The sequence below is a fragment of the Natator depressus genome, chromosome 11 (assembly GCF_965152275.1).
Source record: "Natator depressus isolate rNatDep1 chromosome 11, rNatDep2.hap1, whole genome shotgun sequence".
Classification (NCBI taxonomy): domain Eukaryota; kingdom Metazoa; phylum Chordata; order Testudines; family Cheloniidae; genus Natator; species Natator depressus.
In genome coordinates, this window is record NC_134244.1 from 59,441,216 (window position 1) to 60,017,931 (window position 576,716).

At 41.8% G+C, this 576,716-nt stretch overlaps 8 protein-coding genes and 2 long non-coding RNA genes across 15 annotated transcripts in view; 6 read left to right on the plus strand and 4 right to left on the minus strand.

Annotated features, from left to right (window-relative positions):
• The first annotated feature begins 47,681 nt into the window (after positions 1 to 47,681).
• BMPR2 (bone morphogenetic protein receptor type 2) lies at positions 47,682 to 222,857 on the plus strand. Its single transcript, XM_074967946.1, has 13 exons — positions 47,682 to 48,491; positions 147,227 to 147,400; positions 150,121 to 150,300; positions 188,955 to 189,065; positions 189,550 to 189,641; positions 195,616 to 195,846; positions 199,491 to 199,605; positions 201,839 to 201,999; positions 203,638 to 203,785; positions 204,728 to 204,864; positions 208,338 to 208,510; positions 209,681 to 210,960; positions 213,015 to 222,857. Exons 1-13 carry the CDS (start codon positions 48,416 to 48,418, stop codon positions 213,263 to 213,265), a joined length of 3,129 nt encoding a protein of 1,042 aa, XP_074824047.1. The 5' UTR covers positions 47,682 to 48,415; the 3' UTR covers positions 213,266 to 222,857.
• Positions 222,858 to 224,718: 1,861 nt separating this feature from the next.
• LOC141996140 (uncharacterized) lies at positions 224,719 to 255,172 on the minus strand. Its single transcript, XR_012641485.1, has 4 exons — positions 255,040 to 255,172; positions 228,034 to 228,124; positions 226,778 to 226,912; positions 224,719 to 224,829 (listed from the first exon to the last, which is right to left on the minus strand). It is a non-coding gene; the product is annotated as an uncharacterized LOC141996140 (long non-coding RNA).
• On the plus strand, positions 232,457 to 338,965 carry FAM117B (family with sequence similarity 117 member B). 3 transcript variants are annotated; one of them, XM_074967949.1, is made up of 8 exons: positions 232,457 to 232,502; positions 287,448 to 287,599; positions 297,379 to 297,471; positions 303,356 to 303,469; positions 318,017 to 318,160; positions 318,960 to 319,185; positions 322,793 to 322,913; positions 335,872 to 338,965. In XM_074967949.1, the coding sequence occupies exons 1-8, from the start codon at positions 232,484 to 232,486 to the stop codon at positions 336,182 to 336,184; spliced, it is 1,182 nt and encodes a 393-aa protein (XP_074824050.1). In that variant the 5' UTR covers positions 232,457 to 232,483; the 3' UTR covers positions 336,185 to 338,965. The 3 variants fall into 3 exon arrangements, with proteins under 3 accessions (XP_074824050.1, XP_074824048.1, XP_074824049.1); XM_074967947.1 differs by lacking the exon at positions 232,457 to 232,502 and adding an exon at positions 255,186 to 255,936 and having other exon boundaries at positions 335,872 to 336,185; XM_074967948.1 differs by lacking the exon at positions 232,457 to 232,502 and adding an exon at positions 275,814 to 275,919.
• Positions 338,966 to 356,425: 17,460 nt separating this feature from the next.
• On the minus strand, positions 356,426 to 417,340 carry ICA1L (islet cell autoantigen 1 like). Its single transcript, XM_074967953.1, has 14 exons — positions 417,205 to 417,340; positions 415,324 to 415,385; positions 412,820 to 412,858; positions 406,613 to 406,778; positions 387,279 to 387,351; positions 386,158 to 386,281; positions 374,653 to 374,851; positions 373,155 to 373,280; positions 371,311 to 371,409; positions 370,545 to 370,630; positions 369,549 to 369,598; positions 361,359 to 361,616; positions 359,697 to 359,795; positions 356,426 to 357,034 (listed from the first exon to the last, which is right to left on the minus strand). The coding sequence occupies exons 3-14, from the start codon at positions 412,834 to 412,836 to the stop codon at positions 356,919 to 356,921; spliced, it is 1,413 nt and encodes a 470-aa protein (XP_074824054.1). The 5' UTR covers positions 412,837 to 412,858; positions 415,324 to 415,385; positions 417,205 to 417,340; the 3' UTR covers positions 356,426 to 356,918.
• On the minus strand, positions 393,508 to 395,375 carry LOC141996138 (uncharacterized). The gene is made up of 2 exons (XM_074967954.1): positions 394,737 to 395,375; positions 393,508 to 394,148 (listed from the first exon to the last, which is right to left on the minus strand). Exons 1-2 carry the CDS (start codon positions 395,293 to 395,295, stop codon positions 393,613 to 393,615), a joined length of 1,095 nt encoding a protein of 364 aa, XP_074824055.1. The 5' UTR covers positions 395,296 to 395,375; the 3' UTR covers positions 393,508 to 393,612.
• On the plus strand, positions 417,213 to 421,639 carry LOC141996139 (uncharacterized). Its single transcript, XR_012641484.1, has 3 exons — positions 417,213 to 417,361; positions 417,908 to 418,070; positions 421,266 to 421,639. It is a non-coding gene; the product is annotated as an uncharacterized LOC141996139 (long non-coding RNA).
• WDR12 (WD repeat domain 12) lies at positions 421,540 to 435,346 on the minus strand. The gene is made up of 13 exons (XM_074967952.1): positions 434,969 to 435,346; positions 433,964 to 434,058; positions 433,010 to 433,104; positions 431,807 to 431,913; positions 430,509 to 430,624; positions 429,985 to 430,139; positions 429,594 to 429,639; positions 427,602 to 427,687; positions 427,247 to 427,387; positions 427,012 to 427,117; positions 425,785 to 425,917; positions 423,533 to 423,605; positions 421,540 to 422,590 (listed from the first exon to the last, which is right to left on the minus strand). Exons 1-13 carry the CDS (start codon positions 435,199 to 435,201, stop codon positions 422,513 to 422,515), a joined length of 1,464 nt encoding a protein of 487 aa, XP_074824053.1. The 5' UTR covers positions 435,202 to 435,346; the 3' UTR covers positions 421,540 to 422,512.
• A 260-nt stretch (positions 435,347 to 435,606) lies between these two features.
• CARF (calcium responsive transcription factor) lies at positions 435,607 to 487,987 on the plus strand. 4 transcript variants are annotated; one of them, XM_074967955.1, is made up of 15 exons: positions 435,607 to 435,682; positions 441,502 to 441,623; positions 443,325 to 443,549; positions 447,827 to 447,947; positions 451,461 to 451,590; positions 453,521 to 453,605; positions 460,110 to 460,299; positions 462,844 to 462,964; positions 463,537 to 463,680; positions 466,478 to 466,708; positions 467,224 to 467,386; positions 469,494 to 469,569; positions 480,062 to 480,192; positions 480,981 to 481,347; positions 484,194 to 487,986. In XM_074967955.1, exons 2-15 carry the CDS (start codon positions 441,513 to 441,515, stop codon positions 484,310 to 484,312), a joined length of 2,214 nt encoding a protein of 737 aa, XP_074824056.1. In that variant the 5' UTR covers positions 435,607 to 435,682; positions 441,502 to 441,512; the 3' UTR covers positions 484,313 to 487,986. The 4 variants fall into 4 exon arrangements, with proteins under 4 accessions (XP_074824056.1, XP_074824058.1, XP_074824057.1 ...); XM_074967956.1 differs by lacking the exon at positions 435,607 to 435,682 and adding an exon at positions 436,105 to 436,406; XM_074967957.1 differs by lacking the exon at positions 463,537 to 463,680 and having other exon boundaries at positions 484,194 to 487,987.
• A 5,173-nt stretch (positions 487,988 to 493,160) lies between these two features.
• On the plus strand, positions 493,161 to 508,046 carry CNBD2 (cyclic nucleotide binding domain containing 2). Its single transcript, XM_074967307.1, has 12 exons — positions 493,161 to 493,178; positions 493,745 to 493,882; positions 494,321 to 494,374; positions 494,964 to 495,127; positions 497,577 to 497,733; positions 498,095 to 498,246; positions 498,952 to 499,090; positions 502,700 to 502,814; positions 504,278 to 504,479; positions 506,134 to 506,296; positions 507,327 to 507,490; positions 507,701 to 508,046. Exons 1-12 carry the CDS (start codon positions 493,161 to 493,163, stop codon positions 508,044 to 508,046), a joined length of 1,812 nt encoding a protein of 603 aa, XP_074823408.1.
• Positions 508,047 to 516,295: 8,249 nt separating this feature from the next.
• NBEAL1 (neurobeachin like 1) overlaps positions 516,296 to 576,716 on the plus strand; it is a 126,037-nt gene continuing 65,616 nt past the window's right edge. The window contains exons 1-15 of the mRNA XM_074967960.1: positions 516,296 to 516,407; positions 517,203 to 517,797; positions 532,533 to 532,624; positions 542,744 to 542,905; positions 544,475 to 544,556; positions 545,501 to 545,628; positions 552,723 to 552,805; positions 555,385 to 555,470; positions 557,534 to 557,840; positions 559,075 to 559,181; positions 563,727 to 563,813; positions 565,272 to 565,355; positions 566,702 to 566,800; positions 566,921 to 567,504; positions 574,892 to 575,024. Coding sequence (XP_074824061.1) covers positions 517,747 to 517,797; positions 532,533 to 532,624; positions 542,744 to 542,905; positions 544,475 to 544,556; positions 545,501 to 545,628; positions 552,723 to 552,805; positions 555,385 to 555,470; positions 557,534 to 557,840; positions 559,075 to 559,181; positions 563,727 to 563,813; positions 565,272 to 565,355; positions 566,702 to 566,800; positions 566,921 to 567,504; positions 574,892 to 575,024 — 2,085 coding nt within the window. The 5' untranslated portion in view covers positions 516,296 to 516,407; positions 517,203 to 517,746. The remainder of the gene's footprint in view (positions 516,408 to 517,202; positions 517,798 to 532,532; positions 532,625 to 542,743; positions 542,906 to 544,474; positions 544,557 to 545,500; positions 545,629 to 552,722; positions 552,806 to 555,384; positions 555,471 to 557,533; positions 557,841 to 559,074; positions 559,182 to 563,726; positions 563,814 to 565,271; positions 565,356 to 566,701; positions 566,801 to 566,920; positions 567,505 to 574,891; positions 575,025 to 576,716) is intronic.

The following is a 576,716-nucleotide window of genomic DNA, read 5'->3' on the forward strand; positions in this document are numbered from 1 at the left end:
GTTTGTTTTGCTTCTTTCTGATTTGCTGGCACACAGTAACCAATTTAACTAACGTTTCTAAGTCAATTTAATTTTGTAAAATGTGTAACTATGAAGAGGAGGATCTGGCTTTCTTACCTTTTTTAAACCTTAAAGGTTTTTGTTGTGATTGTTTTCTAGAAAGGCAATTCAAAAGCTGCAGTACAATTCCAGTATTTTTCATTTAGAAGACACACCCTAAAATTATTGTGAATAGCTGTGTATTCATAAGAATGTTGATTTTTACAGAAGCCAGAAGAATTGTGTGTAGAGCAGATAAGCTACATTATCAGTAGTGTTCAGTGCAGTTTTCATGAGAGACCTTGAGAGAATCTGGAAGCAAAGATTACAGGTTTTGCAAATGACTGACAAGACAGACTTATGTTTGTGGTAACCTGAGTGAACTTCTAAATTGTCTTTTATGCTTATCATTCAACAATTCCATTTTACTTGCCACTCAAAAATCCAAAGGATTGAGTTCATCAGCTGTTTAGTGACTAAACTGAAAAGGAAAGCTTTTCTTTTGTTTTCAAAATAGAAATGACTTATTTCCACTATTGTTAAATGTTTTTATTGCTTTTGGGTAGCAAACAGTATACTGCACTGCTGAACGTTCAAAAGACTTATTTGATCCTGACTATAAGGGTTTACAGTAGAAAAGCAAATTCAACTTTAATTGTATAATTGACCTTTGCCCAATATTTAGTGTAGATTACCCTTGCATATTACTCCACGCACTCCCTTTTCTTATCGTTTTTTATGAGGCATCTTATATTCCTCCCTAACAAAATGCGGGATTCTGTCTCTGGCTGGAAGACATTTGATATCTGCTTTAGGTCATTGCAATTGATGATTTTATGTGGTAGATAATTTATTGACCAGCTCTTCACATTTTAACTGCTTGTCCATGTTTGCGTTGTGGCAGTGTAAACGGACATATTTTGTTGACTCTCTAATGAAAATGTTAATCTATTTGCTTAATTCACCCCTCTTGATGTGTAGAGAATGCAAAATTCCTCCTCCTTCTCTGCCCATGTGAATGCTTAGCCATTGCCTTCCCTGGGGTTCCAAAGGAGGGCAGCTCTAACTAGCAGGGAGAGGCTTCTCAGAAGATGCTGTGAATCAGCATATCTGGCACCTATCTCTGGCACCTCCTACTGCTCTGAACCCCCTGCTTATCCTTGACAGAGCCAGGGTTGCTGGTCCTTGTGCTATTGCAGTCACCCACACGAAGTGATCTTTCCCCCACTTGGAGCTCTGTGCAGTGGAATTCTCCAGAGGCAATCTCCAGAATTTGAGAGCATTCTGATTTTGCTAGCTAAGTAATAGACCACATTAAATCGGAATCTTGCAGTAGAAAGAAAAAGCATGTGCAATTATCCATGAAAGACAGAAATCTTTGATGTAATGCCCTGAGCTTTTTTATGATAAATGTATTCTCAAATACAAATAATTACAGATGAGGGATTTCATTATCTTCTTTCACATTAATGTAATCACTTCCCCAAAAGTCTTAAATTATGTATTCAGTGCTCAGATACTGTCCTGTATAATTTATCTGACTCGGAAAATTTGCATGAACATTTTATTAGCCAAACAAAAGTTATCAGTCAGATCAGGATTTTTAAAGATTATTCACATTTCCATGTTCTTTTAAGTGCTGCAGGTTCTTACACTGCAAACCAAAACTGCACTGTAGAAAATGGGGTGGTGCTGAAGGCTTTCAGTGTTTTGGTGAAGGTGATGGGCCTTTTGGACCAACGAACATGGGAGGGAGACCGTTCAAGTTTTGGATCCTGTACAGGTGATGCATCGCATCTCTTCTTTCCCGCTGTCCCTCTTTTGAGCAAGGCTGGGGATTACTTTGAAATCAGGGTTCTGGTTTGAACTGCTTGAGAGCAACTAGTTGTCTGACTACAATATTTGGATAAGCATAGTTCTGCAAAAACGGCCAGTGAAAGGGAACAATGTTATGTTGACCCTAAAATGATAATCCCTGTACTCCAGAGTTAACGAGCCTGAATCTGTTTGCTGCTCTAAGTATTTAACACTGGCTTGGTTACACTGAGTTCCCCCTTTGAAGGTAGTATTCACTGCTATAATGGCTTTAGAAAGGAATGTGAGCCGTGCTGCTTAGAGGAAAGTATAATTTTAAATTTGGCTGTGTGTAAAATAAAAAAGAAACTAATAAAATGGATTCAATATAAAAGTCCTCAAGTAACATGGGTACAGAAACTTCGTTTTAGACCTGGATGAAATTGATGGCAGTTCAGCAAGGATAGTGGGACCCATACAATCACAACTGCCATATATGCTGCTCCATGGAAGGAGGGAATGGCTAAGGCCTTTGTAGAAGCTTCACTTTACTTTCAAGGGCTTTTGTTATCTGAAATGTGAGCTACTGCTTCTTATCTTTTCAACTTATCAACTTCTTTTGAAAGAGATTTTATGAATAAAAGTTTGACACTGATCACTGGGTCAGGCCCAGAAAACTGGGGAGGGGTCTTCACTGAGGTTGCTGATAACTTTGGAAGCTATTTATAGACCAGTTTAGGCAAACTGATTTTATATTCTAAGGTGTTCGTAATGTAATAGAATGAAACAAAAGAATCTTATATCTAGACAAGATGTAGAGGTGTCTCCAGCAAAAGTGTCATTTTTGCTTGCCGGATAGCACAAAGTCTGCATCTTTTTTCACTCCTCTTGGCTAGTGGATATACTCAAATGGATGCAGGTATTTCTGTCTGCTTTATTTTCAGCAGTCAACAGAGGAGGACTGGCTGCTGTGGTCAGTAATGACCTCAACGCTTTATGGTAGCACGACTGGGACTGAAGACAGGAGTGGGGAACTCCAAAAGTTTGGTATACTGTGTTGCTGAAAACTACACATCATTGTGAAGGCTTCATTGGTGTGTGCCAATCACTATGCTAATTCCCCGTGAAAGAGCAGATTGTATTCAAGGTCCTGAGGATGAATTCAGAGCCCTGCTTTAGGCAGCCCTTATCTCAAGAACCACTTCTCCCTCTGATAGTGACAAGGGAATAGTCATCTACAATGGTAAAGCGTTCTAGGAAGAGTGAGCAAGCTTTTTGCTGGAAGACTTGTGACGTTAGAACTCCCACAAGACTTGTCACCAGAAATCAAACCAAAATGTAAGGCCCACCTCTTTGACAGCTTGTCTACTGGAACACGACCATAGAAAACAGGAAGGGTAATTAAAGTGTGATAATATATATATTTTTGAGGTGCTGACAAGTGCTTATTAAAGTGTCAGAGCAATATATGTTTTGTGTGGGCCCTCTTCTCTCTTAGCCTGAGAGATTTCGCCATTTAAAATTTAAAAGTAGGGAGACTGGATGGTTCTGGGGCTTAGAAATTGGACACAAAACCTTTCCCTTGGTTCACACTTGGTCCAAGCTGGCAGTGAAAGAAAGTTACCTAGCTTAGGGTTTTGTATAGTTCCATCGCTGTAGTGTCTCAGTGCATGGCAATGTCCGCAGTGGACTTTTATGGAGTTTTCTGCTCTGTCACACAGATTCCTAGAAGCTGGGAATTTCCCACTTCAGTTCTGGTGGGGAAGCTTTAGCAAACTAGTGGGTCTTGTAGCATGTTCTCTCTACCTTCTGATGTCTATTCGGGCTGTTTACACGTAAACTTACGATCCTCTTTCCTAGTAGCCAGTACACACTTCTAGTGCTTCTGTACCTCTTGAATTAATGAATTCATTGTCTTCTAGAGGATCATTCTGGCAACTTCCATGAGCACTAATTTTGAACAAATTCCAATCAGGTGATATAATTTTTCTTTAAATTAGAATGTAAATTTTACAAACTAAGTTGAAACTTCTCCCTATTAAGTCGTTGGGAGAGAGGAAAATAGCTAACATCTTAATATAGGCTTTAGTACCAGGGCATAGCTAGAGCATAACTAGTCACAAAAGTGACACCATAAAAATGGCACTACATTACTGAACATATTTGCCTTTTTTTCTGAGATTGCTGCAAACAAAATTTGATTCCTATGAGCACTGTAGATCCACTCTGGCTTAGGAAAGTGAGCTGGATTCTGTTTATGGGCAATTGTCCATGAAGTTCTCCTTTTTGTAACTTCTGTTACTTGATATGATGCATGAGGGGAAAAGAACACAACATGGCTTGATCTGGATGCTATTGAGAGAATAAATACTGGAGCTTACTGGAGAATGAAAATTCTGTTTTGCAGCAACTCTCAATGTTTAGAAATTTTGTTTTTGTTTTGGATTGGAATGAAAATAAAACCTTTCCAAAGATTTCACCAAAAAAGTGCACATGAATGTTAACCACTCTCTATAGTCTGGTTGTTAGGGTGCTAGGCTGAGATGTGGAAATCCCAGGCTCAAGTCCATGTTCTGCCTGATTCAGAGCAGTTGTTCATCCAAGTGCAACCTTTTGTCTAGACTTTACTCTGAGCTTGCGTAGAAGACAATTTAGAATGGCAGGTGTGCCTTAAGTTAGAAAAAGATTTCCTTCTGTTTTCTCCTAAGGGAGAGAACTGGAATATTTCTTAGAATGATTCTAATTCTTCACAGATATAATTGTATCCAACCCCATACCAAAGTTGTGCCTTATTTGTACAATGAAAAATTCCAAGACTTAGCTTCCCACAACCTCCTGGATTTGGTTATCTAAGTTAAACTTGCACATAGAGATTCTTAGTTTCAATGCAAAATAAAATAAGTCTTAATATAACCAGTAGAAAATTCAATAATAGTTTTCATAATCTAGAAATTTTATTTGTGTGCTTAAGATCTTCTCTCCTTCTGTTTCTATCTGTGAGCATGTTATATAATGGACATCTTTCAGTCAGGCTATTTGTTTCTCTGCCTTTATAGTCAGTGGGATTTTTTAAAAGCTCTCATTGGCCTAACTGCTTCCATTGAAATAACGGTAAATTGACTTCAAGGGGAGCTGGTTTGGCCAATGCTGAGCACTTCCACCCATAATCAATTTTTTATCCACTTTTTAATTAGTCATACATTGCAAAACAACCATTTTTATGTCTAGTATCCCCTCTTGTTCTATGGTTCTGGTGATTATAGACTTTGATCCAATGCTACCCACACAAGTCAATTATATCAGGTAGAGTAGCTTGGGTTTACCTGACGGTCACCTGTCCCCAGTGCCTCACTGGCTGTTATAATTTTAGTCAGTATTCCATGCATCTCTTCCTTGACTAGATGGATCATGATCCACCCCCAGTCTATCCCATATTAATTTCAAAAGCAACTTGCATGAACAGTTGTCTTTACTGCACACAATTCTGTCCCTTCATACAGGCTTGGTTTACTAATATATACATACCCCTTTGTGTCCAAGATGGACACGTGAACTTCAAACCAGATTAACATTCTTCACCCACTCTGCATAGCCTGGCTTAATTGTTAGACAATGTCATTCTTGTCACAGCCTTAAAATTGCCAAATATTCAATAATTCTGTATTTTCACTAATATTAATCTACAGCAAATAGGATTTCTTAAAAGTAACTCATCACAGTTATACATAAGCTAAGGATTTTGTCAGTGGTGATAACCAAATGACAAATGGAAATAGTGATCTTGTCTGTGCAAAGATGAGTCAAAATGTAATAGAGAAACTGACTGTAACTGGAGTTGAGTGATATGAAATTCATGATAGATACCTCTGATGAAGGATGGTCCAGGAGCACAGGACTGGGAATTGGGACACTTGGACTATAGGAGTGGGCTCAAAGGGCAAAGTTTGGTTCTGGATCTAAACTGCTCCAAAGTTTGTGTGGTATTCAGATCTTGTATGCTGGATCAGGCCACTCCCCCTTGCTTTTGCCAGATTTCATCTATGCCCCCAGATACAAGTCACATTATCTCTTATTCCTCATCTTTAGAAGTGAGAAGATTCTTCCCAACTCATAGGAGTGTACAAGACTTAACTCAGTAATATTTGTAAAGCACTCTGAGAACCTCAGATAAGAGGTGCTGTAGAAGTGTATTATGTAGTGGGAGGAGAGGAGTCTTTGAGAAAACAGAGTGCACTACAGCTGTTCGTTTGAAACCAAAATGAAATCTCTATTATAAAACTGCTGCAAAGGGCTCTGTCATGGTAGCCATCTCGGATTCATTCCGGCAGAAAAGGGAATTAAAACACCTACTTAGAACCTTTTAAAGTTCCATGTTTCATTGTGTGTGGCATAACAACAATAGCATTAACAAAATGACCCAATAATGATCTAGAACCACTTCAAAATCTCATTATTGAACTAAAAATGAATGTTCCAGCATTTATCTGGTGGAGAGCGGACTGTTGCTGAAGTCTGAGTTCTCCGTTTATCAGTGTTCTTGCTCAATTATGAGATCACAAAGCTCATAAACTGCAGCCACAAAGGATGGGAGACAGACTATTTATACAGCTGTGAATGCAACATCATAACATTACAGAGATAAGAAGAAAATACTACCAATTACACAAAGTGTATTGCAACACACTGAAGTAATAACGGACAACAATGTGGCAATGGCAAGTTTGTCTCATATTTGGTGGGTCAGTACTGGGGCAGGGAAGAATAAGAACGTTAAAAACACTACATGGCCTTTATTACTATCCTCTGCATTTTTTTTTAGATTGGCGCCAGCCAGCCAAACTAACGAACAGGAAAACCTACCTTACCAGAGTGGCGTCAGAGTAGCAGCCGTGTTAGTCTGTATCTGCAAAAAGAACAGGAGTACTTGTGGCACCTTAGAGACTAAACAAATTTATTAGAGCATAAGCTTTCGTGGGCTACAGCTCACTTCATCAGATGCATGCAGTGGAAAATACAGTAGGAAGATTTATATACACAGAACATGAAACAATGGGTGTTACCGTACACACTGTAACGAGAGTGATCACTTAAGGTGAGCTATTACCAGCAGGATAGGAAAAAAAACCCACCTTTTGTAGCCATAATTAAGATGGGCCATTTCCAGCAGTTGACAAGAACGTGTGAGGAACAGTGGGGGTAGGGTGGAGAAGGAATAAACATGGGGAAATAGTTTTACTTTGAGTAATTGACACATCCACTCCCAGTCTTTATTCAAGCCTAATTTAATGGTGTCCAGTTTGCAAATTAATTCCAATTCAACAGTTTCTCGCTGGAGTCTGGATTTGAAGTTTGTTGTTGTTGTAATATTGCGACTTTTAGGTCTGTAATCGAGTGACCAGAGAGATTGAAGTGTTCTCCGACTGGTTTTTGAATGTTATAATTCTTGATGTCTGATTTGTGTCCATTTATTCTTTTACGTAGAGACTGTCCAGTTTGGCCAATGTACATGGCAGAGGGACATTGTTGGCACATGATGGCATATATCACATTGGTAGATGTGCAAGTGAACAAGCCTCTTCTGGTGTGGCTGATGTGATTAGATCCTATGATGGTGTCCCTTGAATAGATATGTGGACAAAGTTGGCAGTGGGCTTTGTTGCAAGGATAGGTTCCTGGGTTAGTGTGTGTGGTGTGTGGTTGCTGGTGAGTATTTGCTTCAGGTTGGGGGGCTGACTGTAAGCAAGGACTGGCCTGTCTCCCAAGATCTGTGAGAGGGATGGGTCGTCCTTCAGGATAGGTTGTAGATCCTTGATGATCCTTGGTGTTCTCATCCATCCTCCCCGTGGAAGGAAAAGGCCTGGGTAGAGACCGTCGAATCGTGGAAGTCAACGAATGGCTACGCAGGTGGTGTCGGAGAGAAGGCTTTGGATTCTTTGACCATGGGATGGTGTTCCAAAAAGGAGAAGTGCAAGGCAGAGACGGGCTCCACCTAACGAAAAGAGGGAAGAGCATCTTCGCAAGCAGGCTGGCTAACCTAGTGAGGAGGGCTTTAAACTAGGTTCACCGGGGGAAGGAGACCAAAGCCCTGAGGTAAGTGGGGAAGTGGGATACCAGGAGGAAGCACGAGCAGGAGCGCGTGAGAGGGAAGGGCTCCTGCCTCATACTGAGAAAGAAGGGTTATCTCAAGTGCCTATGCACGAAGCCTGGGAAACAAGCAGGGAGAACTGGAAGTCCTGGCACAGTCAAGGAATTTTGATGTGATTGGAATAACAGAGACTTGGTGGGATAACTCACATGACTGGAGTACTGTCATGGATGGATATAAGCTGTTCAGGAAGGACAGGCAGGGCAGAAAAGGTGGGGGAGTTGCACTGTATGTAAGAGAGTGGTATGACTGCTCAGAGCTCCAGTATGAAACTGCAGAAAAACCTGAGAGTCTTTGGATTAAGTTTAGAAGTGTGAGCAACAAGGTTGATGTCGTGGTGGGAGTCTACTATAGACCACCGGACCAGGGGGATGAGGTGGACAAGGCTTTCTTTCCGGCAACTCGCAGAAGTTACTAGATCACAGGCCCTGGTTCTCATGGGAGACTTCAATCACCCTGATATCTGCTGGGACAGCAATACAGCGGTGCACAGACAATCCAGGAAGTTTTTGGAAAATGTAGGGGACAATTTCCTGGTGCAAGTGCTGGAGGAACCAAGTAGGGGCAGAGCTCTTCTTGACCTGCTGCTCACAAACCGGGAAGAATTAGTAGGGGAAGCTAAAGTAGATGGGAACCTGGGAGGCAGTGACCATGAAATGGTCGAGTTCAGGATCTTGACACAATGAAGAAAGGAAAGCAGCAGAATATGGACCCTGGACTTCAGAAAAGCAGACTTTGACTCCCTCAGGGAACAGTTGGGCAAGATCCCCTGGGAGAATAACATGAGGGGGAAAGGAGTCCAGGAGAGCTGGCTGTATTTTAAAGAATCGTGATTGAGGGTACAGGGACAAACCATCCCGATGTGTAGAAAGAATAGTAAATACGGCAGGCGATCAGCTTGGCTTAACAGTGAAATCCTTGCTGATCTTAAATACAAAAAAGAAGCTTACAAGAATTGGAAGATTGAACAAATGACCAGGGATGAGTATAAAAATATTGCTCGGGCATGCAGGAGTGAAATCAAAGAGGCCAAATCACACCTGGAGTTGCAGCTAGCAAGAGATGTTAAGAGTAACAAGAAGGGTTTCTTCAGGTATGTTAGCAACAAGAAGAAAGTCAAGGAAAGTGTGGGCCCCTTACTGAATGAGGGTGGCAACCTAATGACAGAGGATGTGGAAAAAGCTAATGTACTCAGTGCTTTTTTTGCCTCTGTCTTCACGAACAAGGTCAGCTCCCAGACTACTGCACTGGGCAGCACAGCATGGGGAGGAGGTGACCAGCCCTCTGTGGAGAAAGAAGTGGTTCGGGACTATTTAGAAAAGCTGGACGTGCACAAGTCCATGGGGCTGGATGCGTTGCACCCGAGAGTGCTAAAGGAGTTGGCGGATGTGATTGCAGAGCCGTTGGCCATTATCTTTGAAAACTCATGGCCATTGGGGAAAGTCCCGGACGACTGGAAAAAGGCTAATGTAGTACCCATCTTTAAAAAAGGGAAGGAGGAGGATCCTGGGAACTACAGGCCAGTCAGCCTCACCTCAGTCCCTGGAAAAATCATGGAGCAGGTCCTCAAGGAATCAATTCTGAAGCACTTAGAGGAGAGGAAAGTGATCAGGAACAGTCAGCATGGATTCACCAAGGGCAAGTCATGCCTGACTAATCTAATTGCCTTCTATGACGAGATAACTGGTTCTGTGGATGAAGGGAAAGCAGTTGACGTGTTGTTCCTTGACTTTAGTAAAGCTTTTGACACTGTCTCCCATAGTATTCTTGCCAGCAAGTTAAAGTAGTATGGGCTGGATGAATGGACTATAAGGTGGATAGAAAGCTGGCTAGATTGTCGGGCTCAACAGGTAGTGATCAATGGCTACATGTCTAGTTGGCAGCCGGTATCAAGTGGAGTGCCCCAACGGTCGGTCCTGGGGCCGGTTTTGTTCAATATCTTCATAAATGATCTGGAGGATGGTGTGGATTGCACCCTCAGCAAATTTGCAGATGACACTAAACTGGGAGGAGAGGTAGATACGCTGGAGGGCAGGGATAGGATACAGAGGGACCTAGACAAATTGGAGGATTGGGCCAAAAGAAATCTGATGAGGTTCAACAAGGACAAGTGCAGAATCCTGCACTTAGGATGGAAGAATCCAATGCACCGCTACAGACTAGGGACCGAATGGCTCGTCAGCAGTTCTGCGGAAAAGGACCTAGGGGTTACAGTGGACGAGAAGCTGGATATGAGTCAACAGTGTGCCCTTGTTGGTCAGAAGGCCAATGGCATTTTGGGATGTATAAGTAGGGGCATTGCCAGCAGATCGAGGGACGTGATCGTTCCCCTCTATTCGACACTGGTGAGGCCTCATCTGGAGTACTGTGTCCAGTTTTGGGCCCCACACTACAAGGATGTGGAAAAATTGGAAAGAGTCCAGCGGAAGGCAACAAAAATGATTAGGGGACTGGAACACATGAGTTATGAGGAGAGGCTGAGGAAACTGGGGATGTTTAGCCTACGGAAGAGAAGAATGAGGGGGGATTTGATAGCTGCTTTCAACTACCTGAAAGGGGGTTCCAAAGAGGATGGCTCTAGACTGTTCTCAGTGGTAGCAGATGACAGAACAAGGAGTAATGGTCTCAAGTTGCAGCGGGGGAGATTTAGGTTGGATATTAGGAAAAACTTTTTCATTAGGAGGGTGGTGAAACACTGGAATGCGTTACCTAGGGAGGTGGTGGAATCTCCTTCCTTAGAAGTTTTTAAGGTCAGGCTTGACAAAGCCCTGGCTGGGATGATTTAATTGGGGATCGGTCCTGCTTTGAGCAGGGGGTTGGACTAGATGACCTCCTGAGGTCCCTTCCAACCCTGATATTCTATGATTCTATGATATGCTGGAGAGGTTTTAGTTGGGGACTGAAGGTGATGGCTAGTGGCGTTCTGTTACTTTCTTTGTTGGGCCTGTCCTGTAGTAGGTGACTTCTGGATTCTCTTCTGGCTCTGTCAATCTGTTTCTTCACTTGAACAGTTGGGTACTGTCGTTGTAAGAATGCTTGATAGACATCTTGTAGGTGTTTGTCTCTGTGTGAGAGGATGGAGCAAATGCGGTTGTATCGTAGAGCTTGGCTGTAGACAACTGATTGTGTGGTGTGGTCTGGATGAAAGCTGTAGGTATGTAGGTAAGTATAGCGGTCAGTAGGTTTCCGGTATAGGGTGGTGTTTATGTGACCATCGCTTATTAGCTCTGTCGTGATCCACTTCCTGGACTCTTGTGTGGACTGGTCCAGGCTGAGGTTGATGGTGGGATGGAAATTGTTGAAATCCATGGTGGAATTCCTCAAGGGCTTCTTTTCTATGGGTCCAGATGATGAAGATGTCATCAGTGTAGTGCAAGTAGAGTAGGGGCATTAGGGGACGAGAACTGAGGAAGCGTTGTTCTAAGTCAGCCATAAAAATGTTGGCATATTGTGGGGCCATGCGGGTACCCGTAGCAGTGCTGCTGATTTGAAGGTATACATTGTCCCCAAATGTGAAATAGTTATGGGTGAGGACAAAGTCAAAGTTCAGCCACCAGGTTTGCCATGACATTATCGGGGATACTGTTCCTGACAGCTTGTAGTCCAGCTTTGTGTGGAATGTGGGGGTAGAGGGCTTCTACATCCATAGTGGCCAGGATGGTGTTTTCAGGAAGATCACCGATGGATTGTAGTTTCCTCAGGAGGTCAGTGGTGTCTTGAAGATAGCTAGGAGTACTGGTAGTGTCAGGCCTGAGGAGGGAGTCCACATAGTCAGACAATTCTGCTCTCAGGGTGCCAACGCCTGAGATGATGGGACGTCCAGGATTTCCAGGTTTATGGATCTTGGTAACAGATAGAATACCCCTGCTCGGGGTTCTAGGGATGTGTCTGTGTGGATTTGCTCTTGTGCTTTTTCAGGGAGTTTCTTGAGCAGATGGTGTAGTTTTTTGGTAACCCTCAGTGGGATTAGAGGGTAATGGCCTGTAGAATGTGGCGTTAGAGAGCTGCCTAGCAGCCTCTTGTTCATATTCCGACCTATTCATGATGATGACAACACCTCCTTTGTGAGCCAGAGTGAATAGCAGTAATACTACTTCATACATATGTGCTTCTCCAAGAATATCAACAGGTATTACAAGGATCAATTAACTCACAGCAGCTCACCGAGGGATTAGCCTAACTCTGAAGAAGGTAGGGTGAGGTTAAATACCTTGTCCAAAGTCATAGAGGGTGAAATTGACCCCTTTGTAGAAAGCCAGCACAAGGCCTGTGCACTGTTTAAGTCCAACTGCAGCTCTCAAAATAGAGCTGAAGCAGGCCTCAAATACTGCATATGCATTTTGATGGCCCCCTGTATAGGGGGTCAGTTTTAATTACAAGGAGTCAGAGACCATGACAAATAGAACCCAAGAATCCTTGCTTCCAATCCCCTGCTATACCCACACAGCAACAATGCTGCTGTGCAAGTAATTAATATCCAGCTATAACATTGATATATCAATCAGTTTACTAAGGGTATAATAAACAGAATAAATATAAAGGATCAACATCAAATGTCAGATAAATGAGCCTGTCACTACCAGAAAGGAGATGAAAATAGAAATCCATGTTCAAATATTTGTGTTATAGCGTCACTCATTTTTCACTTTGTCTAGATGTGTGTCCTACCAAAAAGCCAGAGGTTAATGTTCCCATTGTACCAAACTGGAGTCTGGCTGGCTAGAGAATAGCAGTAATTAATTCTTTCCTGGAGGAAATCCTTTTTGATCCCCAGTAGTTCAGGGCCCTAATTTGGAGGGAAAAAATAGTTTGGCACTCTTTCAAGCAACATTATTTTTATCTTTTAGCAGTCTCCAAAAGCCCATTGTAGTCTGATCCTGTGAGTCACAAAGGGCGACAGTCACTTTATCGCCAGCCTTGCTGGCTAGGGATTGGCTTCAGTTGGGAATCCTGTAGTATCATTTTATGGAAATAGGGTTCTCCCTCAAATCTGTAGCCAAAAGATTTGGTGAGAGACCTTCCATGAAACTGAGGATATTATTGTCTTCCTTCCATCCACGGTTCCTCAATATTCCTTCATTGCCAATGCTCAAGCATCTCTAGGCATCCCCTAATTGCTTAGGAGTTATTCATTGGTGATGTTTGGTGTATCTGCTAACTGCTACCATCCTCCAAATTACCCTAGATTTGTTCTTTGTTTCAGGCAAACTGCCTATATTCTACCATCAATTTTTAACCAGGACCACCGCAGTGTTTTCCACGGAGAGTTCTGTTCAAGTCTAATGGCAGGACATGGGCTAAGGGGATGCAAGGCACACCGCACCTCTCAGAGTTGAGCCACAAAGATTCTTAGTCCAGACACCACCCTACTACAGTAAGTGTTCAGAACTCTGAATAACAGAGTATTCAGTTTCTGGACCCCAGATTAAATAAAATTAAATCTTTGGCTCTCTCTACTCCCTCCTTGGTCCTGTAGAAGGCCAGAGGATTTGTTTGGGTTTAGCCTCTTTTTCTATCAATAACCAGGCTCTGGTATAATTGATGTAAAATTTTTTGAACTGCCCAGTGCCCAAGTGTTATGGTAAGATCACATCTTAAGAGTTACTACAGCTTGTTTCTCTGCTCCAAGACTAAGGGCATGGCTACACTTGCAGATGTAGAACGCTGGGAGTTAAACCCGCCCTCCGAGACCGCAGCAGGGAAAGTGCTGCCGTGTGTTCACACTGTCAGCTGCAAGCGCACTGGCGTGGCCACATTTGCAGCACTTGCAGCAGCATTGGGAGCGGTGCATTGTGGGCAGCTATCCCATAGAGCACCTCTTCCCATTCTGGCACTGTGGCTTGTGGGAAGGGGGTGGGGGGACAGAGGGGCATCCTGGGTCTTGTCCCAATGCCCCATGATACATCACTTCACAACTCAGCAATCCCTGTGCTTCCGTCCACATTTGGCACCATCTTTCAACGGTTTTTGTACTGTGTGCTCTGTCTTCCCTTTCAGCCTACAGGAATGGATCCCGAACTTGTGAGGAATATGCTAATGGGTCTCGCCAGCATGTCATGAATTGCAGTCAAGTTTACTCCTTAAGCTACAAAGTGACAAGGAGGAGTCCGACGATGATGTCGACACGCATAACGCATACGTCACGAGATTGCTTGTGGCATTCACGGACGTGCTCACCACAGTGGAATGCCGCCTTTGGGCTTGGGAAACAAGCAGCGTGTAAACACACGGCAGCGATTTCCCTGCTGTGTTCTCTGAGGGCTGGTTTAACTCCCGGCGCTCTACATCTGCAAGTGTAGCCATGCCCTTATCTACAGTAGGAGTAAGGCCTTTTCTGCCTGAGAAAGTTACACTGGTTTAACAAAAGGTGTTATTTTAAACAGATTTAGTTAAACTGGTGCAGCAGGCTGTGTGGACACTTGCGTCAGTCTAAACTCATTTATTTCCATTTATCTTAAGGCCATTGGGACTGGAAGGAGTACCAATTGTCACGCATCTCACATGCTGTGCACCTGCCTGCCACTCAGCCTGAATCTCGTGCATTTGGCGGAGCTGGGGGAAGGCAGCACTGAGGTTCAGCCTTTTGGCAGCAGAGCTGCTCTGGTGCTGTTGAGCAGGCATCCAAGCACAGCTGGGTGGAGGATTCGGAGTGGGAAGCTGGGTGGGTTCGCTGCTGGGGGGCTGCTCTCTTGACGCTCCCTCTGCTGGGTGCCAGGCAGCCAGGAAGGAGCTCTCAGAATGAGGCAGGGGCAGCAGCAGTAGGAGGTGAGGGGCCCAATTCAGGTGGTCTGGCGCCAGGCTCCCCACTCAATCAGCTACACTGGACTCCTTCAGCTACTTTACTAGCCTCTACCCCTCTAAAGACCCCACCAGCCAACCCACCCCTGTACCTCCAGTTTCCCACTCAGCCTACCCCACCCAGCTGTGCCCCCAGACATCAAGTGTAATGGAATGCTAAACTGTGTTTAATGTTCAGCCACTAGGTGGTGCAGCATGTAATGTACTGTATTTAAGCATACAACAGGTATACCTGGCAATATGCTAAGGGATCTTATGGAAGACACATCCCTAATGTAACTCTCTGAGAAGGAGGTTCTGTAGCCAGTCTATATCTGGTACTGGAGCCTGATCTGCTAGTAGCAGCCTTGCAACCTACCGTGTACATGACACCTCAAGCACCCATCCGCTACAGCTGCCAAGTTTTATACAGCTTCATGTCTTACCTACACCGTTGCTCAGGGCAGGTTGTGATGACCATAAGCCTAAATGTATGATATTCAAATTAGATAATTAAATCATTTGTGTAAAATGCCAGTGATGTTGCACTCTATCTGATTTTATAAAAATATGCTAATGAGTGTGAATATAATATAACTGGAATATGCTTCATGCAGAAGGTCTCTTGTAAGGTATCATTACAAAACTTATAATCTAATGAGTATGTTCATCCTATTTGTATAAATGTATCACTCTTGTATCTGAAACTAGAAATATGAAATAACTCTGAGGTCGTATGGTAGTTATGCAAAGTGTGGGCCATTAATGGTGGTTTGGAATCTTAATGGCTCCCATTAACCAGGACAATTGACTGTAGATGGCTTTGTTTTACTTGTAAGTTTTCCTGTATAGTGTGTGCTGGCAAGTAGGTAATGAAGTCTTACAGTGACATGTGATCATGTCACCTGAACTGGAATCCATCTTTAACCTGGTGCTTTTCCATTGAGAAGAAGGGGTGGGAATCCAGAGGGACAAAGGATTTCTGCCTTATGCAAAAGATATATAAGTGGGTGGAACAGAACAAATGGGGTGGCCATCATGAGAAATCCCCTAGCTACCACCTGAGCTGGAACAAGGGCTGTAGCAGTGGAAAGGATTGTGCCCAGACTAGGAAGGAGTCCAGTCTGTGAAAGAAACTTATTGAAATATCTGAGGGTGAGATTTTATCTGTATTCAGTTTTATTACTGTATTAGGCTTAGACTTGCGTGTTTTATTTTATTTTACTTGGTAATTCACTTCGTTCTGTCTGTTACTACTTGGAACCACTTAAATCCTTTCTGTATTTAATAAAATCACTTTTTACTTATTAATTAACCTAGAGTATGTATTAATACCTGAGGGGAGCAAACAGCTGTGCATATCTCTCTATCAGTGTTATAGAGAGTGAACAATATGAGTTTACCATGTATAAGCTTTATACAGGGTAAAATGGATTTATTTGGGGTTTGGACATCTGAGTGTTAAAGACAGGAACACTTCCTAAGCTGCTGTTAGAGGACGTGGTTCAGACCTGGGTCTGGGTTGGCAGCAAGCTAGTGGGTCTGGCTCAAACCAGACAGGGTACTGAAGTCCCAATCTGGGAGGGCAGGGAAAGCAGGGGCAGAAGTAGTCTTGGCACATCAGTTGGCAGTCCCAAGGGGGTTTTTGTGATCCAACCCATCACAATGTCATGTGTAGAATGGCACAAAAACAGGTTTAAGCTCAACTGAAATAAATGTCCAATTAGGATTTGCATTGATTTAACTAAATCAGTTTAAAAACCAGTTGATGTTATAGCACTCCAATTTCTTTATGTACACAACACCCAAAAGCCTTTACTCATTCTCACTGGCTCTTGCAAGACTGACAGGATCTGTGTGTGTGCATGCTCATACTGCTGCTAAAATTGGTTTGAAATCCTGCATATTTCACACAATCTTGAGTGAAAAAAAGGCAGAACAACAAAAAGCGAGTTCAAATAAGTATACTGTCACTGTTTGTATTTAGTGACTGCTTAGTTTCACTGTAGATCTTTTTGAGATGGCAGCCAAGAAGCTTGATGCCGTACTACAGAGCCAATCCTTTTATTTTAACATTCCTCTTATAGATTGTGCCATTTTGGGATTTTTCCTACTGGCATTATGGAGTATCTGCTGAATCAAAAGTTCTTGCATAGTTGGTAAATGTCAATGCATGTTTACAGCTTGTTTATCATTCTACCTTTTGTATAGCTCCCATCCAGTAAAGCACTTAAGCAGATACTTAACTTTAAGCATGAGTAGTCCCACTGACCTCACTAGGTCACAAGGTTAAGTATTTTGCTGACTCGGGTCCATATTTGGTGCATCCTTCTTATTTTCCCATTCTAGGGATGAGTAGGACTGACCAACTCCCATCAGCAACATCCCTGGGCGGGGGATAGGGCAACAACCTGCAGAGATGCATGACAGTTGCAAATATTTAATAAGCAGTTGCAGACCAACTGGCAACATCTCTCAGCAGGCTGTGGTGGGGTAGCTGGTGGTGTGGCTACCTCTATAAAATGCCACTTAGACCCTACGATGAGGATGTCAAGGGGAATAAAGACCACCTTAAAATAAGTCTTTCCAGGGCAGGTGGGGCTTATCAACCTTGGCAGGCAGTTCATCTAGGCAGGGCCGTCCTTAGGCACATGCAGCTGTGTAGGACACCTGAAAATTTGGGGCATCATTTCCCTTGCTGGCCATGGCTGGAACCCTGTCTTCTCCAGCCCCTCTCCCATGTTGGGCCAGTGGGCTTCTCCACAAACCCAACCCCCCTCTCCCTCACTCGCTCCTCAGCCAGCCAGCCTCTGGCTCTGCCATCCCAGCCCTGGCGGCCCAGAGCAGCACGGCCGGTCACTGACAGTGCAGCGACCTGGCCCACCACCACCTGGAGCAGAGTCCCTCCCTGGACCCTGCCTGCCTGCACCACTCGCTCTCTGGCAGGGGCTGAGCTGGGACCAGGACAGGAGGAGCGAAACTTCATGAGTCAGCAGGGGGGGGCCCAGGGGGGGGGAGGGAGGGAGACTTAAAGTGACAGTGCATTCACTGTCTCACACTTTATACACACACACACACACACAGGCTCTGACACCCCATACACTGCCTCTCACGAGTCACAGTCCCCCAATACAGATTGTCACACAGGCTCTCTGTCTCTCACACATGCAGGGTGGATAAAAATCAATGATTTTTTTTTTTAAATAAAAATTGGATTTTTTTGATATGCTTCTTGAGGAAAAAACCTTTTATCTAAAGATAGTTTTAATTAAGATACGTTATAGTTCAAAGATCTCTCACCATGGAATAGGGATTATAAATTCTAATTCTATAGTATGAAACAATATATTCATGTAATGTTTAAGAAAAGTTTTGCAAATGAGTTCCAATAGTTCATGGATTAGGGACCCAATTTGATAGCGTTTCAGGGGCTTCTCTATAGATTATTTTGGTTAATCTTTTTATCTACACAATGGGACTCAGTGCTCAGTCTAGAAGATACCATCAGAAATGCTTAGTTTTGCAGTTCTCAAACTGTGGATTTGTGTGTCCAGAGATAACAGCGAAAATGTTTTTAAATAAAAAAAATAGAGAGGTGATAATAAACAGCCCTCAACCCTATTGTCCCTCTGCAAATTTGTGTACAGAGTTAATCCCTTACCTCTCTCTAAAAGAGCAAACTTTCAAAAAGTTAAATGAATAGAAGATTGTTGGGGCGGAATAGATCTGCACAAGGAGAAGAAGTAGTGTTTTCCCCAGGAACTGAAATTGGGGGTTTTTTACCACCAAATTTATAGGGGAGGGTCAGTGCCAATGAGGGGAGAGACTGAGGGTGAAGGTGGGCTGTATGGCACCATAGTAAAAACAAAAATGTTTCATGACCATTTTATCAGATTTTAAAATCATCACACAAATTAAAGTTGGCTACTCAAACCTTCCATGAAGCACTACATCTACATCCTTCTTGGTTTCTTGTTATAAATTTTGCATAACTCTGTTAATGAACTTCTTGAATGCAATGCATTCATCTTTGCTGGCTTCTCGTGTGTCCGGTACTTCCATTCCTTCAACTGATATGCTCATTAATTCATTCACATGATCAGGCAGAAGGTGACTTCTTTCAAAACACAAAATTCTATTCAATGATGAAAAAGAATGCTCAACTGTAGCTGTTGTAGGAATTCATCTCTTGCTACTCCCAGTCACTTCTTTCAGCCCAGGAAACATAGCATAAAGATCAAGTCGAGCCACTAGTGATGATAAAGAAGAAGTTGAAGTCAAATCTTCATTCATTCGTTGTGTGATATTCCACTCTGTGTTCAAATTCTCTATTATGTCCTGAGCACATGGCAGCCCCATTGCTGGTAGTGCCTCACTCCACTCAACTGTCGGTGTTTTATAAGACTGGGATCTGTAAAAGCTACGTAGAGGTTGAGTAGAATCTAGAAGTCGCTGTTGTAGATTTTTAAGAATCAAGTCTGTGTACTTTTTCAGTTGTCTTAAACACTTCTTGTCCTCTTCACTTAAGGATTCAATATAAATGCCTTCACTCGTCAATTTCTGGACTGAAGTCTTTGCTTCTTCCAGTACTTTTTCAATTGATAGCTCTCTGATTCATCTAAATGTAGCTTCTATTGCTGGACAAAGATCTACTACTGTTGTAGCAGATGCCTTGTTTAATGACCCAAGTGGTTTCAACAGTAGACTTACAAGAGAGAGAATGGCAGTAGTCTTCTCTGAACGTAGTAGCAAAAGTAATCCACTAGCCTCACTACTTAGATCCATCCCATCTTGGTAGATACTTTCCAAAGCCAGTAGGAATGGCTGGAGCAATTTTAAGACAACAGGCAAGGATCGCTCATGAGAAAGCCAGAGGGTTTTCCCAGGTTGGGCTAATTTGAACTTCAGTCCCAGTGTGTCTTCTATATTTTCCAAGATATTCAGTCTTTTTGGACTCTTGCTGAAAAAAGAATATAATGAAGATATTAAATGTATAGCTTTTTTAATGTCTTTTGAAGAGTCTGCAGCTCATACTAGCGCTAGTTGGAGTAGATGGCCTCTGCGGTGTGTATAGGAGAGACTAGGGTTACACTTTTCTCTGAGCAAAGCTTGTGCTCCACCATGTCTTCCAGAGAAGTTTGCAGCTCCGTCAAATGCACAAGCAGCCATCTGTTTGGGGTCCCATTGACAAGCATTTAACTCTAAGATGTGGGTTGTCACAGATGCAGCCAATCTGTCTTCTTTAACTTGAACATCTAGAAATGCATCTACTGGCCTACCACTGACATCAAGATAACGTACACAATGACTTAATACTTGATGACCATTTGCATCGGTTCATTCATCAGCCATGTATGCAAATTTTTTGAATGTGGTGAGGGAGTTCTTCACTTTTTCAACTGTTGAGTCTTTCACTGTTGCACCACATGCTTCTAGCCAGTCAGTTGAGTTTCTTGCAGAAAGATAGTGAGCATTTGCTGGTCTTGTTCGGAACCAGTGTTCAACTTCAGGATGAACAAGTGACAATGTACTTAACATTGGCCTCCAGTTTGTAGTGTGTGGTATCTCTTGCCTAAATAGAAAGTATGATGCCACAACCGTGTTTGTTCACATGAACTGTGTTGTGTCTCCAACATTCTTCACGGCCTCATTAACACTCACAGGTGTTGTCCTTGGTCAGTGGAGACTCAGAGTTCAGAGGTGCTTTCACATGAGTTCATCTCCCAGGTGGGGGGCAAGAAGGCATCTTGCTCGTTCCTCCAGCGGCTCATTGGTTGCTCTGGCCACTGTTGTTCGTTGTGCCACTGTTCACTCCATTGCTCTGTTGCTAATGGCCCTGCGCAGTCACCTTCTGCTGCCACCTGCCACTGTGACCTCTGCGAGTTGGTCTCCTGAGGTTCCACCCAGCTCTCAGTGATTTCAGCTGAGCTCTCAGTGGGGGAACCTCACTGCTAGAGCAGACTGGGCCATCTCTTCCACAGGAACACTGTCCCACAGCAGGTCTAAGCACTTAGACCTGATTATCAGTGATTTCGGCTGTAGTGGTCACTTAACACAACAGAAGACTATCTATGGAGTGTAATCAGCTCTGTCTTTAAACAGTGGAGAGGGGCAGGTCTAATAGTACTTGTGACTCAGGCAGACCATCAAGCAAAACACCTGTCCCCACCCTCTCTCTTGATGCCCTCAATCAGCAGAGGCTAAGTACAGTTCTACTGCCCTTTACTCTTACAATAAGACCACCACCACCACCACCATTTCTTTGTCCCCCGCATTCAAGTGATTTGTAACCCAACCCCAGCCAAAATCTATCACTTGGGCAACACAGCTCTATTTACTGGATACCTAGGTAGATTAGGTGTGAATGTAAATACAATCTGGTCCTGAAGCCTTTCCCCCCAGCCCCCAGCTCATCACTAGCTGTCAGGGAGAGCTCATTTAGACTTTGTTTACAAATCATAATTTGAAATTATTAGGTTGGCCAACATCACCAAAATGAATGCTCCGACATTGTCATAAAAAACAGCTGCATAAGGAGGCTAGTCTATGTTCATACGTGTATCTGAAAAAGTATAATGGATTTGAAAAGTATTTTATGATATACATTATATGCTTTTAAAGTGTGCATAAATGTTTCAATTTCAATTCAAATTTCCGAACAATAACTAAATTGGCAACACTGCATGTAACTAGTTCACAAAACTGGGGGCAGGGAGTGTTGGGGAAATTCGGGGGGGGGGTAAACACTCCCATGTGGGGGGTGGAGGGAAATCCCTGAGAAGAAGTCTGGAGATAAATGTGAGAAGGGAGGGACAGGCAGTAGAAACAAAAGTGAAACTGTTTGAGCAGCATATTCCAGAAGTCTTGAGGTCTTTCCGAGTGTAGCCTTCATTGATTTGAAATCTACCATACCATTCTCTCACTAGAAGGGAAAACCTATAATGGCAGCAGGCCGTAAAAGAGACCCAGTTTGGGCATAAGAGCCATTCAAGAAATATATGTTTGCTGATGATGTTTTAAAGAAAGTCACACCAGTGAACTGGTGGAAGTCACTTAAGCACTTGGATTTGGAGACTGCTGAAGTGATAATCTCACTTTTAACAGCAGTAGCTTCTACTGCCGGTGTAGAAAGAATATTTTCTCCCTTTGGACTAATTCATTCCAAATTGAGAAATTGTTTGGGACCTGAAAAAAATCAATTTGATTTAAATCAAATCCACCCTGCTCACACGCACCAGCTCGCTCTCTCTCTCTCTCACACACACGTATTATTGTTATTACTGCTTGGTACTTCCTGTCAAAATGCTCGTGGTGAGCCAGGAGTGGCTAGGGGCTGCAGGAGGGCCATGGCCTCTGGCAAGATGCAACCCCCATGTGACAGCACAAAGCCTGCCTGGAGCTACTGCCGCGAAGCTCAGTGTGTGTGTCAGCAATGGGCCGGGGGGCAGGTTCTGGGGGTCTGAGGGTGGGGGTGGTGGCTGTGCCTCCTCAACACCTGGGGTCAGTGGCACCAGCTGGGGACCACCTTCAGTGGAGCATAGGGCCACCAGGTCAATAATACTGTGTAGGGCCCCATAAATCCTAAGGATGGCCCTGCATCTAGAAGAAGGAAACTCAGATTTCAAACCAAACCTGTCAGGCTTGGACAACTGACCTATAAATCTCCCCTCTTAGGTATGCTCATGTGAACTGATGTCTGTGTCAAATATACCCCAGAGGGCTAATGCAATGGTTCCGAAACTGTGGGTTGCACACCCTCAAGAGGGGTCATGCCATCAGCAAATGGGATCATGGCAATCCCTATTGTGCAGAGGAGGCCATTTTGCTCTGCACAGCATGCCCTCCTATGTACAGTGCATGCAAGGTCATGCTGTGTGAACAATACCATTTTGCTGTTCAAAATAGTGTCCATGCTGTCTATGGTCCCAGGGGGAAATTAAAAATTGGGTCATACCAGAAAAATGTTAGGAACCCCTGGGCTAAGGCATTCCCCGTATCTGCCGTACAACAGCATTGCCTGACTCTTGTAACTGGGCAAGAGCTGCTAAAGCAGTGGTTCTCAAACCTTTGTACTGGTGACCCCTTTCACATAGCAAGCCTCTGAGTGCGACCCCACCCCCTTATAAATTAAAAACACTTTAAAATATATTTATTATAAATGCTGGAGGCAAAGAGGGGTTTGGGGTGGAGGCTGACAGCTCACGACCATCCCCCCATGTAATAACCTCATGACCCCCTGAGGGGTCCCGGCCCCCAGTCTGTAAACCCCTGTGCTAAAGTTAAGGAAGTGAGTAAGCGGAGATGTGCAAGTTGGAATGTAGTAATGCTGGCTGGACGAAGTTTGGAGCTATGTGAGGTCTTAAATTGGAGAAGAGTCAGTGTGGCATGTGTACAAGAGACTAAACAGAAAGGTTGCAAAGCCAAATTATGGTACTTTAATATTAAAATGAAAGGCTTACAGTACCTATAATCAAGTGTTCTTAAAAGTTGCTCCCTTCAAAGATCAGATAGTTACAATATGGGGCCTAAGAGGACTTGATAAAATCCTGTTTGAATAACCACCAGAGGGTGTCTGAACAGACAGTAACAGAAATTTACGAATACTAGCAGCTATAAAAAAAAAAAGTCCAACAATATTTTGATAAAGCTATTGAGTTTATTAATTCACAAAAGTTAATCCTCTAGTTTGCAGCAACTTCTATATTAATACAATAATTAATTAGAATCTATGGGCCAAATTCAGGTCTAGCTCCTTTATCTTCGACAAAAGCAAGGGAAAAATCAATCAGGATGAATTATTGTACTGATGTAGCCTAATCTGGCCTAGTGCAATTTGATCACCGAGATTATAATTAACAAGAACCACCATGTTCTCACTCTGACTTTGTTTCTCTAAAAATCCAGCACACTGTTTTCTTTATTTTGTTTGTATCAGATCTTACTTTAAGTAGGTCTACATCAAAACACAATTCCACAATCTTAGGAACTGTTATGGAAATTTTCCATCCAGTGTGGTCTGAATAGACATGATACTAGCATTTTATTTCAAACTTAGCTTAAAATCACTAAACCGTTCCATTGACTGCACTAAGAAAAAAGTTTGTTTTGCCCAAAGACTTAGCAGAACCACCAAAACAAACCCTCCTAAACCTTGATACAGATTTTTTTCTACTTGGTCTGCAACAAAAAAGGGCTTAAATTCACTATTTAAGGGTAAAATTCTGCTCTGTTACAAGTGAGTAAATCCAGAATACGGTGGTGATGTTAGCCCATTGCGGGCCCTAAACAGGCCCCCACAACACATAACAAACAGAATAGAATCATAGAACATTAGGGTTGGAAGAGACTTCAGGAGGTCATCTAGTCCAATCCCTTGCTCAAAGCAGGATCAATCCCCAACTAAATCATCCCAGCCAAGGCTTTGTCAAGCCCAGCCTTATAAACCTCCAAGGATGGAGATTCCACCATCTCCCTCCTAGTGAAATACTGTTTCCTAATATCCAACGTAGACCCCTGCACTGCAACTTGAGACCATAGCTCCTTGTTCTGTAATCTGCCACCACTGAGAACAGCCTAGCTCCATCCTCTTTGGAACCCCCCTTCAGGTAACTGAAGGCTGCTATCAAATCCTCCCTCACTCTTCTCTTCTGCAGACTAAACAAAATCACCTCTCCTCATAAGTCATGTGCCCCAGCCCCCTAATAATTTTCATTGCCCTCTGCTAGACTCTCCCCAATTTGTCCACATCCCTTCCGTAGTGCGGGGACCAAAACTGGACGCAATACTCCAGATGAGGCCTCACCAGTGCTGAATAGAGGGGAATAATCACTTCCCTCGATCTGCTGGCAATGCTCCTACTAATACAGCCCAATATGCCAGTGGCCTTCTTGGCAACAAGGGCACACTGCTGACTCATATCCAGCTTCTCGTCCACTGTAATCCCTAGGTCCTTTTCTGCCCAACTGCTGCTTAGCTAGTCGGTCCCCAGCCTGTAGCGGTGCATGGGATTCTTCCTTCCTAAGTGCAGAACTCTGCGCTTGTCCTTCTTGAACCTCATCAGATTTCTTTGGGCCCAATTCTCCAATCGGTCTAGATTACTCTGGACCCTATTCCTACCCTCTATCGTATCTACCTCTCCCCACAGCTTAGTGTCATCTGTGAACTTGCTGAGGGTGCAATTAATCCCATCATCCAGATCATTAATAAAGATGTTGAACAAAACCGGCCCAGGACCGACCACTGGGCACTCTGCTTGATGCCAGCTGCCAACTAGACATCAAGCTGTTGATCAGTACCTGTTGAGCCCAACAACCTAGCCAGCTTTCTATCCACCTTTTAGTCCATTCATCCAATCCATACTTTTTGCTGGCAAGAATACTGCGGGAGACCATATCAAAAGCTTTGCTAAAGTCAAGATATGTCACATCCACTGCTTGCCACAGAGCCAGTTCTCATTATAAGAGGAGACCCCCTTGAGTTGTTTGGGGCCCTAAGCAATTGTTTAGTCTGTTTATGCCTAGTGCTGGCTCTGCCAGAATAATAACTCCAGTAACTTCAGTGGAGTTATCCTGAATTTTTAATGGATCACTGAGAGCTAACGGCCATTGCTGACAGGTTTCGTGAGATCCCTCTTGAATGCTGTATTTTTCTGATGTGATTTCATACAGCTAACATATTAAGTGTGAGATTGTGTTCTGTGCCTCCTGGAGAGATAACATGCAGGGTCCAAGGGAAGCAAAAGTGGCTTTAAGGTCTATCTATTTTAACTTTGCCCGCTGGTGGTAAGATATTCTTTTACCTGAAACCCCTTCCAGTTATTTCTTCCTTTTGAAACTCCTTAAGCAAGCTATTTCTAGTGTTTCTGACTGGAAAACATTCTAGCTTTATATTTTATGACAGGTATTTGGGTTTTTTTTTTTTCTTCATTTTAGGATGGCCGATACAATGCCTTGTCTTTTATAGCAATGAAATGCTTCCTGTTCAAATATTAATTATTTTGTCATGCTGTATTTGGTACCACTTTAAAAATTACAGGCTGCCAATATATTACTAATGGTAATGCAAGGCCAAAAGCATTGGCTGGGAATGCTGATGTGCTTAATAGCCCTCAAACAGGAAAGAGAAGAGTTCTCCTTGAGACATGAAAAATGTTAAAGCACTGCATGGAATTCATTTGCAGGCAAAAGCTAAATTTAATTAAGACTGAGTGGGTCCTGTAATTTCCAGATGCTTAAATGTAAAATTATTGAATACTAAAATCCACCACTTACAGATTCATAGCAGACAAGATAATCAGATGAAATTCAATGGGCAGAAGAGTTGTTTGAGACAATATTTGCATGCCCATTGTCGATACACTGATTGTTTTTAATCAATTAATTTTAAAATGTGCTTTTGTGCCTGCTTAGCTGAAACCTACAAAATAAGATCCAGATTCTGCAAAGACTTACACACACAAGTAATTTTACAAGTGAGCAGATCCATTAAACTCAATGGCATGTGCATTAAGTTAACTCCATGTATAACCATGTGCAGGATCAGAGCTTACGATGTTCTTTCTTACCTCACGGGGTAGTGGGAGGGTTGACTGATATTTCTAAAGTGCTATTAATAAGTAACTTTTATTTTTCTTCCTTTGTGGTGGCATTCTATACTTTTATGGTTTCTGTTATAAAGAAGTAGAAAATAAATACAATTAGATGTGTCTCAGCAGAAATATTTAATTCAGGTACTAAACATATTCTAAGAAGTTTATTAATGTATCTTGAAGTATATATTATTGCAATGCATTGTTTCTGCTTAATCATATATCAGCCACACAAGTGATCAAATTCTGTATTTAGCTTAATATTTGTGGCCAGAGCCAGTCGGCCCTGACCTTGCCAAAAATAATAACCAAAAAGATTTCCATCAATAATAACTGAAATTTACAGTTAGGCAAAGTAAGAAAAATGCTGATTGAGAACTTTAGAGTTTGATTTAAGGATATGCACTTTGTATATTTTGACATGTCATGTTGACAAGTTGTGTTTTAACAGTTATAAAGCTCTAACTTTTTGCATCTCTACACTATGTAATTAAGTAATTACTTTTGACCCCCTCCAGTTTCCCACAACTGTGAAAATTTAAATCAGTACAAATAAAAAAACATACACCCCCCCCCCCCCCCCCCGGCATGTACCAGGGCCAGATTCACCACAGCAGTACCTCCTGCTGGTTGGTTTGGGAATTAGCTCTTTCAGCAGTGCACCTTCGCTCGTGGTGTCTCACCCAATGTTACTCTCTCGGTCTCCACCGTCCTCACAGTCGGACCCACATCACTCCCGGACCACGGCATGCACTTCTAGACAACGCTCTCCAGCTATGCCCGCTCCGCTGGCTCTCCCCCCTTCTGGGGGACCGGCAGCTTCTGGTTCTACCACACGCCTCAGTGTCTCACTGCAGTCCTCAGCATAGCCCCTTCCTCCAAGGGCAAACTGCAGTCTGGCTTAGCCACTCTCATCACTGGCAAGTGGGGGGAAAGGGGCAGGCCTGCCCGCTACCCTGAACCCCAACCAGGGACCCTCTAGCGGCAGCCACTTACTGCCCTCTTCCAACTCTCCTCTCCTGCCTGCTTCCCTGGGCCACTTCCCCATAGCCCCAGCATCTTCTCTGCACCTTTGTGCCAGGGCTCCAATCTGGCAGTCACCAGCCTAGAGCTCTCCCTGCCCCTGCTGACCTTGCCCAGCCCTGATCACTCTGGGGTCGGGGTCGGGTGGGTCTCTCTCTCTGTCTCCAGGGAGAGACTCTGCTCCTCTCTACCCTGCAGCCTTCTTATAGGGCCCAGTCTGGCCCTGCTGCTTTCAAGCCTCCACTTGATTAGCTCCCAATAACCCTTTCCATGATTGGCTGGGGCTCTGCGCAGCTTCTCTGGCTGGCTCTAACTCCTTCCATGCCAGAGTGGGGTAGCTGCCCCACTGCACCCCATAATTATATGCAAAAGTGAAAATTTAAATCCATAAAAATTGAAAAAAAATGCTTAAAAACAAACATTTATATTATCTGTCAAAATTATATTAAAAAAATCTACTTCTGCTAAGCCTAGCTAAAGGTTAGCAACGCTTCCAAATACAATATGACAGCATATCAGTGCAGTGTTGTGTGGACTTTGTGATACTCAAGGCAAGTATCTTAAGCCACTTTAGACAAAGCAATGTATATACGCACCTTCAGTTTAGTTATACCTGCATAATTATAGCAAAACCAAAAACTATGAAAAAAAAACCCTGCCTCATAGATCAGTCCTAATTCCTGTAAATCCTGTGCTTTTCTAATCAGCCTATTGCATCAAACAACAGTTGGTTTGAGCAGTATACACATCTGGTCTTGGCTTTACTAAAGCCTTCATAATAATCTCTAATAGAAACCATTTCTAGAAGCAAAATATGACTGCTGTTTGGACTGAATGAGATCTGAATAGGCTTGGCTCTTTAATTGCTTCTTTTATAATTAACAAAAGCTCAGTCATTAGTATTAGGTCAGGCAGGGTGAAGAGGGAGGGTTTTGTAGATATGAATATGTTTGTAAGACCCTCCTGTACTTCAGCTGATTTGTACAGATATAAATTCAAGCATGGACTAATGATTAAGTTTTGAACTTCTAAACCGAAGAGAACTAGGTCTGTGATTACTGATTTTTTATTTTATTTTAAAGGAAAGCATTTTAAGCCCCGATTTATCCAAGGTTTGTCAACAAGAATCTCCAAGATACACAGAACAGTGAGTACCAGTGCTGAAATGGAGGCCACATTTGTTGAGATGTTTTTGACCAGGACAAATGGAAGTTAGAAAGGAAGAAAATTCTAGTGTATAAGGGGGTTAGCAGTTGAAAGAGTAGCCACTTGCATTAACTACTTGTATCTGTGGAAGCTGCGAGAGAAGATAATACAGTAGCAACAGCTGCCCCTGAAATTATTTGTACACATGTTTGGTTTCAGAGATTCCAGTGAAGCTGGCTGGAGGTCATTGTGAGGGCTGATAAGGATGCAGACCAAATGCCAAAAAGAAGAGAGGACAAGGTCATAAGCCTTCCTGGTGAAAAAGCAGAGCATATTTAGCAGATAATGCTATTTTTAAAATTTGGGTAAGAGATTTGATCAGAGAAGAACAGAGTGGAAGCATGAATTCTAGAAGAGGGCAAAAGGTACCTTTTTAAATATGGCTTGGTCTTTGCTTAGGGGGATGTGGATATTGTCCATTTAATTTCAAAGTTGAAAACAGTGTTTTGGATTCCCACTGAAGATTATGAATACCAGATTTGTTTAATTTAAAGATTCTTCCATACAGAGGAGTTGAGTATTAGATGAAGAGAAATTTTTTAAAAATATTTTTTTTCACACGACTGTAGTGCAGGCGAAAGGTACCAACCCGACAGCCCTAGAGACTGAAATCTGCCAGTGTCACCCAACAGCAAGAGTCAAGGGCCGTGCTGCCTAGCAGCTATAGTCCACAGTAGCATCGCACAATGGCAAGAGTCATGGGCCCTTCTGCCGAGTGGCTATAATCCTGGGGACGGGAGTAGGGGAACCCAGGCCCACCCTACTTCATCAGGTTCTGACCCAGGGCCCTGCAAAGCAGACCATATGCTTGGCCTATGGTCTGGTACTCCTACTCACACTCCCTGGATCGCTTCCCACCCCTGTTCCCTGTACCTCCATCAGTGTCATGGCTCAGTCTTGGGATCCCTCTTGGCTTCCTCCCAGGTTCATCTCCGGAGCCCCTTCCCTTGACGACAGTGAGTCATTGCCTTCAGCTCCCGTGGTAGATGAGCTTCCAGCAACTTGACCGGGAGGCTCGGCCCCAGTGACTTGGAGTCCTAGCAGCTACTCAGCAGGAGGCTGCTGCACCCAACCACTCTCCTCCTTGGTCAGCCCAGACTGAGCTGAGCTGCTCCCTTTTCATTGATCCCGCCGCTGGGAGCATGGGGGGGTGGCTTCCTGTGTCCAGAGCAGCTCCTTAACCTTTGCCTCACCAGTTGGGGTTGATATACTCTATCATACTACCTAAGAGATGAAAGGGTAATTCAGTCTCTGTCTTTCAATCCTCAATCTCTCTGCAAAGAGATGACAATAATGCCCTGCCTACTGGGAACTTAATTGAGAATCACATATTTAATAGAGCCACCATTGAACAGCCATCCAATAATAGCAACTTTAATTCACTATGTGTCTGAACTACAGTTAAACTGGGGACCTAGGAATCAGATTTTTTCTGATCAAACAGAAAGGCTCAGTAAATAGCCTTAGATTCAAAAGGCCAGATTATCCACTGCCTTACAGCTTTTTATAGTCACCTAACCTTGTCCAAAGTGTGTGCAAAATGTCTGTAAAATGCTGCCATTCAGTAGCAGGTGCAAGGCAGTTGAGAATCAGGCCCCAAGAGACTACTTTTGCAGAAACTAGGTAAGAAAACTAATGGCCATCTTGGAATGGGGTACTCTCAATAACAAACCTCACACCGGCTGCTTCCCTTTCCCACAACCTCCTTTTGGACAGACCAAAGGGGATATGTATCAAAATAAAAAAGACTTGAGGTAGTTTAAGCTTTCCTTTTCCTTCACACAAGGACGGTGATCAATTGTTCTGCATTTCCATCAAGGAAGAAGTAACAGCTTAGTTTGCAGCAATGGAGATTTAGGGTAGATATTTGAAAAAACATTCTAACTATAAGAATAGTTAAGCACTGGAGGAGGTTACCGAGGGAGGTTGTGTAATCCCTGTCATTGGAGTTTTTAAAGAACAGGTTAGACAAACATCTGTCCGAGATGGTCTAACTACACTTAATCCTGCTTGGTGAGGCAGGAGGGAATGGACAAGATAACCTCTTGAGGTGCCTTCCAATCCTACATATCTGTCATTCTACACATGCATTGCATGCTATGATATAAAAAAGGAGAAAAGAAAAATGTAAATGCTGTTGATGATAGTGTCACGATGTGACTTTACTATCAAATATGTGACTGTCTCAAAGTAAAAAAATTAATCCACAGGTAGGCTATGTATTATATATTATACCTAGAGTTCCTGTGAAAGGCTGAGGATCATAATCAGAACTTCTGATTATCCCAGGAGAAGAAATCAACCCAGTCCTAATCGGGAACATCTGTAGTTGAGCTGATCAAAATATTTTATTCAGAACATTTAAAAAAAAAAGTGGATTATTTTTCAAGTCTAAACTTTTGCTAATTTTTTTTTAATTTTCAGTTTTGTCACAACTGAAAATTTCAGAATTTAAAATTTATAATATTTTGGTTTTCCCCCCTTTTCTGTTCCCCTGCCTTTTTTTTCTCTTTTGCCATTTAATGCAATAAAAAAAAGGATGTCTGGGTTTTATTTTTATTCACCTTTTTTTATTTTTCTACTCTGTAGCTTGTTAAAATTTCCTCAACTTCGGAAAAGTTAGAGTGGCAGTGTTACAGAGCTTCATTTTTCCTTTTGCCACTTTGTAATTTTTCCAAAATTGAGGAAATTTTGAAAAGGTACAGAACGGTAAAAATATAAAAATTAAAAGTGGTGCTGGGGGAAAAAACCTACATATCATTCATTTTATTGCACTCGCTACAGATTAGAGCTGGTCAAAAAATGAAGGAAAAATGCCTCAAAATTTTTTGAAATTGTTTCCATTTCACAGGGTTTGAAATAGTACAAGTTTTTTTTATTTTTAATGTTTTTTCACAAAATATTCTTTTGAAAAAATCTGATTTTTTGACATGTATTTATTTATTTATTTAAAAATCTGTAGGGAGATCATGATTGTTTTCACTTTTTGAAAAGTGTTTGCTAAGGAAATCAGGGGGCATGTTTTCTGCATCTATTACCGCAATGGTTCTCAACCAGGCATCCAGGGCCCCTTGCGAGGCTGCAAGCAGGTTTCAGGGGGTCCATCAAGCATGACTGGTGTTAGATTTGCTAGGGCCCAGGGCAAAAAAACAAAGCCCCACTGTGCAAGACGGCAGCCCAGGGCCCAGAGCCCTGCCTCCCGGGGCTGAAGCTGAAGCCTGAGCAACTTAGCTTCCTGGGGGGTGCCCTGTGGTGTGGGGCCCTCGGCAATTGCCCTGCTGGCTATCCCCCAGCCCCAGCTTTTGTACGCAGCAAAATAGTTGTTGTGGCACAGCTGGGCCGTGGAGTTTTTATAGTATGTTGAGAACACCTGTATTACCAGACTCGCCAAGATTGTGCATCTATTGCAAAGTTGCCATGAATGGATCCAGTCTTGTAACTTGGTGAGTGGGAGCAATGTAAAGATGTGATGCTTTTGTTTACTTAAAAATATCTAGATGGGTTTTGTGCAGCCTTTTTTACTAATAGCTGTGCGTTTTAATTTAAAAGCTTATTTTAAATAGCAAGTAGGGGAGGAAACTGCAGGGAGTCAGAGGACAGTGTGCTGGAAATGTCATTGGTAGATTTAAGTCCATCAGTTTTGGTCTGAAAGTGACCTTTGCACACCAGTGTTTCTCTTTTGTGACTCAAAGCTTATAGACCTCAGAAATTATGTAGAACGCCGTAAGGGAATGTGGGAGTAAAGGAAGTTATTGTGCCAACGAAACTGGCTGTGTGCCTGAGGGACCAACCACTAACTTCAATGGAGAATTAACTTTTCTGTCCTAATATAACTTTGTCAAAAAGGCTCGTTAAGAGGTGTTTGGTGGAAGGAAATATTTGTTTGGGGTTAAAAAATTATTTTAAAATATTTATATAGAATCCAGACAAACCCTGGGGATATAGTGAACTTCTCTTTCTCATTAAGGTAGAGTTATTTTGCTGGGATAGGAGGCTCTGACTCAGGTGAAAAAAGAATATCTGAAAATGTTACACAATAAATTTAATGATTCAGGTAAAAATGTACAGAATAAAAATCCTACCGATACAGGGTAGTTTTATGACTCATTGCACTCCTGCAACTAAATCTCAGAAGGCACTTGTAGGCTGCCTCAGCAATCTAAATTGTTAAAGAGAAACATTTGTTATTGATTCTTTGCAGTTTCCAGAGCAGAAAAAGATTAAGATGTATCATTTCCTGAAAAGTAGTAGCGAGTAGCATCTAAATATGGGTTTAGGCCTTGAAACTCTACCACTGTCCTGGCAGTGACCTCTGGCTTAGAGAGGACAAAGACAGAATGTGTGAATTAGTCATTTTATACCATCATTAAATTAAACTCCTAGTGGGAACTCAGGAAGGGCAAAAATTCAGATTTGATAATGACTTCTATATGTGCTGAGAGTTGCATGGAATTTAGGAATAACTTTATAACCGCTCCCAGGAATGTAATTTAGGAAACATATAACAGCTTCCTTCTAACCACAAAAACTCAGAGTTTTGTTCCTGTGTTATCTAGAACAGATCATCTAATTTGCTTTGTACAGTACAAAACGGAGTGTTTAACTTACGTTACTTTGATAGGTATTAGTGGCCTCAGTGTTTACTGTACCCAAGATAGAAATGCTGAGCAGGCATTGCTCAAAGCTGCATCTTTCCTTTGAAAGGGATGTCTCCAACTAAGGTCTGTCCTTCATTATAATGTTTGTGATGGCAGTGAACTCTATAGCTTAAAGACATTTCCATTCTAAATGCTCTTTTCACTTGCTCTTGCCTTTTGAAAATTTTTTGCTTTGAGACGGAATCTGCACACACCTTTTCTCAGTTCAAAGGTGAACTATTGTGAGAAGTTTGAACAATATCTATTCACTGAAGACAGATGTTCTCTCTCTTTTTAAAAGTGATGGTCCAAATAGCAATGAGGTTTCTATATAAGGGAACACTAAAGGTTGAGATATAAATTGTGGCTGGTCTTTCAGTGGTCACATAGTGTGGGGATGGAATAATGACAGAGGTGATTGGCCACTAAAAAAGGCTCTTCTCTTGAGGAAGTGCAGGGGCTGCTGCTGGATTGCTTCCCCAGGAGGTTAATTGCCAAAAAGAAGGTGGTAAGAGGTCTGGAGTAGACAGAATCATGGCTCTGCCCCCACCATCCACCAGGACTAACTAGCCATACAATGGGGAGTATACTGCACCCTTCACAGGAGTGGAGCAAATTTACCCCCGAACCAGTGTGACTGGAGAGCTGAGGCAAAATGCCTCTTGGTACTCCCTCTGAGGCAGTTCAGAACGACACCACTCCTTTCCATGGGCTGTGCCGAACAAGCACAATTTAGCCCTTGAGAGGTCAGTTCTGTTGAACCCAGTATCTTTGAGGATCCTAGAGCACTGGTGACTGGACAGATTCCAGCAGTGAAATGTGCTTCTTTGACGCATCTAACAGCAAAGACTTTGAGACCTGCATTCAGGAAAATATGGTAAATACTGGTTTTCCACATCAGAAGAAGAGAATCTACAACGTGTGCCAGTTTACATAGGATACACCTAGGTAGGGCAGTTTTCCCACGCCAAAGCTTGGTGCCTCTTTCCTTGGAATTTAGATTCCTTTCAGTGGCTTTGAAATAAGATGGGTAGTTGAGGGTCATAGAGCCTAATAATACTCAGGATATCTTGAGACATATTTAAAGGAATTACTAGTTTAGCTTCAAAATATGTAAAGTAATAAGTCATTTAAAGTAGTATTTAACCACTGAATTTGGTAATATTGCTAAAGAACCTGTGCTGTGACAGACTCATGACCCCCATCCCTTCCTTGGGAAATAGCTCCTATAAGACATGTGATTGGCACTTGGCAATCCCTGAACTCCATGTCAAGTTGAAAGCACAACATGACTGCACATGCATGCACATTTCTTCTTATTGACCTATTTTCTCAGCCTCAAATCAAATGCAAGTCTATGAAGGTTAATAATGTGGTTGGTTTGTTCTCAAAGTGTAATTTTTTTTCTGAGCCATTCGATTAGCTTTCTTCTATAACTTGTGTGTTGATTATATCAATATTATTATGTCTAATTGTCCAAGCACAGTTACAGAACAAAAAGAAAGGGTAGCTTTGGAAAATCAACATGCCTTTTCACTGGGAACCAGCTGATGTAGATAGTGATTTTTTAAAAAAGTAATGTAACAATAGCAGGATTCTATCAATTATATGCTTAGTTCTAGTTCTAACAGTACCACAGTGAATGCGAAAATATGATCGTTGACAAGAATGAAAATATGAAAATGATCGTGATAATGACATACCCCTTTTGTTCACAATGAGAAGGTGAATTCTGACATGACTCATGATATCTCTATTTCTGACAAGGTTATTGTTGGACTTAACAAGTAAGTGTTATTTCCAATAACAAACATCCTCTGGTAAATCTCCCACTTAATATTATGATGAGTAAGCCAAGAGTTTCATGCAAACACTAAGGATATGTTTACTCTGGAAAAACAGACCTGCGGTATGGCCGTGGCTGGCTTAGGTCAGTTGACTCAGGCTTGCAGGGCTTGGGTTGTGGGGCTAAAAATTGCTGTGTAGGCATTCAGGGTCAGGCTGGACATTGAGATCTGGGACCCCCACCCCTTCCAGGGTCCCAGAGCTCAGGCTACAGCCTGAGCCTGAATGTCTACATAGCAATTTTACAGCTCTGCAGCCCCTGCCCCATGAGCTCAAGTCAGCTGACCTGGGCCAGCCATGGGAGTTTAATTGCTGTGTAGATGTACCTTAAGGGACTTTCCCACAGGACTCATTGAAGATGGGAGGTGCTTCTCAGAGGTACAATGAAAGAACAAATAAAGGAGGGCATGGGCGGCAAGTGAACTGCCAGCTGGGGGAAGCTAGCCCACAGCCCCACCCCTTCTGCCTGAAGCCCCGCCCCTTCCATGTCCCTTCTCCCCCCGCTGAAGCCCAAAGTTCCCTCCAGCAACCCCCATCCCAGGCTACTGCCCCCACCCCCAGAGTGCCCCCAGCCTTCTCCCCCGGCCCTGGAGTGGGTGGCGTGGCCCGAGCCTGGGCCATCCCACAGGGAGAGTGTAACCGTGCCAAGCGGAAAGGGGGGGGCCTGGGGGCAAAGTGTGGGCAGGGCCACGCCTGGCTGTTTGGGGAGGCACAGCCTCCCCCAGCCTATGATACACGCCACCCATGAAGAAGGGCTAAAGTTACCATGAACTAAGCTGTATACTCTCCCAGACTAGACAGTGCCTGCTATGAGCCACGTTGGCAGTTTGTACATCACATGTGAAGTATCACACAGCATGAAACCTGAAGATGACAATTTAAATGTCAGCATTGTTAACTATTTCACTGCTAATAATCTTAAGATCAGAAACATCCAGCTAATGTGCTTATCCCACAGTCCTCAACTTCTTCTTCCGCTTCCCTGGACAACAAAGCTGCTATCCAGCTAACATCTCCAGTTTTGACCCTAACAATCTCTAGAATGCGGTTATGCATTGTTGGTACAAAAATATTTGGCATATTGAAAATGTGGGGACAGCATAAAATAAATTGAATTTAATATCAAAATAAACAACACGGGCTATTGTAATTACTGTATAATTAATTTTCTCAGTGCTCTGTAAATAGTTTATTTACAGTTAGCTAATAAGTAGTTGTTAAGTAGTGTAGTTAGGGAGTTAGAGTCCCAGCGGGGACTTTGTCCCGGGTGGGGCATGCCCCGGTCTCTGGGTTTTAAGCCCTGTTATGCCTGCAACAGGTCTAAGCCTGTGAGTGACCCCCATAGCAGCTGCCTGAAGTGCTTGGGGAAATCACACATGAAAGACAAGTGTCGGATTTGTAAAAACTTTCGTCCGAGAACCCAGAAGGAGCATGATATTCGTTTGAGGGCTCTCCTCATGGAGGCTGCGCGCCACCCGGCACAGGACTACAGTCTCAGCAGGACTCTAGGCCCAGCACCTCGGCCTCAGTTTGTAGTGCACCCCTGGCACCAGACTCAGTGTGGCACCGTTCCCCCTTGCCCGTTCCCAAGAAGCAGTCAAAAAAGTGGGACTCCCTGGCACCAAGCAAAAAGGGTCAAGGGATATCGGACAAAGGACCTAGTTCAGGCCACCTGCCCACCCCAGAGCCACATGGGGGTTTCTCTCCGATTAGATCCACTAGTCTCCCCAGGGATCCACCACTGACTCCCGGGAGTGGCACAAGACCCAAACTCACTATTGGGCTACTGTCTTCCCAAGCCCTCCCGGTGACCAGGGAGCAGAAAGCCCCTCCAGCACCACCACCACCGTGCATGGCATTGGATCTGGCAAAGGCTCCCTACGAGGGCAAGCCTGCCATAAGAGTCCCCCAGAGGGCTAGCAAACACCATCAGTCCCTGGAGCTGAGGCAGAATTCCCTGTGTCCGTGACTGAGATCTCCGTCTCCGTAGCAGAGTCTCTGGTTGGCAGACCTAGATCACCGGCACTGCGTTCATGGTCTCCGTCAATTTAAACATGGGTGGCTCAGAAGGAGACATCAGTCACCATAGGCCTGGCACCAATTGTCCTCCCGTCCACCAACTTCACGGCGCAGATCCTCATCTCCCAGACTCCATGAATGATCTCTGGGGTGGCACTGATCTCCACACTCCCAGCACCAATCCCCAGGAAGAAGGTCCTACACGAGGCACCACTCACCTATGGTGACAGTTAGCCATCAAACTCAGACATTGATGGCCCCGCCATGGTCTCTGGAAGGGGATTCCTCTGAGCCCCTCGCCAAGGCAACAGAGACCGCATTGATCTCCGCAATGCTGACTTGGCAGCAGGGTTGGTGGCCTGCCCAGTGCCCTTATTGGAATGCATGGGTCATGCTGGTTATGCTGATGCCCTTCTCTTACCACTCTTCAGTGGTCACTTCAGAAAAACAGCCTCCTGCAGCAATTGCTCTGGGCTCAGTGCATGGAGTGGAATCGGACTCTGGGGTGGAGAAGCGAATACCCACCCTAAAGTCCCTTCCCCCATGGGGGATGATGCGCCGGGCCCTTCCCCAGTGGTTCAGTCGTCCTCTTCGGCACCCGATGAGGCAGTGGCTGGACCATCTCACGCCAGTCCACAGGACGATTTCAAAGAGCATCAAGCCCTGCTCTGAAGGGTGGCCACGAACTTGAGCTTGGAGGTGGAGGAGATGACAGAGCAGTCAGACACCTTGTTTAATGTGCTCTCGGCAGCAACCCCCTCTTGAGTCATACTGCCAGTACATGAGGGTGTCCTAAAAATAGCTAAAGTCCTCTGGCAAACTCCTTCCTCCATCCGTCCCACCTCCAAAAAGGCCAAAAAGAAGTATTTTGTCCTGGTCAAGAGGTTTGAATACTTACATACCCATCCGCCCCGAGGTTTGCTGGTCGTCTCTGCAGCCAATGAGAAGGGTAGGCAGGGCAGACCAGTTCTACCCCCAAGAATAAAGAGGCCAAGAGACTGGACCTTTTTGGGAAGAAGATATATTCAACGGCCAGCCTTCAGTTCAGGGTGGAAAACCACCAGGCGCTAGTGGAGAGATATAACCTGAATCTGTGGGACTCCCTAAGGAAATTTAAGGACTCTCTTCCCCAGGACTTGTCCCCGGAGTTTGTAGCTGTAGTAGAGGAGGGCATGACAGCAGCCAGATTGCCCTCCAGATGGCCTGGGACGCAGCTGACTCGGCAGCCAGGGTGGTTGCATCGGCTGTGGTTATGAGGCGAAGTTCATGGCTTCAAACCATGGGCCTGTCCCAGGAGATGCAGTCCTCCATCCAGGACCCCCCGTTTGATGGGAATGGACTCTTTGCAGAGCATACGGATGCAAAGGTGCATGGACTCAAAGACACGTGGGCCACCCTCCATTTGCTGAGCATGCATACTCCGCAGTCAGGGAGGAAACAATTCAGGCTGCCCTTGCCTCCTCAGCCTTGGCCGTCTCGGCAGGACTCCACTAGGAGAAGGGACAGAGACACAGGTTTCAGTCGCTGCCATCCCTCCACCTCCCGCTCACCAGCTCAGCCTGGCCGGGCAAAACACCTGAGGTGCCAGAAGTGCTCATTTTGATGGTGTGCTCAAGAGCAATAAGCTGTATAAGCTTTATACAGAGTAAAATGGATTTATTTGGGGTTTAGATCCCATTGGGAACTGGGTGTTGGGGTGCTGGAGACAGGAGACTTGCTGAGCAGTTTTTGGTTAAAGTCTGCAGCTTTGAGGGCATGGACCAGACCTGGGTCTGTGTTGCAGCAGACTAGCGTGTCTGGCTCAACAAGGCAGGGTTCTGGAGTCCCAGGCTGGCAGGGAAAATGGGCTCCAAGGTAACTTCAGCATGTCAGGTGACAGTCCCAAGGGGGTCTCTGTGACCGAACCTGTCACACCATCTTCCATGGATACAGATGGTTCCTCCGTTTTATGGTAGGCCAGCGCCACTTCCAATTTACGGCGCTAGCCTTTGGTCTCTCATCAGCCCCATGGGTACTCACAAAATGCATGGCCCCAGTAGCCGCTTACCTGAGATGTCGAGGGGTCCAGGTCTATCCTTATCTCGACAATTGGCTCATCAAGGGTAGATTGTGGGATCAAGTGCAGAGGAATCTCGATCTGGTAAGCTCCACCTGTCTCGACTTGGGCCTGTTAGTAAACGAAAAGAAATTGACCCTCATACCAGTGCAACTAATAGAATTCATATGCGGGCCAGAGCCTTCCTTCTAGAGACCTGTTTTCAAGCCATGTTGGACTTGATCTCTCATATACAGGGCCACCTGCTCACCACCACCCGCACCTGCCTGAGGTTATTAGGTCACATGGCAGCTTGCACTTATGTGGTCCGTCATGCCCAGCTCCATCTCCAGCCTGTGTAAGCATGGCTGGCGTCAGTCTACATCCCCAACAGGCACGATCTGGACCTGGTAGTCAGAGTACTGTACCACATCTGGTTGTTACTGGAATGGTGGTTGGACCCCAGATCGGTGTTGGAGGGAGTTCCCTTTACGGCCCCATCCACTTAGCTGACCCTGGTTTCTGACGCCTCGGATTTGGGCTGAGGAGCCCATTTGGGTGAGCTCAGCATACAAGGCCACTTGTCGCAGGACAATCGCTCCCTCTACGTAAATGTCAGGGAGCTCAGACAGGTTCGCTTGGCCTGCCAGGCTTTCCAGTCCCACCCTAAGGGCAGCATGGTACAAGTCCTGACAACAAGCAAGGTGGGGCCAGATCATCGGCCCTTTGCCAGGAAGCTCTCCAGCTCTGGGACTTCTGTGTGCAGCATGCCATTCATCTCATGGTCGTGCACCTTCCGGGGACATGGAATGTACTAGCAGATCACCTCAGCAGAACTTTCTTGTCTCACCATGAATGGTTACGTCGTCCCGAGGTAGTCAGCGTGATCTTCCAAAGACGGGGAACTCCCTGAGTGGACTTGTTCACGACCCATCAGAACAGGAAATGGCATGCGTTCTGCTCGATTCAGGAGCTTGACAGAGGCTCCCTGTCAGACGCCTTCTTACTCCCAGGGTCAAGAGTACACCTGTACGCATTCCCACCAGTGCCATTAATCCACAGGGCCCTCATGAAGATCAAACAGGACAGGGTGAAAGCAATCCCGAAAGCCCTGGCTTGGCCTTGCCAACACTGGTTTGACACGCTGCTGGACCTCTCAGTGGCGGCCCCACTGCAGCTGCCTCTCTGGCCGGATCTGCTGTCCCAGAACCACAGCATTCTCCTACACCCGAACCTGGAGCGCTGCACCTGATGCCTTGGCTGCTGCAAGGTTAAATGCGGAAGAGCAGGAGTGCTCGGCCCATGTCCAACAGGTCCTGTTGGGCAACAGGAAGGCCTCCACCGGGGCAACCTACCTAGCCAAATGAAAACGGTTCACATGCTGGGCTTTGGACCAGGGAATTAGGCCTGAACAGGTCTCGCTGCAGTTGATCCTGGCCTACCTTCTGCATCTCAAGCTCCAGGGCTTGTCCCTTTAATCAATTAAGGTTCACTTGGCCACTACATCAGGCTTTCACCCTCCATTGCAAGGATGGTCGGTCTTCATTCATGACATGACAGTCTGATTTCTAAAAGGTCTGGAGCAACTCTACCCCTATGTTCGGGACCCTGTCCCTCCTTGGGACCTGAATCTAGTGCTGGCGTGGCTCATGGGGGCCGCCTTTGAGCCATTGGCTTCCTGTTCCCTGCTTCTACTCTCCTGGATGTCAGGAGAGCTCTAGTCTTTTACATTGAAAGGACCAAGCCATTCCGTAAATCAACGCAGCTATTCATTGCGGCGGCAGACAGAATGAAAAGTAGTCTGGTGTCCAATGAGAGGATTTCATCATGGATTATCACCTGCATCCAGTTTTACTGTGAGCAGGTGAAAATGCCTCCACCGGCGATTGTAACTGCCCACTTGACTAGAGCGCAAGCCTCCTCGGCCGCCTTCCTGCCCCAGGTGCCAATTCAAGATATGTGCAGAGCCGCTACCTGGTTGTCTATTCACACGTTCACATCTCACCATGCACTTACCCAGCAAGCCCTAGACGACGCTGGCTTCTGTATAGCAGTGCTGCAAACCACGCAACCGTGAAGTCTGAGCCCACCTCCCTGGATACTGCTTGTGAGTCACCTAGAATGGAATCGACATGAGCAAGCACATGAAGAAGAAAAAGCGGTTACCGACCTTTTGTAACTGTTGTTCTTCGAGATGTCATGCTCATGTCCATTCCATTACCCATCCTGCAACCCCTCTGTCAGAGTTGCTGGCAAGAAGGAACTGAGAGGGTGTAGGGTCGGTGGCGCCTATATACCAGTGCATGGGCGTGGCACTCAAGGGGGTGCCACAGCCGACCCTACGAATACCACTAAGGCAAAAATCTCTGACAACTGTGCATGTGGGCATGCACACACCTAGAATGGAATGGACATGAGCAACACATCTCAAAGAACAACAGTCATGAAAGGTAGGTACCATTTTTTCTCCAGAGACCCAACAAAAATAAACATAATACAGCTTCAATACTAAAGAAATTATTGGAAAACAATAACCGATCCTGAACATCTCTTAAAAGTGAATGAAAACTGTGTATTTAACAAAGAATATGTCTAAAATTATATTAAAATATTTTTATATATTTTATTGTTTTTTACTTTCCACTGATTGCAATATTCTCTTTGAAGCTTGAAAATGACTTTTTCCCCCTCAGATGCCTGGTAATTTTCCATTTTTCTAACCTGTGTTTTTAATGGAGTTGAAATTAACAAGGGCATGTTTAAATAACTTTAATTTTTGTACTGTCTTGTCTTATGTTAATAATATCAAGACACCTTTGTGTATGCATCAGCATCAATGACGTCAGTAGATTTATGGGACATACTTTGTCCCTGATTCTTTTCAACATCTGCTCTGTGCATGGATGTAGTGAAGGTGGCAGCCACAGGGCAGATGATTGTGCCTTCCTGATTCAGAACTGCCCAGTCACAGCACAAGGTAGGGTTTCACAGGGGTAGACCTAACTTATGCCACATGCCTAGAGTCGCAGGGGTGAGGGGTCTTACACCAGTGAAAGACTGGGCATAGAGGAACTCGTTCTACTATGTTGCCTGCCCGTGCTCTGCCCCTGCAATGCTTCTGACACTTACCCCTCCATACCTATGCTGGGACTGGGTGTGCAGCTGGTGGAGGCAATGGAAACAGCTCCACTAACTTTAGATCAGTGAAGAGTTCCCCTGCACACTGGTCATCTCTAGCTGCCACTGCAAAGTGGCCTTAATAGACTAGAGAATCTAGCCCAATGTCTCATGTCACAAAAGCCCTTTTTTGGGGCACTGGGCAATAGCTGCCAAAGAGTCTGTGCTTAGTGTATCAAGAGTTTCTTTGTTCTATAATATATTTATTTATATATTTATTTGTATTACCATAGTGCCCCAGAACCCTAATCATGGATCTCATTTTACTAAGTAAACTTTTCTCAGTTTAGCTCAGTACAATACTGTCAGCTTTGTGGGCATTTTTTCCCGCCCATTGGAAATCCAGAGCATTAGAAGAAAATCTTTTGCGTTTTTAGCCTTTTTCAAGTTTCTCTCTTTTTTCCACATTCTTATTTGGAGTATCATAGTAGCTTGGTATGCAACACTTTTGTGAGTTTTCATTATTCCAAGTATTTTTCTTTGGTTTTCATTTAATTGTTATTGCTGAATACTAGTTTCCTGGGTTTCCTGCTTAAAGTTAAAACTTATAAAACATCACCAAAGCAAAGAACTGAGAATTTTTTTTAAGTACTCTAAATACTTAGAGAGCTAGCTTGCAATCTGCCTTGAGTAAGGGATGGCACAAATCTTCACTGCTCCATGAGAAGATCAGGGAACAAACTGTGATTCTGAGAGTTACAATTTGGTCCCTGTTTCCTTCCCTGTGGAAAGAATCTGCCATGATGCTTGGCCAGCAGTGTATTACTTCCCCTTTTGCTGGCTGCTACATTGCGGTGGCAGAATCCAGACTCAGCCCATTCCCTGACCTGACCTAGTCTGGCCTCGTCCTGCCCATCCACTCCACATCTAGGGAAAATAAGGAAATAGCAGTTCTGCAGTTTCTGCTCTACCCCAGCGCTGTGACCAGTGATATAGGTAGGCTTTGCAGGGGAGTGAGGCATGCTGGGTAAATAACAATCTTGCCCTTAAAACTGACCCATTTTGCAAAACTGAATATTGCTTGTGGAGGAGTCTTAATAATTCCGCACACTCCACAGTCTCTGGGAGCTCATCTCCAGAAGAGCCTAATAAGCCCTTGGTCCTGAAATGAGCTGTATGTGGGCAGAACCCTGACTTCAGTGAGTTTCTGTGAGAATACACGATTCTGCCTGTGCAAAGCTATTTTCAGGATTGAGGCCCAATTTTGTACATAATTGAAAGGAAAAATTATATCAAAAATTGTATAAAATCTTCCTTCTCTTGAAAAAACCACCCACTTTAATTTTCCTAAAAATACCCCCTTCCTCCCAATTAGTGGAAAAATAAGCATCACAACCCAGCTTGGTTGTGGGTAAGAACCCTAAGTATTAATTAATAGCCCAAACGTACACCCATTAAAATCAATGAGACTTTTCCCATTTATGCTTCAACAGCAGCAGGTTCAGGCCCTTTGTTTTCAATTTACATGATATATAAAATTACTGTAATTTTCTTTTACCATCTAAGCAATAAATGTGCTGAGTAAAACATATTGTTAAATTCTTGGTTTTGGTGAACAGGGTGGAGCTATCCGCTATTCTACTGATGGGCATAGCTAGTCAGAAAGCATGCTATGTTGTCAGGTGCTTTTGCTAAGCCAGGGAAGAACATCATTTTTTTCATCCCCATGAAAATATTGGCTGTAATTTTTTTCTTTCTCTTTTGGAGGTAAAACTATTTTTTAGGTTATTTCCTGACAGTTCCGTTTCCACAAATAAGAGGAAGGACTGTTGTGTGGTTAACATGTGGTTGTAACTCTGAAAAGTGACAGTAAAAAATGACAATCTGGGGTTATATGCTTATTGTCTCTGACTGACTTCCATATAATATCTGCTCAGGTAAGAAGTAAAAATATTGTAACCAACATATTTTGCTGAACTGCCTGCCCTGCAAGCTCAATATGAAGTCAACTATGTTGTTTCTGACACATGCACCACCAACAATAAAGATGCTAATATTGGAACACAGTTAAAAATTCTGTAGATAATACATGAGCCAGGAAAGAATCCAGACCATTCAATCTTATCTGTGCTGGCCCTTGAGGTATGAGTAGTGTAAAAAAAATAGCTAAAAGCTTATTATTGTCATCAAAATCAGCAAATTTGACACTCAAGTCATATAGGCAGCAGATCTGTTGAATAAAAAAAGCACCATTTGTACATAATAAATTTTCTGATACCATTTTAAGGTACTGGACTGGGAATCTAGAGACCTGGGAGCCTGATTCTTCATTCATCCATCCTGGAATTTAGGATAGGAACGGAAGGAGAACAAAGATGGCTTTAAGCCATTTTTGTATTCCCTATATTCTGGGGCCCAGCATAAGTTATAGAAGCCTTGAGGTTGGACAGGTGTAGAGCCCTTACATGGTGGCCCCTTGTGTGCAGAATGTATTTTTAAGAGGCCTTTTCCATCCCATTTAAAGCTCCTTTAGAGCAGTATAAAGAGGCCTTAGGGTGACAGAGAATCAGGGACTAATCAGATTCTAACCCCAGTTTTACCACATACTTCTGAGGCCTGATCATCCCTTCAGTTGTGTGTGATAGAATGATCAGGCCCTTGCTGTGACCTTGGGCAAGTAATATAATCTCTCTGTCCTACATTGATTTTTGTGTGTGTGGAAATCTCCTGCTGTTTTTCTACCACCTGGGTAATTCCACTGTTGCTAGCATCAATGGATGAACTGGTGTAGATTAGAGCTAGAGCAACAGCGGGAGAACTTCACAAAAATCTTGGCGTAGACACAGCCTTTGTTTCCTTATCTGTAAAATGAGAAAATCTCGCACAAGATTTGTGGCAATTTTTAGGCTAAATTTATTAATGTTTTAAAATGCTTTCAGATTCTCAGATGGAAGTCACTATATAAGTCAAAAATATTAACAAGAGGACAAAGAAAAACAAAAAATTTACCTGGGTACAGCACAAGCCCTATACAATGTATTAAATGAAGATATAAACCTAATTCAGAAGTCTGAGGATATTCCCACTTGTATTTATTTATTTATCATTATTACGAAAGTGGTGTCCATAATTCCCAATCAAGATCAGAGGTCATTGGATTGGGTGCTGTACGGGCACATTAAAAGACAATACCTACCCTGAATGTTACAAATGTTTTGCAGTAGGCTAAATCTTAGATTTGAACTACTAGTCAATGTTCCTGTGCTACTGATTCCCTTTTAGATTACTCAGTACTCAATCTTCTGAGTCAGTAAAATCTAAGAGGAAAAAAATGATTTTAGGACATCAGAATTTCACTGAAAACTGGATGCTGTGCTTGAGATGAGTTTCCTGTCACATCTGATATATAATTTAAAAATATTTTAAAATTAATAAATAATGTAAAATCAAGTAATTTTGTGTATTGATTTGCTGTTCCTAGTTGTGCTTCTTAATATATCAATATTATATTAACGCTGGGAAATAATTATTATTTGTTTCAAATGGAAAATATGCTTGACATGCTTAGACAAAAATAAAGTATCTGCATGGAAGAGTTTACATTCTAGAAGGTAAAAAGATTATATGCAGAGGTATGAAGAGCTTAGTGGATTTGCTTTGGCTTTCTTATTTTAAAAAACTTTTAAACTCACTTCTTTTAAAGATCGTGGAAGAAGTGTTGTTTTTTTTAAGTGACTTGAATGGGAAGCAGTAAGCTTGGTGAACTTGGGAAGAAAATGTAATGCAGAGAGATGGCAGAATGGAAACAAGCATGGATACTCGTCTGAGGGAGAGCAGAATAAGGCATTAATATTGGCATTGTTGGTGATTCAAAGGGTTTGATGGGGAACATGGCATCCAGGATGTAGGACAGGGCAGAGTTTTCAAGGGCTTTGAAGGCCAGGACTAAAAGTTTAAAGTCGATGTAGTGCTTAAAGGTAACTACAAAGGAATTCTTTTGTAATCATTGGGGTTTTGCTCTTTCTTTGTTTTATGATGTAAGACAATGATCTAAGAGGTTGATTTTTGTTTTTTAAATACTTTTTTCAGTTTTTTTTTTTACTTTAGAAATATCAGATCTAGTCTTTCCTAATTTTGCTGGAGGAGTTTGTGTGTGTGTGTGACAGATGTTTCTTATGAGGGTTCACATCTTAGATGAAGGGTAGGCAGTTGAATTTGTAATAAAGATATCATTTGTTTCAGTCAGTCTCCCCTTCATTATTGTTATTACTGTTTGTGTGACAGAAGCACCTGGGAACTCCAGTCCAGAGATAGGGCCATACTGATATTGCACTTGTGCAGGCAAGTAACAAAGACGACTCTGCCCCCAAGAGTTTACAAAGCAGGTGCTGATGGATGCACCAGGGGGACAAACATGGGTTGGGATGCGGTTGGGAGGATGAAGGTACAACAGAGCAATGTTTAGCAGAAGTGTCCTCACTGCACTCCCTCTCCCAATGCCCAGGGAGGAAAGAGGAGCTTCACAACGTGGCCAGGCTAAACTCCAGGCTCTGATAGCGTGTATGCAAAAGTGTGCACTCCAGAGGCAAAGAGCCTGCATAGAAAATGCCTTGCCCCTGCAGCCATGGATGTGAAGGAGCAAGAATATGGCTGTCTTGTTCTTTTTAATTTCTCACTACAGAACATAACGTTGAAACATCCCTGTGGGGGAAATCTCAGCCAGGGGCTGCTGCACACTAGAGAGAGCGAGCTCCTGGCCTGCAGAAGATGCTTTCAAACCGTGCTCCGCAAACAGCGCTGCACCTACTGCTATGAGGAAACCGGCTATCGCCTCCTCCAGCCCACCCGCCCACGCACTTTTTCTCAAGGCCGCAATCTGGCAAACGCACAATTCTGCACAAACATGGCGGTGCGGGAGGGGCGCGGCAAACTCCCCTGTGAACACCCTTCTCCCCCCCTCACAGAGACTGAGGGGGCGGTGCCGCGGCCCCTCTCTAGCTACCTGGAGGCCCACTCTATGATCAGGGCGCTCGGAAAGAGGGCGTGTGGTGACCAGCTCGGCCGTTGACGGGGCAGGCTAGGTACGAGGCAAACGGGGCGGGGCCAGGAGGGCGGGAGGCGGGGGCCGGAGGCCGGGAGCGCAGACTGGCAGTTAGCGGCGACTCCCTTTTGTGTCTGGGCTGGCAGCGGGGCGCGAGCAGGAGCCAGCCGGGGCTGGGAGGCGACGCGTGTGAATCCCCCGCACTCCTCCTGGCCGAGCCCGTCTGTGGAGGGCGAGGGCAGGGAGCAGGAGCTGCCGCGCGGGGGAGTCAGCCTGTGGGAAGGCGCCGGGCTCCGCTCCAGCCCCGGGGGGACCCCGCAGCCCGGGGCCGCCGGCTGAAGCCTCAGGACGCCCCTCGCGGGGTCTCTCTAGGCGGAGCAGCGCTGCCCGCCGACGGCGGGGGAAGGGGCGAGGAGGAGACGGGAGGAGGAGGAGGAGGGAGAGGGGCCTCTGTCGCTCTCCCGGCCGGCGGCGAGCAGGAACTGGAGCCTGAGCCATTGCTTAGCTGGAGGCACCCGGGCGGGCGCCCTCCCTTCGGTGGGGCGAGGGCTGCGCTCCCGTCCTGTGCGGCTGAAGAGACCAGATGGGCCAAGGCGCAGCCTGTCCGTGGAAGTGACTGAGGGCGCCTCTCCTTGTTACGAGACACGGAAGAGGGCGAAGGCAGACCGAGACCGTCCACGGGATGGGAGGCGTCTCTGGCCCCCGTCTTCTTCAGAGCTTGTTCCGCGTAGCCAGGGCCGAGTAAGGAGGCACCAGAGGTGACCGTTGCTGTCGATTCCCCCTCACCCCTGGATATGTTTCATGCCAAACCTGGATGCTTCTTTGATATCGTGAAGTTGCGTGGGAAATAGTCTGGGTTTCCGGTGTGACCGCAAGAGTAGCTGCTCACCTAGGGGAAGGGAAATGCATCGTGGTTTGGAGACAAAACCTCCCTTTTCTATGGTCGTTAGAAAGAAGAGGAGCCAAGTCCCGAGGCATGAAGACAGATACGTGTAATGGAGTAAGACCTCAGACAGCTCCTGTCGTCTGCCGTTTGCCCTTCCAGACTGGATTGTGATCCAAGAGAGTTTTAAGATTGTTTAGAAAAGGGAGGAAATTCCTCCTTTCGGTATTTTTTTCCCTTCTGCCTCCTTCTTTGGCTTCCTCAGGTATGAGTGCCTCTTTGCAGCACCTTTTGCGGGTGCTCTTGCTCTCCAGTGCCACCCTGCTGCTCAGCACTGCGGCTGGTAAGTAGCCACCGGGTGTAATATACTTGCCATTTTGGCAGAGGAAAGGGGGTGGGGTCCGGCAGTATTTCAGTATATCTGTGACCCATTAAACATTAGTATGAGTGTCTCAGTGAAGTGTGATAATGGTTTTAAGTGAGGACCATATTTGAGACCGTATTTTTAAGTGAGGACCATATTTGAGAATAAAACATGCTTTTTGTATAAAGGAACCCAATCTGCAGCTGAGGTTTATTTTCTCTTGGTCTGTTCATGCTGGTTAATGGCTTGTTCTCTCTCTCCTTTTAAAAAATAAAAAGGGATAATTTGGGCTGGTGGGGTTTTTTCCTATGAAATGTTTAACATCTTTGTGAGGTAATACCAGAATTTTTAAAATACAATTTAATCACAAGAAAGAGCTATGTCTGCTTGCTAATGGGGTCTTCGGGCACAGCCATTTTTTATTTTACTAACATCGATGCTATTAGGGGCAATATAACTACAACATTTGATAAATCTTTTAGGGAAAATGGACTTATTAATAATGCATATTTCTTGGAGCTTGAAACAAAAATGATTTTTTCACAATTATGTTATTTATAGAATAGTAAAATAAGACAGTGATGAGGAATACTGCAAGATCTGAGTATACATAATGTTAAAGGTTTCATTTTCCTACAGTAAATGAAAATCTAATATTTTTGAAAAAAATGCTCTATTTTAAATTTTTTGAAGCTCAGTGTTAGATGCACAGAACAATTTGCCATGAGATTGGAACAGTATATAGCCCTTGCATCCATTGGCTTTTCGTCATTGTGACAGATTAGCATGAAGGACTCTCTGAAGTGCTACCCAGGTTTATTAGGTGCTAATAGTTATTCCTCCGTTCTATATACTTTTAATGGTTTTTGGAAGATTCATGGTACCTTGGTATCTTTCCACTCAGAAGCCAGTGTAGAATGCTCAATCTTCCCAGCATTCTTTTTATAATCTACTGTGATCCTCAGATATAGGATAATAGAGAAATGTGCAGTTTCTTGTGAAGATGGCATAAGAAGATTGGTAGTTGGTGCACATCCTTTTTTTTTTTTTTTTTTTTTGGTGGTTTTAAATTAATGCATTTTGGTCAGTGTTCAAAATAGTCTCTTTGCTAGTAGAATAATACTGTGAATTGGACGTGTTTGGTCAGTTTCTCCATTGCTTTACTAAGAATGGATAGTCTTCCATTTTATAAAAGGCTTTCTTTGGGGAAATATTGAACTGAAATCATTGATATGGAGCACTTTCCTGCATCAGCCTGACTTTTGCCTGTCCTTGACATTTTAGATCCATATCTACCGTGTTTTTCTGTGATAGTTTGGTAAGAGGATTTCTTTGAAGAATAAACCTTTCAAGGTCATTGGGATATTTTAGAGTCATATACATTTTAATACCAATTATCTAACCTTGTCCCTTAAATGTGAAACTTAAAAAAAATAGTTCTGTTTCTCATTTAATTACTTCGTTAAATGTTTATGAGTTAATTTTTCTTTGTGCTGTTGAGAGTGAAGGTTTAATAGCACTGATCTGAGCCAGGAAGGGGATGGGGCAGGTGTCTACAAGCCTACTTAGTGAGCTTCGCCAATTTCACCTCAATTCTGACCTGTCATCATCACTGTTACTTCAGTCCTGGGTTTGTCTTGTACAGACTGATCATCATGTCACGTTCTTTGGTCATCTTGTGAAATGCATGAATAGGAACTCATTTTCACATTATGGCTGTATAATACTTCTGCTGATAATATGTACAATACAAAAGTTCTGTACAGCTTAAAAAGTCTCGATGACAACCATGTCGAAGAATATGCTAATGTTTTGAGATTTAGCTAATATAACCAGTCTAAAGCTTGACTCTAAATTTAAACAGTGTATTTCAGAAAAGAAACCTAGGAAACCACGCTACGTGAAGGTCTACCCTTATATGTATGTGAATGACTCTCTCCCCCACTTCCCTGAAAGTAGGAGCTGTGCATTCACATCTGAGTGTATACTTTTGGCCCTGTGCAGCTCTGAAATCCTTCATTAATGTCCCACAATATGGCTGACCTAATGAATGGATAAGACAATAGTAGGTGAAATGCATTGTTGATGATCGTGAAGTAAGGCACAGTGAAGGGAAAATTTTAATTTAAAACTTTATAAGGCATATGAGTAATTGAGTATCAACTTAGGAAAAATATCTAGGCATCCTTCGAGGACAGCTCAGTAAAGACCTTTGCAGCTATAGTCTAAACAAGGAAAGATGTTAGGAGCCTAAGAAATGGGGTGGAACATAAAACAATGGCATTAGAAGTCTATGGTTCACTCTTATCTGGAATACTGTATGCAGAAAAGGAGATGGTAGATAGGGCACTTCCTGTCCATTTAACATTTGAAGGGCTTAATTTGCTATGGGGTAAGTCCTCTTCCCCCCCCCCCCCCCCCCGACTTTTCATAGGTCTATATGCTCCATGATATCTTCCATTTCTTGCCCCCTCCCTTCCCCCCTGGACTTTGCAGGGTATAATATAATCACATATAGTATTCTATATGCTGACACAATTCCCCCTCCCCCTGTGATTTTTTTTTTTTTCTGAAATGACATCTGAACCTAATAAATATGTATAACTGAAGACTCATAATTCTTCCTGTCCGGTCACAGTGAGGAAATCTACCACCTTCCTGTATAAAATCTCTACAGATCTTAAGTGTCCAGTATTCTTCTATTAAACTTGTATAGCCCTCCCTCTAAAGAGTAATGCTACTGTGAGGGGAAAAAGTCTCAACCAAGTGTTGATCAGGCTTTTAAAGATGACCTACGAAGGGAAGGGAAAAATTGGCTTATGCCACTTTTATTTAGTTTTACTTTGTATAAAGAAGGCTTGACATTCTTCCTCACGCTTCTTTTCTTTAGAAATATCAGTCATATTGAATCTTCCCCTTTTTTTGTTGGAGGACTTTTTGGATGACTCTTATATCCTGGGACCTTAATTGAAGAGGAATGGGTATTGAATACTTGAGAACTTTTCTCGTGTGGCTTTTGTTAAAGCTTTTGTTTTGTTTTTGATAACATTTATTTAATAGTGTGAATAAAAATCACTTCCCCTCTAAATCAATCAGTTTCACTACCTTGGTATCCGCGATGTATAATCCTCAAGAAATTGCACTTCAAATTTTTTTTTTTTTACATTGCTAAAATCAGAAAATATTAGAAAAAAAATGGGTTTGTGCCTTTTTAGGACATCTTTAAGAAATCTGTTGGTCTTAATCTGCATAGTTCTTTGTCTCAATTATTAATATTAAAAAGCTAAAGTACTGTAAAGTAATGATTGAAGTATTTTTAAAAGCAATTAAAATACTGTTTTAAAATTTTAAAATGAATGAATTGGGGCAGTCTTGTCTTGTTCTGCTTAGAAAGTTAACTTCCTCAGTGTTTCAAAATTTTAATCCCAAATGTGAAATTGTGAGAGGTGGGACAGATTGGCCATTAAATTCAATTTCTATAGTGAGCAGTATTTCTGACTCATGATCTAAGATGGTGTCCTCCTGTGTGGACTATTGATCTTGTATATCAAAGTGGTTGCCTGAAATCATCTCTACTCCAGATCCCTGCTGTTTTGCCATAGATGTGCCCGTTGCTAGGGCCCCATCAAATTCACAGCCGTGAAAAATGTGTCACAGACTGTGAAATCTGGTCTCCCTCCGTGAAATCTGGTCTTTTGTATGCTTTTACCCTAAACTATACAGTGTGCATGGGGGAGACCAGCGTTTCTCAAATTGGGGGCCCTGACCCAAAAGGGAATTGCAGAGAGGTTGCAAGGTTATTTTAGGGGAGCCACCCTTACTTCTGTGCTGCCTTCAGCGCTGGGTGGCTGGAGAGCAGTGGCTGTTGGCCTGGTGCCCAGCTCTGAAGGCAGCACCTCATCAGCAGCAGTGCAGAAGTAAGGGTGGCAATACCATACCATGCCATCTTTACTTCTGTGCTGCTGCTGGCGGTGGCTCTGCATTCAGAGCTGGGCTCCGGGCCAGCAGCTGCTTAGCTTTGAAGGCAGCACCGCCACCAGAAGCAGCGCAGAAGTAAGGATGGCATGGTATGGTATTGCCACCCTTACTTCTGTGCTGCTGCCTGCAGAGCTGGGCCCATCAGTAGCTTTCACTCTCCAGCCGCCCAGCTCTGAAAGCAGTGCAGAAGTAAGTGTGGCAGTACTGCAACACCCTCTGCCTCATAATAACCTTGTGACCCCCACCCCCACTCCTTTCAGGTCAGGACTCCTACAACTACAACAGCATGAATTTTCAGATTTAAGTAGCTGGAATCATGAAATTTATGACTTTAAAAGCCTATGACCGTGAAATTGACCAAAATGGGCTGTGAATTTGGTAGGGCTCTGCCCATTGCCTGTGGCCACTGGATTTTTCCTTTCCCATTTGAGTAGTAGTCAGGAAATCCAATTTTTGATGGTTAGAGATGGGAACTTGTTCAAAAGGAGTTAGTCTGGCAGACAGAACCACTCTACTTGCTTGAGGGATACAATTGGTACACTTGAGGGTAGGTTAGTACATAAGCCCTTCCCCCACATTAAAATAGGTATTGATTAACTTTTCTGAGGCCTTACTCTGAATGTAACAGCCCCTCCTTTAATGGTGATTTCTATGTGTCAGCTGTGATTTCAAAAGTCACGTTGCCAAGGCGCCAGAGAACAGAGCAGTGCTTCCTTGAGACAGTGCTTCTGTGTGAATGGCCCTGCCCTCTAGACATCCAGGGGTAACTGGGTAGCTGAGTTTCCTGCTTATTTTGATCTGATGTAGGGAAAACTTCACTACTTTGCCCTGGACGAAGAGATCAGGGGAATTTAGCTGAGTTTTCCTTTTTCACTGGAGCTGAGCCTCTGCGATGTTTGCTTTTATTTTTTTGCAGAAGAGGGGTTGTCTGGCCTTGTTACTTTTTTAGCAAATATTGCCTAAAAGGGACATCAACTTAAAAAAAAACCTCACTGCTATTTGAATTTTTTTACATATTAACACCAATCTTTAATGTAACTGAAATAGACTAGAGAAGAATATTTTCGTCAAGTTTTTTCTTTGTGCTTTTTTTCAGCACTTTGTGCAGTCAGCTTCACTGTTTCCTCTGTAGAGTCAGGAAACCAGTACCCTTCTTATTTGTCTTTCATGCAGCAACAGGAGAGAGAACATTTTAAAATGTGATTGTGAAATCACAGAAATTAGAGGTACTCATTGAAGTGCTTCGGTTCTATACCAGGAGGCCTTGTAATTCATTCTTTAAGATTTACTAGATTTAAAGTGGATGGGTGTGCCTTAAACATGAATCCTCTTGGAAAGGTGCTAATACAGTTTCCCTGGCCAGTGCAAAAGGGGCTTGTATGAATGGCTGCATAAATCCCATTGAGAACAATGCGAAACCTGGAATGAAAGAGAAACAACAGTTATGATGGATAATGGTTCTTAGCCTTATAGGAACACGAGCACAGCTTGTTTGCAGCTTTGACTGTCTTAGTAAGCATTTTGTCTAGTCCTCTGGATTTAGTGAAACTGATGCTCATTTTTCTTTTTCTCAGACTTAAGCCAGTTTTATTTACCTTTATAATATCAAGAAAAGGAAGAAGTCAAGATAATCTGTTCTTAAAAACAAACAACCAAAAACTTGTTTGAATACAGCAGTCTCTATTGATATTTTTAGCATAAGAATTATTATACTAGATCAGGCTAGTCCATCTAGCCCAGTATTTTGTCAAGTGCAGGGGCTACTGTGAGATGTTTCAGAGGAAGGCACAAAAAAGTTATGGTTGGCTTTTCCCCTAAAACATGAGGGTTTGTTATCAGTGTCAGTGGCAACTCTGTAAAATTATGTTGAGATTTTGGAAATAAAATAGGATTAAAAACACTTTGTTGTATGCCTTGGTTTTATTTAATCTTCACAAGATATTTGAATTTTTTATAAATCTTTCAGTTAATATTACTATTCAGAGGACATATTTTAAAAGTGCTCCCGTCTTGCTCAGTTTCTGAATATTTCTTTGGGTTCTTCTAGCTAAACAACCAGTCTTGACAAACTCCAAATTTTTCTCACACACATTCTGATAACATTTTAGGCAGAGAGGCTTCTGAAATAGTAATATTAAACACTGAGTCAGTCTCTTTATTCTGGACAATCTAATTGAGCAATGCCAAGATGAGACAGAAATGTCAAATTCTGTCAGTTACTTCTGGTTTCTGGTGCTGCCAACATGATTCACCAGGTCAATTCCTCACAGAGTTTGGAGGCAGGCTGGGCAGCAAGTGGTATGGAGTGCCACAGAAGTGAGCAGAGTCTGGGTGCGTGTGAATAAAGATGGAAGAGAGGTAGGCAGATTAAGAGGGAACTTGGAGGCATGAGGAGTTGAGCTGTGTTTGAGGGTACAAATGAGAGGGGAGTGAGGTTATGTATGGGAAGAATGTGGAGGTCTGCAACTGTGCAGGGGACCTGGGTCCTGATGGGATGGAGCCTAGTGCCTTTGCACTAAGGGACTGCTGTACAGATACTCAACTCCCTCAGCACTGCGAAGAGCTGAGTCGGTACTGCAGTGCTCCTCATGGTGCTGCCACATGAATGTCTCAGTGCAGAGGCTGGGTACTGCGCTCCCTTTCTTCTCCCTTATGATCCCTTCACATCTTTGCTCAGCCTCCCTGTGTCTGAAATCCCTGCCCCTTGCTTGACTGACTGCAAATATGAGCTATTGGAAAAAAACAAAATACAACACCATACAAACTGTATCTTGTCTATATAACACTACTGCAAAATTATAAACAGTGTCTTCCAAAATGATAAATGCTATTAAAACCATTTCCATTAAAAAAAAATCAAACATTTCCTTCTATTAACAATCATCCAGCACGATACACAACAACACAACCATTCGCTACGAATCTACACAATATGCACTTACCATCAACGCAGACCCAATTCAGTGTCATGAACAAATACAAAACATCTGTTTCTAATGACATTAAATAACAGGTTGAACATCTTGCATGGAGGTAGAGAAAGGTTGTATGTGTATTGGGACTAGGGATGTGGGTTAGGCCTTGTGGAGACAAAGAAATCATAATTGTAGGTTGCAAGGGTTGGATGAAGATTTAACTAGTTCTTTTGCAGTTTTGTTAGTGGTATATGCGCTTGAATAACCTTAACCTGGTTGTTAATGAACTTTTGGGGGCTTAACCCTTAAAATAAGACTTATTCCCTTCTCTCTAACGCACAAATCTGAATGTGATATGATCCATTCATATAAACATCAAATCTTTTTAAGAATCCTACTGAGCTTTTGGCCTGTATATTATGGCATCGAGGTGTTTGAAACTGATAAATGAAAAAACACAAATATATTGCCTTTCAATCTCATTGTATGTTCCCTTATTCTTGTATTATGAGACTGTAAATGATAAGTAGGGGCACCTGACTTATGTATATACCCTTCAATATTTTATATTCCTCATGTCCCATCTTAGTCTTCTCTTCTCTTCTCCTTAACCATTCCCAGTTTTTGCGGTCTCTTATACTGAAATCTCTTTATGTGGCTAACTTTCATGGCACATTAGTGTACCCCTTTTATTTCTGTTACATCTTTTATCACATGGGATTATCGGAGCTCAACACACTGTTCCAGGTCAGGAGTAAACAGATTTCTATAACAGCATTATAGCGTTTTCAGTATCTTTTAATCCTATTCTTTATGTATCCTAATGTTTTTCTTATTTTTTGACTATCACTGCACATTCAGCAGAGGTTTTCATTTAACTCTCTATGAACACAAGGATGCTCGGATTACTATCCTGAGTGGTTATGGTTCATTTAGGATCCAACATCATTGACTATATTATATAACATGGGTCCTAGTATTGAATGTTTAGCCACCTACTGTTAACCTTTGTTGGTGCTTTTGTTAGTTATGGACTGATTTTATTCACAATGTTATGATATTCTGCTGAGAGAGAGATTGGACAGTTTCTGCAGAGCTTCTTTAAAGAGAGTGCGCCAAAACTAGGCCAGTGTTTTTTGGTAGCAGGTACCCCATTTGTGTACAAGTAGGCTTTGCTGATTGAAAAAGCTTGTTCTGCATTTCTGGGGGGTAATAGGTGCAGTGTTTTTATTTTTATTTATTTATTTATTTTTTGCTTTGCAGGCACAGATTCAGAAGCTCTTATTTATGAGTCAAATTCAGAAGCTCTTATTTATTAGTTTTTAAGATTTTTGGCAATTTTTGCTTTTTATTTTTTTGTGCTTCTCAGAGCTGCAGTATATTTAGACTCTATTTGTGAAACACTTACCAAATATATCATCACATATCCATCTATTATGCTTTTTCAGTGATCTTATCTGTTCATGCAGAATCTGTACTCGAGACCAAACATTATAAATATAATTTTCCTTTAAATGTAAAACTTGTGTTGAATATATCACTGTCAAGGTTCCTTCCCCACTCTGAACTCTAGGGTACAGATGTGGGGACCTGCATGAAAGACCCCCTAAGCTTATTCTTACCAGCTTAGGTTAAAAACTTCCTCAAGGTATAAACTTTGCCTTGTCCTTGAACCCTATGCTGCTACCACCAAGCGTGTTAAACAAAGAACAGGGAAAGAGCCCACTTGAAGACGTCTTCCCTCCAAAATATCCCCCCAAGCCCTACACCCCCTTTCCTGGGGAAGGCTTGGTAAAAATCCTCACCAATTTGTACAGGTGAACACAGGCCCAAATCCTTGGATCTTAAGAAGAATGAAAAAAGCAATCAGGTTCTTAAAAGAAGAATTTTAATTGAAGAAAAAGTAAAAGAATCACCTCTGTAAAATCAGGATGGTAAATACCTTACAGGTAATCAGATTCAAAACATAGAGAATCCCTCTAGGCAAAACCTTAAGTTACAAAAAGACACAAAAACAGGAATATACATTCCATTCAGCACAGCCTATTTTACCAGCCATTAAACAAAAGGAAATCTAATGCATTTCTAGCTAGATTACTTACTAACTTTTTACAGGAGTTCTGAGCTGTATTCCTGATCTGTTCCTGGCAAAAGCATCAGACAGACAGATCCCCCCAGCTTTGAAAGTATATCTTGTCTCCTCACTGGTCATTTTGGTCAGGTGCCAGTGAGGTTATCTTAGCTTCTTAACCCTTTACAGGTGAAAGGGTTTTGCCTCTGGCCAGGAGGGATTTAAAGGTGGTTACCCTTCCCTTTATGACCATCACTAAGACTCTTTTCTCCTTTTCTGTTTATTTGAAGACAAGGATGTTACTTATTCAAGGATTAATCTTCTGCTTGCCGTTCTCTAATATAGCTTTTAATTTAATTTTTAGTCATTCCTCTGAGCTGGGATTGATACATAGTGGCAATATATTAATAATTAAATAAAACTGAATATTGTAGCAGGCATACTTTCTTGAGGTGTGTAATCTCCTAGGTTAAATGGGTGAACCTTCAGAATATTGGAACTACCAGTGCAAAGTAAATACTCTGATAATGAGCAGTTCTTCTGTATAAAAGTAATATTTTAATTGGCAATCAGATTAAAAACAAAAACAGCTATTTAAGGAAGTTGGTATAGATACCATCACAGTGTTAGTTTCTTATGTTTGAATGTTCTTAAAGCTCTTCTCTTACATCTATATTGGAATAAAAAAAACCTGTGGCACTGAGTCTCAAGAGCTTGGGACAGTTAACTAGGGTTTGGAGTGGGGGGTTGCATGGTTTAAAAAATAGCAATGTAGACGTTCCAGCTTGGACTGGAGCCTGGGCTCTGAGATCCACCCCCCTCACCAGGTCTCCGGAACCTGGACTCCAGCCCAAGTTAGAACGTCTACACTGCAATTTATAGGCCTGCAGTCCGAGCCTCGCAAACCGAGTCAGCTGTGGCCATGCTGTGGGTCTTTTATTGCAATGTAGACATAAATTTCCTGCTGTAATCACTTGGGCAAGAAACTGCAGCTAGAGCAGCTGCCATGTTTGAAATAGATATGTATACTTCATGTCTCCTGTTTCTGTTGGCAGACAAACTGAGTTATAGTACATACACTGATGGCTGGTATTGTGGGACTAGCTTGTTTATGATATTTTAGTAGGACTTAATTAAGAAGCTAAAAACTTACTCATAATACTCTGTTCATATTGTGGTTTGTGGACTAGTACAAAAGCATCTGGGAAACTAAATGGGTGGGTAAGATCTGAAAGCAGCTTATTTCTACAGTAGTATGAAGTAGGGGTTTGGATGCTGAAATTATTTCCAATACCCTGCCCGCTATTTTGTTGGCTTTGTATGATTTCTCTGTACAGCACATGTAGTAAAGTCCCTGACTCTGTTATGAATTCTAGATACTGTAGGGACATTTTATAATAAACATAGCTACTTTTGTGAAGTATAGGTATGACCTGTGGGTAACAGACAAGTATACTAATCTGTTACTGCTAAATTATAATTTTAATATTTGCAAATTAGACACTCACTGTATGCTGACATATTGAATCGTTAGTACCACTTTCCTTTTTTCAAATAGTTCATCTAATACATATTCATTAAATGTACATCAAAAAGCCAAATCTGGCATAGAGAAGTTAAATAATTTACATCTGGCTTAACTGAAGTGTAGTTATTATACAATCACACTATTGCACCTAACAGCAGTTATTTTTTTTTGGCTACCCTCCTTTTTAAAACATCGGTCTTACCTAATTGTTTAAAATATTTACCTGTATGTTTCATAGTAAATTTACAAAAGTTAAAAAGCTAAAATATTTTTTTTGCTTCCATTGTTTCCTGTCAGAAGCTGTTGGTCCACATATTGCTAATGATGATGTTAAAATGAAGGAAATTAAAGCTTCTAAGGGTAGGCCAGTGAAATAATGCAGCATGTTTTGCATGCAAAACAAACAAAATGAACCCTTGATTATTTTTGCAGCGCACTAAAATGAACTGTGTGCCTCACAAAAATCGTCTAGAATATGCACAGAAGAGTACGTGGTCTAAGTATGATGTGACAGCAAGAGAATTTCAGAAACTTACAGTAGAAGGATGAGGAAGGAGAATATGCAACTATTCAGTAAGGAACATCTTCATGGTTCCACAATTAAAAATTAAAATAAATAAATATATATATGCTTATATATATATTTTTAATAAAAAGGGAGGTAGCTTGGCAAATGACTTCGAGTGGATTCCAATGGAAGAAAGCACAGAGGTATTTGTAAGAGTAGATGATGAAAGGGATGTTGTAATTGGTGTCACTCATGGAGTGGCAGGGTCCAAGGGGAATGCTGTCAGGCTGTGTGATGTAGAGCCTTGACAGAAAGCACAAGAAGTTAGGACTTAGGGCAGGTCTATACTACGGCAGGGATTGATGCTCTGAGATCGATCCATCAATGGTCGATTTAGCGAGTCTTGTAAAGACCTGCCGAATTGACTGCAGATCTCTCTCCAGTCGACCCCCTGTACTCTACCCTCGACGAGAAGAGTAAGGTAAATCGATGGAGATTTTTTCACGTTGACCCACCCCGGTGTAGACCCCGCGGTAACTCGACCTAAGGTATGTTGACTCCAGCTACATTATTCACGTATTTGGAGTTGTGTAGTGTAGGTCCACTTTACCATGGTAGTGTAGACATAGCCTTAGTGTGTACTGCTTTAAGGAACCAGTTAAAGATTTCAAAAGGGAGCTGATATAGTCAAAATGATGGACAAGAAAGAGGATTTTGGCAGGCATGTTTTTGGATGGATGGTAGAAAGGCTAAATTAGTCACAAAAAACACATGAGGAGGACATGATTAGGGGATGGAAGACTGATTGGATGTTGAGATAGGAAGGAAAGAATGGATTTTTTTAAAATACTGAATAGAAAAGAGTGAGAGGGTTTCATTGTGGTCAAATTGTGGGGTGAAAGGGAGAGGGGAAAAGGTAAGGTGACACCCCCTACCTACTCCTAAAATCTAGAGAAATGAAGACGACATCTTCAGTGCTTTTTTCTTTTTAGTGTTAAACTATCTGTGTACCCGTGAGAGATGAAACACTCCACTTTTATCCTTCCCTCAGTCATGTCTTCCTTCCCTCAGTCACCAGAGACTCCCTCCAAACTTTTCCTTCTGTTACATTCCTGATCATCTTGCTGGTTACCACCCAAGCAGTATGCTAAAAGTGCATTGATAAAATTGTGGCGTGGAGGGGGAGGGGTTAAAGCAACATTATCTATTATTTTGGGAAGGAGCCTGCAATTGGGTTAGGCTAATATTCTAACAGACAAGTTATGTGAGAAAATCTGGGATTCCAACTAACTACAGTAGACCAGAGTATGCCCCCAGGAACCCCACATGAAGGGACTGTGTGTGGGTGGAACTCTGTGTCTGGAGGGTAGAGGGAGCCGGGCCTGGGCAGGTTGTGCTTGGAGTGAAGAGCAGGCAGCCCTGTGCTGAGTTGGGTGGAGCGAGAGAGGATTTATGTATTTTCCCTGCAGTACTTTTTGATTTTACCCAAAAAAAGATAATACAGCCTGGAAAAATTGCCCTTTAAGGAAGGTTGTGACACGGAGACCCATTTGTGGTTCACTGTTCTGTGTCATCAACTCTTGTCAGGCCTGACATGCTTTCTACACTAACACACAGTTGTCATATTCTATATCTGAAAAGTGTCGTGTAAGATGATATTGGAAAACTAGTAACTCACTGATAATTGTTGTGTGGTGTATGCACAGGGCACATACAGCGAGTTATGTGTATATGCTAGAACGGCGGTTCTCAAACTGTGGGTCAGGACCCCAAAGTGGGTCACGACCCTGTTTTAATGGGGTTGCCAGGGCTGGCTTAGACTTGCTGGGGAACAAGGCTGAAGCCCAAGAGCTTCAGCTCTGAGGTTACAGGCCCCCTGCCTGAGGCTGAAGCTCTTGGGGCTTCAGCTTTGCCCCACCCCACACCTGGGGTTAGCGGAGCCTGGGCGGGCTCAGGCCTCGGTCCCCACTCCTGGGGTGCTGAGTAATTTTTGTTGTTAGAAGGGGGTTGTGGTGCAATGATGTTTGAGAACCCCTGTGCTGGAATTATGTTCTTCAGATTTGTTGGGCAAGCAATACCTAAGCCCAGACTGCCCTAGACAAAGGAATGTGTATTTATTTGTCTGACCAGCTTGTTTGTCGGGCAGAGACAATGAAATACATTCTGTACCCCGAAAGATAATGGAGCAAATAATTAAGCAATCAATTTGCAAACATCTAGAAGATAATAAGGTGATAAGTAGCAGTCAACATGGATTTGTCAGGAAGAAATCTTGTCAAACCAATCTGATAGCTTTCTTTGACAGGGTAACAAGCCTTGTGGATGAGGGGGAAGTGGCAGATGTGGTATATCTTGACTTTAGTAAAGCTTTTGATACTGTCTCGCATGACTTTCTCATAAACAAACTAGGGAAATGCAACCTAGGTGGAGCTACTATAAGGTGGGTGCAAAACTGGTTGGAAAACAGTTCCCAGAGAGTAGTTATCTTGTTCAGAGTCATGCTGGAAGGGTATAATAAGTGGGGTCAGTTCTGGGTCTGGTTCTGTTCAATATCTTCATCAGTTATTTAGATAATGGCTTAGAGAGTACACTTATGAAGTTTGCAGACGATACCAAGCTGGGAGGGGTTGCATGTGCTTTGGAAGATAGGATTAAAATTCAAAATGAACTGAAGAAATGGTCTGAAGTAAATAGGATGAAATTCAATAAGGACAGATGCAAAGTGTTCCTTCCTAAGTGGAGTAATCAGTTGCACACATAGAAAATGGGAAATGACTGCTGAGGAAGGAGTACTGCGGAAAGGGATCTGGAGGCATAATGGACCACAAGCTAAATATGAGTCAACAGTTGCCCCCCCCGCCCCCCCCCCCCAAAAAAAAGTGAACGTCCTTCTGGGATGTATTAGGAGGAGTGTTGTAAGCAAGACACAAGAAGTAATTCTTCCGCTCTACTCCGTGCTGATTAGGCCTCAATTGGAGTATTATGTGCATTCTGGGCACCACATTTCAGGAAAGATGTGAACAAATTGGAGAAAGTCCAGAGAAAAGCAACAAAAATGATGAAAGGTCTAGAAAACATGACCTATGAGGGAAGATTGAAAAAAGTGGGTTTCTTTAGTCTGGAGAAGAGAAGACTGAGAGGGGACATAACCGTTTTCAAGTACATGAAAGGTTGTTACAAGGAAGAGGAGAAGAATTGTTCGTCTTAACTTCTGAGGATAGGACAAAAAACAGTGGGTTTAAATTGCAGCAAGGGAGGTTTAGGTTGGACATTAGGAAAAACTTCCTAACTGTCAGGGTGGTGAAGCACTGGAATAAATTGCATAGAGAGGTTGTGGAATCTCCATCATTGGAGATTTTTAAGAGCAGGTTAGACAAACACCTGTCAAAAATGGTCTAGATAATACTTAGTCCTGTCATGAGTGCAGGCGACTGGACTAGATGACCTCCTGTGTGATTCTGTGATTTACATAAAAGCTATCATGCTAACAAGGGGAGGAGGTAACAACATAGCTATCACTAGCAGGGGAGAAACTAGCACGAAGTCTTCATCAGACTCCATGGCATTTCTTCCCAGCAGGAGAAAAAGAACTCTATCTAAGAATACATTTCCACAGTTTATTGATCTATAAAGACAGGGGGTTCAAACCTCAAAGCATGAGTTCAATCAACCAATTATACATGAATATTGTATACAAAGTGTATTGAGTAAGGTCATTTATGAAAGTTGGTGACATGCTGATTATTGATATTGTGAAATGTGTGTGTTAACACTGTATGAGAAATAATGAATACTTACTGATATTATGCTTTTAAGTCTGTGACCAAACACGGAGATAAACAGGTTTTCCCCCAGACAAGAGGGAAGGGAGCTATCTACTTGTCTCCAATGTGTAAAGTAAGCATAATGAAATCAAAACAGTGGGTGTCCTATTTGCATGTCAATCAGCAGGGGAATGGGAAGCCCGCTGGAAGGGAAGAACAGCATGACATCATCCTGCCTCTTTAATCGGGGTCAATGGACTCTGAGATATATAAGGGGAAACAGAGAGCCATTTTTGCATCTTTCACTTAGGATGACAAGGGAAACCAGCACCTTATACTTTTGTGGAAGGTCCTGACTGAGAGAGAGTCACCCATGTCTGGAAAGTAGAAAGATTGGTAAGAAATCTGCCTTGAGCTAACCCTGTAGCTTGTTAAGTCTTAGCCACTCGTAAGAGTATTTTATTTGTTTTTGTTTGTAACCATTTTTGTCTTTATTCCTTGTACCTGAATTCACTTAAAACCTATCTTCTTGTTAATAAACTTGTTTTACTTTTGATTGAAACCAACCCAGTGACATGTTTGAATTGAAGTGATTGTTAATGCCAGTAAAAGTAATAAGCTGCAGTTTAGTCTCTTTAAAGGTGCATTGCTCCTTTAATACTTCTCTGAGTATTCCAGGAAAGGGCTGGATAGTTCAGGGCAGATGGTTTGGGGAAAGTTTGGGCCTGGGAGTGTGTTGCTGTCACCCTGCAAGTAGTAACCGAGATTGGTGGAGACCAGTGTGGGGCTGTTGTGTTGTAGGCAGGCTGCCAGGGTCAGAGTGCTGAACATCACGCAGACGCTCAAGGAACTGCACGGTTGTCTGCTGGCTTTTGGTGTCTGATCTCTGAGCTGCACTAGCAAAGCATTTAAAGCACCAAGGATTAAAGGGCAGGTGTTGACGCAACCTCTGACTGGTCTGGTTTGATCCCCAAAATGTCACAGAGGTTCTTAAAGTATCTGCATGCAGAAGAAGTCCTTGGTAGGGCCGTGCCACTGGAGCCATGCAACTCAGGATGGAGTTGAGGAGCTGCTAGGAGCACAGACCCAGTGAGGAGGGACAGGATCTACATATGGGTTGTATTGTTCCCCTGGTGGGGAGGGGTCATAAAAATTTGTGGGGAGAGATCTCTGTACTCATGCTACAGGGTGCCTAACCCTGCCTCCCTTCCTCCCTGGCAGAAAGATCAGAAGATGCTCAGTGAGGGGAATGTTCATAGATTTATAGATACTAAGGTCAGAAGGGACCATTATGATCATCTAGTCTGACCTCCTGCACAACGCAGGCCACAGAATTTCACCCACCCACCCACCCCACGTTGTGGAGATTTCCTTCGTATAATCCCGTTTCATTTCATGTGGAAGTGGTGAGGCATAACCTTTTTAATTTTCATTGTAGCTTGTGCACAGACTCAGGAAAATAAATCTGCTGCTCAAATCCATAGTCATTAGCAGCATGCAAACCTAAGTCATCTTTCAAACATCACTTTGATAAGGAATGGCAGAGGTAAAATATTGGCTCTTAACTTGCAAAATGTATAGATATTTTAAGTATTTCTACATTGAAAAACCAAAAGAAGATACTATTAAACAACAGATTACAATGCAAAGAACCTGCATAATCCAAAATTATTATTTGTAGATATTTATCCTAGTTAGTGTATCAACCTTTATATTAAATGACATAAGCCAATCACTTTTTCGTTGGAAATAAACTTCTCCCCTAAACTTGTTGCAGCATAATTAAGAATGTTTAAGATGCTCCACAGACTATGTTGTAACTTGTCTAAGTGGTTGAATTCCTGATGGGAGTTTTAAAAATAATACATACGCAGCAGTCATTACTTTTGTAGTATGAAGAAGTGAACTGCCCCTCTTTCCTGGCGATCCTATTCTTTCTGCAGGTCTGAATGTATATGTATTTTATGTATATTTATGTGCCTTTGATATGTTTGCTTATGTAGTGTTTCTTACTGTATGTCAACCTCAATAAAACAAATAAGTTAAAAATGAATTTAAAAATATACCTTAGAGCTATAGCTTTCATTCATAAAGACTCATCATGAAATGTGTTTTCATCACTAAAGTTAATGAACATTTTTCACTTCATACAATCACTCTCAATCTTTTTATAAAAACATCAGTGCATAAGTAAACTTTAAAAAAAGATCCTTAGCAGTGCACATAATTCAAGTTTTAATCAATATCATATTAAACAAGGAGAGAGCATGGCAAACAGCCAAATCATTCTTTTGCTAGATCAGTTGGTTGGTCTGAATTACTGGTTGTGCTGATTCAGAAGGAAACTGCAAGAAAACTTTTAAATAATTCAACTGTTTCTCCATTACAGGGATGTCAATTTATACAACTTCAGCTAGGTCATTCTGTCAGCATTACTATTATGGGCCCATATTTTGATCTGTTTAGGGTTGAACTAAAAACTCATAACCTAGAGTACTTTTTCTAGAAGATTAATCAAAATGTATTTGGTACAACAGTTGTTTTTTTTTCAAATGCTTTTGTGACCAGTACTGCAATATAAAATAGCATCTGCTTTTTCCAGCATATCTATTCTCTGTATGTCTTTATACCTTATGGATTTAAAAACAATTTTTTATTACCCTTACTCCTGTAAGGCTAATACAACTACAGATGATCAAGCATTTTGTAGTGATACCATGAGGGGGAAAAATGTCTAATGTGTTTTTAAAAATCAGTTAAATTTAATCTAGAACTACAAACACTGCTATGCACTAATCAATATTGTATATTTAATGATGTTGCTACAGGGCAGAGTTAGGGTATTGGGGTGTCTTAACGTATTTGATTTAAGATTAACTCTAAATTTCCTACGTTTGAAATGTTGTTTTTAAGGATAATTACAACATCTCTGTAATGACTTTATCATTAAGTTACTGATATATATACAGCAATTAATTTCAGAGGTGAGATGAACCAAATGTTGGTCTCAATTCATAAATTTAGGGTTTGATAAATTCTCATTTTCACTGGGGTAAGGGGGTACAAATCACAGAGGTGGTTGTATTACAAAGAGGATTCATCTTGGTTGGCAGTTTGTGTGCTTTTACCTTTCCCTTCATTAAAACGTCCCCCAAATGCTGTGCTGGTTAATTTTGGGCACGCAGATGGAGTGGAGGACACAGTTGCATTTAATCCCCTCCAGGCAGACTTTTATTAGCAGAAACAGTAGGTACTGGATTATATTTAGAGCCCTGTTCGGATACAAAATTTTGTCCACATCTGATCCGCAAACATGGTCCTTGCATATCCTCAGATATAAAGTAGATTTTCAGGGCTCTAATTACACTGGCAGAAGCTGATGTATTCTAAAGATGAAATAAGCACAAATTCAGTTAAATGAAAATCAGTAATTTTACTTCAGGTTAAAATTAGTTGTCTTGGTAACTCATTTCAACATTCCTTATGTTTTTTTTTTTTTTTTTTTTTTTATTAAAAAATAAAAATCCATTTGATCTGCTGTTTGGTTAAATACTTTATTACCCTTAATCCTAGGTTAGGTTTAATATGAAACTTGAATATTACATTTCTTTATCTGTAATAGACTTTCTGACATGAAAATCTCTTTCAGATATTTTTCTTACTATGGAAAGGTGAAATTAAACTAATTCTAAAATACTTACAAACCAGCCAATTATCTGCATCTATTTTATTTGATACCAAATTATATTTTGGAATTCTCAGTTCTTCCCAATGCTGTGAGGGTAGCTTTTGGATATTACTGAATATGCCATATATCAGGAAAATCTCGCCCAAAATCAAATGGTTAACCAAATAACTGAGGATGTGAATTTTTTTTTTAAGTCATGGTGTTCTATGAACTTTCCTTTTTCTGTGTATTAGCATTATTGCATATTGATGTTTGAATCTTTTAGCTTTTATTAGTGTCTCCTGAGAGAAAGATAAGTAATACACATTGACTTTGACTCTTGGACACTATTCATGTCCAAGGCTTCAGTTGTGCTAAACTTTAATATCCTATCCAACAAAATATTTGGATCAACTGATAATAGAAACTCTGATCATATCTACAGATTTCTTCCCCACTCTCAATCAACTCATCCCCTCTGATGGTAATGTGTTTTCATTGTTTTAGCTTAGTTCAGACACTCAGCAAATAACTTTTTTTGTGAGATTGAGGTAGGTGGGAAGACTAACTCCACTGCATACATGAAATTTAAAAAACAAACCCTTTCCTAGTGGACTTTTACCCTGTCATAAACTATTCCCATGGTAATCATAGACTGGATTCTTATTCTGTTTCTGGCTGTGGTGCCTAAACCCAGTTAGAGCATAATTTAATGTAAGATTTCTCCAAGGCTTACAGAAGAGTTACTGGAATATATAAAATACCATACTGCCATATCAAAACATGAAGACATATAGGAGATTTAAGTTACGAAAAAAAATTAATCTGGTTACTATAGGAGTTTTGATATCATTAAAGGTGGTGGCACCAACATTTGTAATGGAAATACTGACATTTGCGGGGCCAGGTGGAGTAACTGTTGTTCTCTATCCTCGTCCCCTCCCCAACATTAGTTTTCATTTGCCTTCTTAGTTCAAAAGCTTAAGAGCAAAGATTAATTGAAAACAAATAAACAAAATGCATACAGTGCTATGATTAATATTTTCAATGCACAAGTCAGGAAATTGAAAGTTATCGATCCCATAGAAAGCCTTATTTATTCTTTGTGTGGAGGGGTGCTGGAACAGTTTTTATGGGGAGGGGGTGCTGAGAGCCATTGAACCAAACTGTAAACCCCGTATATAATGGAAACCACTTCAAGCCAAGGGGTGCGGCAGTTCCAGCACCTGTGTGTGTGGTATCACATGTTGCTGTATATGTTAACTTAACTTAAATATAATCACATACAGAAAACACAATACAAAAATAAAATTTAATAATCACATACATTAAAACATTAAATTGCTAAGTCAAGCACTGTAAAGTTAGGAAATGCCAGGATTTAGGTTTTGTGCAAGTTTAATTTTCCTTCCTTTTTCATCTGTATTATGTTGGTCTTTAATTATATAACATACTTTTTTTTTCCCCCTCCATAGGGCCCTTATCTCATTTAGTTTGCAAGGCTGAGGGTGCTTGGGGAATGAAGTTGCTGTTAAATATTTTATTCTCATTATTCAGTTAGTGGTTATTGCCTTACTACATGTTGCCCACGGTCCAAAGCTTGCCATGACTACTGTAATGCATGGTAGTCAAGGTGGGCTAGGGAGCAGTCCAGAGCAGCAGTCAAGTGGATGTGCATTGTCAGTAGCCAGGAGGTCAAACGGTATCAGACAGTCTGGGGCAATGGTTAGTATTCTCACTGGGGTCAGTAGCTGGAAGATCCAATCCAATGGGCCAGGATAGCGGGTTAGGGAGGCAAGGTCAGTTGTGGCTGCAGGGCAACAAGTTATGGTCCGGCAAAGTGACAGAGCAAGGCGGTCTAGGCAGCAACCAACAGCCAAATGGTCTGTTGCTCACACAGCTTCCTTTTCCTGTTGGGGTCTTTATATAGTCCAGGTATCCAATGAGAGTGCTGCCTGTCCATCTAATTAGAGGCCTGGAGCGTGGCAGCTGTGGTTCTATAGGACTTTAGCACTAAGGCTGTTGGTCGGGGCAATGGTTCAGTTCACTGCCATGGTGCAGTGAATAAGGATGCTGCCTAAGGACCTGGTGGGACTCGATCCTTACAACTACGGAATTAGTAATTTCCTTTTGGTCTTCTCTAGGGCCCTTGTCACTACAGTATCTGAGGGCCTTACAGACATTAATGAATTTATCTCTACTGTGAGATAAGAGAGCACTATTGTCCCCTTTTTACAGATAGGGAAACTGATACAGAGACTTAGTGGCAGAGAAGGAATTAGAATTTATGATCTATTGTTGACTTCCAGTCTTGTGCTCAGGTTATACTACCTTACTGCCAGAGATGCTAAGCATCCATAACTCCCACTCCAGTTGCAATTCTGAGTCCTCAGTGCTTCTGCTTATCAGTCCACAGGTGTCTCAAATTGGGCCCTAGGAATGAGGAACATTAGAGGTCACCTGCCAAATTTTAGTTTAAGTACTTGGTCAACATCACATCAGAAGATTGGCAGAGTCAGGGATTAAGACTGAGCTTTCCTGTGTGGTAGTCACCAGCCTTAACTGCAAGGCTGTCCTTTTTCTTCCTTTACTCCCCTGTTGTGTACTTTATACATGTTCCAACTTCTAGAACAAATTAGATGAGCATTCTGTGCATCAAATGAGTCAGGGGTCCAGTGGAAAAAACAGTATGTGACTATGTAGTTAAAAATGGTATTTTTTGTGTGCACAAGAAGGCAAATTAATGCTGCACAGGCAACAAAAATTTTGGCATTTTCCAACTTTGGAGTTCTTGACTTTGCAGCTGGCAGGTGCTAAGTGCTGTACTTAGAGGGAAAGTTTAACTGTATTGTGACAGTGTGGCCAGATGGCTGCAAGAGGGTCCTGGAAGGCCGATATATTAACCCTAGAATATTAAAGACCCTTTTTCCTTCAAGCTGAGAAGGGATTACCTCAGGTCAATTAGGGACACCTGAATACAATTAAGGGCTGCATGAGGCCTTTAAAAACCCCTCCTCTGGAGAGAGCAAAGGGGAGAATTTGGACATATTGGACCTGCACTTGAGAAATTGTGGGTAGGATCAGGCCAATGATCCGCTGTATGATAGTATTAGAAAAGAGGTAATTGCGGTGAATGGGATCCCGGAGGAAGGGAAAACCAAAGGGCCACAATTCATGATAAAAAGGGACCTATATAGAGTATAGGTAGTCTTCGGACTTAGGATACAATTCGTTCCTCAGAATTGTGTTGTAAGTCAAAATCACTTTTCCCATAGGAATCAGTGGTATAAAGGCGGGATTTGTTCCTGAACCAAGGCTTAGTACACTATTGTCACCACAGTAACTCAGATTTTTGTACTAAATGAATTATAGATGACTAATGTAGCAACATCAATGTATTTATTTGGTAAACAGCATTCAAATAAACATATAAAATCACATATGCTTTGACTTTCCAGAACTTTTTGAAGGGCTGGAGGCTTTTCTGGAGACTTAAAGAAAGTGTCCAAGGAAGTTTGGACAGGTGTTCTGCTCTTCTCCTTGTAAACTTCTCTGTAGCAACAGTACATGTTGAATATGCCCCTATTCACAGATGCACTGCGTTCAGTGTTGGGGTTGTCAAATAGGGACATGGCAGCTTCCAAATGTTGAAATGCCGGCAACATACTACGCAGAATTGGGCTTGCTTTTTACAGAGTTGCTTGTAAATAACTTCACGGTTGTGTTATAATGAATGGATCTAGAAGGAGGTCCCTTGCAGTTGCTTGTCTAATTGGCTTCCAGGGCCAGGGTAGCCTTGCTGCTAGTTTTTGATTGGCTGAGCCTGGGGCTGGGAGCCAATCAGAAAGCTTGAACAGTGAAATCAGTGATTGGCTGAGGCTCAGCATGTGATGTGTGCTGTTCTCCCTGCCAGCTTTCGTTGTAAGGGCAAAACAAGCATTGTAGGGGTGTAACGGGTACTCAATTGAAAAGCGTCATGAGTAACATCTGACGTAAGTCGGGCGTCATAAGTCTGAGGACTCCCTCGAATGCAAGAGCAAGAAGTGGAGCAGCTCTTAGTACCTCGAAGGCACCAGAGGGCAGTGTTGGACCTAGCTCATAGTGATTTGTTTGGAGGACACCTAGGGATAGATAAGACCCCTGATCACATCCTGTGGAAGTTCTTTTGGCCAGGAGTTTATACGGAGGTCTGATGATATTGCACCTCCTGCCCAGACTGCCAATTATATGGCCCCCAACCACACTTAAGGGCCAGAACTATGATGTGTTCTCAGAGAAGCCAGGCAGGACCACAGAAGTTCATCATCCTGTTGTCTCAGATCCTGGGGTAAAGGTGAATGTTAAGCCCTACCAGATTGCAGAGGCAAAAAGGGAGGAGGTCAGGACTGAAGTTAGAAGAATGCTGGTGCTAGGAGTCATTGAGGAGTCCCATAGTAAATGGTCCAGTCCAATTGTCCTTGTACCTAAACCATATGACAGCATGAGATTCTGCAATGACTTCTGAAAATTAAAGGAGGTGTCCCACTTTGATGCTTACCCCATACCTCGGATAGACGAGCTAATTGACAGATTGGGAAAAGCCCTTGACCTGCCCAAAGGTTATTGGCAAATCCTTCAGGCCAAGGCAGCCAAAGAGAAGACTGCGTTTCCTACACCAGAAGGATTGTACCAGTATACGGTCCTCCCTTTTGGATTACATGGGGCTCCCGCAACCTTCCAGCGGCTCATGGATAAACTGTTACATCCACATGGCAAGTATGCAGCAGCTTACATTGATGATGTCATCCGACATACCCCAGACTGGGGGACACACCTAGGAAAGGTGGAAGCAGTATTGGATACCCCGGGGAAGGTGGATCTCGCTGCATATCCCTCCAAATGTGCAATAGGGCTAGCAGAAGCCAAATATGTCAGGTACATCAAGGGGAGGGGCGTAGTGAAGCCCCAACTGAACAAGTTAGAGGTGATACAAAGTTGGTCCTGACCGATCCGGAAGAAACAGGTCAGAGCATTCCTGGGGATAGTTAGGTACCATAGGCGATTAACTCCTCACTTTGCTACCAGCGCATACCCGTTGACTGATCTGATAAAAGCCCAGGGCCCAGACCTGAAATGGACCAGTGCAGCTGAAGAAGCTTTTACAGATCTGAGGACAGCCCTCCGCAGTAACCCACGGCTAGTAGCCCCGGACTTTGAGAAGGAGTTTATACTGCAAACCGATGCCTCCGAGGTTGGGTTGGGAGCTGTGCTTTCTCAAATGGTAGGAGAGGAAGCACACCCAATCCTATTCCTTAGTAGGAAACTCCTGCCCAGAGAACAAAAGTATGCTATGGTAGAGAAGGAATGCCTTGTGGTAAGGTGGGCCTTGGAAACCCTCCGTTACTACCTAGGGGAAGGAGCACAGCCTCTCAGCCTGGAAAAGCTTGTGTCCCTGCTGCCACTAGCCTGGCAGTAACTTTGCTCTCCCCAGAGGAGGGGTTTTAAAGGCCTCAGGCAGCAGTGAAACACCTACATGAGCTGCCATTGGTATGGAGACGCATGTGGCCATTAGTATCGGGAAACTCTTCATATCTAACGGCTACAGGTCTGTAGCTAACCAGTTTGGTGTCAGTAGATCAACTACAGGGGCAACTGTGATGGAGGTGTGTGCTTTAGTCAGGAAGGCACTTCCTCCCTCCACCCTCTGATCATAAGGCTGGGCAACGAACAGGAGATTAACAGGTTTGCACAGATGGGGTTTCTGAGTTGCATTGGATCCTTTTTTGAGGACTTACATGCCTATTCTTTGCCTCTCCTCTGTGCTTTGGAGTTCTTCAACAGAAAGATATATTTCTCTATGGTGCTGCAAGGTCTGTTTGATCACCATGGATGGTTCACCAACATTAATATATAGGATGTTTTGGAAAGGTCCATGACATCAGGGTCTTTAGAAATTCATTTTGTTGTTGTTGTTGTTTTTTTTTCCGCAGTGAGAAATGGGACTTTTTCTCCAGTGGTGTTGATGGACATTGATGACATTGCCATTCTTCCAGTCTTTCTGGGACACCTTGCTTACCCTCTGCTTCACTGGCTTATGCCTCTTACTAGGCAATTGGATGGGCAAGAGGAACTACACTGAGTAGCTGCAGAATGACTGGAATGTGCATTTTGGAGACTGAAAGGTAGATGGAGGCATCTGATGTTTAGGCTGGATGCTGATGAGAAATAACTGCTGCTTATGATAGCTGCTTGTTGTGTTTTGTACAACTTTTGAAAGAACAAGGGGGAGAGCCTTGCAGATGGATGTGAGGAAGAGGTTTGGAGACTTGCTGAACATTTTGAACAGACAGAGAAGATGCCTCTATGATATGCTACAACTATTCAGGGGCACAGAGTCAGGGATGCCTTATGCTCCTACTCTGAAGCTAGGGGCCAGTTGTGATCAGTGTGTATACGTTTGCTTAAATCATGATTACTGCACTTGAATTCATGCATATGAACAATGGGCAGAGCTCTCTTCAGGACATAGGGGTTCCAGTATACTTTTGTGGTGATTTTAACATAGTGTAACTAAAGATTTTATTATAGGACATATGAAGGTGCAGTCGAAGTAGCTATTTACATGAATTGTCCTAGATGCAGAATCATGACTACAGAGATATTTAGAATGTATTTTTAATAAATAACAAGTGTACCAATGGACTGTGTTAGTAAAAAATACATAACAATGTGTAAATAGAAAAAGAGGAAAAAGAACTAACCGCCGCCCTATGTTTTAAAAAGGAGCGTGCAAGTTTCTCACGCATGGCCACAAATGTGTACATATAGTACTCGGAATGTGTACTCAGAACTGTGCTCTGCATCTTGGGGTGTGGGATGCCAGTGGAAAGGTATCTCCCTTTATATGTGAGGGATTTAAGGGGATCTCCCACTGTCTACTGTCGTCTTTATTGTCCTACGGCATAGAATGCCTGGAGAAGGATCTGTTTCTGGGCATTGTCGGAGGGAATTGTGTCCCCCCAGAAGTGGACATCTCAGCGGTTAGAGGGCTGTAGGGGATCTGAAGGCTGTGGTACCATCCTAACAGAGCTACCAGGATGGCATCTATAACAGCTGTGCTTGGGAGGGCATGTCCTTTTTCTTCCTCCTCTTTGTGCTTCGGACACCCTTCCCTCCACACCTCTCTCTTTTTATGCCTCGCTTGGGATGTGTACAGGAGTTCTTTGACATGTCTTCCACCTACGTAGGCTGGAGAGGTGTTCACTTAATACTAGCACCTCTGTCCTTGGTCACCACAAGGTGTCAGCTGGTATGGGGGAAAAAAAAAGAGGACAACAGGTTATTGTCAAAATTGAGGTCTCCATGCCAACAGTGATAAAATACTGCTTTTTCCTTGATTTTTGGAACTCCATTTCATAGCCTCTTCCCATTCCTTGGTGATCTTGTAGATGGTAAGGCGTTTTATGTTCTTGCTCATTTGTGTACAATCCCTGGGCCTGTGAGGTGGGCAACAGGTTGTTCTGCCAACTTGGGAAAAGGGTTAATTAATGCAAGATGGGCTGTGGCCATCGGGAGTACGGACTATTTAAAGACAGTGCAGCAGAGGAAGATTGGTAATTTTGAGTATTTCTCTAGCTGATATGATGGGCTCTGGGGATGGTCCTGCAGATGTAGGCTAGTAATTGCATGTGTACTTATTCAGGCTGTCCTTATTTTTGAGGGTGTTTACCGTGATGTGTGTCCCCAAAAGGCAGATGAGCACTCTGTTAAAAAGCAATGGACAAGCTGTGAAAATACGCTACTGTTCGCCAGGATGATGCCCCCAGACTCATGCACGAGTGGAAGGAAGACATCAACTCTATGGGCAGTGTTAGGAGTCCACCAGTTCTATTAGTTTCAGAGGTTTCTGCAGCCCTTACTTGGATGAGAAGCACAGACTGTTAAGAAGAGCAGAATGGAGCTGACTCAGGTTATGCCAGTAGGCCCTCGTTGGTCTCCAAATAACCAGTATTCAGCTGGAATGAGAGTTAAAATTAAAGGAGAAATAAAATATCTGTCAGCATAAGATATTAATGCTGCATGTATAATAATTGATGCTCCAGTACAGGGGTTTTGAAATCTATGGTTCATGGACCACTAGCTTGTGGGCAGCAGCAAGCTGGTAGGTCACATGGTGCTGACTTTTTCCCAGGCTTCTGTTTCTACAGATATATATCGCTGGTTGTCTTCACTGTAGTGTTGGCTCAAGTTACTCCTCTTGAGTTAGCCTAAGTCAAGTGAGAGCAGCCACACTCCAGAATAACACTCATGCAGTGTAGAGTGCTTGTATTAGCAGCACAAAATGGCTGTGTTCCCACTGCATTTACTAGCTCATTCCTCTGTATCATTTGAGCTTCAACCCACACCCCTTCATGGGCCAGTTAGCTTGAGTTTAGCAGTGGTTCTCAACCAGGGGTACATGTACTCCTGGGAGTACGGAGAGGTCTTCCAGGGTGTACATCAGCTCCTCTAGATATTTGCCTAGTTTTACAACATGCTACATAAAAAGCATTAATGAAGTCTGTACAAGCTGAAATTTAATATGGATAATGACTTGTTTATACTGCTGTATATACAATACACTAAAATGTAAGTATAATATTTATATTCCAGTTGATTTATTTTATAATTATATGGTAAAAATGAAAGTAAGAAGTTTTTCAGTAATAGTATGTTGTGATACTTTTGTATTTTTTTGTCTGATTTTGTAAGCAACTAGTTTTTCAGTGAGGTGAAACTTGTGGGGTACACAAGACACATCAGAGTCCTGAAAGGAGTACACTAGTCTGGAAAGTTGAGAACCACTGGTTAAAAGCACCACCAAACGTGAAGTAGAGCTTTTTGTGTGGATGGGAGTCGGGTTAGGGCAACATTCAAGTTATGCCTTAAACCTAACACTGCGGTAGAGAGAAGCTTAGATGCTTGTAAAAGCAGCTGAAGGAAAAGGACTAACCAGATTAGCTGCTGCTACATAAGATGAAGGGAGGAAATGGGAGCCTCCCTCAGACGGGAGCCTCCCTCAGACAGGAGCCACTAAGCAGAATGGTTTAAAAATAACTACTTTTCCATGTAAGTAATTGTTGAAGTTGCCACGGGTCTGTTGCTCAGTCGTGAACCGGAGGGGAGATATTCCTAGACATTTGGAATTAAGATGTGGTTCACACTTGAAAAAAGTGAGAGAACCCCTGCTTTATTAAGTCATTTTTATTTTATTTTTTTATTTGTAATTACAATATTGCATTAAGGCCCTGAACAAGACTAGGGTTTTATTACAAACATGTAATAAGAAACAGAATCTTCCTCAAACTGCTTGCAATCTAAATAGAGTGGGAGGAGAGAGAGAGAAAGAGGCAGAGGTTTGCCCTGGCTCTCAAAGCCGGTCAGCTGCAGAACTCGAAACAGAACTCTGGTTTTCTGACGGTCAGTCCAGTGCCCTATCCGCTAGACTAAACTGTTTCTTTCTGTTATGATCCCAAAATGACAATCTTTATGAAATCTCAGAAATCCAAAGTTTGTTGTGAAATTGTTACTTACTTTTGATCTGATAAAACTTTTTCAGCTTAAAGGGAAATGAGTAGTGATTTTTGTCTGACAACCCATTGTGGAGGTGTTAACGTCTATAAAAATTCTGGCTGGTTCTTTTAAAAGTTACAAATGCAATACTTAATAGTTTTACAGCTATCAACTTTTTCCAGTATGTAGGCTAATGTTCATATAAATAATCCAAAGAGTACAAAGGTACTAATTAAGAATAAATGTTTTTAATTACATTTAAAAATGCATACTGTTCTACTATTGTCTAAGCTATGTTAAATTAAATATGAAATTTTATTAACCTCTCAACAGTTGGTTTTTCTCTTGTTGCAATGCTACACCAAGCATCCACAGGAAACTTCCCACAAGTGAGATCTATTGATGGTTCTGATTATATAGTCCATTTACCCTCTTTAGTCTTCTTGAATGACTCTCTTAATGTAAATTTCTATTAAACAGCAAAGACAATTGAGCAACTGTCCAAGTTGTTTTTGATAGCACAGGCAATTAACTACTCAAGTATATGAAGATATTTTAATTATTCAAAATAAAATCTCAAACAGTTTTTTGCACTGAGATTCAGTTAATCCCTCCTGCAGCATGTGTAAGTGAATTTCCAAAACCAAATTGTGTATAATTTTTTTTATCCATTGCTCCACTTTACCACATTAAAGAACGGGTATACCGTGGTATATGTCCACCCGATCCCCCCAAAAATTAACAGTCCGTAGGAAGCTTCTCTATACAACCTACCCTTTTCTTTCCTTGAATGGTGGTTGGCCCTTTTTGTTTTGTTTTGTTTTTTGTTTCTTGCTCCTCTTTACTGCAAAGGCCATACTTTTAAAACATACTTATAAAATTAGGTAAGAATTATCCCCTTAAAATTGTCTGTCTTTTTTTGCTTTTGTAGTTCCTTTCTCCATTTCGTTTTTCTCACATACTTTACTTCCTTTTTTTTTTCTGTCAAATGTTTTCTCTTAAGTGCCTGTTTAGCCTGAGTGGAAGAAAGAATGGGCAGCCTGAAGCATAGGCATTCACAGTTCTAAGACATTGGTTGAAGATTTTGGCATGCCATATTATTCTAGGGATACTCATTGTAAACCCTGTGTGTACCCCAGATTTTAAGAGGAGGATCTAGGGACCAAGGATATAAAAAAAGAGGAGTTAACTTTTTGTAGGTGACTCTCTCTTTACATCCCAATTAAATTTTTTTTAAAGAACCATGAACAGAGGTGAAAAAATGGTCTTACTGTGTGATAGTCCAGTGGGCTACCAAAGTACACACTGTTCTGGAAGCTCATTTCCAGACACAGGTGGTGCAAATAATACTTAATGGGGAAAAATTATGTGGGGCTCGGTCATTGTAGGATCACCACTATTTTTATCCTTTTTGTTTTTCCTTTTTTTCTCCGCCTTCCATTCTTTTTTTTTTTTCCTCACAGCACTGGTATTACTTTGACTGATTCTGGGTGCATGTTTGTTACCTAAAGTAAATCCTGGAGGGCAGTGGATTAATCAGGAACTGGCAGTTAGCCAACAGTACATGGTGGGCCTGCCACACACACACTTTTGGTAAAATACTGGCAAATACTCACCATATCTTTCTTTGATTATAACACACTCTAATTTGCCAGTTGTCCTTTCCTTTAAGACTAAGTGTATACAAATTTTTCTAATGAACAAGGAGGATAACTGTACAACTTGAACTTTTTTGCTAACTTACATTCTAATGCATTCTAAATTACATTCTAAAGCTTATCTGTGCAGAAGACAAGAGATTTTTCAGGGAACTGAGGACCATCAGAACCGCCACAGCAGGCCAGGTCAGGAGATGGGCTATGGGGAGACAGACAGCGTGGGATACTGGGTGGGGGACAGACAGGGGCTCGTAAGGGCTAGTGAGGGGAAGTATAGACTGGGGCAGGAGCTGAATGGGAGTGGAGGCACAGGGCCATGGGGCGAGGGTGGTGCAGGGCCACATGGTGATGGGGGAGGAGGTACAGGGTCACGGGGACGGGACAATTCCTTCCCAGCAATTTACTTCCCTCTCCCTCAGCTCCTCTGTTACTGCTGACTCCCCCAAGCCTTTGCACTGCTTCTGAGGAGTGTGGGAAATATGGTTCTGTATTGTAGTTTAAATGAATTATTAATCAAAGTTCTGTATTAATATGCCTAGTAAGGAATCTGTTTGTCAAAAAACATTTCCTGAATCTTTTTTTTGTTGTCCGTATTGTTACAGACATACTTACTGACAAGTATTTTGAAATAAATGACCAAATATAATTGAAACTGCTGTGATTATATTGTATTATTACAAAAAAACGCAGAATTTTGCATAATTTTAAAATATTGTGCACAGAATTTTTTGTTGCGGAATTTTTTATTTTTGGTGCAGAATTCCCTCAGGAGTAGAGAGAAATGGCTATTATAATCCTTTTTCTGCTTGTAAACAAGAACAACACTAGTGAGGCGGAAGAGTGCTGACACAGTTGAAGATAACTTTTGCTAATTTGCATATGCTGCTGAGTGAATGAAACTCGAGACTCCAAACTTTAGTGTGAAGAATGAATCTTCTGATTGGGTACTACATAAAGAAGATCATTTTAGAGATCAGAATAACAAAATAGAACTCAATAAGCATTGAAGATACTGAACAATAATTTCTGGAGGAATATTGTGCTCTGCACAGTCTTTTTCTGGGTTCTTTGATATAGATGTTTATCTATATCTATATAGATAAACTTTGATGTCAGCTTAATGACACACAAGGTTCGTGCGTAAATACCACTTGAGACTTCAGCACCAACATTTTTATTTATCCTGCTGCTTTGTCTGAAATGCAGATTTTATCTAATGTTGTTGAGGGTAGAGTAATCTGTGCAGAGCTGATGTGTTCTTTTACTTCCAAGTCCCTCATAAAAGTATTATATGTATATGTAGTGTTGAATGCTTTTGATGATTACCTTTTTCTCAAATTCTCAATCTTTTAAAAAATGGTGGTATAATTCTGCAAGTGATGCATTTAAGAACCAATACTTGAAGTATGTAAAGGTCTGTTCACTCAAATACAGTGGACACCATGTACTCCTTATCTATTTAAAAGACAAAGTATTGTTGAAGATGGGGGGTTTTCCCCTGACAAAATTGCTACAAGTTTACAACCATTTAGCCACTCCCCAAAGAAAAAAAAAAAAGGTTTTGCTTATCTGGCATATCTGTCTGGGACTCCATTACCATAGTATCTGAGTGCCTCACAATCTTGAATGTATTTACTAGTAGCTGAAAGCCTATGCTGTCGCAGGGGTGTAAATAGTACAGTTATACATGTAAAAAAACTGGAAAATGGATGGGAAATTGGATGGAAATTAAAAATTGGATAGAAATAGATCTCTAAGCTGAGCGATGATTGAACTTGGTGATATTCTGAACAAAAAGAGCTCTCAGCCTTGCTTGTAGCTATTGGCATTGCTTCATACTAACTCAGCAGAGTTCCATGAGAGGACCTTCCCTCTTATCCCATGACTGCTTACTTTGCATAACAGCCTTTGGTGAGGGATCTTGTCAAAGGCTTTCTGAAAGTCCAAGTACACTATATCCACGGGATCACCCTTGTCCACATGTTTGCTAACACCCTCAAAGAATTCGAATAGAATGGTGAGACATGATTTCCCTTTACAAAAGCCATGATGACGCTTTCCCAACAAACCGTGTTCATCTGTGTGTCTTATAATTCTGTTCTTTACTATAGTTTCAACCAGTTGGCCTGGTACTGAAGTTAGGGATACTGGCCTGTAATTGCCAGGATTGCCTCTGCAGCCTTGTTTAAAAATTGGTGTCACATTAGCTATCCTCCTGTCATCTGGTACAGAAGCTGATTTAAATTATAGGTTACATACCACAGTTAGTAGTTCTGCAATTTCATATTTGAGCTCCTTCAGAACTCTTGGGTGAATACCATCTGGTCCTGGGGACTTCTTATTGTTTAGTTTATCAATTGCTTCCAAGACCTCCTCTATTGACACCTCAATCTGGGACAGTTGCTCAGATTTGTCACCTAAAAAGAATGGCTCCCTCACATCCTGTGCAGTGAAGACTGATACAAAGAATTCATTTAGTTTGTCTGCAATGGCCTTATCTTCCTTGAGTGTTCCTTTAACACCTAGATCATCCAGTGGCCCCCCTGATTGTTTGGCAGGCTTCTGCTGCTGATGTACTTAATTTTCTTGCTGTTAGTTTTGGACTCTTTGACTAGTTGCTCTTCAGATTCTTTTTTGGCCTGCCTAATTATACTTGGCTTGCCAAAGTTTATGCTCCTTTCTGTTTTTCTCAGTAGATTTAACTTCCAGTTTTTAAAGGATTCACTTTTGCCTCTGCTTCTTTTACTTTGTTATTTAGGCATGGTGGTGGTACTTTGGTTCTCTTACTATGTTTTTTAATATGGGTTATACATTTAATTTGAACCTGTATTATGGTGTTTTTAAAAAGTTTCCATGTAGATTGCAGATATTTCACTTTTGTCACTGTACCTTTTAATTTCCATTTAATTAGCTTCCTCATTTTTGTGGTGTTCCCCATGAAATTCTTACTCACTTTGTTGGGGCTTGTTTAGGCATCTTTGAAGTTCCTCACAGTCCTCTCTGATCCTGATTAGTCTTGTTGGGGGTGGAGCTTGCCTGCCTGCATTTTGATACCCTGCACTAGGGAATCTCTGACGTTCCATGGAGCCCTTGAGCCTTTCTCTTTCTAGTATTACAGTTCCTTCTGGAATGTTGACTTGCCTTGCAGCTACTTAAATCAGAACTGACTTCCCATTAATGGGTGAAGCAGAGAAACAACAAGTCATATCGTCCTCCCCAAAAAACGTAGAGGCCTGACTCCATTGAACATCAGGGGAGGAGTTTTCACAGGATTCCAGGGAGGAAGTGGAAGAGCATACTGTGGAATCAGCCTTCCAGCCTCATTTACTTCCATACTCCCTGGGCAAGAGCTGATGGTTTTGGTGGTCCTATCCTTGTGGAAGGGAAAATATTTCGCAGGATTAGGGTATCAGAACAATTTTAAGTAAAGCTCTAAATAATGTGAATTTGTGAGGGGAATAAGATATTACTAAAAAGATCAGAAAAAATTACTAGATTTTCTTACCTTGCTGTAGTGAGAAATTGCATGAAAATAATTGAGTTTTGGTTTCCTAACTATGAGAAAGTTACTAAAACCATAGGTTTCAGAGTAACAGCCGTGTTAGTCTGTATTCGCAAAAAGAAAAGGAGTACTTGTGGCACCTTAGAGACTAACCAATTTATTTGAGCATAAGCTTTCGTGAGCTACAGCTCACTTCATCGGATGCAACTAACTAAATAAAACCATAGATACAGAGGGCTCTTGTTACTGGCATAGGGGAAGTATACAAATTTTGGTCTTCCATGATAAAACAAAGATGCTACCTCTTGGATCTCTGACGTATTCTTAGTCTAATAACCTCTCTTCTTGATCAAGGAATATCATATAACTTATGATAGTTAATGATCCACAAATAGAAAAACTTTGTATATGGCCTAACGTACCTTTAACCAAAATACCCCAAAATTGCCCTTCTGCTGAGTGATAGGCCAGTTTTGGTGCCTTGCAGGTTAGTTTCCCATTGGAGGGAAATAAATTATTTAGCATCTGGATATTTTTGTAGAGAAAATTGTTTTATTTACACTATATATACACCCCAGTCCTTGAACAGCGGTGAGCAGACAGCATGCAGGCAATCCCACCTTTTCTGGAATCTGAGCCAAAACACCAATGCTTAGTTCCCAAGGGAGCAACTCTGTCCCAAGATTTGAGTACGACTAGACTAAGCAGAGAGCAAACTCTCCCTTGCTGTTTGCCACACCTCCTTCCACTCAAAAAAACCTTCATTACAAAATTAAGAACAATACAGCTTTTCTTCAAAGACTGAACGATGCTCAACTGCCAAGAAAAATAATTTGTAAAACTATGTGTAACAACTCCGTCTGGTGCCTTTTGCTGTGACAGTAGAATTGGAACTTACCAATTAGTTTATATTCTCTCTCCTTAAGTGGCAGAATAACCACTTCTTAAATGGTTATTTTGCCTAGATTTGCACATTTGAAAATATTCCATTTTAAAAAAAAAATTCTGGGAACATTAACTGCATTATTGCTGCTTTTCTTGCTTGGGCCAATGGAAGAGTCAAAGTGAGCATAAACTCTACAACTATCTGAGGGTATCCTTGCTTTCCCTATTTTCAGAATGTGTCTTTCAGCTACTCAAATATAATTTGTTGCTCCAGGTTTTCCAAAGACAAAGTTACACTTGCTGAATCATCAGACGGATGACGAGAGAGGGTTTGGGAGAGCGGTTGAATAGTCTTTTGACCTGTTGTGTTGCGCCAATTGTGTGTGTGTGGGGGGAAGTGGTAAAGGTCATAGAATGTTTATAACATGTTAGTATGTCAGAGAAATGGTTGGAAGCAATTTTGTCTAATAAACTGAAATCCCTGTAAATCAGAATCTGGCTACACCATGAAATTCCGGATAATTTAATCTTTCAAAAAAGACAAGCAGAGACTTTTTGACAATGATGATTGGACTTTTTCTGGGACATAAAATCAATTTATATTTGAGGTCTGTCAGTTCCTCTCTGATTTAGTTGCCATTTTCCTGTTCTGATATAAAAAAATCAGGATTCAGAAGGCCTTGTGGTGGAAGGAGGGGAGCTGATAAGCACAGCCATTTCTATAGCTGTTTTCTGCTGAACCAGTTCATGAGCTCCTTGAAATGATCAAGGAAAGTCCTCTACCAAAGGGAAGATGCAAATAATATGGGACTAAAAAACCTGTGTCTCTAGGAACTTTCCTACATAGGGGAATTGCCATTGTAGATCAGAATCGAAGTCCATCTAGTCCTAGTATACTCTCTCTGATCGTGGCCAGTAACAAATACTTCAGAACATGATGTAAGAACCTTGCATTAGGCAGTGGTGGGTTAATCTGCCCTGTACATAGGTCTCATCCTGGCCTCTAATATTTAGGCCATGTCTACACTACCAGCTTCTCCCATCGGCATAGAGCGGCTACACGAGTGATCTTACAGCGGGCACCTCTAACCTCGCTAGTGTAGGTATGGCCTTAGATTGGCGTAAGCTCTGAAGCACGTTTGTTTATATTTCAAAGTTTGTTGTCATTATTTATAACTGGAAATTCTCGATATTTTTATTGAAATATTCAATCCTTTTGTGAATCTTGTTATATCCTTGGCCACAATAAGTCCACAGTTTAATCTCAAATTGTGTAAATAAGTATTTCCTTTTATTGATTTTGCATTTCCCACCCTTCAGTTTTATTGACTGCCCTTTATTCTTATTTCATGAGACTGGGAGAACAAAGTTCTTGATCTACCTTCTCTATAACATTAATTATAAACTTTCATTATTTTATGTATTTTACCCTTTCCCTTCTTATTCTTCTCCTTTCTAAGGTAAACAATCCCAGTCTTCTCAATCTCTCTTCATGGGGGAATTTTTCTAGGCCTTTGATTATTCTCATCACTCTTTCCTGAATCCCCTCTGCTTCTGCAGTTTTAAGATGAGGTGACTGGTACTGCAAACAGTATTCCAGATGAGGCCACACTGTTGATTTTATTTAAAGACATAATGTTCTCTGTATAATTTCACCATCCCATTCCTTATTAATAATAGTATCTTATTAGCTTTTTTGTCCACAGCTACACAATAAGCTGTGGTTTTCATTGAGCTGTCTACTTGCACCCAGGTCCCTTTCTTGAGTTGATGCAACTGATTGAGAACCCTGTAAGGTTCACAAATAGTTTAAATTTTTCCCTTTAGTGTGCATTATTTTGCATTTATTGACACTGAATATTATTTGCCATCGTGCTGCAGATGGATCTAGCTTGTTTAGGCATCTTTGAAGTTCCTCACAGTCCTCTCTGATCCTGATTAGTCTAAATAACTGGGTGTCCTCTGCAAATTTTGCTACATCACTATTCATCCCCCTTTCTAGATCATTAATAAAAGTATTTAACAGTATGGGATCTGATATGGAGCCTTGAGGTATGCTTCTGTTGACCATTTAATCCTACTCCTTGCTTTCTGTCTCCTACCCAGTTGTTGATTCATGACAATACTTTGCCTCTCATCCCATGGCTACTTAGCTTTTTTAGTAGCCTCTTGTGCAGGATCTTGTCAGAGGATTTCTGGATGTCTAAATAATCTGTTGTCTTTTATCCATTACTTTGACATATTCAAAGAATTCTGAGAGATTAGTGAGACACAATTTTCCATTGCAGAATCCATGCTGGTCAGCTCTGCTGTATAGTCTTTACAGCTTTGGCTCATTTGGGGCATTTTTCTCCCTTATATGGTGTTTTTTATTGCAGGAAATCTCTGCAATCTCTGGGAGCAAGAAACAAAGATCAAGTATTTATTTTATATAGCAACACAGATTTGTTACCTCTTGGCTACCAGGTCAGCGCAATATTAAAGTTTTTAATATTGGCTTTTTTACGCTTTGAAAGGCTTCTGTAGTATTCAGCTAAGAGTATATCCAGTCACTTTGTCATAAAGTTAGAATCCTTAACATTGACTTCTTCTGAAACTAATGTTTTATGGGAAACAGAATTCCGATCTGCCCAATACAATTGTAGTTGTTTTGGTCAGTAACTATAGAAATTATATACTGAAAAAGCATTCCTGTGAAATTACAGTTGATTTATCTGGTAGGGTAATCTGGGAATTGTATCTACATAGAAGAACACTTCTATCTATATTCAAGATTTTCATGAGTTTAAAATAATTGCTCCAGGGTACCAAAAGAATGTATCTTAATTAAATAAAAGATTAATCAAAAAGTCCTGTTAAAAATATAAAATGGTAGAACCTCTCTTTTTGTTGGTTTCGTACTATAGTTTGTTTCCAGTATATTTTTAATGCAGTGTATATTGGGGATTTGATGTGTTCTGACTGTTTGAATAGATTTTATTTTTGTTTAAGCGTTTGTCAAACCATGAAATGCTGCAGTGTGTGGGTTCTGAAATTCCCAGGGTAAGAGTATGTTATGGCCATGTAAAGAAAACTAGTTTTTTCTTTTGGAGGGCTGTTGCGGGGGGCCAATTTCAAACTGCTTGTGAGAATACTGGCTTTCAATAAAAGGAGACAAAGAAAATATTTGCTACTGTTTCTAGTTAAACCAGAACTTCCTTAGCTATTAATTTACATCCTGGCTAGCAGTAAACATGCTGATGCCATAGAAGCACCATGCGCAATACCAACTTTTGTAAAGTGCTTTGAGCGTCTACAATGCAAGTTACTGATTGTTAGTCCTAATAATAAATTCAGCCCTGCTAGTTTATGATTAAGTTTATTTTGGGAATTACCAGGATGGTTAGATGCCAAGGCAGCAGATAGAAGTAAGGGTGGCAATACCATAACATGACATTCTTACCTCTGCAGGTGGAGGGTCCACCGCGGCTCACCACAGCTGCCAGCATGGCTCTCCCCTGGCTCTGGGTGGGAGTGGGCCTCGGAGCCTCAGCCCGGCCACACTAAGTAGATCCTTGCAAATCTGCAGCCAATTTTTGCGGATTGTGGATTGGATGTGGATACTTTTTTTTTTTTTTTTTTTAAATTCCCGCAGGGCTCTACTTAAAAGTTTGGGAAACCAGTCACATTCCAGAAGATGGGGTTGTACATGTTTTTCAAAGAAGAAAAATGATCAGCTTGCTGAAATTATAGAAGAATAAAGCTGCTATCAGGCCCAGGGAAGGTGTTTGTTACAATTGTACTGCTGAATCAACTGAAATACTGTCTCAACCCAAAAATGAGAGACAGTGTGGTTTCTGTAGAGGTCGATCTACAATCTGTACATTTATGTTTTGTGGAATGTTATTGAAAAACAACTAGAGTGACAAAAGGAAGTTAACATCACATTTATGGACTTTGCATCTGCTTTAGAGTCCGTGCATCCATCAGTACTATGGATACTGCTACACCAATATGGGGTTCCTGAGGACCTAGGTTCACTGTCTAGGTTCACTGGTTGTATTGGGGACTTATTTTCAGTAGAATCAGGAGTATGCCAGGGATGCATTCTCTGATCTACATTGTTTAATATTCTAATAAACTAGCTGATGACAACAAATCTGATTGAGGCCCAGATAGGAAGTGTAAAACTTAGATTCATCTTTAGAGGATTTTGAGCATGTGGATGATATTGCCTTACTTGGAGAGATTACTAGTCAACTGCAGCTAATGCTGGAAGAGCTGGGGAAAATTTCAAAATCTATAGGACTTAAGATGCATGGTGATAAAATTACAGCTATACATGACTCCTATAAAACAGGAATGAATGGTGGCCGATTCTGCATGTAGATGGCAATGGCATTGAATGGGCGAATAGTTTTATCTATCTAGGTAGTTGGTTGATTGCAAGGGGTTCTATAACCAAAGAAGTCACATGTTGGATTGGTCTTGCCAATGGTATTTCAGCATCTTGAAAGGCTTCTGTTTGGGCAGTGGGATGTTTGTGTGACAACTAAGATATGAGTGTCAGTGTGGTATGGTGGTCATAACTCTGTTACATGGAGCAGAAACATGGCCATTAAAAACAGCTGAGGAGAGGAAACAAAACAGTTGTCAAAACTGTCAAAAGTTGTGTCAGTGTCAAAAGTTAAGTCATGTTCTTAACATCCATTGGTCTGATTTTTGTCACAAATGAGGAGATACTTGGAAGATCCTGGCAAGTTGCAGTCTTACATCCAAGGAGAACAAGACGACTGCAGGGGCAGGTGGTGTCATGTCCAATGTGCAGAAGAATGTATGCTTTTTACAGAAGGTCTACAGAGTTGAGGCTGAAGGAAGTAGAGCATCAGGCTGACCACAAATGAGGTTGGAAGATGCAATTTTGAGAGATTTAAGAAGCCTAAATCCTCCAATACTGACTTGTGGTGAAGAAAGAGTATATGCAAGGGACCATTCAAGCTAGAAGTCTATTCTGTACTCCACCATTGCTACCTCATAGCCATGTGACCTGCTGCTGCTTTGCATTTGTACTTTCTTTATTTTCCCAAAGAGAGTTGATTTTCTTTAGATGGTAACCATTAAAAGATGCTGATTTGCAACATAGTTGCAAGGTATATAGTTTTTATGCTAAATCTGGTACTACTTTTACTAACCAGGATGATATACTATCTATACACATTTATTTAAGCAATTATATAGCTTAATTTATATTTATTCAGATTTGTAATTTTTACTTTTTTATTATATTAGAAAATGGTGAATGATTCATTTCTTATTTACTAGATTAATTTGTTACCTATGATTTTAGGTCAAGCTCTATTTAGATGGAAATTCAAATACAATTAAAAATGTACAAAAAGCCTATTTTATTTAAAAAACTACTGTAAATGTGCTGGATACATATGAACATTTATCTAAAGTGATTCGAAACATTTTGCATCTAAAACTAATTTATTAAACAAAGGAAGGATCTGTAGCTAGTGAATTGAGCTGATTTGTTTCTGGTCATCAGGTCCTTCAAGATTTTTAGAACTAGTGAATCTCCTCTTCTAACACCTAGTTTTTATTCACAGATTTGAAGAGGCAAACAAGCTTTCCTGCTTCAACTCCTAATTAGTTTCTTAACTTGCAGTGAGCTAGTCATTGAACTGAATTAGATGAATAAACTGAAATGAAAGGGATCCTATCACTGCACCGCCAGAGGAGGCTACTAGTGTCAAAAGCTGGTTTAGCACTTCAATATGCTCTGGTTCCAAGTGCTTAACTATTGACTTCCATAAGTTCAGTGGTTTGACTTCCTTTAAAACTTGGCAGCAAACATACTGCTGAATTTTTTTTTTATTTAATGTAAATGATTTAAATAGATAATAATTTTAGGCCTTGCATAGGTTGCCAATTTCAAGTATGTTTAATTTTTTTAAAATAAAACTATATTTAATTTTAGTTTTAAAACATCTGATTTAAATCTTTTTTTAATGGACATCTGTCTACCCTGATTTCTTCCTATTCCTATATCACTCCACCATCAAGCTGACAGTCACAGAAGGCTACATTTCAGTGAAATGTGTGTATGGAATACTGCATCCTGTTTGTAAGCAGGTAGATGTTTGTGTTTCCTTCCTTATTTGTATTTTACACATTTTTTTTTAATCAGGGAAGATGTTAAGTTTTAAGCTGTATTGAGGGTTGTATGTTCAACTATCATAAACTTTAAGGTCAGAAGGGACTGTAATGATCATCTAGTCTGACCTCTTGTACATTGCAAGCCACAGAACCTCACCCACCCACTTCTGAAATAGACCCCTAATCTCTGGTTGCATTACATGTGATTATTGGCGTGACTGAAATCCTCAAATCATGGTTTAAACGCTTCATGTTACAGAGAATTCACCATTTACACTAGTTTAAACCTGCTAGTGACCTGTGCCCCATGCTGCAGAGGAAAGTGAAAAACCCCAGAGCCTCTGCCGATGTGACCCAGGGGAAAATTGCCATATTTGGGGTTGGAAAGTAATCAGTTAGACCCTGAGCATGTGAGCAAGACCCACCAGACAGATACCTGGGAAAGAATTCTCTGTAGTAACTCAAATCCCTCCCCATCTAGTGTCCCATCTCCAGCCATGGGGATTTTTGTCTGTGTATTATATAGCCAGCAGGTTTAAAGTTAATCCAATTCTGCCAGCTTGCCCTTGCCACAAACACCCGTACTATGGCTCATTGTGTTATGAAATTGCCCTCTGATAATACTTGATTCTTTTGGCTCTCATGTTTAGATTTCAGAGTAAAGGCTAACACAGTGAAAATTCTGTAGTTCATCATGGAGAAATGATCCTGTAACTAATGAAGTAAATTATTTACAGAGGCAGGGCTAGATTGGCAGAGGTTCCCTTATTGTCAAGTGAAATTTCCCTAAAGCAATGGAACAATTGAGGGTAGAATTAGAATGGAATTTAAACGAAGTAAAGATTTTGTGGTAGGCAGCCAGAAGACCAGACCCAGTATTCTGAAGTACCAGCTGGGTCTGTTTTCATAATCTAATACTGCAGTGTTTCTTGTCTAGTTTATAGTTGACTAAAATTCATGAGAACTGCAGTATCCTCTTAAACTAGGAATTGGTAGTAGGTTTTGTTGAGGATGTCTGTTGGAGTGTTGGCCAGTAACATGGAGGCTAGGTCACTTTAGTTCATCTCAACATACCTCACTTATAAATTGGCTAAATTGACCCCTCTTGGTACAGTTTAATAATAATAATAATTAATAAATAATAAAACCAAAAAGTTAGTGACTCATTAGCAGAAACAAATCAGCTGTCCAGTTTACCAATGGATTAGAATATTAGCCTCTGAGGTCCAAATGTGCACTGCTAGTATGAGCAGGATGTGAATCATTTTTGTTGTTTCCAGTTATGAGTGCAGTCTACACTGGAGATTAAGAGTAAGATCAATTGACTGTGAACTAAAAGCATTAGCTGTGGAGAAGATTTACTCATTAGCAGCTAATGCTGTTTCAGCAAATACTGTTATGGCAATGTAAAGAAAACTAGTTTTTTTCTTTTGGAGGGCTGTTGGGTGGGGGTGGGGGGCAATTTCAAACTGCTTGTGAGAATGCTGGCTTTCAATAAAAGGAGACAAAGAAAATATTTGCTACTGTTTCTAGTAAAACCAGAACTTCATTAGCTATTAATTTACATCCTGGCTAGCAGTAAACATGCTAATGCCATAGAAGCACCATGCACAATACCAACTTTTGTAAAATGCTTTGAGCTCCTACAATGCAAGTTACTGATTCTTAGTCCTAATAATAAATTCAGCCTTGCTAGTTTATGATTAAGTTTATTTTGGGAATTACCAGGACGGTTAGATGCCAAAACAATCCCTATATGTACAATCCAGTGCTGCAAGTGGCGAATGTGCTTAGTTTAAAAAATAACTAATAAAAGGAAAACCAGAGCAGTTTGCCTATGGCAATTTTTCTCCAGAGAAATCAAATTTTAACAATATTGGGCTTCCCAATGTTTTTCTCTTGGGTGGTATTTCAAAGCCAGCTGGCTAGATTGTGTCTGCAAAATTTGCATGTTTACTAAGTTATTGCGTACCTACCAGTTTGTGTACAGAAATGCCAGATCGATGGGCACACAGTTTAGGTGATTGCTTTTGAAAATGTGGTTCTTTTAGATATGAGAAAGATGGGCGGTTACAAGATAAGTTTTATAACGTTATGGCTCATCATTTTTAATGTAAATAATACCACGGTTTGGTAAATGATGTGTATAGTATATCCACATTCAGGAAATATTGTATGTATTTGATTCCTTTAACCAATTTTAAATCTCACTTCTTTCTATAAATAAACCTTTAGATGTTAGATACTAAAGAATTGGCAACAGTGTGATTATTGGCTAAGATCTGAGTTATATACTGACCTGGATATGTGGCTGGTCCTTTGGGATCAGAAGAACCCTTTGATGAAATTGGTTTTAAATAACTACTCATCATTAAGTCTTGTGTTTTGGGTTTTGAATCCGTGACTGGAATACCTAAGGAGGCTGCATTTCTGGCTTCCTGTTAGCCAGTATGGTGAGACAGAAGTTTACTTTTGTTGCTGGTTTGGTATATATTATGGAAGAATAAGCACCAGTTTTGGGGTGTGTTTGCCATATTTCTCAGCAGCTTGTCCTGAATTTGGTTTTCTCAATTGTGACCCACTGAGACATGGTGACAGACGGGCATGAGAGGGATTTATTAGCAGACTGCTGACTAATAAGACTGTTTATATATTAGGATATGAATTAGCAAAATATTTCTTCTAAAGATTTTTGAGAGAGACTAACATTTTTTCCTCCTGTATCTGTTCTTATTGATATTTTTGTTAATTTATTAGAGGTAGGGAGAGGCTTATTTTTGGCCTGATCCCAGGCCCACTGAAATCAGTGGAGTCTTTCCATTGACTTCAGTGGGCTTTGGATGAGACCCTTAATAGAAAGAAAATGGAGAAGGAGTGGCTTTGTGCCTGTAGTTCTCTGTTCTCTGTGTCACCAGCTGACGTTGACCTTCTGTTTTGAGAGGGTCTACAGTGATGTTACTTTGCATTTCTGTCAGTAAAGTGGTGGGAGTAGGTAAGGGGAGTACTTAAATTGGATTTTAAGTAAGTCCATTTTGTATTGGAAATAAGTCCATTGTGCTGGTTTGTAGTGTTGTGTTCTTTGAAAGAAAATCCAGTCTTTTTCTTGTTTTTCATTTAGGGTACTACAGAATGTTAAAATATGTTAATTTCTAACAACAAGAGAGTGTCTCTAATTTTTGTTTTTGGTGGGCCCTTGGTTACTTGCTTAAGACAATACAGAAAATGTAAATAATGTAAAGTAAATATAAGTAGTGTACATAATATTTACTGAAAGCAGAAGTACGTACAATACAGACATTGCTTAGTCATAGATTCCTAAAGGGAAGAGATTCACTTACAGCAGCCTTGCAAAACTGTCAAGAAGCTTTATTAGCCCTGGTACAAAAACAACTCTCCTGCTCTTTATCATGGTAAAAGGTGAAATAAACTAATGTTTTACTTTCCTGCTCCAAAAAACTGCTTGCCGCAATTAAGTGGGCAAGTGGAATTTTGCAAGGATATGGCATAGTTATAACCTGAGTTGCTTGTAAGGTATAGTATTCTTAAGGCCCTTCAATTTTAGTTTTTTATTTTGTTTAAAATTTCCAAGAATTTATCTGTGTTTTACAAAAATTTAAAAATGGATGAAAATCAATGCAAAAGATTAACTTCACAATTGTTTGGGTAAATATTGGGGGATGGGAGGACAGAAAAAAGCAACAAATAGAGAAAAGTAAGAGGATTGAAAGTAAAAGCAGCTTAATGCTATGGGTTATTTCACAAACTGTACGTAAACCCATATATGTGTACATATATGTATCTTCTACTACATTGCCTTACTTTAACAGGCAGTCTCGCATCATGTAATGTCTTGGTTGTTCTTAATACGATCAGTATTTTCCCATACTGGAGTGATCCAAAATTCACATGAAAATCAGTCAAAAACAAATAGCATTTGTAAAACCTGGGAATTGTTGAGAAAGGATCAGTAAAAACTGAAAACAAAGGGCCTTAAATAGTCTTCTTGGCTCACTGCGTGTCCTTTCTGGTGAGGGTGAGTTAATCTTGTCCATTTTGGGTTATTTGGTAGGGTGGCTGCTTCTCTGTGGGTGCAGTTTTATGATGATCGTTCTAAATTTTTGCACTCTGTTCCCCTACATAGTGATTGGTGTTATGTAAAAAGTAAGTGTGTGTGTGTGTGTGAGAGATCTTCAGATTCTGAAAGAAGTTGAGGGAGTTTGAGTAAATTACACAGGCCTGATTTTACTAGCTGACATCTCAGTTTCTGAAGAAAATAAGTAAAATATACTATGCAACTCTTTTGGTAATAAGCAGAGTTTGTTGCTTGAAAAATAACTATAGAATTCCAGGGATCTTCACATGGGGAATAGAGATAGGCACAGGCAAGAAGGCCTTAATTTCATCTCCACATAACTCAGTTTTACTGTGTTCTCATATTAAACGAAGTACAGAGTCACAAAGCCATGACTGCTTGAGCCTCAATCTAGCCATACGCTTTCGTATGTCCTTAACTTTAAATATTTAGCTTGTTCTTAAGTGCTTTGCTGAATTGGGGCCTTGAAAGGCAAATCTTCTCTGATAATAGAACCTGTAATATTCCTTTTATTTTCATTATTATATCATGTTGGATTTTCATAAAGAAAAGTCATAATCTTTTTAGGATTTAAGATTTTGTGTGTTTTGTGTGTAAAATTTTGTTTTGTGTGCTTTGTAATAGACTTATTTACAATTCTTTCTCTTTAGCATGGCCTGGTGTATACGATTGCCACTAGTGAATTATTGACGTCTACGAGTAGGGCTTACACCTACTAAGAAATGAGGCTATAATCACCTTTTCAAACCCCAGAGGAAAGATTAATCTCTTCAAGCGTGATGTGGACATTGCTGAGAGAGCAAAAAGCTATTTGCTCTGAAAAAACAAAATGAAAGTTTAGCCATGTTAAAACGCATACTGTTTGCTTACACTCAGTTTACCACGCAAAACAGATCACTCTGTTTCAATTATCTCTCAGCCCTCACCCCTGTACCCCAGCCCTCTGCCTGAGCCCCTCCCACACTCCAAACCTCTCATCACCAGTCCCACCCCAGAGCTCACATTTTTACATTATTTTAAAAAATATATATCGGCTTACAAGGCAGGTGTGGGGTGGCAGGACTTGGACCTGTTCTGGGCACCACAAAAAGTTATACAAACCTACCGCCCCTGGCCACCCTTACTTCTGGGCTGGTGCTGGCAGCGGTGCTGCTTTCAGAGCTGGGTATCCAGAGAGTGATGGATGCTATATCCCCTTGTCCTCTGTTTGGGAACTTGAAATATGGTAACCCTAGCAAAGGATCTAAAAGTTATCGCAGTATTTTTTGTGATCTCGCAACCCCTCGACAATAGCGTTGTGACCCCCTTTTGAGTCGGGACCCCCAGTTTGAGAAATGGTGCCCTAAAGGCTGCTAGTATGTGGAAACAGGTCCTTGTAGTGGGGTGGTTACCCGCTCCAGCCTTAAAGGACTTAAAACAGCCCAGGAGAGGGCTGTGGCTGGGAGCAAGCAGTTCCCAGGCTGGACTGTGGCCACGCCCCAATGAGGGCTCAGCTGGCCCTTATAAGAGTGCAGTGGGCCAGGAGCAGACAGAGTCTCTTCTCACTGTGGAGGGAGACGGGCCTGGCTGCTGGGGAGCGTACCAGAGTACCTGAGGTGGAGCAGGGCTGGGGAAGGCCAGAGGAGCTGGGAGGCTTCAGACTGGAAAAGCCCCAGGCTGCAGGCCTGGCAGATGGCCTATGACAGGCTACTGGGGTTGCAGGGGGCAGCCCAAAGATAAGCAGAGGCAGCAGGACCAACCCCCCCCCCTTGCCTGTGGTGATTGGCTTATACACTGCAGTCCGCCCCAGTGTGCGGGGGCTAAATGGTGACTGTAGCTAAAGGCTGAGGTGAGGTGGGGATAGTGTGTGGGGGTTCCCCTGGGAGGGGGAGACCCAGATCTCTGGGGGTACTGCCAGGGGGCAGCACCCTGGGTAAAAGGGGCACTGGAGTCTGGGAGGGACAAGGGAGCTAGCGGCAGTGAGACACCGGCCTGCAGAGGGCGCTCTGGAGGCTGGATGAGCTAATTCCCTGAGAGACCAGGAGGAGGCACCGCAGGGATGAGTCCCGCACTGTGACAGTCCTGTTGTGGAAAGTGTCTAAAATATAGTTAAAGACACAAAGTTATGTGGGTTTTGATATTTATTTACTATTCATTTTTACATTCTGAGATATTTCTTTAAAAACACACTTTTCAGTCCTTGAGATGACAATTTTTCATAAGTGGAATAATAGTCTCCCCTGCTGGAAAAGCTCTAGCCTTTTGCTGTATATTCAAAATAAGAGACTGTTGGTATGCTTTCCTGACAAATTAAGAATGTTCAGTGTTCTGTACCATGAGTTTTCCGTGTCTGATACGCTTTGAATGTATGTTTTAAGCTGTTTGTTTTCATGTTACGAAAGGTTGAAGAAAGATAAAATAAAGAGTACAGTTCAGTGCTGAGGGGGAGAGAGAGACGTGGACAATAAATCCCCAGAACTGGAAGTCTCAACGTGCGGTGCTTTTTTGCTGTGTGCTGTCACATAGGTGCTGTGTGCCATCTTGACTCCGATGGGGAGGTCGCATTTCCTCACAGTTCCTTCACTCTGGTACTGCTGATCCTGCTGTTTTTCTGCTTCATTACCCTAATATGTGCATTGTTGGTGCCTTTTTACTTCCAGCCCTTCAGACAGGTTCAAAGGCTACTTTAATGGAACCAAAGAAAAGCCCTACAGCCCCACAAAAATATTCAACCAATTTAGCAAATATTCAATAGTATGATTACAGAATTAAATTCAGCTGCAATGGTACAGTGACAGGCTTAAATGAAATCCAGACTGAAGTTCAACCTCTTTGGTGAGAAGTTGATAAATAGAACAACAGGTTTTTCACTGTAATGGACTGCTAAATTATTGGCTGGTGGAAGTGAATAAGAATAGCAAACCTTTCTTATTGCAGTTAATAATTATGGCAGAAATAAGTGTTTCTACACAAAGATTCTAATATAAATTCTTATTTTTTAATCTTAAAATGTAATTTTTTTATACTTTATATTTGAAATGAACCAAATTAGTTGGTGCTACTATTGGAAAACCTTCAATAGCAAGATGAGATTTTAATTAAATTTAATTGAGCAGAAGCTATTGTGTAGTCATTATTAACTTGTAAACATGGTCTTCTGCTTCAGTTGACAGCAATATTATATACAATTCCAATTTAATTTGTGGTTATTATCACAGTGACAAACCTGTTTCCATGTAATCTGGTTTCTGTAACATTCTTCTATGCTAATCCAGACCATGCTTTATCACCACCTTTGCAGGAAGTGGGCTTGCCAATTATGCTTCTGGTTTGTTGTGGTTTTTTTCCCTTATTTCTTTTCCATTTCCCTTTATGACCACCTGTCTAAGGAAACTGGCATGTGGCTACTTCAGTTTTGCTACCACTGCGCTACTGACTTAAATATGTAAACTCAGCAAAATATCTGAATAATACTGCATTTGGAGGGCATGTTTTGGAATGTACTATACAGGAAGAAAAGCCTTAATGTCACACGTCAATCATAGACATCTTTTCCTTTTCACAAGAAATCATAACAAAGAGGATTGTTAGCTCTCTTTGTGTTGAGAGCATTTATTATGCCTCAAGTTCCTACTTGCTAGGGGCTCCTCCTTAGTCAATCTGCATCACATATGGGTGGCCTGTTGGTCTCAGGGAATATCCATTTGGTCCCTGGAAATTTTGGTCCTGAGAGAGTTTCCTTCTACTTTTATTTGACATTACAAACAATATGTAGTGCATCTTCTGATGCAGCATTTGAACTGCAGGTGTTGCAGGCTGCCTTTCCTAGGTAGCTCTAGTCTTAGGGTCTGGTCTGGTATTATGCTAAGGAAGGGTAATTTCTTAAATTTTTTAAGGTTTCTTTAAACATTTTTATGTCACCTAGATATCCTGGGCAGTTAGGCTGAGATGATAGGATTGTTCTTTGATTTCTTGTTGATAGTTTACTATAGTTACTGCTAGACTGTTCAGCTGGAGCTTGGCAACCAAGGGGAACTGTGTGTACGGAGAGTCTGGTCCTCTCTCCATCTCTTCGAATGAAGGTGATGAATGTGGAAGAAGTGAGGGAATATAGCAATCTATATATTCAATTCAGGGAGTCCCTTGCATATGTGGATTGAAGTTATCTTTGGGGGGAATTTTTGAGGCTTTTTAGCTGGGCTTTGGGTTGAGTCCTCTAATTGGCACTGGATCAGAAACAACTAAGCTGCATTATTAATTTAACAGGTTTTATAAATGCATATAGAGAGATATAAGTACTTTTCTAAATAGAATCAAATTAAATAATGATTGGGTCAGCCCTATAGCTGGGGCCTTTAAAGAGGCGTAATCATTCTAGAGCACTATCTTACAAGTAGATGTAGTGTGAATGTACATTATTTTGTTAACTGTTATAATTTTTGATGAGATGTGCTGATATTACAATGTCTAGCAAGTTATATTGAACATTGTCAAACTCATTAGATTACTGCTCTATTTCATTAGTTCAAAGCATCAATACTTTGATTATGGTGAAAACATGTATTTACTATTTGTCCAGCCAGAGTAGGGTAGAAAATACATTAGAACTGTTGAATTGTTGTTAATGTAACAGTTTTTGTCTTGGCTGCTGCAGATGTCTGTTTTAAAGACATACATTTCTAAATCTGAAAAATGGCATCAAGTTCCTTTTACCCACTGTACAATTGTAATACTGCTGTAAACTTTTAAATCTGTGTAATACTTCAGTCAAACTGTGTTAATTATAACTCATTAAAGATTCTGGTTATGATGGAGGAAAAAGGATTGAAATTACACTAGATTAATTTAGCAATATCTGGGATACATTATTTTCAGAGTCCTCGTTTGTCTCTTACTTCTCTTTGGAAGTAAAGCCCTGCTGTCAGGCACAGATTTGCCTGTGGTTCCTGTCTATTTGGTGGAGGCTGTTTGTGGTGCTGGAGAGGCATCTGTAATGCTGGGGAGTTGCCAGGACCTCATTAAGTGCATCTTGGATCACAGCCAGACATCCAATGTAGTTGAGCCTCAGCATTTTCTCTGAGAACCAAGGGAAGCAATTGGAAAAGGGGGAGGGGAAAGGAAGAAAAGTCCGCTTCACCTATGTATTGCTGTGTTTTATTGTGTTAAATGGGTGTAGCTGAACTCTTGGAATTAAATTAAGCCCTTAACTTCTACAAGCTGTTGTAAAGCTGAATAGAGCATCCCCTGGCCCCCTCCCCCCCCTCTCTTTTTTTGTGTTAATGAGACACAACAATTGTAATAGGGCATTCAAACTTCTGTCCTTCAATACTGTTAATAAAAGTGACTTTTCTTTTGCAGTTTTATGACCCAGATGAGAATGAAGAAAACAATTGTTTGGAGGACTCTTTAAACATGACCAGTGAAGCAAAATAAGGCAGTTTAAAAGATCCTTTGTGAAGTTGTTTAGGCCTCAAATTTTCCATATCTTTAAAATTGTACATTCTGTTGAAAAGGAAATATGTCAGTTGATCCTTGTGTCCTTTAAATTGCTCACTGTAAGAGTAAATGATGTGAATGAAATGCTAATGTACATATAATTGTGCATAACTTTCTGTAATGCACATGCCTGAGTTTCTTTAAGGTATATAATATGTGCAATAATTAAAATATTATATACTTCAATTACACAGCTGGAGAAATAAATGTTTAACTGAATGCAAGAGGCCACATTTTAAGATCTTTTTAGATATTTGAGACCTAAAGCAACTCAGTGCTTTTGAGATCAAACAAGAAAGGTGGTAGCTTTCTGAAATGACGTTCTTCTAACGCAGAAGGAAAAAGTAGAATGCAACCTATGATCATACTACTAAACTAAATTCAAGATATTAAAAAGTACATCTTTGTGGTGCTGGTGTTGTAGCTTTGAGTTGTGCTGGTCATAAAAAGCTCTTTGTACAGACAGAGGGTAGAAAGTACTGTCTTATCAAATGTTTTGAACAACTCACATGTAAAATTGTACACTGAGACTATCTAAGCGTGAAGGCAACCCAGAATAGTTTAGTGTTCAGCAGTTATGTGATTATAATGTGAATTGATCTCATTGAATGGCTTGGAAGAGTGTGTTACTTGGATACGCCTCAATCAGTCTCTTCTGTGTCTTCCTCACACCCCTTCCCACAAAGTCTCTAGTACTGATTGAAAAAAGACATGAAAATTAGCTACAGTGTGATACTATCCAGCACTGTCAACTGTGAAAGGTACTATTTGTTCATGTTAGCTGATTTGTTATGTAAATTAGCAGTATAAATCTCTTTCTTCCAGGGTTTTAAATTTTGTTTCTTTTGCAAATACCTGAGTTTTAAACTAATACTGGGAGATCTAATAGCATATCTAGGAAAACAGCAGTCTGGCCAGCACAGCTGGGCCAGAGGGAGATCATTTTTCCTGGAGGAATGGTGGATTTTGTTGTTATTGATTGTAGTATGTATATGGTAAACTTCCATACAGCACAGTTTTTGTTGTATACTGTGAAAATGGAAATTAAAATTCGCCAAGTTATTTATGATACTGGATTGCAAAGTACACGGAGACATAAAATTTAATGTACTCACAAATGCCCCCAAACGAATCCATTTGTACCAAAGCTTTCAGAACAAGTTGAGCTGTTTGTTGCTGTGAGTACACTACAGCTTTTCTGTGAAATTTACAAGCAATTATTGTGGACAGCTTTGCCCATTTTATGTTCCATGCTTATTTTTTAGTATAAGATTTTTGTACAGCAATTAATATGTACTGTAGGTATTTACTTGACATCACTGTTTAAGATATGGGAGTTATTCTCATATTTTATTTGAGCTTGTGAAAATGCTTCAAATTGAGATGAACTATAGTCAGAGAAATTGGACACTGGTAAACACTGTTGCTCTTTGTACAGCAGCAGATTGGTTAATAGATTCATGCTGCTGCTCTCTGCAAAGGAGCCAGGTCAGAACAAGAGGCCCACTGTTCCTGTGTGTTCTAAGATGTTGGGATCTTTCTCTGGGGACAGTTGGGCAACCCACGGTTGTTGGGTGTTCTGGGTTTTTTTGGTTTGGTTTTTTTTTACTACTTTTTTTTGGCAGTGCAAGCTGTAATATTGATGAATGATTAAAACACTTTTAAAAAGAAGCATTGAATTTGTGTAAAACCATTCTGCAGTGTCTGAAAGAAAACTTTGTTACTTTTGTGTTATTTCTTTCCTCTCATTGACACTTGTTGTTGTTGGTTGGTTTTTGTTTTGGTTGCTGTTAGGATTCTTAAAAAAGGCTGCTTGATCGACTTATTATTTAGTCTTCCTGAACTGTTGCCACCTCTCACAAAGTAAGACTTCTTTTTTTAAAAAAATATTGGTTTAAACAAGGATAAACAAATCAGTGCAGGCAAAGTAGTCCGCTGGATAACCAAAAAGTAATACATGGGCTGGTAAGAGCTGACCAGCATTTCAAGTCGTGCTATAATTTACCAGATTTCTTCCGAGAGCCCTCCATTTAAAAAAAAAAAAAAAAAAAAAAGGACATACTTTGTAGGCTAATAATGTTAGTATATACCAGAGTACTGATATGTTTGCTGTTACAAAAGTTTGCATAACTAAAATTTATTTTAACCCCCAACGAGATGACATAGATTCCTGGGACCCTGTGTGCTGGCAGCTCAGGAAGAGGCACACTGTCCCTAGTAGGGAGGGGGAGCCAAGGCAGACTCAGAGCCTGCCCAGCAACCAATACGGAGTGAGAGGCCCTCCCAGTGAGTTGAGAAAAGGGGAGAAGCCATTTTGGAGTCAGTCCGGAGCCAGCCAGGAAAAGGGCAGGACTGGCTGTGTGGGGAGCTGGTGAGTCCCAGGCCTGCATGCCGGATTCCCCCTGAGAACAGGCCTCTAGGGACCTAACAGCAGATCGCTTAGCTGGGTTTTTTCTTCCCCACTGATGATTCCCAATTTGTAGAGTTTGCTGGGAAACTTCCCCAGCCAGGCTGAGTTCACCCTCCAGCTTAGGGTGACCAGGTGAAACAGACAAAATATCGGAACACGTGGGGGAAGCAAAAAAAAAAAAAAAAGGCGCGGCTGAAGCAGAGTTGCCGAAGCAAAAAAAATCCAAAAACCTGCTGGAGCAGCCAAGGCCACAGTATCGGGACAAATGGCATCCCAACATGCATTGATCGGGATGCAGGACAAAGAACTAAAAATTGGGACAGTCCCGATTTTATCGGGACGTCTGGTCATCCGACTCCAGCTCCCTAGATGAGACCAGTCACCACATGGTCAGCTCTGCTCTGTCTGCTAGTCCAGGGAAATCCTGGGACTGACGCAGCCTGATTTCTGCCTAAAGGAAGATCCCTGCCAGCAGAGAGCAGCTCCTCTGCAGTGACTGAGGAGTCCAGAGTCATCTTCGAACCTGAGGGATCATTCATGGAGTTTGTGAGTGCACCATCTTTTAGTTAGTTAGTCAGGTAATTTGTTTTGGGGCCCACCTACTCTCTGAACTGTGTCCTCAAGCCAGGGAGTAAGGGTTTGAAGATTTTATAACCTGCTGCATATTACATCTGTGGAGGGATTTGCCACCTTTTCCCACTTGTGAGTCCTTTGGGCTGTACTGAACCCAGTCAGCCACACTGCTAAACCACTGCAAAGAAGAATTTTGTGGTTATAGGTTGTCAAGGGCCCCAGCAAAGTACACGTACCAATGGGACACTAATTTTACATTTGCTACATCAAGTCACGGGTATTTTCAGTGTGGGCACCGGTCGCCCTAAAAATAGTGTTTTACCCTGTTATGTTGTATTTGTCTCCTGTTTAATATAATTGTGTTATTTCTTGGAAGTCTCCAACTATCTGGCAAGTAAGTGGGAATTACCCTGTAGTTAAAATTCTCCGCCCAAGCTGCCCTGGGAACCCTACCAGGAAGGAGCGAGTGGGGTGAAGGCACCGCCAAATAATTTCATTGAAAAAAGAAAAGAAAATACACCTTGCTAAGTGGGTGGTGGAATCCAAAAAAACCCAAACCTGTAAGCGAATTGGCATTAAAGGAGGTAACCAGGTAGAGAGGGGGCGCTACACTTTGAAATTATTTGGAGCAAAAAAAATAAAAGTTTAGAAACATTGGTGCACATGCTGGAAAAACTGCATTTGTTGTACTTAGTTTTTTTGGCTATTGATTTTTCATATATCTGTCTCTGCCATCTAGAAAAAATGCCTGGTTGTTGGTAATGGTTGGCGGGAAATGATTTTGACCACTGCAGCACACTCATTTATTAAGGAAAGGACAGGAGTTAGGTACTTGGAGGAAGTATGGAAATATATGGTTTTAAAAACAAATGATGAGGTAGTCCCTCTATACATCATCACATCTCATTAGTTTTATAAATTTTTTTTTGTGATCAGTGAATCAAATTAATGTGCAAAATAGTTTCATTTCCATTACACATACATCTGACTACAGGAGTATTCCTATTATATGACAAAGGATGAATATAGGACTTCGGAAGACTCAGATAAGGAAAAACTATGTTAAAAAGGGAACTATATTTAATTTTCATTTTAACTATCTCATTATCCCTCTTAAAAGCGTAAAGTACTTAAAACAAAATTTAGCCAGTTGGATCTTTGGACTGTTGATTTGGATTTTTTTTTAAAACCGTAGATGATACACCTTTCTTGCTGTAATAATTGGAGTCAACATTTTGATTTGGTGTGGCTTCCACTGGAATGCTCAAAATCAGATTGCAAGCTGTCAGGGTTCCCTCCCCACTCTGAACTCTAGGGTACAGATGTGGGGACCTGCATGAAAGACCCCACTAAGCTTATCTCTAAAAACTTCCCGAAGGCACAAATTCTTCCTTGTCATTGGAACGATATCGCTGCCGCCACCACCAAGTGAGTTAAAGATTTAGGAAAAGGATCACTTGGAGTTCCTGTTTCCCCAAAATATCCCCCCAAGCCAATTCACCCCCTTTCCTGGGGAGGCTTGAGAGTAAACAAGGTGAGCACAGACCAGCCCCTTGGGTTTCTAGGACACTAAAAACCAATCAGTTTCTTAAATCAGAACTTTATTATAAAGAAAAAGTAAAAGAAGTACCTATGTAAAATCAGGATGGAAGGTAATTTTACAGGGTAATCAGATTCAAAACACAGAGGATTCCCCTCTAGACAAAACTTTAAAGTTACAGAAAAAACCAGGAATAAACCTCCCTCTTAGCCTAGAGAAAATTCAGAAGCTAAAACAAAAGATAATCTAATGCATTTCCTTCCTTTTACTTACAATTTGTAATCTTAGATGCTTAGTTCAGGTATGGCTTTAGGAGATATATTTTCCCTGCTCTGGTTCCTCGCTGTCCCGGAGAGAACACAAAGAAACACAAAACAAAAACCTTCCCCCACAGATTTGAAAGTGTCTTCTCCCATTATTGGTCCTTTTGGTCAGGTGCCAACCAGGTTATCTGAGCTTCTTAACCCTTTACAGGTAAAGGAGGGATTTTATGTTACCCTTAGCTGTATGTTTATGACACAAGCCTATACAGCCAGCCTTCTGGATCTGTAACTCCTATACCCATGGGCCCCTCCGTCCTTTTTTGCTCCTAGAAATAGTACGGCTAGAGTCTAGCAAACAATTTAAAATTAATAATTTTATCCATTGAATACTCTTTCTGGTCATAATTTCCGCAATAGGTTATGGTTTTCTTGAATTTATTCAAATATCTAAAATATTTTTTACTCTGATTATTCAAAATTTGAACATTCTTTCTTGCAACTGGTTAGTCCAGTTACACTACATTTTTACTGTTTCTTGCTTGTGTACCAGAAGTGCGTATATACTCATCCAATTTTGCACATGCGGATTTAAAATTTGGTTTCCTTAAATATCTATCTGTGACTTTTTGAAATTTGCTATTTGCAAACATTTTTGTCCGTGAAATTTAATTGCTCAGTTGTTCATGGAAAGTGAACACACAGATTGTAAGCAAGACAAGCACATTCATTTTAATATTTCAAAAAATGTGAAAAATTGTTTTTCATTCATAGTTATGGTTATTCTAGCTTTTAATTATTTAAAAACTTATTTTAGATGTTATTACTCAAGCTCCACACCAGCATCCTGAATGTATTTTAAAAACACACGAAAGTAAGAGATGCTAAGTAAAAATGGAACAAAGCAACAGCTTTTCTTCATCACCGGTAGTGACAAATACAGCATAAAACCTCCCATTGAATTTTCTCACTAATTGGAAATCCCACACTTCATTGCTTCAGTCCTTCACCAAAGCCTGCTCAAAAGGATGGGCTTTGCTGTGTGTCTTTCAGGTCAGCAAATCCAGGCTATTTTGGACTTTGGGGCATAGAGCATTTCAAAGGAAACAGGATATTACTAAACAAAGAGTCATCAGGCTCAGGGAACTTTGCTGATAGCAATTGTGGCAGGATGACCTAGCACATTTAAATAATGTCTAGCCCTTTTCTTTGCAAAGATAGTCTTGAAAATGTAAACTGATTACTAGGATTGAAAGTCCCCCCCCTCCCCCACTGCTTTTCATTCTTACTCTGAAGGAGAATCAGCAGGGATGGGCCCAATGGGGAATCCCTGAACTCCTTTCAGGTTTGCAGAGAGCCGTCATTTTGGGGTGAGCCTGTGTTGGGATTCCTTCCAAGACCTTTCCAATTGGACTATCCAGAACACCTTGTTCAGTTCTGGAGGAACACTTTGTACAGTTGTCTGGGATCCAAAAAACTGAGTTCAACTCCAGCTCATGACTCAGATTACTTTTATTAGGCGTGTAACAGCTCTTTTTTCCATGCTGGCCCAGGCCCAGGTGCAGGTGATTTAGGTTCAGAGTGAAATCACAATCACAATTCATGTCACACACTACACAGTTTATATACATCTTTCCTATTAACATCTATGCTTCTTGCATGTAAGGACCAGCCGCTTTGCAGCTTGCATAAGGCAAACTCATCAGGTCAGTGTGTTTCTGCCTACTTTGTTTATTATAAACATATTCACAATAGTTAGTTGTTTCAGAAATTACTTGTTCGAGCTTGTTCAGCAGTTACTAGTTACTTGTTCGAGCTTGTCTTGTCTTAACTTGTGCCTGTTCATGTCAGCTAAATTTATCCCTACAACCTGTTTAAAACAAAAAAACAAACACACACAAACAAAAAACCCTCCACCCACAAAAATATTTTCCCCCTTTTCCCCACCCATAAGAAATAATACTCCTAGCCACCCATGAGCGTCTGCTATTACTAAATATTTTCAGGACGACTAGAGGACGATTAGTTGACGATTCAGGACGATTAGTTGAAGCACCTGAAAACTTAACTGAGGTCATTTATATGAAATGGAGGGGGAAAGAGGTGACTTCTCAGGCCCTAACCTGCTTCCTGCTGCAAGGTTATTTGGATAATTGACCCTTGCACAATTCATGTAAATATTAGCATCTGAGCCTTCCACAACCAGCTGGGGTACCTTACCCTGTAACAGAAGTTTGAAGGTTCTTCCCCAAATCTTCATTTGTAGCTGATCCTATGGGAAGATTGGACTCTTATTTTTTGAGGGATGACGGAAAAGGTGGTAAATTGTTTCCAAGGCTCACCCTAAAAACCTAGATATATATTGCTTTTTGTTGGTTCCAGACCCTGTGAGGGTTACATTACTGAAGCTTCAAAAGTAAGTTGCTGCCGCAGAGCTTTCCACTATTGTTTTGGTTTTTTTTAAATGGTGTATAGAGCTAGCGCATAGAACACCAAAAAAAGTGACGTGTTGAGAGAGAAACAGTTTCAGATCAGTTTAGATCTTTAGTATAAGGCTGGTTAGGGAGGTTATTTTAATTACCTGCTTTATCCATATGAGGCAACTTTAAAAAAGTCAGTGTGGTCTCTCCCCTGCTCCATGCAAGTATTAATAATAAATTTTTTCTAAGGCTTTTGTAGTCAGGACTGTGAATTCTTGTGAATTTCTGGTGTAGGCAGGATAGGATTAGGGTGTATCTCAGCAGAAGGTGATTGTGGGGTGCATAGATCCTGTGGGATTCTGATGTTTAAGATGCTTTACAGACTGGTTCCTGCTCTGAGAAGCTTAAGTCTAATGTAGATTATAACACAGCAAGACATTTAGTGTCCTACTTCTTCCACTTCATCTTCTGTTCCATTTTTAATTAATTTGATGGTAAATTCAAGATGATTGTGTTGAAAAGGAATGGAGAGCTCTAGAATCTGTATCAACTTTTAGCTTGAGATTGTATGAGATTTACAATTTGTATCGGATTTACAATTTTGAGTTGAATATCCGTATTTGAAACTTAATTGGGTGTTCATTTTTTACATAAATTGTACTAGATTATTAATGTCATAATGTGTACACTAGAGGATTACAGAAGTGAAGAAGTGGATCAGAGCTGCTGATCTAACAGATTTGTGGTATTGTGGGATTCTGACCTCTGCTTTTGCCAAGTCTCCTGTTTAGTGTGGTGTTTAGATCTGCTATTATTGGGAGAGAACTACTAAAGTAAGCCTTTCTACCCCTCAAAAAACTTCACACACCCCTCCATTTCATTTGAAAGAATATTGGAAAGGAGATTTTTCCCGTTGTTACTCACTGCACACACTGTACCAGTGGTACTATTTTCTTTCTTTTGTCTAACATAAATGCATTTATAAGGGCATAAATAAATTTATTTAGTGCTGCTGGATGTGTCCATTGCTACAAATGTTTAAAGCATATATTTACTACAGTTGCCTGAATCCTTAAACAATGCTGAAATGTGTAGTTTGGCATGAAGAATAGGCTTTACAGGCTATCACATATTGCAAATTCCTTTTGTCTCTTAGGACTAGCTTAAAAGCAAGACAACACAATGGTGTCATCTTTTCTGCCTTTCAGAGGGATTTTTATGGTAACATTCATCACTAAACCATTTCATGATGTTGGTACAAAAAGGCTGTTATGTTTAGTTTGAAGGTCACTAAAACATTGCTACTGTGCAGTAAGGGAGTCTGTTCTCTCTTTAGTGTACATATAAACATGAATAGATGTAACATGCATATATTGAGTAAAACTATAGCAAATGTTGTCAAACTATTTCATCACGTGGGTCTCATTTTAATACAGATTTTCAAAAACTCCATTTTTGAGTGTGCACTCCTCTCCTCTCCGTCATGATGACTGTCTGGCATCTTGTTCGTGATCACATATAGCCCTTGTGGCAACTACCCCAATTGCTTAGATGAAAAAAAGGAAAGTAGTTTATGTATTTTTAGCTGTCTGTTAATACAATTGAGCCACTAGGAACAAGGAGGAGAACTGGTACCATGTGACCAGCCAGCTTTCTGTGGACCATGGTTTGGGAATCACTAAAATATAGGCTAAGTGGTACATGCATAGCTAAGTAGAAAGACCAGTCTGATGTGTGGATAGGTATGAAATAAATCTTCATAGAATACAGTTATTTACCATACTCATTCACTGGTATGTGTTATCCCCAAACTCTAACCTTCATCTGTTTGTGTATTTAGATTGTACACACTCTTGGACAGGGACTGTCTGTCTTTGGCTCTCTCATTTTGTTTTTGAGATGTCCAGCACCCCATACAATGGAGCCCCAAATCCCAACTGTGGCCTGGAAGTGCTACAGTAGTACTTGAATACCTCAATAAATATTCTAAAGTGACAAATAAAATGTAAGTTTTTAAAAAACAAAGCTGTTTTTAAGTAATCAGAAATCCGTTAATGAATTAAACCCCACGTAAATGGGGATTTACATTCGAAACACTGAAGCAACCTCGATATATTAATAGGAGCCAGAGTGTAGTGACTGGGAGTTTTCTGATGCATTTAATAAATTGATACTTAATTTTCTAGCGTCCAATCGTATGCTAGATTATTCACAGAAGAAATAAGTCCCCATACAAATTGTTTGCAATAAAAATTTAGAGACGCTGCAATGGGTGAGGGGGACACACAGTAAGGAAGGAGAGGGGATAGGGTGAAGAACGACAAGGATAACTGTAGTACAGCCATGTGATTACTCTCTTTAAAGTGTGCACACATGTTGGTGATGTTTAAAAGAACCAAACTGTTTGTTAAGGCAAAGTTATAGTAAAACATTAACAATACATCTTGTTCAGGCTCAGGTTAATATTAAAAGAACCTCACTAAAGATTCTGATTTGCTGGATGGGGAACCCTCCTCTGAGTACAGTAGAAAGTATTTAGATTTCTAAATACTTATCCTCCTTTTTGTGCTTCCCTTGTGTATGTTTTGTCTGAAAGCTTGTCCATTATGAGAACAGTCCATATTTCACTGTACAGATACATAGGAGGAATTTTTTCAGTAATGAGCAATATGAGTCTAACTGCCATCAATAACAAAATTTAATTAACTTGTCTTTCTGTTTAAAATGCAGGTCCTTTATAGGAATATTAAGTAAGCGGGTCAGGGGATCTCTAGAAAACTGCCATTTTGTCATAAGGGGTATCTCTTTAATAATTTCCTTCAAAAACCAAATAATTCTGGGACACAACCACCAGATGTTTAAGTATGTTCCCTTTTCTCTGCAACCCCTCCAACAGTGCATGTCCCTAGTAGCAAAAATATTATGGAACTTAAGGGGAGTCAAATGCCATCTATACAGTAATTTATAAAAAATTTCTGCATCAGCTACATAAAGTGAAATTGTATATCTCCTTTCCTATATAGACACCTAGTCATCCAGATCCATTTCTCTGAATCCTTCTCCCGTCTTTTCATCTGGGTTGTTTTCTTATCGACATCTTTTTCAATTGAAATTGTATACATCTTAGGAATTAAGACTTTTGTTCCAACGTGCTCCTGAAATATCACCAACGGTGTAGATAGTCACCTCATACTCAGATTTCGGAATAAAATGTTTGACTTGTAAATATTGAAAATATGGGATCTTTATGTTGTTTACATTCTTATGTAACTGTTGGATTTATTTCAAATCAGGACCCAGGAACAGTTGTCCAAATGGAATAACCACAATGAATAGTCACTTTGATATATCCTGGGGATAGATAAATACTTGATTATTAATGAAAATAGCGAAGAGGGAGAGAGTCTTGGTCACAAGAATTTAGAAAATCTGTCCAAAGCTGATAGTGGTCTGGATGAAGAATGGGTGAATTTTTAATTTTGATGACCTAAAATTCTTTTTAATGTAGCCATTACTATGAATAGCTATGTTTGGACTCTAGTCTTCAGGTTTTACCCAGTGTTTTAGTGGTCTGTTTACTGTTGATGTCACCTTTTAATTGTGATGCATAGTAATGAGCCAAATTAGGGAGGGAAATTTGCCTTAAAATATTTTTGGGTTTTTTTTTCACAAAATTTGTTGCTAAATATTTTCATTCCCTGTGTCCATTTAAATTTATGTAGCTAACAGTTAGTTTTGACCCTTTCAGAAATATTAACTTTTAAGATATGAGGTTTGTCATCATTTATTTTGAAATTTGAAAATCAGTTCTATAATTTTTAACAAGGCTCCTGGCTCCTACAAATATAACAAGACGTCTTCAGCATACAAAGTTATTTGCTCTAATCATGAAGGCATTTTGATGTCCTTTACCAAATGGCTTCAATGGTAAAGCAAACAGGGGGGATAATGGGCAATCCTGTCTTGTACCCCTTTTTGGGCCGAGGGCCACATCTGGTGGGGAAATTAAATGCAGGGCAGGGGGTTGGGGTGCAGGAGGGAGTGTGGGGTGTGGGAGGGGGTGCAGTGTGCAGGAACGGGCTCAGGGCAAGGGATTGGGGCAGAGGAGGGGTGCAGGGTGTATGAGGGGGCTCAGGGCAGGGGGTGTGGGGTGCAGGAGGGGTGTGGGGTGCGGCAGGGGGCTCAGGGCAGAGGGTTGGGGTGCAGGAGGGGGTGGGGTGCGGCAGAGGGCTCAGGGCAGAGGGTTGTGGTGCAGGAGGGGTGTGGGGCATGGCAGGGGGCTCAGGGCAGGGGGTTGGGGTCCAGGAGGGGGGTGCGGCGTGGCAGGGGGCTCAGGGCAGGGGGTTGGGGTCCAGGAGGGGGGTGCGGCGTGGCAGGGGGCTCAGGGCAGGGGGTTGGGCGGGGTGCAGGAGGGGTTCGGGCTCCGGCCTGGCGCCACTTACCTAAAGCGGCTCTGGGGTGGCAGCGGCACGCACCGCGGCCAGGGCAGCCTGCCCGCCTGCCCTGGCCCTATGCCACACCGCTCTGGGAAGCGGCCAGCACCAGGTTCCTGCACGGCCCCTGGGGGGGGGGGTACAGGGCTCCACGCGCTGCCCTTGCCACGCCTCCAGGTACCTCCCCCGAAGCTCCCATTGGCCACTTCTGAGAGCAGCGTGGGGCCTGTGGCACTACGGGGGGCAATCCCGTGGGCAGGATCTGAAGTCCCGAGGGGCCGGATCCAGCCCGTGGGCCATAGTTTGCACACCCCTGTCCTAGACAAATAAAAAGGAGAGGGTTGATGACTATTAACCAACACAGATGCTGAAGAATGAATATGTAGGGTCGATATGCCCCTATAAAACTAATTTCCAAAAGAAAGCCTTACCAAAATCTATCTGAGGTATTCCCACACCATCCAGTCAAAGTCTTTCTTAGCATCCAGAGAAAGCCACTAACAGGAAGAGTTGCTAGAATTAACATTATACATCAAATTCAGAGTTCTTCAGACTATCAGAAAGATGCCTGCCAGCAATGAATCTGGATTGTTCTGGATGAACTCATTTGGGTTAGAGGACACTCATTTGTTTGCTAGAACCTGGTCATAAATTTTAGAAATCGGTTTGTATGATGCACAATACAAATCTTTTCCTTATTTAGGAATAACCACAATTTTTGCCTCTTTCTATGAATTTGGAATCTCATTCCCCTGCAAAATAACATTAAGCAATTCAGTTAAAACAGGGACCATTTGGTGCATTTGCTGTAGAGATCTGTAATGCTCCCCAGAAAACCTGAGACCTGGAGCTCTAAAGGATTTTAAATTCTTAATTACGTTTTTCAAGGTCCTCTGCAGCAATTTGCCTTTCAAGAGCTGCCACATCATCCTTTGAGAGCTAAGGAAGTTTCACAGTTCTGAAATATCTATTTATGAGTTCAGGATTTGGATGTTCTGAAATGTACAAAGTATGGAAAAAGTTTAGCAAATGTTTGAGATCTGTTTGATGCCAGTTACTTAATTTCCCTTTTTATTTCTAATCAACAGGATGGCTGATCTCTCTCTTTTTTTTTTTTTTTTTTTGGGGGGGGCGAATTTTGACTCAAATTTCTCATAATAATTTTGTTAGATATAGCTAAGTGTTCGCTCAGCCGTATCGATTTGTAACAGGTTAATCTTCCCTCTGACGTCAGTTATTTTCTTATATACTCTTTTAGATGTAGTAGATTTGTCTGCCTTCCAAACTCTGTTCTTCAAGAGCTCTTGTCTTTGTGAGGTATGATGCTTTATTTATAAGGATCGCATTATAAGTATTACATTATCACCTCTTCAGCATCCCAGACAACACTCTTATTTATCCCTTCCCAATCATTTTCTTCTATATATTTCTGGAAATTTTCTTTCAGCTCTTGAATTCTAATGGGGTTACACAACAAATCTCTGTTCATCTGGTCCTTCACCTCACTGAGTGCCAATTTTTTAATCTAATACATGCAGGAGAATACTCCCAGAATAGCTGTTTTGGCCCAGTTAGTCAAAGTCCTGGGTGACATTTTAAATGTGTAAGAATAGTGGGGAAAAATTGACTTGCTTATTGTGAATGTCATGGGAGAAATGAGTTTTCAGGAGAGATTTAAATAAGGAGAGGAATGGTTTTGCAGGGCACAGTAGGGGGAGAGTTCAATGTGTTGGTGACAAAATGGAAAAAAGGTGTAGTAGTACTTATGGAAGAAGTTGAAAAATAGGGTATCAAATGTGCATAATTGGAGGAGCAGTTGCGGGATGGTTACTAGGGTGGAAAAATTGTGAGACTGAATTATTTGGAGCTTTAAAGGCAAAGACAAGAAGATGGAGTTATAGTGAAGTGAAGTGGAGTGATTCAAAGTGTGTAGTAATGTGGTCAGATCAGGCCAGGAAGAAAACTTTAGCTGGCGTATTTTGGATGGATGGAAAGGCTGTGGCATGTGATGTCTCAAGTCTTGAACCTAGGTGTGGGCATCCTTGAATAGCTGCCACATCCTGGGCTCCACCCAATGGCTACTGAAAATAGTTGGGTTGGGAAGAACATAAGAATGGCTATACTGGGTCAGACCAAAGGTCCATCCAGCCCAGTATCCTGTCTACTGATAGTGGCCAATGCCAGGTGCCCCAGAGGGAGTGAACTTAACAGGTAATGATCTAGTGATCTCTCTCCTGCCATCCATCTCCACCCTCCAGACAAGACATTCAGAGGCTAGGGACACTATTCCTTACCCATCCTGGCTAATAGCCATTAATGGACTTAACTTCCATGAATTTATCCAGTTCTCTTTTAAACCCTGTTACAGTCCTAGCCTTCACAACCTCCTCAGGCAAGGCATTCCACAGGTTGACTGTGCGCTGAGTGAAGAAGAACTTACTTTTATTTGTGTTAAACCTGCTACCCATTAATTTCATTTGGTGGCCCCTAGTTCTTATATTATGGGAACAAGTAAATAACTTTTCCTTATTCACTTTCTCCACACCACTCATGATTTTATATACCTCTATCATACCCCCCCTTAGTCTCCTCTTTTCCAAGCTGAAAAGTCCTAGCCTCTTTAATCTCTCCTCATGTGGGACCTGTTCCAAACCCCTAATCATTTTAGTTGCCCTTTTCTGAACCTTTTCTAATGCCAGTTATCTTTTTTGAGATGAGGGGACCACATCTGTACGCAGTATTCAAGATGTGGGCATACCATGGATTTATATAAGGGCAATAAGATATTCTGTCTTATTCTCTATCCCTTTTTTCATGATTCCTAACATCCCGTTTGCTTTTTTGACTGCCGCTGCACACTGCGTGGGCGTCTTCAGAGAACTATCCATGATGACTCCAAGATCTTTCTCCTGATTAGGTGTAGCTAAATTAGCCCCCATCATATTGTATGTATAGTTGGGGTTATTTTTCCAATGTACATTGCTTTACATTTATCCACATTAAATTTCATTTGACATTTTGTTGCTCAGTCACTTAGTTTTGTGAGACCTTTTTGAAGTTCTTCACAACCTGCTTTGGTCTTAACTCTCTTGAGCAGTTTAGTACCGTCTGCAAACTTAGCCACCTCACTGTTTACACCTTTCTCCAAATCATTTATGCATAAGTTGAATAGGATTGGTCCTAGGACTGACCCTTGGGGAACACCACTAGTTACCCCTCTCCATTCTGAAAATTTACCATTTATTCCTACCCTTTGTTCCCTGTCTTTTAACCAGTTCTCAGTCCATGAAAGGATCTTCCCTCTTATCCCATGACAACTTGATTTACCTAAGAGCCTCTGGTGAGGGACCTTGTCAAAGGCTTTCCGGAAATCTAAGTACACTGTGTCCACTGGTTCCCCTTTGTCCACATGTTTGTTTGACCCCCTCAAAGAACTCTAATAGTTCTAGGGCTACCAAAAGCTTCTAGGGTTATAGCCCCAGCCATAACCCCTGGGAGCTCTGATTGAAGGATTGCCCAGCTCCACCAATTGCTCATATTTAAGCCAGAAGGAGGAACAGGAATTTTGTCCGAGCAACAAGGTGGCTTCCTATTGTCGCTATGTTGGCCCCTGCTTGTGACTGTCTCCTGCACCCAACCCTGTTCCTGGTTCCAGCTCTGCTCCTGGCTATTGCCTTACTTCCACATTTGCTCCTGTTTCCACCATGCTCTTGCTCTGTGTTTGATCCTTGCCTTACCTCCTGCCCTTACACCTCGTCATTGATCTTCAGTGACCAGTCCTGGCTCTAACCCCGGCCTCCGACTTCTGACCTTGATTCTGGCTTGATCTTTGCTCTAGCATTTGGTATCTGACCTCAGCTCTGACCCTCAGCTTCAATCCCTGGTTCTGACTCCAGCTTGACCCCTGGCTCTGGTAACTGGCAGTTCACTCTGGTGCCTGTACTTAGCTTTGTTCCCTAACCTGGATGCCTGGTCTTCCCTTAGACCAGACTCCTCCTCTGACCACTTTGCCAGATGCCAGTCCATAACATGGCATGAGTTCTGGGAAATGATAGCGCTTACAGTAATCAAGGCTAGAGATAATCAGGACATGAACTGGAGATTTAGCTGTTGGGACAGAGGAAAAGCTGAATCATCTAAATGTTGTCGAGGAGGAAATGAATGAAAAGGGGGTATAGGATACCTTGTACGTTGGGGTAAGTCTCTCTCTCTCTCTCTCTCTCTCTCTCTCTCTCCCCTCCCTCCCCCCCCCCACTACTAAACCCTGTTATTGACTTGAATTCCATGGGCCAGATTCTTCAATCACACTCTCAGTAGTATTTACAAGTATAGTTCTTTTTACTTTAATGAGACTACTTTTGTGATTAAATATTCCTCAGTGTGAGTAAAGATTGCTGCATGTGGCCATACTTCATGTACAATTCCCAGATGCCTTTTCACTAAGTTCTTTAAAAATTATTTAAACAAGAATTTCAGAAGACGTAGGATCTTTGTAGGTTTTTTATTAGCCTTCTCCTGTAATACTTAAAATACCCATAATCTTGCTTTCCTATAGAATATCTCAAATGTATACTTTTCTGTTTAACATTTTTGTGTGTGTTGTGGTTTTTTTTTTTTTTTTTTTTTTTTGCCTTTACCTTTGGCTCTGTGGTCTATTTGAAATTGGGCTGCTGGTGGATTTGTCAGGATAGTCTTTTTTCTTTTTTTTAAGCTTTTTCTGTTTAGAGAGATCTTAGTCATGCATGAATAAATGCTTCATTTTTTTTATGCCTGAAATGTTGTTTTTCCTCCATGAGTGGTTTTACTGTCTTGATGTCATTGAATGTGAACAGTTGCAAATTTCGCTTGCTGGGATTTCTTAAATTTCTTGGTCTCTTTATGTAATGAGACAGTCAGATTTGGATTTCTTTTGTTTTCTGTTTAGGCTTTTATTTTCCTCTTGATTTGTGCATCTTTGGCTATTCATTTTGTTGCTCCCAGTTTTACTTTATGGTCTCCAGATATTATGGTGGTGTTTGTTCTAACAGAAAGCAATGTAAGATACAACATTAAGACACAAAAGAGGAATTTAGAGATTGGCAACATACCTAAATTTCCCTCATTTTGTGGGCTTTAATTGGATTGATTGTAGGGTAGTTTATTCAAATAACTTTATAAAAAGGCTTCCTTGTCAATGAACAATACTGCTATTGGGTAAAATTTTCAAAAGCACCTAAGTCATATTTCTCCTCCTGTGCTCTGCCTAAGCACAATAACATGCAACTGTGATTTTATATAGCTCTTCAAAAAAATAGGCAAGACACTAGAAAAATATCATAGTTACTGCTGGGAGAATTCTGCACCAAAAATTTTAAAATCTGTGCACAATATTTTAAAATTCTGCATATTTTATTTGTCAAAATAACCCAATATAAACATGCCAGTTTCTATTATATTGGTTATTTATTTCAGAATACCCGTCAACAAGTATGTATGTAGCAATACAGACAACAAGAGTCAGGAATTTTTTTTGACAAATAGATTTCTTGCTAGACATATTAATACAGAGCTTTGAGTAATAATTCATTTAAACTACAACACAGAAATATATTTCCCGCACCTCTCAGAAGCAGTGCAAAGGCTTGGGAGCAGTCAGGGGTAATGGAGGAGCTGAGAGGGAGGGAATTGCTGGGAGTGAACATGGAGGGTTGTTGGGTGTGAGTGGGAGAACTAATGGCACAGTTTTGTTTTTTTTCTGGGTGGGAGGGATTGTTAGGGAGTTGGGGAGCCTCCCCCATGCAGACCCTGGCTGACCCCAGCCTCTCCCATTCATTCAGGAACATTTGCCTCTGTCCTCGTCTGTTCCTGCACCTCCACTCATCCACCTCTCCTCCTCCCGCCTCCATGTGGCCCTGCACCCCCCCTTCCCTGTCCACATGTGGCCCTGCACCCCCATTCCTATTCAGCCTCTGGCTCAATGCTGTCACCCCACTAGCTCCTATGCCACCACCCCAGTCTGTCCCCTACTAGCCCTTCTGAACCCCAGTCTGTATGACTCCCAGCAGCCACGTGTGCCCTGCTCTGTGTCTCCTCTTCCCCCCACCCCCTCAAAATCCTGTGTCTCCTCCACCTGTCCCCCTGGGCAAGGTGCTGTGAGGAAAGCAGCCTCTCCCCCTCCCTCTCCACGAGCCAGCTGCCCTTTCTTTTGGTGCCACAGCAGCCCCTGGTGGGCAAAAGGTATAATTTCAGTGCCTCCCTGGCAAAATCTATTTTCTGCAGGGATGGGGGAGAGGGGTGGGTGTCTGTAGGGGACATGAATTCTGTGCATGCGCAGTGGTGCAGAATTCCCCCAGTAGTACATAGTCAATTCCAAAAAGAAAGAGGTTAAAGGGCGTAAATGAACAGTGTTTAGTGTATCTTAGCAGCCTTCAGTTGTATTGATATTGTTGAAAAAGTCCACGCATTTTTGGGTAGAAGAAACTTGGAGACTTTATATGTGCCCTTTTTCAGCTTGGGAATGGAAAGTCTCGTTACTGCAAACAGGCCTGAGGGAGGGACCTTTCTGCAGACAAGGGATTGAGGATGGGACTATGGCAAGCTTCTCCCACTTCCAGTACTCTGATTTATCAAAATGTTGCATCTGAGAGCAGTGTTCTCCAGCTATTACAGCTCCTACATAGGAAATACAGAGACCTTGAATTCCCCAGAAGGTGAGATAGACCAAGCAAACTAGAGAAAGGACAGGTAGAGATATTATCAGCCTCCCTTGCTTAAAGTTTTTCTGAACGCTGTTTATATATCTACTGAGTGACATAACTGTGCTTCTGTGCCCTTTCCCAGAAGATCCCTCTTCACTAGGCTCCAAACGCTCCAATCTCAACTTCCACTTCTGAGAAGGAACGTCAGCCAAGATGATGCTATGCATCTTAACTTACAGTTCTCCCAAGGCCCTATATTTCATTCCAAATGATATTGAACCAGTCAGTAATGAATGATTACCCTTGTAAAAAGTGTCATGAGCCTTCTAATGACTGGATGGTCAAGGATTCCATTTTACACTACCTCTTAAAGGTGACAATTCCAATAGCACATTGGCTAACAGATAAGATTCAGCTGGTTACCGTGCTTAGATATTGGTTCAGTGCCAACTGAAAGGACCATTGCCACCATTTCCTTCCACGTCTAGATTTTCTTGGTAATTCTCCATCAAAATACTAACCAAGTCAAATTCTACTGGGTAGAATTGAAAGATGGAAAATTAATGACACCTTAAAAAATTCTCTTTTGGCTTTACCAATTTTGAAGGAGGAAATTCCTCAGTTCTTTTCCGAGTGGGTTGCTAGTCAGCGTTACTTATCATAAATAATGATACTGTGTAATTAGTCAGATGTCTATGGAAGAACTAATATTAATAATATAATATAACTACTTTAACATACTGCCATAAATATTTAGCGCCTCTTTTAAAAGTGCTAGTATTATCAGGCTGGGCAGTGTGCAGGATATAATATAATAAAAGTCACGGCAGTGCTATTCAGAGTGTGTTTGTGTTTGTGGTGTTTGTGTTTGTGTTTGGCCTGGCTCAGCTAGTTACAAAGTCTATTGACTGGAAGGGTTATTTCTCAGTGGTTCTTCAGGCGTTGCTGTATCACTGGGGCAACTGAAAGAGTTCAACATTGGATAGTCTGAAAAAGGACATGATGCTAGAATATTCAGAAATTCATCACTATTTGAAAAGCTACAACAATGAACTCTTTTTTCCTCCAAAACATGCAATGGACATTAATGGGGTTGCTGTCCTAATTGTTGTGGTTGATCCCACCTATCTTTTTGCTTCTCTGGCTCATGAAGCCATATATTGACAATCTGGACAGAAGCAAGAAGCCATTTAATTATTGCTTGTTTAATTGCAAGATGCTTGTGGAGCATTTGGCAGATTGAAGGGCTGGTGAAGGTATGTAATAATGCGCGGTGGCGTCTCTGAGAAATACTTCCCTTGTATTATGTGTATGTGGTGTATATTGTACAATTGTGAGACAAAAGGGAGAGGCAGTATCTGAAGAAAGGAAACGTGAGGTAAAGAGTCTGTCTGCCACTTGTTAGATGTGTGAATGAGAGATGTTTCCACTGTTAATAGCAGGCTGGCTAGAGTGGGATTAAGATCTCAAGATAATTTTGAAAATTAGGCCATAATTTTGGGTTTGGTGCAGTACATGTTGAGGGGTAGGTGTCTTAGGCCTATAAATGTGTATGTAAATGAAATATAGTGAGATGTTATATTTTGGGCTTTTGGTACCTCATACTTTGAATAGTACTAAATTTTTATACTGTGTGCTTTTGATACCTTCAGCGACTGGTGCTATTGCAATGGGAGGACTGCATGCATTGGTGTATCTACATCAGTGTATGTAAACATTCACAATGATCCTATATATTAATTTAACTTCAACCAAGGTAGAATTGCCCCAGTAAAATGGGGCAATTATACTGGTTTTGCTATAGACATCTATTGATGGGAGACAAAGATGGGTGTGGACTTGTGCCTTCTCACTGAAAAAGAGAGTTTCAATTACAGTGGCATGACTTTTGAGTGTAGACTAAGCCTTAGAGAGAGGGGGAAAATGGACTGCTTAGTGAGAGCTGACCGTTTAGTCTCTAGGTTCCGCAAGGTGTTTTTCTACATTAGGGCCCCGGGAAGATGGACCTCTTCTGGGAGTCTTAATGCAGTTCTCAAAGTCCTGAGCAGAGTCCCCCTCTCTTGGAATTATTATTATTTATGCAGGATATTATGATGACACTAATTTAACCATAAATTCCTTTATTAAATCCAAAGGCCGAATGGTATTTCTACAGTTGCTCTAAACATGCATAAAAAACCTAAATAATAAGAAATTTACTACATTCAAACAGTAACAAAAGTTTAAAAGTATGCTGAGATTCATATTGGTTGGCTCCAACATGGTCAGGCAGGTATTAGAAATTAATTCTTTAAGAGTTTGCTTTTTTTATACCCTTTAATAAACAAGTGATGTCATTGCCAACTACAGGCTTCAACTAAAAACAAGTTTGAGACAGTTCACCCTTACTTTCGGTTTTAATTCAGATAAGGTTTAAAACCTAATTTCTCCCCAAGGTTTTCCTCCCCTTGTCAATTTTTTCCATTTCACCTGGATTCACGTAGGCCCTAATTTTTGAGATAACACTGGTATGTAGAGTGGGAAGGTCCATGATGGCTCCTTCTAAGATAGATTTTCTTGATATTATTTAAAACCATCTGTAGTCAGTAAGGGGCCTTTCTTTTTAGAAATTTTTAAAAATCTTATTACAGTAGTTACTTGTTGTAAGACCAAAAAGAATAGAGTACGAAGAATGTCTGGTACAACTCTATTTTTAAGTCCTTCCTTCCACTCGCTAGTCAGGGCTTTACTTTACAACACAGATATTTTCTTAAACAGCTTAAGCGAACTCTAATCCTTTAATGTTATATTTCTTCTATGCCCTCTTTAACTGTTAGGCCTGTCTACCCTTGGGAATAACCCTGGTTCAGCAATCAGCGAAGCTGCCCCAGCGTTTACCCCAGAGGCCTTGTCTAGATTAGTGTGTAAGAGCAAGCTAAGATGTGCTAACATGTTTTAAAAGTCTAGCCTTTCTATACCGTGGTAAACTGGTCTAGTTAAAGTCTAGGCTTCCCTGTTAGCGTAATGCATGCTAACATCATACCTTACATTCTAGTGAAGACAGGGCCAGTATGTAGAAAAGGATATGTAGGAATTTACACCAGTTAAACAGATCAATATTTAACTCTTTTTGAAACATTGTTCCACAAATTAAACATCAGACTATTAGCATCAAGTACCAACAAATCTATATTTTTTTTCACAACACACAATCTTAACTCTGACTTGGACTTATTCTTTAGTAGTCGATATGTGATGACTATATCAAACTGATGTGTGTATAAAGACATATATTTTAAAGTTTGTGATTCATTTATGTTTAAGTGTATGATGTGTATGTATAATACACATGTATTCCTCTTTTGTATGTAGTCATCTGTATTTTGGTATTTGTGATAACTCTGACATATCTAAAGGCTTTCTAATTCAACCTAAACATTCAAGGCACAATTATTTGTTAAGCGGTACATAGTAAGTGAAGTTTGAAGTTATTTTTATTTTCAGAGATAAGGTGAGCTCAAAAACATGTTATAAAATTTTTGAAAAGTGAATGACAGAAAATTTTTAACAAACCGCCTCTTTCAAATTAGTAGTTTAATGTGTCCCAGTCTTTCCAGAATTCTACCCTGGAATCTGATGTGATATGTGAACTTTGAGGTAGATTTGTTTGGTTTTAGTGAAGTTGAGGGAAGGGTTTGAAAAATCAGATTAATAATGGGGAAACTAGCTTTAACCTGAGTTATGCAGGGTCCAGCATCCCACCATTTTATATATATATAGATAGAGAGAGAGAGAGAGAGAGAGAGAGAGAGAGAGAGAGAGAGAGAGAGAGAGCAATATACTGCATTTCTGTTCATATCACTTGTTCACCTTGAATGTTTTTACTTTTTTATTAGTTTATAATTTAAAATAAATTACTAGAAGATGTATAAGAAAATGTTTTACTTGATTCCATTTGTTGATGTACAATAAAATTTTGAATTACTATCAGATTATTCTTTTTTAGCCTCATCTCTGAAAACAGTAAGAACTCCTCAGAATGCTTTCCAACTAAACCAGCCATCTACAGTGGATGCTAATCATTTGTAATGGCATCCCAGCATCTGGCTTGCTGATCCTTTGATTGAAGTATTAGTTTGTCTCAAAGGTCCTGAAACCTGTCTGATCCTGTAAATTAGTGTGCTGAATCTTGTAGCATAAATTAGCACAGATAAATAAGATACTCTAAAATTCACATTCAGTTTAGGACAGTAGTGTCTTTTCTCTGTGCTAATAAACTATTGTGTAACTACAACTGTAGCAAAAAAACCCACACGCATGGAGCTAAAACTATTTTATTTAAAAAAGAAACCTAAGTTCTCTTGGCACTGGATGGATTTGTAGGTTAGTCACTAGAACTTGTTCTTGTCTGGTTTATCACCATGTCAAATAATTCAATCTCAGAACGAGATCTCTCATTAAGAGAATGACCACAAACAAGATTTTTATTCTATAAATCTATCAAAAACAATAAACTGTTATGCATGTAAGATTTACCTGGAATATCCAGTGTAATGTACATCTATAGCGGCATATTCAGTATAGCAATAATGTTTGACATAGCAGCAATTAAAAAATACACACATGGATTATATATCTTCGCTATATTAATATGTATTTGCATAAATTAGAATTAATTAGATATTTATTTTTAACTAGATTACTAGGAAAAAAGAAAAATGAATTAATTTATTTGAAAAAAGACAAATCTCGGTAATCTGTGGTTTTAAATTAGTCATTTTTCTTTTAATCTTCTACTTTGAAAGCAATAAAATATTAATGTAAATACCAGAGCACTATAAAACCTTCAAATGTTATGCCTTCTCTTAAAAAAAACCTGAATATTGATTGAGCTAAAGAAGTACAGTAAATCGTAATGGTTAAATCTTGAAAACTTGTAGCTATCTCACTGGAAAAACACTGAACAAGAATCCATCTTCTAGTGACATCTGAAATTAGATAACTGATTTGTTCAGTGTTCTTGTAGCAAAATACATTCCGTTTCAGAGGGGGTTTTTGTTGACTCTAGTGTAATTACTGGTTTGCTAGCCAGCTCCATATCCTCATTTTGTGCTTTTGAAGGATTCAGTAAAGATAGAGGAGTTCAGAGAAAAAAGCTCTTACTGGGAGATTCTGTCTTTCTTCAGTAAGTCTTAAGTTTTTTCTCGTTATCCTTTCTATCAGGTAGTTGAGAATGACCACTATGCTGTTGTCCTACACACATGGATGTCCTACACATTAACTTCAGTTCTGTTGTTAATTCGTCATATTGGTTTGTACACTGCCTTTATGTATACTGGAGCTTAATGGGTTACAACTGACTTCAACTACTAGTGCTAGAGTGCTGCTTGTTGTTGTTGTTGCTGTTGTCTTCTCCCCCCCTCCCCAAGCTATGTGTTCTTATTAATGAAAGCTTTCACTTGGAATACAAAGTACCAAGAGTGGAAGTAGTTCTAGCAATTCCGCAGCCTTGGACCAATCCCTGGTAACACATTGCCCCCTGCATAATGAGGTTTCACCTTGCAGTGGATAATTTTGTTGCGCCAGCAGAGTGGAGTTGATGGACCAAAGTCTTGATCCCAGACTATGGGATGAAATCATTAAATACATTGAAGATTACTACCTTGAAGTTGACCCAGTATTCTCTGGGGAGTTATGAGAGGACAGGTTTGATGTGCTTGCAAGATCCCATGTTGCTGAGAGGCAGGCTGCTGCCTTCTGCTCCAGTTGTAGTTCTCTCAGGCCTGAAGGTTTCAAGATAACATTGCTATAGTCTACCCATCAGGATACCGATCACACGTGGGGGGGGAGGGATAGCTCAGTGGTTTGAGCATTGGCCTGCTAAACCCAGGGTTGTGAGTTCAATCCTTGAGGGGGCCATTTAGGGATCTGAGACAAAAATTGGGGATTGGTCCTGCTTTGAGCAGGGGGTTGGACTAGATGACCTCCTTAGGTCCCTTCCAACCCTGATATTCTATGATTTAAAAAAAGTGTGTACTGTTGAAACTAGGACATTATCCACTAGGATGGCACAAAATTTCCTCATCAGTCATGATGGTAGAACATATTTGTCAGTTGACAAAATTTTCAGCACAGTTACCAAGACCTCTGACTTCTCCCAGCAGCTTCCTAAAAAGATTCCACAGAAGGGGAGTTCTTTGGAATATATTGTAAAATACATGAATAATATATATTATAGTATATGTGTATGTATATATACTGCCTTTGACTAATTCAAAGGTATTTGAAGAAGCTTTCAGGAAAAAGACTTGGTAGTAAGAGTATGGTGGGACTGCCTTTGGAAAATTAAATGTATATTTTATAATCATGCATTTCCCATAACTAACCCTTCCACTGATATCTTTATATATACTGAAATCATAATTGAGTTTCTACAGGAAGTTTGTCACATCTGTGTTCTGAGAGAGATACCACTACTTTGCTTTACTTTTGCCCATTGCTGCAAGGCTTCCTGTGTTGTTCCTTGCAAATACTTCACTGTGACAGCTCAGATAAACAGAAGCCAGGCAATCATATCCAGAAAAAGTCCTTGAACTCCAGTCCAGGGCAAAGATAAGGAATTCAGTCTTTTCCAGCTCCAATGAATGTACAACAGCCACTGGGAAAAGTCTTTGGGACTCAGATTCTAATTTACTTCTTGTTTGGCATAATTGCAAAGCAATTGTGTGTGTGTGTAAAAAAAAAAAATAAAATAAAATAAAATAAAATAAAGTTGATACAGTACCATCTTGGTTTAACTCATGCAGAAGTATTGTTTAATGACGGCCAGGGACTAAATTTAGGCTAGGATTTTCAAAGGGAACTATGAGAGTTAAGTCTCCAAATCCTATTGAGAGGTCATGGAAATTGGGCCCTAACTCCCTTAGACTCTTCTGGGAAATCTCATCTTTAGGTGCATTAACCATGTTGTTTCCCAGTAATAATTGTATAATACGGATTGTGTGTATATTAGAACACATGTTAAAACATGTTTTTCTCAAAGATTTTCATTAGAAAAACTTCTAATGTTCAAAAGTTCTATCTGCCCAGGTATGTAAACTCTAATTGGTTTTTGCTTTATTATCAAACATCATAGAAAGGAATGGGTGAGTAGATTTTGTGTTTGAGCTAGTACATTTGAGTTTTGTAAGGTTAATATAATTGTCTGTGTATACACACATTCACATTCTTAAAAAGCAAACAGTGGAGACCACTTTGGTGCACCTTGACTGAAACAGCTAATATTTTGACTTAAAATGTAAGTATGGTGTGTTTTAGAATCAACAGCGCCGTGTATCCATGTTCTACCTAGAATCATGAAAAAAACGGAATATAGGAGATGTTTCTTTTGGAACTGTATTCTTCTCAGTTAATAATCATTTCTACTTGTTAATTTTGGAAGCATTCTGCCTTACAGATTTTGACTTTATGTCAGGGTTGGTTTGGAATTGCCATCATCTCAATGTAAAAGAGAAAAAAGAAGCTTTTTTTAAGTGACTAAACATAAAGCAAGAGTAATGATGGAGGAACTGAAGAATTGCTTAGAAATATGGCAGTCGTTCCCCATAGAGCAAGTTTCCAAGACTGTGGGAGCTCAGCCAATAAGAGACTTATTTATTCCTGCCAGCCTAAAACTTCACAGTTAAACATCTAGGCTAGGTTCCTACAGAAATGAACTTCTGACTATTTTGTTAATTCTTGAAAAACAGTGGTGGTTTTTATTACATACATACAGACATACATATGTAGAGGTGGTTGTGTTTTAACAAATTTGATATTATTTGAAGAAGCTGCTTAAAGTATGGGAGACTTTTAAAGCAGTTTTAAAATTAATTTTAATGCTTTTTTTGCTACATGCTAACTTGGTATTTTCCAAGAGGTTTCACAAAGGTTTATTTAAAAGATCTTGGCAGGTATAGGTCAGAAATGTCAGAAGATCTCTTGACTTCTCCCTTTGATCAGCCAATCATGTCAGCCTCCGTGGCCCCGTGTTAGATTTTCAAACAAGCACCTCCATGCTTTCTCCCATGCTGCTGCTCATGATTGGAAGGAGCTTCCCCTAACTATCCACAAACTACCTCCATTATCCTCTTTTTCCAGTCCCTCCTTAAAATAACTCTTTTTTTGCTGTGATGCCTACAATAAATTTGACAAAAGTTAGGCCGCTTGTGTGCTGATATCATTGCTTATCATGCTGTTTCCTTGTACTCCCCTGTCTGAGAATGTAAGCTCTCTGGGGCAGGGACTGTCTCTTTGTTTTGTTAGTGCCTAGCCTGATTCATGACTGGGCCTGCTAGGTGCTACTGTAATACAAATAATGCTAATAAAAAGAACTGTTCGGCATTGAGCAGTTTTGAAGATTTGCCCCTGACTTAGATACTATATATGGTAGCTGAGGGGTTTTGAAAATCTGGCTCCAGTTTTCAGCACTTTAGAATCAGAGACCTTGAAAAACATATTCAAAATGCTAAGCATTGAAGTAGGGATGTCAGAATAGTATGTCAAAATGCAGTAGGTCAGAGGTTCTCAAACGTTATCTACACGAGGACCCCCATTTTGATTTAAAATTTTTCGCGGATCCCCAGGCTCCCCACTCAATCCTAGGCCCCGCCCCTACTCCATCCCTTCCCCCCAAGGCCCGTCCCCGCCCCACCTCTTCCTGTCCCGGCTCCACTTCTGCCCCTCCTCTTCCTCGCCTCTTTCCACCCTTTCCCAGAGTGTGCCCTGTCCCGACTCCACTTCCTCCCTCACAGTGCTTCCTGCACATCAGGAAACCAAGGGTACTTCAGGGGGGTTCGTCGGCCCCGGTGATCAACTCCTCCCCCTCCCTCCCTCAGCTTGTGCGCCTCCCTTCCAGTGCCTCCTGCACACCGGGGAACAGCTGTTCAGCAGCATGCAGGAGGCACTGAGAGGGAGGAGGAGGAGTTGATCAGCAGGCTGGCAGCCCCGTCCCTGCTTCTCCTCTTCCCTCTCAGTACTTCCTGCATGCTGCTGAACAGCTGTTCCCTAGTGTTCAGGAGGCACTGGGAGGGAGAAGGAGGAGTTGACCAGCAGGGCCAGTAGACCTCCTGGAATACTGTCGCAGACCCCAGTTTGAGAACTGCTGCAGTAGGTTATTGGAATTGTCATTGTTTCTTATGAAGTTAATTGGAGTATTCAGAGTAACAGCCGTGTTAGTCTGTATTCGCAAAAAGAAAAGGAGCACTTGTGGCACCTTAGAGACTAACCAATTTGAGCATAAGCTTTCGTGAGCTACAGCTCACTTCATCAGATGCATACTGTGGAAAATACAGAAGACGTTTTTATACACACAAACCATGAAAAAATGGGTGTTTATCACTACAAAAGGTTTTCTCTCCCCCCACCCTACTCTCCTGCTGGTAATAGCTTATCTAAAGTGATCACTTTCCTTACAATGTGTATGATAATCAAGGTGGGCCATTTCCAGCACAAATCCAGGGTTTAACAAGAACGTCTGAGGAACGGGGAGGGGGAGGAATAAACAAGGGGAAATAGGTTACTTTTTATAATGACTCAACCATTCCCAGTCTCTAGTCAAGCCTAAGTTAATTGTATCCAATTTGCAAATTAATTCCAATTCAGTAGTCTCTCGTTGGAGTCTTTTCGAAGTTTTTTTGTTGAAGGATAGTCCCAGAAGTCACCTACTACAGGACAGGCCTAAGAGAGAAAATAACAGAAGGCCACTAGCCGTCACCTTGAGCCCCCAACTAAAACCCCTCCAACGCATTATCAAAGATCTACAACCTATCCTGAAGGATGACCCAACACTCTCACAAATCTTGGGAGACAGGCCAGTCCTTGCCTACAGACAGCCTCCCAACCTGAAGCGAATACTCACCAGCAACCACATACCACACAACAGAACCACTAACCCAGGAACCTATCCTTGCAACAAAGCCCATTGCCAGCTGTGCCCACATATGTATTCGGGGACACCATCACAGGGCCTAATAACATCAGCCACACTATCAGAGGCTCGTTCACCTGCACATCCACCAATGTGATATGTGCCATCGTGTGCCAGCAATGCCCCTCTGCCATATACATTGGTCAAACTGGACAGTCTCTACATAAAAGAATAAATGGACACAAATCAGATGTCAAGAATTATAACATTCAAAAACCAGTTAGAGAACACTTCAGTCTCTCTGGTCACTCGATTTCTGAGCTCAAAGTGACTTCGAAAACAGACTCGAACGAGAGACTGCTGAATTGGAATTAATTTGCAAATTGGATACAATTAACTTAGGCTTGAATAGAGACTGGGAATGGTTGATTCATTAGAAAAAATAACCTATTTCCCCTTGTTTATTCCTTTCCCCTCCACTGTTCCTCAGACGTTCTTGTTAAGCCCTGGATTTGTGCTGGAAATGGCCCACCTTGATTATCATACACATTGTAAGGAGAGTGATCACTTTAGATAAGCTATTACCAACAGGAGAGTGGTTTGTTTTGGTGGGGGTGGGTGGGAGAGAACCTGGATTTGTGCTGGAAATGGCCCACCTTGATTATTACACACATTGTAAGGAGAGTGATCACTTTAGATAAGCCGTTACCAGCAGGAGAGTAGGGTGGGGGGAGAGAAAACCTTTTGTAGTGATAAACACCCATTTTTTCATGGTTTGTGTGTATAAAAACATCTTCTGTATTTTCCACAGTATGCATCCGATGAAGTGAGCTGTAGCTCACAAAAGCTTATGCTCAAATAAATTGGTTAGTCTCTAATTGGAGTATTGAAAAGCTTTTCTAAGTTCAGATAGCTGACTCAGCTAGTGTCCCAGTGTACCGAACAACCATATTACCAATTGTCACCCACAGTAAAGTCTGCAGGATGGAAACCGCTCCTGAGGATCATAGGAGATCTGCAGGAGATGGGCTTCCCACCTTCAGAGCTCTGCAGAAAATGAGCTTTACAATGAACTCTGCAGTTGGCAGCCAGAGTATCAGGGGAACTCTGTAGGATTTCAAGATTTGCGGAAGTGCTGGTGAAATGGGAGTATTAAAGATTTAAAGCTGTGTTTAAAGTTACTGCATTCCTAGTGCATCTCTTCAACCTCTCTCCTGCTGTTCCTGCAAGCTGGTGGAGTTTTTAAGTTATGCAGGGCTTTACCCTCACCTCAAGCTGGGTTGGATGGGCATGAAGAAAGACATGCAAAGGTAAAATACTATATGGACCTCCAGAGGTAGCTGTGTCCTGAAGTGGTCTGTGATTCTAGGAGCTCCTCAAACACTCTGTCATGTAGACTTAGAGCACTCAACTGTCAAAAAAATCTATGAGACAGCCTTCTGACTCACCCTGTAACTGTATTCAGTGTATTCCTTTTTTCCTTCAGTCCCTCTGCCTGGCCTATTCTTTCCCACAGTGTCCATTCTAGTTATGATCAACTCAAGTTTTCAGGTTTTTGGGGCAGCCATGATGCACGTGTGTGGATTGCAATTATATATTCTTCAAATATAAAAAATGCTGTGTGAACACTTAGGGTTGCTAAGGCACAATGCTGTAAAACTCAAAACCATAAAAATACAGGATATATAGTTTAAAGCCATGTCCCTGCATAAATCACCTTATCTCTTATGAACACTCACAGATATGCTCAAACAATACTTCAACAATTTTACCAGCTATAAAAACCTGAAGTTGAACTAAGATCTAAGATTATTACAAAGACAAAGGTATTAGTCTGGAGTTAATAGTGTTCATTTATGCTCTTTTCTCCATTAATTTGTAAATATTAGATACATACCTTAAATGAGTGTAGCTAAACACAATGTGTGATTGGAAACTTCTACAATATTGTATTTTGTGGCTTTACTATTAAAATTTTATTTTCATTTACAGTTGCTTTCAAGTAATTGAGTTCTCCTTAGCTTCAGGGAATAATTTTGTTACAGGCCAGTAGAGGCCTCTCCACAGGGTTTAGACCAGGGGTGGGCGAACTTTTTGGTCTGAGGGCCACATCGGGGTTGCAAAACTGTATGGAGGGCCGGGTAGGGAAGGCTGTGCCTCCCCAAACAGCCTGGCCCCTGCCCCCATCCACCCCCTCCCACTTCCCGCCCCCTGACTGCCCCCCTCAGAACCCCTAACCCATCCAACCCCCACTGCTCCTTGTCCCCTGACCACCCCCTCCTGGGACCCCCCCACCCCTAACCACCCCCCCTGGAACTCCACCCCCTATCCAACTCCCCTGTCCCCTGACTGCCCCAACCCCATCCATACCCCCTCCCCCTGACAGACCCCCCAGGACTCCCATGGTTATCAAACCCCCCCGGTCCCTGACCGTCCACACCACCCCCCCCGAACCTCTGCACCATCCAAATGCTCCCTGTCTGCCCCCCGGGACCCCCTGCCCCTTATCCAACGCCCTGGCCCCCTTACCATGCCACTCAGAGCAGCATGTCTGGCAGCTGTGCCGCCTGGCCAGAGCCAGATGCGCTGCCCTGCAGGAGTGCACAGACCCGCTGCCCAGAGCGCTGCCCACGCGGCAGCATAGCTGCAGGAGAGGGGGGACAGCAGGGGAGGGACCTGGGGCTAGCCTCCCCGGCCAGGAGCTCGGGGGCCAGGCAGGATGGTCGCAGGCCGCAGTTTGCCCACCTCTGGCTTAGACTCTTGGATTGACAACCTCTTACAAAGGGATGGTGTGGCTTATACCGAGGCATTTCCATGCAGGAAATGTTAGCTGGACCCTGTATGACTATGGAGCTTGTAGTTGTACAGTGTATAAATTGGAACTTGGTTATAATTTGGGGAAAACTAAAGATACTGTATTATAAGATTAAGCAAATAACTGCTGAAATAGGATTATAAAAAAAGTGAAAATCCATTATGTAATGTTAACACTCTCTCTCCCCTGGTGCTTTAATCTGTTATTGCAAATCATTTAACTATTTTTCTTTGTCAGTGAATGTTTGTGTGAGAGAACATGTCAGTCATTCACAGTTACGGTGAGATAATCTTATGTTTAATGTGTGAGAAGGGGTGGTTTTTCACTCCTGGTAAACCTGGTGTAGTTAGAAATTCTATATTGGATAGATTGATAACTTACCCACAGTATCTGTTTCTTACACACTTGTCCTTTTATTTTGCCCTGTGATAACGTATTGTTAAAATGAGTAGATGTGTATTATAAAAGGAACAAAGGAGGAAGAAGGAAATCCACAGAAGTAGATTAGTTTTTACTTTCTATACCAATGTCTTAGTTCAGTCACTCCTGATTCAAGGAGCAGAAATATACTTGAAGTATCACAAACAGACCCCAGAAAGAAAACAATAAGATCTCTGAATCAAAGGGAAGACGCGTTGGAGTTGAGGGATGAAGGAACAGTATGATATGTTGTAAGAAACTCAATAAATGAGACCCCATCTAGGGGTATGTTACTTTAAATATTCTGGTCTGGGAGTGAGATTTTACAAGAGCCAGAAGAGGGAGCTAAGGGCATTATATCTGCAGGGCTGCATTATGCCACAAGGGGGTGCTCTGAAATGGCCTCTGGCTCAAGCTTATTTAAAATGCCTTGAGAAGAATTATGTACCAGAATTTTTTATCAGATTTATCTCTGTTAATAAAATGCAAGTTAAAATTTCTTGCCTTGTTTAGTTAGCTTTCTCATAAGAAAATGAGATGGGGGGGGGGGTAAAAATTTTAAAGACCCAATTTCAAAGGTTTCAGAGTAGCAGCCATGTTAGTCTGTATCCTGCAAAAAGAAAAGGAGGACTTGTGGCACCTTAGAGACAAACACATTTATCTGAGCATAAGCTTTCGTGAGCTATAGCTCACTTCATCGGATGAAGTGAGCTATAGCTCACGAAAGCTTATGCTCAGATAAATGTGTTTGTCTCTAAGGTGTCACAAGTCCTCCTTTTCTTTTTGCCAATTTCAGAGGTGATTTAGGCACTTAACCTATATTTCGTTGACTTGTAATGAGACTTAGGCATCTAAGTGCATATGCCATTTTTGAAAATGGGACCTAGGCTCCTAAGTCACTTGGGCACATATGAAAATATTATCCTTGCTATCAATGCTATATGAATGCAACACTATACTAAAATATGTGCAATTTGGACCATGAAAAATCTGGCATTACAGCGTGGTTTCTCCACAACCCCCTTTTGAATAGCAAGACTAATCTGAACTTTTATTTAAAAAAAAAAATTGCTACAACCCTTTTAGCTGTGAATATATTTTTGAAAATGTAAAGTGATGATTAGTTTTATAGTCTCAAGGTTATTTTTCTTAAAGATCCTGCAGCATAGGTGCTCCAGGGCTGGAGCACCCATAGGGAAAAAACGGTGGGTGCTGAGCACCCACAAACAGCTCCCCTATCAGAACCTCTCTCTTCCCCCAGCGCCTCCTGCCTGCCGGCGGGCCCCACCTATCAGCACTTCCCCCACCCTCCCAGCGCCTCCCACCTGCCGCAATTCACTGTTTCGCAGCGTGCAGGAGGCTCTAGGGTGGAGGAGGAAGAAGCAAGTATGCAGTGCGCTCAGGGGAGGGGTGGAGTGTGGGGGGGTGGAGCTGGGGCAGGTGCGGGTGGGGGGCCTTGGTGGAAGGGGTGGAGTGGGAAAGTCAGCACCTGTGTTGTTACAGCTGCGCAGGGCTGGCCTTCTGGATTTGTAAAACCCATACAAGTAGTTCCTTTGATTTTTAAGAGGTTACCCCAAACCAGTTCACAGCTGTGGGTGATGCCACGTGAGTTGTCACTGGTGGCACCATGCTTCAAGCTCTCTTCCAGTCAGCTCCTGCATTTCAGTACCTGAAAAGGCCGCTGGCTCTGGAGTGGTGGAAAGTGCGGGGGAGTGAGAGGCAGCCTACTGTACCAGACAAGCCACAGGATTGAGGTCGAGGGAGAGACATGCATTCTGATCCTTGCATGAATGTAGCCTTAGGGAAGCCATTTAACCTTTGTTTCTCTGTCTAGAAAAAGGAAGTAACCCTAACCTCACAAGGTAATGTAGTGATTAGTATGTAAAGTTCCATGTGTACCTGATTCCCCTTTAACACTGCTATGAAGTTACTTCAGATTCTGTAGATGCTAACATTCACCAGAATGGACATCTCTCCTGTAGCTGTGGTTTTAAGCTATGTCTAGTTGCTTATTTGCAGAATTGTTGAAAAACTTGTTTAAACGTTGGTAACTATGCATGGACCCTAGTGCTAGTAGCTGACTTCCATTTCTACATTAGGACCCAAGAACTTTCCTTCTTCCACTCTGTTTTTAATATAAAAATGATCAGTTAAGTTTGGGAGGGAGATGGGCAAAAAGAATTTCAGAACACTGGATCCTTATGCTGGCCTTGTGCATAGCAATATGCACACAGAGGACAGGAACTGATTGAATTTGAGGGAGAAAGCAAGGGTTTGTCTAGACAAACAGTGTGTGACAATCTGTGGTTTAAATCTGCATCACACTGGCGTGCCACACACAAGCTGTCCATATGGACCCTGCTACCTCAGACTAGAAGTTCTCTAGTGCGCTTTAATCTAGTTACGTTTCAAAGTGGAGTAGATTAAAGTTCACTAGGAAACTTTAATGTGCAGTAGTAGGGTCTGTATGGACAGTTTGTATGTGGTACACTAGTGTGCTGTGGGTTTATACCCCAGCTGGCTGTACACTAACTAGTCATCTAGATAAGCCTTAGGTGATGGTTGACTCTCTCCCCCCTCCCTCCCAATCCAGCTAAAGATACCCAGGCTAGATTCAGTGCAGTATAAAACAACTGCAAAAACACTGGCTGTAGACTAAAGGAAAAAGAGCATTTAATTTTACTTAGTTTAAGTGCATATCTGAGTCTGTTATTATGCTATGTGCTCGTAACTCAGGGCTGGCCAAGGTGTTCTGCCTGTTGGGGTGGAAAAGGTTTTCAGGCTGCTGCTACCACCCCTCCTTCACCCAGCAGCTGAGAAACAAAATTTAAAAACAGCCGCATGGAAAAGAAGTGAAATGGAAGTGGACAGTAACCACCCTTTTCGCCTGCCCCTAAAAACATCCCTGACACAACTCCTGCTGCTGTTCATTGATTTTGCAATGCAGGAGCATAGTGCAAAGAGGCTTGATCATCAATGAGCCCTGGTATTAGGAAAAAGGAAAGATCCTGAACACAACATTAGAAAGACATTCTGTACCCATAGTTGATAAGCATACAAAAAGGATAGCAACAACCAGCCAAACAAACAACCCCTATAAACCAGCTGATGAAAGGTAAGTTAAATAGCAAAGTTGCATTGAAAATAGTAGGACAAGTTAAATCATAGCCAGTTAAACTATATAAGTAGGTTACTGTTGGTTCAGAACTGGTGAATAAGGCCACAGATAGCTAGGAAAATGAAATATTCAAGGCTTCAACAGCTTGGGTTGGAAGCCAGGTGTATTATTTATCAAATTAAGACCTACATTTGCCTTAAGTTGGTAATATAGAGTCCTAAATTATTACTTTCCTTTTAAAAATCTGGTAAATTAAGTATAATTGGAGTATTTAGTGTTACAAATTTTAAAACAATTGTCAACAACTATATTCAAGTACCGTAGGTTTACAGTGGACTGAACAGACTACACACAAATGTGTTCATAAGATGAACACTGAAATAGAACACAGGAAGTTTGAAAAAGGAAGTAACAGACTTCTGTGTCAAATTGACAACAAACATTTAAGTTGTGTAGGAAAAAGAAAGTAAAATGGAAGCAATAGTGTTAAGGAAAAACAAAATGATACCAAAAAATTGGGGTAGTAAGATGATCAAAGTTAGCAATTTGAATTTGGGAATCACAGAAAGTATAGACAAAACTAATTGTTAAAATTTGATAACCAATACATTTTTACATTCTATAGGAAAATTTGAGTTGGCTGGATCATCAGGAGATGTGGGCTGCAGTTTGAGTTAGTACAGTTTGTTAGCTGCTAACACAATAACTTTGTGTAGAAATCCAATCATTCTGTGTCCCTCGAGTGTTCTTCCACAATGTGGCCATGCTCACTTGAGCTAGGCTAACTGTTGAGAGACGTTAACTCAAGTGTATGTAGATAACTTTAGTTAATTCTACAGTGAAGACATAGCCAAAGATATAATTTTTTACTTCTTGACAAATCCATATTGCACCATTTAGCTGTTCTTCACCTGAAAGTAGTGGCCCATTGATAGTTCAAAAAGCAACTGAGATACCAGTGCACAGAAATCTTATTTTTCAAAAAAGTTAGCATTTCTATCAGTGCTGATAATGCAGTCTGCGCACTGTGCTGCCTTAGAGAGGGGTAGAACGCAGACTTCTAACGAATCACTTTCTTAAAGATGGGTATGAGAGTGTGAAGGTCTAAAACGTATCCAGATTCAGAAAACAACAGAGGCATGTATCTTCTAGTATTCGATGCTATTTTAGTTTGGCAACATCTTGTAATGAAGTTTAAAGGATTTAAAGCTGTCTGCATTCTCAGTCGCTTCATCATTTTGAAATAGAGATTGGTACTGCCAATCATTGCAGGTTTGGCACTGGTTTGGATTCACAAGATGGCTTTGTGTAATTGTCAAGTATTTGAAGCTGCTACTTTGCAAAATGAAAGCAGAATAAATCCAAATAACTTTCATTAATATAAATTTGTAGTATTTGGGGCATGAACTAATGTGAATGAAATATTCCCAATTACCTTCACATTAAATATGAACTCTCACATTTCTGGTATATTGCAATATGCAAGCCATATGAAAATATAAAGAAGTAAAATATAAATCAGAACTCAAACGACTTTCACATTTGTTTCTCCCCTTGTGTTAAAAGACAAGAAAGGTTTATAATTTTCTAAACACTTTCTTCTCCACTACTCTGACCCTTTGGAGTCTCCTGTTTTATTTAATCTTTTTAACTCCAATTCTCTTCCACAGTAGGTTTGTTACGGTTTGTCATCACTATTTTCTAAATTGGTGCTGCTGCATTTGATGCAGAGGGTATCGATTTAGCAGGTCTAGTGAAGACACGATAAGTCAATGGCAGAACGCTCTCCTTTCAACTTCAGTACTCCACCTCCCCGAGAGGTGCAAGCTATATCGAGGGGAGAGCATCTCTCATTGACACAGGGCGGAGTAGACATCGCTGTAAGTCTATCTAAGCTACTTCGACTTAAGTTACGTAAGTTACGTAACTTAACTAGTGTAACTTAGATTGACTTACCTTGTTAGTGTAGATCAGGTTACACAGTTGACTGTTTTTCTGGTAAAGCAGGGTTAGCTTCCTTTGGAATCCTCCTGCAATGCTCCTAACACTGCCGAGTGCTATCCTCCTGGAAGCTGGGCTAAAGGTGAGGAATGAACAATTTCTAATTTTTGGACTCTTTCCCATAATTCATATCACATTGTGCTGTTAATGCCATCTTGCTAGGCAAGGTTTTAGGTCAATTTAAAGTGCAACAACATTTAAGATCACCAGTAATTTAAGGTTTTTCACCGTAAATCAATATTTCAGATAGTGTTTGTCTAAAATGTTGTTTCTTTGCTCGATACAATACTTTTTCAGTGAAGATTAGCCTGTAATAAAAATCCTGATAAATTTACATTTAATGTTAATACAGTGAAACCTACAAGCATGTGGGTGAGGAAACAAGTGGTTACTAAAGTGCATTCTTTTCTGTTCAGCAATAAAATACAATGTATCAACACAGGATTCGGCTAAGTGATGATTCTTGAAATAACTTTTGAACATCAAATGTCAAAATAATAACAATTTAATGAGTAAACTTAGTTGTGTACTAGTATGTGTTACTTTAGTCACATGTGCCCCTTTAATGACTAGTTGTATAAAGACTTATACTGCTACGTGGTGCTTCCAGTGAGGTGAAAGTGTCTTCATACTGTTCCCAAAACAAATTCATGCCTTAATGGCACAAAAGCACCCAAAAATAGCATATACCCTGAAAAGGGGGACAACTTTTACCATTCTAGCCTTTCTAATTTAAAATCTTATTAATTCAAGAGGCAAGTCATTTTGGACCAAAAATTTAATCTGCTTTCAAATTGTTCAAATCTAGTGGGGATTCCCAGAGAGAGAGGTTTCAGAGTAGCAGCCGTGTTAGTCTGTATTCGCAAAAAGAAAAGGAGTACTTGTGGCACCTTAGACTAACCAATTTATTTGAGCATAAGCTTTCGTGAGCTGTAGCTCATGAAAGCTTATGCTCAAATAAATTGGTTAGTCTCTAAGGTGCCACAAGTACTCCTTTTCTTTCAGAGAAAGATAGGTAGTGGGAATTATGTAGAGGCAGAGAGGCTATTTTTGGAGAGCTCCTATACAGACAAACAGCCATATCTTCTTCCTTTGCTCTTCTGCATGGTCTTCCCCCTCCTCCTTCTCCTTGTCCCATTATAAATATAACTAGTATCAGTATCAGTAAATAGGTATCACATTCTGATCATCTCTGTTCTTGTCAACTACCAACGTGTAGCAGTTCTGCCCTTTTGGGTTATTTGCAAGTTTTTGTTTTCTTTTGATTTTCATTTCTGCCTTTTACACATAGTTGGAATATCAAAAATCCTTTTCCCTGAGATTACTCTCCTGCAATCACAAATGTTGATTTCAGCCTGACTAACAGAAATAAGAATAGAATCTCAGCGTCACTAACAGAAATACGAATAGAATCTTTAAAGTGTAGCAGTGTCAACACTAGAATCCTTTGTCTTCCTTTCCCCCTCCCTTAGGAGTGAATGCAGATTCCACACAGTGTTGAAGAGGCAGGAGGAGAGGACATGTTGATCAAATACTAATGCAATTGACTTCCTGTATTAATGAAAACATGACTCACGTTTTAAGTATTTTAAGTTGGATTCTTGTAAAAAACCTTCTGATATTTCTATTTTAACTTTTTTTAAAAATCACATACATATGATTGGTATAGTACAAAATAATTGCGGAAGAGTTACCATGTAAAAAAGCAATTGCAGAATGTTAATTTGTCAGAGCATGTCCTGACACGGATGAGTCTGAAATCCCTATCGAATTAGCTTTAGTTAGCAGAGTACAGACACAATTAAAATTTTTATCTTTGCCATCCAGAAACATTGAAACTGGAATAAACTGGAGAGAGGGGAGCGCAGTGGGAGAAGAACAGACTGCATTGAAACTGGAATAATAAATATTCAAATAGCAAAATATGACAAGATTAGTCATGAAATGTTCAGTAGTGTAAATTTATTAACTGCTTGTGTCTGTTGGTGAACATTTGAAAATGCCAGTAAATTAAAATTTATTTCAGGAAGTGTTAAGTGTCTAAATGTTCTGGTTCCAAAGTGCTGGAATCCCTAAGTGGTGGGAGACCATCCTCAGCTTCAACCTCCAAAGGGGTTAAAAAGTTTAGAAAAGCCCCAATGTAGGTTTTGGCCACCTTGGTTGCAGCCAAACCTAAGGTACCAATCACAATGAATCCACATCGATAATTTATAATCAAGCATAAATACTTGGCGTCACAGGTGTCAGCCTCTGTTGAAAGAGTCAGTCCTTGAGAGCCTAGTTCTAGGTATCCGGTACTTCTGGTTCCTCTCAAAGAAGTGCAAAAGCATATCCATAAGGCTCTGGTTTTCGAAGTCACTGTCACAGCAAAGGGTGACATTGAAGGCTGAGGTTGTAGTACAGATCTTCACCCTCCCCCAGATCCAAAGCTGTTGATTTCATGCTTAAAACCTCTTCACAAGTCTGATAAAGGTCCTGATACTTCCTTGGAGCTAGTGGTTGCTGCTGGATCCATGGTTACCATGGTGGCCAGATTCAGCATGTCGAGCTCCTGGAACATACTCATTTGAATCAACTGGTGGATCTGGGAGCCTCTCAGACAGCACTGGATATGTTTTATCCTCGGTGCATAAAGACAAAGAAAAGAAATGGAAGGCAATGGGGTCAGTTCCTTCTTCTCTGGGAAAGAAAAAAAAAAAAGGCTAAATTACTTTCCTTGTCTACTCAACCCCCCTGGAAATGCATGAAACTCCCCCTAGAACTCGTACTTGTTTCTCAGGGAAATGTCTCAACTCTTTTGGATTTCTGCTTCACCAAGCCATTGTTGTCATCCTTGGAAACATCATTGGGTCAGGTCTCAGATACATGCTCTGGATTTGGAATCAGGCCACAACTGGCTACGACACATCAGGGAACCCTGAGAGCATGGAGACCCCTGTCCTATACAAATAGCATTCTGGGGAATAAAAAGCAACTACAAGCACTGGCACTTGGTTTCCCTGTTCAATTTTGTATTGCTGCCTCCTTTTGAGTTCAAGGAGGCAGCAATACAAAATTGAAGAGGGAAACCAAGTCACATAATATTAATAAGACGAGTACAGATACCTCCCAGTTCGTCACACCTAGTCAAAACAGGCACTCATTCCTGTACCACTATTTATTGGTATTGCCAGTGCTTGTAGTTGCTTTTTATTTCCCAGAATGCTATTTGTATAGGACAGGGGTCTCCAAACTATGGCCCGCAACCTGGATGCGGCCCGGGGCTTCCCTTTGTCCGGCCCTCCAATCAACAGGGGAGAAGTGAACAGCTGAGTAGGCACACCCAGCAGGCAGGGGGAGGGGTTGCTGGCAGCAGCTCATGTGTGCAGAGGGGTGAGTGCTTCTGGGAGCCAGTGTCCCCCCAAAAGGGAAGCCAGCTTAGGGGAGAGTCGTTGCTGCAGCCAAGCAGGTACAGGGAGAAGCAAACAGGCAGGCTGCAACTGAGTAGGCAGGCCGAGCAGGCACGGGGAGGGGCTGCCAGCAGGAGCTTGCACGGGTGTGGGGGGTAGCTGAGCTGTGCGGAGGGGGTGAGTGCCCCCGGGAGCCAGTGTCCCCCCAGAAGGGGAGCCAACTTACGGGAGAGTTGCTGCAGCCGAGCAGGCACGGACCCCTGCCTTAGAGTAAAAATAGAAGCCAGATGCTTAATTACATCTCCAATAAATGGAGTAAAGAAGATGGAAATTAACAATTTCATAATGGTTAAATTTTAACTACAACTCTAATAGAACCAAACAGTCCCAACCAACAATGGGAACCTGGAGCTTCTCTTACCAAAATACAGCCCAACTTTCAATCCTTTGTCATTTTCTTCAGCAGAGCAGGCATGCCTACTGGGCACAGTGAGAAGGGAGCAAACACGGGGCAGAGCAGACCCAAAAAGGGGAGCCTGATTTAGAATTTAATGCCATACAGACACAGTAGAGTAGTGTTGTTTTTTTAACGATTTGCATATATTTGCATATATTTAATTTCTCTTGCAGTCGCTTCGGCCCGTGAAGCCCCTTCAAAAATCTAATATGGCCCTCATCTCATAAAGTTTGGAGACCCCTGGTGTAGGAGAATATATTTATTTTTTAGAAAGAAAGCTCTTTAGTGCAGGGACTGTCGTTTACTGTGTTTGTACAGTGCCAAGCACAGTGAAGGCCCCAACCTAGCTGAGACTAGGTACTACTACAATGCAAATAAAAATATTATTTAAACTTCTGAGTAGAAAGCAAAAATAATAGCCTTTCAATCATTTAAACCACTCTTGCAGTTTTTCTGGATTTACTTCATGTAAACTAGCCACTTCCTTAAACTAGCCATAATGAATTCTTTTATAAGGAAACAAAGTCTGGGTGGCTTCATTGTCCGTCCCATATTTTAAATTTTTGCACAGTAAAGGCTAATTATTAGGAAGGTCCCATGTAGTAGCAACTTGGGAAGGTAGAAAAAACTTTTTTCTCATGTGATCCTAGCTGTATTCAGCTACCACATGCAACTAATTTTAAAGTCTGCGGGTTTTCCCGAGAAGACGATAAAATTTCTCAAGGATGCATGATTTCTTCCCCTTCCCTGTTGAAAGTCATACATTTCAGTGTTTCTGTGGTAATTCTCAGATTTTACTTTTCAACAAGGCAATTAGCACCAGTTTGGGAATGATAGTATTGTACCATCTTTTCATACATTTGTTTCCTTGGCCAGTCCCATGTCACGGAGCAGAGAATGCAGGACAGCTGAGTATTCCAGGCGTGAAGCATCTGTTCCTGTGAATAAAACTACTGCATGTGACTGGCAAGTACTTCTCAGGGCAGCATATGCTAGTCGATAATATAGGACCTTTTTGTCCTCAGCAATGTGACTGACTATCCTCATTTGAAAAGAAAAGGATATATATGAAATACTAGATAGCCAACTGAATTTTCGGGCTCATACTACTGCTTGGCATATTCACATTATAATAAACTCCACTTTAAGTGTTGTATGTCCCTTGTAGAACTCTAATTAGGGACTTGTAGTGTAGCTGAACAATGTATTATGGGTGAGGCTGGTAGGACTGCCAGTTATTCAGGTTGTTCAGCATTTCCCATTATAAGACCCTATTTTCAGTTGCTTATAACTTTGCCAAGTTTTAACCATTTGGGCTGAAATTTTCCATGACCTGTTGTCTGCCTTGGGCTGGATTTAAAAAACAACATATCAGTCAAGCAGGTCAGCTGTTTCAAAGAACAAAGCTAGTGAAAATATGTTGTTTTCCCCATGTTAAAAAAATATTTGAGAAGTTCTAACAGCCCCATTCTTCAAGGAAGAGACTTCAAATTTGGTAAGGGGAAGTGGCTTTTGTGTAAGGGATGTAACATTTGCTTTCCTCATGAAAATCTACTCCAATTTGGCGAACTTCTAAACTTTTGAAAAATTGCAGTTCACACATTCACTAGAGACTAATAAAACATTAGCAGCTAACTTCTCAGAAGTTTCTGTTCACATCATGAAAAGGAGGACTTGTGGCACCTTAGAGACTAACAAATTTATTTGAGCATAAGCTTTCGTGAGCTACAGCTCGATGAAGTGAGCTACAGCTTTTGTGAGCTACAGCGCGATGAAGTGAGCTGTAGCTCATGAAAGCTTATGCTCAAATAAATTTGTTAGTCTCTAAGGTGCCACAAGTCCTCCTTTTCTTTTTGTGGATACAGACTAACACGGCTGCTACTCTGAAACCCTGGATGAATTTGGGAGCTCAGAGACTGGGAGCCAGTATGTGAGAGGGAGACTGAGGTTGGATGAGGAGCCAAGGGCTGGTTGAGCAAGACTTCTGGGACTGGGAGCTAAAGACAGAGACTAGGACTGGTTGGGCATGGAAACTGGAAGACAGAGGATGAGACTGGGACTAGATGAGCCAGGAGATTGGCAGCTGGAGGGAGGAGACTGGGATTGGCTGGGCAAAGAAGCTGGAACGGGGAGGTGGGGGATGGGGTTGAGATGGGATGAGAAGCTGCGGGGAGACTAGGACTGGCTGGCTAAAGAGACAGACTGAGAACTAGTGGGGTAGAGGGAAAGAGATCAGGGGGAGACCAGTCTGACAAGGAGCTGGAGCATGGGGGAGGTTTGGGACAAGGAGTCATAGAGGGATCACAGAGCCATAGAGGGAGATTGGCTGGTGAGCCTGGAGAGGGAGGGGGGATGGTGAACATGTGTGAGGGTGGAGTAGGTGGAGGTTAGGATGGTGCGGAGAGGAACTGGGACTGGCTGGGCAAGGAGATTGGAATGGGGAGTCTGAAGGAGTGAGATTAAGATTGGGATGGGGAGTTTAGAGGAGTGAGACTAAGGCTTGCTGGGCAAGGAGACTGGAACGGGAATGAAAAGCAGAGACTAGGACTGGCTAGGTGTGGAGAATGGGACTGGGATGAGAAGCTAGGTTGGGGAAGAGATGGGACTGGGACAGGAACAGTTTGGAAGATAAGGCAGAAGGAGGTCAAGCTTGGGGGGAAATGGGCAGAAGAGACTGTGCCCACTAGACACACTTCCCTACAGAGCCTGTAGTGGCCCCAAGAAAAATTCCTGAGTCTCTCTATTCTGCTGTTGTCAGCAGATATCTGTGAAGCCTACTGGCAAAGTATCGTATCCCCCTCTACGGCCGGTTCTACAAAGAGGATGACAGCCTTCTACTACTATCAATTACTCAGCTTAAGTCTGCATGGTGGATCTAAAGGTTCTCACCCTGCTGATGAGCCATGTGGTTGTCAGTACAATACAACATGAAGGATTTTCTGTATTTTCAATTCGTATTTTGTTAAAACCTAGAACATTATACACAAAAATAACCTGATGTTAAAAAGAACATTATTAAAGTTTCCAAGTCAAGCCCTCAAGTTACGAAATGCCAAAATTCAAGGCTGCCTGTGCAACATTAACTTGGCCCCCTTGTGTGTATGTATTTCATTATATTTTCATATCCTACTTTTTCCCACAGGACCCCTTTCCCATTCAGTGCACAGGGTTGACCTGCTATTGGGGTGAATCACGGTCGTGTAGGTGGTCACTAATTGTGTGTTCCTCATTTTCTGGTGCTTGATCTGCCTGGGATGGGCCACACTGAGAATGCCACCCTCAGGGCAGATTGTAAGAAATAGGACAGACAATCCACAAATCTGGTGGTTTGCTCTGTAATTAAATTCACCAAACCAGTAATGAAAGAGCATCTGCAGTACCACACTGGTTAATCAGAAGCCAAACACAGACCCCTTTAGATATTCCAGCCCTTGGCTCTCATCCAGGCAGCACAATCTAATATAGTGAGAGGTTACTGAAAACCCATTTCACCATAGGTGAGGTTCTTTCTAATTGTAAAGGATCAGACACAAATCCCTGGGTCAGTATGAATCTCAGATCTTACCCAAATATCACACTGCCAGTCAATCCTTAGTAAACTAAACAAAAGATTTATTAATTAAAAAAAAGAAAAGAGTTATAAGAACATAAGAATAGCCCTACTGGGTCAGACCAAAGGTCCATCTAGCCCAGTATACTGTCTTCTGGCAGTGGCCAGTGCCAGGTGCTCCAGAGGGAATGAACAGAACAGATAATCATCAAGTGGTCCATCCCCTGTCGCTCATTCCCAGCTTCTGGCAAACAGAGGCTAGGGACAACATTCCTGCCCATCCTGGCTAATAGCCATTGCTGGACCTATCCTCCATGAATTTATCTAGTTCTTTTTTGAACCCTGTTATGGTCTTGGCCTTCACAACATCCTCTGGCAAGGAGTTCCACAGGTGACTGTGCGTTGTTTGAAGAAATACTTCCTTTTATTTGTTTCAAATCAGCTGCCTATTAATTTCATTTGGTGACCCCTAGTTCTTGTGTTATGAGAAGTAGTAAACAACACTTCCTTATCTACTTTCTCTACACCAGTCATGATTTCATAGACCTCTATCATACCTCCCCTTAGCCGTCTCTTTTCCAAGCTGAAAAGTCCCAGTCTTATTTATCTCTCCTCATACAGAAGCCGTTCCATACCCCTAATCAATTTTGTTGCCCTTTTCTGAACCTTTTCCAATTCCACTAGGATGGGGCGACCACATCTGCATACAGTATTCAAGATGTGTGATAAATGGTTAATAGATCATATACATACTAATGATTGCAAAGTCTTTATATCAGGTTTGTAGCAGTGATGGGATAAACTGCTGGCTTGTAAAGTCTCTCTGGTAACTTCCAAACAATTGGAAGGTTCTCAGTCCATAGTTCAAGATGCTCCTTTTAGTTGTAAATCCACAGTCCAGAGAATTAGAGCAGGTAAGAGGCAACATGGAGATGTCTTAGGTGTCTTTTTATATCCTCTGCCATATGCATGGAAATTTACTGACCCAAGATGGAGTCCAGAGTCACATGAGCATATCACATGCTCCTTCATGTTTTGCTGAATCACAGGAGGTGGACATTGGCTCCTTGGTGTGTGAGGCACCCTCAGGAAGAGCTGTCTGGATGGGATGAGTTTCTTCAATGGTTCATTATAAGAGTGGAGTGCCCTTGGCTGGCCATCAACACACAGCTATCTAGCCCTAATGTAAATTCTATCTGGTGGGTATCACCCAGGGATACAACACATGTTTAAGATGCAAGTACATAGCTAATATTCATAACTTCAGATGGAAAGATGATACATGCATATAAACAAAGTAATCATATTTAGCAAATCATAACTTTTCCATTGACACTTTCCATGACATACTTTGTACAGGATTTGTTGCAACTGTGTAACAGTGGTATCAACAATGATACAAATGGTCATCTTTCATCTATATATAGCATCACACTTGACCTGAGACACAGGGGTCTGATTTGCAGAAGTGCAAAGCAGTTCCAGCTGCAACTGACATCAGTGGGAACTGTGCTTCGAACATAGAAAGTGCTATATAATGCTAAGCCCTCTGAAAATGTAGTCCAAGGTGTCTCAAATTGAACACCTAAAATTACTGTGTACTTCTGAACCTAATCTTTCCCTGCTTCAGTTCCCCATCTGTAAAATGGGGTTAATAACTCACCTCCAATGTTCCCTCTAATTTTTTACATCCATGTGTGGAATGAATTTTGTAATGTGCACCAATATGGAGGGGATGAGTAGTGGGGTTGGGGCCGAGGGATTTGGAGTGCGGGAGGAGGTTCAGGGCTGGGGCAGAGGATTGAAGTGTGGAGGAGTGAGAGCTCTGGTTGGGGGTGTGGGCTCTTGGGTGGGGCTGGGGATGAGGGGTTTGGGTGTGGGAGGGGGCTTAAGGCTAGGGTAGAGGGTTGGGGTGTGGAGGGGTAAGGACTCTGGCTGGGGGTGCGGCCGGGGATGAGGGTTTTGGGGTGCAGAAGGGAGCTCAGGGCTAGGGTAGAGGGTTGGGGTATGAAGGAGTAAGGGCTCTGGCTGGGGGTGCATGCTCTGGGGTGGGGCCGGGGATGAGGGGTTTAGGGTGCCAGGAGGGGGCTCAGGGCTAGGGTAGAGGGTTGGGGTGTGGAGAGGTGACTGCTCTGGCTGGGGATGCGGGCTCTGGGGTGGGTCTGGGGATGAGGAGTTTGAGGTGCAGGCTGCCCCAGGTCTGCGGAGGTAGAGAGGACTCCCTTGAGCCCTCTCTCACAGCAGCAGCCCGGGACCGGGGGAGAGGCGTCTCTCCTCACCTCTGCGGTCCATGATAGCCTACTGCACGACTGTGCAGCTTAAATGGAACTTAGCTCACCTCACAGGGTGCTGTGAAAATAAATAAATTAATGTTTGTGAAGCACTCGGATAATATAGTGATGAGTACCATAAGAAAGCCAGAGAGGAAAATAATTCTTCATAGTAGGATTTGAATAAGGTGCAGTAAATAAGATCTGGGGTCACACAGTAAACAATAAGCAGAAAACAAAATATTGAGTAGCTCTCATTAAGTGAGCATCGTCCATCTGGAACACTGAATGAGGGCCGGAGTTCTGTTTAAATAGTAGTATGTTGTTTTGTAATTAAAGATTGTATAATACATATATATATATGTATGTATATAATAATACATATGCAGAAGGGGGCCAATTTAATGTTGCACAGATAACCTTAAAACAGACATTTCTGAACCTTTGAGTGCTTGATTTTGCAATCTTATTGTTGATATTGCAACTTTAATGTTATTTTTGTGTGTAATGTAATATTTATAGATACCACAAAGTGTTGCTGGGATTATTATTTATAGGCTAGTTTGCTTAGCAGTCTACCTTTATGTGAGGTTCTCAGGATCAGGAATATCTTGAGTTTTTGACCCCTTAGTGCATGTTTATGGTTTTATAATTAAGAGTAGCTTACTTCCAGTTCTGGAAATTTTATTTAATCTTATTGCTACCAAACAATTATAAACACTTTTGGGTTGGTTATAATATGGGAATGTTATTGCAGTATTCATCACATTCTTATAAAGACATATATCTTTGTGGGCCAGCAAAATAAATGCATTTAATAATTTACAATTTAATGATTTTTTTTTTTTAAAGTTCAGAGTTAATTATCCTAAAAGGTCATTCGTCTATTGTCTAAACAGTGCATCCTATTAGTAGTAATCATTTCCTGGAATTGAAAGAGCCACGATTACAGCTGCTTACATATAGATGTGTAGTGCAAATTCTTAATAGGACATTATCTTTGCTAGGAGCATAGTGTAGACCATTATCATCATAATGTGTTTGAATTCATGTGTCCATGTTCCTATGCATCAACTTTAGTGTGTCCTTTTCACAAAATCACTTTCAAAGAAAAGTATGTTGGTGTTGTAAAAAGTATGTTCATTGTGAAAATTGGAACTAATTCAGATACTTTGCACTTGTTGACTTTCAACTGAGGTCCTCCTTAAGGATATTTGTTTTCTGTTACTAATGAAGGTATGATATAGGCTTAGTATCATGAACTATGCCTTTATGAAAGTGATGGTGATTATATAAATAGAAAACAGGACAAAAATCCTGTGGATAAAACCTTTTGAATTCCTAACTATTCAAATATTTTGAAGTTTGTTGTTCTTTTAATATTAACTCTAAAAGGAATACATATACTCAGAGAAGGCTAATGACAATTATCTAAGATTAAGAGAGAATTTGGTATAGGATCAAGGTATTCATTTTCATCCTCTTTTACTGAATTTTTAAAATATCCTACTGTGAATCCCACAGGAGAGAGTTGTGCATGTGCTGCTGCTCTTGTCAGCGTTTGTTCTCCCAGAAGCATTGGACAGGATCGTATCATTTCCACTCTGCTGCTAATGCTCTTTCTTGGCACTCTTTGCTAAACGTGGTGTGCAGAGGCAGCAATAGGTGTGATGCTGGGGAGAAGAAAGCGGTCCCAATGGAATAGATTTGTGGAAGAGTGGAGACAAAAAGAAAATTGAGTGGGCGATTCCATAGGCAGCATGTGATTCTTTCATTTGGGATGGCTGGGCATGAGCCCTGGAAGCTCCCTAGAAGTGTGTGTGTGGGGACGGGGCACTGGTGCCCTGATCATTACCCCAGCTCCTGCTCCACCCTTGCTTGGCCTCCTCCCCCCAAAGCCACTCCTGCGCTCTGCCTCAAGGCCCTGCTCCTGCTTGGCCTCTTGCCCTGAGGCCCTACCCCCACTCTACCTCTTCCTGCCCCTGTTCCCCCAAGGCGGAGAGGAGTGAGCGGAGGGTGGGGAGGGGGCCTCTGGGGGAAATGGCGAAGCAAGGGCGGGGCCTCAGGGCAGAGTAAGGGCAGGGCAACGGTCTGGGCCCTGGTGGCCCCCCACTTCTCACGAGCTATCAGCGGCTTTGCTCCAAAGGTGGCGGGCCAGCACGCCTCCAAAAGGAGGCGAGCTGCATCCAGCATTTCTTGCCCGTTCGGGAAGGCTTAGCCTCCCCAAGCCTCTTATACCCACCACCCATTGGTGACTCAGTCCACTCCAATATTGTTTATGCTAGTCCAGTGGGAGCCCATCAGAGTTCAGCTTGATTTAGCTCCTGATGCCAAAAGGATCTGGAAGTAATTAAATAACACACTTAGCCCTGGCAAAAGGATGTGTACCACATCACTACCGAGCAATCATAATAGGTAGGCTGGAGAAGCCTCACAACTGATGCACACTGTGCGTTGAAGTCATTTGTATTCCATACCTGTAAAGTTTCAGAAATCTAAATTTTTTTAATGCACTTAGTAATGTTTTTCTTTTGTTGTCATCATATTAACCTTGGGGTAGACCTTAGCTTTGTTTGTGACTGCGGGATTACAGGTTAAAGGATAGATGTTCATATGCCAAGAACAAAATGCTCTTTAATTTTTTACTTTTGAAAGACCTAAATCACCCTTTCTGTGCTAGACCCATGGGCTGATTACGATGTATGCACATATGCAGACATTTTAATGAAAAATTGGTTACAATCTAGAAATGATTTTCTTGTTTTCTTTTCTTCTCAAGCTACCCAGAGTGAGGAGCGGTTGTGTGCATTTAAGGACCCATATCAACAAGACCATGGAATCAGTGAGAGTCGAATCTCTCAGGAGAATGGCACAATTTTGTGTATGAAAGGCAGCACCTGCTATGGACTTTGGGAAAAAACACGAGAAGGAGACATACATCTTGTAAAACAAGGTAAGTAACAGTTAAACTTTGCTAATCCTTTTGTGTAGAAGTAACCTGTTGGTATGAAGGGTTTAAGTTGCGAGGCTCTTTTTTTTTTTTTTTTTTTTGGCTAAACAATTAGACAAATCTTGTTTTTCTTCTTCTGAAACTTACTGCCTAGCAGTTTATTAGGTGTGAACAGAAAGTTCCTTTTGAAAAAAGAAAAGTGCTTTGAAAGACTAATAGGTACATTTTCAGTGCATAGTTCAAGGCAAATTAGGCATAAAACACCTTATTACCCTGTATGTCAAGATTAAAGTTGCTTTCCTGGGTGAATTGTAGTACATTTACTAAGTTGGCAAGATGCCTGATAGAGAGTAAACTTCTCATTAATCAGAGATGTTCATTTTACATTGACTGTATATGTTTGATTATGAAGGACTCTATACATGAATATAATAAATATGTCACAAAATTATAATTTTCTGAAAAATACTTCACTAATCAACTAATCTTGCTCACTAGAGAATTGGTATTTTGTGATCAAGGATGTTAAGAGATTCATAGCTACAGTAAAAGTCAGATTTACTCTGATCAAATGCCATTTAATCCAGGTGTAGAATTTTTAGGCCATTTCTAAGTCATTTTTCATTAGAGACTGATAATCACATCAGATAACCACACTATGGTAGTTTAGTGAACTGTGTAAATATCACTGGGAACCAGGTAAAAACACCACGTATTTTTTTCTTGTAACCTAACTCAAGATGTGTTCCCAATCTCCAGAGTTGAAAGGCTAGAACATTAATTTAATCTTTCACTTAGATTATCTCTGTTTCTCTTTAATCAGTTGTTAGAGGTATCTGAATAGTACTTTAATCCATTCTGGATACAGAAAATGTTCTTTTCCACAAAATGTTTAATATATTTAGAGGAATTGATTGGGGCTTGAGTCACTACTGCTGGCAACATAGTTGCCTTATCATGCAAATGATTGTAATCTGCAACTATGCTTTGTGGCCTTTACCCCAAGGATATTTGCTCTTTTGTCCTCTAGTGTTTCTACCAGGGAAAACAGTTTTAAATTGTGGCCAGTGTACCTTCTGGGCAGCACTGGGTTACTGCAGATGTCCTGGAAGGGGTGATGATTGTGGGTGGCTCGTACTATTGAATGGCCTTCTCCAGGGAGACTTTCCACTGCAAAGGGGCTCTGTGCACTGGATTAATCCAATCGAAGGAAGCATAACAGAAGGATGAGTTGAGCACTTCATATTTAAAGACACAATGTGCAGTGTCCCAGTCAGTTGCTATTATTATTTTAAGCTGGGGGTTTTTTAATATATTTTGGCGGATTTTAATTGGGGTAGAGGTTGGATGAAGGATAATGGCAGGAATAGGGGAGTTAGTAAACATAAAAATAAGAGCATAGGAAAAGGAATTAAGTGGAAGAAGGTTGGGAACAGTGGTGAAGGGAAGGTGATGGGGAACATTGCAATAAATTATTAGAGCTGTTAAGGAAGACAAAGCTGCATTTTGAAAGGCTTTCAAACTAAAGACAAGAAATTTTTTCTTGTAGTGCTGGTGGAACTCAGAGTGAGGTAATGTGGTCAGAGCAGCAAGCCAGGAGGATAGTGTTAACAGCAGCATTTTGAATGGATTCAGTGAGACAAGTTTGCTTTAATGAATACCAGAGAGGAAGAACTTGCATTTGTCAAGACACAAGATAAGAAAAGACAGAATTTTATACATATTACATAAGAATAACCTGCAGGATTTAGACATGGCCTGATTTTATGACTTTAGAGAGAGGGCTAAGACAAAGATGACATCCAGTTTGTGGGCCCAAGTGACTAAGGGGATGGTACTGTTGCCCGTGGTGTCAGAAATATAGGAAAAAGGGAGGATCTGCAGGGGAAAGATCAAGTGCTCTGTTTTGGCCATGTTGAGTTTAGGGTGACAGCTGGACACCTGTGAGGAGATGTCAGAAAAATAGGTAAAGATGTGGGTTTTGATGAATGGGAGAACAGTTCTGGGAGAAGAGGTGAATTTGTGAGTCATTAGTCTGAAGGTGGTAGCTGAAGTCTTGCAAACAGGTAAGATTAACCTACTCATCTGTGGAAGGAAAGAAGGAAGAAGCCCAAGGATGGAGCCATGTAGTAACCCCACTGAAAGTTAGTTTGCTGGATAAGAAGGATCCACCAAACGAAACGCTGAAAATATGATTAGAGAGGGTAGAAGAAGAGCTAGAAGAGGGAGGATGAAGTTACAAAAGTTGAGTGAGGACAAGATTTCAAGGAGAAAGTGTCAAAGGCATAGATCTAAGAAAGGAAGATGGAGTACTGGCCCTGAAATCTGGCCAGAAAGAGATTACTGGAGATTTTGGGGACAGTAGTTTCAATGAAGCATAGACGATGTGTGCTAGGTTTGAGGAGTGTCTGGGATGGAACTGCAGAAGAGGAACTCCAGAGTGCAGTTGTAGATGGCACATAGGAGGCATTTGGAGATGAAGGGAGGAAGAGAGGCTAGGTGATTAGTTTTAAGAGTGAGTGGAGGCCAAGGTTCTTTGTTTTAAGATGGGGGAGACTAAAGTAGGCTTATACAAGAGAAGCCTGATAAGAGTGAGAGGTTGAGGAGAAAAAATAGTTAATTAATTATATTTATTAATTATATTTAGTAAATACAAATGTAAACACTGGTGCAAAATCAATTTTGGTACCATTTGGTACCATTTCACTTCCTTCCTTTTGCAGGATGCTGGTCTCACATAGGAGACCCACAGGAGTGTCACTATGAGGAGTGTATAGTAACAACCACCCCTTCCTTGATTCAGAATGGAACGTATCGCTTCTGCTGCTGCAGCACTGACTTGTGTAATGTCAACTTCACTGAAAACTTTCCTCCTCCTGACCCAACTGATACAACACCTTTCAGTAAGTCAAAACTCCTAGACTTACATGATTTCATGGTTTAAGTATAATTAATTTGAGAAAGACCTCTCTTTCATGCTACTATGGAATATTGGTAGAAACCTAAAGCTATACTGTGCTGTTGTTGTTGTTGTTGTTAAATTAAAGTACATTGGCACTTCACTGCTGTTTTTATTCTTTCACAGAGGTCATACATTATCTTGCTTTGTACTTTCAAATCATTTAGGTCCTATACACACTGGGATTGGAACTATGCAAGCTCTATAAGAACGTTCAAATATGGCTGTTGCTTAAAGAATTCTAGCACGGTTTTTCTGCCTCTTGTGGACAGGGGTTATTTTCCCTAAGGTGTACGCAAACCAGATGGTACCTTCGGCTATTCCCTTGGGTTGTCTGTCACGGGGTTATTTGTCAAAAATACACTGTTCATTCTGATCAGGGAAGCCATGCTAGAACCCCGTTAGCAACAATTATATATAAATATGGTTATAACGAGCACCCTTCTTATCCCACTGTGAAAAGGGCATTTTAGATTCTGTATACAATATATTGTAAAGTTCTACACAGTAGTGCCCAAACGCTTAAAGCACAGTATGGTTTGGTCAGAGTATATGGGGCCAAAATGTATTCCTTGATCATGTTACAATCTTCGATTTTGTAGGGCTGTAGTAAAGTTCAGGAATGTGATTAAAACACATTCAGTTCAATCTACATAGCAATACTGGACCACCTTGATAAGCATATTGGGGTACTACAGTGTTGTAAACAGACTGCTCAACATAACTTTATAGTGTGAAGAGACCATACCTTGTAGCATAAGTGATAGTAGGAAGATGCAGCTAAAACTAAAGAGATGCTGCTTTGATTAAGATTTAGATAACAGTACTGCCAGTAATCTCCAGAAATCTGAACTGATGAAATTTTATTGCCTTCACTTTGACAGAAAAGAGTGAGAATTAAAATAAGAGAAAAGATTTCTGTGCAAGATGAGTTTCCTCACTAGAATCTTCACAAACGATTCTAATCTGTTTTGTTTTTTAACTGTGTAATTTGTGACTATCAGCAGCTCTTGCCTGGAGTACATTTTTCACACCACCCAAATTCATAGTGTCAGAGAACAGAAAAGAAAGGGGGCTGTAAGAGAGCAATTTGTAATAATCCATGTCATGATTGCTATGCCAGCATCTTTTTGTCCTGTCAGCAAATTGAAATAGTGGGGCCTTGAGATGGCTAGTGTCATTCCCAAGAACCTGACCTGACAGGAAATCTAGAGCTAATTTTGTTGAATCACTCCTCAACAAAAAGAGGTAGAAAATTCCTGCAGTTTTAATGGCTTAGTCTATACTTCAGTACAGCCGTCTTCCCTGACCATATAATGCCCTTGTAAATAAGGCATTTTGTGAATATGGAGTTCTGGATTATTCATATCTACATAAAATTAATGGTGTACCTCTGGAAAATGGCTACTTTTTTTATAAGACTTTTTCTTTGTTCACATCTGATTCTTGGTTTAGCCTAGAACAAGGGTGGGCAAACTTTTGGCCCGAGGGCCACATCGGGGTTGCGAAACTGTATGGGGGGCTGGGTAGGGAACAGCCTGGCCCCTGCCCCCTATCTGCCCCCTGCCACTTCCCGCCCCCTGACTGCCCCCCTCAGAACCCCTGACCCATCCAGCCCCCCCTGCTCCTTGTCCCCTGACCACCCCCTCCTAGGACCCCCACCCCTAACTACCCCTCCTGGGACCCCACCTCCTATCCAACCCCCTCCCTCCCCCCCCCCCGGCTCCCTGTCCCCTGACTGCTCTGCCCTCTATCCACACCCCCGCACGCTGACAGGCCCCCCCGGGACTCCCACACCTATCCAACCCCCCTGATCCCCATCCGACCCCCGCAGAACCCCTGACCCATCCAATCCCCCCCGCTCCTTCTCCCCTGACAGCCCCCTCCTGGGATCCCCACCACTAACCTCCTCCCAGGGACCCGACCTTCTCCCTGTCCCCTATCTGCCCCCTCCCACTTCCCGACCCCACCTCCTATCCAACCCCCCCGTCCCCTGACTGCCCCGCCCCCTATCCACACCCCCGCTCCGTGACAGGCCCACCGGGACTCCCACACCTATCCACCTCCCCGCTCCCGTCCCCTGACAGCTCCCGCCCAGAACCTCTGCCCCATTCAACTGCTCCCTGTTCCCTGACTGCCCCCCAGAACCCTCTGCCACTTATCCGACCTCCCGGCCCCCTTACCATGCCGCTCAGAGCGGCAGGAGCTCGCAGCTGTGTGGCCTGGCCAGAGCCAGCTATGCCGCCCAGAGCGCTGGCAGCGCAGCGAACTGAGGCTGCGGGGGAGGAGGGACAGCAGGGGAGGGGCTGGGGGCTAGCCTCCCTGGTCGGGAGCTCAAGGGCCAGGCAGGACGGTCCCGCAGGCTGAATGTGGCCTGCGGGCCGTAGTTTGCCCACCTCTGGCCTAGAACCTCTCCCTGTGTGGCATTGAAATTCTGTTAGGAATTCTACAGGGATTTGACATACTAGATAGCAATATTTAAGGTTTTACAAAGAGAAATTTTATAAATTACATAAATCAAATGCTGAAGATTGCCTGTATGTCTGATAAACATGAGAAAATTTAGTTTTTCTCACATGTTTATCAGACACACAGGCAATCATCAGCGTTTGATTTATGTAATATAGGTAAGGTGATCCAACCCCATTTTCCTTGGATGTTGCTAAAATCAGAAATATATTTTTTTCACTTCTCAATACATAATAAAATAGAACCATTTACCAGAGCATAGCTTAGAAAGTAGTGCCAAAATTTCAAAATATCCACTTCTGAAAGTAATTCTTATCCAAATTCTTTTAGTTCTAATGTAAAACACAACAAAATGTAAACATGTAATAGATGTGGTTGCAAAGTTTAAGTAGTGTGAAAGATGGAGATTCATTTTGGAAACCTCACACTGCAAGATAGTAAGTCTTTTTCTTAGGCCAACCTGTTTCCATTCAAAATAGCTGATGCATGAAGGCTTCATACAAGACTTAATTGCTACATAGTCATTCTCTTTTTTGTGGCTCTTTTTTTCTCCCTACATCAGTGTGATTCGATTTCTAGCAACTGGTACAATTGTGACAGTCTCCGTGGCACAAGATCAAACACGCAATAACTCACTTATGCCAGAGCTGGGCAGGGAACAATTTTCCTGTCTTGAGAAATGTTTTTGAATTTCAAAAAGTTTTCCCATCCCGAATTTGGGGAGACAGTCAAACATCTCAAAAATTTTCATGAACAATCGGAAAAAAAAAAAAAGTTGGCTCTGGTCAATGAAAACATTTTGTTTTGATAATTTCAAAAGATTTCTGTTTCAATCTTTTAAATTGTTTTTATTATAATTAGCTTACATTTTAAAATTAGTCATTTCCAAATATAAAAGGAACTTTTTATTTTGAAAAGGGTCATTTTGAGAATTTTGAATTTTTTTCCAAAGAATTTTCAAAACAAGAAATTTGTCAAAACTGAATTTTTCTTGTGAGCAGATTTGGTTTAGACAGTTGGCATTTGCTGATGGAAGGATGTTTAGCTGAAAAATTCCCAACTAGCTCTGTTTACACCCTGATCCAGTAAAGCATTTAAACTTGTGCTTAACTTTAAGCGTGTAAATAATTCCACTGAAGTCAAAAACACGCTTAATTTTCTTGAGAGATTGGGATATTACATACATTTATAACATTCCGTTCAGGGCATAGAGAGGTATTCTTTTGGTGTACCTTTTCCTTTCATGCACAACAGAACATGCACAAATAGAACTTTGTTTCATATGACATTTTTCATAGTCATGATATTCCAATGCACTATACAAAAAATGAGTTGAGCATTAATAAGTGTCTGTGTAGGTAGTTATTAAGTACATGATATATCCAAGTTTTCAAAAGTGGCCTCTAATTCCTGGAATACCAAATATAAATTTGAAAAGTAGGTTGATTATTAATTAAGAGAATCTGAAAACATTACAGACATAAATAATTTAAAAGCTAGTTAGTTTAGAAAAGTGAGTTAATAATGCTTACAGGTACTGCCAGTGAGTCAGCCAATTTTACGGTTTAACAGTTGTGCTTGTGTTGCTTTTAAATTTTTTTTTATTCCCCCTGTAGCTGTGTGTGAAAGACATGCACAAACTGACTATAGGGTAGTCTCATACACAAAGTAAAAAACCTGAAAAAATCGAGAAACTCTTTATTTTTCTTTGAATTTTCTCAGTTACAGTAATTTTTGGTGTTACAAATAACAATAGTAGGTCAAAATTTTCAGCAAAAAGGGGATTTTATATTTAAGGTTTTTAATCAAAAACTATTAAAAGTCTAAAAAAGTAGTTTTAAAATTTTACATACACAGAAGTTAGATATTCAAAGTTATTGTTCCCACATAAACTGTAACAAATAGCCCTTGGGTAAGTGTAATGTTTTGTTTATCTTTAATTATTTTATGCCTTTATGTTAAAACAAAATTTTAATTAAGATACAGTTAAAATGTTATTTTTCATCAAAGTTAGAATATACATTTGTTCTGGTAATGAGTACAAAAAATTTCAGCCCCATCATTTTTTGAAAGAAACTTTTATAAAGAATGAAAAATGAGAAATATAATAGATTGGTTCCTGAAATCACTGTGCAGTGGATCAAATTAGAGTTGATACAGGAGCCATTGCATTGAATTTTCTGACCATCATGCATGTAAAATCTCAGCTAACTAACTTTGCTTTTTTTTAAATAACCAAAAAGAAAAATAAGGTCCTGGAACGTTTATTTAACAGTTCAGTCGTTCATTTAAATAATCACACATTTGACTAGCCTTAATACCCACCCTTAATACTTTTAAGATAGTATGGGAAAGATCAAACCTTTTCTCCTTAGTAGCCCAGCATTTTCAATTCAAATTTTGTATACTTTGTGGGATGTAGTGCAATATATATTGCTGTATCCTGCCAGTATAAAGAATCCAAAATTGGGGATGTTTGTGTCTTTCAGACGCTAAGGGTGCAAGAAGAGTGAGGAATGACATTTATGCGAAGCCTGATTATTTATATCTACTGTATATTGTTTTCAGTTATAGACGTGTATAATGTCTTTTTAAAAAATCTACACTTTTTTGGAAAACATTTTATTTCACACTCTGATAAGTCAAACTTGATCAGATGGATTTTCTTTACCAAAAAAGTAATAAAAAATAACGACTGATAGGGGGACAAAGTTTGACTGTGTGGTTAAAGGTTTCTAGAGATCTGGGATGGATTCCCGGACTCTGCCAAAGATTTCCTGTGTGATCTTGGGCAAGTCACTTAATCTCTCTGGGTCTCAATTCTATATTTGTAAAATTAGCATAATATTTCCCTGTCTCACTGAGTATTGTGAGAACAAATTCTTTAATATCTGAGTCACTTATATACTATGATGTTCGAGTGCACATAAGTACCTGTATAGATAGAATAAGATTGCATCCTTGATCATACATATATTATCATAAAAAGGTGAAAATTACTAAAGCAATGAAATTCAATATTAAGATTGTGTTTCTGTAACACATTCTGTTGGGTATATGATATATATTTCTAGTGTGGGGAAAAATGTGTTGATTTTTGTTCTTTTCATAATGAATGGCGACTTCAATTATAAGAGGATTTGGAAGGTTATTTAAAACAGTAGCATAAGGTGGTATTTAAAAGTACTGACTAACTCCCACAGCAGAACAAGTAGGTGTTGCTCTGTTTTGGGTTGCTGATTTAATGGTTTAACATTCCAGAGATGCATCATGACCTTCCTTTGCCTAGTGTCCTTACCACTAAAGTAAAACATTATTTGTGTAAGAGTGCATAAAAGTTTGTGAAAACTTTCTTGAGAAAGCTACACTTTTTTAATTTTTATAAAGTGAGTAGTTGGGTCAGGTTAGTGAAGGTGGAATCCTGATGCTGCTCCTATTGTATGCAGTTTAGTTGTAGCTGTGTTGGTCCCAGGATACTAGAGAAACAAGGTGGGTGAGGTAATAGCTATTATTTGACCAACTTCTGTTGGTGAGAGAGAGACGCTTTCAAGACTTGAAAAAGAGCTGTGTGTGGCTCAGACGCTTTGCTCTCTCACCCACTGAAGTTGGTCCAATAAAAGATATTGTTGCTTCTATTGAAAGTTTAGAATTAGATCATTTCACTGTTGCCCTAATCCTGCTCACTCTCGCTTCTTATCTTGAACTGTTTTTCTTGAGAGTAGCATTTGATACTGGCTCCTCAAAATTGACACTCCTATCTATTTCAGTTTTTCAGCAAATGCAGAGCCTGAGCTATTACGTTCTCGGGTGATACTAGTTTTATACAGATGGAGCACTTCTCTCTATTTTGGTGGTGTTCTGTCTACTCAAAGACAGTGATCTGTCAATAAATGTGCTTCCTTATTTGAATTTGTTTCCTTTCCAATCCTCACGTGATAAATGGGCATGATTCAAAGTAAAGCGTACAGACTGCTGAAAAATGGTCAGTCTCTCACAGAGGAGAGAAGTAAAAGCAGGGTCCAAGTGGCATTCCACCCTTGATCTCTTGCGGTGTGTGAGAAGGATGGGGCCGAGTAAGATCTGTGCTTCAGCATGTGTATGTGGAGTGGCCCAAAGTCACAGGTTTATTTAATCTTTTCCGGGTTAAGAGTGTCAGGATGAGAAAGGGCCACCTTTCTGCCACTGCTCCTGCTTGTCGTGGTGGGAAAGGACCAGACTAGAGAACGCTACCCATCCTGATGCACCTCTTCACTGGTTGTGGGGAGGATCTGACCAGTAGAAGCCACAACATCCCACTTTTCTTCTTGGGAGGTGGTTGGAGGAAGGATTAAGCCACTTGTCTTTGTGCACTTGAGCAAGAGAGAGAGAAAGAGATTAGGCTGTTGGACACTATGACGAGTCGTCGTCCCCCCCCCCCCCGGGTGCCGCTGAGCCCTCTGACCCACCAGCCTCGGCTCCTTCTCACATTGTGCTGCTGTGACAAGCTGCAGACCTGCTCCTGGTCCTACACTTCCTCCAGCATTCACACAGGTAGGGACACACCCAGCTGCAGTTACATGCAAGCTCTCTGACCAGCCACTGCATGAACAAACAATAGAGAAGCTACAGCCAAAATAGCCACCAGCTTCCCAGCCTAGGACCCCTCCCCCCGTAGTATAAACCCAGCATTATGCCGTTTTTCACTGCACAGGGGTTAGTACAGTGTAAGATCATAGATTTCACACACACATACACCCCCATGTGGAGAGGAATATGCAACAGCATTTGCCACTTGCGCTACGATTTCCCATGCATTTCACTCAAACTCACTGGTTTAGATAAAGAAAAAACAAGTTTAGTAACTACAAAAGATAGATTTTAAGTGATTATAAGTGATAGCAAACAGATCAAAGCAGATTACCTAGTAAATAAAAAAAGCAAAGTAAGCTTAATATACTAGATAGATTGGATGTGAATTAGCTGTTTCTCACCCTGAGAGATAGTACAAGAAGGCTTGCAGATTCTTAAGGGACAAGCTGCACTTGCTTTATATTTTGGAATCCCCAGGTCTTTCATACATAGGTTAGAAATCCCTTTAGCCTGGGTCCAGCACTTCCCCCAGTTCAGTCTTTTTTCCTCAGGTGTTTCCAGGAGTCCTCCTGTGTGGGGAGTGAAGAACAACAGATGATGTCACTCCCTGCCTTGTACAGCTTTAGCCTATGGCAGGAGCCCTTTTGTCCCAAACTCAGTTTGTGGAAAAACAGAGACATCCCAAGATGGAGTCAGAGTTGTGTGGCTTGGTTACATGCCCTTGCATACCTTGCTGAGTCACAGCAGCCATTACTTACATGCTGTCTGGAACATTCACAGGAAGGTTAAGTTCTTCCAGGATCCATTGTCTTTGCTGATGGGCGATGAGCACTGTCTGGTTTCTTCATTATTGTATCAGAAAGGCTTGTTGTGGATGTCACCCAAAGTAAGCATGATTGAAATACAGGTACATAGTCAATATTCCTAACTTTAGATACAAAAATGATACTTGCATACAAATAGGATAATCGTATTCAACAACTCATAACTTTTCCAGTGACACCTCACGTGACCCATCTTGGACAAAATGCATCATAAGTGTGCCATAATCATATCATCGTAATATCACTGTGAAGAATATGGGGTGCAGTGTCACAGACACCACACCTATTTTTTCTGCTCAATGAAAAGATGGGACAGAATGGATCATTGTCCTTTCCTCAGTGTCTTGCAAGGAAATGGCAGGTTGTAGGAGGGGTAATCTTGAAGTAATACTTACTGGGGATGCTGAATGTCCTATGAAAAGGGAATTTGCCTAGAGAAAGCTAGGTGTTTCATATGAATGGACCATGCCTTTCATGTCTGAGTATCATGCACAGTGAAGATGAGTATCTTAGGGGTGGTTACAGGTGAGTGCACATGGGTTTGGTATATGCGTTTGCTAAGGGAAAGCATGCAGAGGGCAGCACGTGGGAATAGAGCATAAGAAGGAGGTATCTTTGAGGGAGATTGTGGCACAATCCCTTTAGATTGTAAAATTGTTTTAAAAAATTGGTTTTCATTCTTTCTCAATTACTGATGAATAACTTTGCAACATTTTTTATACCTGCTCCTTAATCTTTTAACTGACTCTTCAATTTTTTTCTAATTTTTGTCTGAAATTTTAAAAATCTAAGAAGGTAGACTTGTTGCCAGGGGAACTAGAATGGGGGGGCCAAGTGGCAATGGCCCTCCCACTTTAGAAAGTGGATGGGCCTGGCCCATCCACTTTTTGCCATGAGCCTGGCCCCCTAACTCTCCTCTTTCCGCCAAGGCCCTACTCTCTGGCCAGGTCAGAAGCTGGAGTCTGGCCCAGGTAAGAGCAGCCCAGGGAGCCTGGGCAGCTGTGGGGAGCCACAGACCCTACATCTGCCCAGAGTGGGGGGGGGCGGCTGGGCCTGAGATCAGCCCCCGGCCCATGTGCCTACCCCCTGAGCAACCCACCTAGGGCAGGTGGAGGGTCCACGGCTCCCCACAGCTGCCCTGGCAGCTCTTACCAGGGCCTGGCTGTGGCTCTAAAGCCCCCTGAGCCCCACCCCCAGGCCAGGCCAGAAGCTGGAGGTGTATTGGGGTAAGAGCCGGGGGAGCTGTGGGGAGCTACAGAGCCTCCACCTGCCCTGGGCTGAGGGTTCAGGGGGTGGGGACATGAGCCTGGGGCTGTTCTCGGGTCCTCCACCCTGAGCAGGTGCAGGGGCCCAGGCTCCCTGGCCCAGCTCTGGCTTCTGGCTTGGCAGGGGAGGACCTCAGGGGAAGAGGAAGGGTCGGGGTGTGGCCGCTTTTAAGAAGAATCCATTGCCCCAGCTTGTTGCCATTGGTTATTTGATTGTAGGAAGTAAATTAAAAGGTTTTCTGTTTTTTAACATGGGATGCAGACTGAGTGCGTTGATCAGAGTGTGACCATGTTTAGGAAGCACAAAATCAGGACATGCTAATTAAGACCATCGAGGGTGGACATTGAATGTGAGTAAAAAGGTTTCAGCATGTGGGTTTAAGAAAGGGGGGTACAAATGGAAGAGATAAGAATGCTGGCAGGGAGCCAGAGTGGAGCAGGTTAAGGCAGTTCAGTATCCACCTACATGTCTATACTGAGATGGGATAAAATCCAGCTTTTTCAGAACCAGCAAAAATACTTCAGACAGTCTCTCAGAACCAGGATACCTGGTCACATGAGTCAGGTAACTTCAATTAATGATTGCAGTTAGAAGTGGATCTACCAAAAGCTGAATATCTCTTAAAGATTGACTTTAGCAGCATTTAATGTTTTAACCATATAAGAACACAAGTGTCTCAACATCAAACATATCTTTACTGAATCTAAAATAGAAGCTTTGTGTGCAACTGTAGTCGTAACATTTGAAATGTTGTAAGCTGTGAAGACAGAACCTCCTGTAGACAGAAAAACTAAGGTCTGTGTAGAGGAATGTTGTTACAAATATATATATGCATTAAAGATCAAAATGCTGATAACAGACACACAATATATTTATCTCAGTTTTGTTTGTAAAAGTGGGAACATTTCAAAGACATTTTTTGTAAAGGCATTTCACTTTGTGAATAAATTCCCTATTTATTGCTTTATCAATCTGCTGTTTTCATTTCATATGATAAATGAGAGCAGCACAATGTGTCTGTTTAATCAGGGCTGTATCAGCAGAAATCAGTAGTATGGTATAACACTGAGTTCAAAGAAAATGGACCTTACCAGTATTCTTCAGAAAATATATTGGAAACTGAAAGAGAGCTGTGGGTTATAGAAGGTAGGATTTGACAGTTACTTTGATATAACTTGCCTTGATATAACCTTGATTTGTGCGTCTGATGACAGAGGTGAAGTCAGATTTGTTTTTAAAGTATAAAAAAAATTGTTTCTACTGTTTTAGTTCTGATTTCTCACTTAGACCCTAATCCTGCAAGCATACATGTGCTTAACTTTAAGCATGTAAATGGTCTCTTTGACATCACTGTGTTAGATTGGGGCAGGGACCAAGTTGTCTTGTGTGTCTCTAAAGTGCTACACATTCCTTTAACACTGTACAGACATATCTCCATTTCTACAATGATCAATACCCCCCACAACACACCTTTCAAGATTCTTAGGTCCTACACATGCCTCTCACAACATGTGGTGTACCTCATCCAGTGGATCGCTTATAGACAGTCCCCCAAACTGAATCAAATACCAGCAACTACACACCACACAACAAAAACACCAATCCAGGGACCAAACCCTGGTGCTAACTCTGTCCACATATCTATTCAAGAGACACCATCATAGGACCTAACCACATTAGCCACACCATCCGGGGCTCGTTCACCTGCACATCTACCAATGTGATATATAACTTCATGTCCTTTATAATGTTCAAAGAGAAGGCAATTTCAAAGAAGTGCACCATGTATTTGGACTGGAATATAGCGACTTTTGTGATAAATCTTAGTTCTGGTTGGAGTATGTGTTACAGTCAGCCTCTGAGAAAGCCCTACTTCCTGTGCAAACAAGCATTGCCCTTGTTTTAGAAAGTTCCATTGGTTCTGAGGAGAAAGTCCCAGAAGGTGAGGCAATCTTTTAGTATGCTCAGCCAATGCCATTTAGTGCTTTGAAAATAAGGACTGATTTAATACATTTACATTTAACAATGTGTTCAGTAGGCAGCCAGCAAAGAGAGCAGAGAGCACCACAGCAAGCTACTTTGGTAATGTGCATAGCTGATTAGGAGTGCTACTTCATTCTGCACTGATTGCAGTTTTTCTTGAAGCTGATGCTTTCAAGCCCAAATAAATTGTGTTTTTATAATCCAGACAGGAGGTGATGAAGGCACTCACTAAAAGCTTCACCAGTGACCCCCTGTACATAATTGTGCTATTAAAATCCCTGCTGACAAAAAGGGAGAGATTCAAGAAAGATCAAGGGGAAAAAATATACTTGTGGTTTTTATATTTTGCAGAGTATATGTACAGCTGTTGATTATATTTTAATTGTTTAAAGAACAATTATTAATCATATTCTGAATAGCAGTGCAGAGAAGAGCAAGATTCCTAATTCTATAAATTCACTTGAAGGGCCTGAGCAACATGCCAAAATAATAACTGAACATAAACTTTCTAAAGAACTGTGCCCATGTCCTGCCTGCCACCACTGGTACTAGTGCAGCAGTTACACATGTTGCACAGGAAACTGCACTGGGAATGTCATCTAGGAACTGTTAGCGCAACTATAGTTATACAGGGTAAGAGAGACCAGAGCTGTGCCATACCTGACAGATGGCCCCAACATTCAGTCTCCATACCCCGAGGCACCATGGGGGATAGGCAGTCCCCCAACTCCCAGAGAGGAGGGGCAGAGCCAGGCTGCGGTCTTCCATCCGCCCTGTAAATTCTCTTGCCTCAGCAGTCCATTCCCTCTACCTCTTTGGTATTTTATGGAGCAAGAGCCCCTCACCTTCTTGGAAAAGAGAGCGTGCCAGCCTGACCTAAAGCAGGAAATCTTTTTATCTTGGAACTCTTAAATGTGAAGATAGGTCTTAACAATTCTCAGAAGGTTTGGTTACTCTGCGCTGCTTTTGTTCCCAAATGGCTAATTATGTAAAACGTAGAAGTGTCAGCATCAAGAAATGAGGACCAACAAATCTAAATCAAAGCCATCACCTTCAGCCCCCAACTAAAACCTCTCCAACGCATCATAAAGGATCTACAACCTATCCTGAAGGACGATCCATCACTCTCTCAGATCTTGGGAGACAGGCCAGTCCTTGCTTACAGGCAGCCCCCCAACCTGAAGCAAATACTCACCAGCAACCACACAACAGAACCACTAACCCAGGAACCTATCCTTGCAACAAAGCCCGTTGCCAACTATGTCCACATATCTATTCAGGGAACACCATCATAGGGCCTAATCACATCAGCCACACTATCAGAGGCTCGTTCACCTGCACATCTACCTATGTGATATATGCCATCATGTGCCAGCAATGCCCCTCTGCCATGTACATTGGTCAAACTGGACAGTCTCTACGTAAAAGAATAAATGGACACAAATCAGACGTCAAGAATTATAACATTCAAAAACCAGTTGGAGAACACTTCAATCTCTTTGGTCACTCGCTTATAGACCTAAAAGTTGCAATTCTTCAACAAAAAAAAAACTTCAAAAACAGACTCCAACAAGAGACTGCTGAATTGGAATTACTTTGCAGACGGGATACAATTAACTTAGGCTTGAATAGAGACTGGGAGTGGATGGGTCATTACACAAAGTAAAACTATTTCCCCATGTTTATTTCCCCCCCCCCCACACCCCACTGTTCCTCAGACGTTCTTGTCAACTGCTGGAAATGGCCCACCTTGATTATCACTACAAAAGGTCCCCCCCCCCCCGCTCTCCTGCTGGTAATAGCTCATCTTAAGTGATCACTCTCCTTACAGTGTGTATGGTAACACCCATTGTTTCATGTTCTCTGTGTATATAAATCTCCCCACTGTATTTTCCACTGAATGCATCCGATGAAGTGAGCTGTAGCTCACGAAAGCTTATGCTCAAATAAATTTGTTATTCTCTAAGGTGCCACAAGTACTCCTTTTCTTCTTCCAACAAATCTGGTTATCCAACCTGGCTACTCTAGAGAGATTGATGTTCAGGAAACAAGAAGAACTTGATGGATTCAGAGAAATATGATATTTATTTCTGACAGTAACAGTCTGACATACATTTGAATATGTATGAAGTATCTATGTTGCTATGAGATGCTCTAGATTAGTTTTTATATAGAGCTTGCATATTCTTCTATTTATTTGTATTGTTTCTTTCCTTGTTCTCTTTTTCTTCTTCTCCTGTACTTCAATCAAGTATTATTCTTCCCTGTCATCTTGCTTTTCTTCTGTTCTCTTCTTTTGGAAGTCTTAGGAATATTGTTTTACTTATTAATTGAAATTTGCTTTTGTTGGTATGCGCTATTCTTTATATTTATTTTGGTTATTATAGTGTATTTATAAAGTCATAAATAAAAAGAACAGGGCTCTGTTGCTATAGAAACTAAAATCCAATCATTTTAGGGCTAGTCTACACTGGCAATGCTAAAGCGCTGCCACGGAAGTGCTTTTACGTACCTTGTGTGGTCACGGCGCAGCGCTCTAAAAAACCCACCTCCACGAGGGGCGTAGCTACCAGCGCTGGTGTACTGTCTACACCGGTGCTTTACAGCGCTGAAACTTGACATGCTGAGGGGGGTATTTTTTCACACCCCTGAGCAAGAAAGTTGCAGTGTTGTAAATTGTCAGTGAGACAAGCCATTAGTAAAGTGTGTGAGAGAAACTTGTCCTTGTTGCAGTTTCCACTTGTACTGGCTTAGGAATGGGAAGTCTGATTATTCAGGCTGTTAGAAACCTGCAGGGTGTTTTCCTAACTGGGGATGCTTGCTACTATCATAATGGACAGAGATCTTTCTAGAGACAACATTTTTTCTGGTGCATGTTTGTTTAGCGGGCTCTAGTGTTTATTTTTAAGAAATCTTGTTTGATTTCACCAGTTCATTAAAGGACATTGCAGTGTTTGTTCATGATTTAAAAATTTTTAAGGAACAGATATGTGCTTTATCTTAAAATCTAATCTATAAAAGAATAAATGAATGTGTCTTGTGGATGGTTCATATAGTGCATATCCATACAAATACAGGGCCACAGCTTTTAAGAGCCTAATTCTTTAGATAACTTTAGCAGCATGAGATGTATGTCTAAACAGGGTGAATTATGAATTCAACCCCCAAGGGCATGTGCAGAAACTGAAAGAGGAAAGGTGTAGGACAGGGTTTCTCAAACTTCATTGCACCGTGACCCCTTTCTGACAATAAAAATTACTACATGGCCCCGGGAAGGGGGACCGAAGCCTGAGCCCCACCGCCCCGGGCAGGGGGGGCCAAAGTCCAAGCCCTGCCATCCTGGAGGGTGCCAAAGCTTGAGGGTTTCAGGTCTGGGGGGGGGGGGCAGCCCCGAGCCCCAGCAAGTCTAACGCCAGTCCTGGCAATCCCATTAAAATGGGGTTGTGACCGACTCTAGTGTCCTGACCCACAGTTTAAGAACCACTGCTATAGGAGAAAGAAGAGACCCTTTCAAATGTGTTACTAAGCATTATATACCTCATTAAAAAAATCGCTATTGTAACCATGGTTAACATGACTCATGCTCCTTGTCCAATCCACATCTATTCCTTACCTTTTTCATGTGTTTTTTAAGATAAAGATAGAGACTGGGATTTTCAGAGGAGCCTAATGGAGTTCAGTGCTCAGATCCCATTGAATCTGAATAGGACATAACCACTTAATTCCTTGAAGCTCCTTTGAATAGCCCAATCAGACTGATTACATATTTCCAGACTACCAATCTTATTTTCAGTTAGCAACCCAGTTCTGCTGAGTGCCTTCTGTCTGGCTCAGAGGATGTTTACCTCCCATGAATTTGCACAGAAATTGAGGACACGCAGCATCTCAAAAGATTGGTTCCAGTCCTGCTCCCATCATAGCAAAAGGCAGAACACCCATTTCCATACCATTACTGTGCTAGTAAAACACCTCATGTCCATATGTAAAACTTCTTACAATAGTGCACAGATATACACACAACCTCAAAGTTATACTTCGTCCGAGCAAGGCTCAAGCACCATCCTGCATCATCAGGTCACTGCAGCATTGTAACACTTGGACAGGAAATGTAAGTGTTGGAATTGCAGTAGTAAAGCTAATTCTAGCGGTGTAGCCAGACAATGTTCCTGCTTACCCACGTGGTGGCTCAGAGCTCTGGCTTTGCCACCTGTCAGCCTATTCACCAATTGTATGTACATGGCTGAGTCAATATTCAGCTGATCTTTGCTCTGTCCAACCCTATTCTTCATTTGGAGCAATTTAGGATGCTCTTTCTTGGTCTTGGCTCTCTCTTTACTCACTCACCACATGTGTAACAAAGGGATGCAGAAATAGGTTTGCCAAGTACAACTTTATTTATATTTTGTAAAACAGGTATACTTTTAAACAATATATATACTTTTTATCCCATAGAGTTTCACCTGGCAAACAGAGAGAAAAAGTCACAGGTTAATGAGCAGACTAAGGGTATGTCTACACTACGAAATTAGGTCAAATTTATAGAAGTCGGTTTTTTAGAAATCGATTTTATATATTCGAGTGTGTGTGTCCCCACAGAAAATGCTCTAAGCGCATTAAGTGCATTAACTCGGCGGAGTGCTTCCACAGTACCGAGGTAAGCGTCGACTTCCGGAGTGTTGCACTGTGGGTAGCTATCCCACAGTTCCCGCAGTCTCCGCTGCCCATTGGAATTCTGGGTTGAGTTCCCAATGCCTGATGGGGCTAAAACATTGCCGCGGGTGGTTCTGGGTACATATCGTCAGCCCCCCGTTCCCTCCCTCCCTCCGTGAAAGCAGCAGCAGACAATCGTTTCACGCCTTTTTTCTTGAGTTACCTGTGCAGACGCCATACCACGGCAAGCATGGAGCCCCCTCAGGTAACCGTCACCGTATGTCTCCTGGGTGCTGGCAGACGTGGTACTGCATTGCTACACAGCAGCAGCAACCCATTGCCTTGTGGCAGCAGACGGTACAATAGGACTGGTAGCCGTCATCGTCATGTCCGAGGTGCTCCTGGCCACATCGGCCAGGAGCTCCTGGGCAGACATGGGTGCAGGGACTACATTAGAAGTGACTTGACCAGGTCATTCTCTTTAGTCCTGCAGTCAGTCCTATTGAACCATCTTATGGTGAGCAGGCAGGCGATAGGGATTGCTAGCAGTCCTACTGTACCATCTTCTGCCGGGCAGGCAAGAGATGAGGATGGCTAGCAGTCGTATTGTACCATCTTCTGCTGAGCAGCCATGAGATGTGGATGGCTTGCAGTCCTTCTGCACCATCTGCTGCCAGCCAAAGATGTAAAAGATAGATGGAGTGGATCAAAACAAGAAATAGACCAGATTTGTTTTGTACTCATTTGCTTCCCCTCCTCCCCCATCTAGGGGACTCATTCCTCTAGGTCACACTGCAGTCACTCACAGAGAAGGTGCAGCGAGGTAAATCTAGCCATGTATCAATCAGAGGCCAGACCAACCTGCTTGTTCCAATAAGAACAATTACTTAGGTGCACCATTTCTTATTGGAACCCTCCGTGAAGTCCTGCCTGAAATACTCCTTGATGTAAAGCCACCCCCTTTGTTGATTTTAATTCCCTGTAAGCCAACCCTGTAAGCCATGTCATCAGTCGCCCCTCCCTCCGTCATAGCAATGGCAGACAATCGTTCCGCACCTTTTTTCTGTGCGGATGCCATACCAAGGCAAGCATGGAGGCCGCTCAGCTCACTTTGGCAATTAGGAGCACATTAAACACCACACGCATTATCCAGCAGTATATGCAGCACCAGAACCTGGCAGAGCGATACCAGGCGAGGAGGCAACGTCAGCGCGGTCACGTGAGTGATCAGGACATGGACACAGATTTCTCTGAAAGCATGGGCCCTGCCAATGCATGCATCATGGTGCTAATGGGGCAGGTTCATGCTGTGGAACGCTGATTCTGGACTCGGGAAACAAGCACAGACTGGTGGGACCGCATAGTGTTGCAGGTCTGGGACGATTCCCAGTGGCTGCGAAACTTTCGCATGCGTAAGGGCACTTTCATGGAACTTTGTGACTTGCTTTCCCCTGCCCTGAAGCGCATGAATACCAAGATGAGAGCAGCCCTCACAGTTGAGAAGCGAGTAGCGATAGCCCTGTGGAAGCTTGCAACGCCAGACAGCTACCGGTCAGTTGGGAATCAATTTGGAGTGGGCAAATCTACTGTTGGGGCTGCTGTGATGCAAGTAGCCCACGCAATCAAAGATCTGCTGATATCAAGGGTAGTGACCCTGGGAAATGTGTAGGTCATAGTGGATGGCTTTGCTGCAATGGGATTCCCTAACTGTGGTGGGGCCATAGACGGAACCCATATCCCTATCTTGGCACTGGAACACCAAGCCGGCGGGTACATAAACTGCAAGGGGTACTTTTCAGTAGTGCTGCAAGCTCTGGTGGATCACAAGGGACGTTTCACCAACATCAGCGTGGGATGGCCGGGAAAGGTACATGATGCTCGCATCTTCAGGAACTCTGGTCTGTTTCAAAAGCTGCAGGAAGGGACTTTATTCCCAGACCAGAAAATAACTGTTGGGGATGCTGAAATGCCTATAGTTATCCTTGGGGACCCAGCCTACCCCTTAATGCCATGGCTCATGAAGCCGTACACAGGCAGCCTGGACGGTAGTCAGGAGCTGTTCAACTACAGGCTGAGCAAGTGCAGAATGGTGGTAGAATGTGCATTTGGACGTTTAAAGGCACGCTGGTGCAGTTTATTGACTCGCTTAGACCTCAGCGAAACCAATATTCCCACCGTTATTACTGCTTGCTGTGCGCTCCACAATATCTGTGAGAGTAAGGGGGAGACGTTTATGGCGGGGTGGGAGGTTGAGGCAAATCGCCTGGCTGCTGGTTACGCGCAGCCAGACACCAGGGCGGTTAGAAGAGCACAGGAGGGCGCGGTACGCATCAGAGAAGCTTTGAAAACCAGTTTCATGACTGGCCAGGCTACGGTGTGAAAGTTCTGTTTGTTTCTCCTTGATGAAACCCCCCGCCCCTTGGTTCACTCTACTTCCCTGTAAGCTCACCACCCTCCCCTCCTCCCTTCGATCACCGCTTGCAGAGGCAATAAAGTCATTGTTGCTTCACATTCATGCATTCTTTATTCATTCATCACACAAATAGGGGGATGACTACCAAGGTAGCCCAGGAGGGGTGGTAGAGGAGGGAAGGAAAATGCCACACAGCACTTTAAAAGTTTACAACTTTAAAATTTATTGAATGCCAGCCTTCTGTTTTTTGGGCAATCCTTTGTGGTGGAGTGGCTGGTTGGCCGGAGGCCCCCCCACCGCGTTCTTGGGCGTCTGGGTGCGGAGGCTATGGAACTTGGGGAGGAGGGCGGTTGGTTACACAGGGGCTGTAGTGGCAGTCTGTGCTCCAGCTGCCTTTGCTGCAGCTCAACCATACACTGGAGCATACTGGTTTGGTCCTCCAGCAGCCTCAGCATTGAATCCTGCCTCCTCTCATCATGCTGCCGCCACATTTGAGCTTCAGCCCTGTCTTCAGCCCGCCACTTACTCTCTTCAGCCCGCCACCTCTCCTCCCGGTCATTTTGTGCTTTCCTGCACTCTGACATTATTTGCCTCCATGCATTCGTCTGTGCTCTGTCAGTGTGGGAGGACAGCATGAGCTCAGAGAACATTTCATCACGAGTGCGTTTTTTTTTTCTTTCTAATCTTCACTAGTTTCTGGGAAGGAGAAGATCCTGTGATCATTGAAACACATGCAGCTGGTGGAGGAAAAAAAAGGGACAGCGGTATTTAAAAAGACACATTTTATAAAACAGTGGCTACACTCTTTCAGGGTAAACCTTGCTGTTAACATTACATACATAGCACATGTGCTTTCGTTACAAGGTCGCATTTTGCCTCCCCCCACTGCGTGGCTACCCCCTCAACCCTCCCCCCTCCCCGTGGCTAACAGCGGGGAACATTTCTGTTCAGCCACAGACAAACAGCCCCCAGGAACAGGCACCTCTGAGTGTCCCCTGAAGAAAAACACCCTATTTCAACCAGGTGACCATGAATGATATTTCACTCTCCTGAGGATAACACAGAGAGATAAAGAACGGATGTTGTTTGAACGCCAGCAAACATACACTGCAATGCTTTGTTGTACAATGATTCCCGAGTACGTGTTACTGGCCTGGAGTGGTAAAGTGTCCTACCATGGAGGACGCAATAAGGCTGCCCTCCCCAGAAACCTTTTGCAAAGGCTTTGGGAGTACATCCAGGAGAGCTGCGAATGCCAGGGCAAATTAATCCTTTCACATGCTTGCTTTTAAACCATGTATAGTATTTTAAAAGGTACACTCATCGGAGGTCCCTTCTCCGCCTGCCGGGTCCAGGAGGCAGCCTTGGGTGGGTTCGGGGGGTACTGGGTCCAGGTCCAGGGTGAGAAACAGTTCCTGGCTGTCGGGAAAACCGGTTTCTCCGCTTGCTTGCTGTGAGCTATCTACAACCTCCTCCTCATCATCATCTTCTTCGTCCCCAAAACCTGCTTCCGTGTTGCGTCCATCTCCATTGAAGGAGTCAAACAACACGGCTGGGGTAGTGGTGGCTGAACCCCCTAAAATGGCATGCAGCTCATCATAGAAGCGGCATGTTTGGGGCTCTGACCCGGAGCGGCCGTTCGCCTCTCTGGTTTTCTGGTAGGCTTGCCTCAGCTCCTTAAGTTTCACGCGGCACTGCTTCGGGTCCCTGTTATGGCCTCTGTCCTTCATGCCCTGGGAGATTTTGACAAAGGTTTTGGCATTTCGAAAACTGGAACGGAGTTCTGATAGCACGGATTCCTCTCCCCATACAGCGATCAGATCCCGTACCTCCCGTTCAGTCCATGCTGGAGCTCTTTTGCGATTCTGGGACTCCATCATGGTCACCTCTGCTGATGAGCTCTGCATGGTCACCTGCGGCTTGCCACGCTGGCCAAACAGGAAATGAGTTTCAAAAGTTCGCAGTTCTTTTCCTGTCTACCTGGCCAGTGCATCTGAGTTGAGAGTGCTGTCCAGAGCCGTCACAATGGAGCACTCTGGGATAGCTCCTGGAGGCCAGTACCGTTGAATTGTGTCCACAGTACCCCAAATTCGACCCGGCAAGGCCGATTTAAGCGCTAATCCACTTGTCCGGGGTGGAGTAAGGAAATCGATTTTAAGAGCCCTTTAAGTCGAAATGAAGGGCTTCGTTGTGTGGACGGGTGCAGGTTTACATCGATTTAACGCTGCTAAATTCGACCTAAAGTCCTAGTGTAGACCAGGGCTTAGATGAACAAACACAAGTTCAGACGCACCCATTCTCCTGCTCTTCCCAATGTAGGTATTTTTCTGAGGTGAGGACAGTTGCTATAGTAGTCTCTGTGCTGCTTTAGTAGCATCTCCTACAGACCTAAGATCTGAAAGAAAGAACACAGCTAAAGGTTATGCAGCTGTGCTACTTCTCATGCTCATTCCTTATATCCAAAGTGCATCCGCTTTCCTTTTACCTCCCCCCGTAAAAGAATGACACATTCCCAGGAACCTCATTGCACTAGCTGTCAGAGGAAGCCACAGTGAGAGACATGGAGAAATGTCTTCCCTTTTGGACACAAGTCTTGATACTCCTGCCTGTGGAACCTAGTGGAAAACAAGAGAGAGAAAACTTAGTACAGCTGCGATACAAAGCACAAAAAGCCCAACCACAATGAAATGAAAAATAGAAAGCTATTTGAAAATATCAAATAAACAAACTAGAAGAATAGAAGTAAGTTTCTTTGCCTTTTTGAGCACTGCTAGCACACCCACGGTCAGTCTTGGCAGCAGCTGTAGTTTAGACATACCCTGAAGTATTTACATTTGCGTGGATATAGCAATGCACACCCCTGTCTTCACAAGACGTAACCAGACCCAAGACGATTCAGAGATACCATCCGTTGGAGCAAACCAAAAATATGAGTAGATGTAAATATACACTGTAGACCAGGGGTGGGCAAACTTTTTGGCCTGAGGGCCACATCGGGGTTCCAAAATTGTATGGAGGGCCGGGTAGGGAAGGCTGTGCCTCCCCAAACAGCCTGGCCCTCTCCCCCTATCCACCCCCTCCCACTCCCCACCCCCTGACTGCCCCTCTTAGAACTCTGGACCCATCCAATCCCCCCTGCTCCTTGTCCCCTGACTGCTTCCCCCTCCCGGGACCCCATTCCCTATCCAGCCCCCCCTTTCCCTGTCACCTGACCACCTCTGTCCCATCCAACTGCCCACTGCTCCCTGTCCCCTGGCTGCCCCCCGGGACTCCCTGCCCCTTATCCAACCCGCCCCCCCCCCGGCTCCCTGCCCCCTTACCATGCTGCTCAGAGCAGCATGTCTGGCAGCTGTACCGCCCGGCCAGAGCCCACCGTGCTTCCTGCCAGGAGCTTGCAGCCCTGCCGCCCAGAGTGCTGGCGGCATGGTGAGCTAAGGCTGCGGGGGAGAGGGGACAGCAGGGGAGGGGCTGGCAGCTAGTCTCCCCGGCCAGGAGCTCAAGGGCTGGGCAGGACGGTCCCGCGGGCCATATGTGGCCCATCGGCCATAGTTTGCCCACCTCTGATGTAGACCAAAGGCACTATGCATCCTCTCCAGAGAGCTGTGTCAAGAATCTTGGCAGAGATGCACTAATCCACAAGCCCTGCAATTCTTACAAGAGTGTTGTATGTCATTTCAGTGCACTTTGTGTGCCTGAAACTTGATAAATAGTGTGGATGCACTGGTCAGTGGTGCAGTTCTATACTGCAGACATGGCATTACTGTATCATCTCTTTAAAAATGTTTGTCTTACCATTTCTGCTGGGTGCTTTTATTTTGCTGTAATTACACATAAAAAGAAATATTTTGCTCCTGTTTAAAAAACAATTGCTGAATATAAATGTAGAAATAAAAAGTTAGACACATGTCATTAGTGTGACTGTGATAGACCTAACCTCTGTTTATATTGGTAGCTGTATTTTTAAAATGTATTTAATTCCATATTGTCATTAGTTGTTAGTGTCAAGGCCTTGGTGTTTTTAACTGTAATTTTTGGTAAAAGGTGTGTGTTTTAACCATATTACAGGAATGTAGTCAGGTGTCCTACTCAATGAACACTGTTATTCTGTACTTTTAGATACATATTAGATGCAAATCTAGAACAGTCATGTCACTTCCATGACCTATTTATATCTTTACCACATTTTTTATTTGTCCTTAAATGTGTGGAGGAAGGGAGGAAGAAGAGGGCACAAATATAACAATCCCCAAATGGAGATCAGATAAATTTATAATTCTCCTTTTTAATGGATTCTCAGAGTTAGTATTTTCCCTTTGATGATTTTTGACACAGTGCTGAAACGAGAGTTTCAGTTTTTCAGACTGCTGACTGTATTGTATGGTCACTGGCTGACACATTCAGTAATTTAAATCAGTTAAACAGAATCAGGAAATGAATGACCAGTTGTCTCTGAATCTTTTGTCTGAGAGGTAAATTAAGAATGTTTCTCTTGAACTTAGCCAAAAGGTTAACCTCTAGTGAGACAGGTCCTTGACAGACCTGGGCAGAGCTTGCTAAGTCTTTGAGAGTAAATAAGAGACCAGATTTCGCATTTTCAGCAGCAAACTGTCAGTAGTTATCATATCATTGCAGGTGTGTAATGTCAGTGTGAGAGTATACAACAAGCAAATATATGTAAAATAAATTTGAGATTTTTTTGGATATCTTTCTGAGGCATTCCAGTGACATTTTTCTTTTCATAATTTTGTTTTATTTTATGAACATGTCAATTAAATTAGATTGATTTCCAAATTAAGAGAAAAGATATAAAGCCATGCAGAGAAAAGAGGTGAAAAGGACTTGGAGTGCTGCAGTGCATGTTGTGAAGATTATAATGAAGATTAACATTTCCTAATGGAAAAAATTCCAAGGTTGTAAATTCTTTATCTCGTTTATAGTGTTTCAGACAGATTAGATCAGCGTGAAACATGATACAAAAGTTGTTAATGTGTATAGCTTCCCCCCACCCTATGTTGCACTGGCTCCTCCATTGAATTGGTGCAGCGTTATATGTATAAATACTAGTTTAGACAATAATGAGGAGGATGAGGATAGAGGGTAGCTGAGTCCTGCATGAAGGAGAACACAGCTGGGTGGCCACGATATTATTCTCACGAGAAGAAGTAGTATTACCTACTGTAGGGGAGTGCATGGCTAAGTACTTAATTAGCATGATGAGGATAACACATTATTCCCTGTCTCTCTAGATAAACCCATTTTCTGCCCAAACCCTGCTTCTTTCTTAATGGATGCTTGCAAGAGAGAAAAGAGTATGGGGCAGCGTGGATGGGGTTTGATACTTATTACCAGTCAGCATCAAGAATGCATATCATCACTTGATTTTGCTTGCAGCCATTTACAGCCTCCACTTACGCTAGAGCTGAAGTACCTCAATCTTGCACATTTTACAAGGATCAGTCAAAATGGTACAAAAAGTTGATACTGAAATGCTCAATTCAATTAACAATGATAAACCTTTATTGTGTGTTTGAAATCATAGCAGTTGCATTGATGTACTGGCTCCTTGTGTTGTTATGATGTCTGTCAAAGTGTCTTGTACATTTATTTAGGTACCATTACACTGTCAGTAGACAAATGTTTTTGTCTTATAATATAGCCATTGAAATAAAAATGGAAACATCTATCCCAATGATTTTAAATATTTATTAAATTAAATAGAGAAAGTTACTTTTAAGGTCCCCTGGAATAGTTAACTCATTGTCCTTCAGGAGTATCGTAATGATACTTTGTTGTTTGGTACAAAGGATTTCTCTCCATTTAACAGGTCTACTTTTTGCTATATGTTTGACTGAATTTCATGGTATATTCAGGATTTGAGTAAATCAGCATGCAGTATGTTTGTCAGAAATATATCTTCATTGTATGCTAGCATTTTTAAAAAATGGTTGGCTTACCCATTTCTAATTAGATTATTACAAACTACAGGTTTTTCCAGCAAGTGTTTATGTAAAGAATCGTTGTCTTGTGAAGTTATTGCTTGCGGTAATAAACGTATCTAATTGTACTATGTGTTTTTGAAATGGTCAAAGAAGGGATATATCAAGGCGCAAGATAGGCAAACAGAACGTTTTGGGATTGATTCAGTAGTATTTGTATTTTTAATAGATTGCAAATAGTATATCCAGAATAGAAATGTTAAAGGCACATATATTTACAATAGCTAGGCATTCCAGTGTGCAAAAGGTTTGACTGAAACCATAGAAGTACTCAGAAATCAGCTTTGAATTGAACTCACTGTACTTTTTGAGTTCCTTAGAATTTTGGACTTTCATCTGCAAACTTCCTGAAGAGCTCTACAGAAGTTGATCCAATAAAAGATACTACCTCACCCACCTTGTCTCTCTGTTCAGTCTCTTTGTGAACTTCTGTATTATTGACTGTTCGGGGTGCACTTCAAGTTTGTTAATATAGGGCAGATGGGACTTATCACAGAGTAGAAGTAACATTGTATTTTTCCAAACATACTCTGTAGTAGTGGGGTCATCTAGTGGTCTGAGCAAAGGGCTGGGAGTTCTGATCCCAGCCCTACTCATTCCATCTGCAGTCAAACTATTTTAGATCCTTAGGAATATTCTGCATATGTACAAAATATGTATGACTCTTTCTTTATTACTGTTGTACTTTTCATTTTCAAGATATTTTACCAACAAGTGTCACAACAGGCCTCTGAGGTTAAGTAAGGTATTATTTTCCCCATTATACTGATGGCTAAAGTGAAGCACAGAGAGGGGTGAAGTGACCTCCCTAGGTCAGGCAGTGAGTCAGTAGCAGAGCTGGGAATAGAACATAGAATTCTTACCTTCTGGTTTTATAGTCTAACCACTAGAAAATGCTCTTTTCCCTTTTTTTAAAAAAAGTTTGTATACAAGAGCTAGTTATTTATTTGGTGAAAGTCAGCAGGGCAGAAACCACTTTCAGTTGGTTTCTCAGAAATGAAAACTGTATTTCAGTTGAGCTGTTTGATCCTGGGGAACTATCAGGTGTAAACTCTGTAGTTGTAGCCATGTCAGTCCCAGGATATTAGAGAGACAAGGTGGGTGAGGTAATACCTTTTATTGGACTAACTGTTGTTGGGGAGAAAGACAAGCTTTTGAGCCACATAGAGCTCTTCTTCAGGTCTGGGAAAGGTACTCCCAGCGTTACAGCTTTATTGCAACAATCAGTAACCCGCTAACCCCCTCTTTTTGTCCTATGACTGCAGAGATGTTAATGGGCCACTTTACCTTGAATGAACCTCCCTCCCTTCCTCCATGTGATGGATTGTTGGATAGGCAATCTTCTCCTCCAACCCTGTATTCAGTTCTTCGGCTTTACAGAGCCTATTAAAGACAGTCCGAACCAAAAACAAAAAAAAAGCCCTCTATTTCTGCAGGCCATGCCCTTATGCGGTTGCCATGTCTCTGCCTTCTCTTCATTTTCTCTTAATCTTCACCTTTTCTGTTTAACTCCTGTCTCCTCCTCCCCACCTCTCTTAGGATTTTTTCCTCCATTTTTAAAAACTTTTTTTCATTTTTATATATTTATTTATTCTACCCAGTGGTCAGAATGAATCAAGGATCACAAAGATTTTTCCCTATTTCTGCTACTTCCTTACTGTGCCCCACATACCTCTGAACTAAGGAGAGAGACCCCTGCAGGAGCCAATGTTTTATGTCCAGAAGGAAAATGAACCCTCCCTTGGGCAAGAATAGGAAAAGAGGAAGAACAGCTCTTCCCGAAGGCTGTCCTCTTAGGGCGTGTCTTCACTGGCAATATTAAAGTGCTGCCGTAGCAGCACTTTAACGTGGCTTGTGTAGTCGCAGCCCAGCTCTCTAAAAAAAACCCACCTCCACAAGGGGAATGGCTGAAACTTGCAGCGCTCCGGGAAGTGTTTTTTCACACTCCTGAGCGAGAAAGCTGCAGCGCTGTAAAGTGCCAGTGTAGACAAGCCCTGAGCCAGCAGTGTCCAAACGAAAAGATCTAGCCACAGCAGGCTCCACCTCTGCTGTATTGTGGGAAGGGACACAGAAGATCCCCGGTAGTGTGGAGAGAGGACTCTGCAATGACATTGGGTGCTAGCTGGGGCTGGAAGGAGGAAAAGGAAAGAGGATAACAGAGAGAGAGAGAGAGAGGTAGAGAAAGAGTGCTGGTAGAGCTGGGAATGAGAAAAGTGAAAGTGCTTGGGTGCTAGCTGGGATGGTGAATGAAAGAGGGAGGTATTGTAGACCATTTTCCTCAGTGACAAGAGTAAAGTACAACAGAAGGGCATAGACACATTCAGAGAGTCTTTGCTGGCCTGAACTGCCTGCTGTATGTGCCTCAGTTATCCACTCAACTGTTTACAGTGCTGGCCTGCCCAACAGTTACCTGACCTGCGGAATATTCTGGTAAGATAAACTGCTATTCAGAAGAATGAACAAGAATAATTATTCTGGTAACATAACTGGAAAAAACATAATTAAGCAAGCTGGTAAAAGATAAAAAATGGTTATTGGAGAGAAGGCAGATGGGGAAAACAGCAGAGGAGTGGGAGGGCTAATGGGAAAAACGGGGCTCACGTTTAGTTTTTTGCCTGGTCCCCTGACTCCTCTAGTTTTACAGGCCACTGTCAGTATATATGAATTATTCGGACATTTTAAAATCTCTCTAGGCATGGAATAAACATACAGTACATCCATGGTTTAAATAAACACAAACACAATTTTCTCGCTCATTACTGACCAACAGAGAGGTTTTTGGTTTTGATTTATTTAAATATAGGAAGTTTTGTTCATAGTTGAGGCTTACACAGTTAGCTGGAGGCATACATAATGAGGCTTTCACACCTTTCTGTTTAGGCACTTCAACTTTGTATCTCTGTATGTCCTGTTTCTTTCCCTCTCACACATGTCCCCAGTATTCTAACGTTAGACTTTCTTCCAGTCATACTGTCAGTTCCTCTGGACTCTGGTGGTTTCTGATCAGGATATATTATCATTGAAGATGGGATCAAAAATCTTCAAAGTATTTTACTGTGTATAATGCAGGCACATTGACTAAAATCAGTGCATTAACCACTGAGTACCTTTTGGAAAATAGCACTGGTTATCTGAATAGGCACTCTTCACACAAACGTAATAATTTTTGAAATGTCACATAAGTGTTTAACCCACAGCTCCATAACCATAACACATTCCGTCAAATTAGAAAGTACAGGAATGTTGTTTTGTGTGTTGTACAATGTTATGCCAAATGAAAGTACAGGAATGTGATGTTGTATTGATGCACTGAAGAGCTACATTTTAGTAGTAGAATATTTGCTATAACAAAGGGAGGGGATACAGTATGCAGTTGTCTCCAGTATTAAGATGTGAAACAGAAACGAGGTGGTTGTCATAAACCCATTCACACTGTATCTCTATATACTGAGATGATTCTCTGAACAGATTAGTTGTCTAAATTTTCTAGTTTTATTTGTTCATGCTCTTGTTGTCAAATATTTAAGATAAGAATATTGAAATATCACACAGTACAGTGTGTTCACTAAATCAGTTCAGTTCTCATCACGTATTGATAAGATTTGACTTAAAACTCAACTGAATCCTGAACCAAAAGGCATATGGCTTTGTTAAAAGTAAATTAATCCTTACTTTTATCTTTCTGAACAGGACTGTAAAAGGATTAAAGAATCTGGGCTGGTGCGGTGTATTTAAACCGCCCTTTGCTGCTAGCACAGCACTGTTGTTCTTTCTTTGACGCAGACCCAGACAAAGGCTGAGTGTAGCAAGGAAGCAGACAGCATGCTGACGCCTCCAGTCAGTGCCCCAGCCTGGCTCCAGGATTTGTAAACAGAAACATCCTAGGCTCCAATAAGGCAGACTTTGGCTCTCCTTCTGATCTGCATGCAGGAAGTGCCTGCTTGTACAAGCCCAGCTATTGCACATAAGCACATATAACTCAGTGTTTAGGTTTGGCCGAACCTTCTTACTGTGAAAATTATTGGAGAAGGGAGGGAATATGGGTTTACTGAAGGGAGGGGAACACGACCGTTTCATAGACCGCATTCCTAAGTTTTGTAACAGGAAAAAAAAGATTTTTTTGAAAAAGAAAAGTAATAACGTTAAAGTTACAGAGTGCTTTCCATTTAAAGGCCTGATTTTTAGACTGCTCACACCTGTGAAAATATACATTTGCAGATGACACAAAGTTGGGAGGTGTTGCCAATATGGAGGAGGACCAGAATATAATACAAGAAGATTTCTATGACCTTGAAAACTGGAGTAATAGAATTGAATGAAATTTAATAGTGCAAAGTGAAAGGTCACGGATTTAAGGACTAACAAGTATTTTTGCTATAAGCTGGGTAAATACCAATTGGAAACGACAGAGGAGTTAAAAAACCTGGGTGTAACTGGTTGATCACAGGATGATTATGATTCACCAATGTGATGTGGCCATGAAAAAGGCTAATACAATCCTAGGATGCATCAGGCAAGATATTTCCAGTAGAGATAGGAAACTGTTATTACCACTGTACAAGCCACTGGTGAGACCTCATCTGGAATACTATATACAGTTCTGATCTCCCATCTTTAAGAAAGATGAATTCAAACTGGAACAGGTGCAGAGAAGGGCTACTAGGATGATCAGCGGTATGAAAAACCTACCTTATGAGAGGAGACTCAAAGAGCTTGGCTTGTTTAGGCTAACCAAAGGAATGCTGAGGGGAAATAAGATTGCTCTTTATAAATACATCAGAGAAAATAAACACCAGGGAGGGAGAGGAGTTATTTAAATTAAGGGCCAATGTTGGCACAGGAGCAAATGGATATAAACAGGTTTGAAATTGAAGTTTAGGCTTGAAATTGGATGAAAGTTTCTAACCATCAGAAGAGTGAAGTTCTGGAAGGGTGAAGCCTCCCAAAGGGAGCAATGAGGGCAAAAAAACTAACTGGTTTCAAGACTGAACTTGATAAGTTTATGGAAGGGATGGTATGATGAGATTGCCTGCAATAGCACATGGCCCATCTGCAACTGCTAGTAGCAAATATCTCCTACAGCTGGAGATGTGACACTAAATAGGGAGGGCTCTGAGTTGCTGCAATGAATTCTTACTGAGGTGTCTGGTTATTGGGTCTCGCTGTCATGCTCAGGGTCAAATGATCGCCATATTTGAGGTCAGGAAGGAATTTTCCTCCAGGTCAGATTGGCAGAGACCCTGTTTTTTTTTTCACCTTCCTCCGCAGCATGGGGCATGGGGTCACTTGCTGGTTTAAGCTAGAGTAAATGATGGATTCTCTGTTACTTGAAGTCTTTAAATCACGATTTGAGGACTTCAGTAACTAATTCAGAGGTTATGGGTTTGTTACAGGAGTGGGAGGGTGAAGTTCTGTGGCCTGCAATGTGCAGGAGGTCAGACTAGATGATCATGATGGTCCCTCTGGCCTTAAAGTCTATGAGACTATGTAAATATTTTTCCTAGCAGTTTTTCTGCAGTTTCTAGTATTTTCTGATCTGTGAGATATGTCCAAGAATGTTGCTCTTGTGAAATATTTAATTATTGAGTCTGTTGCAATTAAAATAGTTTTAACCTGCCTTTGTAAAGTAGTCTCACTTTCATTGTTCTGGTACATGCGTTCTTTTGTGGCCCAACATTTTTACAGATGCTGAGTAAGTGACGTCCCTCAATTGAAAGCAGTTAGCTGCTCTTTGATTTAATGTCAGAAATGAAAACTAATGGGTTCAACATCAATGTAAGGGGACATTTTATCTTTCAGTGACATTTTTTCTCTTATTTATTAAAGAACATTTTTCTGTATATTTTTAAGTTTTCAGATAAAATGTTCTTGAGGTACTGCTGTTCTGATTGCAAACCAGATATTGTATATGGCTTATCTTCCAGCAGCTAAATGCTAATCTTGAAACCAAGATACAGCGTACTTCATTCAATCTGCTTTTGGAGGTGAGACCTTCTCTCACTTTACTTCCTCAGTAGCCAAGAATCTATCTCTTTACTTTTTTTAAATGCAGTCTGTTGTGTAGCCTACATTCAGGTTTAATTTCACATTAGCAAGGAACTTCAGATCTATCAAGACTATAATTAGAAACAATATTTTAATATATGGTAGTCTTTTCACACTGTACTATTAGAAACTAACCCACAGATGTCTCTGGACTCAGAGTAATGAAAACAGAGAGAGAAGTTGGATTGGGCTTTTAAGGACTTTGCTGCCTTTTTCTTTAAAAGAACAAGAAAATGACAATTTTTACACATAAGACTTGAGTCTACATCAATCCCTCCCATACTAAACCAGAGGTACTAGAGGAGGAGGTCTCAGTGAGGACTTCCTTGTGTAGATGTTTCCTACATTATCTCTTGACAGGGCTGTGGGGGGGGAAGAGATTTTTTTCTACATGTGTGCAAAAATGCCAAGGGCCCAAACCTCAACTATAGATTCTGGTGGATTGCATGGAGAGGAGAGATATGCATGGAGGCCCACTGGAGCCACACTACCAAAATCTTGCCCTGCTTCTTCAAGGACCTCTCTGAGGATTCTGCTAAAAATAGGGTGACCAGATATCCCGATTTTATAGGTACAGTCCCAATTTTGGGGTCTTTTTCTTATATAGGCTCCTATTACCCCCACTCCCTGTCCCAATTTTTCACATTTGCTGTCTGGTCACGCTAGTTAAAAAGATATTACAGTCCCAGCTGTATTATCTCTCTGTGCATTCTTTGTGGAGCTAGAGGAGTATGAGTGTTGCCATCTCTCGTGATTTCATTGCAAGTCTTGTGATATTTGGTGTTTTTTTTCTTAAAGCCCGAGTTCCTAGAGTCAAGTGATTACATGGAAATCTCAGTTTTTGTTTGTTTGTTTTAAAAACCCTACCCCAAATGGTTGTGGAGAAAAACATGAAAATGTGACCTAAGTGTACTCTAAATGCTCAGAAATCAGAAGGCAAATAAAAATATCCCCAAATTTATTATTTAAAAATCTAATGAGTTTTTAAGGCCTGATTCATGATTTTTGAACACTTAGTGTTGGCAATACTGATGATATGAAACACACATATTGACATTGTGGTGTCTCTTGCCTGCCCTCTCCTTCTCCCAGTCTGCTCAGTCCATCCACTCCTCCCTCTATGAGGTCCAGAAGAGTCCTCCCACTGAGCTATGAGAGGAGATTGACCTCCATTCCATCTGGTAATGGGGACATCTCCACACACAGACACCCCCTCCATGAACAGATATCAGGGGTACCACCTGGTCCTTGGAATTAAAAAAAAAACAAAAACCTAAATCAGGTACTCTTCAACTATTATCTGTACTATTTATATTACTTACCTTTCTCCATTCTGAAAACTGACCATTTATACCTACCCTTTGTTTCCTATCTTTTAACCAGTTACCAGTCCATGAGAGGACCTTCCCTCTTATCCCATGGCAGCTTACTTTGCGTAAGAGCCTTTGGTGAGGGACCTTGTCAAAGGCTTTCTGAAAATCTAAGTACGCTATATCCACTGGATCCCCTTAGTCCACATTGTTGTTGACCCCCTGAAAGAATTCTAGTAGATTGGTGAAGCATGATTTCCCTTTACTAAAACCATGTTGATTCTTCCTTAACAAATTATGTTCATCTATATGTCTGACAATATTGTTCTTTATTATAGTTTCAACCAGTTTGCCTAGTACTGAAGTCAGGCTTACAGGCCTGTAATTGCTGGGATCACCTCTGGAGCCCTTTTTAAAAATTGGCGTCACATTAGCTATCTTCCAGTCATGTGGTACAGAAGTTGATTTAAATGGTTACAGACTACAGTTATTAGTTCTGCAATTTTACATTTGAGTTCCTTAAGAACTCTTGGGTGAATACCATCTGGTCCTGGTGACTTATTGCTGTTTAATTTATCAGTTTGTTCCAAAACCTCCTCTAATGATACCTCAATCTGGGACAGTTCCTCAGATCGGTCACCTAAAAAGAATGGCTCAGGTTTGGGAATCTCCCTCACATCCTCAGCCTTGAAGACCGATGCAAAGAATTCATTTAGTTTCTCCGCACTGGCCTTATTGTCCTTGAGTTCTCCTTTAGCACCTCGATCATCCAGTGGCCCCACTGGTTGTTTAGCAGGCTTTCTGCTTCTGATGTACTTTAAAAAAAATTGGTATTACTTTTTGAGTCTTTGGCTAACTGTTCCTCAGATTCTTTTTTGGCCTTCCTATTTGTATTTTTACACTTCATTTGCCAGTGTTTATGCGCCTTTCTATTTTCCTCACTAGGATTTAACTTCCGCTTTTTAAAGGATGCCTTTTTGCCTCTCACTGCTTCCTTTACTTTGTTGTTTAGCCATGGTGGCTCTTTCATGGTATCTTTAAAAAGTTTTCATGCAGCTTGCAGAGATTTCACTTTTGGCACTGTACCCTTTAATTTCTGTTTAACTAACTTCCTCATTTTTTTGTAGTTCCCCTTTCTGAAATTAAATGCTACAGTGTTGGGCTGCTGTGGTGTTTTTCCTGCCAGTGGGAGCTGCGGAGTCGATGCTAGGAGCAGGGGCAGCGCACCGAGACCCCCCTCCCCAGGGGCCGCAGGGATGTGCCAGCCGCTTTTGGGAGCGGTGCAGAGTGAGCGCGGGTAGGAAGCCTGCCTTAACCCCTGCTGCGCTTCCGGTGACAGCGGCTGGGGGCCCCCGGGCCCTTTTAAATCGCCCAGGCCCCTGGGCAATTGCACCCTTTGGTCCCCCGTTGGTGGGCCTGGCCGGGGTGCTGGTGGCCCAGTGGAGTTTCCAGCCGCCACAGGCAGCGGGGCTGCAGCTCCTGGCCTCTGCAGATGGTGAGGGCCCCCCACAGCTGGAGCTCTGAGCTGCTGTGGGCAGCGCCCCTCCCTCCCTCACAGCTCCCTGCCAACGCAGGCGGTGGGGCTCCCTGCAGCTCCCGGCCACGGCAGGTGGCGGGGTCACAGCTCCTAGCTGCAATGGGGCCCCCTGTAGCTCCCAGCTGCTGCAGGGAGCAGGGGCACCCCGGAGCTCCGAGCCTGGGAACCCTGGTGCACCAAGTCCCCACTGGTGGTGGGGCACCCAGAGCTTGGAGCAGCCCCCGCATCCATCCAACCTCTGCAGGTGGTGTGGGGCCCCACAGCTGGGCTCCCCATTTTGTCAAGGATATTTTTAGTAAAAGTCAGGGACAGGTTACGGACCTCCATGAAGTTTTCTTTATTGCCTGTGACCTGTCCCTGACTTTTACTAAAAATATCCTTGACAAAATCTTAGCCTTACTCATCACTTTTATGCTACACATAAGGCTAATATTATTCTGGGGTGTATTAACAGGAGTGTCACATGCAAGACACAGGAGGTAATTGTTCCACTCTACTCAGCACTGGTGAGGACTCAGCTGGAGTACTGTATCCAGTTTTGGGCTCCACACTTCAAGAAAGATGTGGACAAATTGAGGAGAGTCCAGAGGAGAGCAACAAAAATGATAAAAGGTTTAGAAAACCTGACCTATTAGGTAAGGTTAAAAAAACTGGGCATGTTTAGTCTTGACAAAAGAAGACACAGAGTCTTCAGTTAGTTAAGGGCAGTTTATAAAGAGGACAGTGATCAATTGATCTCCATGTCTACTGAAGATAGAACTAGAAGTAATGGGCTTAATTTGTAGCAAGGAAGATTTAGGTTAAATATTAGGGGGGAAAAGACTTTCTAACTGTAAGGATAGTTAAGCACTGGAATAGGTTACTAAGGGAGATTATGGGAACCCTATCACTAGAGGATTTAAAGAACAGTTAGACAAACACCTGTCCAGAATGGTCTAGTTATACTTGGTCCTGCCTTGGTGCAGCGGAATGGACTAGTTGATTTCTTGAGGTCCCTTCAAGCCCATTTCTATGATTCTATGCTTGCTGAATTTATTCTTTTTTTGTGTTTATACTTTAGTGTGATTTCTTGAGGGGCCAAGTGGATCAAAATAGTTTCAAATATTTTAGAGTATAAATAATAAATGTTTTAACTGCCATTTTTAGTGAGGAGACTGGTACTGGGAATTAGATCATACAGACCAATCAGTGTGAGATTAAAATTTAGAATGACAGCTGAAATACTTGAGCTCTTAGAAACAGTTGATAATATTATGTATCTGTTCAGAGAGCTGGAAGCCAAGCACTGTATCATAAAAGCCCTGCAGGGCCACTGTGAAAGGAAATAATTTTAGAAGCAGCTAGAATTAATTATACTTGCAGTGTCCTTTTTGCCTGCTCGTAGAAGCTACATCTTTGCAGCATTGTGTTCAGTTCTCCGCAGCTGAAGGCCACATTGTGCACATATTCTGTAGTTCTGTCTTGTATTAAGTTCATGCTTTGAACTTCAGGATCTTCTCTATATTTGTGTGATCTCATCTCCAGTGTCATTCAAATTCCTTACTTAAAGTCACCAAACCAAAAAACCCTGCAATAACAGTTTTGAAATGAATATTTTAAACCTGTCACAACAGAGAAACTTTACTGAGAGCTTTAAGACCCTGATCCTTCAAAGCAATCTGCCTGGGCAGTACCTTAGGACCACGTGGAGTCCCGTATACAGTACTTTGATAGGAGTGCACACAGGTTGTAAAGGTCTGCCTGCACACAATATTTTGAAGAATCAGACCTCAGGCTGCACTGTTAAGAATTCAGACGTGACTACAACAAAGTTAAGGTCCAAGACTGTCATTTTGTTCTGTGTCTAGCACAATGAAGTCCTCCTGGTCCATGACTAGGGCTCCTTGGTGCTATAGTAATACGATAATAACAAGGCCCCATGTACTTTGACACAAGGTGGACCTGTATTCTGCTGCAAAGCTGCTTTTGTTTCTGCAACACTCTGGTACATGAGAGACTAGAAATTCTGTGGAAGCTTTGTGCAAATTTTAAGATGGAATTTTTGTTTATTTAAATGTTAAGATGAATATTATTACTACTGTATCCTTTGTGTTACTTACTATGTCTTGATTATGAAAAACTTACATGTATGTTTAACTTTATATGTTTTGAGTAATCCTGGTTAGATCAGCAGGGTTACTCACTGCACAGAGTTAAAAGTGACTCTATATAGCAGAGGTCGGCGACCTTCGGCAAGCGACCCATCAGGGTAATCCGCTGGCGGGCTGTGAGACTTTTGTTTACGTTGACCGTCTGCAGGCATGGCCTCCCCGCAGCTCCCACTGGCCACAGTTCGCTGTTCCTGGCCAATGGGAGATGCAGGAAGCAGCGGGCTGCAGTGCTGACCGCCGCTTCCCGCAGCTCCCATTCTCCAGGAATGGCAAACCACGGCTGTGGTGTGTCGGGGAGTATGCGGGGGGCCAGGCCTGCGGACGGTCAACGTAAACAAAATGTCTTGTGGCCTGCCAGGGGATTACCCTGATGGGCCGCATGCCAAAGGTTGCCGACCCCTGCTGTATAGGATCATGGCCGAAGTAAATTTAGTGTTTCAAGTTTGGTGTTAACAGCTCATTGAGCAGAACACCTCTTCTTGAACAATTGTTAGGTTGTCTGAAGAATTAGGAAGACAACACTGTCCTGTTTGTACATTTCTTATTATTATTTATATTAGTTCACATTTTACTGTTTTTCTTGCATATTTAAAGGTTGGAAACTTCATTAGTGTTTTAAATGAGAGCTTACATTTGGAGTACAATTATATGGCAAGAGTTAATTTCACTAAATATTGCAGACAAAAGATCATGAACTACAGAGGCCCCTGGTTAAGGTTGCACATACAACTTTACGTGAACTCCTGCCCCCTTGTGTTTATTCATTACAATACAGTCTTTATTTAAATAATCACAAACTATTTCTCAAGTAATGCAGTATCATAAAGTGTTTATCTACAACATACATACATATATGTAGTATCTTCTAGCAGGGTCTCATGTTCTGTGTATGCCAGAAAAACATAATCAGTTAATCATTTACTGTATAAAGTACAAAGCAGACGATACACGCACAAGAGCACTTGAACTTTAATGGGCAACACAGAGGACTAGTGGAAAGTTGTTTAATGTATATAAAAATATGCATTACAGTACAGTCCTTCATTATTTGATCACATATTACTTCTGAAATATAATATGATATATATAATACACAGAAATCTGCATAGCTATTCTACATTGTCTACTTGTTTATATATATTACACACACAGAGCTACAATAAATGAATGTTAAGATTCCAAAGTCAAGCACTCAAAAGTAAGGAAATACCACTTTTAAGGTTGCCTATTTAGACTTAACTGGGCCCCTTCTGTGTATGCATTGATAGTCTTTAATTACATGATCACATCCTATTTTTTCTATAGGACCCTTGCCTCATTCAATGTACAGCATGGATGGTGCTCACTAAATGAGCAGCTATTTAGTGTTCCATTTTATCTTCGTCATTCAACGTGCTACCCCAGGCATTATTTACTGCATATTATTCACATCCTGCTCTAAATACAGAATTATTCACTTCCTCATAGGTTTCTTTTGTAATGTTTCTCATCACTGTGTGTGTGTGTGTGTGTGTGATAGAGAGAGTGAGAGAGACAGTGTGTGTGTGTGTGTTGGGGGACTGTGAGAGGCAGAACGTATGTCGGTGTGAGAGTCTCTGTGTGTGTGTCTGTCTGTGTCAGTTAGGGAAGTGTGTGTCTGTCTGTGTCAGTTAGGGAAGTGCACTTTAAGTCCCCCTCCCCTCCATCCCTCCCCCGCTTGGCCCGGCTCCCCGCTGCTCCCCTCCCGCTGACACACGTGGAAGTTTCACTCCTCCTGTCCTGACGTAGGCAGGCAGGGTCCAGGGAGGGACTCCGCTCCGGGCAGCGGTGGGCCAGGCTGCTCTGGGTTCCCCGCGGCTGGGGCGGCAGACCCGGAGGCTGGCGCCCTCAGCTGACTGGCTGAGGAGGGAGGGAGGGAGGGGGCGAGGTTGAGGTCAGGGAGAAGCCCGCGGGCCCAGCGCAGGGGAGGGGGCGGAGAAGAGAGGATTCCAGCCACGGCCAGCCAGGGGAATGGTGCCCCAAATTTTCAGGTGCCCTACGCAGCCACGTATGCTACGTACGCCTAAGAACGGCCCTGACTGAAGGTTTTATAGGACCTTGCAAACAGTGATGTATACACTCTAAATATCATTTCCAAGGCCAACAGCCATTAAGGCCCTGTGACATCTTGTTTGCTGGATTTTCCAGTGCCTAGGGCTGCCCCATTCAGAGTTTATCATAAACTTCCATTATTTCCTTTCTTTGTGCCAGTGAAGATCCTAGATGGTTCATGGGCCTGGTGTGGAAGGGAGTCCCTGGGGGTGAGGTTGTAGGAGAGTGAGCCCTCCTCACACCCAGCACTGATGGCTCCTGTTCCATGGGGATGGGCCTGTCTCCTGGGTCTGTGTGTTGTGATCTCATGTGCGAGGGCATAGCAACACAGAGGGTCAGCTGGGCCAAGTTTTAGTGAGTGGCAGGCCAAATCTGAGTAGCACTGTAACCCCACGTGCCAGGTTGCAATGCCGCTGACTCAAATCTGACCCAGCAGCATTATTGATACATAAGGTATGGTAGCCCAAGGCCTGGTCTATGAGTGGGAGAATAGCGAAATTCCACCTCAGAATAGATAAAATCATGAGGCTTGACATCTGAGTGGGTGCATTTAGAGAGACTGGGAATCAATTCAGGGCTTTGGGAGATACCATCAATCTTTGAATCTGACTTGTTTTAATTTCAGCTACTGATTGATTTCCTAGATTTCATGCTGCAATGTATTTCTGAAGGATTATTATTCATTAAAGAAAATTAAGGATTTTAACTATATTAAAATGTCTTGATTTCATATATAATCTCTGTACAGTTTATGGGTTTCAAAACCTAGAGAAATGAGGGATGAGAGGAAAACAAGTGAGTTAGAACTAGAAATCATATGAGGATAAAGGAGCCTTCTGGTGAATTTATATGCCATGTTCATTAAATCAACATAACCAAATGACCCTTTTAGAAGAAGTCCTGAATATTATACTATTATAGCATTTTCAAGTAGCATAATGCACTTGTTACAGCTTCTGTCATTCATAACATTGTTAAAAATAAAAATTGGAGGGCTGGGCCAATCAACCTTGTGTGGTTGTTCTGAATGTTGCCAATGGAAGACAATGATTCAGTTTCCAGTTTTGGTGTCTCACTCTCCATACAGGCAAGGAAGGCCCTGGAGATTCTGCAGAGATAATGTTCTCAGCCATGTTTAGCTAGTCAGCTGTTCTCTCCTCCTTAAATTTTAAAGGTAAAAATAAATTAGGGACATATAGTGTAATCCATACAGCATGATTTGCTTCTCATTTCTGTTACTTTGTCTGTTGTATGGTCCTGAATCTTTCTAATGTACATTAAAAAAAATGACATGTCCTCTTTCTGCTTTCTTTCAGATTCATCTAATTCTTTTCACCGAGATGAGACTATTGTTATTGCCTTGGCCTCAGTCTCTGTATTAGCTGTTTTGATTGCTGCTATATTCTTTGGATATAGGATGCTTGCAGGTAGAATTTGATGTGCTTTTCTTTTTTCATATTATTCTTTTGACTGTTCTTCACAATTATAATTCCCTTACCTCCCTCTATTCCCACCCCTTTAAATACATTTCTTAATGGCCCATAGAAATTTATAAGGACTCCCACACGTTTTCAATCTGGGTTCCATTTTTCTTCCATGAATCCTCTGCTTAACAAATAGCTGGAGTGGAGCCATCAGTCTTCTCTAAGGCCAACACCAGTGGGATTCTGTGTCACGCACGAAAGAATAATTGTGTAGCAAGTAGCCATCACCTTCCCAACCACCTACTCTTCCCATCTTAGTTTTACTAGCTCTGGGGAGAAGGGTTTGCAGTGTTACTCCTGGCTTGGCATGTCCTTCACTGTATCAGCCACTGTTGCTGTCAAGTCCCAGAATAGTTCTGTAACCATTCTCGTATGTATTCTTGCATAAAATCTTAACTATCAGAACTTTTGGTACCTGTATCTGCAGGGGACCGTAAGCAAGGTCTACACAGTATGAACATGATGGAGGCAGCAGCATCAGAGCCTTCACTAGACCTGGATAATCTAAAATTGTTAGAGGTAAGTATGCCACTCAGAATTTCTGCCTCTGTAATTTACTCTTCATTGTTTGCTCCACCTGTGATCAAATTACCTGCCAGATATTGTTGTAATATTTAAGAAACAGATATATGTAATAAATGTGCTATATTTTCCCACTTTTGTATTGTCCTGATTGTATCTGTTGTGAACTGTAGTAAAAACCATAAACAAAATCACTAAACAAATGGAGGTTACCTCAGAAATACCAGAAGCCAAAGACATTATTTTACCCTCTCTCTTTACTCACCAGTATCATTGATATTAGTCAGAATGTGCTCTTCTTTTAGAAGAGCATTAACTACTGAAGAGCAGTAAGGGGTACTTGCATATATTGTATTTCAATGTCACATCAGAAATGCTTTTTCTATTTGATAATAACCATGTTAAAAATATTTAGAAGTACAATATCTTACAGTAATAGTCTGAAACATTGTTATAACATTACTATAAGTATAGAATCTACTGTGGATTGCAGTAGTACATTTCAATAATAGTGGGGTGCTGCATGTTTCCTCAATCTCCTTCATGTCAAATAGTCTGCACAGTGAGGTGTTCCCCATGTCTATGGCAACTGGACGCAGTCCAGATCTTTTCTCTGGACCTCCGCTTAGGAATCAGGAATAACTCTCCAGAATTCTCTGCCTCTGGGTGGCACAAAAAGCTGACTCCAGGTCTCCCTTTGTATCAGAACTTTCAGAGGATGTATAAAAGATTAACAAAGTGTCTCTGTTTCTTCATTGACTTAGAGGTTTTTCTGCCTCAAAACTGTTAAACTTAAAAAATTTAGCACTGAGGAGAGTTTGAAGGACAGCATCGCTGTCCCCGTGTCTCAGAAATGGCAGAGAATGACAGCAGGCCACAGGAACTCAGCTTCCATGTCCCTGCTGAGACACTGCAGTTGGCTGCAGGGAAGTCTGGCTTCTGATGGCGTGTAGGCAAGGTCATCTCTAAGATAGCTGAGCAGGCCACAGTGAAACCAGCTCCAAGTTGGAGTTTGGGCAAGGTCTGTGCCAAGAGAGTTGAGCTGACTTTATGGAAGCTTCCTTCACTAAGACCAGGCCAGAGTCAGTGACATGTTTTCGAGTCCCCATGTCTTCTCCCTTAGTCATGGGACTCCCGTTCGTAGAGTTTGCAGAGCAAACAGGAAGGTTTCACTGGAGCCTCCTGAATCTCCTGGGAAGGCAAGGTTGGTGGGAACCAGGAAGGAAAAAATTCCTGCTCCGAGCCATCATGTAGTCAGTGTCAGTGCTGAGGTGGTTGAGAAGGGTGCAAAGCATCCCCCCTTTCCACAAGTTGTTTTACCTGCAAGGCTTCACCTGTCATGAAAAGTGCCTTCATCTGGGAGTGAACCATCTCAGAAAATGAGTGCTTGAGATAGTGAGGGAAGGATATTCAGTAGAACTCACTCATTGTCCCAGGGAGAAGTTTATCCTTTCCCCAAAAAATAATAAACCAACACTATCAACAAGACACTTCATAGCATCAAAAGATGAAGGATGGGATTAGGAACTTTGCTGTGAGTTTTTTCTCAGACCTGTATGCCACAGAGCCTGTGTGTCCATCTGAGACTTGGCGGCTCCTTGAGGATCTTCTTAGGATCTCAGCATTGGCTGTGGACGAACTTGAATAGGGTCTGACACGCTCAGAATTGACTTCTGCACTAAATGACTATGCTCTAAGGAAGGCACATGGTATTGATGATTTGCCTGTTGAGTTTTATAAGGCCTTTTGGCCCTTCTTGGGCCTGACTTGCTTCAGGTTTTTCAGGGGGGCATCAGAGACAACGGCTACTCAGTTGTCATCGAGCAGTTCTTCCTGTTGCCTGGGAATGGGGACCTTGGGGAGGTGAAGAATTGGAGACCTGTATTCCCGCTTTGCCCTGAATAGAACCTATTTTCAAATGCCTTGGCAAATAGACTGAACACTGATTGGTTCAGTCATGCACCCTGATCAGACTTATTGCGTTCCTACTGGTCCATTTTTGATAACCTTTTCCTAATGCGGGAGGTAATTTCAGCCTCAAAAATCTTTGATTTGCATATGGGGTTGATTTCCCTTGACCAAGAAAAGGCTTTTGATAATGTAGATCGTAGATAATTGTTAGCGTCCTTTGTGCTTTTGGTTTTGAGCCCAGGTTTGTCCTCTGCATTCAGTTGCTGTATAATGAGATATATATGTATATATAGTCTTCTTCTCAAGGTGAATGGTGTTTTGAGTGCTCCCTTTCCAGTCTGTAGGGCAGTGGTGGACAATCTGCGGCTTGCGGGTCACACGCAGCCTGTCAGGGTAATCCGCTGGCAGGTCGTGAGACAGTTTGTTTACATTGACCATCCACAGGCACAACTGCCTGCAGCTCCCAGTGGCCGTGGTTTGCCATTTCCGGCCAATGGGAGCTGCGGGAAGCAGCGTGGGCCACAGGGATGTGCTGGCCATCACTTCCCGCAGCTCCCATTGGCAGGGAACGGCGAACCGTGGCCACTAGGAGCTGCGGGAGGCTGTGCCTGCGGACAGTCAATGTAAACACTGTCTTGCGGCCTGCCAGCAGATTACCCTGACGGGCCATGTGCTGGCCGCAGGTTGCCCACCACTGCTGTAGGGGAATCAGACAGTGTTATTCCCTGTCTGGATTATTATATGGTCTTTCTATGAAGCCTCTGTTATGCGTGTTGCAAAAGCACCTTTCTGGCCTTTCTCTCCTGTTTGAGCTTGTGTCCCGGTGAGTCTCCAAGTAAGTTGATGATGTGACTCTGTTTATTACTCATGATTGTGATGTTCAGGTTTTGACTGAATGTCAGCACTCTTTTGATCAGGCTTCATCAGCTCTCATAAATTGAGAGAAGAGCGACCCACTCCTGCTGAGGCTTGGGTGATCTCTTGTCCCCCGACTTTGCTAGGGGGCTGTTGTGGAGCCGAACTGGTTTAAGGCACTGGGAATTATGCTGGGACTGGATTATATTTTGGGTCAGAACTGGGAGGGAGTTATGGAAAAGTGGAGGTTGCAAAAGTGGAAGTTAGATTTTCTAGACTTTCCCCAATAGATTATAACAATTTTAATTTAGGGCAAATATAGAACCTAAACAAGCTGAAAGTATGTATGTCTTTAAGGGTGATATGCAAACCACTAAAAGCTAGGAGAGGTTGAGACAGCATCCTTAACTCATAGCTTTTGTTCTTTGGGTTTGCAATACATACAACAAGTAAGATTACTTAGTGCTCATAAACTCGCTAAAAGAGGATACATACTACAGTTAACTGTGAACAGTGAGGTCATGCATGAGCTAAAAAACATTTACTTCGCAAATTACTGTATTAGATGGTAAAGAAAACTAGTTAGCAGTATAGAAAAAAATGGGTTTTATCTGTGCTGTGTTTTTTTAAAAATATGCTGAATAAATGAGTTAATTTATATATTTGGAGCATAGAGAAATGGAATAAGGTCTAGTTTTGCCTATGGTTGCTTGGAATGTCATATAGACTTTTGGACAACATTGCATTATTGTTATACAGTACAATGTATTCACTACGGTGTGTCAGTGTGCTTGTGCAGTAGTGACATTTTCATGATGCATTGCTGTGTAGGAGCTGCAGCTCCTTCAGGGCCTTCTATACAAAAACTATGAAATGTCAGCAGATTGTTTTGCAGCCACCATTTTTTATTTATTCCTTTTGAAGGTCTAAGTCCCAGTGGCTGCTTTAAAAGCTCTATTTGGGATTTAAAAAACAATTTCAAACATAGAAATGTTTTCAATTGCTTGGTTGTAAAACAAATTTTTAAATAACATTTTTAAACTATTCTACCCTAAAAGGTGAATATTTATTTTTAGTAGTGCCCTATAATTATTGTGTCTTGCTAATTTCATATCAAGATTGTTCCATTTAGAAATAAAAATGTTTTTTTTTTAACTGCTAGATGCAAATTCTCCTTGGGCTCTGAGAGCCAGTCTTGCTTCTTTTCTTCTCATGCATCTTAATAAATATATTTCAGTGCTAATTATGCCCTCAGTTACACCTGTGCAACTCTGGCTGAAGGCTTATGAGACTGCACAAGTGTAACTGATAGCATCATTTGAAGATAATGGGATGCCTAGATGTAACTGAGTGCATAATTTGTGCTACAACATTATCATCACTGGTGGCGATGTGGGAAAAGGAAGGAACCTGGCTTGACTCAGGCTGACTTAGCAGCTGGCATTTGGAAAAGAATCATTTTATTGTTAATTTCCAAACTTTTAGCAAGCTGTCTGTGAAAATAAGTGAGACACAATGAACATGGAGTTCTGCAATGCCATTTTTACGGTGTAACTACTCAAAGTAGAACCACAGTTGTAAATTGTGACACTGTGCTGGGGTTCTTGGAACCATGAGCCACTGTGTTACTCCTCTCAGCCTCAGCAAGTGAGAGCTTTGCTGCTGCTAAGCTATGTGTTAGCTCCCTGACACACCAGCTTGTCTGCAGTGCCAGCAAACTCTCTTCAGGACTTTGCCAATCCAAACCTTGCTTAGCAGGTTAGAATCAGTGAACTCTAGTTCCTGAGTTCCCAGAGACATCTTTTTCTCCAGTGCACAGCCCCTCTGTCTGTAGGACCTACAAAATCTTACGTTCGCTGCCCCCTTTAAAGACACAGAACACAGCGTCTTATTAACTTGCTTAGGAGCTTAACAGACCCTTCCCTTCCATCAAAGCACTGAGTTGGTTTATGGTAAAAATAAAACCAGTTTATTAACAAAAGGACCTATGTTTAAGTGATACCATGTATAAAGAATAAGGATAGAAATGGTTACAAACAAAAGTAAAAAGATGCTTCTAAGACTAAAACTCAGCTTCAAACTAGTCTTTTGTTCAAAGAAGTTTTTCTCACCACAGTCATTCTTCCAGCATGGCAAACCCATTCTTTAGCCACAGCTCAAAGCACTTGATTTCTTTGACTCCTCAGGTGAAGGATGATTTAGGGGTTCGCTCCCCCCCCCATAGTCCAATCAACCTTTGAAATGCTGAAGAGTGTCCCCTAATAAAGTTCCTTTCCCCTGCTGGATGTAAAAGTCACACTGTCTGGTGTAGATGTTATGCTGGCTTCTTCCTCATTTATGATTTTTTTTTTACAATGCAAATGATCTTCCTGCAATCTCCAATACCCATTGTCTTTTGGCCTTATCTGGCTTGAATAACATGGGATACACACTCAAGCAGGCAGACCCACATTCCTTTGGCTAGAAAAAAATCTTTTACCTGCATGATTGGTTTACAGACTGCAAAACATAATATAAGAGAGTATGTGTAATTTTATATATAGTGTTAAAGTGTACATTTCACAATGATATTAATCACCAGGGTGTCACCTGTTTGCATCCGATACCTTACATGACACCTTTTAGATACAGATTATGACAGCAGTGAGTTGGGGTACTGGGCTGGTCAAGCCAGCTGAAACTCAGTGCTAGATACCAGGGAGTCCCTTGCCTTCTGGGTTTGGGACACCTTTAGGATCACATAAATGCAGCTGTAGGATCTGTCTTCTCTGAGAACCAAATTCAATACAGTGTTCAAAACTTCATCGTTTACTTGGAACCCTGCTCTTTCCGTCATGGGGCAGTAACAGTTTTAAAAACAAACTTTTTAAACTGGAGTCAGAGGTCTGTATTCCAAAAATGTGCGCACACATGTGTATTTCTTTGCCTGTACATAATGAGTAATTCCTTGTGGAAGAATAGTGCCATGCCATTATCAAATTTTAGCGTGTGTATGCATTTATTCCATGCAAATCTGAACCTCAATTTTATGAAAATGTATTTCTTGAATTCTGACACTGTATTTGGTAATACATGTTGAGTATATGATAGTGCAATTTAAAATGTGGCCCATACCTATACATATCCATTCTACCTTGCAGCGTGAAAACCTCACTTGATCATTACCATTTGAATCAATGTAATGACTACTTTAAACTTTTTACAGCTGATTGGCCGGGGGCGATATGGAGCAGTGTATAAAGGTTCCCTAGATGAGCGTCCAGTGGCTGTTAAAGTATTTTCCTTTGCTAACCGTCAGAACTTTATCAACGAGAGGAACATTTACAGAGTCCCACTGATGGAGCATGACAATATTGCCCGCTTCATTGTGGGCGATGAGCGATTCACTGCAGATGGACGTATGGAATATTTGTTGGTGATGGAATATTATCCCAATGTAAGTACTTCACAGAAAATAAATTGGTTTGTTTTGTATACCTAAGAATAGTAAAATAGAGAGGATGTAGTACTGTCCACACTGGCGCTTAGGTCGGTATAACTTAGGTTGCTCAGGAGGGGTCTTATTCACACCCTTGAGCAATGTAAGTTATACTGAAATAAGTGGTAGTGTAGACCTGGCCTAAGGGATTAAGGGGTGAGTAGCTACCCCCTCAGCTGTGGCTAATTGGTTGATCAGCAACAGTTGAGATAAGAAACTGCAGCCCAGGCAGAAGGGGGTTGCTGTCAGAGAGGCTGAGAACCACTTTGTACCAGCAGTAGACTGGCAGACAGCTATTCAAGGAACAGGATTAGAAGCCCCTGAGGACTGATATGAGACTGCTGGGGAGGGCACAGAGACCCTAAGCAAGTATCACTTCTGCTATATTCTCTGAGTTAGAGGAGATAGGAATATGACATAAGGATTTGAGAATAGCTGGAGTTGAACTAGAAGAGCAAAGACATAAAGGACCAGTGTACTTCAAAGGGGCCTGAGGCCAGGCAAGAAAGAGTGAATCACCTCACCTTAATTCTCCCATGGCAAATAAATTGAGTTCTATGCAATTTATGGTGTGCGTGTTATGGGGGTGGGAGGTGGAGAGTAATCTTTCACATGAGATCTTAAAAACTAAGGATGAGTCTGGTTGCTCCATGTGGACGTTAAAGACCTCTGGTATATTTGTTTAAAAAAGATAGGCAGGAAGTGAGACTGATGGGAACAATTTCCTCCATACCCTTTGCCAAAATGTTGTGTAGTATGCTTTGTTCTGGTTGATTTGCAGACCTCATACAGAAGTGGCTGAATTTCATCATTGGGGTGTGTGTGTATACATTATAACTAATATTATATACATTAATAATGATGAAATTATTATAATAAAATAATTGAAGTGTATGTGAAATATATATAACAAACACAAGCTTTAATTTTATTTCAGAATTATTTATTTGATTCTTGTTGGTTTTAATATATAAAATAGTTAATATATTCAGGCAGTGGGATAACTTTTAAAAATGAGATTTGTCCTTGTGTAACTGAGCTACTAATACCCTATTCACTACTGTCCAGAAGGATGAGGGCTGTGGGATGAGTCTTTGGGGAGAAAATGGGTGGGGAGCATCAGTGTTCAAACAGGAATGGAATATCCAAGGGCAATTATTTTAATCAATAGTAATAATTATTTCTTTATATTTAAATGCTTCCCATCCAAGATATTTTAAGCTTTTTTATATATATATAATATATATATATATATATATATATATATATATATTTTTTAAAGGCCAAATGATGTGGCATAACTTATAAATGAGACAGTGCCCTAGGTGCCAATGATTACAATTGAATGCTATGAAGAATGTCTTAGGTGACAGTGATTAAAACAGAAAATGCCTCTGAAAAAGCAGTAGCAGTGATAGATGGATGTGTAAGCAGAAAGACCTCTACAAATCAAGAACTCCCACAGGAAAAGCTCAGTCTCATGCACACCTCAGGTGCAGTGGTTTACACAAGCAAAAAAAGTGCTCTGATTATATATCAGAGATATTCTGAGATGTGTGATGTAAACGGTTACAGAGTATTGTCAGGCAGTGAGGTATTAACCTTTTTGTTATAAATCACTTTCCCAAACTTAAGTGATCACTCTCTTGATGTGTGCATGATAAACACCCATTTTTTCATGTTCTGTGTGTATATAAATCTCCTCACTGTTTTTTCCACTGAATGCATCCGATGAAGTGAGCTGTAGCTCACGAAAGTTTATGTTCAAATAAATTGGTTAGTCTCTAAGGTGCCACAAGTACTCTTTTTCTTTTTGCGAATACAGACTAATACGGCTGCTACTCTGAAACCTTTCCCAAACTTAATTTTCTGGTTGAAATTTTCCACATTTGGTCTTAATCTGAGAGAGAGAGAAAATTGTTCTCGAAAGATCAAGTAAAACTAGTTCAGCTAATTTTCAAATTTGAGGACAGTGGAAAAAATACGCTTTTGCCATTGTGCGATTTATATACCTGAGTATGAAATGAGGCTGGTCTTATAGGCAAACATAGTATGCAATCATGTAAATAAGCACTGTATTGTAATGCATATACTACCCTGGGGGAATTCTGCACCACTGTGCAATGCAGAATTTGTGCAGAATTAATGTTCTGCACAGAATTTCCTTTCCTCCCCCAAGAACTGGGGACATTAGACCCAGCAGAGACCAGCTCCCTAGCTTGCAAATATAAGACACTGCTGGGAGGAGGGGGAGCTGGAGGGTTCCCGGCAGCTGCATTTCCCAGCATGTCCTGAAGGAAGGTGGCAGTGTGCAAGAAACTCCGTACGAGCCCAGGACTCAGCATCAGGCTGTTTCTCCCTCTGGAACACTAGGCTGTAAGAGGAGGGGCTGCGAGTGTCTGGACTTGGGGGCACCCCACAGCTGAGCTCTGGGGATTGGGGATGTGGCTGTCTGTTCTGAACCATGCCCCACATTTGGGCTCTGGGGATAGGAGATGTGGGTGTCTGGCCTGAGGGGGGGTGCCCAGTGGCTGGGCTCTGGGGGGAAGGGGTGCGGGTGTCTGGTCTGGGGGAGCACCCCAGGGCTGGGCTCAGGGAGGGGTCAGAGGATGGGAGTGTCTGGGCTGGAGGGTGCCCTGTGGCTGGGCCCTGGGAGGTGGGGAGGTTTAATGGACTGTAATGTCAGTAAGACTACTTGCATAAAGGAGTGCTTGTGGGAGTAAAGATTGGCAGGATCTGGCCCTTATTTTACTGGAAATCTTGCATCTTCCAGATAGAAGAGACTGGAGTTTTTCCTCTGGACACTCTTTGAAAATAAGAGCTATCTAGAATCTTTTCAGTTCCCAAAATGAGAGCATTCAGTTTCTCTTTCAGATGTGTTCCTCCACAGCTTTGTTAGGAGCTCTATTTCCTTAACTTCTCTCAGTGGGAAAGAGGATCATGATGTTCCTGTTTCTATCCCTGCAATGTTTGTTGACTGACTGAGGGCTTGTCTACACTTATAGCGCTTAGTGAAGACGCTGTCTACGTCGACATATATAGTCCACCTCCCAAGTAACAATGTCAACGGGACAAGCCCTCCTGGCTACGTAGTGCTGTCTACACTGCAAGTTTGGTTGGTATGAATGTGTTGCTCAGGGGTGTGGATTTTGCACTATACTAACATAAATTGGTAGTGTAGACCAAGCCTAAATCTGCTGGAACTGGGAAAATACCATAAACCTCTTACTATGGCTAAAATCTTGATATTGTTCAAAGTCCACCATTTTGTACTCAACATAATAGTTTCTTCAATTACCTTTGTTCAGGCACTGTTCATCAGGAATTTCAGAATATTATAACAGCTGCAAAAAATAAATGAGTCTCTTGGTTTATCTACTTTCATTTTCTGACTAAATCAAAAAACCAATAGCAGCAGCAAACACTGATAAAAGTAAACTTGGGCCCTGATCCAGCAACTGATAGCATGCAGGTAGACTGATGAGCAATTTCAGGATCAAGGTCTTAGGGAGCACTGCGTGTGATGTGGACCCTTGAAAAGGTTTTGACTTGGTTATTCAACATGATAAAATTTCAATGCACTGTTTTTACTCTTTCTCTAGGGTTCTTTGTGCAAGTATTTGAGTCTTCACACCAGTGACTGGGTGAGCTCCTGTCGTTTGGCACATTCGGTAACCAGGGGCCTGGCATACCTTCACACAGAGTTACCTCGAGGAGGTATGGTCAGGAAGGGAAATGTTTATACCACAATAACTGGAATGGTACCAGATAGTAGTTGGGGGCGGGGGGTTGTTGTTTTGTTTTTAATGTTAGTAGCGAAGAGAAAATATATGGTTTGAGACGTTAATTAATGTGAGCAAATGATGACTCAAAATACAGACTACACAGAGCTTCCTGTAGTACATTCTGATCTCCTGAGTACTCCAGGACCGTGATGTAGATCTGTAGACACTTTTATGAAAATGTGGAATGAGAGACAACAGAATCCTATAAACAGGCAAGCAAGAAGCAGAGTTGCACAATGTTGCTGTATCATAGCAACAGATTACTAAAGACCTATGGATTTAATGTACAGTATCTCAATGAAAGAAAATGGAGGAAGTGTTCTGATGTGTTGTGCAGTTCAGTTATAGGTCACTGAACTAGTATATGTGGTTTAAAAAAGAGTGGGTATGATGTATATGGAAGGAAAACACTTAAATCTTCTGATTTATTGTAGTTTTATTTTTCATACTATATAATTTTTTATTTCAGGACAAAGACCATATCTTTTTGATGTATAAATGACATCACCTACGTACTTTAATGCTTTATTACAGCACTAGATGGGACAACATACTGATATAAGCCTTTTTCTTCTGTGCTTGCATGCTTCATTTAATATTTTGGGAGCTAAAGTATCGTGATTATATACCATACATATTCGGAGATGCGTGATGTAAAAAATTACAGAGTATTGTCAGGCAGTGAGGTATTAGGCTTTTTGTTTCAAATGGAAAAAATAAAAAGCTGTGGAAAGGTTAGTTCACCAGTAACTAGTAGAATTTGAGAGGGTGCTGAATTTTAGATTAAAAGCAAGGTTACATAAAAATAAGTATTGATATTTGCTAAAGACAGTGAAAAATAAAGGAAAATAGCTATATAAATACCAGTCTGGTGTTACCATACTTGGTATTCATGTATGCAGCCACCACCTTAATTTAATCATTTTGAAATGTACATCCAGGTCTCTCCATAAGCAGCTATAATTGTGTAAGCCTTCCACCACCATAGAGACTGAGTAATAGACTGATTTGTAAAAGCCAGCAAGGAGCTCACAAAGTTTAAGAAACTCCCATGGTTCTATGAACATCAGATCATAACAAAACCACCTCTATAGTCTTGGCTGTTGTAGTAAACAAGTCTCGATTCAAATAATGGATATAAACTGTTCCACTGTCTAGCAGTAGTAACTTGAGAATTCTTGTTAAGATTATAGTTACAATATTTTATGATAAGAGCATTGCCAAGCCTCTGTAATAAACCTTTCCAGAAAGCCATATTATACAGTTTATAGTGAAAGCCACAAAAATTTGCTAAAAACATCAAGACTGCAATTAAAAACCCCTGGCTGGCCCATGCCAGCTGACTTGGGCTCATGGGCCTAGGGCTAAGGGGCTGTTTAATTGCTAGGTAGATGTTCAGGCTTTGGCTGGAGCCCAGGCTCTAGAACCTTGCAAGGTGGGAGGGTCCCAGAGCTTGGGCTGCAGCCTGAGCTGAAAACGCTACACTGCAAATAAATAGCTCCTTAGCCCAAGACCCACGAGTCCAAGTCTGATGGCCCAGGCCAACCATGGGTGTCTAATTGCAGTGTAGACTTACCCAATGTGTGTTCAGTTGTCCAACTGGAGTAATAAATTGAAGAGGAATCTGAGGTTCTCCTGTGGGGCAACTGAGATCCATTGCAGGATTAGTGTGTTCAATCACTGGAATAAGTGTGAGACATATACTGATATAAGTGCCCCCATCTGTCCAATTTCTGCACAGACACCGAGATAATTATAGTGAATTGCTGGTGCTTTCTTTTAAATGAGGACTCTATGAATATGGTGATCTCATTTGGACTGGCCATTAGATCAGCGACAGTGGATCCACGCTTAAATACGCTATAGCTGCACTGCCCAAAAATGCTGATCTATTGGAATCAAAAGAAGCTTGTTGACTATTATTAGATCTATGTATCGCAGTTATATAATAATGCATAGCATATAAATAGCAAAATATCATGAACACCTGTCAGTGTTTCAATAGTTAATAGAGCATGTTGCAGTGGACACTGTAAGCAGGGAAAATTGTTAGCAGCCTTAAAGAAAAAAGTTCAATAAAAAACGAGCAAACACAATTTGGTTCCTCTTTTGCCAAGCAGTAGAGCTACTCAAGTAATAATGAACACTTCCATCTATCCAAATAGACCATTATAAACCTGCAATTTCCCATCGCGACTTGAACAGCCGTAATGTATTGGTGAAGAATGATGGAACATGTGTAATTAGTGATTTTGGATTATCCATGAGATTAACTGGAAATCGACTGGTACGTCCGGGCGAGGAGGACAATGCAGCCATTAGTGAGGTGAGCATGAATTAAGAAAAAACAATGATGGGCATTTGTAAATGGTATCTAGCAAGAGAAAAATGAATTTAGAAGCAATCTTGAGATACTTGCTCCTCAAGTCATAGGGTAAATCCAGTGGCTGCACAATTTCTGTGAAGGGGAGATATTGAAAAGAGTGGGTTATAAAATTGGGGTGATGAGATTCTTTGGCCATTTTAATAAAATATTTTAAAACAAATGTGGTGTTTTTGAAAGAGGACATATAGACAGCCATGGAGTTGGAAGTCCTCTTTCAATAGAATAGGTCTGACAGGTCAGTGGCAGTGCACATTTTCCCACAAAAGCCCCTTGCTCCAAACTTGGGGAGACCACTGCTAGGTCCCAGAGAGTAATTGACTCTCCAGAGCAATTCAATCCTTTGTCTCTCTGCTGAGATCTGTAAACATAGGTGCAATTGCAATGGGGTTTGTTGTGGTGTGGATACACAGTCTTTAGGTCTTGTACTGAGATTGCTAGTTCATTTCATATAGGCCCCAAACACCCTTCAGATGGTAATGAACCCTCAACTGGATTTGAAGCAGTAGCATAGACGTAAAGTCTCCATGTCCCACTTCCAGCTTTCTACAAGCCATTTAGACCCTTCCATCATCCCCTGAACATCATTGTATGGTCTGGTTGTGAAGAGTGGGGGGTGATGGCCCATGCAAGGATGCTTAAGAATCTGCTTCTTTCTGTAACTTGTAGAAGCATGAATACAGTGAAATCTGAATATAGGAAACTCAATTATAGTGAAGCACTGCTTTAAGTGAAGAAGAGTGCTTCAGTCCATTTCAGTGGACTTTGAATTCCCTTACAGTGAAGTCTCACTTCTCAATATGTGTTCAACTGTGTTAATCTAATTCCCTTGGAATTCAGCTATAATAATAATAATAATAGTAATAGTAATATACTATAAATAAATAATGCGTATTGCTTAGATGTTAATTTTCTAGAAATACAGAACTCAATGCCTAACTGAAGAAAGAAGCAGAGAGAGAATAAGTTACCACTTTTTAAAGGGCAAGCATAAGGAACAATCCCTGGCACCTAACCCTATCCAATGGGTAACGAAGAAGGGCTGGTCTGACTGTGCTATCTATTCCCCAGTGAGAGTAAATATGTGTGGAGATAGACATGCGAGTAGGCATACAGTTGTCAACGTTCCCTGAACCTGCAGGAAATAAGGGGAGGCCCTGCCAACGTTCCTAGGTGAAGAAGATGAATTATTTTCCCTGCAGATAATAGGTTATCTCCTGTTACCGTAAAATACTCTGCTATAAAGTGAAGTTATTTGTGAAATTATCATTCCTCTATCAAAGGCTTTCCACTGTGTCCTGCTGAATATGAGGACACAATACAAGGGACATAATCATTTATTTTGCATGTATTTGATAAGTACAACAGAAGCAACATAGTGCAGGAAAAGTTTTATTGTGACTAGGCTGGTGATAAGAGGCTAGAGTCCAAGGATACACATAATGGAAGTAACTGCTTTTTCTTCTAAATGATAGAAGAAAACACAAGGTAGGGTAAGAATAATAAATAGGATCTGTAATAAACTGAGTCAAATGTAGGCTTTACCTTGTGAGTTAAGAGTGCAACCGTTTGTTCCTACAGGTTGGTACAATCCGCTATATGGCTCCTGAAGTGCTAGAAGGAGCAGTGAACTTGAGGGACTGTGAATCTGCTCTGAAACAAGTAGATATGTATGCACTAGGCCTTATCTACTGGGAGATCTTCATGAGATGCACAGACCTCTTCCCAGGTAACTAAAGGATTGACTGAAATAATGAAGTTAATAAAAAACATGGATCAGAAACCAAATTTGTGTTCTCACATTTTAAAAATATAATCCATTACACTTGTGTCACAGAATAGATTTGTCTTAACTGTCTATCACCATTATCTCGGTGCCATCTAGTGTTAAGGATTTCATTGAAATTAGTACAGTGTACTCAGTTGTAATACAGTGGCCATGGATGAAACACATGTCCTTGTATAGTTCATTTGCCCTGTTAACCATCAGTATGTGCAGCCCATTGAATTGATGTAGCATCCCAGGTTTCTCTCAAACAGCCCTTTCGAGTGTTCATGGAAAGTTGCGATGATTCAGTGTGGATCTTCACAGCTACTCCTTTAGCTGAACTTTATGCTAAACTTTTTCGATACCAGTGTCCCCTGAAAACTCACTCAGTGCCTGTAATATGGTAGAAGGGGAAATGGGCAGGTCAAGTGGAACCCACGGGAATGCAGCCCACAGCCACTCTTGTACTTATTTCTGAGGTGCAGCTTGTGGATTTAACCGATGCTGGCATGTAGTATTCCATCTATAGCCGAACAGCTGTACATTGCATGCAGGGACCTACAGTCTTATTGTGCCTCCCTCCAATATTAAATACAATCTGTTTTGTTTCATACAAATTAGATGTGTCCCACAGATTCCTAGCCAGTTGCCAATGCACCCATCAATTGGGCAAAGTTTTGAGTGCCTCCCAGGGTAGTTCTAAACAATGACTTGTTCTTATTTAACTAACTCAACTACATGTTAATTTAAAAATTCTGTTTTAAGGGAAAGGGGAAAAAACGTCATTGGGAGCAACTTCCATGCCACCTCCTCCCCTGTAAAAGTTCTTGATTCACTGTTCTTTTTCTTATAGCTGTGATTTCATTATGGGGTTTTTGTTTGTTTGTTTTTCTTTCCCAACAGGGGAGTCGGTGCCAGAGTACCAGATGGCATTCCAGACAGAAGTTGGAAACCATCCCACTTTTGAAGATATGCAAGTACTGGTATCTAGGGAAAAGCAACGACCAAAATTCCCAGAAGCTTGGAAAGAGAACAGCCTGGTGAGAGAGAAAGTTAAAAAGAAGCATTTGCTTGAGCCAGCTAAGTCATGCTCTCACTTTTCAAAGCCAGATGTTGAATACATTTTTCTTCTACTTGACATTTAATATTTAAAGTTCTAGAGCTGCTCCAGGCTGGACTTTTAAAAATACTGAATTCAGTTTAAAAGAATTCATTGTTATAAAACACTTCAGATTAAAACTAGGGGTTTTAAAAGAGAAATATTGTAATTACCACTGGATTTTTAGGTATTGTAGGTGCAAAAGCACATTATATTTATATATGCCAAGTGCCCAAATTTCAACATAAACAAGACAGAAATATCAAGACATTCCATATCTGGAAATTTTATAAACTAAGAATGCCCCAAAATTTTAGCTAGTAAAAATTACATAGTATTTGCTATTGAAGCTAAGCAACATAAGAATTGTAAAGCTGAGTAGTTTCTTAAATTATATCTTCTTTTGCCAAGATGTATATTCTTCAGCATTTGCAGAGCCTACAGCTTTCACTGATCATTTGATAAATATTACCAAATTGAAGATATATCATGCTTCTTATTAATTTGATATTCATGTGAAAATTTTATATTCTCAAAAAATATAAAAAAGGCAGTCTTCTGGTTAGGAGATGAGAAAAATCTCCCAACTTTTGTCTGTTGCACTGAGCCCATACAGCACTGAGAGTCTCTGTTGCACATTACTCCCTACTTAGTAATTGAGTTAAAATAATCTCTGTAAATTGTGGGTGATCTTTAGGCTGTTTATTAAAGGTAGAAAATGCAAAGTATGATGATTTACATGTTTATTTCACAACAAATATAAAAATAGTCAAAGTGGTGAGAGAAATTGTGGGTAAAAAAAAATAAATGGGCTAAATATTTGGCTTTTAATAAAAGTGATTTTTTAGTTGTATTATTTCAATGGCTGAAATTGTCTTCTTGAACCATCAGACACTTTGGTAGTCAACATGTAATGATCTGCACTCTGCAGGTGATAGGGAACTTAAGGCCATATCTGCTCTCGCATGTGTCAGCATGTCTTAAACCATTTCAGATATGGGCACAGTTTACTGTAGTAATGTTATTGCAAGACATTGTGATGTTTTTGAAAAAGTGAAACTATGTAGAAACTGTTGCACAGTTTCATCCATGTTGTTCAAGAAAACCATGCTGCAACTGTTCTCACTACAGCACTGTTATTACATTGCTGTTAAATTCAGCTCTGGAAGAACCAAGTTTGGCACAGTTATAGCTAGTCCAGTTCACAATGTTGATTGGACTCTTTGGGTGTGTCTGCACTGCATGAAAATACCTGCGTCTGCGTCCATGTCAGCCGACTTAGGCTTGTGGGCCTTGGGCTATGGGGCTATAGAACTACAGTGTAGCTGTTTGGGTCCAGGCTAGAGGCAGGGCTCTGGGATCCCAGGGTGGGGGAGGGTCCCAGAGCCTGGCCTCCAGCCCAAGCCCGAATGTCTGCACTGCAGTTTTATAGCTCCACAGCCTGAGCCCCACAAGCCCAAATCAGGTGACATAGGGCCAGCCAGGGGTGTGTTATTGCAGTGAAGACATACCTATTGATCCTCAGGTTGGGTTGTGTTATTTTACAGATTTGCATTTTAAATGCTAATTATGTTGAACTATAGCACTGTTAGGATTATATAGGGTGGACTAGTAGACCCTATATTTAGGTGACTACCATTTCTCTTGTGTTGTCACCAAGATTTTGGCAACATTCCAAAATAATAACTGAAAATGTACATTCTAATCTAAGGCTGGGCCTATGCTGCTTACAAAATAATCATCAGTAGCAGTACACACACCTCAGTAGGAGCACTAGGATCAGACATCTTGGAGGGGTGGGGGAGAGAGCTGGTCTAGGCTTTTTCTAGTCATTTCCCACACCTCCTCCAGACCCAGGACATGGTCCCACTGGCCCATTTCCCCACTCTAGGGGCACCAGTTGGGGAAAGAGCTCTCCCTACCTCCTGGGAGGAGTGGGAAGAGAGGGCTGGGCTCCTCTTGACCGCTCCTTGGACCGCTGGGGATATATGCGGGGTCCATCTTTACCACCCCACCCCATGGAAATAACTGCCTTGTGTTATGTGCAAAAGTTTCAGGGTTCAAACCCCACCAATGATGCATGATGTGTGACATTTACAGTTGCACATAATGCATTTTGGGGCAAATATACTATTTACAGAATTTTTTTTTGCTGAACTTGAATTATGATACAATCTCTAATTACATGATCACATTCTATTTTTTCCATAGGGCCCTGTCTCATTTGGTGCACAGGATAGATAGTGCTCTGGGGAATAATCAGGGTTCTGTAGTGAATGAAACAGTTTGTAGATTCCCTGCTTCATTTGCTCTAGAAGTTGGAAGATGTGTAATGGTTCAGGGAGGGAAATACAGGAAGAGAGAGGATGGTCTTGTGGTTAAAGCAGGTGACGGTCACAGGAGAGCTCAGGTCTATCTCTGCCACTGTTCTTGTGCATGACACTGAACATGAAATTTAGATTAAAATTTTCAAAAACACATAAATCCCATTTTCAAAAGAGGCTCTGAAATATTGAGGTCAGTTTTGAAAATGGATCCACAGGCTCTTTTGAAAATTTAAGCCTTAAGTCAACATGTTAGGAGGTAGCTATTAAGTGTGTTCTCTGTGCCGCACTTAAGACCCTGGGGAAGTAGAAGTGTGGAGCACTCATAACTGCAGCTGTGCATGCTCCACACCTCTATGTTTGGAGCATGGCATCATGGTCTGGAGGAATGTTCACAGTGTGTCATGTGCCTCTGCCACTGACTCATGGACTTGCCTCAGGAAAGTCTCTGTCTGCATTTCACCATCCGTAAAATGGGGATAATAACACTCTCTTATCTCTCAGTGAAGAGAAATTCATTAATGTTTGTGAGGTACTCAGATCCTACAGTGATGAGCAGTCTGGAAGAGACCAGGAGGAAATAAGTCATTTTGCATTAATTGTGTGTCCAGTAAAATAAAGCAGGGACCACCAATTTAATGAGGAGGATAAAAATGATGGTATTCCTGAGTACTATGCATTCTGTACACAGAATGAGGCAGGGCCCCAATTGAAAAAAAAACCTATGTGATCATGTAATTAAAGACTATCATAATGCGTATGTGCCAGAGCCAAAAGGAAGGTTGCACAGGCAACCATAATTCTGGCATTTCTTCACTTTTGAATGCTTGACCATATATAGTTTTTTAATGTAATATATTATAAAGGGTATTAGAATTATAGTATCATGTAAATTCTCACTCTTTTGTGTAAACTAACTTTAAATGAACAGATTTGTTCATTTTTACCTTCATTCTCTCATTAAAATGTACACCAGCTTATGGCTAAAAGTCAGTATTTCACTTTATTCAGATCACTCTAAATCATAAGAAAGTATATTAAAAACACAACATAAAAAGGAGAATAATTTGACAAAAAGTTTCTCTTGCAGGCTGTGAGGTCCCTGAAAGAGACAATCGAAGACTGCTGGGACCAAGATGCTGAAGCTCGACTGACAGCCCAGTGTGCTGAAGAGCGGATGGCTGAACTCATGATGATTTGGGAGAGGAACAAATCAGTCAGCCCAACAGTCAATCCTATGTCTACTGCCATGCAGAATGAGCGGTAAGAAGGGAAGTAGTCTGGTGTTAGTCAGCTGTCCTCAGTACACAGGTCACCCTGGGAGTGAGATTAGAATGTTAACAGTAGCTGGGTATTCTTGGGAACTTGCATATTTATATGAACATGTGTGAGCTAGTGTGTATATGGACTTTGCATAGTTTTGTTTAGGTTGTTCACTAACTTACTATATGAATCCACAATTAATTGATTCTTTGTAGCTTTGGGTCCCCAAATTCCCACAAATTCAATACACCTATGTTGTAAACAACTGTATTTTGGAGAGAGAAGATCAGACTTTCTGACGGAGTTATATAGCTACCTGAAAGACAGACTTGTACTTTCACAGTCAAGATAAAGAAGTGATTATGAAGTGTCTTCAAGAACTCTTGCTAAATGATTCATGAAATTTCTGTTTAAAATGTTTTTGCTAAAAGCTTTGTGTGTTCACTGCCAGCTGAGAGACATGAGTTCAGGAAATCATTCAGATTCCCAGTCCTGTATTCTTCAATTAAGGAACCACAAGGTCAGCATTGACTTTATAATTATTCTGACCTGCAGAGAGAGACACTACGTATTTCCCTTTTCTGACTGTAAATGATCCAAAGGGAAGGAGAGTCAGCTGAGTTGATATTAATGCTTTGTGTATGCTAGAGATCCTGTTCGGGGATACTCTTGATACCCAGGGCAGTGTGTTTTGTCATGTTAAACTTGTGTTTAAAATTATGTATCATGGATTTTTATCATAATTTGCGACTCCATGATTTTTCCTGTGTCATTTCCTCCATCCTCTCTGCAGGGCTCTCTTCGCCTCCCTCACCCCAAGATCTCTTCACTGCACTTAGAGTGGAGCCTCAGCTGTGAAGTGGGCAATCATCAAATGGGATGACAAAATTCCTTACTTTCGGCTTTAAAAACAATTAAGAGGCTTTGTTACATAAATAACATCCATGATAAAACCTGCTGCCCTACTAGTTCAATTTCATGGCAGCCAGAATTTTTCATGGAAGCTATACTGTGTTATCAGAACTCCTTAAATAGTTGGTCTTTGGATTATACATGAAGGGAAAATTAGAGACCTTCAGTGGTGAAAGGCAGTTTGTTTTTATATATATATATATATATAAATATAAAATCTTAATGTCAGACTTTTTCTTTTTCTTTTTTTTTTTAAAGCAACCTGTCACATCACAGGCGTGTGCCAAAAATCAGGCCATATCCAGATTACTCTTCTTCCTCCTATATTGAAGACTCAATCCACCACACTGACAGTATAGTGAAGAACATTTCTTCTGAGCATTCAGTGTCCACTACACCATTGACTTCAGGGGAGAAGAACAGAAACTCCATTAACTATGAACGACAGCAAGCACAGGCTCGCATCCCTAGCCCTGAAACTAGTGTCACCAGTTTGTCCACCAACACAACTACCACCAACACAACTGGCCTTACTCCTAGCACTGGCATGACTACCATATCTGAGATGCCTTACTCAGATGAAACAAACCTACATGCTACAAATGTCATGCCGTCTGTTGGACCAACTCCTGTTTGTCTTCAGCTAACAGAGGAGGACTTAGAAACCAACAAGCTGGATCCAAAAGAAGTAGATAAGAACCTAAAGGAGAGCTCTGATGAGAATCTGATGGAGCATTCCCTTAAACAGTTCAGTGGACCAGATCCACTCAGCAGCACCAGCTCCAGCTTGCTTTACCCACTGATCAAACTTGCAGCAGAGGTGACAGGACAGCAGGACTTCACACAAGCTGGGAATGGTCAAGCATGTTTGATTCCAGATGTCCCATCCACTCAGGTCTACCCTCTACCCAAGCAGCAGAACCTTCCGAAGAGGCCTACTAGTCTACCTTTAAACCCCAAAAATTCAACAAAGGAGCCACGACTGAAATTTGGTGGCAAGCACAAATCAAACTTGAAGCAAGTGGAAACAGGAGTGGCCAAGATGAACACTATCAATGCTGCAGAACCTCATGTGGTAACAGTTACCATGAATGGAGTGGCCGGGAGAAGCCAAAGCATAAACTTGCATGGTGTAGCAACCCAGTATGCCAATGGTGTAGTGCCATCTGGCCAGACAACCAGTTCAGTGGCACACAGGGCCCAGGAAATGCTGCAGAATCAGTTCAGTGGAGAAGACAGTCGGCTGAATATTAACTCAAGCCCCGATGAGCATGAACCCTTACTGAGACGGGAGCAGCAAGTTGGCCAAGATGAAGGTGTTCTGGATCGTCTAGTGGACAGGAGAGAGCGACCGCTAGATAATGGCCGAACAAACACCAATAACAACAACAGTAATCCATGTCCAATGCAAGACATTACTATACTTGGCACCCAGAGAATGACAACATATCCTGGGCAGACGCAGACTAGAAGAGCACAGAGGCCTAATTCACTAGATCTATCGGCCACAAATACTTTGGACAGCAGTAGCTTGCAGTGTAAGTGTTGACAGGACTCGAAAAATTTCCCAAACACTTTCTTACCTGAGAATTAAGCATATCTGCCTGGATGAAAAATACCTGTATTGTCTCACAGCCCAAATAGCCAACCCCCCCCCAAATTGCATGTATATTTAATTTCTATTGGTATAATTTCACTCCTCCTATTAAATTAATTTTGTGGCCCTAGCCTGAAAATATATCAGTTCTTTCTCCCTCCCCCACCTCTGGTTGGTTCACTTTCTAATCAATTCTGCTTTCACTCTCCAAATCCAATCACTTCTACACCTCTTCCTCTTTGCAGAGCTTCTCTGCTATTGCTGTCCCTGTTCCTCTCCTGGGTATACTGGAGACCCTAACTAAGCCTCCCATTTTCTCCTCCTGCCCAATGTTTCAGGGTTGTTAAAATAAACGATTACAATAACTAGTTCCATATTCCATTATTTTTAAATGACTGGTTGTACTATATTATTATTATTAGCTTCTCAGAATAAGTACATCTGATTTTATTGTGGTAAGTAACAACAATTACAGTTATATAAATTACTTTTCTTGAAATATTCCAATCCTGTGAGCTGATGTCTTGATACCCACTATTGGCATGCAGCTCTCACGTATGATTAGCATTAGATACCAGGGCTGAGACCTGGAAGATCAGTATGTCCCATTAGGGGATTCAGACTAGATAGAAAAACTACAGACTGCTCCAAACTTTTGTCTGAATCCCAGTGTAACAGTAAATATTTCATCTACAGTGTGTGTGTGTGTGTGTGTAGTTAATCAACAGTAGTATAAAGCAACATATTTTTAGATATAAACACATTTAATAGACTTCAGAATAACTGTAATCACCCTTTGGGCTTCAACAGCAAAAGGACACAAGAAGCCACTATTGACTTTTTGTCTTTTCCCTGCAAGGTAAAAGTAATGAAAGGTTACAGCTAAGCTCTCCATTAGTCATAGCCTCCATTAGTTATTCCCTGTTCTGTTCAGTGTCAAAGGGACTATTGAAAAGGCCTGTTTATCTTTCTTTGGACATTTTTTTTTCCAAAATACCCTGTGTTCTTGGAAGGAGCCAAGGTAACTGTGATTGGAAGCCTTTGAATGTGCTTAGGCAGACAGAGAATATAATATTAGCGAAGTTATTTGGATGGGGGGGCTTTCCCAGCAGAAACTGAGGAGACACACACATTTAAGTTAGCAATGTAAAACACACCGATACTTTCTGGAAAGGAAGAGTGCAAACCAGCAACAGAGCACTCATGAAATACAGTTGAATATTCACTGGTGGAATGTTTTTCTAGCTTCATTTTGTTCTAATTTAGTAAAATGAATTGTTGGGTTGTTTTTTGGGTTTTTTTATTGCAGTACTTTTCTCTTACCTCATCCTTTTACAGGTTAAATAAAGAAGATGTAGGGGGTTTTTTTTGGTTTTTTTTTGGTTTTTTTTTTTTTTTACAGTCAAATCTCAGTTGCTGGTATGTAAACACAGAAAAGGTGACAAGCAGTTATCTTAAAGGTTTCACCATCCTAGACTCAAGTGCTGGTTGAGGAAAATCAGAGAATAGAACATTTGGCCTCAAAATGAAAAGCTAGGTTTTGTCTGTGGTCATGTATGTAAGAACCTATTTGCCAGGTAAAATGGAATTTAAAAGGTAAATGATGTAACAATACCATTTAAAAACTCAGCATTTACTGCCCTGTAATATTGCAGTAGTGCCATGTCTCCCATTCCAAGTATAGAAACATCACATGGTTACAAAAGTCACATGAATGTAAATGCTGAGGGCTAGATTCTACTCTCTTACACCAGTATATGCATAGGGTAACTGAAGTGACTCCACTGGACTTACTACAGATTTACACTATAGTAATGGAAAGCAGAATCTGGCCCTTTGTTTTAATGGTACCCACTGTACATAAATACTAGTCACCTCTCTTGTCACTATTGCTAGTTTTGACAGGATTTGTTTTTTCAGCCTACATGTACATGTAACCAGCCTGAACTCTCAAGCATGATCTTGTAACATTTTATTTTCTACTTTTATTTTCAGTAGGTGACTCATCACAAGATGGCAAACCGGGCTCAGGAGAAAAGATCAAGAAACGTGTGAAAACTCCATATTCACTTAAGCGGTGGCGCCCTTCAACATGGGTCATCTCCACTGAACCACTGGACTGCGAGGTCAACAACAATGGCAGTGACAGGGCAGTCCACTCTAAATCCAACACTGCTGTTTACCTTGCAGATGGAGGTACTGCTACAACAATGGTGTCTAAGGATGCAGGAGTGAACTGCCTGTGAAATATTTTAAAAGCCAACAAAATGACATTTTTGCATTATTTGAAATGAACATGCAGAAGACATTTTAAAAAACTGCTTTCTCCTCCTGTCAGCACCCCCTGCCAAGAACTCGCTTTAAATGGATTTCAGCTATGCAGAAATTTTTTAGCTTATGCTTCCATATTTTTTGTTTCATTTTTTGAACGTTTTTGCACTTTTATTTAGTATCGCTAAAGTTAAGTCTGTCTGTTTTTGACCACAGAATTATATATATGTGTATCAAAAATGTGGTCTCAAAATATTTTTTTAAAAAAAATAACAAAAAAATTTATTGCTGATAATCAGTTTGGACCAGTTCCTAAAGATCACTAAAAACATAAGCAGACTATAAGACAGGTTTGACTGCAGTGGTGTCTTGTATCCATGTTTTGATTTCTGTGCACAAGTTAATTAGTATGTTTCTATGTTTCAGAGTGTATTATCTTTTGAATGCCCTACTTTTCCTGTGTTATGTTGAAATGTGCAATAGTCTATAGTTCACAGTATGCTTTATTGGAAAGTGTGTTTATAAAACTGCCACACATTCTCCCCCTCTTTGTGAGTATTTGTTAATTTTTTTCCTGACGGTTTGGCAGTTGGTCATTCATGACAGTGAACTTTGCACACCATAGCCAGCTTGAAGCAGCTGCCTATATCTATCATTGAGCTCTAAGATTATAATGGAAAATGCATGAATTTTCCCCACCTTGGAAGGACTTTTAAAAGGAACAAACAAAATATGATTTCAGCTGCCTTTCTTTTCAACCTTCAGTATCTTAACCAGTTTCCTTCATAGGAGACATGACACTGGAAGGGGAAGCTCTAAGCAAGACAGTGTTGAACAAAGTGTGAGGAAACAAAGTAAGTCTGCCATTTTTGATTTTTGCTGCAGTTTCAGTTTGTATTTATGAACATTTTTTATTGATTGCTATTATTGTGTATTTATCAGAAATCCCAATGAACTGTCCTACTAAGATCTTGAGTATACGCAGTTGCATTTTGTTCCTTACAAGAGAAAAAAGCCTGACTTATGATTGACACAAAACAGTCATGTGATGAGCAACTAAGCATCTATTAAATACCTCCGTAGAGGTAAATATTGAGGTCTGGAGCCATGTCTATCAAATTACATATGCAAGTATGTTTATCCTAATTGGCAGCAGCTGAGTTAAGTGAAAACTAGTTTTCTTAGAGTTTTGTATAGACTTCTTAATTCATCTTGCAATTAGAATTTTAAACATACACTTTTAAAAGTTATGGCCATGAGGGAGAGATTTCAATCTTTTATGGTGAAAACACTCAGAATGTATGTAACACTACATACACTGACTTCATGTATTTGTGACCATTAATCCCTTGAGGTGAGTGACCACAGCTTCTTCCCAGGGTAATAGAATTTGTCTATTTAAACAGAATTACCTCCTTTCTGGACATTGCACCCACATGAGGCCTTTGTCTCAAGAGTGATTATTTACCCTGCTGAAATAAATTTAATAAGAAGTAATTAGCTAAGAAATTGAAGTATCTAGTGTGGTGTGGCACTGAGCAAAGCTTTGTAGCTGTATTTGAAAACAGCTCATGTCCCAACACCTAAAAAACTGTGGAAAAATTATTCAGTCAGCATGCCAAATCACTATGGTAGGATGCTGGCAGCCAAGATTTGCCACCAAACTTGCCTTTTTTCAGCTGACTGAATCTGATTTTCTGTCCTTCCAAGACCATTCATTACCTTGATATTGCTTTTGTACAATCTTTCCCCATACCGTAACTTTTTCTAACTCTCTTCTTGAGGCTCTGATGATTACCTGCCATATGTAATATATGGCCTTCCACATCTGACTTTGTTTCCCAAGCTTCCTTGTTTGCATTCCTGTCTCTCTCTGGCATCTTATTATGCTTCCTAAATGCTGTAGGCCAGATTCTGCTGTCAGCTACCCCAGTATAAATCAGGAGCTGCTTGTTTCATTGACTTCAGAGGAGTTACTCTGCTATTATACTGGTGTAACTGAAATCAGGCTCTGGCCCAGTGTAGTTGCAGAAGTGTAAATCAGGGCAGAATTTGGCCTCCAGCTCTTTAAGCACTGCCCAGTCCTTGCACCCAAATAAAGGCTCCTGCTTTTCTCTTAGGCACAACTTTGTTAGCCTAATGTATAAATATACAGTTGCTTATCTTTATGTTGCTAAAAGATGTTCTCCATTTTATTTTCAGTTCTTTCTCCTGCTTGCCATCTGCTGCAATCTAACATCCCAGATATTGAAAACTTGCCACATGTTCAGTTGACTTGCATTACACACTGATCTGAATTCTTGACACGATAGTCATAACATTGCCTGTGCTTTTTGTTCCTTTTGGAATTTACCTTAACTTGAAATTCTTCACACTTTTTGGATCTGTGTGTGAATTTCTGGAGTACAATACTTTGTTTTTTGCAGCAGTCACTGTAGCATGTGCATAATGAAGATTGCTCACACCTCGTTTAGTGACTTTTTGCTTTGCCTTAAGTGTAACCTTGATCATCATTTCAGAGTGTTACTTTAAAAAACATCTGTAAAACACTCTGTGACAGTTCTCGGGGCACCCAGGACTGTGAGTCACCGTGGTTACCCCTTGCCTCCAGCAAAAGGGAGTCTTTCTTATGGTAGCTGGGTGTCAGCTCTTTGACACCATGAGCCTTTCAGCCACTCGAGCACTCTTCTCTGAGCTATACCATCACTAACTTCACCTTGCAGGTTAATAAGAGGTGCACCTCAGTCCCTGGGTCCTTTTGAATTATTCCCCTGCAATATCCAGCCCCTAACATTAGCTACTCACAGAAATTCCAGACCCGTGCGTTTTATCTTAAATCACTGCACCTGTAAACTACGCAGCACTTGTGAGCACTTATACGAAAACAAAACTAGGTTTATTTAAGAAAGAATAAAGATTTAACTAGAAGTGAGAGAAAGTGATAGAAACAACTTATGACAACACAAACCTGGGTCTATACTTATCAATGGTTACCTTTTCTATATAATAAAGGTAGTCTTTCCCCCCAGGGTTCAGTCAATTGCTGAGCTGGCTGGTGTCACAAGAATCAGGATCTAAATGTTCATGAAAGCCCCTTGCTTCTTAAGTGGTTTCCTCAGTGAATGGATCCAGAGTGCCTTTTGCTCTTTTGTCTTTAGTCATAGCCCTGGTGATATCCTGCCTGCTGTAATATTCCTTTTTCACCTCCAAGTGGTTTAAATCATGGGCAATTGTCTTTGACGGTTTTCCATTGACTGTTCTGGGATGTGGCCAGGTTAGATAATAGACCCTTGCACTGCCTTGCCAGCTGACTGGGGAAGAGTAACAACTCTTTCTTGCTTGAATGAGACATCATCAAAACACTTGGTCCGGTGATTAATTTTTACTCCAAGTCCATAAAGCATACTTTCCGTATAAATACATTAATTCTTAAATATCCATACATACATCTCACAATGATTGAGTCTTGACAAGTTATGAGCTTTCTGTAGATACCTTTTATGTTACTCTTTATGGCTAAATATCCTGTAAGACATGTTTGGTGCAGTGAGTTTGTCAGGTCTGAGGTGAAAGATGTTTACAAAGAACAGGGGCCCTTTGCCAAGGAGCCTCTGTATCACACACACACACTCTTATCTTAGGTTATGTCTACACTATAGCCTATGCCAGCAAAATTTATGTCGCTCGGGGGTGTAAATATTCCATCCTCCCTGTACGACATAAGTTACACCAACATAAGCACTCGTGTGCACATTGGTATGTCGGCGGGAGAGCTTTTAATGCTGACATAGCTTCTGCTGCTCGCAGAGATGGTTTTATTATACCAATGAGAGATCTCTCCCCTGTTGGCATAGAGCGTCTTCACCAGATGTGCTGCAGCAGCAACATGGCCTAAGTTGAAACATGCTAGGAAAATAAAAATTATTTACTCTAAATACTGCTGCTTTTTGCCAAGGCTGATTACACGGGTCTTGTAGCTTTTGTTTTAGGCCACTCCTTTGTAATAATTGAAACTTCTTTATGCTTGATGCAGTCAAAAGTTTTAATAAAATCACTGTACCAGATGGAAAAGTCTTTCTGGCATTCTGCAATTTTCCCTAAGCTTCCTTAAAGCAAATATAACTTTCACATTTCTCCTGTCTTTCTCGAACATTTTGTTGAAAACCTTTGGGGTAAATCACAATTGTCAGAAAGTATCTGTTGTATAATCAATCTATCATGGATAAATATCATTTGTAACATAGTAGAAATGTGTACACTTTATCCCAATGTGAATTCTAGATCAAAAGGAGCAACTTTATTACTTCTAAAGGTCAACCCAAACAGATGATAGGTATATATTAAAATGTTCGAATTTTGCAGAGTTAGATGAGGTGAGACTAAATATGGCTTAATTCTGATGTATAATTAGCAAAGCCCTTGTTTTGCTCACAGTAGGTAATCTTATCTTTTCCACAGAACTCAATTCCTGTAATTAAATTACATTGAATTGTAGCTCACAAAAGTACTTTGGAGACTCATACTTAAGGTCAAGTCAAATACAAGAGAGAGAATTCTACAAATCAAAACTATTTTTTAACTAATGTACAGTAAATCAGTTTTGGAAAGTCCCGTTTATTTCTTTGTTAAAAAAAATACATCGATGGATGATAATGAAAGTTGATAAATTACCATTTTTCTAAATGCATATTGCAGACAATATAAATATATCAAAATGACAATAGACTGATAATGTAAATAGCAATGGATTGTGCCAATGTCAGATAAGCAATGGTAGAATATTTTATATGTTCACTTCTAATATGGAATTCAAATAAAATGTTACAACAAGCATAGGTGACCTATCTATGTATAGGCCACTCAGAAATCTTATTGGTTTTAGAAAATCACACATATTAAATCTAAAGAACTTGTCCAGGCAAATATGTTGTCTGTTCACACATTTCCTACTCCTATGAAGTTCAACATTACACAGTTAGTTTTGAGAATAGGAATTCTAGCCATATGTGTAGACATGCCTATATGGTGATAGATTTATTTTCTTTTTAACAAAAATAGAGATTTATGAGTAGATTATGAGGAAATCAGGGGAAATGTTCCAGATAGTGCTCCACAAATGCATGTGTGCACACAGGCTAAATAATTAAAAGATAATCCCACTCTTGCAATTCCCAGGTGTATTTAAATTGCAGAACTAAAAGTAAAGAAATACTTAATTTAAAAGAAAACCAGGATACATTGTGATTATATCATCTTCCAACCCCGGGAATACTTCATTTTAAAAAACACAGATTTTGTCTGTATTATGTTTTGTTAATATAATAGTTCACTTCACAGTTTTTTCTGTCATTCGTTCACATCTAGAAAATTACCTGGTTTTAGTGGCAACACAGTTTTGTTATTTTTTCAAAGTCTATTGGGGCAGAAACAAAAGTGAGAGGGATGTTGGCAGGTTTCAGGGATAAACTGAAAAATGTTTGATATGGAGTTGTTTAGAAAGTAAATATCCTCTCTCCCAACAACTTACTCCAGAAAAGCTCTTTAATCCTGAATGCTACAGGAAAAGATATATAAAAAGACATGAACATAGACATCTATGGAAGAGATTATCAAACAAAATTTGATAAGTAATATATTTTTACTCAGCAGATACATCTTATGTACATAATATATATGCTGCATAGTTTCAGGCCCCATTCAGTTTGCTGGACCCCCTCCATGTGTTCTAATGACATTGCTAAAGTACTTTTGAGAGAGAAAAATGAAAAATATACATATTCCACTAGTGTAACACTCATGGAAATATATTCAGATAGTCATTTTCTAATGTGATAAAAAATGAAATCATCACAGCTATTTTGTCCCTTAATCATTATCTACACAGCATAGCCTTTCTGGAAATAGTATATATGCTGTGTGTTTTACTGCCAAAACATGTCAGAATAGTGTATTTTTATGTTATCTTTTACGTTATTTGATTTTTGAATATAGATTTACATTCACAGCTTCCAGACCATGATTGTGATCTATAAAATCTGTAGTTACGGGTGCTTAGTACCTCTTAGGATTTGACCCTTCATCCATAATGAAATTTGCTTCCCACCTTTTTTGGTACATATAAAAAGAGTTCGTAAACCATGGGCCAGCTATAAACACAGAAGTTGCAACCTGAACATCTGTCATGAGTAAAATTCATACACGTAAATCAATACAGGAAAAGTGTTTTACATTATGCTGTGAATTATACATGCACACAGGCACTAACTTTTGTTTTTCCCGGTGGGTGCTCCGCACCCTCCCCCGAGGCCCCACCTTCACCCCTCTCCTAACGCTCCCCGCTGCTCACTCCTCTCCATTCCCTCTCCTGAGGCTGCCCCAACCGCTGCTCCCTCCTCTCTGCCTCTCCCTCTCCTAGCGCCTCCAGCCAGCCACTCACTGATCGGCAGCCAGCCTGAGAGCTGGTCAGCAGCCAGCCCCAGGGCCGGAACCAGTGTGGCTGGTGGATGCTGAGCATCCCATATTTTTTTTTCCGTGGGTGCTTGAGGGCTGGAGCACCCACAGAATTGGCGTCGATGTACTTGCCCCAAATAATAGTTCCTTATTGCTACCACAGAGAAAATGATAAAGGAAAAAACAAGATTAAAACAACCTATAGTACAGAGTAAATTTGTAGGCTGTGTCCTTATCCAGATGTCAGAACTCATTTGTAACAATCTAACAAAACATTCACCCGCAGATAGCTATCTCATTAGCCTATGAAAACTGGGCTGTAGATCCTTCAGCACTTTCTCTAAAGTCAGATTGTGGAATTTGCACTCAGGTGCACAGCACATCACTTGCGTTTCTCAGTTGCTCATTACATTTTGTATGCATTACTTTTTAACCCTTTCTTACCGCAAAAGCTATACATACTGCAAGGGAGCCATAACACATTTTTGTCTTTGAAATAGTTGTGTATGTATTTAGATGCATATGTGTTCTGCATTAATTCCATTTTTAAATACTATGTGTTAGGTATGAAATAGGCACATATAATGTCCTGATCAAACAGGTAGACTTTTTCACAGGCCATGTTTAAGTTGCGTCTTCTCCATATTGCAATAGAAATTGGACTACAACTATGAAACTAATACAATTCCTCCCAAATACTTAATATCCCTCCGAATGGAACCTGGTCATTGACTATGCCTGGACTGTGTGTACTTTGAAGAAAGGTAAAAAACGGGGAATACAGTCGATATGAAATGCATTTGAAGCTGAATAATTAAAGGTTGTTGGGGTTTTTTTTTAAACATTAAAATTAAGTCTGAAATAAATCTAAGATATTTAAAGAGTAATATTTGGCATTTTCTTTTACAAGACCTTTGTGATGTTATAGCTAAGGTTATGTGTGCACTTCCAATATAAATCCAATTTTTCACAGGGCCCTAAATCTACTGAAAAATATTCTCTTCTTGGGTTAAAAGTTATACAAAGCTTCAGGTCAGGAATATATTTGTTTGGTTTTGGTTTTGTGTTTTTAATTTTTAAAATGTAGTTTAGTTTTGGTGTAAAATAATAATTAAACAGATGTAACATTTTGGGCTTCCTTCGGCTCTCGCTGAAGTCAGTAATAAAACTTTCAATGACTTTTGGCAGGATCAAGCTTTTGGCTCTCCTGGGAATCAAAATGGGAATTCTATTTGGTATAACTTTATCTAAGAAATAGTTTGTATCTAATCAGTTAGGACTTGATTCAATTTCCACTAAAGTCAGTGGGAGTCTTGCCACTGATTTCAGTGGAAGCAAGATCAGGTCCCCTGGCTTTCTTTACAGTAGATTTTTCCCCCTTTTATAATTTCTCATCATTGTTACTACTGGTGTAGCTCCAATAGCGGGAATGCTGATGTACACGGGCCACTTCTGGGTGCTGGCATTTTGAGCAGGATTAGACAACATTCTAACTAAAGCTGCAGCAGCAGGTCTACACGAGTCCAGCCATGACAGCGGAGCTGCACCAGTGGTAGCACTGGCAGAACGTTTTAAGATAAAGGGCCTGTTTCTCATTAACTATAAGGTTCCTTTTTAGTGATCTGGGCTCTGATGTAGTCACAGCCATTGTCCAGGATTCATATTTAAACATGTTTTACTTTATTGTACATGCCAATGCCATTTTAAATAATCTTACTCTGTAGCTCAAGTGGTTTAATTTACATAATTGCAAAATAAAATAGAACCCAATGAACTGTTGACCTGTAATAATCTGAAGTTGACAGTGATTCCAAAGGTGCCATTCTAGTTAATTTCAATACATAATCCATATTTCAACAAATTCAGTAATTGGCCTAGGTTTGGAAAAGCTCCTTCAAATCTCTTCCATTCTCTTGGGAAATTAATCCATGAGTTTGGGGACAAGGGACGGAGTTGTATGAGTGGCTAATTGGCTATTTTACAATTTACAATGAAAAGTCGTGGGCATTCCCACACTTTTGCCATTTTGTTAAAGATAGAAACTAGCTCCTTTCTTTATAGTTTAGTAGTTCGGGGGGCTTCCAAAAGTTAGCTTTTCACAGTTTACTTACTCGTTTTTCAGGCAGAGTAGTAATTTTCAAGATTTCTTTCTGGAGCACTAGATTCAATCTTGTTTGTTCAGAACTTGGTGATGATGTAGTCTGCAGCCTAATCGTAGTATGTTTTAGGCTCCCACATGCATGTTTGGTCACCACTGAAAGGAAAGGAAATAGTTAATGGGATCAATTAACATTAAGGTTGTGAGGAAAGCAGGTAAGGCCAAGTTAATACTGTCATTTGTCACTTTGATTTTCCTGGTTTGTGGCTTTTATTGCTCTCTCTCTCGCGCGCACACACACACACACAAAATATATTTTAAAAGATTTTTGTATGAATTTTTTCTTGTCTGCTTCTTGTCCTTAAAGGAAAATATCCTGTATTCACATTTATATATGCTGGAATCTTACCTCACAATTGTTGTTGGTTACTTTTTTTCCACAATATACAAGGACAATGGCCAAACCCTGATTTGTAGGGTTTGGCGTTTTGCAGAAGCTGAAGTGTGGAGATGTGAAACTGCTGTTCTCCTTATGAAAGAAAGGAAAACTATAACCCTAGAGAGCATTAATTTCTGAATGAGCTTTTCTGGGGGAAATAGTAATTTTGGAGTATCATCAGAACCTTTTTGCTAATAGGTATTGTTGTTGGTTTTTCTTCTCTCAAATTACAGATGAAATATCATGTATGAATTTATAAATAGTTACTTTCAGTTATTTTCCTTTTGTATAAGCTGCCCAGTACCTCGCTATGCTGTATAAGTTGTGTTTTATGAAACAGTGTGAGTATGAACTCTTAAAAGCTAATTACTTTTCCTTTTTTAATCATCTGTGGATGCCACTATGAAAGCTGACATCGATAAGCCACTACAGAGTTTTCTATGAATACTTGTAAGAAAATGCTTTGTTACATATGAACCTAAATAAAAAGATTGTATTGATACAAACACAGGGATAAGAACATTTAAAGACTATTCTTTAGGTTTAAAAGGCTTGCTGTAAAACGGTGCATTATTCCATTTATTAAAGATCATATTCATGACAAAAAGTGTGGACTTTTGTGAGTTTGTGACAGTATCATTAACTCTGATTAGCGTAAGCTGTTCCTAGGTACAAGAACAAAATGGGTTCAAATGATTTCACATTAAAACTAGAATCTTTTCCCATCACCCATAAATAGGAAGTTCATCATTTATCAGTTGGATTTGGCCAGAAGTGTTTACACCGTGCTGAACTTGGACTGAGTGCATGAATCTAATCTTTTAGCTCCAAAGTCTACCACCAAAGCAAAATCAGTTGTAGTTGGGAGTTTATCCTATAGCAGATATAATTAAACTTTTTAGAGGAAGGGAAGAACATCCCACTGGTTAGGGCACTCGCGTACGACTTCTGAGACCTGGGCTCAAGTCCCTGTTTTACTACAGACTTCCTGTGTGACCTTGGACAAGTCACTTGTCTTCAGGTCCCCCATTTTCAAAATGAGGATAACACCATTGAGAGATAAACACATTAAATACTGTGAGGCGCTGAGATTGATGGTAATGGAAACCATATATGTACCAGAGAGAGAGAGGGTCTCATTATTTCCCATATAAAGCAATGATTCTCCTTATGGCCCAAGGTGTGTCTGCCTCTGCAAGCTAGAGTAGAAAGTGCGGCTGTAACCCAGAACACCTTGCATAGGAGGCAGCACACATTGAATGCCATGGGGGGAGAGCCAACATGCACTGCACACCCCATGTTGATACTTGGCATAAACCTCTTAACCTACCAAAGCCCAAATGTGAGAACCAAAATGAAGGCTGCAAACATGTTACTACTGGAGGAGCACAGGTGCTGCCATATAGGACAGTCCATCTAGTGCCATGTCCTGTGTCCAATAGTGGCTAGTAACTACTGCTTCAGAGGAAGAAATCTGTTTCAGAGGAAGGAACTACTGCAATAAGGAGTTATGAGATAACCTGCATCTAGGGGGAAAAGTTTGCTCCCAAGTTCCAATAGCAGTTACCTTGTGCCTGAAGCTTGAGGGTTTAATGCCTTCTGACCTCCATGTTTAGTTTATTAATATTTCCTAGTATAATTTTAGCTATTCCTGTTGTTCACATACATCTAATCCTTTCTGAAGCCTCTGGATCCTTCACATAAAAGGGACATGGAAAATGGCAAGCTGGATATTAAAATCATTATTGATCTGGGAAAAGTCTGGAAACTTACTTCTAAATCACACTGCCATGAAGCATAAAACAAATCTTATTATCTTGCTACTGTGCTTTTGTTAATTTGACTGAATCTAAGCTACACATTGAAACTACAAAGCCTGTTGTGCTTTGCTCATGTTAAGAGTGTGAGGGAAATTGTTACCATTTTTGTTTTGGTCTGTACGTGAATAGTTATTGCAGACCATTTACTTTTATTTCATATGTGCTTCTCTGCAATTCTGTATTTGGGTCTGTTTTCTACCCCCAAATAAAAATATAATTTTTTTAAAGGCACTTTGACTCATGCTCTGATGTTATCTTGACTGTGAAATACACAGTCTAGAGTCAAAGTCTCCATGAAAGAGAGAAAGCACAGTGTCGTGCTCTGTTGCACTCTCAGCGTGTGGAAAGGCAAGGAGATGTCTTACATTTATAGGTGCAGAACACCTCCCTGACATTTAAACCACAGAAGGACAGTGGAAGCTGAGGACACTGTACAAGACCCAAGCTGGATTTTCTGGGGTATGTCTATCTATTCTTTGGTTATTCCAAATTTCTGGCCAGAAATTTAGAGGGGGTCATCCCCAGGATGTCAAAATCAGACCGAGTTATCTCCCAGGCAGTTCTTGATGCCCAACCTCACTCAGGCTCTGTTGGGTTAGGTTTACTCTACTTCGTATCACCTGAATTGTCTCTGGGGCAGTAGTGCGCTACCAGGGAGGATGAGACAACCTGTCCTTCCCTTCTTTCTCCAGGCTGAAGGTAGCTTGTTTGGAGTTTCTTGCTCTTCTATACCTGCAAGGGTACAACGAGATATGGTTCCATGATGCACTACATAAGACCATACCGATCTGAGACCTTGTCCTCTAGCCCCATTACTTTTCTTGTTTAAATCAAGATGTGTTGGTAGAGAGTGGGCACACAGTACCAGTAGCTGCTAGACTGCCACTTGCCTGTATTTGCTGTGTTTCCAAACCCAGGTGGGAGTCTGAAGCAGTTGGACAGCAATCCTCATTGGCTCAATATAGCTGAACAGTGGAATGCAGCCATGAACTGGGTAATGCTGTGCAAGAACAAGGGGGCCACCACTAGAAAGTGATGTTGTGAGAAGAAACCACCTTATTGTCTTAATAGTGCATACACGTTCACTGGTGCACTCACTCTGCTCTTCTCAGGCCAAGGGCACCACAAACTGCACCCTGTGGGGTCCGGAATGGACTGCAGATGAGGAAGCCTCCAATTGCACCTAAACTCAACTACTGCCATGTGACCTGAGTTATAAACACTTGGAGCCAGAGCTGGTGATCCTTCCACCAATCCAAGAGCAGTCAGGAGCCCAGGTTCCACAGAAATCATAGCAAGAGCAGGATGAATAATGTATTTTTTCATTCACTGGTGTAATCAAGTCCAGTCATGGCTAGTCGCCTTCTCATGGCCAAGCGTGCTGCACAGCTCTCTGTCTAGACTAGCACCCCTTGTCAATGGTTGCACCAGTGCTCTAGCGGTTTCTCTGCCTGGTAACACGGCCCTCCGGCCAGGTCACATCTGTAGTTCACCCCTTCTGGGGTCCCAATTGTCCCAAACTAACAGTCGGAAAATATCTTTAGCAGAAACAAAAATCCTTCCAACCCTCTCTGGGGCTCTTCAGCAATATTCCCTAGGGAGAGGAGGACACCCCCAGGAACCCCTAGACCGGGGTGGGCAAACGTTTTGGCCCGAGGACCACATCAGGGTGCGAGGGTGTATGAAGGGTTGAGTAGGGAAGGCTGTGCCTCCCCAAACAGCCTAGCCCCCGCTTCCTATCCGCCCCTTCCCACTCTCTGACTGCCCCCCTCAGAACCCCTGACCCATCCAACCTCCCCCCCCCCCGGCTCCTTGTCCCCTGACCATCCCTTCCTGGGACCCCTCGCCCCAACCGCCCCCCGGGACCCCACTCCCTATCCTACCCCCCAACAGGCCCTCTGGGACTCCCACACCTAGCCAACCCCCTGTCCCCTGACCGCCCCCTCCAGAACCCCTGACCCATCCAACCCCCCAGCTCCTTGTCCCCTGACTGCCCCTCTGATCCCTATCCACACCCCTGCCCCTGACAGGCCCCCCCGGGATCCCACCCCCTATCCAACCCTCCCCGTCCCCTGACTGCCCCGACCCCTATTTCCACCCCCGCCTCCTGACAGGCCCCCCCGGGATCCCACCCCCTATCCAACCCTCCCCGTCCCCTGACTGCCCCGACCCCTATTTCCACCCCCGCCTCCTGACAGGCCCCCCGGGACTCCCACGCCTATCAAACTGCTCCCTGTCCCCTGACTGCCCCCCGAGACCTCCTGCCCCTTATCCACCCCCCGCCGCTCCCTGCCCCCTTAACCATGCAGCTCATAGTGGCAGGAGCTCACCGCCCAGCCAGAGCCAGCTGAGCTGCCCGCGTGGCTGCACGGGACAGGGGACAGCAGGGGAGAGACCGGGGGCTAGCCTTCCTGGCCAGGAGCTCAAGAACTGGGTCGGAGGGGCCCGCAGGCCGTAGTTTGCCCACCTCTGCCCTAGACAATGCTGCTTTCTAGGGGATCCCTGGTATTTATGCCCTACAGTGTGACTGCAAATGTCTTCTATATCAATCAGTTATTGTTATTTTTGCATCTGTTCTGGCTGAAAATCCTGTTGGAATATTTCAGATCTGTGACACTGATGAAACAATGGTTAGAAATATCAAACAGAGTAATGAAATTAAATTATATGGAAAATGCACCTGGCAAGTGTCCATGCCCTGAGATGGCAGCAGAGCGACCCAAGTGAACAATCAGATACTTTCTTTGCAGAGGCTAAAATGGTCATCTTCACAAACCCATCCATGTCCAGCAGCAGCCTAAGTAATCTGAGGTCTCTGAAATCAAGGTGAAATGGAAAAGGACCAAGTGAGAGCTCTGCAGTGGGGCCATGGATGAGCTGAGCCCCACACTACAGAGATGCTGCTGGAACTGCTAGGAGAACAACTTACGGTCCCGCCCTCAGTTAGGATTTTCTCTTTAAACTTGCATCCTGATTGTTCCCAACTCCTCCCTCTTCCCTCCAGGATTCTCTATGGGCAGGACAGGCTTTTCCTGCTGTCACAGCAAGAAAAGAATCTGATACTTCCAGGGTCCTACCCCTGTCTCCATGAGGTCAGTGTTCTGTGACAGTTGGGGCAGGATCTGTGGCAGGAAGGGAGGTAGCCTTGCTCCGTGACATGGAAAAGAGAGTGGCTGGGCAGCAGCCCCATTCTCTGCTATGCCCTCCCCAGAGCCTCCCTCCGGTGCAAGACCTGTTGGAGAGAAACTTTGTCTTGGGGGAGGGGGAGAAGACTTTGAAAATGTCTCTCTAGATGCTGTCCTGCTCCCAATGGTGTCAATGAGGGACTCGCTCTTGGCAGATTGTCAGTGAGGTTCCAGTGGAAGCAGGATCAGACCCTAGATTTCACGCAGAGGAAAGCTTATAGATCTGTCAAAGCTTTCAAACTCCTAGACAAAGATTTAAGCCCAGAGAGGACTGTACCTGGCAGAAGGTACTCTAAGGCAAAGCCAAAAGATGGCCTGTGGCTTGGAAGCACATGAAAAGCTGGATCAAATATGGGTATCTTCTCCTGACTGATAGCTTCTAGTATCGACTTCTGTGACATCAGGTTGCAAACACAAAACAAGATCAGAGCCAATGGTATAGTCAGGAGGAGGGTAAATTCCCTCCAGCATTTCTAAGGGCAGCAAGAGCCACTTGAAGCTTGTTACTCTTGTAACCAGGCTGGGTCCTTCTGCTTCACGCATCCAACAGGACAATGTAGAACATGCAGCCTCTTTCATTAGCCACTTTTGAGAAAGCTGGATGCTCCAGCCTGTAATGAAGTCTATGCTGGGCCCTATCCAATGCTTCTGTAAGGCTTAGAAATGGGATTTCCTTGTAGCCCCTCGTTTCTGTTTAAGGCAAATGGCTGTACTTTCATGCATCACAGCCCCTGACTTACTTCCCACTCACCTTTCTGTGAGGTCCCATCCCATAGCTCTGACCTCTCCATCGTTTTCAGAGTCACCATTTTCCTCAGAGGCCTGTATTCCGCCAGGAACACCTGAAAGAGGGGACGGGCAGTGGAATTAGTCACACAGCTGAGTGTCACTTTTTAAGGGCCACTCTCGTAAGTCTTTTGGGAAATGTATCTTTCTAAACCAGCCTTTGCCCAGGACAGCAGAGAAGCAGAAGTGCCACAGCCACAGGGAGATGCTCTGAGATCTGTAAGACACAGAGTTAGCAATTAAGGGCTTAGAGCATTGCAACAAACTGCAAATTGTGGAGAGTGACCATGAAAATAGCCAGACAATCCTGGAGTTCTTGATACCTTCCCTGCAGCTCAGACTTCTAGCCACACTCTGGAGAAGCTAGCTGCTCCAGTGCTGCAGAGCTGGGAGATATGCTGCAAGAGAGTGCAAGTCACTCTGGTTATTTACTGCCTAGTACTGTGTCTATTAATTGCGGCTGGTTTCAGGGATGCTGGAACAGGGGAGGCCAGAGGGCCGTGGCCCTCCCACTTTCTACCAGTCAAAAGGGCGAGCGATGGGTGGGAGGGAGCAGAGAGGAGCGAGTGGGAGGCGAGGTCTTGGAAGGAAGAGGCAGTGCAAGGGCGAGGTCATGGGGGAATGGGCAGCGTGAGGGCTTGGGGAGAAGGGGTGAGGTCTTGGAGGCAGCACAGAGGGGTGGGGCCACAGTTTCGGCATCTGTGGCTCCCACACTTTTAGGGCGCCTCCACTGCTCCTGGCTGGTTTGGCTCATGTGGAAGCATCTCCACTTTCTCCATGTAAGAATTTGCCAGCCAGCCTTCCCTGCTCCTCAGCAACATCTCTGTGACCCTCCCCATTGGACGGGTGGGGAAAAGACAATGGCAGCGGAGCTAAAAGCCAGCTGTACTGCCACTGCTTGGAAGAACCAATGAGCAGTACATGGCTGTAGTGCCTGTACTCACCCTACTGCTCCCTGGGGGACTGTGGAGTCTGATATCTCAACCTTCTGAGAGAGTGGGTGGCCATATCCCCTGGCCAGTCTGATCTGTTCCCAGCCCTGCCTCCAGGAGAGAAGTACGCAGCAAAGGGGACAGAATCTGTAGATCTTTGATGATAAGACCCCTGAGTTTACTCACTGTGTCAGTGGAAGGAAGAATCTGGGCTCTTTTGTTCACGTTAACAGATATATAATGTAGTTATAGTCCCTTCCCCGACAGGAAAACCCAGCACTTAGGGAAATGCTCCTCTTGCACCCCATTATTCCTAGCTCTATCCCCTGGAACTACTCTTGGTGCTTACACCCTTCAGATGTTTGAAGTGTCATGTTTTTGGTTAGCTACACTTATTTAGCTTTCTTCTCACTTGTCCATCTCTCCCTCTCCCTAATGTTTTTCATTCTCTGGACTCTGTCCACTTTGCCAGTATCTCCCTGTTACTGAGCTAGCCACAGCTGGGCACTAAGTTCTAGGTGTGATCACTACAGAGCCCTTTTTCAAGAGACTTTACCGCCTAGCAGCCCCAAATTGCTCCAATCCACTGACTTCTACCAGCTCCTGTAGAAGCTTCAGCTTATGGAGCTTCCTTGAAGTCTGGTCCCACACCTTAGAGAACATAAATGAGCTGAGTGAACACTGTGATACACACCTGATGATAGCAAGGAGACATTCAATGACATTAAAAGGTGGCAAAATCTGAATTAGTAAAAGAATATACTTTTTCACACAATGGGTAATTCAATTGTGGAACTCATTCCCACCGGATATCATAGAGCCGAGAACTTAGCATGATTCAAAAAGGGATTGGTCATTTATATGGATAACAAGACTATCCAGATTTATCATAGTTAATTACAGCAAACATTTTGGAAAAGCTATCAAACCTCATGCTTCAGGATTTAAGCCAATCTCTACCTATTAGAGAGCAGGATGAGACTTAATGAAAGAGAAATTGCCCTATCTGGCACTGTGGGGTTCTTACATCTTCCTCTGAAGCATCTGGCACTGGCCACTGCCAGGGACAGGAAACTGATCCTTAGGTCTGATCCAATATGGTCATTTCCATCTTCCTACGTTCTTGCAATACAGGATTTCAATGCAAAATTCAACTATACTGTTATCCACCTTTGACCACTAGATGTCTCTGTTTCCATATTCCAAGTACAGAGTACTGTAGCCTTTTTCCCCCTTTACAATTGCTGTGAAACGCTAGGATGCAGGTACTGAAAGGTATTTAGATGCCTAACTCCCATTGATTTAATGCAAGATAGATCCTCAAAGGTATTTAAGTACCTGGGCCTAGATGCCTGTGTCTTCTAGTTTTTTAGCTTCTAGCAACATGAACAAACTAACATGAATAAGTTTCCAGCAGTAGAATTTTCTTTTCTGTCCATGAAAAGAGTCCTGTAGTTGTCCATCTCTGCTGCAGCAGTGGTATAAGTCATGTTAAAGGAGAATTACATAGCAGGAAAGAGCACATGAGATGCCACATCTGAACAGCGTATGGTATAAATGCTGTTATCAGTAGTGGAAGAGAAGTTTCTAAATCCCCGTAGATTGCGTTGGAAACTCTCAAAAGATCAAACTGTCCCCCTCCAAGATGAATCTACAGGGAATTTCTGACAACAAATGTAGACAACATGGCAGTGCAGTTCAAAATTAGTGGGCTTCTACTCAGCAAGATGGTGAAAAGGAAACGATACATATTGAGGCAATCCCTATGTCAGGCTGAGACTTTACCAAACTACATAAAGACACAACTATAACTTTGTGGTAGGAAATTTCAGTTTGATCTCCACCAGGTATTTCTAAGCAGATCTTTTCCCAGAGACAAGAACTCCACCCTCCTTCTGCTAGAGTCTACTCAAATAGAGCTAATTGGTTTGTCCAACTATAGGATTAGTACCTATACAACCAAAACTATTCCAAAATCTCTTCCTTTATAATGTGTAGAGGCCATATTGATTTGTATTTCATACTCCCTTTAATGTTATATAACAACCAACAAAACAAGACTGTGAACTCTTGAGGGCAAGGACCATGTTTTTACGACATACTCTAAACACAAGTATCTGTATAGCCATCTGCTATTAATCATTTATAGATCATTTATCACCACAGTATGGTAACTGGATGATATCTGAGCTGCCATGGTTATTTCCTATTCTAAATATACTCATGGTGTGGATAACTTTTAATAGCAGCCACTGTAAGTGCCACTAATAAAGCGTTCTCTCTCCTTATTCAAATGGAGTCTTCTGTCTTGACAGTGGAACTAGAGAAACACACTTTACATCTCCATATAAATATGGGTCCCACTTCAATCGTGCTGCTATAATAAGCTATGTGACTAGCCTTTAAAAATCTTAAACTTTCCCAAATACACTTAAGGAAAAATAATTTGCTTGCTCATGGCTATGCCCCATGTTTAAAATTGGAAGATGCACTTTTATCTCCAAATACAAATTAACATTCAGTACATTGTCGGCAACAGGTAAACTTATATATTTTATTTTCTTGTGCTTTGTTTAGATGGAAGAGGAGCTAGTGTCTGACTCCAAAACCAAAAATCAGTATGCCTCAGGAATCCTGTGGATAATATCTTTTTACTGCTGTTGAACCTCTCCCCAAACAGAAGTCCATAACAGGCTTCAGTCGCTTCAATCAAGTTAAGGGAAAATGGACCACATTCCCTTCAGATGCTTTCTAGGCTGCTCCTTATCAGGCAGAGGGATGAGTTTTGAGTAACCCAAGTCCCTCATTCTCCTCAATAGCTGAATCTTGCCCACAATGAGGCTGTTTTTAATGCTGTCTCTTAAATCAGATCATGACTTCATTATGTATGCTATAACCATGTAAATACATGTAGTGTGTTGACTCTTAAAGAAATTAGCCTGGTGCCTCTTCCTGAGTAATTACTTTGTTATAAGCGGGGTGAAACCTTGTTATGGGGTTGAGTTAAAACCTCAATGAAATTATAGGTATGAACTTACTCTTCAATTAACAAAACTGCAAGGTTAAGGCTGCTGGCAGAAAAAAAAACTGGGAGAGACATACAGCTGGAAGGAGCAGCGCAAAGCACAGGATCTGACCCATGAAGAAACCTGGGGAAGAGGTTTTTGGGGTGTGGGTGCAGGCTGAAAAAAGTATGCTTGGTACTGTGAAGAAAAAAAGCTATTTCCTGTTATTTGATTCTCCTCTGCATTCAGAGACACAGGATTTTCTGCATTCTTTGTAGATAAACAAAACTGCATCAAAGAAATACACGACTATCACTAATTTCTGCTCCCAAATGGAACATCCCCAGATCTCCAAACTTTGACTACCTACTTAGCTCAAAAGGGGCAATAATATGTTGCATATGGTGGGCTTGCAGGTGGAAGTACTGTCTGCTTTTGTAACACGGTTACACGGGAAAACAGGGTTTGCCAGACAAACATGCATTATCTAAATGGAGGTAAGTGGATCAAAGCCTTGAGATACTGTTTTATATTAAAATATTTTTAAAAGACTTTAATAATGTAAATGTGCTGGTGCTTCTTGTTCAAATTTGTAACAGGATTTTATTTATGGTATCTACTTTGAGTTATATTCAAGCACACATCTATTGCTCAGCTTGCGTTTACATAAGTTAAACCACATAATATCAAAATATCTCACATCCTTCAGTCCATCCACCTCCCCAAATGCCAAGAAGAAATAAGTTTTACAGCTCTTCTGGAAGGTTAACAAATTGAGATCTTGCAGACCTAGGTGCAAGTTTCAGAATCAAGGAAAGGTCACAGCCCAAAGCTTTATTAGCCCTCCTTCCTGTTAAAAGAGAGACCAAGATGAAATCTAATCAGCTAAAAAAAATGTAAAGTAATTGAATATTATGCCTGCTCCTGAGTCCCCCTAGGGGAATTGACTATACAGGGGATTTATATGCAAAATTCTGTCAAATGGTTGTGGGGTGGAGTCTGATTTTTGGATTAGAATTAGAATTCTCTAATCTTTTAATTACAGCAATCATAGATGTTATTTGTAACAATAGCAGGTTAAAAAGATTAAGACACAAGTGTGACTTCTAAAGCATCCCTTTAAACCTGGAAGAGCTCGAACTCTATTGCTTACCATAATGGCTGTGCTGTTGCATGGGGAAAGAGGCAGTATCTTTGGTAGCCTCCTAACCCATTGATTTAGGTTTGGGACAAAGCTGTAATGTATTTTGAAATTATTTTGAGTGTTACCTGTTTTAACAGGTTTTTTCTTTTTAGCACAATGCTATTTTCTGTGTACATTAGGTTGAGTAGTGGACAGATTGAAGCATTCTCCAGCTGTTTTTTGAATGTTATAATTCTTGACGTCTAATTTGTGTCCATTTATTCTTTTACGTAGAGACTGTCCAGTTTGACCAATGCACATGGCAGAGGGGCATTGCTGGCACGTGATGGCATATATCACATTGGTAGATGTGCAGGTGAACGAGCCTCTGATAGTGTGGCTGATGTGATTAGGCCCTGTGATGGTGTCCCCTGAATAGATATGTGGGCACAGCTGGCAACGGGCTTTGTTGCAAGGATAGGTTCCTGGGTTAGTGGTTCTGTTGTGTGGTGTGTGGTTTGCTTCAGGTTGGGGGGCTGTCTGTAAGCAAGGACTGGCCTGTCTCCCAAGATCTGTGAGAGTGATGGGTCATCCTTCAGGATAGGTTGTAGATCCTTGATGATGTGCTGGAGAGGTTTTAGTTGGCGGCTGAAGGTGACGGCTAGTGGCATTCTGTTATTTTCTTTGTTGGGCCTGTCCTGTAGTAGGTGACTTCTGGGTACTCTTCTGGCTCTGTCAATCTGTTTCCTCACTTCAGCAGGTGGGTATTGTAGTTGTAAGAATGCTTGATAGAGATCTTGTAGGTGTTTGTCTCTGTCTGAGGGGTTGGAGCAAATGCGGTTGTATCGTAGAGCTTGGCTGTAGACGATGGATCGTGTGGTGTGGTCTGGATGAAAGCTGGAGGCATGTAGGTAGGAATAGCGGTCAGTAGGTTTCCGGTATAGGGTGGTGTTTATGTGACCATCGCTTATTAGCACCGTAATGTCCAGGAAGTGGATCTCTTGTGTGGATTGGTCCAGGCTGAGGTTGAGGGTGGGATGGAAATTGTTGAAATCATGGTGGAATTCCTTTTTTTCCATGGGTCCAGAACCCTAACCCTAACGAGTGTTGTGTATTTAGCTTTTCTTCGGCACTGTCTGCAATACATGTATTTAACAGGATCCTTGTAATACTGGTAGATCTAAAATTAAATCTACCACCAATAACTTTGCTCCCAGAACGTGAATCAATACCCAGATGCAAGAAACTAGAATTTTGGGGAAAGTTAGAATTTGGATCTCAACTTTGTAGCTTAGGACTTTATTTAATTTTTAAAAGCCTCTCAAAAAATCTTTCAACCTACATATAATGTCTTCTCAAATGTTTGAGATCTCTGGCTTAGTTGTTTATATCACTTGCATGAGTTGTGCGAGTAAAATCCTGTTGTAACACATTCATTACAGCTAACAAATGAATATATGAAGTACGTGCTGTTTGATTAGGACTGTGTACATGACTTTACATGCTGAACTTTGACTAGGCATAATGCAAGTAAAGCCATCAAAACTGTTAATTAGTGAACAGTGTTTTTAAACGCTTTGTTTTTGTTTCTCATAGCAACCACATGGAACAGTGCCATTTTTTTCTTGGGGTGGGTCTAGAATATGCGGAGTGCTATAGAAATTTCTATCCAGAATTGTGGCTTTATTCCTTGCCATATACCCTACAAACAAGCATTGATCAATGTGCCTTTTGCCATCTGGTCTTTCACAAGCAGTAAGAGATCTTGTGTGAAACTGTTATTAATTTTTTTTTGCCTCCTCCGGTTCTTGGAGTGTGTTTGGCTTTAAAAAAAAAAAAAAAAAAGTTTCAGCAACTTGCTACCAAATGAAACAAATATTTCTGGAAGTACAACTTTCTCAAGCTGTAAAAGAGTGGGGAAATAACACTGGCAAAGAAGAAGTAGCATTTCCTAGGTGAAGACAAGCGGAATGGTACAGAAGCGTGACAGGTGTACTAGGCCCAAAGGCCCCCTACTGGAAGCCTCATAAGCACGGACATAGTGGGTCAGACCAAAGGTCCATCAAACCCAGTATCCTGTCTTCCAACAGCGGCCAATGCTAATCATCAAGTGATCCATCGCCTATTCCCAGCTTCTGGCAAACAGAGGCTAGGGCCACCATCCCTGCCTATCCTGGCTAATAGCCATTGACAGACCCAGGGATTTCCCTACACCCCCCCCCCGCCCCATGGGGGGGTGTTTACATCCCCTGAATTTCCCCAACCCCCCCCCCCCCGCAGTTTTGTGAACTAGTTACATGCAGTGTTGCCAATTTAGTGATTGTTCATTAATGTTTCAATTTCAATTCAAATTTCCGCACACTTTAAAAGCATATAACATGTATCATAAAATACATGTATCTGAAAAAGTATAATAGATTTGAAAAGTATGAACATAGACTAGCTTCCTTATACAGCTGTTATTTTTTATGACAATGTCAGAGCATTCATTTTGGTTATGTTGGCCAACCTAATAATTTCAAATTATGATCTGTAAACAAAGTCTAAATGAGCTCTCCCTGACAGCTAGTGATGAGTTGGGGGGAAAGGCTTCAGGACCAGATTGTATTTACATTCACACTTAATCTACCTAGGTATCCAGCAAATAGAGCTGTATTGCCCAAGTGATAGATTTTGGCTGGGGTTGGGTTACAAATCACTTGAATGCGGGGGATAAAGAAATGTTGTTCTTATTGTGAGAGTAAAGGGCAGTAGAACTGTACTTAGCCTCTGCTGATTGAGGACATCAAGAGAGAGGGTGGGGACAGGCATTTTGCTTGATGGTCTGCCTGAGTCACAAGTACTATTTGACCTGCCCCTCTCCACTGTTTAAAGACAGAGCTGATTACGCTCCATAGATAGTCTTCTGTTGTGTTAAGTGACCACTACAGCCAAAATCACTGATAATTAGGTCTAAGTGCTTAGACCTGCTGTGGGACAGTGTTCCTGTGGAAGAGATAGCCCAGTCTGCTCTAGCAGTGAGGTTCCCCCACTGAGAGCTCAGCTGAAATCACTGAGAGCTGGATGGAACCTCAAGAGACCAACTCGCAGAGGTCACAGTGGCAGGTGGCAGGAGAAGGTGACTGCGCAGGGCCATTGGCAACAGAGCGATGGAGTGAACGGTGGCATAACGAACAACAGTGGCCAGAGCGAACAATCAGCCGCTGGAGGAACGAGCAAAGTGCCTTCTTACCCCCCAGCTGGGAGATGAACTCATGTGAAAGCACCTCTGAACTCTGAGTCTCCACTGACTAAGGACAACACCTCTGTTAATAAAAAGAAAAGGAGTACTTGTGGCACCTTAGAGACGAACCAATTTATTTGAGCATAAGCTTTCGTGAGCTACAGCTCACTTCATCGGATGCATACTGTGAAAAATACAGAAGATGTTTTTATACACACAAACCATGAAAAAGTGGGTGTTTATCACTACAAAAGGTTTTCTCTCCCCCCACCCTACTCTCCTGCTGGTAATAGCTTATCTAAAGTGATCACTCTCCTTACAATGTGTATGATAATCAAGGTGGGCCATATCATACACATTGTAAGGAGAGTGATCACTTTAGATAAGCTATTACCAGCAGGAGAGTAGGGTGGGGGGAGAGAAAACCTTTTGTAGTGATAAACACCCACTTTTTCATGGTTTGTGTGTATAAAAACATCTTCTGTATTTTTCACAGTATGCATCCGATGAAGTGAGCTGTAGCTCACGAAAGCTTATGCTCAAATAAATTGGTTAGTCTCTAAGGTGCCACAAGTACTCCTTTTCTTTTTGCGAATACAGACTAACACGGCTGTTACTCTGAAACCTGTGTTAATGAGGCCGTGAAGAATGTTGGAGACGACACAACACAGTTCATGTGAACAAACACGTCTGTGGCATCATACTTTCTATTTAGGCAAGAGATACCACACACTACTGTCATAAATATAAAGGGAAGGGTAAACCCCTTTAAAATCCCTCCTGGCCAGAGGAAAACTCCTCTCACCTGTAAAGGGTTAAGAAGCTAAAGGTAACCTTGCTGGCACCTGACCAAAATGACCAATGAGGAGACAAGATACTTTCAAAAGCTGGGAGGAGGGAGAGAAAAAAAGGGTCTGTGTGTCTGTCTTTATGCTGCCTTTGCCGGGGATAGACCAGGAATGGAGTCTTAGACCTTTTAGTAAGTAATCTAGCTAGGTACGTGTTAGATTATGATTTCTTTAAATGGCTGAGAAAAGAATTGTGCTGAATAGAATAACTATTTCTGTCTGTGTATCTTTTTTGTAACTTAAGTTTTTGCCTAGAGGGATTCTCTATGTTTTGAATCTAATTACCCTGTAAGGTATCTACTATCCTGATTTTACAGAGGGGATTTCTTTACTTCTATTTACTCCTATTTCTATTGAAAGTCTTCTTGTAAGAAAACTGAATGCTTTTTCATTTCTCTCAGATCCAAGGGTTTGGGTCTGTGGTCACCTATGCAAATTGGTGAGGCTTTTTATCCAACATTTCCCAGGAAAGGGGGTGGTGCAAGTGTTGGGAGGATTGTTCATTGTTCTTAAGTTCCAAGGGTCTGGGTCTGTAGTCACCTAGGCAAATTGGTGAGGCTTTTTACCAAACCTTGTCCAGGAAGTGGGGTGCAAGGTTTTGGGAAGTATTTGTGGGGAAAGATGTTTCCAAACAGCTCTTCCACCACCAAATACCGGTTACTGGGGTAGCGGCCAATCCAAGGACAAAGGGTGGAATATTTTGTACCTTGGGGAACTTTTTGACCTAAGCTGGTAAAGATAAGCTTAGGAGGGTTTCATGCAGGTCCTCACATCTGTACCCTAGCGTTCAGAGTGGGGGAGGAACCTTGATAACTACAAACTGGAGGCCAATGTTAAGTGCATTGTCACTTGTTCATCCTGAAGTTGAACGCTGGTTCCAAACAAGACCAGCAGATGCTCACTATCTTTCTGCAAGAAACTCAACTGACTGGCTAGAAGCATGTGGTGCAACAGTGAAAGACTCAACAGTTGAAAAAGTGAAGAACTCCCTCATCACATTCAAAAAATTTGCATACATGGCTGATGAATGAACCGATGCAAATGGTCATCAAGTATTAAGTCATTGTGTACGTTATCTTGATGTCAGTGGTAGGCCAGTAGATGCATTTCTAGATGTTCAAGTTAAAGAAGACAGATTGGCTGCATCTGTGACAACCCACATCTTAGAGTTAAATGCTTGTCAATGGGACCCCAAACAGATGGCTGCTTGTGCATTTGACGGAGCTGCAAACTTCTCTGGAAGACATGGTGGAGCACAAGCTTTGCTCAGAGAAAAGTGTAACCCTAGTCTCTCCTATACACACCGCAGAGGCCATCTACTCCAACTAGCGCTAGTATGAGCTGCAGACTCTTCAAAAGACATTTAAAAAGCTATACATTTAATATCTTCATTATATTCTTTTTTCAGCAAGAGTCCAAAGACTGAATATCTGGGAAAATATAGAAGATACACTGGGACTGAAGTTCAAATTAGCCCAACCTGGGAAAACCCTCTGGCTTTCTCATGAGTGATCCTGTTGTCTTAAAATTACTCCAGCCATTCCTACTGGCTTTGGAAAGTATCTACCAAGATGGGTTGGATCTAAGTAGTGAGGCTGGTGGATTACTTTTGCTACTACGTTCAGAGAAGACTACTGCCATTCTCTCTCTTGTAAGTCTACTGTTGAAACCACTTGGGTCATTAAACAAGGCATCTGCTACAACAGTAGTAGATCTTTGTCCAGCAATAGAAGCTACATTTAGATGAATCAGAGAGCTATCAACTGAAAAAGTACTGGAAGAAGCAAAGACTTCAGTCCAGAAGTTGACGAGTGAAGGCATTTATATTGAATCCTTAAGTGAAGAGGACAAGAAGTGTTTAAGACAACTGAAAAAGTACACAGACTTGATTCTTAAAAATCTACAACAGCGACTTCTAGATTCTACTCAACCTCTACGTAGCTTTTACAGATCCCTGTCTTATAAAACACCGACAGTTGAGTGGAGTGAGGCACTACCAGCAATGGGGCTGCCATATGCTCAGGACATAATAGAGAATTTGAACACAGAGTGGAATATCATACAATGAATGAATGAAGATTTGACTTCAACTTCTTTTTTATCATCACTAGTGGCTCGACCCGATCTTTATGCTATGTTTCCTGGGCTGAAAGAAGGAGGAATTAATCTCTTGCTACTCCAGTCACAACATCTACAGTTGAGCATTCTTTTTCATCATTGAATAGAATTTTGTGTTTTGAAAGAAGTCACCTTCTGCCTGATCATGTGAATGAATTAATGAGCATATCAATTGAAGGAATGGAAGTACCGGACACACGAGAAGCCAGCAAAGATGAATGCATTGCATTCAAGAAGTTCATTAACAGAGTTGTGCAAAATTATAACAAGAAACAAAGAAGGATGTAGTAAGAAGGATGTAGTAAAAGGCGTGAGTAGCCAACTTTAATTTGTGTGATGATTTTAAAATCTAATAAAATGGTCATGAAACATTTTTCAGTTTTTACTATGGTGCCATACAGCCCACCTTCACCCTCACAGTCTCACCCCTCATTGGCCCTGACCCCCACCTTGTAAATTTGAACACCTCCCCCCCACATTTCAATTCCTGGGGAAAGCACTGGATGAACCTATCCTCCATGAATTTATCTAGTTCTTTTTTGAACCCTGTTATAGTCTTGGCCTCCACAACATCCTCGGGCAAGAAGTTCCACAGGTTGACTGTGTTGTGTGAAAAAAAAATACTTCCTTTTGTTAGTTTTAAACCTGCAGCCTATTAATTTCATTTGGTGACCCCTAGTTCTTGTGTTATGAGGAGTAAACACTTCCTTATTTACTTTCTTCATACCAGTTATGATTGGACCTCTATCATATCTCCCCTTAGTCATCTCTTTTCCAAGCTGAAAAGTCCCAGTTTTTAATCTCTCCTCATATGGCAGCCATTCCTAGTCATTTTTTTGCCCTTTTCTGAACCTTTTCCAAGTCCAATATATCTTTTTTGAGATGGGGTGATCACATCTACACACAATATTCAAGATGTAGGTGTACCATTGATTTATAAAGAGGCAATATGATATTTTGTCTTATCTATCCCTTTAAGATTCCCAACATTCTATTCGCTTTTTTGACTGCCACTGCACACTGAGTGGAAGTTTTCAGAGAACTATCCACAATGACCCCAAGATCTCTTTCTTGAGTGGTAACAGCTAATTTAGACCCCATCATTTTATATGCATAGTTGGGATTATGTTTTCCAATGTGCATTACTTTGCATTTATCAACACTGAATTTCATCTGCCATTTTGTTGCCCAATCACCCTGTTTTGAGAGATCCTTCTGTAGCTCTTCACAGTCCGCCTGGGACTTAATTATCTTGAGTAGTTTTGTACCATTTGCAAATTTTGCCAACTCACTGTTTACCCTCACAGTCCTACCATACCCCACCCCAGGTGAGTCCTCCAAGGTGCTTAGAGAGGCTGAGTGGTAAGCAGCCAATCAGAGCCCAGCAGGCTCATATAAAAGGAGCTGCCGGAGCTGAGAAGTTCAGTTGCTGGCTGGAGCCAGAGGAGTAAGGCTGATGCTCTTGGTTGCCTGCTGGGACTCAAGCAAGACTTCAGCCCAAGGTAAATGTAAAGCTGAACATGCTGGGGCTATGGAGAAGTAGCCTAAGGAACAGTAGCAGCAACAAGTTAGTTAAAGGGATGCAGCAGGTGGCTGCTATTTGTAGAGTCCCTGGGTTGGGACCCAGTGTAGTGGGTGGGCCTAGGTCTCCTCCTGCCCATCTCTGCTCTACCAGCCCACAGGTGAAGTGGTTGAGTCCCCTGATAAGGGAGATTACATAGGTCCAGGGAAGAAGCTGAAGACCCCAAAGGGGCTCAGTATGGATTTTGCTCTTGTTAAGCATCCTGTAGGCTTTCTAGGGCAAGGGAGTTTGAGGGTGATTTGCAGGTTAATTACAAAGTCCAAAATGTTATTTCCTGGAGAAAATGTAACCCACTCGCATTGCTGCTTTACCAACTGTAATGGCCCCTTAACTTCATGGCCATAAATGAGTTCAAAAGGTGACAATCCCAAACTGGGATGTGGTACAGCCCTGTAGGCAAAGCAACTGCTGCAACGCTAGGTCCCAATCACTGGAGTGCTCAGTTACGAATTTACGTATCATGGCCCCCAAAGTCCCATTAAACTTTTCTGCTAGGCCATTTGTTTGATGGTGGTAAGGGTGGCAACCAAGTGGTTTACCCCATGAGCTTCCCAAAGATGTTTCATGGTTCCTTGCCAGGAAATTAATTCCCGAATCTTTAAGGATGTTGGAGGGCCAACCTTCCCTGGCAAAAATGTCTGTCAATGACTGGCTGGCGCTCTTAGCCCTGGTGTTGCTTAGAGCTACTGCTTCCGGCCAAAAAATCCATGAAAGTCAGTATGTACAGCTTTCCTCTGGGTGTCTTCTTAGGGAAAGGACCCAGAATATCCACAGCTACATGCTGAAATGGAACCTTAAAGATGGGGAGTGGCTAGAGAGAGGGGCTTTGACCTGGTCTTGGGGCTTTCCCACCCTCTGGCACACCTCACAAGACTGGACATCAGTAGAAATGTCCTTGCCCATCCCCTCCCAGTGGAATGACTTCCCCAAACGGTCCTCAGTCCTGTTCACCCCAGCATGGCCACTAGGGTGATCGTGGGCAAAGCTCAAGAGCTTTTTCCTATACATAGTTGGAACTACCAACTGTCTCTGAGGATGCCAGTTGTCTTTGTGCCCACCAGAAAGAGTCTCCTTATATAAGAGTCCTCCTTCTAAAACAAACCTGGACCTGTTAGAAGAGCTGAGAGGCGGTGAGTCGCTCCATGCCGAGTCTCTCATCCGCTTCCTGCTCTGCCTGGAACTGCTCCCTTGATGCTGGAGACATTAGTTCCTCGCTGGGTTGCGGACTTGGGCTTGGTCCCACTGGAAGCGATGCAGGTGATGGGGTTGTTTCCGTTGACTGACTGAACTGCTCTACGCTGGTGCACTAGGTGGTATTTCAGGCTCCGGTTGAGCCTTTTGTATCAGTTTAGCTGCTGAGCCCTTTAGTGCTGGCTCCCCTGACTCTGGTGGGATTGCAAGCACAGACTTTGGTGCTGACTGCTCTGCCAGTTCCGATCCTTGGGCTGGTTCTGGCTGGGTCCCAGGAACTGGATCTACAACTGCTGTCATTAGACTCTGGTCTGGAGTCTAGTTCCACCACCTCTGGCTGGGTTCCTGTAGGAGGCTCAGGAACGGAGTTAGGTGTCGAGGCCTGTTTAGTCTGGCTGCAGGTGACCATCTGCACCCTTTTTGTTAGCCTCACATGGTTGGCTAAGTCTTCTTCCAGCAGCATGGGAAGAGGATAATCATCACAGACTGCAACAGTCCATATTCCTGACCAGCCCTTGTACTGGACAGGCAACCTGGCTGTAGGCAAATTAAAAGAGTTGGCCTTTAAGGGTTGCACAGTCACTTGGGCCTCTGGGTTGATGAATTTGGGGTCTACCAGGGATTGGTGGATAGCTGACACCTGTGCTTCAGTGTCTCTCCACGCAGTAATTTTCCTCCCGTCCACACTCAGTTTCCCTTCGCTCTGGAGGTATTTGTAAGACATCTGGACCCAAAGGCTCTTGATGGGACTCCGGGGTGATGAGTTGTAGTCGGCTGGTGCTCTTGAGGCAGTTGGTCTTCACATGCCCAGCTCATTACATTTAAAGCATCGCCCAGCTGACTGTGGGCTAGGGCAAGGTGGGTGTTTGGAGAGTTGGGGGGGGGATGAGAGAGCATCTGGGGTCTCCCTGGCTGTATGGAGGACTCCTCCTTGCGAGGTGGGGCTTTGGGCTGACCCCAATGGTGGGGTGTTTTCTTGGGTTGCCCCTTCTGGTATCTGCTCCACCTGCTACTAGCTTTCTTCTTCTCTGCCACTTCCACCCATTTGGTTCTGATCTCCCTAGCCTTGGTTACAGTTTTGGGCTTCCCATCTAGGATGTACCTTTCTGTTTCCTCAGGAACACCCTCTAAGAAATTCTCCATTTGCATGAAGAGAGACAGATCTTCCAGAGATTTAACGCTTGCTCCTGATATCCAGGCATCCCAATTTTTCACAATGTGGTAGGCGTGTCGGGAAAATGCCAAGTTTGGTTTCCACCTTAAGGCTCTGAACCGCCGACGGGCCTGCTCAGCTGTTAGCCCCATTCTAATTCTGGCCTTTTGTTTAAAAAGGTCATACTCATTCATGTGTTCTTTAGGCATTTCAGTAGCTACCTCTGCAAAGGGTCCACTGAGTTGTGGCCTCAGCTCCACCATATACTGGTCAATAGAGGTGTTGTACCCAAGGCAGGCCCTTTTGAAATTTTCTAAGAAGGCTTCTGTATCATCACCTACCTTGTATGTGGGGAATTTCTTGGAATGGGGAGCAGTACCTGGAGAAGGACTGTTAGGGTTTCTGCTTGATCCAGCTTAGCCCTTTCCGCCTCCAAGCGCTTCGCCTGCATTTCCGCCTCCAAGCGCTTCGCCTGCATTTCCGCCTCCGCTTCCAACTCAAAGCGCTTCGCCTCTCTTTTGTCCTCCACTTCCAAACGCATCATCTGTAGGAAGAAATCCCGGTGTTCTGAAGTCAGAACTCTGGGTTAAGGGCATTCCTCCAGCTTGGCACCTGGATCTTGGTCGGGGGAGGGCTGACCCTTTCCCCTATCCACTCCCTTCATTTCCGTCATGGAGCTGGATGTCTGGGCTTGATCTGGGTCTGTCTTCTCCATGGCGTGCCGCTTTGGGAAGACTGGTTTTTCTAAGGTTTTGGTGCCAGACCTCAACCTCATGCACAGGCTGCCCTATTCTTAGCCTAATTATTTCATTACCACAAAGCTAGAAAAGAAAAAAAAAATCTGTTTGTTGGACTCCCTGGCTTCTTTGGTGTGCCTGTTCCCCCTCAGGCAGCAAAGGAAAAAAAGGGGGGAGGGAACCTCCCTGGCTTTCAAGCAGCCAAAAGGACAAGTGTCCTTTTTAAAATCCTGAGGTCTGTGCTTCTGGTTCAAAATGATCCCACTGCTATGCCACCATGTCAAGGCTGAATCCCCACTCTGTCACTCCAAGTGCAGAAGGTAGGGGCCTGAAAGGATTCTAAAAATTAATACGTGCCACTGCAGACTTGTATTAAACTCCCACGGTTACAGCTTTTCTCTGACCTTGGCTTTGCAAACGCTGCCACCACCCAAATGAAGAAAAAAAAACAAAAAAACAACCCTTGAACCCAGGAAGGAACACTGGAGAATTCCTTTCACACCCCCCTCCAAAGAAGAGCTGAGAAAGAAAACAAACGAAATTAGCTGTGGCTACCAGCTTATCAAACATGCACAAACCTCTTAGGACCTTAAAAAAGGTAAATTTTATTAAAACAAAAAGGAAAAAAATTACATCTGGAACTTAGGCTTTTTCTAGATTTTAAAAGAGCAATTCAAAAAATCAAGCACCCAAAATAGCTTTCTTGGGGGTTCCGCTTAAAGGTTACAAGCGAACAAAAGCATCTGGGCTTAGCACAGAAGAGATCCACAAGCCAAAATAAAAAATAAACCTGATTGTGTTGTGACAAGGTCAGGCCAGCTAGCTACAGGAGAGTGATAGAAGGCAGATATATTAGCCCCAGGTTAAGTAGGTCCCTTTTCTCTGGGTAAGGTAACAGGGAAGGTTCCAGAACAATCAGGAACTTTCTGGAAACAAGGTGTGGCAGCCAGGACGCTGAAAACAAGAACAGATTTATCACATTAACCTCTTGAAACCTTGGCACCAGCGAGAGGCATCTGTAGTGGCCCAAGAGGCCCCAATCCAGGGAAATAACCTACATGAGCAGATCAGGATATCCCCTGATCTGACACCGAACCAGAATAAGGAGGTAACTGAGATGATTAACTGGTACCAGGACGTGTTTTCAACCAAACCAGGCTGGATCACCAAAGCATATCACCACATTGTTACAGACCCTGGGGCAAAGGTAACTTTAAGGCCCTACCGGGTCCCCGCAGCAAAAAGGAAGGAGATCAAGGCAGAGGTAAAAAGGATGTTGGAACTGGGAGTCATAGAAGAGTCCCACAATCAATGGTTGAGCCAGATTGTGTTGGTGCCCAAACGCAACGGCACCACTAGGTTTTCTAATGACTTTCGCTGGCTGAATGAGATATCCAAACTTGATGCATACCCCATATTGATGAGTTAGTTGACTGCCTGGGCAATGCCCGATTTTTTGACCACCCTTGATTTAACAAAGGGATACTGGCAGATTCCCTTGCCAAAGAGTTGAAAGAAAAGATGGCATTCTCTACACCAGTACATCAATATACTGTTTGTCCTTTTGCACCTGCCACCTTCCAGCATCTTATGGACAAGCTCCTGCAGCCCCATACCAGTTATGCAGCTGCGTACCTGGATGATGTGATTATTCACACCCCGACCAGGAGACCCACTTGGAAAAGGTGGAAGCGGTATTGGACACACTAAGCCAGGCTGGCCTCACAGCCAACCCAGCCAAGTGTGCTATAGGGCTAGCTGAGGCTAAATACCTTGGCTACATTGTAGGAAGGGGCACAGTCAAGCCCCAACTAAACAAACTAGAGGCTATCCAAAATTGGCCCTGGCCGAATTGGAAAAAGCAACTCCGGGCATTCCTGGGTGTGGTGGGGTACTACTGGCGATTTATTCCCCATTTCGCTACCAGAGCAAGTCCCCTGACAGACCTGATAAAAGCCTGGGGTCTGGACATGGTGAAGTGGACTGACACTGCGGAGAATGCATTCACGGATCTACGAACAGCCCTCTGCAGTAACCCTGTGCTTATAGCCCCAGACTTCAACAAAGAGTTCATTTTACAAATAGATGCATCTGAAGTAGGATTGGGAGCTGTCCTATTGCAGATGGTTGGAGACGAAGAACAACCAATCCTCTACCTCAGCAGGAAACTCCTCCCGAGAGAGCAGAAGTATGCTGTGGTTGAGAGAAAGTGCCTTGCTGTGAAATGGGCCATGGAAACACTACATTATTACCTGCTGAGACAACGGTTTACCCTTGTGACCGACCATGCACCCCTCCAGTGGATGCAGCGAAATAAAGAGAAGAACGCAAGGGTCACCAGATAGAAAGGTTGTCGGGACAGAAACCAATTCACCATACAACACTGGGCTGGAAGCCACCATGGCAATGCAGATCGCTTGTCACGGGTACACTGCCTGACGTCTCAAGTTGCCCAACCCCGTGGTGTTGAGCAGAGGGGTGCGGGGGATATGTGACAGGGTCAGGCAAGATGGCCACAGAAGAGTGATAGAAGGCAGATATTAGCCCGAGGTTAAGTAGGTCCCTTTCCCTGGGTAAGGTAACAGGGAAGGTTCCAGAACAATCAGGAACTTTCTGGAAACAATTAAGGCAGACAGCCTGATTAGAACACCTGCAGCCAATCAAGAAGCTGCTGGAATCAATTAAGACAGGCAGGCTAATCAGGGCACTGGGTTTTAAAAAGGAACTCACTTCAGTTTGTGGGGTGTGTGCGAGGAGCTGGGAGCAAGAGGCACAAGAAGCTGAGAGTGAGAAGGCATACTACTGGAAGACTGAGAAGTAGAAGCATTATCAGACATCAGGAGGAAGGTCCTGTGGTGAGAATAAAGAAGGTGTTGGGAGGAGGCCATGGGGAAGTAGCCCAGGGAGTTGTAGCTGTCGTACAGCTGTTACAGGAGCCACTGTAGACAGCTGCAATCCACAGGTCACTGGGCTGGAACCCGGAGCCGAGGGCGGGCCCGGGTTCCGCCCATCCCTCCATCCCCGCAACTCCCTACTTGATACCGGAGGAGTTGACCTGGACTGTGGGTTCCACCAGAGGGGAAGGTCTCCGGCCTGTTCCCTGATCCACTAGGTGGATCAGCAGAGACTGCGGGGATTGTTGTTCTTCTTTTTCTCCATGCTGGCCAGTGATGAGGCTAACTGAGTGAATAGCAGATTTGAGCCTTGAAAGTGGCCAAACTGAGGGATGCCTTGAACCTCTGAGGCGAGCAAATCCACCCATAAGCACAGGACCCACCAAGGCAGAGGAGGAACTTTGTCAGTGTCTAAACATTCCCTATCCAAATTTCTTCTAGGTATGGAAGATGAATTTTCATACCTGGTTCAAGCCTTACACAGCATTGCTGCTCCATGTCTCCTCCGGAGAATGACAAAGGGAAACTATCTTTCCCAAATTTAAAAGTTCTAGCCTTCCCATTGGCTCTTTTGGTCAGGTGACCACTCCTTTTCTTTACCTGTGGGCTTGTTAATGCTTTACAGGTAAAGCAAGCAGAGAACAGACAACAAGAGGGATTTTACAGCTAACTGGCTGGTTGGGTTCATAAACCGGGGCTACCCCCCCCTTCATTTATCACATCCCGTCTTTGTTTTCCGAGAAGACTGACTCATCTGCACTGCGTCAAGGACTCTTGAGCCACCTTGAAATCCCTGGGCCTCCACACCCCTGCCACCCAACAGAGGCACTTTAGACCGCAGCCCCTCCGAGGAATTATCAACCTCAGGGTAGGCAGGAAGGGTCGCACAGGAGAAATAGGAACTCAAGGAAGAGACCTCATCCCTCCTCTGGTCAGGGTTCTGGCCAATCTAAACCCGCCTCAGGCCCAAAACCGGCCTTTTAAAGGTGCGCCCAGGGGTGATGCACCAGTGCAAAGACTGGATCCATCCTGTCTTACTTTTTCGTCCTGTCTATCCTCATTCTACCAGGTGTGGGCCCATATTACATTGGGCCACTGGGTGCTCCACATGGTAGAGAGGGGATACTCCCTCCAATTCTCTGCCCTCCCGCCCTTCCACCCACCTTCCTCATCCCTCCCAGGGACCCTTCTCACGAGCAACTTCTTATACAGGAGGTGCAATCGCTCCTATTGCTGGGGCAAGTGGAAGAGGTTCCTCAGGAGCAGAAGGGGAAGGTCTTCTATTCCCAGTATTTCCTAATATTGAAAGCCAAAGGCGGGCTCAGGCCTATCCTAGACCTGTGAGAGCTCAACAAGTTCATAAAGAAACTCAAGTTCCACATGGTTTCCTTGGCCTCTATCATCCCTTCCTTGGATCCAGGGGCCTGGTATGCTCCTCTCGACTTGAAGGATACGTACTTTCATATAGCAATCACACCATCCCAAAGAAAATACCTCAGGTTTGTGGAGCACAATAACCACTTATAGTTCAGTCCTTCTGTTCGGCCTGTCAGCAGCGCTTCAAGTATTTACCAAATGCATGGCAGTCACGACTGTGTGTCTGCACAGGCGCTGGGTACAGGTGTTCCCATACCTTGATGACTGGCTCATCAAGGACCGCTCCAAGGCTCAAGTGGATGCACAAGTTAGATTCCTCATTGCAACGTTCGATGAACTGGGCCTTCTCCTGAATGCGAGGAAGTCAACTCTGTCCCCTATTCAGAGGACAGAGTTCACTGGGCCAGTGCTGGACTCAACCCACGCCTGGGCGTACCTACCAGAGTCGAGGTTCCGGGCCCTGGACAATGCATTCAGAGTCTCAGGCAGTTCCTCACCACCACAGCAAGGAATTGCCTCAAACTCCTGGGACACATGGCCGCTTGCACCTATGTGGTGCAACATGCCAAGCTCAGACTCCGGCTGCTCCAATCATGGCTATTCTCAGTGTATTGGCTAGTTGGGGACAGTTTGGACAGGGTTGTGACTTTGCCTTGCCCGGTCCTCAACTCCCTTCTGTGGTGGCTCAATCCACAGCTAGTGTGCGCAGGGGACCCCTTAGTCAGCCCCCAGATGATTCTCTTGTTGGTTATGTATGCAGCAGACATGGGCTGGCGGGTGCACCTGGGAGACCTCAGGACACAAGGCCTCTGGTCTCAGGCGGTGCTTGCTCTCCACATCAGTGTCAGAGAGCTAAGAGTGGTATGCCTGGCATGTCAGACTTTCTGAGCCCACTTAAGTGGGAGATGTGTATCCGTGATGACAGACAACACCACGGCAATGTTTTATATCAACAAACGGGGGCGGGTGCACACTCCTCTCCCCTTTGTCAGGAAGTCCTCATGTTGCTGGACTTTTATATAGAGCAGTCAATACACCTGCAAGCATTGTACCTCCCTGGGGTACAGAACAAGTTAGCAGACTATCTCAGCAGGTCGCTTCACGAGCGGACGTTGTGAACTCCATTTTCCATCAGTGGGGCTTTCCCCAGCTAGACCTCTTTGCCACACAGCACAACAGGAAGTGTCAGCAGTTCCGCTCCTTCCTGAATCACAGCCCGGGCTCCATAGCAGAAGCATTCCTCCTTCCCTGGGGACGCCTCAGGGCATAGGCGCCGACTTCCCTGTTTTCCACTGGGTGCTCGACACCCCTCCCTGCCCCCGATTCCACCTCTTTCCACCCTGCCCCGCCCCTATTCCAACTCCTTCCACAAATCTCCACCTCCTCCCCTAAGCATGCCACGTTCCCGCTCCTCCCCCCTCCCTCCCGGAGCTTGTTAATGGCGGCAGCGGCCAGGTGGGAAATGCTGGGAGATAGGTGGAGGAGCGGGGACACTGTGCACTTGGGGTGGGGGGGAAGGGGAGGACGAGGAGGTGGGGCGGGGCATGAGGGGAGCTTGGCTGCCAGTGGGTGCAGAACATCTACTAGTTTTTCCCCCTGCGTGCTCCAGCCCTTGAGCACCCACAGAGTTGGTGCCTATGCCGTAGGGCTGTCCCTAGGCATACACAGAATACGCAGCTGCATAGGGCACCATGAAATTTGGTGCCCCAAATTTCATGGTGCCTTAGGCAGCTGTGTGCTGCATATGTGGCAGCACCAGCAACCAGCCCTATCCCTTGGCCAGCCCCCCCACGGGCTGCACCCACTGCAAGGGGCACAACCGTTCCTGGGGGGGTGTGGGGCCCCAGACAACTCTCTCCTCCCCACCTCTTAGCCTTCCCCCCCTTGCTCCGCCACCAGCCCACCCCCATTCCACTCTTCCCCCAGCGACCCCGCACTCACCGGCAGCAGCAGGAAGCAGAGCAACTCAGCCCCAGCCTGCTCTACTCCGCCGGCTCCCAGCTGCGTTGCGGGGGGAGGGGTTGGGGAAAGGACCATCCCCACACACTCACTGGTGGCGGGAACCATAGCGATGTGCCTGGGAGCTGGCGGAGCAGAGCAGGCTGGGGCCGGTTTGCTCCGCTTCCCACTGCTGCCGGTGAGTGAGGGGGGGACCCCTTCCCCCAAGCCCCCTTCCCTGAGCGACACAGCTGGGGTGGGAGGAGCGAAGCGAGCTGGGTCGTTCTGCTCCCGGCCCCCCCACTAATCCCCTGGGCCACTCTGGGCCTGTGGGCCCCCCCAAAGTGGCCCCCCACAGCTCCTGCCTCCCCAGCCCCGCAGACCTTGAGTGCAGCCCAGAACCTGGGGTGTGTGGGGGAGAGAAAAGCAGGTGCTCGGGCACCATAATTGGTAGGGATGGCCCTGGGAGGTTGTCTCCTATACATGTTCCCACCTACCCCTCTCATTCACAAGGTGCTCCTGATGATATGGAGGGATCAAGTGGTGGTAATACTGATAGCCCCAGCAACACTGATACACATCTCTCCTGGAAATGTCCGTGGAAGCCCCAGTCACATTGCTGCTCTTCCCTGACTTAATAACTTAGGATCACGGCTGCCTCCAGCACCCAAACCTTAAGTTATTGCACCTCACGGCGTGGAAGCTCCATGGCTAAATCTGGTGGAGCTTTCTTGTTTGAACCAGGTTAGACAAGTCCTCTTTGGCAGTAGGAAACCCTCCACCAGGGCCACGTACCTTGCCAACTGGAAGAGATTCTCAATCTGGTCAGCACAGCACCGTTCATCTCTGATGCTCACCTCTATTCCACTCATATTGGACTACCTTCTCTGTCTCGAGCAGCAGGGGCTGTCCATGTTATCAATAAGGCTTCACTTGTCCGCCATCTCTGCCTTCCATTCAGGCACGGAGGACCAGTCCTCTTCACCAACCCTATGGTCAGCAGTTTCCTCAAAGGTCTCGACAGGTTATATCTGCAAGTTCGACAGCCAGTCCTGCCCTGGGACCTCAACCTTGTCCTTTCCAGGCTCATGGGACTGCCCTTTGAACAACTAGCAACATTTTCCCTGCTCTACCTCTCATACAAGGCCGCATTTCTGGTAGCGATAACCTCAGCCAGGAGGGTGTCTGAGCTCAAGGCCCTAACAGCAGAGCCTCCTTACACTGTGTTCTATAAGGACAAGGCTCAGCTTACGCCACACCCAGCTTTCCTCCCGAAGGTTGTCTCCCATTTCCACATGAACCAGAACATCTTCCTCCCAGTGTTCTATCCTAAGCCACACTCAAGCGGCGGGGAGCAGAGACTTCACTCATTGGATGTCTGCAGACATCCAGCCTTTTACGTTGAGAAAACAAAGCTGTTCCAAAAGTCTGTACAACTTTTCGTGGCTGTAGCAGACAGAATGAAAGGTCTTCCAGTCTCTTCTCAACGAATTTCGTCATGGATCACATCCTGAATCCAAAAGTGTTGCAAACTGGCAGAGGTGCTTTCCCCTCAGCTCACTCCACCAGGGCGCAGGTTTTCACCCAGGAAATATGCAGAGAGGCGATGTCCTCCATACACACTTTCACCACACACTATGCGATCACCCAGCAGGCCAGAAACAATGCGGCCTTTGGTAGAGCAGTGCTCCTATCAGTGGACAACTCCGACCCCACCCCCGTAACTTAGGTTTGGGAGTCACCTGATTGGAATTGACATGAACAAGCACTAGAAGAAGAAAAAAAAACATTTTATTTGAGTTGTAGTGTTCATGTCCATTCCAATACCCACACTCTTGCCCCACTGTTGGAGTAGCTGACAAGAAGGAACTGAAGGGGGGTCAGGTCGGCAGGGTACTATATTGAGCGCCATGAGGGCACGACTCCAGGGGGTGCCCAGGCCGACCCTTCTGATACTGCTAGGGGAAAAAATCTTCCAACTGTCATGCACGCAGCACATGCACACCTAATTGGAATGGACATGAACACATCTTGAAGAACAATAGTTATGAGAAGGTGAGTAACAGTTTTTTCAGGTGCAGGAGGAGGCTCTGGGCTGGGGGATGGAGCCGTGCGGTTTCGAGTATGAGAGGGGGCTCCGGGCTCAGGCAGGGGGTTGGGGTTCCAGGGTGGGGCAGAAATTAGGGGTTCAGTGTGCGGGAGGAGGCTGGGGAGGATTATGTGACCCTTCTTGACCCTCCCAGGCGTTGCCTTTGTAGGTACTCAACTTTAGGCACTCAAGTTTGCAAATTTTGGACAAGTGATTTGCCCAAACAATTAAAGGAGTATCTGAGATGGGCAGAAAACTCAAGTAAAATGTACTGTCACAAATGTAATGTGGCTAAGTTAACACTGCTGTACAGATCTTTACTACTGAATTTCCTGACCTATGCGTAGCTAATTTATTGCATTAACTTTTTTGCATTTAATTTCTAGCACTGGAGAAAGGTGGTAAATAGTGAAGATTGTCCTTTATTGCTCAAGGACATTCACTGAGCAATCCTGGCAGCCAGTGACAAATAATATCATACATGGAGCAAACCAGGAGGAGATAGTGCTCCTCAGTTAAAATGACAAATTGTGCCGGTTACCAGTCTTTCACACATTTAGTGCGTAAAATAGTTTCACCTAAATTACTTTAGTCTTAAGGCCTTCCTGAGTTCATGCCTGCAACCATTTACCTGAATATTTGGCATTAGCACAAAGATGTATAAGGATTGTTTCTATCAGAATATTTTTCCATAATATTTTAATTAAAATATTTTTAAAAACACTTAATACAAACAAGATAATGTATACTAATAGAGCAAGGCTAAGCACAGTAACAATATATTACTAATAATTTATGAGGTACAATTTAACGTTTACTTGATAATGTGATTATAAATAGGTAATCACACTGATAATATTCAATAGCAATATCGTGTTTGCAAGCCATTACTGAAGTGAGTTTCAAGTGTAGAAAGTTATTTTCAGTAACAAAGAAGGAAGGCTATTTTGCCAGTTGTGGTAGGTAGGGAGCTATGGTAAGAGAGGTTCATGTATCAGTTTTGTCATGGTTTAAAGTTGAGGAGCTTTTCCCAAACAATCTGAACATAGGAACAATAAGGCAGTTAACAAGTTATTTTTACAGGTTTTATTGCAGGGATATGAAATAGGAATCTATCAGATAACTAATACTGAAAAGTTTACAGCAAAAAGTATTAGCAGTATCCCAAAAGTCTCCCAGAGAGCTGGTATCCGCATCAGTAAAGACAAATAGCCAGAGTGATGGTCTAAACTTTGGTGTTGAGTAACTGTGCTCTCATTACTGATTTACTGCATTTAGGACTAACAACAATTAATTGGGCAGTCCTATACCTAATGAAAGACACTTAGGACAGCTTGATAACAATTCTTGAAGACCTAGGTTCAATTCCCTATTCATCTTCTGACTTCTTTTCTGACTTTGGACACACCTCACTTGGTCTCTGTGCCCTAATTTCTCCTCTGTAAAACAGGAATGATAGTAGTCCCTGGCCTGGGGTGGGCAAGGTGGCTCCAAGCAGAAATACACTAAAGAACCCTGAGTCATTATGGTGATGGGGGCCAGCTATCTACCTTAGCTTGAATTCTAGACAGATGTTGTTAGATACAATGAGTGAGTTGTGTAACTGATGCAAAAAATTACATGTGCACATATGTGATCTAAATCAAAGATCTGTTCAAAGAGTGGTATGCCACACTACTGCTTGGATTTACATCCCTAACTCACTTTTACAGGCCACTTCTGTAACTCATAGCTCTAAAATGGCTTGGTCTAGAACAGAGGTGGGCAAACTATAGCCCATGGGACCATCCAGCCCGGCCTGGCCCTTGAGCTCCTGGCCAGGGAGGCTAGCCCCCCGCCCCGCAGCCTCAGCTCACTGTGCCACCAGCACTCTGGGCAGCGTGGCTGGTTGACGCCAGGAAGTGCAGCGGCACGGCTGCTAGTCCTGCCTCTCTGAGCGGCATGGGAAGAGGACAGGGAGTGTGGGGGCTGGATAAGGGGCAGGGAGCAGTTGGATGGAACAGAGGTTCAGGGAGGGTAGTTTGGGGGACTGGGAGCGGTTTGATAGGAGTGGGAGTCCTGGGGGCAGACAAGGAGCAGTGGGTGGTTGGACGGGGCGGATGGGGAACAGGGGGGGTTGGACAGGCGTGGGAGTCCTGGGGGGCCTGTCGGGGGCTGTGGATATGGGTTGGGGCAGTCAAGGGACAGGGAGCAGAGGAGTTGGATGGGGGTGGGGTCCCAGGGGGGCAGGTTTTGGTGGGGGTCCTGGGAGGGGGCAGTCAGGGGAAAAGGAGCAGGGAGATGGGTTGCATGGGTCAGGAATTCTGAGGACAGCAGGAAGTGGCAGATAGGGGGTGGGGGCCGGGCTGTTTGGGGAGGCACAGCCTTCCCTTCCCAGCCCTCCATACAGTTTCACAACCCGCAATGTGGCCCTCAAGCCAGAAAGTTTACCCACCCCTGGTCTAGAAACTACCCACTTACTTGTTGTGGTGGGTGACAACTGCCTTTTGGTGAATGTGTGGAGCCAGTGCGGGGGTGTGAGCGCTGGTTGTGAGTGTACAGAGAGCACACGGGCCGTACAGAGATTTATAACCATAACTTACCTGGCCACCTGCTGCTGCTAGCACCTGCTGGACTGAGGCCGAGGTGAGGGGCGTGTGTGGCGGAATAGAAGAGTGGAGGGAGACAACCGCCTAGGTGAGGCGATGGGGTGGGCTACAGCGTGAGGCGGACTGGGCCGGTGGCGCGGGCAAGGGGCTAGGGCACGCGCACATGCACCTACCGTAGTGCCGCTTTAAGAGCCCGCACCCGGCCACTCAGGAGCGCGCCCCGTAGCCAATCAGGACGCTGTAGCGGCGCGAGCGGGGCTGAGGCGTGTCCAATGGCAGGCGGCGGAGGGCGGTGCGGGCGTCCGGGGCACTATTGTTGATGAGGCACACGGAGCAGGCGGGTCGGCTGTTGGCAGCGCGAGGGGCCTTGCGCTCGGGGAGGGGGGGTGCGAGGTGTTTACACCCCCTAGAGGAGCCGTCCGCGGTCTCTCCCGACGCCCCGCTTCCCGGAGCTGGACACGCAATGTCCCACCAGCGCGTGAGGCGCAATGGCTCCCCCACGCCTGCTACCTCCTTGGGGGGAGGAGGGGCAGCCGTGGCGGCAGGCGGGGGAGCGGGCAGCCGCCTGCAGCCCATGCGGGCCACGGTGCCCTTCCAGCTCAAGCAGCAGCAGCAGCAACATGGCAGCCCCACGAGGAGCGGCGGCGGCGCCGCGGGCGCCGCAGGCGGGGGTCTCTCACGCGCGGCGCCTGCCTCGCGCAGCACCAGCCCCACGCGCGCAGCGCCCCCGAACGGCGGCGGCGGCAGCGCGCGCGCCGGCCCCGCGGTGGCCACGCAGACGCCCGGGGGAGGGGGCGGCAGCGGCCCCGCCGCCTCTGTCTCCTCGCGTGGCAGCCCGGGAGCGCGTGGGAGCCCCCCGCGCCCTCACCAACTGCCGCCCCCTCCTCCCCCACCGCCCCCTCCTCCGCCAAGCTCTGTTCTCTCCCCCTGCGCCTCCCCCGCCCCGCCCTTGCCGGAGGGCAGTGCCAGTGCCTCGGCTGGCAGGGTCCGGCATCGCCAGCGGCGGCGCTCCCCAGAGCAGGGCAGGAGCTCCCCGGAGAGGAAGAGCCCCAGCTCCCCCGTCTGCAAAGGTGAGTGAGGGCCGGGGGACGCTGCATGACAGGGGATGGCAGGAAGGCCCTATGTCTGCGGGTGGGCACAGTGGTAGCAAGGGGAGGGGGGGAATGGTGGCTGGGGACCCTGTCAGGTGGAAAGGGGTGGTTGGCTTGGGCATTGGAAACATGGGTCATGGCGGTGATGGTGGCTGGGGCCCCAAAGTGGTAGGGAGTGGTCCGCGTGGGGCAACGGAAATGTGGGTTGTGGTGGCTCAGTCTGCGTGGTTAGGGTGGGTAGGAGATGCAGCCTCTGGGGGCGATGGCAGTGCTTGGCCCAATGTGGCTGCACTGAGTGGTGAAGTGCCACTGCATCCAAGGTGGTAGTGGAAACTTTTTCTGTCAGGGTATGTTTATACTGCAATTAAAAACCTGCAGCTGGCCCATACCACCTAACTCAGGCTTGCAGGGCTTGGGCTAAGGTGCTGTATATTATGGTGTAGTTGTTTGAGCTTGGGCTGGAGCCTGGGACCCCTCAAAGGAGTCAGCTGGCGTGAGCCAGCCACAGATTTTTACTTGCCGTGTAGACATATCCTTGGATGTTCCAGCTCCTCAGTATATCACTTGCTGCAGAGGAAAGTATTGTTTAGTGTGGGCTTGAAACTCAGGACATTCTGTGTTCTATGCCTGGTTCCTCCCCTGACTTAAGTGTCTTTGAGCAAGTCACTTGAGAATCAGACAAAGTGATGTCTTTCTGTAATTTGGGAGTAATGATTTTTGCTTTGGTGGCAGAGGGGGACATGATTAATTTCTTGAATAGCAATTTACGTACTTAAAGTGCTGTGTAAGAACAAGTATTTCTGGAGGGCAGAGAAGGTTTGGGAGGGTGAGGAAAGGATGGGGATGCGCTCAGACTTGTCTGACTTCAGGACCAGTTTAACGTCACTTATTGGCTTGCTGTAATGTTTATGTAGTGAATGGCTGATGCCACTATTACTCTTTTCACTTGCTAGTTCTATCATCTTTCAGTTACAGAGTGGCAGTATTGCAGTATTTTTTTTACACTGTTCTTAGTATTTACAGAAAGCAAAAAGCTTAGCGGGAGAAGAAAATGAGATAAAATACTCAGCCCTTCTGTAGAACACTGGCTCTCAAACAGGAGTCCAGGGTCCCCGAACAGGTTTCAGGGAGTCCACCAAGGACTGAGCTTGAGCCCCACTATCTCCACCACCTGATCAATGGGCCACCCAGCCTTTTTGGGTTGGGGGGCGGACGCAACCAAAAATTGCAGCGTCACTGCAGAAGAGGCACCTCCCCCTGCTATCAGAAGGGGTTGCGTCCCCGACAGTGGCTCCATAAGCAGGCAACAGCTAGCCAAGGAGAGACACCACTGCTCTGCCATACTACTATATCAGCACTTCAGGGAGCAGGGCCAAAAGGAAGGTAGAAATCTGGAGGGGCAGCGGCACATGACTCTGTGTGCCCCATGCATTGCCTCTGATTGTCGGTTTGTCAATTTAGGTTTAGGGGTCCATGAGTGAAAAACGGTTTTGAACCACTGCTGTAGACTACTAGTCCCAATTCAGACCCATGAGCTGTGTGATACTTGGAAACAGTTGTCTGGATTCTCAGATTGCACTGGGACCATACAAAGGGAACAATGAAAACTCCTTGATTTCCATCATGGTGCTGCTGCCCATGAGTCTGTGATCAGGAGGAGGTAATTGAAGTATTAATTTTAGGCTACTCAGAATGTTTTAAATGTCTGTGCAGTGCCTCTCTCACTAACTGCCACCAGTGTCAGCCCTGCAGAATGATGTGTGTGCAGGGGAGTGATGACAAACTTTCAATATAATGAAGCATTTTGGGAACAGCACATGCTACTATTAGTAAATTGTGTAGATAATTAAAATACATTTCCTAGGAAACGAAAACTTAAGGCATATGTAGAAGCTGAAGATGGTACTAGATGCTTGCATATTCAGTTTTGTTTTGGCTTAAATAGTTTGTATGCAGGAGCGTTCCTCATAGTTTAGTTTGTGTAGGCTGAGCTTATTATATATACCAAGGGCTCTTTGCATCCCTGCATTCCCCCCACAAGCTCCTTTATGCTTCTCTCCCATACCTCCCCCCCCTCCCCCTGCAACTTCCCATCTCCTTGTTGGGGGAAGTTGGAGGGACCTCAGAAGGAGGGATATAGAGCCCCTGTCATCGAGGGCGTGGGGGGGAGTGGGAATGACCGTGTAAACAGAGGTGCTGGTATTGGGAAGAGAATGGGGGATCCTGGTATGGGAGCAGGGGGAATGGAGGGAGACACAACTCCTGGCAGGGGGAGATTATGGGAGACATTAATGGGTGCCGTGAATGTAGTTGTTTTGAATGATCTATAGACCATTGCAAAGGTGCTTGAGGCTGTGGCTATGCCAACAAGCCAGCAGGGGCTTCATGTGTCCCTGTTTTTGCTCTTTCCATTTTCTGACCACCACCCCTCTGCCCCAAATAAAATCAGTAGAGTTCTGGCCATTGATGCCTAGAATATTCCCTGTGATCTTGGAATTAATTGGATGTGGTGTTCAAAAGTTATCACATTACAGATGCAGGGAAGTGTTATTGAATTGAATGTAAAAAAACTCACCCTGAAAAAGTGTGAGGGAGTATTTATAATTATTTTTCCCTACAAGACTGTGAAGCATGTGACAAGTTATGGCTACTGAAGTTGTTACTGTCTCATGAAGTTGCCTGTGCTGATCCACACTATAGAATTCGTGTCTCAATAGTTGTAATTTTCAATTCTTTCACCTCCCCCAGACTGAAAGCCTCATTTTGTTCAATGTTTGTCTTATCTGGCCAGGGGAGATATACAAGATTGCTTCTGAACCTGTGTTTCAGGTGGCAGTGTACAGTCCTTTGTCAGACCATTAGACAGAAGCACAGTCCTGTCTGCAGTCTTCAGTTCCCTAGTCTAGAAAACTGATAAACTTTGCTGTCTGGCTGGCTAATTTATTTTGTTTACATAAGAATCAAGGTCTGGAAACATACCAATAACTTGGTCGCTAATTGTACATATTTGTGCAAACATATCTTAAATATATAAAGGAACTACCTGTTCTCTATCGGGATGTGGAAACGCTTTGTACCATAACATGCTTTTAACCAGTAGCAAGTGTCTAAATATTTTAAACAGCAGCTTTTGTGTTGACTGGGAATTATGAAACCAAGCTTGTTTTTTATTATGGTTATTACTATTTATACTGAGTGGTCCATTACTTTATATATTGTTGGTAGTTACAATGAGTTGACTAGATTATTTTTCCCCTTGTGTAGGGGGAAAACATGGAGTATTGTTTACTGGTTTTGCTAATAAAATTTGAGCTAGAGACCTGCAAACTACTTCCTGGTGATGTTTAGTTAACCTACTGCTCAATAGTAATCTCAGCTTTCTAGCTTTTGGAACCGGTTAATGATGGCTTAAACTATTGCACCTATGATTGTAACCACAAGTTTTGGAGGTTAAAATGTGCCTTGGGGTTAGTCAAAATATATCTGCTTCTAAATTGAGATGCTGCTTCATAACCTTTGTGCAATTTTCTACTAAAAGGTCTGATCTTTCTAGCAAGCAGCTGATGAGAAATTTTGAATGGGTAAGTTTGCTACTACCTGCTTGACTCAGTGTTTGACTAGGACTGATACTCGAAGCTTAGAAATATGACTAGCTGTCTTGATTTGTAGCTTAGGGATTTTGAACTGAGTTAGGACTTAGATAAGGATTGACATTTAACTTGATTTGCTGTTTGATTTTTTTTTCCTTAGTGACTGCTGTCTAGTTCTTCCTATGCATCTGACTTGTAAACTCAGAAGAAGTTGAGGTCCATCAGCTTTTACTCTCTTCTTGGTGTTAAGCCTTTTTCTGTGCTCCAGTTTGACTGGAGGCTAAGTGTTGGCATCACTCTTTGGAAAAAACCTTCACATACTGGTCACCAGCCTTTCATTAAATGCTTCAGAGATCAGAAATGTATTAGGCACCAGATAGATAATTTTTCCTTCTCGTGGGAATGGCTCTCTGTAATTATGTCTGCTAGTAGCCTAATTAGTAGCTGTATAAAATATATAATTTTTAGCCACATGTGATTGGTTTCTTGATTCTCATGTTTGTTTAGGTGAGAGTTCAATAGATCTTGGCTCCAGGACTCTTATTCTTAAATAGTATGAACAAAGTACCAGTGTACCAACAAAGATTTTGTTACCTTAACGGTGAATTAACTGCAACAGGGTGTACTTTTTCCATATATTTTTTTCCCTGCTGCTTTCACTGAGGACAAGAAATGTATTTCTCCAGCTCCCTCAGTCTAGATACTGATTAATTTGTTCACTTTATTCCCACTCTCTTGTCTCCTTCACAGTGTCCCCTTTCTTGGATTTTTATGTTTGGTAGAGCTGCTAGCTCCCTTTGGCCTGTCAGAACCATGTATTATTATTCAGAGTAACCTGTGTTATAGTGCGATCTAGGAACCCCCACAAAGGAACATGTTTTTTGTTGTGCTAGTCACTGTAAAAACAAATAACAGGCAAGACCATCTCTGTTCCAGAAAGCACACAGAGTGGATGAAATAGACAAACAGAAAGAGGAGCCAACTGAAAGTTGGGTGAAGAAGGTTTAACGAAAAATGGCCAAGTTTAGTAGAATAAGCACGAGATGATTTTCCACTGTCCTAACCATTGACATAGGCTGCTTTTGGGAAGGCAGAGAGGTTCCTCTCAGAGCTCTTATTAGTGCCTTCTGTTGTTGTTGTTTTTTCCCCTTCATCTTCCATTCCTCTATGCTTATCAGCAGTCTGGTAGGGGGAGAGAGTTCTTTTCTGGAACAGCAAAGGGAGGCTGTGGATGTTCTTAATACAGGAGCTGTTTTCACAGCATTTCTAAGCAATTGCAATGGTGTAGCCGGACCCAGAAGTAAGATCAATGGGGTGCAATGTCAACAAGTGACATTCTAATTTGGGGCCAAATTAATGATCTAGGAACAAGTTCTCACTATTCAGTATTCTAGTAACTCATCTCTCCCCGTTGAGACAGTGCCCCTCAAATTATATCTTCTAATTGATTTGGCTGTTAGTACTAGAAGTGGGGAGAAAATGTGTGCTATTGGGGAACCTTGGCTTCCAAACTGTCACTAGAGATTAGAGTATCCTTTTGCCAAAAATGTTCCAGGGAAGACCCACTTCTGGGCATGTTACTTCTTTTTGCCTCCCATCCACATCTTCGGATTTCTCCAAACAGGGATTCCTAGTTTAAAACCACTCAGTTTCTCCAAGTGTTCGCTGACTGATCACCCCAGCTTTAAATTATTTGAACAGCCTATTTGACTTGGAAAAGTCTCTCTCTATTCTCCCCTTCTGGCCCCTTCCAGAACTTTTTTTAACACCTCTGATTAGCTTTTCTTCTTCAAGCCCTATTTGCAAGATACCTTGAGGATGCAGCTCATTAATCCGGAAATAACTCCGCTTGTTCAGGGATGTGCATGCATGTGTATTCTACCAATCTAAAAGAAGTCTACTGCATGTTCACACCACTAATGCTTCCTGTGGTTCGCAAGCCAGTTGCGAGCAATGCCTTTTGGGTTGGTATCTGCTTCTTGGGTGTTGTGATGGGGAATCATCTCCTTAGACCATGTTCCCTATTGGTCAGAACTGTGGTCAGCAATAACACCTAGTGGTTCAGGTCCAGGGGGCTGGCAGTAGTACATAGTGTTTCAAGTCCGGGGAGTTGGTGGAATGGGAACCTGGGCCCTCCCACTCCTCTGGGTTCCATCCCAGGGCCCTGAGGCAAGCAGTTCAGGTGTGTGATCTGGGCTACGGTATCACCCAGTTTACTCCCTGGGTTACTTCTGCCATATCCTGGCCTCTCCAGAGGCAAAGTGAAAGCCTGGCTTATGGTCTGCACAGTACCCTCTTCCCCAAGGAGGAGGTCAAGAGATTGCCTTCCCCACTTAGGAGCAACAGCTCCCCATCTCTTCTGTAGTGACTAGTAGTTCTGAGTTGAGGTTGGCTTCACGGCAATATGAGATTCCTGCTGGATGCCCATAGAGCTGCCACTGCAGGTCTGCTCCCTTGTGCAAACTGCCATGACTGAGCTGTGCTGCAGCCTTTTAAGATACACACCCGTTGAGAGCACACCCAGCATGTGTGGCTGGGTGGAGTCTCCTGTGACCAGAGCTACTCCTTAACCCGTTGTTCCCCAGTGTGGGATTTGTACACCATCACAGGTGTTTATGAACTTAGTGGTCATTTTTGATAGCCAGACAGAGAAAGGAACGCATCCAGGTACACTACTATCTAGATGATAGTGAAGTCTTACTTTTTACAAGGTTGTAGCGGTCCTTACGTGTAGTGCAATGCTGGTACTATATCTTCATGGTTTCATCATGAATTGCCAGAAGAGTTCCCTGATTTCATGTCACAAACTTCTCTTTAGGATCATTCTTGACCCAACCTCACTCTTGTTTCACTTCTCGAAGAAAAAGTTGTGGAAATAAGCTTCTTCCGACTGCTGAGGAGCCAGTTGTAAGTAAATAGGGATTATGGTAGCACAAGTAGACTTATGGTTCCTTTGCACCATACACCACCTTCACAGCTTCATCCAATGGGAAGATTAGAAGTTGCTCCTACAAGTGACACACCCAGGTTTGACAGACCAATTTGGTCACTTTACCAAGTAGACAGAGGGAATATTCCTATAGTTTAAATAATTATTACACTGCTTTTGAAGATGAATACATACACTTCTCTGGAAGTTTTTTTTCCCCCTGCTTGGAGCATATATTTCTATTGATGGCTGCTACTTTTAAGTAGTTAGATGGAGGGAGCAGTAGGTATCTACCCAAAGGTGATTAAAATTACAAGTAGGAGAGCTAACCCTAAATTGATTTTTTTGAGGCCTATAACTTCCTTTTTTCTTGTATAGTAAAAGCTTTGTTATCTGGTATGTTGGGGGGAATGGGAGTGCCAGTTAATCAAAAATTCCAGTTAACTGAATTATACTTACCAATGGAATACCAATTTTTAAAGAATTAAAAGACAATAAAATGAATCAAGTATAAAATAATATACAGGTACTCACCAATCCAGTAGTGATACTGCATTGCAGAGTAGTTGGTTTCTTGAAGCACTTAGGTGTATATGGGTAAAGCTTTCTATACAGTAGGTTATTTTATGACAGACACTACATATCACTATGGGCAGCACATGGTGTACACCCAGATCACTAAAAATACATAACACTAAAACTATACTGAACATAATTTAATCTTCCTTTGATGATTTAGAAGGCACTTCAGGATCTTGCAGTACCTCTGGGTCATCATTATCAACATCAATTATCATTGTAGATGTAGAAGTTGTAGGAGATTGGGCTGAATCTGTAATGACCCTATGACACACCCTGGAAGCTGCTTTTTTGAATAAATCCCTGATATCAGCTTGCTTACTTTACTTCTACACAAAAGAGGCAGAAGACGAGTGCAGAAAATGCAATTGCATAGCCTCCTGGGCAGCATAGTAGTCCTGGTTACTAGATTGAAGATTTGTATTGGGAGATATCAGAAATGCCGGTTAATAGAGCTTTCCGGTTGATTAAGTGCCAGATAACACAGCTTTTACTATAGTTAAACTGCTTCAGTTACATTTGAGTAGAATGAAGAGGTTTATTGTGTCAGTTATAATTGATTGGGAACTCAAATCTTCTGTTCCAGTATAATTGTTTTTGTATACTTGTACTGGCTATGTGGCTTAAATGTTGGCTTGCTAATTACTTACCTACTGCTGAAGACTTGATGCCAATGTGTACTTAGTCTTGTGTGTGTTGCACAAAATAAGTTTTTATTAAGCTGTAATGTCCTAAAACATGAAAATTAAAAAAAAAAAAGTTGGCATCTTTTTTTAATAAGATTCAGGAAGTAAGCACTTCATCTTATCTTAAAAGTCTGAAACTAAAGTTTCAGTAGCACTTTTTGCTGGAACATGCAAGTATAGGGTGACCATATTTCCCTATGCTGAATACAGGACATCTGGTAAAATTACTCATATTTAAGTGAGTTCAACAGCAATCAATCAGAACTATGCAGTACAAACGTTCCAGTTAACATCAAGTTGACTAAACCCCTGTTAAAAAGAAATACTAAGTAGTTGGATTATTTTAATTTACCTTCTTATCTTTAAGGCTTTAGGGCTCACATGGAGAGAGGTGTCACACAGACACTCCTATACACCTCTCTCTCAAAAGATGGGGATGACCGACCGACCCTCCCGGCACTCTCTGCCCTCCATGCCTGGCTGGGCCCCCGGTATGGACCTGCCTCTCCTGGTACCTGACACCGCGTGTTTCAGAGGCAACACATGGGGTTCGGGTGGTGTGCCATGCAGGGTCACATGCCTCCCCTCCCCACATTTCTGTCAGGGTTCACACCAGAATGTGGCTAGCAGCAGCCTTTTGGCATGTGCGGGAGGGAAGGGACAGCAGCTGCGTCCAGCAGGAAGGGGAAGGGATGACCTGGCTAGTCTTTGCAGAGCTCGTGTGTCTGTGTGCCCCATGTTGTCGTGTCCGTCCCCCCACCCCCAGCTTCCTCCTGTGGTTAAGACCTAAGGATGCATTGTGCAACAGGGCCCAGGGAACTTGACTGTAGGGGCTTCAGTGAACCCAGCCTGATAGGTGGCTCAGCATGGGAGGGTGCCTAGGGGACAGGATGGAGCAGCCCCACACTCTCTGGGGGCAGGACTTGGGGGGGGGGGGGGGGCTGAAGAGCTAAGCCCCTGCCTAAGCACTGCTGTGCAGCCTGCAGGATTGGGGTGCAAACAGGCTGGAAATTGCTTCCACTCCCTCCCCCTGCCGCTACAGAGCTTAGCTGAGGGGCGGAGAGGCTTCCCTGTGCCAGCGCTGTGTGGGGCTTCGGCACATGAAGGGCTCGGCTCCTCCTAGCCAGTGTCCCGGGCTGGAGTGTCTTGGGTTTTCCCAGGGCGCCAGCCCAGCCAGAGACAGGGGGCGAAGGAAGGAGCCTGCTGGCCAGGCTGTTGGTGAGCTGAGTGCTCCGACCAGGGGCTGGTTCTCGCGCATCCTGCTCCCAGTGCTGTGCGCCCACTGGAGGGGGAGGGATATGGAGGAGCAGCGGGGCTTGGGGGAGGCGGGGGGGGGAGAAGCATGGTGAGGACAGTGAGAGGGAGAGCACGTAAAGGGCAGATGGGTGGACAGCAGAGGTGACACTTAACTGACTGCCGCCTGCCCACATGCACCAGCCACCGCAGCTGACAGTGCACAGCCAGTGCCAGCGGGAAACGGGATGGGGTGGGGCCCTGCTGGCTGAGAGCCAACACGCAGCAAAAGCTGCGCTGATAGACCAGCAGGGGGAGCGGCTGGCCCTGCGTGTTACATCTTTGACCCACCCCTAGCCTTACACAACCACCTCCATTATCTGCCATTGGACCCCCCGACTCACCACTGGTGGGCAGTTGTCTGGTGAGCAGGGATCCGGCCAGCAGCAGGAGCTGCCAGTACTGATGGGGAGGAGACAGAAAATATGGGACAATTTGCCTGTTTTTTAAGAAAGTCAGGACGCTTGCAGGAGGACTTAAATATGGGACTGTCCTTTTAAAAATGGGACATCTGGTCACCCTATGCAAGTAGCTTAGATTCCAAGAACTAATAAAGATAACTTAATGTTCCATTATAAATATATGCCTTTTTAAAAAGTGTGTTTTCCAATTCTTGCAGCTGGAAAATGTGATACCTGTCTTTGTGATGCATTGGCTGGCAGATGTCCTAGTTTAGGTGACCCCATTATTTGGGGGGGGAGGAGATGGAAGAAAATACCCCAGTGTAAAGTAAATGTACTGAATTTCATTTTTATGGAAGAAGAATGTTGCCCTTATAAATTCTGACTGAATTGTATACACAAATAATTTGCCAGTAGTCTTTATAATAAAAAGTTGACCAATTTAGAGTAGAAAGATAAACTGAATGTGCTTGAAAAATAATGAAAATCACAAATTAGTACTTCTCAAGATAAAAGAAAAGAGCATCAAGAAAGTTGCCAGGATGCTAAGTACAAGGCAATGTATTGCTGCTTAGAGAAGTTAAATTCTTTATAAAATCAGGATCTTTAACATGTGTGGTTTGAGTTTCCCTGAAGGTTTTTGAAGGCAGAAGCAGTAACTTTTTTTTGTCAAATTACAAGCATTTTATTTGTAATAAATAATCCTCCCCTTCGAATACAATAGAACCTCAGAGTTACGAGCACTTCGGGAATTGAGATTGTTCGTAACTCTGAACAAAATATTTCGGTTCTTTAAAAAGTTTACAGCTGAACATTGACTTAATGCAGCTTTACCATGCAGAAGAAAAATGCTGCTTTTAATCATCTTAATTTAAATGAAGCAAGCATAGTAACAGTTTCCTTAATTTTTAAACTCCCCCCCCTTTTTTTTTTAGTAGTTTAACACAGTATTGTACTGTATTTGCTTTTTTTTTCCCTTCTTTTCCCCCCCCTCTGCTGCTGCCTGATTGCACACTTCCGCTTCAAAAGTGGTGTATGGTGCCTGGTCAGTTCGTAACTTTGGTGTTTGTAGAAGGTGTCTGAGGTTCTACTATAGTTATACTATTAAATATTTCAAGAATGCTCCTCGGTGCTTACTCACACATGGGATCAAGTTTGCAGAATGTTTGAGGCTCTGTACACAGTGGCACTGTAGGACTGAACTCTGTGGCAGCAACCCCACATTTCACAGCAATTCTAATTTCTTCTGTGGCCATGAAATATCCTCATTCCCATCCCATCTCTCCCACACAGATACCCACAGCTATAGTTTATGGTTGAAAATACACATTGGTAGATGTAAAACTTGTTTTCTACTGCAATTTATTTTCGTGGATTTTTAAGGCTGGAAGGGACCTTTGTGATCACAGAGTCTGACCTCCTGTATAACACAGACCATAGAATTTCCCCGAATTCCTATTTGAACTAGAGCACATATTTTAGAAAAACATCTGATCTTGATTTAAAAGTTACTAGTATTGGAGAATCTGCTTCACCCTTTGGGAAGTATTTCTCATGGTTAATTATTGTCAGAGTAGCAGCCATTAGTCTGTATCCGCAAAAAGAAAAGGAGTACTATCCTTGCAACAAAGCCCGTTGCCAACTGTGTCCACATATCTATTCAGGGGACACCATCATAGGGCCTAATCACATCAGCCATACTATCAGAGGCTCGTTCACCTGCACATCACAGGCAGACAGGTGTTTGTCTCTGTCTGAGGGATTGGCGCAAATGCGGTTGTATCGTAGAGCTTGGCTGCAGACAATGGATCGTGTGGTGTGGTCTGGATGAAAGCTGGAGGCATGTAGGTAGGAATAGCGGTCAGTAGGTTTCCGGTATAGGGTGGTGTTTATGTGACCATCACTTATTAGGACTGTAATGTCTAGGAAGTGGATCTCTTGTATGGGCTGGTCCAGGCTGAGGTTGATGGTGGGACGTGGTTTACAGCTCTCGACATAAAGGATGCCTACTTCCATATGGACATTCATCCTGCTCACAGATTCTTTCTCAGATTCATACTGGACTCTACCCCTTTCAATACAAAGTACTCCCTATTGGCATTGATACTGTCCGTAGGTTCTTTAACAAGGTGTTCTCTGTAGTAGCAGCCTATATCAGATGCTGTGGTTTCACGGTCTTCCCCTAACTTGATGATTGGCTCCTTGTTGCCAAGTAACTCCAAGAGGCTTATGCATCAACTTTGACAATGCTGCAACTTCTCTTTGTGGGTCAGCGTAAACACCAAAAAGTTCATCCTCACTCCTATGCAGACTAGTTTAAATTCAGTCACAGAAAGGGCTTACTTGCAAAGGGACAGGTTTCAGACATAGACCAGATCATAAGCAGTTCTTGAGTACCTATCAAGATTTCCTGTCTCTCCTTGGTCATACGGCTTTGTGCATTTACGTCACACCATATGCCTGGCACCACCTTCAGTGCCTACAGGTGTGGCTTCAAAGAGTGTATTTGCTAAACCAGCAGTCCATGAACACCATAGTGAGTGTTCCTGCCAAAGTGATGTGATATCGTTGCCAGGTATGCGTGGGCGTTCTCTTCTGTGCCTCCTCACTGGACAGCATGGTCATTACAGATGCTTTATGGCAAATCAGTGCAGAAAAGACCCAGGCTGTAGACATTTGTCAATTTGTCCGGGGTGTTCTACCCTGCCGCCTCCCCCAAGGGAATTCTCCCTTAGGGGAGGAAGGCCAGCACTCCAAATCAGATAGTTAAAATATACTGGGGGGGAAACAGAGGATAGACTTCCAATCAAGAGCATACTGAGTATTGTAAACTATTCTTATGATAACCACAGATACCCAAGGCAACCTATGACTATATCTTCCCTCTGTGGTAAAGTATAATAGTGGGATAGGTTTTTCCTGCCACACCTAAGACTTCTATAGAATTGGGTTGTAATTCCTTCTTGCTGCTGTGGGTCACCACGCCCTAACGTCCAGATTATTGTTCCCATCTTCTTCTGCAGGTTGCCAGGCCCTCACCACCCCCTCCACCTCATTCCCCTTGCAGATTGCTATTGAATAAGGGAAGGAACAGCAGCCCAGGTGTAGAAGAACTGGCAGGCTTTTAGATGCCTTTTGGTCCCCAATATTTGTCATCCCTTCCTTCCTTCCTCAAGCCACCATTTTATAAGGCTAGAAGGTTCCTCAGTTTACACCAGTTAAAGTTTATTCTGGCATCACTAACAAAGATAAGTATGCCTGTTTCCTTGGTGGTCAGGGTCTTGTCACTTCTAATTGAGAGGTTTTGTTGTGTTGTTTTTGTTTACCTTAGAGTGGCCCTTTCACTATACAGGCTGTTCAAAGGTAGCCAAGTCTAGACAGGCATCATCTCAGCCCTCTCCTTCGGACGTGACTACTGTCAGAGCCAACAATATAAAGAAATAAACCAAAATGAACTTGTCATCTGAATCTAAGTGCCCCCTGCATGCTTTCACAAGCAATACTAATATCGGTAAGGAGTATTGCAAGGTATGGTTTCTCTCCGACTTAGACTTTTTTTTAAGGGCTCTTTTTTTGAGGAAGAGGAGGAGTCAGGACATGCAGACAGTCATCCTAACTCTCCCATGATTGGGAGCAATGGAACCTATCCTGTCCCTACAGAGGAAACAGGGCATTTACTCCATATTGTTTCTAGTCCAATAAAAGTTGGCTACAGAGCAGTTGTAGAACAGCTTGTATCTCAACAGCTCTATGAAGAAATAAATTCAAGGCAGATCTTCAAATGTACACTAGCTGCAATCAACATACAGGGCTTCATGATACACAAGTATATTTGAAAGGGCTTCATGACACAAGTATATTTGAAAGATACTTTCTCCATCTCCCAATTGGACAATTTCACAAATGCTTCCTATACTTTGCTCTTAGAGCATAATTCTACCAGTACAGGTACTTGCCCTGAGGTTTAGCAACAGCACCGCAAGTTTGTATGAAAGTGTTAATAGCAGGTCTAAGACAGAAAGGGCAGGGGTGGGCGGGCGGGCATGTCTATCCCATGTTGGGCAACCTCTTTATCCAAGCCTCATCCAGTGTCAGGGTCATAGATTGCACCCTTGAGTTAAGGAGTTGCAGAGCCACAGTTTTGTGAAAAATGGGGAATGTCAGTTAACACCATCTCAGTGGATTCCCCATCTTCGAGTGGAGCTGGACACTGTCCTCCACGATCCAGTGGCTAATAGCAGGTACAATTACATTCAAGACATCGTGTGGGGTGGAGGACAGTGTCTCATAATTCCAGGATATAGAATGTCAAGCTGCCAAGTTTTGAAGACCCCCAGTGGTAGGGCATGATGACACAATGGGGGCTCCTGCCATTGCCAGTTTTTTTTTTTTTTTTTTTTAATTGAGTTAGTGCCCTCAAGTTGTTACAATGCAACAGGGTTTCACTGCAGCTCATCTAGTATCTTTGGTGCTGTGCTAACATATACCTTGTATAATCCACAAAACAATGGTTTGTGTTGATATGTCCAGTTAGGGATGTTGTCAAATATTTCATTAACTCTCCAACACAAATAGAAAAGCAAAGGTACTTAATATTGCCGATACACTGTTTAAATAAATCATTTCCACAGACAATTCACTCCCATGATACCAATTTGGGATCGGGTATTCCTTTCTCTCTCATACTGGGTCACTTACATTCAGCCTTTTAATGAACACTGATATACGTATTTAAAGTTAATAAACTGTAATCTGAAGCAGAAAAAATAATCCAGATAAGTTAGTCAGTCACTGGGTAAGTTTTTATATGTTCAGATAGAACAGACATAACAATAGGGAAGTCAGCTTGGTGTAAAACTGAACAGGTACTCAATTCTTTGCTACTTTCAGTGGCTTTTAGTTTTTGAAGTGGATGCAGTACCTTTCGCCAACTTTGAAATATATCTGAGCTGGGATCTTGATAAAATGTTTGAGCCCTTCTTGCTAGACAGGCTACCTAGCCTGAGCCAGAATCCCACCTGCGCCCATCTCTCTTCCTGCCCCCCCCCCCCCCAAACTGAAGCTAATTTCATTTATTGTTTATAACTTCATTATCTGGTTCCATGCTACAAAATGTTCAGGGTAATGCATATTTGTTTAAAACTTTTTAAAATTGGTATTAAAACAAAAAATCTGGTTTCTTTGGGATTTGTAAAACTTGCGTTTGTAAAGTGCAAATTTTGGGCATGCTCCTACCAGAGGACAGAATTTTGGATTATTAGAAACAAAAGAACTATCCCCTATCCACTGTTGTGAATTTGAAGTTTCAGGTTTGCTTTAACTTGATTGTGTAATGTCCCTATAGGAAGAAAACCTTCCCTCTTGTTTTCTCCTTCTTTCTCTTCTCCCCCGCCACCCCTCCAGGAGACAGCTTGAATTATACTTCTTATGGGAGTCATTGTTCTTTCTCTTACGAAAGAATTCATGAAATACTCCCATTTGCAGTGATGGGTCTAAATTATAGAACTTGTTAAGTACTTTCACTTAAAAATGACTTCAGCTATCTGAAGTAGTTTGTTACTCTAGCTTTGTTCTGTTAAGTTAGTTATGTTAGGCTCCTTGCCTGCCTCAAAATATGTATGTACAGGTAATGAAAGAGATTACTTGCATTTCCCCATAGGCCTACACAACATCCTGTGGGCTTTATTGATTTTTTTTTTTTTTTTTTTTTTTTTTTTTGCTTTTCCTAATTGAAAATTAGTTGCAGGAACACTTTGTTGGAAAATAGATTTTGTTGTGGGAGTTGGAAGGGTTAATAATTAAGATAATTAAAACAGACCTAATACTCTTCTGTTCATTGAAATAGCTCTATTGTTTTTCATCAGCACAGCTGTTGTAATTGTTGTCTTGATGGAAGTAGATCTCTTGTTAAGTAGGTCACATCAAGGGAAACTAGCAGATGAGCAAGTAATATAGCATGGGAAACTGTAGAGGAAAATACTACGAGAATACCATGAATAGTTGACTGAAATTTAAATTTGCATTTTGAAACTAGCAGAGGGGTTAAATGGTAGACTTGGCTGATTGTATTAAGGCAGGGTTTAATAATTTGGTGATAGTCTGAGTCTATTCTTAAGAGTAGGTTTCTGAGTGATTATTAAAAATGTATTTCAATGTCAACTCCATTCCACCCCATCTAACTAGCAATTTAATAAAATTCAACATTATGGTATATTTGGGGGCAATAGGAAGTCTAGGGAAATATCCCCACTAACATTTTTTAGGATCTGATGTCTAAATTTTATTAGAGATGCACAGCTGCTTAGCTTAGATTTAAATAACTAACAAAATAATTCTTTCAATTATCATTTAGTCTGTTATAGTGTTGCGGCGGCTGGGGGCGGGCGGGGTGGTATCAGTGGTGGTTTCCAGTGCTCTCTTTTGAAGCAGTTATTGATTTTACTGGTAAGGTAACTGACCAAACTTGGATTGCTGATTTTTAGCTCCCTTTGGCTTTCTCCTCTTATAGAGGACCTTTATTGAAGAGGAAGAAAAACTTTGAAAAATATTTAGATCTTTATTTAGATATGAATCTGATAGCCATTTCTCTGATAAAAATATGACATTTCTTATATCACTTTAGGGGCAAGTGTAACCTCTCTAATAAAGAGTTGTAAATGAATGTGTATTCTGGTCCACTGTTGACCAAAGATGGTGCTTTTTTACCTTGTGCTATAATGTTAAATGTAACTGACCACTTTGATAGTACTGAGAGCCAGGTTGAATGTACAACTATTACATGTTTTCTTGGAGAATCACCTAATGCGGTGGTTCTCATCCATGGGTCTGGGGCCCACTCTCGGGGGGTTGGGGGGGAGCAGGTTTCAGGGGTCCACCAAGCAGGGCCAGCATTAGACTTGCTGGGGTCCAGGGCAGAAAGCTGAAACCAAACCCTGAGCAATGTACCTTCGCTGGGGCCCCTGTGACATGGGGCCCCAGGCAATTTCCCTGCTTGCTACCCTGTAATGCCGTTTCTGGCTCTTATATTCAGAAAACCAGTTATTGGGGCACAAGTGGGCCATGGAATTTTTATAGTGCGGGGGTGGGGTGGGCTCAGAAAGAAAAAGTTTGAGAACCCCTGTTAATGTAGGCTGGAATGCAGAAAGTGATTCAGACTGGCCCTCTCAGCAGTGATGATGCTGTGTGGGATGGTAATGTGAGGAGTGTTAAGGCCAAATATGCTAGCAATTTAATTTTTTTATTTATTGGTCCACCCTGGCCCTAACATGGAGCACAGTCATACCATGGAGACTGGTGCTGTGGTTAAGCCTTGCTGGATACAAATCTTGTCTAAATTGTTGGCAGCAATTTTGTGTGTGATCCTGAGGAGTCTGACAAGGCGGCTAGTCTGACAACGTTTTAACGTGCCAATTCCCTGTAATATGGGCAAAGCTACTGTGATTGCAGAGAATACTGGAAAGAACCTTTTGATGATTCAGCTTCTCTTCTTTAGAATACAGCACCAGCAAAACACTGGCGTGGTGCGTAATAATATTTAGTTAATTTGTTTGATTCAGAAAACCCCCCTCTTCAAACTCTTACATGCATATGGGGTGTCTTTTTGCAATTTGTCTTTGGGACACGTTCAGGACAGACCTTCTCTAGGTTTTATTAAATGTCATTAAGAATAGATCACTGGTGGAGTTGGAGGTTCCTGAACTGATGTGTGGATCATGGTTAGAGGGCTAATCACATGAAGCTAGTTTTCATTTTCGATTGCTAAATGATAGCATTTTTAGCTGGTGGGTTTTTTTTAGTGCAAACACACTCCTGATATTTTCCATGCAAGCAATTGTTGCTGTAGTAATAACAGAATGTTAACTGACTGTCTCATGGACCACCTCTCCTCCCAACTGCAATGTTCCTACTAAAATGTGGTTTATGCTACAGAAAACTTGGAGGACCCCAGCTGTCATAGCTGATAGGATATTTCTGATTTTAAATAACTGATGATACGTTTTCTTGTTTACTCAACAAAATGAAGAATAGCAGAATAGCATAGCATTTATTTTGTAGCAATTTACTTAAGTCAAACTGACAGTAGTTTTGGCACATGACTGCATGTTGCTGGAAGTTGTATGGATTTTTTTTTCTCAAGTATTGGAAGGCTTTTATTCAGTAATCAGTTTGTAAACAATTCATAGTACATTTCTTCCCCTATCAGGAAAAGTCTGCCATACCAATTTTCTAATTCTCAGCATTTGAAAATATATATTTTACAAGTTTTAAAACTCTAAAATTCATAAGAATAAAAAGCAAAACTCTTCTGTTATTCCAAAGATTCTTTTATATTGCTGTTCTCCAATAAGGACAGTGTTTAACTTGGCCATGTTAGGCATCTGTAGAATTGCTGTTGTGTTTTTTTCATTTATTAAATGTAACTCTCTAATATGGTACACTTAATATATTTTTGTTTGTGGCCAAGTTCAAGTTGCCATATACAACAAAAGTTGTTGGAATTTCTTGAATTAAGTGCTTATTCATGCAACATTAATTTTGCATTAACACAAGTTAATTTTTGCATTTAATACTAAGTACACATGTCTGTGAAACAACAGAACATTATAAAAATATAATTCTCTGAGTAAGAATACACTTGAAAACATTATAGGTTACTGAGTGAGGTTGTGGAATCTCTGCCATTGGGGGGTTTTAAAAACAGGTTAGACAAAAATCAGTCATGGATGATCTTTGCCCTGGTCTACACTAGGAGTTGAGGTCGAATTTAGCAGCGTTAAATTGATTTAACCCTGCACCCATCCACACGACGAAGCCCCCCCCCCCTTTTTTTTTTTTAACTTAAAGGGCTCTTAAAATCGATTGCCTTACTCCAACCCCGACAAGGGGATTAGCGCTGAAATCGGCCTTGCTGGGTCGAATTTGGGGTACTGTGGACACAATTAGATGGTATTGGCCTCTGTGAGCTATCCCAGGGTGCTCCATTGTGACCGCTCTGGACAGTACTCTCAACTCAGATGCACTGGCCAAGTAGACAGGAGAAGGCCCGCGAACTTCTGAATTTCAATTTCCTGTTTGGCCAGCGTGGCAAGCTTCAGGTGACCATGCAGAGCTCATCAGCAGAGGTGACCATGCAGAGCTCATCAGCAGAGGTGACCATGATGGAGTCCCAAAATAGCAAAAAAGCTCCAGCATGGACCGAATGGGAGGTATGGAATCTGATCGCTGTATGGGGAGAGGAATCCATGCTATCAGAACTGTGTTCCAATTTTAAAAATGCCAAAACATTTGTCAGAATCTCCCAGGGCATGAAGGACAGAGGCCATAACAGGGACCCGAAGCAGTGTCGCGTGAAACTTAAGGAGCTGAGGCAAGCCTACCAGAAAACCAGAGGGGCGAACGGCCGCTCTGGGTCAGAGCCCCAAACATGCCGCTTCTATGATGAGCTGCATGCCATTTTAGGGGGTTCAGCCACCACTACCCCAGCCGTGTTGTTGTTTGACTCCAATGGAGATGGAGGCAACACGGAAGCAGGTTTTGGGGACGAGGAAGATGATGATGATGAGGTTGTGGATAGCTCACAGCAAGCAAGCGGAGAAACCGGTTTTCCCGACAGCCAGGAACTGTTTCTCACCCTGGACCTGGAGCCAGAACCCCCTGAACCCACCCAAAGCTGCCTCCTGGACCCGGCAGGCGGAGGAGGGACCTCTGGTGAGTGTACCTTTCAAAATACTATACATGGTTTAAAAGCAAGCATGTTTAATGATTAATTTGCCCTGGCATTTGCGGCTCTCCTGGATGTACTCCTTTGCAAAAAGTTTCTGGGGAGGGCAGCCTTATTCCATCCACCCTGGTAGGACACTTTACCACTCCAGGACAGTAGTATGTACTCTGGAATCATTGTAGAACAAAGCATTGCAGTGTATGTTTGCTGGCATTCAAACAACATCCGTTCTTTATCTCTCTGTTATCCTCAGGAGAGTGATATCATTCATGGTCACCTGGTTGAAATAGGGTGCTTTTCTTAAGGGGAAATTCAGAGGTGCCCGTTCCTGCTGGGCTGTTTGCCTGTGGCTGAACAGAAGTGTTCCCTGTTGTTAGCCACGGAGAGGGGGAAGGTGCTAGCCATGCACTGTGGGGAGGCAAAATGCGACCTTGGAACGAAAGCACATGTGCTATGTATGTAATGTTATCAGCAAGGTTTACCGTGAAAGAGTGTACCCATTGTTCTATAAAATGTCTTTTTAAATACCGCTGTCCCTTTTTTTTCTCCACCAGCTGCATGTGTTTCAAGGATCACAGGATCTTCTGTTTCCCAGAGGCTAGCGAAGAACAGAAGGCGAAAAAACGCACTCGCGATGACATGTTCTCTGAGCTCATGCTATCGTCCCACACTGACATAGCACAGATGAATGCGTGGAGGCAGACAATGTCAGAGTGCAGGAAAGCACAAAATGACCAGGAGGAGAGGTGGCGGGCTGAAGAGAGTAAGTGGTGGGCTGAAGAGAGGGCTGAAGCTGAAAGTTGGCGGCAGCGTGATGAGAGGAGGCAGGACTCAATGCTGAGGCTGCTGGAGGATCAAACTAATATGCTCCAGCGTATGGTTCAGCTGCAGGAAAAGCAGCAGGAGCACAGACCGCTGCTACAGCCTCTGTGTAACCAACTGCCCTCCTCCCCAAGTTCTGTAGCCTCCTCACCCAGACGCCCAAGAACGCGGTGGGGGGGCCTCCGGCCACCCAGCCACTCCACTCCAGAGTATTGCCCAAAAAACAGAAGGCTGGCATTCAATAAGTTTTAAACTTTTAAAGTGCTGTGTGGCCTTGTCCTTCCCTCCTCCACCACCCCTCCTGGACTACCTTGGTAGTTATCTCCCTATTTGTGTGATGAATTAATAAAGAATGCATGAATGTGAAGCAATAATAACTTTATTGCCTCTGCAAGCGATGATCGAAGGGAGGAAGGGAGGGTGGTTAGCTTACAGGGAAGTAGAGTGAACCAAGGGATGGGGGGGTTTCATCAAGGAGAAACAAAGAGAACTTTCACACTGTAGCCTGGCCAGTCATGAAACTGGTTTTCAAAGCTTCTTTGATGGGCACCGCGCCCTCCTGTGTTCTTCTAACCACCCTGGTGCCTGGCTGTGCATAACCAGCAGCCAGGCGATTTGCCTCAACCTCCCACCCTGCCATAAATGTCTCCCCCTTACACTCTCAGATATTATGGCGCGCACAGCAAGCAGTAATAACAGTGGGAATATTGGTTTCGCTGAGGTCTAAGCGAGTCAATAAACTGCACCAGCGTGCCTTTAAACGTCCAAATGCACATTCTACCACCATTCTGCACTTGCTCAGCCTGTAGTTGAACAGCTCCTGACTATTGTCCAGGGTGCCTGTGTACGGCTTCATGAGCCATGGCATTAAGGGGTAGGCTGGGTCCCCAAGGATAACTATAGGCATTTCAACATCCCCAACAGTTATTTTCTGGTCTGGGAATAAAGTCCCTTCCTGCAGCTTTTGAAGCAGACCAGAGTTCCTGAAGATGCGAGCGTCATGTACCTTTCCCGGCCATCCCACGTTGATGTTGGTGAAACGTCCCTTGTGATCCACCAGTGCTTGCAGCACAATTGAAAAGTACCCCTTGCGGTTTATGTACTCGCCGGCTTGGTGCTCCGGTGCCAAGATAGGGATATGGGTTCCGTCTATGGCCCCACCACAGTTAGGGAATCGCATTGCAGCAAAGCCATCCACTATGACCTGCACATTTCCCAGGGTCACTACCCTTGATATCAGCAGATCTTTGATTGTGTGGGCTACTTGCATCACAGCAGCCCCCACAGTAGATTTGCCCACTCCAAATTGATTCCCAACTGACCGGTAGCTGTCTGGCGTTGCAAGCTTCCACAGGGCTATCGCCACTCGCTTCTCAACTGTGAGGGCTGCTCTCATCTTGGTACTCGTGCTTCAGGGCAGGGGAAAGCAAGTCACAAAGTTCCATGAAAGTGCCCTTACGCATGCGAAAGTTTTGCAGCCACTGGGAATCATCCCAGACCCACAACACTATGCGGTCCCACCAGTCTGTGCTTGTTTCCCAAGCCCAGAATTGGCGTTCCACCACATGAACCTGCCCCATTAGCACCATGATGCCCACATTGTCAGGGCCCGTGCTTTGAGAGCAGTCTGTGTCCATGTCCTCATCACTCTTGTCACCGCACTGACGTCGCCTACTTGCCCGGTTTCGCTTTGCCAGGTTCTGGTGTTGCATATACTGCTGGATAATGCGTGTGGTGTTTAATGTGCTCCTAATTGCCAAAGTGATCTGAGCGGGCTCCATGCTTGCCGTGGTATGGCGTCTGCACAGAAAAAAGGCGTGGAATAATTGTCTGCCGTTGCCCTGATGGAGGGAGGGGCGACTGACGACATGGCTTACAGGGTTGGCTTACAGGGAATTAAAATCAACAAAGGGGGTGGCTTTGCGAGAAACTGAATGGCCCCCTCAAAGATAGAACTCAAAACTGGGTTTAGCATGCTGTTGATTTCACGGAGGGAGGTAGGAGAAAATGAATACAAAACAAATCTGGTCTATTTCTTGTTTTGATCCACTTAATCTATCCTTATACATCTTGCTGGCAGCAGACTGTGCAGTATGACCACTAGCCATCGTCATCTCCTGGGTGATCGGCAGAAGATGGTGCAGTATGACTACTGGCCATCGTCTTCTGCTGGCTGCTGATGAAAAGACAGTGCACTGCCGATGGGACTCAATCGCCATGAGACTAAACTTAAAAGGGAAATGACCTGGATGAGTCACTCCCATGTTTGCCCAGGCACTCCTGACCTCATCGAGGTCGGTTAAAAGAGCACCCAGGACTACATCGACAACGGCTACCAGTCATACTGCACTGTCTGCTGCCAAAAGGCAATAAACTGCTGCTGTGTAGCAATGCAGTACCGCGTCTGCCAGCACCCAGGAGACATATAGTGACGGATAGCTGAGCGGGCTCCATGCTTGCCATGGTATGGCGTCTGCACAGGTAACTCAAGAAAAAAGGCGCAAAACGATTGTCTGCCCTTGCTTTCACGCAAGGAGGGAGGGAAGGGGGGGCCTGATGATATGTACCCAGAACCACCCGCGACAATGTTTTAGCCCCATCGGGCACTGGGATTGCTACCCAGAATTCAAATGGGCGGCAGAGACTGCAGGAACTGTGGGATAGCAACCCACAGTGCAACGCTCCGGAAGTCTACGGTTGCCTCGGTACTGTGGACGCACTCCGCTGACTACATGCACTTAGAGCATTTGTGTGGGGACACACACAATCGACTGTATAAAAACGCTTTCTACAAAACCGACTTCTATAAATTCAACCTAATTTCGTAGTGTAGACATACCCTAAGTGTACTTAATCCTGCATCAACTTGGAGGGATGGGAGTAGATGACCTCTTGAGGTCCCTTCCAGACATAGATTTCTAGGATTCTGTTATTGTTTACTTGGGAAGTCTTACACAAAAGACTGGAAAACTTGGTCCCTGGCACTAAAGAGATTATATTTGGAAAACTAGAGATCAGACAAGAAAACATTGAGAGACCAGATGATAGTTCAACTTAACTTTATAATTTTGGGTGGCTCTGGCCTGCCTTTAAAGGGATTAATGTTTGTAGGCTCCACAAGTGGATTTTGGAGAGGAATTTGAAGTAAGAGGGTGTGTGCTTATCACTGTAGGATGGGATGGTTAATTTTTGGTAGTACATAAAGTACAGTGCACCAAGAAAAATGGTATTTGACTACATAGTTTTGTGAGAATTTTTAAATTGTGGTTGTAGAACTGAAACAGCCAGCTGTGGAATTCAGAAATAACAATGGTCAGTTTTTCCCTTTAAGTGTTTTTAAAAAAAAAAAAAATTGAGTTCTGCAGAAAAGGACCTAGGGGTTACAGTGGACGAGAAGCTGGATATGAGTCAACAGTGTGCCCTTGTTGCCAAGAAGGCCAATGGCATTTTGGGATGTATAAGTAGGGGCATTGCCAGCAGATCAAGGGACGACGTGATCGTTCCCCTCTATTCGACATTGGTGAGGCCTCATCTGGAGTACTGTGTCCAGTTTTGGGCCCCACACTACAAGAAGGATGTGGAAAAATTGGAAAGAGACCAGTGAAGGGCAACAAAAATGATTAGGGGACTGGAACACATGACTTATGAGGAGAGGCTGAGGGAACTGGGATTGTTTCATCTGCGGAAGAGAAGAATGAGGGGGGATTTGATAGCTGCTTTCAACTACCTGAGAGGTGGTTCCAAAGAGGATGGATCTAGACTGTTCTCAGTGGGAGCTGATGACAGAACGAGGAGTAATGGTCTCAAGTTGCAGTGGGGGAGGTTTAGGTCGGATATTAGGAAAAACTTTTTCACTAGGAGGGTGGTGAAACACTGGAATGCATTACCTAGGGAGGTGGTGGAATCTCCTTCCTTAGATATTTTTAAGGTCAGGCTTGACAAAGCCCTGGCTGGGATGATTTAGTTGGGGATTGGCCCTGCTTTGAGCAGGGGGTTGGACTAAATGACCTCCTGAGGTCCCTTCCAACCCTGATATTCTGATTCTATGATTACTGATATTAATAAACCACTCTTTTTCTTGTCATCAGACTTCTTCCTAGAAATAGTTTTAGTATATAATGTCTGTATTAATAACAATTTATTGTCTGTATTAATGATCCTATTGTGTTTATTCCAATTCTGTAATTCAAAAGATAAATTCCAAAGTAGTCTTTTCAAAAGTATTGCAAGTATAGCTGTGCTTATTAGCAAAAAGAAAAGGAGGACTTGTGGCACCTTAGAGACTAACACATTTATTTGAGCATGAGCTTTCGTGAGCTACAGCTCACTTCATCGGATGTTACTCTGAAACCTGTGCTTATTAGGCTTCTCTCACCTTTCCTAATGAGGAGAATTTCAGATTTAAATATCGGTGTCCAAGTTTACACTGACATTTATTTGCACATTTTTTAATGTTGACTTTAATTAGCCATTGTCCTGGCTAAATGCGAAGTACCAGAAGTGACAACTCCCACTCTTCTTACTATATGTATTATTTCTTAGAGACAGTTAGCTATAACACTGTTAGATGCTTGAAAATAAGGCTCTTTTCACTAATATCCGCCCCCTCCCCCCATTTTTAACAGACTGACTTGCTACTATGTTGCCTTTAAGGGTATGTCTAAACAGCAGTTGGGAGGGGCAGTTGCAAGGTGTGTAGGCATATCTGAAGTAGCTTTGATTTGATCTATCTTGCTAAAAAAATAAGCAGTGTAGCCATGGCAGCACAAGTGGTAGTACAGGCTAGCCATCCAAGAACAATCCTGCCTGCTACCTTAGGTATGTATTTGGGTGGCTAGCATATACTGCTGCCCAAGCTGTTGCAGCTACACTGTTAATTTTAGCAAGCTAGCTCAATTAAAATTAGCTCAGGTAGGCCTACATATGTGCTGTGTCAATTGCAATGAATACAACACCCTAAAAGTGTAGATTTTAGGGTTTGTCCTCTGCCCAGCAACTTAGGCCAATATTCATCAATAACTTGACAGTTGCACATAAATTTGTATGAGGAATATTGCTGGTAGTATGGCTACCTTTTTCATATAATCATTTCTATCTTGGTATAGTCAGGAGGACTATAGTCCTCTACATAGCTCTGTTTCTGCTTCCATCTTGTCTCTTCTCTTGTTGCTCCTCTCCTTGTCTCCTGTGTTCTAGCCATTCACCTTGCTGCTTTGCATTCTCTTACAGATAGGCTTAATGTGGGAATTACTGGACAAAATTTTATGGCCTTCGTTACACAGAGTCAACTCAATGATGTAGGCTGACCTTTCTACTTTAACCTTGTGTTTTCCTACATGCTGCAGCCTAACTTGGAACAACCTCTTTCTTTCTGTCTTGCAGGCATCCTCGCTCCCTTCATATCCCTCCTCAAAATCCCCTATTTTTGCCTTGTTTTCTATCAACTTAAGTTCATGTACTACCTATTTTTTTCATTTCCACAGTCACCTTATGCAAATTGCTACTTTAAAAATACAGAATTTGTATGAATCACTCACTGTACAACTTCAGTTATTTTTGATTTAACCCGTATTCCTCCTTTCCTGTGTTACTTTCATGTTCTACATTAGTCTAATTTTAAATCTTTTGGCTCTTTGGGGGTGGGGGTTGGGATTTTTTTTCCCTCCCTCTTCTCCTCTCCCCCCTCCCCCCCCCCGGCCCCCGAATGCTGTTGGAAGCTGTTTCTACACAAATATTTTACTTAAAATTAGGGCTGTCAAGCGATTTGAAAAAAATTAATCTTGATTAATTGTCCTGTTAAACAACAATAGAATACCATTTATTTTAAATATTTTTGGATGTTTGCTACATTTTCAAATATATTTCAATTACAACATAGAATACAAAGTGAACAATGCTCACTTTACTTTTTATTACAAATATTTGCACTGTAAAAACAAATTATTTTTCAGTTCACCTCATACAAGTACTGTAGTGCAGTCTCTTTATCATGAAAGTTGAACTTACAAATGTAAAATTATGTACAAAAAAAACCTGCTTTCAAAAATAAAACAATGTAAAACTTTAGAGCCTACAAGTCCTACCTCTTGGTCAGCCAATCACTCAGACAAACAAGGTTGGCTACAATTTTCAGGAGATAATGCTATCTGCTTCTTGTTTACAATGGCACCTGAAAGTGAGAACGGGCATTCCCATGGCACTGTTGTAGCTGGCGTTGCAAGATTTTTACGTGCCAGTGGTGCTGAGGATTCATATGTCCCTTCATGCTTCAACCACCATTCCAGAGGGCATGCTTCCATGCTGATGATGGGTTCTGCTTGATAAGGATCCAAAGCAGTGTGGACTGACACATGTTCATTTTCATCATCTGAATCAGATGCCACCAGCAGAAGGTTGATTTTATTTTTTGGTGGTTCTGTAGTTTCCAAATCAGAGCTTTGCTCTTCTAAAAGCATGCTCAACACGTCGTCCCTCTCAGATTTTGGACGGCACTTCAGATTCTTAAACTTTGGGTCGAGTGCTGTAGCTATATTTAGAAATCTCACATCGGTACCTTCTTTGTGTTTTGTCAAATCTGCTATGAAAGTGTTTGTAAAACAACCATGTGCTGGGTCATCATCCGATACTGCTATAACGTGCAATATGTGCAGAATGTGAATAAGACAGAGCAGGAGACGTACAGTTCTCCCCCCAAGGAGTACAGTTACATATTTAATTGACGCATTTTTTTTTTTTTTTAACAAACATCAACATGGAAGCATGTCCTCTGGAATAGTAGCCAAAGCATGAAGGGGCTTACAAATGTTTAGCCATATCTGGCATGTAAATACCAGCTACAAAAGTCCTATGTGAACGCCTATTCTGTAAATAAGAAGTAGGCAACAGTATCTCCTGTCAATGTAAACAAACTTGTTTGTTTTAGGGACTGGCTGAAGAAGAAGTAGGACTGAGTGGACTTGTTGGCTCTGAAGTTTTACATTGTTTTGTTTTTGAGTGCAGTTATGTAACCAAAAAAAATCTGCATTTGTAAGTTACACTTTCACGATAAACAGATTGCACTTAAGTACCTGCATGAGGTGAATTGAAAAATACTATTTCATTTATCATTTTTACACTGCATATATTTGTAATAAAAATAATATAAAGTGAGCATTGTGCACTTTGTATTCTGTGTTGTAATTGAAATCAATATTGAAAATGTAGAAAAACATCCAAAAATATTGAATAAATTTCAGTTGGTATTCTATTGTTATAAGTGCAATTAATCGTGATGAATTTTTTTGAGTTAATCATGTGAGTTAACTGCAATTAATTGACAGCTCTACTTAAAATAAATATTAATCAGTTTGAAAAGAAAATATCTTGGTAAATTTCACACAAACTGTATATGATGACAGACCATTCTGGATGTAATATAGACAGGGAAAAGGTTACTTTTCAAAAATGCTTTTTGAAATGTAAATGAACACTTTGTTTCTCAAATTAGACTAGCAAATATATGTCCCTTTCCAGATCTCTCCTGTACCATCCCTTGGAGTGATACCAAATTGTGGTAGCTGATGAACCCTTTCAATTTATGTAATGTGTGCTTAAGAGAAAAGTAGGAGAGAGAAATAAATTGTCATCAGACTTGGTTCTTTTTGTTTATAATTTTAAAAAAAGGAAATAAACCTTAAAGGGGGAGGGAATGCTTGTACAAATACTTGAAATCTGCTCTCAAATCAGTGCTGCTAAATTTTGATTCTCTACTTCATTCACAGAATAAAGACACTAAATTAGCAACACATTGTCCTGCATTCAGATTTATTCCTTTCAAGGTTTCCAACAAGCTTTTCTAATGTAAATTTCCCTGAGTAACTTCTACAGATTATTTGGTGCATTTTGAGCATACTTTTGAACTATAGGTATTAATATGTATCAAGTCACAAATAAAGGTATTATGGCTAAGGCTACGTTTTAGTCACGATGAAGTGAGCTGTAGCTCACGAAAGCTTATGCTCAGATAAATTGGTTCGTCTCTAAGTGCCACTAGTACTCCTTTTCTTTTTGGTATTTTTTAGTAATCAGCTGGGAACTGCAGCCAATGGGAGCTCCGGGAGTGGGGCCTGCAGGCAGTGCGTGATGCAGAGACCCCCCTCTGCTACCTAGAAGCTGCAGGAGGGCCCACCACCCCAGATAAGCACACCACCTGCACCCTCCAGACTCCTGCCCCTAGCCCCCTCCCACACACCCAAACTGCTACTGATGGCCCAGGGTGGGCCAGCACCAGCTGCTGCAGAAGTTACGAAGGTCACAGAATCTGTGACCTCCGTGAAAGACTCGCAGCCTTAGTTATGGCATTTTCAGTTTTGAAGTGCCATGTTTTTGAGATGTGAAACATACATGCAGGCCACTTAAAACTTTCAGAGATTATATGGTACTTCCCTCAAGAGTAATAAAACTTCCAGGTATATAGCACCTCTCATCTGAGAATCTCAAAATATTTTAGCAACATTAAGCTTTTCAGTAGCTTTGTGAGATGGATTAACTGCTGTATTGAATTTTCAAGATGGGTAATATAAGATTAAGTGACTTGGGCAAGGCAACACAGCAGGTCCATGGCCAACTGGGATTAGAACCCAAGAGTCCTGATTGCTGGTGTGTCTGTCCTTACTCGTATATGTCACACTTTCCTTTCTCATAAAGTTCTGCCACTTCAGCTCTGCAGAAATCCAGTCCAATTTTCAGTTAGCGTACTTACTGTTTATCTGAATTCCTCTTTAAACTTTAGTTCAGCAGTTCCTGTTCTAAACTAAATGTTGTTATTTGCAGCCAGGCAACTGGTGCGTTCCATTCCAGAGGTGGCTACATTTCAGGCAAAGGATTTCCTTAGTATACATGACTTGTAATGAGCTTTGAAATCCTTCTTGATGACATATATAATTGTAACATTGTTATAATGGTTTTTGTATTCCAGTAAAAGCTAGTAATCCCATCATGCTAAAATATACTTGCACTGTATTTAAATTGATAAACTCTACACTAAACAGTAGAAGATATTTGCACAGATGGAAACAGAAAAAGCAAAAGTTTATTTAAATTACTAATCAGTTGTCTGTAGGACTGCATAACTAATTACATGTATTTTTTCTTCTAAAAAGCAACAAAGTTGACACTGATCCTTTCATATATGTACTGTGTAAATGTTGCTTTCTAGAGAGCTATTGAAAACTTGTTTGGTTTTCCTCTTCCTAGATCCTTTTTATCTGAAACGGATAGGGCTTTTTTATATACGCTCTTGAAAAATGTACTAAAAAACCTGTATAAAGGATAATTCCTAAGTAGTTTCTTGTTCTTTTTCAATGCCCTCTGTGCGTTTACACTTGTGGTGGTACTCCTGATAAGCTGCAGAAGTACCTTGCAAAGTTGTGGCTGTTGGTTTGGGGGGAGGTGGTGCCATAAGTGTTTCTTGTGTAAAGGTGATGGCATCACTCTCTTCTGTATAAGGGAATGCATCCCGAACAGCCTAAGTTACTTTGCCACCTCTGAGAGCAAGCTGCATTTGCCTTCATGTCCTGTGGTCTAGAGCTTCCCTCAACCCAGCTTAAATTCTTTGAATTAAAAAAAAAAAAAAGTTTTGCTGTTGAGTTCGGTGGGAACGGGCTTTGACATTTGCAGAGGAAAGAACAAAACCACTCAAGCAAGGGATATGTTGCTTATACCGCAGGCCTGAAAGGCTGCTGACTCATGTGAGAAAGTCAGCAGACATCTGATCTTTGTCCAATGCAAGGAAGAAGTCAGCAATCAGTGAGGCTAGAACAGTCTCTGTACCATATCCAACTCATAAGTCCATCTGCAAAGGATCAAGGACGTATGAAGGCTCCAGATTACCTTAAAGTCCTCAGTCCCTTGGTTAGAATGCTCCCATTAGTATATGTTCATAGTCCAGAGGCTAGAGCAGGAATCAAAAACATTTTTTAAACACCTTTCCTCCCCCCCACCCCTCCCCTCTTGAGGACTCCTGACCAACTTAACAGCACAATACGTATGCTAACAAACTTAAACAAAGCCTTTGTTTAATTTTGTTAGCATATGTATTGTGCTGCTAAATCCATATAAAGAATGAATGCCCTCCCTAGCCACGTTCTGCTCCTTTAAGGAGCAGAGTGCAGCTCTACCCCCTCCGGGGGGGAGGGCTAGCCTCCCCAACTCTTTCCAGTACCCCGTACCCGCTAAAAATCTCTTGCCGGTACTGCGTATTGGAGCGTACCACCCTACTTCCACTTTCCCACCATCCACCTGATAGAGTGTAGCTTGCTAATCTCCGACAAGTAGAAATGCACAGAGGACCTCCAAGAAGAAAAAGGTTACTTATCAGTAACTACTGTTCTTTGGGAACTGCTTCTGTGTAGTCACACTAACCACACACCTACCCCCTACTTAGGATTTCTGTATAATCCAGGATCCTGTCCTTAGAGAGAAGAAACAGAGGCATTTGGGAGGGTGCACTCCTTTATATAGAGTAGGGTGAGGACTTCACTTATGCATCAGAATGCTCATGTACACACACCTTTCCCTCCTGTACTGCTTTTCAATGTGTTTCACAACTTGGCTGTATTCCACAAGTCTGAATGCACAGTGGTGCCTCTCTAAGAACAAGCTATTGGTAACCTGTTTTCTGAGACTACCCCATTTATTCTCTGTATGGAGGACAAACATTCTATGCATTGTTTTAAAGCCATATTATAGGTAGATCGCATTTTGAGTCTAAATTACTTGTTCTTCCAATATTAGGAAAACAAATCTAAATATTTTGCACACTGAAATGTCTAGTAGCTAAAATATTAACTCTTTATCTTTACATCTGTGAAGTGTCTCATTCTGAACTCTGATCATGTGCATTTCTTCCTTTTTTTGCTAGGTTACCATACGCGTAGTCCAAAGTCATAAGCAGCCTCATGCATAACTGTCCATCAGGATGGCTGTTTTCTGCTTAGTAGTATAAGCTCAGTTTTGTTGATCACTGTGGAAATAAACTATGCAGTAGTTGGCATATGGATCAACAGCCTGGGCTTTAAAAATAAATCCAATGTTAAATTGGGCATAAATTTTGGTAGTACTTAAAAGTCACAGCAAAACACCAACAAAAACCGCCCTAATATTGGTAATTACTTTGTCTGTGCTTTTGTAGGGAAACTTTGAAAACACATTTCATGAGAGCAATGTAATCATGAACAAACAAGTACAGCAACAAAAAAAGCAAATTCTGAGCTTAATTTCCAAGTGGTCACTCATAGCTCCTTAATTATAGAGGCAGCTAGTAGTGTATAGTACAGCGCACGCACACATTTTGTGTTTGTGTGCGCTCCGTACCGAATACGTAGCAATTCTATTTCCAGTATAGCTAACTGAAAATTTGCTTTATTGAATTTTACTTGTACTTGATACACACACTTTGCTCATGAAATCTTATTATTTTTATTTTTCTAGTTGACAAATCACGACCGCCTTCATCAAGCCCATCCAGTATAATTCGCCGTACTTCCTCACTGGATACACTTGCTGCTCCCTACCTCGCTGGACAATGGCCTCGTGATAATCATGGACTGGCTGCTCCCTGTATGAGGGACAAAGCCACGCAGGTAAGACAGTTTTGTTAGGTGTGTATTTAAGTGTAAGAAGCTTTTTTATTTTTTTTTTCTGTATACATTCACCTTCCAAGCTCACTTCTTTGGAATTTTCCTTCCCTTCCCAAATTCCTGGAGAGAGTTTGTTTTTTCTATTTATTCCCAAATTCCCTTGCGCATGCCCTCTTACCCCCCTCCCCCCCCCAAAAAAAAAAGGGCAGAAGAGAAGATCTACCTCTTTCACTCATTTAAAGTCAGAAAGGCACTAGTACATCATGCATCTAAACTTGTTTTTTATTGCTCAAACTTCAAGTGCAGATTAGAGGACCACATTGGTAATATTACGTAGTAGTAATATTGGTAATATTAATATTAAACTATTACATGGGTATTGCATGACATTTTATTTGTATAGCTCCTTAATTATAGAGGCAGCTAGTAGTGATTCCTATACATAGGTTGCTCAACACTTTCCATTATCAGGCATTCTTGTGACTTTTTGCCTTTGAGACGCATTAACTCCTTTATGGTTGGCAGCAGGCTTTTGATGTTCAGCAAAGAGAAACTTCTCAGGTTATGGAAGTACCTTTTCTTTTGTTCTGTGAAATTCTAAGCGGATTTAGCTGAATTGCAAAGTATTTAAAAATCACCATATCTGAATGCTTGCTTGTGTGGGAATAAGTGCCATAGGAACCCTATGAAATACGGAATCTGTAGAGAGCATCAGAATCCCTCACTGCTGCTTGTGTGTTAAGGAAGAAGGCAACCATTTTTTATATTCTTTAGACCATGACATAGAATTAGAATTATTTTCTCTGGCTTTTCCTACAGGATTTGTAGTAATTTGTACACCAAACCATTTTAAAAATATGTAACAAAATGTAAAAGCGTGATCCAGTCTTTTGCTACTGATGTCAACACTTCGATGAATTCAGACCAACCTGTAGAAGTTGACTGTCAGCTTCTGTACTGAACACAGCATTCAAAAACATTTGCATTTAGAAACAGGGAGTTGCGTACCATATATACTCTATCATAAGCTGATTTGTTTATAAGCCAACCGCCCCCAAGATGGATAAGTAAAAATGGAAAATTTTTAAGACCCATTCATAAGCCGACCCTATAATTCAGGGGTCGGCAAACTTTTTGGCTCCTGGGCCATCAGGATAAGCTGCTGGTGGGCCGAGATGGTTTGCTTACCTCGAGCGTCCGCAGGCACGGAGGTAAACCTAAGTAAACAAAGTGTCCCAGTGCCCCAGCTGCTTACCCTTACAGGCTGGGACAGCAACTAGTGGGGAAATTTTTTGGTGGGGAGAAGCTGGGGGTCAGGGGAGTAACCCCTGTGACTACCCACCCCTAGCCTGGGACCCCCACACTCTCCCCATCCCATCCCTTCCCACCTTATCTGGGGAGGGCCAGGGGAGGATGTCTCTGGCCTGGCCGCAGCCTGCTCTGGTGGGCCAGACCAGGCGGCACGGCTGCTTCAGAGGCTGGGCGGAGAGTAGTATGGCCAGAAGTAGAGAGACTCTGGCTCTGCTGGCTATGCTGCCTCTCCTTGCCCCCTCTGTTGGGGGGAGGGGCTGCGTCCCACCTCTCCCTCTCTATACCCATTCATAAGCCGACCCCCTTCTCTGATGCTTCCCTTTTTTACTAAAAAAAATTTGGCTTATGAACGAGTATATATGGTAATTTTGTAATTGTTAAACATTTTGGCATATTTCTATGTTCTTTATAGCAAGAAATGGAAAGCAACATTCTCTGATCAGCAACGTTTAAAACCTCCTACTCTCACCCAATTTTAGAAGAATATATAGAATTGTCATCCCTCCCTGCTTTCTTCCTCCCCTTCTCCTACACAAATAATCAAGGCAGGAAAGTAACTTAGAACATTACTAAGTTTAAACATACTATTTTACCTTTGCAGTTTCCAAACTTAACATCCTCTTACAATTTCTTTACATATTGGCACTCCAGGGTAGTATTTTCAAGGGGGCTAACACTCTGTTGTGGGCTTCAGTGGTGGGCGTATTCTCACAGCATAGCATATTCTGGGATGTCGTAATTGAGTAGGAACTGGAGTCTAGGTGTCAAAGTCTTGACAAAAGAGAAGTGTATTTTGGAGGGAAAAAAACTTGGTCGTTTGAGTGGTTTCAGCTCATTTATCCCTTGCAACAGAGATGTAGGATTTTTGTTTTAATGTAGAACATAAGAAACTATTCTCCAATTGCTCACATGTAAGTCACATTTTTATTTCATCTAGCCAGTTATACAGTGGAGTCGCATCTTACGTGGGGGTTAGGTTCTAAAGTCAGCGCGTAAGGCAAAAATCGCATATAGTCAAAAAGAGAGAGAGACGGAAGAATGAAAGAATAAAAAAGGGAGAAAGACGCCTTCACCGTCGTTATGCGCAAACTGGAGTGCCTCAGGATGGCCAGGAGCATTGTCTACAATCAGCAACACTTTAAAGTCAAGTCCTTTCTCTTCGAGGTACTGCTTGACCTCCAGAATGAAACACTTGTGGAACCAATCCAGAAATAATGCTGCCGTCACCCAGGCCTTTTTATTTGATTGCAAGAACACAGGCTGGCTTTGAATTCCTTCTCATCAGAAGGCTGTCCCTCTTCGGTGGGAGGTTTGAACAGCGCGTAGAGGCTAAGAGCCTTTTCTTGCAATGTGTTGCCATCGATAGGCACACATTTACGGTTCATGTCTTCTAGTCATAAGTTTAATGCCTTTTCAGTCTTCACTAAAGTCTTATCATGCACCTGGCTCATCACCTTAGCAGTTATTGGAGCACTTGATGTCATGGCTTGACAAATTTCTCTCTCTCGAATCTTGATGGCCCAGATGCTAGATTTGTTGCAGCCATATTTACATGCCACGTTGGAAACAGACATACCATCTCTCAATAAGTCCAACACAGCCAGTTTTTCCTCCAGCATTGGAACAGATCGCTGTTTCTTCAGTTGAGCACCAGATGAAGTAGTTGGCTTGCGTTTAGGGGTCATGTTGTATGAAAAATATGTATCTTTAAACACTAAAATCACGCTCCCCCCGCTGCCAGCAGGCAGCGATCAATCCGGGGGGGGGGTCAATTTATCGCGTCTAGTCTAGACACAATAAAACGACCCCGGAGCGCTCTCCCGTTGACGCCTGTACTCCACCGCCGCAAGTTATTTATTTTGCCGAGCGCGTATAGTTGAATTCGCATAAGTTAAATGCGCGTATGATGCGACTCCGCTATACTTGCTGTAAGCATGAGGCTATCTTGATTGTACTTTCCTTGAATGCTTTTCCCTTGAGTGCACTTGGTGCAATAAATCTTCAAAACCATGCGGTGTAAAAGTATTGGTTTATCAAGACACAGAATAGATGCATTCTGTTCTATGATACTTGATTATTAGTAAAAACTGGAGGCCTTATTGGCTAGTGCATTTAGCAGAACCATGTAAGCAATATCATCCGAGTGTTGGTTTTGTCCTCTAAGATCCTTTATAGCTTAGGATCTAGCTACTTGAAATTCTCTGTCTGTATCTCTCGGTCTGTGTCTCTGCAGAAATGCTACATCTATAGTTAGCTGGATCTGGATCACCTTTGGTTCAAAAAAGGGGGAGGTGCTCTTTGAGTGGCTCTTCTCCCTCTAATGAGTATAAGAGTGTTCAATGCCCTCTATCATGTCAGCCACTGTGCTACATAAGAACGGTCATACTGGGTCAGACCAAAGATCCATCTAACCCAGTATCCTGTCTTCTGACAATGGCCAATGCCAGGTGCCCCAGAGGGAATGAACAGAACAGGTAATCAGCAAGTGATCCATTCCCTGCTTCCTATTCCCAGCTTCTGGCAAACAGAGGTTAGGGATACCATCCCTGCGCATCCTGGCTAATAACCATTGATGAACCTATTCTCCATGAATTTATTTAGTTGTGGTTTGTCCTTTTTTTTGTTTTGTTTTTTAACCCTGTTATAGTCTGTGCTAGACTGAAGTGGACCACTCTGATCTGTTCACATATGAGGTTTTTCCCCATTCTTTGCTAATCATTTAGGATAGTTGTAGTTTAGTGCTGAGTATGGATAATTAACTTAAATTAGTAGTTCAGTTCCAGGTTATGATGGAACTGAAGAAAAAGAAGAAACTGGGGTTCAAGAGATGCACTTCATGCCTAGCTGTCTTCCCAGCATTGGATGACCATGTTAGGTGCCTGAAGTGCTCGGGAGAGTACCGTTTTTCTTCTGGGTGTTCTGTCGGCCAGATTTTCATACCCGGAGCTTGCAAAAGGCAGAACAGGTTGCAAGTGCTTTTCCTTGAGTCTTGTACCCTCTGGATCCAGTGTCTAAGGGCTTGTCTTCACTACAGCTTCTGGTCGATATAAGCTACACAATTTGAGTTACATTGGTAGCGTAATTCAAGTCAATGTAGCTTAGATCTGCATACCACGGGATCCACACTATGCTATGTCAGCGGGAGAGGCTCTCCTGCCAATGTTGCTTCCGCCTCTTGTTGGAGTGGAGTACAGAAATTGATGGGAGAGCACTCTCCCATTGGTTGAGCATGTCTTCACTAGATTCGCTAAATCGATGCCACTGTATCGATTGCAGCAGCACTAATTTAGCTCTGTAGTGAAGACAAGCCCTAAGAGGCCAGTTTTGGCTCCTGTAACTTCCTCCAGCAAGCCAAAGCACCTTAAAGGGTCTAGAAAATCAGAACCCTCATTGGGTACAGCTCCTGATCCTGCTGCTCAAGCAGTCAGGTTTTTAATACTGTTATTGATAGAGAAGGGCGGACTGCCTATGACATAACTGAGAGCCATGTTGTTAACTCAAGCTGTGTTGGTTCCAAAGAGGAAGGCAAAGAAAAAGACAGCCAGTGTTAGCAGTGCCAGATCCTGCATGTCCGATTTGTCAGATCCTTCTGATTCTGACAAGGCCTCTACGGCTCCAAAACCAAGTTTGGTTCCATTTTCAGCTTTGAGAACCAAAGGGGTGGATTTGAATATTTCACTAGATCCTGTGCCATCCAGGTCTTGGGTTCCTGTTTCAAACCCTGCTCCGGTTCTGGGTTCCTCTTCGGATCCAAAGAGGACCTTTACTTTAGTGGCTGGTGTATACTGTTTTACTTCTGAGCATTCCTCAGATCTGAGTGAGAAACAGAGGGTCTTGTGGAAGAATTACAAAGAAAACCTATTAAAACAATAAAAGCATCTACACCGGGATGGCCAACCTGAGCCTGAGAAGGAGCTAGAATTTACCATGTACATTGCCAAAGAGTCACAGTAATATGGTGGGGGGGGTGTGTGTGTGTGTGTATGTATGTATGCACACACATAATTTGATTATGTGTATTTTATTATGCATTTATAATGTGTAGTTAACAATAATAATAACTTGTCTTAACCTTTTACTTAGTGGGACTTTCGGCATTCTTTGCTTTCAACAATTTCCTTAAGGTTTGGTTTGTGTTCAGTTGTGCTCACATGCAGCAGTTCTGTTAAATGGCTGTCTGTCAAAACGGATCAGTGCTTGGATTTCACATGTTTGAGTGTTGAGAAAACAGACTCACAAAGATAAGTTGTGACATTGAGATTAATTTTAGGGCTGCACTTCTGATGTTGGGGTATTTATCCTTTGGTGCAGAATTCCAGAAAGTAAGGGTCCCCTCTGTCTTCTGAACAGATTTCAGTCTGTCATCTTCCAAAAGTTCTATTTCCATCTGGAATATTGCTTCGTCAGTGACTAATGGGGGATTCAGACAATTGGCTTCAGCACCAAAAGGGTCAATCAGAAATCTGATTTGAGGTCTTTTCTACTGCAAAAGTTGGAATCTTTCCTCAAAACTGTCCTTAGGATCTTTAATCATGCTCGCATATCTAGTTGTGCTCCGTTTCAGAGATTCTGCTGCATCTTCTTTTGATCTGGCTTGAAGTTATGATATTGAGGAAAAGTGTGTCAGCTCTCCCTCAAGCATTTGTCTGTGAAACAGCTGCAGTTTGTTCATGAATGCAAATATGCTTTGCACTAGATCAGACAGCAACCAGAATTTTCCTTGTAAGTCCACCTTTAGTTTATCCAACTGCAGCAGCATGTCTGCAAGAAATGCCAAAGCCAAAATCCACCCAGGATCTGTAAGATCAGGGTATATTCTGTGCTTCTCCTCCATAAACAATTTTACTGGTTCCAGGAGCTCGAAAAAACGGGAAATAACTTTACCTTTCGAGAGTCATCAGACTGTGCAGTGAAATGGCAAATTGGCAGGGAAGTCATCTTCATCCAGATCTTCTGTTAGTTTTTGAAATTGTCTGTGATTGAGTGCATTTGAGCGAATGAAATTTACAATGTGCAGGACCAGTTTCATGATGTGATCAAATTTGAGATTTTTAGATACCAGTTGCTCCCAATGAATAATACAGTGAAATGTCCAAAATTTGGGAAAGCTCTTGTCAGACTTACAAAGCCCTACTAATCCATTCACAGATCCCCACATGGACGGAGCCCCGTCCATTGCAGTGGCACTGAACTTCTGTAAAGGGAAGTGGTGTTTCGCAACTAACATCATCAATGCCTCCTTTAGATCTCATCCACGAGTTCTATCCTTTAGTGGCATGATATCGAGGAGTTGGCTTTACGACACAGTCTGGACAAATACCGATAATTGAGGTTTATTCTGTACATTGCATGACTCATCCAAAGCAATGCTCAGATACACTGTTGAAGTTGCAAGTACGGTTGCGATTCGATGTCACTATTCAGGTCAGAGATTCTGTGTTTTATTGTGTGGCATGAAGCTACAGGCCAGACATTTTCTTCTGTAGATTCTCGTTCTCTGGTGACAGGATTGAAATCATATCAGTGAGGCATGTTTTTATAAACTCGCCTTCAGAGTAGGGCTTTTTTGCACTGGCTATGTGCCAGGCCACATAATAGGACACTAACGTTGCAGTCTGCAATCAGTTGGCAAATCTGGTGAAGAATTGGGCTTCTACATATGTTTGTTTTTTCAAAGTTTTCAGTTCAGAACCTTGTAGGAATTCTTGATCCGTATGTGCATGACTAGAAGCAAACTTGCAGCGTCATTTCGAAGATTTGAACTGAGAGATACACATCTGGCAAAGAAGACACATGGCCTTACCATTATGTTCAGTGAAAAAGTACTTATTCTCCCACTCCTATTGGAAGCCTCAGCTTTCATCTGTGTATTTTCTTTTCTGTTTTCACTTGCCTTCCATTGTTAGATGGTGTAAGAAAAATTTTGATTAAAAATTTCCACACCAGCTAGTCACTGTGTGCTTTATTGAAGGGGACACAGGCGCCAGCCAGGGGTTGCTGGAACCCTGGCTCTGCCTCAGGCCCCGCCTCCCATCCCATTCGGGTCCCCATCCCCCAGTGAGCCATGTCCTCGCTCCCTCCCTCCCCCCCAAAGCCACCTCAATGCTGCGAAACAGCTGATCACAGCAGGTGGGAGGCACAGGGAGGGAGGGAGATGCACTGGGGGAGGGAAAGAGAGAGAGGGCTGTGATAGGGCTGCCAGTGGGTACCAAGCACCCATCATTTTTTTCCCCAGAGTCAGCTTCTGGCACACTGTGCCACATTGTGGCCTTGCCTGAGGTGATAAAGGGCACGGTGGGCTATTGGCATCTCCAGTTCCTTCTCACCGCCTCATGGTCTGAGCCAGAGCTTCTACTCTCCAATCGTCCTTGTGACATGCTTTCCGAAACTCTTCAAAACCTATCCTATGCAGGAGCTGCATATTATCTTCTGAAGAGCCGCATGCGGCTCTGGAGCTGCCGATTGGCGACCCCTGATCTACACACATGTTGATAAGCTTACAAGAGATCATGCCCAACTCTAAGAAGGGCTGTGGCAGGTAGGTGCTCAGTCCTTCGAACTTCACGATGGGTAGGGTTTTTCTGTAGTCACAAGTTCATACCAGATTTTGCTCAGAAAAAGAACACCCGTGAATCTGTTTGTTTCCTTTACGCAGTTTGGTTCTTTGATTTTGGAACTCTGGGAACAGGTAATCGCCAGACAAAGGTTCCCTCCTCAGGACGAAACTTTGAAAGACTGAGTTCTTGCATAAACAGAGGATGTATGTTTGCATATACCTTCCCCCCCCCCCACCCCCTAAGAATTTTTCTGGGAAACCCACCTAACTTTGTCCCATAAATTCATTCTTGTCTGGCACATAATTTCATGTAGCCTTTTGAAGCTCATGACACTTCCCAGGATTTATATTGGTCATGTCTCCCCCTATAGAAATTACATATAATTCCACAATACATGAATTTTGCAACTTGATACAATGGACTCGAAACCTTCTAAAACTTGATTCAGTAAGGTTTTTCAAGAATGTTGCAGGAAATGGCTGCATCTGTCACAATAGCCTCTTTCTGTATTCAGAACAGGATTTGAATAGTATACAGTAAATATTATTTACTGTATACTAAATATACACACATTGAACAATGAAGATAAAACAAGCGATTGAATAGTTGGTCATTCGGTAAGAACTGTCTAATCTGTGCACTCAATGAGGCAGATGACCTGTGGAAAAAATATGTGATAATGTAATTAAAGACAGTATCATAATGCATACATGCCAGGAGGTCTAATTAAGGTTGCCCAGGCAACTTAATTCTAGTATTTCCTAACTTGAGTGCTCAACTATAGGTTATAGTATAGTTGTTATTGTGTTATTGCAATCATTAATTGTGCAGTATTGCTTATATACTAGAATGTTTGCTTGTGGCATGTCTACACTACAAACTTAAGTCGATCTAATGTTAGGCTGACTTACAGCCACCACAGTAATTACTACAGTGGTTCATGTCCATGCTGGCCTCTTTCTGTTGGTGGTACGCATCCACTGATTTAAGAGGGGCAGTGTAGGGAGCTGAGAGAGCCTGGGCTCTCAGCTCTGTGTGCAGCTCCCTGATGGGAGCCTCGCCCCATTCCACCCCAGACTCCCTGCTGGGAGCATGGCTGCCCCCTGGGCTTCCGTGGGGAGCTGTATGCCCAGAGCTCAGGCAGCAGCCCAGCTCAGGGTGAGGAGTCCAGAGCCTCCACAGGAGCCTGGCTTGGGGAAGGGAGCCCCCTACCTGCCCCAGGCTGACCGCCCCAGATGTGAGCCGGACTCTCTTGTCAATTTCATGGAGCCATGAAATTGATAAGAATGAGAGCCAACACTTGATATAAGTAACCTGCAGTGTCTATATGGACACTGCATTGCCCGAACTACACTGACAAGTTTCTCATGGAGGTAGTTATGTCGCTGTAATAGGGCACTTATATCGGTGACAGCAAGGCTATATTGTGGAAACTGACCTAATTAGGTCAATGTAAGCTGCTTTACATTGACCTAACTCTGTAGTGTAAACCAGGCCTTTTGTCACATAGGATCAAATTAATCCCTGGTCTGAGCACTAAAGTGGTTGGGACTTGTACCCACTTAAACCTAATGGGCCAAATTCTTTCCATGTTTTAAGTGACACTAAATTAGAATTAATACTTCTGTTATAGTTGGGGTGATAAGTGTTCATATGAAATAGGGAATAGACCTACTGTGTAGATTATAGGAGTGGCTGAGGTGACATCTTCATACTGATTACTTGTAGGAATATCAGAGGTGCCATAGAGGGCTTTCATTCAGTGACTTGTGCTTTCCAGCAGTGTCTGTATCCAGAAAATCATAATTGCATGCCCTCTCTTAGCTTACTTGTTTCTAATTTCTTTTTTCTTTTGTTTTTTGGCAAGAATAAGCATACCCTTTTAAAATTAGTCCTTTAATCTTCTTGTTACAGACAGAGAGTGCCTGGGCTGAAGAATATTTAGAAAAGAAGAAAGGATCTCACAAGCGTTCAGCATCCTGGGGCAGCACAGACCAACTCAAGGAGGTCAGGAAAGCTATTGTTTGAAATAAAGTTGGGTCAGGCTTGTTGCCTACATACTTTATTACCATGAGATTTGAAGAAAGTGCAAACTTTTGTGTTTAGTATTGCCATATAAAGATTGGAGGTGGAGAAAATAGAAATATAGAATGGCTAATCTGTTATAAAACAAACCAAAAAAAATCCCTTGGACATCTTCTATTTTTTCACTGATAGGATCCCCATGCAAGACACCAGTATTTAATGAAGTGGGGTAGGGAAAGCAACAAGAAATCAAGGAAGTATCTGTTAGCTGAGAGAGGAATTCAAATGGTCGTATAATTCCCGTCAAACTTAATTCTTCTTTGAGTGATGATCCAATATTGTATTCCACTGAGGGTTATGCGCCATGCGCCCCGAGCCAGAGCTTTTGAAAGTAGTACTGTTCAGTGGTCCGCACATGCACACTGTGCCACATCATGGCCTTGCCTGAGGTGATAAAGGGCACAGTGGGCTATCGGCATCTCCAGTTCCTTCTCACCGCCTCATGGTCTGAGCCAGAGCTTCTACTCTCCAATCGTCCTTGTGACACAGGTTTTGAAGAGTTTCAGAAACTATCCTTAGTACTGTTAGTAGTTTAGATTTCTTAGTTGTTCTGTACTTACTTTTTTCTTTTCTGTTCAGTTCTTCCTTTCATACCAGATTTAAGACTTGGGACACTGCTTCGGTGGTCTTTCCTGCCAAACATTACCCCACCCTGACACCTGGGCCTGGGTACTAGGTTATGCTGAAGTTGCCAGGGTTCAAAACTTGTGATTTCTGCTCTCGCTTGTTTTCCATCAGCAGCGTGCACCAGCATGTATTGCTTGGGGGAAGTCCCACATTGCGTCCAGGTACGGTATCTGCCTCCCCTGCTCGTACTCGGGAGAACCAGACACTCCGCATCAGGAAACACCTTATGGAGGCTGCCATGGGATCAACATTGGATTCTGGCTGGGGAAACCCCCCTGGTACATTGGCCTGAACAGGCAAAGAGTGTCCCCTCTTCCGTGGAACCCTGCCTTGGGGCCTAGTCATGAACCAAGGAAGCATGCACATAAGCATGGCAGAAAGTCTTCCTCCAAATCTCATGTGGACTCTGCACCATCCACAATTCCTGGCCATGAAGTATCCATGCGTTAGCAGTCTCACAAGAATGAGAAATGGCAGCATTGATCACTAGTTCCACAGGTACCGATCACAGACCCAGTGACTCCACCGGCATCCCCTGAACCATCGGTCTCCAGACAGATGCAGTTCCTGATACCAACTCCTCCAGCGGAACGGATACCTTTGACCTCTGGGAGAATTGGAGGTTCCCTGGATCCCCATGAGTTATTCACAATCTATGACCACCAATCTGATCACCAAGTCGAAGGGACCCTTTGCCCGCTATGCTCTTGCCACCTCCTGTTCCAACAGTCCTAATGCCACCGCCATTTGGTGAGGTTTCTGACTCCTCTGATTTGGACCATATGGATCTCTGACAGAGTCTACTGCTCCTGTTCCTGAAGCACGACTACTGGAAGGTTCCGACAACACTGGGGCACTTCCCCACCTTGCTTTGCCTGCAGATCTTGTATCTGGCACTGTGGTCCTAAGCTGCACAACAGCAGGGCCAACCGGGTTGGCCACAATATTCACCCTCTGAACAGTCCCGCTCGGTCTGGGAGGACTCCCCCACTTCATCACCACAACCCTCATCAGGTAAGCACTCTGACATAGTGCTGGATGCTGCACCGATTAGCCCGATTCCAATGGTACCGACAGATCCTGAGAGGCATCCCTCATCTTCCCCAGATGCAGCTGCCTCTTCAATCCCCTTCTTCCCCACTGGATGACTATTGCCAGTTCCAGGAATTGCTGCGGAGAATAGCTAATGCCCTACACATTACCTTAGAGTAGACTAGACAGTCAATACCAGCTGCTTGATATCTTGCACACTTTGGTACTGGTGAGAGTGGCCTTACCAATCAACGATGCCATCCTCCAACTGTCATGCCTGGTATTGCACATCCCAGCCACATGTGCGCCTGCCCCAGAAGGGGCTGAGAATAGATACTATGTCCCCACCAAAGAGTCAGAGTTCCTGTTCTCTCATCCACCACCAAACTCATTGATTATTCAGGTGGTCTCAGAACATTCCAAACAAGCTCGACCCCATTCAATAGAGAGGGTTAGAGGCTAGACCTCATGGGCAGAAAGGTGGTCTCGGTGGAACTCCAGTTTTGTATTTCAAACTACTTAGTCCTGATGACCAAATATGATTTTATGAACTATGGGAGATTGGCACAGTTTGCGATCCTGCGATGGTAGCTTATCTGCAATCAATTCCAGGCAGTCTTGGAGGAAGGCAAGTTACTCGCCAGATCCATGCTTCAGGCAGCAGTGGACTCCATAGATAAAGTCTCTTGTTTCTTGGCAACGGGAATTGTCATGAGGAGAGAATCCTGGTTACGCTCCTCTGGCTTCCCCAGGGAAGTGCAAAACACTGTAAAAGACTTCCCATTCAATGAATCGCACCTCTTCAATCAGGAGACGGATGAGTCCCTAAACTCTCTAAGGTCTCTGGGCATCTACACACCAGCACCTAAGAGGAAATTCTACTGCCCACCCCAATCATATAGTTACAGGGCCGCCGCAGCTATACCACCAACATACCTATGAGCCTCTTCAAAAGCACCCTAAGGTCCACAGGCCACGTCAACCTATGTCAACTGCCCAGCCATCAGCGCAACACATCCAAACGTCATGTAAACATTATTTCCGAGTGTCCTTAGAGAGCCGTTAACGGCTCCATACACCAATGCCCATTTACCCTATCCCATTCGGGGAGCCACCTCTGACTCTTCTGCCAGCATGGAAAGCCATAACAATGGACAAGCGGGTCCTAGATATTATCCAGAGCAGCTATATCATAGAGTTCATGGCATCTCGCCCTTCTCCTCGGTCCACACGCATGAAACGCGTACTCGACAACCTCCTCCAACTAGAGGTCAACTCCCTATTGCAGAGGGGAACTGTGGAGCTAATCTCAGACTCCTTTCAAGGAAGAGGGTTCTCCTCGAGATACTTCCTAGTTCCCAAAAAGACTGGAGAGTGGAGACCGATATTAGGTCTCTGATGCCTCAATTGCTCGATTTTTCCAAACCAAGATTTTGCGTGGTCACACTTGCAACAGCCATTCCCTCCTTAGAAAAAAGATGTGGTTGATGGCTCTTGATATGCATATCATACCTACTTCCATATCAGTATACACCCAACTCATGGAAGGTTCCTGAGGTTCAAGGTGGGGCCTTGGCATCTTCAATACAGGGTCCTATCCTACAGACTCACCACTGCCCCACGAGTATTCACAACAGGATTCTCTGTAGTGGCAGCCCATCTTAGACATCAGTGGGTCCTTGTTTTCCTCTATCTAGACGACTGGCTGATAGCAGCACAGTCCAAAGAAGAGGCCCAGAAGGTGACATCGCAACTGCTTCTACTCCTCTCCTTCCTAGGGGTTAGTGTCAATGCTGAAAAATCAACTTTAAACCCTACGCAATCCCTAGAGTTCGTAGAAGCTCACATAGACACAACCTCCGCCCGAGCTTATCTACCAAGGGAAAGATTCCAGACAATGAGGGAATTAATCACTTTGACCAAAACCTGACTCTCTTGGGACATATGGCAGTCTGAACATAAATCACGCCATTCGCTCGCCTACACCTGCGCTGCCTTCAACTCTGGCTACATAGGTCTACTCCCCCATGCATCAATCCATGCACCCTCTGCTCCACCTGTCACCAGAAGTTCTTTCCTCACTCCAATGTTGGATGAACTCACCATGAATCTGCTCAGGGATGAGCTTCCTCCCATCCTCACCCACCATGACCATCATAAGTGATGCATCCCTCATGGGCTGGGGTGCCCACATGGGCAAACGCATGACACAAGATACCTGGACAGCATGAGAGTCCAGGATGCAGATAAATATATTGGAACTCTGGGCAGTTTGCAGAGCTTGCCAGGCGTTCCTGCCAACCATCCAAAATCAACACGTTCCTGTCATATCAGATACCACCCCCACAGGCTTCTACATAAACAAACAAGAGGGGACGAGATCCAGAACCTTGTGTGCGGAAGCTATCCACCTTTGGGAATGGTGAATCACACACCGTATTCTTTTGACAGCAGCCTATCTATCGGGCACCCAGAACACAATTGCTAATGCTGTCAGCAGAAACTTTGCAACCTACCACAAATGGGAGTTGCGTGATTCTCTAATCGTGGACATCTTTGGCCAGTGGGAAACCCCAGTGAGGGATCTTTCCTCATCCCACAACAATAACAAATGCACCCAATATTGTTCAAAGGGAGGATCTGGAACTCAATCACAGGGGGACGCCCAAGTCCTCAATCGGTCATACCAGATGAATGATGCCTCTCCCCCCGCTTTATCTCTTCTACAGCAGGTGGTCCACAAGATCAGATGGCAGAAGGCAACAGCCATGCTGATAGCCTCTTTTTCTTTGGGTGCTTGTTCATGTCAATTCCAATGAGGTTTCTCCATGGCATGCTGTGGTTCCCGCGTTTAAAAGTTGAGGCCTGTGGTAAATGCATGCCCAAAAGTGACATGCACACTTCAGGCTTGTGGTGTCTAGGAGAGTCACCAGAAAGACCAGTGCAGGATCTGTCGCAGGTTTTGCCCTAGAACTTTGAGGACAGGGACCAGCATCTCAAAGTTCTGCTGATGGAGGCCATGCTTCGGCCCCAGTCAGACCCCGGATTGGGACACCCCGTGCCTAGCACCGTCTCCTTGGTGCAGAGCACCCCGGCACCATCTTCCCAGGATCTAGTGCCAGGAAAGGACTCCTTACGAGACTCTTGGCACCATCATGGCTCCTCCCGCATGTAGTTGTCAGGTAGGCACTGTTCACAATTGCAAGTGCCTCAGAAGAAGAAGAAGCCGGAGAAGGGCCACTCTCCCCTGACCAAAACTAAGAAGCCGGCCATGATGGGACCCCAGTCAGCCTACAGCACTTCAGCCACTTCACCCGCGAGGTTCACATCGACTCCTGCAGTTAAGTCTGGACCCGCCCTGCTTGCCGAGCCCTTGGAGTCAGCAGCTGCGCCTCGTGTTGACCCCGGAGGCATATGAGGTGGCACAGGACTTGTTGCGCCTCACAGTGCCGTTTTCCCCTCTCGGAAAGGATGAACTGGCACCAGCCTGCCCCACGGTCCAGTCAAAGGGGAAGTCAGCCATGCTGCCGCAATGCTTGCCATCTCCACAGCACTTAAGCTCACTTACGATGAGCTATGACCAGCAGGAGAGTGGGGGGCGGGGAGGGAGAAAACCTTTTGTAGTGATAATCAAGGTGGGCCATTTCCAGCAGTTAACACACTCCTGCTGATAATAGCTCATCTTAAGTGATCACTCTCCTTACAGTGTGCATGATAAACACCCATTTTTTCATGTTCTGTGTGTATATAAATCGCCTCACTGTATTTTCCACTGAATGCATCTGATGAAGTGAGCTGTAGCTCACGAAACCTTTATGCTCAAATTGGTTAGTCTCCAAGTGCCACAAGTACTCCTTTTCTTTTTGCGAATACAGACTAACACGGCTGCTACTCTGAAACCTGTCATACTGGTATGTGAGAACTGGGAATATGTGCAGGTCTTCATAGAAAAATGAAAGCTAATATTTTAGTATTGTGGTGTTTTATCTGTAGAGTAGCTGACTCAACATTATATCAAGTAGATTCTCATACTTAGCCATGTTTCAGCTTTTACTTTTTTGTTAATAGTCCATATAGTAAACTTGATGTAGTAATTTAATTGAATATGCGAAGGGAAATCTGAGTCTCATATTCTTTCCGCTGTCAGATTGCAAAATTGCGTCAGCAGTTGCAGAGAAGTAAACACAGCAGCAGGCATCATCGGGATAAAGAAAGACAGTCTCCATTCCATGGTAACCATGCAGCCATTAATCAGTGTCAGGTAAGGCTATGCCACTTCTAAGGGCATTATGGGAGTTAACATAATCTTAACTCCTGTGTGTTCCAGGTAGTGATTTTTAAAGAAAAAATACCACCATGTGTTCTGAAATACTTGATTACTGCTGAATGATGTATATCTGTGAAATGTATAGAATCTTTTTGTCTTGTGAGATGAAACTGATTTTCTTTAGCATGCTGAAGTGGGGTGTGTTTGTTTTTTCTCTAAATTAAAAAAAAAATGTAAAGGGAGGTTGGTGAAGAATATATTAATTTATAACGTAATTTGTAAGGACTGATGCAGATGGATGATATAGTTCAGTTCACTGAATTGGAAATCAATCAGTATGGGTAAATTTAATCTAATTCTATGAAATCTTTCAGGTAAAGTGATGTGTCTAGGTTATGAATTTGCATATAGAAAACTGAATAGAACCAGCCTGGTGGTGTAAGTGGTAGCGTCTTGAGAGTGAAGTTTAGTTTGTTCTTGACTCTTTTTTTAGCACTGGACAGTCCTGGGCTGAGTGCTGTGGAGGGATCCCAGTTGTCCATCAGGTAGACATGAAAGGATTAGGAGTTGACACTGACTTCCTTTGAAAGGAGTCCCCTTCAGTTATCTTTAGGTGGAAAGATGGTAGCTTATGAGTGACTCAGGGAAGAATAGTGAATTTCCAGACACAAACTGCAGAGGAAGGATGATAAGAATATATTTACAAAGCATATAATTTTTCCTCTAGTACTGTAGAGGGTATGAAAATATCAATTCAAAAGTTCTTTACTACTTCTGTGTCACTAAATTCATCCTTGTGTTTAGGATGAAGGGAGTAGCATAGATGTCTTCCCAATAGGTGCATGTTCTTGTCTCTTATCACACTGATTAATTCCTAGCATGATTTCTCAAAAAAAAGTTCTTGAAATTTTCCTGTTAGTTTCAGACATACATGACCAGCTCAAGAAGTTGTTGGAGTTGCAGATCATGATCTCTGCACATCTTAGATTTTCAAATCGGTTCCATGTTGTGTCTAGCAATGGGAATTTGACAAAGAAGTTCTCCTTCATGGTCATGTTAATTGTTCCTAATAGAGAGTTTCCTCTGGCGGGTTTCCCCCAGGATGCCATCTGGAACGAGGGTACCACTGAGCCCCCATGACCCACCAGCCTGGGCTTCCCCTCACACTGTGCTGCTGTGATAAGTTGCCAAGCTCTCCAAACTTGCTCTTTCACCAGCATACACACAGGTAGGGACACACTCAGCTGCAGTACTTACAGGCTGCTGTGATCAGCTCTGCATGGGGAGGCTACAGCTAAGGAACTGCCCAGGTGTTCAAGAGCATTCCCCCCTCTGGAGTGTAAACCCAAAACTATATGGTCTTGTGCTGCACAGAGATCTGTACAGTGTAAGCTCATGAAATTCACCCCCTCCCTCAATGTTGAGAGAGAATATACAACAGCTTTTTGCCCCAAGTTATAACTCCCACGCACTGGTTTGTGATGAAGCAAAAGCAAATTTATTAACTACAAAAGTTAGATTTTAAGTGATTATAAGGGGTAGCAAACAGATCAAAGCAGGTTACCTAGCAAATAAACAAAAATGCAATCTGAGCTTAATATACTAAATAGATTGGATATAAGTAGCAAATTCTCACCCTAAATGAGGATTTAAGATGGCGGCAGAGATTTTTAAGGGGCCAGCTGCCTTTGCTTCAGCTTAAAACTCCAGGTGTTCCTTTCACACCCTAGAAATCACTCTAGCCTGGATCCAGCAGTTCCCCCCAGTTCAGTCTTTGTTCCTCAGGTGTTTCCAAGAGTCTCCTTTGGGCACAGAGTCAGTGAAGAACCACGATGAGGTCACTCCCCTGCCTTAAATAGCTTTTGATATGGTGGGAACCCTTTGTCTCCAAGCTTGGTTCTGATGCCTTTCAGTGGAAAAACACTGGTATTCCATGATGGAGTGCAGTACCAGGTGATCTGGTCGCATGCCCTGGTAGTGTCATAGCAGCCATGACTTGGAGGCTGTTTGTAGCCTCCACAGGAAGGCTCCCCAGTGGAAGATTAGCTTCTTCTAAGACCTGTTGTTCTCCCTAATGGTCCATTGACTTGAATTGGCCCTTCCCAGCCAGCCATCTAGACTGACAGTCTTTTGTCTAGTGGGCGTTCCCTGGGTGTAAACACATATGTAATAGATACATAGACAATATTCCTAACTTAAGATACCAAAATGATACATGCATATAAGTAGAATAATCATATTCAGTAAATCATAACCTTTTCAGTGATATATGATCTGTCTTGCTTAAAATACATCATAATTATGCCATACTCGTATCCTATTACTATGAAGATTATGAGGTATGGTGTCACATTTCCTTTCTAATCTAACGAATTGTAAGCAGGACCAGTTATGCCAATCATCTGGGATAGGCCTCTGGCTCCTTCCCTTGCAGACTTTTGCTGATCTTATTCTTTTCAGACTTTGCACCCTTTTTTTAAGAAAAGCACAATCCTAGTTCAAAACTATTAACTTGCTTGTATGTTTTTACCCTTAATGGGTAGAACTTGGAGATTTTTTTTCTTGCTTTTCATTGCACTAAGCTTTCTTCCATCCCCCTCCACTTCTTTGCCCTGCCATTTGGAGTAGCGCCTATCCTCTGAGTTCTCTCCAAGGTTGACAGTAGAACTGAATTTGAACCCTTTCAGGAATTGAAGGGTGAGCATTATCTAGATGACTGCTGATTTGTACCCTTTCTCTAAAACTGGTTGTCAAAATAGTTTCCCAATCTCAATGGACACTTCAGAGTTTTGGTGTCCTGATTAAACTAGGACAAAAGCTCTTTGCAATAATCACAATAAATGACCCATGTGGAAATGAGCCTTAGTTTTTGGGGTGGGGGGTGGCAGTGGAAGCTGTGAATTTAACTAGTTGCATATCACAGCAAGATTCAAGAAGCCTTATAGCTACTAAGATTTGTCTCTTGCAAAGAAATGTTCCCAGCAACTGGTGTCTGGAAGAAAAAAAAAAATGCCTGTTCAAAAGTCTACTCCAGTAGTAGTAAATCAGTGTCCAAATATGTTAAGCGTTCTGAGCAGAGCACTCTGTTTTTAGATATTTGTAAAGAAATCAATTGAGTGTCTTAATAGTTTCTCTAAACATTACATTTTATAAAGCTCTCTTTGTAGGAGGGTGTTAAAGGTGACTGTTAAATGCCCAATAATTTTTTTGTAGTGCTTGGAGGATCCTATGCATTTGGGGTGTTAAATTATCTGATCTTGATTTATTTTTAATCTAAGAGATTTAGTATGCTAGTCTAGATTTCTACCCATTGTTCTGCTAAGGGTGCTGACTGATTAATATTTTTAATCTGAAAGAATCAGCAGAGGATTGTGAGCTAATGATTTGCATTTGCACAGAAAATAACAGTAGTTCTTCGAGTCCTTGTTCACTTTGATTCCAGTCAGGTATACGCACGCTGAGTGCACAGTCATCGGAAAGTTTCCCCTTAGCAGCTCCAATCAGGTCATCTGTTGAGCCCCCTGGAGTGGCGCCTTCATGGCGCTCAATATATGACCCTGCCGACCCAACCCCCCCTTCAGTTCCTTCTTACTATCCATGATGACCGTTGGAACAGTGCTCACTTGCTCAGCAAGTGCTCCTTTAGTATTCTTCTGTTAAGTCATTTGAATTCATAGTTAGTTTAGTAAATAGATAGTAGGTTGGGAACAGGGTCTTTCCCCAATCCCTAGCCCCACCCCTCCTTGGGCTCTGGGGCATGCCGCGAGCCCAAGGCTTTAAGCCCTGCAGTACTTGCAATAAGTCTATACCCCTCAGTGACTCCCATGACTCTTAAATGGGGGGAAATGCACCAAATGGGGAAGTGCAAAATCTGCAGGGCTTTTCGGTCAAGGACCAAGAAGGAGCGTGATTTCCGCCTTCAGTAACTTTTAATGGAATCTGCTCTTCCCCATGGCCCCATCAACATTGGTACACCACGCTGCTGGAGCTGTCAGTGGACACCCCAATCATGCTACCACTCTGTCCCAATCTGATCACTAAAGACCATGGTCACTTTCAACACCTTCTTGTATCTGTTGTTCTTCAAGATGTGGTGTTCACGTCCATTCCAATTCCCAGCCTCCTTCCCCTGTGTCAGAGTAGCCGGCAAGAAGGAACTGAAGGAGGGTAGGGTCACCAGGGTCATATATTGAGCTCCATGAAGGTGCCACTCCAAGGGGCTCCACAGCCAACCCAATGGGAGCTGCTAAGGAAAAACTTTCCTATGATGGTGCGCGCAGCGCGTGCACACCTGATTGGAATGGACATGAACAACACATCTCTAAGAACAGTTACAAGAAGGTAAGTAACCGTTTTTTCTAGTTGTACCATCTCCATGTGCTGGAATGGAGGACCTGTACCAGTGTATCCGAATATATATGCCAGGAACTCTAAAACAAAACTATTTGGAAAAAATGTTTCCACCTTTTTGCTTCATGATTGCAGCTGCTCTTGCTTGTAGTTGCTTTCCCAGCAGAAACAGAGGTGGGAAACTGACCAAGGTTATGTCGTATGTTTCACATTGCTTCCATTTACCTTGGTCCTGGATTAAGTGCTATGAAAATAATAGCAGCTCAGGCTTGCTTTTGCTTGAGAGAATTTTAAGAGACAGAAGGGGGGATAGGTCAAGAAACCTGGTATTTGTGAAATCCATTACCCAAAATGAATTCCTGTAGAAAATTTCTCTTCAAGATAAAGAGAAATTTTCTACAGGAAGAGCTATTCAGATTGAGAAATTCCCATCTAGCAACCTTCTGAAACTTTTGAATGTTGGAAATACATATTTTGCTTTTGTTTGTGACTTTGTCATATCACTTCTGCAAGATTAGCGTTCTAAGTTCCTAGAGCTTTGGGCCAATACTAAGACACATCCAAGAATTATCCTTCCATCAAATAGTTCCAAGTAAACTGTGTGGCCAGTTATAACACTGTGAACAGTGTGTGTAAAAAAAAAAAAAAAAAAAATCAGACCATTTGTAGTTTATTTTGTGGGTTTGGTTTTTTTTAATTGTTTTGAAGTTTAGCAGATTTATTGGAAACGTCAAAGGCTAGTCTTTACTCAGGCTTTGGAATTAAACTAAAATCATTTTCATTACTCAGCTATGGAGACTTTAACATATAATGAATAGTGCAACTGGGGTACAGATCATAGGAATGTTACCTCCTTAGAATGAGTAAAGTGGCCTTAATTTCATTTGGTGGGTGAAGGAGAGAGAGTGTAAAAAGTGCTCACAATATATAGTTGTTTTTAGACTAAGTTTTGTCATAGAAGTTTTTATTTTTCTCTTTGGAAACTTTGAGCTTGAATATAATTTAAGGAACTTTTTTTAATACTTTGTATCCCACTAATAGTGCACGCACAATTTTAAAAAATAGGTATTTGGTTGTTGGCTTAGAAATTCCTTTCTGTAAATATTACAGGCTTTTAGTGGGTGACGGTTTGATCTGTAAGTTCTTGGTTTCCTTTGGGAATTATTAGGACAGAATCAGAAACATCTCTCTTCTGTTGGGTTTCTCTAACAGCTTCTGACTAGTATTCATGGATACTCTCTTTTAGAAGTTAACCTATTGCCCCTACAAAAAATAGTGAATACTGCCCTCAACAAATGACACCAAAATACAATTTAATGTTGCCCCAATAAATGCAGACCTCCCCCCAAAGTAATAAAGGTAGTAGTGTCGTGTCTTTTCCCCCCCCCCCACCCCCCCAGTAACTTAATGTAAGCTGCACCTTATCTTTGCAGGTGTCAGTTGCTGCTGCTTCTGTACCCCTCCCACCTTTCCCTCAAAGAACCACAGAGAGGTTTCTAAGGCAGGGATCATGCAGTTCTGGAGCAGCTAGATGTTTTTGTGGCGGGAAGGGAAGGGAAGGAGATGAGTGGAACCACTACATATTTTTTTTTCCAAGGTGAGAAAGGAAAGAGTAGACCCAGCCCCCTGAACTACTGCTAATTTCAACTCTTCCTTTGTGTGAAAAGAGCAACAGTAGTTCCCACGCTCTTAAATCCCCACACTATCCCCCATTCCTTTGATGGTTAATTTCAGTGGGTATTTTCTTCTATTTTAGTTCTTCTGGTCGTGGCATAAGTGAGTCTAAAACTTTAATATTAGCTTGAATTTCAGAATAGTTTTCATTATTTGGCTCTTAGAATTACATTCAATGAAACTGACTTCTTTTTTTGCATTTGCTGTGTTGAAGGCTGTTGCAATTTTATCACTCTTGGTGAATGAGTCTGGTCCAAGAATCTGGTTATAGTAATACTTTCCTTCAGCTACTCTGTGATCTCCTTAATTGCTTTGCAGCATAATGGGCAAAGCTACAGTCTTCAAGTAGCAGATTTCATTTCCTTACCAAGAAAAAGTTTGCTTTTGCTGTCATTTTAGGAAATATAATGAGACTTGCATTTAAGAGCAGTGCTTTGTCTAAACATCCTTAATTTTTGAGTTTTTATAATTTAATATTTAGGTTATCATATGGGTTGTACTCCCTCAAGAGAACGGTAAGATCTTTAGGGGAAGGACTCCTTTTTGGTATATTCTACCCATGAAGAAGTGCTGGTACATCTATAGGACACTCAACATTCCCAGACAAAAACAATATTAAGACAGAGGGAAGGTTGAGATCACATAGTAATTCATTTAAGATAAAATGCATTACAGGGGTGTAACAAAGCGGCCTTTGGTGGGATGCTACTGAGAGTATCAATCAGGACAAATTGCTTAGAGCAGAGCAGTTACAGCCCAAGCCTGGGGGTCCTTTACTACTAAGGCATACCAAACCAGTCAAACAGAGAGGACTTTGATTTTACCCCACTGGCTAACCAGAAGTCATAGAAGCAATTCCTTTAGACACTCCAGTTTCCCAGTATCATCACTAGCACCGCTCCTTATGGGGATGAATGCTTATGAAAACCAATACCCCTGTAAAAGAAAAAAGGTTCTCCCAATCCCAAAGGACCAAGCCCCAGACCCAGGTCAATATACCAGTCAGATCTTACCCACAAATCACGCTGTTGCCAATCCTTTAGAATCTAAAGGTTTATTCATAAAAAGAAAAAAATATAGATAACAGTTAAAATTGGTTAAATGGAATCAAATACATACAACAATTGCAAAGTTCTTAGTTCAGGCTTGTTTCAGGTTTGATTGGTTTAAATCAGCAGTAATCCCATCAAGTCTCTGGAGTACAAACATCCCAGCTTGGATGGGTTGTTCAGTTCTTTGTTTAGAGCTTCAGTTTCAAGCACAGTTCCTCCAGAGGTCAGAAGCAGGATTGAAGACCAAATGGAGGAGTTTCCACATCCTTTTATATCCTCTGCCATGTGGAAGGAAACCATGTGGAAAATCACAGCAGCAAGATGGAGTTTGGAGTCACGTGGGCAAGTCACATGTCCATGCATGACTCAGTTTGCAGGCGGCAGCTATTGCTCACATGCTACCTTGAATGTTCCCAGGAAGGCTCTTCAGTTGTAGATTGGAGTCTCCCAAGGTCCATTGTTAGTTAAGTGTTTCTTGATAGGACTATTCTGAGTAAGTGCCCAATGTCAAGAAGCTGACCAAATGCTTCACTACTTGGAATCAAACACTTTAAATACAAAAATGATACACATGTACAGACAGCATAATCATAGCCAGCAAATTACAACCTTTTCATAGACACCTTACTTGACCTCCTTTGTACAAGATTTGGTGCAGCTATCGGACCTTGATTGCAACAATGATTTATACAGTCACAGTTCATGTCAATAATGCCACAAGGGGTATTGTAATTATCCTAAAACCAAATGATATATATCTAGAAGATTTAAGGTTATGCTTAAAGAAAATCTGAACATGTTAAGGTCTGGCAATGCATCCAAACAACCTTAACCTCTGCCCTGTAGTGACACCATGCAATAATCATAGGGTTGACAGAGACATTTTAGAGTTAGTGGTGCCAGATTAGAAAGAACTGACTTTTAAAGATATTCAATTTTCTCCTCCAACCCAAAGTTATCATGTATTATTCTGAGGTATTCAGAAAACTACATGCTCCAGTACATACTGATGTCATTGGAAATGTGAATGAGGGAATCTGCTGCACAATCTGCAAGGCATTTGTTTCCAGTCCCAGTGGACTGTGAAGTGTAAAATAATAATCATAGTACAATTTCTTATCAGTTCAGCTCCATGACCCTTAGCATGCCATAGTTTAAGAAACCTTCACTGGTTATATTGGTGGTAGTGTTCTCTTCTGTGTATCGTTCCAGTGTATAACAGCTGACCATTCCAAAAGCCTACTTAGCAATATTTGCTTGGCAGGGCAAGTATATTTCACTGAAGCAGTTTAACATAATGGCAAGGTAGGATGATATACATCACCAGGTAGATTTGTTTCTGGGTTATTTAAGGACAACAGTTTCTCTGAGGCAGGGCTATGCTTTCGGAAAGCAAGAGTAATAGTGTAATTAATATATTAGGAAATGTTACCAAGTGTGTGTGTGTATATAATGAGAGAGAGAGAGAACTCTCACATTGTCTGTTGAAACTTCTGCTCAGGAAATGCTTGTGGCTCATTGTTCATGTAAACAACAAAAATTCAGCATTCCCAGAACCACCAAACTTGGAAAAGACTTTTAACAGCACTCAGGCTTCAGCAGAACATGGGTGAAGTGCATGTGTGGTGGGAAAAGTGTGCAAGGAAAGTAAACATAAGCCAGCAGGAAAATGTGAAAAGTCACTGATGAAGCAGCCCTCCCAATTCTAACCAGGGAGAGAGCAAGAGCACCAGAATTAGCAAGTTTATATATAATACATCTGACCTGGTAACAGCTTTTATTAGTGCTATATCTTTTTCACCATAACTTCAGTGCCCAAATAGCCTTGGATTATCACCGTTTACAACAATGAGGACAAAGAGGACTACTAACACCAGAAAGACATGTTTTTTTAAAAATAAACCAAAAACCTATGACCATGCAGTAGTGTGGTCTCCTGAAGGCCATCACAGTGCTGCAAGAGAAAACACCACCCATGACATGAGCAACATATTTTTTAAGTTGCCTGATCAAGTACTTCTGCCAAAGAAGCCTGTTCTCTCAGTGTAGATGGGGAATTCCTTTGGGTGGCAGTGTAGTCAGCACAGAGTTGGTCTTTTGGGAACTTCCAGTATAAAGTTGGATGGGAAGTAGGTGAGTAGTGAGGCAATTGTTACATTTATTTTAGTGATGCAAGAACAGAATGGGATTGGCTTTTTAGGTCCAGTGTTGATTTGGGTCACTACTTCAGCAAACCTTTGAATTTCTAGCTACTTTTAAATTTATTTTTCTAACATTAATTTTTACTCCTGATGAAGTGGGTAGCAGTGAAGGTGCTTGATGATCCGTCTTCCATTATTTGTTGTTTTGTCGTTCGGTTCTGCTGTTAATGTTGCAACACATTTTCACTTTGGTAAGATTTACAGACCATTTTGTGGTTTTTAGCTCAAATGTCTTCCCTCCCCTGTATTTTGTTCCTGTGAACACTGTTTTCTCTCCACAGTCCACTGCCCTACCTATCTGTAAATCAAGCTAAGCTCATTGACATCAGTTAAAGATTTGGCCCCCCCATCTTTATTTTTCCCCAGCCTCAGACCTATCCTCACTACTTTCTTCTCTCCCAGTTCCCCCACATTCATGCTTGGGAAATTTGATGATCCAACTGACTTGTTTTGTCTTTACTTACTGAACTGCTTTCTTGATTTACTGCCTTGGATCAGTCTGTCCCATTCCATCCTCCCCCCACACCCACCCCCCTTTACAAGGATCACTTACTTGACATTATCTTCGACCAGCAAAGAATATAAATGTAGAGAAGCATAATATACACTTACTTGGAGGTATAGGATATTGGGGTCAAAGATTTTGGACATGTTTGGGAAAAACAGAAGTAATTCCCTGCACTGGCTTTCAGTTGGTTTTCCTCTTATGGAAAAGTCTAAATTTTTTCAAACAAGAAGGGCAGAGGTGGAAGGTGGAGAAGCAAGACAGTTGAAAAAGTAATGACAACCTAAACTATGGAGCTGCTAGTGGTTTTGTTATAACATGGATGAAGATTTCCAAACTTGTGGTGTCTCCTAGTGTCTTGTATGATGTGCAATCCATCTAAACTCACCACACCAGCTGATGCAGACCAGGTGCTTCATTAAATAGATTGCCTCTTTTCGAGGAGAAGTAAGAAAGATAGTACACAGTGCATGTTTCTCATTCCATAATAAAAGAACTCGAGCTGATTAGGAAAAAAAATTCAGTTTAAAATTGACCAAAATGCGGTTGGGGGGTTGGGAATCATGAGTTATTCTCTTGTATTTTGATCAGCTGTAACTGGAACACTGGGCCTAGAGGTTGTCCTTCAAGAGATCAGCACACAACTAATCACAGCTCTGTGAAGAGACTGGTTTTGGGGTTTTTTTTTGGTTCTTTAACAATTACCAATTTAAACCCCTTGAAATTGGAAGAAGACTTGCTAGTTGTGTTGTGGAGAGACTTTTTTCCAACCCTGGAGAGTCAAATCTAACGTGCCTGAACACTTGAAAGTGCCTCACTCTTCCACTCACTGGCAAGAGCTCAGTGGGAGAGATCACTCAGTTACTAGGAAGAACATCAGACAAATCCCAGAGAAGTACCATCAGTAAAAGTTAGAATGAATACCAGAAGGGAGCAGGTTGATTGATTGTATGTACCACTCTCTGTTTCAAATTAACAATTACAAACAGAAGAAAGCTGAAAGTAATTGGAAAGTCTTATAGAAATGGTGGAAAATGTCTTGAGTTTTTAAAAAAGCCCAGAAGATAAATTATGTAAAACAAACCAAATGAGCATTTGTAATGTACTAAACCCTGAAATGCAAGATGAGGAAGGAGATTGACAGTAATGAAATATTTCTCTCTCAGTTTAGGCAGTTCTCTAATCAGCCTATGACTAAAGCTGCACCTGAGCAAAGGCTTCTGCAGAGCATTCCACTGATCTCTCTAGCTTATGATTGGGGTACCAGTACCGAGCCTCTTCATGCTGTTAGAGAAGATACCACTCAGGACAGTCCCTAAAGTTCCTGCTGATGCAAGAAAAGGTCCTTCTTGAATGCTGTACCATGCCTCATCTGCAGTTACTTTAAAAACTGCAGTGTGAATGTTACAATGTTTCTAACCCAGTATAGGAGAGCTGCAGAAACTTTTTGGAAAACTGCATGAATCTCCATTCTTCATGTGGAATTCCTTATGGGCTGCCGGTTCCAGGAAAATGATCTAGATTAGGCTGCAAGAAAGCTCATGTAATTACTGTGGAAAATTTCCAAAGCAACTAGTGACTCATTTATTTTTTCCCTACTGCCAATGGTGAGAGACCAAAACAAAAAACATAAGCAAACATTTCCACGAAGTACATATACAGTGCACTCCTCTTAAATTGTTGACCCTTCCTCCTCTGCCTTACACTCGGAACAATTTCCCTAGAAGTTGGGTTGCAGTGCTTAAAACAACTGGGACTTTCATTCTACTTCGCTGTGAGCCAAACTTGAGGTCCTTATTGGAACAAATTCCTGTATATTAATAGTTTAGTGAGGGGAATAGTGATAGTTTAGTGGGGCGGGGGAATAGCCTATAAAGACTTAAAAATTTTGCCCTGTACATGGAATTTAACTGTATCCAAGTTAACTGTGATGTCGGTGGATTCCATTGAACTCTATATAGCTGCTTTGAATGCTTACAGTTCTTAACTGTTTGAAGTACAATAATTTACTTTCTTTTAAATTAAGATAATTATGATCTCAGTGTAGAAAATAAAGGTTAGAAATTATGGTAATTTCATATTAATGAAATGGTTCAGTGCTTTTTCTGTACAAAATGAGTACAGATAATGTGTATATCTGTGCAATCTAAGTAAGCATTGATAGTTTCCACGTTCCTGGATGCTTCCTTTCCTATCTACTGGGACCAAGAGAGACTGGTGGGACCAGTCTTCATGAATTCTCTTGTCTTGCCATACAGCTTTAACCCAGTGGTCCCCAAACTGTGGTGCGTGCCCACCAAGGGGGTTGTGGAGGAATGTTTTTGGGGTGGGGGGGTGCAGCAGGCACCGGGCCAGCCCCCACAGGGGCAGGGAGGGAGCACCACCCAGCCCCACTCTGTCCTGGCCCCAATCCCACGCCCCTCAGAGGCCCCGGCTTCTACTCTTGGGTGCAGTCCTGGCTTTGGCCCCATTCCTGACCCGAGCTCTGGAGGGGGTGGGGGATTGGGTGTGGACAGATTACATTATGGGTGGGGCAGGGGGGTGCAACATAGAAAGTTTGGGGATCACTGCTTTGACCACTCTGCTGGTCCATCTTATGCCTTTCTCACTCCCAAACTTTCACAAGGTCTGCCGTCACTTCATCAGGTCCCTCTGCCTTTGTTCTCTGGACTGCATTTGTCATCTCTTCCTCAGTTATGTTATACTCAGACCCCACATTAAGGTCACATGTTGGCAATCCCACCCTAATGAGGATTACTTTAAGAGACTCTCAAAGTATTGTTGTCTGGCTATATCGTAAGAAGGATAGGAAACACTGGATGTGGTTTAATTAGGCTACAATTTTATTCTTAAATTTCTGGGAGTACCCAGCGGATAAAAGTGTACAGTGCAGGTAATTCCATAATCATTTCAATATATACCCCGAGGTTTTCATCAGTCCTCTCCTTTACCCATCTTTGTCCCCGGCTAACGTGTTGCTGATACTTCACCATTTCCCTCCCTTTCCCCTCACCCCCACCCCCCATCAAATGAGGATTAAGAGGAGGCTATGGGGGAGGGTTTGTGACTGATACAGCAGGTAGTCATGAGAGCCCCAACACCCTCTCCCCCCATTTCTACTCCTTTAAAAAATACCTCCTTTACCAATCCATTTAATGTGATCACTGTATCCCTTCCCTATGGAGCACCTGCACTGGACATCTGTCCCACATTTACATAATGAGTTGCGGCATCATAGCCTAACTCCAGTTTCAGGTTTGCCCAACTAAGCCTGCCCCCTCAACCTAACCTTCGCCTTGGCCAATCTGGCACTAAGGGTAAAATCCCTTTACAAACACACACACCCCTTCCAGGAAAGGAGTGACTAGTGCAATGCCCATAGCAGATCCTAACAAACCCGGTATGTCACCACTCCCGTGGATGGGAGCATGGGTGCTGCTCCACCTGATCCAGGTAAAAGAGGGCTTTTCCCGCAGCGGCATGTATTGCGGGAGGTAGGACCTGTAGCTGCAGTCAAAAGTAGCTCTGTGGCGCTCTAGCCCTTAAAGGGGCACACACTTTTTCCAGCAAGCCAAACAATGGATCCCACAACTTAATGTGCGGTGAGATCATTTTCATTTCTCTGGCACTTGTTTATTAGTACTCTTCCCAATCATTTACAAGTGATGTTATAATACCTTCCTTTTGTGTCTCATTTTTGCAATGCTGTAGATATTTTTGCCAGCCAGCTGTGGGTAGTGTACAAACTTTCTTCCAAATCTATCCTTTAAAATGCACATTTTTTGTGAAACATTTCTACAATGATCTCCAAAATTTCTATGCATTCTTGTATTTGTACTGTTGTGTTGTATTTGTCCAAGTAAGATTATAAGCTTTTTGAGACTGGAGCACTGTCTCCCTTTTAAAAAAAAAAAAAAAAAAAAAATAGTGCCATAATAGTTGTTTGCTCGCCAGTAAAATGTGACCGTGTGAGGTCTGAAAAAAGAGTACTTTAGATGGGCATTCCATGTCTTCATATCTAATATGTGGTGAGGAAACAAAACATAGCCCTGTATTTATGTAATTTTTTTCTTCACTAGTTGTACTAAGTCAGTGCAAATTTAAAGTAACCTTCTGGAGGTACTTTTTAAGGAGAAAAAATAATTTCCTTTGCTAAACAAAACGGCCTTAAAATTTCAGCAAGGCTATGAATATACAATAAGTGAAATGGAGTGGAATTGAGTATTTTAAACTACATTTAAAAAAAAAAAACTGTTAAAATAACATTGTGTCCAAAGTAGAGCACTCACAAATCCAGGAAATCCCAGGTAGAGAGCAGGAAGGTATCTCTGAGGAAAATTTTACTTCTCCAAATGGAATATTTCTTAATATGGGCTATGGGGATTTTTCTTATTACAGAAGGTTTTTCTTCTTTTATGACTTAATAACAATAAGCATTCAAGGTTAGCTTTCCTATGTTGCGGAGCGACGTGGGAGCTGGAGAAAGACTGGGTAGGGGTCAGGGAAAGATTTTTGAGATTAGGCAGCTGTTTAGAAATTGTCTAGTTAATAGTTTTTCTCCTGTTGCATGTAAACTTGTAAAATCATCTCAGAACATCTGTTTTCATCTAAAGGCCTCCGTCTTAGCACAACTAAGTTTGTGCTTTGTTTTGATAAGTTATTTCAGTAGAAAACTGTATTCTTGAAATTTTTGAGCTTTTTTCTTAAGTGTAAATCTACAATATTTATTTATTTACTCACCTTCCCTTTGGTTTTCCAGGCTCCAATCCCAAAAAGTGTAATTGTTCCCGTTATACCCATAACCAAATCAACAGGATCACGTTTTCGGAACAGCATAGAGGGGCTGAATCAGGAGATTGAGATAATAATTAAGGAGACAGGAGGCAAGGAAGAACAGCTGATTGTAAGTATCTACTGCCCCCAAAAAATTGTTTTCAAAATAAGCTTTTTTTTTTAAGAGAATTTTTCTTTTCACATTGATGATTTACTGTACAAACTTGGTAATGTAAATTTGCACATGATTAACTTGTCTTCTACTGAAGTAGAATAAAAAATTTCCTAATGATTAACTGTCTTCTACCACCACAGGAATAGAAAATAACTTCCTTTAAATCTTTTTGCTGTTCTCTTCACCTTTAGGATGTTTACACTGATGCATTTATGCCATAACTAACCAACAGAAAAGAACAATTATCTAAAACTTATTTTGGTGAGAATTGCTTTAGTCATGTTTATAGCGTTTACTCCTCTCCCCCCCCCAAAAAAAATCAATCAGGAAAATTCTTGACTATTTTGCATCAGAATTCATGGTTATCCTTTTTTATAAGTGACTTTCAGAAGTAACTATTTCACACACCCCAAAAAGGAACCACTGGTGTTTTATTTTAAATTGTTGCTCTTCAGTGATTGCCCAGCTATGTTTTCATATGACTGTTTGTTGCCTTTTGGAAAACACTGTCCTCATGGCTTCCTTTAAGTGTATTGTTCTTCAAGGAATTTCCAACTCTTCTGAAGTATGACCTATCATATCATCTGTTGGAGTCTGTATAGTACGATCATTCATCTTCCTCAGAATAGGCTTCTGTTATGTAGTGGACCAGGTATAAGAAACTGCTTAAGCTGTAAAGTAATCCCTTTCCTGATGAGATGGGCAGCCTCACACATATGAAAAAGGTTTTTTGTTGTTTTTTTTTTGGTAACAGCCACAAGATATTCCAGATGGACATCGTGCTCCCCCTCCGCTGGCACAGCGCAGTAGCAGTACTCGCAACATGGATACCCAAACACCTGGTGGAGCAGACAGAGGCAGTAACAACAGCAGCCGTTCCCAGTCTGTGTCCCCCACCTCATTTCTGACCATCTCAAATGAGGGCAGTGAGGAGAGCCCGTGCTCTGCTGATGACCTCCTTGCTGACTCCAGAGATAAAGGTACTACATAAACAGGCTCCATTGTTACGCTGCTCTTACAATTTAAGAGTTGCACTATTCAGCACTTGGTCTTAGTATTTATTTCATTCTTTTTTTAATAGCAGGTAGCCACCCATATTCAAATGATGGATTTCCCTCATTCACTGTTCTGCCCCAAGATGTATACAGGGAGAAGGAGTTTTCACCTCCCTAGTACAGTGATGGAAAATTAGCTTTTCTTTTTCTTCTAGGTAACCTTATTTTTCCAGTTCCTCCATGCACTTGTACACCTATCAGTGTTTGGTAATTGAGAGGGGGAATTCTGATCAGAAACTGCTGCGTTAACTAGTTTTTAGAGAAGGCAAGGACAATACATACAATATTTCTCTTTTTTCTGTTTGAGACTGTGAGCTCCAACTCTGCAGACCATGAGATGCATGTTGCCATAGCTGCTACCAAACAAGCCATAAGGATAACTTACTGAAGGCTTTTGGGGGGGGAGGGGGGGGTGCACGCATGTTGTTTTGTTTTTGTTCTTTCATTTTCTTTTCTTTTTTTTCTTTTTTTTTAAAGAGACCTGTAAACTTCCTTACAAATATATTTTGGACATATGTAAGTGATGCCTATATGCTATTTGGAGCATAAGGCTGATCAGACATACACTGATGTCAATAAAAAGACTCCTGTTGACTTCAATGTCCGTTGGATCAGACCCATTGTGTGGTTGGTTAGTTATAGGTTTTCTGTTATCAGAACCCAAAGCTATTACACATAATGCATAGTTAACCTGTAAAACTCATTGTCATGGGATGTTGTGATGGCCAAAATATAACTGGGTTCAGAAAAGAACTAGGTAAGTTTATGGAAGATAAATTCATCAATGGCTGTTAGCCAAGTTGGTGAGGGATATAATGCCATACTTGGCGTGACCCCAAATTTCCAAAATTGCCTGTTCTGTACACTATCCCTGAAGTTCTGGTACTGGCCACTGTCTGAGACAGGATACTGGCTAGATGGACCATTGGTCTGACCCAGTACAGCCATTCTTATGTACTACACACAGATTTCTAAAAAATTGCCAGAGAGCTGGGGTGATTTGTGTTCATAAACAGTGAAGAAAAGACTGCCTATGCACAACCATGGAAAACACTACCCAAACTCCTCTAAAAGTTTAATAAACCAGTGACTGATAAACATCAAGATGAAAGTAGTATAAATGAAACTTGCTATGGCACCTGTCAGTTTACCGACTTCTTGAAATTAGATAACCCATTATATAGGGTTACTTTTTTTCCTCCTATGGCAACATCATGACAAATATTTTCATAAATTCTGTAGTAGGTTTAGCGACCCATGTTTTGATATGTCTTTATCTGAGACTGAAAATGAATGCGTACAAAAACCTTACTTAATTAACTCACTGATGGGGTATCTGTAGCCCATTCCTTTTTGTTTGTGTTTTATAGACTGAGAATAAAAGCATAGGGTTCCTTTACTTGTAAGGAAAATGTCATCTTAACATGGAAATTTGTCTCTGTTCTAGTTGTACCTTAAAATAAATTCTAGGAGAACATGCTATTAATAGCCATTTAATCATATCCTTTCATATAAAACATGACCTTTAATGAGAGAATTGCGCATTATTGAATATTCTGTATGTTTTAAGCCTCCAATTAGAAAGTAGCGAATGCCTAATAGTAGAAAAACACACTTGCCTGTTACATGCACCCCCTAGCATCCTGTGCATCCTATTTGCTATATTTAATTTCTTTTTGATTACTAGGAACGTTTAGATGGTAACAGTAAAAGGATTTTTGTTTAATAAGAGTTCATCTCTTGCTGCTGCTTAGTTATCACTCGAAGACTGTTTGTTTCTCTAGGGTAACTAACTGTGATGGCCTAATCAGACAGACCTGCTATATCAGGCCAACATGTGCAATCTCCCGTTGATTTTACTAGATGCATAAAACCGCATACTTGAATTCTTAATAAGCAAAGGTCTTATTTTTATAAGATGTTACTAGTAATTAAAAATGATAAAGCTTACTAACTTACTACAAGAATATTTTCATTATTTTTTTCCAAAGGTTACTGGATTTTTAATATTGTACTTAGCAAACCTTTAGCTAGTGATAAGATACTTTAATATCACTGGGCTTATGAATGACAGATTTTATTTAGTAGAACTGAGTTCTGCTTATAATAAAAGATAAACCTTTAAAAAGAGAGGGAAATTATTCTTTTTTTTTTCTTCCATTTTATTTGTAAACTACCTGGCAAGAGATTCTGGTAACTAGGTGCTATATAATCATTACACTAACTAAAATTGGATTTATGGTAAGCCATCTTTACAGGTATTATTAACCTAAACTTTCAAAAGTGACTAGTGATTTTAGGATATGTCAATTTTACGTTCCGCAAACTTGAAACACCTGTAAGGGATCTTGCTTTTTTTTTTCCCCCTATGGGGTGGGTGCTTAGTACTTTCTGAAAATCAGACTCCTTTAAAGTGGCCAATGTTGGGCACCCAAAAATTGAGGCACCCCAAATCAAGTCACTTTCAGAAAGTATAGGCCTGTTAAAATAGCCACTCTCACAAAACTCGGCCAATTATATGTTTATCTTGCTTACTCAGCAACAGGAAGTAGGAGACGCAATGTAGTACAGTAGATGCTTTATTGGAGCAATCAGAAGACCTGAGTTCTCTTGCTGGCTCTGCCAGTGACTCATTATGTGATGTTGGGCAAGCACCATTTTCCTAATCTGCAAAAAACGGGGTTGCTAACAATTATCCAGCCTTGAAAAACATTTTGAGATCTGCGGATAAGAAACATGATTAAAGACAGCACAGCCCTGAAAATCTGAGTCTGTTGGAGACAATTTCCTAGAACAGCTTGACTAAAGGATGACTGGATGAAAGGCTTGAATCCACATGCTCCCTCCCTGTCCTCTCTCCTCTTCCCCCACCATTTTCCCTTTTGCCTTTAATTTCCTTAATCTTTTTTTCTTTCATTTTTTTTGTTGCTGTTTTTGATATGTGCCACAAAAATCTGTGTGTTGGGAATATTGCAGTTAACATATGGCAATCCAAAAGGTGTGTAAATATTTTGGTCTTGTTTTGGATCTATAGTACTTGTTCTGTATGTTGACAGTCAAGTATTTGTTTTGTTCGTTATAAGGAAAAAGATTGAAAAAATAGTATAAATAGTTTTAAAAAAGAAAAATGGGATTAAAAAGTTTTAATGCAATTCAGCAGCAACCTGTCCTGATTTAAGGTGCGTTGCTGATAGACCTCAAATGACACCTGTCCAGTCATCTCGGCTGGAGAGGTTGTGATTTAAGATTCAGCTGCGGGATTGTAAACCTGGGATGCTGTGGAGCATGTGCAGGGGTCTCAAAAGAATATAAAAGAGTTGTGGGAGGGAGGGGGTTGAGAGTTGTGATATATGAAGGAGTCCGCCTCCAGGTGGAGGAGAAAAATGTTCCATAGAACATGGGTAACGGGGAATGGGAAACTTTATTGAACTTTGTAATGTTGGTAATGAAGTCGGTTTGTCTGTCTTTTAAAATAAGTGGGTTCATTTAAATATTTGGTCTATTTGAGTAATTTGATATTCTTTTCCCATAGAGAATGGGAACAACTCTCCCTTGCCCAAATATGCTACCTCGCCAAAACCCAACAACAGCTACATGTTCAAGCGTGAACCTCCTGAGGGCTGCGAGAAGGTCAAAGTCTTTGAGGAAAGTTTGTAAGTAGTTCTTTCGTTCATAAGAAATATAAAATTTATCATTCAGGCTGATCTGACATCAGTTAATTTAGTTTAGCGTCTGGTACAGAAACTGCTCCTCAAACAGTCTCTTAACTATTAATTCTTCTACTATTACTACTAACATTACTACTTCTACAAGGGCCTCTTTGTAGTCCTATTTGTAGAACCTGGTGCTCCTGTCATCAAGCTATGGAATTGCCTTGAAAAGCTGTGTGCATTGGGGGTGGTGCATGAGAGATTATCCTGCCCCATCCACTTCACTTCCTTCGCTGCAAATGGAACTTGCCTTTGTGTCCGCAGGCTAGTTCTTCCTTTACTCTAGTTGCTTATTCTCTTGTATAGTAGGTTAGTATAGAGGAGCAGGGGGTGGTTCTGCATACATTGCCTGCACTTATCAAGGGAGTCTTCGGCTCTCATTGGGACCATGTGAGGTCCTTAGCCCTCTAAAGGCTTCAAGAGGTGCCCCCTCTTGCCAGTTATTCATACCAGAGACTGATCTCCATATTCAGTGCCTTTTGTGTCTGATGGAGACCCACTCAATATTCTGGTGTGAAGTTTGTAATGCTTTGCACCCTGCAATAGAAGGGAGAGACACTTGTGGCTCCAGATTCATATGGCTTCTCAGTACCTAAAGCCTGATCCTCTAGTGAACCTATCAGTGGTACTGAGACAAGCCTCTGTGCTTAGATCCTCTTACACAGATACCAAGATGTACAGTACTGCTCCAGTCTCAGCACTGCCTCCTTCTGTGGGCTTGAGATTGGGATTTCCTTGCCCTTCTACTGGTGAGAAATCCTCACCCAGCACTCCTTGGCGCTGCTGGCACCACCTAAATCAAAAGATAAACTAAAGAAATAGTATTTTTCAAATCACCTCATACAAGTACTGTAGTGCAATCTCTTAATTGTGAAAGTGCAACTTACAAATGTAGAATTTATTTTTTTACATAACTACACTCAAAAATAAAAATAATTTAAAACTTTAGAGCCTATAAGTCTACTCAGTCCTACTTCTTGTTCAGTCAATCACTCAGACAAACAAGTTTGTTTACATTTACGGGAGATACTGCTGCCTGCTTCTTATTTACGATGTCACCTGAAAGTGAGAACTGGCATTCACATGGCACTGTTGTAGCCAAAGTTGCAAGGTATTTACGTGCCAGATATACTAAATATTTGTATGCCCCTTCATGCTTTGACCACCAGTCCAGAGGACATGTTTCCATGCTGATGATGGGTTCTACTCGATAACGATCCAGGAGAGTGCGGACCGATGCATCCAAGTCAGATGCCGTCAACAGAAAGTTGACTTTCTTTTTTGTTGGTTCGGGTTCTTTAGTTTTCAAATCAGAGTGTTGCTCTTTTAAGACTTCTGATGGCATGTTCCACACCTCATCCCTCTCAGATTTTGGAAGGCACTTCAGATTCTTAAATCTTGGGTCGAAGTGCTGTAGCTATCTTTAGAAATCTCATATTGGTACCTCCTTTGCGTTTTGTCAAATCTGCAATGAAAGTGTTCTTAAATCGAACATCATATGCTGGATCGTCATCAGAGACTGCCATAACCCGAAATATATGGCAGAATGTGAGTTAAACCACAGACCAGAAGACATACAATTCTCCCTTAAGGAGTTCCGTCACAAATTTAATTAATGCATTATTTTTTTAATAAGAGTCATCAGCATGAAAGCATGTCCTCTGGAATGGTGGTCGAAGCATGAAGGGGTTTTATTAATCGTGAATTAATTTTTTTAATCAAGTTAGTTTGTTTTGAGTTAATCGTGTGAGTTAACTGCGATTAATTGACAACCCTAATTTATATACTCTAAATATATCACTGTCACAGGCTGGCTTGCCCCTTTAAGAGCTAGAGGCCTGGGGCCAGCCAACCCTAATTATAAAATAGGATGGGGGGAGGGATAGCTCAGTGGTTTGAGCATTGGCCTGCTAAACCCAGGGTTGTGAGTTCCATCCTTGAGGGGGCCATTTAAAGGGATCAGGGGCAAAAATTGGGGATTGGTCCTGCTTTGAGCCAGTTGGACTAGATGACCTCCTGAGGTCCCTTCCAACCCTGATATTCTATGATTCTACGATTCTATAACACATGAGAAGGGATCACGTGATTCCCCTACAAGAGCAGCAGGAAGCTGCAGAGAGAGGGAGAGAAACTCAGTAAAGGACAACCAAAGGAAGCTGTGGCAGAGACTTTAGAAGAGTTGCCGTGAGCAGGAGTTGTCTCCTTCAAGACCCTTGACCAGGGGAAGGTTTGAGCCTGAAAGCCAGAGGGCCAAAGAAGGCTGAGGGCCACGGAGAGCAGTCTCAGGGGAGAAGAGAACCCTGAGGACTAAGATTTTGTGATTTACCCATTCTCCCAAGGTCTAATTTACTGGCATATTATTGGACAAAAAAAGCCTGTGTGGTGTTTATTTCAGGAGCCTATAGATTCAGAAGGGGGAAAAGGAGGAAGGGCTGCTGCAGACCCATGCTGGTCACTGGAGGTGCTACAGGGCTGGGGTGCTCTTTGACAGTCACTTTATATATAGGGCATGAAATTCCTTCCTGACACTACTTCATTGACTTCAGTGGAGTTACACCGGAAATGAATTTGGATCACTTTTTCTTTTTTGCTCTTAGTGTAGTTTCCTTAGCCCTGATCAATTGACACCAAATTATAAAATGTCTTTTCATTAGGTACTTTCCTGTAATTTACAAACTTCTTAGATCTCAGAAGGAAATGTGCAGAGATGCTGTGCAGCTGCTACTTTTTATTTTCACTGAGCGTTTTAGGAACTGTTTGGATGTCAACCTTCGAGTGCTAGCAGTCATAATGTACCTTCATGTCCTATTGCTAGCCATGGAATGCATGCTGGGAAATTCATATTCTTCAAGTAGATGCAGCTGTGTATTCCACTTAAGTATGTGGGTGTGCCCAGCAATCCGGAGCTGGAGAAATTTGCCTAGCAGAACCCATAGAGGGGCAGGGCTCATGCCTTGTGGCCATGGCCCCTCCCCTGGCAACAGGAGGCCGTGCTGCCCCAGCCCTCCCTTGGTTACTTCTTACTACCCATGGCTGGAGTCGGAGCTCTGTCTGGTCTCAACCTAACAACCTTTCAACTAATTTAGTTTTTCTCTTGTTATATATACTTAGAAGTATTCTTAGTGTTAGTTATAGTAGTTTATTTCTCTTGGTGATGTCCTCACTGGGTTTTAAACATCTGTCATTCGTGTGGGGGAGCGATCCCCTCACATAGTGCTTGCTCTGTTTCAGCAAGGCCCACATCAAAGAGTGTTGCTGTTGCATGATTTGCAGGTCATTTAAGGAATGGACTCAAGTGGCTCAGGACTTTGGTCTGAAGCAGCACCTGCTAGAACAGGCCATGTGGCGTGCGTCAGTATCCAGGCCCTCCTTGGGCCGGAGATCACCCGCGGGCTCCGAGAGTGCTGCTGCTTCCCATTCCAGAGCAGTGGCCTCCAATGAGGGAGAGGTTGGGACCAACTGTTTCCACATCAGTGGCATACCAGGTAGCTACAGTCCCCCTCTGCCTTTTGGTCCCGACCTCTGCCCGGGCTGCATGAACTATAGCCCCATCAATTGAATGAGCCACTGAACCCTCGGGTCTGTCGGCACCAAACCCCAATGTCCGGGATTGGTACAGGGGGACCTAGGTACTTAAAACCTCCTCTGTACCACTGCAGGTGGTGCACCACAAATGCTCCCATGGCAGCTTTCACCACCCTTCATGTCAGTACCCTCAGGTGCTCCAGTACCGCTTTTCAATTCGGGACTGACACCGCTTCCTGCCTCATTCTGGGAGATGGATGAGGTTGGTCTGACTGCTCGCTCCCTCTGGTCTTGTTCCACCCTTATCACTGGAATCCTGAGGCTCCTCTGCATCTGAATCAGGGTTGTCATCCTCCTGCTCTCCACCACCTGACCAGCATCGGGGGGCTTTGCTGGACCATTACAGCAAAGTACCAGGATTGGCGCACATCTCATGGTTGGGATGGAGGTGCCTGGCCCAGGTGCCTACTGGCCAGCAATGCCTTATCCATGTCTGTGGCCTCTGTGGAATCCATGGGATGCTCCTCGGTCTTTGAGATCCCACTCTTCATCTCCTGGAGGGCAAGATCACTGCCCAGCTCTGCAATGGTGACTGTCAAATCACTGCAGGCAAAAGCACCAGTAGTCCTCCTCCCTGCAGAGCCTCCAGAGTTGTCCCATCTGGGCCCGTTAGCCCTGGAATAGGATCCGGCTTTGCCTCAGTTAAGGGCCTGGTCTTCCTCTCCAGATGATGATGAGCCAGGCAGCACATCCTTCCCTTCAGTACTGGAGGATTTTAAGGCATACCAAGACCTTTTTGCGGCATGTAGCTGCTTCCCTCAGTATCCAGGTGGAGTTCTTGCAAGAGAAGACTCTCAAATTGGTGGACATCCTACAGCTGTCTGCCCTGAGAGTCTCCCTCCCTGTCAGCGATGGGCTGCTTGAACCAGCTAAGGCTCTCTGGTGCACATCGCCTGTAGCTAAGTGGATGGAAAAGTACTATTTCATTCCTGTGCAGGGATTTGAAGGATTTTACTCCAGTCTGGCATCAAATTCTCTAATTGTAACTGCAGTGACCGTTGTAACTGCAGAGCCCGGCAGGGAAGGTTTAAGTCCACCCCCAAGGATAGGGTTTCCAAACGATTGGACCGCATGGGTAGTAAGATTTACATCACCTTTTTCTTACAGATGCAGATGGCTAACCAGCAAGCCTTGCTGTGCAAGCACAATTTTGTTAACTGGACAGCTATGTCAAAGTTTGCAGACCAGCTGCCCAAGGAGGAGAATTTGGGCTTTTTTCACTGAGGACTGCATGGTGGCTAAGACATCCTTTGAAGTCTGCGCTAGACATCACAGACACCTTGGCCAGGGTAATATCCTCTGTGGTCACCATGAGGAGGGCTTCTTGGCTGCAGAATTCCAATATTACCCCAATGTCCAGCAAGCCATTAAGGATTTGCCCTTTGATGGCCAAACGCTGTTCTCTGACAAAATGGCAAAACGCCACACTTCCTTCAAGGACTCCAGGGCTACCCTGTGGTCCTTGGTGTACATGCCGGCAGTGCAGAGGCGCCACTACTGCATTCAGCAGCAGCAGTAGTATTGTCCGCTGTGCACGTTTGGACAGCCTTTCCATCTTCCGAGGTAAAAAGGAGTACCCCAGAAATAGGGACAGATTCCACAGGAGAAAGTGGGCTCAGGATTTGGTCAATCCATACGCCCTCCCACTGCACTTTCCAAGCCCCCATTTTGACTCCTTGGTCCATAGCATTGTTCCAGTGGTTGCTACCCCCATCCTCATCTCCCCAGTTTGGGGACAGACTGACCTGCTTTCACAATGCTTGGGAGCTTGGCCTCAACAAATGTATCAGGTACATGTTCCAAATGGTCACTCTATCGACTATCCTCCTCGCATTGTCTCAGAACAACTGGTTTGCTGCTCTGGATCTTCAGGATGCCTACTTTCATGTGGCAATTTTGCCGAGCAACAGAAAGTTCCTTTGGTTTGTTGTGGTGGAACACTGCTTTCAGTACACAGTGCTTCCATTCAGCCTCACTTCCTCAGGTGTTTACCAGATGCATGGTCATTGTTACGGTGTATCTCAGCAAGAAGAGAATTCACATCTTCCCATATCTGGACGACTGGTTACTGAGGGCAGATCCAGAGAGGAAGTTCTTGCTCATGTCAGCACTTCACTGTGCTTGCCCAACCATCTCGAACTCATACTAAACAGCAGAAAATCAACTTTGTCTCCCATTCAAAAAATCAAGTTCACTGTGCCCTGTTAGATTCCACGACGTTAAGAGCATTTCTGCTGATAGACCATTTTCAGACAAGTCCTCTGTTCAAGCCCCTAGCATCTTGCCCCTTTTTGCTCTTGTGTCAGAAAACTGCTTTCCTGGTACTGATAATATCCACAAGGAGTGCATGAGAGTCGCAGGCTCTGATTGTAGAGCGTTGTTATACAACAATTCTCCAAACACAAAGTGACTTCATGACCAGACCCCAAACTTCTGTCTAAAGTGGTCTCTCAGTTACATTTGAACCAGGCAGGATATTTACCTGTATTTTTTTCCCGAAGTCACATTCATCTCTGGAGGAGCAGAGTCGCCATACCTTAGATGTCAGGTGACACCTAGCGTTTTATCTGGACAGGACTTAAACCATTTCATGCTTTGCTTCATTTATTCATGTCATATGCAACACGAAGGATCAAGTGGACTCTTCACAGACGATCTCCAAATGGAAACATCCTGCTTCAAAACGGCATATGAGATAGCTTTGATTACGCCCCTTCAGCTGGTGTGAGCTCATTCTTCGAGGGCACAAGCAATGTCTGTAGCGTTCCTCAGTGATATTTCCATACTGGACATTTGCAGGGCTACTCTGTGGTCATCAGTACATACATTCACAAACCATTACACTATAACTGCATCTTCCACGGTGGATGCAAACTTTGGTAGGGTGGTCCTGCAGTCCTTGTTTACCTAAACACCGAGCGCTGCCTCCTGGGGATGAGAGGTAATGCTTGTCTGTCACCTAAGTGGAATAAATATCTGCATCTGTTCGAAAAAGAAGAAACAGTTACATATCTCCATCATATCTCAAAGAACCACAGTAGTATTTCATGACATACCCTCTGCATCAGAGTCTTGTTTCTGGGCCTTCGGTGCAAAGGAACTGAGCGAAAGTCGTGGTGGGTGCCACCTCATGTAGCCAGAGCAGGAGCTACGGCCATGAGTTGTGAGCGCTGCCCCTCTATGGGTACTGCTAGATAAATTTCGGAGGTGTCTGTGCGCTCAGTCACTCCGGAGCCAAAGTGGAATACACATCTTCATCCCATCTCGAAGAACCATAGTTATAGTAAGTAACCATCTCCTATGGATAATATCGAAGGGATATGTTTTGACTGAGTGGAAAAAATTGCAATAGGTGCTTTGACGCCAATATTCAGTATTGTTCATAATGGCTTGAGAGACACCTCTTCCAAACTGAAATTAGGTGTATTGGGACAAAAAGAAAAGGAGGACTTGTGGCACCTTAGAGACTAACCAATTTATTTGAGCATAAGCTTTCGTGAGCTACAGCTCACTTCATCGGATGAATGCAGTGGAAAATACAGTGGGGAGATTTATATACACAGAGAACATGAAACAATGGGTGTTACCATACACACTGTACAGTTGGAGAGGGTGAGCTCGCGCTCGCTCGCTCTCTCGTTATTTAGTATATTTACTACTGTTTAAAATACTTATTGAAATAATAAGTAAAACAGTTGGAAAAATCTAGAAAGATATGTTTTTAAACAAAAAACAACCTTCATGCCAGCAATCATTCTTCCTAGCAGAAAATGTTACGCCATAATAACATTGTATAAAAGACTACTTATAGCACTAGAGGGTTAGTAAAACTGGTTATATGTACTTTCTTATTTCTGATGCAAAAATAATGAAAGTTTAGCATAAGATAACTTATGGAGATACATTTACTCTTCTGCAAAAAGTACACCCTTGAGACTTACAGGACTTTTATAACAGACAAAAGTGTACAGTAGCTGATAACAATATATGTGTAGAGTACAGCAGTATTCCCAAATTAGTTACAGAATGGTGGGAATATTTTAAATAGGTGTAAATCAGTGTCTAAATCAGGTGAGTGTGAGTTGGTTTGATTTTATATATACCGCCTTAGCTATGATCTCATTAGATCTCATAAGATCTCATAAACTCCATGTGCTAAGTTTAATTATACATCTTTTTCTGTCCAAGAAAAATGTGTGTTACAGGAAAAGGAGTAAAAGCCTTATTCAGAGCCCTTTGAAGTCAGAGTGTCTTTTTCCATTGACTTCAGTAGGCTTTGAATTGGTCCCTTGGTGAGTCAGTGGGTGGCACTTTTCTCTTGAAGGACCAAATTGTTCCTGATAGGCACTGACGGAAGTGGACAGACAATGTGGCTATCCATTGCCCCAAGGGAGAGACCTAAAGGAATTGTCTCAGGGAGACGTGATCCCTCCCTGAGCTCACTGGTGGATACACTGGGAGAAGGAGGGACTTACAGGCAACACAGTCCATTAGGCTTGTGCTACTTGCTCTCCCTGGAGTGTCTGATTTCTCTTTATGGGCCAGAGCAGAGCCAGTGAGGCAGTGACTGCTCCCCATCTGTATGGGGTGTCTTATCTCGCATGGAGGACAGAGAGGGAGCAGTCGCTCTGCTGCTTTGAGCACAGGGAGTGGAATTGTGACTGGTCTTTACAGAAGATATGCACACAGGTGAGCGAGGCTCTTTGTGTCCTCTACGACCCTAAGTACCTACTAAGGGTGTCAGATTTTGGCTCTGAGTTGGCACAGAACTAGTGCAACTGTTTACTGCTGGGGACTTGGCTACTGGAGTTGCTGACTTTTAAATGAAACAAAACCCTGACCACGTGTAGTCATTAAAGGTCCTAAGGCACATTTTACAAACTGGTTTAGCTCCCATAAAAATTCCAATTCATGTGACTTCCTGTCCCCATTTTTTTTGTATTTGTAATTTGTAGAATCAGTAACAATTGTTTTCTATTTCTCTGCAAAGAAAATAATAGTCTGTTAAGAGAAAATAATTGCTCTTATGACAGGCACCTGTATACTGTATATACTCATTCATAAGCCGAATATTTCTGATTAAAAAAAAAGACGCATTAAAGAGTGGGGGTTGGCTTATAAATGGGTCTACACCAAAATCTGATGATTTTAAACTCTATGAAATCATTGAATTGAATATCTAATACATTGTTGTTTTGTTTACCTGGAGTGCGTCTGCAGGCACGGAGCCCCTCCGTTCCCTATGACCACGGTTTGCTGTTCCCAGCCAATGGGAGCTGCAGGAAGTGGCGCCACTTCCCCCAGCTCCCATTGGCCGGGAACGGCAAACCGCGGCCACTGGGAGCTGAGGGGCTCCGCGCGTGCGAACGCTCCAGGTAAACAAAACGTCCCGACCTGCCAGCAGCTTACCCAGACGGGCCGGAAGCCGAAGTTTGCCAACCCCTGAAATATAGGGTCGGCTTATGAAAGGGTCATACGGTTTTTACCATTTTTACTTAGCCGTCTTGGGGAGGTCGGCTTATAAACACACCGGCTTATGGTCGAGTATATACGGTATGTAATTTTCATATTACTCCTGGGGGAATTCTGTGCCAAAAAAATTAAAATTCTGCACTCACTATTTTAAAATTCTGCAAATTTTATTTGTCAAAATAACACGACATAATCATGCCAGTTTCAATTATTTTGGTAATTTATTTCAAAATACCTGTCAGCAAGTGTGTCTGTAACAACACAGACACACACACGCAAATTCCCCCCAGGAGTAGAGAGTTAAAGAAACCCCTATGACAACCCAGTTCCTGTTTCTCTGCCCCTCTTCCCCCCCCCGAGTCCAGCTGGGGGGCCCGCCCAGCCAATACACCTGAACCCCCTATCACTCAGAGCCCAGCTGCAGGGTACCCTTTGCCCAGATACCTGCACCTCCTTCCCCTCCCCCCCCCCCCCGAGTGCAGCTATGGGCCCCCCTTGCCCCGACACCCACCCCCTAGCCCCCAGAGCCGAGCCGCAGAACCCACCCGCCCTCCTACCCCTGAGAGCCCAAGTATCTAGAGGGAGAAACAACCTGATGCTCGGTCCCAGGCTTCTGTGGAGTTTCCTGCTCACTGCCATCTCCTTCCCGCAGGGCGTGCTGGGAACTGCAGCTTCAGGAACCCTCTAGCTCCCTCCCCTGCAGCATTGTCTTCTATGTGCGAGCTGGGCTCCGATGGGCCCAGCAGCCCCTAGTGGTGGCTAGCAGCACTGCAGCCCATTTCAGTGGGGGAAAGGAAATTCTGCATGCCCAACATTAATTTCTGCAACAATTTGCATTGTGCAGTGGCACAGAATTCCCCCAGGAGTTCCATATGGAGGCTTCTTTTAGGAAAGTGTGAATCCCCTATAAATAAGGTTATAATTGAAAATGCTGTAATAAAGGTACAATTTTGCCAACTATTTAAGATGTAGGACCACACATAATAGATTGTAAGAGTAATATTGAAATAATGTTGCTTTTTATTTTCAACTTGAAGGGGAGGGAAGGTCTTTAGAGTTCTGAGGAGATAGTATGCTCAGTCCCTAATCTCTGAGAAGAATTCAGTTATCAGTTAGTTCAAAAACTTTGTAGCTTTTCAAGGGGCTCCAACTCAAAAAGAAATGTCACCTCAGCCATTATTGTGCTGTGGAGTATACCTTTAGGTTGGGCTCTCCGCAGAGCCATCCCTAGGGTACAGCAAATCAGGGCCACAGTCCCAGGCCCTGCACTTTGGACTGCCCCATACCAATCTCTCCCTTTCCCCAGTGCCTACCATGGATCAGCTGTTTCGTCTGGAGGCACTGGGGAGGAGGAGCAAGGGCGCAGCACACTCAGGGGAGGGGGTAGAACTGGGTGGGGAAGAAGCGGAGTGGGGGTGGGGCCTGGGCGAGCTGCAGAGGAGCATCCACTGGCAGATAGAAACTCGGTGCCTATGGCCAGGGCCCTGCACCCCACCAAGGAAGGCCCTGGCTCTCCTTCTCTTGCTTGTTTAGGTAGCCTCATATCGGACATTTTTTAAAAAGTCTCAAATATGTCTGTCTCTTTTTCTGTACTACTTGAATTGTTTTAGGTAGGTGTGCCCATTTTAGGATCTCTTCATTACTTATTTTTCCAGTTTATTTTACTTTGGTTATTCTGTGCAGACACCTACATTGAAAGCTGTTCAAATTGCAGTGGACGGACTTATTATTTTTCCAGGATTCTGCTCCATGTAGGAGGATACTTAATGTATATGATATAAAATATATTGTAGTGCAGTGTAGGCTGACTATGGTCGCCAAATTATATAGAGTTATTCAGAAAGGAGGATTGAAAGCTTTAAACTCTCCTAATTCTGAAATTGTATGCTATTGAAGCTCTGACATGACACTACATCAGAAATCATCAATCCAGAATCTACCTTCCAAATGATGACCTTTACCCTTTTTAAGATGACCTGCAAATAAATTTAGTTATGTAATGAATATCTTGAATAGTAAGAGTAAGAGGTGTATTCTGCACATAATATAGGACCATATTGTACCCTCCTGCAGTCAGACCCATAGAAGGATGACTGGGGGTCCAGAAAACATTAAAGTTCATCTTAATTTCCTTCTAGCGCTACCTTCAGTTGCAGAAGGAGGAGAATTTAGACGAGGCAGAGGGCTTGAATTCCCAAACCCAGAGTCCAGGGATCAGTGGGGAATTCTGCTATCAGCTTTGTACATCATGGAGCTCCTCTGAGGAAGGCTGGCCCCCTGTGGTATTATCTTCCACCAACCACATGGCTCCCTCAGGGACTACTCCCACTGGACATGTTCCTTTATGGCTCTGTACTAGAAGCCATGGAGAAGCTGTCCTATAAGAAAAATATACCATAATGTGTGTATTTTGTAAAATCTAATTTAGACTTAGTTTGCACCATGTGCATAGGCACAACCTGACGGGGATAAAAGGGACATAATTCCCCTCCACCTGCAGACACACATTTTCCTTCCTCTTAGTGCTTTTCTCTGCACGTGCATACACAACTCTGCTGATACATTGTAGGGGGAAACAAAAACGAAAATTCTTTTCCCCTTCACGCTATAGACCTCTCCCAGCTGCTGCTTTTCTCCTTTCAGCACAGCCATGCCACATCCTTTGCCAGCCAAGTCCTGGTGAACACAAGTGTTGACAAATGAGGCATCAGGTAAAAGAAGCACCAACCACTGCAGTGTTTGGTCTTTTCTCCTTGCAGGTGATGCTGTTATGCAGCTACCACCTCCATCTCATCACTTCCCTTCCTCCTCACTGTATCCACACTGGAATAAAGAAATAGTATTCTGGAAGGGAAACAAGGATGAGAATTGGGGAAACATCAGGAAGGGTAGTGGTGGGAGTGGAAATGGATATGTTTATAGTAAAAGATGCTATTCCCCTGCATACTCTTCAACAAGCTCCCAAATTGTTTTTTTGCAGTTATACCTCTGGTTCCTTGTATCGGTTACAAACTTTTGTTCCAAATGTGGTTTTGCTTTGGAAAGTCACCATGTAAAATAGGCACTTTCTTACTCAATACCACTTCTCCGTGTCTGTCAGGAGTCCTATCTGCTAACTTTAGTGTAAAGAATATAAGTTTTTACTCCTGCTTTAGACAACACAGCCTAAGGAGGAGTGAATTGTGCTCTGTTTTGGTTCCTACCTCAGCAAGAATTAACTAGTTTGGGGGCCGTATTTTACTTTCCATTACAAATGTGTAACATTTGCAGATGACCTGGGGTTACAGAGGCTCAGTTGGGTTGAACTGAGCTTCCTTTTTTTTGGTAGAATCTATAGTAACAGTCATGCAAAAATCAGAACACAGCTTGATTTTCATTTCAGTACCTAGGAGAAGTTTGCAGGGCTGGCAGTTAAAATAAGTAAATAAATCTATTTCTAAATAAGGCAAAGGTGATTCAGAGTCTGAGAAACAACACATATGGAAACCCACAATGTCTTCTGAACAGAATTACTTTTCAGAGTAGAACCACACTTAAAAAGCCTGATGTAGTCTAGGGCAGACTTCCATAGTTATACCATAGTGTATCTTGGGAAGGAGGAGACAGTAGGTCTGCAAGGTGGGACTTAAGTGTTTGATCTTCAGTTCTTCTCCAAGTCACAAATGCTGTCAGTTATGTGATGAATGCTCTTACTCTTGCTGTATGGGCATGCTGCAAATTTATTCTAAATCTGTTGGGTATTTGTCACAGTATGTACAGGTCACCTTTTCAAGATTCTGCCAGAGAGTGAATCTGATTTTTCTGTGTTGAATTTAAACCATTTTGTTTTGTGTTTTATGTGCAGGCCAAAGCCATTGCATGAAATTCCAGCCTTCTACTGCCCTGACAAGAACAAAGTGAATTTCATTCCTAAAAGTGGCTCTGCTTTCTGCCTTGTCAGTATTCTCAAGCCACTTCTTCCCACACCGGATCTTACGCTCAAGGGCACTACTCATAGCCTGACTGTCTCCTCTGGCATGACACCTAATTTGCTACAGCCCATTGCCATGGCCTCCCTGTCTGCAACTGAGCAAGACCGGATCTCTCGTGGAACAAGTACAGTAATACCACAGACCTGTATACTCCAGCAATCAGGACATATCGAAGAAGCTGAATGATGAGTTTCCATTGTGCAGGCATTGTTCTGGAGAGACTGCTAGGAAGACTTGTTGAAACTAGTTGTGACTAGTCACACCTGTTTGTTCATTTTAACAGCTCATGACTTTGTCATAGTCATATTCTCCTGATCTCCATGACTATATTGGTAGCATGCTGAGAAATCTGGGAGGAAGCAGCAGATGAAGCAGTACTGTACTCTGCTTGTGAAGACTCACGTTCAGTTTCTCGCCTGCATTTTTTTTCCCAAGCTCTGATAAAACAAAGACTGTTACCAATTCTTTGCCATTGGACGGATCAGTTATTGTGATGCTTTGTGTCCTTCAGACTTTTTTTCAACAAAAACAACAATTTTGAGAGCCGGCTGATGCCAGCAACCACTGTAACCTGCAGAGGGAGAGGTAACCATATGGCACTGCAAGACCCATCTTTTGTATGAAAATGAATATTTTATAACAAGTTCGCATTTTCTGATACATAGCAAGATGTTCAAAAGACACTTTCCTAACCACTGTTTTCCCTTCTTTGGGTGGTACGTTTTTCTCAGATGTTTTCCAGCTGCTGGGACCAAAGGACTGTTGAAATACTTTAGCAGTCTCCATCATGTGACCTTGTTCAACAGTCCGTACCCCCAACAAAAGTAATTAAATGAATGCATACAAAATGTAAAACAAAAGGAAAGAGAAAACAATATTAGTATGTTATGTGCATTTGTTTTTTATATCAGAGGTTTGTGCTTTGGTAAACCACATTGTTCTTGAACTCCTATTCCCTAGATAGAATTCCTGTGTACGTTTAATTACATGGGCAGAAAATAGCATTTTAGAGCACTTGTCCCAGTAGCATAATCACTTTTTTTGTTTGGGTTAAAAAATGTCTCTTCCCTGCCTCCACCAAAACAAATAAAAACAAAACCCACCAAAACAAAACCTGCCACTTGGCTCTTGGGAGATCTCTTGGCTACTTGTGTAATTCAGTCTGAATCATGAATCAGTTTTTGGCACAAAATTTTCTCTGTTGTGGCTGATCACTGTACTATAAACTCTAGCCACATGATACTGAAATGGCTATGCATGGTTCCTCGTCCTTGTCATAATGCTGTTTTGTGGGTGTGTTGAGGGTAGTAGTTTGTTAGGCGTGGTATTTGTTACATAGCAGTCAACAGCAACAGATCTGTTCTACCTTTTTGACTAGCAACATTGTCGAGTGTGTCAAAGAGAGGATGTGTTAATAACTGGTTCTGGTTTGCAGCTGTTACCAGTTTCCTTTATGCCTCTGTGGTTCTTTGACAGTTGAAATAAAAAATGAAAATGGGGAGGGATGTTCAAACAGAGCTTGTTCGGGGACTGCAGTGAGGTTTCTCCCAGAGTACTGAAATGCATTTCTTGTCTTTAGATAAATATCACAGTACAAACATCTGCAAGTGCTTTAATACCAAAGTATCTTCAGGTTACAAAAATCAGTTGACAGGAGCCCTGTTTTGGGGAGGTGGCTTCAGTCATTTCAGAGTAGGTGTTACAATGTATAGTCTCTGGGTCTGAATAGTCACCCACTGCATATGTGCAGCTCTCATTGACTTACATACAAACAACTCCCATGGATCAGCTGCATAATCACACACCTGTTTGTAATTACATCTTTTTAAGAACCATATCACAAGTGTAATAGTTTTGTTCTTTGTGTAACACACTAAGAATTTGGTTGCAGACACCTGAGCCAGGAAAAATACTTGTGTGTCTTAGCAGCTAATAGTTTCTATGTACTTACGATGCACATTGGGTCGTTCCTATAAATCCCACATAATAACGTATAGCAATAAAATCTACTAAAAGAATAACTGTAAAATGCACCAGCCTACACATGTGCTGTATTTATGGTATAATGAGCACACTTTTTAAAGTTCCTTAATAACCAAATTTCACCACTTAGTCCATTGTGGTTATTTATAGGTTTATTAGATCTGTTAAATTAACTAATTGAGGACCAAATCCTACTCACTTTACTCATTCCCATTGAAATCAGTGGGATTACTCATGTGAGTAAGAGGACTTGGTCATGAATGAACATATTTGGTCCACACCAATAAAATTGGGGGAGAGGAGAGTTTGATAAGATAGTAGTGGTTAGTTCATCAAAGCTACATTATAAAAGATTACCATTTTAGGAATAATGGGACATTACTAGTAAATTCTGTGGACACCTGAGAGAGGTGGTCTTTCTAAAACATTTAAAAATCATGGTAGCTTGTTTAGACAGCGTTAGGGTTTCGACAAAATCTGGTATTTTTGGCTTTGTGGAAGATGGGAATACTTAGGCAAGGGGCCTTTTTGTATGGCATCCAAACTAATTTCTACTTCTTTCATAGTAGCAGATAAAGTGCTTCTGCCATTAATGCCAAACAGCATGGTGCTTGTCAGGAGATCTTAACTGGATAGTTAAGTACCAAAGGGCTAAAGTCAGCATATAATAAAACTTTTAGTCTTGGGGTTATTAACCATCCTCCGTCCAAATGCATTCTAATGTCTTTGTTCAACATAGTGAATATTTGAAAATAGGAAATGGGATCGCTTATCTTAGATTTTTCTGTAGTACCCATCATTGTAATAGTTGAGCATTACCCCCTCATTTAGTTAGTTCACATAGAAGTGCATTATGAGACAATGTACTATATAAAATAGTGGGCTACTCCACTGGGAACCAAATGTAAATAGTTTTTTATAAAAATTGAAAAACCCCAAAACTGAATTAGACTTTTTTAATGTTAAAATTTTTTGAACATGCCACAGAAATGACTCATATTAAGGTGGTAAGATGGCTTCTATTTGAAGATCAACTTTTGCAAAAAATTTCTTTAGCCTTAAATTTTTCATGCTCTTTGTTGTTCCAGAATAGAGGTATTTGGTAAAGTTTTATAGGTCTTTTTAAAGACATGGATCTTAGAATAGCGTATGGGGTTTTAAATTCTTGAAATTGGGGGGAGGGGGAGGGGGGTTGGTGTTCCATACATATCTCAAATAGGGTATGACATAAAGACTTCAAATTAGTTCTGTCATACCTATCTCCAGTGAAAACTAGTGTACAAGGCTAGCTACCTTTTTGAATTCTCTAATTCTTAATGATTTAGTCAAAAATTGTCCAGTGACCATTTGCATGGGTTCACAACTTGATACACCTAGGACTTGGTTTTCTGAGGTGTTGAGTACTCCCAACTACAGTTCAAAGCAGTGGGTGGTTCATTGCTTACTGTTGCTGAAAATCAGGCCCTTAGTATCCTAAACTGGACATCCCGAACATGTGGCATCCAAACTTAGTGAACGCTTGAAAATGTTGGCCTTATTTTCTGCCAGCATTAAAAACAGTCCAATGTCTGTGGCGTTCATAAGCTCTGTAGAGTATGAAAGGCCTGTGCCATTGTAGTAGTAGTAATACAGCTCTAGGTTGGCAGCTTCAACTATTAGAATGTTTTTCTTCCTTCTTTACTCAAGACACAGGATAAAAGGAGCTCATTAAACTTTCATTTGCTTCTGCTGCTTATTCCTCACCTGATGCCATAATTCCATGTGTGACATCACAGTTTAATGGGATGTCAGAGAAAAAAGAATGACATGCCAGGAGTATTAACTTTTAAGAAAAATCCTGTTTTCATCCATGTGATCCCAGTAAAGAAGAAAGGATGGAAAATACAGAAAATATTGAAGCAAAACTTGCTAACTTTTTAAGATTTCCATAAAGCCAACAGTTGTTCAAGAATATTTACTCTCAAAGCTACTCTTTTAGTTTATTTTAAATTATGGTTTACCGATCTCAAAACATTGAAATTATTGGAGAGTACTCTAGAAGTTGATCCCATTGGGGAAAATAGGAGCCTGTATGGGTAGGCACTTACATATCCCTCATCCTTGTTGTATCTGGGGAAGTTAAAATATTGTGAACATTATGCACCTGTTAGCAAACCCATGAAAAAAATATCGTTCTGGTGAATTTTAGGCCTACAGCAAGTATAGCATTTCTCAGTGCTTATGCCCCAACTTACCACTTTTGATTCCTATTCCCAATGGGTTAAAGTTGCCAAGAAAGCTTTTCAAGCAAGGAGTTATGAGTAATTAAAAAAAATAAATTTGGGTAACGAGGTGGAAAATTAACAACTAGGGACATCCATTAGCCTTTCCCCATCTCGGGACTTATTTAGCTTTACTATTGGTGTCATCAGTGGCAAATAAATGGTAATGCAAAAGTCCCTTACAAGAGTATGCTCTTTCTTTTTTTTTTTTCCCTTCCACCACCATCTCTGAAATAATGTTGTGTGACTTCCTCACATCCGTTCACTGCCCGTGGTATCAAAAAGGTTTTACCCTTTCTGATTTATTTTCTCTCTTGCTGAAGACCAGTCATCTTTTTCACAAAAACTTTAGGGGGGAAAAAATATGATCTGGTAAACTGCATGGAAATAAAATGTGTAACTTGTAGTTGCAAAGACCAGTAATATTTGGGTACCCACAGGTATTTTGATCCATCTCTGTCTCTTAATGCACATATTAGTCTTGTTTGGGGCCTTTTTCCTCTATTTTTATAGATTGATGTGAGACTTGTGTCTGCTAGAAATTTCTTCTTGAACAAACGTTCAGACTTGTCCTACCCACCCAGCAGTTATTCACACATTTTCAATAAATATCTCCAAAACAGGGCTTGTGTGTTGTTTCCATTTATTCTTTGTTTTCATTTAATTATTGCCTTCACAATAAACAATGAATGACCAAAAATAAAGGGCCTGACCATAGGCACCCAAAATGATTGTTGCTAGGGGACCAGGGCCTCTTCATCCAGTCCCCCATCCAAGGTGGGGGAGTAGCACTGTATGGAAGGGAGCAGTATGACTGCTCAAAGCTCCGGTACGAAACTGCAGAAAAACCTGAGTGTCTCTGGATTAAGTTTAGAAGTGTGAGCAACAAGAGTGATGTAGTGGTGGGAGTCTGCTATAGACCACCGAACCAGGTGGATGAGGCTTTCTTCCGGCAACTCGCAGAAGCTACTAGATCGCACGCCCTGGTTCTCATGGGTGACTTTAATTTTCCTGGTATCTGCTGGGAGAGCAATACAGCAGTGCATAGACAATCCAGGAAGTTTTTGGAAAATGTAGGGGACAATTTCCTGGTGCAAGTGCTAGAGGAGCCAACTAGGGGGTCAGCTTTTCTTGACCTGCTGCTCACAAACCGGGAAGAATTAGTAGGGGAAGCAAAAGTGGATGGGAATCTGGGAGGCAGTGACCATGAGTTGGTTGAGTTCAGGATCCTGACACAGGGAAGAAAGGTAAGCAGCAGGATACGGACCCTGGACTTCAGGAAAGCAGACTTCGACTCCCTCAGGGAACGGATGGGTAGGATCCCCTGGGGGACTAACATGAAGAGGAAAGGAGTCCAGGAGAGCTGGCTGTATTTCAAGGAATCCCTGTTGAGGTTACAGGGACAAACCATCCCGATGTGTCGAAAGAATAGTAAATATGGCAGGCGACCAGCTTGGCTTAACGGTGAAATCCAAGCGGATCTTAAACATAAAAAAGAAGCTTACAAGAAGTGGAAGGTTGGACATATGACCAGGGAAGAGTATAAAAATATTGCTCGGGCATGTAGGAATGAAATCGGGAGGGCCAAATCGCACCTGGAGCTGCAGTTAGCAAGAGATGTCAAGAGTAACAAGAAGGGTTTCTTCAGGTATGTTGGCAACAAGAAGAAAGCCAAGGAAAGTGTGGGCCCCTTACTGAATGAGGGAGGCAACCTAGCGACAGAGGATGTGGAAAAAGTTAATGTACTCAATGCTTTTTTTGCCTCTGTCTTCACTAACAAGGTCAGCTCCCAGACTGCTGCACTGGGCATCACAGCATGGGGAGGAGGTGACCAGCCCTCTGTGGAGAAAGAGGTGGTTAGGGACTATTTAGAAAAGCTGGACGTGCACAAGTCCATGGGGCCGGACGCGTTGCATCCGAGAGTGTTAAAGGAATTGGCACCTGTGATTGCAGAGCCATTGGCCATTATCTTTGAAAACTCGTGGCGATCGGGGGAGGTCCCGGATGACTGGAAAAAGGCTAATGTAGTGCCCATCTTTAAAAAAGGGAAGGAGGAGGATCCTGGGAACTACAGGCCAGTCAGCCTCACCTCAATCCCTGGAAAAATCATGGAGCAGGTCCTCAAGGAATCAATCCTGAAGCACTTACATGAGAGGAAAGTGATCAGGAACAGTCAGCGTGGATTCACCAAGGGAAGGTCATGCCTGACTAATCTAATCACCTTCTATGATGAGATTACTGGTTCTGTGGATGAAGGGAAAGCAGTGGATGTATTGTTTCTTGACTTTAGCAAAGCTTTTACACGGTCTCCCACAGTATTCTTGTCAGCAAGTTAAAGAAGTATGGGCTGGGTGAATGCACTATAAGGTGGGTAGAAAGTTGGCTAGATTGTCGGGCTCAACGGGTAGTGATCAATGGCTCCATGTCTAGTTGGCAGCCGGTGTCAAGTGGAGTGCCCCAGGGGTCGGTCCTGGGGCCGGTTTTGTTCAATATCTTCATAAATGATCTGGAGGATGGTGTGGATTGCACCCTCAGCAAGTTTGCGGATGATACTAAACTAGGAGGAGTGGTAGATAAGCTGGAGGGCAGGGATAGGATACAGAGGGACCTAGACAAATTGGAGGATTGGGCCAAAAGAAATCTGATGAGGTTCAATAAGGATAAGTGCAGGGTCCTGCACTTAGGACGGAAGAACCCAATGCACCACTACAGACTAGGGACCAAATGGCTAGGCAGCAGTTCTGCGGAAAAGGACTTAGGGGTGACAGTGGACGAGAAGCTGGATATGAGTCAGCAGTGTGCCCTTGTTGCCAAGAAGGCCAATGGCATTTTGGGATGTATAAGTAGGGGCACAGCGAGCAGATCGAGGGACGTGATCGTCCCCTTCTATTCGACATTGGTGAGGCCTCATCTGGAGTACTGTGTCCAGTTTTGGGCCCCACACTACAAGAAGGATGTGGAAAAATTGGAGAGAGTTCAGTGAAGGGCAACAAAAATGATTAGGGGACTGGAACACATGACTTATGAGGAGAGGCTGAGGGAACTGGGATTGTTTAGTCTGCAGAAGAGAAGAATGAGGGGGGATTTGATAGCTGCTTTCAACTACCTGAGAGGTGGTTCCAGAGAGGATGGTTCTAGACTATTCTCAGTGGTAGAAGAGGACAGGACAAGGAGTAATGGTCTCAAGTTGCAGTGGGGGAGGTTTAGGTTGGATATTAGGAAAAAATTTTTCATTAGGAGGGTGGTGAAACACTGGAATGCGTTACCTTGGGAGGTGGTAGAATCTCCTTCCTTAGAAGTTTTTAAGGTCAGGCTTGACAAAGCCCTGGCTGGGATGATTTAATTGGGGATTGGTCCTGCTTTGAGCAGGGGGTTGGACTAGATGACCTCCTGAGGTCCCTTCCAACCCTGATATTCTATGATTCTATGATTCCTGAAGTCAAGGGGCCCTTGACACCTATTGTACTCGACAAGAGTTGAGAGCTCTCAGGACCAAAGCTGTTTTTTTCTGATAAAACTCAAGTTAGTAAAGGGATCATCCATCGTAATCAAAATGGATGAAAAAGCACGACATAGGAGCTAACTGTCATTACTGTTAAAGAGTTTTTCTGAGATTATAGTCACAATATTCAAAACTGGGTACATAGGCACCTGAAATCAGGGCACTTACTTTAAAAATGCAGGGTCCCACAGCTCCCATTGATTTAGATGGGATGTGGGAGTGCTCAGCTCCTCCAAAAATCAAACTCCTGTTATATAGGTTCCCTGTATATTTAGGAATTTAATTTAGAGACACTTTTTTGCAAATGTTGGCTTACGTGTATAGTTACAGGGAAAGAATATTAACCATATTTCATGCAATGGTTCAAACACAAATGAAACCCTGTTACTGCTTTGTTGGACTCATTTTATCTTTTACACAGTTTTGTGAACTTCAACTTTGCTAAAGGATTTATGTTTGGCAAAGCAGCAACTTTTGTAGGGCTGAGCTATTTGTCTGAATTGCAGAAAGGTAGTTAATCAAAAATTGCAGTCAACATTTCTAATCAGATCTTCATAGGAAATGTATCCTGCAAGCATTCACAGCTTCAAAAATAACCTTAGTCACTTTGTCTAATCTGAATCCTCAGTATATTGATAATTAAACAAGAATATAATTTTGATTTTACACTTTGTGACATGCTAGCTTTTTATTAAATTCTGTAATTTGGGAGGATAGCAGTAAAAAGATATCCAAAAGTGCCTTTCAGTTTTATTTTCTATGTTAGCTGTCATTTCTTTCCTCTGTTACAGTGATAATTTGTGAAGAAGCTCATATATATTGTACTGATACAGTAGAACCTCAGAGTTATGAACACCAGAGTTACAAACTGACCAGTCAACCACAGGCCTCATTGGGAACTGGAAGTACGCAATCAGACAGTAGCAGAGACCAGGGGGAAAAAAAGCAAATACAGTACAGCACTGTGTTAAACATAAACTACTGAAAAAAAAAAAGGGAGAACGACATTTTTCTTCTGCATAGTAATGTTTCAAAGTTGTATTAAGTCAATGTTCAGTTCTAAACTTTTGAAAGAACAACCATGACATTTTGTTCAGCTACAAATATTTCAGAGTTACAAACAACCTTCATTCCCGAGTAGGGTGACCAGATGACAAGAACAAAATATCGGGACACATAGGGGGGCAGCCACAGGCTCACCCGCCCCCCAAGCAAAAAAAAAAAAAAAAAAGCCGAAGTGCCGCTGAAGCAAAATATTGGGACAAATGGCATCCCAACCTTACATCAGTCGGGATGCAGGACAAACAAATATCGGGACAGTCCCGATTTTATCGGGACGTCTGGTCACCCTATTCCCAAGGTGTTCATGACTGAGGTTCTGCTGTAGATTGCTTTGTTACATGTAAGCTGAGTGAGTGAGGTGTCTTCCAGGTACATTCTGCTGGAAGGACCTATTTCTGAGTTTACACTGTTGTAAATCTGGAGTAACTCAATTGAGTTAAATGGAGTTACTCTGGATTTACACTATTCTGTCTTCGATATGCTATTTGTGCCCATACTACTTTTGCCTAACATTGTGAATCTGAGTTCTGATTTGTGAACTCTTGCACTGAAAATATGCAAAATCTAGAATAGATGAATTTGCCTACAATAAAGTAATAAAATTTCCAGCTACTTTTTTACCTTTTGTTGCTGTTTTGGCGGCTGAGAAAGGTTTATGTGCTGTGGTGGCCTGAACATTTGCTTCATTAATTATCCTGAGGGTGGTGGATGTTTTCGCTACATCACACCTGAGCATGGCCCTTTCAAAGGAAAGCTTAGAAAGGGAGGATATAGGGAAGATTAGGTTAGAAGACAGTAGGGTTATCCTCACTCCTATTTCCCCACCCCCCCGCCCCACTCCACTTCCTCAAAGAGACACATTAAGAGTGATTTCTCCCACCTATTTGATAGGTTGTGTCGACCCTTTGGCACCCCTCATGCCTGTGATCCACCCTGTTTAAGGAAATAACAGCAATCTAGAGAACTGGAGAGGTGAGCTCCAGCAGATGGCTCCCTGAATGGATGAGTGGAAAGAAGAGGACACCTGCATTCCTCAGAAACCTAATTCACTGAAGCAGCTGCACTTCATTACTAATTAGGTGGCCTATAGCAAGGGCAGCCTTACGGAAGAAGCTGCTCAGACATTTCCTGCAAATCAAGCTCCATACTGTTCTGGGTTTTTTCTTTTTAACATACTTTGTTTTGAGTAGCCTCCCTAAATACCCTTTTAGCCCCTGAGTCAGAATTGGCTTGTTTTGCTGATCTCCCCACACCCAGATCAGACCTACTTATGGAGGAGGCTTTCGCTGCAGAGCGGCAAGACTGGAACTATGCTCATCCTATGCCTGGGAGCAACTGTAGCTCACTTCCATGAAGTCAGGTGAGAGTACTGATTATTGCTAAGATTTGCCTGGTCTGGGTAGGTCCTTTCTGATTAGAAGGCCAGAACATTTTCCCTTCTGACAAATCATCTTGAGCCATATGTGAGCTCAGGATGGAGGAGCGGGACTGAAGCTTTCCTGGAAATGCCCACAAGGAGTAAAATCAAGGTGAGTTTCCAAGTGTATGTTATTTATTTTAAAAAATAAAGTGAATAGATTGAACAGAAAAATAAGTAGGCTGCTAATCAGAAATTCAGAATAAGAAGAAGATCACTGACTTTTCTAATGCTCATCAGGGCTCCTGAGGCAGGAGACCTATTAAAATGTGATTTGTCCTCAGCCCACTTAGAGACTTCAGGAGACTCTCTCACCCCAGCCTGGCCTCTCTAATTCTCCACATGGGGTCCCTGGGAGAACCCTCGGAGCTTTTCTCTCTTTTAGACAGCAGTAAGGTGTCTCTCAGCTTGGTGTCATTACTTCACCAGAAATCCCCGTTTTTAAAATGGAATTGTCTCATTTTCTTAAGCGTTGTCATAAAAAGAAGGGCTGTATGACGAAGTTCCAAAAGCCTTTCCTGCAATTTGCTGTCGAGGTGGGCCCAAGGATTCTGTGGGGCAAGTACCAAATAGGTAGTGCCCTACAGAAATAGACACAAGTGATGCATGAGTACCCCCCTTGATGAATATGTGGCATGAAGGAGAGAGTGTTTGGGTTCTGGGATATTTTATTAACCTTTGCTGCTATACGGAGACAATGATACTATTAGTATTTGGCCACTTGATCTTTTCAATTTTTGCCTGCCAAGTAAAATCAGTTCAGGTAAGCAGGATGATGGGACAGTAATCTAAGACTTTCCACTATTACAGTAGAGTTCTTGTATGCAATTGCAGATACTGTGTTTAACAAGTGGAGACAATTCTTTAGTTTCAATGCATTTTTTTAAATGCTGGTCATATTTGTTTTGTTTTTCCGTGGTGGTTGGTTAATGGTCTTTGGATACCCTTAGAAATAACCCTAGCCATTTTTTCCTAGTACAAATGACACTGCATGCCTTGCAGCATGGTTAGAATTATAGGAGACATCAGACAACAACAAAAACAACAACGAAGTGAGACCATGTTGCCAATTTGTTACCAGCCTTCAGGTAAGAGATTTTCTGTAAAATTGCCATAGATTAAGACTAGCAAATGTTTAAACAACCACTAAGAGTACTTAACTGTAGCAACACACCAGTGCCATAATTCCTCAATCTTCACTAATCTGTCTCCAGTCATTACAAGTTTAGAAGGAATCCAACAGACAAAAAAGATTCACTATTTCCCTTTTATTTTTAACAGATCCTCCTTTGCATTTCAGAAATCTGTCTGATATCCAGTTGACTTGGGAAATATTACAAAATTGCAGAAACCAAATAAATTATTTTCACTTATTCTTCTTATGGGTCAAAAGCATAAGAACAAAAGCTGTATAAAAATCAAGTTGCTTAGGATAAATCAAATTCACTGAATGAAAAAGGGATCTCTCCTCATGACTGTTAGGAAACTGTTGATGAGATTGGGTATTACTAGACTGGTTTTGGGTGTTTTTTTTTCTGTTGAAGTAACTAAAAGACATTCAAGTTCAGAGTTGCTTTTAAAAGGCAGATTGTTATCTGTGTGACTAATGAAAAGCGGGTTACTATACTAAAATCTTTTGGGGAATTTCTCAGGCCATCGGGAGTGCTTTCAAATTCGCACGGGTTTTTAGCAGTGTATGAAGAGAAAAGGAATGGAAAGATTGATCCTGTCCAGTCAGGTTGCAAAGAAAACAGTTCAATTCTTGAGATTGAGTGTTGTCCCAATGTACTTAGAATAGAGAATGTATTAATTTCCTCCATTTAAATAATCATAATTTATTGTTTGAGATGGTGAAGATAAACCTGGGGTAGGATGATGTCAGCTATGAGGAAATGTCTCAGGCCTGTCAGTTTCCCCTTGTAGGCAGACATATTTACACAGCAAGTCATTATCAGGCCTGCAAGTATAACTCAGGCTCCGGCCAATGATCTGCAATAAGCGCTTTCTCCTACCCCCAGGCAGTTGCTCTACAACCTTCTGAAGTGTGATTCATTAAATGCAAAAGCATCTTACAGTGTAACAGGGATTGATCCTGGACTCCCTTTGTTTCAGAAACTTATGGATTTTCTCTTACATGTTGTACAAATTAAACATCTGTGTTACTACAGTGCTTCTAACCTATAGCACCATAAGGCATCAACCACTTGATGTAATTGAATTGAGTATTTACATTATGAGTTCACTTTCTGCACATTTTGAGTTTATCATCTGGGTTCAGGCCATGTTTCTTCAATCCCCATTGCCAAGGAACATTTGCAATGTAGCATTTAAATACTCTTGGATATTTCTATTGTGATAGCAATTCACCTTTGTAGTGTTGATTTAGTTCTCATTTATATCTCTTGAATATTATTGCTGTAAGATATAAGGCAACTTACATATTTTTTTTCTTTTTTGTTTGGTTTTTAAACTGGGATTTTCCATCTGTTTTGCTTTTCTTGGATATGCATGGATTAGCCTTGTAGGTTCCATGTGGTGCTTATGCCTATTAGATTACTGACTTGCTGGTTCTTTTTTCTGCATTATTATAGTCAAGTCAGGTGCTATGTATTGATAGTCCTCAGCATTTGCAAATGCAGATGGTTGTACTGTAATACAATGGTCAAACTTGAACTTTCTGACTTGGTTTTAGGAGCCAAATACCATTTCCTTGATATTGGCAGTGTTCCTTACAGTTGCTGTGGGGCATGCCTAGGGAAAACTGCAAATACAGAGGTAATATTTAGCTATGTAAGGGAACTGACAAACTCTTAAATGTGACCACTCTACTGTGCTTGGTAAAAGCCAATGTAGGTAGCTCGGTGTAAGTAACTGTATGACGCCTCTCTTGTTGCACAGCATTCGCTTGGAGCTGAAATTTCTGCAGTCTTGTGTCTCCCACAATTGTTGTCTGCGCTGCTGTCCTGCACTTCAGTTTCCAGAGATGGTTCAAAGCTGTGCTTACAGCGTGTGCTGGCCACACCTCCTTCTCCCACTGGTGCCAGCAGTCAAGTGGCCGTTCGCAAACGCCCACCCTTTTCTTTCGCCTTTATTATTTTCTATCCACTTTCAGGCAGGAGTGAGCATTTGTTTCTTTTGTTTCAAGTCTCCTCTCCTCTTTCCTGGCTTGGGGCTTGAGCCCCAAGGTCACAGTACAGCTACCCAGAGCCTCCCGTGCAGGGCCTCTCTGCCGAGTTCTTCTGCCCCTTTCAGGCATGGCAGAGCAGCCATGCAAGCACAGGGCAAAATCCAAATGGTGCTCCATATGTGAGGCAGCTTCTCCAGGCTTGGCAGAGGATGAATGATACCCAGCCTGTTCCCAGCTAGCCGACCCTAATGCTCTTGGGCACAAGGCTCTGATTTGGATAGGCCCCCGCCCCAAGTCAGCATGACTCTACTACAGAAAAACCTGACCAGGAGATAGGAGCATCTCCCTGTTTTGCTCTAGGATGAGGAGGACTTCATCCATCTGGCCCAGGGGGTAAGTTCTGGGATGACAAAGGACTGTAAAGATAAAGCACTTGAGGAGCTACCAGTTCCTCCACAAGTCTTAAAATGGGTCTGCATAAGGCAAGCTGCAAAAGTACTCACTCTGGCCACAGTTGGACACCCATGCCCATAAAGCACACCAAAAAGTCTAGCCTCCCTGCCCCCCCTCCCCAAACTCTCAAGAAGGGAAGAAAAAGTACCCAAAAATCCCCAGAAGGTATTCATCCTCTAATGCAGACCTCTCCTCTTTCGGGGGAGAAGTTTGGACCCCAAATATGAGCAGGACTTGGAAAAATGCAACAAAAAAATTCTCCCCCTGAGAAATTTGTGGCAACATGCAAAAAAGTTGTGTCCACAGTTAAGATCCAACCTGAGCAGGCTCCTGAGGATAAGCCTCGAAGCAAATATCTCCCCTCAAAATGCTCCCTCAAGAGAGTGGTTCCTGTGCATTCCTCTTTGAGGATGTCATCTGAGAGGAATGGGAAAAACCTGAAAAAGATTAACTCATTAACAGGTATGACCTTAGTTTCTACAAGCTCCAAGAACCAATGTATGCTATTACTGAAGTACCAAAAGTTGATGCTGCAGCAGCATCCCTAGCTCAGAACATGGTTATCCCTTCAGAAGGGGAATTCTTCCCTAGGACCCAACAGACAGCAAAGTGGAAGCCACCCTCAGAAGGGATTTTGAAGCTTCTTCCACCACCCTCAGAGTATCCCTCACAGCCACATTTTTCTGATAAATACAATGTCCTGTCTGGGGGACATTAGGGCCCTAAAAGACACAAACCACCCTGACACGCACATTTCTGGGGGGAAGACTGGGACTGGGAATTTGCTGGTGTTGCTCTGGAACCTAATTGCTGAGTGACTGGCAGCCTACACCACTCATACAGTATAGCTGGGGGTGATTTACATGCTGAAGGCTGTGTGTGGGCAGACCAGGAGTGGTTGCTCTCACAGTGAAGCCGTGTAGAAGGCACCATAGGTTGGAGAATTTTTGAGGGGACACAGCTATCCATCAGTCCAGATTGTACACTGGGTAATGTTACAATGGGATATCTCCTCTTTGGAGCAAAATTAGGTAAGATAGTGGCAGAAAATACTGCAAAATACAAACAGTCCCTACCTTCTGCATTGAGTGCTTTAAGAAGGAAATACAAACCTGCCTTCAGGCAAAGATGCTCCTCACAAAAGTCTCAGAGGAAGGCCAGCAGACCTGCCAAGGAAAAGTCTTGAGATGTAGACTCGAGCAGAAACCCCAGAGGAGGCTCCACAGCTTCCAAAACCCCATTAAGACAACAAGTGCCTCTACCTACATCTGAACAGAAGAGGCAAAATCACCCATTTCTCAGAGGAATGGTCTGCATCAACCACAGACAAGCCAGTGAGCCAAGGTTACTCCCTGGAGATACGGGCTTCACCCTATCCCTTCTTCATCCAGTCTCCCATCTCAGCAACTCTACCAATGCAAACTGGTCTGGAACAAGATCTCTCATCTCCTGAACATAGGAACGATAGAACGAGGTTCCCTCATAAGAGAAGTTCTCACAGTTCTTCTACTTATCATCCAGAAACCCAAGGGGGAGGTGGAAGGGTCAGAGTCATCCTTGACCTCAAGAGGCTTAACAAGCGAATGAGGGAAACAAACTGTTGGATGAAGACTCTACTTTTACAGTGTCTTCCCTATCTCAAAGAAACCTCCTGACCTTAGTGGATTTGGCAGATGCTTATTTCCAAATTCCCATACATCCATGTAATTGCAGGCTTCTGAGATTTGCTTATGGAACAGATCACTGACAGTACCAAAAGCTCACTTTCAGTCTCTTCTTGGCCCCCAGTGTCTTTACAAAGATGCCTGGGGTGACCATAGCCAGGTTCACGTCACGCACACTCACCTATACCCCTTCCTGGACATCATTCTAATAAGCGCCTCAATCCAGGCTTCAGTGCGCAGCACCATGACTCAGATACTGGATCTATGACACGTGGCCCAGTAATAAACAGCAAAAAAGTTCCTTGATTCCTTCAACAAGGATCACTCACCTGGAAGTGGACGTGGGCACCGTGGTGGTGAAGATCTACCCATCACTTGACAGGTTCCAAAAGATCCAGGATCTCTTATCCAAGAGCATGATATCCTAGCTCGGTGTCTTCAGCTACTGGGCTTCCTGGCATCATGCATTGGGATCACTCCATCAACAAGATCACACCTCGGATGTGTCCAGACTTGCCTGCTCAAAGTATGGGACCACTCCCCAAGTGCATGACAGATCAGGTGCTGGTCCCAAATCAGGTACTCTGCTCCTTAAGATGGTGCACAGTTCTAGGGTATGTCCACAAGGGCCTCCCCGTAGACCTTCCAGACCCTCTGCTTCTCAAAACCAATGCCAGCCTGACAGGTTGGGGACCTGAAACAGCACAAGGAATCTGATGCTGTTTCCTCTTCCCAAGGCTCCAATCTCCTGGCATTGAGAGCTATTAAACTGGACCTATGGAGGGTCCAGAGCCACCTAGAGGGAAATCACATCCTAGTTCAGTCTGACAAGACGACCAGCGTCACATACATTGCTTAACCAAGGAGGGACAAGGAGCCTGATGCTACATGCAGAAGCAATGGACATAATCAGATGTGAAGAACAGTCTTTCTTCCTTAATAGCACTTCACATAAAAGGAGACCTGAACCAAAAAGTGGATTGGCTGAGCAGATGCAAAGTCAAAAACTTGGAATCATGTCTGAACCAAGAAGTTTTCAACCTGATCTCGCAGAGGTTCGGTTTGCTGTCAGCCAACCTGTTAGCAAATCAAAAGGAACCCAAAAAGTCCAAAGAACTACATCCGAAAAATAGATGCTCTATCACACAAATGGCCCTAAGGCCTGGTATGCACATACCTATCCTTCCCATTGCTAGGGAAAGTATCCGGACAAAGTGGGAACAAGCCGTGATTATAGTGATAATCCCGCACTGGCCAAGGAGACTCTGGTTTTATGACCCAATAGAGCTGAAACTGGAACCAATATCACAGCTACTAGTGAGACCAGACATTCTTTTCCAAGTCCTCTTCTCCTTCCAGACCAACGTCCACTCTCAGCCTGGCTATTGAAAAAGAAGTGTTAGCAACACTCTGCCTCTATTCCAGTCATAAGAGATTTGGCTCTCATCCAGGAGAGTCTCTACACTAAAAGCCTACTCCTCCATCCGGGCCAAGGTCAGTGTCTGGTGCCAGGAGCACACTGCAGTAAGGTGCAGGGATCCCAGCTATTTCAGACTTCCACCAAGAAGGCATGGACAAAGATCTGCAGCCAGGTATCAGCTCTTAGTAGCGTTCTAGTAGCAGGATCCTTGTGTTCCTCAGTGAAGAACCCCCAAGTATCCAGGTTCAAGAGTAGTGAGATTGGCCAAGCTGGTGGTCAGGTCAGTCTTCCCAAAATGGGATCTACCACTGGTGTTGAAAGCCCTAATAGTTCACTACTTCAACCCTATGACTTCAGTATCAGCATTCTATCTCTCTCCATCAAAATGTATTTATTGGTCATCATTAGGTCTGTTAGGTGATTATCCCAGGTGGCAGCCTTATCTATGCAGGAAACTTACTGCATGTTCCAGGATAAGGTGGTGCTGAGAACTCCACAGACACTTCTCCCCAAAGTGAACTCCCCTTTCGTTGTCTCCCAGGATATTATCTTTCCCTCATTCTGCCCAAGGCTACTGCATTCAACTGAGAAACTGTGGCACAATTTTGATGTCAGACGTAACAGAACTGTGGGAGATGCTGCTAGCAGAAAGGAAATTATTGGGTAGGAAAATGTACATTACTGTTCGTTTTCTTCCCCCACCCCCGCCACAAATTGTCCTCAGGACAACTGAGAGACTGACTTGCCTTTCTGCTATTGCTTAACAGAGGGGTGGGAAAGGGCTTTCTTCCATGTGACAAGAACAATTCCCCCTCCCCCTCATTTTTGTATTTTAATTACTCTTTCCAGAATTTCAATTAGTTTTATATATTATCTGAAACCATCACTTCTGGAGACGTTATAAGAGCTAGAGTGGCCTTTGGGGAGTCCATTGATTGCCCATTTCCCTCAACAGTTGAAAGAAATATTCAGGTGAAGGCTGCGTTGCTCAAGACTCCTGAGGAAATTCTATTCCATCTGTATATATCATCACTACACCTTTTCTCCAGTTCCCCTCCCCTCTCCCCCAGTAGAACTGCCACGTACAAGTAAGCCTTATCACTTCCCAATTCATTAGCAGTACCCAGGCCCTAGTTCAACAACCTTCTACTCCCAGCTATCAACCCTGGGCTCAGACTTCAACCGTTTCCCAGTCTCGCCTTGCTCTTGTTCCCCAAGCAGCATACCAGCACTTCAAAGAAAGTTTACCACTGGGACGCTACTTGCCTTCCCTTCCCTTCTCCTCCCTGCTGCCCCCAAATCCCTTGACTATTTTGAATAGAAGAAAGGTATTTACCAGATCTACCTTGACCATGTAGAACTATTCTAGACCTTCCCCAATGCAATGGGTGGTAGGAACTAGGCAGGCCCCTAACAGTGTTAACACAAATCTCTTCTGCGTACAGAGGTATGTAAATTCTTGTCTCTAAGGGCTTGTCTATGCTTACTGGAAGATAAGCGCTGTGGCGATTAATGCATCAGTAGTTGATTTAGCACGTCTCGTGAAGACCCACTAAATCGACCGCCAATTTCTCTCTCGTTGACTCCTGTACTCCACCTGATCGAGAAGAGTCAGGGGAGTCGACAGGAGAGCATCTCCTGTCGACGTGGCATAGTGTGGACCCCGCGGTAAGTAGATCTAAGCTACGTCAATTTGAGTTATGCTATTCACGTAACTCAAATTGCGTAGCTTAGATCGACTTTTCCCTTTAGTGTAGACAAGGCCTTGGTGTACAGCAAAAGCATGTGCATCAGAAAAGGTCCTCAGCCCGCACCCAGCACCTTGCTACAGATCAAAGACTCTTGGACTTGTTTTGATACAGAAGCACATCTGTAATGGATAACGCTTTTTGCATCCCTCTTGGTGCAGTTACTTATATGAAGTATTTCAATATTAGCCTGAAAACACACTGCTGCAAGCAAAATGGAGCTCCAGTCTAAAGTTTCTGCTTATCCTGAGAAGCACTAACATGGAATCTCATTAATTCCTACATTCATTTTCAAAGAACGTGACCAATTTTTGGTTTCGCTTTTCTTCATATTTTATGTCCAAATGACATTTCTGTTTAGCAATACAGTATAGATTTCCATGGTACAGCAGTGAGTGTCTATTTGAACAATGTGTTAAATGGGCTTGTAGAGAGGTTTCTTCTATCCCCCGCAGCAACCTTGTTGCTGTGTCTTTGTGATCCAGATCTGAGAGTAGCATGATTTGCTAGAATTTGGGGGGTGTCAGTCACAAGTACCAAGAATCCCTTGTCTTACACTAAGAAGAAAATTAGGGCCTCCATTGTGGCTTGCAAAGAGTCTTGGGGAACTTGAGGGTTATGTCTTAATGAACAGCCCCATCTGTCTGGGGCTAATCTGACCCCACACCAGGTACCTGGCTTTAGTTATGACCCTACCACCGCCAAAATGGGATGGGGGCAGGTATACTCATGCACCTGAATCACACATCATCCACTCACCTAATTAGAACAAGATTTACATCATACCATAATTCTGCCAATCCATTAACACTCCTCTTTAAGAAACTTGTTGAATCACAGTAAACTGCTCCCAGCAACCTGAAGAGCATGCAAACAGCATGGAGGTAAAAAGATACAAACTTGCCCAACAAGATTTAATTTATAATTCAAAATAAAAAAATTAGAAGAAGTTACTGTACATGTGGGGGAGTGAGTTCTCCAACATGCTGCAGGTGATCATGTAATGAGGTGTTAAATCTCTCCCACTAACAAAAGGATCAAAATGTAGAGGTGAGCTCTACTTGTTCCCTTTTTAACAAAATACTTATTCTATTTAACAATACAATGAAAAATTCTATCTCTACAGAGGAGTAGCTGGGTAATTCTTCTGCATCTCTACCTGGTTTATAGTTTTACAGCTTCTGTAACTGATGAATAAAATGGCTCCTTGTTAGAATAACTGCTACTCTAATGGCATATACTGTAAGCCAGCTTCAGCTGTGATTACCACCTCTGCAGCCCCTCTAAAGTACCTGCAGTTGCAAACAAAGGCAGAATTTGGCCTGTGCTTTCTTGTCTAAGGCTAATTGAATGAATAGGCTGTGTCCTGCCCGTGGTACCGGCCTTTTGTGCTGCTCTGTCAGTGCAAAGTGGCTGTAAAGCCAGTTTAACCAGGTACCCAGGGATCCTCTCAGCTCTCTCACAGCTAGTCTACTGGCTCTGTCTTTCCTGGCCTACCAGAGAGGGAATAGCGGATGTGTAAAAAGTGGATGTGACTGGAGTACTCCTGTGCTCTGGCCCTTGGAACCACAGGCAGGTTAGTGCAATTTAGAGTAGCCCTGAGGCTGTTCAAAGTTGTGCTGGGAGCCAAACGTGCCCATGCCTTTCCCCAGGATCAGGAAGTCACAAAGACAATGTAAAACCACCTCTGCTCCCTCCCCATTAGTCCACAAAGACAATGTAAAACCACTTCTGCTCCCTCCCCATTAGTCCTGCCTCTAATTGGCCAGATTAGAGGGTCTGGCCTGAGATGTGCAATCTTCCTGAGGGTTAATGAAGGTCCTGTGAAAGAGCCAAGGTACTATCTGTCCTGAAGTATTTTCAGGAAATTAACGTCTTCACATTGACGTAAGGTAACTCTTTTTGGGGGGGGAAGGGGCATGCAGGAAAGTAACTAGTTTGATCTAGCTTTGCTTGTCTTGTAATTTTGTCTTGATGAAACTGAGCCTTTTCAGTGTTGATCCTGAACAGCTCGCCATATTTTCATACAACATTGAAAATAGCCATAAAACCAAGGCATCAAAGATAAAGTGACTTTCCTCTAATGTTCTCAACAGCACCCTTAATACTTTCTCTGTAGTTTGGGACTATACTGTCTGACATTATGATTACAGTTTCGATGTTGTTTTGATGTCTGGATTAGAATCTGAAATCCTCTCTTGAAAAGCATGAGGAAGTAAGGTTCTGTATTTTAAGGCCGCTGTCGTGAGACATAATAAGAGCTTGCCCATTGGGTAACTGTAGTCAAGCATTGAGGAGTTCATCATCTGAGCGCCCAATGGCATCTGGATTTGAAAGGGGATCCAGGTCTGCAAACAGACTGAACCAGGCTGACATATCTTGGTTACTGCTCGCCATAGCTAGAAAAAAAATCAAATAAAATTACGTTCTTGAACTGCTCTTTGACCCAACCAGACCTTTTAAGTAATAAAATATTTAAGTTGGCCTCATCACATTTATTTAGTAAAATGAATTGGATAATTGCTATATATTCTCTTTAATCAAAGACCATAGATACTGGACTAAATTATTAACTCCATTAGCACTTCAGAACAGCTTATTCGATAATGAAGATAAATTATTAGCTTATCTGCTATTCCACAACGTGCATGAAAGCTAATTTTCAATAAATGCACTGTAAAATGGTTTGAAGTGTTACTGAAACAAAAACCTTCATTAGTATCCCCCCAAAAAACAGTTCATAATGCAAAGATGAAAATTTAGACACAAAATCCACTCCAACCTTTTCTCTGCCCCTTAAGTATATGCAGTACATTACTGGAGTGTGTCACTGTGGCAAATGTCAAATACTATATGCTAAGAGTGCTTGTTTTTCCTCTTGAAAAATAAAAAAATGATATGTCCAGTTTTGTTCCTATGCCAAGTGCTTCTTAGTGTTCTGTCCTGCTGCCCATCGCTATAGTATCTGATTATCTCATTTGGATGTTGAGAGTAGGGGAAAGAAAATAGATTTGCGCCATTTTTGGCATCTTCTGAAGCACAAAGAAGGTCTAATTTGTTTCTAAAATAAGTTTGTTTTTTCCCCCTACTTATTTTTTACATGAGAAATTCAGGTCTTTTCTACCCTGTTTTTCCTGGAAGACATCATGGACATTTGGAGAACCAGTAGAATAATGACATCACAGGTACCAAGACTGTGAGAATGCATTCCCACATTTCCCTCCATGTGCCCAGAAGGACAGACAAGTTTTCCAACAATTCACTGGGAAAAAAATCACAGAGAAGCTCAGTTTACTGAAGCACGAAACCATGGTGTAGCAGGGTGGTTACCTGCTCTGGCCCTGACAGGGCTGAGGCCAGCCCTGGGAGAGGGCTGGGGCTGTGGGGGAAAAGCCCAGGCTGATTAAGGGAGCAGCCACAGCTGTGGCCAGCGCAATCAGGCCCAGCTGGCCCCCTTATAAGAGGCTGTGAGCCAGAAGCCCAGTCAGTCTCCCTCTGCTTGTAGAGGGAGAAGAGTCTGGCTGTAAGGTACAGAGCAGGACACCAAGATTGGAGCAGGGCTGGGGAAGGGCCAGAGGAGCTGGGAGCTCCAGCCTGGAAAGCCTCAGGCTGCAGGCCTGACTACTGGCCGAATAGGTGCAGGGTTGCAGAGGGGCAGCCCATGGGTAGGCGGAGGCAGCAGTTCCAAAACCCCCTTGCCTGTGATGAGTGGATTATACACTGCAGTCTGCTCCCGATCGAAGGGGCTAAGTGGGGACTGGCAGTAGCCCAGACTGAGGCGAGGTGGGGTTAGAGGGTGGGGGTTCCCCTGGGTGGGGAGACCCAGAACCTGAGTGTGAGGGTACTGCCAGGGGGGCAGCACCTCAGAGAAAGGGACATGGGGCCAGCAGTAAGGTGGATCACCAGCCTGTAGAAGGTGCTCCAGTGGCTGGACGAGCTAATTCCCAACGACTACCATCAGGAGGTGCCGCAGGGGTGAGTCCGAAGCTTTACACATGGGATATGCTTCCAGAAGTCCTAGCCCCTCACCTCAGTGAGTACAGCACCAATGTGCACATAATCAAGTGGACATAGTTGGGTAGGGCTTTGCAGTGTGGCCACGCAGATCTGGGGTAGGCCAACCAGGGTGCTCACACCTGGCTGCCACCTGAGTTAACTCTGTAGTGAAGACATACCTTAAGTAAGCAGTCTTACTGATGCACATTGAGGAGTAGAATCTAGTTCCCTTTCAAATTGTATTACAGTGAAAGGCACACTTCATTTGCATACAAATGCAACCATGGACGTTTTTTGTTTTGTTTTTTAAATCAAAACTCTGTGGGTTTTATAAATTTAGTGAAACACTGGAACATTATTATATATAAGGTATTTATAACTTAATTTAAAAAAAATTAACGCTGGTTATGTAAGCATTAATTTCAAATAAAACAGTAGTAAAAATTATATCATCCCTATTGAAGAAAGCTCCCTTCTTGCTCTCTGGTTGGATTAAATCTTCTCACTGTATAAGCATGTAAATTCTCTGGATCAAGTGAAACATGCAGACACATGAAACTGAGAAGGGTTTGTTATACACCAGCACATGCACTGCAGTTGCTGTATAGACTCTCAGCTCGCCAAGTTACTTTGGACTCTACATCTGCTGCCAGCAAGACACTGGTTGATATAGCCAGTAAATTACTGAAAATATGACCATAAGGGTACAGTATCTTTTACAAGTCAGACCCCCAAATTCCAATCCCATTTTGAAAGTGTTTACATTAGTTACTGGTGAGCTGGTATTGATATGATGCTACAGTCTTTGCTGGAAGATACTAGCATCCAACCTTGAAATAAAGTACAGAAGGATAGTGTTCACAGATCCATGTGCTAAAGTAAATATCCAGGTTCTATTTTAACTGCTCAGTACTGAGAGATGTGGACAAACATATTGCTACTTTCAGAGTTATCTTGTCTCTCCCCAGCAAAGTATTCTGTTTGCAATAATAAACCAAAAATATTATGTATGAAACACTGCTTATGAAGAAACCTCGCTTCTGCAAAGATACAGAAATAACTTACATGTTGGTGGTGTCTTTGGAGTGCTGTGTGAAAGGAATGGCTGATTACCAGGCAGTGAGTGGGTAAGAGACTGCACAGATTCTGAGTGAGATGTCCAGCCTTAGAGGAAAAAGTAATGGATTACCGAGCAACAACCACATAACAAAGATATTGTAAAACATCATTTGAGTGCAACATATAGATCCCACATAGAACACTCAGTGGCGGATTAATGATTTTGCTGCCTCTAGGCCCTGAAATAATTGCCGTTGCCGTGCCCCCTCCCCCCCACCTGCGAGCAGCTCCCTGTCCCATCTCACCTGCACTTTGCCTCCGCCTCCTACCCTGAGTGCGCAGCCGGGTCCTGCTTCTCTCTGCTCCCTGCCAGTGCTTGTGCACAAAACAGTTTGCAAAGGAGGGGAAGAGGGGGGAACACAGTGCGCTCAGGAGAGGGGGCGGGGATTTGGGGAAGGGGACCAATAGGGGCAGGGAGGGGGCGGGGAAGGGATGGAGTTGGGCGGGGCCAGGAGCAGAGGGCACGAACCGGCGCTGGGGGAAGCAGCCTCTGGCTGCTATTATAAATTTGCCACCCCAAGCCTAGGCCTTGTCGGCCTAGGCATTAATACGCCGCTGAGAACACTGATTATGTTGTGGTAAATGCAATTAACTATGAACTTGCACTAACACTGATAGGATTCAGACTTTTTGCTTTGGATAGCCTAAGGATATATTAACCACCTACAAAATGTTAAAGGTATCAACAGTAATCCCCTCCCACTTTTTAGGAGAGTTCTGGATGTCCCACAGTTGCAAACATGCTACAGTGTGATACTTAATATTCCCAAAGTATATATCATACTGCTATTTCTGTTTTTGGTTACACAAGTGTAAACCAAGATAAACTGAAGGTAATCTGGATTTATACTTTTGTGTAACTGAACACAGAATTTGCCCCAACATTTTTGTTGAATTTTCTAGAAGAAATTGGAAATTCTAGGGTAACTCAGACTCAGCAGTTCAGTTCAAAGTCTGTATCTGACTTTTTTACTATATTATAAAATGGTAGAAATAAAAGGCAGAAAATATAAATATTTAAAATGTCTAAACTGTGTGTATTTTATAGATAGAGGAGATTTTTTTCAACATGTGCTATCAAGTTAGCAGATTTCGCTCATATTTTGTGGATTCAAAAGCACTATTGTATACATGACAAATTCAGGACTTGTGCAAGTTTCACCCACATAAATAATCCTTATTCATGCAAGCAGTCCCATTGACATCATGAGGGCTATTCACATAAGGTTGGAAGATCAAGACCTACCTTAATAAATTGCAGAGCTACATGTTTCCAAATCTGAATTAATAGATTTTGGTTATGTCTATAAATTGCCAGACGGTAAGCACACTATTTTTGGAAAGAAGCAAAATTTTGTTATTGGAAAGGGTGATGATTTACAGATTTCCTGGCTGGATTAGTTAATATTCTGAGCTTCATCACAGCAGTACTTGCCCAACCTCTACTGCAATATCATTACTGCAAGAACGTTCTTTTTAGTCCCTAATATCTTTGCACCCAATTTTTTTCTATGGAAGTTTTGCCAGTATTGTCAAATGGAAGAAGCACCTGGCCTTTTGTACAAACATAAAAAAGATATCTATAGTTTGAGTATTTCAGATGCTTACTACTGAAGCTTCCAGCAGCATGAAGACCAAGGTCAAAGAGCTGTGAAGGTAGGAATCCAGATGAACTAGGCAGAAGTTCTGAATCTGTAGCAGGATTCTGTGAAAGGAGACTGGTATGAGGACTCCCAAACACATTTTGACATTCCTGGACGATCTCTCCAGCACTTGCAGAATAGGGACTCAGTATGTTATCCAGGAATGACAGCTCTTTGTCAAAATCTTCTCCTTCCAAAGAATCTACCAGCAGATTGCTTGAAACTGAAGAAGGAAAGAAAATATGTGGGAAGAGCATTTTTTGAGAAAATAATAGCATAGACTGTAGTCTTTATGATTACTAAATTCCTGCTAATTTTTTTATATCAAATGAAGGGTCATATTCTGCTCTTACAACTATGTACCCATAAGTTCACTCTGACTTATACTTCCGTTATTGAAAGCAGGATGTGGCCCAGAATATGAATTCATATTGCATGGAAGACAAGATAACAAGATAGACCCTCACATCTGCATGTGGTTTTACTGAAGTTAGTGGGTCATAAAGGATGGTAGCTATGTTGGTGGGACATGCTCTCCCACCAATATAATACTGTGTACATGAGTGCTTATGCCCCCAGAACTTATGTCACTCGGGGGGGGGGGGTTCACACCCCTGAGCGACACAAATTTTGCAGACATAAGTGCTAGTGTACACGTGGCCTTCCTGTGGATGCCTTAGCCTCCAAGTGGGCAATGGCTGCTCCTGTGAGTCAAAGCCATGTCAGGGCATGTGACTTGCTCATGTGACCCTGGATTCCATCTTGTGCCTGTACTTTTCTACAAGCTGTGCTGTGAGCTTTGTTTGGGACAGTAAAATTTCATCCACATGGGAAAGGGTATAAAGACCCTGGAAACATCTGCTTCACTTCTTTGGACTGGACTTCTAACAAGGAAGCTCTAAACAAGGACTGATGACCCCCCAAGGTGTTTGGGTACTTTCCAGCATAGGTGCCAACTCTGTGGGTGTTCCAGGGCTGGAGCACCTATGGGGAAAAATTGGTGGATCCTCTGCAGCCACCAGCAGCTCCCCACCCCGCCGTCCCGCCCCAGCTCACCTCCGCTCCGTCTCCTCCCCTGAGCGTGCCACCACTCCATTTCTCCCCCCTCCCTCCTAGCCCTTGCTGCCACAAAACAGCTGTTTCACATGCCAAGCAATGGGAGGGAGGGGGGAAGAGGGGGAACACGGTGCTCTCAGGGAAGAGGCGGGGCTGCGGTGGGGATTTGGGGAGGGGTTGGAACGGAGGCAGGGAAGGGGTGGAGTCGGGGCGGGGCTGGGGGCGCGAGCACCCAATGGCGCCAGGCAAAGTTGGTGCGTATGCTTTCCAGAGAGACTTCTGCAAACTAGCAGTTTATTCCATCACTGCTTCAAACCTGATATAAGAACTGTGCAATCACTTGCATGCATGTGATTTCCTTAACCACTGTAACTCTATTTCTTTTCTCTTATAAATAAACGGTTAGATTTTAGTTACTAAAGGATAGGCAGCAGTGTGATTATTGGGTAAGATCTGAGTTACATACTAACCTGATTTTGTGGCTGATTTCTTGGGATCAGAAGAACCTTTACTTTGATTAAACTGGTTTTCAATAACCACTCATCATTAAGTCTAGTGTCTGGGTGGTGAAATAAGTGCTGAAATGCCTAAGGTGTCTGCATTTTTGACTTCTTGTTAAACAGTGTGGTGAGCCAGAAGTTTACTTTTGTTACTGGCATGGTATATCTTATGGTTGAATAACAACCACAAGTCTGGGGTAAGTCTGCCCTATTTTTCAGAAGTTTGTCCTGAATCTGGCATCCTCAGCTGTGACCCACTGAGACACGGTGACACCTTGTCTTTAAAATAACACCACACATATACCCAGAACTGAACGGGGTATTCAAGGTGACTATGTGCTATTGACTTACTGAAAATAGTATACTGCTATTGTGTGTATTTTCTCTCCTTTTTAATACATCCTAATATCCTTCTGCATTTTTTACAACAGGTCAATGAGGTATTTTCATTGAGCAGTCCAAAGTGAGTACAGATCTCTTCCTGAACAACTACAATTAATTTATAACCCAGCACTGTGTGAGAGTAATTCAAATTGTTCCTTTCTGTGAGACTCTTCAGCACCCAGAATGGGGTCTCTGTGGTCATGTTACACCACATCCCAGCTTCCCTAATGAAAGGAGGCAATACTTCTCTGGGAGGTAGAAATATAGGATGCAGGGGAAAGGGCAGTCAAGGAAAGGAGGCAAAACAACTACACTTAGTTCTCAAAAGCACATAAAAGGCAGGTAGTCTCCTAGGAAGGTTGTTGCTGGTAGGAGACCAGTGCTTTGGACTCCCCCAAGGAATTGTTGCAGAACATGGGTGTTTATTTTGCATTATAAACCTTGTTTGAATAAGTAGCCTGAGGAATTGAGGGCTTTTAGGAAGAGACTTAGTGAGTGTTGGCTTTAGAATAAATATTCAAGCCCTCCAAAATGAGATTTTTTTTCCCCCCTGTGTCAAAAAGGGTCACTTGTGTGTGTGGGAGAACTTTGAAATTTGGCCTGGCCATTTTCCACTGTGCATTCTCTTTCACTTAACTATGCTCAATTTTTATGCCACAGTGTTGCCCAGTTGACTGACTTTATTGGGTCTCTCTAAAGTTCCTGAGTCCTTCCTTGTTTTGACTAACCTAAATAATTGTCATCTGCAATTGTTGACTGCACTGTCTATTCCCTTTTCCAGATTATAAATAAATATATTCAACACTATTCATCCCAATATGGATCCTTGGAGTTATCCCACTTTTAACCTACTTTCATGTTGAGAATTTACCATTTCTTAGTTTCTAATCCATGACCGAACTTTACTTTTCTCCCTGTGAATACTTAGTTGCCTTAATTGTCTGTCTCTCTTGAGAAACTTTTAAGTGAACGAAGCAGGTCAGTGAACAAAGTAGGTCTTTATTTGGCTGAAAAAACAGGAACTTCTTAGGTCTTTTTCTATACTCGGGAATTGCCCTGATTCAACAAACTGTGTAGATACAGGAGTGTTGACACTCATGTTCATACAAGGGCAAGCTCGAGTTTGTACCCATTGCACTAATTGAGGGCCATATAAACCACGATTAGCTCAATCCATCCTAAGGCTGGCTGGCTTGCCCTTGCCTACACTTAGGAGTCAACTCACTGGTGCAGCTACAGAGACAGCTAAATTGGGGCTATTCCATGTGTGTAGACAATGCCTTAGAGACAGTATGGCTGGGCCTTGTAAAACAGCTTCATTTAAGTGCAGAGGAGTAGTGCAGGGGCTAGAGATGATCGCTACAGACTTGCCGCTACAGTAGAACCTCAGAGTTATGAACACCTCAGGAATGGAGGTTGTTCGTAATTCTGAACAAAACGTTATGGTTGTTTTTTCAAAAGTTTACAACTGAACATTGACTCAACATAGCTTTGAAACTTTACGATATAGAAGAAAAATGCTGTTTTTAACCATCTCAATTTAAATGAAACAAGCACAGAAAGAGTTTCCTTACCTTGCCAAATCTTTTTTTTAACTTTCCCTTTATTTTTTTAGTAGTTTACGTTTAACAAAGTACTGCACTGCTTTATCCTTGTTTTTGTTTTGTTTTTTGATCTTTGCTGTTGCCTCACTGCATACTTCAGGTTCCAAATGAGGTTTGTGGTTGACTGGTCAATTTGTGACTCTTAGATTCTACTATATATGTTCCTTTACCTGCTACTCTTTGGCTCATACACTGCTTGGCAAAGATCCTATCAATTCACATGTAAATTCATATTTAATGTTTGTTTCAGTATAATATGGTTGTTTACACTAAGCCATCTCAGGTAGAGAGGTGGGATGTAAGTTTGTATGTGTATTTCTAATTAAGGACATCCTGAAGCTGCACTTTTAACTATTTTTTTTAATCTAGGACTTTTTTTTTTTACTATGACTGATCCCACCACGCCACCACATAGAGCTGATCATTCTGTAAAAGGGTCTTAAAAATAAGCTTTCACAAAAATTAGACACATGTCCAAATATCAATTTAAAAAAAAGTGTTTAATTTGATGTTAACTTTCTCCATATACTGAGAATTCTTAACTTTCTCATGGCTAAAAAGCTTAGATTCATAAAGCTCACTCATCCGAAATTTTTTTTCTTCTGTCACAGAATAAAACCGGGGGGAGAAGGCCTAAGACTAGAGAACGATCCCAGAAAAGCTGCAAAGTAAAGGCAGCAGCACAGATGAAATTCCCAAAAGAATGGATCCAGTTAATCACTTTTTATTTTTTAAAAAGTTCATATATAAAATTTAGACAGTAAATAGTCCACTGTAGAGAAGGTTATTATCCTACATTAAAAAAAATGAACTTTACATCTTCATAGTGTCCTTAAAAAGGATATTGATTTGATTTTTAGTCTCCACTGTTTCGCAATATCCTCTTAAATAATACAAATATTTTCTGTACCCATCAGTTTTGTTTTGTTTTATATTAAGCAAATATAGATATTTTCCTTCTATCCCCCCCGCCCCCCAGGTGGATTTCACCCTTTGGAATAAAGAATATGTCCCTCTTTAAGAAGCACCTACATTTATTTAAAAAACAAACAAAAACCAATGATCATGGCGGGTTCAGGTAGTTCAACACTTCCCATTGTAACACTGTTTTCAGTTCCTTATAACTTTGCCAAATTTTAATTGTTCAGGCTGAAATTTCCCAGGCTACATGTCTGCCTCAGCCTGAGCCTTCTGGGAAAGTTCCATCAAAAATAGTTCAACCCTTCCCCAGAATGAGATTAGGGAAAAACACATTCTTTTGCCCATTTTTCCAGTGTCCTTACTATGTATCCTCTCTGTCCACAGCCTTCCCCAACAGCTCTACCCAGAGGCCTACATAATACAATGGGCATGGTATTGCTCCTCTATTCTCCCCCTCAACGCGCGCACGCACACACCCAAGGCAGATTTCACACTTTGGAGTGGTACTCCCCCTTTTAAGAAGCACCTTATATTTACTTAAAAAATAAACAAAAAACAGGAAATATATGAGTGGAGTGAAAAACATAGTTTTTGTTGCTTGTGAAAGTAGTGGCTTCCCCTCCAGTAAGAGTGGGAGATTTATTTTTAAAGATGGAGTACCAATATGTAATCTATGCAGCTATTTAATAGAAACAGTTTAGATTGATCTGCAGAAGCCATCGGTTAGGGCCTTCTCATACAATTTTAGAAAGAGCTCTACATTGAGATTTATACCGCATATGTAATTTATAATAACCAAAGAATAAATTCCTTTGTATCTACAACCATAGAATAAACTGTGTTTAGTGCTTTTGGCTTCCTCAATTTCCTTCTAATCCATCTCCATTGGGACTACTGCAAATGTTCCAATCCTCTGAGCAGCTTTCTATTAGCTGCTGTTAAAAGTAAGAATAGAAACATAAGTGTTTTCTCAATCTTCTTCCCAAGTATGGTTCAGGTGAAAACCAAAAGTCAGATTCTTCTCTATACCTGTTCTACTCCACTGTATCTCCACTAACTTTAATGGAGTTACTCCTCGTTTATAGCAGTGTAAGAAGAGGATCAGACACAGGGACTGCAAATTACCCTGATCCAAGACTGGCAATAGTCAGTCTTGGATGAGGAAGTTACTCACCTTATGCAGTAACGATGGTTCTTTGAGTGTCCTGATGGGTGCTCCGCTGTAGATGTATCTGCATCCCTGCGCTGCTGATCAGAGAACTTGGGTAGCAGTGTCCATTCAGCCTGAGCATGTGCCACCCCATCATGCTCTGCCATGAGGCTAGCCAGTGCTGCGTGTGTGAACCCTCCTCAGTTCCTTCCATACTGCAGAGTCATTGACAAGAACTCCAAAGCAGAGGGGAGGAGGGTGGGTCATGGGGCACCCTTAGGAGGACACATCTTGAAGAACCATTGTTACTGTACAAGGTGAGTAACTTCCTCTTCTTCTTTGAGTAGTGTCCCTATGGGTGCTCCACTGTAGGTGACTCCCAAGCAGTACGCCGCACTGGAGGCTGGGGCTTCTGAGTTGAGTCTATTATAGATAATAGCACCGTGGCACCAAATCTGGCGTTTGCAGCAGAGTCCCCCAGGATGGCATAGTGCTCTGTAAAGGTATGTTTAGATGCCCAGGTAGCTGCTCTGCAGATTTCTGATCTAGGGATACCCTTGGAGAAGGCAATGGATGAAGAGACCAATCTCACAGAGTGTGAAAGTATCAAAGATGGGGGTGTTACACTGCAAATCTGGTAACAGAGTTTGATACAGTTCAAGACCCATTTGGAGAGTTCTTGAGCTGAAATCGCTGTGCCTATCTGCAATGGAGAAGAAGAGTCTCTGAGATTTTCTAAAAACTCTTCTCATGTCCAAATAGAAGGTCAAGGTTCTCCTCATGTCAAGCATATGGAGGATGGTTTTCCTAATATCCTGATGAGGTTTGGGATAAAAGGTTGGAAGGTGAATGAGTTGGTTCATGTGAAGTGCAGAAGTCATCTTGGGAATGAACTTCGGATGTGGTCTAAGCATGACTTTGTCAGGGAAGAAAACTGTAAAGGGGGTGTACGCCATCCGAGCCCCTATTTCCCTTATCCTTCTTGTCAATCAGGAACGCTGTCTTCATGGAGATGTGAGTTAAAGGACAAGTGGCCATGGGTTCAAATGGCGGTCTGGTCAGTCCTTTTAGTACTAGGTTGAGATCCCATTGTGGGGCAGGAAGCCTGGGTTGAGGAAAGAGGTTCGCTATGCCTTTGAGAAACCTCTTAATAGTCGTGTCGGAGAAAACTGAATACCTTACTACCTGTAAGTAGAGTCATCGGTGGACATAGCACTAGTTGTGACAGGTAAGGATACCATGTCTGGGCCAGCCAGGAGCAGTCAGTGTGATGTTTGCTTTTTATTTTCAAGAGGACTTTCACAGGGAATGGGGGAAAGGTGTAAAGAAGGCCCTTGTCTCATAAGAGGAGGAGAAAGTCGCCCAGGGAGTGTTGTCCAATCCCCACTCTGAAGCAGTATTGTGGACACTTCTTGTTTTGGTAAGTGGCGCACAGGTCTATTGTCTGTGTCTCCCATTGCCCCCATTCATGGTCATGTGGAAATTTGTGACTGAGACTGTCTGCTGTCGTGTTGTGTACTCCCAGTAGGTAGGCTGCTGATAATCTGACATTGTGGGAAATGCACCAGTTCCATAGCTTTCGTGCTTCCATGCACAGGGAGGGTCATCTAGCCCCTCCTTGTTCGTTTAGGTAATACATGCAGGCCATATTGTCCATCATGACTTCTGCGTGCATGCCTCTGATCAGTGGGATGAAGTGAGCACACGTATTCCCTGACCACTCCGAGTTTGAGCAGGTTGATGTGAAGGCATATCTCAGATGGAGACCATTTGCCCTGCACTGTGCGATTGCTGAGATGTGAGCCAAATCCTATGAGGGATGCATCAGTAGTCAGGGGCAGGCTGAATAAACAGGATTCCCGTGCAGACATTTATTGGGTCTTTCCACCAATTCAGGATTGTTTGATTTTGGTGGGCATCAGTAGTAGCTTGTTTATGTTCTCTGTTCCATCTGTAAACTGAACCATGCTTGGAGGCATCTCATGCTCAGTCTGGCATGAGCTATAACCGATGTGCCCGTGGCCAGATGCCCCAGAAGCTGGAGGCAGTGTCTAGCTGAAATTTGGGGTTCTCATCCTGCAGATGACCCCTCTGGATGTCGCTATGATCGCATTACATATGATGGAATATCTGGTTTTTGCGTTGCTTTTTTATAAACCTAGGGAACTCATCCCTAGAGCACAGTCCATCATATGTACTGAATGAGACTTCAGTCCTATGGAAACAATAGTATCATAATGTATATGCACAAGGACGCTGAAGTAAGATTGTACAGGCATATAGTTAGCTCACGAAAGCTTATGCTCAAATAAATTTGTTAGTCTCTAAGGAGCCACAAGTACTCCTTTTCTTTTTGCGAATACAGACTAACACGGCTGCTACTCTGAAACCTGTTTAAAGATATAGTATGCAAGATCAGGACTATAAAATATACATTGGTGTGTGGCAACCTAATGGTTTTATAGGCATGAATTTGGAGTGACTTCATTACTTGTGTCACCCAATCAAATTACCTGAAATCCAAAAAATATATATCTTACCTGCTTCACTTTCCAAATGGATAGAAGTTTCCTCATCCAACAAATTTAACCTGATTCAAAAACCAAAGAGAATTTGTCAGATTGAGGACTAAGATGCAAGATGTGTTGAAATGTTAGTGGCTCAACACTAAAGAGAGAATTAAGGCCTACTTTTCCTCTTGCTAATGTTGGTTTTACATTTACGATTTCAGTGAGGTAGTTCTGGCTTTACACTGGTATAAGTGAGAGGAAAATCTGGCTCCTTGTCTCAAAATGTATATGGCTAAAGCCAAATCTTGAAAAGACTGAACTCCCTTAATTCCCAATAAGTGTTCAGCACTTCTATAAACTACACCATTTATTAAGTGCCTAACTATTGATTTAGAAGCCTAACATTAGGCAGTCATTTTCAGACCATCCTGGCCTGTGTTCATTTTGTATTTTTCCTTTTTAAATTAAATTCTCTGTGTTTGGTGAACTTAAGGTAATGGAAACTGATCAAGACAATGAAGTGAGAAAATGGTATTGACAGATATATAGAGAGTAACTCATATGAGCTAATATCTATTTACTATATCTGTTTTGTTTTTATTAAGATGGCAATAGGTTCTAAAACGTTACACATTGACACATTTCTTATAAACAATTGTGTAACTTTGGCAAAGTTGTGTAACATTTTTTGTTTAACATATATAAATTAATAAACAAGTTATCATCAAAGAAGGTCTAATCTTGCTAAGAACATTGACTACAAACAATTATTTTAACCTAACAAGGTGAGATGTTGTTTTTGGTGGAGGGGGGAAAAAAAACAGAAATGAAAAATATCAAGAAAATGCCAAAGTGGAAAAAGAATGAAAAGGGTTATAAAATGCAAGCTGGAGAAGAAAGTAAGTGTATATATTATTATTTATGAATACTAGGAAGCAGAGACCCTCTTCCTAATGACCACACCAAACATGCTCAACATGTGTTTTTAATCCTCTACAATTTCACATCATTTTTCTTCCTGCTTACTTATCAAGGTTTGCACTGATGGTGTCTTTCTTTATCTTCTCTTTATGTTCTTCAGTGGGATTGTTTAGGGAAGGCTCCTGTGGTTGCTGAGAAGTGGAAAAAATATATTTTAAGAGAGGGAACTGATGATATCTACAAATTCACCTCTCCAATCTAATGATTTGAACGCAGTAATCTGTGTAGCAGTAACTTTTCTCTCAATTACCTGATTGTAACAACCATTTTTTGTAATTAAGAAATTCTGGTTATACTTTATGATACTGTGACTGTAGTTACACTGTAATATCACAGATGCACTAAAATTTTGGTAATACTTTATATAAAGATTGATTAATAGATATTTTAGGCATGTTCTAGACATGAGTAGTAGGTGTTATAAATGGTTATGAGCACATCATTAGACGGAGTTATAAGTCATGGATAGTAATAAGCGATCTGTTGGGCTCTATAATACTCTAATAATTAACCATTTATTAAAATATCACTTATTTATTAACCCCTTATATATTCCATTTTTATAAATGGAACCTTAATATAAAGTGTGACCACTGGGTTTTTTGTTTTTGCTTTGTTTTTTAAATAAAAATCAGATTAAATTTGCAAAATGAGCATGGGGAATGGACTTATTTGTGCCAGACTTGTCAGTAGTTTAATTCTAGACATATATATTTCAATGATTATTTGAATCTGAAATTTACTTCTCCAAAAAAAATGTATTTTCTTTTCAAGAACCTTGTATCTTACAGAAATAACATGAAAACTTCACCTCAAGTGCAACACAGTGATATGGGTGGACACCTATGAACTCCTCATGGATTTTGGACATCAGTCCTGCTGTCTTCTTGCAGAAGTGCAAAAGGGTTATCTGAGAAGGAAAAAGTCAAAGGAGATATTACACAGGCTTACCTCTGACAGCTATTTCTATCATTATTTTCCTGTCTCCTTTGACATAAGCAATTTCTAAACAAATTGGGAGTTCTTCCCAATCCTGAATCTCCCATTTCAGTAAGAATGACGTGTAAGGGATGTTTCAAGATGGAAACGTGTAACTCTATACTCCCAGCCATCTGTTCATAGGACTTAGTATGTTCCACAGAGGGAAGAATTGCTGCTGAAACTACAGGCTTTTCTTCCAGATATTCCTGTGGAGAGGACAGGACATAGAGAAGATAGAAAAGTTCACTAGGGTGAAGGAACACAGAATCTTCTGTTGAGAGAAAGATTGGAAAGGAGGATTTCTCTCTGTCCACGATATCTTTTGGAATAATTTTGCAAAACCCCTTCTGCCATTTTTTTTTTATTTAAACAAGGATGAAAATATATATTAATATGGACACTCTCCTCTTACAAGAAGCCCAAAAATGTGCAAGATTCTCCATTTTGAGGGTTCCTGCCAGAAGCATGCTTGCTTGTGAAACGCTCAAGTGCCAGCACATTTGCAGAGAGCAGTAACCTAGGGCTGGACAGGAGGGACTCAAGACTCACTGATTTTTCAGCCTATGGAGTTAGAGTGTAGCAGTGAAAAGGATTGATATGGGATGGGGGAAGATTTATCCAAACCAGGAAAAAATTGTTTGGGTTCAGTTTATTTCAAGCATCAGGTTCATTCTTATAACTTGAACTGGTTCTGTTGTCCAGGGGCCATTGTAATCCATCCAGAAGGCTTTAAGAGCTGCTCCCATGACGAATGATGAGCAAAGCCTTTTGGGTTCACTTGAGGTAGGAAGGCAGGATGGAGAATTAGGGTTGGGAGTTCTGAGAGTATCAGCAGCACTGCAGGTGATAGAAAATAAACACAGCTGAGCAACAGAATCTAGGCAGTACTGCTGCTCAGTTAGGCTTTGCATGGAAGCGCAAGCTCTTTGGTTAGAGGCTCTGTTTTGATAGCTGAATCTGTGGAGACTGTTACAGTAACTTTAGGGACAAAGTGAGAAAATGCCTATACAACATCAATGGCAACATTTGCCTTCAAAAAAAGTCCTGTTAATTAGAACTAAGACTCTCATCTTTATATAGCATATATCTGTTTCCACCTAAATGCATTTCTTCAATACATATTTCTAGTTTCCATTCCCTTCTCTCCTATTTTCAGCTCATTAAGGAGTTCTCTCCAGATGTTGCTAAAATTCAAAAAGCACTGAAATGAGAAAAATGGACACTGGTAGGTTGGATGGATCCCAAACTTATTGAGCTTGATCCACCACAGCATTGCTTCAGCTTCATGTTGATGTAACTGCATGCATTTACTCTCTCTAAAACTGGAATACAACAAAGCCTCTTATAAAATAGAAATTCTTCCAAGAAATCCCAAAGGAAGGTGCTAAAGCATTGTCTGTCCAAGTCTGCTATGTATTTGAAAACATAATCACAGTATTTATAAATTAATCAGTGTGTGTATTCAAATGCTTCCTTCACAATGGAGATATTGGCCATCAACTACGTCCTGTAAATATCAGAAGAGAAGTTGCTATCACCAGTACATTGCTGCTTATAAGATCTTGTTCACTTTTGTGCTCTGGTTTAACAACTTCATTCTCCCACATTATATCAAAAAGTTATTTTCCCTTCAAATGTCCAGTGTAAGGCATTCTGCAAATCTAACATGGATACCTGATAGATAGCAAGGTAATGAGACAACATATTGCAGCGACTAGCTCCAAGTAGGTCCACCTTCTGACAGACATCCATATTCAACTTGTCAAATTGGGCTTTGGTATTTTTCACTTGCGTCTGCACCTAGAACCATGAAAGTTGAAATACATAATAGCAAAAGGAGATCATAGGTATGTGTGTGTGTTGCAGAAAAGAACTCCTGAAAATGTTTCACAGTCCTAGTATGTACAGCAGTCTTGTCCTGGAGCATCTGTAGGAGTAATTTGTAGGCCCCATTGTATAGGTATTGCACATGCACACATACTGTAGAGATTGTCCCTGCCCTAAAGAATTTATAATCAAATGTCAAAAACCCTATAAATTAGCTGCTAATTATGGTCTTGTCACTTCCAAAAGGAAAAAATATCCTGTTTATATGCAAGAAAGTAATGTTAAAGTTGACATAACATTCAGATAAACACTCAGGAAATTCAGAATTACAGTGCCCACAGCACCTTTAATTGCCCTCTTGCAGGAATACACTACAATCTGGTCTTGTGACTGCACACAGGGGCAATATCTGGTTTGTAGCAAGTAAGGAGTCTGACTTCCCTTCACCCCTCTCTTTGGTCAAGTGCTAAAAGAATAGTTGCAGGGAGGCTAGAATGAGGAAGGCAAGGTGCTACACCTGAGCTGGGAAATCTTTGATATATATTTTTTGTTTATGGTAATGTGCTCTGATTTTTGCTGATAAGCACCTTCTTCTGCTTCAATAATCAAATGAATTTTTTTTTTAATTTTATCTTTTCTGACTTACCTCAGCAGGTTACATGTAGTGTCAGGGATTTTAAAGCAAGAAGGAGAATATGTGTACGCTAACAATGTGGAGCAAAAGAACCTGATGAAGTGGTAAGAGGAACAGCAGCAGAAATAACAAGAGAAGCAACATCAGCTCCAGTAATGTATACAGCGGCAGTAGCAAAACCACCACCAACATTGGTGGAGATGATGAGGCAAGCTTTGCTTGTCAAGGGAGGTGATCTGTCTTCTGTTACCCTTACAGGAGGAGGGTTCTTAACCAAAATGGGACCTCTGTATTATAATGAAGATCATACAGTACTCTGTTTTGTTCAGCAATACAAAATGTTATTTAAATTACTGATAATTATAACAAGTACAGTTTTTTCAATTACTGTATTTTATAATCAGTGAGTCACATTGCCTTGTGTTGTGTGACCACATGATTTACTGTAATCAAATACTCAAGACATGTCTCTACTAAGAAAACTTAAAAAATCCTCCTGGTGCATCCTAGTATAAAAGACAAGGCTGTGGTGGCCAGACACACCCAGCCGTGAGCTCTGTGCCTGGAGTCCAGGCAGTTCCTGGGAGCCTCGGTGAGCTGCTAGGCTCCCCACAGCTGAAATGGTACTGTACTTGATTTGTCCTCCTCTACACTTGGAACTAAACCATGTTCAACTGCACACATTGCTGGCAACAAGAAGGAAATAAATACTTTTCTGAACTTCTCCATTTGCTTGCAGGTGTCAGGATCCAGTTCTTGGGACACATCCTTCATCCACAGCAAGGCCCCTCTGTATTCTATGCGGGCCTGCTCCATACGATCAATTGTTAACAAGGTATCAGACACAGCCCTGTGACTGAATGTTGCCAATTCCTGCCCAAGGCGAGACAAGGGGGTACAAAGGGCTACCCTGGAGGTAAAAGAAAGGAACAAGTAGAATGGGTTATAAGCCAAATGCAAATACATATTAGGTTGTGGGGGGAGAGCTGGGAGGAAACAAAGAGTGAATTCCAGTAGGAGACAAGCTACAATTTTTGTGTATGTGTGACTATATGTTGTGGTGAATTCTTTCTTGCTTGTAGAAAACGCCTCATAGGGCCTGACTCTGAAAGGTGTTGACCACCTCCTGTAAGATGCTAGATGCCCTCTGAAGTGAATGGAGCTTGCCATTTTGCAGGATAAGACCTAGGGTACATGACTACATTGCAGCCACAAGTGTAATTTGCAGCTCATGTAGAAGTACGCCTGCTAGCCATACTCTAGCTCAGGGGTAGTCAACAGCTGGACCATGCGCCAAATTCGGACCATCAGATGTTTTTGAACAGACCAAGAAATCTTTTTATTTACTTATGATTATTATTATTATCATTATTGTTGTTATCTTTGTATTACTTTCTCTAGAGTCTGGACCTTGATTATACCTGAACCAAGAAATATGGACCTTGACAAAAAATAATTGATTACCCCCGGTCTAGTTGTACAAACCCATCTGACCCTCCTGAGTACATACCCGCTTGTACAGCCTATGCTGAAGCCCATGCTGCTGCATCCTCAGTTCTATATTTAGTGAGTTAGACAGAAAAAAGCTAGCAAGAGTACATCTACACAAGCTGCCATTCAAATGTGTGGCTGCAGCGTACTCTTACCCCAAAGTGGTCAAACACTACAAACGCTAACATTTAGAAAAGAGAATAGTCGTAATTAACTTAAACGAAATATAGCAAGCCTCCAGGACCAGAAAGGATGCATTCATGTAGTAGTCATTTGGAATTCCCAGGTTTCAGTACACAAAGAGAATTAAGATATCATACAATAGTAATGAGTAATGTTGTGCTCTTGGCATCACATACTAGACAAGCAGGTGAAGGTTCTGGTCCTGATAGCATGGGTGTATGTTTCTGCACACTAGCAGCAGTAGTGTTAAAAATGTCTTCAACCTCCAGCTGGCTGAAAGTGGGCATTTATAACTTGACTGCCTAACAGTTACGGTTTAACACTGTCTAAGCAACTCTGTTCTAAAGGCCCTTTTTCAGCTGTTTGTTACTTTGCCAAACTCTCAGTTGTCAGACTGAAACTTGCCAGGTTTGGTCTCTGCCTATGTGTGGACTTTTTTGGAACGTTTGAGCAAAACAGTTGAACCATTTTTTTGAGAAAAGAGTATGGGAGAAAAAATACATCTTTGGCATAAAGCATGTGTGACAAACCCACATATTACCAAGGCTGTCCAATGCTTTCCATTATAAGGCCACATTTTCAGTTGCTTATAAATTTGTAACACACTAACCATTCAAATTTCCCATGCCAGGTGTATGCCTTAAGCTGAATTTTTTTGGAAAGTTTCAGCCAAAATGGTTCAGCCATTTCTGAGTATGAAGCAAGGGAAAAATAAGTTGTTTTGCCCATGTTATAAAAATTCTGATGAGCATAAGAATGGCCATGCTGAGTCAGACCAATGGTCCATGTAGTCCAGTATCCTGTCTTTTGACAGCAGCCGGTGCCAGATGCTTCAGAAGGAATGAACAGAACAGGGCAATTTATCGAGTGATCCATCCCGTGTCATCCAGTCCCACTTCCTAGCCATCAGAATTTTAGGGACACCCAGCACATGGGGTTGTGTCCCTGACCATCTTGACTAATAGCCATTGAAGGAGCTATCCTCCATGAACTTATCTAATTCTTTTTTTAACCCAGTTATACTTTTGGCCTTCGCAACATCCCCTGGCAATGAGTTTTACAGGTTGACTATGCGTTGTGTGAAGAAGTACTGCCTTATGTTTGTTTTAAACCTGCTATTTCACTGGGTTACCCCTGGTTTGGTATGTTATGTGAAGAGATAAACAACACTTCCTTATTCACCTTCTCCACACCATTCATGATTTTATAAACCCCTTATCATATCCCGCCTTAGTCGTATCTCTTCTAAACTGAACAGTCCCAGTCTTTTTAATCTCTCCTCATATAGAACTACTTCATACCCCTCATCATTTTTGTTGCCCTTCTCTGTACCTTTTCCAATTCTAATATATATTTTTTTGAGATGGGGCAACCAGAACTGCACACAGTATTCAAGGTGTAGGGTACAATGGATTTATAGAGTGGCTTTATGGTATTTTCTGTCCTATTATTATATCCCTTTCCTAATGGTTTCTAGCATTCTGTTATTTTTGATTGCCACTGCACATTGAGCATATGTTTTCAGAGCACATATCTACAGTGACTTCAAGAGCTGTTTCTTGACTGTTAACAGCTAATTTAGACCCTGTCATTTTGTATGTATAGTTGGGATTATGTTTTCCAATAATGACAGGTTTCAGAGTAACAGCCGTGTTAGTCTGTATTCGTAAAAAGAAAAAAGAAAAGGAGTACTTGTGGCACCTTAGAGACTAACCAGTTTATTTGAGCATGAGCTTTCGTGAGCTACAGCTCACTTCATCGGATGCATAGCATATTGTGGAAACTGCAGAAGACATTATATACACACAGAGACCATGAAACAAAACTTCCTCCCACCCCACTGTCCTGCTCGTAACAGCTTATCTAAAGTGATCATCAAGGAGGGCCATTTCCAGCACAAATCCAGGTTTTCTCACCTTTCCCCCCCCCCCCCCACAGACACACATACAAACTCACTCTCCTGCTGGTAATAGCCCATCCCTCTTTGAAACCTCTCTTTATAATGTGCATGATAATCAAGGTGGGTCATTTCCAGCACTAATCCAGGTTTTCTCACCACCACCACCCCCCCCCACACACACCCCCATCCAAAAACCACACACACAAACTCACTCTCCTGCTGGCAATAGCTCATCTTACAATGTGCACAGCAATAATCCAAGTTTAACCAGAACGTCTTGGGGGGGGGGGGGTTTGTAGGAAAAAAACAAGGGGAGATAGGCTACCTTGCATAATGACTTAACCACTCCCAGTCTCTATTCAAGCCCAAATTAATAGTATCCAATTTGCAAATGAATTCCAATTCAGCAGTTTCTCGCTGGAGTCTGGATTTGAAGTTTTTTTGCTTTAAGATAGCGACCCTCATGTCTGTGATTGCGTGACCAGAGAGATTGAAGTGTTCTCCGACTGGTTTATGAATGTTATAATTCTTAACATCTGATTTGTGTCCATTTATTCTTTTACGTAGAGACTGTCCAGTTTGACCAATGTACATGGCAGAGGGGCATTGCTGGCACATGATGGCATATATCACATTGGTGGATGTGCAGGTGAACGAGCCTCTGATAGTGTGGCTGATGTTGTTAGGCCCTGTGATGGTGTTCCCTGAATAGATGGTGATGGTGTGATGGTGTTCCCTGAATAGATATGTGGGCACAGTTGGCAACGGGCTTTGTTGCAAGGATAGGTTCCTGGATTAGTGGTTCTGTTGTGTGGTATGTGGTTGTTGGTGAGTATTCGCTTCAGGTTGGGGGGCTGTCTGTAGGCAAGGACTGGCCTTTCTCCCAAGATTTGTGAGAGTGTTGGGTCATCCTTCAGGATAGGTTGTAGGGTGAGAAAACCTGGATTTGTGCTGGAAATGGCCCTCCTTGATGATCACTTTAGATAAGCTGTTACGAGCAGGAGAGTGGGGTGGGAGGAAGTTTTGTTTCATGGTCTCTGTGTGTATATAATGTCTTCTGCAGTTTCCACAATATGCTATGCATCCGATGAAGTGAGCTGTAGCTCATGAAAGCTCATGCTCAAATAAACTGGTTAGTCTCTAAGGTGCCACAAGTACTCCTTTTCTTTTTTGTTTTCCAATATGCATTTATCAATATTGAATTTCATTTACCAATTTTTGCCCACTCACCCCGTTTGATGAGATCCCTTTGTAATTCTTCGCAGTCTCCTTTGAACTTAACTATCTTGAGTAATTCAGTATTGTCTGCAAACTGTGCCACTTCATTGTTTACCCCTTTTTCCAGATCATTTATGAATATGTTGACCAGTTCTGGAGGGACTCCAGACACACTCTCCACTGTGAAAACTGACCATTTATTCCAACCCATTGTTTCCTGTCTTTTAACCAATTACTGATCCATGAGCGAACCTTCCCTCTTATCCCATGACTGCCTACTTTGCTTAAGAGCCTTTGGTGAGGGACCATGTCACCATTTCTGAAAGATTAAGTACACTTTATCCACTGGATCACCCTTGTCCATATGTTTGCTGACACCCTCAAAGAATTCTAATTGATTGGTGAGGCATGGTTTTCCTTTACAAAAGCCATGTTCTCTCTTTCCCAACAAATTGTGTTAATCTATGTGTTGGTAAAGAACTGAATTATCAATCATTTCAACCAATTTGCCTGGTACTGAAGTCAGATTTACTGGCCTGTAATTGCCAGGATTGCCTTGGGAGCCTTTTTTAAAAATTGGCATCATATTAGCTATCTGCCAGCCATCTGGTAGAGAGACTAATATAAGCGACAGGTTACATACCACAATTAGTAGTTCTGCAATTTCACATTTGAGTTCCTTCAGAACTCTTGGGTGAATACCATCTGGTCCTGGTGACTTATGACTGTTTAATATAGCAAAACCTCCTTTACTGACTCCTCATTCTGGGACAGTTCCTCAGATTTGTCACCTAAAAAGAATGGCACAGGTGTGGGAATCTCCCTCAAATCCTCTGCCATGAACACTGATGCAAAGAATTCATTTAGCTTCTCTGCACTGGCCTTGTCTTCCTTGAGCACTCCGTTAGCTCCTCAATTGTATAGTGGCCCCACAGATAGTTTCACAAGCTTTCTGCTTCTGATGTATAGTTTAAAAAAAACTGCTGTTAGTTTTTGTGTCTTTTGCTAGTTGCCCTTAAAATTCTTTTTTGGCCTGCCTAATTAAACTCCGACAAGTCAAATGCAAAAGTATATGTCCCTTTTTATTTTCCTCAGTAAAATCTGACTTCAAATTTTTAAAGCATGTCTTTTTGTCTCTGACTGCCTCTATTATTCTATTGTTTAGCCATTGTGGCATTTTTTGGTGTTTTTTTTAAATTGGGGTACACACATAGTTTGAGCCCCTATTATGGTGGTGGTAAAAAGTTTCCAGGCAGCTTGCAGGCATTTCACTCTTGTGACTTTTCCTTTTAATTTGCATTTAACTTGTCTCCTCGTTTTTGTGGAGTTCCCCTTTTTGAAGTTAAATGCTCCTGTGGGGTTTCTTTACTTAGTATCCCCTTCCCCCGCAAGGATGTTGCATTTAATTACATTGTGGTCACTATTAGGACTAGCTGCTCCAAGAAGCAGCCATTAATGGTGTCTAGAAATTTTATCTCTGCATCCCATCCTGAAGTGATATGTTCCAAGTCAATATGGGATATTTGTAATCCCCCATTATTACGAGATTTTCTGTTTTTTGTAGCCTCTGTAATCTCCCATAGCATTTCACAATCACCATCCTGGTCAGGTGGTTGGTAGTATATTCCTACTGCTATAGTCCTATTATTCAAGCATGGAATTTCTATCCACAGAGGTTCTATGGTACTGTTTGATTCCTTTAAGATTTTTACTATATTTGATTCTATGCTTATTTTTGCATATAGAGCTACTCCCACACCAGCATGACCTACTCTGTCGCTCCTATATATTATGTAACCTGGTATTACCGTATCTCATTGCTTATCGTTGTTCCACCAAGTTTCCACCTTTCCTTTGAAAGGCTCTGGTGCCTCCATGCTTTGGAGCTAGAACTCGAAATTTGGCAGGGGTGGTGGCCTTTGCATCAGGGACACTGACCTTTTGTTACTCTAGAGAAAATCTGTCCAAATTTAGTGAAGTAAAAAATAAACCCCAAAAACACCTTTGAAAAATTGGTTTGCACATGCTCAGTAGGGAACTGCTAGTTACACTGCTAAATTCACCACAGATTCTGTCTGCATTGGGCATGCTCCAGCAATTGCAGCACTAGGCTGCTGCAGGCTGGGCTGGGGCAAGCACAGAGCAGGGAGCCTGTCACTCCTGTGCTCTCCACGAATCCAGAGCGGAAAGTTGTTTGATTTGAATGCAGTGACAAGAGCTGGACCTGAGGGAGGTGAGGAAGTAGATTAGGACAAGAGGCTTGAGGTGGGAGACTGGGACTGGAGGTTGGTGGGCAGGGGGAAGAGGGACACTGGGAGTGGGAGCTGTGAAGGATGTGAATACTGGGACTGGCTGGGCAAGGAGACTGGGAGTGTGGGGGAAGACTGGGACTCACTGGACATAGATACTGGGAGCTGGAGAGAGAAATGGTATGGGGATAAGGAGCTGGGGGTAGACTGTGACTGGCCAGGCAAGGACACTGGGACTATGAACTGATGGGAGCGGGGGGACAGATCTGACAAAGAGCTGGGTTGAGAGGAGGGACTGGGACTAGCTGGGCAAAGAGATTGGCACAAGAAGCCAGGTGGGAGCACTGAGATTGGTTGAGATGCTGAGGGAGACTGGGAGTTAACAGGGACAGAGGAGGAGGGGATGGGGTGACTTGAGGCAAGTAGGGGAAGAGAGAGAGATCAGCCAAAAAGGAAGGGAGGGGGAAACTGGGACAGCAAGGAGACTGGGGAAAAGGAGCCAGGAGTGGGTGGGGGAGAAATTGGGAATGGCTGAGCAAGGAGATTGGGGCTGGGGTGAGAAACCTGAGGAGAAGAGATCGGAATTGGCTAGTTGAGGAGAATGGGATTGGGACAAGGAGTCAGGAGTGCAGATGACACAGGCCTGGGACAGAGACTGGGCAGAAGGGGTCAAGCTTGAGGTAATTGGGCAGAAGAGTCTGTGCCCACTAGAGAATACTTCCTTGCAAAGTCTGGAATGGAACCCACGATTTGTGAATCTCACCATTCCTGTACTGTCAGTACATATTTGTGAAACTCACTGTCAAAGTGCTCCATCCCTCTCTAGTCCTGGTCCATATAGAGGATGACAACCTACTTTCACTATCAGTTACTCTGTTAGCTCAACTGGCAGAGGTCTGTGTGGAGAATTTAAATTTTCCAACCCTGCAAATGACCCATGTGGATGCCAATACAATGCGATAAGATGGAATTTCTATTTTTTTAGTTCACTTTTTAAAAAACTTTAAACAAAAGCTACTTTGGGCCCCCTTGTGCATATGCATTATGATACAGTCTTTAATTACATAATCACATACTATTTTTTCCCACAGGACTCCTGCTTGATTCACTGCATAGGATGAACTTGCTCTAGGGATGGATCAGGATTGTGTAGTGAAGGAGGCTGTTGTCTGTACAACCCCTGCTTCATTTGCTACAGGAGTTGGAAAATGTGTAGTGAATGAGGAAGGGGATTTCAGGAAGAAATGAATGGTTCCGTAATTAAGGCAGTTGAATGCTGCCTGGCAGAATTGGATTCTATCTCTGCCTCCGCCAGTGTTTGTACGTGATGTTAGGCAAGTAAGTTAAACCAATTTTTTCATAGGTGGTCACCAATTGTGTGTTGCTGGGTATGAAATGCACAAGTGCTAAGCATTCACAGCTGCAGCTGAAGTCAATGGGAAATGTGCTTTGGTCATAGAAAGTGCTATATAGTGCTATGTACTCTGAAAAATTAGGTGTCACAAATCAGCCACCTAAAATTAGTGGATACTTTTGACCTTAATCTCTCTGTGCCTCAGTTCCTCATCTGTAAAATGAGTACAGTATCCATTCATCTCACAGGGGTCTTGTGAAAGCAAATTGATATTTGTGAAGCACTCAGATACTATAATAATGAGTACCATAGAAAAGCCCATGAAGAAATTAATAATTCTGACTTCAAAGCAGAGTTTGAATAGCGTGGAATAAGGAAGGCCTGGGGCCACACATTGAACAATGAGGATAAAACAAAATTTTGAATCGCTGCTCACTGAGTGAGAACCATTCATTCTCTGCACTGGATGAAGCAGGGAAATAAGAGATGTTATGTACTTAAAGACTGTATCATCATGCCTACGTGCAAGGGGACCAAATTAAGGTTGTACAGGCAACCTTAATTCTGGCATTTCTTAACTTTTGAGCGGTTGATTTTGCAACCATGATAATGTTTTTTTATGTAGTCTTTTTGTGTTTAATGTATACAAACACACACATTACAGTTCTCACTTCAGCAGGAGGCAATAGAAACAACATTTGGTACAAAGGTAATACCTAATGGGACTTTTTCATGCTTTTTGGTGGTCCAATAAAAATATTTTGACAAGCTCTAAGGTTTTAAAAATCTATCATGAAGATACTGTAATTTTAAAAATTATAGTAGGAGATGGTTATCATTAATATGCTAACATTCTATTACCACTGCACATGTATGCACAAAATAACAGAGTGAAATTTTAGATCAACACATTAAAAATTTGTGGAAAAATTATCTCCTCCAATGCACAAGTGTGTTATCATTGAGGCAGGGTTAATGAGGATCCTTGCCTTGTTCCATACAGTCTTTGAAGGGCTTCAGCCTTGCCTCATAGCACTGTCTGGCAAATAATTCCACATTTTGGAAATTAACTTTATCATTTCATTTTTTAAAAACCCTATGAAATTCCAAGAAAGAAACTGTATTAAAAGAAATTGAAGACCATGATCCTGATTAATGTTCTGCATGCAAAGTTAAATCTGAGTACTCCTGTGCATAAAGTTAAGCACCTGCACAAATGTTTGCGGTATCAGGACTTAAGGTGTAAGATGAAGTACTCAAAAAGTTAACTAACTTTGCCCCACATTCATAAGACTTATGATAGTCTTACACAATCACATGCTATTATTTCTAAACCTGGTTGGAAATTTTCCATTAGAATATTTGTTGTTGGAAAATGCCAATTTGTGAAAAGCAAAATGTTCTGCAGGTTTCAAAGGAAATTGGCCAGGGCCTTCCAGGCTCAACTAATCTTTCAAAGGAAATTAGCCACGGCTTTGTGGGCTCCTGGCTCATCATCAGTCTGCCTAGTGGCTGCTGAGGCTCCAAGAGTTTCCAGATGTCTGGCTTCTCAGCAGCCTGAAAACTTCAAGGCCAAGTTCCAAAGCTCCCAGATTCTTGACAGGTTTCCTGGGATGGGGGCAGTCATGGAGTAGTAGAGGCCAGCGCTTTCAGGCTCCACACTCCTTGACAGCCCCAGAAGCATATTTCATTTCAGAAACAAAATATTCCAGAATTTGACTTCCACAAGAAATTGAGGTTTTGATTTTCCCAATTTGAGCTGAATTTTTTCCCCCAAAGCTCAAGTTGTTTTGTTTTTAAAGAGGTGAAATTCACTTTCTTGTTCAGTTATATTTATTTCTACAGGTCCCCTGCTGCATTTGATGTGCAAGCTGAATGGCGAATAGTGAATGAGGCAAGATTAAACAGTCAATGAGAGGTGCTGAGAGCCAAATTGTTTGCAACTACCATTCACTTTACACTTGTTTAACTGAGGCATTTTCTAGACTAGAATTGAAGGTGTGATGTTAGCCTGTGTTAGCATATATAACACACTTTTAAAGTCTATTACAGATAAGGCACACTGCCTTTAATACGTGCTAAACTGGTCAAGTTAAACCTGGGGGGAGCCCAGGCTTCAATTCGACCAGCTGAGCATGTGTTAAAGGCAGTTTGCCTTGTCTGCACTAGACTGATGTGTTAGCATACGTTAGCTAATGTGTGCTAATCTATTTTAATTCCTAATCTAGATAAAGCGTGAGAGCACATCTGGGATCTCAGTGGACAGGGTAGACTTTATAGAGTGAATGAAGCATGATTAAAAATACATATTTAATCCACTGTGCTTCATCCAACCTGTGCTCTGAATTAGTCATATTTATATTCATTAACTAACTAAAGAATGTATTATGATGCAAACACAAAAGTGGCATAATTAAGGTTGTCTGGATAACCTTAACTTTTGGATTTCCTAACTTTTGGTATGCTTTACTTTACAATTTTATTTTTTTTAAACATAGGTTAAAATTTAGAACTTGCATATAACTTTTCAATGCACTTTAGAGGAGGGTAAGAATTATCTCCATTTTACACGTGAGGAAAACTGAGGCAAATATATGAAGTAATTTGTCCAAGATTACTCAGCAGGTCATTGACGGACCTGGGATTGGAATCCAGGTCTCCTGACCCCAGGTTACATGTCCATATACCGATTCTGCAGAATCCTTTGAAATTGAAAATAGCTTTCGATATACCAGTATGTCATGCTCAGTTTTCTGAAGGAATACCGCATTTAAGATAAACTAATGCACCCCATACTAATTAAAATGTTCTGTGACACTCCTGTCTTTGCTTCAAACAGCAGTAAAACCCATTAAGAATGGCCTTATTAAAGAACCTCTTTTCAATAACCAAAGTACCCTTTTCAAGGCAGAGATAGCAAAGAAATCAGTTTTAAAGAGAAATATTACTTCCTTCTACATCATATTGTTTTTCCTTTGTGAGCTTGAAGATATTGGGTAAAATGCAGTCATGTTGTAAATAAATGCAATACCCATATAAGTCTCTGGCTAACTTCTATGATGTACATGATGTATATTAATCAGACAACTGGTGTAAATGATATGGTAGTCTAATTTGCAAGAGAAGTCCATCAGGCCTGATTCTGCCATCCTTAGTCATAATAGGTAACAATTCATACTCACATAGGCCCATTAATTGCAATGGGACTGCTTACATAGTAAGGTACTACCTGACATGGATAAGGTTGGCAAATTACAGCTCTCAGCAGAGATTAAAATGAGTAATTTACACACCAAGGGCACAAACAAGGGAATACAGTAGTAAAACCAGCTACTAGGATGGTGTAACAGCATAGGGGAGATGCTGCTCTGTTCCCTGATGCAATTTTCCTGCTGCCCCTTCTCAGTGTTACACTCGTTTAGTATATTGGTGCAAGCTATACTACTTTATCATTTGCACCCACTTATAATGTTTTTTGATCAATTTACTCATGACATTTAATTTACACCACAGTGTAGACTGCAGAATTTGGCCAATTCACTGCAGCAATATGTTTTATTTGTAAGTTCAGTTCAATTCTATATTTATATTTGCAATTTAAATTACACTGATCGTACTGTCTGTACTTCTTGATTATTTGTATTTTCTGTATATATTCTTCTATTATAGTCTATTTGTTTTACATAAAATTATATTTGCTTTCTGTGGATCTAACCTCAGAATCTTAAAGCACCAAACAGGTGCATTATTCCATGTACATAACTTTATATTAATAGCACCAAATCTAACTTGAAGAAAGACTACATAAAATAATTGAAAACCTTTGTTGAGCAGAAGAACAGAGGGTCTTTCCAGTGGCTTCCATCATTTTGCCAGCTTTAGTAGCATCTTGCTCTCCTTGAACCTTTAAAAGGAGCCCTAGCTCATTTTCCTCGTCAGACGTAACTATAAAAGGAAATAATTGCACAATATAAATAGATAAACTAACACTTCCAATGTATTTAATCTTATTAAGAATAGTCCCCAGAGGGTGGGAAAACAAGCACATTATTGTTCAAAGTGATAAGATGCATAAAAAGATCTTTAGGTTTTGACAGCATTTATAGTTGATACGGTATGTATTGGGGGGGAGAGGAGGGAAAGAAGGAATACGTTTTAAAGTAAAACACACAAATGTCCAAATCAGACTTCTCAAATACTTTTTCATGTGGCATAGTTGGGCATCTGAGACTCTTTCTTTGGTAGGAGACACAGATAAAGAATATAGAGACATGCTGAACAGAAGACTTTAGTCATTAGTATCTTGTTGTTTATGGTAATTTATTACTACATTTAAAAATACTTTTAATTGAACTCTGATTCATAAAGGATGTAACTTTAATCAGTGATCCTTGTCTGCTAAGGGTCTAAAACTTACTTTTACTATCCTTTGTTACTTGTACTATCCGTAGAACTTTATAGAGATAATACTGCGCCATAATTTCAGTTGGAAAAACTCCCAATTTTATTTAAAATCATTTACTTTCATAAACAGGGAGGAGCTTTTCTGAAAATTTAGGGAAACTAAAATTAAGTTTTATATAAACCACTGGTCATGTTTTCTAATAGTTGTAATGGCTTCCCTTAGTTCAATGATAACCTCAAGAATTAGGGCTACTAGAACGAGTTAAATTAGCCATATAACGGAGTTCTTCATTTTCTGCCATTAGTACAAATACAGGTAGCATTAATGTATTCTATCAAGAAATCCCAAATCTTGGCACTCGGGGTTTACACTAAAATAGTGACATTCTCTAGAAATTAAAAACCATTTCAAATATGCCAGAAGGTTGTTTTAGATTAAACAGTTATCTGGTTTTAACAATGGATTTAAATTCAAAATATTAAAAAAAAAGTAATGATGGTTATTACACTAAATTAAAATACATATGTTATTGCATACCATTGAGTCTCTGCTGGTATTTCTCAATAGTCTTTAGAAGATCTATACAGCTTGCCTGAATGCAGTGAAAAACCTTGGAAAAAAAGAGTTAGTACATTAGTCTATGGAAACGGTAATGTGAATATAAATAAGAAAATGTCTCCTTGGTATATGATAACGTTCTACAGCCTAGGATTGAGCAAGTTTACCAGTAAAAGAAATTTAAAGCTAGAGAGATTCTTTTAGAAATTACTTGTCTGTTTCAATTGAGATAATCATATATATGACTTCCATTGGTAAATATTCTTCTAGGCAGAATCTATCCAAAGCCTATGGACCAAATTCATCTCTAGCATAACCAAATGCAATGAAGCAAAAGGAACTTGCACCTACTTACACTGGGGCTGAATTTGACCTGCAAACAAACTTACCCAATATAATCAGGATAGACACACACAAGAAATGAAGGTTACTTATACAGGGTATGTCTGCACTTCAAGCTGGAAGTGGAACAGCAGCGGGAGGGGCTGGCCACCCAGTGTACATGCATACCATCTCAGACAGATATGTACTTGGGCTGCAAAACATAGATTCCATAGCTATTTCCATGCTGTGGACTATATGGGGCCTTCCTAGTTGTTGAAAACCAAGACATTTACAACTATCACCATTACACAATCATCTGTATTTTCTTTCCAGTCACCATCCATTCTCCAGATGTTTAGTAATTCGTTGGATGGTGGAAAAAATCAGTAGCAAGGACATCTGCAGGATGAATGCAAGCATGAATGGATGTGGCAAGTGCCACTGCATGAAGTAGCAACCCAAATGCCATAACACAGTACACGATTTTTGGTTATATATGTGGAAATATCGGAATACCGAAGTGTTAAGTTGTAGCTGCCACCCATGATAGGTGGTGAGGGCTTAGAGGGAAACTTGAACTGATGGCCAGTCACCCATGAGATATCAGGAAGACAGGCCAAGATTTGTTTCTTTTTAGACATTTTAGATCTTTTCCTTGTGAGAAGAGAGGGTAGCAAATACTCAGGAAGCTAAATGACAAGACAGTACTACTGCAACAATGAGTAAAATGTTTCTGTAACAAGGTGGCGTGCCCCTTTTAAGGGTAAAAGGCTTTGGGACAGTCAGCCCTATTCTGTTAGCCCCACCCTGCTACACCTGTGTAGGGTTGGATTTAAGAGGAAGGAAGCCCAGCAGTGAGGAAAATTGAGGAGACAAATTGTCCTATGGCCTAGCTGAAGACAGGAGCCAGTCAGGGACTATAGCCTGCCTGAAAACCTGGGTAAAGGTTTGCTAGCCTCTAGGTAGTGAGGTTGAAGCCTAGGAAATAGGGTTTGGACAGTTTATTGCAGCTGGGGTTAGCCTGCAAAGGAGGAGGCTAATAGCCAAGCCTGGCTAGGCTGAAGATTTGGTTGTTTTCCTATGTTTGTAGACTTTAAGTGACAAACTCTAAGGCCCCAAAAAGGTTGAACTTTGTTACATGGCTTGGCCAGACAGTTGGAATGAGTCAGAGAAAATACTGGGTAAACTGAGGCAGGAATGCTGCAATGTCAGCCATCGGTGATAGTTTCCATTTCCCTAAAGCCTCTATAATAGACCTAAAAGAGCACTATCAAAAGCTTGTAAAGAGAGATCAGTGTGGGTCCTGGGCTGCATACCGCTGCCTGCCCCTCCCAGCACCAGCAGGGTCCCCAGCACCTGCACCACCCCTGGACTGCCCCCACAGAAAACCCACGGCCCCCTGGCCCAAGTTTTAGTTAGGGGTATATAGTACAAGTCATGGACAGGTCACGCGCTGTGAATTTTTGTTTACTGCCTGTGACCTGTCCATAACTTTTACTAAAAATACCTGGGACTAAAATGTTGCCTTAGTGATGGTCAGACTAGCTACAAATGTGTGTCATGATGTCTTAAATGCAGCTTCACAAATGTGGTTTGTCTGAAAATTGGTGTTTTTTTCCAGTTTGTTGCACTATTACGATGCATGCTTGAAAGAATAGACAGTGATAACCCAAGAAAAATTCTTCTGTTTTTATGTATTAAGGAGATCTGTTTTAACCAAAGATTATCCTTCATGAGAGAGCCTAGGTAGTAAAGGAAAGGCTACTGAAATGATGTGGATAAAAGTTAATGAATGTAATGTGAAACTCACTTATTTTAATAGTTCATATGGTAGTCAAATAGCTTTCATACCACAAATGTTACTGTTGTATCTTACATGTAAGCAGAAGTCTGGAGATGCTCCAAAGATTCAGAAGAATGGATAGTAGAGAAATGTCTGGGTTGTAAGCGGCTTTCCTTGCAAAAATTAATGCCTCCATTTAGCACACACAAAACAGGATTTGGACATTTAATTTGTAGCAGATTAGAGATTGCTTATAATGGCTGGCATCTACATCTCAGACTATTTTTCTTAACAAGACATCTGTTGCTTTGATTCCCTTGCTTGGATAGACTGGATTAGAAGAGGAGAATTGACTATAATTTTTCTAAAAATTCAAGATACTACAGAGAAATCATTTTGTAATTTCCTTCCTCCAAGAGAAGGCTTTTTTAAATACACAACATCTGATTTTTTCAAAGGGATTCTAAGTCTTATCAATTTTAAACTAGATTGATTAAGGCTGGAGGAGGTCAAATTAATTACCTCAAGTCATACAATCAGTGAGCTGGATGTAAATTTCAATTACTGCCATGTAGATCTGGATTAACACCACTGATTTTGCTAGAGCTGACTGAATGACACCATTGTTTTTAATTAAATTACTCTGGCTTTACAATTGTTTAAATGAAGTCAGAATCTGGCTCAGTAGAATTTAGATCTAGGATTCCTTCTGATTTTCTCATCCTCTTACTGTACTGTAACCTTGTTAAAAATAATAACTGTCCACTGCTGGAGGCAGGTTACTGGTTTTACTTTGTGTTCCTATCAGCAAGAGAGCAATTATTTAATTTGCTTATAAATCATGTAGCTATATCAAGAGGACCACTGATCTCTTGATGTAAGAAAGAGGGGAAATGTTTTGTGCAGTGCAAAGACAGAGACTGCATTCTGTTTCAGTCCAGAATATAAAAGTAGGCAGCCAGCAAATTCCCAAATCGCTAAACACATTGGGCACTGATGATGTCTGTCCAAAAATAATGAAATAAGAACATGGTACCTGCTGAAATGTAAAAGTGCTAACTTGAAAATACTGTTATGCTGAGAGGTACTGGAGACTGACTGGATCACAAACCTCTTTGAGACTGGGTATAAAGGCATCCTTCAGCTGACATAAGTGTCAGGATAAGTTAATCAGAAGTCCCCCACCTAAGACAAAAGCATGTTGTGAACCTGCTCAGGAATTTTGGACTGAATGAGTGGAGGGATTTTGCTAAATTGAGGGGGTGAGGAGAAAGACAGACCACATAGAAACTAAACAGATAAGAACAGAGAGAGGCTGAGAGAAACAGAAAAAGGCCAAGCAGCAGCTGGTAAACACAGTGTGACCTGGAAAAAGCTAGAGAGAGAGAGCGCACTTTTGGGAATGTTGGCTAAAGAGGCTTGGGGTTGTAAGCTAAGGGTATGTCTACACTACGAAATTAGATTGAATTTATAGAAGTCAGTTTTTTAGAAATCTGTTTTATATATTCGAGTGTGTGAGTCCCCACAGAAAATGCTCTAAGTGCATTAAGTGAATTAACTCGGCGGAGCGCTTCCACAGTACCGAGGCTAGAGTCGACTTCCGGAGTGTTGCACTGTGGGTAGCTATCTCACAGTTCCCGCAGTCTCCACTGCCTATTGGAATTCTGGGTTGAGATCCCAATGCCTGATGGGGCTAAAACATTGCCGCGGGTGGTTCTGGGTACATATAGTCAGGCCCCTGTTCCCTCCCTCCCTCCGTGAAAGCAAGGGCAGACAATCGTTTCGCGCCTTTTTTCCTGAGTTACCTGTGCAGACGCCATACCACGGCAAGCATGGAACCCGCTCAGGTAACCGTCACCGTATGTCTCCTGGGTGCTGGCAGACGTGGTACTGCATTGCTACACAGTAGCAGCAACCCATTGCCTTGTGGCAGCAGATGGTGCAATAGGACTGGTAGCCATCATCATCATGTCCGAGGTGCTCCTGGCCGCGTCGGCCGGGAACGCCTGGACAGACATGGGCGCAGGGACTAAATTTGGAGTGACTTGATCAAGTCATTCTCTTTAGTCCTGCAGTCAGTCCTATTGAACCATCTTATGGTGAGCAGGCAGGCGATACGGATTGCTAGCAGTCCTACTGTACCATCTTCTGCCAGGCAGGCAAGAGATGAGGATGGCTAGCAGTCGTATTGTACCATCTTCTGCCGAGCAGCCCTGAGATGTGGATGGCATGCAGTCCTTCTGCACCGTCTGCTGCCAGCCAAAGATGTAAAAGATAGATGGAGTGGATCAAAACAAGAAATAGACCAGATTTGTTTTGTACTCATTTGCTTCCCCCACCCCCGTCTAGGGGACTCATTCCTCTAGGTCACGCTGCAGTCACTCACAGGGAAGGTGCAGCGAGGTAAATCTAGCCATGTATCAATCAGAGGCCAGACTAACCTCCTTCTTCCAATAAGAACAATAACTTAGGTGCACCATTTCTTATTGGAACCCTCCGTGAAGTCCTGCCTGAAATACTCCTTGATGTAAAGCCACCCCCATTGTTGATTTTTAGCTCCCTGAAGCCAACTCTGTAAGCCATGTCATCAGTTGCCCCTCCCTCCGTCAGAGCAAGGGCAGACAATCGTTCCACGCCTTTTTTCTGAGCGGACGCCATACCAAGGCAAGCATGGAGGCCGTTCAGCTCACTTTGGCAATTAGGAGCACATTAAACACCACACGCATTATCCAGCAGTATATGCAGCACCAGAACCTGGCAGAGCGATACCGGGCAAGTAGGTGACGTCAGCGCGGTCGCGTGAGTGATCAGGACATGGACACAGATTTCTCTCAAAGCATGGGCCCTGCCAATGCATGCATCATGGTGCTAATGGGGCAGGTTCATGCTGTGGAACGCCGATTCTGGGCTCGGGAAACCAGCACAGACTGGTGGGACCGCATAGTGTTGCAGGTCTGGGACGATTCCCAGTGGCTGCGAAACTTTCACATGTGTAAGGGCGCTTTCATGGAACTTTGTGACTTGCTTTCCCCTGCCCTGAAGCGCATGAATACCAAGATGAGAGCAGCCCTCACAGTTGAGAAGCGAGTGGCGATAGCCCTGTGGAAGCTTGCAATGCCAGACAGCTACCGGTCAGTTGGGAATCAATTTGGAGTGGGCAAATCTACTGTGGGGGCTGCTGTGATGCAAGTAGCCCACACAATCAAAGATCTGCTGATATCAAGGGTAGTGACCCTGGGAAATGTGCAGGTCATAGTGGATGGCTTTGCTGCAATGGGATTCCCTAACTGTGGTGGGGCCATAGATGGAACCCATATCCCTATCTTGGCACCGGAGCACCAAGCCGGCGAGTACATAAACCGCAAGGGGTACTTTTCAATAGTGCTGCAAGCTCTGGTGGATCACAAGGGACGTTTCACCAACATCAATGTGGGATGGCCGGGAAAGGTACATGACGCCCGCATCTTCAGGAACTCTGGTCTGTTTCAAAAGCTGCAGGAAGGGACTTTATTCCCAGACCAGAAAATAACTGTTGGGGATGTTGAAATGCCTATAGTTATCCTTGGGGACCCAGCCTACCCCTTAATGCCATGGCTCATGAAGCCGTACACAGGCAGCCTGGACAGTAGTCAGGAGCTGTTCAACTACAGGCTGAGCAAGTGCAGAATGGTGGTAGAATGTGCATTTGGACGTTTACAGGCGCGCTGGTGCAGTTTACTGACTCGCTTAGACCTCAGTGAAACCAATATTCCCACTGTTATTACTGCTTGCTGTGCACTCCACAATATCTGTGAGAGTAAGGGGGAGACATTTATGGCGGGGTGGGAGGTTGAGGCAAATCGCCTGGCTGCTGGTTACGCGCAGCCAGACACCAGGGCGGTTAGAAGAGCACAGGAGGGCGCGGTACGCATCAGAGAAGCTTTGAAAACCAGTTTCATGATTGGCCAGGCTACAGTGTGAAAGTTCTCTTTGTTTCTCCTTGATGAAACCCCCCGCCCCTTGGTTCACTCTACTTCCCTGTAAGCTAACCACCCTCCCCTCCTCCCTTCGATCACCGCTTGCAGAGGCAATAAAGTCATTGTTGTTTCACATTCATGCATTCTTTATTCATTCATCACACAAAGAGGGGGATGACTACCAAGGTAGCCCAGGAGGGGTGGTGGAGGAGGGAAGGAAAATGCCACACAGTACTTTAAGCACAGCACTTTAAAAGTTTACAACTTTAAAATGTATTGAATGCCAGCCTTTTTTTTTGGGCAATCCTCTGTGGTGGAGTGGCTGGTTGGCCGGTGGCCCCCCCCACCGCGTTCTTGGGCGTCTGGGTGTGGAGGCTGTGGAACTTGGGGAGGAGGGTGGTTGGTTACACAGGGGCTGTAGTGGCAGTCTGTGCTCCAGCTGCCTTTGCTGCAGCTCAGCCATACACTGAAGCATACTGGTTTGATCCTCCAGCAGCCTCAGCATTGAATCCTGCCTCCTCTCATCACGCTGCCGCCACATTTGAGCTTCAGCCCTGTCTTCAGCACGCCACTTACTCTCTTCAGCCCGCCACCTCTCCTCCCGGTCATTTTGTGCTTTCCTGCACTCTGACATTATTTGCCTCCACGCATTCGTCTGTGCTCTGTCAGTGTGGGAGGACAGCATGAGCTCAGAGAACATTTCATCACGAGTGCGTTTTTTTTTCTTTCTAATCTTCACTAGCCTCTGGGAAGGAGAAGATCCTGTGATCATTGAAACACATGCAGCTGGTGGAGAAAAAAAAAGGGACAGCGGTATTTAAAAAGACACATTTTATAAAACAGTGGCTACACTCTTTCAGGGTAAATCTTGCTGTTAACATTACATACATAGCACATGTGCTTTCGTTACAAGGTCGCATTTTGCGTCCCCCCACCGCGTGGCTACCCCCTCAACCCTCCCCCCTCCCCATGGCTAACAGTGGGGAACATTTCTGTTCAGCTGCAGGCAAACAGCCCAGCAGGAACGGGCTCCTCTGAGTGTCCCCTAAAGAAAAGCACCCTATTTCAACCAGGTGACCATGAATGATATCTCACTCTCCTGAGGATAACACAGAAAGATAAAGAACAGATGTTGTTTGAACGCCAGCAAACATACACTGCAATGCTTTGTTGTACAATGATTCCCGAGTACATGTTACTGGCCTGGAGTGGTAAAGTGTCCTACCATGGAGGACGCAATAAGGCTGCCCTCCCCAGAAACCTTTTGCAAAGGCTTTGGGAGTACATCCAGGAGAGCCGCGAATGCCAGGGCAAATTAATCCTTTCACATGTTTGCTTTTAAACCATGTATAGTATTTTAAAAGGTACACTCACCGGAGGTCCCTTCTCCGCCTGCCGGGTCCAGAAGGCAGCCTTGGGTGGGTTCGGGGGGTACTGGCTCCAGGTCCAGGGTGAGAAACAGTTCCTGGCTGTCGGGAAAACCGGTTTCTCCGCTTGCTTGCTGTGAGCTATCTACAACCTCCTCCTCCTCATCTTCTTCTTCTTCATCCCCAAAACCTGCTTCCGTGTTGCCTCCATCTCCATTGAAGGAGTCAAACAACACGGCTGGGGTAGTGGTGGCTGAACCCCCTAAAATGGCATGCAGCTCATCATAGAAGCGGCATGTTTGGGGCTCTGACCCGGAGCGGCCGTTCGCCTCTCTGGTTTTCTGGTAGGCTTGCCTCAGCTCCTTAAGTTTCACGCGGCACTGCTTCGGGTCCCTGTTATGGCCTCTGTCCTTCATGCCCTGGGAGATTTTGACAAAGGTTTTGGCATTTCGAAAACTGGAATGGAGTTCTGATAGCACGGATTCCTCTCCCCATACAGCGATCAGATCCCGTACCTCCCGTTCAGTCCATGCTGGAGCTCTTTTGCGATTCTGGGACTCCATCATGGTCACCTCTGCTCATGAGCTCTGCATGGTCACCTGCAGCTTGCCACGCTGGCCAAACAGGAAATGAGATTCAAAAGTTCGCGGTTCTTTTCCTGTCTACCTGGCCAGTGCGTCTGAGTTGAGAGCGCTGTCCAGAGCGGTCACAATGGAGCACTCTGGGATAGCTCCCGGAGGCCAATACCGTCGAATTGTGTCCACAGTACCCCAAATTCGACCCGGCAAGGCCGATTTAAGCGCTAATCCACTTGTCAGGGGTGGTGTACGGAAATCGATTTTAAGAGCCCTTTAAGTCAAAATAAAGGGCTTCATCGTGTGGACAGGTGCAAGTTTACATCGATTTAACGCTGCTAAATTCGACCTAAAGTCCTAGTGTAGACCAGAGCTAAGAAACTGCTCCTTTTGTTCTTGGATTCTCCTGCGTTAGGAGAAGCAGGACTTTGTACATTCCTTGTAAATAAACAAGATTTCATCAAATAAAATACCAGACTCCATCAATTTCTACTTCCAGATAGAACATCCCCAGGGCCCCAAACTTTGGCTCACCACTCGCATCAAACAGGGGCAACAATGTGATATCTGAAGAGGTAAAAAGAGTGGAAGAGAGAGAGTATGCAGTGTTACTGTAGCTGCATTGGTCCCAGGATATTAGAGACACAAGGTGGATGATACAATATCTTTTACTGGATCAATTTCTGTTGGTGAGAGAGACAAGCTTTCGAACAGTTAGATTCCAGAGGGGAACTAGGTCCTGGGAGTGGGGCTAGTATAAAAACCGATAGCCAGATTCAGATCTTAGTGCAAGTCAGATACATTACACCAGATTTAGGCTTCAGTAAAAGAGATCAGAATTGGGTCTGAAGTCTCCACTAACCAACCAAAGAAGATTCAGATTGAAGATTATGAACAACCCAGGAATAGTCAAGGTGTGGGAATGAGTCAGAAGTTGCCTTTTAAATTGGAGGCCAACCTATTGTATGTGTTATCAGGTGTTAAGAATGTAGAAGACAGTCTATTGTGAACCAAAAACATATCATGTTACACATAAACCTACATTACACCAGTGCACCCCAAGCCCCAGACATTTGTTCAGAGCACACACTGCCAAAAAATGACTTAAGGCATCCATGTACCCTAGTCCTAATTCATGGGCAGTGTGCCTTCAGTTATTAAATCAGACACATGGAGGGGTTAGGTCACCCAGTAGCCTTTAATGCTGCATCTGTTCAAAACTGAACAGAAAAGCATATTCCAAAATCCTTTCATAAATAAATCCTTAGAGTCATCAATCTAGCTGGCAGAGTCTACATGCTACACTTATGTTAATGCAGAAAACAGTAACAGCTAAATTAGCTCACTATAGTTTGTTAAAAATATGCAGTGATTTATGTGTAGACAAACTAATGACAATGGTTAACTATAAAGTATTTTATTGTAATAATGCCTTTTGCTTTTGAAAAAGAATCGGTAACAAATTAATGCCACTCTTACACTAGAATTCACTTGAGATTCAAGTACACAAGTTAGCATGAATTGCCCACTCCACTGCAAGCAAATTTAATCATTTTATTAAGATGATAAAATAAAAAGAAAACGGTACAGAGTTTAAGCATAGACGTTTCTGGTTATCAGGGAATAAGGTACAGATTATCAAGGGGTGCGAAGTTCGTTTTAGGATCAGGTGGCGTAAGGAATACATAATCTGCAATGTCCCCGATTGGGGGTAAAAGGTTAACGGGTCTAAGTACAGACATTGAGATATGGGGGGATGTTGTTCATATAATGGCTATCATAGAATATCAGGGTTGGAAGGGACCTCAGGAGGTCATCTAGTCCAACCCCCTGCTCAAAGCAGGACCAATCCCCAATTAAATCATCCCAGCCAGGGCTTTGTCAAGCCTGACCTTAAAAACTTCTAAGGAAGGAGATTCCACCACCTCCCTAGGTAACACATTCCAGTGTTTCACCACCCTCCTAGTGAAAAAGTTTTTCCTAATATCCGAACTAAACCTCCCCCACTGCAACTTGACACCATTACTCCTCGTTCTGTCATCTGCTACCACTGAGAACATTCTAGATCTTTGGAACCCCCTTTCAGGTAGTTGAAAGCAGCTATCAAATCCCCCCTCATTCTTCTCTTCTGCAGACTAAACAATCCCAGTTCACTCAGCCTCTCCTCATAAGTCATGTGTTCCAGTCCCCTAATCATTTTTGTTGCCCTCCGCTGGACGTTTTCCAATTTTTCCACATCCTTCTGGTAGTGTGGGGCCCAAAACTGGACACAGTACTCCAGATGAGGCCTCACCAATGTCGAATAGAGGGGAACAGTCACGTCCCTTGATCTGCTGGTAATGCCCCGACTTATACAAAATGCCATTGGCCTTCTTGGCAACAACAGCACACTGTTGACTCATATCCAGCTTCTCGTCCACTGTAAGCCCTAGGTCCTTTTCTGCAGAACTGCTGCCGAGCCATTCGGTCCCTAGTCTGTAGCGGTGCATGGGATTCTTCCATCCTAAGTGAAGAACTCTGCACTTGCCCTTGTTGAACCTCATCAGATTTCTTTTGGCCCAATCCTCCAATTTGTCTAGGGCCCTCTGTATCCTATCCCTACCCTCCAGCATATCTACCTCTCCTCCCAGTTTAGTGTCATCTGCAAACTTGCTGAGGGTGCAATCCACGCCATCCTCCAGATCATTTATGAAGATATTGAACGAAACCGGCCCGAGGACCGACCCTTTGGGCACTCCACTTGATACCGGCTGCCTACTAGACATGGAGCCATTGATCACTACCCGTTGAGCCCGACAATCTAGCCAGCTTTCTATACACCTTATCATCCATTCATCCAGCCCATACTTCTTTAACTTACTGGCAAGAATACTGTGGGAGACCGTGTCAAAAGCTTTGCTAAAGTTAAGGAACAACATGTCCACTGCTTTCCCTTCATCCACAGAGGCAGTTATCTCGTCATAGAAGGCAATTAGATTAGTCAGGCATGACTTGCCCTTTGGTGAATCCATGCTGACTGTTCCTGCTCACTTTCCTCTCCTCTAAGTGCTTCAGAATTGATTCCTTGAGGACCTGCTCCATGATTTTTCCAGGGACTGAGGTGAGGCTGACTGGCCTGTAGTTCCCAGGATCCTCCTCCTTCCCTTTTTTAAAGATGGGCACTACATTAGCCTTTTTCCAGTCATCCGGGACCTCCCTGATCGCCATGAGTTTTCAAAGATAATGGCCAATGGCTCTGCAATCACATCCGCCAACTCCTTTAGCACTCTTGGATGCAGCGCATCCGGCCCCACGGACTTTTGCTCGTCCAGATTTTCTAAATAGTCCCGAACCACTTCTTTCTTCACAGAGGGCTGGTCACCTCCTCCCCATGCTGTGCTGCCCAGTGCAGCAGTCTGGGAGCTGACCTTGTTCGTGAAGACAGAGGCAAAAAAAGCATTGAGTACATTAGCTTTTTCCACATCCTCTGTCACTAGGTTGCCTCCCTCATTAAGTAAGGGGCCCACACTTTTCCTTGACTTTCTTCTTGTTGCTAACATACCTGAAGAAACCCTTCTTGTTACTCTTAACATCACCCTCCAGGTGGGATTTGGCCTTCCTGATTTCACTCCTGCATGCCCGAGCAATATTCTTATACTCTTCCCTGGTCATCTGTCCAATCTTCCACTTCTTGTAAGCTTCTTTTTTGTGTTTAAGATCAGCAAGGATTTTACTGTTAAGCCAAGCTGGTTGCCTGCCATATTTATTATTTATATTTATATTTATATTCTTATTATTTATATTTATACTCATATTTATATTCTTTCTACACATCAGGATGGTTTGTTCCTGTAACCTCAATAAGGATTCTTTAAAATACAACCAGCTCTCCTGGACTCCTCTCACCCTCATGTTGTTCTCCCAGGGGATCCTGCCCATCAGTTCCCTGAGGGAGTCAAAGTCTGCTTTTCTGAAGTCCAGGGTCCATATTCTGCTGCTCTCCTTTCTTCCCTGTGTCAGGATCCTGAACTCAACCATCTCATGGTCACTGCCTCCCAGGTTCCCATCCACTTTTGCTTCCCCTACTAATTCTTTTTGGTTTGTGAGAAGCAGGTCAAGAAGAGCTCTGCCCCTAGTTGGTTCCTCCAGCACTTGCATCAGGGAATAAGGTATGTTCAGGTATGGAGTAAAAGGGGTAGATACAATGATGAGGATGGATTTACCCTCATTTGGTGAGATTTAATGTTCAGTGAATTTATGGTTCCAATTCATATGGTCCAGTGGAAAAAGTCTCTGTCCCTTTCTCGTAGTTGATGCACGATTTCGTACTGGCTCACACTTCCTGGTACTGTCGGTGGCCGGTGATGTGTTTGATGTAGATGTCTCTGGATCATCGGATGGCGTCTGAGACCATGAGGCGCTGCATGAGCTGTGCATAGTGTTGACTGATCCCACAGGTTTGCAGCACACGCTCGTTGCAGGGGTCGCAAGCGGCTAGGGCTCCGACGATCAGGGCATCCATCTGCACCTCGTAGCCCTTCGCTCTCAGGGTGTCGGCCGGGGGGGCGTATTTTTCCAGCTTATGAGCTCAGGCTTCGCGGAAGGCCGGGGTCCTGTTCTCAAAGGAGACTGTGACGTCAATGAGGATGATCTTTTTCTGGGCCTCGTCAGTGACTAGCACGTCAGGTCGCAACTGGCTGTCAGTACCAGGGATGGCGCAGTTCACGGCAACCTCCCCCAGGCGCGGTGCAATGGCTTTCACCAGGCGGTTCTGGATGGCATTGTTGCGCAGCTGGCAGGCTCTGGAGTGGGGCTTGCAGCTGCACAGGACATGGGGCAGGGTCTCTTTGGAGTAGCCGCACTTCCTGCAACACTTGTCTCAGTTCCCGTGGCGGATGGCTCCACTGAGCGGGACACAGTTGAGCCAGGCACGGTGGATGAACTGCCAGTCGGCGAAACGGGTGAAGCCGCCCCCCGCGAGGAAGTGGTTGCTGGCGTCCCACTTGCTGGTCAGTTTGAAGGCTTTACCCTGGTCTGGTTTATGCTTCAGAGTTTCCATGTGCAGTGAGTGGATGGCTGCCTTCAGGGTCCTCTCCAGCACGCCCCTGGCATACAGGGTGACGATGGTGTTGTCGTCGGACCTGATCTGCGGCACCAGGACTCCCAGCTCCTGGCGCTCCTCGCACCACTCCCAGCGGCAGCCAATGTGCTTCCCCAGGTGACACGTGGCATTGTGAGCGTGGGACCACAGTGAAGCGATGTCACGCCCGTCCCATCTGAATTCACCATCCAGGGAACTGCTCAGGAAGGTGGCGATGTCTTGGTTGGAGGGGGCTCTGCTGATCCGCTTCTTTGTTGTGTCATGGAGGGCGTTTGCTGCGATGTTCTTTACCCTGGCATCGGGACACGTCAGCAGGCAGAAGGCATGGGTGATCACCGCGATGTCACACAGGTCGCCCATGCGGGGGACGTTGGCACCGCCATGCCTGTGGGCAATGTAGACCAGCTCGTTGCTGGCTCTCTGGAGAAGGAACAGCCACTTCTTCACCAGCTGCTGGACGATCTTGTCTGCCTTGTTGAGGGGTACCTTCGCCACAGTGGATTCCCTTAGGACGAACGAGATGCGGGGGATCAGGAAGGCGTTCAGGGCATTTATCTTCTGCCACAGCGCTAGCAGGGAGGCGTCAATCTTGGCGGCATCCTGCAAGATCTCCTGGATGGTGTCCTGGGTGTCTGCTGGACACGGAAACCCATCAGCGTGCCGAGGTGCTGGTATGCCTGCCTCTCTGCCAGGGGGATGATGGGCTCGCCCTGGATCTGGAACCCCGTTGTCTGCACTGATGTGCAGTCATCAATGTGGAGAGTTGCGCACTTCTTTGCATTGAAGCGGAACCCCATCCAGTCGGCAGCTCAACTGGTGACATCTAGCATACGTTGGAGGCTCTCTGGATCATCCGCGGTCAGGTCCAGGTCATCCGCGTAAGCCAGGACTCTCACCCTCTCGCCATGGAGGTTGAAGCCATCTGTGCCATTGGAGATCGCATGCAACAACGGCTCCATGGCGAGGTTAAAGATGATGGGGCTGAGGGGACAGCCCTGCTTAACTCCGTTCCGGATCGGGATCTCAGCTGTCTCCCCTTCAACCGAGTGAATGGTGGTGCTGCATCCCTCGTACACCTCTCGGATCACATGAAGGAAGTTTTCTGGCATCCTAAACTCCTGGAGTGTGGCAAAGATGTGGTGGTGGGGCATGGACCCAAAGGCGTTAGCCAGGTCGAGCCACGCTGCTGTGTACTGCCTCCATACCCTTCTGGCCGTTTCAATGGTGGTTTGGAGGACGAATTTGTGTTCATAGTAGCCCTCGCATGACCATGAAGCCTTTCTGGATGGAGCTGATGGCTCCCCTGCTCACCGACCACTCTGTGATCCTCGAAGCCAGGCAGCTAGCATAGAGCTTGTACATTGTGGAGCAGAGGGAGATGGGCCTCCAGTTGCTGGGGTCATCCCACTCGCCCTTCTTGTACACCAGTACCATCATGGCCTTCTTCCAGGAGCCGGGAGTCCGGCAGAATTGCTTGCACTGGTTGAAGAGCATGGCGAGGACCAGGCAGCCGGGATCTCGCTTTTTCAGGAGGATGTAGGGGATGCAGTCTTTCCCAGGATCTGTGTTTTTTGTTTTTGAGAGTCTGGCCATCATTTCCTTGGGCATATAGTCAGTTTCCAGGACACCTGCTTCATCAACACAGGGCAGGGGGCGGAGGCACTCTGAGCGCTGTGTGTCATTCTGGGCTATGCGGTCGAATACATCCTTGAAGTAGCTGTAGAGACGCTCAGATGGGATCATGCAGTAGGGCGAGGGCCCGTCTAGGATCTCCCTCATGGCCTTGGAGCAGTTTGCCCAGTACAGCTTTTGGATCCTTGAAGCCGTTGCTGGATCATAGCAGCGGCTGGCGTCTCTACTTCTGGCTCCCCTGGTGGTGGTGGTGTGGTTTGGAGCAGCTTTCTGTGGGCAGGCGGGGCATTCTCCTGGTTTGAACTTCTCCTGGGAGCGATTTTTGCAGACAGTTCTTGGGTGAGCCTGTCTACAAGGAGGTCTAAGTTGTCAAAGGAAGCTGCCGCTTGTAGCTCCTCAGTCCAGGCAGTCTGCCACGGAGTGGCAGCCCTCACCATCGGCTGCTGGCCCTCAGCTTGTCAATATACCATTAAGTCACTGGTAGCAAATGCTAAGAAAATTCAATGTATTCACTATAATTCTGCAGTGTGCTATGGATACTTTTTCCACCGCTTTGCCAGACACCAATTCTGTTGCCTCAACATGCACAGGCCTAGTCTACGCTAACATTAAGTCAATTTAAATGGCCTGCTGTCGACCTAATTGTGCTTAAATTTATCTCTGGATAACATAAGTGCCCCATTATAATGAGCCGGTAAAACCACCTCCACAAATGGCACGGAGCCATGGTTGACCTATTGAGGTCAATGCAGTGCAAGTGTAGATGTGCATGACCTGTGTCAACCCTAACAGTCCTCCAGAAGCTGTCCCACAATGCCCCATTCCCTACAACGACTGCTCTGGTCACAACTGCAAACTCCACTGCCCAGGAGTCATAGAAACCAGAAGACATCCCCACCTTTTAAAGCTCCTCGCATATTTTTGAAATGCCTTTTCTTGATTGCCCGCCTTGGTGATTACACCTAGCAGCCCTACCTTGTGTATGCATCTGCCCAACCAACCATGCTGGCTCCATAGAGTAGACAGGAGATATTGGATCTCCTGGGCCTGTGGGGAGAGAGGCTGTGCAAGCATAGCTAAGGACCAGCTCTAGAAACATGGACATCTGCAAACAGAATGCATGGAGGATGCAGGCAGAGGGGAATAACCGTGATCAGTAGCAGTGCCACATGGAAACTAAGGAACTGTGCCAAGTATACCACAAGGCCAGGGAGTGCCGCAATCGATCTGCTGCTGAGCCACAGATGTGCTACTTTTACAAAGGCCTGCATGCCATACTTGGTGGAGATCCCACCAGTACCCTGCAGGATACCTTAGAGAAGCCTGACACAGAAAGTCCTGCCATGAACAGTGATGAAGAGAAAGAGGAGGGGACAGTTGGGGGGCTTCAGCTGTCCCATGAGCCAGGACCTACTGAAGACCCCACCACAGTCCTGGCAGCTGAGCATGGACAAGCCCAGTGAAGGGGTTGGGACCTTGGGTAAGTGTGCACATACGTTTTTCCTTAAACCTTTAAATTTAAAGAGGTAGCAGTACAACAAACAGAGGTAGCGTTGGCATCTGCTTTTCATTCCCCTGTTGAGTTAAATGGCGAGGGGAAAACAGGGAAGCCATTTGGAGCAGTTTGTTTATATACACAGGCAGATGTCCCTTGTATCCTCCAGCGAGATCTTGAGGAAACTTTAATGGAAATACTCTTTAATAATCTCCAAAGGTTTATAAGGCTGGCTGCATTATTTCTTCCTTTTTGGTGGGACACTTTCCCACAGCACTCTGTGATGAGTTTGACTGGCACCATTGCAGTACACAGACTAGAGGCATATGGGCCCAGGTGGTTTCAGAAGGCCAGTAGCAGCTGTGCTCTCTGTGCCTTTGTTGCCTTCAGGAATGAGATATCAGCTTAAAACCACCACTGCCTGTGGACAGAATCATAGAAACCAATTTTTTCAATCTTCCCTCATAGGTCATGTTTTCAAAATCTTTAATCATTTTTGTTGCTCTTCTCTGGACTTTATCCAATTTGTCCACATCCTTCCTGAAATGTGGCACCGAGAACTGGACACAATACTCCAGTTGAGGCCTAATCCACGCAGAGTAGAGCAAGAGAATTATGCCATTGCCTTATACTCATACCCATGGAATAAGAACTGAACTTCTATTGTTTCATGCAACTGAAGTTCCCTCCCCCATACTCATCCCTAGCAGGCAATAGTTTTTATGGCTGGAGTTGGGGAGCAGTGCTGTGCAGAGGCGCTCTACAGCCAAAGTGTTAATAAATGTCTTATTAAAAGTTTTATGGGACTAAGGGAAGTGAGGTTTGAAAATTTTCTTTCCCTTTCTGGTATGACTGTAAATCCACTGATACATCTGTCTGCTTTTATCAGCAGCAGTTGCTGCTGTTGCAGCTTTGAGGGATGTCCCCTCCACACCTGCAATATGGCTAACCCTGAGGAGGAGGAGAAAAAAAGAGGATGAGGGAGAACGTTTAGTGAGATTGTGTTCCAATGCAGCATTGGTTTGCACAAACACCAGGCATGTCAGACAGTATGGAGAAGGAAAGAAGGGAGACAGGCCCAGGAATCCCAGCAGGAAAAGGAGAGGAAGATGCATCAGGACATAATGGGTCTTTTCAGGCAGCAAACCCAAATGATGCAGACCCTGATTGACCAACATGTCCAAAAATCCTGGCCTCTCCACTTTTTGCAGTCCTTGGAGAACTCCACAGTAGCAACTCCCTACACCCCCCCCCCTCCCCACATTCCATGTGGCATCATAGGCCACCTCCTTACCCCCACCATTCCATATGGGGGGGGACAGCAAAGAAAACCACAGCTTCACAATTATGTGAGAGCCACAGCTAGTGTATGCATCACCACAATGGACTATATTTGTGCAATGAAATGGAAAGAAATTATTGCTGCCTTTCCAATTTCAAAGTCCCATTTCCAGGCCCAAAGGACAGTCCATCACAGAACACCACTGTGGCTGGCTGACAGTGTGGTTTCAAATCCTCCTTCAGCTGCATAGCTGTACATTGGGCTCTTGTAATAGCCCGTGTCTGGCTGTTCAAAGTCAGCAGACAGCTTCTCCACCTCCTCCCAGTCAGCAGCTTTTCCCCCTTTGCCTGACAGATTTTACGCAGGACACATCAGGCAGTTACAACCATTGGGATATTTTTCTCACTGAGATCCAATCTACTAAGTAAGCAGTGCCAGCATTCCTTCAATCTACCAAAATCGCATTCAACAGTCATTCTACATCTGAGTCAGTCATTGAATCTTTCCTTGATGCTATTGAGGCTTGGGGCTCGTGTATAGCTTCATCAGCAAAGGGTAGATTGGGTCCCTCAAATCACTATTGGAGTTTCAATATCCCCAAAGGTAATCTGCTGATCAGGAAACAACGTGCCTGTTTGCAGCTTTCTCAACAGTCCTGTATTCTTGAAGATGTGAGCATCATTCACCTTCCTTGACCAGCCCACATCAATATCAGTGAAGGTCCCCAGTGATCCATCAACACTTGGATAACTATAGAAAAGTAGCCCTTTCTGTTGAAGAACTCTATGGCAAGGTGGGCTGGTGCCAAAAAAGCAATGTGCATGCCATCTATTGCCCTCAGTCCAATTCAGGAACTTCACTGCTATAAATCCATCCACTATGTCCTGAATATTGCAGATAATCACAGTCCTGCATACCAGTAGACAAATAATGGCCCTAAAGGCTTGCATGACGACAGCCCCCACTGTGGATTTTCCAACTCTAAAATGATTTCCCACTGACTGGTAGCAATCCAGTATTGCAGGCTCCCAGAGCGGGATCACAATTAATTTCTCCACTGCCAGTACAACTCTCATTCTGGTGTCCCTGCGCTAGAGGATTGAGGTGGCTTAGAACACAGATTCAGGAATGTGGCCTTTCACATCAGAAAATGCTGCAGCCATTGCTCATTGTCCCAAGCCTGCATTATGATATGATCCCACCTGTCGGTGCTCAGTTCATGGACCCAGAAGCAGTACTCCACTGTATGTAGCTGCTCCATGAACACCATCAACAACCTTGAATTATTTTCTGAGATGTTCCTCTGCAAAATGTCCAAGAAGAAATTATCATGTCCCTCATGTTCTTGTGGTACTTCCTGGATGTCTGAGTGTGTCCTGTATTTGCAACATTCATGAGAGCAGTGCAGAGCACCATGCTTCGGTCTGAGATGGTGGACACCAAAATGTACTGCACAGGTTTGTGGGATTTAAAAAAAAAAAGGCACAAATTATGGGATGGAGTAAGTTGCATTCTGGGAATCTGACCCCTAGTTCCCAGAGATTCCTCGGCAATTCATTTCTGTCCCACAACACATTGCGAAAACTTCCCAAAAGATATCGTGTCAAACAGCAGCATGAGGCACACTGAGATACCTACCCGTGGTGCACTGTACTTTACATCAACACAATTACACCAAGAGAATAAGCGCAGTGCTGACGCAAGCAGCCAGGTATGCATGCACATGAGCAATACACAAACTTTGGTGGCTATACAGCAATGTAACTTGCATCAACCAAAGTTTGTAGTACAGACATGGTCACATAATCCTTACGTTTACCTCCAGTTTGGCATCCAGCTCTGCATCAGATGCAACCACATGCTCGTCTTCTTTCTTTCCTGTAACTTTGATTAGGACTTGCTTTGTCTTCCAGTATTTCTTCTGCATTCTGCTGACTACAGACTGGTCTTCTGACCTATATTTTCCATTGGTATCCTTGGAGTGACTATGAGAAAAAGATTAGTAAACAGACCAAAGAATTGTTTCAACAATTTACTATGTATACAACAAAGCAAGAAATTAATAAAGTATTACCAATGCAAAACAATTTAGCCAATCAGTGCTGACATAGTACTTTCTGAATGCTCTTTGAAATCTATTTGTGCATTATGTCTAGTTGGTATGAAAGCCCCATAGTCCATCATAATGATGTCTGAATTGGTACTTACATATTTTTAATCATTAGAACTATTTACTGCAGCGTAGCTTGAAACTGATTAGTACAGTTAGAGCTGTATGGAAAGGAATTTTGATATTTCATTATTTGTTTTCATTCCAAACTGGGATAGGAACTCAAATTTTCACAAAACAAAAAGGTCTGAAAAATTAACATTCTGACAAAACTATTTTAAGAATTTTATTTTATTTTTAAGAAATAATTATTTTAATTTAAAAATATTATCAAAATATCAATTTGAAATAATACTCTTTACTTTTAAATAGACAGTTCAAAATGATTTTCCTTTTGGAGCTGACATTTCACTTTTCTCAAAAGAAAATGTTTTGATTTCTGAAAGAAAGGAAAAAAATTGCAGAACTCAACTTTCCCACAGGAAAGTTCAATTTTGACAAACCCATATTTTCCAATGGGAGAAAAAGGTTCATTTTAAAAAAAAATGCAACCAGCTGTATGTACAATGTTGCAGGTATCTGTAAACTTCCAATTTTCTAACCCATACATAGCTACTTCACTTAATGCTCAAATAAATAAGTACTCTTTTTCTTTTCACAGGACATGGTGGTTCTGTTTATGGCCACTGACTAAACAAAGATCAGAATTCCTAGCTACTTTAAAATGTGTTGAATATAGGCACTGGAAAAACTAAATGAGGGAACTTTTTGGTTCAACAGCTCAGATAACTGATTTTCATTCAATAGAAATTATATCAGTGTTTTGTCTTTATAGATGTTTGGTATATTGAATGTTAGCATGCTTTCAAAGGTTTAAAGGTAATTTCCAACTGACTCAACAAAAAACACATCTGTTCATGAAATATATATTCAATGCCAGAGGCGCCGACTTTGTGATTTCCCCAGGGATGCTGGATTCTCGCTCTGCTCCAGGCCCCACCCCCACTCCAACCCCTTCGCCCAAGCCCCCACCCTGCCTCTTCCCACCCCCGTTCCACTCACACCCCTCCTCTTCCTGCCCCATTCCACCCCTTCCCCTGCGTTCTTCCTGCCCCTGCTCTCCCCCTTCCCTCCAGCGCCTCCTGCACACCGCTGAACAGCTGATCGCAGTGGACGGGAGGCACTGAGAGGAGTGGGGGAGGAGCTGATCTGAGGGGCTGCCGGTTCCATGGGTGCTCCAGTCCCAGAGCATCCGCAGAGTCGGCACCTATCATGACTGCCCCAAATAACAAAGTCAAAGGGACATAACTTGCCTCAAAATTTTTATCTTTCAGGTTCTCCAAAATCACACCAGTTCAGATCGCATGTGAAGACGTGACAAGTATTGGTTGACTTTCGCTAGAGAGTCCATTGGAAGACATTTCACAGGTTTGCAACGTTTACATGTTTTAATTTTGTATAAAAATAATCTAATTGCCAAACTGATACAATACACACACAAAAAGAACAAAGCTAAATGAAATTTGTCATAGTTTCTGATTTCTTCAGCATTCTTTAGCATAACTCACCTAATTGGGACAATCTGGTAGAGTCCAATTCATTCTGATTAAGCATCTGTCTCATTTAAACAAAGTTCATCTAACTTTACAATGTTGTAACTGCATACAGCTGCACCTCTCTTGTAATTCACAGAACAATTAAGGGTTGTCTTCACTGCTGAGTTAGAGAATTTAGAATTATACCTTGACTGGTGCCCCAATTCAAGTCCCATCTGTACACAAAAACCCTTGAGTGTGGGGGTGCTTGTAACTGGAGTTGCCCGGCCTGTCAGGATACAGGCTACAACTGGAGTTAGTGCAACTTGTCAGCTGCTAAAATGACCACTCTACAGCTCAAATGCTATTTCAGAGTGTGGCCACTCTCACTCGATGTAGGCTAATTTAAGAAAAGTTAACTTGAGGCTAGATAACCTGATTAACTCTACAGTGAAGACATATCCTTAGACCAAAATAATCCCAGCTAGGCAACTGGATCAATTTGGATCATCCTATTAAAACAACATAACATTCATTCTGTTTTATCAGGGATAGGGGAAAGAAATCTGGCTGATTAATTTCTGTTCTTCAAAAGGGGGTGTGCATCAGCTAGGCACTGACTCTATAGGTGCTCCAGGGCTGGAGCACCCAGGGGGAAAAAAATGGTGGGTGCTGAGCACCCACCAGCAGCACCCCAATCAGCTCTGCCCCCTCCTCCCAGCACCTCCCACCTGCCGGCAGCCCCGCCAATCAGTGCCTCCCCCTCCCTTCCACCGTGATCAGTTGTTCTGCGGTGTGCAGGAGGTGGTGGTGGGGAGGAGTGAGGGCGGGGCATGCTCAGGGGAGGGGGGCGGAGCGGGGGGCGGGAAGAGCCAGGGCTGGGGTAGGGCTTTGGGGAAAGGGTGGAGTGGGGGTAGGGCCTGGGGCAGAGCAGGGGTCGAGCTCCCCCAGCACATTAGAAAGTTGGCGCCTCTGGTCCATCATTAATGTCCATTCTCCACAGCAACACAGAAGTAGTTGTACAGACGTGGAATGGGGGTAGTGTAACGGAAGAGCCACCCACTCTAGAGGCCATCACAATTATGTATTCCAAGGCTGTAATAACTAACTACATATTTTATATAAACTCTAGATAGTATTTTTTTTGTCAAGGCTTAAATGAAATGGCATAGTAAATCATGAGAGAAACTATACTATAGATCCCTCAGCTCCTGTATTGTGAAAAAAATATCAGATTTGCAGGCAAGTCCTTTCAAAGAACAGAAATGAAATAGTGAGCACCAAATTTTCATTCTTTGTCAGACATTTCCACCTCTTGACTTGTTTAAATATTTATGTGACATAGCCCCTATTATCTTAAACAATATCTAGAACATGCCAGGATAGATAGGGAACACTAGCAAGAGCGGGACTAAAAAAACAAAAACAAAGCTATAATAGGATTATTAAACTTGCATAGAATAGTCCCAGATATCTTACAACTATTTAGATATGTGGACAGTTGATTGTACTGTTTGGAACTGGTAACAACACCAAATGCTAAACATGTCTATATAATAAAGAAGATATTGTAATTTTTAATGAAGAAATTAAAGCCTGTGGACATGCACATATGTTAGGTGGCTCTAGAGGATCAGAGCTAACCATCTGTCATTGCCATATCATTTTTCAGTATATTTATCTTAAATAAAGAAGAGAGAGTCTAAACAGCTTCACAACTTTAAGATCCTGTCAGATATTGTATTAGAAGAAGCCGTTATTTGAAACCTGCAATTCGAGAAGCCTTGTAAAATGATGCCAGGCACAACATCTCCAATTGATACATGCAAGCTTGATTTAGAAACTAGATCAGATGTGCTTTGCATTGCAGATTAGCACTACTGGATACTATGGCTCTTGAGGCCTGATCCTGCAGGTTATTAGATGTGACTGATTTGGAACTGCTCTGTAATTTATGAATACTGCATGTTGACCTGGTTATTGGGATGTTTAATGTATGAGTATATTGATTTAGTTTTAATAGCATGAGAAAAACAGAGAGGATAGGAAAGAATGGCTCAAAATAAGTCACTTCTCAGCACACATTTGAGAGTAAAGCGACAATGCCCAGAAAGGAAAAGCCTGGGAACACAGGAGATCAAAGGAGATGTGGCAAGTTTACCTAGGACTGCTCTTTCAAAAGAAGGGGGAGAGAGAGTTGTTTCGGGGAACCACACTAAGACACAAGGACCTACTGAGTGTGTTGGAAGAAGTTAAGTCTGCCTAGTTTACCATTAGGTGACAATAAGACTTTAGATAAGACAGAAATGTGTAGACTGTTTTAAATTTCTTTCCTTAAAGGCATTTTTTCTACTGTTAAAATACATAATATGTATGTTTTGACAGTTTTATTATAGTATGCCATTGATCAGAGACTCCCAAAGAGGAGAACTGCAGGTGTTTGAACTCAGTTGGTCCTGCAGAGTAAGAACAGTTGATACATAGGGTATTGTAGCCAATAACTTGGTCTATTTATGAGAGATTTGTAGAATTCCATCCCAGGGTTGACCAAATTCTTGAGGGCATACACTTAGAGAGACCAGAAAGGGGACAGAGGTGCCCAGTAACCATGATACTGAGCATCTCTCTGTTTCTCAAATGATGTTCATAAAGACCTAACTAGGGCTATTTCTACCAAAAAGTAACTGTCACTTTTATTAAAGGCCCTATCCTGCAAACTACTCTGTGCCGTTTCCTATCAGCTTCCGCAAGACTCCACATGGGCATAGGGGTCCATCTGCACAGATCAGCTTGCAGGATTAATGTTTGAAGCCCCAATCCTGCAAACAGTTATGTATATGTTTAACACTGCACAACTTTCATTGGGACCATTCATGTGTTTGTATGTTTGCATGACTGGGATCTAACTATGTAAACAGTGTATGCAGCCAAATAGAATCGATGAATTCCTATGAAGCAAACATGAAAAAAAAAAAATCTCCTTCAAGAACATAAATGCAGAATGGTAAAATCGGGGTGAAGGTAAGGCGGTACGGGCCGGTACGGCATACTGGTAAAAAGTAGCCGCCAATACCGGCCCGTACCGCTGACTTTAAAGCGCTGCCGGGTCGTCGATGGGGGGCGCAAAAGGGGCAGTGACATTAAAGCACTGCTGCGGCAGCACTTTAAGCAGGGTCCTTAAAGCGCTGCCATGGCAGCGCTTTATTGTTGTTTCCCCTTTTGTGCCCCCCCCCCCCCAGCCGCCAACGGGGGAGTGGCAAAAGAAGTAGCTGCCCCCAGGCCGCAATTTAAAAGGCCCGGAGCTCCGGCCGCTGCTGCTCCTTTAAATCACCGCTGGATTCCCGGGTGACGTGGGCCAGGCAGTGCAGATGGGCTGGCCGGCGGATGCTGACCCTAGCCCAGCCCTTTCTGCCTGAGGCCCCACCCCTTCTGGGGAGGGGAGGGAGGGGGAGATGGCCCTGAACTGGTAAGAGCTCCATTTTACTTTCACCCCTGACTAAAATAAACATTTAGGTTGACAAAAGCAAAATAAAAAGGGAATATCAAAGCTAAGGCTGACACACTAGAACAGACTTTGTGCCCGTGGAACCCAGGCTGCAAGTTCTGATGGTGTAAGTCTATCTGGTGTGTTGCTTCCTGCAATAGGTGTTGACCCTGTCCACATCAGCAAGGCAAATTACTTCAATACCAGTTGAGAAGGGATCCAGGGGGTCACTTGTCACAATTCTTTTATACAGTGTGGACTCAGCCTAGGAGAACTTTTATATGGAAGACTGTTTAAACTAAAGAACGGTGGCTGGATACTGGAGGAGAGGTATGGTGGAACATCAAATAAGATGGGAAAGAGATAGCATTTGTGCCCTAGCCAAAACTAGCCTTTGTTTTTTGAAAAAAATGTAATCTTGAAAACCATTTCAGGAAATAATTTTGTAGCCTGTATTAATCTAAGGTGATGGGAGAAATACCTTTTAAAAATATATATAATTTTCAAGACTATGTTACTGCTTTGGCTCAAAAACAGTGTGAAGCTTTCCTCTTTTCCACATGGCTGTGCTACCTGAAACACTTTTCAGGTCACTTCTTGTAAATCACTTCAAGATCAGGGAACACTCATGTTGTGGTGGAGTCACCCAGAAAACAAATTCAATGCATAGGACGGGAGATAAAGAGGGACAGTCAGAAAAGAAATTACACAAATTAAACATTTTTTAAAAGATTATTTTGTTTCTTATAATATTATAAACCATGTGCAGTCTTTTTACAGCCTTTTTTTCCCCAGGAAGGATAATGCTAAAATTTTTAAATAAGGCTCTCTTTTTTTCAGCAATATTTTTCTTCTGGGTATTGTATATTGCTATAAGGTAACACATTCCTGACTCACCTAGGATGGTTATCCATTCTGATGTGGTTATTGTTACACCTATGGAAATAGACCAAAAAATTTTTTTTCTCTTCTTTTCACTTCCACCACATCATTCCAGAAAAAGCACATTTAGTACAGAGAAGGAACAGCAACTGAAAGCTGAATCATAAAAGAGCAATAAAAAGAAATTTCTTATATGTTGGCAGGATACCATGGTCCGGGGTAAGGTTACAGGAGGGAAGAAGGGGACTTGATCTAAAACAATATTTCTGAAGAGAGAGACAAGAAAACTCACATTTATCTAAACTTGCTGAGAACTTACAGAAAATCAAGCTTCAGGGTTGTGGGAGTAAGAAATTAAAGCTAGAGTTGGTTGGGAATTTTTCTACTAAGTGTTTTTTTATTGGAAAATGACAATTCATCAAAACCAAAACTGTTCATGGGAAAAGGTCAGTTTCAGTAAATTTCCCAAGTCGAAATAAATTTCAAATTGTTGAAATGGGATGTTTCTACATTTTCTAAACCAAAAAGTTTTTTTTTAAACTACTTTCTGTTTCAAAATGTACATTAATTTATAGGGGAAAAAAGGTGGAATAAAAAGTCAGAATGAAACATTTCAATTGATCCAATCTGAAATTTTTTTGAATTATTAGTTCACAACTATTTGATATTTTGACTTTTTGTCCCAATTTGGGATGGGAAAATTTCTGAAATCTCATATTCTTTTGGGTTGGAAAACTAGTTTAATTAATATTGGGGAAATTAAGTTTAGGTTGGGTCATTACAAAACCTAAACTTAATTTCCCCAATACTAATTTCTCCCTACCGTTACTCACACCTTCTTGTCAACTGTCTGTAATGGGCCACTCTCTTACCACTTCAAAAGTTATTTTTCCTCCCTTGGTATCCTGCTGTTAATTGATTTATCTCATTAGACTGACCTCATACTTGGTAAAGCAACCCCCATCCTTTCATGTATTTATACCTGCTCCTGTATTTTCATTCCATGCATCTGATGAAGTGGGTTCTAACCCACGAACTCTTATGCCCAAATAAATTTGTTAGTCTCTAAGGTGCCACAAGGACTCCTCATTATTTTACCAGAGAGAAGGAAGCTCGTGGCACTGAGAAACATGGTGCTGATTCATGAAACTTAGAACAGCATGAGGTTTAAAAGAAGTGTTTGTTCTTTACCTTTTGGAAAACTTTTTTCTCATCCTTGATTCCTTTCTACAACAAAATTCTCCACAGAAAAATCATGTAGAAAAAAACTCTAGCCCTAGGAACATTCATTAAATGTCTCACCTGTTCTGTAGATAGGCTTTCCACATACATCATCTCTGGGACTTTTTTTATTTTTAAAAGAGAAAACTGATTGCACACTCAAATGAAGCAAACCTAATGAGTAGAGTCAGTGTGGTTTTATACAAATACATATTGACATTTACCCAATGTGCATCTATTTGCTCAATATTTAGGACTTGTCTATATTAGAAAAGTTGTACAGTTTTAACTAAATTAATTTGAAGTCTGTGTAGTTAAATAAATGATGCCCCCTAAAGCAGATGCACTTAAGCCCATTTAATCCTTGTTTAGTTTGTACTAGTAAATTACTAAATTAAACTAAACTTCCCAAAGATGTGATAGCAGATAGGGTCTTCAATTATTAAGAACAATATGCAGGGATATTACCAGTACATTATACAGTACTAATTAAACTATAACTGATGAAAACAGATGATGCATCATGAATGTTTTTATTTTTGTTCACTTGATAGTTTGCAGAATTCAGTAACTTGCAACAGGTCTCTTTGTCATTGGTACAATTTACCAAGATTCAATTAGCTGGCAAGGAAATGTGCAATAAAGTTACAATCAAGTTTTTAAAACCCAGTTGTCAGATTTCAGAGTCATATATTGAAACAGTTAATTAAAACTTATAAGCTTTAAAGTAACTTTGCTCTATAAAAATCTAGATTTTAGAAGATAAATTGAGCGATAGCCCTGTTCCAAAATAGGACTAGCATCATAATTGCCTTGATTACATTTATCATAAGTCTGGATTATTTTTCATTTGATGATGGATGAATGAATGTTTGAAGAACTGGCTTTGTTATGTTAAGGGTTTTCTCATTAGTTATTTTTATAGGAGTTTTATATTGAATTTTCTGATAACTGGTGACATGACTTTTTAAAACATTTGATTCTGATAAGACCACGCCAGCTTCCTCAAAAGTGGGTTTTGTGTGTCAGGATTTTTCATATTTTGGAGGGCTACAAACCAGTAGTTATTGTGATTATTGAAAATATCAAATATTTTAAAAACTGCTGGCTTAAAAAGGCCTTTTCCAAGTTGACACTTGCTAACAATGACCTAATTCAACCTTAACTAGATTGAGTTGTATGGCTTCATAATAGGCCTTGCACCTGATCTGTCAAAAGACCTTGGAGGGAGGAGCTGCAAGGTGGACCAAGTAAAACTCGTAAATCATAAGAATCAGGATAAGGCTGAGAAAGCTCACCTTTCAGGTCAACAAGCTATTTCATGGAAGACCGATGTTCCAGAATCATCAAGACTGATCACCTTAGTGAGAGGAAGTCATAACATCAATTAACAGTCTATGCCAACATTTGACCAGTCTTTTCAGGCCCCCAAATAAGGCCTGCTAACAAGAAGCACAGTGCCAGCAGAACATCACGGTCTAACGCCCTGACTACAGTTCCAGACCTATTCCATGGGAGTCCAGAAGACTGTGAGAACTGAACAATTTGTGAACTCCTAAAATTTTAAGTATCTTATTTTTCATTTTCTATTTTTCATTACCTGTGAGATGTATCAGCCTTCTTACTTTCTTTAGTTTTAGGATGTGAAGGTGATTGTGTGTGTCCATGTATGTGAAAATACCCAAAAGCTCACATAGGGAATGCACCAGAAAGAACATTTCCCCAGGTTTTAACAGCCCCAAACATTGTCTCAAAGACAATCAAAAGTGCTTAAAAGTCCTGAGAAATTTGAGATTATCATCTATAATTTTGGCAAACTTCTGTTTTAAGAATGTTCTGTTAGACTTTAAATTATATCTCTGATTGTTAATCTAGGGCTTGAGCTTTGACACTCATTTATAGCCCCAGTTTAGGAACTGTTGAATCCTTTGTCCCAGCGTCTATACTGTATTATGCAAGCTTGTGTCCAGCCATCCATACCCAGACTGCTTAGTGTACTCCCAAAATGTGGCTGCTTAGCCCTGGATTAGAGTGATTTGTGTGTAGATGCAAGGGGAGTGGGGGGAGGAGGTTAGGCTTCAGTTCAAACCTTGTGTTTATACTGTAGTGTAGACATACCCACAGTGTAGGGTGACTAGATAGCAAGTATAAAAAATTGGGATGGGGGTGGGGGGTAATAGGTGCCTATATAAGAAGAAGCCCACAAAATCCAAACTTCCTATAAAATCAGGACATCTGGTCACCCTACCACTGTCTCTTCATAGTTGTTAGTACAGACCCCAGCACACTGGGTCTCTAGTCCCATTGAGAGCTGTAGATGCTGTAGAAATATTAGTAGCAGTAGTTATATCTGATCAGTAGTTTGAAGACATATGTTAAATGTTGTTCAAATGAGAAAGATGCCAAGTAGCAATAGCCTGAGCTCTTTCAACCGTCCTCCTACTAGCACATCACAATATGTGCTTCATTCATCCCCAATGGAAATGAAATCCCATTTTACACTCTGCAGCTAACGGCCATAGCGTGACCAGGTGTCCCAATTTTGGGATCTTTTTCTTACAAAGGCTCCTATTACCCCTCACCTCTTGTCCCGATTTTTCACACTTTGCTGTCTGGTCACCCTAAAGGGCCCCCATGGAAATTTGGGGTGGAAGGGCCCTGATAGCCAGGAGAAGAAAAAGAAGTTGCTGAGGCAGACACACATGAGTGGCAGTAACTGGCAGTGATGCGGCGCTATCTGTTGGGGGAACAGTAACTGGCAGTGATGAGGTGCTAGGTTGCAGGGGGGAGGGCATGGAGGGGGAATGCTGTGGGGGCACTAAGATTTTGGAGGGCACAGTAAGTGTCACTGAGGGAGTCCTGGCGGGCGCAGTAACTGACATTCCTGGGGCAGGCTGGGCGCTGGCGGGAGGCGGTAACGGGCAGCGCGGGGGGCGCGTGCTCTGAGGCTGTGGAGAATAACGGGCAGCGAGTGGGGCGGCGCGTGCTGTGTGTATGGGGCGGGGCCGGTAACGGGCAGCGAGGGGAGCGGCGCGTGCTGTGTGTGTGTGTGGGGGGGCATAACGGGCAGCGAGCAGGGCAGCGGTAACGGGCAGTAAAGAGGGCGCGCACGGGGCGGCGGAGACAGGGAGACGTCTCCACCTCCCCAGCCCGGTGTACGGCCACGGACAGTCACTCACCGCCATGCAGCCTGCGGGGGCCGGTGACAGGAGTCCCAGAGGCGATCCCCGAAGCAGCCGGGGCCGCTGACGGTTCCGGCCCGTTGGCCCCCCCACCCAGCGTAATAGGGAGCTGCAGGCCGCCCTGAACTGAGTGCCGGAGCCTCCCTGGGACCAGGTGGGCCGCCCCGCCTCCGAGCACTCGAGACCGGTCGGGACTGTCTGTCACGGCGGAGCAGGTCAGGTGGCGGAGGGGAGGGAGGGGCCATTGTACTCCCGCCCCGCCTGACTGACACGGACTGGTGGGGAACTGGGGGCATGCGTGACCCCAACCTGAAGAGCACCTGGTTCCGCCCGTCGGCGCCAGCAGGCCCCGCATCCCATTCCTCGGGCACCCGCCCCCACTGTGCTGTCTGGCTGCTGCCCTGACACCCAGAGGTGGCTGCATTTCAGTGGTACCAGCTGTATATAGAATGGGTGTGTGACCTACTGTGGGGGGAAAGGGTACACGTGCCCGCAGATATTTAATCTCGCCTTAGTTGAAGTTAATGTTGTCATGTTCTCGTCTGGTGGTGGTTGTTTGCTTTACAGGCAAGTAAGACGACAAGGGCTCTGCCCTTTGAAGCTTCCACTCTAGACGAGACATGGCATTGCCTAATCGTGTCAACCAACCATAAGGACGGGGAAGGATAAGATATAAGTTTTCTCCTTGTCTCCTATATAGGCATAAAAGTGAGAGCTAATAGCACAGGCCCGAGCAGAGATGCCTGATGGAAAGCTAACCTGGAATTAATTTTGGTTTGAGAAAGTCATCTTCACTGTCATTCCAAATCCTATGGAGTACTTATGGCCCTGTTTAATTCTGAAGATGGTGACCAGTTCCAAAGGTAATAGGTGTATGCACTGTGTATTCCAGTGACATTTAAAATTTCACATATTCCCCCAAATATTTGTGTTCCAGTTAAGGGAGCTCTGAAAACATGACGGTTAAAATGGGGAGGGGGGGAGGGAGACATCCTGCTGTTCTTCTCCTCGCATTCAACAAAAATCTTCCTGAGTGAAAGATGTACCTCTGAGGCATAACGAGAAACGAGGAAAGTCAAGTGGAAAAAAAACAATGAACACAAAACTTAAGTATTGCTCTATGCCAAAAACGAAGTAGGCAGCCTCTTGTTTTAAATGACCACTTTAAAATATTGCTCTATACTTTCCAGTACAATATTATTTGATGTATACTAAGAGACAGCTTCTGCTAGCAAACCTTTGCTAACTGCTTAAAGTTTTCAATGTAACTAAATGTATAAGAAAAATGAAAAACAATTTTGAAGACTTTTTCAGTTAATTAAGAAATTGACCAAAATTGTGATTCTTAGAGCAAGACTTGTGAAAAAATAGTGAGCTATACAATTCTGTCCTCACAGCAGTGAAACATAGTTGAATATCTTTATGGAATTGTCATAAATCCAGTCCAGTATTCTCAAACTATTGATTTATTCCACACTACAGCCCCAATCCTGCAAGTTTCCATGGCCAGACCCTGTGCTTATGTACAATAATTTGCAGGATCAGGCCTTAAAAGGAAACCAGCACTAGAATTCTCCTTTTTTTTTAATGCCAACTTCAAAAAAGAAATTCACAAACAGGCTATGGATTAGACTAGGTATAGAAGAAAGAAAATCATTTTTAACTTAAAACAGGAACAAAGTAAAAATTTGACATGGCACTTTTTTCCTATCCAAAAGTTAAAAGGCACTTTTAATTGCAAATCCTATAGTCCTCACTCAGGCAAAAATGAGTAAATGCTGCAATATGATCACTTGTCATTCACCTCGTTGTTAAAGAAACAAACTATTTCCCAGTCTATTTATATAGTTCCTTGGTCTACTTGTGTAGTTAGGACACATAAAATTGTACAAGAAAAATATACAAAAATATATTTGTAAGAAGTAGAATCATCTTCAGCTGGGATACTCAAGCATCCTTGGTTCCAGAGAATTTTCATTGTGTTCCAAGAATTCATTCACTATTTGTTCCCTATTTTAAAACCAGCTCAAACTGACCATTCAATTTGGTATGATGAAAGAGGTAAACACACATACTCTTGGAAAAACTGCTTCATAAAGATCTTTGTAAATTAGAGCATAGGACCTTAACAGAATCTATAAAACATTTTCAAGGCCAGTTAAACAATTTCCCTTAATCTCTAGCTAGACTCTGAATGTAAACTGAGTAGAGAGCAGGGGAGATACCAGATGTTGCAGGATTACATCAGTATCATTTTATAACATTGGGCAAGTTATAGTGCTTTTCTAAATTAAAAAAAACCAACCCTGAACCTTTTGAACTACAACCCGAGTGTAATCCGAAGGTGACCACTTACACTAAACACAATGGATCATAATACTGTCATTTCAAGTGGGCATTTTTTGATTGGTACACTATTTGATAATTACTTAAAACTTCAGCTGGTCACTCCAGTGATGCAACTGTAGCAGACACAAGATTTTGACTCATTGCCTGAAACATGTCACAATTCTCTTATGCTGGAAGAATGCAGAGCTTGCAATTATGGATATGGTTCTACCAGTACTGATGTTGGATTTCTTTTAGTTTGTTTCTTTAAACATCAGCATTGATACCTTCTCCCAGGGAAAATGTGTAGGCAGAGCAGAATTCTGAAGATGTATTTACAATAGCCTCATACTGTGTTCAGAACAGAGGACAAGTTTGGCAACAGGGAACACTAGAAAAGGATACAAAAGTGGTGTATCAGCAGCTCACTCTGAGTTCTGGTATTAAAGGGAAAATTCAACAGCAGAAACAATTAGAAAGGTGCCCAGGCCTATGAGACTGAGTGTTAAAATGAATTCGCTCAGGGGATGTGATGGGGGGTGGAGAGGGAAGGAAGGCAAGATTATTTATGTGCCTCCATTAATCGTAAAAGAACCCTTGTGTATAACCTGTACTTATTTTGTCTGTCAAAGCTACAAAAATAAGTGGAAACTAGAACTATAGGTCATTCACACACTGGTAATTCAGAGAAATAATACTCACTGACTGATGTATCCACTTTTTTAATTGGCTGTTGGTGGAGAACACAGCTAAGCAGCAGTATCTTTGATTACAACACAGTAACAGCTCAAATGATTGTGTTCGTGAGATTTTTTTTTCCTATACAATTAAAATGTATATTTTAACCTTTGGAACATTATTTACTTCTAATCATTCATATCAGAATGCATGTTTAGATGTCCATGTCACTATACATTCAAACCACGGACCTTTTTTTTCTTCCAAGTTAAAAATAAATCAGAAAATAGAATTTTTCCCTCAGTTACTTTTATAAAGACTAGGCAAGAATGTAAATTACAAACCTAGAAATGGGATACTCTAAAAGGATACGGAGAGCAAACTGATCTCTGAACCCCCTCCATCAACTAAAAGGCCATTCTGTCAGTCTTTATTCAGTCAAGACCCCCCTCTTTAAATCAGTTTTGCTAAAGGATTACATGTCTAAGCACAAAAATACCACATTTTTACATTCTTTAAAAAAAATAATTTAAACCCACAGAGCTAAATTCTATCCCCTTTCAGCCCCTTTTAATAATTCATAAATGGTTTTTGCTTCAATTACTTTAACATCTTTAATTGCTGTAAGAGAATCTTGGAACAAATCTAAAGTCTTTCTTTACATGGGTACCACCTGCAGCACAGGCAAAGTCAGATTTTTTCAGTCCTCAATGAAGAATGATATGGGGACCTCTATTCTTAGCCTGTGACTTAACTATGTTGTAAAAATATTAATCTTATTGAAAACCAAGACCTATATCATTTTTAAAAAATGCAAAAACTCAGGCTTTAAATGTTTGGGGTTGGTTTATAACAAGAATGTGTAGTGTAGGAATGATTAGTTCCTTTGATACCCAAAACTATTTGTATACTATTTAATGGGGCAGAGCTCTTCCACTAGCGCTTGTAATGAAAACAGTACCATCAGGGGAGGAAGTGAGCCCACATGAATGTCTAACTAGTTTGTTGCAAGATTGAAGCCTTGTAAAATTTCTGTATTTTCCTCCCCCCAGAAAACAGGTGAATTGTTGATCTACATCCTCTAAAATAAAGCTGATTGTGCATTAAATGCCACATCCTCAACCCAGCTAAATGCACAGATTGCTTCTACTAAATTGAAAAGAAAATTCCCCGATGCAAGTTATGTGCTGATGTGAAAATATACCAAGAGAGAGAGAGAGAGAGAGAGAGATCTGAGCACTTTACTCTCTGTTACAGAAGAATGTGTTCTAGTACTGAGATTCTCAGGCAACTCCCACACGTGTTGAACGCTTATTATTTTATAGGAAATATTACTCAGAGGACACCAGATTAAGATGATTTACTAATTTCATGTGGGGGAGGGTAAGAGGAAAAAAAAGTCATATACACAACTCCTTGGGGCATCCAGCTAAGAACAGACAGTTACAATAAATGGATCTGATAAAACGTTGCTTTGTCTGCAGTCTTTTTGCCAACTGGTACGTAGAGCTTCAGTTTGGACTGGGCACCCTATACTGCACAATAAGGGTTTCCCTAGCAGTTGGATATTCCATTAATGTATTACTGTATAGTATGTTAATCTGGCTAATGAATTGACTATTTTTTTCCAATATCAGCCAGTAATTTTTTTTAAAATGTACATTTACACCACCTTAACTTTATGAATGACAGGAACCAAAGTATTCCCTTTGCCAATAAAATCAATAGAGAGCACCTTGAAACTATAAGGGTGACTTAATTTGCATCACAACCCTATTAAGGACCTTATCCTAATTCCAGTGGAAGCAGGATCAGACATTGTTCAGGGGGTGAATCTTGAGCTAATAAGCACCTCCAGCCCCCACTGAAGCAACTGGAAATTGTGGAACTCAAGTACCTACTTGAGTTCAGACCATAATATACTGAACTTTAGATAAAAGTTTTATAAAAAAAGAATGTGAATACAAATTAATTTAGTCTAGTGAGTAATTTGTCTAGCAATCTCAGTAACACTTTACTTTTAATAAACTCCAATGTTCTTTATATAGTCCTTATGAGAGAAAAGGGGACAAACATTTGATTTCAATATCAGACCAGATAAGGATGAGGTTCCTTGGTGGTTCTGTCTTTCTGTTATAAATACATATACATGTTGCTATAATACAAAAACCAGAAATGGCTGCTCTCCGCTACAAAATAGAAGTAGACAGTTTTTCTAGGAGGCAGCTTTCTTCAGATGCTGGACTGTAGGTTATCTAGAAATTTCCAACAGGTTAGGGCTACTTCTTGCCATTCATTTTCATGCTCCAACATCAGAGGTTGTTGCTGAATATCTATAGGCATACAGCTTGTTGTCTGCCCCTCCACTCAACAGCAACTGTAATGGGGAAAAACAAGTTGTACCCATTGTCAAACCAAGTAAATATCCACACAGTTTTTGTCCCTGGGCAACACCTATGAGCTGAATAAATATTTAAAATTATTCCTCAGCAGTCTGATTCTGTTTTTCCTCTGAAGAGCTAAATAACAGGAGTTAAACAATGGTGATGTGAACCCTGTAGTCTGTTTTAATTGGTTCAAATTCAGAAATAATACAGCCTTATATCTTACCCTCCTACTAAAACCACTTAGGGAAAGGTAAAGCTTACGTGAAAATGTATAAGGCTTTCACTGCTCTGCCACATCTTAGTCTAAGAGGTAGGGCCCCTGGGACTGTGGAGTTGGGGTCTCCAAAACCTATGCTGTGCTTAGATACATGCAGCTGGGCCCCAAGGTAAACATCATGCTCCTGCCCACACCACAAAGAAGTGGCAGCACACCTTTGCCAGGTCCAGCTGCCTGTGCATGCTACCTCCATAGTCTAATGCCACAGAGGAGAAAATGCTGCTTAGAGGAGCACAGGAGTAATTTTCATCATAAGTTCCCATGTCCAGAGAAAGAAACATGCCACCTTGAGTGGCTGTTCTGACTTCCACCCTTCCTTGATTTTGTCCCCCTAATGTTATGGTGCAGAGCTTTCCTATAATCCCCATGGATAGGAGGGGGCGGCCATCTGGTGGTGATACCAAATAACCACTTTTCCCCTATAGAGAGTCCACCCTAACTCATCACTCTACAATTAAGGCCTTCTAGTCTCCTCCATGACATATAAGCAAAAGGGAGAATACGATCCACGCACACCAATAGGAGATATCCAATAGTAAAAAGCTCATTGTTGTTCTCTAGTTTAGAATTAAACATCAATCATACCATTATCAGCCCCTTTCCCATCCAAAACACACACATTTAAGGAATAAAATCCTGTTCCTCAAGTTCTTACCCCTGCTTCTGTCCATTCCACACACAAAACCTTGTCTTCATGAGCAGCCAAATCATAGAGAGGAGCCTTGCAACTGATAAGATAGACATTTAGAGTCATAAATCATAAATTAGGTAAAATTATATACAAAGTTTTTGCTCCTAGAAATTCTGGGTTTGAGCACACTATAATCTTGTAACATTTAAAAACCATACTTCTACCACTATATTTCTTGGGGGAGAACAGAATTAAGCCATCTGCTGGTCTTCCCAACCACTGAATTCAGACAGCAGCTGTTCCTGATTCTAGCATGTATTTCTGTACGATTGTGTCTACATTAGGTAAGTGGATAATTGGTAACTAGACCAGTCAGATAGCATCAGTGGTGCAGGATGTCTACACAAGACATGCTCTTTTGCCCCACATGCACACTTGGACTATTTTACACCATTAGAAAATTGCGCTGCCTTTTGGGTATACTCTGGAGCAGTGCCTTGTTGGAAATTTTGAAGGGCCTTCTGGGAGCCCAGAGGAATTGTGGAATAAAAGGTCAAGCTCCCATAAGGCTTTGGGTAACGGTGCCCTTTCCTACTTCTTTTCACAAAATGAAAACCAGAGGTGAACACTTAGCTCTCGTTTCTTACTCGATAAGAAAGGATTCTGATGAGGCTATTGAAGAGCAGTTGCAAAGCATCTGAGGCAAGGCCATGGAGAATGTTCTGAGAGCACCTCCAAAGCAACAGAATCAGAGTCCAGTAGCTACTGACAAAACGTTTGGTGCCCCCACCCTGGAGTAGCTAGCTTTTATGCAGTATCTGAGGATTATATTCACTCAGGGAATGCAATTTTTGGATCCTGACCAGGGCCATGGACTGGTGAGAGAAAGTTGTTCAAGGTGTGGCATCAGGAACAGTAGGTGCATAACTCAGAATGGAGGAAACAATTCACTGTACTTCTGTGGTGAGCTAGCCTTAACACTGCAGCACCAACGCAACAGGATGAAAGCTCCGTTCAGTGTGGAAAAGAATGGTGACTCCTCTGTGGCAGCTGACTACCCCAGATGGCTACTGGTGAGTAGGGCACCATTTTTGTGTTTGGGAAGTCTTGTGGGACCTGTTGTTGTGAAGGTGTGCATGGTAACACAAACATCAGATATCCACAAGTCTATGAAGTCCAAGACACCTCCCCAAGAAGCTCACATGAGTTTTGATCTCTACTCCTGCCATGTTCAGCATAGGAAAAAATCAAAAATAGTTTTTCACCTGCCTGCAACTTGTTTAATGAGATTACTAGGTATACAGCTTATTATAAATTGATTATGATTGATTATGCAATCAAACACTAGACCAATTACCCCTTTCAAGTCAGATGTTGTTTGACTTAGACCAGTGGCTCTCAACCGTTCCAGACTAGTGTAACCCTTTCAGGAAGTCTGATTTGTCTTGGGTACCCTCAAGTTTCACCTCACTTAAACTACTTGCAAACAAAATCAGACAGAAAAATACAAGTGTCACAGCACACTATTACTGAAAAACTTCTTACTTTCTCATTTTTATCATAAAATTATAAAATAAATTGATTGGAATATAAAATATTATACTTACATTTCAGTGTATAGTATATGGAGCAGTATAAACAAGTCATTGTCTGTATGAAGTTTTAGTTTGTTCTAACATTGCTAATGCTTTTTATGTAGCCTGTTGTAAAACTAGGCAACTATCTAGAGTTGATGTACCTCCTGGAAGACCTCTGCGTATCCCCAGTGGTACATGTACCCCTGGTTGAGAACCACTGACCTAGACCTCTTGCTTTTGCAAGTATCTGTTTCAGACACAAACTATTACTTTCCTTGCAGCTGTGTGTTATGAAATGTCCACAATGGGGAGCAAATAAAACTACACATATTAGGCTCCTTCCGGAAGACAGATACTCCTAAAAATCTTGCTAGCATAACTAAGTTTAGTTTTTTTTTTAAATTAACCCACTAGCAAGATTACAAATGAAACCTCTTTCCACGTCATCTCACTCAATGCAGTATTGCCACAGAAATCCTGGGTGGGAAGGTCAATGCAATTGATTTCAATGTCAAGCCACAGAGCTGCTGGCAAAAGGCAAGTGCATTTCTCACTCTTTTATTAGGTGTCTCTAATCTCCATAGGGATTTCAGAAATTTAGCTGCAGTCTCCATTTAACTTCCCCATATGCTTTTGCTGTGTCACAAGGCTATATGAAACTCTAAGTGCTACCTTTGAATATTAAAGAATGGCATTTACCTCCTTGTGTCCCAAATCTTGACAAAGTTGTCTAGAGAACCTGAGATTAGCTGTTGCTCGTGTGTGGGGGACCACTTCACAGACGTCACCCAGCCAGTGTGAGAGGTCAAAGAGAGGAGTACCAAGGAACCATCTGGGACAGAGAAAATAAAAACCCACCACCCCAATTTACAGAAATGTATACAGGTCAGTTTAAAGATATTTATAAAATCCACCACTATATGAGAAGCAGTCAAGATTAACATATGTGGGGGCCGGGTAGTTCTTCCTGCTCATCATGTCATAATATTGCTTCAAACAGCATGAGAGGTTAAAACACACACACGCACGCACACAAGCTCCTGTAGAAAGGACAAAAATCTAACCACCTTCTTGTTACCAAAGAGGCACACTTTCCACTGTTGAAAGAGTTTCTTTGATGAAGATGACTGAATAGCTCTAGCGATCAGTAATGGGATATGGAGCCTTTTATCTCTAGATTATTGGTTCAAATCTGCCCTGGTTTGTAGTGGCTAAAAAGACATTACTGTCTGGCTTATGATGTGTGGTAGTCTCAGTCTAGATTACGAACTGCGATGATTGGCAGCCATGTCAGACTTGTAAGGAGCCCAAAGATTGATCAGACATGTAATCAGCTATTTTTTCACTTCTACGGATGGTCTCCCCTATTCAGGGTTTAGGCACCCTGGCAAAACAGTAACATTTAACCCACTGATAAATAGTGACTTTAGATTTCAAGGCTGTTAGCAGGGCAGCTTTCAAAATTTACTAAAAAAGAAATGTCTTTAAAAGAGAAGAATTTGATTTGTTTTCCAAGTTACTATCTAAAGAATGAAAGTTATTAAGAATGAAAAAGTCATGCCTCAAAAAGCAATAGTACTTATAATAGCCAATTAAATTAGCTACTGCTGTGGTCAGCTGAAACAAGGCTCACCCAGAGAGCAGGCAGGGAATGAGGGTAGCTTCTCATCACTTTACAGTCATGGGAGCATTTTTGCAATGGAATGTGGAAAGGATCTGGGTTCATACAGCTTTCCCTGTCCCCACTGTTCCTGTTAATTTTTGGCTAAAATGGTCTAGCTCCCCGGTTAGGAAACACTGTTACAGACAAATACCAAAGTTTGTGTGTGCATCTCATGAAGTGTGTTAAGATGTACTCCCTTCTCTCAACACACGTTATGAATTTGAAAAGTCATTTGTGTTACCCACACATTCACTTTTGCTCACCTTTAGTGCGGGGATCCCATAATCTAATGTGTCTGTCAGTACTCCCAGATGCTAGACGTCGACACAGTGGTGAGTAGGAGATAGAATTAAACACTTTGTTTCCGGTCTGCATAAGAAAATAAGTCATAAGGTAGGAGCGACTCTTGTACAAATTCTAAATTCAAACTGAACTGGAGTTACACAAGTGAGGAATTTGGTGAAAAGTTTTAACATATAACATATAAAGAAATCTCACCAAAGTTGATTTGAGACCTCCTGTTTCCACATCCCATATTCTAATTGTGTGATCCCATGATGCACTACAAATTTCTTCAGCATCTGACCATAGCACAGAGGAGATGGCTTCAGTATGGCCAGAAAGAGTTGCAATGGGAGTCTAGAAATTAAATAAAATATTAAGATCAGAAAAATAGTGGATTAGTTATGGTAGAAAAAACATAATTTCACCAAACAAATATGTTTGTATGTAGATTAATTTTCAGATATTTCATCAGAAATGTCCCCCTACACACATTTATCAAAAAGGGAAAATATTTTCCATTTCCATGCTTTTCAGTTGAGGTTCTACATAAATCCTGACCACTTCTTACTCTGGTTAGTCCAAGCTGTTCAATTTTCTGCTTCTTCCTTGGTCTGTTTGCATCTTCCTCTATTTCATCCTCTTCATCTGTAGGCACTATGATGGAAAGAAAGTCAAGCTTGATTTAGAAGTGTTTGAAGTACATTCCCTGCTAAATATTTACATGGGCCCCCCATCACCATAGTATCCAATTGCCTGCCAAACATACATTTAATCCTCAACCCTCTTGTCAATTAGATCAGTATTATTATTCCCATTTTACAGCTGAGGAATTTAGGCACAAAGAAATTAACTCAGATCTTCTACATCCCAGATGAATTCCTCATCTACAAGACCATCCTTCCTTCATGGAAAAAAAACACAATAATTCCATCCTATATTCTGTACACAGTCACTCTATATTTTAATTTACACATTTATTTATATATAAACATAAATGGGCATTTTGAAAGGAGGCATCCAACTGGCTAGCGAAGGACTGTATGGTTATTTTATGTCACCAGGTCAGGATCAGTTTAGTCAATTTATTGTCCCTCAAATCACAATGTCTATGAAAGAAGATTAGGAAAAGAGTCCACAACTTCTTAGTGTCCATATTAAAAACTACAAACTGTACGAGCCTATTGAACGCTAAAATCAGTACATACTATTTGGAAAAAAGACACCCAGTTGGCAGCTATACCTGAAATCTAAGTGTTTAAGTTAAGTTTACGTCATGACCTTGTAATTACATCTGTGCAGAGGTCTGCCGCATTATGTCAGTGCAGATTGGGGGCTTTAATCTGTTTTAAGTAAGACAGTGTCAATTATCGCAGAAAAAACAGAAGTTAAATTGTTAAAACTGAACTGTCTAACACAATCTTGGTGCAGTTACTGTTTCACCATAATAAATGACAATAGTGAGGAGATGTTGCCTCCCTCTGAGACTGATGGGGAGGGACCACTCCCCACACCCGGCGGGTGGATCCAGGCAAGCCATGCCCCCCCAAAAGCAGAAGGGTGGGACAGGAAGTTTAAAAGGCAGGCCCTGCAGCTCAGTTGGACCTGCTGCCGAGCCAGAGCTCTACAATGGCGAGGATCCTGAAGGGGTGTTGGGACTGCCACTGAAACTGGGGAAAGGAGGAACCTTAGGAGATGGAGGTACAACCCCAGAGGGGTAGCAGGAAGTAGCCCTGGGGCACTAGACATTAGTCCGGTTTGGTTGCCAGAGTCTAGGTCCGTGTGTTTCAGTGGGATCCCTGCTGACCCAGTGGTGATGGGTTCTGCTAGCCAGGGCCCATGGCTAGGACCCGGTGGAGTAGGGTGGGTCTGGACCTCCCTACCCCCTGCTACCAGCCCTCCCCTGGAGTTGGTAGCCTCCCCACCTGAGGCTGGATGGCTTGAGACTGCTTGTTGCTCTGCCCTGCCCAGAGGGCCAGAGCCCCTGAGACTGCTCATTCCCCTATTGAGCATTGCATTTATAGGCACAGTGTAGTGAGCCCCCCACCCCAAGACTGATGGGGAGGGATGGCCACTTACCACTACAGTGACAAAGAATAAAAAAGGTTTATGCGCATGCTTAACTTTGCTACCATGAATCGCCTCAGAGATTTCAATGGGACCACTCATACTCATGATAGTAAAGTTATGTATAATGTTTAAGTGTTTGCCTTAGCTTTCATATAGGGCTCTAGACCTTAATAGCATTTTACAGATACTACTTAATCCTCCAAACAACTCTGAGAGGCAACTATATTTAAGGGAAAAAAACCCTGACAGGAACATAAATTTTATTCTCAGAAATGGAAAATGTATAAAAGCGGTAACATTTCAAAGTAAGAGTTTCTGGTGTAACTGAATAACTATATACATAAATAAAAACTTCAAAAGTGAAAAATTAAGACATAATACCCATTTAAAATAAAATCTATTCAGAAGTTTGTCATTGAAGATAATTACATTTTAAAACTCTAAATTAGACCCAAAAATCCCAGGCAAAGTATTCATAAAATATTCATCTTACCTGCAGACCAGATCTTTAACATCTTATCCCAAGATCCACTGCAGAACTAGATAAACAGAAACTCTTTATTAAAAAGATTATGTAAAATCCAACTAGTTCACATAAGCCACAGAAAGTCATCTTTCTGCTCAATGCTACCAAAATCATCTTCAGCTTTTTGTGCAATATTAAGGGTTTTATGCATCTTTTCTTTTCAATACAGCACATCATTTCCATTACATCAAATGCAAGGCTATCACCAATTAATACATAGGTTTATACAAATTGTACACACTTAACATATGACCAGTTCTCATGCGGAGGACAAAAATGTGACTTTTAAACATAAACAAGCAACACAGAATCCACAACTCACTAGCTCAACACAGACCTCCTTCTGCAAGTAACTCACTTTAGTTCTTGTGCAGTCGACTGCTATAGAGTCCACACTTCCAGCATGTCCTCTACAGCAGTGAAGGGCTTTCACTTTGTTCCTCTCTACATTCCACTCCCACAGCAGGATAGTCTGATCCAGAGAGGCACTGAGTAGCAGGCATGACAAACTATCTAAGGAAGGAAGAAAGTGCCAACATACAAATCCAATTAATGAAGTCTTTCTAAAAAATCCGTTTAGAGGAAGCAAGATTAAAATTTTAAAAAATTACACAGTGACCCAATACAAATTAAGAGATTCATGTAAATATCACAAATTTAAATGTACAAATACTAATGAAGATTAACTTAGAATATGTAAATAGTTATTAGAAAATACTGGAGTTTGTTTAAAAAGTATTGAGGGATTTTATTGAATTCTTTCATTTTTAATATGACAAGCGGTGCTCACAATAGCTGTAACATTTAGGTTGGCAATTGAACCTGTATGTTTTTCAGTAAATTGCTGTAGCCCCACTCCCAACCAGTATAAGGTGTACTGACCTTTTTTCACCCATGTCACATCTTTCACCACCTCTGTGTGCCCAGCAATTGTCATGATGGATTTTCCTTCTAAAGACCAGATTCGAGAAGTCTGATCATAAGAGCCCGTCAAGATCCTAGGGGATACAGATATTAAAACATTCTTTAAAGCCAATGGTGCATCATGGGAGATCTTTTCAATGAGGAACTTAGAGAATATTAGTATTTTCAATCCATTAATAAATGGGGGAGTGTCAGTATAATCAATAGTGAACAACAGCTCTGGAAATATCTATAGTAGAACCTCAGAGTTATGAACCTCAGAGTTACGAACTGACCAATCAACCACACACTCCATTCAGAACCGGAAGTACGCAATCAGGCAGCAGCAGAGATGGGGGAAATAAAGCAAATACACTACAGTACTATTAAACGTAAATTACTAAAAAAAAAAAAAAAAAAGTATAATTTTTCTTCTTCATAGTAAAGTTTCAGAGCTGTAGTCAACGTTCAGTTGTAAACTTTTGAAAGAACAACCATAATGTTTTGTTCAGAGTTACGAACAATTGCCATTCCTGAGGTGTTCGTAACTCTGAGGTTCTACTGCGGTAGAAAAAGACAAGTAGTGTGGTCAACACTTCTTTAAAGCACTCCAAATAAGGGTTTTGAAACTATAGTAATAACTTAGAATTAATATTTGAAGTATTAAATGTTGAAATGTTAGAAATAAATGTAAAAAGACGGCAGGATGTTATTGTTTTATTCAGGGAGATAGAACTCATGAGTAGCACTGAAGATATTAACTCACAGGTTCTCAGACTTTTGTACTGGTGACCCCTTTCACACAGCAAGCCTCTGATCCCCCTTATATATTAAAAACACTTTTTTATATATTTAACACCATTATAAATGCTGGAGGCAAAGCGGGGTTTGGGATAGAGGCTGACAGCTCGCAACCCCCGCTGTAATAACCTCACAACCCCTTGAGGAGTCCCAACCCCCAGTTTGAGAACCCCTGTATTAACTCATACCAAGAGCAAATCTCATACTCCTATGCATGGTACCTTCCTACTTGCGTTAAAGTTACTGTCAAGGTAGCATGGAGGAGCTCAAACTTCAGCTACTTTCCCAAGCATATGGCCTGCATATAAACAATTGATTTAAAAAGGTAGAAAAATCATTTAAAAGAAAAGAGAAATATGGAATGGGAAGAAAACTATGTTAAAGAGAAGTACCAATAAAAAACTATGGAATCAGCTACAGACAGTGGGAGAAACCAAGATGGAAACTTAAGACTGGCTCAAGTGGGTCTGTGATACCATTCTTCTGTAGCTTCAACACAACTGATCCAGTCGTCATGGAACATGCATTCTTCGGGTTGAGGTGCTGTATACTTCTCCACATATTCTATTTCCACCACTTCCTCCTGAACTCTCAAAAGACAAGAAGCCAGTCGGTGTACTTTTTCTTTTTAAATAAACAATCACAATGATCTAGTACAGTAGTTCCCAACCACTCCAAGCAGTGGTATCAATTGGAAAGACAAAGATATCAACTATACAAGCCACAGTCCCCTCCCTTCCACGCGACTGTGTGTGCTCTACTCTGCCTCAGAGATTGAGCTGCTACTGCAAATGGGGATTCAGGTTGCCCTAACTCCTTGGCAGGCAAGCATATGCATAACTGAACAGAAGGCAGATGGTAGCAATGCATCAGGGCCCAGCACAAAGATTCAAAATTAAGGGCCCAATGCTGCAAACACTTAAGAATGTGTGTAATTTTACTTAGGTGAGCAGTCCTAGTGAAGTCAATGGGCCTACTCATATGATTAAAGTCACACACATGCTTAAGTGTTTGCAGGATTGGGCTCTTAGAGAATGAGTGATACCTTAAGTACAAGTACATCACTACAGATCAATGCTAACTATTGGCTTACCAAATTACTACTAATGCAGTGTTTAAAAGTAGCTGCAAATGATTTCCACAGTAAGACAATGTTGTTCCTTTTCTTTTCTAGGTTTTCCCCACTATGCTTATCGTGCTTAGTAGTGGAGTGTCTGTGCTACTTCAGATCATTTGACCCACATAGTGCCACTGGCTACAGACTAGTAGAGCAGGAGACAAAAGTACACTGATGGTGACCAAAATGGGACCAGTCTCCCTCCAGAACCATATGAAACCAGACAACAGGAGAAGGAAGTGTCTCAGGTTGCTCAATAGAAAACTCTAGTCATTAGGAGCAATTTCAGGCTCCAAAGCAAGTCTTGGTGAATCCTCCATGGGCAAAAGAATAATGCAGGGTCTTCAGAGGAAAATAAGGGAAATTATCTGGGCTTCATCAGAAAGGCGAAGGAATGCTAAGGAAGAAAAATACATGGAATATTCACAATATGGAGAACTTTCTTAATCAGAACTGTAAACCAGATCAAACTTAAAATCTGTATCTAATTAAATGGTCTAGGTCGGGATCTTTAAATCCCATCATCCTACAGTGTGGTCCACAGAAAGTGCGTATGACTTACTGTTGAGATGTTTTCCGCATCCATGTGTTTGACCAGTGACATACGCAAGAACTGGCCCTTGACAAGGAAATCAAACTCCACATATTTGTGGTCCTCTAAGACAAACAAGAAACAATGTTTAAATTTCAAGACTTAACTTATACAATCCAGAAAAAAGAGCAATTTTTAGGGAATGAAACTAAATTTAGTTCAAATAAATTGAAGGGCCACCTTCTTCTCCCAGTTACAACTGTGCAACCCCATGATCTACAAGGGATTACACAGGTTTAAGTGAGGGCAGATCTTGACCCAAAGGATGCCTTGGAGAAAACAGCACCTAAGTTTCTATTAGTAGCATCTCTGGAGCCAGGACTCCAGGCTTCTAAGGTACTACCTCTTCAATTTTGGTTGCAATTTGAGAAGTTAAGAACAACTTTTAAAGTTTTACATGGGCCGAGACCCAATTATACCTCCATTTCTGTCTGCTTGAGCATCTCTGTTGTTGGTTAACCAAAATTCAGGTACCAACCTCTGGAACTTGCCTCCCCTGACTGTTCACCAGGGAAAGAGTCAGGTGAGTTTCAAATAACACTGCAAGGTTTTAGTCAGTCAATTGGATTAAAATTTCTTTTTTTTTCTTTCACTTTAGTTGGATGATCTAGACAAAATTATTTTTATTGTTAGCATTGCAATAGTGCCAACAGGGGACGATCAAGATTCCAGTGTGATAAGTACTGTATAAATAGAATGGGGGGCCGGGAACAGTCCCTTCCCCGAAAAGCTCACAATCTAAATATGTAGCCAGACAAACGTACTCATGTTCATAGGTCTTTGCAGGAGTGGGATCTTTGTATTTTAAGCCCCTATAGTTTACACATTTATGAAGAGATTCTAAATACTTTAGTATGTGGGTTTTTTTTTTGTTTTTAAGTACTCCTTTTTCTAAATGAGGTAAATCACCTTCCAAATACATACCATGTTTAGCTTCCAGCAATTTATTGATGATGTTACTGAGGTCAGCAATTTCAGAGGTTGCTGGGATAGAGAATGGAACATCATCTACTACATACCTAGAGGGAAGAAAATAGGAATTGACTTATTGAGAAGTGCTGAAACTCACAGCTCAACATGTACAAAATAAGCATAGTATCTAAAAGTCTGTTATACAGCTCTTTTTGCAAGTGAGGGGATTAAACACTTTGCAGTTTGAATGGACATATACTTAATTTGCAGCTATTTCAAGAATCCTGCCCATCCTGATCTCATTATACTGTATAGTTTAAGCTCCCTTTGGTAAGATTTTTCTGAAGTTCAACTCGTGTGTAGCCAAGCAAGAACCAGGAACACTTTTTTTCACCTTTTTTGAAACCTACTCTCTACCATTCACAAATACAATAGCTTTGGGAAGCTCGTAATGTACACTATAGTATCTCCAAATTAATCTCTAAGATCCAAGCAAAATCTAGCTGGTAGAGAAGCCAGTGGCACTGGGAAAGTACAGAAAGTGAGTGAATATTAAAAGAGTTGCTAAAGCCTCACCCCGTTCAACTGTACATTTGCTAGTGCTTATGGCCCTCATCCTATTCCCCCTAAAATCTCAGAGGCTGACTCTGACTTCAGGGGAAGCAAAATGAGGGCCAATGGGCAAATCCTGATTACAGATTTTATAGGAGCACTCACAGATACATTTTCAATTAACTTGTAGGAGTTTATGGAGTTTTGTTGGGAAATGCTGTTTGCCAGGAAAGATGAAGCAAATAAATCTATCCTCCCCAACCAACACTACAAAACACGCCCCCACCCAAGTAAGATTTGGCCCTGTAGCAGTAGCCTTAATTTCCCTTCTCCTAGCTGCTCTCCTTCCCACCCACCCCCCACGGCGGTGGCTTGCACATGGTGTGCGACCGCTCAGGACGATGTCAGTGCCAGGCATCGCTCATCAGTATCGTTCCCCCGGCAGTTAGGCCACCCCAGACTCACTTGTGGTTGTCGGTGAAGAACCGAGCCTGGAGCTGGGCCATTGGGTCGGAGAGGGCGAGGCTGGGCCGGGGCTGTGTGTGTGTCTGTCTGTGCCCAGCTGAACACTGACGCGAGGTGCAGGACAGGAGGCTGGCCCCGGCTGTGAGCTCTCCCTCCCCAGCCAGCGGAGCAGAGAGAGCACGTGTCTCGGAGCCACAGTCAATCAGCCCGGAGCAGGCGCACAGATCGAGCATTCCGCCAGCGATTAGTAAGGGCTGCTCTTAAGGGCCGCCGTCAAGACGTGCTGGACGCTCCGACCCACCAGTTCCAGGCTGGGTGAGAATGGGGTGACTTGCGCACGCACCCACGCTGCAGCCTGTGAGGCAAATGCAGGACCCCAACCTTCTTTAGGGCAGGCTCCATGGAAACTACCAGTCCCAGCATGCAGCGCGGCCCAAGAGGCTGAGAATGGCAGCCAACAAGGTGTCACGAGACTACAATTCCCAGCATGCATAGCGCGGGAGGCCACAACTCCCAACATGCTACGCGCCGCCTCACAGATGGGTAGCGATTTCTTCCCTGTGCATCCTGTTTGCTTCAGTAAGGGCATTTGGGGGCCAGTATTTCCGGGATGTACGGTGGCGTGTGGGGGCCACATCACACGGTAAGGAGTGCGTTGCTGCGCCTGCGCTGTACGGCTGTCTCCATGGTGGTGTCTGCGAGAGCCAAGACGAGGTTGAGTAGACTCGTTCTGAATTTTCTCTCCGCTTCCCTGACTCCCCTGCAGGGTTCGCGGCAGCCGAGGCGGGAGGAGCCGCGCCCAGTCTGCTCTCCCTACCGACCCCGCGCGCGGGCGTTCTGGCTCCCAGCGCTGCTGTGGGGCGGCGCCGCGGAGGAGGGGGGCAGCCCCCCGGGGCTATTGTTCTGAGGGGCCAACATGGCGGGGGCCCGGCTCTGCCCCCGGGAGGCCCTGGCAGGGCGGCCGCCCGCCCTGCCCGCCGCCCGGCGTGAGGCGAGGTAGAGCCGCTACCCTGCCCTCGGCCCCGCACTAGGGGGATGAACAACGGAGTCCTGGCTGGACGCGGCCCGCAGCCCCTCAGCGTGGGGACGAACGGACGGGGGGGAGAGGGGTAGTTAGGACAGGACCCGCTGCCTGTCAGGAAGGGGTGAGGGGGCGGGTCTGGGCAGGACCTGCTGTGCCCCCTGGAGTCAGGACCTGACCTACTGTACCCCTTGTGGGGGGTAAAAGATTAAGGGTTCAGGTTAAGACCCATGGGGAGATGGAAGAGTGGGTATCAAGCCTAGATCCCACTGCCTTCTTCCTTTTGAAGCGGAAGGCTTTTGCTGTGTTTATCCATGAGACGTTTACAGGCCCATTCATCATTGTTTGACATTTCCCTCTTCAAATTGTGTCGGTAGAGTTGGTGACACAGCCCCTGGGATGAGTGCATATAAACAGGTATGCACACCTCTTGTACAATTCTCTAGGAAAAAGAAAAGGAGTCCTTGTGGCACCTTAGAGACTAACTAACAAATTTATTTGAGCATGCTCGGGGGTCGAGTTATGCGACCCCCGAGCATGCTCAGATAAATTTGTTAGTCTCTAAGGTGCCACAAGGACTCCTTTTCTTTTTGCGAATACAGAGTAACACGGCTGCTACTCTGAAATTCTCTGGGAGATACTGATTTACTGGTGTATACTTGGGTATGTTTCATGTACTTGTTCACTGCTGATGATATACTGATGTAATTTGGTGAACCTTAATGTTCATGTAACAACATCTAAAAATAAAGCTTTATTAAAATCAAATTTGGTGGATTTTAAAAAAGTACTGTAATTATAAGTGAATTCAGTATGTTGGAAAAAGGTGTTTGGCTGGATACCTTGCATTTGTTTGATTCCTTTTGCATCTTGTTAACGGTTAGTTATGGCCTCGCTATAAGTCAGTAGCTGTGTCTGTCTATAATGTGTGATTGTTCTGTGGATAAACTGATGGAGAAGGAAGGATTGTCTTGGTGTTTTAAATTATGTATTTCTGAAGAAAGCATATCTTACTATTTAAAAAAGTGGCGTCTTGCCAGTGTAATTGATGTAAATGCTTTTTTTATATCTGTAATTTGTACATCTAGTTAATGATTGCAGAAAGACACTAAGCAATGGTTTTTCCACAATTTTTTTTTAAAAGCCTACTGAATAATTACTATAGTTTATAGGAATAACATGAAAGGCACTATATAAGTTGGTCAGCAGTTACTGAGTCTTTCTTAGTTCCCTTCATGACAAAGATTAAGAAAATTTTGGTTATATGTTACAAATATGTGTGTGGCCAATGTAACTCATTTTCATTGAGAAGGCCATGACACTTGAATATCCTTAATTACTTTACTGTCACTTGTGCCTATTAGTAATGATTTAGTTGATGTAGAAATGTCTCATAAAACACACTTCTTTTGCAAGGGGCATTTAATTGCATCGAGGCTGTGTCACTGTCTCAAACTGTTTCTTCTAACTCAGCACTATTTTCCTGGAAAACTGGGGACAATATTGCTATTGATTCCTTGAGTATGACATAACTAGGGCCCTACCAAATTCATGGTCCATTTTGGTCAATTTCATGGTCATAGGATTCTAAAAATCATAAATTTCATGATTTCAGTTATTTAAATCTGAAATTTTACGGTGTTGTAACTGTAGGGCATCCTCACCCAAAAAGGAGTTGGGGGTGGGCAGGGGAAGTTGTGATATTGCTCCCCTTGCTTCTGCGCTGCTGAGAGCAGCGGCTACTGACCAGGAGCCCAGCTCTGAAGGTAGAGCTGCCACCAGCAGCAGCGCAGAAGTAAAGATGGCATAGTATGGTCCTGCCACCCTTACTTCTGTGCTCCTTCCTGCAGAGCTGGGCCCTTAATCAGTAGCTGCCACTGACTGGCCACGCAGCTCTGAAGGCAGCAGCAAGAGTGGCATGGTATGGTATTGCCACCCTTACTTCTGTGCTGCTGCTGGCAGGGCACTGCTTTCAGAGCTGGGGCCTGGCCAACACTGTTGCTCTCCGGCTCCCCAGCTCTGAAGTCAGCACAGAAGTAAGGGTGGCAAAACCGTGACCCCACCCCCGCAACTCCCTTTTCGGTCTGGACCCCAAATTTGAGAAACACTGATCTCCCCCCGTGAAATCTGTATAGTGTAGGGTAAAAACACGCAAAAGACCAGATTTTCATGGCTGTGAATTTGATAGGGCCCTAGACATAACTAACTTTAAAACTTTTTTTTTTCTATCGTAAGATGGAAATAAGATCAGCAGCAAGATATTTACTCATCATAACTTCTCTTATTGGAAATATGAAATTGCACACATCAAATTTGATTGTACCTTTGTTTGAAACTCCAAGGTTCAGATTTCAAGAAGTCTTTGTATTTTTCCTGATCCCCTTTTGTTTTTTCAGTGTATGCTTCTTCTGCAAAGCATGCTTATCTGCCAGAGCAGTGGAATAACCTGTCCCTTTTGCAGCTTAGTTTTCTTCTCTAACTACAATACTGTAGTCATGAGAATAATTAGAAGTTCAGTTCTAAATCTTAGTGCTCCCATCTGCATTTAGGGACCACTCTTTCCCTGCCTTGAGTAGGAGGCCTCACAATAATAGATCTGTGGAAAACAGGAGCAAGGCTTGGTAAGAGAACTTAAAGTCACTTCAATCTGGAACTGCTACTCATTGGGAACCACTGCTTGTTATGTCCAGGTTACTGTTTCTATTAATTGATACCTAAAAATGTCATAAATTTCTAAAATGTTGGAAAAAAGAAAATACACAAAATAAATGATAAAATATTCTGGGTGAAAAAAATTAATAAACCCATCATAAAATTTTAGAAAATAGTGCTCTGACTAGAGTAAGAGCTTCTTATAAGTCCCTCTCTAGAGTTTGGTGTCCTACACAAAATAAGTTAGTTGGCAAGAACATATAGTACATTACTAAAAGAACCACCGCTATTGGTGACCATAGTCTCATCAGAGTAATAAAGGACTGAATGGGCATTGTCTCTGTCTACCGTAGGCTTTTTTTTCTTCTTCACTAACAATTCTCATCAAAGCTATGGTGGTTCAGCTCCACTGTCAACTGGGAGAACTAGCATACCACTGGATTCCAGGTGGTAGCTATTATTTTAAGTCTCCTGTTGTGTAACCCTTCTCAGAACAGGTATATATTTCTCTGTGTTTAACACCGTAAACACCTTGCCTGTGCTAGCACTTCCACTTGCCAGTGTTTGTATCTATAGAACTGAACCAGTGATAGCAACAGTGGTAAATTTTAAAATTTCTTCCTGTAGACATAGCCATTGGCTATAAACTATCCTTTTACCCCACAAGGTGGAGCTGAGGCCTATTGGCCGGGTACTGCAAGTGTTTGTGCTGTACCTATCTGACACACCTGCAGAGAGCACTGCTTTCAATCCAGCACTACAGAAACATTAAATTCATTCATACACACACAGAAAGGCCTATAGAGGAAACAATATGAAAATAGAATTTCATCCTCAACATTTTATATAATTTATAGTATAAAATAAATGTTTCTATTAAATAATCCAGATATATTTTAAAGAATCCAGATATATTTGATAGCTTTATTTCAGATTTGTAAATGTTGCATCAAAGGGAGAGGGAGTTATTTGGGTATAGAGGTTGACCCAGACAAAATCTTCAACATATGTGTAACTGAACTGTCTGATTTGAAGAACATAATAGCAACTATTATTTTGTAATCTATTATTAAATATTTATTTATTCCTAAATGAGATATTAAAATTACATCTGTGGAAAGCCATTTTGCAGACAGTACACTTAATTTTTCTCAAAAGGCTAAATTCTATTGCTTAGACTAAAACACATTATTTTACTATTTTTATTAGAGAGATTAATAATACATTTAATACTAATAAAATTCAATTTCCAATCAATTTTTTTCTGTTGCTCTTGACATCCTTAGTATCTATGGCTGAAACTTTCCATATTTGGTCTCAGCCCCAAAAGTGAAATTATTTTGAAAGTTTAAGCTAACTGTGTTCAAATATTTTGGGAGTATGGGAGTGTTGAGGGGGAAAAAATGCTTTCCCTCTGCGATCTGGTTTAAACATGGAAGATATTCGAAATTAGGAACCTGTCATTTTGTATAGTAATTGAGAATTTTAAAAAATCCAAGTTTGATGAAAATAGGTTTAATAAATTTAAAGATATGTTTGAAGGTGGAATGTTGTTCAAATGCATTGGAAGAATTTATCTCTGAAGGGTGATTCACTTAGCTCCAAAAGCCAAATAGGTCAGGCTTTCCTCTTCCATCCACCTCGTGTGGCTTAGTCAGACGAACTTGTGTGCTCCACAGGCTGAATGTTTCTGTTCAAATAATTTACCAGCTAACCTGATGGAACTTGGAAGCTCTGATGATGAAGGAAATAGAGGCTAAAAGGCAAAGCCAAATAGGTCCAGTTACAGCAATTTATCAGCTCCACTGATAAAACTGATGGAATGTGTAAAGCTTGTACAATATGCAAGCTACATAACCATGGAATACTTTTTCTTATTAAACGAATATTATTTGAGGAAAAAAACCTGGAAAAAATCAGGATACCAAAATTAAAATTTCTTCTACAAAGATGGCCCTGTTTTATGCCATGTATATTTCATGGGGTGTGGTGCACTTTAACATACGGAATGAATTAACTCACCGGGCGTTCTATTGGTCATTGCATAAGATAAAAAGTGCTCAATCCAGGCAAAATTTAGGTCCTGCAGAAAGTGGTAGGTATCACTTCTCTTTGTATGATTGAATGTTGTGTTCTGGGAAACTGTGCTGCTGGAGGTGCCTTCTGTGGAATTAGAGGTACAACTGAAGTTCTAAGAGCCTCTGGCACTTTTTCTGTTCATCCCATGGTCCTGGCCAAATTACAGTTTGGGTAACTTCATTCTTCCTGCCTAAAAATGCCTCTGGTAAATTAGCAGAATAGATGTTTGCCTTCATTCTGACATGGTTAAGTATTACTCTAAAATAGTTGTTGCATTTCACTCCAGAGTTAGCAGAATGTCAGAGATGGGTGAAGCAATTCTTGTGTGTTCATTGTAAAAAATTCATTCGTGAAAATTTTATAGAGTGCTTTCGTGATCCCTCTGGATGAAAGACTTTAATTATATAAATGTATATGGTCACTTTTTGTATAAAACTACATATATGCACAAACAATAGATCAAAATCTGCCAATCTTACTAAAGCAAAACTTTTTGCAGTAAGGGCCTATCCATGATCCTGTAGAAATCAATGGACATTTTTCTTGGGTGAGAACTGAATAAAGATATGTCAGGTTTTGGCACCTTATGAAGTAAGGGCTATATCACAGTCCTATGGAAGTCAATGGGAGGTTTGCCATTGACCTCAAATGGGATGAGGCTTTGCTTGAATTCATAAGATCTACATTCAAAAATAATAAAAAATAAATGCAGTGACCTATAGGATAAAGTAAAAGTACATCCTGGATGGGAGGCTGAATTAAAGTACTGTGACTTTTCCAGGCTACCCTGTAATGGAAGAAAATGGAGTTGACCATGACGTCAGCATGGAAACATCTAATGACTTACTGGTAGTCAACTGTAATAGTACAGGAGAGTCAGAAACAGATGACCAAGTGTTTCAGGTGAGAGATTAGTTGAGACATCACTGTGTTTGAAGCTGGTTTCTTTCCATCCTCTGTGAAGAGTCTACAACATAATAATAACCTGTTTACACTGCACATCAATAAGCAATCTGTTTTTCTCTCATTATTTCACAATGGCTTTACACAACATATACTACTGCCTTTACATTGATTTCTAATACAGATTAATTTGGAATGAGTGAATATCTGGCATGATTCTCATCAGTTTGCATTCTGATAGCAAAGCTAGAAAATCACATAAAAACACTTTGTCTTTCAATGGGTGTATTTGTATTAACTTTTTTCATTTTAAAAATTATTGAAAGATTTTCCTTCACTGATGGAAATATCCATTGAAATGAGTGGGAGCTGTAGGTATTCAGCACTTATGAAAATCAGGCTGTATATATTTGTGCACATTTTGATGTAGGAGTCTAATTTTAGGTACTGAGGTGTGAGAATTTTGGCTGTAGTTATCTATTTCTAATCAAAATGTCTTTAATCCAGACAACATGCATATGTGTTTCTTAGTTAATTCTACAATTTGAAATAATTCTTTTGGCAATGTGATCCTGTATCCTGGCATTCATTGCCATTACTCTAATTTATTTGTAGGCCCCAAGCCACAAATCTTTTGTTTACTGAAAGTACAACAATGGGTACTAGATTTTTCATGTATGTGGCCAGTTTCTGACCTGCATATAGAACTTAGAAACATTTTTCCAGTTATTAGAATTTGTCATTAACAAACTCTGTTGTACCAGTGATTAGGTCATAAAGGTTCAGAAAATAATGAATGTGTGATTACTGGAAGAAGTTAAGCAAATTCCACTCTTCTTTTTTAGGTTGTTCAGATGACATTAAACCTCTCCATCATATGGGTTGCTTACAAGAGAGCTGTCTACTTTGGAGTTCTTATACATTTTTTCCCTTCAGTCTAGTATTGTTTCTGAGTGCACCCAGATTGCTAATAGTGCAGAAGCTTCCTAGCTTCAGCTGATAGCTGCTAAACGAAAATGGAATGCGTATAACTAGACCAAGTTTGACAGGTTTGGTGAGATCATAAATATAGATTTTAAGAGACATTTACATAGCCCATTGCTTCTTAGTCTTGCCATATGGAGCTTATGCATTGTATTGCTTTTTTGTACTGCCTCCATGCTTCATATTCTTATATAAAATTTGACAAAGATACTGTGTCAATTTCTATGTTGTGGTTCTATTCACAGCCAAAAATGAAAGTATTGTTTTGAGACTCAAGTAGTATATTTACAGCTTTTTAAGAAATTTGAACTAAAAATGATTAGGGATTTTTAAAATTACTTTTTGGAGATTATATTAGCTAATTCTCCCCCCCCCCCCCCCCCCCCCCGCTTTCCTTTTATACCTTTGCCCTCCTACTTGGTTGTAAGTCTTCTGGGTGGATCCAGGCATGTTATTTTGAAATGCAACTATTTTTGGAAGCAAGTCTTGGGTACAAGCAGTTTTGCTTCACCATAGCAGAGGCAGAAAATAATATTTTCATCGCGGAAGCAGGAGCAGAAAATAAAATCACTAGCCAATAGACACTTGGGGGGAAGTTCCCTATGAGAATGAAACGTAGCAAGTAATCTATAAAATATATTTAAATTATTATTTAAAATAGAAATAACAAGTTGATACTAAGATTAAAGTATATTTCACTGTTTTTCCCTGTAAAAGCATCTAACCTGCATGGATTCCAGGGATCCATCATTTGAACAGAATGACTCTCCAGCAGTGTTGCCCATCACAGTGCATGTTTCAGACAATTCATCTGTGTCATCGAATACACCAGTGCAGCTATCCCAGGCTCAAACTCTTTCCACAGAAGAGTTCCATCTGGTAGACCAGAATGGCCAGCCTCTATATGAACTACAGTCACTAGGGGATTCCAGTACACAGATGGTGAGTACATATAAAACCACACACCTGCTGAGCTCACAAAAGAGAAACAATGTTCAGGACAATTGTCCTGAAGTGGTTTAGAGTTTCTGTATAAAAATGTTTCCGACTCTGGGAACAAGGTGATGCTTCTCTGAGTGGTTTATTTAGTTCTCAGTTGCCTCTGCTCAGGTCTCCAGGTCCTGAGCTAAGCCATTATTGACTTTAATTCATAAAAATCTAATGTGCTTTTATCATATTCTCAAACTATATAGAAGACCATCTCACAGTGGGAACAGTCCACAATGCTCCCATTCTTCTTTCTCCCCTTTACTGCTTACTCTTTCCTCTTCTTTCTACTGCTATCCTATGAGCCACTTTAGCTGAATATTGGGAATTATGAACACACTCAGTAGATTATAAACTTTGTAATGATCCCTTACAAGTGACCTTTTGCATGAAGCATATTCCAGTTACATTATGTTCACATTCCAAGCATATTTTTGTTAGGGGGCTTATTCCTTCACCCACTTACTTCCCTGGTCCTTCTCGCATGAACAGAGAGCAACAATACCCGAAGTCCAAAGGTGCAAACAATTCAATGTTTATTGGGATGAACTTCCAGCAAGCATGATTCGGGTTTCCTTCCTTAGTGTCCCCCTTCCCAGCTCTGACACCACAGAGCCTTACACCTGTGTCCTTGTTCCCATTCCTGCCCTTAGCCAAACATGATTCCAATTTCCCCACCCCCATTCCCTGTTCCCATTTCCCCCACCCACACACTTCCTGATTGACTGCAGGCTATATAGTAAAACTTGAGTTCTGCTTTGCTATACCTTAACCAATCATTTTCCTGAAATTTAACTAACCAATCCTAACATATTGTAACATGATTATGTAACCAATTATATCCCACCACCTTAATTAGTTTACACCCAGCAAAATTAATTATACAGCAGACAGGAACAATCACAGAACCAGACAGAGATTATACAGACAAACAATAGCAAAGTGGGAACTATAATGACAAAACGATACAGAAATGAGGATTTCACATCCCAGCTTTTGATAAGTGAGTTCTTGCCAGACAGGATGCTATCAAACTAAGTTTCCTTTTACATTTTCTAGGCACTTCCCTTTCTCTGGAGGCGATAGGCACTATCAGGACAGGACTGTATTCCTAACAGCCCAATAGCACCTTATTTCAATGTGACTAGTTTGGAATGTGAGGATGTGACCGGTCACTTCCCAGCTTATGGCTGCATCTGCTGCTTAGCCAAAGGCCTTAGCCTAAGAACAGGGCCTTGGACTGTCACAGTAAGAGAAGGACCTTACACTGGCAGACAGTGATTTTGATTCTTTCTTTTATACCTCTATAACTAGCCAAGTGATAAGAATACACCTAAATTCTTAGAATACAGGCCTGAATATATATATCCTAGCAATTTTCATAAAGCATATGGAGTGCAATGTCACACCCTCCTCCCGAACTTACTGCCAGAGACTTGGACACTGTCCATGGCGGAGGCAGTAAATCTAAAATTCCTTTTTTTTTTTTTTTTTTTTTTTGGACAGGGCATTTGCTACCAGTTCTCTTTTTTTCTCCTCCTGAGCATCTTCCTGTGCTTCAATCTTTTTGTCTTTTAAATCCAGTGCTTGCTGGTGTGCAGCCCTTTGTTTGTCTGTTTCTGCCTTCATAGCAGCCTTTTTCCGGGAAAATTGCAAATCAATTTTCATTTATCTTCCCTTGAGACGGTCACTCGATGAGTTGGGATACTACAGAGAACAACCCTTCTGCCAGAATAGGCACCCCTCCACTCCTGTCTTGCTGAGTTAGACGCTCCGGTCAGCTTCAGCACAGACCCAGAGGTTGGGCCACACCTTACAGCAGTTCACTGAAACTGAGATCCACTCAGCTCAGGGGCTTCTTAGTTAACAGGGACTTTCCAGCACCCGGTGTTCAGCCTTCCTTGGCAATTTGCAACCTGTGCAGTTCTAGCTTCTTCTGATCTTCACTCTTACTTATTTTGCTTACTTTTCTGTCCCTATTTCCCTTACCTGAAATAAGCAAACAAAAAATAACAAACCGGTAACCACTTTGTCTGTTCTCCAGCCAGCTCACTTAAAACTCACTTAAAATCACTACCAGTGTCTCAAAGCAATCAGCTGTGCACAGATCCTGCTCAGCTACGCCACTGTGACGGGTTTGGTCACAGAGACCCCTTGGGACTCTTACCTGATGTGCTGAAACTACCTCTGAGCCCATTTTCCACTGCCAGCTGGGACTCCAGAACCCTGCCTTGTTGAGCCAGACATGCTAGTCTGCTGCAACACAGACCCAGGTCTGGTCCACGCCGCCAAAGCTGCAGACTTTTTAATCAAAAACTGCTCAGCAAGTCACCTATCTCCAGCACCCCGACACCCAGCTCCCAATGGGATCCAGACCCCAAATAAATCCGTTTTACTCTGTATAAAGCCTATACAGGGTAAACTCATAAATTGTCCGCCCTCTATAACACTGATAGAGAGATGCACAGCTGCTTGGTCTCCCAGGTATTAGTCACTAACTCTGGGTTCAGTAAGAAGCAAAAGTGATTTTATGAAATATAAAAAGTAGGATTTAAGTGGTTCCAAGTAATAACGGACAGAATGAAGTAAGTTACCAAGCAAACTAAAATAGAACACACAGGTCTAAGCCTAATACGTTAAGGAACTGATTATAGATAAAATCTTACTCTCAGAGATGTTCCAATAAGCTTCTTTCACAGACTAGTCTCCTTTCTAGTCTGGGCCCAGTCTTTTTCCAGGTACAGTCCTTGTTCCAGCTCAGGTGGTAGCTAGGGGATTTCTCATGACTGCAGCTGCCTTTGTTCTGTTCCACTCCCTTATATACCTTTGGCACAAGGCAGGAATCTTTTGTCTCTTTGGGTCCCCACCCCTCCTTCTAAATGGAAAAGCACCAGGTTTAAGATGGATTCCAGTAACAGGTGACATGGTCACATGTCCTGTGAGACCCCAAGCCTTCATTCTACCTGGCCTAACTCACAGGAAGGCTTGCAAGTAAACAGAGCCATCTACAGTCAATTGTCCTAGTTAATGGGAGCCATCAAGATTCTAAACCACCATTAACGGCCCACACTTTGCATAATAAAATAGGACTCTGAGTTATATTTCATATTTCTAGTTTCAGATACAAGAATAATAAATTCATATAAATAGGATGAACACACTCAGTAGATTATAAGCTTTGTAATGATAAGCTTCCTTACAATGTAAGCTTCCTTACAAGAGACCTTTTGCATGAAGCATATTCCAGTTACATTATATTTCACACTTAGTACCATATTTTCATAAAATCATATAGAGTGCAATGTCACATATGGCATCAGCGGTAAGTCAGCCAATGATATTCTTCCTCTTCCTTTCTCCCCTGATTAATTTACATATAACAATGCCTCACAGGTCTTACATTTTCTCTTTTTTTAAAGTTAACAAAAAAATCATTGATCCGAAGTTTTTTGCTGGTATATACTGTAGATCTACAGAAAATTACAATTAAAAAGACACCTCACTCATCCAAATTGTGTGTGAGTTTGTTTTTTTAAAAAAGCCAGATACCAACCCAAAAAAAAGTTAGAAATAGAAGATGAATATTTATTAGGTAGGGCTTACCTTTTTCCATAGGCTAAAACTATTTATTACCTCAGAGAATATCTACCATAAAGAAAATAATTTGGTTTGCCAGGTTTCCTGAAGAATGTCCTGAAACTTCGCTAATTCCAGCTCTTCCATAATACGTCATATCAGTATACAGCAGTTTTATAAGACTATAGATTTGAGGAAATTGATATATTTTTTTACTTATTATACGTGACTATAGCTTTAATTTAGAGAAACAGCCATGATTTTCTGTTTCAGATAGTGAATACACTTTTTAAAAATCCTTTTCAATAGAGCTGGTAGTAGCGTTCAAAGTTTCAAACAAGGCTGTTTGGATGTCAGCACAAAATCACAATTGCTTCTCTCTACTTTTAGCTTAATAAATGTTAAGTTTTTAAAAGGTTTTGAGCAGTTAGAAATCATTGACACATATTTTAGAATGTTAAAGTGGACTGTCTTCCATCATAAACCCTCAAATTTCTCATACAGTAAAATCAAATTACTCTGCAAATGTAAAACAATTTCAAAGGTAGTTATTATTCTGGTAGTAACCAAAACATGCTAATGCTACTGAAAACCAGTTAACCAGATCACACTATATAATTAGTATTACAAAGTATTTTTAATTCTTATTTTAATAGATGATTGTTGCCAGCCAGTCAGAACATGGACCGGTGCTACATGTAATTCCTTCGACCCAGCCAGGAATGGCACAAGTGATTATTCCTCAAGGACAACTTCTGGATGTCACCAGTACGCAGGGTGAGTTTTACCTGTGGGACTTGAGGATTGTCTGTTCTTGTGGCCAAAAACATATCAAATGATCCATCTTTATGAATTCTTTATTTCCCCTTTCCTTCAATTAATATTGTAGATATAATAATAAATATTTGCATTTACAGCACTTTTCATCTGAAGATCACCATGCACTTTACAAACATTTAAGTTGGGACAAGATCCTTGTGAAATAAGTATTACATCATATGCCCATTTGAGATGTAGTATGGGTAAATTCTGCCCTGATTTACATCCCATGCCATCTCATTAATTTCAGTGGGGATTCGCAGAGTATTTACCAAGAGAGAATAAGTAATTGCTCGGGTTTATACTGTCAGTCAGTGGTAGAGCCAAAATAGATTCCATGTCTCTCTCACTTTCCTCAGGTACATTGTATGTCACCAAGTTTGCGTATTCCTGGCTATCTATGCAGTTAGGGGCCTCTGCTCCTTCTCTGAAGGAACAAGTATCTGTGGTCCACATATAAGGTCCGCTTCAAGGTCCACTTTAGTAAATAGAAAGTCTCCTTTAACTTCAGAGGGCTTTGGGTCAGTCCCATAATTGTAAAAAATCTGTGAAAAATCAGTGAGAAACCCCAGACCTGGTAACAATAAAATACCTGGAGGCACCCTCAGCATCATTCCCACAAGAATAAGCAGATGAAGTTGCCAATAGTGAATAAATAGCTTTGGGGCACAATGACTTTTTTTAGTCAAGGTTTTGGAATATTATTTCCTGTGCGTTTTCTTCTCTTGGCAGTACTATTTGAAACAGTTGTCCGCTGCCAATGAGTCTGTCTTGATAGCCCTGGATATGAAATTATCTGCATTTTACTAGTTTTATGTAATTTTATAATTAATAATACGGGGCTTTTCATCAGTACATCTCAAAGCATTTCACAGAAACCATGGGAAGGAGGGAGGTCAGTGCTATTATCCCCATTTCGCAGAGGAGGAATGCAGAGCACTGAGAGGCCTAATGACTTGCCCAGTGTCTCACAGAGAATCTGTGGTGGAGCAGAAAATTGAATGCACATCTCCAAGTTCCACGCTGATACCTGAACCATTGGTTCAGCCTTCCTCTGTGCATGCAAATACTTGGAGAGCCTCCCATCCTAACTTTAACACTGTACATCAACAAATTTATATGAATTTTTTGTTGAATAGGTAGCAGTCTATGAGAACAGTACATTTCAATTGCAGTACATAGAATTGATTTTGACTTTTTTTAAAATAGCTGTACATTTGAAAAGTGACTTTCACTGGAGTCTCAACTTTCAAGAAACTTTCCTATGGCAGATCTTTTTAAAAAAATTTTCACTAGCCTACCCCTCAACCATTATTTTAAAAACAAAGAAACCTTCAGAAGCTGGATTCCTTCCTGCTGTTAATAAAATCCTGAGTATCTTGGGGCTTGGTGGTGTGTTCTTTATTTTGTTTGTCTTTTGCAACATAGTCTGCTAGAACAGAGAAAAGCAGTACATAATTACATTTTGGCAGTTTTCAAAAATGCAGTATTTTCTTTTAATTTTAAAAGGATTTTATGATGTTTCCAAATTGAGACTTTTGGGATGTTACACTTAAAAATGTGTAACATCTACTTTAATTCTTTCTAATGGGAAAAAAGTATTAATGTTTGTGCTGAGTCAGACAAATCTGACTGCTTGGTCTGTAAGCAGGTACTGCCAGTTTGAAGTTGTTGTTCCATTATTTAAATTTATAAAAGTAAGGTAACACATTTCAAAGCAGAAAATGATGCCAAAAGTGATGTTTATACATTATGGGCCTGATCCAAAGACCAGTGAAGACAATGGAAATTTAAAAAAAAATCTACTCTGAAGCCATATATGCTGAGTACTTAGGGTACTCTGAAGAAAAATTAGTGTTTTGCCATTGATTTCATGGAGCCAGGAGGATTTCACCCTTGATATATCAAGAATACATTTTAAGCACACACTAAGGTGCAACGAAACACACCATTGCATGTACAAATAAGCTTGCTGTTTTCTTAAGAACAATTTAGGCACCAAGGGAATTTCAAAAATTTGATTGTTCGCTTGTAAGTTTAGCTGAACACGAGGCTTTGTCTGTTTGTCCCAAAATTCAGAGACAAGTTCTGCTGCTCAGAATTTCATTAAGAGATACTCATTAACAAACATTCACAGGCCTTTCTATGTGAATGATTTCTGTATCACATAACTTCTACTAACAGTTTTTCTTCATTCTCAGACAAACACTGATTTAATTACATTCACGTTTTTTCTTCACATTTTCCTTTAACTGCAGACAAGTTGGAAGTGTCTCAATCTAGGAATATTTGCTGTGTGTGCAAACTGCTGTTAGTAGATCAAATGTAGATGAAACGTTTATCCTATTTACTGAATAACCATTACATTTTTCAGTAAAGAAAGATGGACTTGGATTATACTTCAAGAATTTGATTCTCACTATTGATACTGAGTCTCTCTGTGGTCTTGGACTATTACCTTTTCTGTTTCAGTTTCCCTAGCTGTATAACATGGGTAGTAATAAAAACTTACTTCACTAGGAATGTAAGGATTAATTTGTGGTAATATGTTGTTTTGAAGATTAAAAGAACTATATAGGTGATAAGTATGATCCTGGGCATGGTTTGGGGGGCCAAGGGGCTTTGTCCCCATCAAACTGCAAGCCTCTGGCAGGTGCAAAATTTGCCCCTCCCCCATGTGCAGCCTCGTTGGCCTGACTGGAGCTGCCCCCCAAAATATAGAAGTCAAACTACGCCTATGGGTATGATCAGTTTCACATGCAAATACATCAGTTAGGATTAGAGAGGCAAGGTGCATGAGGTAATATCTTTTATTGGACCAACTTCTTTTGGTGAAAGAGATACCAACAGAAGTTGGTCCAATAAAAGATATTACCTCACGCATCTTGTCTTTCTAATATCTTGGGACTCACACAGCTACAACTGCAATGCATAGATCAATTAGGATTAGTTATTTACTGTATGTTGAAGATGTTCTTGCATGATTAGATGGAATAATCTGAGGCATGGGCCTACTCATTTGTTTGCTTCTGATTAGGTGCGAAACAGATTTTAGTGTCTTAAACCTCCCTTGTTGAAAACATTAAAGCAAATAGATGTGTAATTTGCAGCCGACAGGGTTAGACTTGCAACTATGATATAGATTTTTGAAAATGTAGGACAGATTAATTTACAAGTTGTTGTAATTATTTGTTGAATCATGTAGGGATTTATCTGCTATAGTGGAATTACAAAGATGAAACAGTATAACATCAATGATATATTTGCATGCATATTCCTACATTTTATAAATCATCACTATTCGATCATAATTATTTAATTTTTCTATAATCTGCCATCCACTGCATTCCTTTATTTCATGTGCAAAAATGCTTACTTTTCCAACAGATCACAATAAATCATAACTTGTCATTTCCCCGTTCTTTGTGCAGTTATTAAACAGGAGGGTGGTGTCGTTTTTTCCCCCCAAAGGTGTTTCAGAAGAGAAACGCAGTGACGGGAACTTGCAGACAGTAGCAGTGGCTGCTATCGCAGACAGTACAAGTAGTTACATACTTCATCCCCAAGCATCTCTCACAGTGTCCAAAAAGACAACAAGCAGGTAGGTGAGAAGGTAAAGAGCCGTCAAATATCACTTAGCACCACAGACACATACAATTAGTCATATCATCAATTTCAGTTCATTTTTGTAATTGTTATTACAAAACTGTTATAGAAGTCTCCACAAGTGATTACAGTCTGTAAATACTATTGAACGACATATTGTAGGCTGCAGTATATTATGCAGGGAACAGCTGTAGATGTGCCACAGCCAGGGGAAGAGGGGTAAAATATCTAAATTCCAGAGAGAGTGGGATGTATTCTGATTTCATCTTGGTGTACATTTAGAATAATTCCATTTAAATAATTGAAGTTACTCCAGATTAATACTGGTGTAAATGAGATCTGAAAGTGACTCAGTGAGCATAGGGAAATTGTGAAGCTGAGTAGAGTTTCTTGTATTTGCACTGTGGGAGGAGGGCTGTTTATAAGGAATTATAGGCCAAAGAGAAGAGCTGAATCTTAAAATGGAATTTGAAAGACTTCAGAGTCAGTTAGGCAGAGAGAGGCTGTTGGTGTCAATGCCTATTCAGTTGATTGCCTATTTGATAATTTGATTGCTAATTTCAGTTGATTGCCTATTCAGTTGATAGCCAATTGCCTATTTCAGTTGATGTTCAGGGGGAAAACTCCTTGGGCTTCTTCTGAGAACTCTGTGTAGAAATCTTTGCTAACAGAGTTTTCATATAGGTGACCTTTGAAAAGTATATTAATGCAGCACAATTTTTCTTAAAATAAGAGAAATAAGCTAGTTTCTCACTTATTTTTTTTATATCCTTTTGGTTCCAATATGGCAGTACACTATGTCTCTTGTGCTTTTAGTTGAGAATAAATTAGGATTCATTTTCATATAATTAATTTTGATTTTAAAAAGAGAAAATCTCCACAAATTGTAATTTTGACTTTTTCTTTCGTGTGTGCCCTCTTTGGTGAGCCTGCCTTCTTGCGTTAGGATTTGGTGGAAAAGAAAACGTTAGGTCATTATTATACCCTTGGCACTGCAGCATAATGTTGTTTTGCAAACTGACTGTATTGAAGATGTCTCTAAAATGTAGTAAAAATGTTTTGTGAATAGATGTTTGAATGTAAGTTTTTGGAGATGTTGTGAAGGAAAATAAATGTCCTGAAAGCCAAACATATATGTAGCTGGATTTTAGGGCTCTTTGTGTTGGCAGTAGGTGATTTACTGGGGTCTTGGAATTCTTGGAATGGTAGACAGATCCTGATGGATTTAGGGCGTTAGATACAAAATGTGACCCTTTGGGTGGGGATCCCATGATGCTCACATGAAGCACTTTTTGGTAGCTGTTTTCAATAACTTAAGAATTGTTATATTTGAAAACAAGTAACGTTTAACATGTATTTCATGTCAGTGTCGGCTCCAGAATTCTACCATGGACTTTCTTGTATACTGGAATCTTTAACAAACTCCACCAGTCTGTTTTAAGAGTGTTCTAGCTGTGATTTTTATCAGGAAGCTATATGGCTTATATTTTAAGTATGTGCTTAAGAGCTTTGGGAGCGAACAAGGTGGGTTATGTAATATCTTGTATTGAACCAGCTTCTGTTGCTGAAAGAGACAAGCTTTGGAGCTATACAGAACTCTTCCTCTCGTCTCTTCTTAAGTGCTTTGCTGAATTAGGTGACCCAACGAAATAGGAGAATACAGAAGCCAGAGAGTGCCGTTTTAAAATATGGCATTGTGTGAAGTTTTACAGTAATTGTGAGTCATGTTGAGAATGAATTTTTTCATAAGTTCCTCAAGATAATTGTCAGTTACAGATGTTACCATATCTACAGTTTGGCAATAAAAGTTATCTGCAGTCATAATACAAGGATATTGACAAAGGGAATCATATATTGCCTTTTACTTTGGATTTGATGTCACTCTCTTGATCATCTGTCTATATGTTTGTTGCATTATTTTTCAGGATAGTGGAAGATCTTTTTCCTGTCCCTCTCCAGCCACTGCCCCCAAACACTCCTACGTGGGCCCGTCGTCTCAGGAACTGCGAGGTGGGCTGCAAACAATCCTAATTATACTCAGTTCATCTAGATTAAGAAACTCACAGAATAAAAATTTTAGTGATGTAGATTATTTGCATTTTAAATTTCACAATGCGATTAAAAAAAAAAAGTCTACCACTTTTAAAAAGTGGAAGTGCTTTATAGCCATTCTTGGGTGTTGTGCAAACCTCAGTGGTTTGTACTAAGACAATGCTTCATTTGATTGCATTTAACAATCCATTGATTGGGGAATTTCTTTTTTGGGGCCCAAGCCTGCAACTGTGCCGGTAACTTTACTTTCATGAGTAGTCTTATAGGAGTTCAATTCAGTGGGATTACTATTGAGAGTAAAGGTCCATGCATAGTTGCAGGATCAGACCCTTAGTCTATGAGAGTAAAGGTACCATAATGTCAACATTCCAGAGGGGCATTTATATTTTAATAAAATCATACAACTTCTGTCCTAGATACCACAATATGTACTTGTTTCTCTCATTCATCAAAGGACTTTTCTTATATTATCAATTATTTTTCTTCCTTGAAGTGAATATTTTTTCCTTTAGCTTTCCCATATACAGCTAATTTTGTTATAGGAAAATTCTTTAGCTTCATAAACCAGACTGGTCCCCTTCCTACCCTTAGTTATTTAAAAAAATCCATAAAATGATTTTATTTCCATTTATGTAGTGCAAGCATTGCACCATGATAAATGCCAGAGAATTTACGTAGTTGGTGTAAATTAAACTTTACACTTAGCATGCCATTTGACCTAAACCAGGAATCTGCAAATCTGAGAACTGCATTTTCTTAAGTTGTCAAATGTCTGATTGCAGAAATGTCACCTTGTGGCTAAATGTGATGCTGCTGACACGTGTAGTCATCAGTTGATTTTAAATTCCTGAGCAATTTAAAATTCCTCTCTATGCACACCTGCAAATCTGTAAACTAATTAAAAAACACAGATAAGACCTTATTTATCACATGCAAGTGTTAATATAGTATTAAGCATATTGATATTCACACCCAAAAATCAGGAAATCGGTAACATTAACTTTACCATACTGAACATTAATTTTTATTATTAATTTGACTGTTAAAAATATATGCAGTATGTACAACATGGGTGAGTTAATCTTGGTATGAGATCCTTAACTTTGCAATATCCTAACATTTGGGGATAGGACTATTGGTCATACTTCATATTAAGATTTCATTTATACATAGTTTATAACAGGTTAATAAATAAGTAATTATTTTAAATAAATGGTTAATCAGTTGTTAGAGTCCAACAGGTCAATACGTTGCAGATAATCATCTCTAATCCCTTCTATTGTGATTATAGACATCTATAACACATGCTGCTCATAACTGTAACATTTGCATAACATCTGTTAATCATTTACTAAAGTATTTTATTTTATATAAAACTTTATTTGAAGATCAGTGGGGGTTAGGTCCTTGGCTCCCTTCGTCCCCTTTAAAATTTCCACCTACTGTGTTTAAATTCATAACCTTAAGATCAGCATTCATATAGCATTTAATATCCTAATATTGTAAGAAAAAAATACTGCTTCTGTTTAAAGTGGCAGTTCTACTCTTAATAGTGAGAATGTAAGATCTGCACTCTGCTGCTCCACAGAACTATTCAGAGACACTTTGTTCCCTTTAGTAACAAAAAAAAGTTTTATTGTTTTACTGCTTTTTATTCTTGTTAGCACTGCAGAGCCAACACAGCTAAGCAGGAATGAGCTGAATTCCATTCCTCCTTAAGTATCATCAGCAGAATTGTTTTACTAAGTTCCAGTCAGTTATACTGTGCAAGCCCATTGAAGGCAAATGGGTTGTATAGTTGTCATTGAGGGCATAATCTGGAGTTTTCAGATGTAACTTAGCCGAGCTTGTCCTGGGGAACCTTTTATTGCTGGTGATATGTTAGAAGGAAAGAACTCAAGCGACGTTTGCCGGACCAGCAGTTAGAGAAACCCCTTCTTTACTTCTCAGCTGAGCTGAGCACACTTGAGACAATAAACATACTACCCCAGAATTCCACTTTTTCAGTCACTTTTCAGGACAAACTGAATGTTAACAGTATTAGTGCCTGCATGGGTGCCCTTGGAGAAAAGAGCACATGGGGGCTTTACCTGTTATGCTTGTGCTGGAGCTGGCTGCAGTACATAATTGTTGTTCCCTTGAGCACTAGGCTCAGGACCCAGTAGCATTCTGCAGCTCAAGAAGGTGAGGCAGTCAGTGCCTCAGCTCCTGTGCATGACTGTAGGACTGCTGTCTATCTGGCAACAAGCACAGAGCAGCAAAAGCTGCACCTTTCCAAAGTCAGCATTAAGGGCTGTTGCTGACCATGCCCCTCCTGTGCCTAGCTGAGCCATTCTCCCTACATCTGTTCTGTTCCGTCAACTTATCACGCATCGCTTATGCAAAACTACAAGCTTTGTCTATGTATTTAAATGGCCCAGGTAAGCTGTGGAGTTTACTTCATTGAGGTGAATTGGAGCAGACATTTTGATGTATCTTATTTTTTTAAGTGAAGGATTATAATTTACAGTAAAGGATTTTTGATCACATTCTGAAGATTTTTGATGGGCTGAATTAACGAAGTGCTTTTTCAGCTGTGTGGCAGGTTGCTGAACACCTCACAGCATTCCTAGAAGCCAGATTTATTGGACAGTTGTGCAAACTTTTGTTGAATCACTTGGGGACCATGACTGGAGCTGTTAGGTTCACACTTCCTGTGGTTCCATTATTTCCTCTCAGAAAGATCCCAGGGATTGATATAAGACAACTGATCATGCATCTGAAGGCCCCTTTTTGAGGAAAATACTCTGTTCTGTGTGTAAGTAAAGCGGTGATGGGAGATTGACTTTATTAGGCCTACAGGGCCACCAACTTACAACATACAACTGTAGGCCTGTCTTACCTCACTAGGATGCCGTGGTTCCCTAATTGTCCTTGTACCTGGCAAACGTAGGGCCTTGAATGAGAGTAAGATGGGGTGCTGGTTATGGAAGCCTCTGGAAGGACTGGTGGTGATGTATTTGCTCCCATTATTGAAGGCATGTTCCTGCCTATTGTAAAGGAGGTGTGTAATCTGATGCTCTTCTGGATAACTTCATTGCACCTGGCTTCCCAGGTAGCATAGATGGCTAGGCAATTGCAAACTTTTACTGTAAAGTTACTGTATTTATCACTAGACATCCTTCCACTAACTAGCCCCATAGCTTTTTAACCGTCAGATTGGATTGCTGCCATGTGCTGTAGGTGAGGCTACTCTTGAAGGTGCAGAAACTTCAGCTGTTGCAGAATACAGCTATTCACTTACATAGCAGACCTGGCTACAGGGAGTATATGTTGCAGCAATTCTCTGCAGTCATGGTGGACTTCGGGTTCACTTCTACATGCAATTCAAGATGTTTAGTATGATCAGCAGAACATTATATGGTCTGGATCCAGGCTACTTGAGACTTCCTCTTTCTATGTATAATATTGTGATGGTTTGAGCTCAACCTTGGGTGTCTAAGCTGAGAAATCACTAAGATTTGAATGTGGAGGAGGGCTGGAGGCAAGGAATCTCAATGGAGGTCCTCTTTCTCTAGAAGTTGTTTTCCTCACTGGTCTCTCAGAGCCCAAATATGTTGACCAGCATGGTGCAGGGGATTGGGTTTGTTTGTTTTTTTTCAGGCATTTGCCTGATGATAGTGGTTGTGGGGCATGTGTTTAATTGTAGCAGCTTGTTCTGTATTTTATATTCTAGTGTAGACTAGAATGTTGACTGACTGAAACATACAAGACTAAATACAAGGTAATATTACCAGTTTCAGAGCTAAGCAAAATAAACATACAAATGAAAGGCATTCCTTGCCACCATCAGGCATATCGGCTCAGAGCAAGTTTTCATGACCTTCTGGTAAGAATGCATTAGCACCTTTACTGTTGTGATGGATGCATACCATTGTGGGAACATAAGTACAAAATTAACTTGTGTTGATACGCCTAATCTACATTATAAATATAAGAAGGGGTGTATAGCAGATATCAGCCATCTTTTTAATATTTAAATTCTGTGTGAAACTTTTTCTTAATGTAGCCTGATCAAATAATAAATAAAGGCTAAAGTAACACTTTAAAAAAATGGAACCTTCCCCCCCAAGACATAAAGCAATTAAATAAAGTAATTGGGGGACAAAGAGGAAATTACAGCAAGTACAGGCCTGCCACTTGTTAAATGATGATGATCTCAAAATCACAATCCATTGTGTAATTCTTCATCATTTTTTCTGGATCAGGTGTTTAGTGGAAGAAAGAATCCAAAATGTAAATGTGTTTTTTTTAATATGTAACCATTGTTTTCATTTCAGAGAATAGAGAGAATGTATTTTCTCTGATGTATTTTATTCAAGAATGTTTTCTCCAGAGAGAACTGAATGTTGTCTCTTTGGTTTAATGCTCTCAAACCTGTGCTCTGAGTTAACAACCTGCGCAGAGCAGATTTTATTTATTTATTTATTTTTGAATTTCTGGCAGATGCCAAAATCCCTTCTGTCCTTGCAGCTAGAAATAGCAATGAGCATTTTGCCTCTGCATCCTCTAACTTGTGCCTGGAGCTCCTCCAATAGCTAAAGACCCAGCACATTTTCTGTACACACCAGCATAGAGTAACTCCCTTAAAGTTAATGTTTAGTGTTGGAGAGAGAGAATTTTACCTAGTGTTTCTGTCTGGGTCTTCAACGTCCTCAAGAACTCTCAGAACATGTATTTTTAAAAACCCGGCTTTCCAAGGCTTTTGCTTTTATGCTCTTGAGAGTCAGTGATTTATCCATCTTCAGATCCAATTCAGTTGCTTTGCTTCCCTGCTTCTCTGCTGTCATTGTTGATTCAGTCCATCCTATTCTTCACTCTATCAACTCTGCATTTTTTTTAAATTTTGTGTTTTTAATTCTAAAGATAATCAAAATTTGTAATAAAGACTGTTATTCTCACTCTGCAAGCATGTGCACTCACGCCGAATCTTAACGATATATAAGTTGGGCCAAATTCAGTTATATTGTAAGTATGTGCATCTCCACTGAAGACCATGAAGTTGTATCTACTGTTGCCGGGGTTGAATTTGGCTCAAAAAATGGAACCATTGGGTTGCAAAGGAGCCAAGTTGTTATTGTTTGAGAGGCCGGAAAAACATCAGGGGAATGAAGACGTCAAGTGAAACACTGTGTTTTGGTTTTTCTTAAGGTCTCTTGCTGCTGCTTATTATTCTGTCTCTGTCTCCCTTATCAGTCACAAAATGTACTTCCATCAGTGGGTTTATTATGTACATTGGGCCCTTTTCAGCTTTCATTTTCAAAATCTATGGTATCATCTACTTTTCTAAAAGTCTGGTTACATCTTTCCACTCTGAATCATTTCTTTTATAAGGGTTTTAACGTGCTCACTTTCTGTGTGTGGCATCTAGCAAAGTATCTGCTACTATAGTTTTTCTAGCACATACATTTTCCGGCTTTGCAGCCCAAAGAGGCTGTATTTATTTTCCAGTTGCTCCAGAATGGTTTGCAGAGAACCTGTAGCATCTTGGAGGGAGGGATGGGGCGGGTGGCAGCTATGTGCTGTATGGCATTTGTTTTTCTGTTCTGTGGTTTTCTCATCTGTTTCCTTGTTGGTGGATTGGGGTATAGATGAAGCCCATTGATGATCACCTGTAGAGTCTGGATGCTATGTGAGGTGCTGAGGTGTGAATTTGCCTGTTTTAAGTTAATACATTTAGCAGATAGCCAACAACAAAAGTCAAGTGGAGTCAGTGTGAGGAACTTTTAGCACTGAGCCCGCAGAGGTCCATTGTAGTCAGCTGGAGATGTGATGCAAGGTGGCATGCAAGTGACTGACTGTGACCGGTGTGTATGGAAGAAACTCTGCTTGAATTATTTGTTCCTCCTCTTAGATGTGACCAGCAGGTCACCAAAAATATTTCCTAAAATGCACTGACATTTAATAAGTATTTATTTTAGTAGAAAAGTCTGAAATTAAGGGAATGGTCCAGGGTAAAGGAACTCATCTGGTTCTGTCTTTTGGTACTAGAGAATAACCCCATTTATCTAAACACCAGTTAACGGAAGGTCAGTTACAACTCCTGACTGCATGCCTTGCTCCCTCACCTACCCAAAATGTATTTGTGTTTGGAAGGTTTTGGATATCTCCAAAACGTTTAGAAATGGGGTTATACTGTAGATAACTGTGTTGTTATAATAATGGACCAAAGCTCAGACATTCAGAGTATTTTACTTATGGTCTCAGATTGCTGACAAACACCTGTGCTATGAACTCACTGAAGGCTGGTCTTATGTTAGACCCTATGGTAAATCTGGTTGTGATGCAACCAGTGCACAAAGCATTTCAGACAGTCTCCTCACCTGCCACCATGCCAGAGTCCCTGACTGCATTCATTTTCTTGGGTACCGACAGCAGTCAGATTGGTGAATAATCCTATAATTTCACCTCCTTTCCATGCAGAAAATTGGGGACTCGTACCGCGGCTATTGTGTGAGCGAGACAGAATTAGAGAGTGTTCTAACGCTACACAAGCAGCAAACACAAAGTGTGTGGGGGACGCGCCAGTCTCCAAGCCCAGCCAAACCCGCCACACGGTTGATGTGGAAATCTCAGTATGTCCCATATGATGGGATCCCTTTTATCAATGCAGGTAATTAACTTTTTTTTTTTAATAATTATTTTCAGAGTTTCAAAATCACTAGTCAGCTGGCCAAAAGAAGGATCCTCATGAAGCTATACCTTAGTATTCTGGCAGAATGTTACTAGGTATTGGTAAAATCAAGGCACAAACTTGGGAAAGGATGGCTTAGTGGTCTAAGCCCAAGTTAGAAATATCTAGATTCCCTGGAACACAGGTTCACGTTCCAATGTGAGTGATTCAAGCCCTTCATCCTTCAGAGTTAGGTTAATTAAGCATCTTTTGAATGAGACCTTAGAGATGAGGGTCCTGTCTGCTCTGCATGGACATTGAAGTTTTCATGAGGGTGGTAAGAGATTGATCCATCAACATTACTAAGGTTTCTGGGGATCCTGCTGAAAACCTTGGTCAGTAGGAACCTATAAGGTATTTAAAATCACTCTAAAAAAACTTTCAAAAAACTTAGCCAGAGAGATGAATCTTCTAAATAAATGTGTAGACTTTACCAATTTGTGATTTCATATTTCTTGAGTCATAGAGCGAGTATTGAATGAGTGTGAGTGTGAATTTGAGATGTGAAACTGATCAAGTCTGTTCTTGTTTAAATGGGACCTGTGGGATACGATACATGGTTGACTGCAGGATGCATTTGTCTGAGCTGAAAGTAACTGAAAAAGTGAAATGTCATCACCCATTTTAAGGCCTAAAACCCTCCTAAGGCCATTCAGCTATGAAGAGGAGCAAGAATATATTAAAGGACACATCCAGAAAAACAAACTCCCCCCCCCACCCCCCCGCAAGAGACACCAGTTCTGTTTAGCAACTTGTGAGATTAGCTTAACAAATGATTCTCCGAGAGAGAGAGAGTAAAAACATGCTCAGTTAATATTTTGTTTTAAAAAATATTGTGGATTAATTTAGCCTGCTTTTAATATTGCCTGCTTTGGCCAGACAGAGAGGTAAGGAAGCACTGTATATACTTTCTACACACTATTCTACTCATGAATTTTACTTCTAGTCTACAACACCCCTGTTGTTAAAAATCCTACCCTTCTTTTGAACAGAGGCTGCAGGTTAAAATGGAACCTTGATTTTCCAAACTCCAGTTAACTTGACTTCCTAGTTAACTGAAGATCAGTTATGTTGCTGTGGTGTCACACTTACTGAGGCTCTATAGAAGTAGAGTTTCAGGCCTGCAGAGGTCTTGAGCTGTGCAGGACTGAAGTGCTGTTCTTGCGGAGTTTCTAATCTCTGCATAAGTGGAGTTGTTCTTCAGTCCCTGGCCTGCCTCTGCTTCTGCTGAACCAGTTAGCTTTGAAGAAGCTGGCCAACATTCTGTATTGTGAAACAGAAAGCTTCAGTTATTGAAACCCTGATTTTAGTAGGATTTTGGACACTTGAGACCTTGGTAAAATCAGGGTCCTGTCAAATTATTTTTGTCATGCATGCAGGCAAGGACGAGGTTGAAACTACCAAATTCTTTTTCATTAGTGACCTAAGCCAATATTTGTTCCCAGATTTCCAGTAAGAAAAGTCAGTGCACTAGTCCACTATATCATCTAGTTCCTCTTTTTAAATAGCATCTCTATTTGCGTTGATATTTTAATGTCACATTCTCATGCAAAATATTTTTGATCATCATTTAGAATCCGCTCATAACTCAGCAGTGTGACACAATAAACATATCTAGAAAATGGTATTTAAAAATCAGGATGCTAAAGTATTTGGATTATGAATGGGAGGTGCTGGGGAACAAAGTTAAATGTTCTTCAGAACAAATAATGGTTCCCTTCCCAGTTCTGTCAGGCTACGTCTTTTACTTCACTCCTCTTTGCCGTAAGTCTGAATAAAAGAAACCAGTTACTCCAATGAAGTTTTCACAAATGTTGTGGAAATCTGTCTTTCTTGCACAGTAATATTTATATTGGGTACCATGTTGATATAATATTGGTTAATAGAAGAAATTGGAATCAAATTCACAAACCTTAATAACCTGTAAGAAATCAAGTGGCAGCAAGGCTAAAGAACTGTACATGGCACAAGAAGTAATGAACTCCCAAGTCTTGATTTCAGCTGTGCCTTTGATTTACTGTACAATTTAGAATCAGATTCTGTCACCTCTACTTGCGTTTGGTAGAGCACCTTACTCAATAAATAGCCCATAAGACTACTCATTGTGTAAAGTACTGGTGCTAAACATGAGTAAAGGTGGCAGAATCTGTCTTTAAAACTCTGTGTTTCAATTTTCACCCCTGTAAAATGGCTATGATAATATTTAATTACCTATCTCACAGGAGTTTTGTGAAGATTAGCTAGTTTGGAAAGTCCTTTGAAACTGTGATGTGTTCCATAAGTGCTGAGTAGTATTATGGGGAAAGCAGCCACTCTGTAACTCAGGCACCCCCAACCCTGAACATGTGTTCTTCCAAGAAAAGAATGAAAATAAGTGCTTCAAATCACTCTTCTCTCCTCAGAAATCTTTTTTTGTTGTCGTCTGCTGGCTGGAACCATTGGATGTTTGAATTAATAACAGAGCCAGTTGCTTTCTGTCCACAGGAAGCAGAGCCATTGTGATGGAATGCCAGTATGGGCCCAGGAGGAAAGGTTTCCAGCCCAAAAAAACTGGCGAGCCGGAAAATGCCTCCTGCCAGCTGTACAAAGCCACTTGTCCAGCACGGTAAGCATTAGCTACAAAGCTGAAAAGATCTGGAGAAACTGGTAACTGATATAAGAGAGCTTGCATCTCAAGAAACCTAATTGGTAACTGTGTTGTGACATAGATTTTAAATATATTTTGCTTTGTCTCCTATACAGGTAGGAGTTAATGTTCATTTAGAGAGAAGAAGGATAATTTTCCATGAAAGTGGATGTGGCTAGAATCTGATAGGTCTCCTAAATCTGTTATTTTGGAGTTATATTTATCAGGGAATGTATAGCTCTTGCCATTCACCAAAAACCTCTCCCTATCCAACTCCGGTGGCATCTTCTGTATTCTCATCCCCCCTTTGAGCTTTCTGCTGTCAGCTTCCTGGGTTTCAGGAATGGCTCTTCTAGTTCACTTTTTACCTTACTGACCAATCCTTTAGAGAACTTCTGGGGCTTCTCCACCCTTTGAACCTCTTTGCTTGAGTTTCCTGCAGTTTCTTTACAATAAAAATAGTCTGAAATAAAATAGTTTCTGCCTTCCCCTGAGGGAGAAGTATAATGAAGCTGGATTTTTCTGGTTTTTGTTTTGTTTTTTCTTGGAAGGATCTATATTAAAAAGGTTCAAAAGTTTCCTGAGTATAGAGTTCCTACTGACCCCAAAATTGACAAGAAAATCATAAGAATGGAGCAAGAGAAAGCTTTCAACATGCTGAAGAAGAATTTGATAGATGCTGGAGGGGTCCTCAGGTGAAATTTTCACTCGTTTCTTTATCTGGACAAATGGAGGGGGAAAGGAAAATCAGTTGCTTGGCTATTTTTAAAAGGGGCTTCATTAAAATCTGTTGTAAAAGGTAGAAAACCATTCACAAGGGAACTCCTAAGTGTTTTGTAAGTGTGTAACATACCATACTGTGGGAGTTACGTAAAATACGCTTCAGAATACAGACAGAAGCAGTTACAAGAGTGTGGACGTTACCAACAATGAGCCAGACCTCTCCCAACTTGGATGGCTTTGTGCCCCAAAGGCACTTCCAGTACGGGAGGATCTTTAGATGCTGTACATTGGTGTAATGGCTTCTCCTTCACAACCTGCCTTCCTGTGGCTGTCCCAGAGCATGACTCGGAGAGCAGGAGGGTGTGGTCAGAGCAGTCCTTTATCCTTGGGTCTGTTGGCAGCCAACACGAGGTAGCAGAGCCTCAAATCAGACGCTCTTCCTTATGCCAGGGGACCAGAGTAGCCCCAAGATCAAAGGAGCACAAAGGTGACTTAAACCATCTTTGTGCGCACATACACACACACACACTCCCTTCCCACCCCTCACCCCCGAGGTGAATTGTGCTGGACATTGCTGATCCACAGCCAAGGATCTGGGCTAGAACTTTCAAAATGTGAATAAACAAATCATGGATGTGGCTTCTGTGAACAGCCTGACGGAGAGACCACAAGAAGGGTTTTCCCCTACAAACCCTTATTCATGTGGGTAAAACATATTTACATAGACCTATTGACATCAGTGGGAATATACACGAGTAAAGGTTTGCAGTACTGGACCCATTTACCTTATTTGCATATGACCATAGTGAGCATGGGGGGGGGGGGAAGGGAACATTAATAATTTTTGGTGAAGATAATGTCAGTTTCAAGAACCATATTAAAACACCCATATACTGTAAACAGCAAGGCTCATTAAGTGTAAGTATAGCTGGGTTCTCCATAAAGGGTTTGATCTTCCACATTTGATTCACCTCTGCCAGCAAAATCCAGGCTGTAGCCATGCAGTGGCAGAATGTCTGCCTAGGAACGCTCATAGGGTGAGGATGTTTTATAAAGTTATACTCCATTAGGGGACCTGGAACAGGCTGGTATTTTCCAGGGAGAAAGCAAGGCTAGAGAACCCAAGAGATATGCTGAATCAGCACATTTCTTTGGCAGGTTCTGTCTGTGTAGCCCTGTTGAAGCCCTAACCACAAATCAAAGCAGTTCCCTTTGGCGAAGGGCAACAGTAGTACCACTGTCTACCTGTTCTAAGGGATGAATTTGCTCTAAGGTACAGCTCTCTCCATGGGCTGAAGGGAGTGCTTAACCCCCCCTTCTGCTTGCAGAGATGAATCAAGCCCCATATTTGCTTGTAATACTTAGGCAAAATTGAGTGAGCCAAGAGTAGTGAGTCAGAATATTTGTCAGTGTAAATTAGTACTATCTGAACATTATTTTTTGTTTACGTGCTATACCTAAAAGTATTAAATAGAAAACCAAAAAGTGGAATAACAATGTTTCTGTGAAATGTCTTTCATCTGAGGCTCTGAAAGCACTTCATGATTAAGGCGCATGCATCCCTGCAAAGTAACTAACTATTATTATTATTCCCATTTTACAGACTGGGAGACTGAGGCATAGTGAGGTTCAATTATTTGCTCAAAGCTACAAAGCAAGTCGGTTGCATAACCCTCGCAGTGTGCTGCTGTCCAGTCTTTCTCTAATGATTATACCACACTCATTGTAATCTGTCCCACAGTCTTTCCAAAAAGAAAGGCATAGATGGACCCTCCACGTTTGGGATACACTGTCCATCAGAGCAACTATATTTATGTATTTCATCTACATATTGGTTAGAAAGCATGTGGTGTCAAAGCACTGGTTAAGGTGCCTCCTATATTGACTGATTCAGCACCCTCTGCATGTCTGCATTGCCATTTGGGAGAGCTGTGTTTGATTCCCTGTGGATTCTTCCATCACGGGGCCATCAGGACTGGGGAGTGCTACAGAGCAATATGTGAAACTGGGGGAGTGGGAGAGGAAGAATACCTCATCTGGATCAATAGCCACCTTTCTTGTCAATTAAGAGGATCATTGACATGAAAGGAGTCCTATCTAGTGCTTAGCTGTAAGGATGGAATGCTTGGTGCAGTGCAGAGATTCAGAGAGAGGGGTGGCTCAATGAATATTCCCTTCAGATCTCAAGCCAAAAATCCTGTACTGCAGTACTGTACATTTTATGGAAGCTTTGGGGCACAGATTTAAAGCTTCTTGAAAGAAAAGAGTAATCTCTGGGAGTTTTTTGTTTTAGGTTTGTACTCAAAATTATGTAAAAGCTGGTTGTTACTTTAAGTATTAACTATGTGTTTGGTGCCATACAAGGCAGACATACTCGCTGTCCCTATGTGGGGGTGGGAGAAAGCTGTATGTGCTAGTAATAAGAACAGGAGTACTTGTGGCACCTTAGAGACTAACAAATTTATTTGAGCATAAGCTTTCGTGGGCTACAACCCACTTCCCCTTATGCTCAAATAAATTTGTTAGTCTCTAAGGTACCACAAGTACTCCTGTTCATTTTGCTGATACAGACTAACACGGCTGCTCCTCTGAAACCTGTGCTAGTAATGAATGCTGTTAGTTGTGTATATATACAAGTTTTGTTGATGGCCAGATTAGAGGGTCTTCATTCAATTGCATTGTTCCCTTCCTGGGGAAGGATTTAAATAAATGATTTTGTTTTATTGTCTTTATTTTGGAATTGTACCTGGAAACTCTCCTTCTCGTCAGATGGTACGTGCAATTACCCACCCAGCAGGCCCACCAGTATCACGAAATGGAGACCTGCCTCCCTCCTTCACCATCCGCTTTCCCCATATCTCCTCCTGAGGAAGAGGAAGATGCGGTGAGAGATGAGAACTGTACTTTACCCTCCCGACTTCACCCACAAGTAGCAGATAAGATCCGAGAACTGGTGTCTCAGGGAATAGAACAAGTCTATGCAGTGAGGAAACAACTAAGGTATAGCATAATCCACTCTAACTGTACTGCCTTCTTTCCATTGCACTTTATCAACTATACATTCAGTTAATTTGACTTGAAGCTATGTGGCAATGCTGATTCTTTCACGAATCTATCCCCCCATATTGCATTAGCTGAATTTATCCCCACATATAGCATTAGCATCTCATTTATTTTTTTTATTGGACTTTACCTTCGATGTAACTACCTAGCATTCCAGCTCCTCATATTGCCTCATACCAGATCACCATCTAGGGCTGCTTTTGTTCTTCGTGTTGGAAATGTATATTTTATTGAGTTAGCTCTGTAAAATTTCCAGGATACTAGAGGAGAAGAGCCAGGTCATGGGATCTACTAACTTGTTCTTTTCTTGTAATTTTTAACGTTTGGAACATATTTGAGGGCAGAGACAGAGGTGGCTGCAGAAGAAGGAGAAACATCTCCTAATGTTGTAAGTGTGTTTTAACTTTTGACAACACCCTTTTTCCCTCCCTCCCCTTTCCAATACTTGACAGAAAGTTTGTGGAGCGAGAATTGTTCAAGCCTGAGGAAGTGCCAGAGAGGCATAACTTGTCCTTCTTCCCAACTGTGAATGACATCAAGAACCACATCCATGAGGTGCAGAAGTCCCTGGGAAACGGGGAGATGGTGTATAACTCGGAAAGCATCCCAGCAACGGTATTATTGGAGCTTCACGCTTTCTTCTCCTTTCTTTCTGAATCTCTGAGATGAATCCTGAAGACCTTACTTAAATTTTACTACTTGGCTCTTATTCAGCCAAAGCGCCCGCTGATTTTGTATTCCCACTAGTTAAATTTTCAAAGGAAGTTTTGTCTGAGTAAGGATAGATTAAATGTAGGCTTTTATAACCATATATGATCAATGAAATGTTGCTAACAGTTGATACTTTATGCAGTACTGAGGTATATAATGAGAACATTAATTTAAGGCAGTGTAGTTGAAGAAATGAGCACAGCGTTCAAAGGTCTTGAGTTTCAATCCTGGCTCTACCACTGTGTTGCCTTGGGGAAGTCACTTCACAAGTCTGTCTCGTTTTCCCTATCTGTAAAATGGGGATGAAATTTACCTGTCTACCTCACGTGGTCTCGTTAATGTCTGTACAGTGTTTTGAACGTGTATTGTGCTATATTAATGCTAAGTGTTATTACTCTACTTTGTAGAAAATGTGTCTAACAGTAAATACAAAATATAAATCTTTACAAGTGCGCAGTACCCCAATGTATGTTGCCCCTTAATTTTCTTCTCATATAGAAAGTAATTTTGGGCAAGCATTGACAAGGATTTCTCCATTGACAGGATTTTTTATTAGCTATGAAGGAATTGCCAAGAACTGGCAAACTCAGCTCTTCCAGAGTGCAATGTGGACAAGATTTTATGCTGCTTGATATAGGCTGCTGTGATAGACAGGCCCACCTCCCACATCACTAAGTGCATTTGGTCCTGTAAATCGGATGCATGTTTAATATATAGCCTAAAGATTAACATTAAAGAGCCATATAGCAGACAAAAGCACTTTGAGAGACATAGAAAAGTGACATGGACTGGAAGACCTGAATTGGTGAGGATGTTATATTGACACAGGTTAGCATTTGTAAGCCTTGTAAGAGAAATAGGTTTTTAGTTGGGATTTGAATGAAGGATGGATACTTTGCATGTTGGAATTGGAAGTCTGTTCACGTGTATGGGGTGGCATGGAAGAAGTCATGGAGACAAGAAGGTGGGACATAGTAATAAATAAGAGCTGAGATGAAGGCAGGTGCATAACCTTGAAGACAGCAATTTGAATCCTAAACTTGATTCTCTGGATGAAGGGCAAGCCAGTAGAGGTATTTGAAGAGTGGAGTAATGTGGTCTGGCTGGTGAGTGAGGATGAAAATATTGTCTATTGCATTCGGAACGGACTGAATGGGAGTGAGATGAGGAGACAAGAGGATGAGGTTGTAGCAGTCCAGGTGAGAGAGAACTATTGATGATGAGGAATGGATGGATGGATTATTACTTTGTTTGTTTGTTTTGGTATGTTGTAGAGGAAAGTGGTATCAAGATTTGGTGACTCCCACTGGGTCTTTGACTCAGACCCAGATAGCCACTGGGTGATGCCTCACTCCAAGCCAACGCATGCAGAGCTAAGTGAGGTTTCAAGAGCCTCAGATTGTGTATTGCTGATCTGGTGGCACTTTAATTTCATAGCATTTCAAGGTGAATTGAAATGTTTGGTTTAAAAAAATAGGAAAAACATACTGTGTTTAAGAGCTTAATTCACAAATGTACTTTACACAAAAGCTGAAAAGTTTGTTTTTTTTTAATATCTGCCAAGACTGGTTCTCCTGCAATAGCTGGTGATCCCACCTACAGCAGGGCAGGGCACAGAATTCCTTTACCCTTCTTAAGAGTTTCTGATGTCTGCTTTTTGCAGGATACATGCAGATCCTTGAGTTCAAGTTCCAGCCTGTAAATGATAGAGAAAATTATTTTCAAATAGTTTGTGTTTAAAATGCATCTGTTTTCATTTTTAAAGTCTACCCCAGTTCTGAGGAGGATTTAGCCTACCAGACAGAAAGTGTTTTAGAATCCTTTTAAAAGCACAGCACTTCACCTTTAAGAGTTTTAAGAAGTAACCCAAAAACTCAGAAAGCACTCACTATACAGAAATAAGATGTTTTGGACACTGATTTTCACTGTAGTTTGAGTCTGTACCAGTATTGTAGGGAATCCTGCTCAGCACCCTTCCCATTCCTGAGAACTGAGGTCTTTTTCCTTTCAGCTCCAGTGGACCACAGACGGTGGGAATGTTCTCACAGAAACAGTGACTGTTACATTTGCCTCACCACCTACAGAGGGTAAGAGCATATTGATATCTTACTTGTGTTCAATTTTTGTTTTTGTCACATGTGTTACAAAAGTACAGATATCCTGCCTGGTTTTTAGAGATCTTGCAATTATCTTCTCTTATTTGAACACACCAAGAAGTGACCATTCTCATTTTCCCCACACACACCCCCTTTACTACATGTCTGTGGAACTTGTTACAATTCCTGATACGGCAGGTAGCAGTGATGAAAACTGAAGACTTTGTCTTTTACAACATTCTTTAACGTGTACTGAAGAGCAGAACAATTTGGGTTGGGAGGAAATGCTCAGACACTTAAAACATCTATGTAGAGAATTTTCTAGCGCTTGCTTGATGGAATGGTGCAGAAGGAGATGATCAGTAAGGTCCCGATTCAGCAAGGTTCTTGAGCACATGCCTAACTTCAAGCATGTGGGTGTTGGGAGCTCCTCACATGCTTAAAGTTGAGCACGATTAAGTACCTTGCTGAATCAGGGCCCATGTCCCTACTCCTGCTCCTAGTGAAATCAATGGCAAAACACCCATCAATTTCATTTGTGCAGCAAGGACACGCTCAGGGGAGGGGACGGAACTGGGCGAGAATAATCCTTAGACTTTGATTCTGTCATCGGGACTTTTTCAAATCATTGTTGACTTCCCCTTTATTGGTATATTTTATTTAAATGAGATATTCATTTTAACATTTTTATTGTAAAAATACAGATTTTAGCTGACAGCCAGGCAGTGAGACACATTTCTTACACTCTTTCTTCAATGATATTCTTGTGAAATATCATTTTTCTTGGTGAAGGCATAAGGTAAGGGCAGTATCTCTTCACAGCAGTTACTATACCACTTAACAAGGAAGCGAAGAAAAGCCAGAATATGGATTTCTGAAGGCAGTTGTCTTGTCAAAATGGATTCTGCTCCAAAATGTGGTGTTGGGAGGGGTTTATTGGACTATCGTGTCTTTGCCATCAAGGGGATTTTACTATTATTATTATTTCAGATTAAAACATATATAGTAAAACAAAATTCTAAAGCTTGTGATTTAGACCTACTGACTACTCGCATGCCTTAAACTATTCATTGGCTTAAGTGCTTTGCTGGATCAGGGTCCTCATTAGGAAATCTAGAACAAATTATTCCCCCCCCCCCCCACACACACACACACATTTTTAATGCATCAAATAATAATCTTTGTTTCAGGAATACTTGATCTAGACAGTTCCTCCCATTGTGTAAACATGTGTCTCAGAAAAAATCCTTCCCTGCTCTCTTTCTCTTGTTCTTCTCTAACATAAAATCATAGAACTGGAAGGGATCTCGAGAGGTCATCTAGTCCAGTCCCCTGCACTCAAGGCAGGACTAAGTATTATCTAGACCATCCCTGACCGGTGTTTGTCCAACCTGCTCTTAAAAAATCGCCAATGATGGAGATTCCACAACCTCCCTAGGCAATTTATTCCTGTGCTTAACCATTCTGACAGTTAGGGAGTTTTTCCTAATGTCCAACCTAAACCACCCGTACTGCAATTTAAGCCCATTACTTCTTGTACTATCCTCAGAGGTTAAGAAGAACAATTTTTCTCCCTCCTCCTTGTAACAACCTTTTATGTACATGGAAACTGTTGTCATGTCCCCTCTCAGTCTTCTCTTCTCCAGACTAAACAAACCCAATTTTTTCAATCTTCCCTCATAGGTCATGTTTTCTAGACCTTTAATGATTTTTGTTGCTCTTCTCTGGACTTTCTCCAATTTGATATGAATTTCCTGAAATGTGGCCCCCAGAACTGGACACAATACTCCAGTTGAGGCCTAATCAGCATGGAGTAGAGTGAAAGAATTACTTCTCGTATCTTGCTTACAATACTCCTGCTAACACATCCCAGAATGATGTTTGCTTTTTTTGCAACAGAGTTACACTGTTGACTCATATTTAGCTTGTGATCCACTATGACCCCCAGATCCCTTTCCACAGTACTCCTACCTAGGCAGTCATTTCCCAATTTGTATGTGTGCAACTGATTGTTCCTTCCTAAGTGGAGTACTTTGCATTTGTTCTTATTGAATTTCATCCTATTTACTTCAGACCATTTCTCCACTTTGTCCAGATTATTTTGAATTTTAATCCTATTCTCCAAAGCACTTGGAACCCCTCCCAGTTTGGTATCGTCCACAAATTTTATAATTATACTCTCTCTGCCATTATCTAAATCATTGATGAAGATATTGAACAGTACTGGACCCAGAACTGATCCATGTGCGATCCCACTCGTTATGCCTTTCCAGCATGATTGAGATGAACCTCTTGAAAAAACCTGGCAGTTTTAGTAAGGGAGCAATACCAGCCGCGTGAAAGATTGTCTTCTTGCAAGATGTTTAAATAACACTGTAGAGATCTGTGGTTTAGTTAACTTCAGTAGCGCTAATCAAGTTGGCTATCTTATATATTTGTCTCCTTGGGACAGGGCATCATAGTCTTGTTAGGAATATTGTATAGAGGAGTCTAATATAGCATATTAAAGGGGCACTGTCAACGTTATGCTTAAAGATTTACCCACACAAACAGTTATCCTATGTTGCCGTTCTTGCCTGAAGGATTCCTGGCATGTAGCCCTTGCCCCACACTACACACACACACAAAACAGATTCTTATCCTTGTTGTAGCAGGAAAAATACAAAAACAAATGTTTGGCTTGATGTGTGAATCTTCGTAAATAAGCTGGTGCACCTATTTCATGATGCAAAGCTCTATGCACACCAGTGTATTTACAGCGAGTTGCACACTAAGCTGGGCCTTTGTTTTTAACTTCTATTTTAGCTGCTGCTGCAATGGATCATTTTGAATTGAAAAACACCGCTTATGCTTGGAACTCTTAAGGTAAGAATTTCAGTATGGGCAACTGTCAGAGTACAGGAGGTCAATTTTTAGACTTCATAATTTGAATAGTGTCCCTTTTTTGAGGAAGGCTCTCATGTTAGAGAAAGGAGGATCTTACAGAACCACCAGATTCATACCATTCACCTTTATCCTCAAAAAAATCAATGGCTGGAGATATTTGTGTATTTTGGATGGACGGGTATTTGTACCTCCAGAAGCCATTTAGAAGTGGTTCTCAATGTGAGAATGGGTGGGCTTACAGTATTTGGTTCCTGGATGCTGGCAGTAATGAAGAAAAATCAAATCTTGTTTTATTTTGGCTCCACAGTTGGCTCTCCAAGACAAATGAGTCCATTAAATATGGAAACATCCAGTGAGATATTGTATTCTACCTGAATTCAGAGAGATGTGGATTTTTTCATATTTCTGCAGAAACTGAATGCATGGCTCCATTGGGTATAGTTAGACGGTCTTCTTTCCTGCCTGTTTTGTCTTCTATTTGATCCTGTAAGGACGTGTTAATCATAGAAATATATGGCTGGAAGGGACTTTGAGAAATAATCAAGTCCAGCCCCGTGTGCTGTGGCAGGACCAAGTAAACTTAGACCATCCCTGACAGGTGTTTGTCCAGCTTATTTTTAAAAGCTTCCAATGATGACGACCACAACCTCCCTTGGAAGCCTATTCCAGAGCTTAACTATCCTTATAGTTAGAAATATTTTCCTTATATCTAACCTAAATCTCCTTTGCTGAAGATTAAGCTCATGACTTCTTGTCCTACCTTCATGGACATGGAGAAAAATTGGTCATCCTCTCTATAACAACCTTAGCATATTTGAAAACTGTTATCAGGTTGCCCCTCAGTCTTCTTTTCTCAAGTCTAAACATGCCCCATTTTGTTAACCTTTCCTCATAGGTCAGGTTTTCTAAACCTTTATCATTTTTGTTGCTCTTCTCTGGACTCTTTCCAGCTTGTCCACATCTATTCTAAATTGTGGTGCCCAGAATTGGATACAGTACTCCAGCTGGGGCCTCACCAGTGCCAAGTAAAGTGGGACAATTACCTCCAGTATCATACGTACAACACTCCTGTTGTTATGCCCCAGAATCATATTTGTCTTTTTTGCAGCTGCAGCACATTGATGACTCATTCAGTTTGTGGTCCACTATAACCACCAGATCCTTTCTTATTATTATTCCTCACTGTGCATTTGATTTTTCCTTCTTAAGTGAAGTACTTTGCACTTGTCTTTATGAAATTTTATCTTGTTGAATCCAGACCAATTCTCTTAATTTGTCAAGATCCTTTTGAATTTTAAACCTGTCCTCCAAAGTGCTTGCAAATCCTCCCAGCCTGGAGTCACCTGCAGATTTTATCAGCATACTTTCTACTCCATTATCCAGGTCATTAATGAAAATTATTGAATAGTACTGGACCCAGGACTGACCCACTTCAGGATCCCACTAGATATGCTCTCCCAATTTGACACCAAACAATTGATAACTGCTCTTTGAGTATGTTCTTTCAACCATTCGTGCACCTACTTTATAGTAATTTCATCTAGACCACATTTCCCTAGTTTGCATATGAGAATGTCATGCAGAACTGTGTCAAAAGCCTTACTAAAATTAATGTATATCACATTTACTGCTTTCCCCCCCCAATCCACTAAGTCAGTAATCCTCTCAAAAAAGGCAATTAAATTGGTTGTCCTGATTTGTTTTTGACTGTGCGCGAGGTCCCCACCGCGGTAGGGACTCCTCACAGTTGCCCAGCTGCAGCCAGCGGCTGGGGGACCCTGCAGCTACCAGCTGCCTGGGATGAGGGGACCCTACAGCAGCCCAGCCCCAGGGGCAGGGGAACTCCGGAACTTGCAGGCACCACATCACAGGCACCATGACTTTCACGAAAAATATCCCTGACAAAAACTTAGCCTTAGTTATTCGTTCTCTTTCCCTGCTAAGGCTAAGTTTTTGTCAGGGATATTTTTCGTGAAAGTCATGGACAGGTCAAGGGCTGCCGTGAATTTTTGTTTATTTCCCGTGACCTGTCCATGACTTTTACTAAAAATATCCCTGACAAAAACTTAGCCTTAGTTATTAGTTTTCTTTCCCCGTCACTGCTGCTGGGGCTCCTGAGTCCCCCACCGATGTGGTGCCTGCAAGTTCTGGAGTGCCTTTAATTATTGTCTCCTTGAGGAACTGCCAGCTTTCCTGAACTCCTTTTTCTCTTAGATTTTCTTCCCATGCAACCATACTACCAGTTCTCTGAGTTTGTTAAATTCTACTTTTTTCTGAAGTCCATTATCCTGATTCTGCTGCTCTGACTCTTTCCTTTCCTTAGAATCATGAAATCTATCAATTAATGATCACTGTCACCCAAACTGCCTTTCACCTTCAGATTTGCTACCAATTCCTCCCTGTTGGTCAGAATCAAGTCTAAAGTGGCTGTCCTCCAGTTTCTTCCTCCACTTTCTTGAACAAAAAATGGTCCCTGATACATTCCAAGAATTCATTGGAAATTTTGTGTTTTGCTGTATTACTTTCCCAACAGATATCTGGGTAGTTAGTCTCCCATTACTACGTGTTCCTGTGTTTTGGCTATCACTCTTATTTGTCTTAGAAATGCCTCATCCACCTCCTCTTCCTGATTTGGTAGTCTATAGTAGACCCCCCACATGACATCATCCCTATTTTTTTAACCCTTTTATCTTTACCCAAAGACTCTCAACTGGTCTGTCTCCCACCTCCTCCTGGACCTTAGAACAAGTGTATCTATCCTTTATGTACAGTGCAACCTCTCCTCCCTTTTTCTCCCCTACCTGTCCTTTCTGAACAAGCTGTGTCCCTCTATACCAATATTCCAGTCATTATCCCACCAAGTCTCTGTGATGCCAATTAAATCATAATTTAGTCCAGCTCTTCCTGTTTATTCCCCATACTCTTTTTATTTGTGAACAGACATCTAAAATGTTGATCAGATTCCCCCCGATTTCCTCCTTGTTACTCCTTTGACCCTTTTGTAATTTTCCACGTCCTCCCCTCAACATCTACCTACCTGTTAAGGTCACTTTTTTTAATACTTACCTGAGCTTTTGTCACCTGCTGTCACTGAACCTAGTTTAAAGCCCTCCTCACTAGGTTGGCAAGTCAGTGCACGAAGATGCTATTCCCCTTCTTGGTCAGGTGGACCCCATCTCTTCCCAGCAGACCTTCTTCCTGGAATAGCATCCCATGGTCAAAAAAGCCGAAGCCCTCCCTTCGACACCATGATGTGCAGCCACGCTTTCATCTACAGGATGTGTGTGTCCCTGCTTGGGCACTAACCCTCAACTGGAAGGATAGATAAGAAACTCTGACCCCTTCTCCCTCGCTCCCAGAGCCCTGTAGTCACACAGCTGATCTGCTCAGGGTCAGACCTGGCAGTATCATTAGTGCCCACATGGATGAGCATCAAAGGATAGTGATCAGAGGGATGGATGAGCATCGGCATCTTTTCCATAATGTCTCAGGTGCGGGCTCCAGGCGGGCAGCACAGTCCTTGAGACATAATTTCAGGTTGGCAGATGGATGTCTCTGTTTCCCTCAGCAGGAGTCCCTGACTACCAGCACCCTATATCTCCTCCTCATAGGTGCTGTGGCAGTGCACCTCCCAGCCTAGGGGGAGTGAATGGCTCCTCCTCCTCAGCCATGGGGATCTGTTCCTCACCTGCTGTTGCCAGTACAGCATGCCAGTTCTTGGCCTTGATGGATAGCAGCCAGTCTCCTCCTCGCAGAGCAGCCAGTTTTCCCATCTCCTCTGGCGCTGCTGCAGTTGTCTGTAGTTAGCTGGCGTCCTCCTTCCCAGATGTATCCATGTGCATTATGACATCACATTCATTTCTGCCGAAACTGAATATGATGTCACAAACAGGATAATAACTTCACTGCAAGGTTGTGTAAAAAGAGAAGCTGGACTTTGAGGATACCAGCTTCTATTCAAGCATAAGTATCTGAAACAATAACAAGGGTAAAGACATCGACTGTCCAAGCAGTCTCCTTTGTGTATAAGTTTTTCTTTTATTTCGGTTTGTGCCAATATAGAATTGTTCCTTCAAATGATCAAGCAACAACCTGGGGAAAACTGGGGAAAGCTTGCTTATTGTGGAGAAATCCATTTATTTCAGTGTATATCTCCTTCAGCCTTTCTCCTATCCTCTCATAAGCATGCAATCCCTGTAATTATCTAAAAAAGAAAAGGAGTACTTGTGGCACCTTAGAGACTAACCAATTTATTTGAGCATAAGCTTTCGTGAGCTACAGCTCACTTCATCGGATACATAAAGTGGAAAATACAGTGAGGATGTTTTTATACACACAGACCATGAAAAAATGGGTGTTTGTCACTACAAAAGGTTTTCCTCCCCCCACCCCACTCTCCTGCTGGTAATAGCTTATCTAAAGTGATCACTCTCCTTACAATGTATACGATAATCAAGGTGGGCCATTCCAGCATAAATCCAGGGTTTAACAAGAACGTCTGAGGAACAGTGCGGGAGGAGGGAAGGAATAAACAAGGGGAAATAGTTTACTTTTTATAATGACTCAACCACTCCCAGTCTCTATTCAAGTCTAAGTTAATTGTATCCAGTTTGCAAATTAATTCCAATTCAGCAGTCTCTCGTTGGAGTCTGTTTCTGAAGTTTTTCTGTTGTAATATCGCAACTTTCATGTCTGTAATCGCATGACCAGAGAGATTGAAGTGTTCTCCGACTGGTTTATGAATGTTATAATTCTTGACATCTGATTTGTGTCCTTTTATTCTTTTACGTAGAGACTGTCCAGTTTGACCAATGTACATGGCAAAGGGGCATTGCTGGCACATGATTGCATATATCACATTGGTAGATGTGCAGGTGAACGAGCCTCTGATAGTGTGGCTGATGTTATTACGCCCTGTGATGGTGTCCCCTGAATAGATATGTGGGCACAGTTGGCAACGGGCTTTGTTGCAAGGATAGGTTCCTGGGTTAGTGGTTCTTTGTGTGGTATGTGGTTGCTGGTGAGTATTTGCTTCGGGTTGGGGGGCTGTCTGGAGGCAAGGACTGGCCTGTCTTCCAAGATTTGTGAGAGTGATGGGTTGTCCTTCAGGATAGGTTGTAGATCCTTGATAATGCGTTGGAGAGGTTTTAGTTGGGGGCTGAAGGTGACGGCTAGTGGCGTGCTGTTATTTTCTTTGTTAGGCCTGTCCTGTAGTAGGTGACTTCTGGGAACTCTTCTGGCTCTATCAATCTGTTTCTTCACTTCCGCAGGTGGGTATTGTAGTTGTAAGAATGCTTGATAGAGATCTACTACAGGACAGGCCTAACAAAGAAAATAACAGAACGCCACTAGCCGTCACCTTCAGCCCCCAACTAAAACCCCTCCAATGCATTATCAAGGATCTACAACCTATCCTGAAGGACGACCCATCACTCTCACAACTCTTGGGAGACAGGCCAGTCCTTGCCTACAGACAGCCCCCCAACCCGAAGCAAATACTCACCAGCAACCACATACCACACAACAGAACCACTAACCCAGGAACCTATCCTTGCAACAAAGCCCGTTGCCAACTGTGCCCACATATCTATTCAGGGGACACCATCACAGGGCCTAATCACATCAGCCACACTATCAGAGGCTTGTTCACCTGCACATCTACCAATGTGATATATGCCATCATGTGCCAGCAGTGCCCCTTTGCCATGTACATTGGTCAAACTGGACAGTCTCTATGTAAAAGAATAAATGGACACAAGTCAGATGTCAAGAATTGTAACATTCATAAACCAGTCAGAGAACACTTCAATCTCTCTGGTCATGCGATTACAGACATGAAAGTTGCAATATTACAACAGAAAAACTTCAGAAACAGACTCCAACGAGAGACTGCTGAATTGGAATTAATTTGCAAATTGGATACAATTAACTTAGGCTTGAATAGAGACTGGGAGTGGTTGAGTCATTATAAAAAGTAATCTATTTCCCCTTGTTTATTCCTTCCCCCAACCCCTCCCATCCCTGTTCCTCAGACGTTCTTGTTAAACCCTGGATTTGTGCTGGAAATGGCCCACCTTGATTATCATACACATTGTAAGGAGAGTGATCACTTTAGATAAGCTATTACTAGCAGGAGAGTGGGGTTGGGGGAGAGAAAACCTTTTGTAGTGATAAACACCCATTTTTTCATGGTCTGTGTATATAAAAACATCCTCACTGTATTTTCCACTTTATGCATCCGATGAAGTGAGCTGTAGCTCACGAAAGCTTATGCTCAAATAAATTGGTTAGTCTCTAAGGTGCCACAAGTACTCCTTTTCTTTTTGCGAATACAGACTAACACGGCTGTTACTCTGAAACCTGTAATTATCTAGATGTATAGGTCTATCAGTTCCCTTGGTTCTCTTTCACATCTGTTGTGATATATGTTCCATATACATATGGAATTAATAAACATCTACAGAACATCTGTGTGATGTATTTAATACACTGACTGGGAAGCTGGAACATTCTTATATGTGCTGCAATAGTATCGTATAGGATATTAGGCAATAGCCCTTCCCCCCGATGCACGAGGATTAATTGTATAGTATTAACAAGAACGACAGGATTACTGTACCAACTGCACTATATTAAGATAATTGTACTCAAAGAGAATCAGGATTATTTCATTAGCAGCTAGAGTTTGGGTCTCAGTGTATATTGAAGGACTTCTCCACTTCTCACGTTGCTGGAAATGTTATGTAATTCCTTGCTGAAAAAAATCACCTGCTGATTTCAAAAGTAAAATTGCAAGATACCAGGAGGACGCTGGGACAACACAACTGCATATCTGTCTGAGACTTGAGTCATTAATTAAATTGCAAATATTTTGGGTCTCACCGGGACTGAATATATGATGAGCCAATGGAGGATTTTTGGGGAAACAATTTAGGCAAATCTTGATTTTATAAAGCTTCAGAAGCAACCAAAACTTCCATAAAATAGGGGTTTCCATGGGAAGATACAATAGTCTGGAAACCAGAAGGGCTTCTAGATAAAAGGGCTTTGTAAAATAGTTAGCTGTATTGAAGTACCTCACTTCCATGAACAGTGGAGAGAAACCTATAGGATTTCTTGCATAAGGTTTTATTGAAGACCCATGTACTTCATAGTTAATTTTGTCTTTCTTCCTATTACCTATGCTTTTATCTAGGGTGTATGTATGTTCAAACAATTTGCTTGCTGCCTCGATGGAAATTCTTTTGCTTATAGATTCCCATGAATTTATAACATGGAATTTAACAGAAAGGATAGGGAGAAATTGCTTTATTCCCCTTAGTAATTTCCCTATCTTTTTAAAATTTAAACTCTTTAACTTTATACACCCCTGTATTTACTTTTTCTCACATCAAACCTGTTCTCCTTCCTTTGGCATCTAAGTTTTTCTACACAAAATACAGACTATTTATTATGCAAATGTAAATGTTTTTATATGTTTCAGTGTTGTGATACAATGTTTTTGAGCTTTTGTTCATCAGGCTCAGGTATTCAGAGCTCTGTAAAGTAACAGAATCTTTGTCATAATCTCTGTTCATTGGTCTCTCTGATGCTGCAGGGAGTTTACCAGGAGACTCAATCGCCACCAAAGTGGAATCCAGTCAAACTGGGGAGAACTTGCTTCCAGAGACAGCTCAGCTGTTGTCCTCGCTCTCTTCACTCCAGCCCAAGATATTTGCACAGCTTCAGGTAGTCAAGTTCTCTAACACCTTCACCAAGATGGCCAGAATTTCAACCTATGCTGTTCTGGGAATCCTGATGGAGAGGCTGAGGACTGTAAACTTCCTCTCCGCTAACTATCCCATACGCTCCCTACGTAAATTTTTGCTCTTCTTCTTAGCGAAAGCGCAGGATGCCTCAGGTGGCATGTGACCAGGATTCATCACCAAATGTGATCCACTAGTTGGATCATTAGCTTCCCTGGCCTGGGTACTGACAGGGATTGTAGCGTGAACACTGATCCGTGCCCCACAAATTTTTGCTAAGGGAAGCCAGATCTGAAGTAGCTGTCAGCCCCCTCTATGGCAACTTCCTTGCATTTTTACGCATTCTGGCTTTTACTTGGCGTGTAAGTGATCCTACTGCTATCCTGTGAGCACTGTTAAATCCAGGAATTGTCATACAGACGAGTTAGGATAGATGCAGTCAGTGAGCCAACCCCACAGCCATTTATTTCCCCTTCTCTCTCACTTCTAAAACTGTATTGAGAAACAAAAAGCAGCTCCCAACTCAGACCCAGCAACTGTAGGTTTCCTTCTCTACGAACCCCAGTCTTGTCCTACTTCAGACCCACTCTTCTGCTGGGAAAAAGCACTATTGGGGAACCCAGCCTTCATTCATAATCAGTTGCAAATTTTTGTTTGACACAGTTGCCTAAGGGCCCCAATTCAGAGCCCTGAGGGTTACAAACTCTTCACACTATGGTATTGATTGATGTAGAGCACTGTGATATTGACTTACTGTCTTCTGTTTCACAGGGATTACAGCTGCAGCCAACATTCACCTCTGTGGATGGAGCAACAGCCCTGATAGCAGTAAATAACCATTCTGCTCCCAACCCTGCAAGTCTCCTGGATTCCATAGGGAGTGTGATAACCAACCACTCTCTAGTACTCAGTCAAGGACACAACCTTCACACAGGTGCCAGTCTAACCCAGAGCAACAATGCTGCTTCCGCTATTGGAAATCTGCCTATATCAGATCAAAATCTGGTCACTATGGGCCAGCTGGTAACTGTTGGAGGTGTAGAGGATACAGGAAGCCTGGAGGGAGGGATCCATCAGTTTCTTTTGGGAGATGTCCAGACCATTCCAATACGGATTGTAGACAACCATCCAGCTCTTAGTAAGTTTTTTAATCTGCCTACGGTATTTAAATGCACAAATTGAGAATTAATTTTCTTAGCCATGTGTGTTCTGGGGTGCCATGGGGAATCTGTCATCACCAGGATACTCTTTCGAATACTGAATGAACAGATCCTACTTAGTTTCTAAAACAGCTAATTGAAATTTTTGAAAATGTTTTTGCTGAAAATGGCCTTTTTTGAAAACTTGTTTGTGTCAAAAACTGTTGAACTTTTAAAAATTTCAGTTTGTGGAATTTTTCATGACTTTTTACTCAAACTTTATCAATTTTTTTTCATTTACTGAAAACTGGTTTTTACTACATAAAACATTTTAGTTTACTAAAAACAGGTTTTTGTGGAAAATAAAATATTTTTGTTAACAAAAGCCCTGTATGTTTCGGTAAACTAACAGTTTCAACAAGAAAAGTTTGTTAGGAGAGCTGGGATTTTGTTGTTTTTTTTTAATGCATTTAAACTCTGCAAAACATAAGCAACTTGAAAATGTTGAGACTCTTCCCCCCTCCCCTCCGAGCTATTTTCTAAGACAGACTCAAACTGTCTTCTGGGAGGTCTCATTTTTCTTCCAGTTTCTCCTGGTGGAGTACAGGGCTGATCAGTTGCAACTTTTTTAATTATATACCAGTCATTTCTTGGAGTTTTAAACATTTTTCAGAAAATGCATTTAAAAAAAAATCACAATAAAGACAAACAAAAATGTTCTCCTCTCATAGAGTAGAGGGCCCCTGAAGGCCCTTATAATCAGGGCCTTGTATTCTGTGAACCTCTGCCATAGAATTTGGTACAGAACACATCTTCTTCTAACAAATTGTGCTCCAGAATCTAAGCTTTCATTTAAAAAATCCTAAAGTTTTGAGCCCTAATGGTTGTGAAATAAACGCTTCAGATGTGGACCACATGTAGACTGAAGCAATCTTGTCTTCCTGACTCTGCAGACAGCCAGAAATGATAACTGCAAATAGCCCCATTTTTCTCAGTGTCTGCGAATTCTGAAATGTGACTTCTGAGCAGTTTAGCAGAAATAACCAGCTAATAATGTGCTTATCCTACAATCCCAAATTGCCTTTCATATCTTTGCAAGTGCCCAAAGCCACAACTCTCTCCTAACCATCTGTCACCCCCCCCCCCCCCGCCCCAGCTTCCTCACTGACAACTTTTTAAGTCCACTTACGTTTTCTCGGTACTAAATTCTGCACTACTTTGAAAATTCAGAATGTAGGGAAAGCATTAAATATACTGAAATTAACAACAAAATTATGCAAGGGGGCATTTACTGATTGTATCATCTATTTCTAATTTAAGCCAACCAAAATCTTAATGTTTAAATGTATCTAAAATTGCCCTGGACTTTCCAGTCTTTTGCACTGGAATGTTGTTTTTGAAGCTATTCCAAATTCTTATAATTGACCTTCACTGTTGTCCTCAAAAAAATCTGTTTTTATTGTTGGTATAAGGATTCCAGAAAGGTCATCAAAAATGTCTCTTCTGTTCTCTAGTCCATCAGTCATTCTGTGTGGCCTTTCAAGCTAGATGGTGCTGTCACTCTAAACTACATAAAAGCAAAATATTGGTGAAAAGGTGTGTGAATTTTTAGAGAAATATTTTATACAAAACAGAAAAAGAACACAGGGGAGTAAAATTATAGAAACAAGACAATTTAACAACAAAATGTAGCTCTTTTATATTTTCCTGGAGGCCTCTCCACATCCCTTGAGAGTACCTCATTTTATTTGTGCTGAACACCCCCATCACTTCATAGTCATCATCCTTCTTGGCCTGGAAAGTGTGCGGGACTCCTTTCAGAACATAACAGTGCCACTCATTAATTGTCAGGAGGAGATGTTTCTAAACAACACCAGATACTTTGTCTTCTTAAGGGGCCAAGTAATCCTGTTGGAGAATCCTGGAGAGTAAAAAGCCAGGAAACAATCTAGAGCTAGATTCAGAATTTTCCCCAATTAGTCCAGTGTTATTGGGCAGGCCCAAACTGAGATAATTTACAGGAACAAATCAACTTTTTTGTGCTGGACTTTGTGGATTCTGAGATACTGGTCCCAGATGCACATTCAGGACAAGTCAGTTAAAATCATTCCTTACAATCCAGCTTCTCTCTCTTATCTGACTGGTAGTTAAATACTAGAGTAGCTTGGCTGATGAAAATATGTAACCTGTCCAGCATGATCATTTCTGTCCAGCATGGTCATTTGTTTGTACTGGGGATGAAGTTCTAAGCTATTATTTAAAACAACTTTTCTATTGTACTCTGTCTCTTTCATACCCACAATTGTTCATTGACAACCTCTTCCCAAAAAGTACTTGTTTTAAGATGACAAGTTTGTGTATTTAAGTGGACGGACCAAATTCAGTCTTGGTGTACTTGCATACAGCTCCCACGTCTTCAGTCTGATAGTACTTACATCATGGCTGAATTTGGCTCTGTATATTTATAAGAGACACCTAAGATTCATACCTGAAGAATGGACTCCTCATATTGTTAAAAAAAGGACTCCTTAGAGAAAGTAACTTTATACATTCCAGTCCATTTATTCTTTTTCGTGCATAAAACTATTTCAGATTTTTGTTCAGAAGTTTATTATTGCAACAAATTTAATTCTGCTTGCTTAATCTTTTAACACAGCAAGTGTTATGACTTTGTTAAACTACTGAAATACGATCTCTCAAATGCCCCATCATGTTCTAGCCTAAATCATCATGTTTTCCCAAGCTACAGTCATTTTTTGCTTCTAATTATATACAGTTCTTAAGAGCTAAGTGTTATCAATGGAGTTTTGACCTTAATGTTTTGTTTTGTGTTTTGCTTTTAAAGTTGAAGAAAATCCAGAGGGTACCATTTGTGTGGGCCAAGTTAAACAAGAACCCAGAGAACAAGCATTGTCTGTGGAGGCAGATAGAATCAGAGACTGCCAGAACTCTGCCACTATTTAAATCCATGAAGGCATTAAGGATTTGCAACTCAGAGGACTCTAAATGTCTTGGAAAAGAAGGCGGATATTCTCCAAACAATGCCATTCTTCAAAATGGCATTGTGACAGTCAATATAGGCACCATACACTAGTTCTGACAGACAGCTGCTTTGATTTACAGCTGATACGGTTCACTGCCAATTCCAGGTCATTCAGTTCCCATGTGGAACACCTCCTCCTTCTTCCCTTCCATACTATCCAGATGGTCTATTTTGCTCAGTATTTCAGTAGGTCTTCCAAAATGAAATCCCTGAGTTTTATAATATGAATCAGAATGCTACTGTCACTAATCTCTTTGAAACCCTCACCTATCCTGGTACTCCAAAGACAACGGAATCTGCCCTTAAATGCATCAACAATGGCAGTCATTTTGAGAGAAAAACAGTCTTTGGAAATCAAGATGCAGAACTTTAAAAGTGCCAAGGGCAATGGATGCATGAAAAATGTGGACTGCATCTGATAGGAATGTTAGTGATGGAAAGGTGAAATTGCCAGGTGAAAATAAAACTGGGTTATGGAACTGGAGTAGATGGAATGCAGAGTAGAAGAGGATTATGTTTTGATGCATTTAACATTCTGGCTTTATCATGGGGTTTACTTTCTCAACCTGCAGCCTTTATATTGAAAGGCAGCAGCCAGCTGGTCATAATGACTAAAAGCAACAGTTGCATCTCCTGTGGAAAGATTGGTGGTAGTGTTTTAGCTTACTTCCCTCTTTGTGCACTTATACTTTACATTCACGTAGGCATATGATTTAATATGCTGATGGTCATGGCATAGGTATTAGTGATACCATGATTAAAAACAATATTCCAAATCTGAGCCATCTGCTATGTTGAGATAAGCGGTAGAAAAACAAACAACATACAGAGGTGCTGTCTTTGTGGTGGTCAGAAAATAAATGGGTCTCAAGTTTTGCCTAAGACAGCTGTTAGGACTGAACAAGGATCTGTGGTGTTTCTCGTCAGTTACATTTCAGGAGCTAATTGAATTAATGCCAGAGGAATTTTTTTTTTTCTGCATCATCGTCAAAGTCAAGTCCATAACAAGCAGCAAGAACTGAGTTATATTTTATGTGCCAGGCAGAATTCGTAATGAATGACTCATACTTACAAATATTTTAAAATCAGTTTTAAGCAATAAAGGAAATAAAACTGATACAACATAACTAGCAAATTAAATAACAGTAGGTTTGCTTCAGATGTTGTTTATAGCAGCATTCAGAACCACTATAGGTTCAGTTCTACCAGCATATGCATTATTAACCCGTATTTCCAGGGATTGATAACTCAGCGATAACAATTCACTCTTGTTTATATGACTTGCAAGATCAGTTTGGCTATGGTTTTACTTACAGATTTGCAAAGGAAAAATTATTACAAGTATTATTTGTGCATATAAAGGATAAAAACGGTTCAGATCAATATTATTAATGTGCATTTAAAGCGTGCACAAACATCTTTAAATATTAGAAATCTGAAATAATCTTGAATTGCTTACTTTTGTGCACTTAAAGCTAAAGATCCTTGAAATCTCCCATTGTGTTTAGGATCTCCAAATATCTTTACATGCTGCATCAGTTAAGGTCTTACCTCTAAAAATCTTTACTCCAGTAAGTATTCCTAATACTGTTAATGCTGTTAAAATCTAATTTTTGTGGTTTAAATGGTTTTAAATTGGGACGTTCCTACAGGGACTGCTCTTTTTAAGTAAGAGCCAACATTACTTCATGTGGGCAGTTATAGAATCTCCAGTTGTGTGGGGTCTCATAGATTGCATTTGAACTCATTTCATTTGTGGTTTGCCTTATACATTTCTGTGTAGGTAAATTCAGTGATATGCTGTGCATTTTATATTTCCGTTGAAGTTGTGGCGTCTCATGTAGAATGGATGTTTGGTCCTGCTTCATTTATAGCCCTGGAGTCCACAGCATACAGGATTATCTTTTTCTTTAAAATTCTGTCAGCAGTATGTTAGCAGTTGATTCTTCCTCCCACTCAGCTACTGTTGAATATCATTTAGCTTTTCCTGCTACTCTTACAATTTCAGTTGGTACATTCCAAGATAAATCACCCTCCTCAGTATTCTGTGATATTGACATTGAAATCTTGATTCAGAACAGCAAATTAGTATTAAAAATTACCAGTGACAGGTTTAAAAGAATTCTAGATTCCTGATTCATGTAAAAATCGAAGGCAAAAATTTTGCAGTGATTAAAAACCCATCAATTGTTGCTTATTTCCCCAGTGACAATGTTGAGGAAGGACTATTCTTTTGCCAGTTACTATTTCTCCTAATATAACACATGATCTGATTATACACTAAGCAGGAGAAAATTCAAAGGATATAGACTTTACTCTTTGTGAATACAGGCTGCTAAAGGAAAAGCTCCTTTAGGCCATTTTGAATAGCAGACTAAGGAGTGACTTTTCCCAGTCTAGCTTGAATTGCACAGTTCCCTGAAAAGAATAGAACCAGAAGTTTTTTGTCAAGAGGGTGCAGATAGAGATAAATTTAAAGGGGTCAGTTATGGAGTGAAAGAAATTACATATAAATGTAAAAGTTTTAATCTCTGGTTTTTGCCGTCCCATTTCTCCTGTTTTTTATTTATAGAACATTGTAAAATAATTGATTTTATTTTAAATATTTCTGTGGCTGATACTCAAATTGTAGTTTCAAAATTAACTTCAAATTCTTTAAATTCTAATTCTTTTCCGTCTAAATGTATACTCTGGTTACGTCACTGTTGTTTTTGGAGGGAGCGTAGTCTTTCCTCTTACAAAGTTATGTTTATGCTACGTGTGTTATGTTTCACACAATCTGAAGTGATCTGGACACATAGGCCCACTTGTACTCAAATTGGTGTTTTGGTTTGCTAGGTTCCAACTGAAGGTTACAGATAAAAGGCCCGATTCTCCTCTCATGCACATGTATAAATTACATTGATTTCATTGTAGTTACATCAGTGTTAAACTAGTGTGAGTGAAAGAAGAATCGAGCACAGTGCTGTTCTGAGTATGTTGCATAGTCATTTAATTTGAGTTTACATGTAAAACAATTGGATATGAGCTCACAATAGGCATTAGAAACATTTCTAAAGTTAACTCTGGCGTCCTCAAAACACTTGTTTTACAAGCCTACTAATTCTGAGCTTCCACAGGGTTTTCAGTCAACTAATTCTTCACCAATCTTTCCTCCTTATGTCAGTTGCTCACGAAGAGTGATTGGTCTGCTTCATAAGAAGGGCTGTGTGCATGCAAAAACTGTTAGTTAAAATGCAGAAAAATCACCTAAAAGATATGGGTCCATGGTTCTCGTTCAAGGCTGGAAACCAGCAAGGCTTTTTCTTTTTGTGCTGTCAAGACACAAGCTTGATGGTGTGCTGAAGAACGTTTCCGTTTGTACAAAGTTTGAAGAGAGACAAATCTATATATATTGTAACTTAATGTATAGTGTTCCTTGTTGAAATGTAAACTTTTTTTTTTTTAAGAAACAGCCTGTATTGTGTGATGATTGTCTTGGTTGTATTTTTCCTACAGGTTGAGGTGGTGTTTGTGTTAATGCTGCTTATCTAAAATAATTGCTTTTGATACAGATATGTTAATATTGACTCCTGAAACTGTCCATAAATACCAAAACTTTGAAAATGCTAAACCTTATATAAAAAAACAAACAAACCCAAAAAACTAGAGTTAACTGGCCATTCTCAACATGACAAAAGTTTTGCTTGTTTAAAAGGAAAACTTCCATGGACACCTTTTCCCAAACAAAAAATCTATCGAATTGTGTGTTTCCTAATCAGAAACCCACACATGCTTATGGTGTATGTTTCCCCACTGCAATATGCAAAGGTTGAAAGTGCCTAAATCCAGGTAAGTATCCATTTATTATTTTACAGCAACACAGGTGTACATATTGATATGTGCACTGCCCTGTTGGCCTTGAAGTCTAAAGTTAGCTTTAAGACATACTAGCCTAGTTTGCCGCCTACATTGAGATTTTCCCCCCTTCCTCATGGTTCCTTCAGGGAACACAGTTTGTCACCAAACAGGCCACGGAGGCCAACTCCAAGTCTCTGGGATCGATAGGCGGCCAAAGTCGTCTGTGCATAAGACTTTTGCCTCTTCAGTCTGCTCCTGGTGGTTCACTGTGTTCCTGGCAGTGTGGCTTCATTGGAGCTGTGCTACCAAGGACAAACCCTGGCTGCAGCTGGCTTTCAGGGTAGGATTGAGAGGGGTCAGCAGGGAAAACTGTACAGCCTCATACTGTATTTTCCTGGATTGTGGTGGTGGGGTTTTTGGTGGGCGAGGGGGGGGGGACAGCAAAGCTGAGTCCCAAAGGAAGGAATGTTTGGGCTGCTTGAGCAGGGGTCAGGAAAGTGCAACCTATGGGAAATGGTAGGAGACACCACAGGGAGGAGCATGAAAGCTCCTGCAGAGAGGTATAGGTGTAGGGTGGTGTTCATGAGGAGAAAGGTGTTTGAGGGCTGGGGTCCCTGCAGAGGAAGGAGCTGGGCTTGGGGTGTTCCATCTGGTGGTGGAGGAGCCTCCATATGGAGGAAGGTGCTGAGTTTCCCGCAGTAGGGTATTGATGTGGGCTGCATTGGGGTGTTTCCATGGGGTTCCTCAGTTCTGTAGCTGGATTCTGAACCTGTCACAAAGGCCTGACGTGGCTGCGGAATCTCTGGCTGTAGCAGGCAAAGGCTACTCTGTGGAGCCACAACCATGTACAAGATAAGACAGTCTTCACTTCCCACAGACCTGAAGCTCTGTTCCTGTTTCGGTCAGTACCAGGGACAAGTAAACTCCTGGCCGTAGGCTGATAGGCACCCCCATCCTGTAGCAGGGGAGAGAAAATCCCTGCTCAAAGCCTCTGACCCAGAAGAGAGGCTTCTCCCCTCAGGTTTACCAGGAAGCCATGCCTTGTTTCCTAGGCCTAATATCTCCTACTAGCCTATCACTCCCCTCCTACAGCCTCAGCTTTCCCTATCCCAAATGCACACAATCTCCACCCAAGCCCTGGAGGCCTCTGTTCCTTCAGCTTGTCCCCTTACCAGTGCCAAGCCCACCGGTCACAGGTCCACCTACCCCAGTTCCCAGTCTGCTGCTGTTGGAATCTCCTGTCCACTGAGAGGAGTTGGTGGGTGCCCCTCTTGCCAGATCCTGGTAGAGTTGCCTCTGTGTGTCAATTTTTCTGTTCATTTTCTTTCTTGGTGTTTTCTTTCTCTCTCTCATTTTTTCCTCCTTCCTTTATGGTTGGTGGTTCTTTTGCTCAACTTGTGGTTCTTTCCCCCGTCTCAGGGATTCCCACTCCCCAGCAAGGACCAGCACAGGTGCAGGGGGAATGGCAGGCAGCTAATTTGCATGGAGCTACTTGGTTTTACTCACAGCAACAAAGCACCTTTTGTAGTTGGGGGGAGGTAGGGAGGGCAGCAGTGTGGATCTGCGTCCGATTCGGGCAGCTCTCTTCACTCTCTGCTTCTTTCTTCCACCCCATGCTGAGAATAAATTAAACTGATGTTCCTCCCAGTGGTCTGGATTGAGAAACTGCCCTGTCCCCTTATCTTTCATACCGTGCCAGCTCTTCACTACACTTTGGGTGATAGCTGCCTGCCTACTTCCCCATCTACTGATAAACTATGGCGCACTCCTCCCCTTATATAAGTAGAATTTTTTTGTTATTTTTTAATTTTTTTATTTTTTGAGTTTCACTGAAGAAAACCATGAAAGAGGCTGAAGTCTCTTCAGGAATTATCAGACGGAACGTGCTCTTCAAATCCCTCACTCCAACAGGCAATCTGTTCATTTCTCTATCATGTAGTGATGGAACCTGACTGTCTTTCATAGGCTCTTTGCTAAGGAAACTTCATTTGCCCAGTCTAGACAAAGTTTTCGGAGCCCAGAATAAACTGCAACAAATATCCCATCAGAAATAATTATCTTCTTACAGCAGCACATGTTGAGATCTGATTAGTGAGTGTTAAAGGCACTGTTTAAAACAAGCTGCTTTATTATTTATTTGTAGGTAGTAAGCTGGATACAACTAACCAGGAAAGAAGAATGAAGGTATGATCTTTTCCCCTGCAGAAACCTCAATGTCTGTCGGCTTTTTTTCTGTCAATATAAACTGTTACTCCTGCTACTTTGAGTAAAATAGCTGACTTAGCCTCCAGCTGCTTTCTCAGGCAGTATATTCACTTAAAATAAATCAATGGAGATGTGTTTGTTTTCCAAGGGGCCCTGACAGGGATGAACACAAACAGTAATGTTAACTATCAAGAAAGATTAGCAGACGTTTAACATTTAGGGCTACATCTTCATCTGCAGCAATGCAAAGGGGACTGAAAGCTGCCTTAAGGGAACAGCTGAGGGGTTCCCCCTGTAGTGGGAACTCTCGGCAAGCATAGGGGCTGGCCGAGTTAGGAACACACTGGATCAGATCAGTGGTCCAGCTAATTTGGCATACTACCACCAACAGTGGTCTATACCAGATGCTTCAGAGGAAAGTGCAAGAATCCTTTAATAGGCATGTCCGGGTTCCCTCCCTACTCTGAACTCTAGGGTACAGATGTGGGGACCCGCATGAAAGACCCCCTAAGCTTATTTCTACCAGCTTAGGGTAAAACTTCCCCAAGGCACAAACTCTTTGCCCTTGGAGGGTACGCTGCCACCACCAAGTGATTTAACAAAGAATCAGGGAAAGGACCATTTGGAGTTCCTATTCCCCCCAAATATCCCCCCAAGCCCTTACACCCCCTTTCCTGGAGAGGTTTGAGAATAATATCGTAACCAATTGGTTACAAAGTGATCACAGACCCAAACCCCTGGGTCTTAGGACCATAGAGAAATCAGTCTGGCTCTTAAAAGAAACAGAACATTATTAGAAAAAAGGTAAAAGAAGCACCTCTGTAAAATTAGAAGGGAAGCTAATCTCACAGGGCAATCAGATTTAAAACACAGAGGATTTCCCTCTGGGCAAAAACTTTAAAGTTACAAAAGAAAACCAGGAATATACCTTCCTCTCAGCACAGAGAAAATCACAAGCCAAAACAAAAGTAAACTAACGCATTTCCTTGCTACTATTTACTAATTCTAATGGAGTTGGATTGCTTGCTTTCTTGATCTCTCTCCGGCAAGCACACAGAACAGACAGACCCGAACAGAACAAGAAAAGCCTTCCTCTCCCTCCCCCCCAGATTTGAAAGTATCTTGTTCCCTTATTGGTCCTTTTGGTCAGGTACCAGCCAGGTTACCTGAGCTTCTTACCCCTTTACAGGTAAAAGGATTTTGTGCCTCTGGCCAGGAGGGATTTTATAGTACTGTATAAGGAAGGTTGTTACCCTTCCCTTTATATTTATGACAAGGCAATTATGGGATAACCTGCCCCCCAGGGAAGGTTTCTTCCTAACCCCCCAATAGCAAAAAGAAAGTTTAAGCCCTGAAGCAGGGGGGATGATATCCCTCCCAAGTTGAGAGTTTTGGTTCTATTTAAAGAGAAGCCGCTGATCCAATACCTTCCCCATCCTGAGCCCTCACTATCTTTGCATCTAGGAACCATTGCTGCTTTTAGTTTAACCTTTTATATTAAAAACTAACTAGATGTTTGGGTTTATGGTATAGGTTGCCCAGCTTTCCAATCCAATTACATTTAGTGCAGTGTAGAGACACAGATGATAGATTTATTTGTTGTGAAGGCCAAGACTATAACAGGGTTCAAAAAAGAACTAGGTAAGTTCATGGAGGTTAGGTCCATCAATGGCTATTAGCCAGGATAGTGTCCCTAGCCTCTGTTTGCCAGAAGCTGGGAATGAGCGACAGGGGATGAACCACTTGATAATTACCTGTTCTGTTCATTCCTTCTGAAGCACCTGGCACTGGCCACTGTCGGAAGACAGGATACTGGGCTAGATGGACCTTTGGTCTGACCCAGTATGGTCGTTCTAACGTTCTTATTTGTGTTTTGGGAAGCCAGTAGTCAAGGTCTATTTTTTTAATGGGTTGGCATTCATTAAACTGTTTACAATTCAGATTACTTAGCCATGTTTGTTATATTTCAAATGTCCTCCATACAGTGTCTTCAGTGTTCTGCTTACAAGACGGTTGTGAATCATTCAGCATGTGTCAGGCTAATGGGGTTTCTCTAGTTTCTCGGAATGACTCTTTTGTTACCATTAAGGAGGCATTTTGTTCCCAGTGGGGTGAGGTGATTGCCTGCTGCTCTAAAAAGGCAGAACACTCTCTGTCACCATCCAAATAGCTGCTTAAGCTGTTAAACGCTTATTTTCCCCCTTCCATTTGGTATAATAGTGGTAATGTTAATAGAATGCACTTTTGCTCTCCCCAAAAGTCTGTAACCACATCAAAAATTAATGTCTGCTTTCCCTTGGCATCCATTCTCCAGCCTTATTGACAGCTAACAGAGCACCAACTTCCATTCTGTAATAGTTAAACAGCACATTAGTCTAAGCTAATTAAATTTCTCCCTTTCCCCAAGCCCTTTTCTAATGAAGAATGACACGGCTTGGAGGAGGAGGAAATTCTTAGTTGCATTGTGATCACTTAACTTTGAGGTACCAGATATGAAGGCAATGGAGAGTAAAAACATACGCATGGCAGATCTTCAGATCTAATCTTTAGTCATTTTTCCAAAGGTACCTATGCGGTCTGTGTCGTTTACACTGTGGCAGCAGCTGTACAGCTTTTCTTGCCAATAAAGTATAATTGAACTGGATTTGTAGCTCTGCTCTTTAGGCTGTGTATGCTTAGGGCGGCGTATAGAGTCCTTACGCTGCATGTCCCCCTAGCACGGGTATGAATAACAATGTAAAGGTGAGGCACTGCTTAGCCAAGTAGAGTAACAACAAATCAGAACCTTAGGGTATATAACCTACATGGCTCTACCTGCTCACGCTCTGCCTCCCCAAACTTTGCTGTTGTTTTTAGCCGTGTAGTGTCCCGCTGCCTCCCTGCTTCTGGAACCTTTCCCTGCCACAGTGAAAGGCTGTATACTGCTGAGTGTAGCTATATGTACCATACACGCCACCAGCAGTGCAGACGAGGCCTTAGTTAAATTAAATGGTAATGGTGGTTATTTGTATTTCAGTAGCTCTGGCGGCTCTGAGATCAGGGCCCCATAGGACTTGGTGCTGGGGACACACATAATGAGAGAGCAAAAAGTTTGCAGTCTAAACGGGTAAGACAGACAAAGAGTGAGGAGGGGAAACAGAGCCACAGAGAAGTGAAGTGACTTGCCTAAGCTTACAAAACGGAGCAGTGACAGAGCCCAGGTTTTCGAACGCCCAGTCTATCACCTACACCATGGTGCCTCCCATTATAAATACAAATGCTTATACTTTAATTTGGACTTAATGATTTCCTGTGCTTGTTCTTTTAAGACTTTCTACAGGCTTGCTTTGGATATCGTAGTCATGAACAAGGTGTGCAAGATATTCCGGAAGGGACTGATGGGGTTCAGGGGATTTCAGTTCATTGATATGACTGCCCAGGAATCCCTGACCTTTGGTATGGAAGAAGTAAGGGATTTTACAACATAGAATAAAATCATCCTCTTCCTTTTTATAATGATTTATCTCTGTGTTCGGTTCAAATGTGCCCATTACCCAGGCTGCTTTGAGCATTTACATCAAAGCCTGACCAATTGCCAGTTCAGAAAAGACTCAGTTCTAGGAACTAGTGGCCTCCTCCTGGTTTCTGCATTGCCCGCTATGTATATATTAATGTAAATCTATTGTTTTTCTCAGTAAATCTGATGGGCTTTTATTTTAAATCCTTTCTAGTGTGTGGTTGTTGTTTTTTTTTATTGAAGAGGTGAACTTAAAGTTAAAATATGTTTGTACAATAGTTTTACAGAAGCTTGCCTTGTCACTGAAATGTTTGTGTATTTCACTATCTCTGTGACAATTCTAATGCAATCAATGCCTTTCCCTTTTCCTCACCCCTCTTTTATTCAGGACAAGAAATATACCAAACTGTCCTTCGACCACAATGAGTTCAAGATCAGAAAGGTCTGAATGCACTTTCTCTTGTTTTACAGCCAGGTCTCCTTTCATCTACAGTGCAAGACACTGAAATATTTTAAGGGTCCCCATGTGAGAGGAGCAGGAATTTGTGAGTTCCAGCAAACACAATGGGGAACTCACTCCTGTCATGCAAGGACGCTTCAATTGTCCATCTACTAAACCCTGTTTGTCATTTGACATTCCTTCTGAATATTTCCAAAGAAACCATTTCACAACATTTACAGATGCATAGAATTTAAGAGTGTGACATAAACACAAGCAATTTAATCAGAAATATTCTTCAGAAAATATTGTGCGGGCAGGGATAGCTCAACCACTGTAAACAGTTGTTTTCCTTGTCTGTGCTTGGGCTTTGCATTGGACCACATAAATTGGTTTCTGGACACTGATGACTGAGTTTCAAGTGAAATGGAAAACAGACAATTTGGGATTAGTTCTATTACATCTCTGGAAGATGATGCTGTTTAGTCTTCTGGAGTGCAGGTTCTTTTTGTTTTGGGGGTTTTTTTTGTTTTGTTTGTTTGTTTTTTCATTTGAGACTCCTTAGTTTAATGAGCGTGTGATATTTTGCCAGGATCACTTTCCTCTCAAGGCAATCCAGATAACCAAGAAGAAACCAGAATGGAGAACTGAGAAGGAAATAAAGCTGTTACGAAGCTGGTTGCAGTTTGTGGAAAGCTACCGAAAATATAGCCTGAATCTGCAGTTGCTTCTGGCTAAAGTGATTCGCTTTGAACGGTAAATGTTCTTGTGAGGAGGTGTAATGTTTCTTTAAAGCTGTTTTTAGAATTGTACATATTTCAAGCTTCTAAATGACACTTTTTAGCCCAAAATTAGAACAATTACATGGATAACTCTCCATTTATCTTCAGTCTATGGTGTGTCTATTGAATGTACATTAGCCTGAAGGATGACTTCATGTTTTTGCTGTCTTTATCTAATTTTCTCTGTGTAGTCGGTGACATACTGATCTGTCTCTTACGCTCTAGAGTGAGACTTTTCAATACTTATCAAAGAATTTGGACATTCAATTCTCATAATTATTAGTAGGAATTGGGCATCCAAATCCCCTAGGGAGCTTTGAGATTTCAATCAAAAATGTCATGTTAGAAGCTTTTCAGGTTTAAATGTTATCTGTCTCCCACTTCTTGCCTTTCTCTTAGAGGGTTGCATTCAGACTCTGTTCACGCGTATGGTATTAAAGGGGGTACATTGATGCTGCAATAACAAAAGCAGCATTAATGGTGTTCCCACGTAGAACTCCCCCTCCAACCTGAATTTATTCCTACCAGGAGTAGGAGACTGTGATCTCCACAAAGCATGGGGTGTCAAGGTCAAGGAATGCACACACTAAAATGTGTTAACTATGTCCCATGACCCTCATGTTGGAAATCATTCCCCATGGCTCTGGAGCCAAATGTGAACTCCATGTGGGACGCCACCTTTGAGTGGGTGTGACTCTTGAGCCCTGCTTGCCTGCCTCTCCTCCTGTGCACACCTACCTCTGAATTTGGCCCTTGGTGTCTATTTGTGGTGGAGGCTCCAGTCTCTGCTAGGTTTTTCCAGACTTTGAGGAGGCAGGAATTCACCAAGGAATCACTCCAATGCACAGATCTATCCCTTTAGTAGCATGTAGAAAGCCCCAGAGTCATTGTGAAAAGCCGTTAGTCCATGGGAATATGTCATAGGTCCAAGAGACCTAAAAGGAACTCTGCATCAGTCACAAAGATTCTCAATGACCCCTTCATCCTCAGCCCCTCAGTCCTAGATTAAGGCACCCTCTTCCCATTGGGCAGTGGCTGATTCTTATGTGTGGGTGCAGGCTCATAGGGATCATGCACTCAGGCTGCTCCTTGGGCCTAATCCTGAGCTTAAGCTCCCTTTGGGCTTCCTGGATTCTTGCAGTGCAGCATGTGCCCTCTCCTGCAGCTCACACTGTTCCTTCTTGGGTGGCATCCCCCCACCCCTCCAGTTGGAGGACAGTTGACAGCAGGAATAAGGGGCCAGTTCTCAGGCCAGCCAGGGCTCTATGGGGGTAGACAAAGCCATTGTCGTCTTCCTGACATTCCCCTAGCTAGATAGGGCTTTGGAGCAGGGTCTGCCTTCATCACAAAAGTGCTGATCTGTGAAGTGGGGCTCCACATGGTTTATTCCTGGATGATGATGTTGAGTGTTTATAGTGTTTTGATGGTGTTACAGATTTCATGGAATTTAAGGCCAGAAGGGACCGTTATGATCATCTACTCTGTCCTCCAGCATAACACAGACCATCAAATTTGCCCCAGTGACTCCTGCATCTCACTGCAGTGCCTTTAGAAAATATAAGTCTAATATTCTTCACCTCTAGTTTCATTTTCTATTTCTCCCTCTTTTGGCCACCACTCTTTTCTCCCTTCTGGAAGAACAGAGAAGTTTCCTCTATATAGTGAATTCTTCCATAGAGTAATCACGGTTTTATTGTTAAGTGATGAGTTTCCTCACAGTGTGCCACATAGTTCAATACATTATGGTGGTTTTATTTCATTGCTTGACTGCATTATAAAATATTTAATTATATGTTTCTATGAGGGCTGTGGCAGTGGAAGGGGTTGGGCTCCACTTCACTCATAATTCTAGAAATCCCTTCACTTTTCCCACTTGAATATCAGCTCCTCTACAGGGCTTGACATCTCAGCCACTAGCCTTCTCCCCAGTGGAGGTCTCGATTGGACTATTTTTGCAGCTCCTTCATTGACGGTTATTACTGTAGAGTAAGCTGAGGCACTCCTTCCTAGAAGGTGGGCACAACTCTTCCGCAAGGCTGGCCCTGAGAAGTGATTGACAGGGAACAGGAATTGAACTCAAGTTGCAGAGGCAAATACCAAGAATGTTCTTTGACCAGTTCAAGCACACATGTTCCTGACTGCTTATATCTTATATAAATAAAACAGACGTCAGCAGATATCTGCCAGATAAAATCACTCTGAGTTAGAAAATAGAGCGCTCTGGAGTTCTCATCTGAAGTTCCCTACAGTTCTGGGGGTTCCAGTTCATTCCAGCTCATTACGGAGAGAGACCCTAGCTGCCAAGTGGATCCAAACTCCCTAAAAGATTAGCAATGGTGGGGAGGGAGTCTGACCAGGAGAAGTCCCAGTACAGGCCTGTTTTTCTGCTAGGTGGGAATAGAATCGGTGTTCCTGTGTTCTAGGTTTGGACGCAGGAGAGTCATCATAAAGAAGGGGCACTGTGGCAACAGTTTCTACTTCATCTACTTTGGTACTGTTGCCATTACTGAAGATGAGGATGGGAGCAGTGCCTTTACTGACCCAGATCCAACTTTGCTTCGGAAAGGTGCTGGATTTGGGGTGAGTGGTGTTTATAGTAAAACTTCTGTTAGTCTTAGGATGGAAGGGGAGCTGTATGCTTACTAAACAGTAAAATAAATAATCATGAGTTTTGGAAGGAAGGAAGATAAACCCTCATGCTTCAGCACTTATGCTAAGCTAACTATTGGGGGCTAGGAGGAAACTTTCCTTGGGAGCAGGTTATCCCATGACCACCTTATACAGGGTTTCCCCTGAAGAATCTGGTATTGGCCATTGTTGGTGACAGCGTACTAGGTTAGATGACTATATAATGTCTCCCAATAAGGTCAATATTTGGCATATAAAGTTGGAGGATGAACTCCCAGCCGTAACTCAGTTTTTCCTTTTTCTCTGTATATAGGAAGTTGCTCTTTTAAAGGACAGGCGGAGAATTGCAACAGTTGTCTGTATGGAGGAAACAGAACTATTGGTAGTGGATAAAGAGGACTTTTTTGCTAATAAATTAGATGAGGAGCTTCAGAAAGAATTTCAGTATCGTTTCAGCTTCTTCAAGTAATTTCTTCCACTGAGATCACTCCCTCCTGCCTCTGCCACTTCATTTTTACTTGCTGAATTGTTTGGCTATTCAAGTACAGTATGAGCTATTCTAATTCTACTAAAAAGTGCCCAAACAGTGTAGTAACCTCTATTCTATGCAAGATTTTCCTGCCTTCACTGACTGTTACTGGAAATGAAGTAGCAGTCATTCCAGAGGGACATAGGTTAATGGATGCTGTTTCTTTGTGACTGTTACAGTTCTACAGCTTGATCTCATGTAGTACTGAGTCTTATATACAGTTGTACTGAAGGAATATTGTGATGTGTACAGTTTTCATTATACCTTGAAAGAAATGGGAGGGGGAAAACCATGTTTGCATTGTAATGAATGCATAGAGCACTAAAGTCTGCTGAAGTTCATGAACATAAGGATGTTTGTGCTTTTATTCCTTTCAAAAATATTATTCTGCTTTTTATATCCATGCTATAAACACTCTTAGAACAATCTAAGGCACGTTACTGGGGCTCCAGGATGCGCAGGGGTCTGCCTGCATTGTGTAACTTACAGAATCAGGACCTAAGCCAGAAAAAGCACCTCCTTCCCATTAGTTGGAACGCTAAAAACATCACATTTTCCTCAGTGAAATAAGTTTTTCCTTGAGTCCTCTAGTTGGAATTAAGTGGTCATATGAAAAGATGTATGCATTATTTCTTTTTCAGAGGTCTAGATCTCTTTGCAACGTGGCCTGATTACTCAGTAGAGAAAATTGCTAGTTACTGCAAAGCAGAGAAATTTCACTATGGACAAGTGATAGTCCGGGACATCCCGGAGTCAGCCAGCATAATATTCATTACTCAGGTATGATCCATCCATCCCAATACTGTTCATCTTGGGCCAGCAGACTAAAACAGTGACCAGCAGCCATTACAGGTGAAAGTGGGGAATGAAGCACTTCTCCAGATACATCCCCTTGGTGATTTTTTTTTTTTCTGCTAATGGTGTCATGTCTTTATGTAGGGCCGGATTCTGACACCTTTGCTCACACTGTGTGGTACGTTACTCCACCAGTAATCACACTGATTTTGTGCAGAGTAAGTTACTACTCAACGTGAATAAGGCTCTCAGAATCTGACCTGTCAACCACAAACTCTTCACAGAAGGAAGTAGGGTATGTCTACACTGCAATTAAAATCCCACCACTAGCCCGTGCCAGCTGAGTTGGCTTTACAGGGCTTGGGCGAAGGATCTGTTTAATTGCAGTGTAGATGTTTGGGCTCAGGCTAGATGCCCAGGCTCTAAGACCCTGTAAGGTGCAAGGGTCCTTGAGCTCAGGCTGCATCCCAAACATCTACACTGCAATTAAACAGCCCCTTAGCTCAAGCCCATGTCAGCTGGCACGGGCCAGCTGTGGGTGTCTAACTGCAGTATAAATATACCCTAAGTCTCCTGTAAGTTTTGTAAAGCACCTAGTTCATTTTCAGTGCTAAATAAATATTTATTAATGGTAGTTAACAAAACATGCTAGGGGGGAAAGAAAACTATTTTGCCATGAATGCCGTACCTGTCCCTGTTCTTGTTCCTTCACTTTGGAATGGATTCATTTCTCTTGCCTCAGTGGGAGCACTTGTTTGCACTAGTATATACTCTTGGGGGAGTTCTGCACCAAAAATTAAAAATTCTGTGAACAATATTTTAAAATTCTGCATATTTTATTTCTCAAAATAACACAATATAATCATGCCAGTTTCAATTATTTTGGTAATTTATTTCAAAATACCTGTCAGTAAGTATGTCTGTAACAATACAAACAACAAAAAAGATTCAGGAAATGTTTTTTGACAAATAGATTCCTTACTAGGCATATTAATGCAGAACTTTGAGTAATAATTCATTTAAACTACAACGCAGAACCGTATTTCCCACACCCCTCAGAAGCAGCGCAAAGGCTTGTGGGAGTCAGGGTAATGGAGGAGCTGAGGGAGAGGGAATTAATTGCTGGTAAGGAGCCTAGGAGTGAACCTGGAGGGTTGTTGGGTGTGTGGGGGAGAAGTATGTAACAGGGTTTGTTTGTTTTGGGGGGAGGCATTCTGGGGGGGATTGCTAGAGAGTTGTGGTGTTTCCCCCATGCAGACCCTGGCTGACCCCAGCCTCTCCCAGTCAGTCAGACACAGCTGCCCATGTGTCCCTGCACCCCCACTCAGCCACCTCCTGCCCCCATGTGGCCCTGCACTCCCACTCAGCCCACCCCTCCCCAGTCCCCATATCCCTGCACCCCCACTCAGCCATCCCCAATCCCCATGTGGCCCAGCAACCCCACTCCCATTCAGGCCCCGCTCCAGTCTGTCCCCCCCACTAGCCCTTCTGAACCCTAGTCTATGTGACCCCCCCCCACCCCAGCAGTCCCATGTACCTGGCTCTATCTGTCCCTACCCCATATACCACATATATCTGTGACTAGCTGAGCTGTCTGCCTTCTATTCTTGTGCCACAGCAGTTCCTGGTGGGCAAAAGGTGTAATTGCAGCACCTCTCCAGCAGAATTTTTTTTGTTTGTTTGTTTTTGGAGAGAAGAAAAATCTGCAGGGGATGTGAATTCTGCTCATGCACAGTGGTGCAGAATTCCCCCAGGAGTAAATATAGCTGTCATTACCTTGGTACCAGAAAATTGGCTGCAAAAGAAATGCCTGAGATAGGTAGGCAGACAGAAACAAATTTAATTTAAAGGGAGGGCACCATAGTTTCTTAAGGGAACAGGTACTGAAATTACTTACAGTCATGCAGAAAGTACCCTGCAAATTTTCAGGTGTAATACTGCAATGATCATCCATATTTCCTGATGGGTTACACTGGCTTTGTACACAGATAGTACTACATATGAAACTATATATATATAGTAACGGAATTTTAATGAAATTCAAAAAATTTCTGCCAAGTTGCCTATGGAAAGTAAGTTTAAAATCCATGGAGATACTGAATTGCAATGTCATCCATTTATTATAACCCTTATTTTTTCCTAGTTACCTCTTCTTCCTTTTTGTCACTTTTTGATCCTCATTTATTGAGTCATGTCTGAATATACATTATAAGATTGCTGGGGGCAAGGATTGTTTTTTTACTTGTGCCTGAGTGGTACCTAGCATACTTTTGGACTCTCTGAAAAATTTAATAACAATGGCACAGCAGCTTGATAACACCAACTTAATGATGTCAATAAAATTGTGCAGAACAAAATGATATAGTGGTGGATGTTTTGCTCAATCACTGTGCTCAAATCCAGAATAAAAGACAATAATTGGTGTATTTTTCGCATTTATATGCAATAACCATTTTGATATGGTGTGGTTTGAATGATTGTTTTATTTTCAGTGTAAATATATTGTCACTTGGCAACAAACAATTATACAAAAATAATTTGGAAGGATATTCCAGGTCCCAAAGCCCCGATAGCCCTAATTCAATGGATTACTGCTGAACAGCTATATTATAAAGGTCTTATTTAAAGCCCATTGAAGTAGATGGAAAGATTCCCAGTTGTAAGAACCTTCTGACAGTGAGTGTTCTCTGCTTACACAAGTAGTTCTGCTGTCCTCAGTGGAACTGCTCGTTTGATTAAGAGGTTGCAGGAATGGTTCCTAATTTGCTTAGAGATGATTTGTTTGCTATATCCGAGATAATTTACAGTATGGACAGTACAATAATTTGTGTAGGAAAAAGACACCTCTCTAGAGATGGGATTATTGAATACTTCTGTGAGGCATTGTTATCTGATGGACTGAGGCCTTGTCTACACTTACCAGGGGTTTGATGCGTGGTGATCGATGCTTCGGCGGTTGATTTAGTGGGTCAAGTGAAGACCTGCTAAATCGACCACAGATCACTCTCCTATTGACTCCTGTACTCCACCTGAACGAGAAGCACAAGGGGAGTCGATGGGAGAGCGTCTCCGGTCGACATCGCGTAGTGTGGACCCCACGGTAAATAGATCTAAGTATGTCAACTTCAGCTACGTTATTCATGTAGCTGAAGTTGCATAACTTAGATCGATCTCCCCCTGTAGTGTAGACAAGGCCTCAGTGTGGGCTGGGAACTAAGTTCTTATCCTGGCACTGTCAGTGAATTAATAGGTAACTTTTCCAAGGCCACATAGCTTTCCTGTGTCTCAGTTTCTCTATTTGTAAAATTAAAATAATGCTTATTTCTCTACCTACCAAGGAGGTATTGCAAGGATTTTATAAACAATTTGCACAGCACTTTGAAGACCTAAAGTTCCACAAGTGTTAAGCATTATTACTGAATGGTAGTCCATGGCTAATATAATAATACCTAACTCTTAGTATTTTTCGCCCATAGATCGAAGTGCTGTAGAAGGTAGATATCATCTGCATTTTACAAGTGGGGAAATCAAGGCATTAGGAAGTCGGAGGCAGTGCTGCAGTATTAACTTTATTCTCCTCATCTGTTTTATTAGGGAAAATGTGAAGTTTTACGTCTGGTTGATCTCACCACTTGCCCATCCTATCACAAGTGGATCAGTCAGCAAATGGATTTTCCCAAACTCAGTCCTTATTACTCTGTGGAGACTGGTATGTTACAGTGATTTCCAGACATACATAATTTGGAAAACTTCAGCGTTATCAGCCTATAGCTTAGTTGTTAGTGACTCATAACTTTGTGTTATTCTTATCTGTATTTTTTTGTTATAACTTCATAGATTTTAAAGACAGAAGGGACCATCATTCTAGTCTGACTTCCTGTATAACACAGGCCAAGTTAGAACTTGGCAGTGGGAGAGAGAGAAGGGGGAGTCACAGATACTCACAAAACAGAACGTTGCCCTAACCCTATGCTTTTCAGGGTTACAGACATAGGCACCGGAGGACACATGGGGAAAAAATAGTGGGTGCTCAGCAGCCTCGCAGATCAGTTTCTCCTCCTCCCTCTCAGCCCTCCCACCCGCTGGTGGCCCCACCGATCAGCTCCTCCCACCGCCTGCCGCCCACCGCAATCAGCTGTTCAGCAGCATGCAAGAGGCCTCGTAGGGTGAGGGGAGAGCAAGGGCAGGGCGTGCTTGGGGGAGCGGGTGGAACAGGGTGGGAAGAGGCGGGGGTGGAGTGGGGATAGCAAGGGGTAGGGATGGGGCTTTGGGGGAAGGAGTGGAGTGGGGGCAGGGTCTGGGTCAGGACAGGGATTGAGCACCCCCGGGGAAATGAGGAAGCCAGCGCCTGTGGTTGCACATGCCTCCAAGGCACACAACACAGTTGGTCAAAGCCTTGTTTTCTCAACTCCCAGTCTTGAAAATCTTATTTCTATTAGGAAAGAGATTTTTTTAAAAATCACACTGGTGCCTTTGCTGGGAAGTTGACAATTCACCCTGGTTTCGTTGGCCTCTAGTCCTGGAGCTCCACTGGTGAGCAGGATCTTATCACCATTTCATAATTAAATGGCATGCAAGGTCTCAATCCTGCAAAGACAGTTGTGCCCACACCATGTCCTATTACAGGGGTGGCCAACCTGTGGCTCCAGAGCTACAGACGGCTCTTCAGAAGTTAATATGCGGCTCCTTGTATGGGGACCGACTCTGGGGCTGGAGCTACAGGCGCCAACTTTCCAATGTGCTGGGAGGGGCTCACTGCTCAACCCCTGGCTCTGCCACAGGCCCTGCCCCCGCTCCACCCCTTCTTGCCCCCTCCCCTGAGCCTCCTATGCCCTCGCTCCTCCCCCCCCCCCCCCCGAGTCTCCTGCACGCCACAAAAGAGCTGATCGAGAGGTGTGGGGAGGGAGGGGGAGGTGCTGATCAGCGGGGCTGCCAGTGGGTGGGAGGCGCTGGGAGTGGGGGTGGAGGAGCTGATGCGGGGCTGCTGACGTATTACTGTGGCTCTATGGCAATGTACATTGGTAAATTTTGGCTCCTTCTCAGGTTCAGGTTGGTCACCCCTGTCCTATTAACTTCAGCAGAACTCCATGCAGGTATAAGGACCCATGCTGGTGGATCACCTCAGAATTAAATAATTTAGCTTTGACTAACTTTCATTTCCTTTCTTTGCAGACATCACAGGCAGAAAAAGATTCAATAATTTTATGTGGCAGTCGTTTCCTGTGCAGGATCTGAGTAATCTGAAATCGATGTATGTCCCACCTTTAAATCCTCAGAAGGATGAAAATTTCGAAAGGCAATACCTGGCTTTAAATAGGAAATATAAAAATGCACACACAAAGCTGGAGAAAGAGGACAGAGGTGACAGCAGAAGGTAGGATGAGTTACGGGTCCCTCCATAGATTACTGATCTGGAGCAATAGGAGTAGAAGTCCCAGGCTTGCTTTCTACACCAGGACTTGAAATAAATAAAGTTATACTTCCCAAAGTATTTCTGAGACCCACTTCTCATCTCACTAATGGTTAGAGCTGGCTAAAGGTGCTTGAATGAAAAGTTTCTTTGGGGGAAAAAAGCGATTTTTTGAAAGCGATTTTTTTGTGTGTGAAAAATTTGTCAATTTTTTTTCTTGATTTTTGCATTTTTTGTGCTTTTTAAACTTTGGAAATGTTAATCTAAAACATTATCAAAATTATTACAATTTTTTTATTTAGTGCAACAAAAATATCAATGTTTTTATGATAAAAAATATTGGGGGGAATTTGAGAAATTAAAAAAAGAAAGATGGTTCAATTCTGAACGCTTCAAAATGAGAACTTCAAAATTTATCACAAACATAGATTTTAATTTTTTGATCAGTTCTGCTTATGGTGGTGCAAATAGCAGCAATTCCACTGAAGTGAATGAAATTACTTTGATGTAAAATGAGATGAAAATCAGGCCCAATGTTGCAAGCACAGAACAGCTTTTACAAAGAAAAAAATCACCTCCTTATTATATCATGACTACAGTGTGTTTCATTGTAAGAAGACTGGTACAAAAAACTTAGAGTTTGAGACATATATGTGAACCAGTTATGCAGAGAAAAGGGAAACCGGAATAGTTGTTGTGGTGGTAATGACAGAAAAGGGGGAATGGGTTTCAAATAGTTAAAAATTACCGTAGTTCCTTTTCATACATGTTGAATGTGGTGGTGAGACATCCAGGAGATAGACAGGTGGAGATCACTGATGGCGCTGAAGGGAGAAAGTTGGGGATAGAGAGATAGATTAGGGTGTCGTCAGCATAGAGGTAGCAGTTAAAGCTATGTGAGTGAATGAGGTCACCCATGGAGAGAGTCTAGAACAACCTGCAGCCATCAGGGTAATCCGTTGGTGGGCCGCCAGACAGTTTGTTTACATTTGCATGGCCGCCCACAGCTCCTAGTGGTCGCGGTTTGCTGTTCTCGGCCAATGGGAGCTGGGGTAAGCGGCGGCCAGCATACCCCTGTGGCCCGTGCCACTTCCCGCAGCTCCCATTGGCTGCGAACGGCGAACCGTGGCCACTGGGAGCTGCGGGAGGCTGTGCAAATGTAAACAAACAGTCTGGCGGCCTGCCAGCGGATTACCCTGATGGGCTGTGTGCGGCCCCCAGGTTGCAGGTTGCCCACCACTGGTCTACAATGAGAAGAGGGAGTGCAGGGCACTTGGGGACTCAAACAGGGAAAGGGAGGAAGGGGGTGGGGCCTCCAAAAAGTTTCTCCAGGGATAGTTATAAGGGTAAGAAGAAAAGCAAGAATGTACTGAGCTAGAGACACCTTAGAAGAAGAGGTTATGAAGGAGGAGGAACTCATCTGTGTCAAAGGTAGCAGAGAAATCAAAGAGAATGAGGACAGAAAAGAGGCTAATATATTTGAATGTATTAAATGACAAAGTTGTTTAAAGTCTATTCCTGTTGGTTTGTTAGATGTGAAAAACAATTACCTTGCTTGAGGTAGTGTCACAATAAATACCTGTAAAGGATGGTTCAAAATAAGTTAACATTTTTGTAGATATGATGACTTTAGTGATGATGAGAAAGAAGTTGTTCAGAAAGAAATATCAGGGTTGTTCCGGAAGAAGCTAACTGTTCTCACACCACATGGAGAGATACCCACTGCTGTTGCCACAGCAATTTATACTAGGGTCGATGAAGTGCATAAAGGGGAACTCCTGGTGAGTACATCCAGAAGGGCAAGCTGCTGTTATAAGTTTGTGTCTTATCTAGTAGCAAAAATTCTTCCGACCTCACAGTCACACAAACCCTGAAAGGCTACACATTCCTGTTCCTCCAAATGTTATGAAGTAGAGACCTTTTGCAAGTCAGCTCTTTGTGTCCCACGGTCCATATATTTAGTAATCAGTCCTGTAGTAGAGGACTTCTTTGTGGAGGAGATGACATGGAATGTTTTGAGAAATTCTACCCCTGCTGAAGGGAACAGATTGCCCCGAAGAATCGTATGTACTCTCCAAGTCTGTGGATCACAGAAAACCCTCAACATTTCCAAGGCTGGCTGCCGTAGAAGCTATTTCCTGTTAACTCAAGTCTATGGGGTTATTACCTTACATAAGAGCTGACATACGGTAAGTGTTGTCATATTACTTCATACTGCTAGTGCAGAGTGAGGGATGGTGCCAGATGACCTCATGGAGGAAAGTTTCTGCATATCCACAAACTCTGGGCTGTTGTGTTCCACTTATTAAAGTAGCCAGGGAGGAGACATACCTGGACTCTGATCTTTGCTTGCCTTGGTTATCCCCTAAGAATTCTCTGCTGATGGAGATCCTATGGAGTCCAAACAGAAACTTATATCTGCTTCCCCCCTGACAAAAACCATGAGGGAAAGCAGCCAGTGATAGCACCAATTGCCCTTCCTCTAGATGAATTTCCTCTGGTGTCCAGGTTGGTGTAGGGATGTGGTAATTGAGACCTTTCTACGCTTGCTTGCGTGACTCCTCTATACAATGTTTATACAGTAGCAAAATCTTCTTCAAAATCTAGAAAATGTCACTAATAGCTATAAAGAATTTCCAAAATGACAAATTCTCAAATTACCTCCTAAATGATTTTTTTTTAAAGTTTACTGTCAAATTCTGCACGACTCAACATAAACAAGAGCAATATTCAGATATATGTGTACCAGTACACCAATCCAGAGTACATGGTGATGTGCAGATAGCTTTCTATTGTTTTGTTTACCCCCAGGGGATAAGCCAGCATCTTCTACCTGAAGATAAGCAAGATAATCGGAGCATGGTTTTGGTCAGTCAGGGAGCTCAGGTCATTCGGTTGAAAAAGGAGAAGTTTGAGGAATTAGCAGATCATACAACAATAATGAAATTACACAAATTACAGCCGAAATATCCCAGGTAAGTGAAATTAATGCGTCTGAGGAGAGACAATACCCATGAACTAGTGCTCAACAAAATATAAAAGCTTGTTGGCTGTCATTTACCCAAACTCATTCTCACTTAATTAGAATTCAAGGGTGAAATTTTGGCTCTAATGTAATCAGTGGGAGTTTTGTCATTGATTGAAATGGAGCCAGGCTTTCACCAAGTGTCTTTGATCCTTTTCAGTGATGATGAGCTGTGTCAAAGCTTTCTGGAACAGAACCACTGGAAAATATTCAAGAAAGATCTGATGAATCTTTTCCTGGAGCGAAAACTCATGATGATGGCGGCAAGTTCTCAGCATGTGAAGCCCAAGAAAGATATTTATAATTCCTGGAGTGTGAATCAAGCAGGTATTCTAGACCTGACCACTACCCACCATCATCTTCCAATAGGCATTCAAGGACTACAGCGCAGATATGTCCCTGTCCACACAGGACAGGGAAAGGATTCGGAGGGCCTGCCAAATATTGAGCTAAGATTGATTCATGGCATTGCTGTACCACGGCCTAGTTTGAAAGGATTGTTTTAGTGAGTTTGAGGAAATTAGGCTGGCAGGTTTAACAGCACAGATGCAGCTTGAGAAGCCAAAAAGTGAAACCGCGAATTTTTTAGTTGAATGTTACAAAAATACGTGAATTTTAAATAAAAGTAATTTTCCCCAATTTCTAAGTAACAATTAAATGTTCCTGCCCAGATTTCTGCTGTGAACGCTGCAGTAAACTTATTTTTCACTGTGGTAATCTGCATTTCTATTAGCTTTGAGCAGGAAACCTGTTTTCCCCATTTTGTTTTTCTCTGCAAGATGGATATTTTTATATAAGGTTAAGATTTTCTGTTATTTATATTTGATCCTAAGATACCTTCACATTCTAAACAACATATTTAATACAAATAGAAATTGAACAAAGATTTTAACACATCTCTGAGTTCAGTTGATCAGGAAGCCATGTGAAGTTTGAAGTGTTCATTGGCTGCTGCTGTAGTTTTTGCAAAAAGAAAAGGAGTACTTGTGGCACCTTAGAGACTAACCAATTTATTTGAGCATGAGCTTTCGTGAGCTACAGCTGTAGCTCACGAAAGCTCATGCTCAAATAAATTGGTTAGTCTCTAAGGTGCCACAAGTACTCCTTTTCTTTTTGCGAATACAGACTAACGCGGCTGTTACTCTGAAAGCTGTAGTTTTTGTTGTGCTTCAGTATGCTTGGGAGGTTGATAATATGGCTTAAAGTTTAGACTGTTGAAATGTGCTTCACGCAGTTTTACATGTTTTTCAACACTGCAGATGAAATTTTAAATTAAAGTTTTCAATTAAATAAAAAATAATTAAAACGTTTCTATTCATACTTTTAAAAATCTTAATGTGATCATTATTATAAAGAGTTAGTTTTTAGAAATATATTAACAGACTGAAAAGATGTACTCTTTCCTCATGTCTTCCCTCTCAAAAGCAGTTTTGAGAACTATTCGCCATTTATGTCAGGCTTGCACCAGCAAAATATATTTCTGGTACCTTAGTCAACATAAAACAGATTGAGGCCCTCATCCTGCAAAGATTTACAGATGTGCTTAACTTTACCCAATGTGAATAGTCCTAATTAAGTCAACATGACATTTCACAGTGCAAAAGGTTAAGCATATGAATAAATCTATGCAGGATTGGGGCCTAAGCTGTATCAGTATTTTTCTTTGTGCTAGCTATATAATGTACTGTATGAAAACACATGTATGCTAAGGCTGAAAATGATCAAATAGTATTTTTATCTCAGAGGATGTGAATAAGTTAGTAAGACAAGATATGGTTTTAAAGAAAGAATATCCACTTAAATGTATTTGTACAAAGGTTAGATTTCCAAGAGAATTAGTCAGAAATGTCGGAAACCCTATCTTTTGTCATTAACGATTTAAAAAAAAGTATGAAAAAGGTAAAATGTGAGATGAAGGCGCATGCTGATCTCTCAAAAGGAAAACAGTTTGAAGAGCTGATGATTCATTGAGTCTGATCTTGTAATTTATGTCAGGTTTCAGAGTAGCAGCCGTGTTAGTCTGTATTTGCAAAAAGAAAAGGAGTACTTGTGGCACCTTAGAGACTAACCAATTTATTTGAGCATAAGCTTTCGTGAGCTACAGCTCACTTCATCGGATGCATTCAGTGGAAAATACAGTGGGGAGATTTATATACATAGAGAACATGAAACAATGGGTGTTATCCCCCCACCCCCACTCTCCTGCTGGTAATAGCTCACCTTAAGTGATCACTCTCCTTACAGTGTGTATAGTTTCAGAGTAACAGCCGTGTTAGTCTGTATTCACAAAGAGAAAAGGAGTACTTGTGGCACCTTAGAGACTAGAATTAATAAATAAATTGGTTAGTCTCTAAGGTGCCACAAGTACTCCTTTTCTTTTAGTGTGTATGTTAACACCCATTGTTTCATGTTCTCTATGTATATAAATCTCCCTACTGTATTTCCCGCCCCCCCCCCCGCTCTCCTGCTGGTAATAGCTCACCTTAAGTGATCGCTCTCCTTACAGTGTATATGGTAATACCCATTGTTTCATGTTCTCTATGTATATAAATCTCCCCACTGTATTTTCCCCTGAATGCATCCGATGAAGTGAGCTGTAGCTCATGAAAGCTTATGCTCAAATAAATTTGTTAGTCTCTAAGGTGCCACAAGTACTCCTTTTCTTTTTGTAATTTATGTGTATCTGTTACTTCTGTGGAAGTTGCATGCATGAGGACTTTAGGACTGTACCTTTGGTTAGGACACCTATAGGAATACATATTGTAAGTGGCTACATAAAAACAAATCATACTGAAAATGGGAGTGGGGAGCCTGGAAGATGGTTTGGAAAACATAGCTTCTGTCTGTTCCAACAGGTTGTATATTTCATGGACTGAAATGTCACTTATTGAAGGATATTAATCATGATGAATGCAGTATGGTGTAAATTTTTGATGTACGTTTTAGAGTTCTCCACATGTTAGCTGACCCAGTTTTGTGCATGAGCAATTAATATATTTCTGACATGCTATTTTCTGAGGAAAACTAATCCTGAGAGATATCAACTTAAAAACATTCAGTAGAGCACTGAAGTCTCTTGTACCTTGAATCATCATAACAATAAAGAAAATTAAAATGAGGCAACAGAGAATTTACTGACAGGAGCATATGAACAGAGATGAGATACTGGAAGAAATTGTGGGCCTGATTTCCAGAAATACTGGGCAGTCGTAATGGATAGTCTTTAAAAAAAAAAAAAAAAAAAAAGAAAAAAGAAACTACACCAAACTTGTCTAACTTGTTCATAGTATGAATCCAGGTGATTCTTTGATAAATAACTATTGGATCATTTTCATTCTAAATTACATATGTATTTTCATACACAGTCTTATACTGCTAACTCATAAATATTCCATCAGCTCAGTTCCCAATAGTTCAGTTCTCTAGTGCAGTTACAGGCCAGGCTACTGGTTGGTAATAAACCTAAAGTATTTAAAATATGATGATTTTTTGCTCTGGTGCAATGAAGTGTTGGTTTCAGGTTTGATATCCCTGTTGGCAATCTCATCAGGTAAGACACAGACCTGAATATGTAAATACATTCTCACTACTATAGGAAGTTGGCAGAACAAGGTTGTCACAACTGATAGGAAATGTGGGAATGTATATGCTTCATTTTTTCTTGCTGTATTTGTTCTGTGGATCAATAGCATATTTTGTACTGGATAACTCAGCTGAAAACCTAGTATACAAAGGTATAAAAAACAATGATTAGTATAGAGAAGGTAAATTGAGTAATCCTGTGTGCCATTGTTGACAGCAACAATTTTAAAACTGTAAAAAGGAGATACTTTTTGACACAGAGCATAATTAAGCTGAAAAACTCATGGCCTCAAGGTGGTATTGAGGCCAAGAACTTAATAGGATTCTAAATAAAATTAGTCATATGGAGAATTAGAACACAATAATAGTAGATATTATTTTTTTTATATACAAGGGATATAAACCCTCATGCTTCAGGGTATAAGCCATCCACTAACTGATGGAAATTAGGAAGAAACTTTGTTTACAGGCACGTTATTCCATAATTTTTCCTTGGGAGGGGAGTGGTGAAAGGATTTGCAGTTTAATCCAGAGTATCTGGTACTGGCAACTATCAAAGACAGTTTGCTGGTAGATGGACCACTGTTCTGGTCTGATCTGGTATGGTAATTCTTTTGTACGTTCAAGTGATGCCAATATGAACACTAATGTTTACTCAAGACTGAAGCAACCCATTTCATGCAAAAAAAAAAAAAAATCAGTTCTTGAAAAGCTGCTGAAAAATCACTCTGCAAATATTTTAAAACATTTCTTTCCTTGTTGTTATGAAGCTGTCAGTAGGAAAACACCAGATATTTGTTTCTTTTGGATTTATTTGTTCTTGCTGATTATTCACAGCTTGAAAGCCTAATCCTTTGTTTGCAACATCATAATCATTTACACACAACCAATTATGTCACAATGGATTATGAGTCCAGGATGGGAATTACTGTAGTTAATGAGGCATCAAAACCCTTAAAGATTGACTCCAACTACTTATACCACTTTTGTTTGAGTGGCAAATTGAATGAATAACCAGTTTTTAAAGAAATGTGTATATATATTAGTGGGCCTTTGGCCCCTATTTTTCCTCCCTTCCCCAGGCTCTATACCCTGCTGAGAGCTTATTGTTGTACCATCATCAGGAATCAGGCAGCAGACAGTGCCCGAGGGTGCAGTTGTCTGGCAAACAACAGCTATGTAAACAATACAGTATTGGTGCGGGAAGGAGTCCCCACCCCCACATCCAGCAGGTTCAAGAGAACAAGTCCTGAGGGGAGGAGGTGGAAGGGAGTTATACAGGCCCTACACTTTTTCCTCTCCCTCATCATAGCAGATGAAAGGGCTTCTAGGAGGGCTAGGGGGTGCTCTATAAGTAGCAACAGGAGGAAGTGGGAGCTCAGCACTAACAGCTGACTAAACTCCCCAGCATTGCCCAGCTGCCCTTGTATGTGATTTGGAGTAGAGAAGTTCTTTCCCAACCCCTTCTTCAGACTGCTTGGATGGGATATGTCTTCATCCATCCTCTTCTCTCTCCTGCTCAGCCAGCTGCCTTTATTTTGCGGGGGCTGCTGCTTAGTTCCTAGGCTACCAGATTTTTAAAGGTGTGTGTGTGTGTGAGGTTGAGCAAATGTCCCCTTCCTCACTGATATTAGTAGCAGTTCTTTTTAAACTGTTTGTGCAAGCCTCAGGCAGCTTCTGCCACCCTCTGCTGATGAGAGAAATAGCAAATATCAGTGGGGGGCAGAGCCTATGGGGACTTCAAAAATCCTAAATTATATTTTTTTTAAAAGATCAAAATTAGTCATTTCTCGGTACCACTCATTTTAAACAAGTTTGCACAAAACCATTCCAACCATTCTGTGAGAAGCAAAGATCTTGTTTTCATGTGAATGTTCTTAAAATAAAGTAAAAGGAAAAATACACTTGATAAAGAAATAGACTTTCTTAAAACTATGTATTCTATGAAGCACCACCAACTCAATAGATTGTGTGATTAAAGACTTTGTAACATTCAGTTTAGCTGTTGGCTCTATCTTATCTTGCTTGTTTTATGTTAAACAGTTAATCAAGATTATGCTCAAATAAATTGGTTAGTCTCTAAGGTGCCACAAATACTCCTTTTCTTTTTAGTTAATCATTGAGATCTGCAGTGTGAATGAGTCATAAACTCAGTAATATTATAAACAAGTTTATAATATTTTTGACTAGAGAATACTAGATCATGAATTTGGTAGCAGAACCTCAGACAATTTGATATATACGTTTTCCATAGTTTATTTTCTGATTAAATATTTTTATTGGATGTTAAATAGCTATACAATCCATAGGTAGCTGCAATATACTCTCTAAAGTCCTGACCCTCTCCTAATAAAGTCAGAGAGTTTTGCCATTGACTTCAATTAATGCAGGATCAGATCCTAACAGAGGTTCATGAACAACAGCTGCCTGTGTTGGTTCCTACTTATTTCTGTTGTGGACTACAATAAAAGACCTTAAAATAAATTTAAATATCCCCCCAATATTACCTTTCTATGTAAGCAATTGCTTTAGTTGCTACAGAGGTGTTTTGATCATAAATTGGAAGGAAGGTGTTCCACAGAGTCAGAAATGAGAGGTGGTTCAGAAGATGTCTGTATTAAAATGTGATCCATATTAAAAGGTTTTTGAAAAACCCTGCATCTGTCGTAACAGAACTGATGTATATAGGTGAAAGAAAAGAAGTAAACATAGTAAACGTGGAAACATAATGAAAGAAAATAAAGTAACATGGCATGTACTCCAGACAAAAAAATCCAAACACAAAAATAGTCTAACTTGTCCCAGTGAACTGAAATAAATTATTTCTAAGGAATGCCTTAAGTATCACAGTGTTTTTATGTGGAAAATTAATTGAAATTTTTGCTGGGTGAACTCTGCAACCCTTTGTCCTTGAGTTTTGTGTGGGGAGAGTAGCAGTGCAAACAAATTGGAAGGGAAAAAAATTAGATGTATACTAATAGATATTACAAATAAGCTGTCAGTTTTCTTATGACAGGGATATAAAGTAAGTCGTCCCATTCATTCTGAAATGAGTGATTTGATCCCATAATGCTGTTGAATGTGTTAAACTATCTAGCCCTTGTAATATTTGCAAACCAGTTAAGTTATTTTTATAAAACATATATAAAACCTATTTGTTACTTTAAAAAATTATAAAAATTGTTTTACTTTTATTACTTCTGCCAATAAAAATTAACATGCAAAAAATTAATTAAATGACAAATCTGTAATAATGAAACAAAATCATAAAATGTAAACAAAGGGAAAAGGAAATACAAAAGGTAAGGTAGCCTGTGGAATCTCACTGTAATATAACCTTTATTTGGCAACGTTTTATTTTGAAGTGCAAATATTTGATACAAATAGCCTTTATTTAAACAGGAAGGTTCTGATCCTGCAAACATTTATGTATCTGCTTAACTTTATGCACCTGAGCATATCCATTGTTTCCTGGATTGAGACCTGACTGTTAATCAGTAAATGGGAATACCATGTAGTGACAGGATAATTAAACAAATTACTATGTACTAAAATAACAACTTGGTTATTTCTGTGTTTTAAAGGAGAGTATGTCACAGGGGCTTTTGCCGTAATATATAACAATGTAAATCGTGGAATTATCAAATAAACTCTCGAATCAATAGTTGGATTAGAGCAAAGACTGTAAAGAAAAGTCTTATTTCCTTTCTGAAACTTGTGATAGCTTTGCTTTAACATGGTTGACACCATAAGACCGATATTTTGACAACAGGCATGAGAAAGAGCAAAAGGAAGTAGGTGAAAGTCTTATGGGCTAAAAAAGAACTATTGGAAGAACCAAAACCCATTCTAAATGCAGACTAAGCTACTTTCAAAGGGCAACAGATTATATGACCTGCAGATGATAGGAGATTACTGGTGTTTGATATATAAAGGAAAAATTTCAAATAAGACTAAAAGTAGAAAAGGGGTAAGAATATTTAATTGATAATGGCCAATATGCCCCAAACCAATCTTCGGAGAGACTGCTTAAGACATGGGAACTTATGTTTTTTATTACTGTTGTAGTCCATAGTCTGGAATCCTGGACCTGTATACAGTCTGAGAGCAGGATTTTTCTGGTATTGATGTGTATATGTGATTTAAAAGATTATTTGGATTCTCTGCATCTCCAATATTTTATGTTCCCGTTCATGGAGAGCTCAAGGTAGTGCCTACAATACTTGTTTCATGTCATAATTAAATACTTTATTTCAAATGATGTATAAAACACTTGCTACCATTGGTATCTTTTCCTCCATATAGCTAAGCATTGTACAATCAAAGCGGTGTTATCTATAAGCCAGAACTTTACCAGCCCGAAAGCTCTAGGAACCGGCATTTCTGATCGCTCCCACTACGAAACATGATTTTGGTAATTAATTGATCTTTAACTATTCATGGTAAATAGGCCCAATGGCCTGTGATGGGATGTTAGATGGGGTAGGATCTTAGTTACTACAAAAAATTCTTTCCTGGGTATCTGGCTGGCTCAGGGTTTAGCTGATCGCCATATTTGGGGTCGGGAAGGAATTTTCCTCCAGGGCAGATTGGCAGAGGCCCTGGAGGTTTTTCGCCTTCTTCTGTAGCATGGGGCACGGGTCACTTGCTGGAGAATTCTCTGCACCTTGAAGTCTTTAAACCATGATTTGAGGACTTCAATAGCTCAGACACAGGTGAGAGGTTTTTCGCAGGAGTGGGTGGGTGAGAGTCTGTGGCCTGCATTGTGCAGGAGGTCGGACTGGATGAGCATAATGGTCCCTTCGGACCTTAATGTCTATGACTCTTCATAGGGTTGCCAGGTGTCTGCTTTTGGACTGGCAATCCCGCTCGGAAAGAAACCCCGGTAGCTCCGCCCATCCCCCCTTAGCCCCTCTCCAACCCCGCTGTGCCTGCTGCGTGTTCGCTATGTGCTGCCTGGGGACACTCAGGCTAAGGGCCAGCGTGCTGGCTGCCTCGATGGGATGGCTCCCTGGGACAGGCCCTTCCCTCTGGGAGACCGGCCTGACGCCCTGCCCGCCCGTGGAGCACATTCCTGCCAGGAGTTAAGATGGCGGCGGCGTCTCCTCTTGCCTGCGTCCCCACGAGCCCGGCGGGGCGGGAGCCGGCTGCGCTGGAATGTGGGCGGGGCGGTGAGGCCGGGCCCGGCCTCCTCCCTGCGCCCAGCCGAGCTGTGTCGGGCAGCGGCATTAGCGGCTGCGCGCTGAGAGGAGCCGCTCCCAGGCTGGCCGCCCCCTGCGCCCGGGGTAAGCTACCGGGGTGGGGAGGAGAAGGGCCCGGCGGAGCCTAGACGTGAGAGCCGGGGGGGCTGACAGGCCGGAGGGGCGGATAGAAAGAGGAGGCGAGTGTCGGAGGGAGTCGGTCCCTCGCCCCCAGAGATCGCTGCCCCGGGGACACGGTGCGGGGAGTGGGGCTAGAGGCATTCAGAGCAGGGGGTCACCAGACATGGGGAGGGGGAGAGCGACGGGGAAGGAGGACGGGAGGGAGCCTGACAGAGAGCAGGGATGATGGCACGGGTGGGAACTGCCAGAGGGGGAAGAAGCAGAGATTGGTATTTGTGGCAAGGTCTCTGCCAGCTTGTCCTTTATCTGCTCTTATTAATTTGTAATTCTCTGAAGTCTGTTCTTACCTTTGCAGCTGCGGTTTGAGGGGGAAACTCTTGGACTGTGTGTGTGTGGCTACACTAGGAAGCAGTGCTGTGTTTTGGCCCTTAGACCTGGGAGCTGCAGGTTTCCTTCTTAATTTGCGTCTTTCACGAGAGAGCCTGACTTTGGGCATAGGGAGGGAGGGAGGGAGGGCTTTAACTTACTGATGTTCTGCCTTCTGGTTGCCTGTGTATTCTCAGGGAATAGAGGAAAATAATAAACAAAAAGCAGGCAACAAACTATTATTATTAATTTGTAAACTTAATATAGAAGTTTAATTTAATTTTTAAGATGATGGGAGGATTATAATAACTTGGAGTCTAGAAATAAGATGCACAGCATATACGATTTGTGTTTGGTTTTTTGTTTCATAATTTATTTATTTCTTTTCTGCAGGTCAATTATCAACATTAATATTGTTTGGCTTTTTTTTTTTTCTCTACACCTCCAAGACTATTGTACTCTCTGCCGTGTAGCTTTATCCTGTTTTTTTTCCTGTTTAACTCAGCTGCAAAACACAAGATCATGAAGGCTGTAAACCAACTGGTTCCTTGTTAGAGATAATGTTATTGATAAGAGAAATAGAGATTGTCTCTACCTAGTTCTTGAGGTCTCCAGGGTTGTTTAAATATGGATTTATCTCCCACAACATAAGCTTGAAAGGTTTATTTTGACTCTCAGAGGTTAATACTGAAGTGCCATTGATGAAGAGGAGCTACTTGACAGTTGCCTTTGACGGGTTGAATTGTGCAGCATCTTTTACCCAGGAGGTACACGGAGACCCATTTGTTTTCATTCTTGACATTGTTTCCACCTGGGTTATGGCAGAATTCTGATACAAAAGCAAAAACACACAGGAGGAACAATTTGGAATATAAACTGAGCATGGTAGGATCTTGAACACAAATTGTTGGAAAAGGAGAGAAGAGGAAGTGAAGGAATGGCATCCAGAGAAAGGCTGTATGAACTTTGGATGCTTTATTGTAACAAGGTAACTATTTTCTCATTTTTCTTTTTTTAGAAACTTTCTTTGCACACCTCAATAGCAGGAGGTATTAGTTTGCTTTTTTGTCCCATGAATGTTTATTTAATAGCTCTATGTGGATTCCAAAACAATTATATAACTCACCAAAAATTAAGATAAAATTATTTGTGACTTTAAATTTTCTTTTCTTTTTTCTGTTTAATGTACACTACACAAAACCTAACCCAAACAAACCCTGCATTAAAAGAACATTATTAAGGTTGCAAAGTCTCGCACTCAATTTTAGTTCTGGCAATCTTAACTTTTATCTGTGCAACCTTAATTTGGCACAATTCTGTATATTCAATATTATAGTCTCTATCCTATGATCACATAGTATTTCTCCCACAGGAGTTGTTTCATTCTGTGCACAGGATGGATGGTTCCTACTTAATTAGCAGCTATGCAATATTTTGTTTTCTTCTCATTGTTCAACATGTGGCCCTAGGCCTCATTTACTTCTTGAAACCTTGATCTGAAGATAGAAAAGCCAGTGGTGCTCATCACTACAGTATCTAAGTGCTACACAAACATTTAATGAATTTATTTTCAAAGCATACTTGTGAAGTGAAGTGATAGTAGTGTTATCCCCATTATACTGCGCATTATGTAGTGCTTCATATGTTCAAAGCACAGTTCCTGTTGACTTCAGTGGCAGCTGGGAGTGCACATCTTTTCTACAAATCGGAAGTTTCCACACAGGCACACAGAGTAATTTTAAATGGGAAACATCTGAAAACATTAACTGTTCTAGAGACCTTGTCTATGAAGTGGTGAGGAATGGAGAGGGTGCACAGGCTGCACCACTGCCTATAGGATTGGTAGGTAATCAAGCTAAATTTCAGTGGTGAAGCTCCTACACAGTTGGTCATGCCACAGCACAGGACAAAGCTCATGGCAAAGATTTTAGTGGGATGTGACCTGACTATATTTAAGGGCTTTAAAAACGGAGAGGGTCATCTTAAAAATCCTTTTGCCGTGTTATAGACAACTAGGATAAAGAATGTAGGGTGGCAAAATATGGTCACAGCCATGCAGCCCAGTGCTCTGGCATTCTGTAACCAGTAGAGAAGCCTTTCCCCAATTAATTAAGTAATATAGTTCTGCCCAAGGAGGTTTCACTGTGTTTGTTCTGAGCCTTCCTGCATTGTCTTTTCCCTTGTATAGACTCACATTTTCCCTTAATCTTTAGCCTGGTAGGTCAGTCACTGACTTGAAGGCAACATTGTCGTCTGTCAGCTAGCTATTAGGGATATCCCTACACCACGATCTTGAGGTGTGACTTTAGCTCGGGCAGACATATCTGCACTAGCAAGGGTAAAAATAGCAGTGTAGATGGCCACAGGCATCACAGGCTTCAAGGTCGGCAATACAAGCATGAGTGACAGATATTGGGTACATACTTTTCCAAGAGACTGAGTGCTACCTTTGTATCATTTCAACCTATAAAGACCTTGCATATTGAGAATCTTAAGGCCATCCTAAAATTCTGATCTGCCGGTAACAGTGACAGGTGAGACTGCTGACCTCTTGGGCTTTTCCTTTATTTAAAAAAAAAAAAAAGTTGTGCATAAACAGTCATTTAAAAAAAACCTGATGCTTGTGAGCACTAGATTTCTGCTTTATTTTCATGGAGTCCATCTGCATTACAATAACAGTGCTAGTATACCGTGTTCCCTCTGTCTTGGTTAGCGATGTCTGTGCTGTAACATGTTTTTTCTATTATTGTTATAGTGTGTGTAAAGGGAATTGTAGATCTAAAATTTTATTGGTGTTTAAGCCTCGGGCCTGGACAGAAGGGTGTGGACTGATGACTGTTTTAATAAATGGTGAGTTAGTCTTTAAAAAAAAAAAAAAAGCTAAAACACCATTATTTAAAAGCATTATTTTTCTCTGTATTGGAGGACTCCCCAGCAAGGGAGACCTGGCAAATTTCTGTCCCTTTTGCACAGTTTGCATGGAACAAAGGAGTGGATTTGGATAAGAAAATATGGCCCTAAGTGCCCATGGGGCACCAGTACAACAGTTCTCTACATAATCTAGTTATCACACCTCTGCTCCCACTGTTTAGGTATAGACCCTCAAATGCTGAGGTTAATGTGCAACTCTCTTTTATATGCAGTACTTGCTTCTAGTACTTCATTCTTATGGGGTTGTCTCCCAATTAAATGCTCTTCAGACCTCAGAGTAGTGTCTATGATAAATTCAATTAATTTGACTATCTTATCTGCTTATGGAAAAATAGAGGACTTGAGTATTCAGAGCTGTTAGTCTGGCAGTTTTCTCAAGGACTAAATAATTCATTTAAACAACCCTCTGTGCCCAGTGCTATAGCTAAATCTTTGTAGAGTGAGTCCAGGTTAGATGCCACATTTGTAAACAAGCTGTCTTTATCCACTGGCACTGTTCTTGTCTCTTATCCTCATTATTATGGGAAATTAAAATGAACTTGACCTTGAGCTGAGGAAGTAACCCAACATGTCTTCTGCTTCTTTCATGGATATTTTCAGTGAAGGTTCCTTAGGGAAGATATTGTAGTTGTTGCCTATCTTATTTGGGGGCAAATATAATATGACTTCTGTCTGTTTCTGTAAATTGATTCTGAGCAAAACTTTTCATGCCACTTTTACTTGCTCACTTTCAGAAGTCACCATCTGCCACTGGACATTTTAAAACAATCTACTGTCTCAGCAATCTGTACCAAAAGACAATAGAATGTACTGTAACTGACCTCCATATGAAATGTCCCAATGCAAAGGTGAGAGTTAGTGTACCTAACTCGCAGATAACTAACTCTGACCGTTAAACTTATAAACCCTTCTTTATATAAAACAACGATAAATTTTTGTGTAAAGTCTTATATGTATATGTCTGTATAAAATATAGTGTGTTTATAAACAGAATAAATGGATTTGTGATTAGACCAGCCTTTTGTATTGTGAGGCCAGGTTGAACCACATAATTGAAACTGATTCATTCAGACAAATGATATTGTAGTTCCGTTTCTAAAACAAACTTGGCTCTTGCAAAATTATATTGTTTAGTTGTGGTGAGAGGTATGCAATTTAACCAGAATATAACCTTTTTTGACATTCAACTTTAAACCTAGTGAAACACACTCCCCCCGCATATCAGCCTCACTTTAACTTGCACGGGTCTTCCTTGTTGCATAATTGCTGATTTGACAACGTGATTTATGTCGCAAAATACTACATAAGAGCAATAATTTGATGTCAAATAAATAAGCATTCTACATACAGTCTGTGTATAAAGTGACAAAAACAAAATATTTAATTACTTAAAATAGTTGTATATTAGACTAGACTTTTTTGCCTCTACCTATATTCTTCGAGGATTTTGATTTATTTAAAGCAACAGAAGTATAAATGAACTATTTTTTTTAAAAAATCAGCTTTCTCACAATTCATTTAATTAGCGGTGATATATCATAGACTTTAAGGCCAGAAAGGACAATCATGATTATCTAGTTTGACCTCCTGCACATTGCAGGCCACAGAACCTTACCCATTCACTTCTCTAATATGCTTAACCTCTGGCTGAATTACTTAAGTCCTTAAATCTTGATTTAAAGACTTCAAGCTACTGAGAATCCACCACTTACTCTAGTTCAAACAGCAAGTGATCTGTGACCTGTGCTGCAGAGAGAGAAAATGCACCAGGGTCTCTGCCAATCTTACCTGGGGGGAAATTCCTTCCCAACTTCAAATATGGTGATGAGGTAACCCTGAGCATGTGGCCAAGATCCACCAGCTGGACACCTGGGAAAAAATTTTCTGTAGTAATTGAGTCCTCTCCAACTAGTGTCCCATCTCCAACTGTTAGAGATATTTGCTAATAACAGGTTTCAGAGTAGCAGCCGTGTTAGTCTGTATTCGCAAAAAGAAAAGGAGTACTTGTGGCACCTTAGAGACTAACAAATTTATTTGAGCATAAGCTTTCGTGAGCTACAGCTCACTTCATCGGAGTCACAGATGGGCCATATGCCATTGTAAGCAATCTCATACCATCCTGTCCATAAACTTAACAAGCTGAGTCTTATAAACTGTTAGATTTTTTTGTCCTCACTGCTCCTCCTGGGAAGCTGTTCCAGAAGTTCACTTCGCTGATGGTTAGACACCTTCATCTAATTTCAAGACTAAACTTGTTTGATGGCCAGTTTATATCTGTTTATTCTTGTGCCAATAGTGGCCCTTAACTTAAACAATTCCTCTCCCTCCTTGGTGTTTATCCCTCTGATGTATTTATAGACAGCAATTATATCTCCTATCACGATAGCCTTCATTTGGTTGAGACTGAAGAAGCTTGGCTTCTCTTGTAAGGTAGGTTCTCAGTTCCTCTGATCATGCTAGTAGTCATTCTCTGCACCTGTTCCAATTTGATTGTATCTTTCTTAAACATTAGTAACCAGAATTGCACACAGTATTGCAGATGAGGTCTCACCAGTGCCTTGTATAGTAACATTTTTCTATCTCTACTGGATAGGCTCTTTGTCAGGCTGAGAGAGAGAGACTTGAGAACACTCTTTCTTTTAAAGTTATCTGTGGCCATGAGTGGGTGAAACTTACCTTGTTCTTCTCCTAGCTACAGTGTTACTAATGAAACATTAAAACAAAAATTAGTACTTCAGACATTTAGAGAAGTCGTTCCTGAATTCTAGAAGCATATGACAAAGTGTCACAGTTCACTTCTTAAAGAGATTTGTTTCTAATAATCATTCATGTAGCTTATTTGAATAAATATAAAATGATTGTATTGTAACGAGCAGGCTAATATGTGTTTTGTGCCCCTGCCTCTACTATATGAATCTGAACCATTTAATTAGGTCACAGTAGTCCCAACATTGGGACAAAGTTAATGGGAATTTTTCTTTGGTCAGGTGGCAGGAGCCTTTGCTTTTGAAAGTCTGTCCCCATTGTTCATATTAAATTCCAAGTGTCCTTATTGTGCAGTACAATGACAACACTGTGAAATTCCTAGATGGCCACAGATTTGGTATGGCCTTATTAATTGATAAATATTGTTCTTTACAAGTTAATAAGGAATATCCAACTCAAAGTACAAAAAAAATTTAAACCGTTGAAAATGATTTAGAATCAAATGTTGAAGAAACTAAAAGAATAATCACTGAATCTTAAAAGGCATCACATACCATGAAACTGGGGTCAAAAGTGCAGAAGCTCAAGAATATCAGAGCAACTGGGATATAAATGCGTAAAGATTGGGTTAATATATGATTAAACTCTTGTACTGTAACATATTAAACTTGGTCCTCCACATAAAACCTAGCTGGTGCAGTTGCTTAGAGTAATACAAGACTGACTCAAATAACAAGAATGACAAATTAAATAGCCCAATTAATTTTGTATGGAACAAAAAAAAATGAAATTGTAAGGAATGCTAGCCAACAGTCTATTAATTTACAGTGTTGCTTTATGTGTGAACTAAAATTTTGTCAGTAGGCATTGTTAAAATGGTTATGAATTTCAGAAAGACAAACAGCCATTTTAGGTAGCAAGCTGTTCCTGTTGCAAGAAACAGGACACAAGGGAAAGATGTTATCCCTTTGTAAAACAAAACGAAACAAACACCTACTAATGACAAAAATGAAAAGCTGCCTAAAAGATCCAACCAATAAAACTTTAGTCAACCTTTTAAAAAAAAAAAAAATACAGTAGCAAACATGCAAAAGTGTGGGGAAGGAAGTCTAAACCTGATTTCCATCCTCATACAAACAGTATTCAATTTTAGCATCTCAGTATGGGTTGAGACCTCTTAGTGCTACTGCAATATGAACATATAATAATGTATTATTCCCACCCTCTGTCTAAAAGAGATTTTCAAAAACTCCTATGTGATTTATGAGCCTAAATCCTATTGATCTTACGTACTTTTTGAAAACTTTACACAATGAACAGTTGAAGAGAGATGGACAAAGTCACTGCAATGTAGACTCCTGACATATGTATGAGCGGGTGATAAATAAACATCACATAGTTAACACTATTCTTCTTGTACACCAGTAAGATCTAATAAAATTAAGGCAGGTAATAAGCCATTAATTCGCTACGAAAAGGTAAATAATGTAATTTCAGGTAGCTAACCACCCTTAAAGCCAGACTATTTAGGATTTAAATTATAAGGTTGAAAAAAAGAAAAAAATATTTTTGGGGACATGTTCAAAAAGTTTGGACAGAAACAAACACTGGATTAGGTTGACTGCAATGAGACTCCAATGGAGTTTTATTTTAAAATAATGTTCACAAGAAAATGCTTAAGAGCATGTGGAAGTATCCCATGAAACATTTTAAAACTAGCAATGGGAAATGAAAGGCAGACGTTACTGGGGAAAAAAATTGACAAGGGGGCGGGCAGATAGTCACACACGTTGGCAATAAGGTCAGAAACATCTATAGAATCCAAAGAGAAGATTAAGGATTCGTAGTTTGAGTCTCCTTTTAGAATTATCACAATATAGGACACATGATATTTGTCATCCCCATAAGAAAAAGCTATAAATTCAAGTGAAAGTTGGTGGGAAGAATATAAGATGAGACGAGGAATAAAAAGAAATAATAAAAGAATTATTTTGTCCAGAAGCATCAATCAAAGATTAAAGAGAGATCCTGGCTTCTGTGAAAGAGTAATTGAAACTTTATGTGGACAAGAATACAAGCCTAGCCTAAACTTTTTCCAGTGACCACAACTCCAAAAATAGCTGTTTTATAGTACGACACTTTAACACATCTGGTTACTGTAGGTGCAGACGCATAGGCGGTGTTGGTAGCACCACCGATAGTTAAGCTTGCCCAGTGCTTCTAATTAAAAGTCCCAGCTTTCAGTTGATTATAACTTTGCCAAACTTTAACTATTTGGGCTGAAACTTTTCAGTTAGGTGCCTGCCTCAGGCTGAACTTTGTTGGAAAATTTCGGCTAAAATGTTTTTAAGTGGTATTCTTTGTAGAGGTATTTCTTTTTACTTGCTTTATAGAGGCTGTAAGTTGTCTTACGTTTTGTTGAAATTCGATGTTAATAAAAAAAATTAATTCTAAAAGTTGACCAGAATGTTTGCATGAATTTTTTAAAAATACAGGTCAATAAATATTAAACCCAAGTGTCTTGACATGCAAGTCAAAACAGACCTAGTTCAAGATCTGGCTTAGACTGTCAGGGTGGTTTGGTGTTTTGTTTTGTTTTTCTCCTTCAGCTGATATTAATAGCCACCTTTAGCTGCTGTTCCTTTCAAACTTGGACAAATATTACTTGTAATACTGTAGCATGTGGAAGCCGTTGTAATATTTTTATACTTCAGCTGAGACGAAGAATGGAAAGTTTTTAAATGGTTTTAAAATAAGTTTGTGCCCTCTAACACATGTCAAAATGAAGGCCACGGAAGGGTCTTACAATGAGACAGGTTTTTTGTCTTTTTAAATTTTTTTCCTTAACCCCCCCCCACCCCCACCCCCGCAAAAAACAGATCCCATGATAAAAGAAAATACCCAAAACTGTTTTAAAGACTTATCATAAAGTTCTTCTTTAGATAGACAAGTTCAATTAGAATGAAAGCTATTCGTTGTAGGAGGTGAATTAAGGGCAGTTTCATATTTAATGCTCTATTTCTATTAATTTTTTGTAAGTGTAATTCAATCTTAGTGTTGTCTGAATTGTTTTAATAATTTAAAAACAACTCAGGGGAAAATAGTTGCTGCTCTGCTTTTGTGGTAAGGGCACCAGGAATGAAATACAGGGAAGAGCTTCTTGGCTGTGCAAACTGAAGTCAACTTTGGAAGACTTGAATGACTGACTGAAAAAAGATGCTCAAATAAATTGGTTCGTCTCTAAGGTGCCACAAGTCCTCCTTTTCTTTTTGCGGATACAGACTAACATGGCTGCTACTCTGAAACCTGGAAGAAGATGCACATACTATTTAACTTCACCCAGGCTCAGTGTTTTGTGACTGCAAGCTAAATTTAACGACTTCAAACAAGTGTCTTGTCAGACAAGTCTGACATGCATTCTGAATTGCCATGCTGGGGATTTTTGCCTTTAGAGCATGGAATGTTAACACTCAAAATAGCCCCAGGCAGATCTAGCTTTTGTTTATAGCACTCAGTACTTCCTGTATATAACTATAAAAATTGTACCAGACTTTGCTCTTCTGATTGCATCTTGAAGTTTGATAGAAGCACAGTGAAACCTCTTCTTTGCGTTTCTTGTAAGTTTCATGAGGTGATCACTGAAATCTAAGTATAGTTAAACCTAAAAGCAGTTGATTTATGAATAAATGAAAACCTGGAAGAGTTTTCAAGGGTCATTGCCAATTTGAAACCAGGGTAAATTTTTCAGAGGTGACTTGAGTCTAAGTCCCTCAATCCCCACTGACTTTCAGTGAGATTTAGGAGCCTTGAAAATGAGACTTAGGGTTCTGTGTCACTTAGGCCCTTTTAAAATTTTTACACCTACTCAATTTAAAAAAATAAATCAAAAGTAACTTGATGCTACTTCCTTCACCATTTAAAAAAAATACCTATTCCTAATGTAAAAATTTCATTTTCCTGTTGGTCTTCAACTTAATCCAAATGTTAACACTGAATTGCAGTTGGTTTTTCATATTGTTGCTTTTGAAAGCTCTCATGTCCTTCAAGAGAGCGTAAGCTGATAATTCTAGCTACTTTGTCCTTTGTTTTGGATTTGTGTTTATAAGATTTCATCATTGAAAGCTTACCTTCCTATTGCATTACTTACTGAGTTTAAAGACTGCCTTGCTAGACCTAGAATTTCCCTGCAAATCTAATATAATAGAATACATTTACTATTTGTACAGAAGTATTTGCTTACAGAGTGTAATTTTATATAAGGCAGTCTAACATGCTGGCTAACCTGCTTTATTTTGAAGCTGATTTCTGAAGTAATGGAATGATTGCTGTGGTAAAATACACAATTGACTTCTAAAGTGACCTGTAAGAATCACTATACTGTATGTTCTGGCAACATTTCTTTTTAAACTGTAGCTAGCTGTGAATATTATTACTCCATTAGGAGACTATGTTATAAAATGGAGGCTTAATGTATGCTATTTTGGTGGGGAATAAAAATATTTGAAAGGAAAGAACAGGAAAACATTTTCATTTCCAGATTATCTGAGATATCTTTTGCTTTAGCTGACTTGCATTTTTTTTCAAGATGAGTGAATAATGTTCCCATAGTAGCTGTAAATGCTAATGGCCAAATTCTAATCTTCTTTATCCCTGTGCAAACCCATTGAGCTCAAAAGCCTAGAATTAGGTCCTAAGTATTTGTGGTTCATTTCTTGATCATTGTGTAAAGAGCTTAGCACGTTTTTGAACCCACTTTTGCTTCCACAACAAGTGAAACATTTTATAATTGTCTTAGTAAAAACTTAGGTAGATGGATAATTATTTAACTTCCACTTTCTAATTTAACCTCTTGGAATTCTGAGCCTTAAAATAACGCTGTAGATGTCTTGAAACTCCTAACAGATATGGAGATATATATTAAATGACATGTTGGAGGAATTTTTGAAACATATCCTGCAAACTATGTGAGGTAGTTTTCTTGGCGGTCAATCAGTTGTTTTAGGCCATAGACTTGTGGATTTGAATGCCAAAGATACAAAGAGCTGAGGTTTTTTTATTTCTTATAAAAATAAATTAAATATTAATCACAAAAAACTTTGCTAAAACTCTTATTTTTGTAGAAGGTTGACCTACTTTGTATTCTCTGTATTCAATTGAACAGTAGTAAGAATAGTAATAAAAAATAAAATAATGAAGTCTGACCAAGTTACAGCTCCTCCATTCCCCCACCTCCACAGTGCAAATCAAATTTCCTTCTTCCGATTTCATTTCAGAGTTAAAGCGTGCCTACATTCGGTGAGAAAACTAGTACAAGGACATTGGTTTGTACACAGTGATTTGTATTGTTTCTCCTTGTGATGCTATAGTATACCACCGCATAGTTCTTGTCAGGAGAGTGTGGTGCATCTCCACATAGCAGCATTAAATTCATTTATAATGGTTGCCTGAATTACAGATCTAGGCCAACTCCAGATTTCTGCTTGCAAGATGATGTCAGCAAAGTTTAAGTATGGAATGAAAGACTAGTCTTATTCCTTGGCATCTACCACTGTTGCTGTTAGCAGGGCCTTTGGGTAACTTTCAGATGTGAGACACTGTATTGTGGGAGGGCTGAACCGGTGGAGGGCAATACTTTGTTTTCTTGTCTGTAGCGGAAGGGGGATGGCTAACCATGTGACTGTATTGAATTAATTGTACTTGAGCCAAAGATCTTGTCCCAAGTGGCTCAAGCATTTGGTACAGTCAACCCTAGTAAACCTGCGGTTTTCTCCCGAAACTGCAATCTGAGAGATTCCATGTCTTTTCTGAAATCACTATAGCTAACCCGCCTTAAAATTTCTGAATTCGCCATGAAATTCCCGGTCAAATTTTTCCGCTTGCATGGCTATAAGCAGATTAGAGATTGGAATGCATTTCTGCTGTTCTTGCACAAACCTCGTGTACACCGCAGAATCAAGATCGGCATCATTCGTTAAACGTGCTCGTTTTCTTTGAAGGCCATGCTCTTCATCCAGGTTATGAATGTAAGTTCCGAGCTTGTCAGCATTCTTTAGCCATCCACGAAAGGTGGACTCGTTAATGCCAATATCGCGGCTAATCTTTGCCTGGGTTTTGCCATTTCTAAGTCATTCGATAACGTCCAATTTCTCCTGCACCGAGTAAGCCTTCCTTTTGCCCGACATTTCTGACATCTTTCTAAAGATAAATACAGTACTGTACCTGTAAATTTTTATTACATTACATTTGTATGGTGTTCTAGGCCTAGGCAATCATCTTAGGGCTTGTTTACGCTTCCGTGCTGGGTCGATCTAAGATACGCAACTTCAGCTACGTGAATAGTTGATGCTCTCCCGTCGACTGCGCTTGCGTTCCTTGTTCTGGGGGCATACTAGAGTCGACAGGAGAGCGCTCAGTGGTCCATTTATTGCGTCTGTACTCAAAAAATTGTGCTGTACTTAAATTTGGGATCGATGGCCGCGACCGTGTTATATCTGAATTCGCATTATATAGATGTGTGTTTTAGCGAGGGTCCGGTGTAATATCACTTTGGTAATTTGACTTTACGTTTCAAAAAGAGCTTATTCATTCCAAGCAAAACAGCAGTGCCTTCAGTAGGAAAGTAAATAGATCCAGTTTCTGTGCTAGCAGTGAGCATTATTGTAGTTATAGGCTAAGCAAGTCAAAGAACACATTCATAGCTATAAACATATGGATTTCCATTTGTAAAGTGTCACTCTGTCCCTCCTAACCAAGATGATACTCTAGTAATTACTGAAATAATGGCTCCCTTTCTCCCTCTTTTCTGTTTGTTGAAGTCTTTACATGCCTGTGACTGTCAGTCCACGTGTTTGCTGAAAATGATTTGTTGTAGGGTTATTAGAGAATAAATGACTACAGCTTCTATATTTAAAAATTTTGAAACCATATCAAGAAAAGTAAATCTGATATTTTAATAATAGTTTAATCTGAAGCCAGCAACATTTTACAAACATTTTATGCTATTTTTAGACACTTCTTTTTGGATTTTCTTTCTGAATTCCTGTCCACCATTTACTTCTGGTTGTCTGTGTATTCAACTTCTCAAGCCAACAGCTGGCTGCCCTGGTCCCATCTAGGAGCCACTGTGGATTGATTTAAATCATCAATTTTAATCATAATTTTAATCAGAAAGCAGGATTGAAACCTTGATTTAAAAATTTGATTTTAATTTTGTTTTTCATTTGTAATTTTTATTTATTTTTCTAAAGAGAGGTTCATTCTCATTGGTTGGTATATCCATTTAAAAGATGTAGCTTTGCAAAGAAATATGGATTTATACTGTTTGATAGTTTTTGCTAATCAGGAAGATACACTATATTTATATACATGTATCCAAGCAATTGTATAGCTTAATTTACGTTTACTCAAGTTCTTAATTTTTACTATCATGTTAGAAAATGGTCAATGAGGCATTTCTTATTTAATAGATTATTTTTTTTACTCATTTGTGTCAAGCTGCCTTTGGATGGAAATTGGAATTCAATTAAAAATACATAAAAACAGGCTGTGTGTGCAGAAAATTTCTTCTGTGTAAATTTTTGTGCACGTGGTGTTTTCCCATGTGTGCGGGGTTTAGGATCTGTGTGCACATGCACAGCTTAGAGGGAACAGTGCCTGAGAGTGATTAGCTAGAAAAGAGAGAGTGAGATTTTGAGGGAGGGAGGGAGAAGGGGGATAAGAAGAGCCAAAGAGATTGGAAAAGCTTAAATGGGAAGGAAGAACAAAATGCAATGTAAGGAGAAAGCAGAAGGAGAGGGAAGGAAAGAGTAAAGAACAGACACCGGGGAGGAGGGAAAGATCTGTCTATATATCATAGCACTGCACCTTAAATCATATTGTGGCCTCCTTCAGGGCACTCCACTCAGGTCTCAGGCCCCTAGTCATCACCTGTTTCAGAGTAGAAGCCTGTGTTTCTCTCCCTCCAGACCCAGGGATTTAGGCTGGAATTCCTTCTGCAATTCACTGTGGTCATTTTAGCACGTCTGAGTTTAGTTCAGGACCTTCCATCCTATTCTCTCCCAGGGGCAGTGACAGGGTTAACCAGTGACCAGCCAGCCTTCATAAGGCTTTTATTCTGAATAAATACATTTTCTCTATAAAACAGAGTATCTTGAAAATGATTAACAGTTTATGTGCCTGCCTGTTTTAGGAGGTGTCACCCATCTGGTAGGGGTTTGGGATTAGAAAGAGATGTCCATACTACAAGTGTTACTTATGGAGAAAGGCTTTCTCAACAAGGAAGCCTTTGCAGCATTTCCTACAGATGGTCATACTGGATTTGCCCGATTGCCTCTGGAAGATTATTCCATAGCTGTATCCCATTGACTAAGAATGTTTTGTCTCCCACTTTACATGCTTTTTCTGAGCTTTTTGATCTGCGTTGTCTCGGAGAAGTGCAGCTGTCACAAAAATGGAATAGAGTATGGGAAACGCAAAAAAGGCAGAACAAAAATAAGTTGAATGCCAAAATTTTATGATAAATAATATGTGAATGTTTGAATTTACACTATGTGTATGTCTGGATATTGCGAAAGCATCCCTGCCAGGGAAGGCTTATCTCTGGTTCATCAGTTTACTTTTGAAAAATAAAACTTTTTGCCCTTTGAAATGAGTGTTCACCAAATGTCAGATATTCTGACAAACTTTCCCAGGGGACGCTACTTCCAACATTTCTGCCACGGTTACCTCCCTCTTTCCCTCTACAAACTACTCACTTTGAACCCTGCAGTGTAAGGGACGAATGTAGAGGAAGATAGGAATGTATTGGGGGTGGGGTGGGGGGTGGAGCTTTAGTGACATCGCCCACTGAAATGCCAGCAACCATTAATACTGCCCTTAGTGGTGCCCTGAGAATGGAATTTGGCCTCTAGTCAAGAGAGAGTGAATGTAACTAATATGCTCTAACGAGATGAACAAGTTTTTGTTTCTCTGCTAGTCCCAGGTCTACTTCTTTCCATGCTGGTGTGCAGGTAGTGACTAATTTGTAAATTGCACATGAATGAATCTTTTAAAAAGACAAACAAACTAGCCAAAGGCTCCTGTTTTTCTGGGAGTGAGTCACCATCCAGTATTGGTATATAATGTGATTTTTTTTTTACTTTACTTTACTTTAGAATAGGCTACCAATGAGTCTTTAATGCCTTTACACAAAAAACTTTTTGTCCATAAGACACTGAAACTAATTTACTAACATGTCAACCAGTCGTTCTGTGATCACTTGGTCTTTCCCCTCACCCTTTGTCTTGTCTATTTAGATTATGAGGTCTTCGCAGCAGGGACGATTTTAGTATTTGTACAATTTTAGTATTTGCACAATCCTGAGAGTTGTCTTTTGCGTGCTATCATAATACCAGGAACAAAAAATAATTCCTGTTCAGGCTGACCCCCATATTACCTGGAGATGAAGTACCACTTTGAAAAATATGGAAAAGTATATTTTTAATAGAGATCACTCCCCAATGTGGTGGTCATGGTATGAAGTTATATACAGTGCACGTGTTATACATTTTTTTTATTCCATATATGATTCTTTGCATGGTTATTGCTGGAATACAGGACAAATTGAGTCGATACAGGAAGTGGGATATGGGGGAAAAAAAAAAGTTACCTTCCTTAAAACAAGAATCTAGTGTCATCCTAATTAACTCTAGTGCAAAATACAGAGCATTTTATCTAAATCTCTTTAGTAAGGATATGTTGATTTAAAAAAAATTAGCATCTTTTAGGAAGCTGACAACCACTGGTGAGTATTTGAGGCTTGTTGTAGATTGTCTAAAATATTTTGTTTGATACCAGGAAGCAGAGAAGTACTAAAATGGACATGTAACCAATTGGAAAGAGCTCAACTTGGTTGAGAATTTCTGATGAAAGTCTCTTGGTTTGGGACTAAAATTTAATTTTCCCCATCAAATTTAATTTTCCTCATTACTTGTTCTAAGTAATATTTTTAAATGTTTCTTTATTGTGAACAATACTGTTTCTCATACAGTTATGTTTACTGATGATCTACAGAACAATTTTTCTTAATGTGTTCCTTTCACTTCACAGAAAGACCCAGATTATTTGCAGCTTTGGCTGGACAGTTTTGTTTCTAGCTATGAACAGTTTCTGGATGTAGACTTCGAGAAGCTTCCTACTAGGTATGTAGAAATACAGATCTGCTCATCTTGTGTTTGATATCTGGAGAGAACCTGTCTGGGCTCCAGATCCTGTTTAAAATATATATAATAAAATTGTTTGTTCCACGCCAGTATTTCTTGACTGGCACTCCCAGTCCCATTCTTTAAAGGTCAAATTTGGGTTGCTAATGATAAAACTAGGTAAACAGTATTTACATCAAACTAGGAAATGGCATCAACATAAATTTGTTTTTGTTAGCAGAAATTTACTTATTACAGCTCTTTGTATGTTGTTGAAATAAGTACTCTGCAGAAAACCTGGTGTGTCAAATAATATTTTGGTGGCTTAAAAGAATATATAAGGGAAAGATCTGGATAGTAGATATAGTTTTGCAATTTAATCTCTGGGATTATTTTAATATTAAGGATGAGCTAAAATTCTAAAAATGACTAATATAGTTGAAAATTTGTAAAAATAAGCTGCTTCTTTACTTGTCTGCTGAGACCTTGGTTCAGGCTTTTGTACATTGTCCTGCAACAGCAGTGTTACCAGCCCCAAGCATTGAAAAATCATGAGATTGATTTAAAGCATGAGATTTTAAAATACAACAAATGTTTGGTTCTTTTATGCCTTCTGGTTTTTGAGCCTTCAGGGCTCATGTTCTCAAACTTTTCTTCACAGCCATGAGGGCTAGAATTTTTTTTTTTTTTTTTTTAGTGAAAGTTTTAGGAACTAGGGCTTTTAAGAAAAACCAAATACTGTGATACTCGGGGGGGAAAATCATGAGAGTTGGCCATAGTACTATAGCTGATATTACACTGTCTTAGGTGCTAGTGATGAATGCAAAGAATGAAGCTCCCTGTACTGTGGTTCTGGTCCCAAATCCATTACAATCAATGTTGGATCAGGTTTTATTTAGGAATTAGCAATGTCCACAATTGTTGCAAGGAAACATTGAACCCTGAAATTGGGTCCTAGCAGATTAAAAGTGTACTTTTTCTTAGCTATGTGTAATAATACTTTTCTCAGTGAATATAATATATTCATATAGAATTGATTATATCCAATTTATAACAAAAACTAAAAATGTTCTGTTTTGTACTGCATAGTCTGTCAGTTTAGCTTTGGCAAAGATGTGTCCCCATAAGGTTGTATTTTTTGCCTAGAAAGTGTATAACTTCTAAATTGTCATTCTATAACATCTAGTTTAGTATGAGAAATGTTAACAGTGGAATAACTGGACTAAATTAGAAGTGTTTGGAAGTGTGCATGAACTACATAATTGTTTTTATTTTTTCAGTAGCCACATGGCGGAAGATTAAAAGGAAAAAAACATAAACATATAGATAAACTGTGCAAAAACAATGAGAGTGTGCAGAGTGATAGTTTCAAGAGCTCAATATAAAATCTGGTATTTTGCTGCGATTAATGACAGGATTAGTGTTGTGACCTAAAAGAGTAGGATTGTACAGGATTGGACTCATTTTGTAACAGATGTAGAAAGAAAATGTCTAGGCAACATAAGGGAGAGGGCAGATGACTATTGTGTTTTGATGGCCAGAAATAAATATCCTACTATGAGACAGGTTTCAGAGTAACAGCCGTACCAGCAGGAGAGTGAGTTTGTGTGTGGGGGGGGGGGCGGAGGGTGAGAGAACCTGGATTTGTGCTGGAAATGGCCCATCTTGATGATCACTTTAGATAAGCTATTACCAGCAGGAGAGTGGGGTGGGAGGAGGTATTGTTTCATGGTCTCTGTGTGTATATAATGTCTTCTGCAGCTTCCACAGTATGCATCCGATGAAGTGAGCTGTAGCTCACGAAAGCTCATGCTCAAATAAATTGGTTAGTCTCTAAGGTGCCACAAGTACTCCTTTTCTTTTTACTATGAGACAGATTATGTTCATTTTAACAATAAATCGCTGTTTCTGCCCCTGATTGCGGTTAGATATAATCACACTTAGTGACATCCTTCTGGATTTATTTTGTCATACATTATAAAATGTTGTAACTTTGATGGTGCAAAAAGAAAAGGAGTACTTGTGGCACCTTAGAGGCTAACATATTTATTTGAGCATAAGCTTTCGTGAGCTACAGCTCACTGCATCCGATGAAGTGAGCTGTAGCTCACGAAAGCTTATGCTCAAATAAATGTGTTAGTCTCTAAGGTGCCACAAGTCCTCCTTTTCTTTTTGCGGATACAGACTAACACGGCTACTACTCTGAAACCTGTTTGATGGTGCAGTATTTCAAAGAGAAGAAATACAAAAGAATCAGAAACAAATAATTCAAAATAAATATGGAGATATCGCTTTATAATCTGCACATTACACCATGACATTCTCTTGTACCAAAGCTAATCTCTAATGTGTGTCCCAGAGTTGCTTCCCCTTTATACATTTTAATAAAAAGCTAATTCTCCCTTCGATCCTGGAAGTGGTTGTGTTCTGCAAGCAGAAATGAGGAATTGTTGAGGGAGGGAAAGACACTATGTGTACTTTCATCTGATAGGATCTCAAAATGCTTTACAGCTACTGCATATGCATGCAGCACTTGATAGACGTTTCTGAGTGAAAGGCAGCTGGGAATGAGTGTTGCAGAACAGGGCAGGGAGAGGAAATTTTGAACAAACTAAGGCACCCGACTTTCAAGAAAAATGCCATGGGATTTATGTCCATGAAGAGAATATGGGACTTCAATTTTATCAGCCAAAAGACCAAAACACAACTGACTTCATGGAACTCTAATTTACTTGCCCCTGAGGCATGAAGGACTGAGTTGGCGCTACTGAGATTTTTATCTGGATGGGTAATACCACAAGTGGGTCTGATTATAAGAATATCTTTTTCTGCACATAAAAATATATTTCCTTTTAAATCTTGTATGCCAAGTTTGGGAACCTGAAAAATCCCATTTTGTGTAATACGTATCTCAAAAAACTCTGCATTAATTTGTTGGTTCTGGAAGTGTGGATAAAACATATATGGTAAGGTATTATTATAGACCAGAGAAAGAACTATGGGTTGTAGAGTTGGTCTTCTTTTGCAGCCCCATGCCTCAGCACTATTGCTCCCTATAGTTTTTGATAGTGTTTTATCTAGTTTAGATGCAAGCAGTGGGGTTTATAACACTTCCATTGGGAAGGTGAGTACTTCTCAGTATAATAGATCTGTTGACATCTGTGCATATTGAACATGAGAGATTGTCATTCCACTATTTTGCATTTCTCAAAGCATCTATTGTACCTTACTGTATTTACAATTGAAAGGGTAAAGTCTTACCAGCTGGTTAGAGGTTATTTTCCTTGCTGAATGGGGAAGAAGTTATGTTTAATAACTGTAATAACTGCGAAGGCAATTTGAATGTTATCAGTTTTCCTTTTGTTTTTGGCTTACATGCTGTTAAATTTACAACAAAGAAGCTTAAAGGAAGTTGTTGAAAAACAAATCAAACATATTTTTATATACTTTATGGTTCAAACCCACATAAAAATGACTTAGGACACATGAAAGACACAAATAGCACATTTATCAGGAATTTATGGCTAAAAAGTGAAGTCAGATTTTCTGCAGCTTTTATATTTTTAAGTGTGGACTTCCTTTTGTAAAAATGCTAATCTATTTGTTTAAACTGCAGCATTTGGAGACTGGTTTGACTCCATTCACACACTTAGTGTGGTGGATTAAAGCTGTTTACCCATGGTAATGCAAAGATTGGGAAAATTAATGAGAGAACTACATTAGGTCCACGGATCCATCAGACTTCTTTCACTTCCAGGTTTTGATGATTTGCTGATAGTCTGACATTAAAGACAGCAGTTCACAGTTACCAATGAATTGCACCTCTGACCTCTCCTAATCTCTTCTAGCGTAGCCCCGTTCTTGTCTCTGCCATCACATGTCTCCAAGTGATTCTCCTATTGTATATCTGCACCGCATTGTAAATTCATGTCTGTGGGATCCAGGCTTCTGGACTCAGTGTTTCCAAGCCAGCGCTTGAGTGTCCACACAGCATTATAATCCTGGGTTTACAGTTGCTGGACCCAAGTCTCTCAAGCCATGCTTGCCAGGGGCTAAGATTCGCGATGTGACGGAGAGACTGCCGAGACTCATCAAGCCCTCGGATCGCTACCCCTTTCTGCTTCTCCACGTGGGCACCAATGATACTGTCAAGAATGACCTTGAGCGGATCGCTGCGGACTACGTGGCTCTGGGAAGAAGGATAAAGGAGTTGGAGGCGCAAGTGGTGTTCTCGTCCATCCTCCCCGTGGAAGGAAAAGGCCAGGGCAGGGACCGTCGAATCGTGGAAGTCAACGAATGGCTACGCAGGTGGTGTCGGAGGGAAGGCTTTGGATTCTTTGACCATGGAATGGTGTTCCATGAAGGAGGAGTGCTGGGCAGAGACGGTCTCCATCTTACGAAGAGAGGGAAGAGCATCTTTGCGAGCAGCCTGGCTAACCTAGTAAGGAGGGCTTTAAACTAGGTTCACCGGGAGAGGGAGACCAAAGCCCTGAGGTAAGTGGGAAAACGGGATACCGGGAGGAAGCACAGGCAGGAACGTCTGTGAGGGGAGGGCTCCTGCCTCATACTGAGAATGAGGGGCGATCAGCAGGTTCTCTCAAGTGCTTATATACGAATGCACAAAGCCTTGGAAACAAGCAGGGAGAACTGGAGGTCCTGGTGATGTCAGGGAATTATGATGTGATTGGAATAACAGAGACTTGGTGGGATAACTCACATGACTGGAGTACTGTCATGGATGGTTATAAACTGTTCAGGAAGGACAGGCAGGGCAGAAAAGGTGGGGGAGTAGCACTGTATGTAAGGGAGCAGTATGACTGCTCAGAGCTCCGGTACGAAACTGCAGAAAAACCTGAGTGTCTCTGGATTAAGTTTAGAAGTGTGAGTAACGAGTGATGTAGTGGTGGGAGTCTGCTATAGACCACCGGACCAGGGGGATGAGGTGGATGAGGCTTTCTTCTGGCAACTCGCAGAAGCTACTAGATCGCACGCCCTGGTTCTCATGGGTGACTTTAATTTTCCTGATATTTGCTGGGAGAGCAATACAGCGGTGCATAGACAATCCAGGAAGTTTTTGGAAAGCGTAGGGGACAATTTCCTGGTGCAAGTGCTAGACGAGCCAACTAGGGGGGGAGCTTTTCTTGACCTGCTGCTCACAAACAGGGAAGAATTAGTGGGGGAAGCAAAAGTGGATGGGAATCTGGGAGGCAGTGACCATGAGATGGTCAAGTTCAGGATCCTGACACGGGGAAGAAAGCTAAGCAGCAGGATACGGACCCTGGACTTCAGGAAAGCAGACTTCGACTCCCTCAGGGAGTGGATGGGTAGGATCCCCTGGGGGACTAACATGAAGGGGAAAGGAGTCCAGGAGAGCTGGCTGTATTTCAAGGAATCCCTGTTGAGGTTACAGGGACAAACCATCCCGATGAGTCGAAAGAATAGTAAATATGGCAGGCGACCAGCTTGGCTTAATGGTGAAATCCTAGCGGATCTTAAACATAAAAAAGAAGCTTACAAGAAGTGGAAGGTTGGACATATGACCAGGGAAGAGTATAAAAATATTGCTCGGGCATGTAGGAATGAAATCAGGAGGGCCAAATCGCACCTGGAGCTGCAGCTAGCAAGAGATGTCAAGAGTAACAAGAAGGGTTTCTTCAGGTATGTTGGCAACAAGAAGAAAGCCAAGGAAAGTGTGGGCCCCTTACTGAATGAGGGAGGCAACCTAGCGACAGAGGATGTGGAAAAAGCTAATGTGCTCAATGCTTTTTTTGCCTCTGTCTTCACTAACAAGGACAGCTCCCAGACTGTTGCGCTGGGCATTGCAACATGGGGAGTATATGGCCAGCCCTCTGTGGAGAAAGAGGTGGTTAGGGACTATTTAGAAAAGCTGGACGTGCACAAGTCCATGGGGCCGGACGAGTTGCATCCGAGAGTGCTGAAGGAATTGGCGGATGTGATTGCAGAGCCATTGGCCGTTATCTTTGAAAACTCGTGGCGAACGGGGGAAGTCCCAGATGACTGGAAAAAGGCTAATGTAGTGCCAATCTTTAAAAAAGGGAAGGAGGAGGATCCTGGGAACTACAGGCCAGTCAGCCTCACCTCAGTCCCTGGAAAAATCATGGAGCAGGTCCTCAAGGAATCAATCCTGAAGCACTTACACGAAAGGAAAGTGATCAGGAACAGTCAGCATGGATTCACCAAGGGAAGGTCATGCCTGACTAATCTAATCGCCTTCTATGATGAGATTACTGATTCTGTGGATGAAGGGAAAGCAGTGGATGTATTGTTTCTTGACTTTAGCAAAGCTTTTGACACGGTCTCCCACAGTATTCTTGTCAGCAAGTTAAAGAAGTATGGGCTGGATGAATGTACTATAAGGTGGGTAGAAAGTTGGCTAGATTGTCGGGCTCAACGGGTAGTGATCAATGGCTCCATGTCTAGTTGGCAGCCGGTGTCAAGTGGAGTGCCCCAGGGGTCGGTCCTGGGGCCGGTTTTGTTCAATATCTTCATAAATGATCTGGAGGATGGTGTGGATTGCACTCTCAGCAAATTTGCGGATGATACTAAACTGGGAGGAGTGGTAGATACGCTGGAGGGCAGAGATAGGATACAGAGGGACCTAGACAAATTGGAGGATTGGGCCAAAAGAAACCTGATGAGGTTCAATAAGGATAAGTGCAGGGTCCTGCACTTAGGACAGAAGAACCCAATGCACCGCTACAGACTAGGGACCGAACTGCTAGGCAGCAGTTCTGCGGAAAAGGACCTAGGGGTGACAGTGGACGAGAAGCTGGATATGAGTCAGCAGTGTGCCCTTGTTGCCAAGAAGGCCAATGGCATTTTGGGATGTATAAGTAGGGGCACAGCGAGCAGATCGAGGGACGTGATCGTTCCCCTCTATTCGACATTGGTGAGGCCTCATCTGGAGTACTGTGTCCAGTTTTGGGCCCCACACTACAAGAAGGATGTGGATAAATTGGAGAGAGTCCAGCGAAGGGCAACAAAAATGATTAGGGGTCTGGAACACATGACTTATGAGGAGAGGCTGAGGGAACTGGGATTGTTTAGTCTGCAGAAGAGAAGAATGAGGGGGGATTTGATAGCTGCTTTCAACTACCTGAGAGGTGGTTCCAGAGAGGATGGTTCTAGACTATTCTCAGTGGTAGAAGAGGACAGGACAAGGAGTAATGGTCTCAAGTTGCAGTGGGGGAGGTTTAGGTTGGATATTAGGAAAAACTTTTTCACTAGGAGGGTGGTGAAACACTGGAATGCGTTACCTAGGGAGGTGGTAGAATCTCCTTCCTTAGAAGTTTTTAAGGTCAGGCTTGACAAAGCCTTGGCTGGGATGATTTAATTGGGGATTGGTCCTGCTTTGAGCAGGGGGTTGGACTAGTTGACCTCCTGAGGTCCCTACCAACCCTGATATTCTATGATTCTAATGCATCATACTGCGCTCTGCAGATCTTCTGATTCAGATCTGCGGTTTCAGCTGTGTCCATGTTGCAAAATGACAGGGCTTGGACCTGAGTTACAAGGGAAATCAAGTATCAAAAGAGGGGTAGCCATGTTAGTCTAGATCTGTAAAAGCGGCAAAGAGTCCTGTGGTACCTTATAGACTAACAGATGTATTGGAGCATAAGCTTTCGTAGGTGAATACCCACTTCGTCAGATGCAGGTTCTGACCAACACTCGTAGCAGGGTCCTAGAACTGGGTCCAGAGTGCTCATTGACCTGAGTCAGAGAGATTTGTGTGTGGACAGAAGGGGTGCTTGGGCTCAAACCTGAGTCAGACCCCAGGCTTAGTCTGCAATATAGAGCATACTGCTACTCTCAGGCCTGGCCCTGTGTTGCAGTCCCTTGGTGTTAACTATGATTTCCTCAACAGGTCTGGCTTATGCTCAGATATACATTTCTGAAGAAGGAAATGAGATGGCTAGTGAATCAGTACACATGTTAGAATTTTATCTTGGCTTGTGGATGAACTTCTGGCCCATGTCTTTAAAAGAAAAAAGACATAAAACTTCAGTTAACACCAGATTTTCAAAAGATTTTCCAATTCCCCTTTGAAATAGTCTTGTTTACACCGCTAACTATACTGGGAAAAGCTGATACTGTGCTTTATGTACCCTCCACTGATTTGCTGCCGTGATATGCTAAAATCTTGCTCCATGAGAGATAAGAAATCTTGCTTGTTTCAAATAAACGTGTATTATATTTTCAGTCAGAGCAGCTCTACAAAAACGTGCATTTTTTACTCTGCACACAATCTCTTGTTATAATTTTTTTCCCCAGTGGCACAGAAAATGTTGAATTGGTAATAACTTCCAGTCTTGCTCCCTGAGGCTTTTTTTCCCTCTGTCTCATCAGTCAGCCTGTCTTTGGGGGTGTATGGCATGAGGGAGTTGCTGCTTACTTTACTTTGCAGCATTTAAACCTCTTACTGAGAAACTACAGTTGGCCTTTTTGGAAAGCTACTTGTCCAGCCTCGTGGCTGAAGATTAATTGAAATTATCAATGGAGAAATTCGTGGCCTGTAAAGGATTCTATGTACATTGGCTTATGCAAAATGTGGGCATATACACTAGTATCTAGAAAGAGAAGGCTGCCTTCACAGAAAGATGCATTTCTTATGTGGAGGTTGTGTGGAAGGTAGTAGTTGCTCTGTCTCTGTATGTCTACTTCAGACAGCACTTGTACAGCGTTCTAAAGGATCAGGAGAGTGTGCACAGCTGTACTGTATATGAGTACTTTGAGTTCAGCTAGATGGCACTAATCTTATTTTTGCCCCAAATAGTGCTATATTTTGCTTTTAAATATTGGTCGGTATCATCTGAGTAGTTGTGTGTCTCCCCCAATAAAGTTCCACTTTTGGAGTTCGACCTGATTTTGGCAGTTGATTTCTCTCGCTTACCATATCTGGTTCTTACTAAAGGCTGTTGCAGGCTGGGTCCTCCAGTTGTTGCCCAGCTCTTCATTTTCCCCATAACCATTTACCATATGTTTTCCTGAAGTATCCTCGCTAAGTCAGACAGCTGACACCACAGAGCATCTCTTCATCAGCTGAAAGAGTGAATGAACAGCTCTTGGACTGAAAACTGCACTCCCTGCAAGTGAAATAATGACAGAAGGAGTCTATAGTAAAGGTTGCTGCTCCAACCCATCTGAGCATTTCCAGGATGTTATTGAACCAGAATAATCTATATAGCAGTATTGTGTGTTCTGGCCTTGCTGCTGTTTTTGTCTATAATTTTCTTCTTCTGAGCCTCTCTGATATTTTACACAAATCTTTTGAACATAGGACGATCAACTGGTGAGAATGCATAATGGTTCCCTAGGGTAAAGTCTGGGCATGGCAGGATTCTGATACATTGATTGTGCCAACATAACAGTGCTGTGCTTTCTGTTTCTTTGCTTTTTAAAAATAAGTAGAGGAACAAATCTATTTCCTGGTTTGATCTCCAGAAACTAGTAATGATAAGGCAGCAATTATTAATGCACCAGCCAAGTGCCAGGAATCAGATGGATTGCTGGGGATTTCTGTCTGCCAGACCCCTTATTTTCTAGTTTTCTCATGTGTAATATTACCATTAAATTTCTTATTTGTGTGTCTTGTATAATTAGGATACTGAAAAATTTCACTGTGGATATTTAGTAATTGGGCTTCAGTGGCTAGTTGTAGTTAATATTGAATTTATTTGGTTACTTTTGATGGATACCAGTGATTGTAAAAAAAAATTTAATAGGGTGGCCCATACCTTAATATAGAAAATATATTTTGGACCACCTTCTCCTTGATTTGGGATTGTACAGACCACTTCCCCCTAGTTTTTCTTACAGCAGTTACTTACTTGAAAAAGTAACGTTAAGAAAACCATTGAATGTATTTTTAGCTGCCTTTCAACACAATTTAACAGCTGAGAACAAGGAGGAAGAGCTGGCACAATGTGACCAGGCAGTTTTTTTTTGTGGATTGCCAGCAAATGTTTGCGAACCACCAATAGCCCCAGTTTAGGAACATGTGTATTATAGTGGCTTGAAACAGTGCACACAGATACACAAGATGTATTAATAAAAAAATGCATTTGCATATGTTAATTATTTTGTGTATTTTTTTTAAAGGGTGGATGATGTACCTCCTGGAATATCACTACTTCCTGATAATATTCTGCAGGTCCTGAGGCTTCAGCTGCTACAATGTGTCCAAAAAATATCAGATGGACTAGAAGAGGGGCAACAAGCCCTCTCACTTTTGCTTGTCAAATTCTTTATTATACTTTGCAGGTATTTATTTGGTTGGCTGCTGCTTTCACCAGTGTATTGTTTTGTCTGGGAAATCTTGATTCACTTAATGATATAGATAGAGATTTTTGATACGCATACAGTGTGACAAAACATTGCCCAGTAGAGACAGAGACTCTCCATATTGCAGTCAACGCACATGGTATAATGAAACAAAAAACCAACAGTAATATGGATAAAGAAGGCCACAATGAGAGAGGGATTGAATGGAGAAAATGACAGCATATTATTTGTAATTAAACTGTGTATATGAACTTTCAAATTTATGTTACATAACAGAAACAAGATTGATTTTTTTTTTAAAGCAGATTGCTAATATGTTTTTGGCCATGAAATAATTTCCAAGAGAACTGTCCAGGAAAAGTTGATTCACATTCTTAACATATTTACATGTCCCTTAAATAGTTTAGGGAAATATTTTATTTTGTATTACTGGCATCTTTTGAAACTTTGATCTTAATTTTTGTGATATTGCTTAACCATATACCAAACCACCATATAAGTAGAGGTCTAAAAATGTCCATTCCTTCAAAATTTTAAATTGTTCATTAACGTAATTTAGAATACAACAGTTTTATTTCTAACAATGTCTGTTGAGACAGAGCTGCTCTGATTTACACTCTGTGACTGTCCCCTGAGGAATATCTACAAAATGAGCAAAGCTCTGTCACTGGCCATGTCCACTCCTCAGTCACCTCCAATATGTCCCCAGGATGGGGTCTAGAAAGGACGCAGCTCTACTCTGGCCAGAGAAATCTCCTTTTCCTGGGGGCATTCCTCAGGAGCCATTTCCGACCCTGTGGTCCTTTCACCCTGCCAGAACAATGAAAAGGCACTGTATGGCAAGAGACAGTTGTGCCCAAATTGTGTTAAAATTCTAAGGATAAGTTAAGGAAACAGTAGTAGCTGTAGCTTCAGATTTCTGTGCTTTGTCAATTTTAGTTAGTCATTGGAAAAAATATCCTTGTTTGTCGCTGAACTCTTTATTTTAGTTCACATGCCTCAAGGGTTGAGAAATATGTTTGTAACACCTACAATATGCAAGCAGGAGTGGTTTTCTTTTGCCTTGTATGATTTGTTTAGTTTTCTAAAAATATACACTCAGATGCCTATCTTTTTTGTAATTAAAACTGGTAATAGGCCTGTGGAAAACTCAGTCGGAGTTTAGAAACCATTTGTGCCTAAGTCACCAGTTTTCTTCGTGATGTCAGAGGAATAATTGTTGTCTTCAGTATCAGATTCCATTTCTGAGTTCTTTGTTTGTTTAGAATGCTCTGTGAATCAATTTAACTTCTGAAATCTGAGATTCCAGATAAAACAGACATGGCTGGAGCTCTGACTGTCCTCTAATTTTCTTCTAGCTGGAAGACAAATATGTATAGTATATTAATGTGTGATGAATAAACATTACAGTGTATTATTTTTGTCGATATTTTAAAAATATTGACACTTGTGTATTTTATATTGAATGCTTAAAAAAAAAAAGCTTCAGAGGCCTGTTCAAATAATATTACAATATACAAACAACTGTGGCTCATGTTGCTCCTACAGAAATCTGGCTAATGTGGAAGAGATTGGGACTTGCTCCTACATTAACCATATCATCACCATGACTACACTCTACATTCAGCAGGTACGTGGAATTACAACTCTCGTATACATTGCTGCTAGAAATACAGAAAGAGGATTGAGGGCTCAAGATTGGGAGCTAGGGGGTCTGGATTTTCTTCCTAACTCTGCCACAAACTTCTTGTGTGACTTTAGGCAGGTCACACATTCTTTCTGTACCTCAGTTTTCCATCTTTAAAATCAGAACAATAATACCTACCCACCTTATTGCAATGATTTGAGGCTTTTTATTTATATATACAAAAGGGCTTTACAATCCTTAGTTGAGAGTAGTCTAGAAGAGCCAAGTATTCAGAATTTGTTCTAAGTTGGATGAGTGTAGAATTTAATAAAAAGGCTGAAGAGAAGGCTCAATCATTGCATGATTATATGTAGCGATCCCTGTTCTTGATCAATAATGCATTTTTTTTTCACGGCTTATTTACAAGCATCTGAAAAGTCTTAATAGAACAGTTTTAAAATGTGTTCTAAGCAATTGAAGTTAAAAGAATTATTTTAGAAGAATTGGTTTCTTTAGTTAAGAGGTGATTTCAATACTTCAGTTTATGTTGAAATGTCAGCCCTACTTAGGAAGTATTTGGGTAGGGAATATTTAAAATTGTGGAGGTCTGTTCCCCACAGTGTACATGTGAAATTGTCATTAGCGTCAGTGAATGTTATGCACGTATATCATGGAGATAGTAGAACCTTTGAGTTGATGATTATTTTTCGTACACTGTATATTGCATATCTCAATAAAGCAGAAGGAATTGAAGCTTGGACTGGGATTTTCAAAGGAGCCTAAGTGAGACAGATTCAAATATGCCATTGAAAGTCAGTGAGAATCGGATGCCCAACACCCTTAAGGTCTCTGGAGAATCCCAGCCTTAACTCCGTCGGTGGACTTCTTTGTTCACAAAATTTGCGTTCCTAGAAGCGTTCTGATCATAATTGTTTCTTTTCTCTCAGTTAAAAAGTAAAACAAAAGAGAAAGAAGTGGCAGATCAGTCGCCTGTAGAAGAGTTTGTAAGACATGCACTGGCTTTTTGTGAAAGTCTCTATGATCCGTATCGAAACTGGAGGCAGCAAATTGCAGGGTATGTATTTACCTCATATGGTAAATTCTAATATTGTAAGGATAATTTCTTTAAAATATTATTATAGTTCTATTTAATGGTTTCAACACAACCATGGTCACCCCACACCAAGCTGAAATGAGACATAATTACACTGATACACTTGCGGTCTTGCATTTTAGCAGCTACTGGTATTGGTAGCAGTGAGGACTAGATTTGATACCAATAAGCTTCCCCAAAGATACGTTCTGTATTGAGAACATGAATGAAGGAATCAAGAAAGTATCTCTTTGCACCAAAATCAATACTATGAAACAGACTGATAATTATTAGGGTTCTGTACTACACTGCCACTAAGAGTATTGGAGTACTAATCTATCCAATTCCATCAAATAAAAACCCAGTTTTGTTATTTGAAAGTTCTGGAGAGAATAGATAGTCAGGGTCCCAGCTGAGGACTTCCTGAGGTACATGTTTAGAAGCAGATTAGCAATGTATGCTTTATGCTGGGTTCTAATCACCTGAAATAGTGTATGATTTTGCTAGAGATGCTACCTGTTCCTTTATTTTAGTACTAAAAATAGAGATTGAGAGGAAATAATTAATCTGTTACAAATCTTTACATATTCCTGCTTACTTTTAAAACATTTATTAAACATTTCAAGTATACAAATTATTGTTTACAAAACAGATGTTATTTTATTAGCATTATTGTGATATTCATTACCACAGTGTCAAAACAAAATTTAAAAGGCTCTGCATTTAGTTGGAAGCTGTTGCACTATGACCTCCATAGCTGAATCAAATGTGTGCCCAGTCTTCATCTGAAAATTTACTAGTAATAATTTCTTATAGTGGCTTTCCTATTTTCCCAGAAAATGGTGCCTTATGAATCCATCAGTTTTTCCAAGGGATAACCAAAATTTCCCTACTACAGCTGCCCAAAATATGGGGAAAGGAAGGAGATAAGTGGAGGAAAACAATAGAGAGCTCCTTATCAAATAAGATCCAGTCAACGGAGACCTCAGGCCCTGAGAGGAGTTCTAGTGAGGCTCTGAGTACTTCAAGAACCATGAAGCCTGTTAAGACTCCAACTAAGTCCCATACCTCAGCAGAAAAGGGCTTAGTACGAAAGAATACTACTACTAAGAGACGAGCTTCACTGGAATCAATCAACTGTGGAAAATTTACCTTTCAATGGCCAGAAGCTTTTTGCAGATTCCGTGGATGACTCACTTCATAACCTACTCTAGGGCAACACTTAGGTTGTTAGGGATATACATGCCTGCAAAAGGAAGTTTAACATGTCTCAATCAGCACAAAGGTCCTGCCCTGCTCTATTTTCCACCTGGAAGCACTGGCTTAAGAGGTTGAGGTTTTCAAAGAAAAAGCCTGCAACTACCTTGACTGCTTTATCCCAGCCTTCATCATGCAAACGCCAGTTTTGCTGGTTTGGTCATGAGACCAGACCACCCAATTACTAGGTTTTATCAGCTGCACGACACAACCCCCCTTTCTCAATCTGGTCACTGCCTCTCTATTTCATCAAAGATGGGAAGGTATAACATTGGACAAATGAGTATTGGAGGCCATTACTTCAGGTTATACTATCCAATTTACCTCCACCCTGCTGTTTCAACCCCTTTCCCCATCCCTTTTCAGGGACCTCTCTCAGAGCAGTTGCTGACACAGGAGATCTCGTCACTCCAGAGTTTAGGAGCCATAGAGCCAGTTCCACTTCAATACAGAGGAAAGGGGTTCTAGTCAAGATATTTTCTGATATCTAAGAAAAATGAGGGTTGGAGGCCAATAGTACGTCTCAGGCAATTGAATAAGTATGTCCGACATTTGAAATTCAGAATGGTTTTCCCTAGCAGTTATAATTCCCTTCCTGCAATTTGGCAACTGGTTTGTGACCCTCAACCTCAAAAATGTCTATTTCCACATAGTACTTCATCCTTATCACAAAAGATTTCTTCATTTCACTTTCAATTGCAATCATTACCCATATTGGGTACTACACTTTTTGGCCTTTCATCTGCCCCCATTGTATTCTCAAAAATCATTGTAGTCATAGCTACATACCTCTGTCATCTAGGAATAACTGTCTTCCCTACCTCAATGACTGGCTTCTCAAGAGTCGGTCATATCATGAGTTATGGTCAAGCAGTTCAAACAAGTTCAGGAAGGAAGATAAACCTTGAGAAATCGATCTTGACCCCCTACCCAACGAAATGTCTTTATAGGAGCGCTTCTGGATTCAATCATCAGCAAAGTTTATCTCCCACTCGACAAGATTCCTTGCTTGAAAGAGCCTTATACAAAGCATGTATGTAGCTCAGCCCTCAGGTTCCAGCAAGGACATGTCTGTAGCTGTGGGACACATGGCAGCTTGTGTTTTTGTGACACAAAATGCCAGGTTGCATCTTTGACATCTCCAGGGGTGGCTCAGTACTGTTTTTGTACCCAGCAAACACAGATATCTGTATCCAGTCAGGTTCTACAGTCACTCACCTAGTGGATGAATCCATCCAAAATTTATGCAGGAATCCTGTTCAGCTGGAATCCCCCTACATTCTTATTAACATTGGATGCTTACCTTTTTGGGATGGGGAGCCCATTTGGGCCCATGCACAGCCCAAGGCAAATGGTCACAACAGGAACAGCTCTTTCACATCAACCTGTTGGAATTAAGGGCTGTCAGAAATGCTTGCCTCCACTTTCTTCCCTTACTCAAAATCAAGTCCAAAAAGATCATGCCAGACAACATAGCATGTGTGTAGTATATCAATCATCAGGGCAGAACACATTCCCCCTCACTCTGTACCAAAGCGATAAAGCTTTGGAACTGGCGCATAGCCAAGCGGAGAGTCATCTTGGCTTCTTACCTCCCATGGATACAGAACACCATGGCAGATGACCTGAGTAGTCTTTCTAAATGACGAATGGGAGTTGGACTCTCGTGTCCTCAACAAAATATTCCTAGCTTGTGGATTTCCAGAGGTCAACCTTTTTGCCATAGCAGCAAACACAAAGTGTAGGAAATTCTGTTTTAGATGGAGATTCAATTCCCAATCTCTAGGAGACGCTTTCCTCATTACATGGTATGATGGGGTGTGCTTCCTACACTGGCCCTGCAAGATTGGATTTAGGCCAGGTGGGCCAAATCAGCTAATTAGTCTGCAAACGGGAGCTTTAGGCTGGAGGTAGCTAATTAATGAGAACATCACGTGTGAGGGATAGGTGAGGCTTCTACAATAGACAGGAAATTGGAAGCAGAGGAGGGGGCAGAAGTCTGCAGTCACTCCCTGGGAGAAGGAAGGAATGTTTGGGGGCTGCAGAGATGAGTTGCCTGAAGTTACTCCCTGGGAGAAGGGAGTGAAAAGACTGACAAACCCCGGGGAGTGGTGAAGGCAAGGATTTATGGAAGCGGCTCAGGGAAAGGCAGCAAGGTGCAGGGAACAGACCTTGGCTGCTGAGTAGAGGATCCCTGAACTGGAACCTGGAGTAGAGGATGGGCCCAGGATTCCCCTGCCAGCCACTGCAGGAGTGGTATAGTGAGGCAGTGAAGGAGAAGACTGCCTGAGACTACTGGAGAGCAGGAAACTTCATACAGTTCCCCCTTCTGTCCCCCCGGGAAAGGGGAAACCACAATAGCATTTGGAGGGCTGAGTGATGAAGAGGACAGCTGCGGGTCCTGAGAGCGAGAGAGGGGCTACAGAGGAGAAGCTAATGGGATGTAACCAATGGAAGAAGCATTGGCCTCTCTGAGCTAATCCTTAGAACTGCCAGGACTTGGCGCCATCCAGTGGTGAGTAGAGCAACCTGTTACACATGGAAAAAGGGTATTTTCTGTGCATATCCTCCAACTCCATTGCTCTTAAATGTCCTTAAGATCAGAAAGGACTAAACCAAAGGCATTTTGATTGCACCAACTTTGCCAAGAAAAGTTAGCTTTCCTTATTTCTTCAAACTCACCTCTTGCCCTCTGTGGTGGCTCCCGATCAAACCTCGACTGTTGTCTCAGCTTGTGGGTCAGACGCTTTACCCCAGTTTTAACATCCTGCAACTACGAGCTTGGTTCCTTAATGGTTCTCAGGCCTAGAGATCACATGTTCATTGGAAGTACAAAAGATACTCTTAAATAGCTGAAAGGAATCCACTAGACATATTTATCTTCAGAAGTGGAGAATATATAACCTTTGGTGTAACTGGCGCCTTTTTTTCCCCATCCGGTTGTCTCTTTTCTCAGTCTTAGATTACCTATTGGAATTGAAAAATTAAGGCCTTTCTGTGAGTTCCGGCAAGGTTCATTTCGCAACAGTAACAGCTTTCCATATGCCAGTGGAAGGTTTCTAGGTATTTGCTCATCCAACCATCACAAGATTCCTAAGAGGACTTATTAATATTTTTCTGCATATTAGAGCCCCTGCACTGCTTTAGGATCTCAGCCTGGTTCTTAACTGTCTCATGAAACAGCTCTTTTTTTAGCCATTAGCAATGTGCTCACTGTTACATCTGTCTATGATGAAGACAGTCTTCTTGGTGGCAATCACTGCTGCTTGAAGGATTGGGATGACTCTAATGGCAGACCCCCTCTTTACTTTGTTCTCCAAGGAGAAGGTATCCTTACAGCCTCATTGAAAACTCTTACCTAATGCATCTTCTGAATTTTATGTCGACCAAGCTAGTCACTTTCTGTTTTTTCTTTTTCCCTAAGCTGCATGAGTCTACACAAAAAGTCTGCTTTTTATATGCTAAACGTTGAGGGTGTTAGCCTTTTACTTGAACAGAGAGACTGCTAGACTCTTTGTTTCTGTAGCAGATAGACCTAAGGGAGTGCCAGTCTGGCAGTCTCCACTCAGAGACTTTCTGAATTGATCTCTGGATGTATTATTGCCTGTTACCGTTTTGCTGAGGTTACACCTCCCCTAAAAGTGACTGCATGCTCTGTTAGGGATCACAGTCTACATCTGTAGCTCTACTCAAAAATGTTCTGGTTGCTGAAATCTGTAGGGCTGCACCATGCTCCTCAGTGCCAGTGTTTTCTGACCACCAAGCCCTAATTCATGCTGCAAGATCGGATGTGGCAATAGACAACGCAGTCCTTTCTTCAGTGATGGACTCTTTTCTGAAACTTCCACCCCCTTAAAGGATTACTGCTAGGAAGTCGCCAAAAGTGGAATACCCGTAAGGACACTACTTGAAGACGAAGGAGAGATTTAGATAATGGCATACAGAGTACACTTATAAAGTTTGCGGACGTTACCGAACTGGGAGGGATTGCAAGTGCTTTGGAGGATAGGATTAAAATTCAAAATTATCTGGACAAACTGGAGAAATGGTCTGAAGTAAATAGGATGAAATTCAATAGGGACGAATGCAAAGTACTCCCCTTAAGAAGGAACAACCAGTTGCACACATACAAAATGGGAAATGAATACCTAGGAAGGAGTACTGCGGCAAGGGATCTGGGGGCCATAGTGGATCACAAGCTAAATATGAGTCAACAGTGTAACACATGTTTGCAAGAAAAGCAAACATCATTCTGGGATGTATTAGCAGGAGTATTGTAAGCAAGACACAAGAAGTAATTCTTCCGCTCTACTCAGTGCTAATTAGGCCTCAGCTGGAGTATTATGTCCACTTCTGGGTGCCACGTTTCAGGAAAGACATGGACAAATTGGAGAAAGTCCAGAGAAGAGCAACAAAAATGATTAAAGATCTAGAAAACATGACCTATGAGGGAAGATTGAAAAAATTGGGTTTGTTTAGTCTGAAGAAGAGAAGACTGAGAGGGGACATGACAGCAGTTTTCAAGTACATAAAAGGTTGTTACAAGGAGGAGGGAGAAAAATAGTTCTTAACTTCTGAGGATAGGACAAGAAGCAATGGGCTTAAATTGCAGCAAGGGTGATTTAGGTTGGACATTAGGAAAAGCGTTCTAACTCTCAGTGGTTAAGCACAGGAATAAATTGCCTAGGGAGGTTGTGGAATCTCGAACGTTGGTGATTTTTAAGAGCAGGTTGGACAAACACCTGTCAGGGATGGTCTAGAATCTAGATAATACTTAGTCCTTCCTTGAGTGTGGGGGACTGGACTAGATGACCTCTCAAGGTCCCTTCCAGTTCTGATTCTATGATTCTGTACTTCAGACTCTGTGATTCTTATATTTTTGCAGGACACACAAATTCTGGTTTCATGCAACAGGACATTAATTGACACCACAGTTCCCATGGTGGTCCTTCTCCATACTACAAAAGTATTTTCAAATTTAACATGTCTAACGCATCTTATTGTCTCATTGTTTGTGCTTATACATTTTAAATGGGTAGGAGTTTTCACTCTCGTAACGTTTTTTTAATTAAGGTACAGAAGTTCACAATGAATCATAAGAATTAGATACTATAGAAACAATATTCTATAACAATAGTTACCTGAATGTGTAAAATATGCAATTTAAATACATTTGTACATGCAAACAAATACATATCACCTACCCATGTATTATAAAGGAAAAGACTGAACATTTATCTAGAGAGAGATTGATTGCAACTGATACACTTCAAGCTCTCAATGTCTTTCTCTGCTCTAAAAACTGAGCTATTTTTTCTGAATTGGTAGAAGATGGAAGCCAGAATGAACAGAGAGAAGTATGACAGAAGGAATCGTTTTGGTTTTATGAGATTAAAATGCTAATATAATCACTGTTGAAATAAAAATTTAAGAGCAGTATCAGTGAGTAATTTTCCTTAAAATTAAATTTTTTCCATAATAAACCCCTCATAAAGTTTCTTGCCCATTTTCAAATTGCATGGTGTAGAAATTTGGCAGTAAAGTTGGTGGCTTGGTTGCTGTAATTAAGATCAAATAACAGATTTCTCTTTTTAATAAACCAAAACCATGTTGTAAATGTTAAGCCATTTTAAGTGTGGAGCAGCGAACACACGACTAGCTGTGACTCAGTTTTCAGGATGAAAACACTTATTCTTTCTTTTTGATCTTGTGGGATAAAGATACTGTAGTCTGTTTCTGCAGTGTATTTATGACCTATGCAGAAATAAACATTGGTGCCATCTCTAACTTCTCTCATGTATCATTTTTTTTGATTGTAGGCGACTCTTGAGCAGTGTTGAAAAGAGCAGACAGAAGTATAAACCGGCCTCCCTCACAGTGGAATTCATCCCTTTCTTTTACCGTAAGTACTATTGAAAGTGTGTGTTACTGATTACCTTTCAAGGAACAAATTTCTTGGTGTCATAGTTCTAGTCCCACTGTAAACATTTCATAAGTGCCAAAAGCCACGTGCTTCCTTTCAAAGGTGAGGGCTTATTGAAGTTTGATCTACCTCTTTTTATACCAAAGAATTTGGCTTTGTTTGGAGTGCCATCATGCCATCATCATCCGTGGTATTGTGGACTTTCTCAGTCTGGATCATTCAAACACTTTCATGGTGCAGCGTACCATATTTTAACAAAGAAATGGTCTCATGGCTCACCTACTGTCTCATTTGCTGTGGCACGTGCAACCTGCCTTTCCACCTGTGTTCACATAACATCGCTGTGGCAACAGCAGAAGTTATGGCATGGAAAAGTAATATTAGGAGAGTATTTATGTATTTTCAGTGTTTTAGCCACTGGAAAAAAGGAAAGCCAGAATCATATAACCAGCAAATGCTCCTTGGACCATAGTTTGGTAACGTCGGTGCTAAGCTATGTTTCTTCTGGTCAGCTCATTAAATGTAGCTGTGACAACTGTGTATTTTAGAGTTCAAATGTTCTTAGCGTTACAAATGGCTTCAGGAGAAACCAAAAGGGGAGACCCTCAAGAGCCATGTACTGTACTTTGAGACACCATTACATAGACTGATATGTCTAGGACATACAGTAATTGTAGGACACTCTACAAAGTTTTGTCCTGTTCTTCAAAGGTAGGAAGTACTATGCAAAAGAGCTTTCTGGATGAATGGCAACAGAATATCCCGAACTCAACGCCCTGAATTGTTAAATGCGCTCAGCTGCATGCGGCCAAAACATTTGTTGATGCCGCATAACTGCCAATAACTGCCTCCTCTGTTAGTTTGTATCTACTGACAGATGAAACCTCCCATGTTCTGTTCTTGTCCGAGCTACTTTTTTTAGTCATCTCTTAGGCTTTGTCTACACCAGAAAGGGTTTGCATGACACAACTATGTCAGCAATGCAGGTGCAGCTTGTATCAGCAAAAATAGTTATTTTGCTGGTATAGTTTATATCAGTTCCCCAAACAAAATAAACTGTACTGGCAAAAGGACACTTTTGCTGGTACATCTGTGTCTACATTAGTGCTTTTGCCGACATAGCTGTGTTGGTTGGGGAGCGTGATTTTTTTCACATGTCTAACTGACATAGCCATGCGAACAAAACTTTTAAGTGTAGGCCAACTGACTTCAGCCTTCTAAAACAGTTTTTCTCAGATTTTGTTCAGATAGTTCTTCCTATTAATAACTTAAAACAATAAGGTTTTTCTTTTTATGCATAAACAAGAAAATGATATGCTGTACATGAAAGTTTAAAAAAAAAAAGCTGTATATGCAATGGATGTAATCTCCCTGTTTTAGGCCCAGATTCAGGAAAGCCTCTTTATTCAGGACAGTGGAGACTGAATTGAATCCATTGGCGCTTAAGTGCATATCTAAGTGCTGTCCTGATTTGGTGCCTTAATGAATGCTCCCTTACATTTCTTTCTGATAATAAAATCAATAAATCCTTGTGAACAAATCTCCGCTGTTGCCTAGTTCATTTATCCACCCATCAAACTTCCCTGTATAGTTGAAGATGAGTTTTGTGTTGCTTCATTTCTCATAAGAAGGAATTGATGGTAGAGGCAGTTACTGCCTATTATGCCTCCCCAGTGGGTAAGAGGAACAACTGGCATATGAGTCATATTCTAAGGTTGAGGTGTTTCAGCCTAATTATGGGCAGAAGCCATGTATTGAAGAGTGGGGATCTGGTATAAATGCTACCTTCTGTAAACAATGATTGCAGGTAATTCTTTTTTTTTTTTTTCCTTTGTATGTATGGAAAAATGCACTAGTGTGTAAGAGCAAAAGAGAAGTGCTTAGAATGAACTTGGAGAAATAAAAATAGCTACCAACACTTCATCAGGTTGGAGTACTTCTCCATACACTGTTAAAGTGGGCTGATGGTTTTAGTATATGCTTGGCACTAATGTTAAGCTAGTTCCTCTTACATAGATGTGGTTTTTTATTTTAGCCTGCATTGAATTATTCTAGTATTTTTCATTTGTTTTTTGTTTGACTATTTAGGCTCTTCAAAAGTGACATTTTAACTGCTGGCTTGTGACATTATTGGAAGTTTCTTACAGGGCTAATTCCAAACAAAATAATCCTTTGTGGTTTAGGTTGCAGCTCCTCTGTGTGTCTATGGTTATTGCTATAGCAACAAGTTCCAGGTTAACATTTACTGCTCAGAAAAATTCCTAAGGCTGTTTGTAAGTGGTTCATGTCAAGTTACGGTATGAACAAAGATGCAGGAAAAGGGGCCTGTGAATACCACTATTGCAATCAATAGTTTTCCCAGTGACTTTTGAACTGGAGCAAGATCAGGCAGTTTGGGACTGTTTCAGCTGCACTGAAATCAGTGCGAGCCTTTCCATATTGTATTTTTTTAAGCCTGTTTATAAGTGGTACTTCATGTTCTTTTGAGGAGAGAGATTAAAAGATATGAGTCTCCTTACTTTGGGGGACACAAATCACTTTTTCTCTTATTTCAATAGAATGCTTTCAAGAAAGTGAACATCTCAAGGAAAGCCTCAAGTGTTGCCTGCTACATCTCTTTGGAGCCATTGTGGCTGGTGGACAGGTGAGGAGAATATTGAAAAATATTATAAAGTAATCTCAGCTATTACAACCTGTAGGGTTCATCTTCTGTTCCTCATGAAAACTTTATGGTTTATGGATTATAGGGTATCTATCAAAAGACAAGAGTGTATTGCAGAACAGACTGTATCAACAATTGAATATGGATTAGTTGGTTGTGTGTATTACTAGGATTGGGACTTCATTGTGCTTAGTGCTACGTAAGACTACTAAGAGACAGTTCCTGCCCCAAAGAGTAGTCGGGAGTTATAATAACTGTATGCATGTGTGTATATGTGTCCTTCTTCCATGGACATAGCTATTGCCTCTCGCGGAGGTGAATTAACTACACCAACGGGAGAAAATCTCCTGTTGGCATGGTAGCATCTTCACTGAAGTGCAACAGCAGTGGCACTGACACAGCGTTTTAAGTGTAGACCCACCCTAAAACTAAATAAGTTTTTCTCTGCTGGCACAATGAGCATAGTGTACTAAATTAAAGGAGTGTTTATGTCTGCTCGGTGCCAAGAAATTTAGAAAGGAGTACAAGAATAGACTGGAATTGCAGTGTGCTTCCACTAAATCATTTGGTCTGGCATTGCTGAGGAAGGAATTTGAAGTATATCTGTGTAGCATAAGTGGCACAGAACATATGGGTGGGAAAGGGGAAATGAGATCAGATGAGGAGTGGGATTAATCACTGATTTGGATTTGATTTGAACATCAGTCTCCTGTTCAGAATTTCTTGGATATAGCTTTGAAAAAAATGTTGCTGTCTGATCATGTGATGCTATAATGTGTCATGCCCATTCTGTCAAGTCATGTGATAAATATTCAAAAGCAGCCTGCTAGCTGGGGCTTGGCGTGAGTGAGCACCATTTTAATTTTTTTTAAATAACTGACAGGAGGGAGGGATGGGAATTTCTTCTTTCTGTGCAAGTCTAGTCCAGTACGATCTGACTGCAAATTATAAGAAGACACCTGTCGAGGCAGAATAAGGCACTTTGATGCTTACCCGGTTTATCTTGTAAAAGGTTAACAGAGAGCACTGTGTCTTTAGAATAGTAACCCAACCTCAAACAAAAACACCACCGGGAGCTCTGGAACAATGTGCAGAACAGAAGAGGCCTTAAAAAGAAGATCAGTTCTCCCTGAGCAAAGAGAATTTACATGGTCCTTGCTCACCACTGTAATACAGTATGTACTCCAATCACAGATAAAGATTGCTCTGGGTAATACAGGAAGGCTAGTGTTCTTAAAATGTTTATCATTAGTTAATTCTGTTTTAGGTTAAAATTCTGAACCAATTGAGAAATTTGGGGATATGTGAAAATGGGGGTCTGTATGAAAGTCTGAACTTAAACTGTACTCTAAATTCTGCTATGGCAAAAGATGTATTACACAATAGAATATGTATATTATCAGTATCACTTTGAATAATTCAAATGCATACTAAAATTAAAAGCCTGTGACCAAAATAAGTATCCCTTTCACATTGAAATCAATGTATATTAGACATATGGCTAAAGAATATTAATTTAAAAACAGGAGTAAAAAAAAAAAAAAATCCTAATCCCCCCCCACCCCACTCCAAACCGTGCTATTTCACCTTTAAGGTTACAGATTTAAACACCAAAAGTCAAGATATGCAAAAGCTGAGGTTTAGACATTGCATACATTTATGTATACCATGAGTGGGTTAATATTACTAGAAAATTTTTATTGCATTTCTTTCAGAAAATTTTTATTAAAATATGTAACCCTAATGTGTCATTAACAGGTTTTTTTTGTCTGTACATAAATTTATGTATTCACGATATATAAATATATCCTTTGAAGCCATTAGGCCTAACTGAGTTGAATGACCAGGATTTGGCCCAAAATATATATTATTCAACACAATCGTAGTTGACTGAGGAGCTAAATTAAAAATGCTCTTATTAGTACTATATTTATTAGAGTTCAGATATCTTGCATGATGCAAAAATGAAACTTGTTGATTTTAAGTATTGGAAGAGGCTAGAAATCCTCAGATTAAAGTACAGTTCTTTTTATTGTGGATTTCAGAGAAATGCTCTTCAAGCCATATCTCCTGCCACCATGGAAGTCTTGATGCGTGTTTTGGCAGACTGTGACACCTGGGATGATAGGGATCCTGAGGAAGTGAGCAGGAAGGCAGAGCTGACTCTTAAGTGCCTGACAGAAGTAGTGCATATCCTTCTCACCAGTAGTTCAGACCAGCGGCAAGTGGAGACCAGTACCATACTGGAGAACTACTTCAAGTTGCTTAATTCAGACCATTCAGCATTGCCTAACTCCAGGAGATCCAGGCAGTGGGAGAATAGGTTCATTGCACTACAGATCCAAATGCTTAGTGAGTGATATATCCAGACAATTCCTCTAAATCTGTTTTGTTAAAATTTTCTTAATTTTTTTAAATGAAGTGATTTAAGCAAGTATAAGTGTAATTATTCAAGTGTGTTTTCACTGTTATTTAGGTAAGAAATTGAGTGTTTTTTTCTTGTTGAAATTGATTCAAATATGTGCCAGTTGGCTTTTAATTCAAAAAAATATTAATCAGAATGTACTGGTTACTTTTTGGCTTAAGGATGTCAGCCTACAAACAGTTTAGGGGCAACAAAAAAAGATTAGAAGATCTAGTACCTGTTATGGACTTCCACTGAAAAGTTATTTGACAACAGCTTCCACACAACAGTATCTGGGAGATTTCAGTTAACCCCTATAAAAGGGATAAAAAGGGAATACCTGGAATATTTGAGCAATTCCAGTGTGCTAGCTATTTGTAATTTTTAGTTGTGTAATTGGAATTATTGCATAGAACCATAGAAATATAGGACTGGAAGGGACCTCGATAGGTCATCTAGTCCAGTCCCTTGCACTGAGGCAGGACTAAGTTTTATCTAGACCATCCCTGACAAGTATTTGTCTAACTTGTTTTTAAAAACTTTCAGTGATGGAGATTCCACAACCTCCCTAGGTTGCATACCTTAGATGAGACAATAGTCTTAAACCATAGGATATAATTCATTGGTTTGCATTCATTTATGATTTGTATTTTTTAAAGTTGATGTAGAGAATGGGAAGACGTAAATAAGGGCATTTCTTGCCCACCAATACTTTCATTTTCTCAATGTTTTGATATCCGTGTGAGATGATACTGACTATTGGCAAACAAAATAAGACTGCTTCAGAATGTTGAGGAATAACTGGCTGATGAGGAAGCAAATATTTATACGTGTTTTAAATAAGAAGGCATGCTTTTTATATACGTGCAAATGACAGTGATTTTAAACTGAGTCTCAGAACAATTGACGCTATTCTGTAGCTGAAGTTTCCTCCAGATACATAGTAGACTACATGTTGGTTTCTGCTGCTTCAGAATGTTTTGCTCAAGGCCTGGTATTTTATGCTGGAATTCACTTCCGTGTTTATCAAAGCATTCATAATTTAACTGCTTCTCAGTGCATAAAATTTTTCCATGGAGCCTTCTATGTAGTGTTTCTAAATTTGTCAACAGTATAATGTTTTAAAAAAAAATGCTTAAGGATTAGTGTAACTATTTATTTTTGTGATTTTTATTTTGATAGACACCATCACAGCCATGTTAGACTGCACTGATAGGCCTGTTCTGCAGGCCATTTTCCTTAACAGTAACTGCTTTGAGCATCTCATCCGATTGCTGCAGAACTGCAAGGTACATTTTTTCCATAATTAATAACTTCTTATTTCTGATCTCAGCAAAATGTCATGCTTCTTGTAAGAGTTCAGCTGTGTAAATCATCTTTGTATCTTGGCTCTAAATTAAATATAATCCTTGAGAGTATCAAGTATTGGACTTGTACCACTGACCTGGTGAATGTTTCATGGTGAATATGTGTAATTTATGAAGTAGAAGTACATCTTGTCTTCAAAATACATTAACCATAATAATACAATATGCTTGTATTGATGATAAGGCACGAAGTAGTGAATGCTCACAATTTCTCTTTGAGAAATGCCTGTATATACTCTAATCCGTCTCTAACTTTTGTTTAGCTTGGTGTCAAAATCAATCTTTCATACTATGAGAAGTCACTTATAACTGTTAGCAGATGGTGGATTGATTTCTAATTTCAGGGATGAATTTCTCCATTTCATAGAATCGTAGAAGATTAGGGTTGGGAGAGACGTCAGGAGGTCATCTAGTTCAACCCCTTGCTCAAAGCAAGACCAACTCCAATTAAATCATCCCAGCCAGGGCTTAGTCAAGCCAGGTCATAAAAACCTCCAAGGATGGAGATTCCACCACGTCCCTAGATAACCCATTCCAGTGCTTCACCATCCTCTAGTGAAATAGTTTTTCCTAATATCCAACCTACACCTCCCTCACAGAACAAGGAGTGATGGTCTCAAGTTGCAGTCATCTACCACCACTGAGAACAGCCTAGCTCCATTCCCTCTGGAACTCCCCTTCAGGTAGTTGAAGGCTGCTGTCAAATCCCCCCTCACTCTTCTCTTCTGCAGACTAAATAAGCCCAGTTCCCTCAGCCTCTCTTCATAAGTCATGTGCCCCAACCCCCTAATAATTTTCATTGTCCTCTGCTGGACTCTCTCCAATTCGTCCACATCCTTTCTGTAGTGGGGGGGCCCAAAACTGGACGCAATACTTCAGATGAGGCCTCACCAGTGCCGAATAGAGGGGAATAATCACTTCCCTCAGTCTGCTGGCAATGCTTCTACTAATGCAGTCCAATATGCCTTTAGCCTTCTTGGCAACAAGGGCACACTGCTGACTCATATGCAGCTTCTCATCCACTGTAATCCCCAGGTCCTTTTCTGCAGAACTGCTGCTCAGCCAGTCGATCCCCAGCCTATAGCAGTGCATGAGATTCTTCCATCTTAAGTGCAGGATTCTGCACTTGCCCTTGTTGAACCTCATCAGATTTCTTTTGGCCCAGTCCTCGAATTTGTGTAGGTCACTCTGGACCCTATCCCTACCTCCAGCATATCTACCTCTCCCCCCAAGTTTAGTGTCATTCGTGAATTTACTGAGGGTGCAATTCATCCCATCATCCAGATCATTCATGAAGATGTTGAACAAAACCGCCCCCAGGACCGACCCCTGGGGCAATCTGCTTGATACCAGCTGCCAGCTAGACATCGAGCCATTGATCACTAGCCAGCTTTCTTTAAAAAAAAAAAAAAGAAAAAAGAAAAAAAAAGAAAAAGAAATCACTGGTGTTCAGTTTCAAGGGTTTCAGAATATTTGGTCTGAATTCCTGCATAGCTGAGATTAGGAATGAGTTTAATTGGTTACAAAATGCTCTTCTTGGATGCCTTTTCTTTTTAGAAAGGACATAGTATTCATATTTCCTACTTTCTCTGATTCCATATTAATCCCAGATGACCATTGATTGTAAGCCAGTGCCTTTCACTGAAGTTGTTATGCTTTTATAAGATAAATTTTTCCCAAATAAAAAACAACATTAAATATGAATACTGCTTAACTTCCTGGAGTTTTATATTTCATTTCTATTTTGTCTTCACAATGCTTCACGTTGTTGACGTGGCTGTATTGAACACTTCTAGATAATTTCATGCTAGCTAGAATGTGTGAATTATTGTACAATATTCCATTTAGTTAGAAAATATTTGAATGCAACAGTACTTTAAAATGCCCATGTGTACATTTTGACCTAGTCTTTCTTTCTTTGATTTAAGTCAGGGACAAAATTCTGATTGACTTCAGTGGGAACCGCATTGAGTATGTTGTTTAGTTTGTGTTTTTAACTTCTTTTAAAAGTACTTTCCAATGTTTTTTTGCATTTCCTTTTGGGAGTCTGTACCTCTCTACTAATCTTATACTCTTTGCAATGCTGCTATAAAAGAGAGATTTATGTTTTTCTAGCCTGATTCTTACATTATCATACAATGGTATTATTTAGCTGGTTCATGGGCACTCTAGGCCTGCTCCTACTCCCACTGATGTCAAACTCCCATTGACTTCAATGCCAGCAGTATTATGGCCTATGTTTTAACCATTCTTCTCTCCTTGAATTTCACTCTACCTTGTTGTCATCAGAACTCTTCACCAAGTTACATCTCTGTATTGTATATTGGCTTGTATTGCTATTATTATTACATGGAGGGTTTCTTTGGTGTTGTCAAATTTGTGCAAGTAGTTTGCTTTTTTACACTCTGAATGACCCCAAGGACAGGGTCATGTGTTTTCCACATATCGTACAATGCTATTCAAAGGCTGACAACAAAGATGAAGTCAGTTGTGAGGTTAGTACATTTCTTTTGTCAAATGCCTCCACTAACGAGGTAGAATCTTGCTAAAAATAATTTTCCTCATTCTTGAAAATCTGTCACACTTCTGGGTTCGCTAGTGGCACCCCCAGTGTATAACACCACAGATAACAGAAGAGTCAGCAGTTGTTCTTGACACAATAGAATGTGTTGCATGTCTATGAACCTGGAGACCAGGAGACTTGCAGAGAGGGGAGGGAGTGAAAAAAGAAATCAAAACTGATATCTATTGTGAATACTCCCAGGAGCCACATAATAGAGGCATATTTCTGATCTTACCTCAGACTTGTCTTCAGCTTTGCAGATCATCTTCAGAGAAGATAGACGAACTTCAGCTAAAGAATTCAAAGCTTATGGAAGAGAGAGGTCTTCTCTTGTCTTTTTTGCGGGGCTGGGGACCCAAATCATGAGTTTTTTTTGAAAGCTGTTTGTCCACTTCAGATGTTGATCTGAAACCCAGTATCTGATCTGAAACCCAGTTTATTCAGGGCTGTCCCCTGAAATGTTGAGGTAACTGAGGTTTCACTTTATATCTGTTGAAAGGGGTTTTATTGGTACACTGAGAACATCTGCCACTGCTTCTTCATGTATCTTGAACGTTTTATATTGATGGGAAACTTTGCTTAAATATAGATCAGATTTGGAGAATAGCAGTAGTTACTATGCCGAGTCTTACGTGGGCTGAAGAAAACATTATTATTCTATGAATCATCATCTGGATACAAGAATTCAAAACCAGAGAGAGCCATGTACTTGGGCATTTTAATAAATACGTGGTTTTAAATCTCTAGTTGCTTATTTTTCTCATTATATATCTGGTATGGGAAATGAGTTAGAATGAGTTTGTTTTTTCTATGTCTATTCTTGCCTCCTGTTCATAATTTATCTTCAGTTGCTAATGCTCTAATTCTCTCAACATATTATAGCTATTCTGTAGTGTTACCAAAAGTATAACAGCTTTGGTCATGACAGATGCCTTTCAAACTAAGCAATGTTTCTAACTTTGTGGGGTTTTTAATACTTTTGTAACGTAGGGTAGTATCTTTGATTGTTGTCTTGTGTTTGCCCTTGATTACTGAGTGGGGTTCCATATACTGAACACACAATCTTCAGTGAGTACAAAAGAAGTGGTTTTAAAAAGTAGTTTTTCACGTACCCTTTCATTTTTCTGATGGATATTTTCTCTGAAATGTGACAAGCTGTCAGTCTCCTCTGTTTTCAAAAGTCTTTTTTTAATTACTTGGTCTGGTAAACTGTGTATTTCTAAGAGCTTCTTAACTTGCACTCTAAAAGCAGAAGAGGGCAAAGCTTCAGAATAGGTACAGCTTTGGGTGACTGAGTTAAAGTTCTTGCCAAGCTGCCAACTCATCTGGATGACTGAAAATTTCCCACCGTCCTTCCAGTCTTGAAGATTGTGTCCCTCGCAAAGCTGCTGCCATCACTATCTCTGGATTCTGAGTTGTTGTATTGCAGGCTTCCTTAGATTGTTAGTGTCACTTAAGCCCTCCTACAAGATGAAATATAAGTAGAGAAACTAGGAGGCTGTGCTTCCCCCTTCCCTTTGCGTTTCTAACGTCTTACAGTCGTCCCCCCTCCTTTTTTAATGTGAATGTTGAGAGCCTCCAGTCCTGCACTTAGTCACCATGCGTCTAAGAACACTGGGCCAGTAACAAAAATAACTTGTAATTAGTACCGTTTCCATGTCTCAGCAATTACATCTTTTGTTTTTTCTGGAAAATGGAATAAGCTAATGAATATTTAACAATAGTTTGATGTAATATTGGAAGAATTAACAAAAGACTGATATTTGTTAAGAATTGTGTAACTCACCAGTGTGAGATCATGTATGCTGTATGTGAAACATAAATTCATCCCAGGCTTCACGATACTAGCTGCAGGTAATGTTTAATATTCCTCTTTCCGTTATTCTTGTCTCTGTTTCTAACAGCTGTTTTTAAATGCTAACAATAAGGTGGCAGACAAGAGTGAAAAAGACCTTGCCAACAAATTACTGACCGAAATGAATGGGGACCAGGTACCTACACAATTTTGCTTCACTTGAAGCCAAGACAGAGTAGCAGTCAGTGGGAAAAGTGATTCCTGTACTTTACCTTATCCAGATGGATGAATTCTGACTGCTGCACAGACCTATGCTTGTTGTCTTTGGAAAGTAATCTTTTATGTTAAGCAAATTACACCCATGACTTCACATGTATGGAGATGCTTCAAGTTTTAAAAATATTAAGTACAAATTGTGCTCCTTTTAATCTGAGGAGGGTGAAGTACAGGAATAGAATCCCAGTATCAATGCTATCAACCTGGTGGTGATTTCGTTTTTTCTTTTTTGCTTCTTTGTCTCCGCACGGTGGTCTATTGGGTTCTGGGGCTTTGTTTGTGAATCTGTATGGTTGTAGTTGATGTCCTGATTCTTTGCTTGTCATGAAGAACAGATGTTCACAATACAATGGACAGGCTGAATGTGGGAGGTGAGAAGAGTCTGTTGTCTTGAATTTCCATTAGCATAATGGAAAACATCAAATGCAAATTCTTATTGTACTACTCCGTATAGTAGCATGGAGGATGTTACTGATTTGTTGTCATTTAAATAGATAATGCATTGCTGAGCACATGAAAGTATGTCGTCTAGAAATCTTGATTCTGTTTAAAATAGCCAATTCTATTGGTAACTCGGTGTGAGGATCTGCATGTAAACATTTATTCACTAACATTGTCTTCTGATTTTGACTTCTCATTGTCCAATATGCAATATAGTATTTCAGAGACTGTAAACTTGACCAGTGGAACTATGCAAATGAACAGACTCCATGTGACAAAGGGACCTGCTGGTATATGGCACATAATTTTCTGTTAATAAATTATCATGAAAAATATCAGTATTCAGAGGAATTAACTAATAGAAAACATAAAAGGGAAAGGATTATTTGAGACTCATTTGGTTTGGAAGCAGAGTTTCATCCTCTGGGATGGATGTAAGATGCGATGAAGTTATTGGACTGTGCTGGTATAACTAATCACTTCTAGTGTGTGTGTGTGTTGCTTTGGTATGTGCAGGAGCCTGCACTGAGATTAAAATGATGTTCATCTCCATTTGTTTAAAGAACTGATTGTCAGAAAGCTATACATTCTGCAGTGCACACATACAGTACAAGGGGTTGGTTACTTCCTTTTCCTCCCTCCCTCTTGAGATTGTCCATTAACAGCATGAGGAAAGTTTGTACATTTGTCCATCAGAACCTTTTACTGTAATGTGTGTGAATGCTTCTTTCCTCTTCTTGAACTACATGGCTAGTTTTCTGTCATTGTGTCCTTTCTTGTAGGTTGTGGTGTCATGAAATCCATGTTGGTGGGGAGATGATTGTAAAGCATGTTAATTAACTTTGGTTTTCATCCAGGCAGAAGTGCACAGAATACGCTTCAGAGCAGAATTCTATTTAATATGTTTGAAAATAACACCTGCCTCTGTTGCTTTCAGGTGTTTCAGGGACAACTAGACTGCTTGGCAGTATCCACCATTCAAGCCCTTACAGCAGTGTTGCACAAATCTCCAGCTGCGAAGGTAAGCATACACACTCATAGGTCTGTTTATGGCAGCCATCTTTCTCATTTCTTGTTAAACATTTTAATGTAAAACCTTGAAGAATTGTTCTTATGATTATTATTATTATTTATTGATAGCAGGCCACAACCAGATCAAGAAACCCTTTGTGCTTTTCTTCCTCATGCTCTTCTTATGGACAACATCATACTTTGGGCTGGACATTAATTGAATTTTATGTAAAGTTGGAATATGATTTCTGGGATTAGAGCTAATTTGATTGGATAATAAAAGACAGAAATTTGAAAAACTGAGTGTAAAGTAGTAATCTCTGACAACCTTTTCCTGCAATGAAAATTGCTCTGAATCCCATAAATGTTTGAAGGGGCACCTACGTACTCCACATTTTATGTGAATTTTTCAACAGTGACTTTTTTGCCCCTCACTACTTTATTCCAGAGGCACTTTACATAAATCCTGTTTCTTCCAACAAATTCACTCATATTTAAAAATGTGTTTTCCACATTGTACAAATAACAATTGAAAATATCCGTGCAAAGGGAAGGGAATTCACTTAATAGGATGTAACTGCTGTTCATTAACTAGTAAATAGATGTATATGACTGTGTAGATTTTACTGCTTGAGAGTCGTTTTCCATAAATTCAGTGCAAGGTAACCAGTTTTCAGAATACTTTCCCATATTGAATAAAGTTTCTATCTTAATTTAATCATATTAGAGAAATATTTAAGACATTTTTCTAGGAAAATATTTTACTTCTGCACCTACTTGTGTTTGTTTTATCTTTATTCTGTAGGTTCAACTCAATAGAACAATTGATTTTTTGTATTAAACTAAAAAGACTAACATTTTGAAGTATATTAAAACAATTGTACTGGAGATTTTGTTTATGGTCTATAACAAGTAAAATAAAGCTCTTCTCTATGCCTGTGCACTTCTGTTGTAATTTTGGCAGCTAGAATTAAAACATTTATTCAGCTACAGAAAATATTTTTGCATGACATAATATTATATGCAGTAGTGTCATGAATTTATAGGGCCTAATCCAAAACTCATTGAAGTCAATCAAAAGACTATCCTTAACTTCTCTAGCCTTCAGATAAGGTTTGTAGTATGTTCTCATAAAGGGTAACCTAACAATAGAGCTAGTTTTGTGTTAGATGAGACCCCATTATTGCAGGTAAGTAATTAGCCACTAGAGTTTAGTTGTGTCTGTCTTTTATTATCACCAACAGAAGTTGGTCCAATAATTACCTCCCCAGCCGTGTCTCTCTCATATTCTGGACTGACACAACTACAGCTGCACTGCATACTTTTATTAATGTTGCTATTTTTTTTCCTCTTCAGGAGGTCTTTAAAGAGCGGATTGGTTATGCACATATCTATGAAGTACTAAAATCTCTGGGTCAGCCCTCGCGAGAGTTGCTAGAAGAACTTATGAATATGGTGAGACATGTGCTTGCTTTGAACATGATCTAAAATGGCTGCACTCCTAGACAGCTTTTCTGCCCCTATTCCGTTGTAGTAGGCCAGTAGTTCATCTGTGTTCTATGATCTTTTTTTCAGGCTGCTGAAGGTGATCACATGTCCGTTGGAATTTTGGGTATTAGTAATGTCCAGCCCTTATTGCTGCTTATCCAGTGGCTTCCAGAGCTAGAGTCACATGACCTGCAGATCTTCATCTCAAATTGGTTGAAGCGAATCTGCTGTATTAACAGGCAGAGTCGTGCCACGTGTGTCAATGCAAACATGGTCATCCGTATCATTGAGACATTAAACTTCCACTCTTCACTCCATCGCACTTGTGCAGAGAACGTGATTGCCCTCCAGGGTTCTTTGGGAAGTCAATCGATGAGCTCTGAAGAATTGCATCGACTAATGCGACTCTTGAGGACTAATGAACCAAAGCAGTCTCACCCTTACGTCATCCCTGTGATGCGTGCAATTCTGGCAATGGCTCGGAAGCAAGGCCTGGACAGTGCCATGCAATATTTCAACTTGTCCCCCAGCATGGCAGGAATTGCTGTGCCACCTATTCACAAATGGCCAGGGTCTGCATTTTCCTTCAATGCTTGGCTATGCCTAGACCAGGACCAAGTTACACCTGACATCACCAGCAAGGGAGGAGGCAAGAGGAAGCAACTATACAGGTATGCTTGCTGTGATTACTTTGGTAATATGCATCCCATGGCATACTTGGTAGCGATGCTTATATTTATATAGCACATTTCATACCAAAATACTTGATAAATTGAATATCAGTTGAGTTTGTAAACAGGAATGGCTTCATCCACCACCGAAGACATGACTATGCTACAGGAATAGCCATGCAAATGCATGGTTAAGGGTTTCTGTATTGGAACAATTATACTGCTAGTGTGGATAGGAAGGTGCAATTCTATAACTATATTAAGATTAAATTATTTGGGTAATGCATATTAACATATGTTTTCATCCATGGTGGCAGTAAAAAAAAAAAAAAAAAAAAAAAAAGGACCCCCGAATTGTGACGGGTAACCATGCATTAGCATAGTTCTTGTAGCGTATAGGGGCTATAAAATGTAACTGCCTCTAGTTTTAATATAGGTATTCAATAGCAAACAAATGCAAAAATTCGGGATAATACCTGAAAAATATCCTTTTCTAACTGGAACTGCAGGGGGAAATTTTGAGTTTGGAATTTGGCCAAGACAGCACTTTAACCCTTTTCTCATCTAAGCAAAGCCGTAGATTGACTCATTTTAATAACCAGAAGTGGTTGTTTATATCTTATCTGAACCACAGGCCCTCCAGCAGCACAGAGCTCCATAATATTATGCTGGGGTATTAGTATAGTACTGACTTGGTTAAAAGTGCCATCTGCTTGACTCCCAAAACCATTTCTTTCATTTTTTTAAAAGGTCTCCCATTCAAATCCTGATCTAAACCCGTGTAGTTTCTGAAATCTAATGGTATTACAGCATAAGGAGAAATGGCTGCAGCTGGATTTGGACTTGATGGTGCTAGAATAGTAGTTTGCATTTTTAGTCATGAAATTGAATTTAGAATATGATGTATTCTAGTGTGTGGTGGAGACAGGGTATCCTATGTTATGCTGCATATCCTGCTTGCTGGATAAGGATTGGTGTTGGCTACTCAGATGAAGTTCTAAGATGCTTGATTGAAGGGAATATTGTAGCAAATAGGAAATAGATAACAAGAATAAATGAATGAATGATTTAAAACACAGGTGGTTACTTTGCTTTGTTTCAGTGGAAAATGTTTTTTTAAATATACAATAGAAAAGACTGAGCTCGCTGCTATCTCCATGCTTTGTGGTCTCTATATGCATTATTAGGTGAATGGCAGACACCACTGATTTGGTCGACTTAATGTACCTACTCTACGCACATGCACTGCATTCATCATTTGAAAACTTCTTACGTCTACTTTAAGATGAAGTGTGATGTGGAGTTGTCAAGTGGTGCCATTACCTGAGAAGCGAGGGCTGAACAATTCAATGACCACTTTGAAATATTTGCATTTTTTTCTATTAGTTTAATGATTCTGTGTATTATTTCAAAATGTAAAATTGGATTTTTTTTGTGACCTCAATGCATCACAACAATTGTAGAACTGTAGGACTGAAAGGAACCTTGGTAGGTCATCTAGTCCAGTCCCCTGCACTCAAGGTAGGACTAAGTAATAACTAGACCATTCCTGACAGGTGTTTGTCTAACCTGTTCTGAAAAACCTCCAAGGACAGCGATTCTACAACCACCCTAGGCAATTTGTTCCAGTGCTTAACTGCCCTGACAGTTAAGAAGCTTTTCCTAATGTCCAATGTAAACCTCCCTTGCTGCAATTTAGGCCCACTGCTTCTTGTCCTACCCTCGGAGGTTAAGGAGAACAATTTTTCATTCTCCTCCTTGTAACAACCTTTTACGTACTTGAAAACTGTTACCATGTCCCCTCCGTCTTTTCTTCTCCAGACTAAACAAACCCAATCTTTACCATCTTTCCTTGTAGGTCATATTTTCTTTAATCATTTTTGTTGCCCTCCTCTGAACTTACTCCAGTTTGTCCACATCTTTCCTGCAATGTGGTGCCCAGAACTAGATGCAATTCTCCAATTGAGGCCTTGTCAGTGTGGCGTAGAGTGGAAGAATTACTTCTCATGTCTTGCCTACAGCCCTCCTGCTGATATATGCCAGAATGATGTTTGCTCTTTATTTAGTTATTAAGTTAGTTATTTAGCAACAGTGTTACAGTATAGACTCATATTTAGCTTGTGAGCCACTATACATCCCATATCTCTTTCCACGGTACTCCTTCCTGGGCAGTCATTTCCCATTTTGTATATGTGCAATTGATTGTTCCTTCCTAAGTAAAGCACTTTGCATTTATCCTTAGTGAATTTCATCCTATTTTCTTCAGACCATTTCTCCAGTTGGTCCAGATATTTTGATTTTTAATCCTACCCTTCAAAGCACTTGCAACCGCTCCCATCTTGATACTGTCCACAGACTTTGAGTATATGCTCTATGCCATAATAATTTATGAAGATATTGAATATAACCAGACCCAGGACCAATCCCTGCAATACCCCTACTCCTGAGGGAATTATACGCCAAAAATTATGCACACAATATTTTAAAATTCTGCAGATTTTATTTGTCAATAAAATGTGGCTCCAGCATGGCAGTGAGGGGCACAGGCCACTGGCTGCACTGAGGTGGAAGATCACCCTGAAGCCCCCACCTCCCCCAATATAGGGACTCTGCAGTGAGGCTGCACCTGACCCTGTCACAGTGCAAGGGCTGGGTCTGTCCCAGAAACACCCCAGGGCCCTGCCCCTATGTACCAGGTGCACCAGGCATGGGTAGGGAGGCTGAGCCCAGCAGGATCCAAGTGTGGAGGGACTTAGTGTGGGGGGGGATCCAGGTGTGGGTTGAGAGGTTTCTGTGTGGGGCGATCTGGGTGTGGACAGCTCAGTGGGAGATCTGGATGCAAAGGGGCTCATTAGGGCATTCCAGGTGCAGGGACAATGGGACTCTGCAGGGGATCCAGGTGATGGTGGTCAGGCTCAGCGGGGGGTAGGAGGGGTCTGGGGGTGGGGAGATGGGGCTTGGCTGGGAGGTCTGGGGGTGGGAATTCAATGCTGGGGGTCTGAGTGCAGGGGGAATGGAGCTTGATGGGGTGGAGGTCCAGGTGCAGCTGGTTGGGGTTCAGTGGGGTGCGGGTCTGGCCATAGGGGGGCTCATCGGAGGGGTCCAGGTGTAGGGGGGTAGGGCTTGGCCGGCTAAGGGTTCGATGGGCCTGCTGAATGGGGGAGCCCCAGCTGCTTCTGAGGCAATGCCGCATGCTGGGATCCTACTTACCCCCCGTGATACCCCTATCCCCGTTTCTTCTCCATCCCCCTCCCCTCACACCCACATTCCCCTCCCCCTGCCCTATTCCACCTCACTTCCTTCCCCAGCCCCCTTCCCTCATTTCCCCCACCCCCGCTTACCCAGCCCCACCGCAGGAACTTACTGGATTGAAGAGAATGCCACCTCTGCCCTCAACTCCTTCACCCTTACTCCCAGAACCCAGCAATCACTTCTGATCTGCTCAGGGTCGTACTTCATATGTATATGAGTGCCCACATGAATGATTAGCATGGGTTAGCAGTCAAAGAGCCAGATGATTTTCGACAATCCCTGTGGAACGAGTATTGCAAGAGGATAAAGCAAAATCTAATAATAAATTTGTATAGGTATCATTGAAATGTAATAGCACCAGTGACATTTCTAGTACAAGTCTTGGGCTTCTTCACCACCTCTGTGATGGACTTTGCTATTTCACCATTGGAAAAGCCTCCAGCAAGAAGGAGTGTTTGTGTCATGTGCTCTCAGGTGCTTTTTGAACCCTAGATTCACAGAGGAATTTTACAGGTGACTGCTTGTTGGATGCCATGTTTAGAAACTTTTCCTATGGTGGCACAGAGGGCATCCACCAATCACCTGGTATTTCTTGCATCCAACCTTAGGTCATGTCCAGCACTGTCTTTCTGCAGTTTTCACAGAGATACCGTTGTCATATCTGTCAGACTTTGATTACAGAATTAGCGTTGTCAGCTGCTTTAGGACCTGCCTTGAGTACTCAGGAGCCAGTTCATGGAATGTGGGAAATTTGTCTCCAGCTATCATTTGTATGACAGCCCTGGCATCTCTGATCTACGCTGTCCTGGCATCTCCGTTTCTTTGTTGTATGCTCTTAGCTCATGAGTTCTTTCTGCTTAGCGCTTCCAGCTGATGCCCTAATTGAACTTTTGTTTTTATTGCTCCATCAGCATGGAAGAGGAACATAGGCACAGGTCCTATTGGGTGACTAAGAACAGTTCCCCTTGGAACATCACCGCTACATCTTGCTAAGGACAAGGCTCTGCAGGAAAAAAAATTCTTTGAAGTGACAGCTGCTGTGATTTCTCTTCCCTTGCCACTTACATTTGGACATCTTGACCATATCAGTAAATGTTTTGATGCCAGATTTCTTGAATGGGCTACATGTCCCATCAGAATCAAGTGCACGTCTCTCATCTCTCTCCATTTGTCCTTCACCAACATTTTCTGTTTTCAGTAGAGACTTGTGTACATCCTATGTTACATGCAGTCCAGTAGATATGTTGATAAGCACCACAGGATATGATTCATTGTCATACAGTAAGATCTGTAACATACTCTTTTTTTCCCTCTTCAGTGAGAAGGCAAGACTAGTTTGTGGACTTTTTCTTCACTGTTTCTTGTTAGGCCACTTCTTTCTCTCATAGCCTTTGCATATTCATAATATGAAGCTGTGTAATCCCATCTTTAGCCCTAATACTGACCTATGCATAAGTGTCACTGAATTAAAAAGCTTTTAAAAAGAAATTATAATATTTCAAAAGGTAGCACTGCACATAAGCTACATAGGCAATTACAAATTAAAACATTCTAGCAGGCAGACTAGATGCTACATTGTATCTATAATAGCTTACAAATGAAGCATTACATTAAGAATTCATGTACATTTATATCTACCCACTATCCCATGCAAACTATGGGCATGCATTCTACTGCTACTGGTACACAGTCTTCAGTGTGGGACTGATGTGGTCAGCAAATTTCAACTGAAAACTATGGATAAGTGTTATCACTTCTGAGATACTTTGACAATTAAGAATATGTGATGTCAGAACATTTAATGGTAGTATGTTAAGGACAAACGCAAAGTACTCCACTTAGGAAGGAACAATCAGTTGCTCACATACAAAATGGGAAATGACTGCCTAGGAAGGAGTACTGTGGAAAGGGATCTGGGGGCCATAGTGAATCACAAGCTAAATATGAGTCAACAGTGTAATGCTGTTGTTAAAAACAAAAAACCAAAAAAAACCAAACAAACCAAGACCACATGATTCTGGGATGTATTAGCAGGAGTAATATAAGCAAGACACAAGAAGTAATTCTTCTGCTCTACTCTGAGCTGATTAGGCCTCAACTGGAGTATTGTGTCTTGTTCTGGGTGCCATGTTTCAGGAAAGATGTGGACAAATTGGAGAAAGTTCAGAGAAGAGCAACAAAAATGATTAAAGGTCTAGAAAACATGACCTATGGGGGAAGATTGAAAAAATTGGGTTTGTTTAGTCTGGAGAAGAGAAGACTGAGAGGGGACATGATAGCAGTTTTCAAGTACATAAAAGGTTGTTACAAGGAGGAGGGAGAAAAATAGTTCTTCTTAACCTCCGAGGATAGGACAAGAAGCAGTGGGCTTAAATTGCAGCAAGGGTGATTTAGGTTGGACATTAGGAAAAACTTCCTAACTGTGAGGGTGGTTAAACACAAGAATAAATTGCCTTGGGAGGTTCTGGAATCTCCATCACTGGGGATTTTTAAGAGCAGGTTGGACAAACACCTATCAGGATGGTCTAGATAATACTTAATCCTGCTTTAAGTGCAGGGGATTGGACTAGATGACCTCTTGAGGTCCCTTCCAGTTCTATGATTCCATGATTCCAAAATGTTGATATTTTCCATTTTTGTCATGTTATACAGCTGCACCATTTCTTGAGGGGGAGGAGAAACTTGCCTATGCAAAACCAATAAAAAGTTTTTTAATACATTGTTTGGTAGCTTTGACCAAGAAGCACCATATTAAGGTGTTAAAATTAATTTGAACAGTAAAAATTGTAAGTATAGTCATGTTGCAGTGTTTCTGGAATTGTGCAAAAAATGACTTTCATTTACCTCATGTACAGGCTTACAGCACCACTTGACAGCTCCTCAGTATACCTCATCTAAACATACATAAAATAAGCTTTCAAATTGTGTGGTGTGCATGTGTGTAGGGTGGGTACATTAAACTCCAAAATTATGGACCTTTTTTGAGAATTGCTGCACACTTATATAGCTTTCACTTAATATAGATGCGCCATCTGTTTGTTCTGTAAGTGCCAGGATTAATAACAATTGTAGTGAAAATGCTTCTCATAATAACCATGCTTGAGGGAATGTAACAGGCTTTGACAATAATTTTTTCACATATTTTTCCTAATGAAGTGTTCAAGGTATGAAAAGAGCCTAAAGCCATATCTGCACTAGAAGAGCTGGCAAGCCCTCCTACTGTAGCTTCTACTGGCAAAGAAGTGCTTTTGTCAGTATAGCTTATACCAGTTGGTGAGCAAAATAAGCTATACCAGCAAAAGCACTTTGATGCCAGTATAACCGCATCTACATTTGGGCTTCTGCCAGTGTAGAAATGTTGCAAAAGATTATCCCATCCCCATTCCCATGACATTACTTTACCAGCAAAAATTTCAATTGTAGACCTGACCAAAAAATTCCCTATAACAATTTCAAACTTCATGCAATTTCTGTCAAAATGGTTTCTTAAAAAGTGTTAGAAATAAAAGCACCAGTATAGAAGGATAGTTACTTTTGTGTATAATGTGAATTTAGGAAAATACTTGATTGGAGAAAAATGCTTCCTAACTTCTATAACAGGAGCCTCCAAAATGTCCCATGTAAACACAGTATTGGCAAATTATCACAAACCTAAAGGCAGCCTTTTATTTCGCCCCTCCCGCCAAAATGGCACAGATTGTAACCTAGGTTCTTCTTTATTATAGAGGTGTTGCTTTCAGAGACTGCAGTCCCCGATGCAATGCTTTATATCGAAACCAGCATAAACTGCGTGGATTTAAGCTGAAACGTTACATGCTAGAACCAAGGTTTGCATCTCCATGTAAAAGGTGTGGATGGCTACAAACTTCTTTAAGAACACTGGACCACTTTTTTGTCCTGCACACCAGGTTTTAGGCTTCCTTGTACCTAGAATTTACTTGTACTTGTTGTTTGTTTTTATTAGGTGAACCAGAATGGCATTTTAAGGATCCTTTTACTCATTAGATATGACTACTGAGATGGAATGTTTTCAGCCGTGCTGAACAATTTAAACAGGTTTTGCGCTGAATTCATGTACTGCTAGGTAGTTTATCAGAACTTTTGAAAAGTATCTCATGGATTTTTCATTCTGTAGCTTTTTTACAGGAAGTGGGATGGGTTTCGAGGCCTTCATTACCTGCTCTGGAGCACTGGTGGTTGCAGTTTGCACAAAGAGAGAATATGCAACAGTGATGCTGCCAGACCATTGTTTTTGTGATTCCCTCTGGGTAAGATCTGCTACTTGCTACTTAAATGTACTTTGTTTAGGGCAGAATAGCCTTAGCTAAAGAGAAGCAGCTGATAATTTTAACAAGTGATTTAGTTTTTTTCTCTTGAATAAAGACACATTCCACTTCTAAGGATAAGGCCTAATCCTTAAACATGTGAGTAGGTCTTATTGTAGACTTATTTGTTTGATGGGGTTTTGAGGGCAGGATGAGGGTGTGTTCCTGGGTGTGACTTAGCAGTGAGAGGCTTTTAGGAGTTGCTGTTTTTATTTATCAGCTGGCCGAGGTAAATTGTTGTCTCCATTTAATTAGTTAATGCTGCTGGCTTGTGGAGATAATTTATTTTTTAATTAATATTTATGCTATTGGGTGGTTATTGCAAGTCTAATTATTGTCAGGGGGCTTAGAAGTTTTGTATATGTTTTTTTTTAATGGTAAATCTAAATAAATGTCAGTGTGGCTACTTAGGCAAGTAATGATTACATGATAGGATCTGTAATCACGGAATCACAGAAATGTAGGGCTGGAAGGGACCTTGAGAAGTTAATTTCAGCCCCTTGCATTGAGACAGGATCAAGTAAACCTAGATCATCCCTGCCAGGTGTTAGTCCAACCTGTTTTTAAAAATCTCCAGTGGTGGAGATTCCACAACTTCCCTTGGAAGCTATTCGATAACTATAAGAAATCCTTATAGTTAGAAAAAAATTTCTAATCTCCAGTTTAAATCTGTTGCTGCAAATTAAGCCCATTGTTTCTTGTCCTTCCTTCAGTGAACATGGAGAACAATTGATTGCTGTCCTCTTTATAGTAGCCCTTTACATATTTGAAGACTGTGAACAGGTCCGTTCCCCCACCCCTCCCTTCATTTCATAAGACTAAACATGCCAGGTTTCTTTAACCTTTCCTTGTAGGTCAGGTTTCCTAAACCTTTTATCACTTTTGTTGCTCTCCTCTGGACTCTAATTTGTTCATATCTTTCCTAAACTGCCCAGAATTGGACGCAGTATTCCAGCTGCAGCCTCACCAATGCTGGGTAGAGCAGGATAATTGCCTCCCATGTCTTAAATACAACAGTTCTGTTAATTTTTGCAACTGCATCACATTGTTGACTCATATTCAGTTTGTGATCCACTATAACCCCCAGATCCTTGTCAGCAGTACTACCATCTAGCCAGTTATTCCCATTTTGTAGTTGTGCATTTGATTTTTCCTTCTTAATGTAGTACTTAGCTCTTGTTTTTATTGAATTTCATCAAGTTGAATTCAGACTGATTTTTCCAATTTGTCAAGGTCTTTTTAAATTCTAATAGTGTCCTCCAGATGCAACCCCTCCCATCTTGGTGTCATCCACAAATTTTATAAGTGCATTAATGATTACTGGTTACTGACTCTGCAGCCTCTGTAATGGGGCCATGCCAGTGTCATGGTAATTCTCTATTCCTTTGACCTTTTTTAAGGAGAAGAAACATAAATGCAGCTGGATCAGTTAGATGGCTCCTGAATGGCTGGGACATGTTACTGGAACTTCTAATGTTTATAAACTATAATTTAGTTCAAAGTCTAAGGCTTAGAAAATGTGAATAAATTACCCTGTTTGCACCATCCCATTCCTAAGGCTATATTTAGGGACTGCATTGCATTATTATGAAGGGTGTCACATCTTTTTTTTCCCTAAAACCATTGTTGTAATGT

What these genes read in the sequence shown, in the direction of transcription:
- LOC141996138 (XM_074967954.1), bottom strand. Translation starts at nt 395,295, where the DNA reads ATGATGGAGTCCCAGAATCGCAAAAGAGCTCCAGCATGGACTGAACGG. An exon ending in AGGCGGAGAAGGGACCTCCG is followed by an intron (nt 394,149 to 394,736) that starts GTGAGTGTACCT and finishes TTTCTCCACCAG; the next exon opens with CTGCATGTGTTTCAATGATC.
- ICA1L (XM_074967953.1), bottom strand. An exon ending in ATTACCTTGCTATCTATCAG is followed by an intron (nt 371,410 to 373,154) that starts GTATCCATGTTA and finishes TTTCCTTCTCAG; the next exon opens with ATAACCCTTTTGCACTTCTG. An exon ending in CCATTTGGAAAGTGAAGCAG is followed by an intron (nt 361,617 to 369,548) that starts GTAAGATATATA and finishes TTCCTTCTTCAG; the next exon opens with TTTCAAGCAATCTGCTGGTA.
- CNBD2 (XM_074967307.1), top strand. An exon ending in GGAAAGGTGCTGGATTTGGG is followed by an intron (nt 497,734 to 498,094) that starts GTGAGTGGTGTT and finishes CTCTGTATATAG; the next exon opens with GAAGTTGCTCTTTTAAAGGA. An exon ending in TTACAGCCGAAATATCCCAG is followed by an intron (nt 507,491 to 507,700) that starts GTAAGTGAAATT and finishes GATCCTTTTCAG; the next exon opens with TGATGATGAGCTGTGTCAAA.
- WDR12 (XM_074967952.1), bottom strand. Translation starts at nt 435,201, where the DNA reads ATGCTCGATCTGTGCGCCTGCTCCGGGCTGATTGACTGTGGCTCCGAG. An exon ending in ATGGGATCCCCGCACTAAAG is followed by an intron (nt 425,918 to 427,011) that starts GTGAGCAAAAGT and finishes TCTCTGTCCCAG; the next exon opens with ATGGTTCCTTGGTACTCCTC. An exon ending in AAGATTTGGGACACAAGGAG is followed by an intron (nt 423,606 to 425,784) that starts GTAAATGCCATT and finishes CTATCTTATCAG; the next exon opens with TTGCAAGGCTCCTCTCTATG.
- CARF (XM_074967955.1), top strand. Translation starts at nt 441,513, where the DNA reads ATGGAAGAAAATGGAGTTGACCATGACGTCAGCATGGAAACATCTAAT. An exon ending in TCCAAAAAGACAACAAGCAG is followed by an intron (nt 451,591 to 453,520) that starts GTAGGTGAGAAG and finishes ATTATTTTTCAG; the next exon opens with GATAGTGGAAGATCTTTTTC. An exon ending in GATGCTGGAGGGGTCCTCAG is followed by an intron (nt 463,681 to 466,477) that starts GTGAAATTTTCA and finishes CCTTCTCGTCAG; the next exon opens with ATGGTACGTGCAATTACCCA.
- BMPR2 (XM_074967946.1), top strand. Translation starts at nt 48,416, where the DNA reads ATGAGTGCCTCTTTGCAGCACCTTTTGCGGGTGCTCTTGCTCTCCAGT. An exon ending in CATACATCTTGTAAAACAAG is followed by an intron (nt 147,401 to 150,120) that starts GTAAGTAACAGT and finishes TTCCTTTTGCAG; the next exon opens with GATGCTGGTCTCACATAGGA. An exon ending in CACAGAGTTACCTCGAGGAG is followed by an intron (nt 199,606 to 201,838) that starts GTATGGTCAGGA and finishes CTATCCAAATAG; the next exon opens with ACCATTATAAACCTGCAATT.
- FAM117B (XM_074967947.1), top strand. Translation starts at nt 255,186, where the DNA reads ATGAGGCACACGGAGCAGGCGGGTCGGCTGTTGGCAGCGCGAGGGGCC. An exon ending in GCACAGACCAACTCAAGGAG is followed by an intron (nt 297,472 to 303,355) that starts GTCAGGAAAGCT and finishes TTCCGCTGTCAG; the next exon opens with ATTGCAAAATTGCGTCAGCA. An exon ending in TGCTGACTCCAGAGATAAAG is followed by an intron (nt 319,186 to 322,792) that starts GTACTACATAAA and finishes CTTTTCCCATAG; the next exon opens with AGAATGGGAACAACTCTCCC.